The sequence below is a fragment of the Stegostoma tigrinum genome, chromosome 1 (assembly GCF_030684315.1).
Source record: "Stegostoma tigrinum isolate sSteTig4 chromosome 1, sSteTig4.hap1, whole genome shotgun sequence".
Lineage (NCBI taxonomy): Eukaryota > Metazoa > Chordata > Chondrichthyes > Orectolobiformes > Stegostomatidae > Stegostoma > Stegostoma tigrinum.
This window is the reverse complement of record NC_081354.1, coordinates 134,547,254-135,123,969: the sequence shown is the minus strand read 5'-3', so window position 1 is coordinate 135,123,969 and position 576,716 is coordinate 134,547,254. Positions and strand designations below refer to the sequence as shown.

The window sequence follows — 576,716 nt, the reverse complement described above, 5'->3', positions numbered from 1 at the left end:
CCCATTGGCAGTGGAAGTTTGGCGAGGTGACCCTGAAAGGGTGCTTGTTTCGAGATGGATCAGACATGCCAAGAGACTTCTTGCCAAAGGTAAGTTGACCCTCCATGGCCTGGACCTCCAAGTACCACAGAGAGCACAGGCAGGGTGAATGTGAAGGGCCGAGCTACCTGTACAGCATCTGAATGCAAACCACCAAGGGTCCTGGCTGTGGTTCCACCTCTGGTTTGATGTGCCCTGGCACTGCCCTGGCTCTTCTTTTTAATTCATTGACAGGATGAGGGCTTTGCTGGCTTGGCAGCATTTATTGTCCATCCCTAATTGCCCAGAGGGCAGTTGAGAGTCAACCACGTTACTGTGGGCCTGGAGTCAGACCAGGTAAGAAGGGCAATTTCCTTCCTTAAAGGACAATAGTGAACGAGATGGGTGTTTCCAACAATCGACAATGGCTTCACAGTCATCACGAGACTCTTAATTCCAGATATTTATTGAATTCGAATTCCACCATCTGCCTGGGCCACTGGGTCCCCAGAACAATATTTTAGTCTCTGAATTAACAGTCCAGTGATAATACCATTAGGTCATCGCCTCCCCAGCTAATTGTGAGGAAGGGGCACCCAAACAGGGGTCAAGGTTCTCTGTCCCCTGGGACCCAGTTGGTGGAGTGCAGGTCTGTGCACATCTCTGGCAGCCCCTGAGGATTCTAGGCCTAGATCTCCATAGCAGCTCCCAAATGTGTTCATGGAGGTAGACATGTGCTCACAAGATTTGTTACAAGGCTGCAGCTACTGGGCATTGAAGGTCACTGAGCCCCAGAAAGTTGTTTAATGCTCCTGTTCCTCCCTTTGCATGTGGATAAAATCTCTGATCCACAGAGTTGTCTCCTTCCTGAGACTGAACAGCTGCCTGGTCTCCAGCAGTCCTTCAAGTGCTAGTTACCTCGGGTGCCAACTGAAGAGTTGTCGCTGTGAGTTACTCACAATCTCTCTTCCTATGGTTTCCACCAAGATACCAATGTTTGAGCTGATGGGGTTTGCAGGACACAGTCGTACCAATACTTTCTTTGAGATCTTGGTACTCAGGTCTCCACAACACCAGGAGTGTGACTCTTCCAATGACCATTTATCTGCAATCATCATTATGAACTTTGTAGAAGCTGTGAGACAAGAGAAAGAGAAAGCTTCATGACCAGCAGGTTGATGTGATGCTCCATGACTGAGAGTGACAGCAGAGTCAATGGGGAAGTGGTAGTGGCAGACATAGTGACAATTATTGATTTGAAAGGACAGGGATGTTTTAACATCCACTGGGACAGTGTCTGGCTTCCTTCTCAAGGATCAGGATTCATGGTGGGGTGCAGATATGAGTGTATGGGCTTTCTCTGTGCTGCCATGGGCTGTCATCTCTTGGAATAAACAAAAGGGTTGGAATGAGTGAGAAAACAGTGGCGCAGCAGTTACAGCTGGTGCAAATAGGTGGAAAATGATGCGAATTTCCATGAACAGAGGATGCAGCACAGAGGACATGTAAAGTTAGTGGCATGGGAGGCTGAGGGAGAAACCAGGTAGGGTACAAGTTGCAGCCAACAGTGATAGAGGTAGGACATTAATCTTGGTGGACAATGGATGCGATAGCAGAAGTAGAATGAATTTGAGCATAGAGAAGAATGTGGCACTAATGCTGGCAGAGCAAAGAATGTGATCTACCTTCTTTCTGCAATATTGCCCATTCTTTGACACTGTTAAGACAGAATTGGCCCAAATGGCAACCTCAATAACAAGACAGAGTACAGGTCAGAGATAGATAGCGTAGTGACACAGTGTAAAGACAACAATCTCTCCCTCAATATCAGCAAAATGAAGGAACTGATCATTGACTTCAGGAAGCAGAGTGTAGGACATGCCCCTGTCTGTATCAATGATGCTGAGGATCAGGTGGTCAAGAGCTTCAAGTTCCTAGAAGTAAATATCACCAATAATCTATCCTGGTCCATCCACTTTGACACTATAGTCAAGGAAGCACATAAACGCCTCCACTTTGTCAGCAGGCTAAGGAGATTCGGCAAGTCTACAATAACTCTTCCCAATTTTTATAGATACACCATAGAAAGCATCCCATTGGGATACCTCAGCTTGATTGGCAACTACTCTGTCCAATACCTCAACAAATTACAGAGAGTTGTACACGCAGCCCAGTCCATCATGAAAATCAACCTTCCTTCCATTGAGTCCATCTGTACTTCCCGCTTCCTTGGGTAAGCAGCCAGCATAATCAAAGACCTCTCCCAACCTGGTTATATTCTCTTCCATCCTCTTCCATCAGGCAGAAGATACAATAGTTTGAAAACACATTCCAACTTCTTCACTATTGTTATCAGACTTAAGAACAGACCTCTCCTATATTATTGTTGATATTCATCTGCTCCTTCTCTGTAGTTGTAACACTGTGTTCTGCATTCTATTCTACTACTCTGATGTACTTATGTTAGGTATGATTTGTCTGGTTAGCATGCAATACAATACTTTTCACTGTATCTTGGGAAAGTGACAATAATAAATCTAATCAAATCAAACCACAACAGAAAGGCTTGGTACAAAAACAGACATTGCTGGAAATGCTCAGCAGGTCTGGCTATATCTGTGAAGAAAATTCACAATTAATATTTCAGATCTGGTGACCGAAGGTCCTGAAGAAGACTAGCTGGACCCAAAACATTATCTCTGATTTCTCCTCACAGATGCTGCAAGGCATGCTGAGCTTTTCCAGCAACTTCTGTTTTTGCTCCTGATTCACAGCATCCGTAGTTCTTCCAGGCTTTTTTTTTCAGACAGGTTTGGTGGCTTGATCCCATCTTGCCCAGGAACAGCACTCCTCTCCTTGGCACCACCTCATCAACCACAATTCTGATGCTGTCTGTCAATGGGGAGGGCAGTTTCAGAATGCCAAAGCCTATCAGGATGCATAGCTGTATTCTATAGATTGTGCAGCACCAGGAATACTGGTTTCAGCAGATTTCTGTTGAGTAGAGAGTTGTTGTGAGAACAGCATGTGGTAAAGTGGGGTGGGAATTAGAAATGGGAAATGCCTTAGAAGCATGCTTGATATTTAAAGAAGAGGTTTGGTAAAATGGAGTGAGAAATCTTGCTAAGCCTCAGAGTGAAAAGCCCTCCAAAAAACTCAATGAAGCTTCATCTTAGTGCCCCCAAAAAATGGAAAATTCAGACATTAATGTTTGTCTTTAATACGTTTGGAGCTTGCTTTGTATAGCCACATTGTGGTGTACTATACAGCTTTATCTATCAACATCCACTTAGTCAGGATCACTGCAATGGCATACTCTTGCAAATATCTAGTTCTTTCATTCTGTGGAACTTTTAGTTGCAGGTCTTATTAATGTAGGGAAGCAGTGGTTGGCTGGGCTAGGTGTTGTCATTCCAAAATTTGAAATTATTCACCATGGAGTAATCATGCAAGTTCTATCTGTGTCCCACCCTATTCAGAACAACTCTATATGTCAATGTCATGGAAGCATGTTTATCAGAGACATTTATGTACCTATTACCAAGCACAAGTATTATTCAATAGTGCTGTTCTCTGACAAATGAATGGAGGATGCACCGTGCAATGAAATTGCTTCCAATGTTAAGTAGCTTCCAATGCATGAAAGTATAAAAGTGGCAGTATACTCATGGTTTAATACTACTCACACTTAATGCAGAGGAACTCCTGTGCTTGTATTATGAAAGCTTAGACTTACCTTTTTTACTGCAGTCTATGAGGAAGGGTGAATTAGTTATGCAAAGTAGAATGTTTGGATAAGTGTCATCACACAAACATTCAAAGCTCAATGTGAACACTCACACCCCCACCCCAAGCAGCAGCATATCTTGCCCCTGCCAGCGGCATGGTGCACTTGATGGTCACATCTTTAAGTATGGATAAGAAATATCGTGAAATACACAGGTTATTTGAAGCCTCAGGGGCAATTTTTCAATTACTTTCTAAAATGTGGCACAGTTTTCTCTTTTTCTGAATGACGTTTGCTTCCTCAGGAGACTGCTGAGGGGTCACCCAATCTCACTGGAAAAGTGAGTATCAATGGATCTAGTGGTCTTACCATCACTTTTCTTTTGTGCTGTAACACTACAATTGAGGTGGGCATCAAATTCTGTTTCCGAATGCAAGTTTATTATTGACGTGCATTTGTAAACAAACTTTATTGCACTTTTTTAAAGTGCATCATGCCTTTTTAACAATTGACGTTTAATCTTAAAGCAAATTCTAGCAATATTTGGGAAACATCTAAAAATTGGTAGCATGGGAATGAGAATGGGGAGGGGGGATGGTGGTTCATAAACTTACTTCTAAGATTTTGGAGATCAGCATAACTTGGTCGGAATCCAAACATTCTAAGTTGCTAGACGACATTCAGTTTATTTCTCCTTAGCAGTCCCAGTATTTATAGCTCATTCAGGGGATAATGGAAAATTCTAATCTCGTATTATTGCTGCACACATTGTAAACATCCTCTTGCAGTTTTCAACGAATCATCTTGCAATACCCAGCTGATTATTACTTGTTTTGCTTGCCATTTCTTTACATTGTGGGAGATAGATCTATAAAAGCACGGAGATTTAAAGATGAAACAGTGGCACCATTTTTGCAGACAAATCCAAGAACTCTATGAAAGGCTTATCTCTCTCCTCTGATATTAAGCAATGATTACAGGTAATCATTGGTTGAATCAGATCTCCTTTGTAAAACTGATACTGAAAGTGGTGATAACATTCCTCCCTTTTCTTTCTACAGGCAGGAAGACTCATGTCCTACTGATGTTGAAAGTTTTTCTGATTTTAACAATGATACATGGACTCTTGAGCTGATAACTTACACCCAGCTCATTTATGCTCAGAGAAGAAAGGACAAAGATAGCTACCTTAAGTATCGCACTTTGTTTTGCAATTAATTCAATTGTTAACACTTTGCCAGTTTTAAAACGCAATTCAAGTATATTTGTTAAATTATTTGCTGGCAACAGGAAAAATAACCATGAAAGCTGTTGGATCAGTGTTGAAAACCCAAATGGCCCATTAATGCCATCAGTGAAAGAATCTGCAAACTCTCCCCAGCAAAATATTGTGGATGCTGGGAGTCTGAAATAAAAACAGAAAGTGCTGAAGAAGCCCAGTAGGTCCAGCAGCATCTGTGGGGCCTATGTGTTTCTAATCCCATAATACACGTATCAATGTACTAAAACTGAAACAATTAAGGATGATCAGAATTATAAGTGCCATTACATACAGCCACAAATCATCATAAAAACAAATGAAACTAAGTCAATAAACTGAATGCCACTTTTTCTGAAGATTGTAAAATGAGAAAGATCCAGTAGCAAGCAGATGAAGCAGCTGCAACCTTTAAGTCACCAGGAGTGGTTCCCACTGGATGATCAGACAGAAACACTAAATAATCATAGTATTAAACAACACAGCCAGGTGGTAACTCTGAAACAAAATCAACGTGGAAAGTGTAATGTTTCACCATAGCTGTGTGCAGGTGTGTGTCTACTGCATATAATAACATATACTTTGTGCAAATTAGCATTGTAAGAACATTCAAATCTGAAATAGTCTGAATTGAACGAAATTGGAGTAATTAGTAAATTTGGGTCATATTGAATTACAAAATTGTTTGAGCACATGCTGTTAATCATTGTACCAATAATTGGTACACAGATTAATGTACGTAAATTGAAGTCATAGCACTGCCTCACATTAGTGCAGGAGAGGACACGTGGATAAAGACTTTTGTTATTTCTCAAGTGGATGCTTAAGTGGTACTCTTTGAATAAGAGGAGATTCAAACCTGAATATGAATATTCAACTATTAAACTCACACACTTTGAAAATGAGGACACATTGTGGACATAAAATCGAAGGCAGCAATGGTCTTTCAGCCCGGAACAGTTGTTCGTTCCTTTCCTTTCATATTTTTCATTGTTTCCAAAGGCAGAATAGCCACTGATGTATTGTATTAGTACTAACATCATTTGCCTTAAGTTGGCTTACTCTAGACTGTGATTAACATTAGAAGTCAACAGGGAGTCATTGTCTTGTTTGGCTGCCAATGTGACGGCTAAAGCAACAATTCCCTCTGATTGTAACTTCTGATTTGAATTATCTACTGCAAGGGAGAGAAAAATAATGTATTTGTTTTTTTTTCTGATTTCAAGTTGTTTTCACAGAGGTAAGATTTCACTTGTGGCGCACCACGGAGAGCTTGTAAATAGAGACTTGCTGTAAATCACAGTGGTGCTCAGGGAGCATAACGTTGATGCTGCCAGCCAGCTTGTCAGCTGCTTTACATACTTCTGACTCTTAATGTGATTGTAATTTGTGTTTATGAATGCCCGCAACCGAGACATCAAGTTTAGGGCGGGTTGAAGCAAACATCCATTCAAATCACAAAGTGAAGTGACGCAATTTCTGTTCAAAGTTTCTTTTTGAATGGATCAGTGGAGCATTTAATAAGCCAAATAACAACAAAAGAAAACAAACACATGCTAAAGATAATGTACGAAAAGTCATTGACATAGACGTAAACACATTGAGCTTCTTCATAAACTGTCATGGTTTCATGCATGTGGTATCTTTCAGGGAACAGCTGTTTCCCTGAGACTAGTTGGATAGTTGTAGCCAGTAAAGAACTCGTGAAAGAACATGATGGTGAATAATAAACTCTCCTGCTTTGACAAAAATAAACCCTGAGAGTGGGGTTTATAGGCATATATGGTACAGGCACATAAGCAGCACCCACTCTGAACAGCTAGTGGAATGTCAAGGTGGCACTATGCCAATCCGATGGCAGAGAAAGAAGAAACAGCTCCTCTTCTGTTCAGCTACTGTCCAAGAGGCAGGTAGGCCTCTTTGAGAGGGTAACCAATTCCCACCGGAATCAATTACCTTTCCCTAGTTAAGTTCAGGGGCCTTTCAGCTGGCTTCAGTTGGATCAGTGCCAGCTCACAGCAAAGTGTGAGTAAAAACAATGATCTTTCTGCACATAAATGTCAAAACCACACGGCCTGTGTTTCTGCATGTGGGGTGGTTTACACGCCTATGGGCCAATTTTGAGCAGCCAAGACTTTTAGCCATTTTAAAAAAAAACTAGAGAAATAATGCCACTGACTATGGGGGTGGGAGCCAGAAACTTTTTCAAGTAATCTTTGCTTGACAGTTCTGGCTAAAGTCTAGCTCAGTGAGGAATTATTTTCAATCCTGCTCTTGCTCTGGTGCAACCGCCCCTTCTCCTCTTGTTCTGATATGAAAGAAATGGATTGTAGCCAAAGAAAACAGAATAGAGCCATAAGTGTCTGGTTAGTATCATGGTGCCTGTTTTCTTTGGTCACACCAAGGTATAAAATGCATTAAGACTTCTATACTTGCATGGAATGTATGTTTCGTTAACAAGGTGAATGAATAACATTTGTGTTTCCAACATCAGAGTCCAAATGGTAATTCAAAACAGCAACTGAATGTCTTTAGATTTGAGAGTTCTGATTGGCACAGCTTGCAGAATGCAAGAAAAGAACACCATATCTATCTTAAACATGTAGATGTAGAGGAATACAAAATACCCACAGTAGTTTTCACTCACAGCATCAGAAATAGCTTAATTCATCACTTGTAAGTTTTAACTTTTTATGTAAATAAGTATTTATTAAAATGAACTTTCATCTGGACTGTGTCCTCTAATCACATTTTCAAATTCTTAACTGTTTTCAATCTTCCTTAACTGAGAAGAGACTCATCATACATTTTCAGTTTATTTTAGGTTTTTAATCACAGTGAAAGAAAACTGGTTGGCCTCACATGACCAATTTTCCATTACAGAAGTGCTTTTCTGTCTTTTTCCCACTGTTCTTAAGCTCTGTTTCTAATCAGGGTAATTATATGGTGGTATTAACCACTGCACTACTAATTTCTTTATAGTTCCAGACATAAGGGCCATTATCATTTAAAGGAGAAGCTTAGAGCAATGATTTTCAAACATTCCTGCACAGAAAGTCTCTTACAAATATCGACACTGCAGTAGTCTTTGGTAAATCTTGACACATCTCAAAAACTCAATATAAATATTGGCTACCTCCTGTTGCCACACTTCGGGCATCTAATGCACATATTAAGACACTCCAAGGACCTGATGTAAATATTAACACATTCCAGTTACTTGACAAAGACATTGCTACATTTCAGTCATGTGACTCAATCCAAGAGATGTCAATAACCTGACTCCAGTATTGATAAAGGACTGTTACGTTCCATGAATATTGATGTTCTGCATTTACCTATTGTAAATTTGACACAGTCTGGTGACCTGATTTATATAATGCCACAATTTAAGTATCTGGTACAAATATTGGCACACTTCAGGAATCTGATGCAAACAGTAATACACTCAATGGAACCCGCAGCATGGGCACAAAGTTAATATTGATATATCCCAGGGCATCCACTGTCAGTAATGACAAATTCAAGGGGTCCAGTGAAAATATTGACACCATCCAGAGTCCTGTGGCAGATATTGACACACGTATACAGAAAATCCATGAGAAATATTGACAAAATTGAACCTCATCATGGCCATTGTCTGCTCCAAAACCAAAGGCAAAAGGTGCTAATTTCTGGAGGTGATATCCTGTCTTCCAAAGAAGTGTGAAATCCTCTGATCCCATATTGAGTCGGATTCCTGAAGGAAACCTAGAACACATAGGGAGTGAGGGGATGAATTACAAACTTGCAGCTGCACTGCAAAACTGCCCTGAGAAGAACAAATGTCAAGTCACTCAAAAAAGGAAAGCAACGAATTACTATCAATTGACAGTGTGGAGCTGGAAGAGCACGGCAGGCCAAGTAGCATCAGAGGTGCGAGAAAGTTGATGTTTTGGGTTGGGACCCTTGTGCCTGCTCCTCTGATGCTGCCTGGCCTGCTATGTTCCTCCAGCTCCACACTGTGTTAGCTCTGACACCAGCGTCTGCAGTTCTTACTATCACTACCAATTGACAACTTTGTGTGAGCTGCCAGATGTGGATACCCTTGGGTACCTCTTATCTAATTTGTATTGTGATGTGGCACAAAACTATTTGGGCCAGCTAATGTTGTCCATTATTAATTGCGCTGGAGTAGATGGTGGTGAGATGTCTTCTTGAAATGAATGCATGTCCCACAATGTTGTTAATAAGGAAGTGCCAAGATTTTGAACCAGTAACACCAAAGGAATGAGTTCCAAATCAGAATAGTATGTGGGTTAAAAGGAAACTTGGGAATTGATGGTGTTCCCACGTGCCTTCAGCTCATGTTTTCTGAGGTGGTAGAATTCACCAGTTTGGAAAGTGATGTCAAAAGAACTTCATTGAATAATTGCAATGTACTTGACAAATGGCACACACTGCTGCCAAACACACCAGCAGAGGAGGGAGTGCATGTTTAAGGTCGTGGATGGCACACCAAACAAATAGAATGCTTTTTCCTGGTTGATGTTGAGTTTCTTGACTGTCACTGGAACTGCACTCAAGCCTGCCAGTGGGGAGTATTTCATCACACTTTTGACTGGTGCCTTGTAGTTGCTGGATAGCTTTGAGGACACAGGAAATAAACCACTCTTCATAGAATTGCTAACCTCTGACCTACTTTTGTAGCCACAGTATTTTTATGCCAGTTGATTCACTTGCTGGTTAATGGCAACCCCAGAATGTTGATAGCGGGGCATTAAGTGATAGCAACACCATTGAATGTCAAGAGCTAATGGTTAGATTCTCTCATTGAAAATAGCCAATGACTGGCATTTATAGGGTGTGGCAATTTGCATACCACTTGTCAGCCTATTGTCTAGGTCTTGTCACTTGTGGAAATGGACTGCTTTAATATCAGAGAAGTTGCGAATAGTGCTGAACATTGTGCAATCATCAGTGAGCCTCCCAACATCTGACCTTATTTTGGTGAGAAGGTCATTGATTAACCAGCTGAAGATGGTTCGGCCAAGAAGAATTACCTGAAGAGAAGTTCTAGACCTCAGATGATTCGCATAGAATCATAGAATCCCTACAATGTAGAAGCAGGAAATTCAGCCCATGATAGAGATAATGGGGACTGCAGATGCTGGAGAATTCCAAGATAATAAAATGTGAGGCTGGATGAACACAGCAGGCCAAGCAGCATCTCAGGAGCACAAAAGCTGACGTTTCGGGCCTAGACCCTTCATCAGAGAGAGGGATGGGGAGAGGGAACTGGAATAAATAGGGAGAGAGGGGGAGGCGGACCGAAGATGGAGAGTAGAGAAGATAGGTGGAGAGAGTGTAGGTGGGGAGGTAGGGAGGGGATAGGTCAGTCCAGGGAAGACGGACAGGTCAAGGAGGTGGGATGAGGTTAGTAGGTAGCTGGGGGTGCGGCTTGGGGTGGGAGGAAGGGATGGGTGAGAGGAAGAACCGGTTAGGGAGGCAGAGACAGGTTGGACTGGTTTTGGGATGCAGTGGGTGGGGGGGAAGAGCTGGGCTGGTTGTGTGGTGCAGTGGGGAGAGGGGACGAACTGGGCTGGTTTAGGGATGCAGTAGGGGAAGGGGAGATTTTGAAACTGGTGAAGTCCACATTGATACCATATGGCTGCAGGGTTCCCAGGCGGAATATGAGTTGCTGTTCCTGCAACCTTCGGGTGGCATCATTGTGGCAGTGCAGGAGGCCCATGATGGACATGTCATCAAGAGAATGGGAGGGGGAGTGGAAATGGTTTGCGACTGGGAGGTGCAGTTGTTTGTTGCGAACTGAGCGGAGGTGTTCTGCAAAGCGGTCCCCAAGCCTCCGCTTGGTTTCCCCAATGTAGAGGAAGCCGCACCGGGTAATGTGGTATACTGCATCCACTGTACCCGGTGCGGCTTCCTCTACATTGGGGAAACCAAGCGGAGGCTTGGGGACCGCTTTGCAGAACACCTCCGCTCAGTTCGCAACAAACAACTGCAACTCGCAGTCGCAAATCATTTCCACTCCCCCTCCTATTCTCTTGATGACATGTCCATCATGGGCCTCCTGCACTGCCACAATGATGCCACCCGAAGGTTGCAGTGACAGCAACTCATATTCCGCCTGGGAACCCTGCAGCCATATGGTATCAATGTGGACTTCACCAGTTTCAAAATCTCCCCTTCCCCTACTGCATCCCTAAACCAGCCCAGTTCGTCCCCTCCCCCCACTGCACCACACAACCAGCCCAGCTCTTCCCCCCCACCCACTGCATCCCAAAACCAGTCCAACCTGTCTCTGCCTCCCTAACCGGTTCTTCCTCTCACCCATCCCTTCCTCCCACCCCAAGCCGCACCCCCAGCTACCTACTAACCTCATCCCACCTCCTTGACCTGTCCGTCTTCCCTGGACTGACCTATCCCCTCCCTACCTCCCCACCTACACTCTCTCCACCTATCTTCTCTAATCTCCATCTTCGGTCCGCCTCCCCCTCTCTCCCTATTTATTCCAGTTCCCTCTCCCCAACCCCCTCTCTGATGAAGGGTCTAGGCCCGAAACGTCAGCTTTTGTGCTCCTGAGATGCTGCTTGGCCTGCTGTGTTCATCCAGCCTCACATTTTAATTCAGCCCATGATGTCCACATTGACCCTCTGAAAAGCATCCCAGTCAGACTCTCAGTAAGGTAACCCATCATTCTCCTGTGCTTCATGGAATGAAGACCTACCTGGGCAACGTTTCTCTATAACTCTATAACCTCTCTATAACCTGGCAACATCCTCGTAAATCATCTTTGCACACTTTCCAGTTTAACTATGTCTTTCCTATAACAGGATGATCAAAATTGTGCACAATACTCCAAGGGTGTTTTTACCAACAACTTATACAGCTGTAATGTCCAAACTCCTATACTAAATGTCTTGACTGCTGAAGGCCAACAAGTTTAATTCTTTTCTCACCACCCTGTTCACCTGTAATGTCGCTTTCAACAAACTATGTGATTGTACTCCTAGGTCCCTCTGATCCACTACACTCCTCAGAGCCTCACCATTTACTGTGTAGATCTTACCTTGGTTTGACTTTTCAAAGTGGAACACGTCACATTGTATTGAATTGCATTTGCCAATCCTCAGCTCACTTCCCCATCTATCAAGATCGTTCTGCAATTTTTGATAACCTTCTTCACTAACAACAATACCTCCTCATTTTGTATTATCCACAAACTTACTAATCATGCCTTGTCCATTCACATCCAGATCACTTATGTAAATAACAAATAACAAAGGCCCCAGTCCTGACCTCTGTGGCACACCACTAGTCACAGGCCTCCAATTCAAGAAACAACTTTGAACCATCTTAAGATTGCAAGGCTGCAAACATTTCCTCTCTGGTAATATGTATGCAGTCCAAAACATCCCCACTTGTTTCCCTTATTTCGTTTGCATCCAAGATTCTCTCCTCAGTAAATGCAGACAAGAAATATTTATTAAAAATCTCCCCCATCTCCTGTGGCTCTACACACATTCAGCCAAGCTGACCATTAAGGGGACTTATTCTCTCCCTAGCCACTGTCTTACTCTTAATATAGCTATAGAATCTCATGGGATTATCTTGAAACTTGTCTGCCAGATCCATCTCATACCTTCTTTTTGCTCTTCTGATTTCCCTCTTAAGTGTGCTCCTGCACTTTTTATAGTCATCTAGTAAAAGTCAAATTGTTTGAAACCAATCTCCAAGATGAGGAAAAGGGAAGCAGATGCTAGAAGCCAGTGTCTACAGGGGTGAGGCTGGAAAAGCACAGCAGGCCAGACAGTATCTGAAGACCAGGTAAGTCAACGTTTCAGGCTGAAAACTTTTGTCAGGGCTGTGGAGGGGGAAGGGAGCTCAGAAATAAATAGATGGAGGGGATTAGGGCTGGACAAAGTGTTGGAGATATTGTGGTAGGTGGAGACCCACTTTGACTGCAAGGCTCTTAATTGAGGTTGTTCACCTGGTACAATCAGGGAAACCTTGGCTGACCACTATAACCAGGAGATGAGAATCTCCTCAGTGAGGACTCACTCTAAGCTAGCTGGCCACAGCCAGAATGGTATGCAATGGTAAATAAAGTGTGACATGGTGAAATGGTGACAGCTTATATGCAGTTATTTCAGGGAAGAAGAACAGATAATGGGTAAATAGCTGCTGAAGCAAGAGCAGTGGTGAGAAAGATTGTGAAGCTTTGTGTTACTAATCTTTGACCAGAACTGAGAAAAGCTAAAATGCAATAGCTTTAAAATAAATGGAAAGAACAGGGATGGTATGAAGAACAATCATAGCTTTCATCAGTCAAGGCATTCAGAATAGAAGTTGGTAAGTTATGTTGCAGTGTTACATGATGTTGGTGAGGTTGCACTTGGAATATTGTGTTCAGTTTTGGTCACCTTCCAATAGGAAGGATGTCATTAAACTGGAAAGAGTGCAGAAGAAATTTACAGGGACGTTGCCAGGACTCAAGGGGCTGAGTTATAGGAAGAGATTGAACAAGCTAGGACTTTTTTTCTTGAGAGTGTAGGAGACTGAGGGGGGATCTTATAGAAGTATATAAGACCATGACAGACATGGATAGAATGAATGCATTCAGTCTTTTTCCCAGGGTTGGGAATCGAGGACCCAAGGACATCAGTTTAAGCTAAGAGGGGAAAGAATTACATGGGAGCCTGAAGGATGACTTTTTTACACAGAGCGTGGTATGCACATGGAATGAGCTGCCAGTGGAAGTGGTTGAGGTGAGTATATTAACCATGATTAAAAGGCATTTGGACAAATAAATGGATTTCAAGGTTTGGAAGGATTTGGAGGAAGTGCAGGTAAATGGGGTTAACATTTGTTTGGTCAGCATAGACCCATTTGGGATCAAGGGCTGTCAGACTCTATGACTCTGTGAACAAAGAACATCTGTAATTGGGTGGTGGGCAGGACAAATTAAATTATACGGGCTGTTGTGGTTTTAAAAACAAGACAAAATAGAGTTGAAATCTGTGAAGAAACAAAAGATGTTTCCTGATGAGTCGTGAATGGAAAATGAAGAAATAAAGGCAGAAATAATAACCTCAACTAGTAACAAAATAAGCAAAATGGAGGCAGAGTTTACCATCTAAAACTGTTAAACTTGGTACTGAATCCTGAAAACTGTAAAGTGACGAGATGTAAGATATGATGTTATTTCTCCAGCGAGGAAGAGAGCACAGTTTTCAGCAGGTAAAAGATTCACTCGGGTCTGATGGTGAGGCCTCTTGTTCTCGTTCACAACCATCAACACCATGGTATCAAATCAAATTTTCATTCTACAGCAGGTTCCAAAATGTTTCAGGGACAAGAATGGGCTGCTGAGCTATGGTGAACTAAATAAAGTTTCCTCTTTGTACCTGTCTTCTCATGCGCAATCATACAGTAAAATTTATCCATTTGGCTTATAATTTTACACTTTTCAAAAATTTGTGCAAATCACTATAATTGGGTTTGTCAATCTTTCTCATGACGAGAAAATCAACACCAAAAGCAGCGATCAGTGTCTCTCTAGTTATGTTACTAATTCAGGGATTTGACTTATGAAATTATCTTGCAGCTGTTTTTGAAATATGCATTTGGAATGATAGTTTTTGTTAGTCACTGGGAGTGTTAATAATTCAGTTTGATCAGTTTAAGAAAACCTATACAATAGAGTTGAATTTATGCTGAAGGTAAATTACCAACAAATAAATAAAAGATTAAAATAATGTAGCAACCGATTTATAAAATAAATCGATTGTTCAATCAATGTTTTGTTAACTTTCCCTTTAAAACAGTAGTCAAAAGAATATAGGAGTTTTACTGCATGTTGACCCTTGAGGATATATCACTTCCTCTATGAATAGCTTGATCTTGTTGTTTGATAAAGGGTCAATGAAAATCTCTTGAGGCGCGCTTGAAACACAATGTAGCTCATTAACTATTTATTGGTCACCGTCCCTGAAAACATATTCTAGAAGCACACTTTAATTTCAAACATTGTTCATTTTGTCTCAACAACACTGCCATCCCTTCTCATTGCAGGCAAGAAAATCATTCAAATATCATTGTGTGTTTGTGCCTAGATGTACCAGATATTCATGAAGACAGGCACTATTCATGATTTTTGTGATATGATTCAAATTTGTTTTATTAGCAACTCATCACAAATTAAAGATATTGAACCTGAATATATCTTCAGCTGTCAATTGCAGAAGACATTGGGTCTGCCTGAGGTGATGGATGTCTGGGAATATTGGAGAAGCTTCTTACCATGGGCTGTTGAAGAATGATTTGCCGCAGTAACCTGCTTCACATGGCACTGACGCAGAACGGCGGTACATTTGCTCAGTGGTTAGCGCTGCTGCCTCACAGTGCCAGGGTGCCAAGTTTGATTCCACCCGCAGGTGACTCTCTGTGTGGAGTTTGCACATTTTCCCTGTTTCTGCGTAAGTCTCCTCCGGGTGCTCCAGTTTCCTCCCATAGTCCAAAGATGTGCAGGCTAGGTGGATTGGCCATGCTAAATTGCCCATAGTGTTGGGAGATGTGTAGATTAGGTGTGTTATAGGGGGATGGGCCTGGGTGTGTCTGGACTTGTTGGGCTGAAGGGCCTGTTTCCACACAGTAGGGATTCAATGAAGGGGCCTCTTTGAAAGGCCACAAAATAGACATTGGAAATGCTGGTCAATTCCTTGCCTCACAGTGCCCGGAATCCAGGTTTGATTCCACAGGGCGTATGGATAGGGTCAAGGATATGTGTCTTTTCCTTCGGACAGGGGATTTCAAGAATGGGGGTATATTTTTAAGGTTAGAAGAGAGAGATTTTAAAAGACACCGGGGCAAATTTTTACACAAGAGGGTGGTTTACATATGGAATGTATTTCCTGAGAAAGTGACGGACAGTTACAAGCTTAAAAGGCACTTAGATAAGCACATGAATAGGAAAGGTTTGGAGGAGATTTGGACCAGCAGCAGACAAAGAGGGCACGTATAGTTTGGGGTTATTTTTGGCACAGACTGGTTGGACCAAAGGGTCAGTTTTCATGCTGTATGACTCTGTGACTGTCTGCATGGAGTTTGCACATTCTCCCCTTATCTGTGTGAGTTTCCTCTGGGTGCTCTGGTTTCCTCCCACAGCCCAAAGTTGTTCAGGCTAGGTGGATTGACCATGCTAAATTGCCCATTGTGCCCAGGAATGTACAGGCTACATGGATTAGCCATGGGAAATGCAGAGATATGGTGAGGGGGTGGATCTGCGTGGGTTGCACCTCAGAGGGTTGGTGTGACTCAATGGGCTGAATAGCCTGCTTCCACGCTGTAGAGATTCTATGATTCCATGATCCTAAGCCTGCAACTGGGACATTTTTGGTAACTACATGGAAGTCTGCTCCAAAAGGTCTGAGCCCATGGGACCCAAGGCAAGCTACCAAACTGGATCCATGATAACAAAGTGTGAAGCTGGGTGAACACAGCAGGCTAAGCAGCATCTCAGGAGCACAAAAGCTGACGTTTCAGGCCTAGACTCTTCATCAGAGAGGGGTTGGGGAGAGGGTTCTGGAATAAATAGGGAGAGAGGGGGAGGCAGACCGAAGATGGAGAGAAAGGAAGATAGGTGGAGAGGAGAGTATTGGTGGGGAGGTAGGGAGGGGATAAGTCAGTCCAGTGAAGACAGACAGGTCAAGGAGGCGGGATGAGGTTAGTAGGTAGGAAATGGAGGTGCGGCTTGAGGTGGGAGGAAGGGATGGGTGAGAGGAAGAACAGGTTAGGGAAGCAGAGACAGGTTGGACTGGTTTTGGGATGCAGTAGGTGGAGTGGAAGAGCTGGGCTGGTTGTGTGGTGCAGTGGGGGGAGGTGACGAACTGGGCTGGTTTTGGGATGCGGTGGGGGAAGGGGAGATTTTGAAGCTGGTGAAGGCCACATTGATAGCATTGGGCTGCAGGGTTCCCAGGCGGAATATGAGTTGCTGTTCCTGCAACCTACGGGTGGCATCATTATGGCACTGCAGGAGGCCCATGATGGACATGTCGTCTGAGGAATGGGACGGGGAATTAAAATGGTTCACGACTGGGAAGTGCAGTTGTTTATTGCGAACCGAGCGGAGGTGTTCTGAAAAGCGGTCCCCAAGCCTCCGCTTGGTTTCACCAATGTAGAGGAAGCCACACCGGGTACAATGTGGCCGGTACCACATTGTACAGTATACCACATTGGCAGATGTGCAGGTGAACATCTGCTTAATACGGAAAGTCATCTTGGGGCCTGGGATGGGGGTGAGGTAGGAGGTGTGTGTTCATCCAGCTTCACACTTTGTTATCTTGGATTCTCCAGCATCTGCAGTTCTCATTACCTCTGATCACAAACAGGATCCATGACAGGCATACAAATGGGGGTCTAAGGGTGATGGTAGAGGGCTGATTTTGTGATTAGAAACCTGTGAACAGCGGTGTAGCACATGGTCCTGGGAGGCTTGCGCTTTGTCATAAACCTTAAAGACTTGGATGTGAATATAGGAGCTATAATAGCAAGTTTGCAGATGACATAAAAAGGGGTCGCAGTGTTGATTGTGGTGAGGGTGGCCTGATATAGTTGGTGTCAATATCCACCTGATATTGGTGGAGGCAAGGTGGTGCCAGAGAGTGGTGAATCTCTGTTACGGTGAAGCACGGTGGCAGCAGTGTCATCTCTTATAGCAGCGGGGACTGGAGGAATCGGGTGGAGGATCCCAGATCCAGGCCAATGGCTGAGTTAGAAGAGTGAGATTTTCCAACAGTCACCTAACTTTATTGGCATAAGATTATAAGATGAACTGAGATAACAAGTTGTAGAGCTGGATGAACACAGCAGGCCAAGCAGCATCATAGGAACAGGAAGGCTGACGCTTCGGGCCTAGACCTTTCAGCTTATCTCGGATTCTCCAGCATCTGCAGTTCCTACTATCTCTTATAAGATGAAATGTATTTATTTAATGTTCCTGGCTTTATGTTCTGTGTTTTTGTTTATCTTCTGTGCTTCAAGAAGGGGCTGGACAATGGCAACACTAAACAACACTTTTCACTGCATTTATAATAAATACACATGACAACAAATAAATCAAATCAAGTCTTGAGCTCAAAAATCAAGACTGACACTTCAGAAGAGACAGATGCATTGTCGACATCACTTTGTTGAACAACACATTAAATAAAGCCTCATTCTGCCCTAATAGGTGGACACAAAAGATCCCACAACACAACTTTAGGGAGGCAATGACCAAATGGTATTATCGCTGGATTGTTAATCCAGAGAGCTAGATAACATTCTGGGGACCCAGGTTTGAATCCCGCCATGGCAGATGGTGGAATTTGAATTCAATAAAAGTCTGGAATTAAGAATCTAATGATTACCGTGAATCCATTGTTGATTGTTGGAAAAATCCATCTGGTTCACTAATGTCCTTTAAGGAAGGAAACTGCCATCCTTACCTGGTCTGGCCTACATGTGACTCCAGGCCCACAGCAATGTGGTTGACTGTTAACTGCCCTCGGGGCAATTGGGGATGGGCACTGCCTAGCTAGCGATGTCCTCATTCCGTGAATGAAGAAAGGAAAAAAATCTTTGAAGAAAAATAAAGGAGTTCTCCCCTGTATTCTGCCAGTCAACATAGCAAAGAAATGTTAGCTAGTCAAACAACATTGCTACTAGTGGACATTTGCCTTGGCGAATTGAATTTTCAATATGACAATCATAACTGCACTTTAAAAGTTCACTGTTAAGTTTTTTAAGAAGTCCTGAGGTTGTGAAAGGTGCTATATAAATGTCAATCTTTATTTTCTCAAGAGATACCCTCCAGCTGTGTGTTTAATTTGTTTCTTTGACACATAGTAGTTGTTCCCTGTAAACTGTTAACTAGTACAAAGTTGTCGAGCCACCTATGCATGTGAGGATCTTATATCGAGAAAGTGCCAGTTATAATTGTGAAGGAATAGGCATCAATCAGGGCAGAATTGCAAAACCTTTCTACTGTCAATTGTCTCAAAACCCATGGCCAGTCCAAGGGAGATGCACCCAAGAGCACGAATGGAAATTATACAAAGTATTTACAGCCAATTTATAGGAGAGCCCTGAAGTGAGGGAATGTTCAGGCGTTCCTTGAAGGATTGTGATTGTGAGGGGAGATTGAGAAACGTGATGCTTTTTACCTGAACTTCACCAGGATCTTATGTATGATCGGTGTGGTAAGATCGTAGTCCAGTGAAGGACCAAGCTGCACATGTGTAGACTACTGACGTGTCCAACTTAATTACTGCCTGGATTCCCTAAGACTGGCAACAAGCTGTACTTAAATCTTTACAGTGATCTTGTTAAATGTATTTATTTGAAATGACTCCTTTATAAGAAATCTGCAGGACGTAACATATCTTTCTTTTCCAAAGGAGCCATTGACACCTTGTGGCCTCACTGCCTGCACAAGACTCTGACATTTCTACAATGGTGAGCATTCTCCATGAGTCCTCAGGTGACACTAAGCCTGGTTGTGGTGGAAGTGAAGGCACATCTGATCCTGCAAAAAGCTGCTCAGCTGAAGGGCAGGCATCTGGGGCATGAACAAGTCAGCCCCTTACACTGAGATATTCTAACCCATGAATATCTGGAACTCAATGTCTTTGGAAGCTTCCATCAAAATGACTGGGCATTTGTAAAGTCAGTCAATATACTGTAAGGAGATCCATCAAACACCCCAACGATGCTCAGCCTTTAAGCAAACATTGTGTGCCTCATTGCAAAGAACTTGGGGAGAAAGAAAGAGGGATACTTGACAAGAGATTTGGAGTAAATCTGATTTACTGCTTTAATCTCAACATCTTTCAGGATATCCCTGTTCTGTGTTCTCAATCACAGACTATTTTCCTGAATCTGTTTGTTTCTATTTTCTTTTTCAGCTCAATTAAAAGCAAATGGGATCAAGGCAGATCACGTGTTTGAACCATGCAAGTTGTGTAGCAGTTCTAAGTTACAAATTAATGGGATGCAGCCAGCTAGCTTGCCTATCAGTAAACAATTTAGGCCATTAAACAGTGGCCTGTTCAGATAGTTGCATCTGCATTGTTAGAGTATGATTCAGGAACTGCATGTTCATACACATGTATACACAAGTGTTCACTCTCCATTGCATGGTAATAACGTATCAGTCCTCAGTACATAGTGTGCTCTGACTAATACGCTCAATGGAGCGCCAGTATTTGAATATAAGACCATGACTATTTTGAACTTCTGCAAACACAAGGCAAAACCTAAGACCATAAGATATAGGAGAAGAAATAGGTCATTCAGCCTATTGAATCCATTCAATGAGGTCACAGCTGCTTTGACAATACTCAATTCCACTTTCTTGTCTTTTCCCAATAATCTTTGTCTGTCTCAACTTTGAGCATACTTAACGAAGCAGATCTCAATAACCCTCTGTGGTAAAGAATTTGACAGATTCTCCACCATCTGAGAGAAAAAAGGCCTCATCATCTTTGCCCTGAATAAGCAACTCCTTCCTCTAAGATTAGGGATAGCATCGTGCATGCGAAATCATGTCTCACTAATTGGCTGAGTTTTTTGAAGAGGTGACAAAGATGATTGACAAAGGCTGAGTGGTGCACATTGTCTATATAGACTTCAGTAAATTGTTCTGCAATGTTTCATGTGGAAAATTGGTTAGCAAAGTCACATGATACAGAATCCGGGGGGCGCTAACCAATTGGATGCAAAATTGCCTTGAAGGTAGGAGACAGAGGATAGTGGTGGAATGTTGTTTTTCAGACTGGAGGCTTGTGACCAGCAGGGTGCTGCAACGATTGATGGTGGGTCCAATGTTTTTTGTTAATTATATAAATGATTTGGATGTGAATATAAGAGGAATGGTTAGTAAGCTTGCAGATGACACCAAAATTGAAGGTGTAGTGGACAGTGAAGGAAGTTATCTTTGATTACAATGGGACCTTGATCAGATGGTACAATGGGTCAAGGAGTGGCACATGGAGTTTAATTTAGGTAAATGTGAGGTATTGCACTTTGGTAAGGCAAACCAGGGCAAGACATATATACTTGACAACAGGGTCGTAGGGAATGTTGCCAAGCAAAAAGACCTAGGAGGGGCAGATGCACAGTTCCTTGAAGGTGGAGTCGCAGGTAGACAGCCTGGTGAAGAAGACATTTGGCATGCTTGACTTTATTAGTCAGTACGGCAAATCTAGGAGTTGAGACATCATGTTGCAGCTGTACAAGACATTGGTGAGGCCACTTTCAGAATACTGCAGACAATTCTGGTCTCCTGGCTTTAGGAAAGATGTTGTTAAACATGAAAGGGTTCAGGAAAGATTCACAAGGATGTTGCCTGTGATTGAGGGTTTGAGCTATAGGGAGAGGCTGAATAGGCTGGGGCTACTTTCTGAGCATGAGAAGTTGTGGGGTGACCTTAAAGAGGGCCATGGACAAGGTAAGGGAGCCCAACACTAGAGGGCAGACGTTTAAGGTGAGAAGGGGAAGATTTAAAATGGACCTGAGGGACAAATTTTTCACACAGAGGGTGTCGCATGTATAGAACGAGCTGCCACGGGAGGTGGTGGAGATTAATATAATTACAACATTTAAAAGGCATTGGAATGGTTATATGAATAGGAAGGGTTTAGAGGAATATGGGCCAAACACTGGCAAATAGGACTAGATTAGTTTAGGATATCTGATCGTCAAGGATGAGTCGGAGCAAAGGGCCTGTTTCCAAGCTGTATAAGTAAACAACTCTGGGAGTCTCTGAGATTATGCCTTCTGATCTTAGACTCTCCCACAAAGGGCAACAATTGTTTTGCACTGACCCTGTCAAACTCCCTAATAACCTTGTATGTTTCTCTAGATCTCTAATTCTCCAAAACACCAGTGAATACAAGCCTAACTTATTCAGGTCTCCTCATAAGAACATCCCTCCCTACCTGCGACCAAACTAATGAAACCTTTCTGAATTGTCTTCAACGCCAACTTATTCTTCCTTAGATAAGGCCAGAACTGTTCATAGCATTCAAGCTATGATCCAACTGGTGCTTAGTATATTTTTAACAAAATCTCTCTACTTTTATATGCCATTCTGAAACAGATTGTGTAAAACGCTAAACACCATTATTAAGCCTATTAGTAAATTAGAAATGTCTTTCTAATGCATCTATAAATAAGTCGTTCCCTCTAGGAATCTTGTCTGAAACAAGAATAAGCAAAATACATTAGTTGGCTAAGAAGCTGTATGATTTATCAAGTCCAAGGCAAGGAGTTTGATCGAAATATTTATGTCGATCCAGAATACTGTGAAATTCTATTTTAATTTCATTTGGAATATCTCTAAATCTCTCTGAATTGAATAAGATGTTTAAACCCTGATATTTTGACCCTAATTTATTTGTTTTTTTGGAAGACCAGGCTATCTCATTTGTGAACATCATGCTTTACAGCCTCTACACTACTATAATTTTGCCAATTTCTCAAAGAAAGTGAATAGAAATGGTTACATAACTGAAATAGCAACCTAGAGAGGCTTGAACAAAACTCTAAACAATATAAATGAACAATTCTAGATTGGCAATTTAAGATTTTACATTATTTTAAAACATCTGAACATAAAAAGCAAGCATCAGCAAAAATGCCCGTATGGTTAGCAAATTGTCATCGAATGCAACAGGTTCAAACATGACCTTTATGTAATTATTTATAATTCCAGCCCCACATAAGTTTGGTTAGCTGTTAAGTGCCCTTTAGGAGTGGCCTATTAAGCAATATGATTGCCATTCAGTGGTTAAGAAAGTTTGTCATCATTAAGAAGGTCTATCATCACCTTCTCAGGACAGCAAGAGATGGGAATTAAATACTAGTCTTGTCAATTATACCCTTGTTTTGAGATCTTTTATTTAAATATGAGAAATGAACTGCTAGTATTTACATCATGGGTTTATTGTGCCATAACGTACAGTATGGCCTCACCCAACATTGGGAACACTATCAATGGCATGAGGGCATGTTTACTCCTTCCAGTTTGCAACTTTATTTTTCTGTGGGAGAGCCCCTGAAATTTCACTCCACACCATGAAATTTGGAAACAGTTCCTAATTTTCCCTTGGTAACTGCCACATTAGATTGTGCATTGTAAAGAGGTTTAGGTTACTCATTTTAGCTGCAGGGGATAATGGTACATTCCTCTATATTGTTGCAAGGTCAGGGTACTCTTGTACCTAGATTCAGTCCTGATTAGAAACACAGCCAAGCAGAATTCACAGGAAAGATTTCAGTGTGCAGGGTCCTTTAAGCAGACTATTGTTACATAAAAATGTAGAGAATAGTCCAAAAGTGTGCCTAGTATAAATGCAGTGATATGCATTTTCGTACATTATGCTAATCTACTTCTTGTTTTTTTTTTCTCCCTATGTTAAAGCCGTACCTTATTAATCTAAACCAAATGCATCTTTATCATTGCACCCAAACAGGAGGTTACTGTGCTGTTGTTTTGTTTCTTTTGGTTTTAATCCATAAAACTAAATGTTCATTAAAAAGTAACTCATAAAGGGAGTGGCATAAGTTCACAAACAATTATGTCACAATTATGTGATTTAGGCAAGAAACATTCTTGATGAATTGCCAAAATGGTCAGTGCACTGCTTGCGAATGAAAAAGATTCATATCTATCCTTGCACAACAATTTGTAAAAGCTGCTTTGTTTTTGATACATAACAAATGAAAGCTTGCTAACTTACACCACGAGGAGACTTACATTTTAAAAACTTACTGCAATAGTACAAGGACGAGGTCATTGGCCATTTTTTGACTTAAGACAACACAATAGTTTTAGTTGTACTGAATATACAATTTGCTTTAGCAAAGTTATTAATCTTTTACTGACCTTAGAATTAATGAGTGCAGAGAAAATCAGAAGACAGTAGAGAAATAAAATGAGCATGGACTAGACAATGATTACCTCTGTTTATGCTGTTTCCATTTTAAGAGAACATTGGACATGCAAAAGAACAGGAATTTGAACTGCTGATGTTAAAGTAAATTACTAATTCAAAGAGCTTAAGTGCATTTTACTTCTGTTTGTAATATTTGTTGACTTTCCAAGCTGTCTGATCACAAAAGATATTTTTGCTCCTTTACTGAGCCTGCCAGGTCCAACATCGAGATTGCTTTTGTGTAAATAAGCAGATGATGCTGTATTGATTTGGTAACCTTTCAAAGCAATCTTTGGAACAAAAAGTACATTATGAGGTGAATTGTACCTCAGGCATAATTATCTGGCTGGAAGATATCTTCTTTCCATTATCAAGTGAAGAAAAGCTTTAACCCTTTGAAAACTCTAACTCTACTCGTCATCATTTTGCATCTGACTGCAAAACTATATGTCCCTCTTTTAATTCTGCTCAGAGAGCTTTTATATTCAAATGAACAACAGTTTAGTGTCATACCTGTCTAACCGCACCTCCAACAATGCAGCACTACCTCAGTCCTGCACTGAATAATGAAGTTTGTCATAAAAACACACAACTTTCTGACTAAGTGACAATACTGCTATTGACTGTGATAAATTATCACAAATAGAGACTCATGGTGATTGTGGACTGGAAGCACAGATATTTGGCCCAGGCTGACAGGACACTCCGTAAGGAATCTGAACAAGATTGTTTGCTTCTTCAGTGTCGTTTGTGAACCTGAGATAAGCTTGGAACAATATATGTGCTCTCTCTAAGACACCCCCTATTTCCAATATCATCATGTAGGCTGTTCTGCTAATGATGGCCACATTCAATCCTTTGTTATCTTTGGACTAATCTTCCTTCTAAGCTGCAGGCCCATACACCCACTGCAAATGTGTCACAGTTCCAGAACTCACTGCTGTGCATAAACTTTCAATGTACGAGCAGCAGCAAGAAAGGTTGAACACAATTTTGATCCGGACTTGATGAATTTAATGATATACTGACTAGGCTCCTACATTTGATCTTTCACAAACAGGAAGCTGGAAGAACACAGCAGGCCAGGCACATTTGGAGGAAAGGAGCAGTCAATGTATCAGGTATTACCCTTCTAGTCCTGAAGAAGGTAACATCCAAAATGTTGATTGCTCCTGTCCTCCGAGTGCTGCCTGGCTGCTGTGTTCTTTCAGCCTCTTGTCTGTCAACCTTGGATTCCAGAATCTGCAGCTTTTTCTGTTTCTGTCCATCACAAACTTGAGCTTTGCTGTCTGTGTCCTAACTCATCCCAAACCCCAATCACCTCAATCCTGTGCTCCCTGTTGTGTAATGTCTCAAGTTTCAAATTCTCACCCTTTTTCTCAGATGCTTCTACAACCTAAGTCCCCCTTTGAGACACTGTTTATTTTAAAACATCAGCCTTCAACTGTTTGTTCTGACAACCCCTTACGTAGTTTGGTGATCATTTGTGACCATCAGACATGGTAAAGCACTGTACAGCCAATGAAATACTTTTGAAATGTAGTTGCTGTAGCCGTAAGAGATGCAGCAGCAATTTCCTCACAACAAGTGCCTACAATTAACAATGTGATAGGACTTGGTCACTAGTTCCTGTAAAATTTTTTGAAGGATTAAGTATCAGGCATGACGTCAGGGATATCTCTGTTTTTCTTCACAATGCTGCCATGGGATCTTTCAGCCCACCTGATAACTAGGGAACATTGTGCCCTCAGATTAACATGTCATCAAAGGGATCACACCTCCAGCAGTGTAGCAATGTTAACAATGATTTTTGCATTCATGTCTTGGAACGGGACTTGACCCTATACCCTCTGACTTACGGGAGGGTGCCGTCCGTTGAAGCCCATTTTTGAGAACCAACATCACTCAGCCAGTCTGATATTGTGTCAGGCAGTTTTTCAGGTATCCCTAGCAATGGCCTAAAACAATAACATACATAAATAGAAGGACCAGTATCGCCATCTAACTACCTATCTACTATAATGGACATCGCAGTTCGGAGAAACACATGGCCTGATGTTGTTTTGTATTTATTTTTCTTTTTTTTAACTTTCATTTTTAAACACTTTGTTGTGCTTGAAATTCATACCACATTTATATCAACACAGTAGGCTGGTTGTCCTTCAGGTAATGGAATGGAATGGAATGCGCTGCCGGCAGAGGCAATGGAGTCAGATACATTACAGCCATTTAAGTGACTCTTGGATAGGCACATGGATGATAGAAAATTGTAGGGTATGTAGGGTAGTTTGATCTTAGAGTGGGGCAATAGATTGGCACAACATCTTGGGCCAAAGGGCCCGTACTGTGATGTACTGTTCTATGTTCTATGTTTTATGCTTTATCTGAACATCCTTTGAGCATAATGTTAATGCCTGAACCCCTGATTTAAATCTTCATAATAACTTGCCTTAACTTCACTAATATGTGTTAGCATTGAATACAAGCGTTTCTATATTTCAGCAGTGCAAATTCAAGAAAGTTTTTTACAGTTTATTTCTTCAAAATTGGTTTCAAAGCAACAGTTTGCCCACCTTAATTCTTTTGTTTCACCCATCAAATTGTGGCAAGGATTGTCAATTTGTTCTGACTAGAGCCAGGATGAGGTTTCCTAATATGTTACAGCCCTAACTTATGTTTTTGTAAATAGGACACACCTGAATGATTTTCCAGTTTGGTCTGGACTTTCACCCAATCAGGACCCGAAATGTTAACTCTGTTTTCTCCTCCACAGATTTTGCCAGACCTGCTGAGCTTTTCCAACAACTTCGTTTTTGTTCCTGGCTCTCTCCATGTCTTATTGCTCTGCAATTTTCATGGAGTCCAGCCAACTTTATTATTGTGCTTTGCAGAATCTCAGAGAGGTTGTGAACAATAGACACACACTATAGTGACTGTAGTATGTGTTTTAAAAAAAACGTTTAAAATAATAGCACTTCATTACAAACTTTGCTCTATGTTAAGTGTCTCCTTTTTGCTATCTGAAAAAGGAAGTTGAAAAGGTTCAGACCCCTTAATGTTTGAATAACTAAAGCAGCAAACAGTTGAAACATTTAACATTGCGTAAATAAATGTTGCATAATTGGCTGCAGAAATCATACATTCAGAACTATCAATCAGGCAGGAAGTCAGGTGACTCAAGAGAGGAATTAATGTCTGGCCTCTCAGCCAAGCCTCAAAAGTTTGGTTGTATCTCCCAGACATCCATTAGAGCATTTAAACACCTGAGCCCTAGGGAAAGCATTACTTGATTGAGAGGTCTGGTTCTCTGCTCTTCTTGAGCAATTTCACAACTTTTTTTTTCCAGACAGTTAAGAAGTTTCAAATGCTTCCAATTTCAGCTCTTGGAACTTTACTGGTTTATTGTTGCTGCCTTTCACAATGGATGTCCGTGAACTACCATAATGGAGGACAACCAATGGATAATGAAAAATGACTTATAATTAAAGCTTAGGCCTTATGTCTGTGGTAAAGCAGCACCCCTGGGGCAATAGTGAAGGCTGCAATAATACTTACAAAATTAATTAAATGTTACCTTTCCAGGTGAATTATAACCAACTGGAGGAGCTTATTCGCTGTCAAAGTGCAGAAAAAGTAGATTTTTTTGCTCGAACTTATTTTTACATCATATCACATTAATTAGTTGGATTGTTTCCTCAGTAATATGAGTTTTCCCACTGGCCACAATAATCTATCATCAGCAACTGACAATTTCCACTTAATGTGTTTCCTTAACTACCGGGGAGCTGTTTTCTCTGGTTGTTAATTTTAACGAAAAGGCAGACCTGAGTAAACAAATGAGCCCAAGCAACAAAATACAGCTATGGACATTCTGTCTATTATTAACACTGGTGTCTGGAACTTACTCCTGGAATATATGAAAGGAAATGATCAGGAAGAAACTCCTTTAAAGATTGTAAAAAGATTATTATTGATCTGTCATGAGAATCTGGTGCAAAATTGTGCAGGGAGACATAAATGAACCAGACTGTGCATGTTACAAAGTTCTTCTAAGCGTACCACAGGAGTTCAGCAGTTTTGAAGCAAGTACTATGTTTGATAATAGTAATAGTTTCCTTTCAGCATCTTGCACTCACTTTCATACGCTGTTATGACAGTGATAATGACTGACTATCTAGTACAAATTCTATCATCTAGTTATTACAACAGAGACAATTCATAAACTGACATTTTTTTTAAAGGAAAAGGACAAATGCTGACCTAAAGTTGCTGGGATAAGCAAATGAGCATAAACTGAGGTAAGTCTAGGAGATCAATGTGGACTGTCTCCTGAATTTATCATTTTAACTAAAAACGTTCAAACCAGTCTACTGAGTCAACATCAGTAGATTTACATCTCTTGTTTAATTTAGCCTTGTATAATAATTTCACATAATGGGAGTTGAAATGCTCACTTGTTAGTAGGAAGACTCAAAAAGACAGTGAAACCAGTCTTGAGAATATACACATAAACAGTTTTTAATAGCTACTTGGCAGAAAATAGCAGGTAAAATAAATACACAATAACAACTGAAATCCTCTCTCTTCCTCTCCTTCTGTCTCACTTGAGTGGGATTGGAGGATCTGTTTCTGTGCTGGATGACTCTATCATTCTACAGGTTAACAATTAAGCAACTATTGCCTCATGTTAAAAACCAAACACCTCAGTGGTGTTAAGGATGCTTAAACTGCACGAATCTTAACCTTTCGGTCAGTATATATCGCCCTCTCCTTATTAAACTTGCAAAAACTATTACCTGTGTTTGTGTAATTGTCTAATATTGTGTTTTGTTGTTTCCTTTGGGAATAGTAGGTAATAAAACTCTTATTTCTTACACTCAATAAACATTGTAATTATTTTGATCAAGTTCACTACATTTTCAATTGATATTTGATTTATGCACAAGGAATAAAAATGTTTGCTGTAACAAACTGAGGTAGATAAAAAGAGAGGAACTGAATCATTTTTCCTCACCCGCTTGTAGCAATACTACAACACCAATCAAAGGAGGCCTGCTGTGTGCATCCAGCTTCACACTTTGTTATCTTGGATTCTCCAGCATCTGCAGTTCCCATTATCACGAACACCAATCAAAGGGTTGTCACCAGCTGAAGCAATCATGCAATTGGCAGCATTAGTGGTTTTCCTACATTGCCTTGTGTTATTGCCTATATCCTTCAACCATTCACCTATTGACCAACAGCGGTGTGGCGGGCATCAGTTAGAAATTTTATTATACCATCAATGTGCACATGATATGCATCCTTCCTCAGAAAATGAAAAATAAATTGGACTGGAAAAAACATCTTGGTGTTTAGCTAGCTGTGGTGGTAATGGAACATATTCCACCTTCTCAGGTTTATAAGTCTGGGGTATACTATGATCCAAACACCTATTGATTTGTTGTGATGCATAGCTGGCAGATCATACAACTCTTAATCTCAGCATCAAAGGCTTGAGCTCCATGCTGGGCACCATTACTTCAATGATTTGGGCGGCACGGTGGTGCAGTGGTTAGCACTGCAGCCTCATAGTGCCAAGGACCCGGGTTTGATTCCCTCCTCAGGTGACTGTCTGTGTGGAGTTTGCACATTCTCCCTGCGTCTGCGTGGGTTTCCTCCGGGTGCTCCGGTTTCCTCCCACAGTCCAAAGATGTGCAGGCTAGGTGGATTGGGCATGCTAAATTGCCCGTAGTGTTCAGGGTTATGGGGGGATGGGCCTGGATGGGATGTTTCAAAGGGCGGTGTGGACTTGTTGGGCCGAAGGGCATGTTTCCACACTGTAGGGAATGTAATCTAATCTAATCTTAATGATTAGCACTGCTGCCTCACAGTGCCATGGAGCTGGATTCAATTCTAAATTTGGCAATTGTCTGTATGGTGTTTGTATGTTCTCCCTGTGTGTCTGTGGATTTCGTCTGGGTAATAAGGTTTTCTCCTGCAGTCCAAAGATGTGCAGGTAAAATGGATTGCCCCATTGTTTGCAGGGATTTTCATGTGAATTAACTATAATAAATGCAGGGTTGTGAGGATTCATGGGGTAGAATGATCTTCGGAGGTTTTGATGGGTTGAGTGCCCTCTATCAGCACTGTAGAGATTCTGTGAGGTTCCCAGTGCGTTATAGGCTGGGAACCTGGACTCTGACAGTTCATTTAAGCCTGTATTTGTAGCTGCTCTCCATATTGCAGCTTGAGCACATGAGCAAGGGCGGCCTAATGCAAAAATACATTAGGCTTGCATGGTCCCTGCCATGTATAAATTCTATTTACACAATTAAAAGCACAGACTGAATCTGAAGAGAAATCATATTGGACTCAAGACATTAACCTTGTTTCTTTCTCCACTGAAGCTGCCAGACATGCTGAGCTTCTGCACCTGGTACTGTCTCATTTTTATTAATGCTTTCATGGTTTCTGAATGATGTTGGCAATGACAGCATTTGACACTCAAATCTAATTGCCCTTGAAAAGGTGGTGGTAAGATACCTCCTTGAATCACTGCGGTCCATTTGGTGTAGGTAAACAAGAAACTTGGGAAAGGGAATTCCAAGTCTCTGAACCATTAACGTTAAAAAAAACAGCGATATGCTTTCAATTCCGGATGGGCTTTCAGAATATGCGGCATGGTGGCTCAATGGTTAGCAACGCTGACTCACAGCGCAGGGTCCTAGGTTCAATTCCACCCTCTGACGACTGTCTGTGTGGAGTTTTCATATTCTCCCCCTATCTGCGTGGGTTTCCTCTGGGTGCTCTGGCTTCCTCCCATGGTCCAAAGATGTACAGGTTAGGTGAATTGGCCATGTTAGGGAGGAAGGCGGTAGCCTAGTGGTATTATCACTGACCTGTTAACCCAGAGTCCAGACAACATCTTTACGGCCCAGGTTTGAATCCCGCCATGGCAGTTGTTGGAATATGAATTCAATAAAATATCTGGAATTAAGAGTCTAACAATGACTGTGAATCCGTTGATGATTGTTGGAAAAACCCATCTGGTTCATTAATGTCCTTTAGGGAAGGGAACTGCCATGCTTACCTGGTCTGGCCTACATGTGACTCCAGACCCACAGCAATGTAATTGACTCTTAACTGCCCTCTGGGTAATTAGGGATGGGTAATAAATACTGCTTGGCCAGTGATGTCCTCATCCCGTGAATGAATAACGAAAGAGAAAATATTGCCTGTAGTGTTCAGGCATGAGATGGGTTATAAGGGGTTATAAGGATCAGTGTGGATTTGTTGGGCCGAAGGACCCATTTCCACACTGTAGGGATGCTATATGTGAAATTCAGGCATCGTCTGATACCTTGCAATAATAATTAACTTTCGTTACTCCTGTTCTTGGTGGAAGGTGTTTTTTGTCAGAATAATTTTGCAAGTTTCTTTTCTTTGGGTAAAATGGAACTATCTTTACACCCATTGAAATTAGAACATCAAGGGAAGGACCAGGAACCCTACTGTGTCCCATAAGCGATAACAAGGTGTGGAGCTGGATGAACAGAGCAGACCAAGCAGCATCAGAGGAGCAGGAAGGCTGACGTTTTGAGCCGAGAATGGTCTGCTGTGTTCATCCAGCTCTACACCTTGTTATCTCAGATTCTCCAGCATCTTCAGTTCCTACTATCTGTGCCCCATAAGACACTACTAGCCCAGATTTGATGGCAGAAGCAGAATGTGGTTTGCACATTTAGTACCGAAGTGGAGGAAGAAGAGGTAGGAACTTTCTTTATCTCTTTCAAGTGAGTGATCAGTTCAACACTATGCCTTTTTTGTGTGGAGTAAGCTTTTGGTGAGAGTGCACATAGTTTACTCTGTCTTGTCTAAGCAATGTATCACTGATTATCAGCCAGTTAGAAAGGCTTTATTTTAATTCATTAATGGAATGTGTGTGTGTCTAGCTGGCCTGCATTTACTGCCCTTGAGAAACAAAGAAACAAAGAAACCTACAGCTCAGGAACAGGCCCTTCGGCCTTCCAAGCCTGCGCCGATCAAGATCCTCTGTCTAACCTGTCATCTATTTTCTAACGGTCCGTGTCCATTTGCTCCCTGCCCATCCATGTACCTGTCCAAATATATCTTAAAAGACACTAACGTGTCTGAGTCTACCACCTCCGCTGGCAACGTGTTCCAGGCACCCACCACCCTCTGTGTAAAGAGCTTTCCACGCATATCTCCTTTAAACTTTCCTCCTCTCACTTTGAATTCATGACCCCTAGTAATTGAGTCCCCCATTCTGGGAAAAAGCTTTTTGCTATCCACCCTGTCTATACCCCTCATGATTTTGTAGACCTCAATCAGGTCCCCTCTCAATCTCCATCTTTCTAATGAAAATAATCCTAATCTATTCAACCTCTCTTCATAGCTGGCACCCTCCATACCAGGCAACATCCTGGTGAACCTCCTCTGCACCCTCTCCAAAGCATCCACATCCTTTTGGTAATGTGGCAACCAGAACTGTACACAGTACTCCAAATGTGGCCAAACCAAAGTCCTATACAACTGCAACATAACCTGCCAACTCTTGTACTCAATACCCCGCCCAATGAAGGAAAGCATGCCATATGCCTCCTTGACCACCTTATTGACCTGCGTTGTCACCTTCAGGGAACCTTGGACCTGAAAACCCAGATCTCTCTGTTCATCAATTTTCCCTAAGACTTTTCCATTTACTGTATAGTTCGCCCTTGAATTTGATCTTCCAAAATGCATCACCTCGCATTTGTCCGGATTGAACTCCATCTGCCATTTATCTGCCCAACTCTCCAGTCTATCTATATTCTGCTGTAATTTCTGTCAGTCCCCTTCACTATCAGCTACTCCACCAATCTTAGTGTCATCAGCAAACTTGCTGATCAGACCACCTACACCTTCCTCCAGATCATTACATATATCACAAACAACAATGGTCCCAGCACAGATCCCTGTGGAACACCACTGGTTACAGGTCTCCAATTTGAGAAACCCCCTTCTACTACTACCCTCTGTCTACTGTTGCCCACCCAGTTTTTTATCCATTTAGGTAGCACACCCTGGACACCATGTGACTTCACTTTCTCCATCAGCCTGCCATGGGGAACCTTATCAAATGCCTTACTGAAGCCCATGTATATGACATTTACAGCCTTTCCTTCATCAATCAACTTTGTCACGTCCTCAAAGAATTCTATTAAGTTGGTAAGACATGACCTTCCCTGTACAAAACCATGTTGCCTATCACTGATAAGCCCATTTTCTTCCAAATGGGAATAGATCCTATCCCTCAGTATCTTCTCCAGTAGCTTCCCTACCACTGACGTCAGGCTCACTGGTCGATAATTACCTGGATTATCCTTGCTGCCCTTTTTAAACAAGGGGACAACATTAGCAAGTCTCCAGTCCTCTGGGACCTCACCCATGTCTAAGGACACTGCAAAGATATCTGTTAGGCCCCCGGCTATTTCCTCTCTAGCTTCCCTCAGTAACCTGGGATAGATCCCATCCGGATCTGGGGACTTGTCCACCTTAATGTCTTTTAGGATACCCAACACTTCCTCCTTCCTTACGTCAACTTGACCTAGACAAAGTAAACGTCTATCCCTAACCTCAACATCCGTCATGTCCCTCTCCTTGATGAATACCGATGCAAAGTACTTGTTAAGAATGTCACCCATTTTCTCTGGCTCAGCGTATAACTTTCCTTCTTTGTCCTTAAGTGGGCCAATCCTTTCTCTAGTTACCCTCTTGCTCTTTATATATGAATAAAAGGTGATGGTGAGCTGCCTTCTTGATTCACTGCAGTCCATGTGCACGAGGTAGACCCACAATTTCATTCAGGAGGGAATTCTGGGACTTTTATAGAGTGACAGAGAAGGAATGGCAATATATTTGTGAGTCGGTTTTGATGAGCAGCTTGGAGTGGAATTTTCAGTTTGTGAAGTTTCCATGCATCTGCTGCCATTGCCCTTCAAGTTGGTACTGTTCACGGGCTTGGAAGATGTTATCTAAGGTGCTTTAGTGAATTTCTGCAGTGCATCTGGAGATAGTACACACTGCTGCAACAGACTGTCAGTGTGGAGGGAGTAGCCGTTGGTAGATGTAGTACCAATCAAGTAGGCTGCTTTTTCCTGGATGGTGTCAAGCTTCTTGAGTGTTATTGGGGCTATACTCATCCAGGCAAGTTGAGAGTATTCCGTCACACTCCTGACTCGTGCTTTGTACATGATGGACAGACTTTGGGGAGTCAGGAGGAGAGTTACTCACCGCAGTATTCTTAGCCTCTGACTGGCTCATAAAAGCACTGTACTTACATGGTTAGTCAAGTTCAGTTTCTTAACTGCATACAAGGAGGGTACTATCAAAAGTTCATTGTGTCAGGAAGCAGTCTGATCAGCCGTACCTGGAATTTGAAAGACTTCAGCAGTTGCTTTTGACCAGTGCACTTAAGATAGAAACCACTTATGAAAAACTCTGGAATAATTTTCCTTGAGGAATGCAAAAATTCCTTTACCTTACCTGTAAGAACAGACCTAAAGGAACAGCAAGTGACTGGGATAATAAAATGTGAGGCTGGATGAACACAGCAGAACAAGCAGCATCTCAGGAGCACAAAAGCTGACGTTTCGGGCCTAGACCCTTCATCAGAGAGGGGGATGGGGAGAGGGAGCTGGAATAAATAGGGAGAGAGGGGGAGGCGGACCGAAGATGGAGAGTAAAGAAGATAGGTGGAGAGAGTATAGGTGGGGAGGTAGGGAGGGGATAGGTCAGTCCAGGGAAGACGGACAGGTCAAGGAGGTGGGATGAGGTTAGTAGGTAGCTGGGGGTGCGGCTTGGTGTGGGAGGAAGGGATGGGTGAGAAGAAGAACCGGTTAGGGAGGCAGAGACAGGTTGGACTGGTTTTGGGATGCAGTGGGTGGGGGGGAAGAGCTGGGCTGGTTGTAGGGTAATAGGGTTGTTATCATGGGCGACTTCAACTTCCCCAATACAGGCTGGAACTTTCTAAGTGCAAATAGTTTGGATGGAGCAGATTTTGTCAGATATGTCCAGGAAAGATTTCTAACCCTATGTGGATAGGCCAGCTAGAGGGGAGGCCATACTGGATTTGGTGCTTGGCAACGAACCAGGTCAGGTATCAGATCTCTCGGTAGGAGAGCATTTCGGTGATAATGATCACAACTCCCTGACATTTACGATAGTTATGGAGAGGGATAGGAGCTGACAGTATGGGAAAGTATTTAACTGGGGAAGGGGGAATTAAAACGCCATTAGGCAAGAACTATGAAGCACCAATTGGAATCAGATGTTCTCAGGGAAATGCCTAATAGAAATGTGGAGGTCCTTTAGGGAGATGTTGCTACAAGTACTGGAAAGGTTTCTCCCACTGAGGCAAGGAAAGGATAGTAAGGTGAAGGGACCTTGGCCACCAAGACATGTGGAACGGCTAGTCAAGAGGCAAAAGGAGGCTTACTTGAGGTTGAAGAAGCTTGGATTGAGCAGGGCTCTAGACATCTACAAGGTCACGAGGAAGGAACTGAAGAATGGGCTTAGAAGAGCTAGAAGGGGGTATGAGAAAATCTTGGTAGGTAGGATCAAGGAAAACCCCAAGGCATTCTATACTTATGTGAAGAATAAGAGGAAGGCCAGAGTGTGGGTAGGGCTAATCAGGGATAGTAAAGGGAACTTGTGTGTGGACTCAGAGGAGGTAGGAGAGGTCCTTAATGAATATTTTGCTTCAGTATTCACCAGTGAGAGGGACCTTGACATTTGTAGGGACAGCATGAAACAAACAAATATGCTTAAACAGGTTATTGTTAAAAAGGAGGATGTGCTAGAAGTCTTGAAAAACATGAGGATAGATAAGTCCCCTGGGCCAAACGGGATATACCCAAGGTTCCTATGGGACACGAGGGAAGAAATTACTGCCCCTTTAGCAGTGATTTTTTCATCTTCACTGCCCACTGGAGTAGTGCCAGAAGATTGGAGGGTGGCAAATGTCATTCCCTTGTTCAAGAAAGGGAATAGGGATAATCCTGGGAATAACAGACCAGCCAGTCTTATTTCTGTGGTAGGCAAATTATTGGTGAAGATTCTGGGAGATAATATTTATGTTTATTTGGAAAATCACAGTTTGATTAGAAAAAGCCAGCATTGCTTTGTGAGGGGCAGGTCTTGCCTCACAAGTCTCGTTGAATTCTTTCAGGATGTGGCAAAACACATCAATGAAGGTAGAGCAGTGGATGTGGTGTACATGGATTTTAGCAAGGCATTCAATAAGGTTCTACATGGTAGGCTCATTCAGAAAGTAAGGAGGCATGGGATTCAGGGAAATTTGGCTGTCTGGATACCAAGCTGGCTGTCCAATAGAAGACAGAGGGTGGTAGCAGATGGAAAGTATTCAGCCTGGAGCTCGGTGACCAGTCGTGTTCCGCAGGTATTTGTTGTGGGACCTCTGCCCTTTGTGATCTTTATAAATGACTTGGATGAGGAAGTGGAAGGGTGTGTTGGTAAATTTGTCAATGACATGAAAGTTGACGGAGTTGTTGCCAGTGTGGAGGGCTGTTATAGGTTGTAACGGGATATTGACAGGATGCAGAGCTGGACAAAGTGGTGGCAGATGGAATTCAACCCTGAAAAGTGTGGTGATTCATTTGGAATGTTGAATTTGAATGCAGACTACAAGGTTAATAGCAGGAATCTTGGCAGTGTGGAGGAGCAGAGGGATCTTGGGGTCCATATCCATAGATCCATCAAAGTTGCGACCCAAGTTGATAGGGTTGTAAAGAGGGCATATGATGTTTTGGCTTTCATAGGCAGGGGAATTGAATTTAAGAACTGTGAGGTTATGCTGCAGCTCTATAAAACCCTGGTTAGACCACACTTGGAATTTTGTGTTCAGTTTTGTTCACTTCATTACAGGAAAGATGAGGAAGCTTTAGAGAAGGTGCAGAGGAGATTTACCAGCATGCTGCCTGGACTGGAGGGCAGGTCTTGTGAGGAAAGGTTGAGGGAGCTATGGCTTTTTTCATTGGAGAGAAAAAGGATGGGCGGTGACTTGATTGAGGTTTGCAAGATGATGTGAGGCATGGACCGAGTGGATAGTCAGAGAATTGTTCCCAGGGCAGGAAATGACTATTACTAGCGGGCATAATTTTAAGGTGATTGGAGGAATGTACTGGGGAGATGTCAGAGGTAGGTTCTTTACACAGAGAGTGGTGGGCATGTGGAATGTGCTGCCGGCAGAGGTAGTGGAGTCAGATACTTTAGAGACTTTTCAGCGACTCTCAGATAGGCACATGGAGGATAGTAAAATGTAGGGTATGCAGGGGTAGATTGATTTTAGTGGGATAATAGGTCAGCACAACATTGTGGGCCAAAGGGCCTGTACTGTGCTGTACTGTTCTATGATCTATGTTCTTACTAGTTGTTCTTTTTCCAGAAGTTGCTTACGCTGTGCTGATCAAAATTCATCATTAACCTTCAACAAATCTTCCAACTTAATGTCTATACTGTCTACTGAGAGCCCAGTAGAATTACAGCTTTCTTATTCACAACTTGTAATCTGCTTGGTGTTTCTGACATATCCATTTTGGAAACAGGTTTGCAGCAGATGTCAAAGTTGTACCTATACTTTTACCAGGGATCATTGTAATCTCGCTGGGGCACTTGTCAGACAAATCATTTGGACCAAATAATTTCCAAAGATTTTTGGTATCCACAGTGAATTGCTGACTGAACATGTACGTACTTAATCTAGTGATACCAAATACCAGCGTAAATGTTTTATCCTGTATGAGGGAATAATTGTATTATGCTTGTAACAGACTTTTGGATCTAAAAGTTACCATCTCACACAATGTACACTCCTTTCTAAGGTGCATCCACTTTTAGGATTGCCTTCTTCCTTGGATCATGGTCCTGGGATGCGATGCTTGTCTTGTGATTTGAACATATATTGACAGCCCTCCTGCTTTGCATATGGAATGTCTTTACTTAAGAGATTTCTTAATGCTGATGTTTTGTCAGAAGGATTTCGCATGTACAGTGCAAGTAAAAGCTGAGGCATCTGTGGGTTTTCTTTGTTTTGGCATGTGTGGATTGGATGCATGCCAAAAACTGAATACACAAGCCACAATGTTAATCTGACCTACATTCACCTGGCACTGCTTTATGTTGAAGAGGAGACTTCCATGATAAGCTGTATCAGTGATAATGGGAACTGCAGATGCTAGAGAATCCAAGATAATAAAATGTGAGGCTGGATGAACACAGCAGGCCCAGCAGCATCTCAGGAGCACAAAAGCTGATGTTTCGGGCCTAGACCCTTCATCAGAGAAGGGTTGGGGTGAGGGTTTTGGAATAAATAGAGAGAGATGGGGAGGCGGACCGAAGATGGAGAGAAAAGAAGATAGGTGGAGAGGAGAGTATTGGTAGGGAGGTAGGGAGGGGATAGGTCAGTCCAGGGAAGACGGACAAGTCAAGGAGGTGGGATGAGGTTAGTAGGAAATGGAGGTGCGGCTTGGGGTGGGAGGAAGGAATGGGTGAGAGGAAGAACAGGTTAGGGAGGCAGAGACAGGCTGGACTGGTTTTGGGATGCAGTGAGTGGAGGGGAAGAGCTGGGCTGGTTGTATGGTGCATTGGGGGGAGGGGACGAACTGGGCTGGTTTTGGGATGCGGTGGGGGAAGGGGAGTACTGTACCCAGTGTGGCTTCCTCTACATTGGGGAAACCAAGCAGAGGCTTGGGGACCGCTTTGCAGAATACCTCTGCTCGGTTCACAATAAACAACTGCACCTCCCAGTCGCAAACCATTTCCACTCCCCCTCCCATTCTTTAGATGACATGTCCATCATGGGCCTCCTGCAGTGCCACAATGATGCCACCCAAAAGTTGCAGGAACAGTAACTCATATTCCGCTTGGGAACCCTGCAGCCCAATGGTATCAATGTGGACTTCACCAGCTTCAAAATCTCCCCTTCCCCCACCACATCCCAAAACCAACCCAGTTCGTCCCCCCCCCACTGCACCACACAACCAGCCCAGCTCTTCCCCTCTACCCACTGCATCCCAAAACCAGTCCAGCCTGTCCCTGCCTCCCTAACCTGTTCTTCCTCTCACCCATCCCTTCCTCCCACCCCAAGCCGCACCTCCATCTCCTACCTACTAACCTCATCCCACCTCCTTGACCTGTCCGTCTTCCCTGGACTGACCTATCCCCTCCCTACATCCCCACCAGTACTCTCCTCTCCACCTATCTTCTTTTCTCTCCATCTTCGGTCCGCCTCCCCCTCTCTCCCTATTTATTCCAAAACCCTCACCCCATCCCCCTCTCTGATGAAGGGTCTAGGCCCAAAACATCAGCTTTTGTGCTCCTGAGATGCTGCTGGGCCTGCTGCGTTCATCCAGCCTCACATTTTATTATCTTCCATGATAAGCCGCCCTTCCATCTGAAAGTGTAGATTTTGGCCATTTCCTTCTTTCATCTTGCCCATTACCACAATTGGAAATTGGCAATTCAGTAACACCCAAGGATTTAGTTCTGCCCATGCGTTCCTGCAATAGATCCTACATGAAGGATAAACTGAAAGATCGTCTCAAGGAGCAATGTTTTCGAAATGGTTTCATAAAAGTAATGATTTCTTGAGATACCATTGTCAAGTAAAGCAACCAATATCCATTTTTGATATCCAACTTGGAAAAGACTTTAGCTCCGGTAAATTTGGGATTCAATTCCTCTAATGTTGGAATTTTGTATAGACATCTCTTTCGGGTATCTAGAATCCAAACATGTCCTGATTGTGCAAATTTTCTTTAGCATACAAGCAATAGACCCACACATGTCTTTGTGTAAATGTATACGATGGAAATAAAATACAGTCCATATCATCCAGGTCATCTTAGGTTTCTTTGATATGTGAATGCAGCTTTTGGACTGCGAGAATAGATTGAGGGAATTACATTTTCTGAAAGGTGCAAACCAACATTGCTTTTGAAGTTCTGTGTGGTATCGAAGCTGTCTGGTTGCAATTTTTATAAATGCTAAGCTGACTCAGTATGAGAATTGTTACTCATTTCTGCTATGACTGGTATTTTGTTCATTTTGATAATAGTTCCAATATTGAATTTCATATTAACTGGTATTCCACTGATGAACGGTCTAGGCCCGAAACGTCAGCCTTCCTGCTCCGATGGTGCTGCTTGGCCTGCTGTGTTCATCCAGCTCTACAACTTGTTATCTCTTCCTTCTGTTGCTTGTGTTCACCTTGTAAAATACTTGTGGCTTCCATACAGAATTGTCGCAATAGTAGTTCATAAAATAAAGGACCTACGAGGTTAATAATGCCAAAAGCTTCTAACTATTTGACTATGTAAACACAATGTGTCTTAATGTATCACATTCATGATGTGGATATCCTCCCTGTCTTCTGGTTGAACGTTCTTCCATTTTGAATTTTCGCTCTGTTGTCACTGCTTTACAATAAATGGAAACAGGCTGTTCATACCACACAGCAGGCTTACATGGTACATCATTGTCACTGTGCCAATACTGGTAATGGCATCTAATGTATAGTTTGTTGTCTGCTTACAATGGTGTTGTGTTGTGGTGTAGAGTCCAGAACATACAGGTTTGCGCTCTTAAGATAATTACATGACATTGCAGCACGTGTATATAGGTATCTGCCTCACTGTTGGTCACTCTCCCTGTGTCATCGAGTCAGTACAATGTGTTCAGTCAGTAAGCCCTGTGAATACAGTATCCAGTTTTGCAGAACCAATAGAAAGCACAGAACCCAGATTATGAGTGTAAGTTAGTGATACTGTAGCCATGTATGTAGTTAGTTTGTAAATAAACTTCAAGATATTTGCCCCAGCAAGAGCACTGTTATATGTGTTATGTAGGCCAACAGACAGAAAACCACAAGGAACATCAAATGATTTAATGTCTTCTGTCAGTTTTTAACTGCGTATCAATGTCATGACCTTTGCCTTTACCCAAGAGGTCCTTTCAGAAAAATTCAATTGGCATTGAACCAAAATCAGCACCATTACCCAAATTGATTTGCTGTTGCCTGTAAGACAGATTGTTACAAATGGTGGGTTGTGGCCCTGGTATGGTCGTTTGCCAAAATCTTCATGTATGTGAGCTCCGATGAAGATATACCAGTCATGGAGCTCCGGATATTAACAGCCATGTGGCACATTCAAATCTTCTGTTTTTTTATTAAATAATGAGTGTGCATGGCCTACTGGCCGATACAGGAAGACAAGCCCACTCCCAGTTTCATAGATCAGAGGCCTCCACAACCTTCAAGCACCAAGATGGCATCATGATGGGAGAAAGTTTGGAAAGGATTGCTTTTACCAGCTTTAGCTGATGAATTCTCAATTCACTTTCACACTTCTCTGGTTTAGCATGATCTCTTTGGTCCCATTCAGACCAACCTGAAGTTTTAATCTTTGGAACCCTTCAAGTCTACCTTGTACTGGTCCAGATTTCATCTTGTGCTTTTCCTGTTCTGCAGAAGCTAAATCTAATAATCACACTCCATCATTCGTTTCAAAGCTTAAATTCAGTAAGACATCTGTGGCTTTCTCATTCATGCTAGCGAATTTGGTAACCATCTTCTAATTTTTCCTGCCGTATGCAAACTTTACCAACGCACAGTAATTTGTAGTAGCACGGTCTGTGAGGCTACACGGTGGAGAGTCAGTGATGCAGCTGCTGTGTTTCTTTGCTTTCTCAAAAAATTCTGTGTTCCGTTTTCTGCTGCAGCTCACGTATGGCTTCTTATGTAGTTTCCTAATTCTTTACATGGTACCACTCATGGGAATCTCCTTACATTTTATTTACTTGAAAATAGATAGGAATTTTTTTTTAGGAAGCGCATAAAGGGAGAATGCCTACCAGCTGAGGATATAGACTAAAATAGATGAAGTTCATACTGGTTAGTGGTTAAAACCAATTGTTCCTCTGATGGCAAGGCCACAGCGGCATACTGGAACAAAGTGGACCAAGAGCTGTTCGAAATGCATCCTTTAGCTCTATCATACAAGCCCTCGAGCATAGTAAAGGCAGAGCTTCACACCAGAACGTTCTTTAACTAATCACGAAGCTAACTTTCACATCGAATTTGGTCTTTTACTGGCATTGGCTACTACCACTGTCTCATCTTTCTTTGATCTTGATATATATCAATTATATGCATATTTATGTCCTAACAAAGAAGACGTAAACCTTATAATTGCGTTGTAACCCTTATGTCGATTATGGGTTTGATAGAAACCAACTCATTTGCATGAATATATTGAAAAAGAGCACAATTCCAATTCACAATGCTGACGGACTTGCTCAGTACAGGAATCCACAAAGAAAGCATGGCAGGATGATGGTGTGTGCTGCATAGGAGTTCTGTTATGATTGTGAGGGAAAGAATGTGCTGATACTCAAGCCCCACTACTTCACCAGTCATACCATTCATATAAATGTTAATTGAATTTATGAAATGGCCAATTGCACTCTTTTCTATCATTACCAAGAATGAAAAAAAATCAACAGGTTCCTTTTGATGAACTCTAAATAATTTGTTTATTACAAACATAGGAACAGAAGTAGGCTATTCAGCCCATTTCATCATTCAATGAGATCATGGTTGATCTGTGGCCTAACTCCATAGACCTGAATAGCTTTGCTCCACACAGGTTTATCTAGCAAACCTTTACCTCTGCTTCCTAATATCTCTGCTTTCATTCATCAGACGGGCTATTGAGTACAAGAGTTGGCAGGTCATTTTACAGTTGTATAGGACTTTGGTTTGACCTCATTTGGAACACTGCATACAGTTCTGGCCACCACATTACCAAAAGGATGTGGATGTTTTAGAGTGGGTGCAGAGGAGGTTCACCAGGATGTTGCCTGATATGGACGGCACTAGCTATGAAGGGAGGTTGAGTAGATTAGGATTATTTACATTAGAAATATGGAGGTTGAACATAGAACATAGAAAAGCACAGCACAGTATAGGCCCTTCATGTCCAGCAGTCGCTTACATGTCACTAATGACTCCGCTTCCACGACTACCACTGGTAAACTATTCCATGCGCTCACAACTCTCTGGGTGAAGAACCTCCCTTTGACGTCATCTCTATACCTTCCTCCCAACACCTTAAAACTATGACCCCTTGTGGCAGTCAATCCTGCCCTGGGGAAAAGTCTCTGGCTATCAACCATGCCTCTCATTACCTTGTACACCTCGATCAGGTCACCTCTCTTCCTCCTTCTCTCCAGAGAGAAAGGGTACCTGACTGGGGTCTGCAAAGTCATGAGATATTTGGCAGGGTGGATAGCAAGAAGTTTTCTCCCAGAGGTGGGGACTCAATTACTAGGAGACACGATTTCAAGATGAGAGGGGGAAAGTTTAAGGGAGGTATGCGTGGAAAGTTCTTTACACAGAGGGCAGTGGGTGCCTGGAACGCATTGCCAGCAGAGGTGGTAGAGGCTGGCTCGATAGCCTCATTTAGGATGTATCTAGACAGGTACATGAATGGGCAGGGAGCAGGGGGATACACACCCTTGGAAAATAGGTGGGGATAATGGGAACTGCAGATGCTGGAGAATCTGAGATAACAAAGTGTGAAGCTGGATGAACACAGCAGGCCAAGCAGCATCTCAGGAGCACAAAAGCTGACGTTTCGGGCCTAGACCCTTCATCTAGGCCCGAAACGTCAGCATTTGTGCTCCTGAGATGCTGCTTGGCCTGCTGTGTTCATCCAGTTTCACACTTTGTTATCTTGGAAAATAGGCGACAGGTTTAGATAGAGGATCTGGATCGGTGCAGGCTTGGAGGGCTGAAGGGCCTGTTCCTGTGCTGTAACTTCTTTTGTTCTTTGTTTTTTGCTCTCTCTTGAATGATCTAACCCTAAATCTCAAAACATGTTGTCAAGTTCTAGAATCTCCAATCAGTTATTTTTAACTACCCTGTAGTTTCCATTTAATATCTTGAGGACTTTGATTAAATCATTCCTTGACCTTTCAACTTCTGGAGAAAACAAGTCTTTGAAGGACAATGTATCTTCCTTAAGGTGTCGTGCCCGGATCTGCTCATAGTACTCCTGTGGAATTCAGCTGTGCTGAATAAAACATGAGCAGCACAATGGCTCCATGATTAAAACTGCTGCCTCCCAGTGCCAGAAACCTGAGATCAATTCCAGCCTTGGGTGACTGTGTAGAGTTTGCATATTTTCCCGGTGTCTGCATGTGTTTCCACTGAGTGCTCCAGTTTCCTTCCACAGTCCAAAGAGGCTCAGGTTAGATGATTTGTCTCTGCTAACTTGTCCATAGTGTCCAGAGATGATTTGGCTTAGTGGATTAGCCGTGATAAATATGGGGTTACAGGTATAGGGTAGGGGTCTGGGTGGGATGCACTTTGGAGAGTCAATGCAGACTTGATGGGCCAAATGGCCAAATACACTGCAGGGATTCGATAACCACGAGAGTACATCCCTGACTTTACACAGAGTATTTAATTTGATACAAATATTGAGTACATAACTTCAGAATAGGGCCATCAAAAACACCAAAGACAGGACACAAAAAATAAACTCTGAGATAATAACAACAGTCAATGCTGGAGTCAGAGATAACACGGTGTGGAGCTGGAGAAATACAGCAGGTCAGGCAGCATCAGAGGAGAAGGAAAGCTAACGTTTCGGAAGGGCCCAACACAAAACATTAGCTTTCCTGCTCCCCTGATGCTGCCTGGCCTGCTGTGCTCGTCTAGCTCCACAGTGTGTTAACACAAATAATAAAGATCCCTCAGCATTTTGGAAACAGCTAACAAGCCTTTTTATAAGCATGAATATTCAGTGAAAAGTTTTTAATGTTGTGGGAAATGTATTCATACTAAATATCACAAGCTGTTTTGCAGAAAAGCACCTGTCATCTTTGTTAGGGATTATTATAAGCAGATGTCTGATCAGGAAGGCTGAGCTCCCTAAAGTATGAGAATCATAGCAGGAAGACACCAATTTATTCTTTTAACATTGGTTCATCAAACATGTTGGTGTTGTTGGCAAGGCCAGTATTGATTACTTAACCCTAATTGTCTTGGTAAAGGTAGATGTAAGCTGCTTTCTTAAAGTGTCACTACCCTTGAGTAGTGACACCTACAGTGCTGTTGGAAGGGGGGCCCAGGACTTGACCAAGTAGCAGTGAAGGGACGGTGATATAGCTTCAAGTCAGAATGATGTGTGGAAAATGGTGAGTTACTTAATGCATGTTGTAGATGGTGTACACATTATTTACCACTTATCAATCCCAAACCTGGATATTGTCTAGGTCTGCCGCATTTGAACATGAACTGCTTCAAAGTCTGAGGAATCATGGATAGAACATTGATACAACATGGATACAACATTGTGCATCATCAGCAAACATTCTCACTTTTGACCTTATGATGGAGGGAAGACCATTAATGAAGCAGCTGAAGATGTTTGGGCCTAGGACATTGAGAGACTCCTGCAGAGATGTCCTGGGACCAAGAGGATTGACATTTAACAACACAACCATCTCCTCTTGTGCCAGATATGACACTAACCATCAGAGCATTTTAACCCTGACTCCCTATAGATTGGGGATTTGCTAAAGCTCCTTGAGACCATGCTCTGTGAAATGTGGCCTTGCTATTAAAGTTAGTGGTACTCACCTCACCTCTGGAATTCAGCCTTTTTGTACACGTTTGGACCAAAGCAATCATAATGTCAGGGGGTCAGTGATCCTCGAAAAACCTTACACTGAAAGCATCAGTGAACAGGTATTTGTTAAACAATTGCCACTCGACAGCACTTCAAACAACTTTCCAACACTTTACCAATGATTGAGATAGGCAGCTTGGCTGTTAATTGGCCAGGTTGCATTTGTCCTGTTTTTAATATGCAGGATAGACCTGGGTAATTTTCCACGTAGTGGGATGGATGCCAGTATTTTACATGCCCTGGAACAGGTTATGCAGGGGCACTGCTGTGTTCCTGGAACTTCAGTCTTCATTACTGCAGGCAAGTTACTGTCACCGCTCATAGCCTTTGCAGTACCCAGTGCCTTCAGCCACTTTTTGATATCATGTGGAATGAGTTGAATGGCTGAAGATCGGTATCTGTGCTGTTGGGATCTCAAGGAGAGACTGCCACGGATCATTCACTCCGCTCTTCTGAAGATGGGTAGAAGAATGTTTCCGTTTTGTCTTTTATGTTATTGTGATGGTCTTGCTCATCATTGAGGATGGGAAGATACACCTCCTGCTGGATATATAACAGTCCACCACCATTCATGACTAAATGCTGCAGGACTGTTTGTGGTGATCACTCCTACAAGTGGACAGACACATGAGTGACAGGTAAATCAGTGAGCACAAGGTCAAGTATGACTGACCCTCTTGTTGGTTCCCTCAATACCTAGCACATTCTCAATCACAAAAATGCCCTGGAGTCTTCAGGGATGTGCAGATTAGGTGGATTATCCTTGGTAAATGTGGGATTACAGGAATACTGTAATGCTTATCGGAGGGTTGGTGCAGACCCAGTGGGCTGAAGGGCCTCTATCCGCACTGTAAGGAATCCATGATTCTATGATTCTATGACTTGGCCAGATCTGTCAGACTTGGGACTTCTGAATCACTCTTGTTGACTAAGATTGAAGTGCCCCACCTGTAATACATTCTGCTCCCTTATCTCCCTCTGCACACCTCCAGTTGGTGTTCAATATGGAGGAACACTGATTCGTCAGTTAAGCAGGGAAGGGTGGGGGAGTGAGTGTGTGCTTAATCAGCAAGTGGCAATCCATGATGTTGGAAATTCTATTAGTTCTATTTTGTGTTAAAGTGTATCTTTCCCAGGAAAAGACTGTTGCTTCCATCAGTTTAAACTGAAAATACTTGAGTAGATTATTTCCTGATCAATGCAGAGACAGCATGAGCAATCAATAAGTGAGAAAGTGACTTGTTTAGCTTCTTTTTGAACATGTGACCACTTTGTCCTATCCTTTACAAAGATTGCATTATTCCTGCATGAACTTTCGGTGACACATCCTGTTACCTGTACTGTTCTCAGATTTCTTTCTCCAAGAATGGAATGGAAATGGAAATGCTTTCCAAAAACCTTTCAGCCTACACTACAATGTATACTTTTGGTTGAAAATAATATCTTCTTTTTCTTTTTTTATATTTGGCATCAACTTACCAAACTAAATATAGTCAACATGGTATAATATTTTTTCCTGTTTATTTCCAAGAATATTCCACTGCTGTTTCTTGTTCTCAATATTGATCTTATGGGAAATTAACAAAAGCGGATTGTTCCATATTTATTCCCCTGTATGTACCTTTTCAGTTTTTGTCATTTCTGTAAGAGGTCTGAGCAATTTAATGTTTTTGGAGCTGATTCATGCTGCCTGTCATGAAAACTCAGGGAAACTCAGAGACAAAACATTAGTGTATCCTTGTGATCTGCGCTGGAGGCTTGTATCTTTCTTCAGTCTAATCCAAGGTGGAACAAACACTGAATAAGACAGGGATAATAGGAACTGCAGATGCTGGAGAATCCAAGATACCAAAGTGTGGAGCTGGATGAACACAGCAGGCCAAGCAGCATCTTAGGAGCACAAAAGCTGACGCTTCGGGCCAAGACCCTTCATCAGAAAAGGGGGGTGGGGAGAGGGTTCTGGAATAAATAGGGAGTGAGGGAAAGGCAGATCAAAGGTGGATAGAGGAGAAGATAGGTGGAGAGGAGACAGACAAGTTAAAGGGGCAGGGATGGAGCCTTTCGAGGTGTGTTTAGGTGGTGGGGTAGGGACAGGATAGGTAAGTCCAGGGAGGACAGACAGGTCAAGGGGATGGGATGAGGTTAGTAGGTAGGAAATGGAGGTGCGACTTGAGGTGGGAGGAGGGGATAGGTGACAGGAAGAACAGGCTAGGGAGGCGCGGACGAGCTGGGCTAATTTTGGGATGCAGTGGGGAGAGGGGACGAGCTGGGCTGGTTTTGGGATGCAGTGGGGGAACGGGGAGATTTTGAAGCTTGTGAAGTCCACATTGATTCCATTGGGCTGCAGGGTCCCCCAAGCAGAATATGGGTTGCTGTTCCTGCAATCTTCAGGTGGCATCGTTGTGGCACAGCAGGAGGCCCAGGATGGACATGTCTTCGAAGGAATGCCGGGGGAGTTGAAATGGTTTGCGACTGGGAGGTGCAGTTGTTTATTGCGAACCGAGCGGAGATGTTCTGCAAAGCTGTCCCCAAGACTCCGCTTGGTTTCCCCAATGTAGAGGAAGCCACAACGGATACGGCGGATGCAGTATACCACATTGGCAGATATGCAGGTGAATATCTGCTTGATGTGGAAAGTCATCTTGGGGCCTGGGATGTGGATGAAGGAGGAGGTGTGGGGGCAAGTGTAGCACGTCCTGCGGTTGCAGGGGAAAGTGCCGGGTGTGGTGGGGTTGGAGGGGAGTGTGGAGCGGACAAGGGACTCCCGGAGAGAGTGGTCTTTTCGGAAGGCAGACAAGGGTGGGGATGGAAAAATGTCTTTGGTGGTGGGGTCGGATTGTAGATGGCAGAAGTGTCGGAGGATGATGCGTTGTATCTGGAGGTTGGTGGGGTGGTATGTGAGGATGAGGGGAATTCTCTTAAGGTGGTTATTGTGGGGACAGGGTGTGAGGGATGAGTTACGGGAAATGCAGCAAAAATGGTCGAGAGCATTCTCGACCATTGGGGGGATGTTGAGCTCCTTGAAGAACGAGGACATTTGGGACGTACGGGAGTGGAAAGCCTCATCTTGGGAGCAGGTGCGATGGAGACGAAGGAAATGGGAATAGGGGATGGAATTTTTGCAGGAAGATGGGTGGGAGGAGGTGTATTCCAGGTAGCTGTGGGAGTCAGTGGGCTTGAAATGGATATCGGTTGCTAGGTGGTTGACTGAGATGGAGACAGAGAGGTCCAGGAAGGGGAGGGATGTGTTGGAGATGGCCCAGGTGAACTTGAAGTTGGGGTGGAAGGTGTTGGTGAAGTGAATGAACTGTTCAAGCTCCTCTTGGGAGCATGAGGCGGCGCCAACACAGTCACCTCTTCCTCTGTTACATCGATGACTGTATCGGCGCCGCCTCATGAAAGATTTGAGAAGGGTGACTCATGTCTCTGTAACCTAATTTTTTTCTCAGGCCACTGGCATGGTGGATAGTAGGGGAATATGAATATTTTCTATTCAAACTTTCAGAAGGTGTTCAGAACATTATTGTACACAATGAGTTAGGACATAGCTAGAGCGAGTGGACAGAAATATGACATACAGCTTTTGACAAAGTAAAATATGAGGTTCTGAATTTGGTTTCAAAGGAGAAAAGATAAAACATTTTCCCAGTGGGATGAGATAAGGACAAATGTGGTCCTCAGGTCAAAGTACTAAATTGGCAGAAGGCTAATGACGGCAATCTGAGACAGCAACCAGGGAATATAGATTGGGGGCAACTGTTTGAGGGTACATACACATCTAGCATGTGCAAGGCCAGTTGATTAGAATTGAGGACCAGCACGTTCCTGTGAAAATGAAGAAAAGGATGTCAAGATTCAGGAACCATGGATGACAAGAAAAATTGTAAACTTAGTCATAAGGTAAAAGGAGGCATATATAAGGTTTAGGAAATGGAAAGCAGACAGAGACATTGAACAATATAAAGAAGACAGGAAAGAATTTATCGAGATGTTAGGAGGACTGAAGTCGGTCAGGAAATGTCCTTGGGAAACAGGATTAAGGAAAATACGTCTTATATGTATATTAGGAGCAAAAGCATAGATAAGAGGGTAAGCCCATCCAAAGACAAAGGAGGGAATTTATGTGTGGAGTCAAAGGAAGTGGTTGAGGTCCTTAATAAATACTTTGCATCTGTATTCACAAAGGAAGGGGAAATGGTGGATGGTGAGTCTAGAGAGGGGTATATTGATATTCTAGGGCATGTCGATGAAAAAAATAGGAGGTTTTAGGTCTTTTGTAAAGCATTATAGTAGACAAGTCCCCAAGGCCTGATGGGATATATTCCAGAATACAGAGGGAGGTAGGGGAGGAAATTGATGTACTTTGTGTGAAATTTTTGTAGCCGTGGTGGTCACAGGAGACATCCCAGAGAACTGGAGAATAGTCAATGTTGTTCTTTTCTTTAAGCAGGGCGACAGGTATAATCAAGGAAATTGTAAATGGTGAGCCTTGCATTAGTAGTAGTGAAATTATTGCTGAAGGTTCTTAAGGGCAGGATTTACTGGCATACGAAAAAAATATGTACTTACTATTGATAGGCAGCAAGGCGACACGCTGAGGCAGAGAGTCATGTCTCAAACACTTGCTTAGGCTTTTTTGAGGAGCTGACAAAGATGATTGAGAGCAGGGCAGTGGTTTTGTCTTCATGGGCTTCAGCAACGCCTTTGAAAAGGCGCCATGGCAGGTCGATGTGGAAAGTGATTTCACGTGGGATCCACGATGAGCCCCGGGAAGATAGTTATGGAACTGAGACAATAAAATGTGAGGCTGGATGAACACAGCAGGCCCAGCAGCATCCCAGGAGCACAAAAGCTGACGTTTCGGGCCTAGACCCTTCATCAGAGAGGGGGATGGGGTGAGGGTTCTGGAATAAATAGGGAGAGAGGGGGAGGCGGACCGAAGATGGAGAGAAAAGAAGATAGGTGGAGAGCAGAGTATAGGTGGGGAGGTAGGGAGGGGATAGGTCAGTCCAGGGAAGACGGACAGGTCGAGGAGGTGGAATGAGGTTAGTAGGTAGGAGATGGAGGTGCGGCTTGGGGTGGGAGGAAGGGATAGGTGAGAGGAAGAACAGGTTGGGGAGGCAGAGACAGGCTGGACTGGTTTTGGGATGCAGTGGGTGGAGGGGAAGAGCTGGGCTGGTTTTGGGATACGGTGGGGGAAGGGGAGATTTTGAAGCTGGTGAAGTCCACATTGATACGATTGGGCTGCAGGGTTCCCAAGCGGAATATGAGTTGCTGTTCCTGCAACTCATATCCCACTTGGGAACCCTGCAGCCCAATCGTATCAATGTGGACTTCACCAGCTTCAAAATCTCCCCTTCCCCCACCACATCCCAAAACCAGCCCAGTTCGTCCCCTCCTCCCACTGCACCACACAACCAGCCCAGCTCATCCCCTCCACCCACTGCATCCCAAAACCAGTCCAACCTGTCTCTGCCTCCCTAACCTGTTCTTCCTCTCACCCATCCCTTCCTCCCACCCCAAGCCGCACCTCCATCTCCTACCTACTAACCTCATCCCACCTCCTCGACCTGTCTGTCTTCCCTGGACTAACCTATCCCCTCCCTACTTCCCCACCTATACTCTCCTCTCCACCTATCTTCTTTTCTCTCCATCTTCGGTCCGCCTCCCCCTCTCTCTCTATTTATTCCAGAACCCTCACCCCATCCCCCTCTCTGATGAAGGGTCTAGGCCCAAAACGTCAGCTTTTGTGCTCCTGAGATGCTGCTGGGCCTGCTGTGTTCATCCAGCCTCACATTTTATTGTGTTGGATTCTCCAGCATCTGCAGTTCCCATTATCATAGTTATGGAACTGGTTTGGTCATAGAAGACAGAGAGTTATGGTGGAAAGGTGTTTTCTGACTGGACATCTATGACAAATGATGTTCAACAGGGATCAGTGCTGGGACCCCTGTTGTTTGTAACATATATAACTGATTTGGAGGATAGTGAAGGTGGCTTGATTAGTAAGTCTGCAGACGACACAAACATCCGGGAGCTGCAGATAGTGAGGAGGGTTGCCAGGAGATACAGCAGGATATAGAATGGCTAGAGGCTTGGGCAGAGAAAAAGATATAGGGTATAGACAGGCTGGAGAAATGGCAGATGGAATTTAATCCAAAAAAATGTGTGAAGCATTTTGCAGGGTGTAGTGCATGTATTCAGTAAATGGCAGAACCCTTAGAAGCATCAATATACAGAGGGATCTAGGCAAATATTCCCTGAAAGTGGCAACATAAGTGTATAAGATGGTCAAGGAGGCATACATCATGCTTGCCTTCATTGATTGGAGCATAGAGTATAAAAATTGGCAAATCATGTGGCAGCAATATAGGATGTTAGTTCGGCCATGTTTGGAATATTGCATCCAGTTAGGGTTGCCAGACTACCAGAAAGATTTGGAGGCTTTGGAGAGGTTACAGATGAGGTTTACCAGGATGTTGCCTGGTTTGGAGGGTATTAGCTATGAGAAGAGATTGTATAAATGTGGTTTGTTTTCTCTTGAATGTCCAAGGTCAAGGGGTGACCAGACAGAAGTTTACATAATTATGAGAGGCGTAGATAGAATGGATGGTTGGAGCCTTTTCCCCCAGGGTAGAAATGTCAATTACTAGGGGACATTGGTTTAAGATAAAAGGGAGACAGTATACAGGAGATGTGAGAGGCAAATATTTTACACTGAGGATGGTAAGTGCCTGGAATGCACTGCAGAAGAGGTGATAGAAGCATATACAAGAGCAATGTTGAACAGGAATCTTGACAGATAGATGCATAAGCAGGAAATAGAGGAATACAGAGCACGTGGAGACAAAAGGGCTTTAGTTTAGAAAGATGTCATGTGTCAGTGCATGCATGTTGGTCCAAAGGCCTGTTCCTAAACTGTATTGTACTTTGTCCTTTGTTCTTTGAGATTAGGAACTACGCAAAAGCAAAGGAATGCAGGTGACTACAGACACAAATCACAATGAGCCCAGTGTACAGCTATGAAAAGCATCAAAAAAGCATCAAGAAAGATTAACATTTATCCAAGTGGGCTGGAAAAGAGGGAGATGTAACGATTCAGTTATTCTTTCTCATGGTCAGATCCCATGTGCACGTTTTGGGCCCTAAATCTCAGGTCTTAAAGGAAGTAAAGTTTAGATTCACAAACACATTCTCAAGCTTTCCAAGTGTTAATAAGAGGATGGTCACGTAGCCTTGGCTCATATTTGTTTCACTTTATAAATTCAAGGAATGATCCAATTGAGATCTTTAAAATCAAAATGGACTAAAACAGCAAGTGCCGGAAAAGTATTTCCTATGATGGGATTATTCACAACAAAGGGTCATAATCATAGTTATAGCTAGGCCAGGTAGCAATGTAACCTGGAAGTATAAATGGGTTGTCAAATATGAAACAGTCTTCCCTAAAAGCCTGTCATTGCTGAATCAATTGAAATTTTTAAAACTGCAATCATTAGAATGGCAATGTACATGGAGTAAAATAGAGGTGCAGTGCAGAAATGACAGAACAGATTGATTAACTGCTCCTATGGAAATGGATGTTAACAAGCCTCTACCAATGTGCATTGGGAAGATGGCTGTGGCATTCCCACCCGGGTGAATTGTATCAGAAGAGGATTAGGAGAAGAAAAAGAGGCCAGCCAAATTATTTCTTCTGTTTTGTTGTTATTTAGTTGTCCTTCATAACAAAGAATGGAATAGAATTAGGTTAATTGCCAAGTATACTCAAGTTCAGAAGTACAAGAACTCAGTGAAAAGGTTACAATGTCACCCCACACAGCACCTATATCGGGACAAAGCACCTAGGTACAAATCTCAGATACAGATACTGAGACATAGTAATTACAATCACTCTATTCTGTCTGCTGGAACGGAAACCAGAAACCAGCTCATCTCCCATACCCCTATACAATGAACTCCTAATTTGCACAATATTCTTTCAAAAGGCACGTTGTGAAATGATTTCTGAAAATCCAAATACACTGTACACAGGCTCTTCATTATTCACAACATGGTTTTTTTTTCCTCACAGATTGGATAAACATGAATTTCCTTCCGCAAACCGTGTTGACTCTTTCTGATATTCTTTAGTTTTTAAACTTGCTATGAACTCCTTTTGATCAATTCTAAAACCTTTCTGAAACAGTAAGCTAACTAACTTATTATTTTCTCTTTGTTGCCTCAGTCTCTGTGTTTGCCAGGTATTTTTCAGCCACTTCTCCCTTCAGCCTTTGCAAAAGTTATCAATATTTGAAATTTTTTTTCAGTCAATTCAAAAGCTGCAATAATTTTTGTCTATTATATTTCCACTTTTAGTTAATTGACTCGATTACATTAAGTTTATCTGCCATGTAATTTTCATTCTCAGCCAATGTCCACTCTAACATAAACCAAAAGAACAGTGGATGCTGTAAATCAGGAACAAAAACAGAAGTTGCTGGAAAAGCTCAGCAGGTTTGGCAGCATCTGTGAAGAAAATGTCAGAATTAACCTTCCAGGTACAGTGGCCAATCCTCAGAACTGTCCAGGGAAAGGGTTACTGGGCCTGAAACGGTAACTCTGATTTGTTTCTTCATGGATGTCCACTCTGGGCTGCACAGTAATTCAGCTGCTCCAAGAGTTCGCACACGCTGATTGGCATGTCAAAGTGTTGACTTCTGATTTCGGAAATTGCTGCTGTGCTTGTATCGCATAGATCCACGCAGGAAAAAAAGTAAATTAGAAAGAACGAATCTTCCAGCACTAGTTTTAATATTCATCCCAGAGCTGTACAAAATTATTCCAATGAAATATCTCACAGAGAATGTGCTATGAACACTTACTCTCTGTCAAAATCAAAACCTTCAGAACAAACATACAGAATTTTTTTAAAAATGGAGGCCCCATTCTGTGTGCCCAACAAATCCTTACAAGAAAACGCAAAAATAGCTAACAGAGCAGAAAAAAAATTCATAAAAGAAAATACAAGAGAAGATGGAAGTAAGAAGGAGGTACTAGTTCTGTAAGGAATGTTAGGTTGAGTTCAAACTGGATTTACCCGTGAAGTCAGCAGAAGTAAAAATACATTCATGGGCTGACCTTCTAGCTGTCCGAATTAATTACTAAATCAAAATTACAACTACAGAAGCAAAAGTACAGTCCATTACTTTCAGGAAGGATGGGGAGACACAAAATTAATCAAAAATATAAATATGTTTGTCAAAACCCTACCAATTAATGTAAACAAAATCTACATACTAAGAACAATTTCAGAGCAAAAAAAAATGTTGCCAAGATTCATTTGTGCAAATCAATAAACCCTTACTGACTCAATGCAATATCATGATACTCTGCTGCAAAGGAAAGATAAATAGGCTTTTGGAATCCAACAGCAATCATGGAACATGACTAAACATTAACAGTGTACCAGAGCTAAACTAATACACTTTAAATCATTAGATCTAAAGAAACAGACATAAGAATGGAAGATAATTCAGCTCCTTGAACCTATCCCAGCATTCAGTAAGATCATGAATGATATACCTGGGGCCTAACTCCACTTTGCTGCCTGCACTAATAATCCTAACTGTAACCTAACTCAGCCTTGGATATAGGATAATAAAGTGTGAAGCTGGATCAACACAGCAGGCCAAGCAGCATCTCAAGAGCACAAAAGCTGATGTTTCAGGCCTAGACCCTTCATCAGAGAGGGGGATGGGGTGAGGGTTCTGGAATAAATAGGGAGAGAGGGGGAGGCGGACCGAAGATGGAGAGAAAAGAAGATAGGTGGAGAGGAGAGTATAGGTGGGGAGGTAGGGAGGGGATAGGCCAGTCCAGGGGAGACGGATAGGTCAAGGAGGTGGGATGAGGTTAGTAGGTAGGAAATGGAGGTGTGGCTTGGGGTGGGAGGAAGGGACGGGTGAGAGGAAGAACAGGCTAGGGAGGCAGAGACAGGTTGGGCTGGTTTTGGGATGCAATGGGGGGAGCATCTGCAGTTCCCATTATCACCGATACAATTACAACCTCAGCCTTGGATATGTCTTTCCCACCGCTATCAGATTTATGAATGGATGTCTCATGTTTTAACGCTGATCTTTCTCTGTACTTTCTCTGTAGCTGGAACACTATATTTTGCATTTTGTCTTATTACCCTGAAGTAGCTATGAAAGGTATGATTTGTCCGAATAGTACACAAAACAATATTTTTCACTGTATCTTGGTACGTGACAATAATAAAACCGAATCGAATTCGATGACCTAGCCTGCATAGCCCTCCATGGCAGAGAATTCCAATGACTAATGACCATCTAAAAGACAGAATTGTTCCTCATCTCAGTCTTAACAGGAGAGTAATCTACAAAATCTACAATCTACCATCCCCTGAGAAAAAAAACAGGAAATGACATCACCAACACAGGAAATGACATCACCAACCCAAGGAAACCTAACCAGATAAATAGAAAGCGGGACATAACACTAGCGCTTTGTTGGAGGCTCACTGATGATGTTACCTAGAATGGTGACGAAACGTCTGAAAACTAACCTTCTAGCTCAGCGAGCAAACTCACATCCAGGAGAGTAATTTTAAAACTGTTGTTTCTACACTCTCCCTCAAAAGGAAACATTCCCCTGGCCTGTATTCTGTGAAACTCTTTCAGAATCTTACACATTTCTTTACCATCACCTATCATTTTCTATATACAAATAGATATATGTCCTAACTGCTCAATGTTTCTTCATAAAACAATTCCCCCATCTCAGGGGTCAGCCAAGCCCATCTTCTCTAAACTGCTTCCAATGCATGTATATTCAGTTTCAAACAAAGAGATCTAACCCAAAACTGTGCATAATATTGCATTCTGGCCTCACCACTGTCTTGTAAAGAAGTAAGGAAGAATTGGAACAAGACCTTAGTTAGAACACATCTGAAGGATTCTGCACAGTTCTAGTCTTCCTATGTATTAGATCATATTTAGAGAAAATTCCCTGAGCTGTTGAAGGGGTTATCATCTCAGCAAAAGTTGAGCTTTTACACTTAATTCCACTGAGATTTTGAAGAATCAAAAAGAATCTCATCAAAACTGAAGGATTGAGTGAATGTTGAAAGGATGCATCAGTTGTATTTGACTCAGGGTTATTGAGATATAGTCTGCCACTCATCCTCTTCACTGTGCTGAGTCAGAGGACCTGCCTTATTATTAGTAGCGAAGGATAGACCAATGGTGAAACTCAGCTTTCCTTACATAGGAAGAGGTAGTCTATTGCAAGATAGCAATTTGTGCAAGTGGTATTTACTGGGCATAATTGCGTAAGACCATCAGGGGCTTGGAATTTCAAAAAAACCAAAGATGGGCAGATGCTGGAAATCAGAAGCAAAATGTTTCTTTACCATCACCTCTCATTTTCTATACACAAACAGTTGTATGCCCAACCCACTCAATGTTTCCTCATAAAACATAACGTCATCTCAGGAGGCAGCGAAGTCTATCATTTCTAAACTGCTTCCAATGCATATATACTTCCCTTTAAATAAATAGACCTAACCCAAAACTGCACACAATATTGCACCCTGGTTTCGTCAATATAGTGAAAGGGAAGTAATGGTAAGGTCCTGGGGAGTGTTGCTGAACACAGAGACCTTGAAGTGCAGGGTTCACAGTTCCTCGCAAGTGGAGCCGGGGGGTAGACAAAATAGTGAAGAAGCCTTTTGGTATGCTTGTCTTCACTGGTCAGTTGGGAGATCATGTTGCAGCTGTACAGGACATTGGTTAGGCCACTTTTGGAATACTGCATGCCATCTGGTCTCCCTGCTATCGGAAAAATGTTGAGAAACTTAAAATGGTTCATGAAAAATTCACAAGGATATTGCCAAGGTTGGAAGGTTTGAGCTAATGGGAGAGGCTGAATAGGCTGGAGCAATTTTCCCTGGATCGTCACAGGCTGATGGGTGACCTTATAGAGGTTTAAAAAATTATAAGGGTCATAGATGGAGTGGGGTGTGGAGTCCAAAACTAGAGAGCATTGGTTTAAGGTGGGAGGGGGACAATTTAAAAGGGACCTAAGGAGCAACGTTTTCATGCAGGGAGTGGTGTGTGTAAGCAATGAGCTGCCAGAGAAAGTGGTTGAGGTCGGAGAAATTACAACAATTGACAGGCATCTGGATGGGTACATGAACAGGAAGGTTTTGGAGGGTTATGGGCCAAATGCTGGTAAATGGAACTAGATTTTTCTGGAATATCTGCTCAGCAGGGACAACTTTGACTGAAGGGTCTGTTTCCATGCAGTAATTCTCTATGACTCTATGACTCTAAATAAAAATTACTAAAAAACTCAGCAGATCTGGCACATCTGTGGAGAGAAAGCAGAATTAATATTTTGGGCCCAGTTACCTTTCTTTGCGCTTGGCAATGAACTGGGCCAAGTGTTAGTTTTGTTGGTAGGAGAGTATTTTGGAGGTAATGATCATATATTACTTTTACAATAGTCATAGAAAAGGATAAGTACATACAGCAGGGTAAGATTTATAACTGGGAGAAGAGTGATTATAATTCTGTTAGGCAAGAACTGGGTAACATAAAATGGGAACAGATGCTGTCAGGGAAGAGCACTACAGAAATGTGGAGATTACTTAAGGAATGCATACTGCATGTGCTCGAAATGTTTGTCCCAAGCAGCCGGGGAGGATGCGATTGAGTGAGGGAGCCTTAGTTCTCAAGAGGTTGAACAACTGTTTAAGAGGAAGAAAGACACCTATATAGGGTTGAGGAAACAAGGATCCAAAAAGGCTCTAGATAGATACAAGTTAGCCAGGAAGGAGCTGAAGAAAGGGCTTAGGAGAGCGAGAAGGGTGCATGAGAAAACCTTGGCAGATAGGATAATGGAAAACCCCAAGGCCTTTTGCACATATGTGAGGAATAGCGAATGACCAGAGAAAAGTAGGGCCAATCAAGGATTGTAAAGGGAATTTGTGTATTGAGCCTAAACAGATAGGAGAAGTCCTTAATGAATACTTTTCTTCGGTATTCAGAACCGAGAAGGACCTAGTTGTAGAGAAGGGCAATGAGAAACAGGCAGGTAGGCTAGAGGAGGTGAATGTTAGTAAGGAAGATGTGCTAGGAACTTTGAGAAACTTGAAGATAGATAAGTCATCCAGGCTTGATGGGAATTATCCAAAGGTTGTATGGGAAGCAAGGGAACGGATCACAGGGCCTTTGGTAATGATATTTTCATCCTCACTGTCCACAGGTATAGCGCCGAAAGATTAGACAACGGCAAACGTCATCTCCTTGTTCAAAAAAGGGAATAGGGATAGCCCTGGAAATTACAGGCCAGTTAGTCTTATTCAGTGGTGGGTAAATTATTGGAAAGGGATCTGATAGACAGCATTTACAATCACTTGGAGAGGCACAGTTTGATACAAGATAGTCAACATGGATTTGTGAGAGGTAGATCATGCCTCACAAATTTTATTGAATTGTTTGAAGAGGTGACCAAACAAGTGGATGAAGGTAGAACAGTGGATGTGGTATACATGGATTTAAGTAAGGTGTTTGATAAGGTTCCGCATGATAGGCTGTTGCAGAAGGTAAGGAGGCATAGGATGGGGGAAATGTGGCAGGTTGGATTCAGAATTGCTGACTCTTAGAAGACAAAGGGGGCAGTGGATGAAAAATATTCAACATGGTGCTCAGTTATGAGTGGTGTAACACAAAGATCTGTTCTGGGTCCTCTTATATTTGTGAGTTTTGTAAATGATTTGGATGAAGGAGTGGAAGGGTAGATTATTAAATTCATTGACAAAATGAAGGTAGGTCACTTTGTGGACAGTGTGGAGGGCTGTTCTAGGTTACAAAGGGACATTGATAGGATGCAGAGCTGGGCTAAGAAGTGGCAGATGGAGTTTAACCCTGAAAAGTGTGAGCTGATTCATTTTGGAAGGATAAGTTTGAAAGCAGAATACAGGGTTAATGGGAAGATTCTTTGTAGTGTAGAGGAGCAAAGGGATCTCGGGATTCAAGCCCAAAGTTCCCTGAAAGCTGCCACCCAGGTGGATAGAGTTGTTAAGGAGGCGTATTATGTGTTAGCTTTCAATAATAGAGGAATTGTGATCAAGAGCCATGAAGTTATGCTCCAGCTATACAAAAGCCTGGTTCAGCCACTCTGGAGTATTGTGTCCAGTTCTGGTTGCTCATTGCAAGAAAGATGCGGAAATGTTGGAAAAGGTGCAGAGGGGATTTACCAGGATGTTGCCTGGAATGGAGGGAAGGCCTTACGAGGAAAGGGTGAGAGAGCTAGGGCTTTTCTCTTTAGAACGATGAAGGGTGAGAGGTGACTTGATAGAGGTATATAAAATTATAACATGTATAGATGGAATGGACAGCCAGAGACTTTTTTCTAGTGTGGAGATAGCTATTACGAGAGGGCATAGTTTTAAAGTGAGTGGAGGTAGATATAGGGGAGACATCAGAGGTAGGTTCTTTACTCAGAGAGTGGTCGAGGCAGGGAATGCATTGCCAGAGAGGGTAGTGGAATCGGCCTCATTAGGGGCATTTAAACAGCTATTAGATAGGCATATGGATGATAGTATAAGGTAGGGATAGAGATTAGATAGACCTTAAGATTAAGATAAAAGTTTGGCACAACATCGTGGGCTGAAGAGCCGGTACTGTGCTGTACTGTTCTATGTTCCATGGTCTGGAATAGTCTGTCACTTCTGGTCCCATTGGAATCTCTTGTAGATCTGCCTAATTATTCTAATTTAGTGTTTGATTTGATCTCTATCTGCATGCCAAAAATTGTTTTCTTGAAGATCCCCATTCCAGCATTCCAGACCCATGTCTCACTTTGAATGTTTTCAGAAGCATGAATTCTCCTTTTTCTTCTTCATGTGTTTGTTGAGTCTTATTACCGTAAAGTTTTAGTAAGTCTGTATTATCGCAATGCTGTTTGTAATCTACTTTTTGAAATGCGCTCTTAAACTGAATGAATGCAGTAAAACTTCTGTTGTCTTCAAATCACTTCAAAATTTTGGACTGTATATTTTACCAGTGGTGAGACATTTTCTTTGCAAGCTTTTAGAATCGCCACAATGGCAATACTCTATGGATTTCTTCCAATGAGGCTTGGTAGTTGGTTAACTGGCACATCTGTATTTTATTACAATTAAATTGCAATGAGTAGAATGACAGAGGGCCCACCCACAAATTCATGTTTTAATCATAGAATCCCGACAGTGTTGAAACAGGCCCTTCATCCCAACAAGCCCACACCCCACACGAACCCTTAAAGCATCCCACCCAGGCCCATCCCTCTATAATCCACCTAGTCTACATATCCCTGAATAATACAGGTGATTTAGCATGGTCAATCCACTTAGCCTGGACAGCTTTAAACTGTGGAAGGGAACTGGGGCACCCGAAGGAAACCCACACAAGAATAGAAAGAATGTGCAAACGCCACACAGACAGTCACCCAAGGATGGAGTCAAACACGCGGTCCCTGGTGCTGTGAGGCAGCAGTGCTAACCATTGTGCCATCATGCCATCTGAAGTGAAACTTGCTGACCAGGAGTTAAGTGGAGATTCAAGCTGGCCGGACAAGTGCTGTCAGAAAAAAAGCAAATACAAATGCAGCAATGCTGTAAAAATTTGAAAAAAATATTTGTTTTTCAAACTTGCTCATACCTTAGAAAAGTCTGACCTTGTACAGTAAAAGCCATTGATCAATGTTGGGAGTTATGTCTGGAAAACCTAACAATTTTTTTTTCTGTTTAGAATGCTGTTTTGGGCCATTCATCATCGCAGTTGAAGTGTTTTCCTTGTATGATGCTGCAGAGCAAAATCCCAGAGCTTCCCAGCTGGGTCAAAAGGTAAGTGTGTGATTTGGCTTTTATCAGGCATTTCAGTGTCATCAGGGTGAAAATCTTCATTATCCTCCATTGGTACATTTTAATCTACTGTAGATGCATTTAAATACATTTTGTCCATTTTTCTGATCCATGCATCAAAAATGCTAACGGTCAACCAAGTGGTTTTGCCAGCCTTGGCAATGTCTTGACATTCACAACGCAACTGGCTTCTTGCACTTGCCTATCACAAGAAGTGTTTGGTGTCATCTGCGTTGGCCGTTCAGAATCAACTACAAAACTCCTACGATTATGGGCATCAGAGTGCAACACAAGCCCACATCAACCATAAGACAACTGCTCACCCGAACTATATACCCACTCCCCACCTTGGACAGGACTAATGTCATCTACAAGATCCTCTGCAGAGGCTGTGAGAGACACGACATCGGACAGTTAGGGAGGAAACTAACAATGAGGGTACATGAACACCAACTGGCTACAAAAAGACACGCCCAGTGCTCACTCAGCTCAACCCATATGGACAAGGAGAGCCACCAATCTGACTGGGACAACACCAAGATCCTGGTACAAGCTAAGCAGAGACGGCCACATGAATTTCTAGAAGCCTGGCACTCCACAAAGAAAGCCATTAATAATCATTTTGAACTAGACCCCATATACATTCCACAACGAAGGAAAACCAGAAGTGAGGCAATCCAGCTCAACGGACCCCAGATTTAAAAACCATGTGGGAAAACACACAGACGCTTCATCGGAGGTCGCACTGATGATGTTACCCAGCATGGTAATGAAACAACAGCGAAAGGAGAAATCAGCTCGGCCACCCAACCAACCTCAACAAATTGAAGGTGTTGTCTTTATTTCTTCCCCAGTCTGGTCTTTGCTACACTGCAGTACATTTTCTTTCCATTTTGTCCAAAGTGATCTTTAGATTGAGCTCTCAACCACTCTCACAGAGACTTCTCCAATAACTAATTTCCTTCCAATACATTGCAAAAAAATTGTCCGTCCCCTTTGTAATAGATACATGAAAAAGATTAATCCCTTTCATGAGAGACAGAATCTTCGCCATCTTGACTCAAGTAAGTACTATTACACACCCTTTCAAGAAAATATTTCACTTTATCCTGGATATTTAGACATTAAACTATCTGTGACTTGCCATAAATATAACACAGCCATAGTCTGAAACTGTTTCAATTTCCAAAAGCAGTCATCTCCAGAGTTTCCTTCTCAACAGTGGAACTCTTCCAAGTTGAGTGAAAGGATGGTGGAAATGTACGGTTTCAGGTGCAATTTTCTGAGAATTTATGAGGAATATACCATTTGGCATTTGACTTTTGATGATACTTAATGTTATATTTTATGGTTGTGTTTTCCTTTCTGTATTTTGTGTCTACATTACTTCAGTGTCAAGAACTTACATTTCTGTAGGGATTCCTCATGTCTTATAAGAATATCCCAACACTATCTAATGTGAGTAAAAATAAACATTTGTGATTACTGAGTGACATACGGAGATTGTCTGATGACAGCAATACTCAAATTGACTTGGAGCACAGCCAAAGGGATGAGCACATCAAAGGTTAAGGTGCAGTACTGTGTTTAATGTTTAGTTACCTGGTTTTGTTTGTATGTATCCAAGTTGACAGAACAACAATATCCTTATTGATTCTAAGGTACATTTTGTCATCAAGTTAAAGGACAGTGCAGTGCCAAAATTAATACTGTAACACACCTATTTCACTTCTAGTTGTGAGTTAATTTTGACAGTTATCAAATATCCTCAGTCAATGCTGTTAAAATTATTCAACACATCCTCTTCCTTTTTACCATGCCTCGAATACATTCTTACCTGTTAGATTCTTATAATCAGTTGTCTGCTCCCTTCTTCATGATCTTCTGCATCTGACCATTCTCAAACAATTGAATTTTACCATAAACAAAAGCAGAAATTGTTGGTAAAAATCAGCATGTCTGGTAGCATCAGTGGAGAGAAACCAAAGTTAACATCTCGGGGCCAATGGCCCTTGTTCAGAACAGGTCTGAACTGAGTTTCGAAGAAGGGTCACTGGACCCGAAATGTTTACTCTGATTTCCCTCCAAAGACACTACCAGACCTGCTGAGTTTTCCACTGATTTTGGTTTTTATTTCTGATTTCTAGCAACTACAGTTATTTCAGGGTTTTTAGAGGTTTACCATATGTCTGCAAGGGACCCAAATATTAAACGGTGATAATGAAGTCCCGATACAATGTTCCCTTGAGAGGATAAGCTAGTAATGTGCCAAAATAGGCTCATGAAATCTCTAGTATGGAAGCAGGCCATTTTGCCCATCATGCCCACACTGATCCTTTGAAGAACATCCCACCCAGAACCACCCCCTAAACCTATAACCCTGCATTTCCCATGGCTGTTCCATCAAGCTTGCATATCTTTGCACTGTGGGAGGAAACCCATGCAGTCACAGGGGGAATGTGCAAAAATCCACACAGCCACCAAGGCTGGAATCAAACCCATGATGCTGCTTAACCTCCTGTGTTTATCCAGCTCTACACCTTGTTATCTCGGATTCTCCAGCATCTGCAGTTCCTATTATCTCTGGAATCAAACCCAGGTCCCTGGTGCTGTGAGGCATCAGTGCTGGCCACTATGACATCGTGCCACCCCACGTGTAGGTGGAAGATAATCCCATCATCATGTCCACAGTTATAAAATAGGTAGTTGGCCACTATTAAAGCTATGATGAAGAATATATTGGCGACAGGTTTTTGATGATCAGGAAATCACATGGGCAACATAGACAGGTTTGTGTGTCAAGATTATGCACTCTATGAGAATCTCCTGGGAAATTCAAACTTCCAATGGATAACACCCCTGCAGCTGGAATACTCCAAAATAACTCCTTAAAGTCAGAAACATTGGTAGAAATCAACTCACTTTTGGCTTAGCAAATACCTCGGGGAGGTTAATAGATTAAGAACTTATTCTAACTCCCAGGTAACTGCTAAACTGACAGTCAGACACACCACTACATCCCAACAACACTGTACTTGACCTGTGACACATTTCCCAATCTTGGACAATGCCAACCAACATGAACTAACCCCATTTCCTTCACCCAACTTCTCCACCATCATAGCTCAGATCTATCATCCACATACCACTGCATAGACCTGACATCCTTAATATGACCCAAGCAACCACCTGCCAGGCCCAAAACCCACCCACTCTCCAAACCAACTCTGAACGCACCCAGCCTGGCATTCCACCTGCAGGACTCCAATCTGCCTACGGAGCCAACCTGACCAGGACCAATTCCAACACTCCTCGGCCTTACCCAACAACTCCTCCAACATGGCTCCAAACTGACACAGACCTTGACCCTGACCCAACATAACAACTTGAGGCCCATCTGAATGTCCTATCAACATGAAGACACCCATGAAGACCCAGACCCAGAACCCACCCTGACCCACCGGTAAAAGTCACTGCCCAACGGGACCCCAGCCTAATTTCCCCAGACCTGGCCTGACCTTGGCCCAACAATCCAAAGAGACCCAAACCCAGACCAACACAACCTGATGCACCCCAAAGAATCCCAATCTCCTACCTGGCATGACTCATCCCAGCCTGAACCTAGCCCAACTCACTCTAAATAGACCTGATCCCAGCTGGACAGGTCCACACCCAGGCCCACATAACCCTATTACAAAACCCAAACCTAGCCCAATAATCCAACTCAACCTCACCTAGACCGAACAACTTGCTCACCCAAACCCAGGCCATTGACAACAAATTTCACTCAACCTAGCCTAACACCAACCTACTGAACAGCCTCCAAACACCAGGCACAGCAACTGCTCAATGTGACCAACTGTCCATCAGTACTCTTGCATTCATTTACCTGATACCCTAATATCTTATTCACCTGGCATTGTCCAACCCTCACTCATCTGGCACTTTGCCCACCTCATACTCCTGGCACCTTAAACACAAGTTCACCTTAAGTTATTATTCATTCACAGCATCTGTTAAAGAGTCTAGCTGCACTGCTGGACATGTACATTTCAGAACACATTACCTGGCTGCGATGAGATACGATGTGGTTTTTATGAAGATATCCTTTGCTGCTGGATTCTGGGATTTCTGCATAGCTGTGTACCAGCAGGCCCCATTCCAGGAACTTTCAGTGCAGATGTCAGGTAACTACAAGTACACAGTTCCTAATTCAATCAGGGCTGGAAATCCAATTTCAGAACAAAAGGGCCAATAAAATGCATTCTGATCCCCAGTGGATGCATTGGTTTGGATTAATAACCTGATGTTATATATGGGAAATAACCAACTGGGAGCCTCAGTGGAGAAAACCGATTCGGGAAAAAAGTTTGAAGAGTTGCAGTGAAATGGGAAGGAACAGATCTGTCTAGGGAACAGATCCAAGTGGTCTGACCATATTACTGGAAACAGAGAAAATAGCAGCAGGAGTAGGCCAGTTGGCAATTTGAGATTGCTCCCTCATTCATTATGATCATGGCTGTTCATCCAACTCAGAACTCCATTCCTCCTTTCTTCCTGTACCGTTTGATCCACTTAGCCTTAAGAAGGAGACCTAATGCCTAGATTGAACTCTCCTGCCATGGGCTGGATCCTTCCTGTGTTTACTCTGCCTAGTCCTATTGAATTTAGTAGGTTCCTATGAGATCACCTATAATTCTTCTAAGCTCCAGTGAAAATTGAGTCATTGAGTCACAAAATTCAAACTAATACTGTTTCTCTTTTTACTTCACTCCTGTTGGCCCAGGAAAGTGGTGTATGGGTTGGTAATCAAATAGGTTGTTCTCTCTTAGATGGTGTTGGTCTTACATAGAACATAGAACATAGAACACAGAACATTACAGCACAGTACAGGCCCTTCGGCCCTCAATGTTGTGCCGACCTGTCATACCAATCTCAAGCCCATCTAACCTATACTATTCCATATACATCCATATGCTTATCCAATGACGACTTAAATGTACCTAAAGTTGGCGAATCTACTACCGTTGCAGGCAAAGCGTTCCATTCCCTTACTACTCTGAGTAAAGAAACTACCTCTGACATCTGTCCTATATCTTTCACCCCTCAATTTAAAGCTATGCCCCCTCGTGCTCGCTGTCACCATCCGAGGAAAAAGGCTTTCCCTATCCACCCTATCTAACCCTCTGATTATTTTATATGTTTCAATTAAGTCACCTCTCAACCTTCTTCTGTCTAACGAAAACAGCCTCAAGTCCCTCAGCCTTTACTCATAAGACCTTCTCTCCAGACCAGGCAACATCCTAGTAAATCTCCTCTGCACCCTTTCCAATGCTTCCACATCCTTCTTATAATGTGGTGACCAGAACTGTACACAATACTCCAAGTGCAGCTGCACCAGAGTTTTGTACAGCTGCAGCACAACCTCTTGGTTCCAGAACTTGATCCCTCTATTAATAAAAGCTAAAACACTTTATGCCTTCATAACAGCCCTGTCAACCTGGGTGGCAACTTTCAAGGAACTGTGTACATGGAAACCGAGATCTCTCTGCTCATCTACACTACTAAGAATCTTACCATTAGCCCTGTACTTTGCCTTCCGGTTACTCCTACCAAAGTGCATCACCTCACACTTGTCCGCATTAAACTCCATTTGCCACGTCTCAGCCCAGCTCTGTAGCTTATCTATGTCTCTCTGCAACCTACAGCATCCTTCATCAATATCCACAACTCCACCGACCTTAGTGTTGTTTGCAAATTTACTAACCCATCCTTCTACGCCCTCATCCAGGTCATTTATAAAAATGACAAACAGCAGTGGACCCAACACCGACCCTAGAGGTACACCACTAGTAACTGGTCTCCAGGATGAACATTTCCCATCAACTACCACCCTCTGTCTTCTTTCAGCAAGCCAATTTCTTATCCAAACTGCTATATCTCCCACAATTCCATTCCTCCGCATTTTGTACAATAGCCTACTGTGGGGAACCTTATCGAACGCCTTGCTGAATTCCATATACACCACATCAACTGGTTTACTCTCATCTACCTGCTTGGTCACCTTCTCAAAGAACTCAATAAGTTTTGTGAGGCACGACCTTCCCTTCACAAAACCGTGCTGACTATCCCTAATCAATTTATTCTTTTCTAGATGATTATAAATCCTATCGCTTATAACCTTTTCCAACACTTTACCAACAACTGAGGTAAGGCTCACTGGTCTATAATTACCAGGGTTGTCTCTACTCCCCTTCTTGAACAGGGGAACCACATTTGCTATCCTCCAGTCATCTGGCACTATTCCTGTAGACAATGACGAGTTAAAGATCAATGCCAAAGGCTCAGCAATCTCCTCCCTGGCTTCCCAGAAGATCCTAGGATAAATCCCATCCGGCCCAGGGGATTTATCTATCTTCACCCTCTAGGATTCCTAATACCTCTTCCTTGTGAACCTCAATCCTACCTAGTCTAGTAGCCCATATCTCAGTATTCTCCTCGACAACATTGTCGTTTTCTAGAATGAATACTGTTGAAAAATATTCATATAGCACTTCCCCTATCTCCTCTGACTCCACACGCAACTTACAACTACTATCCTTGATTGGCCCTAATCTTTCTTTTGTCATTCTTTTATTCCTTAAATACCTATAGAAAGCCTTAGGGTTTACCCTGATCCTATCCACCAACAAATTCTCATGTCTCCTCCTGGCTCTTCTGAGATTTCTCTTTAGGTCTTTCCTGGCTACCTCGTAGCCCTCAAGCGCCCTAACTGAGCCTTCACATCTCATCCCAACATAAGCCTTCTTCTTCCTCTTGAAGAGAGATTCCACCTCCTTCATAAACCATGGCTCCCGCGCTCTGCAGCTTCCTCCCTGCCTGACAGGTACGTACTTATCTAGGACACACAGGAGCTCTTCCTTGAATAAGCTCCACATTTCTAATGTGCCCATCCCCTGCAGTTACCTTCCCCATCCTATGCTCCCTAAATCTTGCCTAATCTCATCATAATTGCCTTTCCCCCAGCTATAACTCTTGCCCAGTGATATACACCTATCCCTTTCCATCACTAAAGTAAACATAACAGAATTGTGATCTCTATCACCAAAGTGCTCACCTACTTCCAAATCTAGTACCTGGCCAGGCTCATTACCCAGTGCCAAATCTAATGTGGCTTCGCCCCTTGGCTTATCTATATACTGTGTCAGGAAGCCCTCCTGCGCACACTGGACAAAAACTGACCCATCTATAGTACTCAAACTGTAGTGTTCCCAGTCAATATTTGGAAAGTTGAAGCCCCCATGACAACTACCCTGTCTCTCTCACTCCTATCGAGAATCATCTTTGCTATCCTTTCCTCTACATCTCTGGAACTATTTGGAGGCCTATAGAAAACTCCCAACAGGGTGGCCTCTCCTTTCCTGTTTCTAACCTCAGCCCATACTACCTCAGTTGACGCGTCCCCCAGCATCCTTTCTGAAACTGTAATACTGTCCTTGACCAACAATGCCGCACCTCCCCCCCCCACCACCTTTACCATCCTCTCTGTTCTTACTGAGGTCTTCTTGCTCATTGTTGGTGTTGTGCTTAGCCAGGATGTGATGTAAGGTGCATGATTGATATATACATTGATAGCATTTAAGTTTGAAGTTGTTGTGTTTGGAACTGGTGGCAATGGGATTTTCTCTGTCTCTGCTCATTAATGTGGTTTGAGGAGATTGGAGTTAAGTTATTAATGACAGAATTCCTAGCTACTGACCTCTTATACCCATATTATTCACATGGCTGCTCCAATTAAATTTCTGCTTAATGGTAACCCCAGGATAGTGATTGAAAATATTAACATCAGAAATGATAATGATATTGAAAATAAAAGAGAGTGGTTAAATTCCCCCTTGTTGGAGTCGAACATTGCCTGATGCTTGTCTTGTGTGAACATCACTTGACATTTAATAGCCTAAGCCTGAACATTGCAAAATTCAAGCAGATTGTGCTTCAGTATCTGTGAAGTTGTGCATGGTGCTGAATATTGTGCAATCATGCGTGAAAATTCCCACTTCTGACTTTATGTTTGAAGGAAAGCTTCCACAACACTCAGGCCGCACAGTCCTAATTATTTTATAGAATCGCAGCATCCACAGAATTATCTCAAGACATACGAGGTTCATTTGGCCCATCACGTCTCTATGAATGAGCATTTCAAATAGTACCATTCTCCCACCTTCTCCCCACAACCCTGCACATTGAATTACATTTACTTATAGAAAACATTTCTTCTTATTTCCCTTAGAAATTTTACCATTCAGCTAAACTCCATATCTTCTCATTCTTGATCCTCCTATCAACGCGAGCGATTTTTCCTGACACTCTGTCTCGGCCCCACATGAATTTTTGTGCCAAATCATATCTTAATCTTCTCCAAGAAAAGCACCCTCAGCTTCTCCAATGACAGAATTCCTAGCTATTGGTCTTTTATACCCATATTATTCACACAACTGGTCCAATTAAATTTCTATCCATGTAACTGAAGTCTCTCATCACTGGAACTATTTCAGTGAATCTTTTCTACATTCTATTAACAATTTCATATCCATCCAACAGCAGTATACACCATATCAGTGTAGCTAGCAGTAAAGGTTCTGTTTCATAGGTTCATAATGGGAAACAAAAAGATTTCTTTTTGATATTTTGTAGAAATGTTCAATAAATGTGCCTTTATTGCACGATTGAAAATCTGTCATATTGAAATCATATTGTGGCCTGAGGCCTTTGCAATTGTCTTTCATATCTTTTTATCATGTATTATCATACAAATGTATGCAATTCATCTTCTCAAAATAACTCAAACAGTTCATGGAGTAAGTGAGCCACAGTGAATATTTTACATTAGAATTATTTTTGTCATCAAGAGCTTACTTACTGGGATGTTGTCCGTTTGTGTAATTATTTGTCATAACACAATGCTGCCTGTGATAAATACTCTGTTTGTTATTATTATTCAAATAGGGTAAGGTGATTAGTGATTTTTGGGCAGATAGTGTCATTAATACAGCCCTTATTCAAACCACTATCAGATAAGCTTTGTCTTGAATGCTTTCAAGCATTTTTGAATTTGAAGCAAATTCAATACTGAAAAGGTTTTTAATGACACACATGTGATGGTAAACATGCCAGTTTTCTGCCATAGCCAGCAAAGAAAATAAAATTGGCCAACACCAGAAAATTCCTTTATAAACTTGACAGTTTTCAGGGTATTCATTTCAAAAGGCCAGCTAAAGTCTCTTCAAGGATTTAGCTGTGACAGTGTCAGCAGTATGCCGAGATTTACACAAAAGCCAACAGCTGCTTGGCTCCCAATGCACTCAGTTTAGAACAAAAAGAAACCAAAGTTAAAATATCTTTTATAAATTTTACTGCATGGACACATGAATGATTCAAGAACTCAAAATCATCCACTTCTCCAGAAACAGGAGAAAGGCACAATCCCTTGTGGCAAATTAACTAGACTCTTTTAAAAAAATATTTTGTGACAATAAGCAGAGCAATACCAAACAGGATGAGTTAGAAGTAAGGATCCTGTTGGCCTCTTTAAGATCTTACTTGCGCAGTTGGTCAGTTTTGGAAAAGATTACCATAAAGTGTTTTCACAGACCTCACAGAGCAGAAAGTTACAAGATTTTATTGCAACAATCAAATGGAATTTAATTGAAACTGACATTCAAAAGTTAGAGAACACACCAAGTTAAGCAGCAAATATTACAGTACACTCCACCACTCTAAGACGAAGCAAATCGATTAACATTGTTTATTGTCCACTAGAAAATAAGTGGCTGGATAGTATTTAGTGTTTGTTTCATTTCAGTGAAAATTGTATTCATTCCTTTTTTAATAAGTTAATAGAAATGTACCAGTCTTGAAGAATTGATTTTTATTCTGTGCCATAATTTACCTATTTTATATTGTATCATTTTCATTCAGTTTTATAGATTGTTACTTTCTATGAATAAATAATATTTCATTCTTAGATTGGTATGCAGCAATTTCACCTGGTTTAATTACATAGGAACATAAGAACAGGGGGATCAGCAATTTTGACATTCAACTTGTCCCATCATTCTGTCAGATCATGGTTGATCTGTATATCAAAGCCTTTTGCCCACCTTTAATCCATATCCTCTTATACACTCCCAGTCTTGTAAATTTCACATGACACAGCGTTCACTTCTTTTTAGAGAGACAGTTTGTAATTTCCGTCCTTGTTTGTTTAAAAGCAAAACGCTTGCAGATTTCACCGCAAAATAAGCAAGCTTAATCTGTGAGATATGCTGCCATATATTACATTCTCTTGGCAGGGAAAGTAGTTTTGTCTCTGTCTCCCTCTCTCCATCCCATCACCACCATTCATACACCGCCTCAACCACCAGCCGTTGTACCTGGCAGCATACTGTGAGACCAGTGGGTAGATTCCTGTGGGAATTCATGAGGTGCCATACCTGTCTGTTTACTGCCTCTGCTTGTACTTTACCAGCAATGCAGTAGCACTGGCAGATTGTCTGCCTTAGTGCAATTGAGTCTCGTAAGTGTTCAGATAATGGTCCATTTCCCTATTGCCCAAGGGTTACTACAGCTGTGAGAGCTATCCTTAGTGGAAATGCCCCCTTGCAATTAATTCCCACTGCCATGTTACTTTTGGAGGCCTGCCATATTGGGTCTAATGAGCCTGACCTGACTGATCAACACTCTGAGCCTGGAACATTTTCATCAGTCCCCGGAAAGGAACAGCGCCAGCAGTGGGCACCACTCCCACTGGCATTACTAGTCCTGAAGAGCTGCTAGCCCTTTTGAAGAATCCACCTCAAAGGGGCAAACATCATGACTTTGGGAACTATTGCCTGAGCAGCATTAAATTAGGTCATGGTTTCCAAGCTGATGGATGCATGCTCATCTCCAACTTTCCACTCAATGAATTGGGCTATCACCTTCCTCTGAAATCCAGCCATTAACTATCCTACTGAAGCGTGTAATTATTATTCTCAATCAGATCACCCTAAAATATTCCACACTGAAGGGAGTACAGCTTATGTTTATATGAATGCATTTTCAGTCACATTATATTCTTGATGAATCTACACTGCACCTCTGTAAGTCTTCTCAGAACTGAATGCAATTCTCCAAACAGTGTTTGACAGGGTGTCTGTACAGCTGGAGCACTTACTTTTCCCTTTTCCAGTCTAGCCCTCCTGACATAGTGACCAATATTACACTAAATTTAAAGAAAAAAGTCCTTGTATCTGCGAAATATTTTGTATTGATTCATGTTAATGGGCACACAAATCATTTTGTTACTCCACAGTTCTTAGCTTTTCACTTGAGAAGACTCCTGACAGGAAGGAGAGGTGTTTACATGATCGCACTTGGGCTGGGAGATTCACAGGAAGGGTTAATGTACATAATCAGTCAATAATATAACTGATAATGTAAACAAAGTTATTAAAGGCCTGGTCAGGTGAGCAGAGCAGTGGCAAATGGAACTCAACCCTGGAAGCGTGTGGTAATATATTTGGGGAGGACTAATAAGACAAGAAATTATACAATGAATGGAACGACTTTGGAAATTGCTGAAGATCACAGGACCTCGGTGTAAATATTGATAAATCCCTGAAGTTAGCAGGGCAGGTAGATAAAGTGGTTATGAAGGCATCTGGGGTACTTGCCTTTAATAGCCAAGGCATAGAACACAAGAGCCAGGAATTGTCTGAGTCTGAGATGGAGACTGAGTGGGAAGTAACACTACCTGAAGAAACATGGATCTAATCGAGATATGTATCATGTGAATCGAGGGTTTGAAGTGCTTGAACATACTCACATTTAGATTACTGTTAGAGTAGATCAGAAAAGCAAATAAACCAGCACTAAAGGGATTGGCACATATCAAGCCAAACTTAGTGAACCTGGAACACAGAAATAGCTGGAATGAGTGGCTTGCATTATGATGAAAGGTAGATCGGTTAGGTCTGTATTCTCTGAAGTTTAGTAGAGACAGAGGTGACTTAGTTGAAACATACAATATTATCCTCTTTGGGAGTTGACAAGGTGGATGGGGGATGGACCTTTCCACTTGCGAGCTAACCTAGAACAAGGGGGTCATAGTTTGACTCTCCTTTGCACTGTTTTGAGTGCAACCATATCTTCTATAACATGATGACCATAACTGGTCATAGCACTCCAGTTAATGCCTAAGCAGCATTTTATACACTTGCAGCTGAAATTCCTGGCTCTTGTGTTCTATGCCTTGGCTATTAACAGCAAGTACCCAACATGCCTTCTTAACCACTTTAGCTACCTGCCCTGCTAAATTCAGGGATCTATCAATATTTACACCAAGGTCCTGTGATCTTCAGCACTTTCCAAAGTCTTTCCATTCATTGTATAATTCCTTGTCTTATTAGTCCTCCCCAAATGCATTACACACGCTTCCAGGGTTGAGTTCCATTTGCCACTGCTCTGCTCACCTGACCAGGCCTTTAATAACTTCCTGCAATATCCAGCTGTCCTCCTCACTATTCATCTCCCTACCAAATTTCATATCATCTGTGAATTTTTTGATGACACTCTCATATGTCTAAATCATTAATGTACGCCATAAACATCTAGGGCCCCAACATCAGGCTCTGCTGAACTTCATAAGAAACAAACTTTCCGTCACGGAAACATCCCTCTACTGTCACGCTCTGCTTCCTGCCTCTCAGCTAATTTTGGATCCAGCATGCCACTTCTTTTTACTTTCTTAGTCTTATGTTTTTTGACAAGTCTGCCAGGAGGGACTTTGTCAAAATTCTGGCTAAAGCACATGTTGACCACATCAAACTATTTACCTTCACCAACATTTGGTTACCTCCTCAAGAGATTTGTTCAAAATTCCAAATATTAGGACTAGAAGTGTCTCTTTTGTTGTTGTACATTCTGTATACTGGCTGCAAAGATGCTCCTGGATGAAACTAAAGAATTTTGACCCCTTCCCAGCTCACACACTAAAACTATGCCAGTTAATCCTTGGCTAGCTAAAATTTCAAACTATACTGCCTTATTAATTCTTACACTTCTCTGAAACATGTTTGCATATTTTATATTTTGTTTTTAAACCATGAATTATATTATACTAAACTATATTTATATTATACTGCCAGTTTCATATTGGGGGAGGGGATGGCCTAGTGGTATTATCACAGGACTGTTAATCCTGAGATCTACATAAGACTCTGGCCACGCAGGTTCAAATCCCACTACAGCAGTTCGTGGGATTCAATCTTTACCTGGTCTGCCCCACATGTGACTCCAGACCCACAGCAATGATGTTGATTCTAAACTGCCCTCTGGGCAATTAGGGTTGGGCAATAAATGCTGCCTATCCAGTGATACCCTCATCTGTGGATTAATAAAATAAAAGACTTTATCTCTCCCAACCATTCTGGGCCAACTGAACAGCACATGTTTGTTACTTCTATCCATATGGCTTTATGATGATCTTTTCATGATATCATCCCCCTTCATTGGTGTAATTGACTCCTTGATCCATATTGCACTAACCCCTACCCACTGCCTATCTTCCTTGAATACCTTACAACCAGGAATGTTGGCCTGCCAATGCTACCCATCTTTCAACCAAGAATTGGTCATATTGTTGACATCATACTCTTACATGTCTATCTGTGCTCTCAGTTCATCTGTTTCTTTCTTCAGGCTCCCCACATTAAAATATATTCCATTCAGCCTTGCTAAACTCATTTCTTTTTTTTTCCAAATCCAAGTTCACTTAGCGCTCTGCAGTCAGTTAAGAATTTTTAACTTCTAGCTCCATCTCAGCTTCACTTCCATCTGAATATCTTGTCAGGATCTGATACCTCCCATCAATCAAGTTTAAACTCACTTCAACAGCACTAGCAAACATCCGCACAAGGATATAGGTCCCTTTCCAGTTTGATGTAAACCATCCAAACCATTCAAGTCCCACCACCCCCAGAAATGGTCCCAATGCCACAGGAATCTAAAGCCCGCCCTCCTGCATCATTACTTCAGCCATACATTCCCCTAGTCTATCCTTTAATTCCAAAATCCACAAATGCATAACATTGGAGTAATCTGGAGATTACTACCTTTGTATTTCTGCTTTTTAATTTCCCACTTAACTTCCTAAATTCTGACTGCAGGATCTCATTTCTCGTTTTACCTCTGTCTTTCATCCAAACATGGACAACAGCATCTGGCTGTTCCCCACTCCCTTTCTGAATTTCCTGCAATTATTCCATCTGCACGGTGACTCAGTGGTTAGCACTGCTGCCTCACAGCACCAGGAACCCTGGTTCAGTTCCACCCTCAGATGGCCTTCTGTGTGGAGTTTGGACATTGTCCTAATGTCTGCGTGGGTGTCCTCCGAGTGCTCTGGTTTCCTCCCACAGTCCAAAGATGTGCAGGATAGGTGAATTGCCCACAGTGTCCAGGGATATGTAGCTTAGGTGGGTTATAGAGGAATGGGTCTGGGTGGAATATTCTGAAGGTCAGTATGGATTTGTTGGGCCAAATGGCCTGTTTCCAAACTGTAGGGATTCTTTGCTTGACCCTGCCATCCAGGAGGTAAGATATGACTCTGTTACTTTAATATCTTTGCTATGCTCTGTAGAGAGGTCTGGATGGTTAACCTTTAATTTACCTTGACCATTTTTATATTCTATCCTCTGGAATAGCCAACATCATCAAAGGAGCCATTTTGTTGCTCCCTGGAGTGTGGAAGGCTGAGGGGTGACCTTATAGAGGTTTATAAAATCATGAATGGCATGGAAAGGGTGAAGGGACAAAGTCTTTTTCATGGAGTGGGGGAATCCAAAACTTGAGGACATAGGGTTAAGGTGAGAAGGTAAAAAGATAAAAAGGACCAGCGAGGCAATATAATTAGTGAATGATAATTCATAGTAAACAGACTGGATTTCTACTTAAAAATTAAGTTCAATGATTATAACAGTATATTTCAGACATGTGGTAGTATTTTAGATGGCAGTTGATAAGAGTTCAGGAGCAGCAAGTTCCAGCGAGAGTAAAGGACAGGTACGGCAAGTCATGTGAACCTTGGATGACCAGGGATGTAATGACCTTGGTGAAAAAGAAAAGAGAAGCATACATAAGGTCTGGGAGGATGGGAACTGATGAAGCCCTTGCAGTACATAAGGAAAGTAGGAAAGAACTGAAACAAGGAATTAGGAAGGCTAAAAGAGGTCATGGAAAGTCATTAGCAAACAGGATTGAGATGGATCCCAAGTTTTTTTATACACATATAAGAAGCAAGAGGGTAGCCAGGGAAAGGGTTGACCCACGCAAGGACAAAGGAGCGAATCTGAGTGGAGACAGAAGAGGGAGGTGAGGTCCTAAACAAATACTTTGTTTAATATTCACCAAAGAGAAAGAATTGATGGAGGATGATCTCAGGGAAGGGAGTGTCGAGTTTCTAATCCAAATTGCTATTAAAAAGGAAGAGGCATTGTACAACTTTAAAAGTATTAAGGTAGATAAGTCCCCAGGTCCTGATGGGATCTATCCCAGAAGATTGAGGGAGCCAAGAGAACAAATTGTTGGAGCATTGACAGACATCTTTGTATCATCTTTGGCCTCAGGTGATGTCCCAGAGGACTGGAGAATAGTCAATGTTGTTCTATTTTTTAAGAAGGGTAACAAGGATAATCCGGGAAATTACTAGCCTGTCAGTATCATGCCATTGGTAAGGAAATTATTGGAAAAGACTCTCAAGGACAAGATCTATTCACATTTATAAGCAAATAGACTTATTAGTGATAGACAGCATGGTTTTGTGCTGGGTGGGGGGGGGGGGGTTTGTGCTGGGTGGGGGGGGGGTTTGCCTTATGAAAGTGATCAAGTTTTTTGAAAAGGTGAGGAAGGCGACTGATGAGGGAAATGTGGTTGATGTTATCTGCATGGACTTCAGTAAAGCCTTTGACGAAGTCCACAAAAGGTGAAGTCACATGGTTTCAAAGGTGAGCTGGCAAGATCGGTACAGAACTGGCCTAGTCATAGGAGACAGAGGGTCACATGGAAGGATGCTTTTCAGAATGGAGGGTTGTTACTAGTGGTGTTCCACGGGGAAAAGTGCTGGTACCTCTGATGTTCGTAGTCTACACAAACGATTTGGAGGAAAATTACCTGGTCAAATTAATAAGTTTGCAGACAATACAAGGATTGTTGGAGTTGCGACTGTGAGGAAAATTGTCAGAGCATACACATCTGTTGGATGCATGGGCAGAAAAATGGCAGATGGAATTTAATATGAGGTAATACATTTTGGAAGATCACATACAGGTAGAAATTACACAGTGAATGGCAGAAGCATTAGGAGTATTGAGGTGCAGAGGGGTATGGGTGTGCAGGTCTGCAGATCACTGAAAGTGACAGCACAGGTAGATAAGTTGGTAGAAAAGGCCTATTGGAATGTTTTTTCCTTTATTGGAAGAGGCATTGAGTATAAGGATAGGCAAGTTATATGACAGCTTTATAGAACTTTAGTTAGGCCACACTTGGAATGTTCCATATAGTTCTGATCACCACACTACCAGAAGGATGTGGATGTTTTGGAGAGTGTACAGAAAAAATTTACCAGGATGTTGCCTGGTATAGGGGATTTTAGCTATGAAGTAAGTTTTAATAGACTAGGTACTTTTTTTCACTGGAGCACAAGAGACTCAGGGGCAATCTGAGAGAAGTTTATAAGATTGTGAATGGCATGGATAGAGTGGAAAGTACGAGACCTTTTCCCCTGGGTGGCAGGGTCAATTACCAAAGGACACAGGTTCAAGGTGTGGGGGGCAACTTTTAAAGAAATGTGCGAGGCAATTTTTTCACACAGAGGGTGGTGAGTGCCTAGAACATGTTGCCAGAGCAGGTGGTGGAAGCAGACACAATAGCAACACGCAACAAGCACCTCGACAAATATATGAATAAGAAGGGAATAGAGGGATATGGATCCTTTCAGTGAATACACTTTTAATATGGAAGGGCAAAATGTGATGGCACATGCTTGGAGGGCTGAAGGGCCTGTTCCTGTGTTGTATTGTCCTTGGTTCATTCTTTGTTTATCTGAGAATTCCAATTTCGGACATCCTTTTCCATCATTGGAGCCTTCTGGATCCCTGGTAAAGGTCACTGGGAAGGACACATCATGACCTCACTGTATCTGGCTCTGTAAATAGAAAAGTAATTCAAAATCAGATTAGGAGACAGAGTGAAACAACGCCATTGTATTGTTATCCGAGATACTGAAACAAGGTGGCATCGTGACTCAGAAACAATCAAATTAATTTTGCAACATCCAGAACCAGATACTTAATTAAGAATACTCTTGTCTCTCAGTCACTGTGTGATTTTGGGCGGCACGGTAGCTCAGTGGTTAGCACTGCAGCCTCACAGCACCAGGGACCCAGGCTCAATTCCAGCCTCGGGTGACTGTCTGTGTGGAGTTTGCACATTCTCCCTGTGTCTGCGTGAGTTTCCTCCAGGTGCTCCAGTTTCCTCCCACAGTCCAAAGATGTGCAGGCAATGTGGATTGGCCGTGCTAAATTGCCAATAGTGTTCATGGGTGTGTGGGTTATAGGGGGATGGGTCTGGGTGGGATGCTGCAAAGGGGCGGTGTGGACTTGTTGGGCCGAATGGCCTGTTTCCATACTGTAGGGAATCTAATCTAATAAAATCTAAGTGCCAGTATTCTGTAATGTTCTCCTGCTAGCCAAGTCGTGAAAACTCTTGTGACAAGGATCAATTGTCAACTTTTACAAGTGGCATCATGTCAGAGATTGTGACTTGAGAGGGTGAAATCTTATTGTTAAGTCATTTGAGTGATTGGATAAAGCTGTAAAAGTCATGGTTCTATGTCTGTGTAACTTCTTGCCTTTAATAAACTTTCTAATAATTATATTTAAACAGCACTTCTTGCCATAATTGGTTAATCCTTATAGTTTTGTTAGAAGCAATGTAAATTAATGGACCTAAGTCTTTGGTCGAGATTGAAATCTCTTTTTCCAACCCAAAAGTCTAATCTGCCTTTGAGTTTTCCATTCAATCCAATGGATGAACCTCTCAAACTCACTAAGGCTAGAAATCCTCACAGAGGGTAGCTGAGGCAATCCTTTTAGAAGCCATGCCCCAGTTTTTACAGCACTATCTGCTGGATTCTGGTCAGTATAAAGTTTCAATGCCTCAGGCCCCTTTTGAGAAGCTGTGGAGGGAAGGTGGCAGCTGATCGAGGAGTTAAGGCATTAGGCAGGTAAGGTTATAGGATAGTAACTGGAATGGGGTGGGGTGGCAGCCGGATGAGAAGTTATAGTGGCGGGTGGCTTAATAGGTGAGAGGAAGCTGGGCAAGAGTATAGGGTGGCACATGAGTGGGTGAGAGAGTAAGGTTGGTAATGTGGATAGCTTGGATCAGAAGATCGTATGCTCAGATCAGGGGATAGTTGAGTGATGTGGTGTAACCAGGGGCTGAGAATTTAGTTGGGTGGTGAATTTGGTTGGGTGAGTTGAACAGTTGTTGGGGTTTGATATTTTGCCAAGTGATAGGTGTAGCAGGTCAGGGGTGCATCAGAGATAATGGGAACTGCAGATGCTGGAGAATCCAAGATAATAAAATGTGAGGCTGGATGAACACAGCAGGCCAAGCAGCATCTCAGGAGCACAAAAGCTGACGTTTCAGGCCTAGACCCTTCATCAGGGGTGCATCATTGGCTGGCTACAGGTTGGTCATATTGGGTTGGAGGATAGTGAAGTGGTAAAAGAGCAGTCAGAGTGTCACAGAGCATAAGTCAGGGATCTGACTGCATGTAATCTGGGAATGGAGAGAGAAGTTGGCGAGCAATCACAGATGTTCATTCTCCAAGAGTTAGTAATGGCTTTACTATCCAGGTACTTAAATTAGGATCCTCCAAAGGCCCCATCACAATATTTATTTAACAGGAAATTCCCACATGATCATTGTATCTCAATATCTGTGTGTGTGTGTGTGTGTGTGTGTGTGTGTGCGTGCGTGCACCAGTGTTTATTAAGTTTCCATTAGGGTGGTCAAAATCAATTAAGTCAGAGATAATAAATCAGAGTAAATTCAGATCGTAATTTCATGTCTTCCTTCTTCATTGACTGCCACATTTGTTTGTGGAACAACACCTTACACAAAATGCAAGTTGTAGGTTTATGCCTCTGAGTTTGATCTGCCTGCATTTTAAATTACTGTCTTTGCAATTGGCTACATGTTTTTCTTCAAGGGAGATCTTTCCAAAGTTAGAGTATAACATTTAGGGTCATCTCGCACCCACAGCACTGAAGGTTGCATCAATTCTATTGTAGGGAAAGCAGGAACATGGCATTGAGATTGAGGATCAGCCATGATCACATTGAATAGCAGACCAAGCTTGAAGGGTCAAAGGGTCTACGCTTTCTTCCAGTTTCAATGTGTCTATGTTTCAAACACTCTGATGCATGCAACAACATTTCTGGGAAGCCAGGGCATGAACCTCAAGAAAACCTTGATTTTGTTTTTACTCTTTAGTTTGTATGTTCTGCATCTGAGATTCATCAGAACAGGTGTGCAATTTGTCCATCCAAATTTTTGCATTTCCAATTTGAAGAGATGAAATTTGGATTTTTTTTGAAAGAGCTCATGATGCAGTCACATGTATCTGGAGCCCTGGTAGCCTGCTATTAAAAACATTGTCAATTGATAAATATTGTGCACCCTTTTTACTGTTTTGTCTTCTTTCCCATGGAAAATGGTGATTAAATAATTATTCTTGGCCTACATTAACATTTGCGATTTGCCTGCCAAACTCTGAGATATAGGCTGGGAAATAGGCCATTTTAGGAAAACTGGCATTTTCAAGGTTGAGGATGACAGATTTTCATTGGGTAAATTTGTGAAGCATGTTTAAAGCAAAATGCAGGCAAATGACAGATACAAGAAGAACAATATATTTAGTTACATCTGAGGAAGGGTCACCGGACCTGAAACATTAACTTTGTCTTTTCTTTCACAGATGCTGCCAGACCTGCTGAGATTTTCTAGCAACTTTGTTTTTGTTCCTGATTTACAGCATCCGCAGTTCTTTCAGTTTATACTTAGTTACATGATTCCATTAGCATAATAAATGTTCCAAGGCACTTCACAAAATATAGCATCAAGATATTAGACAGGAGAAGAAAACGTTGATCAGATGTAAACTTTAAGAAGTGACTTAAATGATCAAAGTGAGATAGGGAGGCAAGTGATATAAGAAAGAAATTCCAGAGTGTGCAGCCATGGCAGTGGAAAGGACAGTTTATAATGGGGGTAAATTTATTATTCATAGAATCCCTACAGTGTGAGAGCCTTCAGCCCAATAAGTCCACACTGACCCTCAAAGCAGCCCACCCAGACCCATCTCCATCCCCCCATAACCCACTCATCCCTGAACACCAAGGGAAATTTTAGCATAGCTAATCCACCTAACCTACACACCTTTGGACTGTGACAGGAAACCAGAGCACCCAGAGGAAACCCACACAGGCACGAGAAAAATGTGCAAATTCCACACATACAGTTTCACAAGGGTGGAATTCAACCCAGGAACCTGGTGCTGTGAGGCAGCAGTGCTAACCACTGGGCCGCCATAATAGCAAACATACAGACCCAGACTCAGAGGAGCAAAGATATCTCAGAGAGTTGTAGAGGTGGAGTTACTTATGGAGATGGAGTACGGCAAGGCCAACAGAGATTTCAAAGCACAGATGGAAATGTTAAAATTCAGATTTTGCTTGATCAGGGCCCAAAGTAAGTCAGCAAGCACCAGAGTTTAGGTGAACAGAACTTGCTGAGAGTTAAGACTCAGGCAACAGAACATTAGATGATCTCAAGGTAATGGAGGCAGAAAGTAAGAGATCAACCAGGAGTGTGTTGGAACAGTCAACTCCAGAGGTAATTAGGGAAAGGTTGAGTATTTCAGCAGCTGCTATGGGGTAAAGTTGGGCAATGTTTTTGAAGTATAAATAAGTCATCTTAGAAACAGCAGAAATACGAGTCCAGAATATCATCACAGGCTCAAAAGTAACATCAAGGTCATAACAGATTAGTTTAATCTCAATTTATTGCTGGAGAGAAGAATGAAGTCAATACACTGTCTAGGAGTTTGGACCAGGGGTTGTTAATATTGGCTTAAGTCTTCCATCTTTAATTGGTGGAAGTATCTTCTCATCATTTACTGGATGTCAGATAAAGGGACGATAATTGAACCACATGGAAGATTTAAGAGAGGCAGTGCTCACAGCGAACAGATGAAAAGTAATGGGGTGCGTTTGGCTGATATTGCTCGGAGCAGCATGTAGATGAGAAATGGATTGGAGTCACAGATAGATCCATGGGAAATGCCAAAGCAAATGGTGCAGGAGCAGGAAGAGAACTGCTGCAAATGATCTGTCACATGATTAGTGAAGATTTAACTAAATGGCTCAAAGAACTGATATTGAAAAATATGACCCAGTTATGGTTAACAAGGGAAATTAGGGATGGTATGAGAACAAAGGAAGAAGCATACAAATTGACCAGACAGAGCAGTAGAACGGAGGAACAAAAACAGAAGTTGCTGGAAAAGCTCAGCAGGTCTGGCAGCATCTGTGAAGAGGAAATCAGAATTAACATTTTGGATCCAGTGACCCTTCCTCAGAACACTGTAGAATTGAGGATAGGGAACAATCTAGATTTCAGCAAAGGTGGACTAAGGGATTATGAGAAAAGAGCATGAGAGTAAGCTTGCAGGGAACACATAAACAGAATGTAAAAGTGTCTGCAGGTTTACAAAGCTAGGTCCCGTACAATAAGAAACAGGGGAAGTTATAATGGGAACAAAGAGATGCCAAACAAATTAAATACAAATTTGATTCTGTCTTCGCAAAAGAGGACACAACTAATGTTCACAAAAAGGTGGGTAATCCATGGTCTAGGGAGACAGATAAAGTGCAGGAAATGGGTAGGAATTGGAAAATGGGGAAACTGACGGGATTAAAGGCTGACAAATCTCCAGAGCCCAACAATCTACATCCCAGAGTAATTAGGAAACTGGTCCTTGAAATAGCAGATGCATTAGTGGTCATCTTTCAAGATCTTATAGAACATGGAAAAGTTCAGACGGATTGGAGGTTTGCTAATGTAACTCCACTATTTAGAAAAGGAGATAAACAGAAAACAGCAAATCACAGGCTAGTTAGCCTGGCATTAGTCAGAGGGAAAATGTTAGAGTTCAGTATAAACGAATTAACATCAGACCACTTAGAAAACAGTGATAAGATTGGACAGTGTCAGCTTGGAATTACAAAAGGGAAATCATGTTTGACAAATTTGTTGGAATTTCTTGAAGAAGTAATTGGTTGAGTTGATCAGGAGGCACCAGTGGATGTGGTTTACTTTAATTGTCAGAAACCTTTCAGTATAGGTCCGCATGAGAAATTAACATCTAAAATTAAAGCACACGGGATCGAAGATCATCTACTGACATGGGTGGAGAAGAGGCTGGCAGACAGAAAACAATCAGTCTGAATAACTGGGCTACTTACTGAGCGGCATGTAGTGACCACAGGGGTACGGTGGGCGTCAGTGCTTGGACCCAGCAACTTACACTTATATTAGTGATTTAGATGAGGGAACTAAATATGATATCTCCAAATTTGCAGATGACACAAAGCTGGGAGGGAGGATGAAGTGTGAGAAGGATGTAGTGATGCCTCAAGTGTGATAAAACAAAGTGCAGATGCTGAAGAAGAGTCACCGAGCTCGAAACATTAACTCTGCTTTCTCTCAGTGGATGCCAACAGGTCCAAAGGGTTTCTCCACCAAATGTTTACCTCAATGTGATTTGGGCAAGTTGAATGAGTGGTGGGCAAATCTATGGGAGATGATCGATAACAGGGATAAATGCGAGGTTATCCACCTTTGTAGCAAAAGCAGGAAAGTGGATTAACATAGAATGTAGAACATAGAACAGTACAGCACGGTACAAGCCTTCAGCCCATGATATTGTGCCAACATATTATCCTATTAAGATCAATCTACCCCTCATACCCTACATTTTACTATCCTCCATGTGCCTATCCAAGAGTCGCTTAAAAGTCTCTAAAGTATCTGACTTCATTAATGCTGCCAGCAATGCATTCCACATGCCCACCACTTTCTGTGTGGTGAACCTATTGCTGACATCTTCCCTTTACTTTCCTCCAATCACCTTAAAAATTATGCCTCCCCACCCCAATAGTAATCATTTCTGCCCTGGGAAAAAGACTCTGACTATCCACTCTATCTATGCCTCTCATCATCTTGTATACCTCTATCAAGCCACTCTCAGCCTTCTTCACTCCAATGAGAAAAGCCTTAGCTTCTTCAACCTTTCCTCATAAGACCTGCCTTCTGATCCAGGCAGCATCCCAGTTCATCTCCTCTGCACCCTCTCCAAAGCTTCCACATTGGCTTAATCTGTTTAAACACCTTTGCAAACTCTTTTGAGTTGTCCTCAGCACTTGCCTTCCCATCTATTTTTGTATCATTGCCAAGCTTGCCTATAGCACATTTGCTTTCCTTATCAAAGTTATGAATATATATTCTAAAGAACCGTGGCCCCAGCACTGAACCCAATGGCACTCCACAAGTTACAGCTTGCTAACCTGAAAATGCTCCTCCTTCTCCCACTCTCTGTCATGCATTAGTTAGCCTGACTTCCATCCATGCTACCATGCAACAGGCTCATTCCCTAATAACTAGCCTAATATGTTGTACCTTCTCAAAAGCCCTCTTCAAATCCAAGTATATTACACCCACTGCTTCCCCTTTATCAATCCTGATTGTTTACTCCTCAAAGAATTCTACTAAATTTATCAGGGACGATTTCCCCTTCATGAAGCCATGTTGACTCTGTTTGAACACATCATGCATTTTAGAATGACCTGCTGCTACTTCCTTTATAACAGACTCGAACAATTTCCCAACAGAGATGCTTAGTGAACCAGCAACAAGTTACAAGATTTTGTTTTGGTCTCCATTCCTTTTTTAAAATAGAGTCTCATAGCGACGGTTTTCATTATCTCTGTAGCTACTTATTTTAATGTCCTGGGATTAGCATCCTCCCATGAAGTCCAGTGGACTTATCAGTCTTTAGCCTGATTAGTTTCCCTATCAGTTTTTCTTTGGTGAAATAACTCCATAGAGGTTGGTATCGTGTCACGATGGGACTGTTTATGTACAGATGGAGACTCCTTGACACTGATCCAGCTCCCTCAAAGCCAGCTCTCAATATGAACAGGATGTCTGACAGTCGTGTGCAGCTGCCCACCCCCCAACCCTCGCCTCCCACTCCGACATGTCCAGGACCATCAGATTTACCCTGGTGCAGAGTCTTCTTCCCATTAGTAATTCAGCTGGAACTAACCCTGTAGTTGCATGAGGAATGGTCTTACAACCAAATAGGAACCGGACAGTTTGGTATCTAGTATAGCTCTAAACTGCTTCTGGGCCTCCTCCAGTGCCACAATGACGCCACCCACAAACTGGAGAAGCAGCACCTCATATTCCACTTTGGGAGCCTACAGCCCGAGGGCCTGAATGTGGATTTTACCAGTTTCAAAATCTCCCCTCCCCCATCAAAGGACTATTTTGAAATTTTCTAATCTCCTTTGTTGGTCTTCCTTGTTATTAACAGTCATCCAGATAAATAGAATCTCAAATATTCTGCATCAGCTACTGAAAAATTTCACAAGCTGCTGATACCCCAAATGGCAGGCTCGTATATTGTTAAAAACCTTAATGGATAGCATACTTCTGGGAATCCTCATCTAACCTCAATTGCAAGCACACATGGCTCATGTCCAACTTCATGAAGGACAGCAAGACCCCCACAACCTTGAGTATAAATCCCCTAAGAGGGATTGTGTATTTATCCAGCTGTGAAAAGTCGTTTACAGTTTGTTTAAAATCCCCTCAAAGGTGAATTGACCCACCGGGCTTCACAATCGGAATGACTCGTGCTGCCCAATCTGTAGACTGGGCTCGTTTGATGATTACTTTACTTTCCAGCTCTGATTTATGCCCTCTTTACTTTTGCTCATAAGGCAAATGGCAGTGGCCAGGCCGTGTATAATTGTGGAATTGTTTCCTGATTAACACGCAAGGTGGCCTTGTCTGTTTGGATAGTCCCCAGACCTTCATGAAAAACTTCTTGGGCGTCACTCAGGCAGCCATTTCCGAATTGCAAAACATAGACCCAATGTTGGTGAACCTTTCTCAAACAATTTCACCCCATTAGGCTTGGGCCCAAAACTTTTACTACATTTGATGTAACTGAAGCAGCTGCTTCTCATAAGAGACCGAAACTGAAGTTGTACCCTTAATCTGTAAAGGTTCCCCCTTATGGGTTATCAGTCTAGCTGAGGTCTTGGGAAAACTGAAGGGTTGCAGCCCAGAGTGAATTTTATTAAAGATAACAAACTGTGGAGCTGGATGAACACAGCAGGCCAAGCAGCATCTCAGGATCACAAAAGCTGACGTTTCAGGCCTAGACCCTTTATTAGAGAGGGGAATGGGGAGAGGGAACTGGAATAAATAGGGAGAGAGGGGGAGGCGGACCGAAGATGGAGAGAAAACAAGAAAACTAAACATTTCAAGCCCACTGGCTCCGACAGCCATTTCAAGCCCACCGACTCCCACAGCTACCTAGAATACACCTCCTCCCACCCACCCTCCTGCAAAAATTCCATCCCCTATTCCCAATTCCTCCGCCTCCGCTGCATCTGCTCCCAGGATGAGGCATTCCACTCCCGCACATCCCAGATGTCCACGTTCTTCAAGGACTGCAACTTTCCCCCCACAGTGGTCGAGAACGCCCTTGATTGCATCTCCCGTATTTCCCACAACACATCCCTCACACCCCGCCCCCGCAACAACCACCCAAAGAGGATCCCCCTCGTTCTCACATACCACCCCACCAACCTCCGGATACAACGCATCATCCACCGACACTTCCGCCATCTACAATCTGACCCCACCACCCAAGACATTTTTCCATCCCGACCCTTGTCTGCCTTCCGGAAAGACCACTCTCTCCATGACTCCCTTGTCCGCTCCACACTCCCCTAAAACCCCACCACACCCGGCACCTTCCCCTGCAACCGTAAGAAGTGCTACACTTGCCCCCACACCTCCTCCCTCACCCCTATCCCAGGCCCCAAGATGACCTTCCATATCAAGCAGGTGTTCACCTGCACATCTGCCAATGTGGTATATTGTATCCATTGCACCCGGTGTGGCTTCCTCGACATTGGGGAAACCAAGCGGAGGCTTGGGGGCCGCTTTGCAGAACACCTCCGCTCGGTTCGCAACAAACAACTGCACCTCCCAGTCGCAAACCATTTCAACTCCCCCTCCCATTCCTCAGATGACATGTCCATCATGGGCCTCCTGCAGTGCCACAATGATGCCACCCGAAGGTTGCAGGAACAGCAACTCATATTTCGCTTGGGAACCCTGCAGCCCAATGGTATCAATGTGGACTTCACCAGTTTCAAAATCTCCCCTTCCCCCACCGCATCCCAAATCCAGCCCAGTTCATCGCCTCCCCCCACTGCATCCCAAAACCAGCCCAGCTCTTCACCCCCACCCACTGCATCCCAAAACCAGTCCAGCCTGTCTCCCCTTCCCTAACCTGTTCTTCCTCTCACCCATCCCTTCCTCCCACCTCAAACCGCACCTCCATTTCCTACCTACCACCTCATCCCACCTCCTTGACCTGTCCGTCTTCCCTGGACTGACCTATCCCCTCCCTACCACCCCACCTATACTCTGCTCTCCACCTATCTTCTTTTCTCTCCATCTTTGGTCCGCCTCCCCCTCTCTCCCTATTTATTCCAGTTCCCTCTCCCCATCCCCCTCTCTGATGAAGGGTCCAGGCCCGAAACGTCAGCTTTTGTGCTCCTGAGATGCTGCTGGGCCTTCTGTGTTCATCCAGCCTCACATTTTATTATCTTGGATTCTCCAGCATCTGCTTTTCCCATTATCACTGAATTTTATTAAAGACTGGTTCTGCAATCATTGAAATATCTGTGCCAGTATCAACCTCCATTACCAGATGTAGGTGGATTTTCCAAGGTGCGCATTCTCCTGGATACCAGCCTGTGTTTTCTCTGACTCAGTTTAGGTCCAATGGGAGTCTCTTGCTATCTGGATTCCGTACACTGGCTTGCAACGACAATGGCTTGCTGACTCGGATCCGAAAGAAAAGTTCAACCATTTCGCCAAGAAGTGGCTTTGTTTTGGGATTTTGCTGTGGGCTGATTTGGAGTCCGTCTGTTCAGGACATGTCCTGATTAAGGTTATACAATTTCCTTCACTCAATTGGTATTCCCGAAGCTCAGTTGGTCTGGTGAGGGTGTTCATTTCCATCAAAATGCTCAGCAAGTCTTATCTTCCACTTACCACCTTTTCCAGTGATAAAGCCAGTTGTTTGCTTGCTGGAAGTCCAGTTGAGCTTCAACTTGTAGGCGCTTTTGCATGGCTACATCATTAGTCTCACATACCAAGCAGTTTCTCAGCGTCTCTTTAAGGGTTAAACCAAATTCAGATGCCTCTGTCAGTCTTCTTAACCTAGTTCCCTTGGTTCTTAAATTGCTGAGTAAAACTGACAGCATCACAGAATTAGAGGAGGCTGAGACTATTAATATTTCTTAACTCATCAAATCTTGAAAGTTTTTGGAAACTAGTGTTTCAGAGAAAGTTAGGCTTGTAATTGCAGAAAAAGCTGCGAGTCCACAAGCTGTCAGGAAAATTATTCATTGCTTTTCATCTGCCCCAATGTTATTTGGCTGGAAAAAGGTAACACATTCTTTCCAGATACCAGGGCAGTCTTTGATAGCAGAATCAAATGGGTCAAGCTGCCCAAATAACTGTATGATGCCCAAAATGCTTAACCCAAACTCAAAGGTGACTGTTGTAAACTAATGTTCTTCATAAATGTGTTTTTCTCTCGTTACCACTGAAATCCTCCACAAAGACTGTTATTTCATCACCAAGAAACTCTTTATTTTCACATGGAGAGTCCTTGGCAGTGATCCAACTCCCTCAGAGGGGTCTCTCAATGCAAGCAGGGTGCCTGACACTCCTGTTCTTATTTGTCAGCCAGGGGTCTCTGATTGGACCAGATTAACAGCCCCAACCAGGGAACTCATATACTAAGAGGTCCACCTGGCTGACCTCAATACAATCATTACACCAGTAATTGTGCTTATTTTGACTCCTCCTTTTGTCCCTTGATTGATTTGGTAATTTTGGGATGATATTAGTAACTTCTACTGTGAGGTCTGATGCAAAGTATTCATTCAACTCCTCTGCCATTTCCTGGTTCCCATTTTTATTTCCCAAGCCTTGGATTCCAAGGGCCTATATTAACTTTGAGCTCTTCCCTCCTTTCTACATATTTAAATAAGCCCTTACTATCTTAGCATTACTTACAAGTTTAACATCAAAGTTTATTGTTTCCCTCTTTATGACCTTTTTGATTAAAAAAAGTTATTTAAATCTTTTCTAGTTCTCTGGATTGTGTCCAATCTTTGCCACATTGTTTTGTTTTTCTTTTATGAAGATCTGCTTGACACACATTTGTGGGTAAATCACCAGGATTCAACTCATTGAGATTTTGCTGGACATCCATTTCTATAATTGCCACTACAACAATCTACAAAATGCCTGGGTCACACGTGAACAAGACCAATTTAGCAAAGATGGACGTGTCTGTTATCAGCCTCACCAGGAAAACATGTTAAAATTTGGAATGACAGTAATACATTAAGATGGCGTTTTCTTACAACATATTCATTTGGAAATTAAGTCTCATAAAAGTATGAATGTGATTTAACGTCAGGAAATCTTTACAGCCAACAAATCCAAACTGAAGAAGGATGGAACACTTGCCATAGGCATACCATAAAAGTTGTAGGCCACTTAGCCACTGGAACCTCTTCTGCCATTCAACAAGCTATTCTTTGATCCGTGACCTAACTGCATATATATCTTTGCCTGATGCTCCCTCATGCTCTGTTAAAAATAAATGCATGAATCTCAATTTTAAATATTAACAATTCACCTATTGCCAATTGTGAAAGGATTTTCCAAACTGCTGTATCTCTTTCTGGGTGGAACCACCGCCTAATCCCACTTCTAAAATGCCTGCCTCCAGTTTTCTTTCGAATAACCCCAATAGTCCTCGGTACCCAATCAGCAGAAATGGCTTCTCCTAAATCATGGAATCTGCTTTGCCCAATATCTTGAACTTTGCTTAAAACACTCTTAGCATCTTTCTTGCAGAGAATATAAAATATTCAGTCCAACTTAAACTTAAAAAAAGGTTTCAACTAATGGAATGGGTTCAAGACAAATTGGGTGCTCTCTCCATAAAATAGGAGGTGCTCCTAAACTAATGTTACAAATCCACTGAAAAGCCGAAATAATTATTAGTTTTAGATTTGGATTACCTGAATCCAGGAGATATTAGACTGAGGAGTAAATGTGGAATGTGCTTTAGAGGGATCAATTTTCAAACAATTTCTTGCTGCCAGAAGTAGGCTGATTTATTTTTGACCTCATAGAACTGTACAATTTCAAATACACTTATGTTCAATCTTTCTAAATTCAGATTGGAATTTCAGCACCTACCCTTGAGACATGGAATCAAAACTTAGTTTTTAGTTGAAAAATGCTATGGAAACCATCATAATTAAAGGCTGACCAATGCCGAATCAGGAACCAGTATTGAAAGAGACATGCACAGTGCAAACTAAAATTGCTAATGAATGTTTTTCTGGGATAATTCCTCAGTGTAGATGGGGTTATTTACTTGGTAATGCATTCAAACAACAGAAGCTAAGACCCTGTGGCAAAATAAGCATTTAAAACTGTTTTAAAAGCATCTTTTATGTTAATCTTCTCTAAGGTAGTACATTGGTTCCAAACGGTCCATGAGAAGGATGTGAAGAAGGATTGGTTGCAAAAATGAATTGTAGCCTTCAGCAAAGCTAAATTTTGAAGTGAGTTCTTCTTTAAATCAGATGTGTTTTACATTTTTGAACTGGTTTTCATAGAATCATAGGTGAATATACTGATAGTTGCACAAATTCACTTCTCCAACCTTGGTAAACACTTTGGTAAAGTCATAAGATTCAAGTATGGAAGCCAGAAAGTTCTTTCTACATAAATGTTACATAGGTCATTATGGTAGAGGTGAAGTTTCAAATTTCATATCACAGTTAATACACTTTGTCTGTCTTTTGCAACTGTGCATGACAAACTTTTTAAAAATCACAGAAACTTGATTACATTCCCCAATAAATCTTTCACCAGTTGATAAATATTTAGCCAGTGTGTGCATTGGGTGCATCTTTACACATGCAACAATCCTTCTCATTAGACCATAACATATAGGAGTAAAATTAGGCCATTCAGTCCAGCAAGTCTGCTGTAACATTCAGTCATGGCTGATACATTTCTCAATCTCCTTCTCCTGCCTTCTCCCCATAACCTTTGATTTCCTTACTGATCAAGAACCTATTTACCTCTGTCTTCAATACAAAGACCTCTGTGGCAATGAATTCAGCAGATTAATTACCCTCTGGCTGAAGAAATTCCTCCTCATCTTGGTTCTAAAGGGTCATCCCTTCAGTCTGAGACAAGGCCCTCATGTCCTAGTCTCTCCTACTTGTGGTAACATCTTCTCTGTCTCCACTCTATCCAGGATTCTCAGTATTCTGTAAGTTTCAATCAGTTCCTTCTCATACTTTAAACTCCATTGAGCACAGACCCAAAGTCCTCAAACCCTTCATTCCCAGGATCATTCTTGTAAACCTCCTCTGGACCTTCTCCAAGGCCGGCACATCTTTCCTTAGATACTAGCCAAAAACTCCTCACAATACTCCAAATGTAGTCTGATCAGAGCCTTATACAGCCTCAGCAGTACAGCCCTGCTCTTGTGCTGTAGCCCTGTCTAAGTGAATGCCAATATTACAACTGCCTTCCTAACAGCCAAGCAAATTTGCATGTTAAAGCTAAGAGCATTCTGAACCTGGACTCTTAACTTTCTTTGTGCTTCAGATTTCTGAAGTCTTTCCCAATGTAAAAAATGGTCTATGCTTCTATTCTTCCAACCAAAATGCATAACATCACATATTCCCATATTGTATTCATATGCCACTTCTTTGCCAACTGTCCTAGCCTCCCAATTCCTCTGCAGCCTTTCTGTCTCCTGAACATTACCTGTCCCTTTGTGTTATGTGCAAAATTAGCAACAATGCCCTTAGTTCCTTCATCCAGATTGTTAATGTATAACATGAATAGTTGCGGTCCCAACATTGGCCCCGGCAGAACACCAGTAGCCATCCTGAAAAAGATTCCTTTAACCACACTGTCTGCCTTCTGTCAGTCAGCCAATCCTCAATCCAGGCCAGTATGCCACCTTTAACACTCTTACCTCATTTAGCAGCTTCCCGTGTAGCACTTGTCGAAGTTCTTCTAGAAATTGAAACAGATCACAAAACTGGCTCTTTTTTGTCCAACTTGCTCATTATCTCTTCAAAGATATCTAACAGATTTGTTCGGCATGACTTGCCTTGATGAAGCCATGCCAACTCAATCCTATTTTTCCATGCACTTCCAAATACTCTGTGATCTCATCTTTAATAATAAACTCTAAAATCTCTGAAATCTTAATCTGAAATAGCTATTTCCCAGTCCTCAGGGACCTTCACTGACTCTAGTGATTGTTAAAATATCACCACCAATGCCTCTACAATCTCCTTTAGAACTCTGAGGTGTAATCCATTGAGGTCCGGGTGATTTATGCACCTTCAGATCCTTCATCTTCCCCAGTACCTTCTCCTTGGTGATGGCTTCTGCCCTCTAACTCTCCTGAAGTTCTGGCATTCCGCTGGTATCTTCCAATATGAAGACAGATGCAAATTATCTCTTCAGTCATTTCTTTGTTCTTCATCACTACTTCTCCAGTGTATTTTTCCAGCCACTGGAGATGTCCATTTTTGCCTCACTTGTACCTTTTATAAATCAAAAAAAAACTTTTCTTTTATATTACTAGCTGGTTTATCTTCATATGTCATCATCTCCTCCCTATATTGCTTTTTTAATTGTCCTCTGCTGGTTTTGAAAGGCTTCCCACTAATCTTTACCACCTTGCATATTTTCTGTTTTGCTTTGATACTGACCCTGACATCCCTTGTCAGCCATAGTTGCCTCATTCCGCCCAGAGAGTGTGTTTCTTCTTCTTTGGGATGAATTTATGCTGTGCCTCTTGAATTACCTCAGAAACTGGCAACAAGGTGGCTCAGTGTTTAGCACTGCTGTCTCACAGTGCCAGGGACCTGGGATCAATTCCACACTTGGGCATCTGTGTGGAATTTGCACATTCTCCCTGTGGCCATGCTGGTTTTGACTGCATGATCTGGTTTCCTTCCACAGTCCAAAGATATACAGTTTAGGAGATTGAGCGTGCTAAATTGTCATGAGTGACAATGGTTGCACAGGATATGTGGCCTGGCCATTGGTAAATACGGAGATAGGGCAGGAGGCTGGCCTGATGATTTTCAGAGGTTCCATGCATATGCGAAGGGCCAAATGGCCTCCTTCGACACTGTAAGGATTCTATGATTCTGTGAACTCCAGCCATTGCTGCTCCACCATCTTCATTGCTAGGCTCTCCTTCCAATCAACTCTGGCCAGTCTGGCTTCAACCAGCGGAGTCCTCCATTTCTGTTCCAGCAGCAGGAAGAGCAGGAGCTCTAACTGAGAAGGATTCTCGTGTGTTGTTAAGGTGAGGCTTTTCAATTTATACTTCTTGTTATCGTGTGATTGATTAAAAGTTTAATTGCTTAATTGAAAAAGACTGTAGCAGAGAAGCACTAGAAATTATTTAATACATAAATTGTAAAAGTTAACGAAATAAGTAGTAATGGCTGGACAGGTGATGTGCTGTAGCTGTATGATGTGGGAGCTGGCTGATCCCATTGTGAACGGCAGCGACCACATCTGCAGCAAGTGTTGGTTGCTGGAAGAACTCCGGATCAGAGTAAATGATCTGGAATCTGAGCTTCAAACTCTGCAGCACATCCGGGAGGGGGAGAGTTACCTGGACACTTTGTTTCAGGAGGCAGTCACACCCATTAGATTAAATAACTCAAATTCAGAAAGTGTTCAGGGACAACAGGGTGTGACTGTAAGTGAGGCAGGTAGGGAGATTCTGAGTTCAGGAGTTCAGGAGCCTCAGCCCTTGACCTTGATCAACAGGTATGAGATTCTTGCTCCCTGTACGGATGAGGAAAAGGACTGTGGACAGGATGAGCCAGCTGACCATGGCACTGTGGTGCAGAAGGCCATTCAAGAGAGGGGAGCAAAAAGACAGGTAGTTGTTACAGGGGATTCTATTATTAGGGGGACAGATAGTATCCTTAGCAAGCCGGATCGGGAGTCCCACATGGTGTGTTGCCTGCCCGGTGCCAGGGTGCGGGACATCTCCGACCGGGTTGAAAGGATAATGGAGCGGGAGGGGGAGGGGGAGAATCCAGTTGTTGTGGTCTACATCGGGACTAACAACATAGGCAAAGCTAGGGTAGAGGACCTGTTCAGGGATTATGAAGCACGAGGAAAGAAATTGAAGTACAGGTCCTCAAGGGTCATAATCTCCGGATTACTGCCTGAGCCACGTGCCAATTGGCATAGGGAAAAGAAAGTTAGGGAAATAAACACGTGGCTAAGGGATTGGTGTGGGAAAGAGGGATTCCATTTCATGGGGCATTGGCATCAGTTTTGGAACCGGGGGGATCTGTACCATAGGGATGGTCTCCACCTGAACCGATCTGGAACCAGTGTTCTAGCGAAAAGGATAAATAGGGTGGTCAGTAGGACTTTAAACTTCTGAGTTGGGGGGAAGGGAAAGTGAAAGAGACAGGGAGTACGGACTTAAATGGAAAGATAAGCAGCAGGATATCTTGTGTACAGGTGGGTTTAAGCTGGAGGCAGACGAGGAATACAGCAAAAAGGAAGGATAGATTAAGACATCTTACGATTTCCAACCTCTCCAATAATGGTAAGAAAGTTAGCATTAAGGCACTTTACCTAAATGCTCGTAGTATTTGCAACAAAGTAGATGAATTAACAGCGCAAATCATCTTGAATGTTTATGATGTGGGAGGGATCACAGAGACATGGTTGCAGGGAGCTCAGGACTGGCAGTTAAACATCCAAGGATTCACAACGTATCGAAAAGACAGGGAGGTGGGCAGAGGGGGTGGGGTTGCCTTGTTAGCTAAGAATGAAATTAAATCTACGGCACTGAATGACATAGGGTCAGAGGATGTGGAGTCTGTGTGGGTGGAATTGAGGAACCACAAAGGCAAAAAAACTATAATGGGAGTTATGTACAGACCTCTTAACAGTGATCAGGACCAGGGGCGCAAGACGCACTGAGAAATAAATAGGGCATGTCAGAAAGGCAAAATCACGGTGATCATGGGGGACTTCAATATGCAGGTGGACTGGGTGAATAATGTTGCCGGTGGATCCAAAGAAAGGGAATTCATGGAATGTTTACAGGATGGCTTTTTGGAACAACTTGTGATGGAGCCCACAAGGGAGCGGGCTATTCTGGACTAAGTGCTATGTAATGAGCCTGACCTTATAAAAGATCTTAAAGTAAGGGACCATTTAGGAGGCAGTGATCATAATACGGCAGAGTTAAGTCTGCAGTTTGAAAGAGAGAAGGTAAAATCGGATGTAATGTTGTTACAGTTAAATAAAGGTAATTACAGGGGCATGAGAGGGGAATTAACGAAAATCGACTGGAAGCAGAGCCTAGCGGGTAAGACAGTACATAGAACATAGAACATAGAAAAGTACAGCACAGTACAGGCCCTTCAGCCAACGTGTTGTGCCGTGGAATATTCCTAATCCAAAAATAAAATAACCTAACCTACATTCCCCTCAATTCACAGCTGTCCACGTGCATGTCCAGCAGTCGCTTAAATGTCACTAATGACTCCGCTTCCACGATTACCACTGGTAAACTATTCCATGCACTCACAACTCTCTGGGTGAAGGACCTCCCACTGACGTCTCCTCTATACCTTCCTCCTATCACCTTAAAACTATGATCCCTCGTGACAGTCAATCCTGCCCTGGGGAAAAGTCTCTGGCTATCGACTCTATCCATGCCTCTCATTACCTTGTACACCTCGATCAGGTCACCACTCTTCCTCCTTCTCTCCAGACAGAAAAGTCCAAGCCCAGTCAACCTCTCCTCGTAAGACAAGCCCTCCAGTCCAGGCAGCATCCTGGTAAACCTCCTTTGCACCCTCTCCAAAGCCTCCACATCTTTCCTATAATAGGGTAACCAGAACTGGACACAATATTCCAAATGTAGTCTCACCAGGGTTTTGTAGAGCTGCAGCATAACCTCGCGGCTCTTAAACTCGATCCCCCTGTTAATGAAAGCCAAAACACCATATGCTTCCTTAACAACCTTATCCACCTGGGTGGCAACTTTGAGGGAGCTATGCACTTGAACACCAAGATCCCGCTGTTCCTCCACACTGCCAAGAATCCTGCCTTTAATCCTATATTCAGCATGTAAGTTCGACCTTCCAAAATGCATCACTTCGCATTGATCCAGGTTGAACTCCATCTGCCATTTCTCAGCCCTGCTCTGCATTCTGTCAATGTCTCGCTGAAGCCTGCAATAGCCCTCGATACTATCAACGGCAGCTCCAACCTTTGTGTCATCAGCAAACATACTAACCCACCCCTCAACCTCCTCATCCAAGTCATTTATAAAAACTACAAAGAGCAGAGGCCCAAGAACAGAGCCCTGCGGGACACCACTCAGCACTGACATCCAGGCAGAATACTTACTATCTACAACCACTCTCTGCCTCCTGTCAGCCAATCAATTCTAAATCCAGTCAGCCAAATCACCATGTATCCCATACCTCCTGACTTTATGAATAAGCCTGCTGTGGGGAACCTTATCAAATGCCTTGCTGAAATCCATGTACACCACATCCCCTGCTTGACCCTCGTCAACCTGTCTCGTGACTTCCTCAAAGAACTCAATAAGATTTGTAAGGCATGACCTGCCCCTCACAAAGCCATGCTGACTCCCTTTAATCTCGCTATGCTTTTCCAAATAGTCATCAATCCTAACCCTCAGAATTCTTTCCAAAACCTTGCTGACCACAGACGTCAGACTGACTGGTCTGTAATTTCCAGAGATTTCCCTATTCCCTTCCTTGAAAAGAGGAACAACATTTGCCTCCCTCCAATCTTCAGGTACGACTCCCGTGGAGAGCGAGGAAGCAAAGATCTTCACTAGCAGCTGAGCAACCTTCTTTCTCTCTTCCCGGAGCAACCTAGGCTAAATCTGGTCTGGCCCTGGGGACTTATCAATCTTAATATTTGCCAAGATTTCCAGCACATCAACTTCCTCAACCTTGATCTGTTCAAGCCTGTTTTCCTACTTCTCAAAGTTCTCATTCACAAGGTCCCTTTCCTTAGTGAAAACCAAAGCAAAAAACTCATTTAGGGCTTCCCCTACCTGCTCAGACTCCACGCACAAGTTCCCTACGCTATCCCTGATCGGCCCTACCTTCTCCCTGATCATTCTCTTATTCCTCACTTATCAGTAAAATGCCTTCGGGTTCTCCCTAATCCTTCCTGCCAAGCCTTTTCCGTGACCCCTCCTGGCCCTCCTCAGTCCACTTTTCAGCTCCTTCCAAGCAAGTCTGTAATATTCTAAAGCTGTGCTAGACACTTGCTTCCTCCACCTTACATAAGCTGCTTTTTTCTTTTTGATGAGATGCACCCCTGTTCCCGTCATCCAAGGCTCCTTAAATTACCCCTTCTTACCTGTCTCAGAGGAACAAATTTATGCATCACTCGCAACAACTGCTCCTTAAACATCTCCACATGTCTGTTGTGCCCTTTCTGTGGAACAATTGCTCCCAATCTATACTTCCCAACGCCTGTCTGATAGCGTCATTGTTTCCTTTACCCCAGTTAAATATCTTCCCCTGGTAACTGTTCCTTTCCCTTTCCATGGCTATGGTAAATGTGAGGCTGTTGTGGTCACTGTCGCCAAAGTGTTCTCCCACCGCGACATCTGACACCTGTCCTGGCTCATTGCCGAGCACCAAATCCAAAATGGCATCCCCCCTCGTCGGCCTGCCCACATACTGAGTAAGGAAACCCTCCTGAACACACCTGACAAAGACGGCTCCATCCAAACCATCTGCACTAAGGACGTTCCAATCAATATTGGGAAAGTTGAAGTCACCCATAACAACGACCCTGCTACATTTGCACTTTTCAACAATCTGCCGGCCAATGAGTTATTCAATCTCCCTACTGCTATTTAGGGGTCTGTAGAAAACCCCCAGTGAGGTGACTGCTCCCTTGCTGCTCCTAACTTCCACCCATACTGACTCAGTCAACAAACCCCATACCACCTCAGTAGACGAGTCCTCAAAGGTTCTTTCAGCCGCCATTATACGGTCCTCGACCAACAAAGCCACATCTCCCCCTCTTTTACCACCTTCCCTGACCTTAATGAAAGATCTAAACCCTGGAACCTGCAACATCCATTCCCGACCTTGCTCTATCCATGTCTCCGAAATGGCCACAACATCGAAGTCCCAGGTACCTATCCAAGCTGCAAGCTCACCTACTTTATTTCAGATACTCCTGGCATTAAAGTAGGCACACTTCAATCCAGCTTGCTGTCTGCCAGCACACTCCTGTGACAGCGAGGTCCTGACCATGTCCTCCCTACGCCCATCCTCCTGTGTACTAGGACTACACCTCAGTTTCCCATCCCCTTCTGAGCTAGTTTAAATCCACCCACATGGCACTCGCGAATTTCCCACCCAGGATATTAGTGCCCCTCTGGTTCAAGTGGAGACCATCCTGTTTGCAGAGGTCCCACCTTCCCCAGAGTGAGCCCCAATTATCCATATACCTGAAGCCCTCCCTCCTGCACCATCCCTGCAGTCACGTGTTTAGCTGAAATCTCTCCCTGTTCTTTGCCTCGCTATCACGTGGCACAGGTAACAAACCAGAGATGACCACTCTGTTTGTTCGAGCTCTCAGCTTCCACCCTAGCTCCCTGAAATCCTGCCTGACATCCCTATCCCTCTTTCTACCTATGTCGTTGGTGCCTACGTGGACCACGACTTGGGGCTGGTCACCCTCTCCCCTCAGGACCCCAAAGACATGATCCGAGACATCACAGACCTTGGCACCTGGGAGGCAACACACCAATCGCCTCTTTCGTTCCCGGCAAACCTTCTATCAGTCCATCTAACTATTGAGTCCCCAATGACTATCACTCTCTTCCTACCCTGCCTTCCCTTCTGTGCAAGACGGACAGACTCTGTGCCAGAGACCTGCACCCTACTGCATGCCCCTGGTAAGTTGTCCCCCACAACAGTATCCAAAACACTATACTTGTTTTTCAGGTGAATGACCACAGGGGATCCCTGCACTCACGGCTTTTTCCCCCTTCTAACAGTTACCCAGCTTTCTTCACGTTTAGGAGGTACTGCTTCCCTGAAACTCTTGTCTATCACTGATTCTGCCTCCCGAATGATCTGAAGTTCATCCAGCTCCCGCTCCAGTTCCCTAACGTGGTCTTGGAGGAGCAAGAGTTGGGTGCACTTCCTGCAGACGTATTTGGATGGGACACTAATGGTGTCCCTCACCTCATACATCATGCAGGAGGAACATTCCTCTACCTGCACTGCCATCCCTGCTAATCCCCTAAACTGAAAGTTAAAAAAAGAGAAACTTACCTTATATAACAGCAACAATGGCAGGGGTTTCTGGGTGTAATTGAGGGCACAGTACAGAGGTTCATCCCAAAGAAAAGAAAGATTATCCGGGGTGGGATTAGACAGCCATGGCTGACAAAGGAAGTCAGGAAATGTATCAAAGAAAAAGAGACAGCCTATAAAATGGCCAAGAGCGCTGGGAAATCAGAAGATTGAGAAGTCTACAAAAACAAACAGAGGATAACAAAGAGAGAAAGAAGGAAGGAGAGATTCAAGTATGAAGGTAGCTAGCTAGTAATATTAGAAATTATAGTAAAAGTTTCTTTCAATACGTAAGAAACAAACGAGGGGCAAAAGTAGACATTGGGCCGCTCCAAACTGATGCTGGAAGGCTAGTGATGGGAGTTAAGGAAATAGCTGAAGAACTTAAGAAGTACTTTGCATCAGTCTTCACAGTGGAAAACATGAGTAGTACGCCAACAATTAGGGAGAGACGGGGGCAGAATTGAGTATGGTAGGCATTACAAAAGAGAAAGTGCTAGAAAAGCTAAAAGGTCTAAAAATTGATAAATCTCCTGGTGCCGATGGGTTACATCCTATAGTTCTGGGGGAGGTGGCTGAGGAAATAGTGGAGGCTTTGGTTGTGATCTTTCAAAAGTTACTGGAGTCTTGCTATTGAAAACTGGAAAATTGCTGTTGTAATCCCCTTGTTTAAGAAAGGATCAAGGCAAGAGATGGTAAATTATAGGCTGATTACCCTAACTCCGGTGTTGGTAAAATTCTAGAATCTATCGTTAAGGATGAGATTTCTAAATTCTTGGAAGTGCAGGGTCTGGTTAGAACAAGTCAGCATGGATTTACTAAGGGGAGGTCATGCCTGACAAACCTGTTAGAATTCTTTGAAGAGGTAACAAGTAAGTTAGACCAGGGAAGCCCAGTGGATGTTATCTATCTAGACTTCCAAAAGGCCTTTGATAAGGTGCCTCACTGGAGGCTGCTGAGGAACATGATGTTCGAGGTGAGCTACTGGCTTGGATTACGGATTGGCTGTCTGACAGAAGGCAGAGAATTGGGATAAAAGGCTCTTTTTCGGAATGGCAACCAGTGACAAGTGGTGTCCCGCAGGGTTCAGTGTTGGGGCCGCAGCTGTTTACTTTATATATTAATGATCTGGATGAAGGGACTAGGTGCATTCTGGTGAAGTTTGCCGATGATACGAAGATAGGTGGACAGGCAGATAGTACTGAGGACGTGGGGAGGCTGCAGAAAGATTTAGACGGTTTAGGAGAATGGTCCAGGAAATGGCTGATGAAATTCAATGTGAGCAAATGCGATGTTTTGCACTTTGGAAAAAAGAATACAAGCATGGACTATTTTCTAAACAGTGAGAAAATTCATAAAGCAGAAGTACAAAGGGATCTGGGAGTGTTGGTCCAGGATTCTCTAAAGGTTAACTTGCAGGTAGAGTCCATGATTAAGAAAGCGAATGTAATGTTGTCGTTTCTCCAAAGAGAGTTGGAATATTAAAGCAGTGATGTGCTTCTGAGACTTTATAAAGCTCTAGTTAGGCCCCATTTAGAATTCTGTGTCCAATTTTGGGCCCCAAACCTCAGGAAGGACATACTAGCCCTGGAGTGTGTCCAGCGGAGATTCACACGAATGATCCCTGGAATGGTAGGTTTAACGTACGATGAACGGCTGAGGATCCTGGGATTGTATTCATTAGAGTTTAGAAGGTTGTGGGGAGATCTAATAGAAACTTACAAGATAATGTGTGGCTTCGAAAGGTTGGATGCTGGGAAGTTGTTTCCGTTAGGCAGGGAGACTAGGACCCATGGGCACAGCCTTAGAATTAGAGGGGGAAAATTTAAAATGGAAATGAGGAGACATTTCTTTAGCCAGAGAGTGGTGGGCCTGTGGAATTCATTGCCATGGAGTCCAGTGGAGGCCAGGACGTTAAATGTCTTCAAGGCAGAGATTGATAAATTCTTGATCTCACAAGGAATCAAGGGCTATGGGGAGAGTGCAGGGAAGTTGAGTTGAAATGCCCATCAGCCATGATTTAATTGATGGAGAAGGGCTCCACGGGCCGAATGGCCTTACTTCCACTCCTATGACTTATGGTCTTATCTCCTGCCTCATGTCTTTATAGTTACCTCTACTCAACTCTAATGTTATTACGTCTGATTCCAACCTTTCTGTCTCAAACTGCAGGGTGAATTCTATTACATTGTGGTCACTTCCTGCTCGGGGTTCCTTCACTTTCAGCACTCCAATCAAGTCTGCCTCATTACACATCACCAAATCTAGAATTGCCTGTTCCCTAGTGGGCTTCAAGATGGTTCAAAATACCATAGACATTCCACAAATTATTTTTGTTGCAATCTACTGCCAAACTGACTTTCCCAGTCAAGCTGCCTATTGATGTCCCCCATGATTATTGTAAAAGTGCCTTTCTCACATGCCTTTTCTTCTTCTTTTCTGTCATACAACGACATCATTTACATAAAATGTGTCCATTCACTGCAAACAGGACGATGTCAACAGCGAAGAATGTCATTAAATAAGCATGATAATTGAAAAGCATAGTTTTCCACGGAAATAATGTAAAATATTCGGAGATTTAATTAGACCTTTCCTGAAACGTAGAAACCATCAATTCAAGAAAAAAAGTAACACTTAGGAGTACTGTTCTTCAAAGCATTCTCTCACAGGAATGTCAAGATGACCACTGCACACATCAGTGTATAAATGGGGAACTTCTCTGTTGTTGAGGCAGTTTCTGCAATGATCTATGCTGCAGATAGTTTAGAAGACCTTTTGACATTTATAAACCATTTATAAACCAGTTAAGTAGTATCGTAACTGCTTGAGAAGTTTTAAAAGATCATTATTTTAGGTTGTGATTGGCTGTTATATTTTGTTAGTGGTAAAAAAATTCCATTTTCAGCAAATAGAAGTTCAAAACACAAATTCATTAATTGTTCATTAGTTTCACAAGGAAACCATCATTTATTGTTTTCTTTTGAAAACAAGATAGGAATATTGGCCCCAATAAAGCCATGGCACCATCCATTAAAGACTTTTGTAAGCCATAATGCAATTAAGTCCAGCAATAGAATCACATTCTAAGGGACAACTCATGATGTTCTAAGTGCTGGAGGCAATGTGAAAGAAGGCGAAAGTTAATGGAAAGTGGGTCACTAAAACCTGTTAAAAATCTTAACATGTATCAACAAAGCAAAAACTCTGGATTTCCAAATTAGTATTGCATGACTGAATTTGATTCTGGCTAGGTGGTTGAACTCATTTACTTGTGGTTCAGTTTAGTTTTGTGCCCCAAAGCTCCTCAGCACAGCTTGATACATTCTGTGCATTTTAAGTCTTTAATCTTTAGCCCTTTGGATATGTAAGTAGAGATTACATTTAATCCCATGTTCAAATATTATCAATCAGAAAAAAGAACAGGCTTGTTTAGTCTATGAGCTTTTTGCTGTTCTGAAAAATATTTCTACTCCTGTATAAAAAAATCCATGTATAGCATAAAACTATTTGCTTCATGAATGTGCTTTAGAAGAAATTATTTTGCACTCACATTCCACAAGTTCAGAATTGATGCCAAGCCAAAACTGCCACACATTGATATTAAAATTGGAGTGTAAATGATATTTGAAAGCCTGAACTGCATCCAAAGTAAAGACGGGTGAGACTCTCAATTAGTAATTCTCGCTGTACTGTTTTGATAGCAGGTCAGACAATGAAATCAAATTTAGGGTGAACAGTTGTATCATAAATGCATGCAAGTTGCACCCTGGACAGAAGTATGATTGATAGAAATGTGAATAAAATGGGTATGGTGTTCAAACCTACTAAAAGCTTTAAACTTATTCAAATCATAGTATTTTCTGAAGAAGGGTCCAGACGTGAAATGTCAGTTTATCTGCTCCTCTGATGCTGCCTGGCCTGCTGTGTGCATCCAGCTCCACACCTTGTTATCATGGGCAATAAGACAATGTGTACCATCGTTACGCGAAAAGCATTTTGTTAAAACTAAGTGCACTGTTTTCCAAATATTTCCTTCTTGTATTTGTTTATCAATCAATGTTTAGACTTTGCCATTTAAAGTACTCTTAGTCAGATGGAAAACCTATTTCCATGTGACCCCCAATATTACGTAAGTGTGAGAAGGGAATACAACAGTTGTTCTGGCAACATTATTTCCTTGATTTTTACCCCTTTGAACTTACTTTTCTTAGCCTCGGCCCATGACAAAGGAAAAACCTCATGCTTGCGCATGTACACATTTTATGAAAATCTTCTTTTTTCGCATGCTCTTGTTCTCGGGGCAAAAATAATCTTTGACAGTTCTGTTACACTTCATATAATCAAATGCGTTGACGGCATGTAAGGAGGCTAGTGAGTTTTGAGAAGATTTGTAGCTGAGGTTGAGGTTCTGGATGTGAGTTTGCTCGCTGAGCTGGAAGGTTCGTTTTCAGACGTTTCGTCACCATTCTAGGTAACATCATCAGTGAGCCTCCGACGAAGCGCTGGTGTTATGTCCCACTTTTTATTTATCTGGTTAGGTTTCCTTGGGTTGGTGATGTCATTTCCTGCGTTGGTGATGTCATTTCCTGTTCTTTTTCTCAGGGGATGGTAGATTGGCTCCAAATCAATGTGTTTGTTGATGGAGTTCTGGTTGGAATGCCATGCTTCTAGGAATTCTCGTGCATGTCTCTGTTTGGCTTGTCCTAGGATGGATGTGTTGTCCCAATCAAAGTGGTGTCCTTCGTCACCTGTATGTAAGGATACTAGTGATAGTGGGTCATGTCGTTTTGTGGCTAGTTGATGTTCATGTATCCTGGTGGCTAGCTTTCTGTAAGGAGGCTATTTGCCCTATTGTATATGTTGTGTTGAAAAAGTTTGTTTTTCATGCGTTCATGGATTCTTTGGAAGTTCTTATTGTCAAATATTCACCAATTTCTCTTTTAAAGACAGTAATGAATTCTACTTTAAGCACAGGCACTGCAGCAGTTCAAGGAGACAGCTCACCATGGCCTTCTCAAGACCAACTAGGGATGAGCAATAAATGTTGGCCAGCCAGCGATGCCCACGTCCCACAGTGAATGAAAATATTACGTGCAAATTTCTTTATGGGAGCACATTCTATAACAACGTTGCACAAGAATCTTTATTTGCCGATGGTGGTTGGGATTATAGGGGCATAGCTGCAGGGTTACCAGGGATGGGAACAGAATATCCAAAGGTATCAGTTTTTAGAAAGGGCAGTTGAAGGGGTAAAGGAGGTGGGGTAGCACTGCTAGTTAAATATGATATTAATGCAATAGTGAGGAAGGATATTAGTTCGGGTGAAGTGCAATCTGTATGGATAGTGCTTAGAATCACCAACGGGTAGAAACTGATAGTGGGGTGTTGTATATAGACCTCCAAACTGTAGTGGTAAGGTTAGTGAAGGTATTAACCAGGAAATTAGAAATGTAAGCAAAAAAAAAAGTGTGATGAGAGATTTAAATCTGCACATAAATTGAACAAATCAAATCAGTAACAATTCCATGGAGGAGGAATTCCTGGAATGTGTACAAGATTGATTTCTAGATCAATACTTTGAGGAATCAAGTAAAGGGCAGACCAATAGAGACTCTGTATGGTGTAATGACATAAGAATAATTGTCAATCTAGCTGAGTCAGACCCCTTCAGGATGAATGACCACAATATGATCAAATTCTTCACTAAATTGGGGAGTGACATAGATGTCCTGAATCTAAACAGAGGAAGCTTTGATGGCATGAGATGCAAGTTGGTTATGATAAATTTGGCAGCATTGCTTACAGGGATGACTGTGGATAGCCAACGGTAAAAACCTAAACAGTGCATAAGAACATAAGAAATAGGAACAGGAGTAGACCATTTGGCCCTCGTGTCTGTTCCACCACTCAACACAATCATGGATGATCCAACATTCCTTATGTCCATTTTCCCCACAGCCCTAGAATCCCCTAATGATCAAGAGTCACTCTATCTTAATCTAAAATATACACAAAGACTCTGTGCCCATAGGTCTCTGGACAAAGAGCTCAAAAGAGTCACAATCCTCTGAGAAATTTCTCCTCAGCTCAATTTAAATTGGCATCCCCTTTATTCTGAGACTATACCCTCTGGTCCTAGGCTGTTCCATGAAGGGAAACATCCTCTCAGCATTTAGCCTGTCAAGCCCCCTAAGGTTCCTGTAAGGTTGAATGAGATCACCGTTCATTCTTCTTGATTCCAATCTATAGAGTCCCAACAAGCTAGCCTTTACTCATAAGACAATCCCTCCTTCGTCAGGATCATCCCAGTGAATCTCCACTGAGCTGCTTCCAATGAAGTGATATCTTTACTGAAATAAGGGGACCAAAGCTGATCGCAGTATTCCAGATGTGGCCTCACCAGCACCTTTGAACAGTTGCAGTAAGATGTCACTACTCTTATACTCAAAAGCCCTTAAAATAACAGCCATCAAACCACTAGCCTTCCTGATTACATGCTGCACCTGTGTGCTGGCTTTCTGTGTTTTCTGCACGTGTACTCCCAAGTCTCTTTGTGTTGTATATTTCTGCAGTTTCTCTCCATTTCTTTTTCCCCTTCAAGATAAACGTTTCTGCATTTTCCCACATCATACTCCACTGGACAACTTCTTACTCATTTACTTAATCTAAAAAAACTCCCTGAAAACGGCTCACATCCCCCTCACAACTGGCCTTTCCACCTGTTTTGGAATCATGGAGAAACTGCAACAGTAGTTCATTCCTGTCCAGCTCAAAAAGAAAAACAGAAAGCTGGCCTGGCCACAGCTAACAAGGGAAATCAGCGTAAGAATTAGATCCAAGGAAGGGGCACACATATTAGCCAAAAAGCAGAACAGACCTAAGGTCAGGGAAACAGTTTAGAGTTCAGCAAAGGAGGACAAAGGAATTGATGAAGGGAAGGGAAAAATAAAGTATGAGAATAAGATCACAGTGAATATACAAACTAAATGTAAAAACCTTTACAGGTCTGTGAAGAGAAAAAAAATTCAGTGAAAACAAATGTAAGTCCCTTACAATCAGAAACGGGGAAGATATAATGGAGAACAAAGTGATGGCAGACAAATGAAAGACTTATTTTGGCTCTGTCTTCACAAAGGAGAACACAAATAACATCCCAAAAATGTTGGGTAACACATGGTCCCAGAAGAGAGAGAAATTGAAGGAAGTCAGTATTAGTTGGAAAATGTTGTTGAGGAAGCCAAGGGGGTTAAATGTTGACAGATTCTCAGGGTCTGACAACTTATATCCCAGAGTGCTTAGGGAAAGGGCCCTAGACATAATGGCGATCATTCCCACTGTGATAATGCAGGGATCAGTGCTTTGATACCAACTATTCACAATATGTATTTAATAATTTAGATGAGGGAATTAAATATGTCTCCACATCTGCAAAGTTAGGTGGTAAGGGGGTCTCTGGGATGTTGCAAAGATGCTTCAAGTGTGATTTGGGCAAGGTGATTGAGTGGGCAAATGCATGGAAATTGAGGTATAATGTGAATAGCTTTGAGATGCTCCCCATTGGTAGCAAAACATAAAAGCAGATTATTTTCTGAATGGTGATACATTGCAAAAGGGGTCAGCGCAATGAGACCTGGTGTCCTTGTCCTCCAGTCCCTGGAAGCAAATAGGCAGGTACAGCAGACAAAGATGGCAGCAAGTGGTGTGTTGGTTTTCAGAGTGAGAGAAATAGACTACAGGAACAGGGGTGTCTTGCTGAAATTGTACAAGATCTTGATGAGCCTGTGTCTGGAGAAAAATCAAAAATTGCTGGAAAGTCTCAAAGTGTCTGGTTGTATTTGTGCAGAGAAATCAGAGTTAACATTTCAGTTTGACTGGCCCTTCTTCAGAACCTGGAGTATTGCGTCCAGTGTTGATGTCCTTTTCCAAGGAAGGTCTTCTGGCTGTGGAGGGAATACAACAAAGTTTTATCATTTGTTTCTTGGGATGGCAGTACCAACATGTATGAGACTAGATCGATTAAGGTCATATTCATTAGAGTTCAGAGTAATGAGGGGTGATCTCATAGAAATCTATAAAATTCTAACAGGATTAGTCCAGGTAAACACAGGAGGAACAACAGAAGTTGCTGGAAAAGCTCAGCAAATCTGGCAGCATTTGTGAAGAAAAAAAAATCAGTGTCAACTTTTCAGGTCCAGTGATCCTTCCTCAGAACTGTCACTGGACCCAAAATATTAACTCTGAATTTTTATTCAATTCACAGATGCTGCCAGACCTGCTGAGCTTTTCCAGCAACTTCTGTGTTTTTCCCGATTTACAGCATCTGCAGTTCTATCAGTTTTTAAACACGGGAAGGATTCTCCTGACAACCAGTGAGTCCAGAACAGGGGTCAAAGTGTGAGGGTACAGGGTAAATCATTTAGGACCTAGATGTGGAGAAATATCTTTACCCAGAAAGTGATGAACCCATGGAATTCTCTGCTACAGAACGTGGTTAAGGCGAATACATTAAATCTTTCAAGGAGGAGGGAGAAATAGTCCTTAGGGCTAAAGGGATCAAAGGGTATATGGTAAAAGCGTGAACAGTCTGTCAAGTTGGTTGGTCAGCTATGAGCATATCGAAAGCTGGAGCACGCTTAAAGGGCCGAATGGCCCACATCTACTCTTACTTTCTATATTTCTTGGTGATTGATGTCATGAGTTTTCAAGGTATTGTGGAACAACCTTGGTGAGTTATTGCAGTGCATCTTGGAAATGGTACGCAGTGCTGCCATCATTGCGTGTCAGTGGTGCAGAATGTGAATGTCGAAGGTGTTAGTTGGGATGCCAATCAAATAGCTTTTTTGCACTGGATGCAATGAAGCCTTTTCAATGTTTTTGGAGCTGCACTCATCCAGGCAAGTGGGGAGTATTCCATCATACTCTTGACTTGTATCATGTAACTGGTGGACAGGCTTTGGGGAGTCAAGATTCTTTCTCACTGCAGGATTTCCAGCCTCTGTCTTTTGTTTACATGGCTGGTCCAGTTCAATTTCTGATCAACGTTAAGTCTCCAGGATATTGAGGTATCTCCTAAGTAACCTTTTTAGATGTGTTATTGTTCACATGTTTGCACCATGGTTAGCAGAGCAATACCATGGGCCCAGTTCCATTCCAGTCATTGGTAACTGGGTGAAGTTTAAATTTTCTCCCCACATTTGTGGGGTTTCCATCGGGTGCTCCAGTTTCCTCCAGTTATAAAAGGGAGGTTGACCACCCCCCCCCTCTCCAGGAACTGAAACTGAAACACCCAAAGGGGAGCACCTCGCCCAATAATCTATAAAAGGCCAAGACGTTGGATGCCTTCAAGGCAGAGATCGACAAATTCTTGATCTCAAAAGGAATCAAGGGCTACGAGGAGAGTGCAGGGAAGTGGTATTGAAATGCCCATCAGCTATGATTCAAATGGCAGAGTGGACTTGATGGGCCAAAAGGCCTTACTTCCATTCCTATGTGTTATGGTCTTAAAAAAAATGTGCAAGATGGTATAACGTGCCTTTCAGCAACTCCTATTGGTCCAATAAAATAATTCCCTGACATGCACCTTAAAATCAGCAAGTACCAACTTAATTATCTAACTCTAACAGTGAACAAATTAACTAAACTATTAACAACCAAATAAAATCCTTCCAACTACTAACCATTCCAGAATAAAACAAGATTCTAATGGTATGCTGTTCCAACAAGTAGTCTCTCAAAACTACAGCCAGGTTATGTGACTTCTGGCAGGAATATTCACTAGTTTGTGATGTGGGTACTTTTGTTCTTTAGATGGTGTTTTCTCTAAAACACAGCAGTCTGTGAGAGCTAGCAATTCTCTCTTGCGAGTTGAGGGCTGTTAACACCAGCTGATGGCAGTTTGTTCTGCTGTCTATGCAGAACTGTCCCTTCTTTTCTACTCTTGAAGACATAACAATTTTTGATAATGGGATTGGTTCTATGTTATCAAAACCATCAGGTTTAAATTTAACTGTTTTTTTGTATCTAAGTGCCTGGTTCATGTTGATTAATTAAATTCAAAAAGTTGTTTTCTTGGTAAAAACTGCTGCTAGGCATGCTAACTGTGTGGCCTTTTGATACAAATATTTCAATTCAGGTGCTCTCTGTGTACTTATAAGCATTCAAGCTGAAGCTCAGCAACATCCATTTAAATCTTTTAAGCGTAGAAAAAGCACATCATCTTAAAAAAAGGGTCTAGGCCCGAAACGTCAGCTTTTGAAAAAAGGGTCTAGGCCCGAAACATCAGCTTTTGTGAAAACTCCAGCATCTGCAGTTCCCATTATCTCTGATACTATTTTAACCTCACTGTGAAGCCTCTTCCAGGGATGCCTAACCTGAAGAAGTTACCCTCCTCCCTCCGGACCAACCTCAGGGAATCTCTCTCCCATTGCAACTCTCTTGTAATACCTGTCCGTCTTCCCTGGACTGACCTATCCCCTCCCTACCTCCCCACCTATACTCTCTCCACCTATCTTCTTTACTCTCCATCTTCGGTCCGCCTCCCCCCTCTCCCTATTTATTCCAGTTCCCTCTCCCCATCCCCCTCTCTGATGAAGGGTCTAGGCCCGAAACGTCAGCTCTTGTGCTCCTGAGATGCTGCTTGGCCTGCTGTGTTCATCCAGCCTCACATTTTATTATCTTGGAATTCTCCAGCATCTGCAGTTCCCATTATCTCATCTTTTAAATTGATCACACAATGTTTTCCCCCATCACTGCACAAACACCAAGTTCTAACTTCCTGCCTCCCATTCCACAAGTACTTTACCCAACTGCACAATGCTCCCACAGTCCAAAAATGTGGAAATTATGTAGATTGGTCCTGGTAAAAGCAGGGATTGTGTGGGTCTGGGTGAGATGCTCTTCAGAGAGTCAGTGCAGACTCAATTGGCTAAATGGCTTCTTTCCATACTGTCAGGATTCAATGAGTTCAAATCTCTGGAGCAAGTGGGACTTGAACTCAGACCTTGAGGCCTAGCAATAGGCACACTACTGCTGTGCCTCAAGATCGCTCGCATTTAATTCCACCAATTAGTGTGGCAGATTTTGAACCAATGCCTAGTATTGGTCTCTGGATTACCAGTCACATGACATTTCCATTGTGCTATTGTCTTGTGTCTCCAGGATATCAATAATGGGGGGTTCAGTAATAGTCATGCCATTTAAAGTCAAGGCTGTAAGGCTGCTGGGTTGTATGGATGCCATTTGTGTTTCTACTGTTTGAGCAAAAGGTTGTGTAGGTTCTTCCAATTTATTCCTTTAGTACTGAGGCCAAGTTTGTTGTGATATTTGGCGGTGAGTTAAGTACAAAATAGTGAAACCAGTCTATTAATGCTGATGGAAATGTTTTGTTTTACTTTGTCGCCGAAATAAGTTTCAACGGTGAATAAAAATCAAAAGAACTGCGGATACTGTAAATCAGGAACAAAAACAGAAGTTGCTGGCAGATCTGGCAGCACGTGAAGAAAAAAATCAGAGGTATCGTTTCAGGTCCAGTGACCCTTCCTCATGTTCTGCCAGACCTGCTAAGCTTTTCTAACAAATTCTGTTTTTGTTCCTAAGTTTCAATGGTGGTAATTCATAAGCATATCCTTCAAATGAACTCAGTGAAAACACTCAAAATGGTCAATGGCAAGTTCTAAATGAAAAGTGAAATGCAAGTACTCTTTGGACATATTATTTTGCACGGATAGATCCCCATTATATGACATTGATGCATATGATTTATCATAATATTGGTATCTGAGATCCTACAGTATATATAACACAGGAGTGATAGTGTGTGACCCATGCAGATTAAAGTTGTCAACTCTGGCTGTAAGTATTCCTGGCAGGTCTCATCAGGAGTTACACTAACTCCTATCTTTGACCATCCAACCAAACAATTTCTTACTCCATATCTAACCTTTATATCACTATCAGAGGAAAGACAAATTATAACAATGGTGTTATGGGCATTGATCTTTTAAGGGCAGGAAGTTCTGGTACAATCCTGGTGAATGAATGAAACGATGTTTTGAATGAATGAATGAATGAATTATTGTTACATTTAGCTCGGGAGATGCAGTGAAAAGTATTCTGTTACCACAATCTGGTACCACAAAAGAATAAAAAATAGAGTTTATCTTCATTGGCCAGGGTCCCAAATATGGCTCCACAATTCTGCAAGGTCGCTGCTCTGGGCCTACGTCAGCCAGGAGCCCCTGCTCCAGGCCTTTACACAGCTGCAGTCAACGATCCGCCACTGTCAAAAGAACCCATACTCCGGATCCACCGCAGGGAGGAGTCCCTGTTCCATCACTGCTGCAGCCGCTGCCACACAGCAATTCCAGAAAATCACGCAGTTGGCCTACAAGCTAGGGGTCACTGCCAACACTACTCCTGCTATGTCAGGAAGATGGAGAAAAGACAAAGAACAATAGAGAAAAAATGGGAAAAAGGATGTGCCCAACCTGGAGTGGACGGGCTCAGCCTGAATACCACCGAGGTGCTGATGGTGCCATCTTGTGAGAGTGAAGCACTGCGGTGCATTGACATTCGGGGATAAGAAGGCTGTCATGGGAAAATCTGGAAAAGTGCAAAAGATACCCAGCTGAATCAGAAAAAAGAGGGATGAATGACTTTTCCACCAAATTTGATCATTTGGTACTTCGAAGCTCACCGAGGCATACACAAAGTGTGTGTTCTTTTCTTACACCGAGTCTGATTGGGAATCTACTTATAAGTGCTAGATCCTAACGTACTTCATGTGTGATTTCAGCACTGGCAGCTCCAATTATACACTCAGTTAGGTGCTGGAAACAGACTCCTGGAAACCTGTCAACTCGCTGCCCACACACGGGTCACCTTTAAGGAGGATGCGGTTAAGAAAACACAGCACTAGGGAAGAAGGCCTTCCCACAGAGGGAAGATGGAGAGGAGGTTGGGGCGGGGGGTACTGTCTACAACGTAGAGGAAGCAAGATATAAGAGAGAACATGTGGATGCGGAGTAAATAAACGAAAATAAAGTTGGAATCTATTAAAATGCAGAAGACAGTCAGCAGGCGCGATACCAAATAGTCACCACCCAAACAAACCGAAGTATAAAGAGTGTAAAATGTGAGGGCGGAGTTAGATCTGAGTGTTACCCTTATCCCCGGGGGCAAGAGGCAAGTCGGTGCTGACGGGCAGGGAGATGCCCAGGCTCCTCCAAGCTCAGGCCTCGCAGGAGGCAAGCGGCTGCAGCAATCACTGCCGTGAGCTGTGAGCCCGTTCCCCAGCGCCCTGTCTGTCTCTCTCTCACACACACACACTCACTCCCTGCCCACATCCCCGCAAACTGCACGGCTCCGCCGCCACGGCTACAGCAGCTGCCGCTGGAAGCCCCGGCCTCGACAAGTGCTTTGCTCCCAGTAAGCCCTCCACACACACACACATACAGAGACAGACAGACACACTAACACACACACACACTGTAACACTAACACACACAGAAACTGCAGATCGATCAGGGCTGGAGTGGACTGCCGCGGAATGGAGTGGGGAGCCCGGCGTGTTCGCTGATCGAATCTCCCAAAGAGCCCAATCCTCAGTGCACTTCCTCAGCGCCATATTTTGCTCTCTGTTCAGGATCAGGAGCCTAGAAGGTGCGGGATGTGGGGGGGGGGGGGGGGTGGTGTGGTGGTGTTGAGGGGAGGAGGCTGTGCTCGAGTTTGACAGATCGAATCCGATCCGATCCGATCATGCCGTTTCCAGAAGCTCCGCAGCTTTGGGACTAGTTGAGACCACAGGTTCTCGGCGCTGGATATGGGTTAGTAAGTAGCAAATTGGCGATATCTTTTTTTCCTAAGTCCTCCCCCCCCCACAAACGTCTGGGATGTGTGTGTTTTGGGGGGGGGGGTGGAGAGGAGAGGGTGTTGTTTCTTTTGTGGCCGATTTCAATCATTGCCACGGAACCAAAAAAAGAAAAAAAAGTCGTGTACGTGTTTAGTGAGAAGGAGTTGATGGTGCAATTCGGTTGTTTAAAAAAAAGTCCGTCTTTTTTTTGGTCGAATTGGAGTGGAGCTAGAGAGCCTCTAGCATCGGATTCCAGCAGCTGCAGCTTTCCAGCCCAACTCTCATTGTATCTGAGGCGCTTTTACCGAGGGAGCAGGAGCGTGTGGACGCTGCAACAGATCGACTTGTAACCTTGTACATCTCTCTCTCTCTAAATACACACACACACACACACACACACACATATACAAAAAAAAAGCCATTGCAACATGACAGACCTGACATTGTCGACATGTGAAAAAGGCTTCTGGATCACTGAGAGCGGACTGAACGATAAAATGAAGTAAATGGTGCGTTCGAGGTAAAGGAAAGTGGCTTCATTTGACAGGAGCCCGTAACGTGGCTGCTGGACTGGTTTGCAGGAACACGAGAAGCCTTTATCCGAGGAATTTTGTTTTTGTCTCTCTCGGAGGGCAATGTGACGAACGTTTAACTTTTTTTTGCTGTCGTGGCTGTCTTGGGAAAGAAAATGTCGAGCGCTGTTATAGTTTAATTAATAAAAGGCGAATTGGAACATGCGCCCATTATTTTAACTGGTAGTGGAACCTTTCGCTGGATTAGAGGGGGGGGTGGTTGCTTTTTTTAAAAAAAATTTGGAACAACTTAATATTACTGCCACAGGAATCTGATTTATTTTCTCTGACCGCGAATTCAAAGGAGTTGGAATTGCAAGTCAGTTCGATTGGGGTTTCCACCCAGTTGATGTTTACAGTTCTACTTTGTATCTATTTTTGTTTCCAGATTGCAGTTTTTATTTTGTTTTGTTTGGGGGATCGGATTACTCTGGAGTAACGGAGGACACTGAGAAGTGCTGAGTGCTGCTCTCCCCACAGCTCCCTGTGCCTCTCACAGACGCTGAGTGAGATGGAGCAGAGGGATACGGCGATGGGCTGCAGGCAGAAGCCGGCTGATGGGGATTTCAGGTCGGCTGCCTGCACTGCCAAGTCCGCAGTCTCTCCTGGAGCCTTGATGCAGTCGCCTGGGAGCCAGATGAACGGGGGGAGGCTGGATCAGGACGACGAGGAGAGCGCCAGTGGTAGCCAGGACTCCAACTCCAACACAGACAGTGATAAATCAATGCAGGGAGACGGCCTGGAGGAACACGAGTTTTCCATCAAGGAGGCGAACTTCACAGACGGCAGCCTGAAACTCAAGATCCAGACCACCAAACGGCCGAAGAAACCTCCCAAGAACCTGGAGAACTACATCTGCCCTCCGGAGATCAAGATCACCATCAAACAGACAGGGGATCAGAAAAACTGCAGGTCGAGCAAAAGTAACAAGGTGTCAAAAGAAGATGAAAAGAAAAAGGTAAGAGGCTCACAACTGTCCAACTTCCTTTTGTGTTTACACTGCACCCTGACTTGTATTTTGATAGGCGATAAACATGTTTTTACAAGATGGTCGATACCCCTTGTTATGACTGCAGAAGGGGAGAGAAGCAATGGGAGTCAGGTGGCTAGAGACGCTCCCATATTAGCATGTAGCCATTTAGGATGAAATACTTGTTTGCTGTAACCGTCTGTTCAATGCACATGCATCTTCATTAAGTACCTGTAATAACCTCTCGGACGGGTTTGAATATTTACTGATTCTGTGAAGCTAGTCATTTTGACAGACTGTTATCCAAAAATTTGGAATTATATTCCTAAACCATTGTTAAAAACTCCGTGAAACTGACTGTTCTGCAGATATTACTTCCTAATATTCAATGGAATCAGTTGTTAATTTGGTGTGTCTTTCAACTCCGGTGCAGTAAATAATGATTCTGAGGTTGGAGGAATTCTTTCATGTTACTTTGTGGTGGAATAAATGCTGATCTTGTTGGAAAAGACCATGGGTATGGGAGAAGATTGGGTTTTGACACTTCTTCCACACCAAAGTGATCATGTTCATTTCACAAGGGCATTAGACTTTCTACTAAATTTTCAGCTGATACTTTCAGTTTGCTGTTTTCACCCTTTCTCATAATTTGGTTTTGTCCTCTGCTCAGTCCTGAAAATGTTATGTTCACAGTTAGAGTTTGGCATCCTTCACAATTGGAACTTTGCCTCCCCAGGCAACAGTTTACAGCCTTTTGTGAGGTTAATTCTGGCACCGAGCCCATACTTACAAGTTTGATTAATGCAAATTTTACTTTTGGAGCTGAGTTCTTAGTGTAATAACTTAGTGTTGCACACCCTGACAGAGCTGCATTTTTATGAGGTATAACTGGTTTTTGTTTAAATTGTCTCAATAACTTTGAATATATTGGTATTGCCCAGCAACATAAGACACTAACAAGGTGACATTAGTTATGTCTGACGTCACTGTCCAAGCATCTACCCATCGCTGCTCCATTATCTGTGATCAAGGATGCCCTGCTGTGCCTATAGTGTAAACAGGCAGGCTCTGCTGATTATCTTAGTAATACCTGGAGTGAACCAAACTGGAGTCATTCTTGAGTTTTTCTATGAATTAGGGCCATACAGTATCACTGTTTAATTTGATTTTCACAGTCCGTAGGCACTAAAAATCTTGATAATTTGGCATGTCAATCATTGTAAGTTTTGTGAGGCTTTTATTTGTGTGTGGGTAGCTTTTCTCTATGCGATTAAGGAGATCTCTGATTAATCATTATTGTCTTCTGTGATGTACAGAGCTAGATTTTAAAATTCAAGAGGACGCTGGGGAAATCTGAGTTTGAATAGCAATGTTTTTATGAACTGGAAGTGGTTTACTGTATTACTCAGTTTTGCAAAGGATGAAAATAATACTGACCTTCTTAAAGGGTCTTTTCTGTGGTTAAAATGCATTTGTGGTGGAGCACTTAAAAGTTATAGTTCCCAGCCGAGCTATATTGTATTGTCCTTTTAGAATCTTTGCACAAGGGAATTGTGAAAATGGGAAGCCTCAAGCTATGGTCATAAATACATGAAGTATACATTTAATAGAGACCTCCCCCTTTAAATGTGAGTCTATGGCCTCCTACCCCACCCCCTTTCCAATGCTGAATGTTTTACTATCAAGATTGTGTCTTGGCTCATAGTGCAATGGAAGTAATTGGAACCAGTCTGTGCTGGTCAGCGCAGATCGTAAAAATCAAATTCTGTGGCATGTTGGGGAAACGGTATATAATTTACTCTGTTTTGTTTGATGCCTGTATACAGAATTTTTTAATGCTTAAATATTTCTAGCACAGCAAAACTAGATGGTGGGGTTTTAAATAAAATACTGTATACTATTGATAAACTCATTGCAACTTGTTAAAAATTATCCAGGAAATGCTCACAAAAGTAGTTTTGAATTCCAGTATATCAGTTTCATGCATTTCATTAGCTTAGAAAAAGTGAAACTTACTCGTAGTTAATTTATTTATCATGTATCAAATTACACCCCTCACCACCCCCCCATCTCAATGTTTGTGGTTATTTGCCTGTTGTTGTGTGTTACAGTGCACACAAATAAATACAAATATTTCCTGACTTTGGCATAGAATTCAGTGCTGATTTAGAACATAGAAAAGTACAGCACAGTACAGGCCCTTCGGCCCACGATGTTGTGCTGTTGAATAACCCTAATTTGTAGTTCAAATTTGGATTACAGATTTATCAGGCCTGATGTGAAAAGGACCCAAAAAGACTATTTATCACAAAGGCAGTTTATCAGTGTTGTTGTAAGTTGGTGAAAAATTTGATGTTAAGAGCCACATAACTGTTCAATTGCATGAAGTATTGTTTCAGTCTGAATATGATATTGGAAACAGCATACATCCCTTAATAGCCTGGAATCATTTTGTTTGGGACCAGAAAAACAAAATATCACAGGCATTTAAAGTTTTGCTAACAACCCCAAAATTGGTGTGGGTAAGGAACTCATCTGAGTGGTTTGTAGGAAGCCAAGGTTGCAAACGATCTCTGCCAACCTCAGACTTTGACCAGGGAGAGTCCATTTTATGACTTTTTGCATCTGGTGAACTTATGGATCCAAAGATGTACAGGTTAGGTGGATTAGCCATGCTAAATTGCCCATAGTGTCCAGGAATATGCTGGCTAGGCGGATTAGGCATGGGAAATCAGGGTTAAAGGGATAGGATAGGGAGTTGGGTCTTGGTGGGATGCTGTTCTGAGGTTCAAAGTGGACCCGGGCCAAATAGACTGCTTCCACACTGTAGAGATTCTATGATTCTATGATTTCTATCTCAGTGATGCACACCCGCTCCCTTCCCCTATTGGATCTACAGTATTAGATTTCTCCTCAATTCTTTTGCAAGGAGCACTACCCTAAGCTTGCTAACCTAACCTTGTATCCAATATCCCTGATTCTTGGAACCTCCTTTGCACCCTTTCAAAGACTATCATAGCTTTCCTAAAGTCTGATGACCACAACTGGGTGCAGCATTTCAGATGGGGCATACTGGTGATAAAACTAACAGTGCAAATTATTATGGACCGCCTCTAGACTATATTCAATGAAGGCATCAGGGTAGTAGGTGTCATTAAAAAAAAAATCTTTTATTACTGGTAATTAGTGGTCTCAGTGCCAAAGCAATCATGTTGGAGGAGAGAGGAATCTCAAAAGCTTTTACACCTTCCTAACTAGATATGACTGGTAAATAGTCAAATCAGTGTTTAGTACAGGGTATTCTGAACTCATTTTGAAATGTCAGTATTTAAGGTGTGAAGTATAATGGTGCCCAACACAAATATGGATCTTTGTTCAAAACTGAGGAAGGCTAGAAAGCTCTTAAAATTTTGTTTACTTCTGTTAGTAAATAAGAATTTTTTGGGTGTCATAAGTGGTTGCCTCAGCTGTGCTTTCAGCTTTCAGACATGGATTCTGCTCAGCCTAAACTGATGGGCTGAGACTTCTCTCCTTACTGACTCTAAGCAACGTCCAGGCAATGATACTGGGAACTTTTAACCCAAATACAATAAGTATAAAATCTGCAGTGCTGGGCTGCACCAATTTAGCATTCAGACCGGCAGCCCAAACTCAGTGACACCACAGGATGACTAATGTTGAAAATGAAAATGAAAATGTCATACTGCTTCAGTGAGGGGTGATTTTCTGAATTTGGGACTGACTGAGCATATTGTTTGGACAGAATAGAAGGGACTTTACTCTGCATCTAATGATACATATGATTTGCAGGTTCTTGATGCCCAGATAGGCAATGAGAAATGTTTCGTTTCTCTGCATTAATGTCCCTTACCATAACAAGCAGAAAACCCCCCACCACAGTGTTCCCATTGTACTAGAGACATGTTCCTCCTCTTCAGTTATAAGTGGAGTAATATCTTAAATGTTTCAATTCAAATACATTTTAGACCTCTGTCTCAGTTTGATGCACTTAAAGTTTCTTAGTAGCATAAGCAGAGGCTTTGTTGCATGACTGATCTTGGCACTGTGATACTTTAACAGCTAATGGGGAAAGAAGTGATTGACTGACATCTGACATCACGGCAAATCTGGGAATGATGGATGAAATAAAATATGCTCCACATAAGTGTTACAGCCATTTGCAAAGTTGGAAGCAAGGTGGTCATGTATTTCATCTCTTTACCTCCTGTATTTTGGCATTGAATATGTCTTTCTTTTCTAGCCCACACACTGAGTTGCAACACTGCCTCTTGTCATGTCTTGCTTCCCTTATTCTTCCTTCTTGATTGCGTTGCTGCTTCATAAAACAACAACATGGGACTAAAATGAGAAACATATACTTAGTGTAAAGAAATATGGTAGGAAAGTTAATGGGTGAGTCTCATGGAGAGATAAACAAATGTATTAATTCACTATAGTCAAGAGAGCATAAAATGGTCTCTTCCTGACCACTGTCTGAAGATGATCCAGATCATTTGCGTGCTTGGCATCCTAAAAACCTGAAATTATAGCTGTTGAACCATTTTGAATCCAATGCTAGGACTGAGTAATTTCATTTCTGTAACATTTCCTATTTCTACCTATCTCTAAATTAATTTAAGATTAACTGCTGTGGAAACCCTCATCCGTTTGTTGTCTCTGGGCTTGATTTTTTTCATGCTTTTCTGGCTAGCTTGCTATCATACATAAATCTGAACTAATCCAGACGTTTGTTGCCAGTGTCCCAAACTAGATCCAGCCCCTGGTGTCCATCATCCCTGCGTTCACTGACATACATTGGCACCTGGTACGAAAATGCCTTGACCTCAAAGTCTCATCTTTGTTTTTAAATTATTATAGCTTTCCTTTACCCTATCTCTATAAATCCTGCAATTCCACCCTCATTCTCTGCATTTCTCCAGTTTTGGCCTCTTCTATATTGCCTGAATTTAATATCACCGCTGTTGGCACTTGTGTCTTCATTTGCCTTACTGGTTATCAGAGATATCTGATATGTTATCACAAGATAGCCTGCCTTGCACGTGGCCAAGGCAATGAGGTTGTCAGCAGTTTCATTTTGGTAGAGGTTCTTTTTAAATGTTATTTTATGACCAAGCATTTATTAAGATGGAGCCTTTCTTTAAAGATGGACGCCTGACTGAGTTGGACAAAATTGTTTTTCTCCATTTTAAAGCATTTTTAGCTTCTCGTTCATGAAGTAATCCTGACCTATAGCAGGAGTGGGGGCAGCATAAGAACTACATAGGAACCTAGCAACGAGGAACAGGAATAGGCAGTTCAGGTCCTTACACCTGCTCTGCCATTTGATATGATCATGGCTGATCTTATCTTGGCTTTAACCCTACTTTCCTGCCCAGTCTCCAAAACTCTTCCAATCCTGTAACCTTGCATTTCCCATGGCTAATCCCTGAACACTATGGGCTATTTAGCATGGCCAATCCACCTAACATGCACATCTTTGGACTGTGGTGGGAAACAGGGGCACCCACAGGAAACCCACACAGACACGAGCAGCAAGTAAAACTCCACACAGATGGTTGCCTGAGGCTGGAATCGAATCTGGGTCCCTGGCGCTGTGAGGTAGCAGTGTTAATGACTGTGTCACTGTGTCCTGAGAAGGTCTTCAGAGTTTTCTTTTTGATTTTGTACAGAGTTTCAGGGCAATTTTTTTTGTAAACAATCCTTCCTTCTATCATAAGATAATGAACTGTGAGGCTGGATGAACACAGCAGGCCAAGCAGCATATCAGGAGCACAAAAGCTGACGTTTCGGGCCTAGACCCTTCATCAGAGAGAGGGATGGGGGGAGGGTTCTGGAATAAATAGGGAGAGGGGGGGAGGCGGACCGAAGATGGAGAGAAAAGAAGATAGGTGGAGAGGAGAGTATAGGTGGGGAAGTGGGGAAAGGATAGGTCAGTCCAGGGAAGACGGACAGGTCAAGGAGGTGGGATGAGGTTAGTAGGTAGGAGATGGAGGTGCGGCTTGGGGTGGGAGGAAGGGATGGGTGAGAGGAAGAACAGGTTAGGGAGGCAGAGACAGGTTGGACTGGTTTTGGGATGCAGTGGGTGGAGGGGAAGAGCTGGGCTGGTTGTGTGGGGCAGTAGGGGGAGGGGACGAACTGCGCTGGTTTTGGGATGCGGTGGGGGAAGGGGAGATTTTGAAGCTGGTGAAGTCCACATTGATACGATTGGGCTGCAGGGTTCCCAAGCGGAATATGAGTTGCTGTTCCTGCAACCTTCGGGTGGCATCATTGTGGCACTGCAAGAAGCCCATGATGGACTTGTCATCTAAAGAATGGGACGGGGAGTTGAAATGGTTCGCGACTGGGAGGTGCAGTTGTTTATTGCAAACCGAGCGGAGGTGTTCTGCAAAGCAGTCCCCAAGCCTCCGCTTGGTTTCCCCATTGTAGAGGAAGCCACACCGGGTACAGTGGATGCAGTATACCACATTGGCAGATGTGCAGGTGAACCTCCGCTTAATGTGGAAAGTCATCTTGGGGCCTGGGATAGGGGTGAGGGAGGAGGTGTGGGGTCAAGTGTAGCATTTCCTGCAGTTGCAGGGGAAGGTGCCGGGTGTGGTGGGGTTGGAGGGCAGTGTGGAGCGAACAAGGGAGTCACAGAGAGAGTGGTCTCTCCGGAAAGCAGACAGGGGTGGGGATGGAAAAATGTCTTGTGTGGTGGGGTCGGATTGTAGATGGCGGAAGTGTCGGAGGATGATGCGTTGTATCCGGAGGTTGGTGGGGTGGTATGTGAGAACGAGGGGGATCCTCTTTGGGCGGTTGTGGCGGGGGTGGGGTGTGAGGGATGTGTTGCAGGAAATGCGGGAGACGCGGTCAAGGGCGTTCTTGACCACTGTGGGTGAAAAGTTGCGGTCCTTGAAGAACTTGGACATCTGGGATGTGCTGGAGTGGAATACCTCATCGTGGGAGCAGATGCGGTGGAGGCGGAGGAATTGGGAATAGGGGATGGAATTTTTGCAGGAGGGTGGGTGGGAGGAGGTGTATTCTATATAGCTGTGGGAGTCGGTGGGCTTGAAATGGACATCAGTCACAAGTTGGTTGCCTGAGATGGAGACTGAGAGGTCCAGGAAGGTGAGGGATGTGCTGGAGATGGCTCAGGTGAACTGAAGGTTGGGGTGGAAGGTGTTGGTGAAGTGGATGAACTGTACGAGCTCCTCTGGGCAGCAAGTGGCGGCGCCGATACAGTCATCAATGTAACGGAGGAAGAAGTGGGGGTTGGGACCTGTGTAGGTGCGGAAGAGGGACTGTTCCACGTAACCTACAAAGAGGCAGGCATAGCTGGGGCCCATGTGGGTGCCCATGGCCACCCCCTTAGTCTGTAGGAAGTGGGAGGAATCGAAAGAGAAGTTGTTGAGTGTGAGGACGAGTTCGGCTAGGCCGATGAGGGTGTCGGTGGAGGGGGACTGGTTGGGCCTGCGGGACAGGAAGAAGCGGAGAGCCTTGAGGTGTATAGGGACTGGACGTCCATGGTGAAAATGAGGTCTTTACTTTTTGCATCTTTCCTCCCTTAACTACATGTGAAATTCTCCTTAACTACTAACATTTCACTTTCATTAGCCACTCTTGGCTATGAAGGATGACTTTGAATCATTTTGTAATTCACCACTTGGGAGTACAAGTATTACGTTGTTTAAACTTGGTGTCTAATGCCACCAGAGGTCAAACGTCGCTCCCTCAACTTTATCAACCATAGCTTTCATCCTTCTTTTAGGATGCTTCTCAAAGCCTACCCCTTTGAGAAAGTTTTTTGTCATCATGCCTCCTATCTCCTGATCTCGTTGACACCAAGTTTTGATTTCTATAACTCTCATTGTGTTTTGGAACATTTTACAACTTTAAAGATGACAATTGCAAATTATTGTTATTATGACTTATATTTGAAGCTGCAGTCTGGATGTGAGATAATTGGAGTACCTTTAAAGATCAGATTGTTATTGAGGTCTGGTAACAGATCTGCTTGTTTCAGGACTTACTGTCCATAAATGAGTGATTAAAGAAAAAGTAAGAAGTTATTTGCTGAGGTAAAAAGGTCTGATCTTTATCAAAAAAGCAATACACTTTCTATTTGTAAACATTATTGGATTTTGAATGGAATTCTACATCCTTTAGCAAACTTTGGAATGACTAGGTGATAACTAGCCAAGTAATTCATCTTGTTGGAAAGTGGAAGGAAATAAAAATAAAAAACCTAACAGAAATAACAATAATGACAGTGTGTTGGAGTTCAAATTAGAAGGTCACTCATTCAAATTACAACTTTGCCTGAAATTTTTCCAATTTGGGCAGGTTATTCACACCAGCCAGTTTGCTAGATGGAGCTGTTGGGTGACGTTGAGACTCTGCTGGCAGAGCTGTTGTTAACGTTTTTAAAAGAAAATGTGAAATATGAAGTTCAACAAGGGAAAATAATCAACTGGTTAGGCTGGGAAGAAAATTTTTTAAAAATGACAGGAACTAAAAAAGCTAGAATATAATGATAAAAGCTGAATTCCCAACATTACAGGTATAGGATTTTACTTGATGTACAATTTTAATGCAATTAATTCAACTGACTACATGAAGATGTAGTGTTGGTCTAAGTTGAGAAGATTCTGAATTAATTCTTTGGCAAAACTGACTACATAAATTCAAAGAATTGTTGTTGCTACTGTAATCTGTTACATGTAAACACAACTGAACCGTTAATATGCTATCGACCTCTGATCCTAGACGTGTAACTGAACTCGGCTGTGCGTCATTGGGAGTAAACACTCTTCTGACCAATTGCTGTCCACTGATTCAGGAAATTGCAAATAATACTTACTTGGCAACTACCCTCTTCTTAAAAGGCTTTATGTGTTTACACATGGACTATTTATTGGTCATAAATGTTTACTATTTTCCCTGTGCTAAGTAATTTGTTGTGGGTCAGCTAACTTATTCTCTTGGTACGTTCCTAACTGACATCACACTCGTGCTTTCTACAGAACTGTTAACCTCTATTGACATTATGACATTAAATATTGGACGATGGATAGCCTTAATGTACCTTTTCCTGAACAGAGGCAGCAGTTTCCAAAAAAATACTGAAAAATGTTCCATAAGGAACTTGTAATAACTGCTGGAAAGAATACAAAATTTGGTTTGGTGATAATGGGAACTGCAGATGCTGGAGAGTCCAAGATAATAAAATGTGAGGCTAGATGAACACAGCAGGCCCAGCAGCATCACACAAAATTTGGTTTGTTCTGTTTAACAGCGATGCAAGAAAACATAGGATAAAAAGCCACATGTGTGAACGTAGGTGTAAATTAAGAAAGTCAGTACAAAACTTCGGCCGGCTAAGTACTAATGTTCTGAGCAATTTGTAGTGTTAGAACATTCAGTGAGTGTTTTGATTTTATTAGATTGAGTGTTCAATTAATTTGTTGGACTTTATTTGGCCTTCAGCAAAATGAGTGCATTGTAAGGAACTGACCTGCTTAACATCGTAAACGAGGTGAAGTATTCTGGCCATTTAAAGAGACAAAGAACAAGTGATTCTGTGTGATGCAACATAAGACTCAAGAACTGCCACAAATTAGTGGAGAAAATAAGACTGTTCCTACAATTGTTCTGGACATTTTTAACGTTCAAAAGAAGTGGCAATACATGCCCGTTGATTTCTTGCCTTTTTATTGTCCAACTTAATGTATATATTTTAGAACAACACTGAATATTTGTCAGACTGTGACAGAAAGCTTGGAAAGACGTTTTGGCTCTGATATTAGAGAGCACTGTGGTAAAATTCTGGAGTGCTGTGGACATACTTTTAAATGTTATTGTTGAAAATTGAGTGCATAATCTTACTGGCCAAAGAGCTGCTGCTGCTGTGGAGCATTACTGAACGCTTTGGGGTTCAGTGGTCAACATGTTCAGGTTGTAACTTTCCTGATTTTATGGTGACTAATTTTAATACCTGGAATTTAACGAAGTTGTGAACCAGCAGATCAGATCTTTGATTGATGTTCCTGTTGATTAAAGCTGCAAACTGTAATCTATATTTTGAAGAAAATTCTCTTCTAATTCTTTATAATTCATTTATTTTAAATGCATTCTTAAAGCAAGCGACTCATGCTCATTTTATCAAAGGAGTTATTGAGTGGGAGGGTTGTTGACAGGCCCAGCATTTATTGCCCAACTCTAATTAGACTTCAGAAATTGAAGGTGGATTGCCACCTTGATTCAGTACAATTTTTGTAAATATCACATACTGTTGCAGAGCTGTTGGGAGAGAAAGCCTGGATTTTGATTCAGTGACAGTGGAGGAACAGCAATTCAGCTTGGTATGCTATTTGGGAAACATGCAGGTAGTATTCCTGAGTGTGCCTGCTCTTCTGGATGGGTTTCTAAGGTACTATTGAAGTATCCTTTAAAGTTGCTGTAGTATATGTTGTGCAACCTGTACATGTTGTACAACCTGCTGCCACTGTATACTGATGATGGAAGAATTAAAATTAAATATTAATTAATAAACACTGTTTTGGGTGTTGTTTAATCCTGGGTAATGTCAAACTTCTTCAGTGCTGTTGTATGTGCATTCATCCAGACAAATGGAGAATATTTCATCAGGCTGAGGTAATGGCAGTGCCGTACTACGCATCACACAGGTAGCACTTTGTAGGAGTTGGCAAGGCTTTGAGGAGTCTGAAATGAGTCACTTACCGGCGAAAAGACAGTCTATGACCTTTTTCTTGAAGCTACATTGTTAATGAAGTCAGGCTAATTAAAATTCTGGTCAGTGGTGAGGTTCCCTAGAATTTGATGCGGGTGGAACCAACAATGATAATGCCATTGGCTGTGAAACAGAAGTGCTTTGGTTCTGTCTTGTCAGAGGTGGTTTCTGCCTAATACTTGTGTAGCAGAAATGTTGCTTGTCAGTTATATGAGCCTCAATGCTGTCCAGGAATTGTTGTTATGAGTATGGACTGTTTCAGTACCTAAGGACTTGTGAATGTTATTAACTACTGTACAACTATCAGCATGCATCTCTTCTGTCTTCATGATGGAACAAAGGTCAATGATAAAGCACTATTTGTTTTTTTGAGCTCCATATCCACTGGGGAATTGAACATGTGACTTTGCTGGAAACTGGATTGTTTCAGACCAGGATGAGAGAACTTTAAGAGCAGAAATATTTGGAAATTTACTTCAGCCCACAACAGGGGTCCAAAATTATTTTTCACTGACTATTCCAGGAACAGTACGTCAGATAAAGTAGTGTGCTGGTTTCCAAGTACCCAGCTTCTGAGCTCAAACAATAGCAGCTGTTTTCCGACTGTTCTTCGCTTGATACTTTCTGTTTCCCACACTTCCTCACTAAGGGGTAGAATCTCTTATTTGTCCTCCAAATTTATTAATTTTCAAGTCACATTTTCATAGTTTTAATTTGCATATGCTTATTAAAGCTCAGTGTTAAATTATAATAATATAGATAGCTTTTGCTCATGCATCATCTGGTCATTCATGCCACTCAGGGGTATGTTCTGCTCTTAAATTGGATGACATCTTGCAGATACATAAAACTCTGATAGTCTGTGGAACTTAGGAGGTTCTAAAACATTACATTTCAAAGGTCCAGCAATTCAACAGGTCCAACTTCTGTTGCTTCTCTTCCCTGGCACTATCGGGGTTCCTTGATTGACACAGTAACTCACAACTGTAATATCTGCTATGAAATAAGTTGGCATTAATTCGGTGGTCACCTGTCAACAGTGCTCACCACTCCCCATGACCCTGACAGGATTCATCCTGCTCACACCCAGTAACAGTGTGCTTCTCCCTCCCCTAAGACTCAGCTTTTCTTCCTTAGCCCCTGAGAGTGTTTACCCCTTCCCTTACCTGACAAAGTTGCCAATGCTAACATTGGCTGGACAGGAGCCAGGGATCCTGGGGCTGAATTGTGAACTGGGTTGTGAGTTGGAGTGAACACTGTCTTTGATGCTGGAGTGGCTGAACACTGTCAAGCATGTGTCAGCATGGCCTGGGTGTGGGGAGCAGTGAGAATACTTTTTGGGAGAGGGTGAACATTGCTTTGGGTGCCAGGGTGCTTTGACATTCCAGCCTGTTCAGAGTTACACTGGTTTTATATCTGCTATAAAAAGCTCCTGAGTAAATCCTTGTAAAGACCAAAGTGCTTATAGTGTAAACAACCGAATTCAGTGTGTCTCTGGCCAATCATGGAGAAATCTATGCCAGTAAGACTGGCACATTGAGTTTAAACTTCCTCTGTGTGTGTTGCAGACATATTTAAGTCAGAACTGCCTCAAGATCTGGAAGCACATCACTGGCATAAATTGAATTGGAGGTTTCTTCCCATTGTCAGGAAATCTGAGCACATGTTGTGTAGGTACGCCCACAGCTCTGTTAGGAAAGGAATTCCTGGATTTTGACTCAGTGACAGAGAAATAACAGTGGTGTGTTTCTGAGTCAGAATGATGTGTGGCTTGGAGGAGAACGTTAAAATGAGCCAGAACAGATAAGTGGCAGGCATTCAGTGAAGATCTTTCAAAGGGTATATGGAAGCTTATGTCAAATTCTGGAAGCTCGGTACTTTACATTAAGGAGAACAAAAAGTATCGGTGAAAGTAAAAAAGCCAATGATTGACACAGTGACCTGGCAATGAGACAAAAGCTGCCCCCTTACACTGGCCAGCAACTTGCAGGATCAAACCTGCCAGACTTCGTGTTCGGCACAGGCCTCTCCAATATCTAAGCAGCAGGATGAAGTCCTTAAGTAGAGATTGGCTCCCCACTGAAAATTCTCAGTTATACAAGAGGTGGACGGCCCACCCAAAGCCTCTTGCTACTGGTAAAATTGTCAGAGGGCGGGCATGTCCCTGGTTAACGTGATGCCAGTGGAATGGAGACTGTCTAACAGATCCATCTGGTTCCTGCTCTAGCTTTGGAAGGGCCATAAGACCTAACCTGATTTTCCACCCTTCTCTAGTTACAAGCTTGAGGGCTGTTAATGATGCACCTTCCAAAGAGTGTTAGCCCGTAATTACGGTGCAGCCAGCCTGTTTTTGGTGGTGAGCAAACAATTTGAAAATATTCCAGGAAACAGGATAAATTGTCTGACTACCTTGATTTCAGTTTTTGAGGAAGAGAAAATTGATAAAGAGCAGTGCATTTCAAGTTCTCTACATGGTTCTTAGCTATGCTTTTCACAAGGTCACTTACAGTGGTCTGGTCAGAAAATTGAAAACTCATGGGATCAAAAGGAAAAGGTCGCATGTTTAATGTGAAATTACTCCAAGGGTTGAATGAAAAGGCTTACAGCAGCTATTTTGTTTTGTGACTGGAAGGCTGTTTGCAGTGGTGGTCAACAGTTCAGCATTGTGTCCCTTGCTTTTCATTGTAGATATAAATTACTTAGATGCAAATATAGAGGGCATGATTAAGAAATTTGCAGATGGTATGAAAATAAGCCATGTGGATGATTGTTTGGAAGAAAGTTATAGAGGGCAGTAATATATCTGTGGATTGGTTAGCTGGTTAGAAAACTGGCAAATGCAGTTCAATCTCGTGATGTGGAAGGCAGTGCATTTGCTGAAGATGAACAAGGCAATGGGATCATAGGACATTGAGAAGTGTAAAGGTGCAGTTTGTTAACAGGACAGGAAGATAAAATAGTTTAGATGGCACACAGCATACTTTTCTTTATTTGCAGAGGTCACAAATCTAAAAGCAGGCACATTGTGCTTGACCTATAAAATAATAGTTGAACTGCAGCTGCAGTACTGCTGTAATTCTGATCACCATATTACAGGATGGAGGGGATTTACAAGGATGTTACCAGAAATGGAGAATTGTAAATAGCAAGAAAGATCAGATCGGCTGGTGCTTGATTTCTTTGGAACAAAAGAGGCTAAGGAGAGGTTTAATTGAATGTTACAAATTACAGGGGATCCTAGATAGAGTTTAAGGCAAGATCTATTTCTGTTAGCAAAGAGGTCAATAACCAGAGATCATAGATTTAAAGTAATTGGTCAAAGGATTAGAGAAGAGTTGAAGAGATTTATTTTATGGACAAAGCCTACAGCTCACTGCTTAAAAGGATGAAATAAGCAGAAGCACATTGAATTTGAAATAATACTTTGATTTGCACTTTAGCTGCCTACAGGGCAGTGGATCAAAACCTGGAAGGTGAGATTCTTGGCTGGCACAGATACAATGGTTGAATGGCTTCCTCATTGCAAATAATCTTTTTTTATGTTTCTATATTCTGAATTTTAATGGAGCACAAATCTCTGGCAATATAGCCGGAGTGTTGTCAGAGCCTGCAGTCTTTGCTGTATCCAAAGCACTCAACCATTTCTCGATCTCACTTGGGTTGAATTGAATTGGCTGAAGACTGTATTTTCTCTGTTGGTGGGATGAGATGGATAATTCACTGAACACTTCTTGCTGCAGGTGGCTGAATGTCATTGAGGATGGGGCTATCATGAAGCATCTTTATCCCCTTTACCTGTTCCACCATCGTTCGTAACTGGATATGGCAGACCTGCAGGGCCTTTATCCTGGTGCTAAAGAAAGATCAGGCTATATGCCTTAATCACTACTATCCACTGGCTCTGACATCCCTCGGAGCACTTCGTAATAATAGATTAGTAATGGCACACATCAACTCCAGCCTCCCAGATTACCTTGATCTGCTACAATTCACCTGCTGTCACAACAGACCCCTGGCAGAAGCCATCTCGCAGGCCTACACTGATCCCTGGGACATCTGGATAACAAGGATATCTATGTCAGACTCCTGTTTATTGACTTTAGCTCTGACTTCAGTTCCATAATTCCAACAAAACTCATCTCCAAACTCAGAGGCCTAGGACTCTACTCCCCCCACAACTGGATCCTTGACTTCTGGACCCGTGGACCACAATCAGTAAGGATAGGTGACAATGCAATAATCCTCAGCTCTGATGCCCCACAAGGCTGTGTACTCAACCTCTTACTGTACTCCTTATACACTCACCACTATGTGGCCAAATTCATCTCTAACACCATTTACAAATTTGCTGATGACACCAGATCACAAACAACAAAGAGACATGGTTGAGGAAGGAGATCAACAGCTTAGTACCATGGTGTAAAGACAACAAGCTCTTCCTCAATATCAGCAAAATGAAGGAGCCCATCATCAACTTCAGGAAGTAGAGTTGAGGATACACCCCATCTGTATCGATAATGTCGAGCTGGAGGTAAATGAGAGCTTCAAGTTCCTAGGAGTAAATATCACCAGTGATAGTTTGATATGTTTGCCTTTATTGGTCAGGGCATTTAGTACTGGATCTGTTTATGAGTCGGAAAAGTTTCAAGGGATATGGAACAAGTGCTGACAAATGGGACTGAATTAATTATTAATTAAATATCTGGTCCATCTGGTCGACATAGACAAGTTGGACCAAAGGGTCTATTTCCATGCTGCACAACTCTATGACTCTGTCCTGGTACATCCACATTGATGCTACAGTCAAGAAAGTGCACGAATACCTCCTCTTCCTTAAAAGGCTAAGGAAATTTGACATGTCCACAATGACTCACCAATTTTTCTAGCTGCGCCATAGAAAGCATCTTATCCTAATGCATAACATCTAAATATGATAACAGCAGTACCCAAGACCACAAGAAGCTACGAAGAGTTGCGAACATAGCCCAGTCCATCACGAAAACCAGTCTTCCTTCCATTAACTCCACCTATACTTCCTGCTGCCTCAGGAAAGCAGCTAACATAGTCAAAGACCCATCCCCCTGTGACCCCAGCTATACTCTCTTCCATCCTTCTCTGTCAGGCAGAAGATACAAAAGTTTGAAAACACATGCCAACAGATTCAAGAACAGCTTCTTCCCCACAAATATCGGACTTATGAATGGACCTCTCGTATATTAGAGTTGATGTTTTTCTGCATCTTCTCTGTAACTGTAGGACTATATTCTACATTCTGTTCTATTACTCTGATGTACTTACATAAGATATGATTTGTCTGGTTAGCAAGCAATGCAATACTTTTCACTGTATCTTGGTACATGTGACAATAATGAATCGAATCAAATTATTTGATGTCTTTTTCTTGCCGGATCAATTAACTTTGTTTGTAGAGTATTTTTTCCACTGTTTAGCTTCGCTAGATTGGCACCTCATTTTCAAGTATGTTCCTGACATACTTTTCTACAACTCTTCTTAAACCAGTTTTGGTGCCCTGGCATAATGATAATGGTAGAGTGAGCGATGGGCCATGAGATTACAGATTGTAGTGGAATAGAATTATTCTGCTGCTGTAAATTCATATCTCCTGACAACCCTCAATATGTATACTCAGTGAGAAAGTATGTTTTCCAAGTATTTTATTTATTGAGTATCGCTGTCACAAAATAGAAAACGTAGAGCAAAGGGGGAAATCATGAAGTAGTTCCTTCCTGTTAAGCACTTCATTGTTGACTAATTGGATACGGAGTAAAAGAAGCCTTTAAAAAAATCTTGTACAAAGTCTGTTTACTGTCTCTTTGTATTCCCACTTTGTTCCAACAGCTGTGTTTTTACCATGGTTTTGCTACCGTATTAATTTTCTGCTATGAACTTATTAATGAGAATAATGTGAAGGCAAGTGATACCTCCTAGACTGAAATGTGTTAAATTATTCATAAGTCTGAGGAACAGCACGCCTAATAAGCAGTTTTGCATTCAGATTCTTTATGTAGTTCAGGATTATGCTGCAAGTGTTGTTGACATATGCTGCATTACATGTGTCAAAATTAGGTATTAAAAACTTAAGCACCTACATAAGTGATATTTTGTCTTTCACATGAAGCCCTCTGAATGCCCACCCACATGTTGCATGTTAGTGCTATAGTCCCACTTCAAAGTAGGAGCTGATGTAGCCCCTGCTGCGTCCTCCTTTTTGACATGGGTCAGAGCTAAATGTACACAATTTTCTCAAGGCTCAGAGATAACAATGTGTGGAGCAGGAAAGCTGATGTTTTGGGCCTAGACATTTCATCAGAAATGGAGGAGGGGAAGACTGTTGTGAAATAAATAGGGAGAGAGGGAGAGGTGGATCAAAGATGGCTAGAGGAGAAGATAGGTGGAGAGGGGACAGACAAGTTAAAGGGGCAGGGGATGGAGCCTGTACAGGTGAGTAGAGGTAGGGAGGAGATAGGTCAGTCCAGGGAGGATAGACAGATCAAGGGGCCGGGATGAGGTTAGTAGGTAGGAAATGGGGGTGTGGCTTGAGCTGGGAGGAGGGGATAGGTGAGAGGAAGAACAGGTTAGGGGAGGCGGGGATGAGCTGAGCTGGTTTTGGGATGCAGTGGGGGAAGGGGAGATTTTGAAGCTTGTGAAATCCACATTGATACCATTGGGCTGCAGCGTTCCCAAGCGGAATATGAGTTGCAGCTCTTGCAGTCTTCGGGTGGCATCATTGTGGCACTGCAGGAGGCCCAGGATGGACATGTTGTCTGAGGAATGGGAGGGGGAGTTGAAATGGTTAGCGACTGGGAGGTGCAGCTCTTTATTGCACTGAGTGTAGGTGTTCTGCAAAGCGGCCCCCAAGCCTCCGCTAGGTTTTCCCAATGTAGAGGAGGCCACAAGGGGTACAGCGGATACAGTATACCACATTGGAAGATGTGCAGATGAACCTCTGCTTGATGTGGAAAGTCTTCTTGGGGCCTGGGATGGGGGTGAGGGAGGAGGTGTGGGGGCAGGTGTAGAACTTCCTGCAGTTGCAGGAAAAAGTGCCAGGTGTATGGGGCTGGAGGGGAGTGTGGAGCGGACAAGCGAGTCACGAAGAGAGTGCCCCCTCCAGAAAGAAGACAAGGGTGGGAAGGGAAAAATGTCTTTGGTGTTGGGGTCGGATTGCAGATGGCGGAAGTGTTAGAGGATGATGAGTTGCCTCTGGAGGTTGGTGGGGTGGCATGTGAGGACGAGAGGGATTCTTTTTTGGTTGTTATTGCGGAGACGGGGTGTGAGGGATGAGTTGCAGGAAGTGCGGGAGACATGGTCGAGGGCGTTCTCAACCACTGCGGGGGTAATGTTGCGGTCCTTGACAAACGAGGACATCTGAGATGTACGGGAGTGGAATGCCTCATCCTGGGAGCAGATGTTTTCCAATCTCTTGGTCGGCATTTTATGAGTAAATCTAAAGATTTGCCATATTACTTTAAGTGTCTTGTCCCTAACACTCCACTGTTGAGTGATTTCATTGAAAATATCAAATAACATTGTTTCCAGTTTTGCATCAAGATAACTAAATCCTTTTGCTGCTGATTCTGCCAATGCACACCTACATGCCTATATTGATCCCATTAATGTCTTTGTCACCTTTGCTTAAGTTTGATGATGTCTGTAACATTTGTGTAATGTTTGACCAATAACCAAACCTTCTTCTGTGGCCAAAGCAACAACAATTTACATTTCTAAGGACTGGACCTTTTTAAGATCTATAATTTCTGTACTCTAATTATGCCTAATCCACCCCCTTATCACCTTTAACTTCAATTTCAATATCTTGCTAAATTGTTTGAGCCCCCCCCACCCCACTCTCCACCCTTCCATTCATGCTCAGTTATTACTGGATATTGGATGAGGAGTTTGCCAATTTAGAAGCTGTGCCAGGTTTGAGTGATGGGAGTGAGGTAGTTGTTACTCTAATGTGGAAGCCGATATGTTACTGGATGATGTTGCTGAGGGACATCGCGTAGATGAGAAATAGGAGGCGAGGGAGGATAGATCTTGGGGGACACCAGTGGTCACAGTGTGGGAGCAGGAAGAGACGCTGTTGCAAGTCATTCAATGACTGTGATTAGGTAGAGAAGAATGCAACATCAGGGAGCAGCTCCATATAACTGGATAAAAAAAAAAGTGGAGGGATGTTGGAAGAGGACCATAGTCAACCATACTAAAGATTGCAGACAGGTTGAGAAGGGTTAGGAAGGGTACTTTCACTTTTTCACAGATGGTATGGATGCCGCTTCTGAATTTTGGTCAGTTGTGGCGGAGGGTTCCTTGACTCAATTTTGTGACAAGTCTTTCACTTTGATCATACTCATGATTTCCTGCACTAATGTGTCAGAGTTTGTGCTTTCAACATTGATTACCGTCGGCATTCATCTCTCTGCTAGAAATCCCATGAATTCTGTTGTTTACCATAGAATATTCCATATTCTGACACAGTTTAGAAATTCTGCTTTCAGTGTCTTCATCAATACTTTTTAAAATTAATTTAGCAAATGGCAATGACTGTAAGATGTTCTTTGTCAGTTACAGCTGGTTAGTAAGAGACCAACAACAGTTTTGTTTCCAATTTTTCTTTGCTTCAACAACAAGTATGTTGTGAAGCATATTATCAAATTCCTTTCTGAAGATCAGGACTGATAAACTGTGATAATTATAATCTCTGTCGGTTTTGTTACATCCTGAATTAATTGCGTTAAAGTTAACAGGTATAAACTTGTGTTGCCACTGCATTGCTAACTTGTGCTAAATGGGCACGTTTCACTTCCTTTTAATCCAACTTCTTTCCATAAACGCCCATCATTATACAGCACACTAACATGGGAGTATACAGTACACAGCCCAAGCCTCATCAGATTGTTAGTGAGATGAACGTTTAAACTGATTAGCTGGATATTAAGTCATATAATTCTTAGATTATGGTATGTTTGATTTATGATGGCAACATCAAATGTGCCCAGGTGCAGGTGCAAAGACACTTGTTAAACCTAATTTAAAGAGGATTTGATGAACTGTTCATTTTATTATCCAGGCAAAGCTAATATGCAGCGATTAAGGCAGAAATTCTCATCTCTGACTTCTGAGGAGTCAATTGCTGGCAGTTTGAAGTTTTTATTGAGGAAGGGAAGTGAAAGATAATTTGATTCTTGTTGCTGTTTTGTTGAGTTAATCTAAAGGAGTGTTGGATTCCAGTACTTTTTCTGTATGTAATCGCACATAATGGAAATGAATTCTGACTCTCAACTCACCTCTAGCCAGTGACTATAATGTGCACAGAGATCCAATTGTGACCAGTACTTGATGATTTCAAAATTGATTCAAATTGATCGTTTTTCGGTACATTCAGAAATATGGAAGATGGAACTGACACAGAACGTGATCTTATCAAGGAAACCGATGTAAAGAAAATGAGTCAACAACTCAAGTATAATTTGTTAATAGATGGAATTCTTTAAATTTTCAGTAGCCCTGTACTGCTATAATGATGCTGCTGTGACTGTTAACTCAAAGATTAGTGCTAGTGTTCCTACACAAATCACACAACACTAGAGCATCCAATGGCAAGCAGAGCCAATCAAAAGACCTCTTAAAAACTTTAAAGAGCCTATCACTTTGAGGTGGTTTTGTTCCCTGTGTCATGAAAGGGATAGAGATGCTGGCAGCAAATGTAAACAGCTGTTGTCTTTATCTGACCAAAGTGTAGCTAAGTGCTTCATTAGCCCATATTGACTAGCAAAGCATCATTTGTAGATCATGCTGTATTTTTGCAATGAAAAAATGAAAGCTACAACTGCAACTTCAAAACTTACACACAGGCATCGTTTTTATGTTGTGCCGCAAGATCCAAATGCACCACCCTGCACCTGGGCTGGCTTTCTGAGACCCAGGAGGATCGCCAAGTTGCAGAGCCCTGACTGTCAGAAGTGGTTCTGAATTACAAACTGATCATTGAGAAGCTGCTTTTAAATTCGCGTCAATGACGGTTTGTGCCACTGGTCATGAGTCATATATAGCACACAGGAACCCCATTTACATTTCCTAGATAGATTGAAGCTGCTCCGAAAATATAATGACAACAATAACTCACATTTATGTAGCGTCTTTTAAGCTAAAAATTCCAAATGACAGACTTCTGACCTGTTATTTTTCTGACTGGTAGGGATGGGAGATGTTGATTGGGGGATGTGTACCAATATGGTTTCCCTAATGTACAGTTTGTAATTGTGCTGGACAGAACATTGGAGTTTTTCAAAAATTCTGTTTAGCTTTCTGTTTAGGATAGTGAGTGATGCCCTTTTTTGAATGAATGTGCAGAATAATCCAAATCACCTTCAGCTCTACAACATCAAATTTATCCATTGTTTCGTGAAATTGTGATTCTTGAATAATAATGCAAGAATCAGAAAACAAACCTCCTGTGTTTTGTGTTTGAGATTTTTATTTCTCACATATTCTACCTTCAACAAAGTAACCACTTATAATATTTACATGCAGACAAAAATCTTTTGTTCAGCTTACTTTGGAAATAGTTGGGTTTTGTCATATTGTCCAAGGCTTTAGGGGGAGAGTGGCTTTATTCTCTTTTTTTGAGTGTTGCCAACACTGCTAAGGTGTCAGAGGGTAGCAGCTGCTTAAGCAGCTGCGAAAGGGTGATTTTGCTCACTTGAAACTCATGTGCCAGACTTCCAGTCTCCAAAAACCTTAGGAGCTTGCTAATGATGTGGAGACCCAACTTTGTCACACTTGCTACAGAATAGCATCTGGTATAAAAATTGCACGGTTGGAAAATGTTTCTTTGAAAGTCTATTTACAGTCTGTAATTTCATTCGAAGATGTAAGTTAACATTACAATTTTTACTTAAAAGTTCCAGTTAGCCAGTTGATATAGTTGTTGTTCCTTAGCAAGTTTAATTAATTTCATAGCTAAACTGCTTATCAAATATAAATTTAATCACATGCATGTAGCACCACTTTCTGGCTTTTGTTTTGTTATAATTTTATCATATTTGTTATTTTAATTTTCAGCAATCCTCTTATTTGGTGGCCTCTTGCTGGTGTACAGTTCAGCAGTCCTTGGCTAGCACTTTATCATCAGCACTTTATTTTCTAATGTTTGGTCATGATTGATATTTACCTGTGACAGGTTTCACAACTGAGTTTGTACTCTCCATATTTAAAGTACTCATGCCCAGAGACTTGAACAAATTGCGTTTAAGCGTAATAGCTGTGGTTGATTGCATAATTCTCACTGAGGAATATTATTGGAACATCAGCATCAGGCGTTCAAACCCTCAAACCTGTGTCAGCACCCTGCTCAACCTTGGCTGCTGTGCCCCGAAAATCCATTTATTTGCATTTCCTCCATATCCTTTGATATCTTCATTTGACTAAAATGCACTACTGATTTCAATATTGCAAGTTTATATTCTCTCAGCAGCTGCAATTTCTTTTCAGAGAGCATTGGAAATCTCCACTACTTTTATAAAACGTTGCAGCCGTTTTCACTTCTCGCCTGTCTCTTAGTTGTGATACTGTGCGCCATGTTTTTGTGGAGTGGGACAAATGTGGTGGATCTTTATAAATGATGGTCACAAACTGGATGTGGAAGTCTTTCTCTGTTCATTGCCAGATCCAGTTTTTGCTGGTTTGGGCAAGGTGGCGGGCAGGACTCACACAAGCAGGACAGCCAAGTTCAATAGGAACCCTTTCATTTAGTGTTAAGTTCTAATGAATCCCATCTTAGATATTGCAGGCCTTCATGTCCCAGTAATACACTGGCCAGTACTGCTGCCAGTGTAGCTATTGTGGAAGTCTTGGAAAAATGTCCTGTCTTAAGACAAACAAGAGAAAAAAATGTGTCAAATACCTTTCTGCTGTGCTGGGTTTATTCTGAATTCATGGAGAATGGTCTCACTGAAAAGTGTGCTGATGTCGAGTTAGATCAACATTCAATGTTGCACTATATCTGAGAATGATAGAAGGCTGCTAATGCCTGTCATGCTACATGCCTTAAGCAATCGTTTTTATAGCACTCAGTATAATGTAGGTTATCAATATAAACACTCAATTATGCAAGTGTTGAAGCATCACTGACGTTTCTGCAATGAATTGTAGCAGTGGTAGACCGATGGTGAAAGCATCAGTAGAATCTATCAATATTTGCCAATTTTTTCTGAGTTTTTTTGTGGTGGCATGTGTATCACGGTTTGTAATACTCAATTCATATTCCAGTTGTACCCATCAAAGAGGGCATTGTAAACAAGACAGCATGCACACAGGCTTTCCATCCTGCTCTGGGAAGCAAGATGCTGCCATCACTCTTATCATTGGCCTGTCACATTGTTCTGGTTATAAAAGAGGTGATTGCTCAGTGGAGCTCTTCTGATGGACCACATTATCCTCAGGTGAACTAACTGTATCTAAGGTCAGAATGGGAAAGCTGTAAACATCACTTTGCAGCATTTACATATTAGATGCTGAGTATTGCTATATCCACCCTGTGATATACGTGGAGTCAATTCGGCACAATGGGAAACTGATGATATTGCGGAGCCTAATCTTGTGGAAGTAGCTCCAAGTATAAATGGAGTAACAGGTTGCAGAAATGCCTTTCGGGTGATTTTAATATTTTAGTGCTTCAGTGGTGGCTATTTCTAATGTGATCTGTTATAAACAGTGTAATGGGGGCTGTTGACAACAGAATTAAAAACACAGCTGTTGCATAAAGGGAAAAGTAGCCTAGCAGCTTAAATATTGTGTTGACTCTCATTTTGAAAGTAGTGTTTTTAGATAATGATGCGCTGGTGCACTAACACATTGGTGCTGGTTCTGAACTTTTTTACTTTACAATCAGCTGGGCCCAGCACTGGTGGCACAACTTGGAGCTGCTGTTAAAAGTGGTATGTACTCAATGGATGACAGGCGATTCAAACAGCCTAAACTCGAGGGAGAATGCAGACACAGCTGGTTTATGTATATGGAGCGGAGTTACAAAGAGGAATTAGTGATTTTTGCTCCATTTAACTGGATCTAGTGTGAACTGAATTTTCTTCCTGTACCTCAACCATGCAAACTGGGATGAACAGATTTTGCCTCTATATTTAGCACTGAAATTGCATACGTGCCATAATCTGGAAACACTTTCAACCTGTACATGGATTGCTACATTACTAGTTTTGCATGCAGATGTTCCTTTGTTAACAAAAGCCCACAATTCAGTTGTTTCCTCAGCTAACATAATTAAGTTTTTTAAAATTTCTACATCCTGCTTTAGTTCTTAATATTCTGTTGAATTAGCTTTTCATTGCGCAGTTGTTTTGTTCTTTTATGGTTGCATGCATTTGGAGAATTATCTTTGCCTTGTGAATGCATGACCTCAAAGATGTAAAGTGAACATAAACAATCAAGTTGAGGTATTGCGTTGATCAATTTTTGAGTAGATATAAAATGGCAGAAAAGGATTTTGGAAATAGGAGTGGGATTTTACCTTTAAGTGTATGTGTGAAGGACTGGAAATAGCATTTCCAAAAAAGGCACTTTGTGCAATCTGTAAGTGAACTAAATTTCTTTAAGTAACATAATAGAAAATAATCACTTGCTTAACAAAGTCCCCACCTGCTCATTCCAAGGCAAAATAACATCCAGTATACAGGCAAAAAGAGCAGTTCACAGCAGGCCAAGTTACGCTCAGTGACCACAATAGAGAAAATCTCTTCTGGGTTAGTCTGGAGTATGTTCTTTGTGCTGTGAATTTCAGTTAATTGATTTGGACCTGACCTATTTTTTTTCCCAGGGACAGGTAACTACTTTGTTTCTATCCTTACATATCTCTTTTCTTGTATGTTCAAATAGCGACTTAAAAAAAACTAGAAAGTTTATTTTTTTAAATTCACATTTATATTTAATTGGAACTTTTACCGAATCCATTTAAGGAAAACATTTTAAGTTCCTTTCCTGGTAGGTCAGTTAATGTTGAAGAGTTCAGATTAAATAAAGTCTTCAATACAAATCTGGGTTTTCAAAGGGGAACCCTGACCAATCTTGGACTGGTGGGAACTATTTTAAGAATTGATTTGTAATGGCAAATCTTGTTAGAACCTATTGTAAAAGAAGCCAAGCCATATGGGAAAAAGTCTTCTTGTTTGTACTGCCTCAAACAGAAGCAAATCTTTGTGGTTCAGAGAAATTAACATACTGACTGTTACTGCCAACTGCTTACGTAGCCTGATATGTAATTCACAGTGACACGTAATGTCTGGCTGATCAGATTTTGGCGAGCCTTTATTTTTAACAAATTCAAAGGGGACTGAGGCAGATGGCAGAGAGACCCCTTTGTGTATTTAAAAGATGATGTAGCTATATTTTTTCAGTGGGTGATTATTTTTAATTCCGGAGTTGCTGTGAAAGAGGCAGGTGTGACATTGCATGACCTCAGTTGTGTGCTTTTTGGGTAACTGGGACAGAAGTTGGATTTTTCTTGGTTATGTTTCAGTGCTCTGTCTGCTGTGGTACTTAGTTATGCATTGATTAGTTTCTGAGACCACTGTTTGTGTGGTTAGATTGAACTGATACTCCCCAGATTGGTATCTCGCATGCTGAAATTGGTAATTGGTGATTTAGAAGCCAAATTATTTCTTAGGTTGTGCATTCCTTTAGCCCTAGATAATATAAATACTTCTTGAAGGGTACATTGTTATAATTTGTAACTTTGTGTAAAGTTAACAAACTTTCCTAGAGTTTTGGCAAATGATGTGGCTGTAGTTTATGGACCTTGTACTAGATGTGTTGTCGATGGCATGAGGGTATATAAAGTAAAAGGGATACCAAGCTCACCACCTGACCATCCACCCCTGAGCTGTCCTCGGGATAGGTGGATGGGATGCTGCCATTTTTAAGTAAGGAACTAAAGGTCACTTGAGTATGTCAGCAAGCCAGTTGACCTGGAGGGAAGTTCTCTGTGTGCTCCAGGGACACAACTAAATCTTATACCGCCACCTTTGTTTCCTTCCAGAACAAGGTCTCCATCACGAACCCACAACCACCCAGCCCCTGACTACTCAAACCCCCTCTGTACAGTAAGGCTGAACCTACCTAGCTATATTTTGAGGATGGGATGTCCTCTTGAGGCAGGGTGCCCTCCCACCAAGGATAGAAGTCCCCAGCTTCGCCTCTCTGAGTGCTGCTGCATCGCTTTCTGGCTGCAGGGTGGGCTTCTCTCTTAGCTGCTGTTGGACGTTCCTCACCAGGAAGGTCAGCAGTCCGAATCGCCCCTGTAAAGTTGAGGAAAATTACACTTTAAATGAATCTACTTTAACTTACTTTAATGTACTAGTGCAACGCTCTTAATTAATTACCTCAAAATTGTCTCACTGCTGCATAATTTGGTGACACCCTTACAGTCACTAGTGTATCCAAATACTTTTTCTCGGCATAGTTCAGCTCTGAGGGACAAGATAAATGTAGTTGTATGGCTGGATATATCCTTCAAGTAGATATATATTACTTCTGCATTGAAGCTTATTTATTTCTGATTTCATGAAACTAATGTTTGTGAATCATTTGCTGGCATGTGCAATCGTAAATTCAGACTATTTATTTGGCAGTCAATTCACAGATGTATTTGTTATGGGACATTTAAACTACGACAGGAATAAAAGAGAATAATACCATAGTGAACATTGGCTTGGTGCTTGGTTTTTCATTACCCAGAATCTGAATTGAACAAGGACCAGTGTAAAAATAATAACATGAAAATTTAATACATCCCACTCGTGCTTTTTGCTGGAATTCCAATGGCACACTGTATTTTCTTGGATTCCCACAGGACTGTCAGGATTGGCCTGCATAACAATGTACCATGAACATGAGAAGGTTTTAGTTTATCACCAATTAAAAAAAAGTTTTATTTTGCACCCTACTACACTGGGAATCCAAGCTAGTAAAATTACATAGCTTTGAGATGACAAGCTCATCTACTGAAATGATGTGATCTCCCTGGGGCATACACTGTATTTAGAAATGGTTTGTGTAATGTGCTGGCTGGTCTTATAATTCCAGTTAATGAGGTGAATGCAAGGTAAATTATCTCTCTGACATAAAGATCCAAGTTTGCAGTCAAAAATTTATTGGGTTCTTTGCAGTTTAGGTTGTGTAAACCAATCAAGAGGCATGATACTTACTCAGAAACAACACGAAACAAAGACAATTTAGGAGTGACCTTCCCGAATCTAAACTGAGTAAGCACCAATTTTAAAGTTGATGACAGAGCATACACATTTCATAATACACTGTTGCACTTAATTAAAATTCCTTAGCTCTTTTTTCAGAGATCTAAAAGAAGAAAAGTATTAGAAAGTGGCTCCAAGCCTCTGAAGGCGCTGCTTCAGAGATAACCACAGTGTAATGTCAAATTATATTGGCCCAGACTTTCCTGTCAGCTGTGAAGCTGCAGCGTTATTTTTAACCTTTTACTGCTGGTGCTTATAAGCCTGTAGTGCTAATATTAGTTTCTGGGCATGTATATATCTACTTCTTATGTTGGAAACTGGTTCCACTAGCTGCTGACCCACTGTGAGAACATTACCCTGTTTGCTAATGGCCTTGAAAGTGTTGGCAGGATATTATAAATGTAAATAGGCATGAGGGGAAGTGGAACACAGTTGATATTGAGGTTATGTAGGGAGCCATTGGCGGGAATATAAAGTGAATCAAAACAATTTAGTTGAACTGAAAGGATAGGACAAGTCAATCCAGCTGTTTTCAACCACAACGACAACAATTTATATTCTCTTACTGCTTTTAATAGAATGAAACACTCCCAAGGTGATTCACAGGAGTAAAACAAAACAAAGTATGACATCCAGACACACAGGGTATATATATCAAATCAGATGACACAAAGGTTGGTTTTCAGGAGTGATGTGATGGAGAACTATGAGTTACAGAAGCAGAGAGGCTAAGGGAGGGTCTACCAGAATTCCAAATTCATGTTGCACCCCAGAACCTGTCAGCTTTGGAAACTGCATTCAAACCAGTTGATTGTCAGCCTTTGAATCCTTTCAACATGCCTCCTGATAGATGGTAAGCAACTGAGAATTTCCTGGTCAGCCATTCTGAAAAAGGCAGTGGCAGAATTTATTGGGTTCTTTGCTGTTTAGGCTGTGTAAGCTGTGTCCAGCAGCATGGGCAAACAGCATGGAAGTCTGTAATCCAACCCTTGTAAAAGGAGGACAGGAAAAAAGACATCAGTTTTGATGCATCTTTGTCCAGAAAAGGAAAAGATCCAAATTTGAACATTTTCAACAGTTAAGCATTGTCATATTGTATGTACATATGCAGTCCTTTCTGTTGCTGATGGTGTATAATATAACATTGACTCAAGAATGGAAAGAGGACAAGCATAAGAGAAGTATCAGTTCAACAAATCGTATATATGATTCAGAAGTGACTCCTAAATATAAATGTACTGTTCAGCAATTTGAGGATTAATCTTCATTTTGGCAAGATGCATTTTTGCAAACATTCTTCGAGTGAATTGAAGGGTGATGGATTCTGAGGTGATTCCAGGAAATCTTAACAGTTTGCCTGTAAATGTATTTTTCTAATCAGCAAGAGAGCTTACTGGTAAAATGCTAACTTCAGAAGTAAGGGTATTTTTATCACTTTGTTGGTCAAGAGCCTATGTTTATCAGGGCTTGTGGAGTTTCTGATGGAAAGGTTGTATCACACAGTTATGTCAAATTGAATGGCAGATTCCAGATACATCTGATGTGAATTTATTTTTGAAATTGCCTTTTGGAGGTCACCTCACACTCCTTGATCTTTTTATCATTCGTGAGCCTAGTTTCCCTGCTCAGAGATTCAGTAGATTGGAAACTAACAGTATAACCGGAGCCTGCTAGTACCAATTTGAACTAAGTTGGCACTGATGTCAAAATGTTACCTGATTGCAACTCTGGTAAGAGTACATATACACTGTTTCCATTTCAGCTTGGTTGCTGCATTTTACTCATGCAGCCTATTTGGTTCTACGAGGCTGAAATGTTTTCTATATTTTTGGCTGATACTAACTTATGTTATTGAACTCCACGTGTTATTTATTTTGTCTAGATCTTATCAATCAGCACATTCTAAGATACTAGGAAATGATTGGGGCTCCACCCAATAGTGGCACAAAGCCGAAACCTGCAGCTGTGCACTTTTCGTAGACCAGTGACTCTGCACAGGATTACTTTCAAGTAACAATTTGTTAAATGATTTGCAAGTGTCACAAATATGGTAACAGCAATAAACCTGCTAGAAGACCATATTATTTGATTTTGTAACAGTTGTGCAGAACTAGAATTTGGCATTACAGAATTCATCAGCTGAAAATATCACCAAGTTTTACTTTCACGTTTCAGACCATTCTACTTAATGCAAATGTTCAAAATTTACAAGCTTTCTTGGGAGGACATGCGAGGCAAGGTATCTCAGAACAATCATTCAGCATTGAGAGAAGGTGAAATTATTTCACTCAAAGTGTTCTGAATCTTTGGAATTCTCTAGTTCAGAAGGTTATAAATGATCCATTCATAGCTGGAGCAGGCAGATTCTTGGTCCCTTAAATGGTCAATGGGGACTGGAGTTGAAGCCCAAAATCAACCACAATCACATGAATGATAGAGCAGTTCTGATGGGCACAACAGTCTTCTCCTGCTCCAAACACTGGTGTTCTTTTAGATATTATCCACTAATTCAAGGTATTCAGCATTGTGCTATGGATTCTTTTGGAAGTGTTTCTTTTTCTTTCATGAAATGGGGGTAGGTGGCCTGGCTAGCATTTATTGCCCGTACCTAAATGCCTTTGAGAAGTTGGTGGTGGTGAGCTGCCTTCTTGAACCAGTCTGTGCAGTATAGATGCAGCAACAGTGCTCTCAGGTAGAGACCCCCAAGACTTTGACCCAGGGATGATGAAGAAACCTCAAGTGAGTTGGAAGGGAACGTGGAAGGAGGGGATTGTGTTCCCATGCATCTGTTATCGATTTTATTCGAAAGTGAGACCCACACTCATGAGTCACAAACTTGTGGGTTTGGAAGGTGCTGTCAAAAGAGCTTTGACAAATGCATCTTGTACTTGGTATACACAATAGCTGTTGTTCATCAGTAATGGAGAGAGTTAAAGTACTTTAAGGTATTGGATTAAGTACTATTCCACTGGCCTGTTTTATCTAGAATGACTTTGAATCTCTTCAGCATTGCTGGTCTTGAATTTGATCAGATAAGTGACAAATATCTGTCACTCTCCTGACTTGTGCCTTGTTCGTGTGGGTCATTTTGGGTAATTAGAGTATGCATTACTGTCTATAGAATTCCTAGTCTCTGGTCTATCCTGTAGCTACAGTATTTATGTGCTTGGTCCAGTTAAGCTTCCAGTGAGTAATAACCCCACCCTTGGAAGATGGTACTGGTGGTGTGAGTGATGCCATTGAACATAAAGGGGTAATGCTTAGATACTTTAGTGGAATTGTAGAATGATTAGGACACAGGATGGAGGCTGTTTGGCCCCTTGTATCTGTTCTAGATCTTTGCAAAAGCAGATTACTTTGGGGAACTTTGCACAAATGTACAGCTCAAGACCAATTCTTCAGGCCTTTCTGTGTACAAGCGTGAACTGCTTTATTTCCTGACAAGTTGCAAATGAAACTGTTTGATTCGTGCATTTACACCTTGTAAAAAATACATGTGAATTATGACACTGCAGTGAAATTTTGGTTATATTGACTTGTGCAGAAAATGGAGCAATGCTTTATTGACAGCTGTCATGAGGCTTACAAGAAAATATGGAACATGCTTGTTTAGGAGCCATGTACAAGCTGTTGTGTTATAATTTCCCATATTACAAAAGTAATTACACTTCAAAAAGTACTTAATTGACTGTAAAGCATTTTGAAATGTCATGAAAGGTACTATGTAATTATTGTCTTAAAATTCCCTTTTATCCAACCTATTTAATTCACCACGGAAAGGTGCTGTTAACTTTCTCTTGGTCCTTCTTTTAAAGTTAAATGAAGCAGAGCTTGAGAATACCAGTGTGCCATTTATGTTCTGCAGTAATCATGCTTGACTGATTATCTTTCTTGGCATGACGTTACTGTGTTTCTAGCTTCTCATCGTGTTCCTGGCAGCATTATAACATCTTGATCTGCATTTATCCTTATAATCTTATTTTCATTCTGAACCACATATTCAAGCAGCGACTTTTAAACTGTCAATTCAGATTTGAACGCTCGAGTAAATTAATCGAAACAATTCTAGCAATTGCTTTTGCAGGTGACATGTTGGTGAACTTGTCAAGTTATCTTGTGTGCTTTATTTGCCAACTTGAGCAATAGATTGAGCAAAGCTAAGTTCCTAAGTGTAGGAATGTTCCCCAGTGTGGTTGTTAAACATCCTGTTCAGATGAAATGGGATCTTGAAAGCATTGACTGGAAAATAAAATGGGGACTTGTCTTAATTGTTAGTTAATATCGGGACGTTAGGGTTTTGGTGGATAATACCTCGAGAGTGGGTATAGTTCTTTGGACTGCAATCAAAAGGGTAAAGATTGATCCATCCATATTTTTTAAGTGGCTGCAGAATTTCAGTGGAGCTAAAGTGTGTAACATATGAAGTAAGCACCCAAGCAGTTCTCTTTATTAGTTTAGAACTGCAGGATTAGAATCAAAATGTCAACTACCTGCCCATCAGTTCCATCTAGTAATAAACTGATGTGAACTTTCAGCAAAACCTGTATTGATTTGATATAACAAAGTGTGGAGCTGGATGAACACAGCAGGCCAAGAAGCATCTCAGGAGCACAAAAGCTGACGTTTTGGGCCTAGGCCCGATATTCAGTACCCTGAAGGGCAAGAGTCTCTATTTTTTGATCATAATGCTTTGCCAAAATCACTCACCTGAATTTTCAAATTGTGACATTGGATGTGGTTATGACATCTTCCTCCTTCCTTCGTCTCACTGAAGTCAGATGCTCATTGTAAAGGTATGTTGCGAACTATGGGACATGATGCAATAATCATTGAAAGACATTATCTGGATGCCAACTAGATTAATATGTTTTTATTTGCTTAGGGTTATTTGCTTATCACAACTTATTTGGGGGTAGGGGTTGAGGGGGACTGGGGGCGCTGTGAAGGGAGAGAAAGAGAACTGCTCCTGAAACTCCACAGTTCCAAATGTTAGAACCATGATTCCACATAGCGCAGTGTATTTTTGTTCATGCTATAAAGGAAGATTAGGAGAACAAAGGTGACAAATGCACATTCTGTGGTTAATTTAAGCTGCTGTGTAAGTTCCCCAATGGTGACGCTTCGTGATTGCTGTCTGCTTTTCAAAGTTTGTGATCTGTGCATTTGACTCTGAATTACTCACTGAAATGGCCACAACTCTGAGTTCAAGAATAATTAGTGATGGGCAGGAATTGGTTGGGGTTTGGAGATCTTGATGAGGCCCTTAAATGGACATTAATTTATGAGACAGGAATGTTAGTCAGGGGTGTCTCTGCCTGCCACACCCCCTAAGCCCCACCCTGGAAGAATTTAACAAAGGTGGAAGTGGGAATGTGGTGTGATCTCAAGCCAACACCTTTCAGCCTGATCAAATGCTTATTTCATACCAAATGTGCAAAAAAAATTCCTCCCATGAACTCGATTTCTCCCTTCACGGATGCTGCTGAATATTTCCAGCTTTTTCAGTTTATCATAGAATCATAGAATCCCTACAGTTTGGAAACAGACCCTTCAGACCAACAAGTCCACACTGACACTTGGACCGTCCACTCATATCCATCCCCTGAAATCGAATCTGGGTCCCTGGTGCTATGAGGCTACAATGCTAACGACTGAGCCACTGTGCCACCCTATATTCTAAAATATATTGTACAATATATATATATCGTAAAATTCTTCCAATGGCTTTTCCACCCACATTTCCCCTCAATGTTGTTTGTTAATTACATGAATGAACTGGATGTGAAAGTACAAGGCATGATTAGTAAGTTTGCGACTGATATAAAATTGGGAGTTGATAGCGAGGAAGGTTATCAAAAATTATAGAGGGATCATGATCAGATGGGGAAGTGGCTGAGGTTTGGCAAATGCAATTCAATCCAGATAAGTGTGAGGTGTTGCACTTCAGAAAGTTAAACCAAGGTAGGACTTACACAGTAAATGGTAAAGCCCTGAGGATTGCTGTGGAACAGAGGGACCAAAGAGTACAAGTACATAGTCCGCTGAAAGCAACATCACAGATGGACAGGGTGGTGAGGAAGGCACCTAGCATGCTGGCCTTCAGTGGTGGATCCTTTGAGTATAGAAGTTGGGATGTTATGTTACAGTCATATAAGTCATTGGTGAGGCCACACTTGGAGTATTCTGTACTGTTTTGGTCACCCTGTTATAGGAAAGACATAGTTAAACTGGAAAGTGTGCAAAAAAGATTTACGAGGATGCTGCCAGGACTAGTAGGCCTAAGTTATAGGGAGACGTTGGCCAGGGTAGGACTTTATTCTTTGGAATGTAGGAGTTTGAGGGGTGACCTTACTGACATCTATAAAATCATGAGGAACATAGATAGTATGAATGCATGTAGACTTTTTCCCAGGCATGGGGAATTGAAAACTAGAAGGCATAGGTTTAAGGTGACAGGGGAAAGATTTAAGAAGGACCTGAGGGGCAACTTCTTCACGCAGAGAATGGTGCCTATGTGGAATGGGCTGCCGGAGAAAGTGTTTGAGTCAGACACAGCAACAATATTCATAAAAGATTTGAATAGGTACATGGATGGGAGAAGTTTAGGGGAATATGGACCAAATGCAGGCAATTGGAACTAGCTGAGTGGGCACCATGGTCAGCATGGACCAGTTTGAGCTGAAGGGCCTATTTCCATGCTGCATGACTGTATGACTGTGGTCTTATATCACAGTTACATCATTTTTTGGTTTAATATTTGCTTTTTGTGCTATTTGTGTCTTGCATGGAAAATAACTTGTTTAATTTTCTGTAAATTTACCTTATTAATTGGCCTGCTGTGTTCATCCAGCCTCACATTTTATTATCTTATTAATTCTGCTACCTTGTTTGTTTAATTTATTAAACTTTGGATTGGTAAGGCTGTCCCTCTCAGAAACTAAGGTTCTTCTTTTAACAGCGTGTATTCCAAGTTGAGAGGAGGGAGCAATCTATGATTGTATTGTTTCATCAAAATACATTAATCTGCCCTAAAATAAGGTTACTTCATTGTTTTCTGTTTCCTCCACATGACAGCACCTTTAAATGCATATTGAAATCCAGCTACCGTGCCTTAGCCCTTAATTGGTGCCAGTATGCCATTCACATTAGACCATTAAAAAATAGTCTAAGCATATAAAGTAAACTAAGCATTCGTTTGCAATGTATTTTAGGAATATTATAATTAACGGGCACCCCCTCGCTTATGTTTCTCTGTAACAGCACTTGAGTATAAACAAACACTGTTATAATTATCTTAGTTGTTTTATATGCAACACCTTGCGGATCAGACAGATTGCTGTCACTGAGAGGCCACTATTTCAATCAATTGAGAGTCCTTGTGTGTATATATAAAGCTGAAATAGAGAAATCTTTGATCATTACGGAATGCAAGAGTTACGGGGGAAAGGCAGGAAAGTGGCCATAAGGAATATCAGCTCAAACATGATTCTGTTGAATGGTGGAGCAGGCTTCAGGGACCGAGCGACCTGCTCCTGTTCCTATTTCTTGAGGCCTTCTCATCTTATTTTAGACCATGAAGGCACTGTTTCCAATTGCATTAAAATGGAAAATGGGGCTCATTATTGACAAAGTCCCCACAAGTTGAAAGGGTTGCGTCTGGTAGACATGTTATTCTCTTGCTTAGAAAGCCTGAGATAATTTTGCTCTGCTGCTAAAGAAAGCTAACGTATTAACTTCTTTTCTGCTTTTCATGGATAGGTTGTGAATATGTTTAGAGACTGCAAGTATATAATAGCTCATTGAATTATTAAAGAATATGGCCAGAGTACACAAAAGTGGTTTTCTAGAAATGTACCTGGAAATGAGATGACTTGGTCAGAAATTTGTGTTGCAGAAATAAAGAAGAGAAAATCAGTAACTTGAATTGAACAGGTTCAAAAGATCTGCTGCTTATTTTTATTCTTTGAAAAAGTCAATTGTCTAAAGCTTGTGTCAAATATTATGAAACATTCCAACACGTGTGACTAGGGAAGACCAAGTTGAAGATGGCAAAGGAATTGGAGAGATATGTTTTTGGTGCACACAGTTTGGAGTTGGTGGCTGCATGCCTGTTTGGTGAACAAGACAATCCAAGATGGTCTAAGTAGCAGACCATGATCCAAAGAATTTTCATAATCTCTGCACATGATAAATTTGCCAATATTGACTAATTTGAAAGTATGTATACTCTTTCATGAATGATAAAGTAAGTAAAATTGAAAATCACTTAGTAAAATTCCCACAGAATTCTGGAAGCTAATTTAATGTTGGAGTACTGTTAACAATTGTACTTTTACCTTCTATGAAATAACATCAAACGTCGTTGAGTCCAAATCCTGAAATTCCCTCCCCAACAGCATTGTGGTTCAACCTATAGCATGTGGCATGCAGCAGTTCAAGTAGGTAGGTTACCACTGCTTTCTTGAAGGCAACTAGGACAACAAAAATGCTGGCCAGCCATTGATGCCATATTTCACAAGTGAATAAAGATAACATACTGTCCTATAAATACAACAATTTAACAGTTCCATTGAGCACCTTTCCATCTCCACAAAGCACAAGGACTTCTCCAAAGAGCACCTTGGCCACCACAAAAAGGCATCTTACTTCTCCCAAAGGAATAATGGATTGAGATCCACTGACAGCCTGTACCTCTTAACAAAGGTTACCCAAAAGAATCCACAAGTTTCATACCTGCTCCTAGGTTAAATCTGGTTGTCGCACTGTTACATTTTTCCGTAATCAATTTCTCAAGCCCAGATTTTATCCCCTTATCTTACATTGAAAAATTAATTTCTAATACAAAAGTTATTCTTCTCAAATACTTTAATCATGAAATCAGTTATAGAACATAGAACATAGAACAGTACAGCACAGAACAGGCCCTTCAGCCCACGATGTTGTGCCGAACATTGATCCTCATGTATGCACCCTCAAATTTCTCTGATCATATGCATGTCCAGCAGTCTCTTAAATGTCCACAATGACCTTGCTTCCACAACTGCTGCTGGCAACGCATTCCATGCTCTCACAACTCTCTGTGTAAAGAACCTGCCTCTGACATCCCCTCTATACTTTCCTCCAACCAGCTTAAAACAATGACCCCTCGTGTTAGCCTTTTCTGCCCTGGGAAATAGTCTCTGGCTATCAACTCTATCTATCCCTCTCACTATCTTGTATACCTCAATTAGGTCCCCTCTCCTCCTCCTTTTCTCCAATGAAAAGAGACCAAGCTCAGTCAACCTCTCTTCATAAGATAAGCCCTCCAGTCCAGGCAGCATCCTGGTAAACCTCCTCTGAACCCTCTCCAAAGCATCCACATCTTTCCTATAATAGAGCGACCAGAACTGGACACAGTATTCCAAGTGCGTCTAACCAAAGCTTTATAGAGCTGCAACAAGATCTCACGACTCTTAAACTCGATCCCCCTGTTAATGAAAGCCAAAACACCATATGCTTTCTTAACAACCCTGTCCACTTGGGTGGCCATTTTAAGGGATCTATGCATCTGCACACCAAGATCCCTCTGTTCCTCCACACTGCCAAGAATCCTATCCTTAATCGTGTGCTCAGCTTTCAAATTCGACCTTCCAAAATGCATCACCTCGCATTTATCCAGGTTGAACTCCATCTGCCACCTCTCAGCCCATCTCTGCATCCTGTCAATGTCCTGCTGCAGCCTACAACAGCCCTCTATACTGTCAACGACACCTCCAACCTTCGTGTCGTCTGCAAACTTGCTGACCCATCCTTCAATCCCCTCATCCAGTCATTAATAAAAATTACAAACAGTAGAGGCCCAAGGACAGAGCCAATTGGCCAATCTGAACAAAAATTGTACAATATTATTACAATTCCTATGGAGAACGATAACTTTTAAAATCACTTTGAACTTCTAATGAATGTCTAAAGGGATCATTTGACAAAATTTCAAATCTCAAGACTTTTACAGTAACCAACAAATTAATAGCAAACTTAGAAATACATGATTCAGGAGGTCACTCATGCCTAAAACTATAGAAAAGGTCTCCCATATAATGTTTGGAAAGACTGAAAATATCCCATAATGATTGTACTTTACGTTGTTCCTTAGGCAAACATTCCATTCTCAAGAAACCAGCCCAAAGCTATTCCACTCCTTTTTCTTCCATCCTTGTGCAAATCGTCACAAACTTAGCTGTTTCAATTTGAGTTTTTCTTTATTGTTTTAAGGATATTGCCTTCACTGTCTAGTTTGAAATAATTGTCCATCCCTAATTGCCTTTGAGAACACGGTGGTGGTCTGCCTCTTTGAACTGGTGCACTCAATCAAGTGAAGGAATGGCAATATATATCTAAGTCAGGATTCTGTTTGAGGAACTTTTGGCTGGTGATATTCCCTGGCATTCCCAGCTGATGTTATTCCCAAACTGCTCATTCTGTTACAGGCTTTGGAAATTACAGATTTGGAAGATATTGTTGAGAGAGGCTGCGTGAGTTTCTCAGTTGCCACTGTGCATAGGTAGTGGAGGGTGATAAAATGGAAGATAGTTGGTGGGATGCTAGTCAAGTGTGCTGTTTTGTTCTGGATGATGTCAAGCTTCCTGAGTATGATTGGAGCAGCACTCCTCCAGGCAAGTGGGGTGTATTCCATCACACTCCTGACTAGCATCATGGGAAATGAAGGACAGACTGTGGGGAGTCAGGATTTGAGTTACGTGCTGCAACATTTTTAGCCACTCACCTGCTCTGATTGCCATAGTATTTATTCATTTGGTCCAGTGTAGCATCTGGTCAATGATAATGTATAGGATGTTGATAAAGGTACATTCAACCTGAGGAATGTCATTGACTGTCAAAGGGGCTATTGTTAGAATTTTCCTTGCTGGAGATGTCACTTTTTGGCATGAAAGTCACTTTTCACTTATTAGCCTAAGTGTTGATTTTGACCAGGTTTTGCTGCACATGGACAGCAACTGCTTCAGTATCTGAGAGATAGGCAATGATGCTGAATTGTGTATTAATGAGTGAATATCCTCACTTCTGATCCCATGACAAAGGAAAGGTCAGTGATGAAGCAGCTGAAGATGGTTGGGGTGAGGGCAATACCCTGCAGAATTCCTGTAGAGATGCTGTAGGCTGGTCTCCATCTGCTACCTTTGTAGTGAAAAACACAGGCTTGCAGACCAACCCTGCCTGTGACCTTTACTGACACTTTTATGAAAACCTGCAACCGGATCCTTTAATGCCTTTCCAAGGGCTTTTCCTCTTATAGAATCTACCACCATTGCAACATGAATCACAAGGGCCTTGTATCCTGGTAGAAATAAACTATCCCCAGTCATCCAACTTTATTGTATCTTAGAAATAATTAGTGAAAAGTATATCATTTACAAAACCTGACATTCTTCATACTGCACTCAACTTTCAAACTAAAATTCTATCCACCATTTGCATAACTGCTATGGTAATTATACCTATTCTCTCGTGAAATACTCTGGGTTCGCCTTTAACAACTGAACAATCTTTAACAACTGAACCACCTAGACTTGTTGTCATCAGAATTGAGAACAAGTCAGATGACCACCTTCACTCTTTCATCCTGCTGTAATTTAAAGACACAGCCCCCAATGCACAACAATCTTCAGATTTGTAACAAGGTATGTTCCAAAATTGAATTCAGGAGATGAATTAAACTATTACTTCAATTGCTTCAGTGTGGAATTTTTCAATGAACGTGGCATTTTAACCACTTTCCCTCATAGATTATTCACAGTCTAAACTTGTGGAATTTTTAAATGAGGATATGAAGAACTGATCAAGTGAAATTAATGTAACAGTTGTAAGGAAGCATGATTAATCTTAAAAAAAATTACACCAATTGTAAGAGGATAGAAAGTAATGAGTCCTTTCTGTGTTATCTACAGTACAAACATGCAGTAAAGCTAAATAATAAACTATTTTGAAGAAGGTATGCTTGGAGGGGATTGATATGAACAGAATGACACAAGGTAGGCCATACATTCAGTGACCTTGAGCCAGTTCAGGTGTATGACGAACACATTTAAACTTCTGAAATATATTATTCCGACTTCTTTAATAAAAATGTGGAGGAATTTATTTTGGAAAATGTAATTGAAGTATCATCACAGGCCAAAGTTCAAAACTGTAATTCAAAGCAGTATTGTGTATTTTCCCTCATTGCCAGTTCTTGGGATAACATACAAGCGATATTATAAATCTTGACAACAGTTACGGAACAAAGCTGTTCAAAAATTATAGCTGTCAGGCAATTGGTAAATCATTATTTCCTACCTTTAAAGTTCTTCTACTGGGTCAAGTTGTCCAGGGATGTTGGCAGGCTGCAGGGCAAGGTGCAGGAAATGAAGGGAAATCTTGGATCAAACCCTGTGTGTTGTCTTGCAACACTGGCAGTAGCTGGATAACTGGTCATCATCTGTGCTTTTGGCTATAGTAAAGGGTCTAAGAGAGTTGAAAAGCAATGAGGAAGTCTGAATGTTTAAAAGATTTTCTGTTCTGAATTTGGTATGATTCTGTTCCTTTAGAACATCAGTTGTCATGGAAATTTATTTAGTAACAGCTTATAAACTTTGACTAAATGGTATAATTTAAGATTATGTTATTGTGAGTTTTGTTGAGAAACAGGATAAGACCATCAAGTGCATTAGGTAATGCAAAGTGATGTCATATTGGTGTCTTAAGAGAAGGTTTTACATGTACTCAGGATATGGTACACAGATCTTGTAACCTACCCAAAACAAATATTGAAAGACTGGCCTTCGCAAATTTGAGCTCTTATGATGTACATTGTTTTTAATTACTCCTTTCAATGGGTAAGATTATTTAGAGCCTGTGGACTTTTGCCGTCTGGTGACTTGAGTACTCATTGCAGCTTTAGTCCAAACAACAATGCATTAAGTATTCATCCTAAGTGTTCATGAGGTCAAATTGAAGGAGTAATAGATTTTTGGTGGCAGTGTTAATGGCCAAGTCATTCAGAGGCTCAGGTGAAAGCTCCAGTGATGTGAGTTCAAAGCCAACCGAAGTAGTTATAGAATGTAAATTCAGTTAACAGACTTAGAATTATTAGGATATTCTCAGTGGTTGCTATCGATATGACTTATAAATGTCCCGTGGAGATATAAATCCACTGATCAGGCTTCAGTGTGAATCCAGAACCACAGTAATGTGGTTGACCTCGAAATGTCCTTTAAAATGGCTGAGCTAGTCCTTCAGTTCAAAACTATTTAGAGTTGGGCAAGAAATGCTGGTCTTGCCATTTGCCAAGGGAAAAAATGTCTCTCAACGAGATGGTAGCAGGTTTGAGTCACAAAATGTCATGCCCACCTATGATCACATGTCACTGCTTGGCTTTCACAGTGAGTTATTTAAAATGTATGTTTTGAATTAATTGAAGGCATTACTCTGTTCTTATGACCGTAGTTTGGACTTGTTGAATTTCAAACGGTTGGTGTATTTTGCAGCCTTCATATTTGCAATTCTTAAACTTAGGACAAGTTCAAACATTATAATTAGTACTTAGTAACTAATGCTTTGCTTTTAAGGTCTGGCAGGCTGAAGCTATTGCAAAATTCAATTTAACGCATTCCTTGAGTGTTACAACATTGTCAGCCTTACAAAGCCTAACATTCATAGATCCTAGTTCAACTTAACTTCCACATTATTGCTACACAAGCTTTTATTCGTCTTTCTTACTTAAACATTATGATTGGACAGGTGTATCCTCTAATGATAAAATGTACTAAATATATGATTTCACCAGCCTGTTTTGTATGAGATTGAGGAGTCAGCAATCACTACCTGTAACATATATTACAGAAACAGACGTGTTGATACGATAAGTCTGAATATAGAAAAAGTGCGGACCCGCTTCAACTCGAGTAACCCTACCTTATGGAAGTATTTTTGTCTATTCATTTGTGGGATGTGGACGTTGCTGGCTGAGCCAGCATTTCTTGCCTACTCCTAATTGCCCTTGAGAAGGTGATGGTGAGCTGTCTTCTAGAAGTGCTGCAGTCCTCATGCTGTAGGTTGACCCACAATGCTATTAGGGAGGGAATTCCAGGATTTTGACCCAGTCAAAAATGGAAGTGTTTTGTATTAATCCGCAGAGAGGTGGGTAAAAATGCTGTTTCATTTGAATATGCTTAATTCTAGCAGTGCAAGATAATCATTAAGAAGGAGTTTTTGCAAACTGCTCAATAATAACCAAAGATGGTTGCTATCTTGTGTAGCAATCTGGGCTTTTGATGCAGTTGTCCCTTGTTTATTGTTGAGTACTCTGAGATTCCTTGAGTCATATTTCTACATACTTAAATCTGAACTCGGGCTCCCAAGTTGTAATGCTTTATCGATCCACCATCCCAATTTTCATGCTTCCTATCTGACCATGCTGATGTGTTGATTGGTGATGTGATAATGGGAACTGCAGATGCTGGAGAATCCAAGATAATAAAATGTGAGGCTGGATGAACACAGCAGGCCCAGCAGCATCTCAGGAGCACAAAAGCTGACGTTTCGGGCCTGGACCCTTCATCAGAGAGGGGGATGGGGTGAGGGTTCTGGAATAAATAGGGAGAGAGGGGGAGGTGGACCGAAGATGGAGAGAAAAGAAGATAGGTGGAGAGAGTATAGGTGGGGAGGTAGGGAGGGGATAGGTCAGTCCAGGGAAGACAGACAGGTCAAGGAGGTGGGATGAGGTTAGCAGGTGTTGATTTATGGTTCCAGTGACAGATACAGCATCCTGTTATGTGATATCCACATATTATATTTGCAAAAGGAAAATAATTTTCTGTTCTCCATTGCGTTCTAATGCTCAGATCAGAAGTTAAGAGTGATACTGTCATCTCAGTAATACAGGTGGAAGTCCAAGGTTTTTTTTCACTAAAATTGTAGCAGAATCTGCAGAACAATATCACTTGGGTGCTTGTGAGTTCATTGTTCTGCCAAGTACACAGAAACTGATAAAATGTCACGTACCATTGACTTTAATTGGATCCTGAGTTTCTTATACAAAATGCATTTGAAACCAGTTATTGATGCATTGCATTCCCAGGAGCCAGCCATTTCTCTGAAGAACAATAGGGTGTCAGCTTTCTATTTTTGCGTGTCACCAAAATTCAAACATAACGTATTCAGCACGGATGCAAATTCATTATCTAGTGAGTTAATATTTTCAGGCTTGCTGCAAACTGTATGCACATTTACCATTGACACAATATATTCATTTCCATCTGCAAGCTGTCTTTATTTCTGTTACATAACAAGCAGCCTCTTACTATAGCCTTATTATTTGCATTGATTTTCATAGCTGCTTCTTCCCTTCATTAATTGCGTAGGCCTTGCTAAAGCCATAAAATTGACTGCCAAATTGGAGTGTATAACAATGTTGGGTAACAATGATAATCATAAAGTGTGACTTAACAATATAGAATTGAGTCAATTTGCCGAATGTGATTGGATTTTCCATTTATAATGCTCAAGGCAGTCATGGATCAGGCAGTCAGAAATAGCAATAGCTACCTGCCTTGTACAAACTTCAGTGTTTGAAAGGTCTGTAACTAATTGAGAAGAGAAGATCTTGTCCATTAAATGAATGGAGATTGGAGTCTGGAATTGTTGTGATCTGCTTAGAAATAATTAACCAGACTTATTTGTATCATATGTTGGCTTCTGTCTGAATTGTATAACGTATACAATTGTGTTTAATTCGAATGGAGTCCAAGTAGATGAAATGGTGATGTAACAGCCCTTTAGTATTCCTTTGTTTTCTGTGCAACAGGATCATATTCTCAACCTACTGTCACTGAACGTGTCAGGCATGTCTCTTGCCATCCTTCCTCACACACATTTTTAATTGCTAGTTTGTGAGCTGGGTAGCTTGCTTTCGCACCATTACAGAACACAGAGGCAAGAAGGTGTTAATGTCCTTTGTACTACGAATCATCCTTGCATCTGGTCTAATTTCAGTTTTCTTTTTACGTAGTGAAAAACAGTGTAGGAGTGTCAGAAGTAATTAGTCATCATCGGAAACTGCTAGACCTCATTAAGAGAGACATGAATATTTCCATTCCCTAATCATTAAGTGTGAGAAGCAGCGCTCGCATTGTTAATCATCTGATATGCTCTTGATCATATCTTAGATGTGAAATGAGCCACAAATATGATTGTGAATTGATCCAGATTAATTTCGAACATGTTTACATTTAGTGCATTGTGCCTGTATTGATGTTGTCATTAATAATTCTTCATGGTTTTTCGCCAGTTTATAACCAGTTAAGTGGCATACTATCCAACATTGATAGCAGAAGCCAAACAGTTTTTTTCAAAAATGCTATTTAATTATGGTGTAATTTTCAAATCTTCCAGTGTTCTGTCAGAATTGGTCTGAAAATTAAAATGACCAGAATTACATTGTATAACCTGAAGCCAGAAAAATTATCTTATTTCTTAATTAAAAATGGAAAATGCAGTAAAAAAGCTGCTAGCCTTTCTAAGATTCCTCGTGTTTTCAGGGCTTTTCCAATCACCTGATACCTAAAACTAACATGGCAGAATCTAAGGGTAACAGAGGGAAGGGTGCAGGGAAGTCATCAGTTTTCTCTGGCGGTCCACAACATTAACTCAGACCCCATGAAGTCTCATCAAGTCTCAGGTTGAGGACATCTCTTGCTGATTACCGTGTACTGCCACCGAAGCCCCATTGACAATACTTGCAGTCATGTTGTGTGACAGTATCACAGGGTAACGTAGAACATAGAACATAGAACAGTACAGCACAGAACAGGCCCTTCAGCCCACAATGTTGTGCCGAACATTGATCCTCATGTATGCACCCTCAAATTTCTGTGACCATATGCATGTCCAGCAGTCTCTTAAATGTCCCCAGTGACCTTGCTTCCACAACTGCTGCTGGCAACGCATTCCATGCTCTCACAACTCTCTGTATAAAGAACCTGCCTCTGACATCCCCTCTATACTTTCCACCAACCAGCTTAAAACTATGACCCCTCGTGCTAGCCATTTCTGCCCTGGGAAATAGTCTCTGGCTATCAACTCTATCTATGCCTCTCATTATCTTGTATACCTCAATTAGGTCCCCTCTCCTCCTCCTTTTCTCCAATGAAAAGAGTCCGAGCTCAGTCAACCTCCCTTCATAAGATAAGCCCTCCAGTCCAGGCAGCATCCTGGTAAACCTCCTCTGAACCCTCTCCAAAGCATCCACATCTTTTCTATAATAGAGCGACCAGAACTGGACGCTGTATTCCAAGTGCGGTCTAACCAAAGTTTTATAGAGCTGCAACAAGATCTCACGACTCTTAAACTCGATCCCCCTGTTAATGAAAGCCAAAACATCATATGCTTTCTTAACAACCCTGTCCACTTGGGTGGCCATTTTAAGGGATCTGTGCATCTGCACACCAAGATCCCTCTGTTCCTCCACACTGCCAAGAATCCTATCCTTAATCGTGTACTCAGCTTTCAAATTCGACCTTCCAAAATGCATCACCTCGAATTTATCCAGGTTGAACTCCATCTGCCATCTCTCAGCCCATCTCTGCATCCTGTCAATGTCCCGCTGCAGCCTACAACAGCCCTCTATACTTTCAGCGACACCTCCAACCTTCGTGTCGTCTGCAAACTTGCTGACCCAAGTGGGGTAAACTAAGAGCAGATCTAGCAAATCAAGGCTGGGATCCCTGAGGCACCGTGGACCATAGACAGCAGCACAGAATCATACTCCTGCACAATCTACAACCTTGGGGTCTGGCACATCCCTCCCTCTACAATTAACATCAAGACATGGGATCAGCCCTGGTTTAGCCTAAGAACAGCACCAGGCATTCCCAAAACATGAACTGTCAGTCTGCTGAAGCTACCAAACAGAACATCAAAAGGAGCAAGCAATTATACAACAGATGGATCAGATCTAAGTTCTGCAGTCCTACCACATTCAGTTGTGAATGACGGTGGATAATTAAGAAACTCATTGGAGGAGGAAACTCCACAAGTATCCCCATCATCATTGATGGGTGAGCCCAGCACATTAGTTCAAAAGAAAAGGCGAAAGCAGTCATGGCATTCTTCAGCCAGAAGTGCTGAGTGGATACTTAATCTTGGCCTCCATGGTCCCAAGTATTATAGATGCCAGTCTTTACCTAATTTGATTCGCTACATGTGTTATCAAGAAATGGTTGGATGTGCTGGATTCTGCAAAGTTTGTGAGCCTTGACAGCATTCCAGCAATAGTACTGAAGATGTGTGCTGCAGAACCTGTTGTACCGTATGCCAAACTATTCCAGTACAGATACAGTATTGACATTTATCTGACAGTGTTAGCCGAGTCAGTGATACACACATCCTGTGAACAAATAAAAACAATTGTGCAAGATTGCCTGGTAGTGTATTCTGTACATGAAAAGCAGGACAAATCCAATCTGGCCAGATACTGCCCCATCAGTCTAGAACATAGAACAGTACAGCACAGTACAGGCCCTTCGACCCACAATGTTCTGCCAAACTTTTATCCTAAACCTACGGTCTATCTAACCTCCACCCCTACCTTATACTATGATCTATATGCCTATCTAATAGCTGTTTAAATGCCCCTAATGAGGCCGACTCCGCCACCCACTCCAGCAATACATTCCACACCCCTACCACTCTCTGAGTAAAGAACCTACCTCTGATGTCTCTCCTATATCTACCTCCACTCGCTTTAAAATATGCCCCCTCATAATAGCTACCTCCACCCTAGGAAAAAGTCTCTGGCTTTCCACTCTATCTATACCTCTGATCATTTTGTACTTCTCTATCAAGTCACCTCTCATCCATCGTCATTCTAAAGAGAAAAGCCCTAGCTGTCTCAACCTTTCCATGTAAGACCTTCCCTCCATTCCAGGCAAATACCTGGTAAATCTCCTCTGCACCTTTTCTAATGCTTCCACATCTTTCCTGTAATGAGGGGACCAGAACTGGACACAATACTCCAGATGCGGCTGAACCAAGCTTTTGTACTTTGTCTGCTCTTGATCATCAGGAAAGTGATGGAAGGTGTCATCAACAGTGCTTTCAAGCAGCACCTTCTCAGTGACGACCAGTTTGGGTTCCACCAGAGCCACTCAGCACCTGACCTCATTACAGCCTTGGTTAAAAAATGGACAAAAGAGCTGAATTCCGAGGTGTGGTGAGAGTGAATCACTGCCATATTTGTCTGAGTGTGGCACTGAGGAACCCAAGCAAAATTAGCATCAATGGAAATCATGGGGCAAACTCCCCATTGTTTGGAGTCAAACCTGGCACAAGAAGTAATGACGTACTGTGATAGCTGGAGTTCTGTCATCTCAGATCCAGGACATCTTTGCCGGACTTCCTCAGGGTAGTGTCCGAGCCCTAACCATTTTCAGTTGCTTCATCAATGATCTTTGACTCATCAGAAGAGGGGATGTTTGCTTATGATAATACAATGCTCAACACCATTCACTACTCCACAAATACTGAAGCTGTCCATGTTCAAATACAGCAAGATCTGGGCAACATCCAGCATAGGACAACAAGGTAAGTAACAAGTGCTAGGCAATGACCATCTCCAACAATAGAACATTGAACCATCACCTTTTATATCACTGAATGCCACACAATAAACATCCTAGGGTTACCTTTGATCAGAATTCAGTCTGATTAGCCCAGTCAATACAGTGGCAATAAGAACAAGTAAGAGACTTGAAGTCCTGCAGTAATTAACTCACCTCCAGTCATGTCAAAGCCTGTCCACCATTTACAGGATACTGGTCAGGTATGTGATCCAATACTCCTCAGTTGCTTGGATGAGGTTGAGCTTGAACAACACTCAAGAAGGTTGACACCATCCAGTACAAAGTAATCCACATAAGTGGCATCACATCCACAAGCATTGAAATCCATCACTGAACTTCTGATATGGCAGTGGTACCATCAAAACCCTACAAGCCATGCATCATTCACTCTTGGAAATATATCACAGTTCCTCACTATCACTGGGTCAAAATCATGGAATCCCTTCCAGGCTCCATTGTGGGCATATGGACTGTAGTGGTTCAAGAAAGCAGCTCATCATCACCTTCTGAAGGGCAACTAAAGATGGACAATAAACGTCAGCCAGCCGCCGATGCCCACATACCATTTTGTTTTATTAAGTCATGGGTTGTGGGCATCACTAGCTAGCCAGCATTTATTGTCCACCCTAATTGCCCTTGAGATTGTGGTGGCAAGCTGCATTCTTGAACCACTGCAGTTCACCTGCTGGAGGAAAACCATAATACCCGTAGGGAGGAAATTCAAGGATTTTGACTGAGAAACAGTGAAGGGACGGGAAGATATTTTCAAGTTAGGATGGTGAGTGGCTTGGAGGGCTGTGGCTTGCCCTTGTCCTTTTAGATGGAAGGGATTGTGGGTCTGTCTGAGGATCTTTGGTTAATTTCTGCAGTGCATCTTGTAGACAGTACACACTGCTACTACAGAGTGTCGGTGGTGGAGGGAGTGAATGCTTGTGGATGTAGTGCCAATCAAGCAGGCTGCATTGTCCTAGATGGTGTCAAGCTTCTTGAGTGTTATTTGAATTGCATCTTTCCAGGCAAGTGGGGAGTATTCCATCACACTCCTGACTTGTGTAGGTGATGAACAGGCTTTGAGGATTCAGGAAGTGAGTTCCAAGCCCCTGACCTGCTCTTGTAGCTATTGTGTTAATGTGGCAAGCCTAGTTGAATTTCTTGTCAACGGTAACCCCCAGTATGTTGATAGTGGGGAATTCAGCGATGGTAATACCGTTGAATGTCAGGGATAGTGACTAGATTGTCTCTTATTGGAGATGGTGTAGTCTGGCATTTTGTGGCAGGAACGTTACTGCCACTTGTCAGTCCAAGCCTGGATATTGTCCAGATCTTGTTGCATTTGAGTGTGGAACTGTTTCAGTACTTGAGGTGTTGTGAAAGGTGCTGAACATCGTGCAATCATTGGCGAACATTCCCATGCTTGACTTTATGATGGAAGGAAAGTCATTGAAATAGTGGAAGATGGTTGGGCCTATGGCCCCTGAGGAACACCTGCAGAGATGTCCTGGAGCTGAGAAGATTGACTTTCAATAATGAATAAAAAAATTCAGATTTGATTTGAATTGTGCCACCTAGGCAGTGTATTGCTATGTGTTATCCTGTTAGCTTTTTACTGTTTCTTTTATATCTCATTCATATTACTGTTAACCAGCTCTGGCATTAATGGTAAATAAGTTGCCATATCAGTAAATCAGATGGTTTTGTATAATATCCAGTGGCAAAACAAATATAAAATGCCTTTCTGGAAAAAGGGATGATTTCTTGGCCTGTTAATTACTGTGCACTTGAAGCAAACAGTGTGGTACAATGTCATTGAAGAAGATTTGCAGTCACTCACTTACACAGGCCCTGCTGCCAGCCAAGGCACTGTTGGTTTAAAAGAACACCATATGTGGGTGTGAGAGGAGACGAGTGAACATTTTAGGCTGAACACTTAAAAGGTGTGTACCTGACTGACTTATGTCAGATGATAATGGATCCGCTGTGTAATACCATTTGCTCCTTTCAACAGAGATTCCCAGCACTATTTTTTTCTTCTTATTGCTTGCACTTGTAAGTTAAATATGCTGCGCTGCAGTAAAGTTATACTGACTGTGACAGAGGTTGAGCCGCTGTGTAAACAAGGTGCTTTCTACATCCACTCAGACTGGAAGTTGATGATATTGAATTGTTCAGGAAACAGTTATTCAGTGTATACAATCAACTTGGTCAGTATGAATGAGGACGTGTTAGGTCTAGGTGCACTTACCCTTTCAACACAGCATGAGAAAAGTTGTCCAGTTCTCCGGTTGAATGTTACGAAGCAAATTTAAAGAAACTTGAAGCGTTGTAAGTGGTCTAAATTAAGTCCAGTGACAATTCAGCTTCAACCTCATTCTTGCATTGTTCAACAATGAACGACCGTGGGCAAACAGCTTATTAAAACAAATACCAGTATTTTAAGGGTTAATGAGGGAGTGTGCACACCCCTTAACACAGTAAATCAATTCCTTCACGCACTCCTTTTTATTATGAAAGCAGTGCAGAATGACGGGAGGTGGGCTAGTGCCTGAGCAAATGTTTCCAAGAATAGAGTTTTCTGAATTTTAAAATGGACTTTCTCACCAAGTTGTATCTTATTGTGCTATGCATTGTTCTCTTGCTTCTGAGCATCCATTAGCACCTCTGGAATCGAATCATTGGATGAATGGAAGTTGTACATGGTAATAATCTGATTGCTTATTTATATTTCCCCTGCCAGAGACCCTTGGGCCTCGATACTAACAGGGGGAGGTGGCGGAGTGCACTTTCCCAGTCTGGAATCTGGAGAAACAGCTTCCCCTCAGGTCCTGTTGAATTCAGTGACAGAATCTGCTTCATCTTTTTGTGTTCGCAGTCAGCCCGTGGGCCTGGCTGGTTGATGGGTGGGTAGGATATTGGAGAACCAGTGAGCAGAGAGGAAGGAATGAGAGCGAGAGGTGATGGGTGAAGCAGCACAGTGTCAGAGAGACCAACAGTGGTGGTGGTGGGGGCGGGAGAGGGGGAGCTGCTGAGATGAGGTGTCAGGCTGATGGACAGCACATTATATATATATGGAAGGCCACCAGATTGTAATGATGATCAATGGTCCGATTGATGGGGTGGTTAACACATTCCCTTTCTGGGATGATGCACGTCCACCCTACAAGCATCTTTCATGCTACTGACCGAGGTCCTCAGCAACCTTTATTTGTTACCTATGCTGAAATCTAACAGGCTTCTGTTAAACAGAGATTTGAGGTGTGTAGCCGCACCTTGTGCCCTCCTCCTGGTATCGTCCCTGTGAAAACTAGGAGTGGATAGATTCCAGACAAGCCAATCCCTGGAGTTTGAGCCTTGCTACATTTTTACTTCTCACCTGACCAAAACCACATGTTTGGGAGGGTTAGCGTTCCCCCATTGTTTCTCCTCAATACCTTGACTGAAGTTCACAACTAGATCACGGACACGTCATGTGGGAAAAGGAAGGCACCAAGCTAACAAAGGTCTGGCAGAGTGATGCTAATTCGGAGATAATGGGAACTCTTTTCCCCCAGTATCTACGGCTGTTATTGCTGTGAGTCATCAAAGTTGAACTGACCTTTGAACTGGGGTTGGATTGACTAGGCCTTGACTCTGTGTAATTAGATAATTTATATTTTTACGAGACAAACACTTGGTTGATATTTAGGACTTGCGGCATTGGGGTGAGAAAATTTGAAAAAGTTAGCTCTGTCCTAGTTTTATATTATCTCTTTGTTAAATTGAAACTAAAGCTTGAACTATACATCCCTTTTGAGAGAATGGCTATAGGTTTTATATTTTTGTAGTTGCTGATGTGAGCAAACAGTCAAACAGTCCCATGGTATATTGAATACTCTGTGGAAAACGTGGCAGGTCAGCATTTGAGCTGGAAAGGAGAAAAAATTTGAAGCATGCAAGCAGCCTCATTAAAATATTTAAATGAGCACTGGGATTCACTTTTTAGTCTCACTAACCATAAACTCAGAAAGTCTGGTGGTCAGTGAATGTAGTCTCAAATTACTTACTGCATGCAAGAGAAAGTTCGAATCCAGGACAGGATAACAGAGTAAAATGATACCAATCATATTATTTATATATATATATATGGTTGAAGTAAACATATCCTGCAGTGACAATACCAAAACAAATTGTAAAAAGTGCTGCATTATTCTTTCATTAGTTACCTAGAATAAGTGCTTGTTATATTCAACTGTATAAGAATTTCCATAGTTTTCAAAACTGTCTCTAACTTTTTTTATTCTTCCTTATCCACTTCATACCCTTACTGATAAATCATGCTGCCTCAGTGACAGTTAACAGTGTGAAGGATGATCCAAATTAACAGGTTAAATACATTTTGCTGTGTTTGGGTTAAGCAGTGCTGTCCATCCGGTAAGGTTGAGGATTCTGCTGTGAGCAGATGGGGCAGACAGCGTCAGTGGCTTCCATGTCATTGTGTCTAGGTTTTTGGCTGAACAAATAGGCCAGATGGTAGCAGGGGAAGGACAACAAGTGAGGCATGGCATATGGGCGGCCTGTTTAATTTCAGCTCCTGCTGAGGGTTTGAGTTACAGCGGAAAAATACTGCAAGGTTGAGGGGAAATTAGATGCAATATGGCATTATAGGGACCACTGAAAGCCTGTTCACACAGGCAGATCTTCCATCTACAATCACTACAAAGGCCTGAAGGTGTGAAGGAAAAGAAAGGCCCGGTGATGAACAAAAAGGTAATGTCTGTGTGTTGCCTGCTGTAACGTGGCAAGGGGAAGCAGTGGATGGCTTTAATCTGTGAAATGCGTAAAACAGGGACATCATCAGATGTTTAGATACTTTAAACATGTTATGGAGCCTCAGAGGAATATTAATGTTATATTTTGGCATGAGTAGTGAAAGTAGTATTTCCTAGCAATGCTGATCTGTGAGGCTAGTTTGCTTCTCCGATATGATAAGGTATCACAGTAACCCTAAAAACATTCAGTGGCATTCAAGGCAAAACCAAATACTATGGATACTGCAGATCAGAAATAAAAACAGCTTTACTTGAAAAACTCAGCAATATCTGTGGAAAGAGAAACACAAATAATGTTGCAAGTCAAATATGACTCTTTTTCTTAGGAGGAGCCATAATGGACTTGAAATGTTAGCTCTGTTTATTTCCACAGATGCTACCAGACCTACTGAGTTTCTCCAACATCTTTTATCTTTTTCACAGCAACAGCCAAATGAAATAAAAGAAAAAGCAAAAAGCATCTAAGTGATTGCAGCATTATATTTCCATGTTCAGTTTGGAAAACATTCAAATGTTATTTGTTACCATGTCCTTGCTATAAGAACCGGAGCACATATTAATATAAGGAGCACATATAAGAAGTCTACATGTTACCAGCAATGGGCCATTGTCTGAGATTCACACTGATATTTGTTTCAGGGCTGCAAGACTCCAGTCCCTGAATGAAGCTGTCATTTATGTTGCTTGCTGACTCCAAACTGTGCCTCCTTTTGTTGTTTACCCCATTCAGCTGGGGAAGAGTCTTGTTTCAGGGTGATTTACCACCACCCAAACACCAGCTGTCGGTCCTCTTGGTCACTGCTGTGAGAGGCTGAAACCAGTATAAAGAGCTTAGATATTTTCAAAAGGGGTTGCAGTAGGGAGGAGATGAGAGAAGGCAAATTAGTGGCGACCTCTTGCTTTCACTTTCTCAATCTTTTTGAAATTGGATAATGGAAGTGATCCCCTGTTTTGTGAAACACCTTTCTTATATATTTGCTGAGCACTTTAATTATTAGAATTTGCTGATATCGATTTTATCACAAAAATAATGTTTGCCCAGCACTTCTAACCGCCTATAAAGTAAACTAATAAAGTTAGAAATAGCAATCCATTAACTTTCCAATCAGAAAATATCAACCAAATAAATTCAGCTATTACGTGCAGGTAGAATAAGGAAGTTTCTCTCTTTCCCTTGCCTCCTGAATAATGGTTGTGTTACTCTGTGCTACAAACAGCTGCTCTTGTATTAACTGCAGGTACATTAGTGTTGTCCTACTAGTTCTGAAAATCAGTACATGGCATCATAGTGCTACCATAAGTGTATGTCCTCGGCCTTGTTGATAAATGACCCCTGTCGCCCTGAGATGTGCTTTTTGCTTAGATGACTCTCTTGATGATCTCTTTCCCTCCTCTACCCCCTCTGGAGAGTCCTAGCAATGGGACTCTCAGCTGCTGTATTGAAACTGAGTTGAGTCACACTGTGTAGGCCGCTAATAGCTGTGGCTGACCAGTTCCTGTCAGCTCCTGCTAGGATTATAGTAATTGCTTCCTGAGTCTTTACCATTGAACAGGGCAATGAAGAGCACAGTGACAACGCCTCCTGTTTGTCATTAGCCTGCCAGGAATCTTGCTGCAGTCCCCAGTTTGATTCTGAGTAATGGCTGCAATTCTCTTTAATTGGCTCAGGTTTGAGTTTCCGTTTGCTTCCCTGCTAAGCTGATTAACCTTTTTCCATTCTGCCACCTTTGCTACTACAGTGTTTTATTTCTTGAGAAATGGGAGCGCGCGGGATTGGATAAGACCATTGTGTGGAATATATAAACAGCTTTTAAACAAAAAAGTCACATTTCACAAGGATTGTATGTCCTTTTTTTCATCTGTAAAACATATTTTGAGATAATTCTTTGCCTGCACGATGCTCCTCCCCCTCCACCCCCCCCCCCCCCCATAACACCCCCAGGCCATTTTGTTTATTTTGCAGATTTTGTGCACATTCACTACCTCCCCTCCATAAAATTGTTAGTTTTTATTTGCACATAAATGCCTGGCAGCGTTCCTGGATGTAAACAATGTTATGAAAGAGAAAAGGGTGATTGTGACTAATTTCACTTGCTTTTTGGATTTTTTGTGTAAGTAAATCATACCTGCAGTGCTGTTGAGAGCTATCATAAATAGCAGGAAATAATAAGATTTCAGTTTTCTATCCAATAATTACTATTGAATTGTATTTTGAAATATATTGACATAGCAACAGATTTATTCCACTTCTATTGCGCCCAAGGAAAGCATTTTTATGGTGATTTTAGAACAATACTCGAGTATTCAGATTAATGTCTCTTATATTCTGTATTTTGAATAGTTGACCTAGGGACATAATTCACACCCCAACCTCTCAAACGTTGTCACCTACATGATGACCTGTTCACTAATCACCTTTTCTCTCTGTTAACTTCCATCTAGTCCATTTCCTCTAACGTACTGAATTAAGAAGTATTCATTTATCAATCCTTTCACAGATCCTTAAACTTCAAGTTTTACCCTTGCCCATCAAATAGCATCCTTTGTATCTGTGTGTTTCCTTCACTGTGGTCTCCAGTAATTTCACATCCTTTTGACCCCGTTTTCAGTGACAGGTTTGATCTTCCCCAATATTAAATTAATAATTTTGTACCATTTTATCCATTTTACTGCATCTGTGTGGAATAGTTTGTCATATTTTTTGGATATAATAATGGAAGCATTCTATTTGGTGCAAGTGTTAGAATGTTCACCTTGCTTAATACTTGTTAGCATGGCATTAGGAATTACTATTATTATGTGTATTTTTTCTCTGTTTATTGCATGTTCAATGTGCCACATAGCACAGACGCTGAAGTGATGAGCTCCGAACTGACTCTTTCGTTATCCACCCCATTCCTGTGGAAACTTTTTTTTAATTAAGTTAACTGCTCAGCCTTTGCTGTCAGCATTGCTGATGTAATTCTGAAGATTTCACTGAGAATGACTGGTGGAAACCTGCTTTGTTTTACTGGGACTGGAGCTGGTCTGACCAAAACTGGCAAATCTACCTTCAGTTACTTGCAGCCCCACCATGGGCTTCATGAAATGTGAAAATAATTTAGAAAGTACAACCTGAGAGAATGAAGAGATAACAAGGTGTAGAGCTGGATGAACACAGCAGGCCCAGCAGCATCAGAGGTGCAGGAAAGCTGAACTTCTTGAAGAAGGGTCCAGACCCGAAACGTCAGCTTTCCTGCTCCCCTGATGCTGCTTAGCCTGCTGTTACCAATCATCTCTGCCCATTGTTATCTCAGATTCTCCAACATCAGCAATTCCTACTATCTCTACACCTGAGAGAAAGAAATTTGAATTACTATGCTCACATCATCTTTGAACACTTACAGTTTATTCCAACTGGATTCTCCCCCATTGTCATTTAAACACTTGAGAGGCCTTGGTGATAACACATTTGGTCTACTCTGTACAATTTTTGGTATCTTTAGTTGCACAAAGGATGCACGTGAATTAGAAGCAGTTCAGAGAAGGTTCACTTGACCCATTTGAGGGAAGAAGACTTATCTCATGAACAAGGATTGGACAGGTTGAGTCTACGCCCATTGGAGTTTAGAAGGATGAGAGATGATCTGCTTGAAACATAAATGGTCCAGAGGGAAAATAGCAGGCTAAATACTGGAAAGATGTTCCCTCTTGTGTGGGGGACTAGAATTAGCAGACACGATTGAAGAATCAGATGGAAAATAGGATGCTTTTTCTGTCAGAGAGTTATTACTGGAATTCTCTTCCCGAAAAAGAATTGGAGGCCAGATCTTTGAATTAATTCAAAGCTTGGTTAGATTTTGTTTTGAGGCATATGGGAGTTAAGGATTGTGGACAGCAGACAAGAAAATGAAATTGAGGCCATAAACAATCAGCTACAATTTTATAGAATGGAGACACAGGCTTGAAGGGCTGTATAGATTGCGTCTGTTCCTCATTCCAATGTTTCAAGGAATGAAAATTTTGCAGAAGTACTTTATTACAAGGATAACAATAAAGTCTGTTTATACTTATTGTACCAATGTTCATCTTGATTGGACCCTGGAATCTATCTAAAGATAGATCCCTTTCTTCCATTCTTTCTCAATTGTACAAGAAGCGTTACGTTGTGTGGAGAATCTGATCCATGAATTGGTACAACTACCCAATCAGATATTTATCCAACTTTTCTTCAATAATCAACTGTTTCTAACTTCCACTTTATGTTACATTAAATTTAAAGCTAGATTTTTTAAGTAGGAGTATTGTTGGTTTTGTTATGATTCAGCTGTCTTCTTGGTGAGTCATAAGACCCTGTTTGTCTACTGATGTAGTTCGATAATATTACTGCATATTTAGAAGAGGGGGAGGATAGCTCACCATGATCAGTGTTGGTCCATTCGATACACCTCTGAGAAACTAGCTCTGATCATAATCACATTGCTGTTTATGAGACCTTTATGAAGAAGGGTCACTAGACCCAGAATGCTTCCTGTCCACAAATACTGCTGAATTTTTCAAGCAATTTCTGCTTTTGCTCAAAATTGTACCAACAGGACATGATCCCTGTTCTAGCTGGTGTAGATTCTGGGCATGGTTTCTTGCCCTGTCCTGAAACAAAATTGCGAAATCACAGCATGAGCATTGGTTTGGCAACTGACAAAACATTCCAGGATCCTAGCTGGAGAGGAAGAAAAACCCATCTGGTGATCATATCTGTGCTGCTATTCTATAAGATCATGGCTGATCTAATTAGGAAGTTGCATCCCCTTTCCTACTCATTCCCTCACATCCCCCTCCTTCCATGCCATAGCTTTGACTCCCTTGTAGACCAAAAATCTGTCTAGCTCCAGAAATGGAGTTAGAATTTCTGAAAATTAATTGCATTGAGTGTAATAGAGGCCAGTAAATTGTATCTAATACATATTCTGAGCTCTTGTGGTGTTGTGGTAGCGTCCAGCCCTCTGAGCCAGGTGGCCTAGTTTCAAGTCCCACCTGCCCTATAGCTGTGTGATAACATACTGTTTCGTTGTGGATTTTGGTTAAAAACAAATGGCATCTGTTGCTTGTTGCATTAGAATTGTTGCTAGAATGCAGATTGTGTTTCTTTATTGGGACTGTCTTAATTTCATTGCTTAAGTGTTCTTGCAAAACCTGCTTGGCCAGTAGCACAGAAAAATGTAACACATTGCTATTTTAAGAAACACTCTACCTTTAAATCTTTTGTGGTTTGTACTCTAGTGCTGCCTTATTAATATGAACCGATTTAAACAAAGCATTAGATTTATTAGGTTGCATAGTTTTATCCCTTGAAGAAGACCAGCTTGTTTTTAATCTCCTTTCCACTCCCTTTATTAGCTTTTTTTGTCTTTTAGGAATATGAAGATGCCACTGTGACTGATGCTTCTCAAAATTTCCTTCGTTGTTACTGCATATATGACTCAGAACTATGGAATTTCATACCTGTCACCCATTTTTCTTCTGCAATCCTTGCACATTTAAAATCAAAGCTTGCCAAAATCTTTTCCCGACCTTTTGGTTTACCTATTGCTTTCTTGTACTCTTTTTACATAGTTACTCTGTTCAATAGACCTTAACAGTTCATGTTTTCTCATTGGGCAAGAACTTGGATTCTGCAGTAGCCTAGAGTTCAGGACTTTGGTGGCAAGAAAGGAAGGCAGATTACTATCTCAATGGAGTCAAGTTAGGTAAAGGGGAAGCACAACAAGATCTAGGTGTTCTTGTATATCAGTCAATGAAAGCAAGCATGCAGGTACAGCAGGTAGTGAAGAAAGCTAATAGCATGCTGGCCTTCATCACAAGAGGAATTGAGTATAGGAGCAAAGAGGTCCTTCTGCAGCTGTACAGGGCCCTGGTGAGACCACACCTGGAGTATTGTGTGCAGTTTTGGTCTCCCAATTTGAGGAAGGACATTCTTGCTATTGAGGGAGTGCAGCGTAGGTTCACAAGGTCAATTCCTGGAATGGCGGGACTATCATATGTTGAAAGATTGGAGCAACTGGGCTTGTATACTCTTGAGTTTAGAAGGATGAGAGGGGATCTGATTGAGACGTATAAGATTATTAAGGGATTGGACACTGTGGAGGCAGGAAGCATGTTTCCGCTGATGGGTGAGTCCAGGACCAGAGGACACAGTTTAAAAATAAGGGGTAGGCCATTTAGAATAGAGTTGAGGAAAAACGTCTTCACCCAGAGAGTGGTGGATATATGGAATGCTCTGCCCCAGAAGGCAGTGGAGGCCAACTCTCTGGATGCTTTCAAGAAAGAGATAGACAGAGCTCTTAAAGATAGTGGAATCAAGGGTAATGGGGATAAGGCAGGAACAGGATACTGATTGTGGATGATCAGCCATGATCATAATGAATGGTGGTGCTGGCTTGAAGGGCCGAATGGCCTACTCCAGCACCTATTGTCTATTGACTATTGACTTTGAGGTTTCTGTGCAAGCTAATTGCTACTCATCATGGTGCACAGGTGGACTTTTGGAATAGTGCATGAATTGGAGAAAGATCTCAGCTCTTCATGTTTGTGTAATGTTCTACAATACTGCAACCTTTTGAGGTTTCTGCTCTTCTCCTTAATTCCGACCTCTTGAGCCACCCAATTTGAATTGTTGCAACATTGGTGGCTGTGCCTTGAGCTACTGGTCTTGATGTTCTTCTACATCCTACATAAATTTCTCTGCTTTTCTACCCTACTTTGCTCTTATAAAAAAAAGACATGAGCAACGGGAAGCCATTTAGACCCTTGATCCTGCGCTGCTATTCTATCAGATCACGGCTGATCTAATTAGGAAGTTGTATCCCCTTTCCTACTCATTGCCTCACTCCCTCCTCCTCCCATGCCATAACTTTGGCTCCCTTGTAGACCAAAAATCTGTCTAACTCCATCTTGATTATATTAATTACTCCGCTTCTTGAAATCTGTATCTTTGAATAAGTATTTGTTCATCTTCTCGAATAATGCCTTACATGGCTTGGTATGCACTTTTACTTCATAAGGTTCATGTGAAAAGTTTCAGGATTTTTAAAGTTAGATTAATATAAGTACAAGATGTCTTTGCTGAATGTACAGACGCCATGCAGAGCAGGCCAAGATGTTAGAGGACGGAGGAGGAGGAAGCAAGAAGATATTTCAGCAAGATTCAAATCAGGGAGCAGTTCTCCTGCCTGAACACTTTTTAATGATGACATTCTTACTGGAACAGCAAGAGGAAGAGACACAACAATTTACACAGACCCTCTCAGCTGAGACTGTATGTGAAACTTTAATTGAGGGACTATAATCCCAATGACCAAATCATCAATAATTCCCTGCTTTACTTTTCCTCTTTCGTTGACCATCGCTCCATCATCTTGACTACAATGTACAAAAAAATCACTTAAAACCAAATTTGCAAATACATTTGTTATCTCATGCTTGTCTGGATTTAAAATAACAAGGTGTCGAACTAGATGAGCACAGCAGGCCAAGCAGCATCAGAGGAGCAGGAAAGCTGATGTTTCGGGCCTAAACTCTTCTTCAGAAATCCTTATCTGGATTTAGTTTGATTTCCCACATTTCTGCCTACCTGACCAGTTCATAGGTAGCTTTCTATAGCATATTACTTGGCAATTTTTGCATCAATCTGCGGACTTCTTTTCTACACAGCCTCCGCCAACATTTAAGATGAACTTATTGATATACACCGTCAAAAAACAAGGAACTAATACTGAGCTCTCTAAAACTCTGGGGGAAGCTGTAAGTGTGTCTCCTTATCAATTGGAGAATTTTCTTTTGACCCATTGACTCTCTGTTGTCACGATATTGATTCGCTGAGTAGGCACACCAATTTTCCTTTACCTGATCCTCAAGAAGGAGATGCATCCAAAAATATGTCCTTCAACTCCAAAATGTCCTTAAAGAGATCCTTAGTACTTGGCCACAATGAGGTGGAGAGCAGGGTTCCTGTTCTACACTCCTTGTTAATTTCACCTCAATACGATTATAGTATTGAGCTCAGAGACTCTGTCACAGACTTCCTTGTTTTAATTTATCCTATCCTGCATTCTCTTTGACAGTTTTGGAAGTCTTATCCTTTTCTTTGCGGGAACATAACTGCTTTGAACCCTTTCTATCTCAAATTTCAACGTTTCCCACTGCTTTGAAGCTGATTTACCTTTTAAGTAGTTGTTTCCATTTTACATGTGACAAACTGACCTTTGGCTTGCCTGTGATTTGTGTAAATGCCACTTGCAGTTCATGCAAAGTGAGCGTTAATGCAAAGAGAAAGCCAACTCATTGGTAAGTGATGGAAAGCATGAGGCAGGCTCGAAGATCATGCTGCAGGAAGAGAGGTTTTTCAGAATTCTAAATAACCTATCTCAGAAAAAATGAATGTACAATATGGATTAATGAGACTGGTTTTCTCAGTTCATGGTAAAGGCTTCTCTTCCCTTGGTGTCAGCCCTTGTTCCTGTTGGGGCCCTGGCCTCTGTGTCACCTCCCATGTCAGTGGCACATGATGATGACATCATGGACACCTACAATTCCTGTGCCAGACCTATCATGGCCAATTGGCTAAATGTACTGTGTCTGTGCAGTAGTGTTGCCAGTTTGGCATTATGGGTAATCATTCCATTTTAGCTCAGCAAATGGATCTTTCTCCCATTTAAAACTAGTTAATTGTCTCTCTTCAGCCTTTCCACAACACTAAACCTACCTGAGATAATGGGAACTGCAGATGCTGGAGAATCCAAGAAAATAAAGTGTGAAGCTGGATGAACACAGCAGGCCAAGCAGCATCTCAGGAGCACAAAAACTGACATTTCGGGCCTAGACCCTTCATCATGGAGGGTCTAGGCCCGAAACGTCAGCTTTTGTGCTCCTGAGATGCTGCTTGGCCTGCTGTGTTCATCCAGCTTCACACTTTATTATCACTAAACCTACCTGAGTCATGTCACAACTATCAAAATGCTTGCTCCCACACATACTCATTTCACCTGCCCAACTTCATTCCTGAAGTCAAGCCCAGAACTGTCTCTCCTCCTGCTGAGCTTGTTAGGCACTAGCTAAAAGTTTCAGCTGAACGTACAGTCACAGTATCTCAAATCTGGCTACTGGAAAGCTCAAGCTGTCTGAAAACCAGCATTTTTACAAGTTTCCATAAACGTTATTAATTGTTTTGTAATGACCAAAGTAACTGACTGGGGCAATTTGACTGGGGATAGTAGTGACACAGTGATGCACCAGACTTGTTGTTGGTTTCAGGCACTGCTCATTTCCTAGGCTTGAAGTGGTGCAAGTGACCTTTGACCCCACCTGATCTGGCTTCACTTGCATGCCTATACTTTGAATCCACCTTAATCAGAGAGTCAGCCTTGCGTACCTTATTATTATTTTTCCAACTGTTATTCCTCAATTATTATATATTCTTTACAGAAAGAAGCTTATTCATTTGCTTTGATGTTCCTCCTATTAAATAAATTAAGATTTTGGTTTCTGTCTCGGAGAAGAGATTTGAAATTTGACACAGACTGGATCCTGAAATTGCTGATTTTGAGGCGCTGTCAGTATTCAGAATTCTGTGTACTTCTGTATCTTTCACAGTGATTTTATGCCTGTTAACGCTGAAGTAGTCGGAATTTCCTATTATTGTCGTTTTTTTTATTCCTTGATTTCTCAATGGTTTTCCAATTTAGTTGGGTCTATTAAATCTCTGTAATGGATTGAGTTTAAAAAGATGCATTCCCAGCAGTGTGATCACTCCTTTTCGTACCTTATTTGAATCTCGCTGTAGCATATTCTGCTGACAGATTTGAGTCCCTTTTGCAGTACTCCTGTGTGACCTTGACCTCGGTGAGCTGGCACCTGCACAGGCACCTCTGGACTGACTGCAGGCTATTTGTGCCTGATGTCTGATCACATGCTTATCCAACTTCTGTGTTCTCCTGTAAATGACTTGCAATCTCAGTGTCTGAGCGATTTGCTTCCTGTATGAATTTAGCTGGTGACGTGGCTTCATCCACAGTCTTTTTGCTGTTGCTTCATTGCTTGGCCAGTTTGCATTCCTTGTGTATTTGAAAGGAGAGAGGCATATGAGCAAAGGCTGTGGCACAGGGTGAGATGGTGGTTGGGAGAATTAAGAGATATATGACCTGAGAAAAGGAGATAAAAGGCTTGCCTCTGAGGATTATGCAACTTGTTGCAATGATGTGGCTGTCATATTTATCGTGTCGGCAGTTGTTGCAAATCGTAAAATCTGTGTGTGAGGCTTATAGTGGTGCTGCATGTATGGGGATGAGCTGGAGAAGACAGCTGTAAGGTATGAGTCCTCATTAATAGACAGTGTTGTTGGGTGAGTGCTGAATGGGGTTGCAATGAATTGTGCAGTGTCTTGAGATAGTGGTGCAGTTGAAAGTATTTGGCATTTGAAAACACATTGACTGACTTTCACCACTTGAGTGAAATCATTGGCCTTCATGTGGGGCTGCATCCTCAGGGCTTGCAATCTGGATTGACCTGAATGGCTGTCTCATTTCCACACAGTCTGCCAAAAGTTTTAATGCATGGTCTCAAAAAACCTTAAAGCCCGTCACATATTGTGCCATTCTTCACTGTTTCCAAGGTCCTATTCACTTTGTGAACAACTGCTAGGACCAGTTCTGGCTGTAATATAAGACGTGCAGGCTTGCTTTAACAGTACAGACAACCTTCAAACGGTGTTGGGTAGTTAGAATTTTGGTTCGTCTGCCCACGTGTCCAGCCAATGAGAGCACCCTTAGTGCTCAGTGCACCAAGCAATCAATCTTGTGAGCAAAAGCATGATGTTGGAGTGCAACCTACATTTCAGTCAATGGATATGGATTAATTACATATTGCTGTCCTCATCTCCTCTACCAGGAGCTATCCAATTTACCCTCCATTGTTTCGTTAAATATTGCAATTCGGACCAGATTTTGAGCACCTTCTGATAAATAGCTGACATCATAATCTTGAATAAAAATGCTTTAACAAAGGTAGCAGTCACAGTGGTATTTATTAAAGCTCAATCATTATTGATATGAGTCATGTTTTGTTTCTCTGCCACCAATTAGGCGTAGATTTGTTTCATACAGTAAGGCAAGCCTTTCCCTTTGTGTGTTGATCAAGTCTGTGTGAAAGATCCCCTGGCATGGGTCAGCTTCGCTGTAGAGCATTGATGCCCATGAGGTTAATTCTCTTGGTTTGAATTGAGGGGCAGATAAAGAGAATGTGGTCTGAGCTATTTGTGGGTTGTGGAGGTTTACCATCAGGACTGGTGAGTTCCTTACAGGAAAGTTTACACCTTGCTAATGCATTTCCTCCAAACTCTCCACCTCCCAGATGTACAGGTAGTATTTTTCTTTCAGTGACTGACTCTCAGCGAGCCTACCCTCTTGGAGGAACGTTACATCGACATTAATCCTATCCAATCCATGTCAGCCATGACAGCTCCCTAGCTCATATTATCGACCAGTGACAAGTCATCTGTCAATCCGTACAGTGCTTCTGGTGCTTCTTATTTGACGTGTTGGCATCTGCTTTCATCACGTTTGCCTTGTTCGTTCACCTTGTGCAAGGGATTCCGTCCACTTATTGAGCAGGGACTGTAAACTACAAGCACCCATTGAAGTAGATGGATTATGGAGTGTGAGTAACTTATTGGTTTGTGATGGGCAGTTTGTTGGGATGTGATGGTTGAAGAAAGGCCTTTGGACCTCTCACCATACCTGTCAAGTTGGGCTTAAAGCTCAAAAAATGCTGCCTCCTGTGTTGTGTTAACGGTGTGCAGTAAACTGGAGCGTCCTTTTCTTTAATGGGATGAGGGCATTGCTGGCTAAGCAACATTTATTGCCCATTGGGCAGTTCAGAGTAAACCATATTGATGTGGGTCTGGAGTCCAGGCCAGGTAAGGATGGCAGTTTCCTTCCCTAAAGGACATTAGTGAACCAAATGGGTTTTTACCACATTTGACAGTAGATTTGTGGTCATCATTAGACTGTTAATTCCAGATATTTTTATTCGAATTCAAATTCCACCATCTGCTGTGGCAGGATTTGAATCTGGGTCCCCAGAACATTATTTGGGTCTCTGGATTAACAGTCCAGTGATAATACCACTTGGCAGTCACCTCCCCTTGCCTGGTGTTCAAGACTGGGCAAAACGTATGGAGCCCTGAGCTGCTCAAATGTCAGGGAGAGCCCCACCACTCTCCTGTCTTACCTCCCCGGTTGCCATCCAAAGGAATATAAAGCACTATGTTTGGCATTAGCTTGGTTGAATGTGTTGTCAGAAAGACAGCACACTTAGTCAGCAGAAGGCTTTTGGGTTGTAGTTGAAATTTCTTGCTGGTTTTCACTTTCTCCAGATGTAACCTCAAGCTATTTGGCCATTGCTGGAAGTTTGGTTTGTGACACTGCCAGGGTATGTCCATTTCATTCTCACAGGATCGAAAGAGGAGCTGCAAACAGGGATGTTCCTCCTGGCTGTGGGATCTAGAATGACAGTCTCAGAAGAAGGATTGAAATGAGGAGGAGTTTCGTCACTCAGAGGATTGTGAATATTTGGAATTTTCTACCCTTGAGGTCAGGGAAAACTCAGCCATTCAGTAAGTTTAAGGGAGAGATTAAAAGATTTTCAACAGTTCAGAAATTGAGGAGACAGTGTAGGAAACTGATGTTAAAATAAAAGATCAGTCATGATCTTATTAAAAGGCGTGGCTGAATCACCTATTACTGCCAATTGTTATGGTCCATTGTCTGGCTATAGGAAAGAGCAAGGGAGAGGGTCAAATGGATGTATTTTTCTCCACTAACACATGCTTGATAGATCAAATGACCACTTTCAGTGCCGTATAATTCTAAGATTCAACATCAATCGACAGGGTGACAGGAAATTTTTATTTTTCAGTTTATTCTTTTTCAAGAATATGTCATTAATCAGATAGAGCTGGATTTAATAGTCCCTGGGGAAGGCGTGGCAAGGCAGAAACGTGCATTAAATTTCTGGTACTTAATTGCCCCCAGAGCCCTTGCCCTTCCTCATTTTTAATCAGCATTGGGGATATTTACGGAGTTCCACCCGCCCTCGAATCACTTGAAACCTTTGGAATGGCAGTTAATGGCCCTTAGTTGCCTCCTCCCACTGCCGCTGGAATTTTACTCACGAACTGTCGACCCTGTATTTGGATCTGTAGCCCAGTGGGTTTCACAGCACAGGCTGGTGGTTTATCATGGGGCGTGTGGGAATTACCTTCTTTATATGATCCCTGTGCCCATCCGAGGCTGCCTCTGTTAAGATCTTCGCAGCTTTGCTGCCTGCAGCTGTAAATCCATGGATGGAGCCCGTAAACATTAGGCTAATATGTTTTTCCAGTGTTGATAGAGGTATTATTATCAGCCAGGACACTGGGTTTAAGCTTTTCTTGAATGTTGTGCTGTTGGGGCTGTTACATCTGTGAGATAACAGCCAAGTTTAGTTTCTCATCCAAAATGTCACCTCCAACTGACTACTATTATTCATTATTGCATGGAGTGACGACCAGATTTTTGTGCTCAAGTCTTTGGAATGCATGTTAAACCCAAAAACTATTGTGTTTTTATTCGTCTATTTTTCTAATCAACCTGTTCAGCGATGTTGTTATATACCTCAGGAGCAGATGGGACTTGAACTTGCTAGCCGAGGAGTAGGTATCTACCATTGTGCCACAAGAGGGCCCACCCTAAAAATATATTTTTTAAAAATACCCTATTTTTCTTATCATCCTGTTCAGAGACGTTATTCTGAAGCAGATGAGATTTGAACCCAGGCTTCCCAGTCCAGTGGTAGGGACACTCACCATCTCTGTGCCACAAGAGGGCCCAACCTGAAAACTATTATCTCAGAAACAGGAGTGCCACCAACTGTGTCAAGACTGCTACCTTCACTGGTTATCAATGGTTCATAATTACCTGGGTTACTTGTGCCTCCCTGGTTACAATAGCCAGCCTTCAACCTTTAGTCACTTAACATTCTTACCAAAGCTCCAAATGTAATTTATAAGGGCACACATCAGCCTGCCAATTCCATCCCACCACCACCACCACCACTTTTCTTGAAGAAGTTTTCTCAAGGTATTTTCTTGAAAATATCTGTTGAATCTCTTTACATTACTGCAATTGACCCCATGCCATCTCACATTTTTGGTGCCATCAAAACCTAATTGTTGACCCTTGTCATCCTTACAGGAGCCATTGCTTCAAAATTGATGGAGAGAACCTGGCCAGGACCTTTCTGCTCAATTCTGTGTTTATGTAATTTACAGAATGTGCTTTCCCTGACCAGCAAATGGTCACTATTCCATCCTTCCTTGAGCTGCCAGCTCAATAACTCTGAGAAGTGACCAAAATGCATCTTACCAGAAACCTCTCTCCCTGTCCTCTGGCTGTTGTATGTGGCTTAGTGATATCACTTACATCCTCCTGGGCTCAGTTTCCAATCCAGAGGTTTTTAAGTACCAAATCTAAGCAGACACTAATGGAATTGGAAAGTCTAGAGAAAATGCATCGCTTTCAGATAGGGGTGATATTATTATCTCCAATACCTGGTTGAATACTTCTCTTCGCTCTTCATCCACGTCTGCACAACAGCATGAGATGGGCTCACGTGCACACAATAGCGATCCATTTGCTGAAGTTTTCAAGGCATTTTATGCTACTGTTGCCACATCAGATTTTGATGTACTTGCCAAAATTTCATCAGTGTTTAAAGCATTACTGGTCCAGTGAATATATCACAATCGTATTGACCAACTCATTTTGTTCCCAACAGACAATAGACAATAGGTGCAGGAATAGGCCATTCAGCCCTTCGAGCCAGCACCACCATTCATTATGACCATGGCTGATCATCCACAATCAGTATCCTATTCCTGCCTTATCCCCAAAATCCTTGATTCTCCACTTCTTGCCGAGTGTAAACTGACACCTTGAACATGATTGTCTTTTAAACTAGGAAATGTTCTACTCAGGACTCTTCTGCTCTCATTTTCTCCTCATGGGCAACGGCTTATTGCTTGCTGGTTTTTGACGTACCAAAGTATGAGATGACTGTAACCTTAACACTTGCGAGACATTACCACACGACATAGAGTAGTAAGTGATCTGTGTCTTGGTAGATCTGTTCGGTAAAGCGCAGTGATCTCCACCAGGGACAGCAGAGATACGATTAAGTACATTTAGAAGGAATCTGTCTCCAGTAGTTTATTACGAAAATTAAGGTCGCTAAGTGAATTCACTCAGAGATGGTAACCTGTTACCGTGCTTCTGAATGTACAGACTGTTTTGCTGTGTGTTAATTTGACTCATGTTCTGAATTTTTTACAACCATTAGAATGTTAAGAAGATTTAGTTTTGAAACCAAATTACTAAAAAAAATGTTGCTAATCCATGTGAATGTAACATTCAGGTATGACTCTGAAGTATCAGTGGTATTTAAAACATTGATTTTGTATCTAACATAACAAAAACACTTGGTCATTTATGCTTCTTTTTAATCTAACTCGACAGTGTGATATATTGAACTAAATCCAAGAAAGGTGGCCTCATGGTCACTTGCTGCATCCATTACAGCATTCAGTTTTTCTTGGATACAATTCTTTGAGTTCTTTGAGGATGTGACTAGAAAAGTTGATGAGGGTCGAGCTGTGGATGTGGTGTATGTGGGCTTCAGCAAGGCATTTGATAAGGTTCCCCATGGTAGGCTCATTCAGAAGGTCAGGAGGAATGGGATACAGGGGAAGTTAGCTGTCTGGATACAGAATTGGCTGGCCAACAGAAGACAGCGAGTGGTAGTAGAAGGAAAATATTCTGCCTGGAAGTCAGTGGTGAGTGGTGTTCCACAGGGCTCTGTCCTTGGGCCTCTACTGTTTGTAATTTTTATTAATGACATGGATGAGGGGATTGAAGGATGGGTCAGCAAGTTTGCAGACGACACGAAGGTTGGAGGTGTTGGATGTGAGTTTGCTCGCTGAGCTGGAAGGTTCGTTTTCAGACATTTCGTCACCATTCTAGGTAACATCATCAGTGAGCCTCCGACGAAGCGCTGGTGTTATGTCCCGCTTTCTATTTATCTGGTTAGGTTTCCTTGGGTTGGTGATGTCATTTCCTGTTCTTTTTCTCAGGGGATGGTAGATTGGCTCCAAGTCAATGTGTTTGTTGATGGAGTTCCGGTTGGAATGCCATGCTTCTAGGAATTCTCGTGCATGTCTCTGTTTGGCTTGTCCTAGGATGGATGTGTTGTCCCAATCAAAGTGGTGTCCTTCCTTATCTGTATGGAAGGATACGAGTGATAGTGGGTCATGTCGTTTTGTGGCTCGTTGATGTTCATGTATCCTGGTGGCTAGCTTCCTGCCAGTTTGTCCAATATAGTGTTTGTCACAGTTGGAGGTGTCGTTGACAGTATAGAGGGCTGTTGTAGGTTGCAGCGGGACATTGACAGGATGCAGAGATGGGCTGAGAGGTGGCAGATGGAGTTCAACCTGGATAAATTCGAGGTGATGCATTTTGGAAGGTCGAATTTGAAAGCTGAGCACACGATTAAGGATAGGATTCTTGGCAGTGTGGAGGAACAGAGGGATCTTGGTGTGCAGATACATAGATCCCTTAAAATGGCCACCCAAGTGGACAGGGTTGTTAAGAAAGCATATGGTGTTTTGGCTTTCATTAACACGGGGATTGAGGTTAAGAGTCGTGAGATCTTGTTGCAGCTCTATAAAACTTTGGTTAGACCGCACTTGGAATACTGCGTCCAGTTCTGGTCGCTCTATTATAGGAAAGATGTGGATGCTTTGGAGAGGGTTCAGAGGAGGTTTACCAGGATGCTGCCTGGACTGGAGGGCTTATCTTATGAAGAGAGGTTGGCTGAGCTCGGACTCTTTTCATTGGAGAAAAGGAGGAGGAGAAGGGACCTAATTGAGGTATACAAGATAATGAGAGGCATAGATAGAGTTGATAGCCAGAGACTATTTCCCAGGGCAGAAATGGCTGGCACGAGGGGTCATAGTTTTAAGCTGGTTGGTGGAAAGTATAGAGGGGATGTCAGAGGCGGGTTCTTTACACAGAGAGTTGTGAGAGCATGGAATGCGTTGCCAGCAGCAGTTGTGGAAGCAAGGTCATTGGGGTCATTTAAGAGACTACTGGACATGCATATGATCACAGAAATTTGAGGGTGCATACATCAGGATCAATGTTCGGCACAACATTGTGGGCTGAAGGGCCTGTTCTGTGCTGCACTGTTCTATGTTCTATGTTCTAATTCACTTCAAAAGTAAGGTTTGGCTTCAGATATTGTGAGAGCTCTCCATAATAAGGTACTATCTTAGACCTACTTGCATTTCCCTATGTCCCTTGCATAACGAAAATTCATTTGAAATGTAGATTTCATGAGTGGAATTGACATCCGGAAGCTGATATAATCAATCGTTTACCAGATAAACTGAATCACTTGTTTACATATGATATGCATGACGCTTATATGATAGCTATTTTTTAAAAAAATCCGAGTTTTTGCCCTCTTTTTGGAAGATATTAAATCTTGGACAGAAGTTCTGTTGTTGCCAGCTGCAATTCTTTATCTGGTGGAACTTTTGCTTTTATGATGAAAAGTATTTAGAAAAAAAGTTGGATATCTGAAATTACTAAAATGTGGGGAAAATTCAACCACAAAAACAAAGTTGCTGGAAAAGCCCAGCAGGTCTGGCAGCATCTGTGGAGGAGAAAACAGTCAACATTTCGGGTCCGGTGACCCTTCCTCAGAACTTAGTTCCTTAGAGGAAGGGTCACTGGACCCAAAACTTTATCTCTGTTTTCTCCTCCACAGATGCTGTCAGACCTGCTGAGCTTTCCCAGCAACTTTGTTTTTGTTCCTGATTTACAGCATCCGCAGTTCTTTTGGTTTTGAAAAAGTCAGCCAGTCAGGCAGAATGCATGGAGTGAGGAAGGCAAAGTGTAGGGGAGCTCATTTGCACTTCTGACACCTTGTCACATTCCCGTCTGTATTAGTCTTCAAATAATCACTGGCAATCTATGGGCTTGAGACATCACCTTCCACTCACCTGACTGTCACTAGCATAAGCAATCTGAAAGTTAACTCCTTGCAATAACCCAGGAGTGCTGAGGCCAATTGTAGTGTCCCTACTGCTTTAACAAAGACTGGTGATTTGAAGTTAGGCCGTGTGCACATTGTGTAGTCAATTCTACTTAAGCAATTCGTTTATTTACTGAATCAGTTTTTGCTTTATTAGAAGGTAAAATTTTGTTTTTTAACCACTTGACCTCTACTTTGAATGTATTCAAACTGCACCATTCCTAAGTGAAAATATAGATAAGAATATCATATATTGCAGAACTCTGCTTTGTGAATGGTAGCCAAGTTACTGAACAAAGTGTTGGAGACATGGCTCAGGTTAATTCATTTTGAATTAATCAAAATTCTTGTTTCACTTTGTAAAGAAGGTTAAGTGGTATCATTTAATCTCATACAGTTCATGTTTCAGACATTTCAATACCCATTAAAGGCAACTGGTATGATGAGCCATTTTTTTTTGTCAAGTATCTTCCTCTATTCAAACCAGTTTCATTATGAGGAAGAATAAGAATAAAATGACCAAAAAAAGGCATATTGTATATTATGACCAATATAATTTGTGATCTCCCATTTGGGATGTGGCCACCGGTGTTAGATGCAACAAGCGTGAACTCTTTATCAGCAAATACAGAAAGCTTTAGAATTTCATATCAGATATGTCAAAAACAGATAGATTGATATTTTATGCTTGGCTATTGAATTAAACTTAGGCATGAATTTATTTATTCATATTAAATATTAAAATGTTGTTATTTTCATATGTCAATTGAGTGACTATTACTGACTAATCTGGTTGATATTTTGACCTGGGCATTTTATTTCCAGTGTCTCTACTTTATTGTTTCATAAACTATAGCTGTTGCTGACCAGGATGGCATTTGTTGTCCTCCTTATTGCCCTTGAACTGAATGTTTTGCTTAGCCATTTCAGAGGACAGTTCAGAATCTATCATATTATTATTGGGTCTGAAATTACATGTAGGCCAGATCAAGTAAGGATAGGATTAGATATTTCAAGTCAGTGCTGGAGTCCAGTCCACACTCCCCTCCAGCCCCATCACACCCGGCACTTGCCCCTGCAACCGCAGGAAGTGCTACACCTGCCCCTATTCCTCCCCCGTCATCCCCATCCCAGGCCCCAAGAAGACTGTCCACATCAAGCAGAGGTTCACCTGCATGTTTGATATACTGAATCCAATGTACCCGGTGTGACTTCCTCTACATTGGGGAAACCAAGCAGAGGCTTGGGGACCACTATGCAGAACACCTATGCTCGGTTCGCGATAAACAACTGCACCTCCCAGTCGCGAACCACTTCAACTCCCCCTCGCATTCCTTAGACAACATGTCCATCCTGGGCCTCCTGCAGTGCCACAATGATGCCACCCGAAGGTTGCAGGAACAGCAACTCATATTCCACTTGGGAACCCTGCAGCCGAATGGTATCAATGTGGACTTCACAAGATTCAAAATCTCCCCTTCCCCCACCGCATCCCAAAACCAGCCCAGCTCATCCCCGCCTCCCTAACCTGTCCTTCCTCCCACCTACCCCCTCCTCTCACCTCAAGCCCCACCCCCATCTCCTCCTTACCAACCTGATCCCACCCCCTTGACTTGCCCATCTTCCCTGTACTGACCTGTCTCCTCCCTAACTCCACCTATACTCACCTTTATTGGCTCCATCCCCGCCTCTTTGACCTGTCTGCCTCCTCTCCACCTATCTTCTCCTCTATTCATCTTGTATCCGCCCCCCCCCCTTCTCTCCCTATTTATTTCAGAACCTTCTTCCCCTTCCCCATTTCTCAAGAAGGGTCTAGGGCCGAAACGTCAGCTGTCCTGCTCCTCTGATGCTGCTTGGTTTGCTGTGGTCATCCAGCTCTACACCTTGTTACCTCTGATGTACAAAGCTGACAGTTACATGTTTCAAAGAGTTCACAATGAAATAAATAAGAAAGACCCTCCATTTATATTGCTTCACTCTCTACCTCAGACTGATGCAAAGTGCTTCACACCCATTGTAACACATTTGTAGTACAGACACTGATACCTAGTATGCCAATGCAGCTGCCAAATTGTGCACAGCAACATCCCATAAGCAACCAATAAATGATTAAAAAAATGTAGCTTTGTTGGCTGAGGAATAAATGCTGACTGTGGAATAAATGTTGACTGTGGTAATAGGAGAACGATAGTAATCTTTGAACAGTGCTGTAGGAGGCTTTACAGGAAGCAATAGCAACACCACTGAAGTGTAGCATTCCATACACACCGAATTGGGAGCTAAATTATATGCTCAAGTCTCTGGAGTGAAGCTCTGACTCTTGAGATTCAAGTGCTACCACTGAAACAAGGTTAACAGTGGCAAGAAACATGGCCATTACCTGTACGGAACATTGTAGCAGAGTATACAATGTGAATGACTTATATTCTCCAAGAAAAGTATTGAAGTCTGTAAATTGTTGAGATGACTGTAAACAAGCTGCTTTATTCCTTCTGTGGACATTCTTAATTACATATTGAATTTTGATTCTCAGTTTAATTTTAAAATGCTGGTTCATCAGTCTACACCTTGAAGTGCTTAAGAATCTGAAGTGCCTAACCTCAACAAGAAGAAAACTTGATCTGTTGTATTGCCAAAAAGACTTTAGTTCAGGTGTGCTAATCTCTATGCAACTGGGTGTAGAAGGTAATATCACTTTACAAACTTGTGAACATATCGCAGAAGATTTACATATCCACTCACAGAATCGTTTTTCTTCCGCTGTTTAGGAATTAATGACTGGCATCAATTGTGATATTTTAGAGTAATCCGATATTCTGTGGGGTGGCCTGATGTTGCACATTCTGATATTGTTTAGTTGTTGGATGACACAACATCCAATTTTTCCTCAAGTGAGCCATGACCTTTTGCAATGCACTTTGAACTGGCATTGACTGTTTTTTTGCGTGCTATTCGCCATAAATTGTACATAGTGAAACTGTTCAAAATGGAGGAGAACTTGGCTTGGTTGAGAGCAAATTGATTTGTATTATCTTTCTGGATTATGGACTTGGTTAAAACTCTTTGAAAGTAATGTGCAGTATGCTAACATTTACATGCCTTGGACTTCTCATTCTGATGTAGTTCATGTTCACTTGCCTGTAACATAAGGTATTTATGCAAGGTAATGCTAATGAACGGATATTAATGAGTAGCATGCAATTACATATACATCAGCCAGTAATATTTTGCAAACATACTTGCTTTAATGAATAATAACCAACTTGCTACGCATTGCACAGGGCATTGGTAGCAGTTGACAGACAGTGTATTGACTTTCACTAGATTACATTGGTATTGAGTTTGGCAGCGAAACCAGATAGGGTCAATCAGCCGTGACACCGAGCTGCCCTCGTTGCTGTCTTTGTTATATTAAAGCTGTAGATCAGTTTCAGATAAGCTTTCATTTGGAACACAAAATGAAAGGACTCAGTGGTAATTAATAGTACTGTGTACATGTGGGATCCCCCAGCACAGGGATTTGGATGTAACTCAGGCCATTTCTGACATGAAATCTCAAATAGAATTCCGCAGAGCCAATTATGAGTATCATATACCTGAATATCTGTGACTTAGATGTTCAAGTGCAAGAAATACATACGAGGATATGAATTAGGAGCTTGAGAGGCCACTTTGCCCCTGTTAAGATTGCTTCACCATTCTGTATGACCATAGTTCATATGATTCTCTCTTACCCTTGATAACCTTTCCCTGTCTAGCTGCATTAAAATGCTGCAAAGACTCAGCTTCCACTGCCTTGAGGAAGAGAGTTCCAAAGACTCATGATCCTCCGTGAGAAAAAATGTCCTCATCTCTGCCATAAACGGGCAACCATTTGTTAGTAAACAGTGTTCCATGGTTTTAGATTCTCCCACAAGAGGGAACACCTCTCCACATGCAGCTTGTCAAACACTGCTCAAAATCTCAGATCTTTAAATCCAGTCACCTCTTCTTCTGAGCTCCAGCACATACAAGCCTAGCCAGTCCAAACTTTCCTCACAAGATAACTCAGTCTTTCCAGGTATTAGTCTCATAGACCTTTTTGAAACTGCTTCAGATGTGGCCTCAATACTGCCCTGTGTAACTGAAGCAGAGCTTCCCCACCATTTGTATTTATTCCCCTCAGAGAAAAAGAATAGTATTCTGTTAGCTTTCCTAATTACTTGATGTACCCGCATACTAAACTTCTGATATTCATGTATTAGGACATCATGTTTCCTCTCCATCTCAGATTCAGTAATTTCTTATCAATTAGCTAATGTGCTTCTTTCTTAATTCTTATGGCCAAAATGGACAATTTCACACTTTCCTACATTATATTCTATTTGCCCACTCACTTAACCCTTCCCTATCCCTTTGGAGCATCCCTATGTCCTCTTCAGGACAAAAAAATACTGCAGATATGGAGATCTGAAGTAAAAACAGAAAACACTTGAAAAACTGAGCAATTCTGGCAACATTTTTGGACAGAGGAACACAGCTAACATTTCGAGAGCAGTGACTTTTCTTTGGCGTTTATATTCGGGCCTATCTCTATGTCATCAGCGTATATGACAAGCATACCTTGTCGTGACATGAGTGGTGTTTGCTACTAACAGAAATCTACATCGAGCCAAAATGATCTTTTGTCTATTATGTAAGTGAGTTCTGTGGGATAAGAGTTTGAGTGCTAGTGTGTTGCCAGCAATATTTGATGGATAATCTTGAGGATGGGAAGACAACCAATTTAGGATTTAGGTTTGCAGTGTGACAGTTTAGTGTGCAATGAAAGCTGCATCTTACGACGACATAGTACCCTAAACAGGAAGAGCATGTACATTCACTGTACCTGTTTCATCTCAACAAAAGGAGGAGGCCAGGCAAACCCTGAAGCCTGTTGTGCCATTCAATGAAATCTTGGCTGATCTGAGGCCTACCTTCATTTGTCTGCCTGGGACCCATTTCCCTTAATACCTTCACCTAATAATAATTATCTCAGATTTAAATTGAATAATTGAATTACTATTTACAGCTGTTTGATGAAGGAAGTACTAAATCTCCACTACCCTTTGCTTGTGGAAGTGCTTTCTGACATCTCTCCCAAATGACCTGTCCCTAATTATTAGACTGTGCCCCAGTTCTAGAATCTTGAACTATTAAAAACAGTTTATCTACCTTGTTTTTCCTTGTTAATATCCTGAAGACCTCAATCAGATCACCCCTTAACTTTTACATTCTTGAGAATAAGTCCCTAATTTGTCTAATTACTCCTCTTAACTTAAGTCTTGAATTCCTGGTATCATCCTTATAAACTTGCTTTGAACTCCATCCAGGAGCAAAACATCATCCTAAATTGTGATCAGAGATAATGGGGACTGCAGATGCTGGAGAATCCAAGATAACAAATTGTGAAGCTGGATGAACACAGCAGGCGAAGCAGCTCCTCAGGAGCACAAAAGCTGATGTTTGGGGCCTAGACCCTTCATCAGAGCTCTGATGAAGGGTCTAGGCCCGAAACGTCAGCTTTTGTGCTCCTGACATGCTGCTAGGCCTGCTGTGTTCATCTAGCTTCACACTTTGCTATCCTAAATTGTGATGCCCGGATCTGATGGTACTGTACATGAGGTATAACCAGGGTTTTGTATAACTGCAGCAAAACGTCTACATCTCTATATGCCTGCGCTGAAGATATGAAGGCCAGCATTCCGTTAGCCTTATTGAGTATTTTCTGCACTAGTTCATGGATTTTAAAGAACCCCTGAAACCCCAAAACTCATTAGACATCCACTGTATTTAGCTTTGTGCTTCCGAAATAAAAAGCCTGATCTATCCTTTTTCAGTCTCAAATAGATAACTTCACACTTGTCTATGTTGAAACCCATCTGCCAGTGCTTTGCCCATTCACCTGATATGTCAATATCCTGTTGTAATTTTATGCTGTTGTCAATACTGTCTGTAGTGTTGCTCAAGTTTCTGTCATCAGCAAATTTGGATATTTGACTTTTTATGCCATTATTCAAGTTTGTTGATAAATGTTGTAAATAATTGAGGCCCCAACACCGATACCTGCAAGACACCATTAGCCGCATTCTGTCAGTTTGAGTACCTGGCCGTCATTCCAACTCCTCAATTTTCCGTCACTCAACCTATTTCGTAGCTATGTCTGTAATTTGTCCTCAATTACGTAGGCTTCTGTGTTAGCTAACAGGCCAAAAGCCCATGGAATTCCATATTAAGGACAATTGTCGACATACTTCTGTCCACAGCCTTTGTTACCGCTTCAGAAAATGAGCTACCCTCCATGAATCCATGCTGACTTTTACTGAATAGCTGAAGTTTTTCAAGTTGCCCAGTTCACCACAGATGTTAATCTGTAATTCCTGGTTTTCCTCTGTCACCCTTGTTAATGAGCAGAGTGACAGGAGCAACTTTCCAATCCAGAGGGACAACTGGATCCAGGGAACTCTGAAAGATTATGATTAGGACATCGGCAATTTGTTCTCCTCCCTCCTTTAACACCTGAGGATGAAACCACCAGGACCTGCGGATTTGTCACTCTTCAGTTTCTTTGATTTCCCCATGATTGATGATTTACATAATTTATTTTATTTAGAATATTTTAATTCCTTTAAGGCTTCCTGCACACTATCCTTCCTTTCTGTTGTGAATGCTGAAGCAAGATAATTGTTCCCATGGTCACTGACAATATCCCCACTCTCAGCCTTCAGTGTGCCACCTTAATTAGCTACTCTACCTATGTGTAACTATAAAATCTCTTATTAATTTCTTTATGTAGCTTGCAAGTTTCATTTCATAATCCTTTTTAGCTGCTCATATAAGTCGCTTGGTACCCCTTGGTTAGTCATTGTATTTGTCCCATTCTGTGAAATTTGTACTGTCCTATGTGTCCTTTTCTTTTAATTTTATGCTGCTGCTCACCTCCTTAGATGTTGGTAGCTGTTTTGTGAGGTGGAACTTTTCCGTCTTATGGGTACACATTGCTTCTGAATGGCATTAAATGGTTCTTTCAAACACCTTCCACTGCTCCTCAGTTGTTTCATTCACACACCTTCCCAGTTTACTGTGGACAGTGTCTGCCTCATCCCATTAAAATCTGCCTTACTTAAGCCCAGAAATGTGATATCCAATCTTTGGTTATCTCCTATGAACAGTGCCCGAAACCCAATCATGTTATGATCACTATTTAACAAATGCTTACGGACAAATAGGTCAAAATTAAACCAGACTCATTATATATTACTAGAGCAAATATTGCTTGTCCCCTTGTCACATCCAAGACGTACTGCCATAGGAAACTATCCTGGGCACAATCTGGAAATTAACAAACTTCCTGCCAGCTGCTTGCCTGTCTCTCCCAGTCTGTGTTAATATTAATATTAATATTAATATTACTCTGCCTTTGCTACACAGTTGCCTAATTTCAGTATTTAAACAATTTAGCACCTCTGAGCTGCTACCAGATGGTCTATCTACAACACCTATTGTGGCTTCAGTTTCTTTATCATCCCTCAGTTCTACCCATAAGTTCCCCACTGGGTGCTTTCCTGTCATTACATAATCCCTCACCATAGAAATGATCCTGTTTCTCATTAGTAACGCTACTCCGTCCCCTCTGCCATTTTCTCTGTTGCTCCTGTTTAAAATTTCCAATTTTGAATCTGTGCTTGCAGCACATTTCATTTGTTCCTTAACCTCTGTCTATTTGTATAAAGAACTTTCATTTTGGCTTTACACTCTACTCTGTCCTTCAGCATCTTTTTTATTATTTCTCCTTCCTGTCTTATCAAGTCCACAGTGATATCCATTCAGTGGTTCATTTCTCAAGACAAAACCCTGACCAATCAGAGTCAAGCTGCCTGTTTAGAATTTAGGTAAAGACTGGCAGTTAACTGTTAATCATCATTAATTGGTACATTCTTCATGACAGCAAGGTGGTAATCAGAAATCCACTTGTTGACCAGTCAGCATTCTGCTGTCATGCAGTCGAAACAGTGGTTCTTCCTTGGATTTGTATTCTTGTGAATTGTCTTTTTGAACAAAAGTTGAAAAGCTTTGCCAAAACATGTCACTTTTTCACAGTGCTCTAGTTCTGTTTGACCAAATGACAATTAAGATTCATGAAATGGTCCAAGTTGAAAGGTTGAGCCATTGTGACTTGTAATGCTGATGACATGTTTAACATTTTCACTGGTAAATCAGTGGCGCTGCTCTTACCACTGAGCCAGGAGGTTGGGGCAAAGCTATGAGCTCCAGATATATACTAAATGTCCAATGTAGCACTGAAGGCATTAGGCTGGGTTTTAAGGGGGATTATTACTTATCTGTGGACATTGTGCCTTAAGCTATTCTATCTTAAGATATGTCATTCCCTCCCACCTCACTTTCTTCTTTTATGCACACAGTATCTTGGTCTTTAACAGTTAGAGTATAGAGTACAACAGCAAGGATGTTATTGCTGATTTTATGTGAGATACCAGTTAGACATCAGTTGGAGATTGTGCGTAGCTCTGGGGCCACAATTTTAAAAAGTGCGTGAATGCTTTGGAGAGACAGCAGAAGAGGTTTATGAGAATGGTTTCAGTGATGAGAAGAAGTTGGAATGTTTCTCCTTGGGAAATTGTAGGCTAAGAGGGAATTTGATAGGAACTTGCAAAATCATGAGGGTGTTGGTCACGTGGATAGGGAGAAGCCGTTCCCACTGGTAAAAGGATCGAGAGTGAGAGGACACAGATTTAGAGTGATTTGCAATAGAAACGAATGTTTCATAATACCTTTCACACAATGCATTGCCTGGAAATGTGGTGGAGGCAGTTTCAATTGAGGCTTTTGAGAGAACATTGGTTGATTTTTTTTGAATATAAACAGTATGCTGAACTATGGGAAAAATTTCCATTTTCTAGTCTGAGTCATAATGGTCAATCAAATAACCAGAGCAAACATGATGCGCAGAATGACCTCACATGCATAACAATTCTGTGATTCTGTTTTATTTGTTTTCATGTCTGTCAGTTGACCAAACCCTGTCATTCTTTGTTTCTAAAACAAGAAACTAGAATGGATACATTTAGTGTTACATTATTTCAAGCCTCAGTCTGTCAATGGAAGTGGGAAAAGTTTGGCAACATTTTTATTAACCAAAAATTTGATGAAAGCCACAAGCTTCTCATTTACAATTGATCTCTATGATACAAGCAAAACGCAAGTTAAATGATTCTTAACTTCCCAAAGGCTTAAAAATGGCTTGCCAAGAATGGAGACAGCATCACTTTAATTGTGACAGCATGCTTCAAAGGAACAGCTGTAATTACTGAATATTTGTAAAAGGATGGCTACAACTGTTTTTGTTTGAGCACAGTGAAAACTTAGCCCTAAAATGACCATCTAATTTAGAAACAAGAGACTAGGTTTTGTCAACAATGTGCCATTCTCAACACCATAACTGAAACTGTGTGTCACTTCCGCTTTCTGTCTCCCTTTTCCCACATAATTATCATCAAAATTTGAAGTGCAAAGGCCGTGTACACAAAAAGCATTCGATTTAGTAATTTGGAAGCTCTTCATTAGTGAAGCCCTCCATCAGCTGACAGTGCTGCGTCTGAGGGCAATCTGTTTAAGAGTCTCCTTGTCAAATTTCACTTGGAGATATTTCACATTGCATTGATTTCACTTCATCCCTGTGTGTATCAGTGTTATTCATTATGACTAGCTTATTCAGACATAACCAGAAATAATTTGGTAATGACTATGGGTGTGTTAACACTAAGAAAACTGAAGCTTGTGACTAGGACAAAGTTTCATGAGTTGCTACATTCCATCCACTTCAATTGATACCTCAGAAAGCTGGATGCTGGGTAAAACCCATAAAGAAAATTGAGACCTTTAAAATGTGAATGTTAAGGTTAAAAATTTTAAAATAGCACTAAAAATTTCAAATGCAGACAGTAAGACAAATTGCCATGGTGTTTCGGACTGGGGTGATCATGAAACAGACTTTTGCTATCTTTCACCATCTGTGTCTGCCTTAGTTTACAGCAGTCCCCTTTTGTGCTTACTTGCAGATCTTGCCTCCTTACTGTATCAGTAATCTGGATTTAGGTATCATAATTCAAACTATTTTATCTGGTTAGAATCCTATCTTCCTAGATATCAAATATTACTTCTCCTTCACTCTCCTCAAAGTCTTCCTTTTATGTCATGCTTGCATCATTAGTTATGTCACTAACTGTTTCACTTCAACCCCTTCATCCTCAGAATGAACCCTAACAAATGGCATTCAGAAAATAAATTGTTGCTACTTTGACCACTTGATCAGAGCTGAAAAGCTACAGACATTTCATCTAGAGGACAAAGTGGCTGACAGTAGTAAGGGATGTCATGGAGTGGTTGCAGATGTATTATAGATGCGTGTGGATGGTGCAGGACAAACCATTATGGACTGTATCTCAGACAGGAGTAGATAAAAGTAGCCTCATCAGCAAGTGTACTGGCATGCGCTGTGGTTGGCAAACATTGATGATTACATGGGAATTGTGGACATTTCTTTTATTGTAGAAGGAACAGTTGTATGATTTGGCATTAACCCTTCACTGAAATGTTGTGCTATTGTACTCTAACTATCTTAACCTTGAATATACTTAATAACCCAGCCTTGACAGCCCTCCATCATAAAGAATTCCACACAGTGAGTATGCTGTGTGAGAAAAAAGATATCCAGTCTCATATCTGCCTTAAATGAGCAACCACTCAGTCTGAGATTATGCCCACTGGCCCTGAACATCCCCACAAGGGGCAACAATCTCTCTATATTCACCATGTGAAGTTCTCCGTGAATCGTTCGTATATCAATTAGGCCTGCTATTATTTTTCTGAACTTGAATGAGCACAATAACCTACTGAACCTCTCCCCCTTGACAAAAATCCTCTATTCCTCTCTGTCTTAGGTTACCTTGCAAAATTTAAGCAAAACCCCCGAACTTTTTTTTAACCACATTTCCTTTGAAAAAAAGGCCAACATTCCATTTGCTTTCCCTATTACCTGCTGAATTTGAATGCTTGCTTTTTGTGACAGTCACTGTTGCAACATTGAAAAATATGGTAATCAATTCACAGATAAATTCCACAAGCAGCAATGAGAATAAAGGCTGGATCAGCTGTTTTGGTGATGCTGCCCCATTCTTTTGCAAATAATGCCAGTGGATGTTTAATGTCCAACCAAGAGGTAAGATAGGGCTTTTGTTTAATGCATCCTCCAAAAGACAACTTTTAGGTATCTCCTAACTCTTCAGCTTGTCACATGCAGATAGGTACATCAATTCAGTATTTTTGTGTATTCTAATCTCCACTTGCATCCTCTTAAAAGAGTTTCTTTTCGTCATGGCGGTTGGATTTAATAAAACAAGTCCAGTTTTTAAATAGGGGATTGAACTGAGGAATGAAAGATCGCTATTGATTAGTTTTTTGCATTCTATTCTAAAAGGGAGCATGCTGCAGACTTTACGCTGGCCAAGTCAATATTTTAGACTCATCCAGCGATAATTTCAAGAGGAATATCTGTTTCTGTTTCACCTTGAGCTCCAGCTAGACTCATAATTTGGCTCCAAAGGCAGGGAGTTTGTGGGACATCATCCTTAAGCCTTCTTTCATTTTTGATAGTATTTTGCACATGGGGCTGAATTAGTTAGCCTCATGTGCTCAAACCTCATCATAAAATTGGCAAAATTAAACTTAATAAATCAGGAAATTTTTACAAAATGACCAGATTATTTTACAAAATCCAACTACCTCATGAATATCCTCATGGAAAGGAGCCTGGATTGTAGGCTCGTCTGGCCTACATTTGACTCCAGTAGTATACAGTGTGGTTCTAGTGGTAATTTTAATCCCTTGAATCAGGTAGGCTTTAATTTGAAATCTGTTCCTTTCCAGTTACAATGAAAGCAAGTTGGAGGTAGAAGATTAAAGTGGTTTGCTCAATTAATTCTTGTAATGATGTTGTGCACCATTGCCAGCCGGCTGGGTTTCCTAGGTCTTGGGAAGTATGGCAGCTCAAGGGTCATGAAGACTCCTGCATTGAAGAGCTCAGTGGTTTTCCAGCACTGCTTGCTCCTCTGCTTCCCCATCTTTTTTCACTCCCCTCAGCTTATTGCTGAAACAGCAGGAAATCAACTGTGATCAGAGATAATGAGAATTGCAAATGTTGGAGAACCCGAGCTAACAAAGTGTGGGGCTGGATGAACACAGCAGGCCAAGCAGCACCTTAGGAGCACAAGAGGTGACGTATCGGGTCTAGACCCTTTTCTAATGAAGGATCTCGGCCCGAAACGTCACCTCTTGTGCTCCTAAGATGCTGCTTAGCCTGCTGTGTTCATCCAGCTGCACACTTTGTTATCCAGGAAATCAACTGTCCTTGATTTGCAGCCTGAACTGCAGCATTTCCCACCTGCTGGGGAGATGAATGTGAATGTACCTTTAAGAAGAACACACATGTCATGGTGGGAACCCTAACAGGAATACCTTCAGCTGCCCCTTTTCACCTACTTAATACCTAACCCTGCCACCATTTGGAAGTCCTGCCGATGTCAATACCAGATCATCTGAAGCAGTCTAACAAACAACCCAATTGTCGTGACACCACTTTGTCAATATTTAGCATGCATGGGTTATAATTGGGGCTCTGTGATATGATAGCAAAAAATCATCAGGAGACCATTCCAAAGCATGTTGGCCCTTGTGCCGAATGGTTGCTTCTTATTCTTAAATATTATTCTGTTCTTAACTGACAGATGAAGCCTTGTACTTACAGGCAGACTAAAATAGCTATGAAGCCAAATGATAAAACCTCAGGCAGGGCAGGCTCTCGCCTTTCAATATCTCATGATTGAATAGAACTGACTGATCAAACAGAAAGATATGATCTAATCTCCAGCTTGGCGAGCAGCTTTCTATCCATGGCATTGAGTTCAGAACTCCGCTTCCTTTGGTTCACTGTTGTTTGGATGATAATGTTAACTAACTCAACCATGATGAAGTAAATGTTGCTAGTACATCAGCAACTGGCAGCATTCATTAACCAAACAGCAATGTTTTCTTCCACCCAGATGAGGTGGACATCATTATTAGATTTTGGTTTTGCAAGATCTTTGGTATGATTTTGAAAATATTAGAATGTTCATATTTATGTATTTATTTCACTGTCCTAGGAATTAATGTGTCAAAAATTCATTTGTTCAAAATCATTGGACTGAAAAAAAAATCAGGGTACTTTCTAGATGGTATGACATTAAATACAGTGGATGTCCAAAGAGACTTGGGGTTCAGGTGCATTGATCTTTAAAATGACATGAGCACATGTAGAAAGTAATCAAGAAAGCTGATGGAATGCTGATGTTCATTTCTAGAGGACTGGCGTATAAGGATGCAGAAGTTATACTGCAGTTATACAAGACTTTGGAGTACCCTGAGCATTTCTGGGCGCCATACCTTAGGAAAGCGGGAATAAAATGTAGGTTTACAACAATGATGCCTGGACTTCATGGTTTAGATATTGAGAATATACAAATTAGGCATATTTTCCCTACAATTTAGAAGGTTGAATGATCGGACTGAAATCTTCACCATATTAATAGGAAAAGACAGCGTAAATAAAGGTAAACTGTTTCAACTAGTTGGGGATTCTAGAACTAGGGAGCATAGTCTGAAAATTAGGGCAAGACCATTCGGGGAGATATTAGGATGCATTGGCATACACAAAGGATGGTTGATCTTTGGAACTCTCTTCCATAAACATCAGTGGATGCTGATTCACTTGTTAGTTTCAAATCTGACATAGATATATTTTTGTTAAGCACAGGTGATAAAGGATATGGACCAAAGACAGGTGTATTGTGTTAGGCCACAGATCAGCTGTGACCTCAATGAGTGGTGGAACAGGTTAAAGGGAGTGAATTGCCTACACCTATTCCTATGTTCCTACCTGGCGACTGTTAGGAGTTGATTTTGACTTCCATTTGTGAATACTGTCTAATGTATACTGCTATCTGTGTCTCCAAGGTTTTAACTGTTATTGTTACAATATTTATTTTGAATGCTGGCCAGAAATTCTCACTTGGACGTGAGAAATGTCTGCCTCATAACGATTTCATTGAAGTTGGGCTGCTTTGGATAGAGGAACCAACATGACTGTTATGCTAAGTTTTGTTAGAATCATTTGAGTAAACTGATTTATATTAATATTGTTGGGTGTTGCAACAGAAGTCAAAATTCAAGTGTCTTTTAGCAGTTTGATAAGTAGCTGTTATGTACCTCTGCTTTTCAGCCAAAACAGCATAATAAGCTGTTGCCTCCACAGAATCTTGGGGAGAATGACCTTTCGCCTATATTTGTTGTCCACGTTTACACATACTCTAGTGGTTCTGACATGCAAATAAAAACCTTCATCATGCCTGGATAATTTAGATAGTAAGTCCACATTTGGCAAACTGTTTGTATTCGCTCGTTTGCTTTGTTTCAACTTCCCCTCCTTTTATTCCTGAAAAGGAGAACTTAGGATAGCTCTTCGAATATGCTCATGTGATGGAGTCAGTTTGACTGCTAAGAAAATGTTGGCAATCGGTTGGAAAAATATATTCACACGAGTAGAACTAATTTTAACCTGCTCTCACTTTGAGTTAATAGTTAACAAGATTGCATTACTTATGTCAAGAGATTCATATCAATGAAGAATGCTTCCCGTTACATGTGTCTACATCCTTCATTGATGGGACTGAACTTAGTTGTTATATTTTGATATTAGTCAGAAAATGCAAAGCTTGTGAAACATTGCTATATAATGATGTCTGTCATGTGACTTCCAGCAAGCAGCCAATGCATTGACAATTAATCTCCATGTACTCATGAAAGTAGATTCTGTTCCAATTATTGTGAAAACAGAGATTTGAAATATTCTGTTTAGGAAAGCAGAAAAGATTAAGAAAATGCTGAGATACATTTTATATATGCAAAGGTTATGATTTACATTTTACATACTTTTTGGAAAAATAAATATTCTACTTATATTTCTGCATTTTAAAATGATGCAGCTGCATATAATGTATGTATATATTATATGCATGAACAGAACCAATACCATATTTTTCCACACTTGAGATTGAAAGATCATTTAGAACTGGAGCCTTTTTAAGTATTAATGACTTGAGACATCAAGCATCAGTGTTTATTTGCAGCACGACTATAAGGTAAAGAACTTGTGCTTCAAGGTTAATTCCAGGCTGTGTGATATTGTTGGCAAGTTCTTTCATTTCAAAGATGAAAACAAATTGATGTTAACCTGAAGTTCAATGTCAGTTATGTTGAATTTGTAAGTTTTTTTTAGTATGTATCTTTAAGAGGAAAGCTTTAGCTCTTAATTTGGGTTAAAATTTTGACGTAGTAAACATCAAAAGTGCAATGTTAACAATGTAGTGACATTTTCTGTATAAAAGAATTCATGATTATTTCTCAAAATTGGCCATCATCTCATTCCCCTTTCTCAAACATTGCGAGAAATAAAGAACAATTGAGCAAAAATAATGCCCTTTTGTTTTCTGTTTTTCCTGCACTCTGACACCCCTTCCAACTTGGGAAGGGCATCCTACTAGGAAATGATGACACAGGGCAGAATATCTTAATCAAATAGCCCTTCTTTGTGTGTAGATGATCTTGGCTCTGTCACAGCTTTTCCCACCTACCCCGTTTGTTGATGGGTGATCAGAAGTGGAAACTATGACAAACCTTACTGTGTATTTCTTAAAGGTCTTTGAAACCAACAGAGATTTGCATAGTCAACATTTTTGAATATTTTTAAATTAGTCAGATAAAATGAGTAGGAATGTGTAACAATGTTGTCATTTTCATTGTATTGCATGTTACAGATTTTGTTTTCCTATCCGTAGACTCACCATTGCAACTGTATAAGTCACGGTAAGAAATAAAACTGGGACTTCAACCCTCCATGTTACTGTAGCAAATTTAATATGTCACCTTAATGGGTGACTCACCAATTTCATGAGAATGCAATGATGAGACATCTGAGTAGCTAGCTCAGATTTCAAAAACTGATCTGCATGATACGATGATGTGTTAGTTTGTAAATGCCTATTAGAGGAAGAGGTAATCAAACACTTATTTATCATTGTGCTTTATGAGACATTGAGTTGCTGCTAAACCACATGTGTGGTTTCTACAACAAAACTTGAGACAGTTTCTTCTTAACAGCCAGAATATGCCATCTAGAATCTACAATATCTTGCGCACTGTCTGTGTGATACATAAGTAGATGGGGTGGTAAAAAGTAAGGAGGATAGCCTTAGATTTCAGGAGGGCTGGTCAGATGATCTGACTAATGGAAAATGGAATTCAGGGCAAAGAAGACAAGGGGATACATGATAAACGGTAGGAACTTGGTATTCACTGAAGACAAGAGGGACCTTGGTGAGCATGTCCACTGGTTCCTTTATGTAGCAGGACAGGTAGATAAAGTAGTTAAGACATTATATGAGATTCTGTGTTTACTAGCTCTGGCAAGTAGTTTAAAAACAGGGAATTTATGCAAGAAGTGTATAGAACGTTGGACATGCTATATCTAGAGTATTGCATGCAGTTCTGGAATCCACATTACAGGAGCGATATAATAGCCCTGGACAGGGTGTGGAGGAGATTTCCAGGATGTATGAAGTTATGAAGAGCGATTGGACAAACTGGAGTTCTATTCCTTAGATCTGAGAAGATTGAGATGGCATATGATTAACATCTATTAAGTTTTGAGGGACATGGGTAGGGTAGACAGGGAGAGATTCCTTGGTGGAAGAATCAATGGCTGGAGCATAGATTTAAGATTGGGGTAGGAGGTTTAGAGGAGTTGCGAGGAAAAGCTTTTGCACCTAAAGGATAGTGAGAACCCGGAATTCACTGCCTATAAGGGTGGTGGAGGCAGAAGTCCTCATAACATTTAAGTGGTGTTTAGGTGTGCACTTGCAGTGCCGGGGTATACAAGGCAAAGGGCCAAGTGCTGCAAAATGGGATTGGAATAGGTAAGCAGTCATTTTTGACCAGTGTATACATAATGGGCAGATGGGCCTTTTACTGTGCTGTAGATCTTTATGAATTTCTGACTCTATTTGTGTCTGTTCATGCTGACATCTTGATGAAAATTTTCATTTAATGATCTACAAGTAATGTAGAAATCCTCCCTGTGACTGCTAAAGGGACAGGCATCTGTGAATATCAAACATGTGTGTTTTTAGTGATATTTCACGAGAAACTGGCATGAAGATCACGTTGGATCAATGTCACAAAAGTAAACATCAAATTGTGTGTGTGTGTGTGTACACCTGGGATTCACATTAAATCCTACTGGATAACCACTGAAATGGCCAATAAGTACTCGATCTCGTGCACTTTTTCATAGTTGTTGGTGAGGTGGGGATTTCAACTCAAAATGGAAAACCCCAGCCTGCCTATTTCATAGATATAGTTAAAGTTAAAAATAGATGTCCAGAAATATTAGCCAAATCTCTGTGGAAAATTCCTCCTCTGGTGCATGCAACCTTCAATACCCTGCTGCATTGCAAGAAAAGGTGGGATGAAGATTTGATTTAATATTCAGTCAGAAGGCATCCTGTTCAACAATACAATATATCCAACATGCAGAAGTGAGTTTCAACTTGGATTATGTGTTAAAGTACTGGATGTGTCACTCAGAACGAGAATGCTACCAACCATGTCAAGATAACATGAAGAATGATGTGATAGTTCATTGTCTCAGGTTGAACTGTTGGAACATTGGCATCAAGCGAAAGCAACAAACCTAAGCACTAAACCCCATATCTTTCTGTCAAAAAGATTGCACACTTTCACCTCATTGCTTGCCTGTGTCCCCATCTCACCCAAACAAGTTTCTAAAATCCTCATCTATGCTTTTGCCATGTACAGTCTCAAGAATTTAATTCAGTTTCCATTTCACACTCCATGAAATGCTGCTCAAGAGAACACTGCAGTCAGTATCCTAAACAGAAATGACTTGCTCATCTGTCACCCTGTATTTGTTGATTTTCAATGGTTTTCAATCCCTCCAAACTGCTTGGAATGCATTTGTGTCAAACCCTTTTGGCATTGGTCTTCCCTGCTTTGTTTTAACCTCCTCCAATCCTCTAACCCTCTAGAAATGTAAATTGCCTTTGGCGAAGGTCTCCTGTTTGGCCTCACTTTCTTCATCTCATTATTGATAGCCATGCCTTCATTTGCCTATACCCTGTTCCTTCAGTAGATCTTCTTGTTCACATCACTGTTTTCAACACAACCTATCTCTTTCACCAAACTTTCCCTTCTAATATTTTCTGGTTTGGCTTCCTGATTCATTTTATCTGATAAAGCTTCAGTTAAATCCAAAGTGTTTTTTGTCAATGTTAAATGTAGTATGGAGAATAAATGTTGTCCTTTTTATTAATTCTTACAATATTATGTCATTGGCAATGTCAGCATTTTGGCCTTATTTCAATTTGGATATAGAGGTGGTTATGGAGAGGTGTGTTCTAGAATACAGCTGAGTGGCTTCCTGCACAGTTTCAGAATGCAGTTAAAAATCAAACACCAAGCTGCTTTCTGGCATCATGTATAGATCAGACCAGATAAGGACAACACATTTTCTTCCTTGGGGGACATTAACGAAAGAAAAATTTACCACAATTTCATGGTCACCATTATTTCACAGATTTATCCAACTAATTTCCTGGTTGACATGGTGGGATTTTAATTCCAGTCTCTGGATCTTTTGGATGACTAATTCAGAGGCATAATGCAGCATGGTGGGTCAGAGCATTGGTGAGCATCATTGACAGAGGATTTTATGGTCAGAGACACAGATAAGCATTCCAGGGTAAAGGACAATTCCAAGCAGGCACAGAATATTCTGGAAGGGATGTATGAGCAGCTGGAGAACATGGTTTATTTGGTATTCACTACACAAGCTGGAAGAGAGATGAGGTCCTGCAAAGTGAATTTCAGTTGATAAACAGAACCTAGAGTTGGAATCTTGGAATTACTTCGTATGCCATGTGCCAGTAAGGCTAGCAGTAGAAGATAATATAATTGAATGCATAGCTGAAGAGCTAGTGTAAGAGGGAGAACTTCAAGTATTTAGATTATTGAGATCTGTTCCAGCACAAGGGAATGTACAAGAAGGACAAGGAGCACATAAGCTGGAGGGGCACCAATATCCTAGCAGGAAGTTTTGCTAGTGCCACTCAGGAGGGTTTAAACTAGAACAGTAAGTTAGCATGTTGAGTGGTTGAGGAGAAAATAGAGGTTAAGTCAAGTAAATCTAATAAGCAGGGCCAAGTTAATGAATAGGTAGGACTGGTGGTCTGAAGTGAATTTATTTTAATGCACAGAGTATAACAGGTAAGGCAGGATTCGAACTTGGGTCCCTGGTGCTGTGAAGCTGCAGTGCTAACTACTGAGCCACCGTGCCTCCCCTGATTCCAATAGTATTAGGCAAGAACTGGAGAAATTAGCTTTTTGAGGGTAAATCCATTACTAACATGTGGAAGTCTATTAAAGGCAGTTGAGCAGAACTCAGGGCCATTATGTTCCTATGAGGGTGAAAGATAAGAATGGGAAGATCCAGGAACCCTCAAAAGACAAGAGGTATTGAAATTTTAGTCGAAAAAGGGAAAGCATATTTAAGATTTGGGGAACTGAATTCAGATAAGGCCCTTGTTGAATAAAAAGAAAGCAGAAAAGAACTCAACAATGAATAAGGAAAGCTAAGAGGGGCCATGAAATGCCCTTGGTGTGTAAGATTAATGAGAATTCCTAGGCATTTTATTGTATATTAGGAACAAGAGAGTAGCTGGGGAAAGAAAACAGATGTTTCTGGATAAGCTCAGCAGGTCTGGCAGCATCTGAAGAGAAATCAAAGTTAATGTTTCGGGTCCGATGACCCATTCTCTTCACAGATGCTGCCAGACCTGCTGAGCTTTTCCAGCATTTTTTTTTGGTTCTGATTTATAGTACTCACAGTTCTTTCAGTTTTTATTTAGCTGGGGAAAGAATAGGTCCACCCAAGGGCAAAGGAGAGAATTTATGTATGGAGCCAGAGGAAATGGGTGAGGTCCTTAACACGTACTTTGTATTGGTATTCACCAAAGAGAAGAACATTGATGATGGTGAGGTTAGGAGGAGTATGTTGATATTAAGAAGGTGGAGGTGTTGGCTGTCTTGAAAAACATTAAGATGGATGTGTCCAAGGTCTGTGGGGATCCAGCCCAGGTAATGAAGGAGGGAAAGGAGAAATTGCTGGGATGTTGGCAGAGCTCTTTGTATCCTCTTTAGGCACAGATGAGTTCCCAGAAGACTGCAAGTTGTTCTTTTGGTTTAAGAAGGACAACAGTGATAATCCAGGATATTATAGACTAGTGAGCTTTACATCACTGATAGGAAATTATTGTAGAATATTCTTTGGAACAATATTTTCTCACATTTGGAAAAGAATGGGCTCATTAGGATAGTCAGCATGGCTTTATGCAGGAGAGGTCTTCCCTCACAATTTTGATTGAGTTTTTTGAGGAAGTAACAAAGGTGATTGATGAGGGTACGGCAGTTGATATTGTGCATGGATTTTACTAAAGCATTTTATAAGGACCCTTAGAGTAGGTTAGTCCAGAAGATTAAATAACATAGGATTCAGTGGTGAATTGGTAAAATAGATGCAAAATTGGCGTGGTCATAGAAGAAGGAGGATAGTTGTGGAGGGCTGTTTTTCTGATTGGAGGTCTGTGACAGGTGGTGTTCCGCAAGGAAGAGTGCTGAGACCTCTGTTGTTTGTAATATATATAAATAATTTGGATGAAAATATAGATTGCCTGGTTAGTAAGTTAGCAGATAATACAAAAGTTGTTGGCTAGCTTCTGTATCCTGCACATAAATGTTGCTTTGGTGGAAAGGGTGTAGACACAGGCAAGCAGGTGGCTGGTACACCTTCCACTGGCCATTACATGCCCACTGCTTTCAAACCCAGTGGCAGAGGAGCATAAAATGCAATATACGAGAGATACTTCAAAAGCATTGACTAAAATGGCTGTGTTTGATCTGACTGACGACATTGAAGTTTGTAAAAGCTACATCATGGTAGCATGGCAATTGAGTCCAGTTGGTCAGTATCAGTTTTGATGCTTTCTTGAGTAAATAGTCTTAAAAAGGTTTATCCACACTGTTCCTAATCCCTTCATGTCCTTTTCTTACATCTATGTATCTAATCAATGCTTATATTTTCATCAGATCAAATATATTTTAAGTAACATTTTGAAGATGTTTATACATTACAGAATTAAAATAAAACTGATTAATAAGACGGATCCATTCCAATGTGACATTATTTTCAGTTCTCACAGATGCTCCTCACTGGCTTTTAAAACAACAACTTGTATTCCTTTATAAGTGTGTACAAGCACTGATAGTGTGAATGCACTGCAATTTAGTTGTGCAGATTTATAGGCCAGTAAAGTCACTAGCAACAGTGGATGAGTATGGAATTCTCCAGTACTCACTGTCTGCAGTGGTTTTCAATGGCAACATTCTATTTGATAAAGTACATGAAGCTCTGCTATTTGTCTTAAATGTCACTCTGTCAATTCGCTCAAGAGATTTTTCACTAGGATATCAAGCATTTTCTGCACTGATTTCAGTGGATAAGATCATACTACAATGGTTGAATAATTTAAAGGCAATAAAATGTAACCAAACAAAGACAAATATTCCGCTCTGTATTCAAGCTGTCAAAACTCTTCCCGTCAAACAGTTTTGATGGATTTTCAAGGGTTTGTCTGTTTTAATGTACATACATGTACTGGATAGTTACTCATTCTTTAGCAATTTGTTCTGAAATGCCAGAAACATAGTACAGGAGTGCACTCCATCTCCATTAACCTGCCCTTGTAGCATATTTTGTACAGTTTTGAAAATCTAAATTTGCCAAACGTTCGCAGCCTTTTGGCAAATGAGTTCTGGATTTCCAAAATCACTTGTGTCTTCTGATTACACTGTAAGTGGCCTAACTTCAGTTTTGTGATTATGCCCTCTTGTCCTAGATTCCCCCACTAGAAGCAATAGTGTCTCTGTATAGATTCATGGAATGATATATGTCCTTTTCTTACATCTATGTATCCAATCAATGCTTATATTTTCATCAAATCAAATATATTTTAAGTAACATTTTGAAGATGTTTATACATTACAGAATTAAAATAAAACTGATTGTGCTTGTGCCTCCTACTTTATGGAGAATCTAATAATTCTACTCTCCTGTTTTTTCCATAGCCATTTGTTTCTCCTTTTCAAGCATATATCCAATTACCTTTTGTCTTGTACTTACTCAGACACATGCAAGAATATGACAGTTCAAAGGGATCTACAATTTATTTTAGATGAGAAAAGGGTGCAAATTAGTTAGCAAGCCAACTCTGATTGGTCATGCCGTTATGTCGGAAAATGCAACGGGGACCCATTGGTTCCCTCATTCTTTTGTTTAATGCAAAAATGGCACCAACCCATCAGAGCCATTTTTATGTAGTATAAATTGTTGTTCCTTTTGAAATTTGGCATTCCTGTGTATGTACTCATCAGTGCAAAATGAAAATCTTTAAGTGTGTATTTTTTTCACAGAAATCCAAACGAAGTACTACAAAAAAACAAGAATTTTGTTTCTAGGCCCAAAACATCAGCTTTTGTGCTCCTGAGGTGCTACTTGGCCTGCTGTGTTCATCCAGCTTCACACTTTGTTATCAATAATTTTGTTTGTTTTTATAACAGGCTTTTCAATGTGTCCTGCAATCTAAAATGATTTGTTTGTGTTCACCCAAGATATCTTTGTTCTTGCATCCCTATTAAATATGTACCATTTGGTAATCTTGTTCTTGCCAGTAGCGTATCACTTCATCCTTTCCTGTGCTTATTTTCATTGGCCATGTGTTAGTCCATTTCGTCAGTCTGTCTGTAACCCTCTGATGCCTGTTGTTGTCTGACTCATTGATTACTTTCTGTTGTTTACAAACTTGGAAATGCATTCCCAAGACATTACCAATACCTACAGTAGCAATACTGAACCCTGAGGTATACCAGTGTATACATATTGCCAACCTGAAAAACAACTATGTCAGCCGCAGATAATGGGAACTGCAGATGCTGGAGAATCCAAGATAACAAAGTGTGAAGCTGGACAAACATAGCAGGCCAAGCAGCATCATAGGAGCACAAAAGCTGATGTTTCAGGCCAAGACCCTTCATCAGAAGAGGGGGAGGGGGAGACGGGTCTCAAATAAATAGGGAGAGACGGGGAGGTGGATCTTCCCACTGCACCCCAAAACCAGCCCAGCTCGTCCCCGCCTCCCTAACCTGTTCTTCCTCTCACCTACCCCCTCTCCAACCTCAAGCCGCACCTCCATTCCCTACCTACTAACCTCAGCTCGCCCCCTTGACCTGTCCATCCTCCACGGACTGACCTATCCTCTCCCTACCTCCCCACTTACTCTCACCTCTACTGGCTCCATCCCTGCCCCTTTAACTTGCCTGTCTCCTCTCCAACTATCTGCTCCTCTATCCATCTTCGATCCGCCTCCCCCTCTCTCCCTATTTATTTTAGAACCCTCTCCCCCTCCACCTTTTCTGATGAAGTGTCTCGGCCCGAAACGTCAGCTTTTGTGCTCCTAAGATGCTGCTTGGCCTGCTGTGTTCATCCAGCTCCACACCTTGTTATCTAAACCACACTCTATTTTCAGGCCCCTTAGCCATGACCCTCATCAATCCTGTCCATTACCTCATCAAAGAAGCTGATTAAGTCATTCAAACATGATCTGAATTAACTGAATCTATGTTAACTCTCATTTATCAGCTCATAATTTCTGATTGCCAATTAACTCCCTAATATTTTACTTGCCATGAATAAGCCTGTAGTTGCTGGGTTTATCTCATCTTTTTACCAGTTGCTCATGTCTAATGTATTTGGACTCTTCCCACAGCCAAGAAGGTTTGGAAGATTGTGGACTGGGTAGTTTCCATCATTATTTCCCTCAATAAATTTGGATGTCAGTGCTATGCAGGTCAGGTACTATTTGTGCTCTGATCTTTTATCCAAACTCAGAACTCGGAATCTTGCTAACAGTTTGTTTTCTTGTTATTCTTCGATCATATCTGTAAACTGTAAAGGCTTCATATAGCAGTGATTTTTCTTTCTTTCATTGTTGGGTGTAGGAAAATGTATTGTGGGCAACTTCAAATTAAATTGTGAAAAATACCTAAAGAGCTTCTTGATTAAATGGAAAAGTACAAGGGTGCTGTGGGAAAAACATGAGGTGATAAATGAATAACATTTCATAATTAGTGTGGTATGGCATCGAAATTACACGGAAGCATTGGTACAAAGTATTGTTCTTTTTAATTCAGACGTGGGATATGGGCATCACTGGCTGGGCAAGCATGTATTGCTAATCCCGAGTTACTCTTGAAGGTGGTGGTGAGCTCCCTTCTTGACTCGCTGTCTCCCATGTGCTGCCGGTAGATGCACAATGCCCTTAGAGAGGGAGGTCCGGGATTTTGACCCAGTGACGGTGAAGGAATGGCAATACATTTCCAAGTCAGGATAATGAGTAGCTCGGAGGGAAACTTGTAGGCAGTGCTGTTGCAATATAATAAACATTGCTGTTTTAGTAGTTCCTCGAACAATATTTCCATGATTTTAATGAGAAAAACTCAACTCCTCCTCTTTGAAAAATGATTAAAATCCATGGATAAAGCATGATTATGTCACGTCTTACAGGTATTGATATATTAAATAAAGCAGTTGTAATATCAGGCATAACAGAGCCTTTTCTGAATAATATTTAATATTTTTCATTACATTCTTAATGCCAATTTGCAGTTTTAATTATGTTGTATGCTTTGAGAAGTTGCCCAATGCTAGTGTAATTGAAAATGTAGTGTCTTAAGGGAGGATGTATAAATGAGAGGATTGGCTAGAGGAAGCTGCACATAAACTTGATAGCCTGTTTATTATGTTGGGTGTCTTTTGAAGTGAACTGTTAAGATGCCTTTGAGAGGCCCTCAGGTAAGACCTTCAAAATCAAAGCTTCTTTGTTGTTGATATTTTCTACCTTTTAATTCATTTATTTACTTTAGTTTCCTTCCCCACTCTCCTCAATGGGCTGACTCAAAGAAGGTACAGTGGCAGCAGTTTTCAGGTAACCCATACAAAAGGCAATTTTTTAGAGATCAGCACATTGCTGAGGGTTACACTGTTGTGGGACGGCATTATCACCAAGCCCAGTAATGTCGTCTTTGCATTCATACACTTTTCATCAGGAGTCACTGGATAATGATCGGAGAAGAAATGTTGACTTAGTGTTATTTTGCTTCCCTTGCCCCACTCTCTCCACCCAAGTAAAACTGAGACACGGATAACAGAAATAGCTAGGTCAGCACCACCCAGGTATTGAAGCTGTACTTTTTCCATGCTTTAGAACCAGACCAGACCATTCAGTACTTTTTTTCCCCCAAAGTCACTGGCATCATTCAGCAGTAGGGAGGAATCTGAAAGGAAATGGGGGTGGGGAGGGGGCGAATGCATTCAGATTGTTTTATTGTACTGTTAAGTGAACAGTTGATACTTTTTGCATTATGTTTCATCATTAGTTTTTCAGGCTGTGCAGTATTAACTACCAATCATTTTATGTCAGTTACTACCAATCAAACAGATAGTTTGAAAGCTTCCTGATTATAATTTTGCAATTTAAATTCAATGTTTGAGTCCTGTCATAATCATGTGACATGGAAACATGGTAAACGGTAGTCGACAATCGTCTCTATCCTTTTGCTGTGGAAGTATTGAGGTATTTAATTGGACCCTGTTCTTCGGTATTTACAGAGGTAGCAATGGAGAATTTGTCATTTAAAAGCGGTGCTTGAGAGGCTGAAAATTGTGGTCATTTCAGATTAGAAATGTGGAATAACAATGAAGGCCTGTTCTCATTCAGAAAAAAAAGTTTCTGCCTTATGTTGAACTTCTTAAACTGTTGAGTACATTATTGCAGCATTTAGATTAACTCTTTAATAGCTGTTTGCAGCTTCTGAAATAATTTTGAGCATGGAAGAAACACAATCACTTTGGACACTTAAACACTTTTATAATGTTACAAAAAGCAGTTAGAAAGACAAATGTGCATTGATGATTTGAAGATTAATATCTTGATACTGCCAACAGCATTTCTTCCCTTCGTGCAATCCAGCAAAGTCTAAGTCTTTATTTTTTATGCTTTTCATGTCTCTTATTAACCTTGAACCTACCTGCAGCTACATTTTTGGCTGATTCGTCCATTTTCCAACTGGTGACTCACCACGTGGCAATGTGTAGAACAGCATTCTGATCTCAGTTCGCATTCAGAGGTGGGATTTACTTCAGATCTGTTGATCCATAGAAAATCTGATCTGTCTATCATTGACGCACCTTTGCCCTCAATCACTGTGTAGAGCAGATGATATCCAATTACATGCCTGGCACATGCGTTTGATAAAATGCTTGGTTGGAGAGGAGATTGTAGAATTGCTCTTTGAGCTCTGCTAATGTTTGTTCAGTCTCATTTTCATTTTTTGCCATAAATTGGATTACCAGTGCCTGTGTTTTTTACTTGACTTTTAATTTTGGAGCTGGTTATCTTGTGATACAGGCACAACCAAAAGCTTTTAAGACTGAGCTATGTTCTGTGGTTGCTCTTGCTCAGCACTGGTGGAGGTCTGCATGTACTCACTGACATCTGAATGTTAATTAAATTGAATGTTGTGAACCCGCCAAATGGAATTGTTGCTGTTAACATTAAAAAGAATTCAGATTAAGTTGAAAACTGACAAATTTGAGACCGATTACCGAAGGCGGTTTGCATCACATGGAAGCTGTAGAGTAACAAGAGCATAATCATAGAATGATGCATCATAGAAGGAGGCCGTTTGGCCCATTGTGTCTCTGACACAAGGTAAAGTTGCCCAATTGATCTCACCCCCATTTCCGGAAAGCCTTACCAATGTTTCTCCTTCAAGTATGTATTCAATTCTCTTTTGAAGTTTACAATTGAACCTTCTTTCAAGACATTTTCAGGCAGCGAAATCCATATCACAGCAACTCGCTGTGGGAAAACAATGTTTCCTCCCAATGCCTCTGATTCATTTGTCAGTCAGCATAAATCTGTACCTTCTGGTGATTGATCTGGTCTGGTCTAACTTCATAAATTAGAGATAATTTTAGCCTAATCCACTGAAAGGCAACTGTCTGGATTAGGTTGGCCATCTGATATCCCCCACAATTGAGTTCAATCACAGTGGGCATGGTGTAAAAATAGAAAAACATTCTTATCTCATCAACTTTTAGTTTCGGTGAAACTTATCACTGAAGTTTAAAAGGTTAAACAAGACTACAGTTACACTATAACTAGTGTAAGTTTCACTTGATACAAGGACGCCTTGAATCTATCGCGAAATTTAATTTGCCATTGATCAGCAATTGTATGGCTCTGGCTTGTATGAGACGGACTGGTGTCTGAACCATTAGATCATCCCAGCCTGTACGAATGTGTCTCATTATGAAGTCGTTCAACATTAAGGAGTTTAAGTTTTCTAAATACACTGTCACATTTAATAGTGGTGATAATTAGTAAAACACCTTTACTAGTGTTTTCGCAACAGGAAGCGCACGTGATAATATTATGCGGCTTTGTAAGGCTATTGTGTGATAACTTCCAGGATTCTTTTATTTGTGTTGTAATTGTTGTTTAATGTGGTGATCTTAACCTAGATTTCAGTTTTTGTATTGAATACTCTCCCTGGGGTTTTCTTTCACAGTTCAAAGTGCTTTTCTATTGGAATGTTGTAATCTTTGCCAGTATAGTGATGCACCAACCTCTCAGTGTGTGGCAGACATTGCATAAGAGATGGCTGCAACATTCATGTACTGGAGGAGTTTTCACCCATTTTTCAAGTCTGTCTCAGCAGAGTCACTAACCTCAGGTAAAGGATAGGTTTGATATGCTGCAAGTGCTGTGTGATAATTTCAGGGTCGAGACACAGGTAGCAGATTGGACCTAAATGTTCACTCCTTACTTATGCAGAGATTTCACAGAAGAAACATTTTTTAGAGTTTTGGAAACTCATACAGGCTGTCTGGAGTTTTGAATTTTCACGCTGATGATTCAGTTTCTAAATGAATACTGTTGATAAGCAGAGAATTCCTTAAAGTAACAGATGTATGCAGTGAAGAGCAGACATAAAGAATATATTTTTCTCTTTGAAAGCAACTCGAACAATAGAGCCCTTATGAGACGACCGTGTTAGGTTGAGAGTAAATGCCTTTTGCTTAAGACAATGAAAGTGGTTTATGGCCTTTCAGAGGTCTGTTATTTGGCTCACAATGAAAACAGACACCCTGTGTTGATGGGGCTGAGGTTGTAAAGCTTTTCTCATTGTGCCATTGAAGTGCCACTTACTTCCATTTTATGGGCTATGAAGCTGGTCTGTGGCTGGTTTTGCTACACTACACCTTTGTCTGATTACATCATTTCAAGACTGAAGCCTCCTTCGCTTAAATCAGGGTTTCCCATTTTATCAAATAATTCAACTTTTTTAGAGGTAAGTTGCTCCTTTGGTACTTTAGCTTTGAAGGCTTCAAACATTTTATTCTGATATTCATTTGAAGGATTGAAATCCTTAAAATTTACATTGTGAAATAACTGAATTAAGGGGAGATGATTTTGGATCTTAAACATTGAAAATTTCAAATGTGTGCATTTGTACATAAGTACAGCAACGTGCAATGGAAAGACAAACATAACATCAAGTGCATTATTATTGAAGTTTGTTTTAAACAGTTCTATTCCCATTCCTCATTGCTGTAGAGTTACTCTGCGGCTTTGGTGAAATATAGGAGTTTAGTTCTTGATAAACCATTTTCTGAGACAAGCACTTTATGACAAAGCATTTGTATTGGCACACAGTTTTCTTACTTCCAGAATCTGTTCTGATCAATCAGGTATGATGGAGGACTTTTTAAATGTGTCTGAATGGCTGCTGGGAAAGTATTGAAATGCATACAAGATATCATTACTGTATAGCAAGCTGACGGAAAAAAGTATTAAATCTTTTAATTTTTTGGAGGGCAAGTAGTCTATGAATTGATGAGGTATCTTACACAAGTGTGAGCCTTAATCCTGTCTTTTCCTGCTAGCAGTCCTGTTGGTATGCAATTGTTTGTTTGCTTTGGACCTGTCGGGCCTGTTTTTGAATGGTTAGAGTAGGTTCTGTTTCAAAAGAGCCAAAGAGGTGCCATGGCTTGTGTCTGCAGTGTTTGTTTCCCACAGCGGATAGATCCCCAATAGAGGGTTTCTAAGCAAAGGAACTGAGAGGACGTTATCAATCATGCAGAGTGTAAAAAAAGGCCAGCATTGATGTAGAGGAATTGTTTTGTTTATGGGAGCACGATTTGGACATCTGCCCAGACCCATACTGAGGTAAAGGGAGAGCCTAAATTCTGAAGAATAAAAAATGAAGGAAAGAAATCAGACTCACAGACAGAATAGATACGCAGCAAATTTTAACCCTGCAACTGCTGGACCTTTCTGATATACTGCCAGGAAGAAAAGGCTTTGAGGCGTCAACAATTAAGATTAGATTTATTACATTTGCCTGAAGTATGAACTCATAAAGTCAAGAAGTAAAATTGTTAGTTGGGATAATTCCTGGCAATAAAATAATCATGATTATGGCTAGCTCGTTTGTTTTACCATGGTGAAAACTAAAACAACTGCTTGTATTGGTCAGGTGCACTTTTTTGAAAGTGATCCTTAAACTGATAAAGAGTCAGAAAACCAAAATAAAGCCCATTACTCTGAACTATAACCCTATTAATGTGGTATCAGAAAACTCATTCCAGTGAGACCTGTTCCTGCAGCATAGAATATAGATGGATTGATACCAAATTGAAGAAAATCAGTCTTCATATTAAAGACATTGCAATTAAAAATGTATTTTTTCTCTCTGATGTCAGTGGTTCCTGGATGTCACTTTCTTCCTCAGCATTAGTTTATGAGCCTGACTGGTGCTAACTTTGATGCGTTGTACTTGTTAGTATTATTGTATATTATCAGGTGCCTGTAGGAAGTAAAATGCTAAACCTCTGTGCATTCTTTGTAATTTTTGAGGAACTATCATATGCTAGTTTCGTACAGGTCACATATACAATCTAGTATATTGCCAGAGAGAATTGTCTTTTTCCATCTCAGTAGAGATATTAACATAGTGAAAGTAAACAGGTTATTGACAGAAGCAACTTATCAGAGAGAAGGATTCTTAACAAATGGATTAAACATTAACATCAAAATATCCCTCACTGTAATTTGTAGCCTAATTTCTCAGACAACTAAATAACATTTGGATGTTAAATCTCACACTCTAATCCAGGAGTGTCACAATAAAAGATGAAGAGGAAAGCAACATGTTGAGTTCATGTGCTAGTGTCAACTTTGAATTTCAATTCTGAACCACTCCAGGATTTGACCACATAAGCTCAATCATCATTTCTAATACAGTATTCCAGGAAATAAAAAACAAAAGAACTGCGGATGCTGCAAATCAGGAGCAAAAACAAAGTTCCTGGAAAAGCTCTGCAGGCCTGGCATCAGCTGGTGGAGAAAACAAAGTTAACCTTTCCAGTGACCCTTCCTCAGAACTGGTGGTGGCTGGGAAAACGTCAGTTTATATGCAGAAATTAGGGAGGTGGGTGGGGTAGGGAGTAAACGATAGATAGAGCCCAAAGAGAGAGAAAGACAGTTGGATAGACAAAGGAGTTACTAACAATCAGGCTGCGGGTGTGAATAGTTGTTAATGGGGACGGTTAGTGAATAACAACAGCGATGTGTAGTGACACGCTATGTGGTAACAAGGCCTGGAGTGTTGGGTGGGGTGCTGGGACATGGGAGAGTTTAGGCCCTAAAATTATTGAACTCAATATTGAGTCCAGAGGGCTGTGGGGTTCCCAAGTGGAGAATGAAGTGTTGCTCCTCCAGCTTGCGTTGGGCTTCACTGGAACACTGCAGCAAGCTAGAGACAGAGATGTTGGCCAGGGAGCAGGGTGGTGCATTGAAGTGGCAGGCAACAGGTAGTTCAGGGTCTTTTTTGCGAGCAGAATGTAAACGCTCTGCGAAGCGGTTGCCAAGTGTATGCTTTGTTTCCCCAATGTAGAGGATTATTCAAGGAGTTCCACACAACTGTGTTGCTGTCTTTTGAAAGATATGTCAAAAGAAGATCTATGACATGCTTCAAAGCAAAAACAGAATGTTCTGACCAACAGGAATCCTCATTAAACATCAGTGAAACAGTTCCATTGGTCATTCATCTCCGTCTGAAAAGCAAGATATTCAGTTCAAGTCCTAGTGTCAGATATGACTTTCAATTCTGTAGTGTTATTAGTTTGAGGATTTGGAGGTGAGACTGAGTGAGGGAAGATACTGCATGCAATAATAAGAGTGACAGAGCTTGAACCTTGGTGAGAGGTAGGTATAGTGGGAGACATGGAGCGAGTGTGAGGTTGCAGAGAAAAATAGGAGCCCTTATCCTGCCAGAGTGGAGGAAGTCATTGATCAGCTTTCCTGAGGACATTCGAAACAACACTGACCATGGTGACAATTTCAGACCAGGCCAGCAGGACCTGGTGGCATCATCCTCTCACTGGGGCTAGGGGAAGAGGATGGTCTACCTCTCTGCCCTCCATTCACAAGGACCTCCAGGTTCCTTCCTGCAGAGTGTCTGCCAGTATCCCCTTACCTGCCAAGTCAGAGGCAAATGTCTCGAACCTCGCAGGGCAGCTCCAAACTACTGGCTCTTCATTAGGTGCACAACAGTCTTTTAACGTTAGTGCTAGCTCCAGGAATCTGGGATGTCCCAGCAGTGATGAGTACTTCTGTCTTCAGCAATTGGGAGTATTGCATTGACAGCAGGTTAGGGATCTGTTTAGAGGGAAGTTTGGAATGATAGCATGAGAAAACTCAGTAAGAAACCCTGAATGAAAGTGGACAAAAATGACACAGTCGATTTCTGGTAAGGCTCAGCCCTTTGTGTTTATGGCCGGCTAGACTGCTGAAAGTAACCTGTGAGAATAACGGATTAAACTTAAAGGAATTTGGCCTGTTCAAGGCAAAACATCTACTTGTTTGATGTTGTGACAGAGTACTCTAGATAAGAGCCAGGAATAGCCAGTCATTCCATTTGATAATTCATAAAAATGTTGCTGTACCATTAGAAGTAATATGAAATTGTTTGTTAGAGAAAAATGAAGAGAATGTCAAATGCTGGAGAAACAACTGCATTTACCTTCTTTGGTTCATAGTCCCTTATAACTACCAAGCAAAGATTTATCAAGTCCTATCTTGAAAATTTGACTCAGCATCAATGAGTGCCCTTGGAAAGCTGTGGCATAGGATAATGCCGTTGAACTAGTTGATGTTCTGGGGAAATGCGCTCGAATCGCACTATGAGAGATGATGAAATTTGATTTCAATAAAAATCTGGAAAGAAAAAGCTCAGATAATGATGACCATATAACCATAGACGATGTTTCAAACAACACAACTGGTTCACAGATGCCTTTTAGCGAATGATATCTGCCATCCTTACCTGATCTGATCTACGTGTAAGCCCAGACCCACAGCAGTGGGGTTGACTCTTAACTGTTTCCTGGGCAATTTGGTCAATAAATGCTGGCCTAGCCAGTGACACCCACTTCCTACAAATGAATTGAAATTATCAAAATCCTGCATGTGAAAAACCACTTCCTGATTTCACACTGAAATGATCTGGTTCTATTGTTAAACTTTGATCACCTGATTCTGGATACCTCCACCAGAGGAATTAGTTTACTGAATTATTCCCACACTTTCTGGTTCAGGAATTTCTTGCTATGACCTTATTTTTAATGTATAGCATTATACACAACTTAAATGAGATTTGAGAAGATTTGTGTGCTGAGGTTGAGGTTCTGGATGTAAGTTTGCTCGCTGAGCTGGAAGGTTCATATTCAGATGTTTCGTCACCATTCTAGGTAGCATCATCAGTGAGCCTCTGGTGAAGCACTGATGTTATGCCCCGCTTTCTATTTGTCTGTTTAGGTTTCCTTGGGTTGATGATGTCATTTCCTGTGTTGGTGATGTAATTTCCTGTTCTTTTTCTCAGAGGGTGGTAGATGGGCTCCAAATCAATGTGTTTGTTGATGGAGTTCCGGTTGGAATGCCATGCTTCTAGGAATTCTCGTGCTCGTCTCTGTTTGGCTTGTCCTAGGATGGATGTGTTGTCCCAATCAAAGTGGTGTCCTTCCTCATCTGTATGTAAGGATACTAGTGATAGTGGGTCATGTCTTTTTGTGGCTAACTAGGGTCAACACATCCATCCTAGGACAAGCCAAACAGAGACACGCACGAGAATTCCTAGAAGCATGGCATTCCCACCGGAACTCCATCAACAAACACATTGATTTGGAGCCCATCTACCATCCTCTGAGAAAAAGAACAGGAAATGACATCACCAACACAGGGAATGACATCACCAACCCAAGGAAACCTGAACATATAAATAGAAAGCAGGACATAACACCAACTGATGATGTTACCTAGAATGGTGACGAAACGTCTGAAAACGAACCTTCCAGCTCAGCGAGCAAACTTCCATCCACACAACATAAAATTACAATACATTATACATAGGCCCATAAAACCAGAGGGTAGGATTTCTCAGGTGGTGGGTTGGGAACTCTCACCAATTAAAGGGTTGTTGGACAGTGCACCCCTACCGATCTCAGCCATCCCACACATTGGGCCAGGTAGGTGCATTACTCTGTCTCAGAGAACTGCTCATTAATAACAGCAGTGGCCCAGATATTTACCAGATTTTAAGCCCCAGATTCCTGGACTAGGCAAGTACTGGGATTTTCACAGCAGGGAAGGCAAGTGAGGGCTAGGCAAGAGAGTGGGACAATTGACAGAGATGCTAAAGGGGGAAGGAGGCTGAAGTGGGCAGCAGATTTTTTGGGGCGGTGCATCTGATGTGGAAACAGATGAAATACGAGAAGCACATTCTCAACCCATTTCAGCCTATGATCTGAACCCATTTGGATCAGTTGTGACATCACCTCCTGGTGGACAGCCCCCCCTCTAAAACAACTTAGGACCTGAATTGTGGCAAAAGTGAGTGGAGACATAAAATAGTAGCCAATCTGAAGTCTTGTCAGATAGCAGCAGGAACGGCAATCGTGCAGAAAAGGAGGTGGTTTTTTCCAGATAACAAAGTGTGGAGCTGGATGAACACAGCAGGCCAAGCAGCATCTCAGGAGCACAAAAGCTGACGTTTTGGGCCTGGACCCTTCATCAGAGAGGGAGATGGGGAGAGGGTTCTGAAATAAATAGGGAGAAAGAGGGAGGCGGACCAAAGATGGATAGAGGAGAAGATAAGTGGAGAGGAGAGTTTAGGTGGGGAGGTAGGGAGGGAATAGGTCAGTCCCGGGAGGCCGGACAAGTCAAGAAGGCGGGATGAGGTTAGTAGGTAGGAAATGGAGGTGCGGCTTGAGGTGGGAGGAGGGGATAGGGAGAGGAAGAACAGGTTAGGGAGGCGGGGACGAGCTGGGCCGGTTTTGGGATGCAGTGAGCGGAGAGGACGAGCTGGGCTGGTTTTGGGATGCAGTGGGGAAAGGGGAGATAGCTTGTGCTGAGTTTCAGTGGAACACTGCATCGGGTCCGAGAGAGTAATGTTGGCCAGGTAACATGGTCATGTGAATGAAGGCAGGCTTTCAGAAGCTTGGGGTCGTAGGTACTCTGCAGTGCAGTCATCCGGTCTGCATTTTGTCTCCCAATTTGTCAGAGACCACTTTGTCAGCAGTGAATCCAATAGAACCAGACTGAGTGAAATGCAGGTAAATCTGTATCCTTGCATCAATATTGGAATGTATCTATGCAGCCATGTTTTGGTTTCAATTTCAGAGGCAGATGGAACACATCACATGTACTTGGCTATGCAAGCAGCAAGCTTTGGAAAACACATCAGTTAATAACAATGACCATAAGATCAGAAGACATCGGAGCAGAATTAGGCCATTGAGTCTGCTCTGCCGTTTAGTCATGGCTGTTAAGTTTCTCAACCCCATTCTCCTGCCTTCTCCTCACCACCCTTGATATCTTTACCAATCAAGAAGCTATCTGCCTCTGCTTTAAATATATTGAATGACTTGGGCCTCCACAGTCAATTAGTTCCATACCACCCTCTGGCTGAAGAAATTTCTCCTCATCTCAGTTCTAAAGTGTCATCACTTCACTCTGAAGCTGTGCCCTTGGATCTAGTCTCTTCTACTAATGGCTACAACTTCTCCACATCCACTATATCCAGGCCTCTCAATATTCTGTAAGTTTCAAACAGATCCCTCCTCACCTTTCTCAACTCTATCAAAGACAGATCCAGAGCCCTTTACCGTCCTTCATATGATAAGCCCTTTGACCCCAGGATCATTTTATAAACCTCCTCTGGATCCCCTCAAATGCCAACACATCTTTCCTTAGATATGAGGCACAAAACTGGTCACAAGATTCTAAATGCGGTCTGACCAGAGCCTTCAACAGCCTCAGCAGTACATCTCTGCTCTTGCGTTCTAACCGTCTTGAAATGAATGCTGACATTTTATTTGCCTTTCTAACTGCCAACTGAACCTGCAGATTAACTTTTAAGAGAATCCTGAACGAGGACTCCTGAGCTCCTTTGTGCTTCAGATTTCCAAAGCCTTTTAACATTTAGGAAATAGCCTACACCTCGAACTTACGTAAGTGCATAAACTTATATTTTCCCACATTGTATTCCATCTGCCACTTCTTTGTTCACTCTCCATGTCTGTCCATGACCTTCTGCAGCTTTGCTGTCTTCTCTTCAATTATTGTCTGTCCACCTATCTTTGTGTCATCTGCAAACTTAGCAACAAAGCTGTCAGTCCCTTCTTCCAGACGTTAATGGGTGATGTGAAGACCACTAATATGTAACGTGAATAGTTGTGGTCACAACACGGGCCCCTGCAGAACTCCACCAATCCTGAAAAAGACCCCTTTATCCTCACTCTCTGCCTTCTGCCAGTCAGCCAATCCTTTATCTGTGACAGTACCTTGTCACTAACACCATGAGCTCTTATCTTATGAGCAACCACCTGTTAAAGACCTTCTGTTGCCAGTATCAAGATGAGGCCCTTAATTGGACATTAATTGTAGTGAGACTAGAAGACCATCCATGAGTCTGCCTGCCATAGACCCCCACACACCCATACAGGCAGACATAGACAAAAACATGTAACCAATAAGCAGGAGGTCTGATAATTATGTTCACCGATAACAGGAAAATTGCTGATGCGTTGAATAGAAAGGAGGAAAGATGTCTACTACAGGGTAATATATACAGGCTGGTCAACTGGGCTGAACAGTGGCAAATAAAACTTAATCCTGAGAAGTGTGAAGACTAACACGGCAATAGAGCACACTTTGAATGGTCAGTACGGAGGAGGTACAGAAGATCAGAGGGACCTTCATGTGCATGTCCATAGATCCTTGAAGGCAGCAGGACAGATTGATAAGGGAGTTAAGAAAGAACATGGGTCATTAGTCAAGGCACTGAATATAAGAGCAAGAAGATTATGATAGAATGAAATAGCAATTGATAGAGAAATTCAACAGGTCTTGCAGCACCTGTGGAGAGAAAACAATTAATGTTTCAAGTCATAGACCCTTCTTTAGGACTGCTTTCATTTCAGATTTTGAGCATCCATAGTTCTTTCTTTTATCTTCGAGCTCATAATAGAGCTGTATACAATGTTAATTAGGCCACAAATGGAATATTGTGTTCAGTTCTGGATGGCACACTAAGGGAAGAACATGAATGCACTGGAGAGAGGGCAAAAGAGATTCTCAAGGATATTACCTGGGTTGAAGCAAATTCAACTATGAAGAGAGATGAGATAGACTACAACTGTTTTCTTCAGAGCAGAAAAGGCTGATGGGGATCTGACTGAGATGTATAAAATTCTGAGAAGTGTAGATAGGGCAGACAAGGAGGATGGTTTTCCCCTACTGAAGAGGTCAATAACCCCGGGGCCACAGTTTTAAATAAGGTGTAGGAGCCAAAGGGGGGAATTTGTGTTTTTTTTTCTTTTTTTTCCTTTTTTTGCTCCCAGAGACTTGTGTATATATGGAAATCACTACCTCAAAGGGTGGTAGAGACAGGAACCTATAAGACATTTATGAACCAATTAGTTGGGCAGCACACAAGACTATAGGCCAAGTACTGGAAAATGAGATGATAACAGTTGGATGTTTGATGACTAGCATGGACAGCTGGATTGAATGGCCTCGTTCCATACAGAAAACACCCTGCAATGTTATGGTTCCATAAATGTTATGGGCGAAGAAGAAATTGTTAGGGAGCACAGTTTAGCACTTCACAGGATTCTGTGAAGTGTCCTTTGACTTCTTTCAAGTCCTGAACCCTTGATCTTCTTTGTTCCATATCCTCTTAGAAGACACCTGGCTCTTTGTATTAGTTGTTCAGTCTATCAGTCACTGGTTTGAAACATAGAAAGATGTGATCTTTATGTATGTCAAAGTTTGCTAACGATATGAAACTACAGGGATCAAGCTGTGAGGATGCTGCAATGAAATATTGCCTGGTTAAGATGGTGACAGAGGAATATAATGTGGGGAAATGTGAAATTATACACCTGGATATGAACAGTGGCCAAGTGGGATATTTTTAAAATATGAGAAACAGTAAATGCTAGAAGACCTGGATTTCCTTGTACAGGAAACTTAGAAGTTAACAATAATTCGTGCTGGAGGAACTCAGCAGCCTGGTTGAGTCTGTGGAGATAGAAACATAAGGTTACATGTCCAATATGACTCTTCCTCAGAACTGAAAGATTTATTTGAGTGTTTTTATTAGGGAGTTAATATGCATGTCGAGCAACAATTAAGAATGGGGTTGCAATAAAAGAACAAGAAAGTCTTGCTGCATTTCGTTTTGGAGCTTTTGTGAGGCCACGTGGTACAGTTTAGGTTGTCTTACCGAAGGAAGGCTTTTCTCACTGTAGGGGGCTACAAAAATGTTAACTAGTTTGATTCTTGTATTCAAAAGGTTGTCCTAGAAGGAGGAATTGAATTGAATGGGTCAGTACTGCCTAGGATTTAAAAGGATGGGAAGTAATAGCATTAAAACATATAAAATTCCAAGAGGCCTTGCAGAAGTAGATGGTGAGATTTCTTGCCCCTGGCTAGAGAGTTTAGAACAAGGATCATTGTCTCCAATTAAAGGTTTAGCTATTTATAACATTTCAGAGGACTTTAAATTTTTGGAATTTTCTGCCAGAGGTTGCGGATGCACAGTCGTTGACTGTACACAAAGATGAGATTGATAGATTTTTGGCATTCAGGAAGTCAATAACATGATGATAAAGTAGGAATGGTGAGTTGGTGTAGAATTTAAACTACAGCCTTATTGATTGCTTTGTCGAGGTTTGGGGTATTGATTTTTCTTTCATGCATGGGATGTAAGTATTGCTGACTCAACGAGCATTGAATGTGGACCATTGAATGCCTTTTAGAGAGTGACAATTTTTTTTTCAGCAAATGTAGTCTATGCAATTTGGCTAAGCCAAGATGATGTTAGGATGTAAGTCCCAGGATTTTGGCCCAACAACAGGGAAGGGGCAGTGATACAGTTCCAAATCAGGATTATTGATAACTCAGAAGGATTTTGCCGATGATGACCTTCCCTTTTTCTTTTAGTAGGGATCACAGGTTTGGGAAATGTTGTCAGAGAAACATTGATATGCTGCTATGCACATCTGTAAATGATACGTACTGTTCCAACTGTATATTGGTGATGGAGGAGTAAATGTTTAAAGTTGTGTATGTGTTGTCTATTAAACTGCTTGTTTTGCCCTGAATGATATTGAGCTCCTTGAGTGTTATTGGAACTCTGTTTAAGCTTGTGCTCTGGTTTTGTAGCTACGGTATTTGTTTGCAGGTCTAGTTTGTATTCTGGTCTTTGGTTATCCCTGAGGATGCTGAAAATGAAGGATTCAGTGATGATAATACTGTTAAATGTCAAGAAGTGATTGTTAAATTCTATTTCTCAGAACCCCGATTATGTGTCACATAGAAGATGTGACTGTTACTTGCTCCTTGGTAGTCTAGATCTGAATATTAACAGAAATTGCTGGAGAAACTCAACGGATCTCACAGCATCTGTGGGAAGAGAAGATGAGTTAATGTTTTGAGTCCAATGACTCTTCATCAAAACTGTTCAAACCCAGAAAGAAAATGTTGAAGGAACAATGGGCAAAAAGAAACTGCTCTATTTTGCATGCACGAATCATGAAATTAGTACAGGACAAAGGAGGGAGATGCCTCATGAAGCACTTTCATACCTTTATACAGCGTGAAAGCAGAATGTAGCCTTAGGCTTCTCACCACGCACAGGCCTTTGACCAAAGATATTAATGAAGACTGTCAAAGATGCAAAAGACATCAGGGTATGTGGCATTAGCCATTATTCACCATAGTGGTTTCATCCTGAGCAAAGATTATCAGGGTCGTGAAGCAGGACCTGAAACTGCACTGGGAATTCCCATCATCAATTATATTTTATATAATACCCTGGCATTAGGCGTTTTGTGTCACTGCTGCTGTAATGTTCCTCAATGAAGATGCTTTGTGTCCGTAATGTACGAGAAGTAGTTAGTTTTCTTAGATTAGCACACATTTTATAGTATAGAATACAAATAAAGTTTCATACCGTATCATAATTTTCATTATACTGTCTAAAATTAAAGTAATTCAAAGCTCTGTTGCCTGTGTCATAACGTGCTAATCCTAACTCAGTACTTTTCAGTCATCATTCCTGGAATTGCTGACCTCCCAGTTGAATAACAGATCTATTTCAAATTCCCATCTGTGTTTTACAATTAATTCATTCCATTCACTACTCACTGGCAGCAGTGTGCACAATCTGCAATGTGCACTGCTTCACCTTACCAAAGCTTCTTGAGTATCACTTTCCAAACCTTTCTGCCACCGACAAGAGCAATGGTTGGATAGGGACACCACTTTCTGCAAGTTAAACTTACTACACCTAACATGGTATTGTTTCAAGTTGCCATGTGTCACTGTATTTGTGAACCTCAATCAGTTTTCTATTAAAAATGCAATCATATATATTGTCTTTGGATCCTGGTGCTAAATTTTGAAAAAAGGAATAATGTGTTATATCTTTTGATAATTTAGATTTATTTTATCTACCTGATTCCATGGCTTATAAGTTCTGCTCTGATCTGATCTGATGGATTGATTAGATTGTCAGCATCCTGAAGACACATAGACTTTTCACTGAGTGCACCTACTCTAGAGGTCTATAAACAAAGCTTTATATTAGCTTGAACACTTTTAACAAAGTGACTATAAATTAGTTATAGCGTCTTTACAGCCTTCACCAGCTTGTCCTCAGTGGGAATGGAACATTGCATCTACTGTTTTGCTACTTACAGGTCAGCAAACTGCAGAAGTCACATGCTGATTTATTTTAAAGTGGTGTAATTGTTTTAAATGTTTCTAGTGGGCTACTTTCCCTCCAGTTTTCCTAACCTTTTATATACCCAAGGTGAGTTCTGACACTGGGCTAAGTTTGATGACTAGCAGTGTTCGATGAACAATTCCATTTTCTTTAGTTTGCCTTTCTTCTTTCTCTCCACTCTCATTCATTTTTCCAGCTTTTGTACATCATAGTTGAGTTTTTTAAATGGATCAGGATAGTGCTTGGAGGTGGGTCGTTGTTCACTGCCCACTTTGGCAGATCCCTACCAGAATCCCAACCTTGAAGGACTTCCACTGAGGTCCCATTGGATTGCACTGGCTGCCCCATCAGGAAATGGGAGGCTGCAAATTAAGCTCCTTGACTGCACTGACAGATCTTCCTAGTCAGCAGTGCAGGTGACCCAAGCTTATTTAGACCATGTCCAAGCCAAACTAGTCGGCTGGGGTATGCAGGTGGAGGAAGTCACATTGGCAGGATAATGAATCGTAGAAGACATTCTTCCCGTGATCCATTACAGCAGCAGTGGCCTTGGGAAAAAAAGTCTTCACAACCGCCTCTCATTCCATATTCACGTGCCAGCTCCCATATTGGTCATTGATTGGATTTTTAAAAAAATATATGTTTGATTCCTGGCCAGGCAGTGAAGTGTTTAGTGGCTTTTAATTGGCTGGGCAGACTTAAAACTGACCAGCAGGTGTGGGACTGGAGCCAACCCCCATGCCTAGTGCCCAGTCTTCTTTAAAAACCTTCTCTGTGAAAAGTGGGCATTGCTGGCTACATCAACATTTATTGCCCATCCTGAATTGCAGGATAGCAGTTATGAGTTTGTTATATGGCTGTGGATGGCAGATTTCTTTCTCTCATGCGCTTTAGTGAATTAGATGCATTTTTAAGATCGTTGACAATGGTTACCTAGTCATCATTAGACTACATTTTCAATTCCAGGTTTGCCATTGAGTTCAAATTTCACCATATGCCCTGGTGGAATTTGAGCCCATAAACCAGAACATTAGTCTGGGGTGCTGGATTAGTAACTCTGGTGTAACTACCATAATGCCATCAGCTCTGTTTTTAAAAAAAAGTGCTGTCCCATTATGAGACCCCACATCGCTTCAGTCAGCTGATGTCCTTTTACAAATCAGAGCTTCCCTTGGTTCGTATGACACTGTGCCACACAAGCTCGATGATTTATTCACAAAGGATTGCAAAATTGCAGATAATGTAGAAGGCATGCTCTCACATAATTGCAGCCCAACATCCCTGCCCCTTTACTTGAATCCTCTTCCTATGAAAGCCAACATACCATTTGCCTTCTTCACTGCCCACTTTACCTTTCTGTTTACTTTCAGAGATTTATGTACGATCTGCCCAGGTCTAGTTTCCCATTCAGATCAGATATTAATCTGCATACCTGTTCTTGCTACCAAAGTGGATAACCTCACGTCAATCCACATTATATGTCATCTGCTATACGTTTGCCCACTTACTCGACTTATGAAGATCACACTAAAACATCTTTGTGTACTTCTCACAGCTGTGGGATTCAAGTTGGATGGTCTGAGTATTCTTGCGCTATACTAAATGAACTAGATTTTACCACTGAATTCAAATTGTTTGTGTAGAAGATCTGTTACAATTACAGGGTAATTCCACCAAAATATGATGTCTTCAGCAGCATATAAATTCAGAGTTCTGATATTCTTTTATTTATGAGGATGTTCACCTTCTAATTTTGTATCCTTTCTACATTTTATGTCTCCAATGATCAGCAGACCAGGCAAGTACAGCAGCTAATTTCTAAACTTCTGAAATTACTGGTGTTGAATTGATTATTCTGATCTGCACAGGAAAGTATAGTGCATGCTAATGTACTCCTTCAGGTTTTTGTTTTTAATATGTAGCTTTTGTTGGGACTGTGCCTACTTGATGATAATAAAACAAAATCCTAAGAGGCTTTTGTTGAGCTCTGAAGGGTGTGAACAATATGAAAAATATGAAATGTGCATTACCCAACTGCTATTGCCCCTAAAGGCTAGTTGACGATTATGTTAAACAATTTGTTTTTATGGCAGTTTCAGATGATTTAGTAGCGCATGTTACCGTCTCTGTGACCTTGCCCTGAAAAAGCTGTTTGAAGCTATTTACACTCAGTAACATTCAAGCTTTTCCATTTACTTCAAACTGAGAGGCAGATTGCATTAGCTATTTTACTGAGCATACAGCCTTACTGAAGTATTGAGATCGTGAGAAATTAGGATCTTGTTCGGTTAACTCTTTGCCCCGGGCAGCCAAAAAAACTGAGATATAGGCAAGTTATGCTAATTTGACACTTGCCCTACAAGGCGAGTGCATAAGCCCCCGCTGTGTGATGCAGGCTGGGAAAATGATTAATTGAACAGTAGCAAAGGCAGAAAACCATATATGCTTTTAGAGGAATGTACTTCCAGTTATTTTTACTGTATTGTTAAGCTTGAATATTTAGTGGCTTAAAGTGGCTATTTTGTATGGCCTGGGTAGTAGATTCTGTGGCACAGTATATGGATTAGCCTCTGTTACATGTACAATTTGATGAATTTCAGCCACCTTTGAAATTGAAGCCCTGCGTAATATTTCTAATGCCACTGTTCAAAAAAATTAAACTTCTGTTTCAGAAACATTTGTCTCAGGTATCTTGATCTAAATATTATGCATTTGGACATTCAAAACTTGCCAAATATTTAAGTCAGATATAACCTGGTAGAAATTATGAACTGACTTATCCCTGACTTACACCTGCGAATATTAGGAATATGAGCGGGATAGGCAATGTATGTCATTTTGAGACTGCTAGGTCATTTGATCTGATCTCATCCTCAACTCCACTTTGGCATCTATTCTCCATGATACTGCAGTAAACCGATAATCCTCATCAAAATACAAAATGTAATTGACTAACGTTATTTGGGGTTGATCAAAGTTTGTTACTGTTTGTACCTAGCTATGAGCACTGTTGAGTTTTTTCCACTTTTTCTGTAAATGTTTAAAACTTGAAACACTGCATGTTTTCTTTAAAATAGAAGAAGTTAGGTGAGATTATTTGTTGTATTGACATCAGGCAAAATACTTATGAAGCTGTTTTTTTCCAATTTTATGGATGAACAGATTGACCTGTGAGAGAAGGTTAGCATTTTATACAGTCATTGATTCATAGAGGTGTACAGCACTGAAACAGACTTGTTGGTCTAACTCATCCATGCCGATTAAGTTTCCCAGTCTAAACTTGTCCTTTTTGCCTGTGTTTGGCTCTTATCCCTCTAAACCTTTCCTATTCATGTACCTGTCCAAATGTATGTTAAATGTTGTAACTTTACCTACAACCTTCACTTCCTCCGGCAGTTTGTTATACATACAGACCACCTTCTTTGTGAGAAAGTTGCCCCTCGGGTCCCTTCTAAATCTTTCTCCTCTCGCCTTAAAAAATGTGCCCTCCAGTTTTAAGATCCCCTATGCTTGGGAAAAGACCTTTGCTATTGAACTTCCCCATGCCCCTCATGATTTTATAAACCTCAACCTGCCATGTTCCAGTGGAAAATGTCCCAGGCCCTCCTGCCTCTCCTTATATCGCAAAAGCTCCAGTCCTGTTAACAACCTTGTAAATCTTTTCTGCACCCACCCCAATTTCCTGTAGCAGAATTGTACACCATGCTCCAAAAGGATCCTCACCAATGCCCTGCACAACTGCAACAAGACATTTCAACTGCTGTCCTCAGTGGTCTGAGCAATGAAAGTGAGTGAATTTACTTCACAGCATTGAGGTCACTAGTTATGGTCACAGGGAAGCCTAACGTTCTTTTTCGATTCCCTTCAAATCCCTGCTGAACCATTAGGGATGCAATATCTTGTAGTTACAAAAGAGAATAAGAGGGACTGAGGTGGGGTACTGGCAGTGTTGTCAGTTGGGCCACTTTCCAGGTCTGATTGGAAACATTTATGCAGGAAATAAAAAAATAAACTTGCTTCCCTTCCAAAGTTCTCACCTGAAGGCACAAATGCATGCTGAATGGAGTTCCACACCACCAGATGCTCTTCATTATCTCTTCCAGTTGACCATACTTCACCTTGAGGCTAATTTCTCAAGACATAATATTCAGTAATGGTGAAGGTGACCATGGCCATGACCTTTTAGGCATTGGGTTCCTTCAAAGGGGAGCAGGAGAAATTTGAAACATTTTGCAGTTTGCAGTCCATTGTTGCATGAGAGAGGTCATTGGCACTCCATTCAAAAAGAGCTAATTACATTTCATTCTGTTTTGCAGAGGCAAGAAAGTGAAGTGAACATGAAACTTAACTAGGATTACAGACTGCAGGCATGTCACTTTGCAGGAATTACCCATCAACTGTGCCTTATAGTGCAACCAAAAGGGATTGTACTTCGTAAACTTCCAACTACAATGTCACCATGTGCAAAGATCATACAGATGTACTTTTAGCAGTGTTAATATGCTCTTTCTGGGGTTGTCCACTGGGTGACATAGATTTGATCATTGTGGTAAGCCAGAATGCAACAGGGGCTAACCACTGTGCATAAGACTGATGACTGCAGTTTGCAATCAGACAAATGTGCAGTCCCCCACTGAGGCCCTCAAGTTCATTATGGTTCCAGGCAGGACTCCACAAGTAGTTCAGCTTCTGTCTGAGGAGAGATCAGCTTGCTCACCTTTTTTATTCATCCGCTCCTTTGGTTGGTCGCAGCAAGGTTCCCCACTCTCCCACATCTAAAGAATTTAGATTTTAAAGGAGCCAATTTAATCAGGGTTTCTTGAGTTAACAAAAGAGTGAATTTCTGCAGGAAGGAACAGATTAGCAATAAGAAGAGTCCAAAAAAAGATTAAAAACTAAAATAAATATGGATCAATCTCTGAGTTGTTTGTGAAGAGCAGATTATTGTGGCAATTGCATTGCATGATATCAGTAATATTGATCGAATGAACTGCAGATGCTGTAAATCAGGAACAAAAACACAGTTGCTGGAAAAGCTCAGCAGGTCTGGCAGTATCTGTGAAGGAAAAAGACTTTATAATATTGACAAGATAATAAAATGTGAGGCTGGATGAACACAGCAGGCCAGTACCTGTCCCTGTACACCTGCATTCCGCATGGAGATGGCCTCAAGGCCCTCCGCTTCTTCCTGTCCCGCAGGCCCGACCAGTCCCCCTCCACCGACACTCTCATCCGCCTAGCTGAACTCGTCCTCACACTCAACAACTTCTCTTTTGACTCCTCCCACTTCCTACAGACTAAGGGGGTGGCCATGGGCACCCGCATGGGCCCCAGCTATGCCTGCCTCTTTGTAGGTTACGTGGAACAGTCCCTCTTCCGCACCTACACAGGCCCCAAACCCCACCTCTTCCTCCGGTACATTGATGACTGTATCGGCGCCGCCTCTTGCTCCCCAGAGGAGCTCGAACAGTTCATCCACTTCACCAACACCTTCCACCCCAACCTTCAGTTCACCTGGGCCATCTCCAGCACATCCCTCACCTTCCTGGACCTCTCAGTCTCCATCTCAGGCAACCAGCTTGTAACTGATGTCCATTTCAAGCCCACCGACTCCCACAGCTACCTGGAATACACCTCCTCCCACCCACCCTCCTGCAAAAATTCCATCCCCTATTCCCAATTCCTCCGCCTCCGCCGCATCTGCTCCCACGATAAGACATTCCACTCCCGCACATCCCAGATGTCCAAGTTCTTCAAGGACCGCAACTTTCCCCCCACAGTGATCGAGTACGCCCTTGACCGCGTCTCCCGTATTTCCCGCAACACATCCCTCACACCCCGCCCCCGCCACAACCGCCCCAAGAGGATCCCCCTCGTTCTCACACACCACCCTACCAACCTCCGGATACAACGCATTATCCTCCGACACTTCCGCCATTTACAATCCGACCCCACCACCCAAGACATTTTTCCATCCCCTCCCCTGTCAGCTTTCCGGAGAGACCACTCTCTCCGTGACTCCCTTGTTCGCTCCACACTGCCCTCCAACCCCACCACACCCGGCACCTTCCCCTGCAACCGCAGGAAATGCTACACTTGTCCCCACACCTCCTCCCTCACCCCCATCCCAGGCCCCAAGATGACATTCCACATTAAGCAGAGGTTCACCTGCACATCTGCCAATGTGGTATACTGCATCCACTGTACCCGGTGCGGCTTCCTCTACATTGGGGAAACCAAGCGGAGGCTTGGGGACCGCTTTGCAGAACACCTCCGCTCAGTTCGCAACAAACAACTGCACCTCCCAGTCGCAAACCATTTCCACTCCCCCTCCCATTCTCTAGAGGACATGTCCATCATGGGCCTCCTGCAGTGCCACAATGATGCCACCCGAAGGTTGCAGGAGCAGCAACTCATATTCCTCCTGGGAACCCTGCAGCCATATGGTATCAATGTGGACTTCACCAGTTTCAAAATCTCCCCTTCTCCTACAGCATCCCTAAACCAGCCCAGTTCGTCCCCTCCCCCCACTGCACCACACAACCAGCCCAGCTCTTCCCCCCCACCCACTGCATCCCAAAACCAGTCCAACCTGTCTCTGCCTCCCTAACCGGTTCTTCCTCTCACCCATCCCTTCCTCCCACCCCAAGCCGCACCCCCAGCTACCTACTAACCTCATCCCACCTCCTTGACCTGTCCGTCTTCCCTGGACTGACCTATCCCCTCCCTACCTCCCCACCTACACTCTCTCCACCTATCTTCTTTACTCTCCATCTTCGGTCCGCCTCCCCCTCTCTCCCTATTTATTCCAGTTCCCTCTCCCCATCCCCCTCTCTGATGAAGGGTCTAGGCCCGAAACGTCAGCTTTTGTGCTCCTGAGATGCTGCTTGGCCTGCTGTGTTCATCCAGCCTCACATTTTATTATCTTGGAATTCTCCAGCATCTGCAGTTCCCATTATCTCTTATAATATTGACATTTGTGATTCAACAGGTCTGCCAACACCTGTGAAGAAAAGATCAGTTAATGTGTTGGGTCTGGTAACCCTTATCGGGAGTCACCTGTGGAAGGATCACCAGACCGGAAACGTTAACTCCAACGTTTTCTTCACAGATGCTGCCAGAACGGCTGAGCTTTTCCAGCAACTTCTGATTTTGTTCCTGACTTACAGCATCTGCAGTCCTTTCAGTTTTGATGTTGGGTTTTATCCTTGCAGGGATATATATTACAAAAGGATAATAAACTGACTGAAATCCTTAGACAGTGTTTTAATGGCTTGAGGTGCTAATGTGTATTAGTGTGCTGTGAAGGGCACAGCTTCAGTAGTCACTAAACACTTCTGCATTGTTGGTAAAAGAGGTAAAGAACTTTTGCTCTGAAGGCTGCCATGCAACAACTGTTGAAAGGAACCTGTTTAAAAGAATTTCAATTCGCCTGCAAAGCCAAGAATCTTAAAGTTGACTGTTGAATCACTAATGTCAATATTATAAAGTCTTTTTCCTTCACAGATACTGCCAGACCTGCTGAGCTTTTCCAGCAACTTTGTTTTTGTTCCTAAAACACAAACATGTTTATAGGAGATAACTTTCTGCTGAGAAGGTGATTTCTTTTATTGAGAGGGGCAGTGGTATATAGTGGATTGTTAGCAGTTTCATAGGATGGGACAGAACAAAGCAATTTGACCGATTGAGTTGCCATCAACTTGTTGGAGAGCAATGTGGTCAGGCCCATGCTGTGCTATATTCCCGTAGTTCTAGAAATTTATTATTTCAAATATGAAAGCCAATAGGCGTGAAGAAAAGTTTCAAACAAAAACTGCACTCTCGTCTTTTTTCTGTGTTTACTTCCTGTTTCTTTTAACAATGGGCAACCTCGCTGAACTTGTAAAATGCTCAAGGCTGATCATTCGTTTTCAAATGTTTCTGACTCTTTTGCATTGTGTAGGCATTCTAGTTAAAGCTCACACAGAAAAACTGGAGGTGAGCTGTCTGCTTCCAGACACCTTTGGACAATAGAAGATGTCAAGACCCTTGATGTTAAAAGAGGGCTAATGCTTTTACAGTCACCTTGTCACCTCGCAATGGAAACAAGAATGGTGAAGGTAAAGCTACACACGAGCTTAATAACCTTCCAGTTATCTCACCATCAGTACCTAAAATGCTTGCCGTAGTTACATGGCTGAAATCTGTGCTGTTTGAATTGCTTATAATGACAGTAGTGTCAGGACTGGGGTTCTAAGCCTGATGCTGTTGACCTCTTGAGGAGTGGCCAGACTCCAATCCTCCACCTTTCTTCAAGTTGCTAGTCAGAAAGAAGCTTGCCTGCTGAAGAAAGACTACAGGGCCCTGCTCCACATGGTAGCTTTTTTTTTGGATATTGATTGCTCCTTTGCTGCAGGGAGGATAACAGCAGCTTCTCAAACCTGATGCTGAAGCAAAAATCTCTTATTCTTGAAACCAGTTCGAAATTCTGAAATCTGGACAATAGGACTATCTGAGAAATATGTGAAAGAATCACAGTGGAGATAAACAGTGAATTTCTGAGCCAAGAAAATAGATTTTGTATCTTCGTTGACGGAGGTTATTGGTAGAAGAGTGTTGGTACATTGAGCATTGTGCAAGCATAGTGATGCAGCTGATTGGATATGGCATTTGAAGACGCAATCACTGACCTTGACCACTTCATGTGATATGTAATTCCTTGCAACTTGACCTCCAGAACCGCAGGGTTGCAGTCTTGCCATTTACCAGTTGTCTTGCCCATTGTGTTTGGAGAATTTGCCTGAAGACCCTCCCATGGTTCTTTGACGGCTTTCCCCGTCGGTCTTTGGCTCCATTTTATCGTGGCTCACTCCTTTCTCCTCTATTTAAGTAACTGTCATTCAATTTAGATAGTCTACTTTAGATCGCTCCTTGCCCGTTGTCATTATCAATTGAAATTTTATGATACAATGATCGCTCTTGACTAAATATTCTCACATAGACAATCCGTCACTCTCGGCCTTGAATAAACTTAATGACCCAACTTTGACAGCCCTCAAAAGAGAAAAATATATTGTTCTTATTTCTGTTTTAGATGGTAACTCCTTATACTGAGATTATGCCCTCTGTCCCTAAGGTCTCCTACAAGGGGAAACAATTATTCTGCATCTAATCTGGTAAATTCCTTCAGAATCTTCTTTATTTCAATATAGTCCCCTCATTCCCTCGTGCCAGGTCCAGCAATGCCTCCATGCCAATCAGATCAAGAACATGTTGATCAAGGAACTTCTCACATTTAATAAATTGCCACCATTTTTCAACTCCATTCAATTCCACAGATGAGTCATATCAAACTCGAAACATTAGATCTGTTATAACAAGGTGTAGAGCTGGATGAACACAGCAGGCCAAGCAGCATCATAGGAGCAGGAAAGCTGACGTTCGGACTTCAGCCTTTCTTCAGAAAACCCTTGTTCTTTCTAACACTACACTGTCTTTTCTAATCTGTGCTGCCACTTTACCTCCATGTGTTTATTTCCAAATCTTTTCTGAACAGGCCAAAACAGTGAATGTTAGACGCCTAGTCCTCACTAGTATGTGTGAGCTGTGAAATGTGAGTGTAAGGCTTGGAACAGTTCTAAGTCTACAAGGGCACAGTGGAACATACGATACAATGTCAGTCATGGGGGAGGCAATGGTCTGGTGGTACTATCGCTGGACTGTTAACCTAGAGACCCAGGTAATGTTATGGGAGCCTGGATTTGAATCCTGTCACAGCAGATGGTGGAATTTGAATTCAATAAAAATACCTGGAATTAAGAATCAATTAATCCATTGCTGATTGTCAGAAAAACCCATCTGGTTCACGCATGTCCTTTAGAGAAAGAAATCTGCCATGCTTACCTGGTCTAGCTGACATGTGAGTCTTGACCCACAGCAATGTGGTTGACTCATAATTGCCCTCTGGGCAATTAAGAATGGGCAATAAATTAGCCAGCGACACCCTCATCCCATGAATTAATAAAGGAAAAAAAAATCTAACTGTTGGAGATTCTTAGTAGGTCAGTGATAGGGTTGTGGCATGAGGCTAGTTATGGAGCTAATATGTTGGGATATTCAAAAGTGCATTCTCTCACCTTTACCATTTGTGTGAGGCCATTTAACTTCTCATAGTACTATGATAGTGCCTCCAGGTTCATTGGGCTTATACCCTGGTATTGATAGTTATCTGCGCCAACACTTTTCTGAGGGTGTGTTTGGGGAGTCCTCCTGTCTCCTGGCAAATATACGGGCAGCACATCAGTGCAGACTTGGAAGGCTGAAGGGCCTGTTCCTATACTGTAATTTTCTTTGTTCTTTTCATTGTCATGTATAAGACCTCTCTCTTCTTGTGCATGTCCTTTTCTGTGTCTTCCAATGTATCACCTAAAATGCTGGGAACCTGTGTTCATAAGACCGTAGGATGTAAGACCAGAAGTAGGCATTTGGCGCATTGAGTTTGTTCCACCACCAAGGCTGATCCAATAATTCTCAAGTCCACTTTTTGCCTTTCCCCCATAACACTTATTGAATAAATATCTGTCACTCTCAGCCTTGAATAAACTTAATGACCCAGCCTTGACAGCCCTCAAAAGAGAAAAATAAATTATTCTTATCTCTGTTTTAGATGGTAACTCCTTATTCTGAGACTATGCCCTCTGTCCCTAAGGTCTCCTACAAGGGGAAACAATTACTCTGCATCTAATCTGGTAAATTCCTTCAGAATCTTTTATATTTCAATAAGAAAACTGAAGGCTTGCACAACAGGTTAGCAGTAAATAGTGGCTAGTTCAGAGTTTGAACCAGGATCTCTCACATATCATTGTAATACACATCCCAAAGCAAGAATCATTCCGCTAGACCAACAAAACAACTACAGAAACATTGGATGGTCTGGAGCCAACAGCTTTTCAAATTACTAGCCAACCATGTCAAGCCAGTATGCCCCTCCCAAATGTTACACCCTTCATTTTAAGTGTTCCAGCACAAAAGAGTTGTAGACCCTGCTGCATCACATGAGATACGTCCTTGTTCAGAGTTGCAGATTTAGCTTGTAGCCTGGCTTGACAAGCCAGTGTGTTAGGTTGCAGATGTTTTCATCATCGTCAGTGCACCTCTGGTGAAGCATTGGTCTTCTGTCCCGTTTGTTATTTATATGCCTCAGTTTCCTGGGGTGTTTGGAATCACTTCTGATTCTGTTTCTCAGTGATTTGTACATCGGGTCCAGTTCACTGTGTTTGTTGATGAAATTCTGGCTGGAATGGCAAGTCTCAAGGAATTCCGTGGCATGTCTCTGTTTCGCTTGTGCTATTATGGATGTGTTGTCCCAGTCAAATTTGTGTGCTCCCTTGTCCATGCGTATTGAGATCAGTTAGAATTGGTCGTGTCTCTTGGTGGCTAGTTAGCATTTGTCTATCCTTATTGTCAGTTTTCTTCCAGTTTGGCCGATGTAATGTTTCTCACAGTCCTTGTATGGTATTTTGTATATTATGTTAATTTTATTGGTTGTGGTTTTGGGATCTTTTATGTTTGTCAGTAGCTGTTGCAGAGTGGCTGTTGGTTTGTGGTGCAGATTTATTTTAAGTAGTATCGGTGAACTTTAATTGGAATGAGCCACAGGTACATGACCAATCAACAGCAGAGCTGGCTGAATGCTATGGTCACATAAAAGAACAGGTAGCACAAAGTTGGTGGCCATCAGTGGACATGGATGAATTGTGTGACTTGATCCCCATAATCAGTTTTGCAGAGTAGTCAAATTATCCCTATCATTCTTTTACTATCACAAAGTCCAGTTCTGTATGATTTCTGTATATTGCAGGACTCTCAGGAGCTCTGATATGCAGCGGGATACAGGATTGGAAGACTACGCTCCCTGAACGTGCCAACACAAATGACAAGATGTTAAAGAAAGCATGCAACACGCTCCGTCGGTTGGGACATTGAGTATAAAAATTGACACATTATTTTGCAGCTGTATAAACTTTCAGTCAGACCACATTTGGAATGTCATGTGCATTCTAGTTACCACACTACAGGAAGGATGTGGAAGCTTTGTGGATGCAGAAGAGGTTTACCAGGAGTAGACTGGATTGCAGCATAGTAGCTATAAGGAGAGATTGGACAAACTTGGATTGTTTTCTCTAGAGTGTTGAAGGCTGAGGGGCCGACCTGATTGAAGTATATAAAATGATGAGGGGCGTGAACAGGATGAATAGTTGGAGACCTTTTCCCAGGGTGCAAGTGTCAAATACTCAAGCAAATAGGTTTAAAGGGAGAGGGGGGAAGGTTTAAAGGAGATACACAAGGAAAGTTTTCTACACAGAAGGTAGTAAGTGCCTGGAACAAGATGCTGGGGAGGTGGTCGAACAGGTATGATGGCAACATTTAAGAAGCATTTAGACAGACACACAACAGACAGAGAGTAGAGCGATATGGACCATGTGCAGGCAGATGGGATTAGTTTAGAATAGCAGAATGGTCGGCACAGATATGATGGGCTGAAAGGCCTATTCCTGTACTGTACAGTTCTATATTCTAATTCTCCTCTAAGGGTATGCGTTGGGTTTGACCTGGCAAAATCTTTTATTGAAAACAAATTAGGCATGCTGTCTGACTACTAATTGGCTTTGTTTGATAGAGTGACACAAAGAATATCAGTGTTACAAGTAATGGTCTGAAGTTTGATACTTAGACCCTTAGGGTATGGCTGATATCAGTTACATACCTGCATCAAAGAACATTGGATTTTTTTGTGCCAATGATAGTCAATACCTCTAAATGATACCTCCACCCTCCTCACAGCTTGAAATAAATGATAGTAAATAACAGGAACTGTACTTAGTTATTGAATGAGGTGATCTGACCGACAAATACATCAGTCCTGAGCTCCGAGCAAATGGACCACTTACTGAAAAGAACTGAAGTGAAGAGGATCCAAAGCAGGTCCGTGGGAAGGGGCTGTGGCAGGGAAGGGGTGAAATTCAAGGCAAGGCAGCCCAAGATGCTTTTTCTATGTGACTTAGCTACCTCCACCTCTTGGCCTCACAGGGAAATGTGTGGGTTACTCTGAAAATCTTTGCGTATGTACAAACCCACCACAGACCTATTTCTGCCACAGCAATTTATTTGCTCAGGTCCTTGCAGAAACAATTGATGTGGTAGATCATGTAATTTGCGTAACTTCATGCTAGAGAGAGGTATTAAAAGTAACGAGGGATCTGGACAAAGTTAATTGGATGACACTGTTGCTTGTCATGAAATGATTGTGAATGAGATGGCACAGATTTAATGTAGTTTGTAAAAGAAGCAAAAGTGATATGAAGTGGCTCATATTTTCCCAACAAAATTCTCAAACAAAGCACAAATAACAGAAGGCCAAGAGCCACCCTCACACCACAACACTCAGTTTATTCAAAATGAAATTTCAATGTCTTGCCTGCTGTTTTGGGCCCCTACAATAAATGCCTTTCAGGATCTTGCATATGCTGCACAATAGGACATAGAACATAGGAGTAATACTTACAGAATGCAAAAAAGGTCATATCTCAACTGGCTGGGGACAGAAGCAGGGAGAAGGATGGTATGGTGAATTGGAGGAAAGGAGCTCCCGATTAGAGAGTAGACCTCGGAGATATGATGCTGGAAGGGCCCAGAAAACTAAAGTGGTCTCATGCAGGATTCATTAGTGTGATAGACTGACTGTTGCAGAGCTGGTTTAGCTGAAGAACCCTGAGTAACTGGTAATAGCCACATGCCTGGGCACAGAAGAAATCCGAGCCTGCACATGGAGATTGACCAAACCAACATCCTTCACACTGCAACTGCTGAACATAAATAGATTACTGGCTGCAGTCTCCACTGGCACCGATCAGAACTTGATGAATTATGTTTACTTCCTAAATACTGTTTAGCACAGCACCATAAATAGCAGAGCAAACATTGCATAAACCAGTTAATTTAACAGTGAACCACACACTCTTTGAACAAATACATACAGAACACACCATATTGACTCATTCAGTTCTCATGGCACCATGGCGCCATGTCAACGTGGACAATTCTGTGATGTTCCTCTTGTGTTGATTCTGCCTACTTTGCTCAGATGGGCCAATGAACTGAGGAGTGACAGATGGAGTTTAATCTAGATAAATGAGGTGTTGCATTTTGGTAAGGCAAATCAGGGCAGGACTTATACAATAAATGGTAGGGCCTTGTAGAGTGTTACCAACACTCCTTGTTGACACCTTGGGCTGCAGTTTCATAGTTCCTTGAAGGTGGAGTCGCAGATTGACAGGGTGGTGAAGAAGGTGGTGCATTGAGGGTAGGAGTTGGGAGGTCATGATGTGGCTGTGCAGGACCCTGGTTAGGCCACTTTTGGAATATTGCATTCAATTCTAGTCTCCATGCTACGAGGAAAGATGTTTTTCAACTTACAAGGGTGCAGAAGAGAGTTACCAGAATGTTGCTGGGGTTGGAAGGTTTGAGCTATAGGGAGACGCTGAATAGACTGGGGCTATTTAGAACATAGAACATAGAACATAGAACAGTACAGCACAGAACAGGCCCTTCAGCCCACAATGTTGTGCCGACCATTGATCCTCATGTATGCACCCTCAAATTTCTGTGACCATATACATGTCCAGCAGTCTCTTAAATGACCCCAATGACCTTGCTTCCACAACTGCTGCTGGCAACGCATTCCATGCTCTCACAACTCTCTGCGTAAAGAACCTGCCTCTGACATCCCCTCTATACTTTCCACCAACCAGCTTAAAACTATGACCCCTCGTGCTAGCCATTTCTGCCCTGGGAAATAGTCTCTATTTGCCCTGGAATGGGGAGGTTGAGTGGTGATCTTAAAGAGGTTTATAAAATCATGAGGGACATTGATCGAGTGAATATTCAAGGTCTTTTCCCCAAGGTAGGGGAGTAAGTTTAAGGTGAGAGGGTAAAGATATGAAAAGCACCTAGGGGGCAACTTTTTCACGCAGAGGCTGGGTGCGGAATGAGCTGCCAGAAGACGTGGTGGAGGCTGGTGCAGCTATAACACTTAAAAGGCACCTGGATCAGTATATGAAGAAGAAGTGTTTCAAGGGATATGGGTCAAATGCTGGCAAATAGGACTAGATTAATTTAGGATGCCTGGTCAGGGTGTGAATCAAAGCGTCAGTTTCTGATGATGTATGACTGTATCACTTGGTGTGTTGCTCTGGAGGAGGTGAAGGTAGCCTTCTCATTTCTCTGGTAATGTGGCAGTGAGGACTGTGGGGAGTGGTCTCATAATGCAGGGACCCACCAGGGCCCTTTCTATGACTGGACTGTCTGCATCTCAGCAGGGCTAGACAGTGGGAGCTGCAGTGCAACTGCAGAGAAACGGAGGATGCCGAGGTTGGTGAGGGCCTCTCAATATCGTGTTGAACATCCTCAGCCCTTACTGTGCTGTCCCAGTGCCACAAAGGCAACTATTACCAGGGAGTAGCTGGCATTTCCTCAAGACACCTTTTGAGAATCTTCTCTATTATCCAGTTCGTACCTATAATATTGGGTTGGTTCAATGCCTGTTTTCGGATCTCAGACGATCTCTTTCTATGAGATTACTAATTATCCTAAAGATGCAAAACATGATCTAAAACAGCCTCTTCCTGGGTGATACCAAGATTTTCTTGTTTTGAAACTGCCTCAAATGTATTCCATAAATTTAACTTCTCAACCACTGTTTTGATTTGTCTAAACTCCATGACCAGTTAAGTCCCAAATGACTATAGTATTGCCTTTGTTGCAATCTAATCCTAGTTCTCAATCATACCCTGTCCAAAAGTACAGAAAGGGGGCCTCTGAACAATTCCCAACAACACACTCTGATTCTAGTTATTTCTTATACTTCCACATACTAATTGAACTTTTACCACTTCTTCACCCAATTTTGTATGTTGTTTTTAAATCACACCTGTCAATGCGCTACCACATCCCTCTAATGTCTTCTAAAATTATTACAAGATGTGCGGAAAGCAGTCTTATTTATCTCAAGGGGTGACTAAACTAAACCTTCAGACATTAACTGCTGACACCGTTGTCTTTGAACTAACTTGACTGTTGGATACCACAGGAAGATTTGCTGCCACCATCCACATTTTAGGTTGGGGTCTACAGAGCCTGCTTTGTCTGCCTGCCTAGTAGATGAGAACCACTAGATGGTTTACCACAAAGAGGCTATTTTCGCCAAGGCTTTTTCCACGTACTTCAGGAAGAAGAGAATGACCAGAGAAAGGGTAGGGCTGATCAAGGATTGTAAAAGGAATTTTGCATGGAGCCTAAAAAGATAGGAGAGGTCCTTAATGAATACATTTCTTCGGTATTCACAACTGAGCGGGACCTAGTTGTAGAGGAAGACAGTGAGTACCAGGCTGGTAGGCTAGAGGAGGTTAGTGTTAGTCAGGAAGATGTGCTAGGAATTTTGAGGAAGTTGAAGATAAGTCCCCTGGGCCTGATGGGATTTATCCAAGGATTCTATGGAACGTGAGGGAAGAGATGCAGGGCCTTTGGCAATGATCTTTTCGTCCTCACTGTTGACGGTATAATGCCGGAAGATTGGAGAGAGGCAACTGTCATTCCCTTGCTCAATAAAGGGAATAAGGATAACCCTGGAAATTTCAGGCCAGTTAGTCTTATGTCAGTGGTGGGCAAATTATTGGAAAGGGCTCTGAGAGATAGGATTAATGATCACTTGGAAAGGCACAGTTTGATTCGTGATAGTCAGCATGGATTTGTGAGGGGTATATCATATCTCAAAAACCTTATTGAAATCTTTGAAGAGGTGACCAAACACATGGATGAAGGTAGAGTAGTGGATGTGGTACACATGGACTTAAGTATTGTTCCCCATGGTAGGCTCTTGCAGAAGGTAAGGAGGCATGGGATGGGGGAAATGTGGCAGATTGGATTCAGAATCGGCAGATCCTTAGAAGACAAAGGGTCGTAGTGGACGGAAAATATTCAACATGGTGCTCAGCTAAAATTGATGTACCACAAGGATCTGTTCTGGGTCCTCTTCCATTTGTGATTTTTTAAATGATTTGGATGTAGAAGTGGAAGGGTGGATTTGTAAGTTTGCAGATGATATGAAGGTGGATCAAGTTGTAGATAGTGCGGAGGGCTGTTGTGGTAACAAAGGGACATTGATAGGATGCAGAGCTGTGCTGAGAAGTGGCAGATGGAGTTTAACCCTGAAAAGCGTGAGGTGATTCATTTTGGAAGGACAAACTTGAAAGCAGAATACAGGGTTAACAGATTCTTGGCAGTGGGGTTTTGGGGTTCATGCCCACAGTTCCCTGAAAGCTGCCACCCAGGTGGATAGAGTTGTTAAGAAGGTATATGGTGTGTTAGCTTTCATTAATAGAGGGATTGAGTTCAAGAGCTGTGAAGTTATGCTCCTGCTATACAAATCTCTGGTTCAGCCACATCTGGAGTATTGTGTCCCGTTCTGGCCGCCTCATTGCCAGCAAGATGTAGAACCATTGGAAAAGGTGTGGAGGAGATTTACCAGGATGTTGCCTGGAATGGAGGGAAGGTCTTATGTGGAAAGATTGAGAGAGCCAGGCTTTTCTCTTTAGAATGACGAAGGATGAGGGGTGACTTGATAGAAGTGTACAAAATTATCAGAGGTATAGGTAGAGTGGACATCCAGAGACTTTTTCCTAGGGTGGAGGTAGCTATTATGAGGGGGCATAGTTTTAAAGTGAGTGGAGGTAGATATAGGGGAGATGTCAGAGGTAGGTTCTTTACTCAGAGAGTGGTTGGGACGTGGAATGCATTGCCAGAGAGGATCGTGGAGTCGGCCTCATTAGGGGCATTTAAGCGGCTATTAGATAGGCATATGGATGATAGGGGTGGAGGTTAGACAGACCGCAGGATTAAGGTTAGAGTTCGGCAAACATTATGGGCTGAAGGGCCTGTACTGTGCTGAACTGTTCTATGTTCTATGTTCTATGTCATAATCAAGGTGTAGTTTATTTCATGATAACAGTGTGTTACAAGTTAAATTGGCATGATACACTTTGTTACAAAAGCTGTGAGGAGCTGCTATGTCTGTCTGCTGTAAGATCGAGAGTTCCTGCTTCAGGCGTAGCTTAATGCTGTCTTCTGCATTAACCCTTTCAGAACCACTACAGTACACGAAAACAGTCTTTTAAAATTATTAAATTCTCTGAAATTGTTTAACAGAGTTGTGTGGTGCTATTTATTACAGGTGGGGATTGATTAGTTTGGATGGCTGGCTTGTAATGCTGTGATGCCAACAGTGTGAGTTTAATTCCTGGCTGTGGTTACTATGAATGGTCCACCTTCTCAAACTCTCCCCTTCCCTGAGGCATGGTGGCCCTCAGGTTAAACCTCCACCAGTCCTTTCGGTCCAATGATAGCGCAGTGCGGTTACCTTTATTATGAACAATATGAATGGTACTTTTGTGCCCAAAATTGTGCTGTCAAGAATGTTTCAATGGAGCAGAAACAAAGAAATCCTCCATTAGGTGTAGATGTAGGACAGGTTGAAACGAGTTACCTCTTGGACAATTCAGTATAACGATTAACAATAAAAAAATGCTTGTTTTATGGTTGTGAGGCATTAAGACTATATAACATCTGCTGGAAGTACTGTAGCCCACTGGCTACACTTTCAAGTTTGCAGTGTGAATTGAGATTGGAATTGGACACGTTCTTGAGGGAATTAGCTTTTTTCTTTCTAAAAATTGGCAAGAATTGTGTGAAATAAATATCAATCAGTTTCATTTTAAATTCAACTCAAAGGTGTGTTTTTTTTAGAAGAGACGAACAAGTTCATTATTCAGCAGTGCTTGGTTAGAACATGTTGTGTACGTCTCTGAGGAATTTTGAAAAAGAGCCTAACAGGGAAAAAAAGATTTTCAAAGCGTCGAGAGCACATGTTTAAAAACTGCCAAATGGAAAGCTTTTTATTTGGATTGAAAAAAAAATTGGAGTATATTTTCACAATCTTATATCCTTCAAATATTTCATTCACTGGAGACTAACTGTTGTCATAGCAACTGAAGTGGTTGCTGGGTAGAGTCTTGTCATGCAGAATAAGAGAATGTGTGAATAAGTTTGCTTTGCTGCCAACATGTCATTCACTAACACTTTTGCATGCCAGTGAGTGGGTGAGAGTTTTTATACCGGTATGGGGCTGGCGGCTGTCTTGTAAAGAGAGAAAAGAAATCTGCAACTTTGAAGAAATAGTTCACAATTTTTTTTAAATTTTACTGCTAAGATTATGTTATGAAATGTATTTTCACTACAACTTGAACACTGTTTTAGACTGAGTTGTGCAAATGCAGCAGCGTTTTCTCTCCATGCAGTGTTTTCTCATTTGTGTCAATTATTTATATGCATATCTCTGATCTAAGATGCTTTTTAATTTGTGTATCAGTTTTCCTGACACTAACTTATCTTTAAGTGAGAGTACTTCTCTATTTCTGACTGCTGTGTAGCAATTGACCTTGATGCAAAGCCTCCTGTCTTCAGTGCCCAAATTGGTTACTTTCTGGAGCTTTGTCTGCTATATCATTCGAGTATAACTTAGGAGCTATATATTCCTGTATATTTATCTTTAAGTACCCAAAGTACAGCATCATTCACTCACTGTTTCACCACAAGCACACATGATCAGAGAAATACATCTAATGAAGCTCTGGAATTTGAGTCTTAAAGTATAATTATCTCAGACTTCTGGGAATTATAAGCCATAGGCAGGAAGAGTTGAAGAAAGGAGGTGGGAAGTGAAGGTGTGGAGAGGCATTTAAATTTGAGGGGATCTTTGTAAAATGTCATGTGATGGTAAAATTTCAGATGCTTGGTTTCTACACTTGAATGAAGATAGACCAGGGAATGGGGATATAGAATTAAGTCTGATTTGCAACATTGGAATGTGCTTCCTCAAATTGATTGCTGAACTCTGATGCTTCATTGAATAGCAATGAGATTAAACTGGAGTGCCAACCTAGATTACATACTCATGGTCTGGTTTCGAGATAAAACCCTCAATTTTCTGACCAACAGGCAATAGTGTCCGACCAAGCCAAGTCAATAGTAATCATATTTGTGTTTGTATACGGAGATAAAATTGTATTCTTACATATCCTTATTATAATGTAAATTTAAATTAAAAAGTCACAGAAACATGAGATGTGAAGGTATATTCAATAACAGATAAATACCTGGTATAAATTGTGGTAATTGTACAGTAATAGACTTATACAGCCAGGACTATACAGCCACATGGTGCCATCTATAATTATACAGCAATTCAGGATGTGTAATTTTGGTAATTGTCAAATGCTAAACCATGGCTCTACAAATGTGCACGATAAACTCTTAAGGGGAATTAAAGATGGGCAACAAATGCTGGCCTAGCCATATATGCCCACATTCTGTGAATAGATTAAGAAAAATCAGTCACTGATTTTGGCCCCAGCCTGTCAGAGTCTCTGGAATTATTATTTGGAGTTGGCATCAGTGTAAACCATAACTAATCTTAGGTGTAGTTCGGTCTTGTGCTAATTTGGGATTTTCTTGTAATATTCTGACTGTAAACAGGCAATTTAAAAGCTGATTGAATTTCTCCTTCTCAGGATGGTTTCTCTATGTGGCCAGCAATTGGCTGTCTCTAATCTACTCAAGCTCAACAACATAAGATTGTGACCAGTGTGCCACTATGGCCGATATGGAATTGTACCGAAATTTAGGGTCCCACAGTCTTCATAAAATCCAGCCCAGTGTTATTGCCACTTTGGGTTTGTTTTGTTATTTTCTGATTGTAAACTGACAACCTAAAAGCTCATTAAATTCCTTCTTCACACATATTGTTCCTGTCTTTCACTGTTGGCTCCTGGCAAACGAGGGGTAGGTAGTGTTCAGACTGAGCCCGTACACTCCAGGCCGGCTGCATTCATTTTTTCTCTCTCCTTTCTGTTTGTTTTTCCTTTCTCTTTCCTTCATTATCCTAATGTTGCGGAGAAGCCGAAGTGGTGTCAGTGGGGAATCCTGGCTTTGTAAGCCCAATGTGTTTACTTCTGGAATGGAGGTGAAGTGACAGCTGAAGTGATGTTGGACTGGGGACTCTGGGCTGCGGTAGGCCCAGAGCGGGGTTCTTACAGAAGTCGGGGAGCCATGTTTGGGACCCTGGCCAATGAAGATGTGCTGTATTTAAGTATTTTCTTTTATTCTTTGTCTTCCTCAAAATGGTGCCAGATTGTGGCAACAGAACACTTTTCACTGTATCTCCGGAGATATATGTGACAATAAATCGTTCATTCATGCATTCATTCACTCATTCATATTCTTACACGAAACATGCAGAAAAGAAATATTCTGTGCCTGCCCATCAGGAATGTCAGTGAAGCAGTAACTGGTCAATTTCTTGCTGAACTGATTCAGGCAACATGCAACAAGCAACATTTCTGGGTCTGTTCCATGCTCTAAAATCACTTACCGTTCATTGAAATAATCTAAGCTCAGTGTGTGTGTTAGGTGCATGGAACACCCAAAATTCTTTTTCAAATTTGGGCTGTCTTCTTAATGAGCTGGAGATGGTCTTGAAGACAAGGCCAAGAGCAAACTGAGAATCTGGATAACAAAGTGTGAAGCTGGATGAACACAGCAGGCCAAGCAGCATCTCAGAAGCATAAAAGCTGATGTTTCGGACCTAGACCCTTCAGCAGAGGGGGGAATGGGGGAGAGGGCTCTGGAAGAAATAGGGAGAGAGGGGAAGGTGGACCGAAGATGGAGAGAAAAGTAGATAGATGGAGAGGAGAGTATAGGTGGGGAGGTAGGGAGGGGATAGGTCAGCCCAGGGAAGACGGACAGGTCAAGGAGGCAGGATGAGGTTAGTAGGTAGGGAATGGAGGTGCGGTTTGGCATCTTCTGATCCTATTGTTGTCCTATTTCCAAGTCATCTTTCCAGAAATGGGGTTTGATTGGCAATGGCTGTCTATCTAGCAAAGATAAGCAACTAAAGTGGGTCACTTTTGGGAGCTCTTTGGATGCTGGGAACTCTGGACTATGGATAGCTCCCCTGTGGCTTGATTGTAGGCAACAAGGTCACCTTTACATTCTGCCCTTGCACTCCTTTCTAAGAGCTATAAGTGCTGGAGGGCCACAGATGTGGAAACCCCATTTTAACTAACATATTCCTAATTATTCAGAGAGCACTAACATGGAGGCCCTCTAACCTTCTCTTGGCTACATTGGAAGCACCCACCTTTTCCGTTGGGATTTCCAGTCCGATATCCTCTGATTGGTTATGCTATTCTCTTGGACTCCTGCTGCCATGAAAGGGATGGGCTTCTTAATCTGCTGCTTCCAGGAAGATTGTGACCAGGATCCGTCGCTGCCATTTCTGGATTTCTGACCCAATATTGAGATGAAACTTGATCTCAGTAAATTCCAGGCCAATCTGGAGTGTAGGGTCAGTGCTGATATGTGTTTTTCTTTCTTTGATTGTCTGGGAATGCCCTAAAATATCTGCTGGGCTTTAACAGATTGATTTCCTTCCAGTGCTGAATTCCTTCCCTGACCGTGAGTCCATTCTAGTCAGTAACATATGAGCTCCTGTTTATGTGTTGCTGAACCAATCACACTTCAGAGACTTGCTGATGCACGTTTTGCACCAGGGCAACGATTCACTATTACAAGAAGCCAATCCTGCAATGCAAAGGCCGGTTAGCACTCACTGCACAGGCAGGATTACATTTATCAGTCTCAGTGTTTCTTAACATGCTTAGAAATGTAGTCCATATATTCGTCGGACATTTATTGGATAACATAAATAAAACAGTTCAAACACTGAATTAAGTTGCTGCCCTCCACAATTGGAGAACAATGTATTGAATTAGCTCACGTAATTTGAAATACTGAGCATGAACTGTATTACTGAGCCTCATCTTTAATGAGCTATAAAGCTGCACCAATTCTAATGTCAATCACTTCACCTGACCATTTTGAAGCTCTATTGATGCTGCTGTTTATCCAGTGGGAGCCTTTCTTAAACCTTTTATTCTCCAAAAGTAATGCATAATTTTTAAAGCTCAGGGAAGCAACATTGCTTCTCTAAAAGTGAAGAATTCCTGCAGCCCTAGTCCATGGGTGACATACACGAATAAGAGCCTAAGTAAATTATTCCTACAGATGGAATTTAGCTAGCCTTTCAATATCCTATAATTGGTAAGTTCCTCTTGAATTGAAGCTCATTTTATCTTTGAGAATGATTTTTTAAAAATGCATATTGACTTACAATGATCCCTCCTGCATTGCGAGATAAGGCAGAACGACTGTCTAATCCAAGTGTTGCTCAATAGTTTTGTTGAGAGCCCCATTGCCTATCAGTGTCTGTTTCAGGGCCATTCTCAGGAATACTGCAGTTTGCTGGGTTGATGGGAAGCATGTAGTGAGTTTTTAATTTCAGCCGTGACAGTTGGGAGAAAAACAGCTAAAGAATAACCTTATTTTAACAAGCGCTTTCCAACTGGCTGCGTGCAAATTCGAATAACCCTCCTTGCTTGCCATGTAGAAATAAAAAGGAAAGTAAACTTCATTGAATACCAGCTTAGTCAAGTATGCCATGGCCATGCAGGCCCTGAAACTCCAAAGGCATATGGCGCAAACCAGTTTACTTAAGGGCTGACAAAAAATAGGAAATATACCTCAAATAGCCTTGCTAGGCCATATTATGTTTATATCTGGCATAGTTGGATAGTGTACATATGCACCTGGTGCTAAGATCACAGCTATAGTTTACTGGCCAGCTGCCCTGTTATTAATGACCAGTTTTTGGATACAGTGAAGATTGTGGCTTTTAACACTGGAAACTATTCATCTCATTTGTGTATTAATTCTCCTTTGTAACTCAAATTTATCTTCCTCCATATCAAAAGGTATGTTGAACATTTACAGTTTAATGAACATTTTCTACATTCTAGTAGTTTCTTTTCCTCATTTGTTTTTCACAGGGAGGTGGGAGCCTGTTTGTAATTCAAAGTTCGGAGGCCAGTGGTCTTGTAATGAAAAGTTGGGAACAGGGGTGCCTTTGTGTGAAACTCCATTGGGTCCATTGGTTAAAGTCTGCTGTATTAAGTGCCAAATTGAGAGTAAATAAAAATTAGAGGGTATAATTTGAAAGAGGGTGCAGAAACAGAGGTACTTAAGGCTATACGGACACACATAACTGAAAGAGGCAGGGAAGGATAAGAAAGTGTGGGGCTGGATGAACAAAGCAGGACAAGCAGCATCTCAGGAGCACAAAAGCTGACGTTTCGGGCCTAGACCCTTCATCAGAGAGGGGGATGGGGAGAGGGAACTGGAATAAATAGGGAGAGAGGGGGAGGCGCACCAAAGATGGATAGAGGAGAAGATAGGTGGAGAGGAGAGTAGAGGTGGGAAGGGGATAGGTCAGTCCGGGGAGGACGGACTGGTCAAGGAGGCGAGATGAGGTTAGTAGGTAGGAAATGGAGGTGCAGCTTGAGGTGGGAGGAGGGGATGGGTGAGAGGAAGAATAGGTTAGGGAGGCAGGAACGAGCTGGGCTGGTTTTGAGATGCAGTGGGGAGAGGGGACAAGCTGGGCTGGTTTTGAGATGCAATGGGGGGAGGGGACGAGCTGGGCTGGTTTTGGGATGCAGTGGGGCTAGGGGAGATTTTGAAGCTTGTGAAGTCCACATTGATACCATTGGGCTGCAGGATTCCCAAGCAGAATATGAGTTGCTGTTCCTGCAACCTTCGGGTGGCATCATTGTGGCACTGCAGGAGGCCCAGGATGGACATGTCATCTAAAGAATGGGAGGGGGAGTGGAAATGGTTTGCGACTGGGAGGTGCAGTTGTTTATTGCAAACCGAGCGGAGGTGTTCTGCAAAGCGGTCCCCAAGCCTCCGCTTCGTTTCCCCAATGTAGAGAAAGCCACAAGGGGTACAGTGGATACAGTATACCACATTGGAATATGGAAAGTCATCTTGTGGCCTGGGATGGGGGTGGAAGGATAAGAGTTTGGTTAATGAAGCATGCAGGATCCTGGGAGGGCTCTTATAGCGCAGTGGTAGTGTCCCTACCTTTGAGCTAGAAGCCCTGGATTCTAATCCTCCCTGTTGTAGAGATGTATCATAATATATCTGAATAGATTGATTTAAAACATCAATGGGATCCTGGGTTATATAAATAGGAACACAAGGCACTAAAGCAAGGATATTATGACATTCATCTTCGGTTCTCTGAATGAAGACAGTGTGTGATCTCCATTAGAGATAAGGTAAGGAGGCAGGTCTTCAATCCATTACAGACAAATTAGGGTTGGAGTGCTGTGCTGTTGGCAGCAGTCCACACGGGCTATCCAGCTATCTGCTCCACTCAGCATGGAGCCTGTGTTTCTCCAACAAGATACAGACTGTAGTCTGAAGCCATGAATAGTGAGGGCAGATCTTCCAAATATCTGTCCAACTTATTGACTCACCAGGAATCTCTCTCACCGTTACTACCTGTCATGGCATTTTTGAAAGATTTACAAGTTGATACTCACCATTTTTGATGACTTCTTGAACCTTTCCTTGGACATTAAGTCCTGTCGTGGGATTTGAACACAGAACCTGTGGCTTAAAGGCAGGGAACCTCCCCACTGCACCACAAACCTTCCGAAAGTGATGATCTAATCTCGAAAACAAATACTGGGGTTTCCCCTCACCTGGAACACTGGGCCCATTTCTGCGATTGCACTTCAGGAAGAGTATGAAGGTAACAAGTTGCAGGAAAGATTCATAAGAATGGTTCCAGGAAATGAGCAACTTCAATTACATTGATTGGTTGAAGAATTTCTAGCATTACCAGTTGTATTTGGCAACATGGATAGCAACAGCCTGGTGCACGAAGCTGTTGCAATGCTCCTCAGCCACATCCAGGATGGTGACTGGTAAGTATTGTTGGTTTTCTGTTTTTTCTTTCCTTTATTCATTCACAGGATGAGGACAGCATTTATTGACCATGCCTAATTGCCCAGAGGGCAGTTTAGAGCCAACAACATTGCTGTGGGTTTAGAGTCACATGTGGGCCAGACCAGGTAAGGATGGCAGTTTTGTTCCCTAAGGGGCAGTAGTGAACTAGGTGGGTTTTTCTGACAGTTGGCAATGGGTTCATGGTCATCGTTAGATTCTTAATTCCAGATTTTTTAAAAATTGAAATTCCACCATCTGCAGTGGCAGGATTTGAACCTGGGTCTCTGGATTAACAGTCTAGTGATAATACTGCCTCTAAAATTTCTCATTGGTTAGGTGTTAAGGCTGCTGCTGTGTCATCTCTTGTTGTATTTGTCCTTCAACTTAAAGGAATGAAATAAAAATGGTACCTGCAATAAGCTTGCTGCAGATACATAAGTCAAAAATCAAATCCCCACAGAAGCAATCTCTGCAGAAACAGGATAACACCATGCTCAAAATCTACTTAAAAGCTCCGAAGATAAGAGATCCCAGTGTGTACCCAAGTTTCTCTTTGTGGTGTTTCCAATCAATTGGCCTGTGCTTGAAGACAGTCCCAAGAGGATTGACTTACCTAGTTGGCGGTTGGGCAGTGCTTTACTCCTGACCAACTAAAATTGTGTCAGGGTCCTAATTATATCTGTGTTATTGCTATCACGTGGAATCTTTTTGAGAAGCTGAGATAAAGCACAAAGAATTGTAGAACTTTCAATATCAATGCAGACTGGCTGGGTCAAGTAGTCTCTTCTTTTGCTGTATATTTAGTGTATAGTTGAGAAGGTGCAATACTTATTCCAGCATGAGTGTATGGACTGGAAACCGATCATGAATGAAAAGGTTAACTTGGTAAAATGGATGTTCAAAAACTGCGTGGCAGAATCAGTTGCGACAAGGTAGAGGCAGTTATTTGATGTTTACTTTCTGCACTCAGCAGCTGCTCCTGGATAAAACAAATAGAAGTAAGGAATGAGTGCTTGTGTGGGAAAGGGTAATTCACAGGGGAGTAGATGGCAATGAAGAGAGTGACGTGATTTGGGGCAGAAGGGAAAATCAGGAGGGAACCTTCACTGCCATTGTAACCGGGAGTTTTTGATTGGCGCTAAGTCCCTGCTCATCTTTGTTTTCATTTATCCGGAAAATGAATGTTAGAGCAGATTGTGAAATGAGCTGGTGACATACGTCAGATTGTCCATGAAATCCACACCAACCTACGTTCTGTTTTATGAGGTAATCGTTCTGAAGGAATAAATGTTAATACTGTTTTGGTTGTACACAGTCAAATGATGTCATTTGGTCTTTGGGTGGAAGCTACTGAGATCTACACAAGTTCTAAAGATGACCAGATATGTTCCGCACAGCTCCTGATAACGATCAGCAATTATGCCTATTTTGTGTTCTTTTTAAAAAAGTGCAAGTCTTTCAGTGCTATATTTCCCTAACTGAGGGGACAACTGAATGACCTGATTTGAGGGGAGTGTAAATTTTACATAATTAAAAATATCTCTCTCTTCCCTCTGAAGACTGGCATAGTTAGTGCCGCTTTCCCTAATGCATCCAACAAAGACACTATGTGGACAGTCTGACAAGCCCAAACCCATGTTTCAAGGGTGAATGGAATGCTGGAAATGTCAGAAAGCTACAACGTCCCTAAAATTGCTGTAGTATGGACACACAGATTGTTCTTGGTTTATACAATTTGGAGAAAATTCTACCAGTCACATTAACTGGAGTACTTGTTTAGAAAGTATGACATCAGTGCTTTCAATTGGCTTTGTGATGCTTTATCACAGAATGAGGAATATCCGGCAGGTGGTGTGATGCATCCTCAAATTTACACCATTCATATGCATCGTATGTGGCCTAGCTCTCTGCAAAGTGGCAAAATTCCAGCACTGGCTAAAAAGGAATGTGTTTCAAGCAATGATTTCCTTTGTGTCTTGTTGCCTTCACAATATAAATCCTGTCACATAATATCTTAAGCTTTGTATTGTGGTAATTTTATGAAAAAAATTCTAACGTCAAGATTTTCCTTTTGAAGGGAGAAAAATATTTGGGGGCTTTATTCAGTAACTGTGTGAATGTTTCATGCCTTCTATGAGTTACTGCACCTCTTTCTTGTGTTCATTCATACGTGTAAGCGGAGGTTTAATTAAAGTCTTATAGCTTGTTGAAAGTTGGATTGCTTAGGTTCTTTTATGTGGTAAGATTGTGTCCCTCCCCCTCAGCTTTTATGTAAATAGAAGCCACAAAAGCTAGACTTGGCATGCGCACAAGTACAACGTTGGTTTTCGGGTAGGGGTTATGTTTTGCTCTGATGCTTTTCATTTGCCACAGCACTATTGCTTCTTGTAAGTCACTCAATGTATGCCACGCCACCCTATCTTTTTGTGTATTGTGTCAGAACAAAATATCAATTAAAGGTGAAGTTATGTACATTTTTTGCAATTAATAGTCATAGAGGAGAGCATGTGCGTTGGCATATTTGTGTTCATTGTGTCATTGGAAATGAGGCTAGCCAGCTTACAAATGCTTATAGTGCGATCTTGTTGTTTCTGTATTCCATTTGGCTCCATTTGGTAGGATGGGGGAGGGGAGGAGTGGTGGCTGCAACAATGGTGGGGAAAGCAAAGTTGAGAAGAGGTTGGATAGTGACTGAAGAAGTCACATATTTGCAGAAGCCATTAAGGGATGACCTTGAGTGATTTCTGTTCAGCGTCTACGAGTTAAAATTATTTTATGACATGCAAGCAGATTGTGTTTATCTCTTATCATTTGTAATATACATGGAGACACATGCATTTGAATTTACTGAAATCTGTCAGGTATTGGTTTAACTTTTAAACCAAATGAGAAAATTAAGTTTCATGCTTGACCAGACCTTAAATTATTTTAAGTGTTGCAGTGTGTCGTACTTTATCCTCTCTAAATGAAGCCCAGCTCGGCTGCAGATGTAAAAATAAGACATAGGGCACAGCAGCGCTGTGAGGAGTATTGATGAGAGGAGGGAATTAGAAAGACAAGAAAAACCTGAATGAGTGCCAACAAGAGCTGCAGTGGCATGAAAATGGAATCTCCTGCCACACAAACATTTTCAGATTCAACAGCGCACATTGAAGGGTGAAAATGCAGAGCATTGGAAGCGGTTTGTAATCATACTGACAGATAATAGGCACAAGCATGGTCGCAACTGAGATGTTGTTTTACCATTTGGTATTTTTGACTTGGTTATACAAGGAAAGAAAGTAAAAATATCTAGATTTCCAATTCACATGCCTCATGTACACATCTGATCTCTTAACAATAAGCAGAATGCAATATGGTTAGATGAGAGTCAGCAAGATACTATTGATAGCAAGCTCTACCAGGTCCACAGCTAGAGCTGTCCTTGCTTAAACAGGCTCTAGCTTCCTGAAGCAGCTTGTGTCAGCATTACACATGTAGAAATGGAGACTGATGAATTATGTAGTGGGAAATACAGGATGTTCGAATGGAATCCTCTGCTTGAATCTGCAGAATTAAGTTTTGCATCTGCTGCAAATTTGAACAGAGATTCTGTAGCAATGTGTCATATCTCCTCACTGCATTTTATGTAATTAATGCCTCTCTCCCTTCATTTTTGCAGGCTGCATTAGCCGTAAATTGGATGGTATCCTTGAGATGTACAAATGTTGATAGTTGACATGACCTTTTCTTAATGTCATAGAAGTTGAGCATAATGTGACATTCAGTGTTGTCTCATTTGCTCAGTAGACATTGATTGGTTTAAAGCTCTCCTGAGGACGCCTGAGCTTGACTTGCTTGTTTTGAGGAATTTTCCAAGATGGCTTCATATCCTGAATTCAGCTGTGGAGGGAGTAGATTAAGAATTCTGTGGAGATTTGCTTAGCACCAAGCTGCAGTTTTATCCAGGCTGGCGTTAATTTTTGAGTCACTATCTGTTTCTGGTGCAGATGGCAGCTGACAATGTGCTGTATGTCTTTGATGTGTGACACAGGCCAGGCGACATAACAGAAGTGACATTGTTAGCGGGGAATGTGTTTGTGCAGCGTGACACACGTTACTACAAATAATTACTCAACACGTGGTATGATTTGCTGTCTCTATATTGCACTGTATGAAGTGTCGTTGTGAAACAAGAATGGCTTGGATTTTGTTTTAGGTAGAACAGCTAGTGAATAAGCACTCCGTTATTGAAGCCTTTATTGGGCAGAAACTTCTGATGTCTGCATATGCACTGTTAAATGTGGGAATCAGGAAATTGCTGTCCAACGTACATGGCTCCTGTAGTTTCCTGTAGCAATACATTGTGGAGCCAACTAGAGCTATTTTAGACATAGTGTTGTCTAATGCTACAGGGTTAACTACTGATCTGACAATATCGTGTTGGGTTAATATATTAACATGGATTGAGAATTAATAGACAGGAAGCAAAGTGCAGCCATACTTGGGGCATACTCGAGTTTCCACGGCATAACTGTTGGAGTTCTGCAAAGATCCATGATTGTGACTTCGCTATTTATGATCTATATTAATGACTTGGATGAAAAAACAGAATAGTGTACAAAGTTTTCTAAGGTTGCAAAGCTAGATAGGAATGTAAGTTGTGATGAAGGTACAAAGGAATGTTAAGTCAGTGGGCAACAATGCAGGTGGTGTGGGAAACTCTACCAAAAATAGAAAATACTTTTTTTCAAAAGGCTAAAAGACTAAATGTTGATTTTTCAAAGACTTGGGTGTACTTGTATGAGAAACACAAAAAAATTTATTAAAATACAGTGAGAAATTAGGAAAGCAAATGCCATGTTTGTCTATTTCAAGGGGATCGGCCTACAAGAATGAGGAAACCTTGCTCCAAGTTCGGTCACAGAACATTGTAATCTGTGGAGGCTTGGTTTCCACACCAAAGGAATGATATATTTACATTGGAGTTTAGTGATAGTTTACCTGTTTGCTTCCTGAGGAGGCTGGTAAATTAGACCTATGCTTCCAGAGTTGAGGAGAATGAGAGATGATCTCATTAAAATGTAAAATATTCTGAAAGTGAACTTGCAGGTTCTTGTCCTTCTAGATGGGAGAGGTTGAGTATTTGGACAGTGCTGGAACAAAACTTTGGTGAGTTGCTGCAGTGAATCTTGTAAATGGTAGACAATCCTGTTACTGTGCACCTGTAATAGAAAGTGTGAATATTAGGAGGGTGCCAGGGAAGCGTGCTGCTTTGCCCTGGAAGGGTTCAAACTTCTTGAGTGTTGGAGCTGCATTTAAACAAGTAAGTGAGAATATTCTATCACACTCCTAACTTGAGGCTAACGATCAGCCAAGATCATGTTGAATGATGAACTGTGCTTCAGGGGCTGTGTGCTCATATAAAGTATGCTCTTAGTTCATACTTTCTTATGTTCTTAAATCTGACCAATTAAGAACCTCATGTTGCCACTTAATTACCATATTTTACCTGCAAATAGCAATAAGTACTGGGATGGTCGAAGAGTTACAGAAATGGGGCTTTGGTTACTTATTTGAATGTTCTTCATGAGGTTCAGTTTTTTATCCCTGTCCAGTTGTTGTCAGCTCATTCATCCCACTCAATGATTGGACATTCGAATTGAAGAAAGGAAAGGTAGATAATATAAGGATGTTTTACTTGATGGATAAAAGTGGACAAACTATTTTTTACCACAACTTTCTTTGCAAAGCCTGTTTATTATTGGTGATAATGGGAACTGCAGATGCGGGAGAATCCAAGATAATGAAATGTGAGGCTGGATGAACACAGCAGGCCCAGCAGCATCTCAGCAGCACAAAAGCTGACGTTTCGGGCCTTACCCTTCATCAGAGAGGGGGATGGGGTGAGGGTTCTGGAATAAATAGGGAGAGAGAGGGGAGGCGGACCGAAGATGGAGAGAAAAGAAGATAGGTGGAGAGGAGAGTATAGGTAGGGAGGGGATAGGTCAGTCTGGGGAGGACGGACAGGTCAAGGAGTTGGGATGAGGTTAGTAGGTAGGAGATGGAGATGCGGCTTGGGTTGGGAGGAAGGGATGGGTGAGAGGAAGAACAGGTTAGGGAGGCAGCGACAGGTTGGACTGGTTTTGGGATGCAGTGGGTGGAGGGGAAGAGCTGGGCTAGTTGTGTGGTGCAGTGGGGGAAGGGGAAATTTTGAAACTGGTGAAGTCCACATTGATACCATTGGGCTGGAGGGTTCCCAAGCGGAATATGAGTTGCTGTTCCTGCAACCTTCGGGTGGCATCATTGTGGCACTGCAGGAGGCCCATGATGGACATGTCATCTAAAGAATGGGAGGGGGAGTGGAAATGGTTTGCGACTGGGAGGTGCAGTTGTTTATTGCGAACCGAGCGGAGGTGTTCTGCAAAGTGGTCCCCAAGCCTCTGCTTGGTTTCCCCAATGTAGAGGAAGCCACACCGGGTACAATGGATGCAGTATACCACATTGACAGATGTGCAGGTGAACCTCTGCTTAATATGGAAAGTCATCTTGGGGCCTGGGATAGGCGTGAGGGAGGAGGTGTGGGGGCAAGTGTAGCATTTCCTGCGGTTGCAGGGGAAGGTGCCGGGTGTGGTGGAGTGGGAGGGCAGTGTGGAGCGAACAAGGGAGTCACGGAGAGAGTGGTCTCTCCGGAAAGCAGACAGGGGTGGGGATGGAAAAATGTCTTGGGTGGTGGGGTCGGATTGTAGATGGCAGAAGTGTCGGAGGATGATGCGTTGTATCCGGAGGTTGGTTTATGGTTTATTATTGGCACTGGTTGAAACACTGTTCAGGTGCTGCTTTAAGGGTTTTGGGATTTATAATTCCAACTCTTAATCAGACTTGAGATCAATAGATATGTAAACAGAGTACCAGGGGAGGTTTCAGCCTGCACTGTTAATGTCCTGAGCACACCCTGTCCTCGTAGGATGTGGCCGTCTTTGTCTGGGAATGCAGCATATTATACAACTTCTATTGCATTATTGACTTCCATGAATATAGTGGCATTTGAATGCTTAGAAAATTTTCTCATTTAATTTTGACTTATGTATCTAAGGTTTGTGGCTTGAATCAGCTACCTAAATAATCAAATGCCAGAATTACTGTACATGTGACATTAAAAGTTTTTGTTTATTTAAACCAAAGGGAAAATCCATAAATATACTTTAAAAGGCCACTAAGTCTAGCCTGTGTGTGAAAAATAAAGGTGTACTAATTATCTAAATGCAAATTCCATCTCTTTTTATCCCCACATGGTGCAAGTTGCCACTTGCCAAGTAATTAGCCTTTGCTTTAATTTCTGATGGCATCACTGAGCTGGATTGAGCCAAAATTGTGCTTTTCTCCCTTCCCCCACCTACAAAGTCCTGCTGCATTGAATGGTTCTTTTGTGTCTCCTTGTATCACTCCATCTCCACCTTTTCACTACATAGGTTAATTTTTCTCAATCCCTAATCTTGTTTTAAAAAATAAAAATATATTCTGCCAACTATTTTAACAAACGATTGTGCTGGTAACTGTAAGTCAAAGTTTCGCTTTGAAATATTATTATTTTTAAACATTACTTCATCTCAGACCAAGTAGATGAAGATTCCTGTTTTCAATACTTAAAATATAATACTCAATAGTACACCTTAGGACATAAATTTGTTTCTTACTGATCACAGCTGATGATACCACCATACAAGTCAGATCACAGAATAAAACATAGTTTGATAGATCATATTTTGTTTTGTTTATTTAGTTATCATGGTTAATCATTGATAAAAATTCATATCCTATTTCAGATTTTCTTTAACAACAGAACAATTCATTACACAAAAGAAGAAATAAGAAAGAAACAAGCTGACTAAAGGTATACAACAGTTTGATCTAAAACACAGCAAAACTAAGTTTTGATCCTGTTCTTGATTTTATCAATTATGGAGGTTCAAGTTCAGGGAAATTTTCTCCCTCTCAACTCTTTAGAATTCCAGTTAACTGCCTCCTGACAATGTTTTTGTCTTGGACTGCAGAAAATTCAATTACTGTTTACAAGTTTACTGAGTTGAACTTTTCATAAATCTGAGAGCCTCAATATTCTCAACTCTATTAGCCTGCATATTTCTAACCAAACTGCACCGGTTTGGAAATTTCACAAACCCAACGCTTTATTCCCTGAGCTGCCCAAAATCCTTCTTAAAGCAGAGAAACTATACTTGCTTCTAAACTCAACCCTGATGTCTTCTGATCTGAAATAGAAAATTAATTTCAGAAATGAATTAAAAATAACTTGCTAACCCTAGATATGCCTAAATAGAAAACAAAGCTAATATTCTTAAAGGTTTACACTACTTGTCATGAACACCACATTATAGAAACAATTTTCAATTAACGTGACAGAAGTTTTCAGTCACCTGCTTTCTGGATTAGGTTACCGTTCTGGAAGGACTTTCTGACCCTTTTTTGAGAAAAAAAAGAAACCCTCCATAAAAGTAACCAACTTCATATACCACTATTTGGAAGACCAATGTCGAAAAAAAGTGATAACTTACTTATACACCTTTCATCAAAACTTCCATTTCTGATATTCCGTAACATGTTGTTATTTCAGTGGAGGTATGGTTTTTGCTTGTAATTTAACAGGAAGGACAAAAATTTGAATTTTAACTGGACCCACTGAATTGTAGCCACACCTACGTTCCTTGTCCAAAGCAAACATTAGAAATGTTTCTGATGACATTCCAAGTTAGAAAGTAGATTTAGACCATCCCAGATTTTAAAAAGTGATACTGTATTTGGATCATTTAATAGGACTGAAGGAAAATTATATAGGAATATGCTAGTCTATCCAGAAAGATCAATTCAAATTTCTGTGGTGTCCCACTGTTTCCTACTGATGATTCAAATAAAATGTTAACAGTGACCCCGGTAGCTATATTTAGACCCAGTGGTCAATTTTGGAGCAAAAGAGCTGATAACAACATCTCACTCTCAGTAAAGTGGAAACCTCTATTGAAATGTTATTGTTGTGGGATCCCACCTATTTTAATACCTTCTGCCTTTAAAACTTAGGATTGCATTGAGTCGCAGTGATAGACAAGTGCCCTGGCCCATTGCACTTGCAATTTCCAAAAGGATTGAATACCTTACAGTTTCCACCCTTTCTGTGTGAGAAGGCAGAGGAACAGTGGAGTAGAAACTCCTCACCCCCAGAGGCAGGTGGATGTCTGCTGAAGTGGGAACTTGCATATTAGAAAACTAGTTTACCTCAAGAGAGGCAGTGATGTAGTGACAATGTTACTGGACGAATAATCCTTTACACTGTGTTCGTGTACTCAGAGCAAATATTCAAATCCCGCCACAGCATATGATAAAAGAAATTTGAATTCAATGAATATCAGGAATTAAAAGCGACCCTAACAGTGACCATGTAGCCATTGTTGATGAGACTTTAACCTAGTTCCCCAGAATATCACTGTCACCATGTCACTGCCTCCTCCTAAAGTAAAAGTTATGTGAAGTGTAACGTGAACATGAGCTTCTTCCGCAGGGTCTTTAGGATGTTTTTTCTTTTAGATTAATGGTGTCCATGGGAATTATATTGTTTGTTCAAAAAAGGTATGAGGCTAAACCCAAGGACTAAAAGGAAAAAAATTTCAGAAACAAGAGCTAATAGTGAGAGTAATAAACTGTAATTATAAACATTGTGAGTAAAGATCAAATATTGTTGCCTGAAGAAATGCTAGCATTTCAAGTATTTTTCATAAATTAATCCAAACATATTGATTTTATATGTATGACAAAATACAAGACAATCTACTGGATTGTTCATCCCATTTATTGCTCATCCCTAATTAACTTCTAGAAAGGTTGAGTTGCTTTATTGAAATACTAGAGTACATGGGAGATGGGGTAGGGGGTGAGATTGTACCAGACTTTAACCAATTATTCGGTCACTGGGGACAAAACCGCTTTACAAATAAGTCATGAATTGAGAGCAACTGCCGAATACCAGTTTTTTTTACCAGTTCCCAGTTGCAGTCAAACTTTAAATGCTAGTATTATTCATCTTCTACATGATACTATGAAGCTGCATCAGGTTTCAAGTACTACTCCCAGAGGGAATGGGAAAGAAGAGTTTCACTACACAAAGTCAAGTATAACTGAGTGGTTCCCTGAGGGGGCTGGAGTGTACTTGAAATACTATCTATAGCTGCTCAGTTACTTAACTTGTTCTTCATGTTAAATATGGAAATCTCCCAGCGTTCGGTGATTTATTATTTAGTATAGCTGCATCCTTTTTATTTCTCTTCAGTGCTTCCTCAGAATAAAATTTACAGTATATTCGAGATAAATTGTTAGACTAACAAGCAAGTTTTCACAATTCAGGCACAGCCCATTGACATTGAGCTTTGAGTTAAAGAATGAATTGCAGCTCAAAATCAATCACTTTTCAGGTTTGCCTTTACTAAATCATACCCTCTGCCTCCATTCTCCTTCGATGCCATTAAAATCTTTATTAATACCTCAAGACCTGACTTTTACAATAACCTCCTTTCAATTTTTCTGCTCTATGCTAGACATTAATATAAACTCAACTCTCATGTCACTGTTTGTAGCTTACTTATCGTGAGATGTGAATGTTGCTGGTCAGATGAGCAGTTGCTGCTCATCTCTAATTGTCCTTTCGAAGGAGTGTGTGAGCTGCTTTATTGACTATTGCAGACTATATGGAGATGAGGGAAGTTGGGAGTGTGGTCGATGTGCAGTAGGTGCACCCACAGTGATGTTAGGGAGGAAGTTCCATCATTTTGACCAAAATGAAGGACAGTGACATATTTGTAAGTCAGAACTGTGTCTGTCTTAAAGGAGAGCTTCTAGGTGGTAGTGTTTGCACACATCTGCTACCTTTCTCATAGTGAATGATATAAATCATATGTTTGTAAGGAGCTGTTGTAGGAATCATGGTGCATTGCTGCAGTGAATCTTATAGTTGGTACAACTAACTGCTGCCACTGTATATCAGTCGTAGAAGCAGTGACCATTGAAGGTGGTGTGTAGGGTATCAATGGAAATGCTTTAGGAAGTCAGGAGGTGCCATTACTTCCTGCAGATTTTCTAGCCTGTGACCTGTTTCTGAAACCACTGTATTTATATGGCAGTATTTATAGAGCTAAATATTGTGCAATTATCACAATGCTGGACATAAGGTCATTAAAGCATCTAAAGAGAATTGGGCGTGGGATACAACCCGAGGGAATTCCTACAGTGATGTTCCAGGACTAAGATGTTCTACCTCCAACATTGGCAACCCTCTTTGTTTGTGCTTGGTCTCACCCTAAACAGTGGATTGTTTTCCCAAAATTCCTACTGAGTTTGGTTTTGAGAGGGCTCTTTAATCAATCAGTTGCTGCCTTGATGTCATGGACAGTCAATTTCATCTCATGTCTGGAACTCAGCTGTTTTGTTCATGTTTGGACCAAAGCTGTAATGTGGTCAGGAGCTGAGTGGCCCTGGTAGAACCCAGACTGAGTGCTAGTGAACAGATGATTCCTTTGCGAGTGCCACTTGATCGCACTATCCATGACTGCGTCCATCAATACTCAGGATTGAGAGTACACCGAAGGAACAGTAATGATGGAATCCCTGCAGTATGGAAGTAGGTCATTCAGTCCATTGAGTCCACACCAATCCTCTGAAAAGCATCCCACCCCATCTCACCCCATCCCTGTAACCTTGCACTTCCCTGGACACTATGGAAAATTTGGCATGGCTAATCCACCTAACCTGTACATCTTTGGACTGTAGGAGGAAACCGAAACACTCTGTAGTGGGTGCACACAAACACGGGGAGAATGTGCAAACTCTACCCAGACAGTCACCCAAGGCTGGATTCAAACCCGGGTCACTGGTGTTGTGAGGCAGCAGTGCTAAGCACTGAGCCACCGTGCAGCCCAAATTAGGCTGATTTGTTTTGACTTTTATGGAAAGGACTTGGCTGGGCAATTTTCCAAATTGGTGGGTAAAATGCCAGTGTTGCAACTGTACTGGAACAGCATAACTCGTTCTGGAACAGAAATGCCTCACACTATTGCTGGAATGTTGTTAGGTCCAACTAAATCCCGGTCACTATGTCCTTGCCAAATACCATAGTTTCTTGTGCATTTAACTTTAAATCTATGTGCGTGTTTATGAATCCTTCACTGACCAAACTCGACCCACCCTCAGTAAAGTGCTAGTCCATGCCATATGATCTTTAAGTACAATTTAAAATGTCCACAATTCAAAGGGAATGCATCACTCAGCAAAGTACATGACTCTGGCACATCTCTTTTTTAGTTCCAGAAAGAACCACAAAAATTGAATTGGTTTTCATTGGAGAAAGGAAAATTGTAAAGAGATGCACAGAAATATTAGCATTATCTAAGATCTAGCAGATACATCAAGCGTCTTAAAATCATTTTTAAGTGACCAGAAATGGATAAGAAATTGAGACAGCAAAAGTTGAGAAAAGATGAAACCTCCTTGACTGGAAGGCTTTCGTCATTCAAATCTACTTTGAGATCTGCTTAACTATGATAGCAACATCAGGACTGGAAAGCTTGGGTACAATATTCACCAGTTTCAGCAAAACTAGAAAAAGCAAGAGTTCTTTTTTTAGGGTTTTTATAGGTCATATGGATTAGGACTGCAAAAGCAATGACCTCTCTGACAAGTATGCTTTTTAAGAGAGCTAAATGAATGTTGTATATTAAGAATAGCTATGAAGTGTAAGCATTAATGTAGACGGTGAAGTATTCCCTGGAGTGTTAATGTTTCTTCTGTTAGGAATCATAGAAATATCCTGCTTTTGCCAGTGGTGAACTTCAGTGCAGGAGGAATCTTGGATTAGGTGGAATGGTGAGGGACTTGAATCTTGCCATCTCCTCCTGAATTAAGTTAAAGGTGAGAAGGGCCATAGTCAACCTTTCTGTCTGCCCCCAACAGCTCACCTCCTCTGGCAATAACTTGGTCAGCCTCTCGCCTTTTAATAAGCAAAATGGTGAAAACCATGCAGCCAACCTGTCATGTTCTTGAGGTTGATGGGCTGATGGTGCAGCAATGTTGGGACTGCAGTGGGTATTCTTCCTGTAGCAGCCGTGATCTCCTCTGTGGAGTTGATGCGCACAAGAATTGTTGGCCTCTGATTGGCCAACAGCTCTCAGTAGATGGGACTTCCAGCCTGGAAGTCTTGATTCCGGGGAATGCCTTGCTGGTGGCATGACCCACTACCTGTTTGGCTTGTACTTCAGCATCACTTCCTGTGAAGATCCTTTACTGCTTCTTCAGTCAGCAGAACAATCCTCCATCACCTCACAGTATTCTGCCTCTTACCTGGGAAATATGACTGCCCACAGTTAAATCTTATAAACTGTTTGTCTGCTATCTTGGAATTTTCTGGACCCACTGAGCTAGGATGAAATTCACAGAGATTTTTTTTAATAGAAGCAGACATTTTATTTATTCATTCACAACATGTGGGTGTTGCTGGCTAGGTCGGCAATTTTGGCCCATCCCTAATTGCCGTTGATAGTTCTCCATGATAAATTGGAAAAATCTGGCTTAGTGGTCAAAATGACCTCTTTCTGTTCAATATTTCACGTTGTGTCATAATCTTGAACACACTGTGTTCTCCTTTATCCAAACCCAGCTATTATTTTCTTTGTGTAAACCAAAAGGAACTTGTTGTGTGCATGAGAGGATTACTGAGTTATTTTGACTGTATTTAACTATCCAGGATTGTTAAAATTGGGAAGTTCCTCCTTAAAGAATGCTTTCAATGAATGTTCATATTAGTTATAGATCTAACAGCAGCATTTCAGCAAGATCTTAGATTCTATTCATTGAGAGGAGATAAAGGCTGACAGCCTTCTAATGGATCATAAGATACCTTGCCTTGCAGTCTAAGTCAGAGTAGTTTAATGGGGTGATTATTATACTGTGATTTATAACCTTCTATGAATAAAACTGTGTGAGATTTGAAAGCTGTTGCAAGTTCCCACTGGGCCACGCTGTGGAAATTCCAATTGGATTTTATAAGGATTTAGTTTAGGTACTTAGGACGTCCCTAACCTTCCACCATCATGAGCTGCTTTGAGTACGCTTCAAAGGAGTAGACAAATTCATTTGTAATTAAATGCTTTTGAAGTACTCATGAGGTGAAGTCAATGACACTGAGTCCATGTATTGTTCTGGGAAGTGCTGACAACTGTTTGGCGTATTCTTAAGAGAGATGATGCCAAATGATGTGGAAATGATACGAGAAAGCAATAATATAAATTTAGTCAAAAGAAGAACAGAATCTTCTAGAAATAGTGCAGAGAAAAAAAACCAGATGTGATAGGTTAGCTTATCAACTGCGCGTAGAGGTGTGCTTCAGCGTGAGTGGCTGCACAGATTTATATGGAGGAAATCTCATTTTCTGCCTTGCTCCAAACACCATACCATTTTCCTCTGGCTATTCCGTATATCAAGAATTCCTAGGAATTCCAGCAGAAGCCAGATTTCCCATTTTAAATGTAGGCCAAAGCTGGACTTCCTCTTGCAAACCATGTGTGTCAGATGTTGCAGTGCTTCGGAAAGTATTAAACACTTTAAGAGTCTGTGAAGAAAATGAAAAACCTGCTGGACGTGTGAAATGATTGGGTGTTGAATTATAATACAGATGTGTTTTTAATGCAATGATTCAATACAAGGTAATAAAATGTGAGGCTGGATGAACACAGCAGGCCAAGCAGCATCTCAGGAGCACAAAAGCTGACGTTTCGGGCCTAGACCCTTCATCAGAGAGGGGGATGGGGGGAGGGAACTGGAATAAATAGGGAGAGAGGGGGAGGCGGACCGAAGATGGAGAGTAAAGAAGATAGGTGGAGAGAGTGTAGGTGGGGAGGTAGGGAGGGGATAGGTCAGTCCAGGGAAGACGGACAGGTCAAGGAGGTGGGATGAGGTTAGTAGGTAGCTGGGGGTGCGGCTTGGGGTGGGAGGAAGGGATGGGTGAGAGGAAGAACCGGTTAGGGAGGCAGAGACAGGTTGGACTGGTTTTGGGATGCAGTGGGTGGGGGGGAAGAGCTGGGCTGGTTGTGTGGTGCAGTGGGGGGAGGGGATGAACTGGGCTGGTTGAGGGATGCAGTGGGGGAAGGGGAGATTTTGAAACTGGTGAAGTCCACATTGATACCATATGGCTGCAGGGTTCCCAGGCGGAATATGAGTTGCTGTTCCTGCAACCTTCGGGTGGCATCATTGTGGCAGTGCAGGAGGCCCATGATGGACATGTCATCAAGAGAATGGGAGGGGGAGTGGAAATGGTTTGCGACTGGGAGGTGCAGTTGTTTGTTGCGAACTGAGCGGAGGTGTTCTGCAAAGCGGTCCCCAAGCCTCCGCTTGGTTTCCCCAATGTAGAGAAAGCCGCACCGGGTACAGTGGATGCAGTATACCACATTGGCAGATGTGCAGGTGAACCTCTGCTTAATGTGGAATGTCATCTTGGGGCCTGGGATGGGGGTGAGGGAGGAGGTGTGGGGACAAGTGTAGCATTTCCTGCGGTTGCAGGGGAAGGTGCCGGGTGTGGTGGGGTTGGAGGGCAGTGTGGAGCGAACAAGGGAGTCACGGAGAGAGTGGTCTCTCCGGAAAGCAGACAGGAGTGGGGATGGAAAAACCTCATTGTTCCCCAACCCCGCACGGCCCGTTTCTATCTCCTTCCCAAAATCCACAAACCTGCCTGCCCTGGTCGACCCATCGTCTCAGCCTGCTCCTGCCCCACGAACTCATCTCCACCTATCTGGACTCCATTTTCTCCCCTTTGGTCCAGGAACTCCCCACCTATGTCCGTGACACCACCCACGCCCTCCACCTCCTCCAGGACTTCCAATTCCCTGGCCCCCAACACCTCATATTCACCATGGATGTCCAGTCCCTGTACACCTGCATTCCGCATGGAGATGGCCTCAAGGCCCTCCGCTTCTTCCTGTCCCGCAGGCCCGACCAGGCCCCCTCCACCGACACTCTCATCCACCTAGCGGAACTCGTCCTCACACTCAACAACTTCTCTTTTGACTCCTCCCACTTCCTACAGACTAAGGGGGTGGCCATGGGCACCCGCATGGGCCCCAGCTATGCCTGCCTCTTTGTAGGTTACGTGGAACAGTCCATCTTCCGCACCTACACAGGCCCCAAACCCCACCTCTTCCTCCGGTACATTGATGACTGTATCGGCGCCGCCTCTTGCTCCCCAGAGGAGCTCGAACAGTTCATCCACTTCACCAACACCTTCCACCCCAACCTTCAGTTCACCTGGGCCATCTCCAGCACATCCCTCACCTTCCTGGACCTCTCAGTCTCCATCTCAGGCAACCAGCTTGTAACTGATGTCCATTACAAGCCCACCGACTCCCACAGCTACCTAGAATACACCTCCTCCCACCCACCCTCCTGCAAAAATTCCATCCCCTATTCCCAATTCCTCCGCCTCCGCCGCATCTGCTCCCACGATAAGACATTCCACTCCCGCACATCCCAGATGTCCAAGTTCTTTAAGGACCGCAACTTCCCCCCCACGGTGATTGAGAACGCCCTTGACCGCGTCTCCCGCATTTCCCGCGACACATCCCTCACACCCCGCCCCCGCCACAACCGCCCCAAGAGGATCCCCCTCGTTCTCACACACCACCCTACCAACCTCCGGATACAACGCATTATCCTCCGACACTTCCGCCATTTACAATCCGACCCCACCACCCAAGACATTTTTCCATCCCCACCCCTGTCTGCTTTCCGGAGAGACCACTCTCTCCGTGACTCCCTTGTTCGCTCCACACTGCCCTCCAACCCCACCACACCCGGCACCTTCCCCTGCAACCGCAGGAAATGCTACACTTGTCCCCACACCTCCTCCCTCACCCCCATCCCAGGCCCCAAGATGACATTCCACATTAAGCAGAGGTTCACCTGCACATCTGCCAATGTGGTATACTGCATCCACTGTACCCGGTGCGGCTTTCTCTACATTGGGGAAACCAAGCGGAGGCTTGGGGACCGCTTTGCAGAACACCTCCGCTCAGTTCGCAACAAACAACTGCACCTCCCAGTCGCAAACCATTTCCACTCCCCCTCCCATTCTCTTGATGACATGTCCATCATGGGCCTCCTGCACTGCCACAATGATGCCACCCGAAGGTTGCAGGAACAGCAACTCATATTCCGCCTGGGAACCCTGCAGCCATATGGTATCAATGTGGACTTCACCAGTTTCAAAATCTCCCCTTCCCCCACTGCATCCCTCAACCAGCCCAGTTCATCCCCTCCCCCCACTGCACCACACAACCAGCCCAGCTCTTCCCCCCCCACCCACTGCATCCCAAAACCAGTCCAACCTGTCTCTGCCTCCCTAACCGGTTCTTCCTCTCACCCATCCCTTCCTCCCACCCCAAGCCGCACCCCCAGCTACCTACTAACCTCATCCCACCTCCTTGACCTGTCCGTCTTCCCTGGACTGACCTATCCCCTCCCTACCTCCCCACCTACACCCTCTCCACCTATCTTCTTTACTCTCCATCTTCGGTCCGCCTCCCCCTCTCTCCCTATTTATTCCAGTTCCCTCCCCCCATCCCCCTCTCTGATGAAGGGTCTAGGCCCGAAACGTCAGCTTTTGTGCTCCTGAGATGCTGCTTGGCCTGCTGTGTTCATCCAGCCTCACATTTTATTATCTTGGAATCTCCAGCATCTGCAGTTCCCATTATCTCTGATTCAATACAAGGGCCTGTCTTTTAAAGATAAGCTGATAACATTGACTAGCCCATTTTTTTTTCACAATCGTGACAATGATTTTCCAGTAGCGAGAAGCACCAAAATGCAGTGGAAAACAGCATCAAACATTCTGTCAGCCTGCGCTATCATTTTTTTCTTCTTTTTCTTTATTCATTTACGGATGAGGGTGTCGCTGGCTGGGTAGCATTTATTTCCCATCCGTAATTGCCCAGAGGGCAGTTAAGAGTCAACCACATTGCTAAGACCTGGAGTCACGTGTAGGCCAGACCAGGTAAGGATGGTAGTTTGCTTCCTCAAAGGACATTAGTGAACCAGGTGGGTTTTTCTAATAATCAACAACGGATTGATGGTCATCATTAGATTCTTAATTCTAAATTTTTTTTAATTGAATTTAAGTTCCATCATCTGCCATGGTGGGATTCAAACCCGATTCCCCAGAACGTTATGTCGGCCTCTGGATTAACAGTCCAGCGACCATACCATCAGGTCATTGCCTCCCCTACTGTGATTTAACTCACTCTATCGTAATTTAAAATGGCTCTGGCTGGTTCAGACGAAAATGGTACTGGTGCTTGAAAAAATTTTGTTTCACACTCCCATACACTTTGACTTTGACATTTGAAAACAATCTGCTCTTGAATAAAGTCCAGCACCCTCTCCTTCACCCCTATTCTCAGATATTTCACTTTGAAATTGACACGACCACTTCTGTTGTTTCCTCTCCAGAGAATAATCCATTATGTGGACATTTATGACCATTGCCAATGCTTGGCTGAGTGTTAAGTGCTGTTGAATTTCAACAGCGTATTGAGGTATCATGTGTGATTTAAGTGGGCGTATAGCTGTCATACAGTGGCATGGACAATCTGAGGATGTATGGGCTGGCGTTAAACATAAAAATGCCAAGTGAAATTGCACATTTGTCAAGTGTTCAGTTTGTAATTGTTAAAAGTATAATGATCGGATTTTCTCAAGCTTAGGGAAAAAAACTACTCAACATTTTGGGTCTGTGACATTACATCAGCATCTGTTTTTAAACTTGCAGATTGTAAAATTGTCTGTGCATGTGCATGTGTATAACACACCCTGAGAGAGACGTTTATTATTGGCCATTCATTTCTATAGTTGCTCATATATTCTATGAATTTGCAGACCATAATGGGAAGAATGTATGAGGAGTTTGGAAGTGAGTTTGCAAATGGCTATCCAGATATTGCAGATCAACAAAAAAAACACATGGTTTACTTTGTTCATAGAAATCTGATAAGCGGAAAAGAACAGCTTGTCCTAGTTAGAGCAGCTTGTACAAACCTCTGGCACATACAGGAGCATTCAGATTTCACCATCAGATTAATTGTAAGCTCTTTGCTAGCTTTATACATTATCTCTCTCAGTCTAACTCTTCAGATAGAAGTGGTCTAACAAAAGGAATGTCATGTGGAATCTACAATATTATCAGCAATTCTTCAAGAATGACTTTTAGTTTCAATAGTTTTTGGCATTTAGTTGTTACTAGTTGTATTTGTTTAAAGTAATAGAGTAATTTTATGCCTTGAAAATGGACATAGAACGTAGAACAGCACAGTATGGGCCCTTCAGCCCACGATGTTGTGCCGAATTCAAATTTGTCCTTCCAAAATGAATCACAAAATACTTTAATTAATAGCATACCTTTGCATTTCCTAAGTAATTTACAAAGTGCTCCACAAGAGTGTGTCCCTCCTAACCTTCTCTCACATTTTCAGCGCTGATCCAAGTAATTATAAATTCTAGAATGTTATCAACAGTGAGTTTTAGTCTGTGGTCACTCTCTTCACTAAATCCATTTCAGTAATATTTTCTGATTAAAAAGCATTATATTTAATCTGTGATATATGTTTTTCATAAGAACAGGAGCACGCATTTGGCCCATAGAGCGTGCTCTGCCATTCGGTAAGGTCTCGGCTGATCGAACATTTCATTGCCGTTTACCCACCCCCGTCCCAATAACCCAGTGTGCCACTGGTAATGAGAAAGGAATCAATTAACAACATAAACATTCTCAGAGACTGAGCTTCCCCTGGTCCCTGAGGTAGAGAATTCCAGGGATTCGCAACCCTGCTTCTCTTCAACTCAGACTGAAGTGGCATCCCTCTTATTTTGAAGTTATGACACCCTGTTTTAGACTATCTGACCAGGGGAACCATCTTACCTGATATCTACCATGTCCATCCCTTCAAGTATTTTGTAAGTTTCAATGAGATCATCCCTCATTCTTTGAATACAGGCTCAGGTTTGCCAATCTCTCTTCAGAGGACAGTCCCATTGTCCTAGGAATGAATATAGTGAACAACTATTGCTCTCCCTCTATAGCAATAATTTCTTCCCTGAGACAAGGAGATAAAAGATAATAAAAAGGTAATAATCTTAATCTTAATATCTTAATAAGATCTTATTGTGTGGGAGGTTGTACATTAGCCCAGACAGTGGATTGGCTCGCAAAGAGAAGGCAGAAAATTGAGATAATGACAGCATTTTCAGGATGGGGCAGTGACAATGCCACAGGCATAAGTATGGGGTCAAAATTATTCATATTATATATTAATGACTTAGATAAGGAAGGTGGATGTACAATCACCATGTTTGCTGATGACAGAAAAGTAGGTAGGAAGGCAAGTGGTAAGGATGACAAAATAGTCTTGCAGATGTGATTTACTGTGGGAAAATGTGAGGTTAAACGCCTTGGCAGGAACACCAGAGGTGGTGAATATTAATTAAATGAAGAAAACTGCAGCAAAGAGAGATATTGGAAGTCCTCATTCATAAATTGCAAAAAAGCTAGCATACAAGTCCCGCAGATAATTAGGAGGGTAAATGGAATGTTGCTGTTTATTTCAAAGGAACGGAGAATAAAAATAGGGAGGCTTGGCTGAAACCATACAAAGCATTAGTCAGACCACAGCTGGAATCATGTCATTAGTTTTGGTTTCCTTAACTATGGAAATATATAATGGTATTGCAGACTGACAAGAGTGTGTTCACTCAGCTGCTCCTGCCTATGGGGGGACTGTCTTATGAGGAAGGGTTGAGTCGGTTGTGCTTATGCTCATTGTAGTTTCGAAGAATGATAGGAGACCTTATTGAAACACGTAAGATTCTTAGAGCACTTGACAGGGTTGATGCAGAAAGGCTGTTTCCCCCAGTGGGATAGTCTTTGAACAGAGGGAATAATCTCAGAATTAGAGGCTGAACATTTAGGTTAGAGATGAAGAGGAATTGTTTTCTCTGAGGGAACTGATTCAATGAACTTTATTACCATAGAGGATTGTCAATACTAAGTCATTAAATATATTCAAGGCTAAGGTAGATTTTTGATCAGTAGGGGAATTGAGGGTAATGGGGATAAAGTAGGGAGTGGAGTTGAGGATTATCAGATTGAATGGCGGAGCAGGTCTAATGGGGTGAATGACTTACTTCTGTTCCTACATCTTATGATCTTATGGTATAAAACTGCACATAGTATCCCAGGTGTAGCTGATTTAAGCTCCAATACAACTGGAGCAAGGGTATCACTAGCCTGATACTGAAATCATGCTGTAATAAATGTTCACGTTCTGTCAGCTTCCCAATAACCTGCCTTACCAGCATGTTAAGCTTCAGTGTCTTATCAACAAGGACAATCAGGCTGCTTTGTAAACCCACATATTCTAACCCAGCTCATGAATTGGACTCAGCTGTATCTCAAGGCTGCTCATTTGCTTTCTTAGTTTTCGGTCACTCAGTGCTTATTTGAATGCTCACAGCATCCATGCCTTGCTTTGCCATTTAGTGCTTTATTTTCCATCAGCCAGAGATAACAGACAAACAGTACCTCTATTTCGACTTGCCTTGCACCGCAGACACAAGCCGGGAAGCTTGTCATGGTTGTCAGCACTGATCAATTGAAGGACTATGTCCATATCGCGGCATTGTGATGATAGAAGTCAGTGTGCTCCAAAATGCAGCTTTGACATGCAGAAGCCTATTGTAAGTATGCTAGAGATGTGCCATGATACTGCAGAGAAGCTGGCATCTATTGGAGACCAGCGTCTATGGACCTCTGGTATGTATGGCCACTTCCTCGCGTATGCTGTGAGACATTGGTGTCTAGGTGGTTCAAAGGATCAAGTAGTGAGCTGGAATCACCTGGTGCCCGCTCTGACTTTCATGTTGAGAATTCTCGATATCCAGTTTCCATCCAATGGGAAGGAGCATGGAAGCCTGCATGTTAATGAGGTGGAGATGAGGGTGTTAGTAACTGTTAATCAATGTCAATAGATGTGTCGCTGCTCACTAGCAAGTAACTCAACTTGACCTCTTGAACTTCGTTGGAAAATATGATGTGTTGCTCCCAACAATGGGAAGGTCTTGTTTGACTTCTCATGCAAATTTTTCAATTTTTTTTTGCCATCATTCAGACCCAAGGAAGATATCCATTGTTGTTATAGAATTTAAAGGTACCCTTCTGCTGCCTTGTCAGTAATACACCTATAATGTCCTTTGTGATTTTTAAAGTTGTGGAAGTCAAGATTTGTATTCAGGATCATTTATTCTTAATGATGTTGGAGAGAAGGTTGATGGATGAGTAAGGGGCACAAGTCCAAACTGGAGTTAGTGATTCAAGGATTCAAATGTGGAAAATTCTTTGAAAGATTCAAAATTCAACTTGTCAGTAAAACAAGCTTGTATTGTGGTGGCAATGTGTTTCACTGGTTAGCACTGCTGCCTCATAGCATGAGGGACCCGGGTTTACACACAGAATGCAAAACAATGCAGTGCAGAACAGGCCCTTCGGCCCTCGATGTTGCACCGACCTGTGAACTAATCTAAGATCATCGCCCTACACTATTTAGTTCCGTTCCAACCTTGGACGACTGTCTGTGGAGTTTCCACGTTCTCCCTGTTACTATATGGATTTCCTCTGGGTACTCTGGTTTCCTCCCACAGTCCAAAGACGTGCAGGTTAGGTGGATTGGCCTTGCTAAAATTGCCCGTAGTGTCTAGGGATATGCAGGCTGGGTGGATTAATCCATGGGAAATGTGGAAATACAGAGAAGCATTTTCGAGGGTTGGTGTGATCTTGATGAGTGAAATAGCCTACTTCCACTGTGTAGGGATTCTATTCTACTCTAAAACAGGTGGGACAAGGTATTATCTTGGAATCTCCAGCATCTGCAGTCCCCATTATCTCTGATACTATTTTAACCTCACTGCGAAGCCTCTTCCAGGGATGCCTAACCTGAAGAAGTTACCCTCCTCCCTCCGGACCAACCTCAGGGAATCTCTCTCCCATTGCAACTCTCTTGTAATCTCTTCGGCCTTGAAACTGCTCCACCTATCTTCTTTACTCTCCATCTTCGGTCCGCCTCCCCCTCTCTCCCTATTTATTCCAGTTCCCTCCCCCCATCCCCCTCTCTGATGAAGGGTCTAGGCCCGAAACGTCAGCTTTTGTGCTCCTGAGATGCTGCTTGGCCTGCTGTGTTCATCCAGCCTCACATTTTATTATCTTGGAATCTCCAGCATCTGCAGTCCCCATTATCTCTGGGACAAGGTATAAGTGAGTTGGAGCTTTCCAGTATATGTGCTATATAACGGCTTTTAGTTAGATAAATGCATAAAACATAGTTACATTACATGAGTTATTTCATTCAGCTTGATATTTTATTTATATTTTCCATCCTGATCCTGAAGGGGCTATGGCATTCTGCAGATTTTGCAATTTCTGCCACTTTCAGGCACTTCCTCCAATTAGCTGTTCTTGAGGTGTGAGTCAAAACTGTGAAGAGCATTTCTCCCGGACCTGTTCACAGCCTCACGCTATCTTCTATCAATACATTTTCCAGCAATAAGCACAAAATAATGTTGCAGGCTGATGGCAGCCAATTCCAAACACTAGTTGTTATGCTAAATTCAGCTGACTCAGCATCAGTTGGCCTCTTCTGAGTGAGATGTTGAGGTATAATTTTACTTGTCTTTTAAGCCATCTATGTGTTTGCAGCTAGTGAGCAAGTTCATCGAATGCAAATCGCTCTTCAGTTTCAGACTTCAGACTTCTTTTGTATATACTTTGGCTAAGGTAAATAATTTAGAAGTGTACTCTGTACGTTGCATGAGTGCAGCAGCAAATTCTAGGTGCCTGACACTAAAGTTCAGGTTTCCAGATTGACAATATCTCTTGTTGAGGTGGTTCAACATGGCTTAGTGACATCTCAGAAAGGAGAGACATCAGCCATGAAGCTTGGCTCTGAAAGGACCTTGTTTGTAATGTTCATTGCTGCAAATCACTGCCGACTATTTTACATAATGTACTGAAAATTAACTGTGCAAGTAGGTCAGGGAGATCACTTTGGAATCCTTGTCATGGTAATTTGTGACATATTCATTGATCTAGAAACTGTTGGGGAAAGTTATCTTTCTTGTTTCCAGAGTTAGTGCCAGATGTGATTAATATTCCATTCTGGGAACAAGTTCTAGTCTCAGTCCTGGTCACTGATGGGAACTTGAGGCTGCTGGTCAATCAGGTTGGTTGGCAACTCTCTGGGGCAGGGCTTTCACCAGAATGAAGTATGAATGTCCTGTCTCCAACTAATTTATGTTCCTTGGAGCTTTAAATGGCTACAGGACTACCACGATCTGCAGGGATGCATTTCCTCAACACTTCAGGCAGTAGGGTGAAAAATCCCAGCATCTAAAAAATCCTGCACAGTGTTCACTTTTTCTTTCAGTTAGTTATTTTATACCTGATTTTAAAAGTGCTTTTCGAAGTTGTTTTGAAGTATTTCCTATTGTAACTGATTTAATCATCTCAACTGTATTTGGTAGGTCAGGCATGGCAGTGCAAACATATTGCAAGATGATTGACTGTTCAGAAATACACTTACTGAATATAAAAACATCGATTTTGTGGTGGTATTCGTTGACTCTGCCAATGCAATTATAGAGTTTGAAATTAAAGCTTTAGAGGAAAGTCAGTAGACCAGATCAAGAGTTACTGCTTCACCAACTTAATCTGAACCAAAAATTACCTACAGGACACATGTCTGTATTTCTGCATGTAGTGTTTATGAGCCTGCACACTCGTGATTTTGTTTTGAAAACATTTGAAAGGCAGCCACACAAGGACATGGTGCATTAACAGAAATTAACATCGGATGTATGCTTGATAACATCCATTATATTGTTGACCCTCACTCCATCGCTTGTCCATTGTTATTACTGGGATTCAGTGAGCTACTTGGAGCAAAAGTCTTCCATTGTGTCAAGGAGTCATAGAGCTGTACAGCATGGAAAAAGATCTTTCAGTCAAACTCATCCACACTGACCAGATATCCTAAATTAATCTCTTCCCATTTGCCAGCACTTAGCTCATACCCCTCCAAGCCCTTCCTATTCATATACCCATTCAGATGCCTTTTAACTGTTGCAATTGTACCAGCCTCCACCACTTCCTGTGGCAGCTCATTCCATACACACACCCCCTCTGTGTGAAAAAGATGCCCCTCCGACCCCTTTTAAGTCTTTCCCCTCTCACCTTAAACCTATTCTATCTAGTTCTGGACTCCCCCATTCCAGGGAAAAGACCTTGACTGTTCAACCTTTCCATGCCCCTCATGATTTTATAAACCTCTATAAAGTCACCCCTTAGCCTTTGACGCTTCAGCGAAGATAGCCCGAGCCTATTCGGCATTTTCTCATACCCTCCAACCCCGGCAACATATTGTAAATCCTTTTTGAATCCTTTCAAGTTCCATAACATACTTATAATAGCAGGGTGACCAGAATTGCACACAGTATGCCAAAAGTAAAATAACCAATGACCTGTACAGCCACAACATGACTCCCATCTGCTATATTCAATACACTGACCAATAAAGGCAAACATACCAAATGCCGCCTTCACTACCCTGTCTACCTGCAACTCCACTTTCAAGGAACTATGCACTTGCACTCCCAGGTCTCTTTGTTTGGCATTACTTCCCACAACTTCACCATTACATGTGTAAGTCCTGCCCTGATTTGCCTTTCCAAAATGCAGCAGCTCACATTTATCTAAATTAAACTCCATCTGCCACTCCTCGGCCCATTGGCCCATAGGATCAAGGTCCTGTTGTACTCTGAGGTAACCTTTATCATTATCCACTACACCTCTAATTGTGGCATCATCTACAAACTTACTAACCATACCTTCTGCATTGATATCAAATTTATATAAATGACGAAAAGCAGTGGATGAACATTGATTCTTGTGGCACACTGCTGCTCAGAGGTCTCCAGTCTGAAAAGCAATCCTCCACCACCACCCTCTGTCTCGGCTTGAAACTTTAACTACATATACAAAACTCTGTCAGGCAATCTAACATAATGTTGACTATCCTGGTTCTTTTCTCCTAACCTCTGTCTATTAATGCTTTGTGGACACAAGGGAATTATTGTATGAACGTTGACAACGTGGTGGCGTTGGTAATATTGGCTATTGTGGTGGTTGCTTCCAGAAGAGTGAAAAGAAGACATCTCAGAGCTCTGATGAAGGGTCTAGGCCCGAAACGTCAGCTTTTGTGCTCCTGAGATGCTGCTTGGCCTGCTGTGTTCATCCAGCCTCACATTTTATTATCAAGGAAGACATCTCAGCCACCTTTGAAAGTAAAACAAGTTCTCATCTTTCCTATTTCATCAAAGGTGGAAGATCAATTGTTCAGATTTTTTTTGGAATTACTTTGGTTAAGGGTTGTATACATTGATATGGATCAATTTCTGCAATAGGATCTAATAAAACTCAGCAATACAGCAATCACAGGGCACATATGTGGAATTATTCAATGAAAGCAGCTACTTTACCCATTGTGTCAATGCCGACTGCTTAAAAGAGTGATCCAGTTAGTCCCACTTACCTGCTCTGTATTGAAAGCCCAGAAATTTATTTTTTTGAGCACCACCAGTTTCTTTCACATGATTGAAATCTTTAATTGCTGATCACATATTAAAACCTTATCTGCACTCTCTCTCAGGTCCTAATAGACTTCCTCTAATGTATTGCCTAGAAATGGTCCCAACTAGTGCTTCTAACCAGTGTTCTAATAATCTGTGCTCTCTTCAGTAAGCCAAGATCTCCTTATGCCTCTTAGATTGCCTTTTCAGTTTCTCCTGCCCATTTGCAGGACTTGAGTTCAAACACCTTCGAGACTGTCCAGCCCTGGACACCTTTTAAAACTGCTTTATTTAATTTGAGCTCAAAATGTATAACCTGTCACTTCTCTGCATTAAATTTAAATGTGCCTTCTGCCTGCCTGTTCCCTAAGTCTTCTATGTCTTCCTGATTTTTTAAACAAGGCCCAGAGGGAAAAGGCAAGAAACTGGATTTGAGGATTACAGGGTCAGCCATGTTCTTATAGAATGCCAAAGCAGACTCAATGGGCTAAATTGCCTACTTCTATATCTTACGGGCTTCAGGAAGAGATACCAAAATTCGGTGCCTAGGCATAGGAACATAGGAATTACAAGCAAGAGTAGGCCACGTGCCTGCAGTGATTATAATGAGGTCAGCCAGGTGGATCTCATGGAATATAAATTCCCTGTTTGGGGCTGTATATCTGGTTCATTCAGGGAGCCCTGGCTGACAGTTATAAACAGGAGTCTTGGGCTCTGTTCACTGTGAGAGCTGGCTCTGTAGAAGCCTTACCTGCGTCAAGGACTGTCTACATGTAAATAAAGGGTGACTTGATTGGATACCGGCCTCTATGGAGATATTTCAGCATCTGCTCTGCCATTTGATGAGATAATGACTGATAGGGTTGCGATCTCTGCTGCTTTCTACATCTCCATCTTCCTTTTCCATTAAAACGTATCCAATATAGTCATGAAGATATTCAATAACCAAGCCTCCGCTGCTTTCTGGAGATGGGAATTCTAATTCCTAACAATTTTCTGAGAGAAACAAATTCTCATTTTGATCTTAAAAAGGAGCACTCTTATTAACCTGTGTTCACTTGAATCATGGAATCATCCCATCCAGAAAAATACATTTGGTTCATCAAGTCTGCACCAAGTAAATTACTCCAAATCTAAACTCATCCCACCTTACACCACTTGGTCCATAGTCTTGAATGCTATGATATTTCAAAAGTTCATCCAAACATTTAAAAGATTGTGAGGTTTTCCATTATACCTACTTTCCCAGCCAGTGCATTGCAGATTCTCACCACCCTTTGAGCGGAAAGATTCTGGTTTGAATCCCATCTAAACCTCCTAACTTCTACCTTAAAATTATACCCCCTGGTTATTGACCCTTCAGTGGAGGGGGACGGCTGCTTCATGGCCACCCTGTCCAAATCCCTCATTCATTTCAGTCAGGTATCCCATCAGCCTTCTCTGCTCTTTAGAAAACAGCACAAGCTTATCTAGTCTCTCTTCATATCTGAAATCTCCATACTATCCTGATGAATGTCCTCTGCATCCTCCCTAATGCAACCACATGCTTCCTGTGGTACGGTGACTAGACTACACACAGTGCTCCAGCTGCTACCTATCCAAAGTTTTATACTGCTCCAACATAACTTCCTGGTGTTAAAAACCTTTGTCACTCTATTAACCTATCCTGCTGCCTTCAGTGATCTCTCAACAACAGCCCAAGATCGCTGTGTTTGTCTGAGCTTCCGAATGTCATGTCATTAATTGAATACCCCCCGTCTTGTTATTTGTTCCAAGCTGTCATTTTCTCACATTTTTGAGGATTAAATTTCATCTCCCACCGATCTGCCCATCTGGCCAATTTGTCTATACCCTCCTGTATCTTAAGACATCTTCACAATACAAAAGCCTGGTTCAGCCACATCTGGAGTATTGTGACCAGTTCTGATCACCTCATTACAGGAAAAATGTGGAAACATTGTAAACGTGGCAGAGGAGGTTTACCAGGATGTTGCCTAGAATAGAGGGAAGGTCTTATGTGGAAAAATTGAGAGAGCTAGGGCTTTTCTCTTTAGAACAACGAAGGATGAGAGGTGACTAGAAAGAGGTGTACAAAATGATCAGAGGTATGGATAGAGTGGGCAGCCAGAGACTTTTTCCTCGGGTGGCGGTAGCTATTATGAGGGGGCATGGTTTTAAAGTGAGTAGAGGTAGATATAGGGGAGATGTCAAAGGTAGGTTCTTTACTCAGAGACTGGTTGGGATGTGGAATGCATTACCAGAGAGGGTAGCGGAGTTGGCATCATTCGGGACATTTGAGTGGCTGTTGGATAGGCATACGGATGATAGTATAAGGTAGGGGTGGTGGAGGTTAGATAGACCTTAAGTTTAGGATAGAAGTTCGGCGCACCATCATGGGCCAAAGGGCCTGTACTCTGCTGTACTGTTCTATGTTCACTGTCAGCCACCTGGCCAGTCACACAAACAGTGTTTTACCTCCACCCTCTGCCTCCTACAACAAAGCCAGTTTTGGGTCTAACCTGCCGAGTAATCCTGGATCTCCGTACGTCACATTATTTATCAGTCTCTTATGTGGGACCTTGTCAAAGGCTTTGCTGAAATCCATATAAACTACATCAGCCACACCACCCTCATCAGCATCCCTGGCCACCTTGAAACATTCAGTCACATTTTTAGGCATGACCTCCCTTGCATAAGCTTTGCTGACTATCCCTGATCAGACTCTGTCTCTCCAAGTCAGTAATAATTCTCTCCTTCAGAGTTATCTCCAATAGTTCCCCTATCACTAGGTTGTCATTCCCTCATTTATCTCTTGCACCTTTCCAGAAAATTGGAACCACACCTCAGATGTGAGCGGAGCAGAATGAAACATTTGGGTCAGAGCCCCTGGAGTTTCCTTCCTTGTCCCCCACAGCAGGGAATCAGAAATATATACAGTGTTAGAATTCGAGGAACACTGAAGCTTGTACGGCTGGAAGTGTTTCATTTCTTTCTTTGGCAGTCCCTTGGTTCAAGGAGACGTGCTTGCACTGTGGTTGTCAGTATGCTAATAAATTGAAAGCAGACTGCCATGTGCAGAGTAGGTGATGCTTGGGGCTTGGATAAGAGGGTTGATTCAAAGTTTGTGTTCTTTCTCTGATACCTTAGTTTCCCTTCTGCACATTTTTACAAAGTCTGCCAATGTATTATATCATGATTTCAGCTAATATTACCACTGGACAAGTCAGAACACAGAAAGAAATCTGGCCTGATAGGTCATTTTTTTTTTAATTCTTTGCGTTTACATGGTGGTCATTCATTGAAACATAGTCACAATGAGTTGTCGAGTTTCAACATAAGAACAGAGGTTTATTACATAAAAGAGAAATTTATCAAATTATGAACTATGTCACATCTCTAAATTCAACTTAACTGATTTTCTGTCTTTTGGACTGTAGGTTGTTCTGACATGAACACTCACAAAACAGAGAGTTCAAACTTTCTCAGCTTAATGAACTGCAGACTTGTAACTAACCACGACTGGTCTGTAATTTGCACAAACTGAACTGTTCTGCTGAGGTAACTTACTCCTTTAACTGGCCAGGGAAAAAAAAAACAATCCTTTCTAGGAGAGACTACACTTGCCTCTGACCTCGGTTATGTCTCCTCAGAATTGCCAGAAAATGTTTAAATCTCTATGTTTCCAAAACTAACATCAGTCCTTGATTATCTTGAATCGAAAACAAGCTAATGGTTCCCGATGCTTACTCCGTCTGTCATTAACTGCCATTGCATAAACAATCTTCCATTAATACTCCGAGATGTTCAGTGCTTCTGCTGGATTAGGTCACTGTTCCAAAAGGACCAACTGATCTTCTGTTACTAAATCAACTTCAAAGTAATAAATATCATTGTTTTATAAGTCAAACTCTTAAAAAGTAATATTTTTGTATAAATTACACATCCAATCATCACAATCTAATGCATTCCAAATGAGCTTCACCCACTTTAGGCATTCACAAAATAGGATTTCCCATGCATTGATGGGTATATATTACAGAAAATTCTCAAAAGTTAACCTATTAGCATTTTTAATCCTGGCCTAGTCAGTTAGAGAAGTTTCTCCTTAACTCCTGAGCAAGTGAACAAAACTGCTGTTCCCGCATTTAATTATAACTTTCAATAAGTTTGTTTGAAGTAAAATGATTGAAGTGAAAAATGTGGTATAAGTTGATAGTTAACTATTATATGTTACAAAATTATGAAGAGAATATAGCCTGTCTAATAGCCTCTGGCTCCATATTATCATGATGCTCTTTAATTCACTTGTATGTTAACAATACTTTGGCACGTTGAGGATATGATTATTTCTTGTCTGTTTTCTCAACACTGTTCAGATGAAAGCTGTTATTATTTTCAGTGATAGACGAAATAAACCACATCAAAATGTTTGCATGGGCTTTAAAATTATTCTTGTTCTGCTGGATTTTGTATTGCTGACAACCAGATGTAGCATTAACTAAAAAGGAATGACTGTGAGATGCTTAAATCCAGATATGACCAGAATTCTCACCACTTGAAGGCAATCACAAAAGACATGTATTGAAATATCTAGAAATGCTGTCAGATTTTGAAGTGGATAAAGACTGTATTGAGTTTATTCTATTTCGGAAAATTAAATTACCAGAAGCCTAATGGATTGAGAAATTTAAATTGTTGGCCAACATACAATGTATTTTCAGTCTGTTTTGTGACATTGGGTGAGTTTTTGTGGACTTGAGAAATGGAACCTGGATGTCTTCCATGTCTATTAGAATCTGACCTATCACTAAGGTAACACTGATGCAGAGTGATGAAGTCTGCAGTCTGGACTGCCACTCAGTGTGGAAAGTAGTACATGAAGGTGAGTAATCTCCAAACCAAAAGGGAAGTAAAAAAAGTAGCCATCCCATTTCTACTTCTGTTGCAAACTAATTTATTGAGTTCGATTGCTTTACTTAATTAGCAAACTCCACTAAGGTGTAATGCAGCTATCAGGGAGCAAACCATGATGGACATTGTACTTCATATCTGCCAATTCTTAAGTTCCCAAACCAAATTCTTCAGAAGACAGTTGTTGAAAACTTGAATTTTTCTTACAAACAGTAGTTACTCATTTACAGGAAGAGATAAAGATTTCATGAAGAGAAACAGCAGACTATGAAAAGATAGTAAGGCAGTGAATATAATTTTGAGAACCAGCACAGACATCAGGGTTAGAGTGACCTGCTCTCCTTCCAAGTCCTATAATTAGGAAATCCTGGTATTTAAATTACCTGCTTTAATGGTAATGTGCAAAATATCTTTGAAAAGGATTTTTCTGTGATTTTAAATATTCTCATTCCCATGCCTTTGTTTGCTTAGCTCTTGATCAATGTTAAAGGGCCATTTTAATCTTAATGTCCCTGTCTGATTTGTTATCAAACTGGAATTATCATGGATGTGTTAAATAATTTTAGAATTTTCCAATTTCAGACAACCTCCATGCAGTCACACCAATAACCATGTTATTGTGACTCCAATGCAAATGTGCATTTCCCAGTTCTCCAAGAGCAGCATGAACAGTACCACTCTACAGTTCGCAAATCGTTTGATATGAAATTATAATAAGCTTTCATTTAAATAACGGGTACACTCATTATTTGTTGTTTCTTCAGAAAGAGGTCGTGAAGACTCTTTGGTAATTAGAACCCACCATCAGCAGATTTTATTTTTATTCATTCACAGATGAGGACATTGCTGGGTAGGCAACATTTATTCCCCACCCCAGGGCGCAGTTAAGAGTCAGCCATCTTGCTGTGGGTCGGGAGTCACATGTAGCTCAGACCTGCTAAGGATAGCAGTTTCCTTACTTAAAAGATTAGTGAATCAGATGGGTTTTACCGACAATTAAAGAACAGCACAGCACAGTACAGGCCCTTCGGCCCACAATGTTGTGCCGACCTACTACATTACTAAGATCAAACTACCCGACATACCCTACATTTTACTATCTTCCATGTCCCTATCGAAGTCTTGAAAGTATCTGACTCCACTACCACTGCTGGCAGTGCATTCCACACACCCACCACTGTCTGTGTAAAGAACCTACCTCTGACATGTCCCCTATACCTTCTTCCAATCACCTTAAAATTATGTCCCCTCTAATAGTCATTTCCTGCCCTGAGAAAATGCCTCTGACTATCCACTCTATCTGTGCCTCCTCATCATCTTATACACCTCTATCATGTCACCTCTCATCCTTCTTTGCTCCAATGGAAAAAGCCCTAGCTCCCTCAACCTTTCTTCACAAGACCTGCCCTGCAGCCCAGGCAGCATCCTGGTTTTGTGGTCATAATCTGACTCTTAATTCCAAATTTATTATTGAATTCAGGTTCCACCATCTGCTGTGGTGAGATTCAAACCTGAGTCAAACAAAGAAACAAAGAAACCTACAGCACAGGAACAGGCCCTTCGGCCCTCCAAGCCTGCGCTGATCAAGATCCTCTGTCTAACTTGTTATCTGTAAGTCCCCAAAACATTATCTGGGGCTCTGGATCAACATTCCAGCGATAATATCAGTGGGCCGTCACCTCCTTCACATTGCCTTTTTGAAATTAATACAGCCCTTTTGTCATTTGAGGAAGCCTTCAAGCCTTAAAAAGCATTTAATTTGTCTTTTCAATTATGGCCCAGAAAAGATGGCATTATAGATATCAGCTACTAAAACCACTTGAATCAATGCAGACCTGTACTGACATGCATAACTAGGTGTACTGCAGGTTATCAACTAAGACACTCCAACATGAGCAGCGCTGACAAATTTTAAATCTAGTACTGTCAATACATGTCCTGCAGACTATTAAGATTTTCATATGACAGTGATTGTGAGTGTTTAATGAATCAACAGAAATCACATTTTTGAAAGAACATGCATTTTGGGGTTTGTAACATTCCTTTCAAAATGAGCTGAATCAAAGCTGATTTAAAATGAGAACACAAAATTAAGTTGTTATTTTAAGCTGTGGCAAACTGGGTCTCAGAATTTCCCATAGATAGACTTGGGGTAATCTGTGAAAGACACATGTTACAGTCACTTTCTTCTGAGGTATTCTTAAGAATCAATTTTAATACAAGGCAATGTAAGTCAGTGTAAGAGGATAAGATCTTCAATACCTTGTGCTAGCAATTTCAGGCACTTTTAGGATAATTTTATGGTTCTTTTTTCATACTCTTCAGACAGTAGAGAGGAAAAGGATTTAAAAGAAGAAGGGAAAAAAGTAAAGAAGTATCCAGGGCAGAGTATGCAGTCTGCCATTGGCATGTATGAAGATCAGAGGTCTGTAAAATTTCCTGGCTGGCCTTCCTGTTGCACTGTCACGTGCCTCCAGTCTCCCCGTTCTTTTATTGCAGTGAGTCACGGCTTTCTGAGATGGGAATGGGTAGAAGTCCCATCTCCAGCAAAGTATCACTGCCTCAGAGCTTTAAACGGCTGTAGGGCTATCCCTGCCGATGGTTTGTTGGTGGGATGGGGAACTCCCACCCACCATCCGCAAGATCTTACCTCAGATTTACATTATGGCTGATTAGAAATGATATGAAATACAAAGTTTCTGATCCAGAATTGAGCAGAATTAAGACAATACACAGTGAAATTGCAGGAATTGGGAAATGGATGTAAAATTGCACAACCTGGCGAATTGAATATGTAGATAATTTTGGGGAAAATCAGATAGCATGTTTGCCCATATGTTGACTCCCCTACTAAATGTAGAGTTTGCTAGTGATCTGCACTCCAGCCTGAAAATTTGCAGAAATGCTTTCAGTAAAAACTTGACCGTGTATCTGCAGCATGAGACATGCACAAGTGAAACGCGCAGCCTGAAAGAAAACATGGTTTGGACATGAGTTGTATCTGTACGTGAAATATGTCCCTTATGATTGTCAGTAGCAGCTTACATGCGTCATCAATGCCTTTTATGATGTCCACCTTGTAGAACCAGATACATAAGTGTTCTGAAATGACATTTGCTGTCCTCAAATCATGAGGAGACTTTCAAATTATTTTTCTGGTGCCTATATGCAGTTATTTTGAAATTTAAAAGTAAATGTCCCCTGTTTAGATCTGTATTTGCATTTGTTGTTTCTCAGATAATATTGGAATACATTGAAGACATGTTAAAAGTTGCAGAGCTTCCCAGTTGTAAGTTCCTAAAATGCTGTGCCTTATGTGTGTGGAAGATTTGAAAGTTTAATCATCATGTATAAACAGAAATATTTGGTGTGAGATGGTGTTTTCCATAATCCATGACAGTTGACAGAAGGTTGATCCCATTTGAGCCTTTTCATTTTCAAACATATCCTAAAATTCTCAGAAAGTTTGGACAAAGCTTGACAATGGCAGGTTGGATTAACGTTCAAGTAGTGCTTATAGAATAAATTCTAGACCATTGAGATTGTGTTCCTGCTGCACTATGTTTAGTATAGACTTTGTCAGAAATAATTCACGGGCAGTTTTGGAAAAGGAAGGCAACAGATTGCAATGTTACAAACATAAACCCTTTCTGGGTTGCTGCATCTGGTGTGATGTTTCTCATTAATTTGAATAAGAAGCAACATACTGAGTTTCAAAGAGAGTTGGAGCTAAGATGACTCTTTTCTTTATTGCTGAGAGTACATTTGATACAACTATATGGTCCAAAAGCCATCAGCTGCCTTCGACAATATAAATGACTGGTCATGCTTTGTCATAGCAGGGACATTTTCTTGTGAATTTTAGGAGATGTCACCGAACCTATTGGCTCCACTTGAGGCTCAGCGAGTCCTCAGAGATTGTTTATTTCGTACGTGTGCCATGGTCCCAGTTCCCCAGTGGGGCCAGGAAGTTTGTCCACGATTCCAATTGCTGCCCTGCTGCAATTGCTTTAAGACTTCCTCAGTTTGGGAGGAAGTCGTCTCTTACAGATTTGCTGCCTAATCAGACAGTCAATCGCTCTGTAGGCTCAACAGTACCATTGACACCTTGACAGAGGGGATGGGGGGCACAGCTTCAAGAGACCGGATAAGAGTCAATGGGGAGATAAACTTGAAAGGATGCACCTATGATGGGCTCAGGTGACCTATGGCATGGCCTCACCCCTTGCCACAGATAAAATATCAACCGCGGCAAGCTGTGTCTATTCAATGACAATAAATTAATCAGTTACTCGAATGTCTCAGTTGGCTGAAGGATGGGTGAGCTGCCTCACCCTGGTTGCCATCTAAAGTTAGACAGGTTGGGGACAGGCAACCAATGGATCTCATGTGTCCACCACCTTCAAACACTCTTACAGGAGATAGCAAAACCCATTCAATAAAATCATAGACTTGTACCGCAGAAGGGAATTCTCTCAGCCCAACATGGCTGCACAGATGTTTGGAGGAACTACCTAATTAGTTCCTACTGCCCACTCATTGGCCTGCGTCTTTATTTTGATTGGACAATGTCGGAACAACAGGAGCAGGCCACTCATTGCTTTGAAGTTTTTCCATCAGTCAGATCATGGCTGATGCATATTTCGACTCTGTCTGCCCAAGTGACTGTAAATCTTCCAATGCTGCAATAGTAATGATATCAAAGTTTCTCCATGAAAGTATCATCTAGAACTGTAATCATAACATTACCCTGTGTAAATCAGCAAATGTGAGGAAACAAATGCCAAAGAGAGGGCATTGAAGCAAAGGCTCCTTCAAAGTTTTATATAGCAGACTGTAGTCAGGAATTTTCTTTGTTTACAAATTAAATCACTAGTTTGAAGTAAAAAGGCAGCAGAATTGCAGTTTTGGAAATGTCACAACTTTTGTCAGAGTTTGTAAAAGACCACACACATACAATGTTCCAAGCCACCTACGTTAAATGCAACAATCTTTTATTTTTTGAATTTCGCAAAGGTAAATATGGTAACAGTAGCAATTTTGGCTGTGTCTTACTTCAATTCTGCTGGTTGCTGAACTTTTGATCAAAAATTTTCCAGCACTTGGAGAAACAGTTTGCAATCTGGAGGCTTTCAAATTTGGACCAAAATGTGGCAAGCCACTTATTTAGCTTGTTCCTGCGTCTGTGCACGCTTCCTTCACATGGCAATGGCTATCCATTCATTCTGTGACAGATACTGTATTTACAAATGTTAAGACCAGTGATTTGCTGATAGGAAAGCAAGTTGCTGCCTTTGCCTGCCCCCTCTGTTGTGTCAGGACCTTATCTATAGAAATTGATGCACCATAGAAAGCATCCTATTTGGATGCATCACAGTTTGGTATCCTAAGTGTTTTACCCAAGAAATTACAGAGAGTTGTGAATGCAACCCAGTCCTTCACACAAATTATCCTTCTTTCTACTGACGCTGACTGTACTTCCTGTTGCCTTGAGAAAGCAGCCAACATTATCAAAGACCCCTCTCAACCTGACCCTGGCTAATACTGTCTTCCCACAGGCCAGAAGATACAAAAGTTTGAAAACACATACCAACAGATTTAGAACAGTTTCTTCTCCACTGTTATCAGACTTACGAACAAACCTCTCATATATTAGATTTTTCTCTGCACCTTCTGTGTAGCTGTAACACTATATTTTGCATTACGTTCTATTACCCTGATGTACTTACGTAAAATATGTTTTGTCTGGATAGCATGCAATGCAATACTTTTCACTGTATCTCAGTGCATGTGACAATAATCAATTTAATCAAATCAAAGGTAATTTCAGTGCACAATGTTGAAGCACCATCATGTGGTCTTGTAGATGTAACCTTTCAACTTTCTCACACTCAAATAAACTACGTCCATAGACATTTGGGCATGGTCTGCTTTCATGCTGACCTCCATGATGGTTTTGTTGGGTTTTTGAGGATGCCATTTGGACCTTTAAGTGAGCGCCTTCATCTTGTGGCACCTTCTCACTTTTCATCTGTCTGAGCAGTGCTTACATATCCCAATGGGGCCAGTAAGCCCAGGCATCTGATATCCTCTAACCACCCTTTCTTTGAATTGTCTGTGCTCAGCTTTATCTTGTTATACTTATTCCTTAAAAAATTTCAAGCTGATCCTAATACTTATCGCTTCTTCCATTCCCTCTTTGGGACCTTTTTACTCAACTCTAGCATTCTCCTTCCACTAGGACCTCCACTAGGTCTTTTATTTAATGGAAGTTTGGCCATCTCAATTTCTCTGCTCCCCTCACTCACTTTTAACATGTCTCCCATGCAAATGCCTGACTCACATTGTCACCAAACTTGCTGACAAGTCTGACACACTGTGGTCTGGTCTACCACTGTCAACCTAACAGAGGCTGATTTCCCACTCTCCTCAGGGTAGTGTCCTAGGCCCAGTCAGCTTCAGCTGCTTCCTCAATGACCTTTTCTCTGCCAGAAGGTCAGACATGGGATGTTCACTGATGATTGGACACTGTTCAGCACCATTCGCAACTCCTTAGGTCCTGAAGTAGTCCACATTCAAATACTGCAAGAGCTGGGCCATCTCTAGGTTTGTACTGACAAGTGGCAGGGAACATTTGTACCACACATTGATAGCAACAGCAAGGTGTTGACTGCATCGGTGGCAAAGTGGAGACTCTTAGTGGTGATATCAGATCATCGATTGTGGTCGTGTCAGCGCCCAGAGCAGGGACTTCTGGCTTCACTAGGCCTGGAGGGGGCACTCTTGGCAACATCTGCTGGTACTCTCTCCGTAATGACATTGTGTGTCTTCCTGCAGCAAATGCACTGCAGCAGCTCAACAATGTAGCTCATCACCTTTTCGATGGAGCTGGGGATGGCAATAAATGCTGACCCAGTCAGCAACATGCACACCCCATGAAACATTATTTTTTAAAGCGCAGATTTACATTTTTTTCGTCTCCAAATATCCAAACCTCACATCCCTTCACTTTAAACTACACCTAGTATAGGTTCACGACTGAACTAATTTGACTTAAAATTAAATTCCAGCTGCTGTATATAATCGCCTTCTGACTCATAATCATCTGAAAATTTGGACAGGCAATTCTATCCCTTTATTCAACTCATGAAGATCTATGATGAAAATCTGAAGCCCAAGTACAGATCCCAGGAGCGCACCGCTTGTCATTTCACCCCAATCTAAGTGGACTCTTTATTCTTGCTCTGTCTGTTAACTCCCAACCAATTATCAACCTGTGTCACAAGGTGACCTCTAATTTTGTATGCTTTCGCACTTGATAATTCGCCTGTGCTGAATCTTATCAAATGCCTTATGAAAGCCTATATAGACAGCATTCCCCCAGCCACTTTGCTAGTGACCCACTGTAAAGTTGAACTAGATTATCCAGACACGATCTGTGTCGTGCAACTGAAGAAATATAAAATAAATAAAAACTGTTTAGTCTTTAACCAGAGAGAAGCCACGACACTGACAATTCTGGGATTTAAGGCCTGTAAAATATATTTATTCCTTCCCTGTCCAATAATGTATAATTTTATTTCTCTTGCAGTTCCGTTATATAAAAGTTACACTTTTCACATTTGTAAGGTTTCAGGAACCTATGCAAATATTTGTTGCTTAATTAACTGCAAATCTGACTTGAAGACCAGAGGCTAATCCTTAAGTAAAGTAGAATATTGCATTACTTTTTTGCCTTATTTTTAGTCTTAAAAGTCAATGTCTTGGCCACATGAGCCATGTAAAAAGGTTGTTGTAATAATAAAACAAAGAACTGCAAATGCTGGAGGTCTGAAACAAAAACAGAAATTGCTGGAGAAACTCACCAAGTCTGGCAGCAGTTCTGATGAAAGGTCACTGGACTCAAAATGTGCTTTGTGTCCACAGGGGCTGCAAGACCTTCTGAGTTTCTCTAGCCATTTCTGCTCTTGTTTGAAACAGGTTGTCAAATTGGTTCATGACCAAAGTGAATTCAGGATTTATTTCAGCTAAAACGTTTGGTGCAAACCTACATCGTTCTGAGATACATTTGTATGGATTAGGCTTGAAACATTATTCCTGTGCATTGCTGATTGAGAAGTACAAGCAAGATGCAGCGTTTTGACTTTTTTTTGCAGATCTACAGAAATTCAAATGATCTGGCTTTGCTTTAATTAGTCTGTTATGCTTTTTTTTGTCTAAAACTGGTTAATTTTCTAAGGACCAACTCATTTGTATTTAACCAATCTGCATTCAGAGTTTCTCCACTTCTCTTGAATGCATTGCAAGAAGCTGCTGCAGTGACAATTTGCAGACAACCCTAAGTAGATGTCATGTGCTCGTGGAATTAATGAAGCTTATTTTTCCCTAGATGGGTTAGTGAAAAGGTATATTTGGAAGTTGTTCAGGTAACCAAACAAAATAGAAAGCTAATGAAGTTTCTAGTGATGTGACTATCATAGCTCACATTTGGAGAACCTCCTTTTCTGTCTATTGTACACCATCGTCTGTATTGAATGGTTTTAGATACACAGGTTTCCCAAGGTATGGCTATTGAAGCTAGTAATAAATAAATGTTCTAATAAAAGAGGGAAAAACTTGCCTTTAAATTAAACCTTTCATGATCTCCATCCAGCCTTGTTGCATTGAATGGGTACTTATCATTTTAAGAATACTTTATACATGATAAGTGAATTGGCTCACTCAGAAAGGAAAATGATGATGCTATGTGGCTACTTGGTAAAAGTAGGAGACTCACAGGTAGCTGGAATACCTTGGGCTCTTTTTGCTAAAGAGCTATTATTGATTCAGTATCTTGACTGATCTTTGAACTCAGTTGATCTTTACATATATCATTCCTTGACTCAGTTTGCCCAATCCCAATGCTGCCAACTGACACATTACAGTTGAAGGGAAAGGGTCTGTAATTCAGACCATTCTGTTCTCAGTTAAAACATGGACCAGATGGATGACAGAAGGGAACAAAAATATTCTTTTTTTCAGCATGATGAACATTAGCTTGGTGTAAAGCACATAATGCATTCCAATGTGCAAATCATACTTCCTGGAAATGTCAGATGGAACAGGTTGATCTTTCATCTCTCTGTTTCCTGCCAGGAATAGAGTGGTCTGCTACTGTGGATTGCTGTAACTGAAGGATACCAGTGACAACTGACAGTACAGACCACAGGTCATCACTGTAATGGACATGCTGAGGCTTTGTAAATGGAAACTGTTTCATATAAATTGAGAGAGAATGCTATCCTTGCCACGGATTCCTGCATTTCTGGGGTTGAAATCTGCTTTCTTCTTCCTGATAATAAATTTTAGCCTTGTGAAATGCGCGGCTGCAAATTCTGCTGCAAAAGGGTCAGTTTTAACATTGTGAATGCATGAATGGAGATTCCTTACCCCAGATCTAAACTATCACAAGATTGAGTGGAAAAGGCCTGAAGAATGTGGAGATGATGTGTACCCAGTTTGAAAAGCAAGAAATCAAAGTGTAAGTGTTTATACCAAATGGAACAGCTTGTGGAATTTGCAAAATCATCTTTTTTTGGTTCAGACTGAAGGCTGTGCAACTTCAAACTGGGCTATTTGATGTTGAATTCTTTGATGTGAATTATTATCTGTTTCCTCATTTACACCTTCACACTTTCACATGTATTTGAAATTGTAGGGTGTTGCATGCCTCAAAGCCAAGCTAAGTATTAGTTCACACTTAAAATACTGCACTTCCTCACAGACAACAGAGCCCACAACCCTTACATCAATAGCAAGTCTTGTTTCTCTTAGATAGGGAGTTGATTTTCAGGAATTTATGTAATGTTCTTAATGGCTTATTTAACCTAATTATATGTAGTAGAAACAGTATACTTGTTCAATTATGAGTCTTCATGTTGTCTTTCCCATGTAATCTGCTTTCCAACTTCCATACTTTTTCTTTGTTTTCTGATTGAGATGGGCTCTGCTGTCTTGTCCTAAATTTAGTCATGTACTGACAAAATGGATTCAGTTGAGCAGTGACCAATTTATTCTGATTATTATTTACCCAGGATCTAAAACAGAGCAGTGCATGATAAAGAGATAATGGGAACTGCAGATGCTGGAGAATTCCAAGATAATAAAATGTGAGGCTGGATGAACACAGCAGGCCAAGCAGCATCTCAGGAGCACAAAAGCTGACGTTTCGGGCCTAGACCCTTCATCAGAGAGGGGGATGGGGTGAGGGCTCTGGAATAAATAGGGAGAGGGGGGAGGCGGACCGAAGATGGAGAGTAAAGAAGATAGGTGGAGAGAGTATAGGTGGGGAGGTAGGGAGGGGATAGGTCAGTCCAGGGAAGACAGACAGGTCAAGGGGGTGGGATGAGGTTAGTAGGTAGATGGGGGTGCGGCTTGGGGTGGGAGGAAGGGATGGGTGAGAGGAAGAACATGTTAGGGAGGCTTGGAGACCGCTTTGCAGAACACCTCCGCTCAGTTCGCAACAAACAACTGCACCTCCCAGTCGCAAACCATTTCCACTCCCCCTCCCATTCTTTAGACGACATGTCCATCATGGGCCTCCTGCAGTGCCACAATGATGCCACCCAAAGGTTGCAGGAACAGCAACTCATATTCCGCCTGGGAACCCTGCAGCCTAATGGTATCAATGTGGACTTCACCAGTTTCAAAATCTCCCCTTCCCCAACTGCATCCCTAAACCAGCCCAGTTTGTCCCCTCCCCCCACTGCACCACACAACCAGCCCAGCTCTTCCCCCCCCACCCACTGCATCCCAAAACCAGTCCAACCTGTCTCTGCCTCCCTAACCTGTTCTTCCTCTCACCCATCCCTTCCTCCCACCCCAAGCCACACCCCCATCTACCTACTAACCTCATCCCACCTCCTTGACCTGTCTGTCTTCCCTGGACTGACCTATCCCCTCCCTACCTCCCCACCTATACTCTCTCCACCTATCTTCTTTACTCTCCATCTTCGGTCCGCCTCCCCCTCTCTCCCTATTTATTCCAGAGCCCTCACCCCATCCCCCTCTCTGATGAAGGGTCTAGGCCCGAAACGTCAGCTTTTGTGCTCCTGAGATGCTGCTTGGCCTGCTGTGTTCATCCAGCCTCACATTTTATTATCATAGTGCATGATAAATGTGATTCTTAAAACATTACAGCTGATTTTGTCATTTCATTATTTAGAAATGAGATTGAGAACAAAGGCACCATCCAGACTAAGGGCGAAATGAGACATGGTCCTCTGAAAACCCAAAGAATTGTGGATGCTGTAAATCAGGAACAAAAACAGAAGTTGCTGGAAAAGCTCAGCAGGTCTGGCAGCATCTATGAAGAAAAAAAATCGGAGTTAACATCTCAGGTCCGGTGACCCTTCCTCACAACAGAGCTTCAGAAACCTTTCTGAGGAAGGATCACTGGACTCAAAATGTTAACTCTGATTTTTTTCTTTACAGATACTGCCAGACCTGCTGAGCTTTTCCCGCAAATTCTGTTTATGGTCCTATGAAAGTTTTGATGTGGAGTTGCTGCTGTTGGAGGGGTGTTGACAAAGTTAGAAGTCAAACGACACCAGGTTATAGCCCAACAGGTTTATTTGAAATCACAAACTATCAGAGCGTAGCCCCTTTATCAGGTGAAGTGAGAGAGCAACACGTAGAACACAGAACTTACAGGCAGAGAGATCAAAAGACCATACAAATGGTGTGAGTGGAGTATCGAATAATAAGTGCCTGCAGACGATCCAAAGTGTTAGATGGTGTGAGTAAAGTGTCAACAGCTGACTAACAAGCAAAGGGAATGAACTATAATCTGATTAAATCACACGGCATGAGGTTATAGCCCCAACAGATTGGACAAATAGCCTGTCGGACTATAACTTGGTGCCATGTGACCTCTGACCTTGTCCACCCCACTGGCACCTCCACATCATCCCCACTAAATGAGGTGGAGAGATAATTACGAAAGAATTAAAAATAAGCTGGGGCTGAAGAAAATCCAAACAGCTGGAATAACATGCTCGGTGTAAGAGTCACATGCCGAGGGTCTATCTAAAGTCATAAGTAATCCAAAACAGTACAAATAAATTAAGGTAAAGAGATTGTAACAATTTATCCAGGTGATGGTGACAAAACAGGACAGTAGGGAAGACTTGAGATAATGTGAACTGCAGATGCTGGAGAATCCAAGATAACAAAGTGTGAAGCTGGATGAACACAGCAGGCCAAGCAGCATCTCAGGAGCACAAAAGCTGACGTTTCGGACCTAGACCCTTCATGATGAAGGGTCTAGGTCCGAAACGTCAGCTTTTGTGCTCCTGAGATGCTGCTTGGCCTGCTGTGTTCATCCAGCTTCACACTTTGTTATCTTAGTAGGGAAGATTTTACAGATACAGAGCAGCACAGTGGGGTTGCATGTAGCGCGACATGAACCCAAGGTCACGGTTGTGGCCGTCCTTCTGAGAATGGAACTTGGCTGTCGGTTTCCACACTGCACTTCTGTGTTGTTGCGTGTCTCAAAGGCCACCTTGAGGGATACTTATCTGAAGATCGGAGGCTGAATGCCCTTGACCACGGAAGTGTTCCCTGACTGGGAAGGAATATTCCTGTCTGGGGATTGATGCACAGTGTCCACTCATCCATTGCCCTAGTGTCTGCATGGTCTCGCCAATATACCATGCCTTGGGGCTTCCTTGCGTGCAGCACAAGAGATAGTCAACTTTAGCTGAGTCACATGAGTATCTGCTGTGTACATGGTGGGTAGCATTCTCACATGTGATGGTAGTATCCATGCCAATAACCTGACACATCTTGCAGAGATTGGCAGAGTAGGAACACGACAAACAACCACATGCTGATCCAACGAAAGAATACAGCTGTCAACTGAAAAGACTGATCATGACCTTTGATCCAGACCTTCAGAGTATCCCATGCACTCTCATCCCACGTATTTCTCGCATAGAAGACTTCTACTACCTTCCGAAGATACACAAAGCCAACACACCTGGACGCCTCATTTTAGCAAGCAATGGGGCCCTGTGTGAGAACCTGTCTGCCTACATTGAAGGAACCCCCAGCTTCTGTCACAACACTACAGATTTTGTACAGAAAGTCAACACCCATGGACCAGTTGAACCAAGAACATTCCACGTCACAATGAACATTTTGGCACTCTAAACCAGCATCTTTCACACCAATGGCATCATGGCAATAGCCTCAGTACTCAAGAAAAACAACTGCCAATTTCCAGATGCCATCCTGCAACTTATCTGCTTCATTCTTGAGAACAAAGTTTTCACCTTCAACAACCAGTTCTTTATTCAAACACATGGAACAGCCATGGGGGCCAGATTTGCTCCCGAGTGTGCCAGCATTTTCATGCACAAGTTTGAACAAGATATCTTTGCTCCGCAGGACCTCCAACCAATGCTATACACCAGAAAAATTGATGACATTTCCTTCCTTTGGATTCATGGCAAGGAATCACTGTAGCGACTACATAGTGAGCCAAAAAGTTTCATCTCACCATCAGACTTACCATGGACTGATCTTTAGAATCAGTCTCGTTCTTGAACACACGTATCCCCAATAAGGATGCATACCTCTGTACCTCATTCTATCCCCAGCCCACAGATAACCTTATGATGCTGCACTTTTCTAACTTGCACCATGAACATGTTAAGGAGGAAATCTCCAATAGCTCTGTGCATTGACAGGATCTGCTCAGATGAGGAGGAATGCGATGGAAACCTGAAGATTTTGAAGGGCCCCCTAATAAGATCAGGATGTGATGCTCACCTCATCGATCACCATTTTCAATATGCCACAAAGAAAAACTGCAACAGCTTCTTTAGAAGACAGACGCTGGATACAACCTGTAGAGTACCCTTCGTCATCCAGTACTTCCCTGCAGTGCAGAGACTGCACCATGTTCCTGTCAGCCTTCAGCATGGCATCAATGATGACGAGCATCTCACCAAGATCTTTCCCACACCTTCACTTCTCACCTTCAAACAACTGAAAACCTTAAGCAGACCTTTGTTCACAGCAAACTACCTAGCCTTCAGGGGAACATGGACTGCAACATCACACAACCCTGTCATGACAACCTCTGCAACGCATGTCAGATCATCACCGTGGATACTATCATCACATGTTGATAATTATCTCTGTACCTCGTTTAATTGGATTATAGGTCATTCCCTTTGGTTATCCAGCAGTTGACACTTTTCCGTCACCATCTAACACAGCGGATCACCTGCAAGGACTCATTATTTGGCACTCCACTCACATCATTTGTGAGATCAGAATCCAGCATCGGCAGGTCTTACTATCATTTTATCTCTATACCCTGATCTCTCTGCTCATAAATTCTGTGTCTGTGTGCATCTATTTTACTTTGTCAACCTGTTGGACTATGACCTGGTGTTGTGTGACTTCTTTCTATGGAAGTTTGAAACTCAATGATCGTTCAAACACATTGATCTTAGTTCATGCTTTGTCAAAAAAATGAATTGCAAAGTTTCAGAAGTATTAAGAGCAGGAGGAGGCCATATGACCCCTATTCAGCAGATGTTCCAGGTACACACTGTATCCCTTCATCCTCTAAAAGTCTATTCATCTCAACTTTTGACAACTCAACTATTGAGCATCCATAATTTTCTAGGAAGAGAATTCCAAAAGTCCAAACTCTTCATCGTGTTTCTAAATGATCGGCTGCTTGAGGTGAGACTGTGTCCCTACGCTCTAAATTCTTCAGCAAGAGGAAACACTCTTAGTGTCAAGCCTGTCAAATCCTTTCAGAATCTTGTACCATGTATGCTTCATGAGATCACCTCTCGTTCTTCTAAATTAAAGGATCAGGGAAGTTGACATTTCTGGTTTAGATCCTTCATCAGGACTGGGGTGTGGGAAAGGGAGCTTGGAAATAAAAGTGGGGGGTGGTGGTATTGGGGGAAGGTAGGTTTGATGGTGGGGCCAGAGAGTGGTGGGCCTGTGGAATTCATTGCCATGGAGCGCAGTGGAGACCAGGACGTTAAATGCCTTCAAGGCAGAGATCGATAAATTCTTGATCTCACAAAGAATCAAGGGCTACGGGGCGAGTGCAGGGAAGTGGAGTTGAAATGCCCATCAGCCATGATTTAAATGGCAGAGTGGACCCGATGGGCCAAATAGCCTTACTTCCACTCCTATGTCTTACGGTCTTATGGTAATAGGTGAATGCAGGTATGGGGGGTATAGAGATTAGTCAGTGGGAAGGGTGGGGAAGATAGGGAAGAAGGAAGATGGACAGGTTGTGTTATGTCGAGAAGGTGGGAATGAGACCGCGGGCTGGACAATGGATGGGGCTGGAGGTGGAGAGATTTTGAAACTGGTGAAATCTATTTTGAGGCCTTTGGGCTGTAAGCTCCCAAGGTGGAATATGGAGTGTCGTTCCTCCACTTTATGTTTGGTGTCATTGTGACACTGGAGGAGGTCCATGATGGACATGTCACCAAGAGAGTGGGAGGGGGAGTTAAACCATTTAGCAAATTGAAGGTATTATTGATTATAGCGTACAGAGTGCAGATGCTTCGCAAATCGGTCACCAAGTCTGCAATTGGTCTCACCAATGTAGAGGACACCACATCAGGAGTAACAGACCCAGATTGGAGCGCATACAGGTGAATCGCTCTTGAATTTGGAAAGGTTGTTTGGGGTGGACGTGAGATGAGTAGAGTCAGGTGTAGCATCTCCTGCAGTTGCAGAGAAAGGTGTTGGGTGTGGTAGGGTTGGTGAGGAGTGTGGGGCGGATGAGGAAGTCATAAAGTGAGCAGACCCTAAACAAAGGCAGATAGAGGTGGTGAGGAAAATAGAGGGGAGATGCTTCCAAGCCCCCTTCCCCCTTTGCAGTCCTGATGAAGGGTGTAAACCTGAAACGTCGACTTTCCTGCTCCGCTGATGCTGCCTGACTTGTTGTGTTCCTCGAACTCCACACTGTATTGACTCTGACTCCAGCATCTACAATTCTAGCTATCTCCATGGGCCTAGGGAACTGAGCTGCTCTCTGTAGGCAACCATCTCATACCCAAAGACCAATCTAGTGAGAGTTCACTGTACACCTTCTTAGACAAATATATCTTTCCTTAGATAAAAGCAAAACTCTGCACTGTATTCTAGGTGTGTTCCCACCAAGTACAATTGTGACAGTCCTTCTTTATCCAACCCCTCGCAATTAAAGCTAACTTGCATTTGGCTTTCTAATTGCTTGCTACACCTGCTTGTTAAAGCTCTGTGTGGTTTGTGTACACTAACAAGGATGATCATGTCAGAGGTTAGTTTCTGTCGGAATACAATGCTCTTCCTCCCTTATTATCACAAGTTCTAATTTAGATTTACAGAACAGGCCTTCATTGCGTACAGTTCTGGTCACTGCATTATAAGAAGGATGTGGAAGCTTTGGAAAGGGCGCAGAGGAGATTTACTAGGATGTTGCCTGGTATAGAGGGAAGGTCTCACGAGGAAAGGCTGAGGGACTTGAGGCTGTTTTCATTAGAGTGAAGAAGGTTGAGAGGTGACTTAATTGAAACATATAAAATAATCAGAGGGTTAGATAGGGGGGAAAGGGAGAGCAATTTTCCTAGGATGGTGACAGCGAGCACGAGGGGGCATAGCTTTAAATTGAGGGGTGAAAGATATAGGACAGATGTCAGAGGTAGTTTCTTTACTCAGAGTAGTAAGGGAATGGAATGCTTTGCCTGCAACGGTAGTAGATTCGCCAACTTTAGGTACATTTAAGTCGTCATTGGATAAGCATATGGACGTACATGGAATTGTGTAGGTTAGATGGGCTTGAGATCGGTATGACAGGTCGGCACAACATCGAGGGCCGAAGGGCCTGTACCGTGCTGTAATGTTCTATGTTCTAACAAAGATTTTTACAAGCATCAGTTTTAACAGTTATTATTTAATTTGCTTTTATCCAAGGTAGTTAATTGTGAAAACTGCAAAACAGTCGATAATATGTTTTAAATTAACAATGAATGGATAATGTTGCCGAAAGACACAAAGGACATTTGGTGTGGGAAATTACGTTAAATTATATTTAACTGAAAAACTAACTGGCAAGTGTATGGCAGTGTCACTGAGTGCTCCAAAACAGAATGGTTCCCTTGTTTCCCATCCTTCACCTTGATGAGCAGGACAGTTCTGTCAAGATATAGAAATTATAAGAATCAAGCTAGATGGACACAGCTCAAATAACAATTGTTTACAATCTTGATATACTTTCACTAACTAACTTACATTAAGATGATATATGATGAAATATGCCATCATCGTAGTTGATCATATTGACAAGTCAATTTATAACATGTTTTCATATTTAATAGTGGATACTTAATTATTTATAAATGTACACATGTATTCATATATAACAAAATCAATAAAAGGAAAAACATATAGATTGTAAAATGTATAAAATAACAGATTCTCACTGCTTCTGATCTGTGTTCAACCTGTGTGGGAAACATACCAGATGGAGTTGTTGCAGGACTGTGCAGTTATATGAATGACAAGTCAGGATAGGATCTGATCATATTGTCTGTGGTGGTCACTGACTGTCTTGACTTGAGCTGGAACCATTCGGGATTTCATTAAATGGCTGACACCATGGAACATCCTCTGCCAAGGATCAATATCCTCCCAAAAATTGGCAGACAACAAAATAAAGTAGATTTAATTATTTATTAGAATATAGGAATCACTGGCAAGCTAAGAATTTATTGCTGATCTCAAATTGAGCGTTAGGAAAGTTGTGATATACTTTTTTTGAACTGCTGCTGTCTGTGTAATGAAGTATTTCCACAGTGCTGTTCCACATTTTGGAGCAACAACAATGAAGGAAGTGAGGGAACAGTGACATATTTCCATGTGAAGATGGTATGTAATTTAGAGAGAACTAAATGGCACCTGATATAATAGGAACTGCAGATGCTGGAGAATCTGAGATAACAAAGTGTGGAGCTGCATGAACACAGCAGGCCAAGCAGCATCTTAGGAGCACTGTTGCCTTTGTTTTTTCTGGGTAATTAAAGCCATGGGCTTTCAAAGGAAGTTTAGCCCTTATTTGCTGCAGATGGTATACACTGTTGCCATTGTGCACTGGTAGCTATGGAAATAAATATTTAAGGTCGGGATTGTGGTGTTGATCAGCTGGGCTACTTTCGCTGGATCGTGTTGAGCTTCATAGAATCCCTACAGTGTAGAAACAGGCCCTTCAGCTGAACAAGTCCGCGCTGACCCTTGGAGCATCCTACCCAGACCCATCCCACTATAACCCACCTAATCTACAGACCCCTGAACACTACGGGCAATTTAGCATGGCCAATCCACCTAACCTGCACATCTTTGGACTGTGGGAGGAAACCAGGGTACCCAGAGGAAACCCATGCAGACATGGGGAGAATGTGCAAACTCCACACAGACAGTTGCCCGAGCGTGGAATTGAACCCAGGTCCCTGGCGCTGTGAGGGACTGTGAACCACTGAGCCACCATGCCACCCTTGAATATTTTTGAAGTACATGTCAACATGCTTGCATTGTAGATCATGGAAATACTTCAGCGAGTCAGGTGGGGAGACAGTCATTGCAGAATAGCCATCCCTTGTCCTGACCCTTTAGCGACAGTATTCAAATAATTTGTCTCTTTAAGATTCTGATCCAGTAGTGACAACAGGATATTGTTAGTGGGGAAATTCAGTGATTGTAATGCAGGTTGAATGTTGAGCAGAGATGAAAATGTGGAAAATAGGAGTCGGAGACGGCATTTGCCCCTTTGAGCTTGCTGTACCATTCAGTGTGATCATGGCTGATCGTCTGACTCTGTTTTCCATTTCTGTGATCTCCCCATACCCATTGACCCCTTTAGCCTGAAGAAATAAATCTAGCTCCGTCTTGAAAACATTCAATGTTTTGACCTCAACGGCTTTATGTCAGAGAATTCCACAGGCTCCCCACTTTCTGGGTGAAGACGTCTCTCTTCATCTTAGTCCTGAATAGTCGACACTGTATCCTAAAGATGTAATTGCTGGTTCTGGACACCCAGAATATCATTCCTGCATTTATCCTGTCCAATCCTGTTTGATTCTGTCTGGCTGGATATCACCTGGAACCTGTTTGGTACATTATTACCTTTCACTTATCATTACAAGCCATAATGATGTCTAGGTTTTGTTTTATTCATGCACAGGGTGAGAGTTAGGCCAGCATTTATTGGATATTCCTAACTGCCCAGAAGAGGGTTAAGATCAACCACATTTCTGTAGGTCTGGAGCCACATGTAGGCCAGACCAGGTAAGGATGGCAGTTTCCTTCCTAAAGGGAATTAGTGAACTAGATGGGTTTTTCCAACAATCAATAATGGAATCATGGTTATCACTGGACTGTTAATTCCAGATTTCTTTAATTGAATTCAAATGCACCTTTTGTCATGGGAGGATTTGAACCTGGGTGTCTAGAAGATTATTTGGGTCTCTAGATTAACAGCCCAATGATAATGCCACCATGCCATTGCCTCCCCCTGTCTTGCTACATGTGGGTAGAGAATCTAAGGAGTTGTGAATGGAACTGAATATTGTACAATGATTAGTGAATGTCCCCACATTGGACCTCATGATTTTGGGAATGTTATTGATGATGCAGCTAAAGATGGTTGAGCAAAGGAATGTACCTTGAGGAACTCCTGCAATGATCATGGAGTTAGGATGATTGGCCTCCGACTGGGTATTAGCCCAGCCAGTGGCGAGATTTCCCTCTTATTGCCACTGATACAAGTTTAGCTAAGCCTCCTTGATGCTACAGTCAGTCAAACATTAGCTGATGTCAAGCCATTCTTACCATTTCTCTATTTTCAATGCTTGCATGTTTGTACTAAGGATGTAATGAAATCAGAAGCCAACAGTATCTGATGGAACCAAGTCAAACATTTGTCAGCAGATTTGATAATATCATAGACTAGCCTTTCCATGACTGTGATAATTGGGTTCATGACTATTGCTTTTTGTGGACAGGATATACTTGGGTAAACTTGCATTTTATTGGATGTATGCCATTGCTGTAGCTGGTATTTAAAGTGCTTGGCCATATACATGATTAATTCTAAAGCATAAGTCTTCAGCAATACAACCAGGATGTTCTCAGGGCTCATAACATTTGCTGTAGATGATGCCTTCAGACATTTCTTGGTCCAACATACAGTGAATCAGACCAAGTAAAAACTAGTTTCTGTGATGTTGAAGATCTGAGAACACAAAAACTTAAAAGAAAGGAGCAGCAATGGGCCCTTCAACATTTGTGTCATTCAGAACATTCAACATAGCAGCTGTCTATCATTCACTCAAACCATGGTTAATCCTTTACAGCAACTTGAATTTCCTGCACAATTCCCAATATCTCCCGAGCTAAATTTTTTCAGCCTCTGAACAAAGTACGCAATGCCAAAAAGTTAGGAAAGTGCGGCGAGAATGATAAAACGAAATTCTATATATCCCAAAAAAAAGATTTTCCACTTCAAGTTATAATAGATCTGTCAGAGTTTTGTTGTGATCAGAGAGAGGCCTAGTTGCATGCACTCACATCTCATTACCACCTAATTTATAAACAGTATTTTGATTTCCCAGGCATTGAAGAGAGACTAGAGAGCGCTAATTAATGACTTCAGTGAATCTCAGGTTGGGCACCTAATGACTTGTCTGCCTTGTTAGCCAAAAAAAGGCCAGCAGGCTAAGGGATGACCTTATAGAGATTTATAAAATTATGAGGGGCATGGATAGGGTGAAAAGCTAAGGTCTTTTTCCCAAGGTAGGGGAATTCAAAACTCGTAAACTTCTGAAAGGCAGCATTTTTCACATAGAGGGTGGTGTGTATTTGGAAAGAGCTGCCAGATATGGTGGTGGACGCAGATACAATTACAGGCATCTGGATCGGTATATGAACAGCAATGGTTTAGAGGGATCTGGGCTAGATGCTGCCACATGGGACTAGATTAATTTGAGATATCTTGTTGGCACAAATGAGTTGGACCGAAGGGTCTGGTTCTCTGCTAAATATCTTGTGACTGCAGCTCACTGACCACTTCACCAGGTCTCCACCGTGCCAACATTTCCCAAATTTTGTGAACATGCTGCATGGATAGTGACTGCCTACACTGCCCTTCCATAGAGACTGGCATCGCCAAAGCACCAGCCTCACCATATCATCATGGCACATCCCAGAGTAATTTATAATATACTTCAGCACTTCATTACTTCACTTGGGAGCTCACAAATATCTTAATTTACAGTGCTGCTGTCAATCTGCTATGTCCATGGAGATGGGGCAGCCAACTTATGCATCAGACCAGCGTATTTTTTTTTATTCAACTGTGGGATGTGGGCGTCACTGGCCGACCAGCATTTATTACACATGCCTAATTGCCCTTGAGGGGGTGGTGGTGAGCCGCCTTCTTGAACTACTGCAGTCTACCAGGGTTGACCCACAATGCCATTAAGCAGGGAATTCCAGGATTTTTACGCTGTGACAGTGAAAGAACCACAATATATTTCCAAGTCAGGATGGTGAACGGCTTGGAGGGGAACTTGGAGGTGGTGATGTTCCTATATATCTGATTCCCTTGTTCTTCTAGATGGAAGTGATAGTGGGTTTAGAAGGTGCTGTCTGAGGATCTTTGAATTTCTGCAGTGCATTATTTAGATCGTACACACTGCTGCTACTGAGCGTGAGTGGTGGAAGGAGTGAATGCTTTATGGATGCAGTGCCAATCCTGTGGGGCTGCTTTGTCCTGAATGGTGTCAAGCTTCCTGAGTTTTATTGAGGCTGCACTCCTAGTAGAGTGAGTGTGAGATGGTAGAGAGAAGATGGTGCCACTAATCTGTGATGAGCAAATAAGCCATTAACCTCCTTGCAGTGTTGCTGAGCTTTCCTTCTGACTGTGGACACTTACACTGACACAGCGGGCTATTTCAGACCAGACTGGCAGCATTTGACATAGTATGCAGCTGGAATTTCAATGTGGCATCTACGTTGGCAATGCTATCAAGTAAAATTGCATGAGAAAAGTTGTCATAGTTCGCAGAGAGAAACCCACCATGAAACTCCTTGGAATCAACATCCAGATTTTGGCAAAATTTAGCCCCTTGATTCCAAACATCTGTGGATACCTGTCTTAAATCTGCACACCACCTGAGCATCTACACTTCCCCAGGGATAAGAATTCAACAGATTCATAACTCAAGTTCAAGGATGATCTTCAGGGAAGTAAATCTGCCATCTTTACATGGCCTGGGAACTCCAAACGCCAACAGTGTAGTCAACTCTTAAATGCCTCTGAAATGACTTATCAAACTACTGAGTCCTAAGGGCGGTTAAAGATAGCAGTAAATTCTTTATTGTGAGACTGTGACCCCTTATTACGAGGCTCCCTAGCCGGAGCAGACAGTTTCCCAGAATCTAAATTTTCATGCCCCTTAAGAATTTTAAATGCTTAATTATATGCTCAATCCCCTACAAGGGGCTGCATGGTGGCACAGTGGTTAGCACTGCTCCCTCACAGCACCAAGGACGCAGGTTCGCATCCAGCCTTGGGAAACTGTCTGTATGCACTTTGCACATTCTCCCTGTGTCTGCGTGGGTTTCCTCCAGGTGCTTCAGTTTCCTCCCAGGGTGTGGATGTGCAGGGTAGGTGGATTGGACTGCAAAATTGCCCATAGGGAGGTGTAGACTAGGTGGGTTATAGGGGGATGGGTCTGGGTGGGATGTTCTGAGGTTTGGTGTGGACTTGTTGGGCCAAAGGGCCTGTTTTCACACTGTAGGGATTCCAATTCTGTTCTTCCAAACTCTGTAGAATATAAAGCTAGCTTACTCAATCTCTCCTCATAGCAAACATGCCCTCATACAAAGGATGTTTAGAGTGAAATTTTTGCTCTGCCTGTCAGTTATTTCCTTCCTTTTCTTCAGAGACTAAAACCATGTAAGCTGTTACGGATGTAGTCTCACCAAGATCCTAAATGAATGCAAGCAAGGCTTTTTCACTGCTATCTTCCAATAATTCTATTAAAATTTAACAAACTATCATTTTTTGTTAATTGCTTGACACTCTGGGCAGTTCTTATTTTCCAAACTCCTAGACTAGTATCGATCATGCATCCTGTATGTGTGGATGAAGATTGTTGAAATATTTGAGACAGAGTCAAATTTGAATAACAGCTTTACACTTATTATTAATTATAGATGGGCTGATAGCATCTCTCACAGACTGCCTTTCTTCTCATATCTGCATTGTTGCTTATTTCTATTGCATTTTTGACACCTTCCGACATCGCTAACCTTGTACATAAAATTTCCATTGTTATTATGTCAGTACCATATGTACAACAAGCTAATGTCACTCATGCCATAAACGCAAAGGGAACTCAAAGGATGCCAATTGGAAAATTGTACTGTCAAAGCTGCTAATGTATTTATTTATGTAGAGCCAGGATGAAATTGCACGAGAGGTGTTAATTATCATTTTGCACAGGGAATATCAGAGGACTACACACACATTACATGCCTTTTTTTTATATTTCTTCCTCTCCCACACACAAAGTATAAGTGTGAAAACTTAGTATGTTGAAGGTCATATGTTTTTATGGTTGTTCCACTGTTGACTTTATATCCTTCTTAACAGTATAAAGTGATAGGCGTAATGACACTTCACTGTCTTTACACAACTTACCCATAATCTGTATGAATACAAGGTAAGTAAATTAACAGTAACAAAAAATATACACTCAATTTATCAATATCAAATATGTATGAAATGCATTCACCTCTCCAAGGATTTGAAATCTCAATCTCTAGACAATTCTGTACTCTGCCTTGTAATGTGCTGTGGTCTTACAAAATTGCATGTGTAAATGTATCCTGAACATAGATTTTTCTGAAGAAGGGTCGAGGCCCGAAACGTCAGCTTTCCTCTGGTGCTTGGCCGGCTGTGCTCATCCAGCTGTCCACCTTGTTATCTCTTATTATCATAGATTAAACAATGTTAGCATCCACAGAACCTTAGAAAGTGTACAGTTCAAAAAGGGAATGTTCAGTCCAACTTGTCCATGCCAACCCAAAGATACCCAGATGCCCTTTCATTACCCGTCTTCTTGCCCCATAGCCCTGCAGTTTACAACATTTAAGATGCAGACCCAGGGACTTTTTAAAAGAGTTTAGGATCTCTGCCTCCACCATCAACTCAAGCAGCAAATTCCAGACACCCATCACCTCTACTCTATTCTTACCACTCACAATTTTGTATACTTCAATCATGTCACCTCTCAGCCCTCTCTGTTCCAAGGAAAATAACCCCAACCTCTCCTTCTGTATACACTTCTCCAGCCCTGGCAACATTCTAGTAAATCTTCTCCGCAGCCCTTCCTATCTTATCCAAAGATATCCGTTGCTATATGTCAATGCCATTTTAACCTATAGTTGGGACCTTTTTTTTAGAACTTTAAAGAGGTGCAAGATGTGATGTTCATCACAGATCTGTTCCCGTTTGTTTCAAATTATTCAATTCCTTCACTGGGCCCTTCGGTTAAAGTGCAGGTTGTAGTCTGACACCACTTGGGAAACTTAAGAGATGCTTAAGTGAGAGATAAGCTATGCATCAGCCTGTGTTTTTTTCAGGTGAACAGCAGGATTTTTATTATATGTATTTATGCAAATCATACAGTTATTCAAGTCTCTACTGATCTCAACCTGGAGCATAGAGACATCAAAAAGTCCCTATGGTCTCTTTATCTAACAGGCAGGAAGTCAGAACACTGATTAACTTGTTTTGTTTTTAAAGCCATAAAATGCATGTGTTATCATGTTTCAGCCCCAAAATCAACCTGTGCTAATGAGACATCTATGTGACATTAGATACGTTTTTGGTCACCCTAGATAACAGTAAATTTTTAAATAATTATAAAGGCTCTTGCCTTGTTTGCATGAGAGCTGACTGGAGTAGTTACAGTATGTTATCACACAGTGAAGTCTAAATGAGTCAACACCTTTCATTGAACAGCTGTCAGCAGATGCTTCGATGATATGAAGGGTTTTAATTAGCACATCATAGAGACAAGATCAGCAGGCTGGGCAGAGATTACATATATTTTGTTTCAATTGTTCCCTCCACCACCAACTCGCCCTGCTTCCATGATTTGAGATGATTTTGGATGCAAGTAAAACATAATACCTGCAGTTTTAGAAATCTAAGAGCTCCTCAGCAGGCAAAATAGGATTTGAATTTTAGCTTCCAGGACATATCTGTTGCAGTAAAAGACTGATATGAAAGGCATTAAGTGATACTTGGTTCAGTTTCATGGACGTAGTGATAGGTCCTAAAAACACAGGTTGATGTTCCTGATATCTTCAGCACATTCTTACATAGTCGAGAGACCTGAATATTAGTGAACATATCTTGGGCAGGAAAACGGGTTGATCACTTTCAACCGTCACAGTTTCAAATGTCGCCATGACATTTTTTTTGAGCAGAACAAGGTCAGGAGCTCAGAATTCCATCAGCATGCACTCATTGCTAAGCCAATCATGTCAGTTTTGGCTCAACAGTATTCATCGAATGGATGCATAGCCAAAGATCTTCGCTACGATTGGTTGGCCACTGGATCACAACCTCCCGGATGTCCACAACTCCAGTGCAAGGTACCAAGTGAGATATGAGGATGGTAACATTGACAGTGATAAATAGGAGACTGTGACCCTGAGAAATCTAATGATTTGGAAGAACAGAAGCTAAGAGCTCAATTGGCTGAGAAGAAGGCATGGAGAAAACAATGGCCAGTGGATATTGCATCAAACCACCCACTGTCTTCTTTTGCAGCAAACACAGTGGAGCCTATCATGCCTGACTGGATCTCTTAATTTGCACGAGATAGTGCTTATCAAAGACTTCACACCACAGCACAGACCACTCTCTCACAAAGCAGAAGGCTGTCACACCAACTACAAGAGGCATTGCAGAAACCATGTTTCTAGGATAGTGGATATTGCAAAAAGCTACACTTATTTCATTGAAAATGTGCTTAAAATGTACAGCACAAGTCCTAATTTGTTGTTTTGAAACCATATCTCTCAAAGCTTTGCATTGAGAAAGTTAGCTTTTTGACCATTTTGTCCGTTTTTAAAGGAAAGGAAAAGGGGTGAAAGTTAAACAGTAGATAACTCAAAACAGGGGAGCTGCATCCCATTGGGAACCCTCCATATCTTCTCCTTCCTTGCATCATGGTGAGGAATTCAGCCTGTGGTATTGAAAGGAGTGTGGACGTGGCGTTTGCAGCGCAATGGTAGGAAGTCTAACTCCAGATCAGAAGTTGCATGTTCAAGTCATGTGATAATGGGAACTGCAGATGCTGGAGAATCCAATATAATAAAATGTGAGGCTGGATGAACACAGCAGGCCCAGCAGCATCTCAGGAGCACAAAAGCTGACGTTTCGGGCCTAGAGATAATGGGAACTGCAGATGCTGGAGATTCCAAGATAATAAAATGTGAGGCTGGATGAACACAGCAGGCCAAGCAGCATCTCAGGAGCACAAAAGCTGACGTTTCGGGCCTAGACCCTTCATCAGAGAGGGGGATGGGGTGAGGGTTCTGGAATAAATAGGGGGAGAGGGGGAGGCGGACCAAAGATGGAAGAGATTACATGTTCAAGTCATGTCAGGTTCAGGAAGTTTTACCTCAGCTCAAATTATGGGGTGGCACAGTGGTTAGCACTGCTGATTTATCAGTGCCAGGGACACAGGTTCAATTCCAGCCTTAGGTAACTGTCTGACTGGAGGTTGTATGTTCTTCCTATGTCTCAGTGGGTTCCCACTGGGTGCTCCAGTTTCCTCCCGCAATCCAAAGATGTGCAGGTTAGGTTGATTGGATGCGCTAAATTCAGGGTTACAGGGATATGCTAGGTCTGGATGGCATGCTGTTTGGAGGGTTGGTGCATACTGGGTGGGCTGAAGAACCTCTATCTGCGCTGTTGGAATTCTATAGAGTATGAACCAGCTTCCTTCCCTTTTGACATATGCCTGTCACGGAAAAATGTTTATCTTGCCTGGCATCTTCTGTTATGGGGAGGCAATAGCCCAGTGGTATTATCGCTGTATTGTTAAACCTGAGACCTAGATAACATTCTGGTTTGACCCAAGTTCGAATCCCGCCATTGAATTTGAATTCAATAAATATCTGGAATTCAGCGTGTAATGATGATCCTGAATATATAGTCAATTGTCGGGAAAACCCATCTGGTTCACTAATGTCCTTTAGGGAAAGAAACTGCCATCCTTGCCTGGTCCGGCCTACATGTGACTCTAGACCCACAGCAATGTGGTTGACTCTTAACTGCCCTTTGGGCAATTAGGGATGGGCAATAAATGCTGCCTCACCAGTAACACCCTCGTCCTGTGAATGAATAAAGATAAAAAAAAGAATGTGGTGATTGCAACATCAAATTCAGGATGCGTGCCTTAGGACCTTGTGGGAATTTTGACACCACTGCCTTGCAGGAAGTTGCCCAAGAATTTGAAACTTCTGATGGGCAATTACCTTGATCTTGGAACCCTCTAAAAATAGCCCCAATTCTGAGTTAGGGTCAGAGACATTGGAGGGTTTCGACTGACTTCAATTAATAGTTCCCCGGAAAACATTAGGGAAATGAAATTGTGTCCATTCTCTTGGACACAAACTGCCTCCCTACTCATCAAGAGTAACTACCCTCTCCCCTTCACCCACCTGGTACTTGTTCTAACTGACCATCTAGCACCTTACTCCTTAGCAGCTACAGGACCTTAAAATGCTGCAGTATGGCAGAAATTGTCATGAAAAGGGGATATGGTTTAAAAGTCAATCCACTTCGGTGCTGACTGAGTGGATTCCTAACCTGGATTAGTTTAACTCAGCTGAGAAGTTCCTAGTCGAGAGAACCCCTCTAATGTTGTTTTGTTCTGCCTGATCAGAAGGTCTGGATCCAAATGCACAGTGTGCAGTGAATCTAAAGGACTTGGATAGGCCTATCCTATTGCACTGATTTATGCAGAAGTAAGTGCTTTTTTTGATTTGATAAACCCGCAAAATATTTACATATCAACCAAAGTCATGCATAGGGTACCTTTATCGATACTTCTGTTTGTGTGTTAATTTTAATTGTTAGTCGTATGTTGTTTCATTGTTATTGGAGGGCAGTTGGCTGGACAGCTGGTTTGTGATGCAGAGCAATACCAATAATATAGGTTCAATGCCTGCAGCAGTTGAAGTTACCATGAAGGTGTTCTTTCACAACCTTTCCCCTCACCTGAGATATAGTGACCCTCATGTTAAACCACCACCAGTCATGGCTATCTTATGAGAGAGCAACCCTACTTCTGGTCAGACTATGATCATTCACCTTGACGGGTTATAAAGTTGAGATGCAGAGATGAAGGGCCTTGTTTAATTAAATACCTTGTGCACTTTTAAAGGACTTCCTGATTCATTTTTTGAGATATTTGCCTCTTAGGTTTTGCTGAATTTCAACTTAAACTCATGATCTTTGGTCAACTGATACAGAGGGTGTTATTTAATTTAGCAGATCTTTTATGAGTCAGCTCCTGTGCCTGATTGTGAAGGAGGTTCTTAAACCCAACTGATTCTTCTCTAATGTGGCTATGCACCCACCAGATTCCATGGAGAGGAACAATACAGTGTTCAATACCATCACCATGACACGTGAGCACCAGTCAATCTGGAGTGCAATATCTCTGTCCACAATGACATTTCAGCCCAAATTTAAGTTTCACTTAAACATTTAAAATTAAACATGTGTCACAAGGCCACTTTAAAGGACTGTCATTCATTAATTTGTGTTAATTGGATCTAATTTGGTTCAATTTGACACTTTTCCTCGAAAGAAAAATAAGATTACTGGAACTTTGGGTAGTAGGTAGGAAGCCGACATAAGTAATTCTGCATTCTGTAAATAAACCCATTATTGCAGAAAGTATTAGCATCTAGCTTCATACTTCACCAACTGGAACAGGATTGTATTCAATAAATCTAAAACAATTTGGTTAATCACAGCATGATCACAGATTTGTTTGAACACAGGGAAGTGAACATCAGACCGCTAATCAGCTTTCAGTTATTTGATCTTAACTCTGTTGTTAGATTCTGTCAGTGATAATGGGAACTGCAGATGTTGGAGAATCCAAGATAATAAAATGTGAGGCTGGATGAACACAGCAGGACAAGCAGCATCTCAGGAGCACAAAAGCTGACGTTTCGGGCCTAGACCCTTCATCAGAGAGGGGGATGGGGTGAGGATTCTGGAATAAATAGGGAGAGAGGGGGAGGTGGACCGAAGATGGAGAGAAAAGAAGATAGGTGGAGAGGAAAGTACAGGTGGGGACGTAGGGAGGGGATAGATCAGTCCAGGGAAGACAGACAGGTCAAGGAGGTGGGATGAGGTTAGTAGGTAGGAGATGGAGGTGCGGCTTGGGGCGGGAGGAAGGGATGGGTGAGAGGAAGAACAGGTTAGGGAGGCAGAGACAGGTTGGACTGGTTTTGGGATGCAGTGGGTGGAGGGGAAGAGCTGGGCTGGTTGTGTGGTGCAGTGGGGGGACGGGACGAACTGGGCTGGTTTTGGGATGCGGTGGGGGAAGGGGAGATTTTGAAGCTGGTGAAGTCCACATTGATACCATTGGCCTGGAGGGTTCCCAAGCGGAATATGAGTTGCTGTTCCTGCAACCTTCGGGTGGCATCATTGTGGCACTGCAGGAGGCCCATGAAGGACATGTCATCTGAAGAATGGGAGGGGGAGTGGAAATGGTTTGCGACTGGGAGGTGCAGTTGTTTATTGCGAACCGAGCGGAGGTGTTCTGCAAAGCGGTCCCCAAGTCCTCACCCTCAACAACTTCTCTTTCGATTCCTCCCACTTCCTACAGACTAAGGGGGTGACCATGGGCACCCGCATGGGCCCCAGCTATGCCTGCCTCTTTGTAGGTTACGTGGAACAGTCCCTCTTCCGCACCTACACAGGCCCCAAACCCCACCTCTTCCTCCGTTTCATTGATGACTGTATCGGCGTCGCCTCTTGCTCCCCAGAGAAGCTCGAACAGTTCATCCACTTCAGCAACACTTTCCACCCCAACCTTCAGTTCACCTGGGCCATCTCCAGCACATCCCTCACCTTCCTGGACCTCTCAGTCGCCATCTCAGGCAACCAGCTTGTAACTGATGTCCATTTCAAGCACACCGACTCCCACAGCTACCGAGAACACACCTCCTCCCACCCACCCTCCTGCAAAAATTCCATCCCCTATTCCCAATTCCCCCGCCTCCGCCCCCACGATGAGGCATTCCACTCCCGCACATCCCAGATGTCCAAGTTCTTCAAGGACTGCAACTTTCCCCCCACAGTGGTCGAGAACGCCCTTGACCGCGTCTCCCGCATTTCCCGCAACACATCCCTCACACCCCGCCCCCTCCACAACCGCCCAAAGAGGATCCCCCTCGTTCTCACACACCACCCAACCAACCTCCGGATACAACGCATCATCCTCCGACACTTCCGCCATTTACAATCCGACCCCACCACCCAAGACATTTTTCCATCCCCACCCCTGTCTGCTTTCCGGAGAGACCACTCGCTCCGTGACTCCCTTGTTCGCTCCACACTGCCCTCCAACCCCACCACACCCGGCACCTTCCCCTGCAACCGCAGGAAATGCTACACTTGCCCCCACACCTCCTCCCTCACCCCTATCCCAGGCCCCAAGATGACTTTCCATATTAAGCAGAGGTTCACCTGCACATCTGCCAATGTGGTATACTGCATCCACTGTACCCGGTGTGGCTTCATCTACATTGGGGAAACCAAGCGGAGGTTTGGGGACCGCTTTGCAGAACACCTCCGCTCGGTTCGCAATAAACAACTGCACCTCCCAGTTGCAAACCATTTCCACTCCCCCTCACATTCTTTAGATGACATGTCCATCATGGGCCTCCTGCAGTGCCACAATGATGCCACCCGAAGGTTGCAGGAACAGCAACTCATATTCCGCTTGGGAACCCTGCAGCCCAATGGTATCAATGTGGACTTCACCAGCTTCAAAATCTCCCCTTCCCCCACCGCATCCCAAAACCAGCCCAGTTCGTCCCGTCCCCCCACTGCACCACACAACCAGCCCAGCTCTTCCCCTCCACCCACTGCATCCCAAAACCAGTCCAACCTGTCTCTGCCTCCCTAACCTGTTCTTCCTCTCACCCATCCCTTCCTCCCGCCCCAAGCCGCACCTCCATCTCCTACCTACTAACCTCATCCCACCTCCTTGACCTGTCCGTCTTCCCTGGACTGATCTATCTCCTCCCTACCTCCCCACCTATACTCTCCTCTCCACCTATCTTCTTTTCTCTCCATCTTCGGTCCGCCTCCCCCTCTCTCCCTATTCATTCCAGAACCCTCACCCCATCCCCCTCTCTGATGAAGGGTCTAGGCCCGAAACGTCAGCTTTTGTGCTCCTGAGATGCTGCTGGGCCTGCTGTGTTCATCCAGCCTCACATTTCATTATATCAGATTCTGTCAGTTGTTTTTGAGGCATAGTGTGGACGTGCCAGTGTTGGACTGGGGTTGACAAGGTCAGAAATCAGATGACACCACGTTGTAGTCCAACAGGTTTTTTTTTTAAATTGTGTATTCAAATAAACCTGTTGGACTGTAACTCACTGTTGTGTGATATTTGACATTATTGAGATGGATGCTTTTGTTTCTTTTGACTGCCTGGGGGAGAATAAACAGAGTTCAATCAAGAGTTAATAATACAAACAGTAAATAATCAGCTCCTACATCCATTACGTAATCTCTTGCCTTATTAGCCCTTCCCCAAGTGCACCTTACACTTCTTCAATTTGAGTTTAACTTTCCGACGCTCCGCTCTCCTGACCAGTCCGTTGATAACCACGAATTGCAAGAGACTATCTTCCTTGTTATTTACAACCCTATCAATTTTCATATCACCTGTGTGTTTCTTGATCACACCACTTATAGATAAGTCCAAACCATTAATGTATACCACAAATAGCAAGGACTAGAATGTTAACGCCCCAAACTAATCAGACATCCAGTCACTAAACTATCTCTCTACCAACACTCTCTGCTTCCTTCATCTCAGTTGATTTTGGACCCAGAATGCCATTTTGCATTGGATTCCACAGCCTTTACTCATTGAGCAGTCTGCCATGAAGGACCTTATCAAAAGCCTTGCTAAAGTCCATATAGACCACATCAAATGCATTTCCTTCAGCAATACTCCTGTTTACCATCTTGTGCCTTGATACTGTACACACCTGGCACTGTATCAGCCTGGCACCCTTCCTGCCATTCAGTTGGCACCTGATATACCTGGCATCTTACCCACCTGACACCATATCCACGTGGAAACCAAACCCAACAGTTACCTAATGTACTTAGCCATCCAAAGGAGCTGTTAAAGTGGTTTTATGTGATGTGGACCCTTTACATCAGAGTATAGAGCAACTGATTTGCCTTCACATCACAGCTCTGAACTATGAGAGACTTGTCAGAATGAAAGTACAGGTCCCTATTTCAGAAGGGGTCGAAAGTGGAATCTCATCAGAAATGTGGAGTTCTTTCTACACATTAAAAAAATGAGTGGCAACCTGTGTGTGATTCCCCCTTCCTGGAATATCCAGCTCTATATCTCTCACCTTCACCTTGTTTAATTGACTTTAATAATGTTGACTTTAACATCTATATTAACTCTAGTAGAGTTCAATATTAGGTTACTAAACAATAACTCAATCTTCAGGGCATACTATGTAACTGTTGGGACTGTTGTCAGTGAATATTTCCCAATAAGTGGGCTGGAATTTTTCTTTTCTTTATTATTTCGCGGGATGAGGATGTCGCTGGCTAGGCAGCATTTATTTCCCATCCCCAATTGCCCAGAGGGCAGTTCAGAGTCAAGCAAGTGTGCAGGTACAGCAGGCAGTGAAGAAAGCTAATAGCATGCTGGCCTTCATAACTAGAGGAATTGAGTATAGGAGCAAAGAGGTCCTTCTGCAGCTGTACAGGGCCCTGGTGAGACCGCACCTGGAGTATTGTGTGCAGTTTTGATCTCAAAATTCGAGGAAGGACATTCTTGCTATTGAGGGAGTGCTGCGTAGGTTCATGAGGTCAATTCCCAGAATGGCAGAACTATCGTATGTTGAAAGGTTGGAGTGACTCGGCTTGTATACACCTGAGTTTCGAAGGATGAGAGGGGAACTGATTGAGGTGTATAAGATTATTAAGGGATTGGACACTGTGGAGGCAGGAAGCATGGTTCCGCTGATGGGTGAGTCCAGAACCAGAGGACACAGTTTGAAAATAAGGGGTAGGCCATTTAGAACAGAGTTGAGGAAAAACTGCTTCACCCAGAGAGTGGTGGACATATGGAATGCTCTGTCCCAGAAGGCAGTGGAGGCCAACTCTCTGGATGCTTTCAAGAAAGAGATGGATAGAACTCTTAAAGATAGTGGAATCAAGGGTTATGGGGATAAGGCAGGAACAGGATACTGATTGTGGATGATCAGCCATGATCATAATGAATGGTGGTGCTGGTTCAAAGGGCCGAATGGCCTACTCCAGCACTTATTGTCTATTGTGTATAACCACATTGCTGTGGGTCTGGAGTCTCATGTAGAGCAGACCAGGTAAGAGTGGCAGTTTCCTTCCCTAAAGGACATTAGTGAACCAGATGCATTTTTCCAACAATTGATAATGGATTCACGGTCATCATTAGACTCTTAATTCCAGATTTTTAATTGAATTCAGATTCCACCATTTGCAATGGCAGGATTCAAACGTAGGTCCTCAGAATATTATCTGTCTCTTTGGATTAAGAGTCCAGTGATAATACCAGTAGGTCATTACTTCCTCAAATAAACCCGTGGGACTGTAACCTGGTTGGGCTATGTATATGGTTACTGGATTATAACTCTAAACAAGCAATGAAGGAAATTCTGTTGATAAGGCTATGCTCAGCACTGAGTCTTGGTTAGATTAATACATTTCAATAGTATGAACAATGAGTTATTTCTGTTCTTGAAGATGCTTATTTATGTTTCTAACTTTCCCTGTCAAACTGTTCCTCCTTGACCTTTTCACAACATTCTCCCTGTTAGTAATACCATCTTCTTCTATCTTTGTTATCAGGTTCCTTTGAATTGCTTGTGTGTGACTCCATTCCTGTTGTTGCAACTATTGCAATTCCTGCAATGGATTCTGATCATTCTGCATTGTGTCAGTATCAGGATTGCTTTACTGTTGTCCTCTTTTTCTTTGTCTTCATGTTGTTCTCCACATTATTACTCACAGGCTTGGGGACGGCCCAGATATCCCTCACCACTTCTTGACTGCATTATGGGTGTTTAGGTTGCTGCCTGATATCATGTAACTGATGAGTTACAAACTTTCTGTACATCACTAAATGGAAGATTGCAGTTATTGTCTTTGGTACTAACTAAAATACCTGCCTTTTTAATACTGAATGCATTCTTGTCACTCCCCATACAATAGAACTGGATCAAACAAGCAAGAATGTGAAAGGTTTCGGTCCAAAACATTGACTTTACTGCTCTTTGTATGCTGTCTGACTGGCTGTGTGTATACAGCTCTACATGTCTAGCTTCCAGCATCAGCAGCTTGTCTCCAAGCAAGAATGTTGTTTGACCTTGCACAGGGATCTTACTCACACATCACTTATTTCATACTCGAAACAGTAACTGTCTAGCCCTACCCTAGCCTGCTGGGGCTGAAATGTTTATGCACACCTTTGCCTTTTCTCTTTCACTACTCTTATGTTTTTCTTGCAACTAAGCAAGACTTTAAATTTGGATTAGAAAATTACAATCTGTTTTCCATGTTCATTTTTTGCAGTAATCAGTTTTTCAAAGACATGTCATAGGCAACAATTTGACAACTGCTTTGTTTTTATGCTTGTGGCCTGACTTTTATTGTCGCAAATAAGACCAAACAGAAGGATGCTCGCAGTAAAATAGCTGGTGAGCAGCACACACCCACCTCTCATTCTTAGCTATTTTCCTGAGGGTCGGAGAGGGAGAAGACCCTGGGAACTGCCTGTTCTTGTTAAGGAGGCATGTGTCAGCATTGTGGAGTTGTTGATTGCCCATACCCAGCATGCTTCTTCATTTCCATGAAGATGGCTGGACTGCAGCAGGCATTAATTTTTGTACCACCAGTACGGAGATGTGAACCATGAATTGTAAGTGGGTAGGATTTAAAAGGCAAACAGAATGATGTGCCTTTTTCACTGTTCATAATGAAGTGTTGCAGCTTGAGTTATATCAGTGTTCATTAAAGTGACTCATGACCAAATTGTGATTGGAAGATGCAGCTACTCATTAAACAGTTTGTTTATTAAATTGTTGCTTGATTAAAGTTTTTAAAGATTTGTAGTTCAGGTTATGGATGAGGTTGTAGACATGCTTGCTGAGCCAGTGGATTTGGTTGCAGATGTTTTGTCACCTTGCTAGGTAATGCCATCAGTGCACCTCCAGTGAAGCGCTGGTGTGCTATCCTGCCTGTTATTTATGTACCTCGGTTTGCTAAGGTGGTTGGCATCACTTCCAGTTCTGTTTTTCAGTGGTTTGTACATCAGGTCCAGTTCAATGTGTTTGTTGATGGAGTCCAGGTTGGAATGCCAAGCCTCAAAGAATTTCCTGGCATGCCTCTGTTTGGCTTGTGCTATTATGGATGTGTTGTCCCAGTCGAATTTATATCCTTCTTTGTCCGTGTGTATTGAGATCAGTGAGAATTGGTTGTGTCTCTTGGTAGCTAGTTGGTGTTCATGTATCCGTATTGTCAATTTTCTGCCGGTTTGGCCTATGAAAGGTTCTCACAGGCTCTGCATGGTATCTTGTATATTCCATTAGTTTTATTGGTTGTGGATATGGGCTAATTTACATTCGTCAGTAGCTGTTGCAGGGCGTTTGTTGGCTTGTGGGCTACCCTGATATCTAGTGGTCTGAGTAGTCTTGTAGTCATCTCTGGTGTGTCTCTGATGTATGGTAGGGTGACTAGTGTGTCTGGCCATGTTGTGTTTTCTTGTTGTGGTCTGTCATTGATGTAACAGCAGATTGTGTTTTTTGGGTACACATTCCTTTTAAGAAACTCGTAGAAGTGTTCCTGTTCTGCTTTGCACAATTCCGGGTTGCTGCAGTATGTTGTGGCTCATTTGAATAATGTCCTGATACAGCTATGTTTATGGGTGCTAGGATGGTTGCTGGTGTAAATAAGTATCTGGTCTGTATGTGTAGTCTTTCTGTCTACGCTATTCTGGAATTCCCCATTCTTATGTTCCACCATTATGTCTAGGAAGGGTAGTCGGTTATTGTTCTCTTCTTCTTTTGTGAAATTTATTTCACTGAGGATGTTGTTTATGTTTCAGTGGGTTTCTTCTAGGCTTGTGTGTTTGATAATCATGAAAGTGTCACTACATAGTAGACCCAGAGTTTGGGTTTGATAGTGGAGAGTGCCGTCCGTTCTAATCATTGCGTTACCACTTCTGCAATCAGCCCTGATATTGGGGATCTCATTGGCGTTCCATTGATTTGTTTGACTATATAGTCGTTGAAGGTGAAGTGTGTTGTGAGGCACAGATCCAGCAGTTTCAGGGTGCTGTCCTTGATGGTGTGGGTGTTGTAGGGTGCTGCCTTCCTGATTCGTCCAGCAGTGTGGCAATTGTTCCTTTGGCTAGGTCAACGTTCATAGATGTAAATAGTCCAGTTACATCAAAGGATATCATAATCTTGTCCCCTGCCATTCTGATGTCTTTGATATTGAGGAATTCTTGGGAGGAATGGATGGAGTGGGTAATGTTGTCAACTAAGTATTTCATTTTCCGTTTCTAGTTCTTTGGCCAGTCCATATGTTGGTGTGCCTGGTAGTGAGACAATGAGTCTGAGGGGGACTCCTGGCTTGTGTACTTCAGGGAGTGCATGGAAGCAGGGTGTATTGGTCCTGCTGGCTTCATGTTTTGGTAGTCTGCCTTGCTGCTATCTCCTGAGATGTGTAATTTCTTCATGATTGTTGTGATCCGGGTCACTAACTGTGGTGTTGGTAGGTGTTGGCATCTGTTAATCGTGCGTTAGCTTTCTCGATGAATTGGGTTCTATTAAGGATTACAGTGAAGTTGGCAGCTAAGATTACAATGTTGAGTATTTCCAGGGCTTTCTTCTCTTCTGTGTTAAATGTGTTCCACTTACCTTTTCTGCTCAGTGTTGGGACTTTCGTCTATTTGATGGTCTGTTGTATTTCCTCCGTGGGTCCATTGCTCTTTAGTGTTGACTCCAGCGCAACCAGGAAGTCAGTTTTTTTTGTCGTGTCTGTAGTTGCACTTCAGTCCCGGTACTAGGATGGTCTTCTCAATGTCTGTAAGTGGTGACTGTGAGATGTTCTTGAACCACAACACACTGCATCAACCCAGAATTGTGCAAAGCAGAACAGGAACACTTTTACAGAGTTTTTAAAAGGAATGTGTACCCAAAAAGCACAATCCGCCATTACCTTCCTGACAGACCACAACAAGAAGATGCAACACGGTCAAACACACTAGGCGCCCTACCGTACATCAGAGACATATCAGAGATTACCACAAGATTACTCAGCCCCCTAGATATTAGGGTAGCCCACAAACTAACAACCACCCCACAACAGCTACTGATGAATGTAAAGGACCCCATACCCACAACCAATAAATCTAATGTAAAATACAAAACACCATGCAAGGACTCTGAGAAACATTACATTAGCCAAACTGGAAGAAAACTGACAATAAGGATACAATAACACCAACTAGCCATCCAGAGACACAACCAATTCTCACTGGTCTCATTGTACATGGACAAAGAAGGACATGAGTTCAAGTGGGATAACACATCCATAATAGCACTAGCCAAACAGAGACATGCCAGGGAATTCCTGGAGGCCTGGCATTCCAACCGGAACTCTATCAACAAACAAACACATTGAACTGGACCCGATTTACAAGCCACAGAAAAGCAGAACCAGAAGTGATGCCAACCAAGGCATATAAATAACAAGCGGGACAGCATACCAGTGCTTCACTGGAGGCGCACTGATGATGTTACCTAACAAGATGACGAAACATCTGCAATCAAACACACCGGCTCAGCGAGCAAGTCTACAACATCAGTTATTGCTAGTGCCAAATGATGAGCTGTCAAGTGAAAGCGGCAGCACAGTTGGCCGCAGTGGTTAGCACTGCTGTCTCACAGCGCCAGGGACCCGGGTTCGATTCTATCCTCAGGCGACTGTGCGGAGTTAGCACGTTCTCCTTGTGTCTGCATGGGTTTCCTCTGGGAGTTCCAGTTTCCTCCCACAGTTCAAAGATGTGCAGGTTGGGTGGATTGGCCATGCTAAATTGACCATAGTGTTCAAGAATGTGTAGATTAGGTCGGTTATAGGGGTATGGGTCTGGGTGGGATGCCGTCAGGGTCGATATGGACTTGTTGAGCCGAGGGGCCTGTTTCCACGCTGTAGGCATTTGATGATGAAATGTTGAAAAGACTTTTGATGAGTTAAAAGAAAAGTCTAATTCAGAAAAGGATAAAAAAGTTTACATTTCATATGCGATAACAAGGTGTAGAGCTGGATGAACACAGCAGGCCAAGCAGCTTCAGAGGAGCAGGAAGGCTGACGTTTTGGGCCTAGACCCTTCTTCAGAACTGTAAGGTTAACCTGGATAATAATTTGTCAGCTTTTACTCTTTTCCAGCTGTTTTTTCTGTATTCAGTCAAGACATCTGTCGAGATAGCAGTTCTGAAGTCTGTTGCTTGGAAGTTTTATGGGCACTTGGCTACATATGCAAGACTTTGGTTGCACAGCTCATTTGAACAGTTTTTTTTCATTTAACCTATTTTTAGAATTAACCTGTTTAGAGCTGTTATTACATACCTCTGGAGCAGGTAGAAGTTGAACTGTGCCACAAGAGGGCTCTTTACAAGAGTCTCTTTGTTTACTTGGAGAGTTTCATGGGCTGTTGGTTGCAAGATTATTGCCTAATGGTATCACATACACGTGACTTTGTTTACACAGCTGCTATTTGAAGCTTACTGGGGCGGGGGAGGGAGGATGTGGGAGGGGTGGTTTGTGGTTTATTCAGCAATACCCAACTACTATGAATTCTGTTCATGAAGTGGATAATAGGTGAAGAGGTGGGGATTGGCTAGGGTTGATGTTACAGTCATCAGGCTTTTTAATTACATATGCATTAACTGCTGATTGCATAAGAAGCGCTGTCCGAGGTTTGTTTGGGAATGGAGATGGGATCTTTTCACCAACTTGTTGTACACCTGGGCTGCCTTGAACCTGACCTCCAGAAAATCCCACACTCTTGTAGAGTCAAAATGGAGTTTGGAATGCGATGCAGGACATCTCTTAATTCTTACTTCTAGCATGAAAAGTCAGCTCCACTGTGTTTAGTGTTTTATGTTTTCCTAATGAGAAAGTGGATCAAATCATATTGTTTAGTGGTTTAGCCGTGTTCTTAATTGGCCACTAGTGGTTTTGAAACTGTTGTAAACAGTGCATAAATGTGTCATTCATTCGTACTTGATGTTCACCAACTTAAGGAACCAGTCTGAGTGTGGCATCTTTACCTTGCATTCACAAGGGTATCAGTCATTGACAATCTACAGAGCCCTGGGAATCAGTGCAGGTGTGAGCAGTCAAGCAATTATATTGATAGTACATCCATGAGCAAGCAACCCCTATTATCTTCTACCATGGAACGAAGGAGCTGAAATCGGGTTTGGAGTGATGGTGTATTTAAGGATACAACAGAGAGCTGAAGCCACTTCCTGCCCATTGAAGTTCTTGCTGGTCTTTGTAAACAGCTTCCTTTGTGCAGAAAGAAGAACACTTTTGCATGACTCTTGTCATGTTTGCTGAATTAAATTTGTTTTATTTGGGTATGAAGGTTGCATTTTTGAACAAAATATTGTGGTATCAAGTTCTTATTGTATCATACAATACCTTTAATTGAGCCACGTTATATTGAGGTGTGAAAAATGCACATCTATTCTGCAGTTTGAATAAAGCAGCTGCCTTGTCTACTAATTAACTTGGTAGTTGTGTCCAAATGAGTCTTGTAGCAGGACAAAAGGTTAACATTAAGGCTTCAGATGTCATTTGTAATCATTTTTTTCTGTGTGTTTTGGAGACCCATAGCATACCTGGTATAATTCAGTAAACTCGACTACAGCAGATAGACTGTACAACCAAACAACTGCATCACCGTGACCCCTGCGAACATGCAGGCATTTTTATTGGCCCGATTACAGCTTTTCTGACATGTACTGCATGCTAAGTGTGAGAGTTAAGGGGTGGTGGGGGAGGAGTAGGAAAGCCAGAGTGCTGCAAGAGCTTGTCGTATTCAGAAATAATGAGACCGTTGGAAGATGACTGGCTGCATTTGTACTAAATCTTTTCACAGTTTCTCTGTGATTTTGCCAGATTAAGAGCTCCACTGATTTGCAGGAACAGCCACTGTCTTTTTGTTCAGTGTTTACTTTCTGAAGACAAGGACAAGGTGAGTGGCTTAAGCCTGATCACCTGGTTTCTGCCCCACTGTCTTTCCCCACCCAGACCCCATCTCCCTCATTGCACTTAGTTCAGACCATGCCACCGTTGTAGGGGTGTATCCAAATTAATTCCTGCTATCTGCAACCAAATCTGTTGTTTGAGAGGCCTCGAAATGATCCCTTCAGGAAGAAACTATGCCATAAACAGTCACGACTGTGAAAAATCAGACTGTGAAGTGCATTTCACTCTGCATTTTGGCTAACTTAACAGACAGTTACCTGTCTTTGTGACAGTGAGACTTTTAATATTTGTCAGCTAAGGTTTAATCCAGCATTCTGCAGGCTGTCAACAATCCTGTAAGTAGCTTCTATAACTTCAGCAACCAAATGTCGATTGTTTTAATACAATTTTGCAAATGAACTTTTTTTAATCAATTCTTGCAACTTACAATGTAATCAATTATTTTTCAAGAAAATAACTATAATAAGCACATAATCTAAAGTTTGAAAATCAGAACAAATGTCGAATATTTCGACTAGTGAAGAGGCTGATGGAGATCTATAGTACAACAGAAATTCTACTAAATGCCCAGAGGGTCCAACAGTATCTGGAAAGAGCAAGATAGGTTTCCAGTGGTAATCAGTCATGAACAAAATATTTGGAAGTCATTGTGTGTGTGTGTGGTATTTTTGATTAAGAAGTGATTTTCACATATAATTTTTGTATCAGTTTTTTTTTAGAAGAAAGGGTGTTGAAAGAGGGCTAGCTCCCAGGAGATGTACCTTGCTGCAGATCAGGACACAGTCACTAATGTTATTAGTTTTTAAAAAACAAATTCGCTGATGGATGGCTCTGAACATCTGACTGCATTCAATATGGCTCCACATGGAGAGCATGTTGTAATTAACCTAGAAGAACAATCAGCAGTGTATGTTGTTTTAAGTTTTAAATTTATTAATTTATGCAAATGAATAGAGCCATGGTTCAGATGTTTGAGAATCACAGCAGGAAGCAATTATAGGCACGCTAACCAGCAGCTTATCTCAATTCACGCGGGCCTTTAATAAAGGATCTCGCTTGAGAAATAAACTGCTCAGATGGAAAGTGTGGCTGATTCACAAAGTATATAAGTTTAAAAAAAGCTCAGAGTTTGTTTGGAGTCAAATACAATCCATTTATTTGATACTGGGATCTGGCTGTAACTGCATTTAGTTTATTGGCACAGAGTAACTGTGTTTTCATCCTCCTCTGGTTATCAAATGCACAGCTTGCTATGTGTAAAATATAAACCACAGATCCCTTGATGATCTTGTGGGCAAAATGGTTTCCTGATGTGGTACTAAGATCTTCAGGGCAATGCATGTCCACACACTTGTGCCCTGTCTGGGCTGTGTAAGCTGATCTACACTAAGCTCTATCACCCCTGGGCTCAGAGAAACAAACCAAGCATTAGAACCTGGTCACTGTCTGGTGACCTTAGCAGGAGAGGCCATCGTCATGGATATTTGGTATGAATTGGATCAGTCCCAACTTAGATATCATCTGGAGTTGAAAAGACCAACAATTCTTATAGTTTAACAATACAATAGATACAGCAGAACTAAGGGGAAAGTGGTTGAGTGCAGGTAGTAACAGTGGAATTATTCTGGAAAGAAGATAAATTAAGGGATAAAAGTACCATTAATATCATTCTGGCTGTTGGTGTTAGACAAGCAGTAGCTACTTGGCATGGTGGCAGGTATCAGTGGGGTTCCATGTTTTATGGTATGTGTGTCTCAAGGGAATAATGCTGCTGGCTTGGAATTCTGTTTAATATTTGAAAATCCACTTGTTGGATAGTTCTAGAAATGATATGGCTCCGAATTACACAGTTTGGCAAACGTTATGGCATGAGTGCCTGGAACTTCCCTTGAATGTGCTTTTTCTGTTTCCTGCACAATTCATGCGATACTGTCATAGAACTACAATGATCATGAAATTTTAAGTGCAAATTGCAATTAATGCAGTTGTACTTTCGTGAGAATATGTGCTGGCTCTAGAAACGTCGCTTTAGCAGGACGCACCCACAAAACTGGATCCCCCCCAAAGGGTGGGCACCTCCAAATTAACATACACGGCCTGAAATTCGAGAGTGAGTTTACAAAAATATTGACGAGGGAACCGACTTCGTCAATCTAAGTAGAAAATGGCTTTGTAAGTTATTTTCAAAGTCACTTTTAGTAATTTAGGGCTGAATTTTACATCCCTTGCCAGGTATGTTTTCACTGAGGGTGGGGAAGGCACGTAAAATCTGTTTGGAGCTCGACCTCAGTGTGTTTCCCCTTAATTTGGGATTGAGTAAGGCACTCTTTAGGCCTCAGTCCTTAGGCCTGTCGAATACCTTAACTGCCTTTTTCATTAGCAGTTATGAGCCTCAATTATTCTTCTTGTCCTTGAAAACTCGGCAGCAGCAGGCAGGCCACAATGCAAAAGGCTTCTTTGAAAAGGCAGGAAGAGAGCAGAGCAAAGTAAATCCAAGAAAGTGGATATTCTGCATATATCTGGAGGTCTCTCCCTCCCATTCTAAAAGGACAACCCTTTAGACTTGAGATGTGAAGAGGAGTTCCTTCAGCAGAGGGTAGTTAATCTGTGGGATTCATTGCTGTGGAAGGCTAAGGGTGTTCTGCATATACCATGGTGTCTCTCCCTCCCATTCTGGCAAGATGTTAATCCATTTTGTTCCTCACACCCCTCCCACAAATCCCAATTCCTCATTCCCTTCTTCTTCACTCCTGTGTTCTCACATTCTTCCATACCTGATAACCATAGACTTGGCTTGCTATAGTGACTGTATTCTCCTCTTCCTTTGCCTCATTGTGGATCCAGCAGCAGTTCCCCACTATTAAACTCTGGTGCTATAGCTGCCAGCCAATCATATGGGCTTTCAGGTGTCAAGGGTGGGACATCCCGTTGATTGATGGGCTGGAGTCCAAATCTGAATCTGTTTGTCCTGTCTACAATTCTCTGGGATGGGCCTTTCAAAGGCTGGGGTGTGTTATCATGACTATCTTTCAGTTGGTGTTGGAGGTGAGGGGAATGGTATGTTCTTAGCCCTCTCCCCTACTCCACAAATCCCATTAGATCCTGTGATCTTAATGTTAAAGTCAGGTTATCCACAGGCAGTGAATTCATACTACCACTCTTAAATATATTAAAGAATAATTATAAACTTCTTATTGTTTTAAAACTTACATGAACACTGTACTAGTTCAGGAAATGAAGACAAGGAAACAGCTTTCAAAATGGGCACAGGTTTGGACATATTTTGTGTCAAATTGCTATCTATAATGTCTATGTTTTGTTCCTGGATTGAAATATACTGCAGTATGAAGGCAGATTGGGGATAAAGGGGTCTTTTTCAGGATAACTGCTAGTGAAGAGTGGAGTTCCACAGGGGTCAGTGTTAGGACCACAGTTATTCATGTTACACATTCACGATCTGAACAAAGGACTGAGGACGTTGTTGAAAATATTGCAGATGACACAGAGATAGATGGAGCGGCAGATAGTTTTGAGCAGGCGGGGAGGCTGCAGCAGAATTCGGACTGGCTAGGAGAGTGGGCAGACAAGTGGCGGATGGAATACAATGTGGGAAAATGTGAGGTTTTGCACTCTAGTAAGTAAGAGGTGTAGACTATTATCGAAATGTGGAAAAGCTTGGAAATCTGAAGCACAAAAGGGCTTGGGAATCCTTGTTCAGGATTCTGTTAAAGTTAACAAGCAAGTTCAGTGGGCAGTTTATGAATGAAATGTTAGCATTCATTGAAGAGGAGTAGAATGCAAGAGCTGAAGCTGTATAAGGCTCTTGGTCAGACCACTTTTGGAACATTATGAGCAGTTTTGAGCCGATATTAAGGGAAAGATGTGCTGGCATTGGAGGGGTTCCAGAGGAGGTTTACAAGAATGATCCTGAGGGCGAAGGGCTTGTCATCTGAGGAGCAGCTGAGAACTCTGGGACTATACTTGATGGAGTTTAGACGGCTGAGGGGGGTTCTGATTGAAACTTACAGAATACTGAGAGGCTTGGACAGCGTGGAAGTGGAGAAGATGTTGCTTCTAATAGAGTCTCAGAGTAAAGGGACAGCCCTTTAGAGTTAAGATATGAGAAGGAATTTCTTCAGCAGAGGGTAGTTAATCTGTGGGATTCATTGCTGTAGAAGGCATAGGAGGCCATGTCATTTAGTGTCTTTATGTCAGAGGTAGACACATTCTTGATTTGTAAGGGGTGCATGGATTATGGGGAGAAGGCAAGAGAATGGAGTTGGGAAACATATCAGCCATGATCCAATGGCAGAGCAGTCTCGATGGCCAAATGGCTGAATTCTGTTGCTATATCTCATGGTCTCGTAGTATGGTACCCTGCACATGATGGGGGAACGACCAGTGTCTCAAGCTCCAACACCCTGCAACCCCCCCCACTCATCCCCCATTTGCTGGGGCCCATCTGACAGGCTTCGGTGAACCGAGAAACTCACTCTGATCCCAGGCTTGCTTCTTAGTGACTTGTCCAGCCTGCGGTAATACCAGCGGTGGCCATTGTTCCCCGTGGCCGCTTCTGAGATGGATGAGTTGCTGGCCGTCTAATTGGTGGGAGCTGTCTTGGGTAGGACCTTACCGTTAACATGATAAATTCTAGCACTTCAACAAGTTAGTTGCCCGAGGATCGCAAATTCCAGTCAGGGTTTCCATGTCTGGTTGAGAACATAAGAACTCAGAGCAGGAGGAGGCCATCCAGTCCCTCGAGCCTGCCTCGCCATTTAATAAGATCACAGCTGATCTTTTAAAGACTCAGCTTCACTTACCCGCCCACTTGCCATAACCCTTAATTCCTTTACTGTTCAAAAATGTATCTAGCCTTGCCTTAAAAACATTCAGTGAGGTAGCTTCAACTGCTTCACTGGGCAGGGAGTTCCACAGATTCACAACCCTTTGGGTGAAGACGTTCCTCCTGACCTCAGTCCTATATCTGCTTCCCTTTAATTTGAAGCGAAGCCCTCTAGTCCTAGTTTCACCTACTAGCAGAAACAACCTCCCGATCTCCCCTTTATCTATTCCCTTCATAATCTTATATGTTTCTGTAAGATCTACGTTCATTCTTCTGAATTCCAATGAGTATAATCCCAGTCTACTCAGTCTGTCCTCATAATCCAACCCTCTCAACTCTGGAATCAACCAGATGAATCTCCTCTGCACCCCCTCCAGTGCTAGTATATCCCTTGTCAAGTAAGGAGACCAAAACTGCACACAGTACTCCAGGTGTGGCCTCACCAGGACCCTATACAGCTACAGCATAGCCTCTCTGTTTTTAAACTCTATCCCTTGAGCAATGACAGACAAAATTCCATTTGCCTTTTTAATTACCTGCTGCACCTGCAATCCCACCTTCAGCGATTCATGCACAAGGACACCCAAGTCCCTTTGCATAGCAGCATGCTGCAATTTTTTACCATTTAAAACATAGTCCAATTTGCTGTTATTCCTACCAAAATGGATGGCCTCACACTTATCAACATTGTACTCCATTTGCCAGACCTTTGCCCACTCACTTAGACTATCTATATCACTCTGCAGACTTTCAGTGTCTGCTGCACACTTTTCTCTACCACTCGCCTTAGTATCATCTGCAAATTTTGACACGCCACACTTATCCCCAACTCCAAATCATCGATGTAAATTGTAAACAATTGTGGTCCCAACACTGATCCCTGAGGCACACCACTACCCACTGACCACCAACCAGAAAAACACCCATTTACCCCCTACTCTTTGCTTTCTACTGGTCAACCAATCCTCTATCTATGCCAATACATTACCTGCAATACCGTGCAACATTATGTTATGTAGCAGCCTTTGGTGTGGCACCTTGTCAAATGCCTTCTGGAAATCCAGATACACCACATCCACAGGTTACCCATTGTCCACCGTGCAAGTAATGTACTCAAAGAATTACACCAAATTAGCTAAACATGACCTACCCTTCATGAACCCATGCTGGGTGTTCCTAATGCGACAATTTATATCCAGATGTCATGTTATTTCTTTCTTAATGATAGATTCAAGCATTTTCCCCTCTACCGAAGTTAAGCTATTTGGCCCATAGTTACCTGCTTGTTGTCTACTTTTTTTAATCAGTGCCGTCACATTGGCTGTTTACCAATCTGTGGGAACCACCCCAGAGTCCAGTGAATTTTGGTAAATAATTACTAGTGCATTTGCTATTTCTCCCATCACCTCTTTTAGTCCCCTGGGATGCATTTCATCAGGGCCAGGAGACTTGTCTATCTTCAGCCCCATTAGCTTACCGAGCAGTGCCTCTTAGGCTGAAGTGCCCTTGCCTTCCAACTATTAGAGGAGGCCATTGTTTCTTTGAAGTGTCCACCAATGTTTTCTTTTTATTCAAAGGAAGTCTTGTATTATCATGTAGTTAATGCCATCGTCAATCTCTTTTTTTAATACATTTTGCATAATTGCATAATTTGTATTATTGTATAATTTGTATAATTGTATAATTTAGATTCAGTGCCTAGTGACAATAACAACCTATTTGTTCATTTTTATTTAAACTGCACCTAAACTCGCCTAAATAAATTTTAATAACTTGAAATACTGTAAAAAATGATGTATTTTGTTTGGGTACTTCGTCGTAGGATGTGGTGAATCCAAAGTTAGTCTTGGTGTATATGTCAAGGGCATCATTAATATTAATTACACATTTAAAATAGTTCAACGCTACCTAAACTGTACAGGCTGTTAACGTACGACAATATAAGCTGGTGCAGTATAAATCCTCTGCAAACATATTACTACGCTGTGTGTTGCTCCATTTTTCAAAGCTAGTGTGTTAACAATAGCACATGTTAGCAGTTAAATTGGGTGCACACTCACAGTGTCAAATTTTATATTTTAAATATTAATCTCACACCAAGAATTTTTGATGTCATTAATTCTCTATCATATCATTTTGGATAATTTCATAACTTTTTGACAATAGGAAGTGCTATATTATTTTGGACGTGGTTTTGGCACCATAAAGTATCATCTTGCCTTGGTATATTTTTTCTTTGGTGTCAGCCAGGTGTAGCTGTGAAGACTGACCAAATGTCCGCTATCCTCATCCTCCCTGCAAGCCATTAGTAAAGTCAATTTGTGATAGTGCATTAGAAAATATGAAAGAATGACTATGAATGTCCTAGCCTTTTAGTTTTTGTCCTGACCTCTAAATATGGTAGTATGAGCATCTTCTCTATAATGACATGACTGTGCTTGTAAACTTACTCTTCGAGGAATTGACAGCACTAACTCATGCTGTGTACACTCTGAGTTGTTGCATCAACCTGCGGTGCTACATCTCATCAGACTGTCATTTTTTAATCAAATAAGGTATGTATTGTAAATAGTAACCAGCATCAAAAGATGAATTCAAGGTTCAAATGTTGATGACATTTGGAAGCTGGTCAAACCCTAGTCATATCGTATCTGTTGATATCTGATGTCTGTTAATGTTGCTTGTGCTTCATCTCAGCCTGATGTTAGTGCTTTCTGTAATTCATCATCGGAAGAGATCACATTTACTAAAGAGTTTACTTTGTCTTTTGACAGGGTCCATCAAGGTCTCACAGCCAGCCTGAAGTGCGATTCACTGACATTCCCTCAAGATTACAGCATGATTTCAGTTCTGATGGTGTGAAACCAAAGTACCAGGAGAGAGTTAATCAGCTCCAACTTGAATGGTCTGCGACTTCTGGGGTCTCCCCTACTTTCCAGAGTAATGCAACAGATGTTGATGCCAGAAGGGAAGTAACAAGCGCAGCTAACACAAATTCCATTTCAGATCAGTTCTGTGACTTTGCGAATTCACAAATGAGCAGGCCTGTTCCTGGCTGTACCTGGAATCAGTTTATAAATGGAAATGCTGGACTAGCCATTGCTAATGGTACCCGCCTGGTAACTACAAAATTGTCCCAGTCCATTGGTCACCCAGAAACCACAGGTAACCTGGCAAAATCAACAGATAAGTGCAAAGAGTATTCAGAGCCCACAGAGCAGCTGTGTGGTAGTGGAACAGGAAAACCCTGCAAAAGAGACTCAAAGTGCTCTCGAAATCAGATAGTGAATAATTCTGTTGGGTGGGACAAAAATGGGCAAAAGGGAACAGACTTAGAATTGCATGGAACTGCAAAAGGCCGGAAAGAGATTTTAGCAGGTCTCAGTGCGAACTCAGAACTACCATCGACAACATCTCCCAGCAGGCCCAATACAATGAGTAGTCAAGAAAAGGATTCAAGTTCTGTCATGATTAGAATCCCAATAAAACCACAGACTGCAGTGTCTCCTGGCACCAGAACAAGAAAAGGGCGGCTGTCAAAAGCAATCGTGGATAAAAACGCACAATCAGAACAAGTGTGTGCTGAATCAAATGTTAAAAATGCTGTAAGTAACAACTTTCCCAATGCTGGAGATAGTGTAGGCAGTGGTCGGGGCCAGGTCAGCAGCAAGGTCATCAAGCAGCAAAGTAAAAGTATGCAGAAGGAACTCAGTCAAATCAATCTAGCTGTGGGCAGAGCTGGTGAATTAGCTGACCTGTCAAACAGTGGGAATCGGGTTCGGAAACCAACAGCAATATTGGCATCACCTGTTTTTGTAGATCCCACCAAAAGCAGAAGAGGCTCCACAGAAATGAAGCATTCGAAACATTCAATGAAAAACAGCACCATTTCTGCCAAATGTAAGACCTTAAGTCTTCTGAAGGAAAACAGTGTTGCACAGCAAGAAAATACAGTTGTAGAGCCTCCTTCAGCCTATCCCATAACTCCTGCTAGTCCGTTATATTCTAACACAGATAGTTTGACAGTCATTACTCCTATGAAGAAGAAACGGGGAAGACCAAAGAAGCAGCCTTTACTTACAGTCGAGACTATACATGAAGGGACTGCCACTAGCCCAGTTAGCCCCATTGGTTGTGGGTCTCCTAATGGCAGTAAGAAAAAGAAACGAAAAAGTCCTGCTAAACTGATACCAATGGATTCTGTCACCTTAGAGCCTAAAGAAACATCATTTCCTAAAAAGGATGGGAAAATAAATGTTCTTGATAAGAAAACAATCAAAACTATCAATAAAATGAAAACCATGAAACGGAAGAATATTTTAAATCAAATTCTGTCCTGTTCTAATAACACAGTGCTAAAAAAGAAAGCGCAGTCCTCCAGTGCTGTTTCAACAATCTCATCTGTGCTTGAGAGCAAGTTAGGGAAACAGATCAATGTTAGCAAGCGAGGGACTATTTATATTGGCAAAAAACGAGGAAGAAAACCAAAAGCCATGGTACAGCTGCAGCAAAATGGAAGCAAAGGTGCTGAGAAGTATTCGAAGCCAATTTCTGCCCATTCAGAAAATCCGACTGTGCCTTTTGGTTCACAGCTGACTGGAGCAGTGTCACCAACCACTGCCCAAACATCACCCTGCCAGGTCATGGGGCCTACAGGGAACCTTAGCCCTGTCAGCAGTGAGGCCAACTTATCCGAGTCAAAGGCAATGCCAAACCTTCAGCCAATTAGTGCACTTCCTATAAAAACCCCAAAAAGCTTGCATGCAAGCACTTGGAAGTTGTCTCCACCAAGGCTCCTGGCAAACTCTCCTTCTCATTTATCTGAGGCAGCTTCTTTGAAGGAGATTACATTATCACCTATCAGCGAGTCTCACAGCGAGGAAACAATACCTAGCGATAGTGGGATTGGAACAGACAATAACAGCACTTCTGACCAAGCAGAGAAGAGTACAGAATCACGCCGCAAATACTCCTTTGATTTTTGCACACTGGATCCCTCTGAAGGTGCAGTTGTGGATCCTGGTGCAAAAGGAAAACACAGTCACAGACAGAAACATCTGCTCTTGGATGATTACCGTGTTCATGAAAATATGAAGAAACAGAAGCATAGACGGAAGAGAAAAAGCCTGCAGATGCAGAGTAGGGATGACTTGCAGTTCATAGCAGACCTGGAAGAACTAATTGCAAAGTTCCAAATATTCCGCATATCTCACAGAAGCTACTCCTTTTATGCTGATAACCCATATCCTAGTATTTTTCGGGTCAACTTTGATCATTATTACCCTGTGCCATACATTCATTATGATCCATTACATTACCTACGCCGGACAGCTGATCTTAAGTCCAAGAAAAGGCGTGGTAGACCTCCTAAAGCCCAAGAGACTATGACAAAGGTGCCTTTCTTACAGGGTTTTGGGTACCCATTACCCAGCGGGAGTTACTATGCACCCTATGGCATGCCTTATACATCAATGCCTATTGCTGCAGGTATGATGAACCTTGGGTATTATGGGCAATATTCAGCTCCTTTTTACTTGTCTCATGCACTTGGGTCATCAACCCCCTTCATGAGGCCAGCGATGCCTCCACCCCAGTACCATGCCAGCTCCCACTTAAAAATGCCAACCACTGCCAAACATAAGGTAAAACATGCCATGCATTTACAGCCTTCAATAGGGATGGATTTAAATACCGTACAGCCTTCGTTAACATCTCAAAGAGGTGGTGGCCCTGGAATGCCCAGCAGCCGAATTCATAAGCGCAAACACAAGCACAAACATAAGCATCGAGATGACCGGCTCATTGGGTCACGAGAAGACCTCGGTGAGCTGTTTGGGTGTAAATCTGATTTTGCTAAAACTTTAGTGCATCAGAAACTAGACGGCTGTGACAAAGATGTTACACTGGGTTCTGACAAAGGAAAACCTAAGGAGAAACTGAGGCAGCAGTATATTGAGCCAACAGGGCAAAAGGCATCAAAGAATATCTTTGACATGGAAGCCTCATCGAAATTGGCCCATTCTGACTTGCCACAATGGACAAGGACTACAGAGAAGCATGATCCTGTCAGTGAATCCATCGACGCCTGTGTAAGAAGGTTCACGAGCACTGAGATCCGTACACGACGGGAGACCTCCATGGACCTGTATGGGGATTTGCAGTCTGCAAGTAGCATGAGTGAAAAGCGGGAAAGTGAATTAAGTGGGAGTAGAAAAAGGCACTTTGAGGGTTTTGGATCATATCGGGAGAAGAATGGACCTGTGCTAAGGACTAACAGGAAGGACTGGGGGCAAAACCCATATAATACCCCTGCAGCACCAGGTAATTGTATATTTTAATATGTCTAAAATGTATAAGTAATAACTTATATTTTTACTATAACTTTGATCAGACATTAAGCCATGTGATATGATCGGCCAAATAGCAATCTGAGGTTCAGAATGATGTTACTTACTCTTCAATTTAGCATGCTAATCAGGACTCTAGTTTTCAAATTCAATTATTCTTTAAAGTGAAATTATGAAATTGTTAGTAAGATTGCTATCTTATCATTATAGCTAATTCTGACAACCACTGTGATGCACTAAAGTGTGAATCACAATTATTAGGAATTGCATTGCATTAAAGAGAATGAAAATATTGAGCTTATAAAGACATGCAGTCAGATGATTTGAAGCAATGAATTAAGATGGATCTGTACGTATCTGTAAGTTATCACCATGTAGTATATGTGAAGTGATGGATACATTTTATTGTATCACTATTCCTAGCTTGGCAAAAGGATACAGGCTTCTCTACAGTTTGTCTTTCAAACATCTCAAAGTGTTTAAAATTTAGCTCCATCTCAAACTGGATGTAGCATGCTTGGGACATGATGATTGAGAGGCTGGTATTTGTCAATCTTTGTGGGGAAATTTTGATTTTTGATAAATCACATGTTCAGAAATTAGAAAATCTGCCAGAAACTTCAGGTACAGAACGAATGTACTCACAGGAAGGCAATAGAATTGTCAATTATTGTTGTGCTCCATACAGCTCGCAATGAGGGAAGTCTTCTTACAACTCCACAGGACATTGATGAGACCATACCTTGAGTACTGTGTACAGTTTTGATTAGATTCCCTACAGTGTGGAAACAGGCCTTTCATCCCAACAAGTCCACACCGCCCCTTGGAGCATCCCACCCAGACCCATCCCCCATAACCCACACAACCCTGAACACTACGGGCAATTTAGCATGGCCGATACACCTAGCCTGCACATCTTTGGACTGTGGGACGAAACCAGAGCACCCGGAGGAAACGCATGCAGTCACGGGGAGAATGTGCAAACTCCACACAGACAGTCGCTCGAGGCTGGAATCGGACCCAGGTCCCTGGCGCTGTGAGGCTGCAGTGCTAACCACTGAGCCACCTTGCTGCCCCAAGGCGGTAACCTTACTCAAGGACGGACACATTTGCATTGGAAGCAGCTCAGAAAAGGTTCACTAGGCTGATTCCTGAAATAAGGAGTTTGCCTTGTGAAGAAAGGTTAAGCGGGTGGGTGCATACGCAATAGAGTTTGGAAGAATGAAAGGTAATTTTATTGAAACATAAGAGATTCCAACGGGAGTTGACATGATACATGTTGGAAGGATATTTCCCCTTATGACGAGAACTAGAAGTGAAAACACAGTTTACAAATGAAAGATTCCCCATTTAAGAAATAATTTCTTCTCTCTAGAGGTCGTGTGTGTTTGGAATCCTCTCTCTCTGTGAGTAGGGGAGGCTAGGCCTTTGAAGATCTTAAAGGCTGAATTGGACTGATTTTTGATTGACAGTGGAATTATGTGCTATGGAAGAGAAGCAATGGAGGAATAGGTGTGAAGGACTGGTATATTAATTCATAACATAATTCTATTTTGTATGTTCTTGCATTAATTCATGGAAGAAAGGCATCGCTGGCATTAACAGTGTTCATTGTCTATCTCTAATACTATTGAGAAAACTGAACAATTTGTTGGTCTATTTCAGAGGGCAGTTAGCAGTCAGTTGTAGTATTGTTGGGGACACACAAACTAGGTTAACTTCCTCCTATAAAAGACATTACTGAACCAGATGTCTTTTTTTAAACAGCAATCTAATTGTTGCACCACTATGATTACTGATAGCAGTAGATTTTTTTTCTTCCAAATTATTTTTAAGTGATTGGGATTTGAAGTCATGTCATCAGACCATTAGCCCAGGCCTCTTTGTTACTGCTGTGGTAGCATACTGTGCCCACTCAGTATGTAATAATCAGAGATATCATAATTTATTTGAGAGGTTGATCTATGCCTTCAAAAGGCCAAGGTAGAGTGGGCAAGAGTCATTAAATCACAGAATATTGGCATATCACTATTTTGTCAGCAGTGATTCCAACAGCACAGAATTTGCCTGTGCTTAATAGATTCCACAGCAGTTTAAGTGACCGCAAGCATCCACTGTAATCAGTAGTGGACTCCAAGCTGCACTTGAGCTCCATAGCCTTATTTTTTAAAAAATCCTTCCTTCGTGAATCCTTTTTTCTGTTTCTTTTACTGAAATTAACAATCACATGACTTGCTTCATAGTACCTGGCAGACTTGTTAAATAAATTTCACTCTATCAGTCTTCACAGTGGAGTAAGAGGGGAGTGAGCAGTAAATCAAGGAGTGGAACTCAGAAATGTTAAAATAAGCAGAAAAGTTGTTTTAATACTATGGTAAAAATAATTGTGCGAAAGTCTGGCCACTTCTGAGGGCTTGATGGTTTCAACAGGAGGGTTTTAAGAGAAGTCGATGAAGAAATTGTGCTTGCTTTGCCCATAATCATCTAAAGCCCTCTTGATTCAGGAATTATCCCTTTAGATTAGAAAATCACGAATTTAATTCCAGGATTCAAGAGAGGTGAAAGAAGGCAACCAGAAAATCATGAACCTGTTGGTTTAATATCTGCTGTAGAGTAATTATTGGAATCTGTAATTAAGAACAGAGTGACTGAGCACTCAAAGAAATTTGAACTGATAGAACAGATTTGGATATGTAAAGGCTTTAAATAAACTGAGATTTTCTTTGAGGTTATAACTAAAGTTGGAGAGAGAGAGGAAAGACTGTCCAAGTTTACAGTGTATATGAGTACAGGTGCCAGAAGGCAAAGGTTACGATCCCATGGGTAAGATTCCACAAGAGATTCTCAGGCAGAAGTAAATCTCATGGAATTGAACACAAATTATTAACCAGGTTAGGAGGTTGGTTTTGTCTGAATCACAGGATTTGTTACAACCCATTATGTCTGCATGGGCTCTTTAAATGAGCAATTAACTTGGTGCTACTTTCCTGCCATCTCTCTAAAACCTTGTACATTTTACTTTTACTGATAACAGTCCAAGTCCATTTACAATACTCCGCATTCTGAGACAATGAATTTCAGACCTCAACCACTCACTGAGTGAACAAAATTTTTCTGAGCTTGCTTTTGCTTCTGTTGATGAACTGCTTAAAATTTGTTCCCTCTCCACGTCTCAATCCTTTCATGAGTGGGAACCGATGCTACTTATCTACTCTGTTTTATGGATAAAATAGGCCAAAGTGATGTGGTATGTACTTCAATTGGATGAGAGTAACTACTGATATCTCAAGAGGGTCTGTGCAGGGGTCCCAACTGTTTATTATTTTTTACTTTGTTGGGTAAAATAATAGAGAACAATATAGTTTAATTTCACTGATAACCTTGAGGTAGCATTGCCCACAGTAAGGATGGCAGCCTAGAATTCTAAAGAGACATTGTTAGATGAGATGAACATAGAACATAGAACATTACAGCACAGTACAGGCCCTTCGGCCCTCGATGTTGTGCCGACCTGTCATACCGATCTGAAGCCCATCTAACCTACACTATTCCATGTACGTCCATATGCTTGTCCAATGACGACTTAAATGTACCTAAAGTTGGCGTACCTAAAGTTGAAGATGAGTGGACATAACTGTGACAAATGGATTTCAACTCAACTTCATCCATGTTGGACCAAAATATTATTTTTAAATGGTGAAAAGCTAGGTATAATGGAGGTCAAAGAAATTTAGATATCCAAGCATCATTAAAATGTATGGTCACGTAGATATTTATCAGCCTTTACATCTAAAGGTCCAGAATAGAAAGGACTAGAAGTTTTGCTCAAGCTACACAAAGCCCAATTTGAACCATAGTTCTGGATTCTGCAACTTGGAGTATCAATCAAATGGAGAAAACTTGCCAAAAGCTGCAAGACAAACGCAAGGGACACAGAATGTTAGCACACAAGTGCAACAGGTAATCAGGAGGGCTAATCGAATGTTGACCCTTATTTCAAGGGGGTTGGAGCATAAGAGTGGGAAAATCTTATTGCAAGTGTGCAAAGTGCTGATGAGACCACATTTGGAGTCCTGTGAGTAGTTATTGTCCCCGTATTTAAGGAAATATATTATTTCTTTGGAGACAAGTCAGAGGAGGTTCAATAGGATGATTCCTGGCATGGACAGATTATCATATAAGCAAAGGCTATACAGGTTAAGACTCTACTCACTGGAATTTAAAAGAATGCAGAGGTAATCTCATTAAGACAGACAGGACTCTTAAGGGGCTTTACAGGGTAAAAACTGGGAGGATGATCCCCTCATTTGAACATCTCAGACCAGAGGGCATAGTCTCAGAATAAAGGGTGCCAATTTAAGACTGGGATCAAGAGGAATTTCTTCTGAGGGTTGAGAGTCTTTGGATCTCCTTGCTACAGAGGGCTGTGGGACAGAGTCCTTGTGTTTATTTAAGGCTGAGATAGATAGATTCTTGATCAGTAGTGGAATCAACGATTACACGGAAAGCAAAGAAAAGAAAATATGCGGAATGTCGGATCCATCATGATCCTTTTGAATGGTGAAGCAGGTTCGTGCCTTCAAACAGCTTACTCCTTTTCCTATCCATTATGGATTATGGAAAAGATACACTCTTATTCCATAAATGATTAAGTAGGAAACAAGCCTTTAAAGAGTTGCGAAGTGATTAAAATGTTATCAGACACAACTTGTTAAGTTAGGAGGAGAGATTATGTAAACAGAAAAGCAACAAATGCCGGGCATAAATATTATGGCTGTGAATAATGATAAGCTCCAAAAACAGGAGTAGGGATCACATGTCTGTTTGACCCACTTCTGTAACTCCTGGTGCAGGCAGAATGCCAACTTCATGCTAAGTAGGCATCATCATACCCCATAGGCACTGCTAACTGCTGTCAGGTGACTGCACACCTGAGCAGAGGACAAACGCTGTAGAAGATTGGCAGCAGTTAAAACAAATGTGCACTGTTAGAAACCAGTGTAAATCTCTAAAAAGGAATGGCATCATGGGCTTGAGCAGCTGCTGAAAATCAATCCATAACTGATTCTAACCTGAGAAAGACTCTGGAATCACCCAACAAGCGCTGCATTTTACAAATGCTGTATTGGAGGTGTTAGCTGAGAAAGTGAAGTAGGGGTGTGGCTAGAGTTGGGGGAAGTAAGCTTCTCTGTCCACAGGGATCTAGATAGCTTCCAGGCACACAGAGGAGAGCATGGCTGTAAATAACCATAGTGGTCAGTACCTAAGCATCTAGATGAAGTGCCTAAGAAATCCATTGACCTCACACAACAGGTCAAGGATAATGTATGAATCTTCAAATACCCCAAGCCATGACCTACACATCTAGTCTCCGACACTGCTCAATACACCATACCCCAGTCATATGCTTAGCAAAAATGTCTGTCAATCATGACACATTGTACTTTCAATGGATTCAGTTCTCCCTTACTTTGTGCTGCTGCAAGTGTGGTATCCACACCTCACATATTGTAGCCACTGCTCGCTAGTCAACCATGACAGCCACATCACCCAAGGAGAATGCACCACACACATTGATACCTTTCCCTCACTCTTGCAGGGCAAGGTGGCACACAATCTAAGGCAGCAGTTGCAGGCCTATCTGGTCAGATATCTCCACCAATACTTAGTCTCAGGCAGGAAACATTTGTTGTCATTATTGGTACCGCCATGAACACACGAGTTCATAACTAATCCTTCTTCTCACTTTGTGACCTGCTTAATCATGTCATGTGGCAACCTGGCTTTCATTGCATGCTGTCCACACTTGCAAGTGTTGCACACAAGAATATTTCACTGCATCATTAACGTATCGCCCTGAATTATTCATAGCCACCTTTTGGCTTAGTGTGGTGTCTGAAATCCAAATGATGCTTGAAAGCATCAAATAACTACCACCAGGATGCCAGGCATTGAGCTACACAGTTCCCTGTTGCTAGATGTCAAGAGAGCAGGATCTCTCCAATATTGCACAGTAAATTACATGGTTGACATACAGCACCTGCTAAACAATGTGTGTGTAGCCTGTGACTCCCTACAGCATGGAAAAGGCTGTGATCTATATGAAGTTACTTTCTCCATGAAACCTGCTGCTCTCTGACCTGCTGGAGAAAATGAAATGTATTCAGTTTTGTTTTTGAACAGAGAGTGTCAACGAGCTCCTTTACTCAACAGTGAGCAGCAAACTGCAGATGTTGCTACAGTCTCCAGGTTAAGCTGAGCAAGTGTGATACTTGGAAGTTCATGGCCACAGTCACAGCTATTACAGTGTGATCCTAACCCTTTTGTAAGGTTACCCATGTAGCTGTAGCAGTAGGCAGTCTCCAGGAAGGATTGAAAGCACAGATGTTTGGGACATTGTTCAGGTTTGGTGGGAGGACCCCCTGGATGGGTGTAGCCTCCTGTTGAATGCTGTTTCCTTATCCTCCCCCCTCCTCTTCAATAATCTTGCAGGTGTGTGTCTTTGTGTCCTCTGCTCATTCTTATAGCCTGCTATATTTGAAGGGGAATGCTACTATTGCAAGCTAGTTTGCAACCAGCTGATTTGTACAGAAGTCTTCCAATCTGGATCAATATCTGCAGCAACTACCGCATTGTCTCCGATAGACTTTCCAACTTAAAACGCACCAGATGCTTGTGTAATCATAGCGACATCTCGTAGAAATCAATCAGCAACTGAGCTGAACATACTAAAGATTCCTGTATTTGATATTGGCGGGGAGGGGGCCTCCCTGTTGCTTAATATATGTTCAACCATACGCACATGACAGAATACATTGGTCATTTCATTAAGCTCCAAAATGGCAGTGCTAATATCTGATGTTATGGCCTGCCTACCTTGCGTACTTTCAGTGAATGCTAACTACATTCCGACTGATACCATCACCTATATGATGAGAATCAAGATTGTCAAGTAGGTTTTCTAGCATTGAAGACCCAGTTAGATATTGCCATGGATTCTGGTGATAAATATGTTTGAGATATTCTGGGATAGGTCTGGCAATGCAATTCTGGGTGAGTTGGTGTAAGATGAAGCAAAGGAAACACCGTTAGTTTTTCTAAATGTGTAATCATCTTGCTGTCATAGTCAAATGTACTCATTCCAAAATGATTTAACACATAACTATAACATGATTATGACTTTTTGACCTTATTCTCACAACTCACAGGTTAATTATACTTACTGCAAAGAAAATCATACTCAAAAATGCTTTACATGTAATTTATAATTTTAACTGTTTACATTTTTACACTGAAAGTAATTCATTGCGTGAGAGTTCAAACACATCACTACCCGTTTGGCCTGAGTTTTCTCTCATTGTATAGTGGCATTTTCCAATCATAAAATTTTTGCTATGCTGACATTTTAAAATGAAATCAGTCTGAGCTTCAAAAGCCCATCAAAGCTCAGGAGGGAAATGATGGCAGCTAATAGTTTATGGCCACTTGATGACTATCTTGTGTGATCCCCAGGCAATGAATGTCAGAGCTTGATGGAAAGACAATTGTTATGAAATTGTGAAGGGGAGATGAGCAGTCATTGCTAGTATTTTTCTGAGGAGATTAATGTCTTCTGTTTTGCCATGGGATTGTCTGCCTGATAGGCAGAAAGCCTGAAAGACTCCCATATTAATAAAGGATTTGAAACTCTTTCAGTCCCATTAGTGACTATTTTTGGTCAAAATAAAAGAAACCTCAGACAGGTATTCACACTCTGTCAGTCAGCTTGGAGTTAAGCATTCTGTAGTTGAAAGCACCATTTCAGCTTGATGAGCCTCACCTAAGGTCTTATTTCAATGTTACTGGATCCACAGGCTGTCTTTTTTGGAGGTGTCTCTGCTCCCCTGTCCCAGGAATGAATTTTATTGCAAAACAGACAAATGTTTAAAAAAAAGGCTGCTTCTCAGTTGGCAGGCTTAATGAGGTAAGACCAATCAGTGGGGAAGAAGTCCCATAAGCGAGAGTTTACCATCCAATCTGATTGGCTGGCAGTGTAGCAGCCCCATCACTCACTGCGTAGAGCTTGCAAAGTGACCCACATTGAAGATGGATCCCAGACACAGATGGTCCTGCCATTTTGGGTGGGGAGGTGTTGGCAGTGTAAGAACGAAGACAAGGTTGTGCGGAGTGTGAGAAGTTGTTTTTGTTTGGCCAGGCAATAAGGGACAAAGTGGGGCTAACATCTTGGATGTTGAACCTAAATCACTCGCAGAACCTTTGAAGGATATATAACCACTTTTCTTTCCTGCCTATCAACTGGGTTAAAAGCCAGCCTTCCATTTCCACCTCCCTGTGACACCAATTGCAATATGGTACAAGCAGCATCATATTTGCACTAGTCGGATCTTTAAAAAAGAGCTCAATTGTCCATGCATTTTTGGTTAAAAATGGTGTGCAGGTTACTGATTTCTTTGCCAGTCTGCCTGTTTTATAGGGACCAAACTATGGGTTGGCCAGGAAGTAGTGGCCGCACAATATATATTACATGCTCCCCCACCAAAACTACAGCCAACAGGGGCTGTGAAATCTAGCCCAACATCTTTGTTGGAAAAATAACTTCACAAAATGAAAGCTCATGTTGGTATGGTACCTGTTAAGTCCTCAGAAGACCATAAAGCTTTTCATAGCTATTGCATCAATTGTGACTTGTAATGAATGTTGTTTATACATGGAAGGAAAATTAGATGGAACTTCTTCTGCACATCACATTTGCACATTTTTCTGCAGTTAATTTAGAGCAAAGTATGTCAGCTGTCTTTCCCAACTGTTGATGGCATGAGGGATGAATGGATATATCTTAAGCTGGATAACCATTTTAAAAATAACTTGGCCTCTCACTTGGCAGCTGTATTGGCTGATACACACTGAATTAGTCAGATCAGCAAAAACCCACATTCAATTCCAAATCTGTGCTGATAAGCCAGTCTCACCTAGGGTGGCTATACCATATGTTCTTGCTTATGATTTATAGCCTTGTCATCTAGCATTTGGTATCATTTAGTATTTAGATGTGCAGTTGTGATGCCAAGGGATCGAAGGCTATGGGCTAAGTGCTGGAAAATGGGAACAAAATAGTTAGGTGGAGAAAGCAAGACCTGCAGATGCTGCAGAGTCAGAACAGTGTGGAGATGGAGAAATCAGACAATCGGGCAGCATCAGAGGAACTGGAAAGTCAATATTTCAGGTTTACATCCTTCATCAGGACTCAGAATAATTAGGTGATTGCTTTTGACTGGTGTGGCCCTGATGGTTTGAAAGGATTTTTCTGCATGCTGCAGATCTTCCTGACCCTATCTGTGATGGAGGAAGGTAAAAGTCAGTTTCTGTTCCTCATCACTGTTCAGTGGTCCATGCGGACAATGCAAGTGTAATGCCAGATGGGTGCAGGATTTGGGTTGACTTCGACACTTAGCAGAGGAAAAGGATTTCTGATCTTTCAATTTACATATGTTAAGAAATACCAAATAGGTGCATATTCGGGAGAGTGGCTTGCACAGAGCTTTGCTGCAGCATGACTCCAGGTAATGAAGAGAGAACAATGAAGTAAGGACAGTCAATATGAAAGAAACAGTGGGCAGAATCTTCCCAGGCATTGATGACATGTGCTTTGGCAAGAACATGTTTTCCAACCAACTGTTAAACTGCGTGATGAGATTTTCACCAGAGAGTGGTGAGATGCTTATTTGCATGTATTAGCATGCTTTAACATCTCATTATTACTTAATCTCACTTCATTAATATGCAGTTTCTCACACACCAGATTGGAACTAGATGAAATTTTTGAAATGTGGGCATGATTGGCTTGGCCAGCATTTGTTGCCCACTCCATAGTTGCCCTCGATCTGAGTGGCTCACCAGCACCACACCACAGGTACTTAAAAGTCACTCACATACTGTTGTTTAGGAGTCAAATGTAGGCCAAACCAGGCAGGCATTACAGATTTCCCTTCTGAATGAGCATTGGTGAACCAGATAGGTTTCAGAAACCTGTGAAAAGATGGCTTTAGTGGCATAGTTGTCTTGCATCTACCTTTGGGTCAGAAAGTCTGGGTTAATGTCCCACCGTTTCCCCAGATGTGTCACAACATGTCCGAATAGGTGGATTCAATCCCCACATGAAAATCAGAGCAGTTGCTTGGCTCCACCTTGCCACTTGCTTCTCCAGAGCTGAATCTTGGACACCAGTCACCAACATGTCCATGCACACTGCATGAGCAGTGACTACAAGCATCGTGGCCAATAAACTTCTATATTCAAGATGTACCATAGAAAATAGGAGCAGGAGTAGACCATTCAGCTTTTCAAACCTGCTCTACCATTCACTACGGTCACAGCTGATCATCCTACTCAGTCCCTTGTTCCTGCTTTCTCCTCATTTCCTTTGATCTCTTATGTTTTTAGAATGATACCTAACTCTTTCTTGAAAACAAGAGTCAGCCTCACTGCTCCATCATGGCACTTGGCCGATAAACTTACAAGTTGTACAGTTCAGTGCTGCAATTTGGAGCCCACCAGCATCTTTCATTGCCACACTGCTGCCAGGACAATTTACATCCAGGGACAGGCTACACCTCAGGGATCTTCACTTGGACTCTCAGTGTTCACTCACTTTGCATCTGTTTGAATGTCCACAACATAGCTTAAGTGCTCATGGTATTATCAGATGTAACTTGCCCATTAGCACACATATAAAACTAGACTGCCTGTCAAGGTTGTCACAAATGATCTGTCAAAGGCATAGACATGTTACTGTACATCCCTATGTTACATCAGGCTCGCACCTGTAACATGTGCCAGCAGCTAATGGGACAAACACATTGCATGGGCTTCAAGCAAATGGTCATGTCTCAAAGTCTGTGGGGAATAGTCATCACGCCACAGAATCATACAAGACAGAAGAGGTCCTTTGGCCCACCGAGTCTGACCTGATGAAAAACTACACTACCTCTACACTAGTCACACTTCCCAGCACTTGGTCTACAGTCTTGGGTATTAAGACATTTCAAGTGCTCATATAAGAACTTTGCAAAGGTTGTGAGGTTCCCTGCCTCTGCTACGCATGAGCACTATATGTTGTGTGAACCATTGTGAACTTATTGTGTTGACTACAAATCCTGGCCCCACACACTGTGCTCCACATCATGCAACATCAAGAATCACAATAGCAATGTGTCGCTGCCCGGAAACATTCACCCGAGGTGCCAAAGTGGGTTCCTTTCTTGCCCAGTCCGAACCAGATTCTGGTCTTTGACAGTTCTCTTAGTGCCAGCGGTTTGAGGCATTTCCTTCTCGGCATCTCCTGAAGAGAGTTGACAGTGACATGCTCACCAGCAGGATCTAAAATACCCATCGCAATATCAGTATGTGGGACAATGGAGGGTGCAGGAGACAGCTACACTAATGCTTCCTCTGAGGATTGATGCTTCTTCCTCAGAGGGAGAAGGGCAGTTATGGTACAGGACCTGCCTCTTGGCCACTTTGATCATGCAGGTGCCCCTTGTGTCTGCTGGAGACAAAAAAGAGAATACATCATGTACAATGGGTAAACATTTGGAAATATGAAGAGACCTTTTAATAGTGTGGATAATGGGAGAGCAGTGCATTAACAGACAGCACTTCTTACTTGGTTGTTGAAACATGGGTATTTCAGCATCACTACATGAGCCATTTCAGTCCTCACCGGCCACGGTCCTCCCCTTGTAGGGGATGAGGAGCTGAAAATCTGAAGCCTGACCCTGTATCTTTTAGCCCCCTGTTTTGAGCTGTTTTTTTCGTGGAATAAGATAAAGAAAGTGTTGAGTGAGATGAAAGTGGATAATACAGCTCCTTGTGCTGGTGGAGGTAGGGGAGACATCCTGAGTGAGTGAGTTGGCAGTGCTGAGGGCATGTAGGGTTAGTGCTGACGGCAGGCTTGGTGGTGTGGGGAATGCGTGAGAGTGAGTGAGGAAAGATTTTGCATACAATGAGACTGGTAGAACATGGACCTTGTGGTAGCAGAGAGAAGATGGTGGCAAATATCCTGCTCGAGGCATTGCCTTCTTGAGGTAGTGTGAGTGTTTCATTGGACATTTTACTGGACTGTGTACACCACACTAACCTGTTTGGCAACTTGCACCAGGCTGGCAGGGTCTAGTGTCATAGTCTCCTCTGCAGGTGCTGGGAGCAGACAACAGCCACTCTCTGCACCTTTTTATTCTCTGGTCCCCAGCCTGCAAAGAAGGCTATCAGTTTTTTCTTATCTCTGACGATCAGGGCGCATTATATATACTCTATATAGTGGCTGCACATTACCAATGCTTGACATGGTGCACAACAGCTTTTAAATAGAGCGCTGACACCAGGCATCCTGCCCTGTCCAAGCACCAGCATGTATATCAACCTACAGCCAGTGGGAGAATATGACAAGTGGTGACTTAGGAACATTGTACATCGATAATAAGCTAAGCTTGGGAATATAGCCTTGAGAACAATCACTGAGTCTCAAGTAGAGAAAGCCAAAATTGATGTTTTGTCCATTTCTGGTGAGAGTCAACCCAGCATCTGCTATCATTATGGTCACAACTAGACCAATTCACAGTAACATTAAACCACTCTGTAAGTTGCATCTTTGTGACAAAATGTGCTTTAAAGACAAAGTGAAACCTCACAGAATTTAGCAGCAACCACTATTTAAAGTATAGTTGGTATAATTTTTGATGTAACTGGCACACATTATTTTTGGGGTTTGATTGATTGTATTTCTGTAATTTAGAGAGGTGCCTTTACAGATTTGTTCTGCACATTTCTGTTAAATTGCCTGATACAATATCAGGCAGAAGATGATAAACCTTTGTAAATGTCTTCAACCAGATTAACCTGATTTTCTGAGAGGTACATGACATACATCACAATATTAAAAGATGTTGCTGCCATTAGAGATGATATTTAGAATAAAAATAATGTAACTTTGTCAGACGGGTGTAGGCAGTAATCTAATCTTTAGGTTCAGCTGATAAACAAGCCTCAAACATGCTGTTGCACCATATGATGTCATTTGAGCAATTGGATTGGATGCCAATTTTGCGAATTAGTAGACATCTTCCACGTAATTACATTCCTTTTCTAGAAGTTGATTGTAATCTCTGCTCTCAATGTTATAAATCCCAAATATTAAATATTAAATATTGCTGCTCTGCACTTTCCCTTATCCTTTCTTCAAATACGTTGTGTTTTCCACTGCCTGTCTGATTCAGTGTATTGAAATTAAAGTTGCCATCTCGTATTCAATTCTTTCTTTTGTAGGACCTCAAAACTGTCAACTTCCTTATCTTCATCACTCTTCCTTTCCTTTACAATTCATACATTTATAACTCCCTCAACTAGGTGTCATGATGTCAACACTGAGTTTTCTGAGCTTTCTATTTTCTCAACCTGGATGATGTCCTTCACCATGTGCCCTTGCTCTGGATTTCTTATAAACTGAAAATGTTTGACATAAGGGAGCCACTTATTCACTGGCACTAGTAATAGATATTTTGAGCTTATGTCCAGATATTTTATGACATCCCTTGCAGAGATGGGACTTGAACCTGGACTGCCTTGCCCAAAGGTACAGAAACTACTATTGCACCACCAAAATATACATATAACATGGGATATTAAGATATGGATATCTTTAAACATAATGGGATCATCATGGCATGTTATTAGTTGTTTCAGATTTTGAAGCATGAAATGAAGTTGTGTGTATTACAAGCACACAGAGTGTTTCCACCTGTAGGTGGAGAGCGAGATTAGAGACAGTCAACATATGTTAGGCACTAAAACAATCAGAAAGAGAATTCAGAAGAAATTTCTTGGTGACAATGTGGAACTTGCTACTCCAAAGAGTAGGTGTGGCAAGTAGCACAGATGCATTCAAGGAGAGTCTAGATAAGTACATGAGGGGCAAGGGAATATTTAAAAATAATTTCAAGCTGTGCAGAGCGCTACTGCCATACTTCCTGCATGGGGTTATTCTCCATTATTGGCAGGGGACTATGCTAATCACGTTTAGTAGGGAAAGGCAAAAGCAGCTCAATTGTGTGTAAAGCCTGGCATTGGTTGGTTGGGCTGAATGTGCTGTGTTTTTAGTCTTATCTTAACAACATCTAGATATTGCCGATGTTTAAAACAGCAAGTGTTTACAAACAGTCCGCTTCAATGTCATAGGGAATATCTGTCCTGTCTTGGAAAGGGTTTATGTTTATGTATGTCCATTGCAACGATGACAAATTAATAATCAAATACCAAAACTGTCAATGATTTACACCAACAGCTAGATCTCGACAGACTTAAGGCTTATGCTTAAAAGTGAAATCAAGGTTCATTAAACTCCTGCTTGATAAACACAATAAATAGTGAGAGAGTTGTATTTTAATTCCCTGGTGGCCGCAGAAGAGATGCCAGAAGATTGGAGGACAGCTAATGTGGTTCTACCTTTCAAGAAAGGTGTGGGGGATAAACCGGGGAATTAGTGAGTGTCACATCAAGAGAAATTAAAGAAAATTCTGAAGGGAGAGAATAAGTCTCTACTTGGAGAGGCAAGTTTTGATCAGGGATAGTCAGCATGGCTTTGTTAGAGGGGATGATAAGTAAATTTGCGGCTACACAAAGATTGGCCGAGGGGCTAATACTGATAAAAGAAGGCCTTAGGTTACAGGAATTCATGGACCAGTCGGTCAGATGGACAGATCAGTGGCAAACGGAATTTAATCTTGAGAAGTGTGAGGCGATGCACTTTGCAAGAAGTAAAATACAATGGAGTAGTCCGTGCTTGGCAGGACACGGGAAACTTAGGGGAACAGAGGCATTTTGTGGTGATTGTCCACAGATCCCTGAAGGTGGCAGGACCTGTTAATAGGGTGGTTATGAAGACAAAAAGAATGCTAGCCTTTATCAGTTGTTGCCTAGATTACAAGAGCAGGGAGGTTTTTTTGGAGCTGTACAAAACAGATGGAGTACTATGGAGGATATGATTGCACTGCAGTTGGTAGAGAAGAGATTCACCAGGATGTTGAGTGGGATGGAGCATCTTAGAAATGGAAGAGAGTCTGGATAAGGTTTGAGTTTCACTGTTCAGAGCTGAGAAGACTGAAGGGAAACCTTATTGAGGTAAATATGATTACAAGGGGCCTGGATACGGTGGAAAGAAAGCATTTTCCTCTTAGTTGAGGAGTCAATAACAAGAAGGTATAATTCAGAAGTGAAAGGCAGGAGGCTCAGAGGGGATTTTGGGAATTGTTTTTAGAGGATGGTGTGAATGTGGAATGCACTGCCTGGGGGGGTAGGTGAGGTGGAAAATCTCAATCTTTAAAAGGGATGCGGCTTGAAATATCGTAATGTTTGAGGCAGTCGGGCAAGTACTGGAAAGTAGGATGAGTGTAGATTCAGCGTAGTTTTTTTGCCAGTGCAGACCTGATGAGCCAGAAGACCTCTTCCGTGCTGTATGGTTCTATGATAACATGAAGCATTATAGCCTACCTTTTTCCCTTCCTGTCAGTCATTTTTATTTCTATTTATAGATTTTATCTGTCCTCAGTAAATGGTGAAAATTCACGTCAATAGCAGATGATGGTTTTGAATAATTTCTGAGCAGAGCACATAAACTGTCATGAGTGTTGGCAGCACCACAAAGTACAATTAAGATTTTTCGATGATATAGAATACAGAAGTAAAATGGTATGTAATGATGTAATATAGTCATGAATTTAAAAGGAATGAACAGTACTTTTACTGTTTTGTCATAATTTTTGGGAGCAGCAAACTTCTACCCCTGAGCAATTCTAGGCAAGTATTTGTTTGTTCGTTGGCAACTCTTAATCAATCTTGTTGAAGTAGCAAATCCACAACTTCCCAGCCCACCCAGGAATTCAAGCTGTGCAGAATGCCATTGCCATACTTACTGCCAGGGTTATTCCCGAAAATTGGCAGCATCACAGTCTTCCTCCTGAAATTCTTAATAGATTTTCTACAAAGCTGTTGTCAAATAGTTATCTGCTAGAAACAACAAACCCAGATGACAACTTAATGTTTCAGTAATAAGAACATTAGTTATTGGACGTTTTCAGTGAGGAAGAAAGATAGTGTATTTCTTTGCAGGAAAGGAACCTTTGTAGTTAGCTCTACAATATTTTGTCTTTTGGCAACTTTGAACCGGAAAACATATTCATTATCACGGGGCTTTGGAATATCACAGGACTCACACAAAAAAATGAGGAAGTTGTGAGTAAGTGGACAAAATATTTTGCATATACATAAGAAGGAATGGTTCCACTTTGAGGATAGTTGGAGATCGAGGGTAGTTGGAGATCGAGGTACAAATCGCACTCAGCTTTGAGGGTTTTTTTTCCTCATCCTTGCATACCCTCAAGTCTAAAATCCACCCTCAGCCATTACAACGAGGCAGCTTTCTTGAAATTAATTTATTTCTGCCATGGAATATAGATAAGAATGATGATTTGGTGCAGGTTTATGCATGAAATTGAAAATAGGGAAGTTTATCGCAAAAAGGGCATTTTTAATCAGAGTGGCTAGACTGCTTTGAAAAAACTGACATCAATCTTAGTTTAGTTTCTTTGCTGTGCTGTTGTTAAAGACTTTTTAATAGTTAATATATTTTAAAATTTAGTATTATCAGAAGTTGCTTGTTAATGCCATTCTGCCAAGGAGGAGCTTTTCAGAGGTCTACTAATGAGTGTAATTAACGGAAAATTTTCAATGATGAGATTTTCCAAACACAGTGAGAGTTAGGAAGGTAAGAAATTGTGTTTCAGGACCTATGTTCTGATCCTAGTATTGGTAATATTGATCAAGTCAGATTCCAGAGTGAAACCAGGACCGATGGACCCTAACTTTTATAATTTCAGTTGCTTACCCCATTGACAAAAGGCTGCCAATATACTTTAGCTAAGGAACATTATAACATGATAATGAGAAAGAAAAAGAAAAGGTGCAATATAACAATTTGGAAAGACCTCATCATTTGCAGAAAAGAAAAAGATTTAGCCTTTTCCCCAACACTGTCCCTTACAGATACTCAACTTCAGAGAAGTTTTATTCTTACCTTCACTCATTAATTTCATAACAATTAACAAGGTCACAAGCTTTTCTTTTCAGCAACATAGTGCACAGTCACCAGACGTGATTCTCTCCATCGCTCCCAGAGACAGGTTAACCCATTGCCCTTTGTCATAGAATTTTCAGAAAATTTCAGAGCTTTTTGCAGCTGTGTCTTAGTTGAAACGCTAAAGCATTCCGAGATTATCAAATATAAACTTCCCCACTACTGGTTGGGATCTCTTTCTTCTTCTGAGCTGAACTCTTTTGTCATCTATGGCCTTTCTTTCTGAGGGTCATAAAAGTTTGATTTTATAAAAACTGAATTAATTATCAAGAAGCTTACCTCATTATTTAGCCTAAGTCACGTACTTTCATGGACATGCTGATTTGAATTCCCTGTTAAAAATGACTTTAAGACCTTTAAAGGAATCAGTTACCTTTAGAGAGCTAAAATCAAAAACCCATTTACCCCTACCTTAGAATATAATTTCCCAAATAGTAATAATATAAACATTCCTCATTCTTATTTCAACTCATCCTTTCCCACAGTTTTTGATAACTCATTATAGCAGAGATAATGGGAACTGCAGAAGCTGGAGAATCCGAGATAACAAAGTTAGAGTTGGAGTTGGATGAACACAGCAGGCCAAGCAGCATCTTAGGAGCACAAAAGCTGACGTTTCGGGCCTCAACCCTTCATCAGAAAAACGTCTAGGCCCGAAACATCACCTTTTGTGCTCCTAAGATGCTGCTTGGCCTGCTGTGTTCATCCAGCTCCACAATTTGTTATCTTTGATAACTCATTATCCATTAAACTTGCCTTTCATTTCTAACCCCAACCAACAACTCCACTCCTGCCTGTATCCCTCAGTATTGCCCAGCCCATTGATGTCCCTTAAATGCCTCACTCTGCACTGTTTATTTACTTACGTGCCTCCAGCTCCTTATTAGTATTCGACATTTCAAAATGGAGCACAGTTGTGACTCTTTGGTTTAAAACTACTTCACTCATGAATGCCAGAAGAGCTATTTTGAAAGATGCCAAGCAACACGTGGAAGGAAAACAACTCATAATTTGATCGAAAATAAGCAATTTGAAACAATCTACATTTGTGTATTTTAACTTTATTCCCCTTAATATAACTATTGCATTATTAGGCACGGTCACCATTTAAATCATAGACATATGATCCATTACACTCCCGTTATAAATATCACTTTCTATATATCAAGAGTTAATATGAGGGAGGAACTTTAGGTAATAAATATCAGCACAGAAGGAATATTACAGAGACTTTAAGGGAATAAAATCGCACAAATCTCAAGGCTCGATGGCCTATACCCCAGGGTTCCGCAGGAGAACATTGCTGACTCAGTTGATTCATTAATTATCGTTTCCCAAGTTACCAAGATTTCAGAGCAGATTCACAGTAAATGGAACACCAGTATTCAAAATAGGGGAGAGGAAGCAGGAAAAAACAGACCAGTTTGTTTGTCATGGAAATGGTGTCATAACAATGCACTTAAAACATTTATAAATGACCAAATAAGGCCAACATAATTTTATCAAAGTGAAGCCATGTTTGGCAGAATTAGTAGAGTTTTTTGAGATTGTAACTGGTAAGGCTAATAAAGATCCAGTAGATGCCATAGATACCTGCATTTCCAAAAGCGTTTGATTGTGGGCCACACAAAAGGTTAATATGCAAGATGAGGGCTCAAGCTATTGAAGGATATATAGCGTCGACAGAGTTTTGATTAATAGATAGGGACTGAGGGAGTAAAAGTGGATGGTGAATTTTCAAGTTGAATTAATGGTGTCCCATAAAGATCAGTGCTAAGAACTGCAGCCTCAACTATTTAACGTTTATATTAGATTAAAAAAATCTCAGTTATAATGCATTCACATTTTCTAACAATACAAACCTCGGTCAAAATGTAAGCTGTGAGAATACAACAAAGCTGCAAGAAGAAACAGCTTAAATGAGTGAGAGGTAATAAATGAAGTTTACTATGGCGAAGAGTGGGAGTTCTACATGTTGTTTAAAGGGCATCCAGTGTGTTCATAAAAGAAACACAGAAAATTAGCACAAAGACAAAGGTAAAATGCTATGGATGCTGGAAATATGAAATAAAAACTGAAAATGCCAGTAATGTACGGCAGGTCTGTCACATCTATGGAAAGAGAAACAGGGTTAAGGCGCAGAATCTTCCATTTTGGAAGATGGCAAGATTCTTGGATACAACCACACCACCTTCTTTTAATTCATTCCTGGATTGGGGGCATCATTGGCCAGGTCAATATTTATTGCCCATTCCTAATTTCCCAGAGGGTAAATAAGTGTCAGTTACATTGTTGTGTATCTGGAGTCAAATATAGGCCTGACCAGATGAGGATGGCAGATTTTCTTTGCTAAAGGATATTAGTCAACCAGATGCAGTTCTTCCTGACAATTGGCAATGGTTTCATCATTATCATTGGACTTTTATTTCCAGATTGTTATTAAAATTAAATTGCACCATGTTCCATGGTAGAATTCAAACACAGTTCCCCAGAACATTACCTGGGTGTCTGGGTTAATAATCTCTCATGAAAGATATCATCTACCCCCAAGTTGGTGCCTAGCCAAGTTGCTTTCTAGCCTATAGACCCACAGCTTCCAGGACCAGAAAAGTCCACAAAACCTCCATCCTCCATGAGGGTTGTGGCCGCCTCATTGTTAAATATAGTTAAGCCTGAGATAGAAAGGCTTTATGTTTCTCACAGAATTAAAAGACCTACGGGCTGGACATGGAAATGTCATTTAGATATGGGGCCAAACATTTTGTGGAGCCAGAAAGACTCTGCACACTTTTTAAGAATGGAAGACATAACCCAGAACCCAAACACAGAAAAGATTTCAACTTAATTATTCACCATGAAGCTGTGGCCTTAGTCATACATCTTTAATCAGTGGCTGTTTGGAGACCAAATATCTACTGTTGGTGGAAATTTCAGGAGAAATAGCAATGTTTCCTGAAGAGAACGTGGATTCTTCTGCCTGCCACAAATGTCGAGAATGCACACACGTTTGTTGGTTGGGAAGCATCAACCAATTTGCTGTTCACACTTCAAGTCTTGCATAAAGTAAAATGGCCATGTACCTACCAGACCACAGGGCTGTTCTGTCATTACAGAGAGACAGCTGGTGGTGGTTTAACATGAGGGTCACCACGCCTCAGGCAATGGGAGAGATTGAGGAGAGTCCTTCAAGGTAACCTCAGCCAGTGCAGGAATTGAACCCACGCTATTAGCATCACTCTGCATTGCAAACTAGCCATCAAAGTTGTCTGACCTCTTATTTACCTCAATATTGGACAGATGAAGGCACATTCTGATTTGTAGTAGATGTACAGTTCATAATAGTAACAAGTGACAACCGAAAGGGAACCCAGGGGGATTGGGAAGAAAAATTAACAATGTGGTTCCACTTTTTTCAATATTCTTGTAGGTGTTCGTTTGTAGTTTGGTAATTTATTTCATTGATGAGGCACATTTAAGCTTCACAATCCTTACTGAGAGCGGAGGGTCATAGAATCACCCACAACAAAGGGTGTTCAATGTTTATTGATGGACCTCACAAGCTAATAAATGTTCACTGTTTACAGTCATTCCACAAGCAACTTGTAAAATTTGCTTATTAAAGTTTTATCTCAGATTCTTTTCTAACTTTGTATAAATAAATTTTGTCTTAAATAATACAAAAATGCAAATAATTTAAATGAAAATGATAAGAAGATACCAATGAAAATTTCTTTAAGAATGAACTTAAATTTATATGACCCTTTTGTGACCCAAGAATGTGCGAAGAACTTTGCAGTTAATTGATAATGAATAAAGCAACCTGCTTAATTGGCAACTCCATCTAGCACCTTCAGTGTTCACTTCCTCCACCAGCAATGCACAAGAATGAGCAGTATGCACCATCACCAGTTGCACCACACCAACTCACGATGAACAGCGCTTTCCAAACCCCCAACTTCTACCACCTAAAAGCGCAAGGGCAGAGAATGGATGGGAACACCCACTACCTGCAAGTGTCCCTCCAAGCCAGCATCATCCTGACTTGGAGCTGTACCGCTGTTCCTTCAGACTTGCTGGATCAAATTTGTGAATCCTTTCCTCACAGCTCTGTGGGTATGTCTAGCCACCATGAACTGCATCAGTTCGTGAAGACAACATGCCACCATCTTCTCAAGGGCAAAAAACACTAATAAACCAGAAAATGCTAAATTAGAATTGTATTGCCAATCCTTGATTGTCGTTGGGTCAAAATCCTGAAATTCCCTTTCCAACAGCTTCATGGATCAACCTACAGTAGATGGACTGTAGCAGTTCAAGAAGGCAGCTTACCACCACCTTCTCAATGGCAACTAGGGTTGGGTAATAAATGCTGTCCAGCTAACAACACCCACTTACCACAAATGTATTGAAATAAATCCAAGCTGAGAGCATTGACAAAACCTCACCCCAGTCATTTTGTGCCTTCTTCATCTGGTTTAATGCCATTTGGGCACTTACCTGGTTGGCAATGGTCCCTTTGAAATCTTCATGTGGAGTTTTCCCTCCTCCGAGAGCTGTCAGGCAATCAGAAGCTGGTAACTCAAGAGTGAGGACAGCATCTTTAGGAATGGTGGCCGCTACTGTTTCTGCTGTGGGCCCAGACTTGATCGTCGCACTGCAATACCTGTCTTTCCCATGTAGAAGCATATCTGTAATTAGTTTTATTCACAAATGGTGTTGAAGTGCACAATATCCTTATTGTGAACATTTTAATGGAACCACCTTGAAGCAGTGAGTAAAGCAGGTCCCTGATTTCCAAACATCTGACTGACAAATGTGATCTCATACCAGGGTGTAATTTGAAAGATCAAACAGGTAAATATTTCCTCCTGTTTATGAACAGCTTCTTTGTATTGTCCTGCATTATATTCTGACTTACGTACTAATCAACTTGTGAATGAACTTAAGAGTGGAACTTGTCCTCAACCTGGGGACAGCCTGTAGATCTAATTATGGTGTAATCATATTCTATACAGTATGGAGCAAGTCAATTGAAGTACTGTAGCTTTTAGTAACAATTACCAAAAGAATGTGAATTATTGGTGAAAACCTTCACTGGAGTTATTAATATAATTGTTACAAAGTGAAACTTCAAGTGGATTATGGCTACAACTGTCTCTGAACAGCTACCTACCATTGAGAATGGAGTGGATGGATTGAAATGGTGTACATGTGTATCGCAGCTTATCATACTGAAGAAAATTGACCAGACAATTGTTTAATAAATCTGAATTACCTTTTAGCATTGGAAATCTCATTAACAGAGCTTGGCCTATGCTGAATGTCTATAGGTGTCTTAATTTTCTTTGTTGTTTCTAATGGAGCTTTATATAATGTATCTGTTTTTCAGATGCTAATTAGAATTAATGAATACTGATAGAGTAGCTTGGATAGGAAACTCATTTTATTTAAAAGAACGCTGTACCCTGCGAGGTGAGCAGTTCTTCAGTTTTTAGTTAATGAACCTCCTTCATTAATTCCATGAAAATTGCAGATAATTGGTGCTAATTAAAAGTTTTCCAGCTCCTTTAAATGTTCTTCAGGTCCCACACATTTGTTCATGTGCATGATGCTCATTAAGCCTATCATTAGAAAATATGTTGAGTGTTGTAGGAGAAGTTTTTTAAAAATGTAATCTCCCAGATTTTTTTGAAAGCTCAGAATAGAACTATCTAAGGTTAATTTACTGCTTTTAAAGTCCTTGAGTTACAGACTCTTGCACAGAAGTTTCTGTTCCCTTATGTGGAATGGGCAGTGGCAAGAAATTGGGAAAATACAGTGAAAACAAAAAAAAATTCTCAACCTTTGGAAATAACTTCTGACTTTCCCTTTCAGGTTTAGACGGAGCATTCTGAAACTTGCTAATGAATGGCAACTACGTTAATTCCACACATTTCTCAAAGAGTCATATACATTTATAGCACAGAAAAAGCCAAAACAGCCACCTAACTATTCTAATCCTATTTTCAAGCACTTGGCCCAAAGTCTTATATGTCTTGCCATTGCAAGCATATATCTAAATACTTGTTAAACGTTACAGAACGTAGAACACAGGTCAGCGCAGTACAGGCCCTTCGGCCCTCGATGTTGTGCCGACCTGTGAAACCAAACAGAAACCTGCCTAAGCTACACTATTCCATTATCATCCATATGTTTATGCAATGACCATTTAAATGCCCTTAAAGTTGGCGATGATTTCCGCATCTCCTACCCTTACAGGCAGTGAGTTACAGATGCCCACCACCCTCTGGGTGAAAAAAGATTTTCCTCACATCTTCTGTAAAACCTTCTGCACCTTCCCTTAGAAGAAACTTGATGGCACCAATTCTCAACCCAAATATGAGAAAGGTTACCTTGCTATTTGTGTCTCCCGGCCTTAGTCTAATTCAGTCTTCACCACAATGTCCCTGTGTTCTTCTCTATGGACACAGTCCTCCGCAATCCTTCATCTAAGCAAGTCAGCCTCAATACAGCTTCATGCCTGCTGTCAGATCCACTCATGAACAACTTCAGTCAATTAGGACTTCATTTGGAGGCTAGATGTGCATCTATATGATGTATCCAACGGCCTCACTTCGTAGCACTCATTTGGTTTGCACTTTCTTGAAAGTTGCCGGCATTTATGTCAAGTGTTCCTTTTTACTGCATAGGGAGAAGTTTTGATGTGCTAGGTTTTGAACCATGAACAATCAAGCGCATGGATATGACACTATGTGGCACTGTCCTACCTCAGCGTAACCCCTTCAGCATGTGCCAGCAGCTTATGTGGGAAATACAAAGCGTGTGCTTCAACCAAATGGCCATGTATCAAAGTTAAAGCAGACCAGTACTTAGTGGGATCAAGGGAGACTCTCGTCAGTCATGGAGGTACATTAATTCATTCCACTAAAGGGTAGAGGGGAGGAGAGAAGGGACACTTGTTGTGGTGTAAATGCACATAGAGAGCAACTGAGTATGATAACATAGGAGTTGAAGATTATCTGATCTGCCATCAACTCATTGAATGGCGGAGTGAACTCTATAGTCTGGATTGCCTGCTTCTGCCCTTGTGTCTTGTGGACTTTAATCTGTTGAATACAACATTTTATGTGAGATTTTTCAAAAACAACACTTGAGAACCCTGCAGCCCAAAGGTATCAATGTGGATTTCACCAGCTACAAAATTTCCCCTCCCCCCACTGCATCCCAAAACCAGCCCTGCTCATCCCCGCCTCCCTAACCTGTTCTTCCTCTCACCTATCCCTTCCTACCACCTCAAGCCACACTTCCATTTCCTACCTACTAACCTCATCCCGCCCCCTTGACCTGTCCATCCTCCCCGGACTGACCTATTCCCTCCCTACTTCCCCACCCATACTCTCCTCTGCACCTGTATTCTCTTCTATCTATCTTCAGCCTGCCTCCCCCTCTCTCCCTATTTATTTCAGAATCCTCTCCCCATCCCCCTTTTCTGATGAAGGGTCTAGGCCCGGAACGTCAGCTTCTGTGCTTTTAAGATGCTGCTTGGCCTGCTGTGTTCATCCAGCCCCACACTTTGTTATCTTGGATTCTCCAGCATCTGCAGTTCCCATTATCTCTGCTTACAATATTTAACAGCAGGCCCTTCACTTTCAATATTCATTCACAGGCACAGACCAGCATCAGTATTCCATCATTATTAGACAATATTTCTCTCTCCATGACAGTTATGATATTATGTATGATGCTAGGTTTGCAACCTCTGTCCATGGGGTTGCTGTGTCAGCTTTAACCTGCATTTAATGCACAATTTGTTGGGAGAGTGCCCTATGGGGGACCATTCTTGATTTTGAAATGTATACATCTGTTCGAATTTTTATTTTTGTTGCTCACGTGGAAGGTAAGCACCAAAACAGACTATTTGGACTAAGTGGTCTGTTCCTGTGTAATAACATCTATATTATGCACAAGTTTCACAACTAAATAATCCTGTTTCGTTTCTACTGCACTTTGTTTCATTTAACCACAGATCTATACTCTTTAATTCGTAACATTCCCATTTTCATTAAATTTAATTTTTTTTCAGATTAGTGCAATTCAAGTGATGTTATAAAACAAAGTAAAATTAAATTTCAGTTTAGATTTTCTTTTACTTGCACATTATTTGTCTAACCTTTTTATGAAAATATGTATTTCATTTGAAGGCATGCTGTAATTATTATTTTCTTTACAGAATTGTGAGCCTGACTTTTCAAATCAATTCAAACTGACTTGTTTCTCCAACACATTCCACAAATTTTTTTAGCATTTCACCTTTGCTGATTCCCTTCTCAAGTTGCTCCTATAAACATGCTAAAAAGGCAGTTCCAGGTCCCATGTGTTTCAACTACAGGAATATAATACTGTCTGGGTGGCCCCATCTACCATTCCGCAACCTCCAGACTTTATCTGGCCTTGACTTTCCCTTCACCTAATCTCAGTAACAGAAAGAAACCAAATGTTAGGTGCTGATTGTAGGAAGCCAATGATTAAGTGTACAATTAAACCAGTCCTAAAGGCTGCTGGTCCGTTATGCCAATCTGACTGAAGGAGGTTTCAGAAGTAAACTCAGGTTAGAGAATTAACTGATCTACTTTTGGTGGCTTTCTCCAATCGATTTCATGATCATTTAGGAAACGTTTTGATGTTGTTGACTTGATTACACATAAGAAGAAACTCTGTACAGACAAATGTTGCCTGAAATCCCCAAGAGCCTTGAGTTGTTACTAATATGAAAAGCTCACCAGAACTTTGCTGAATAAAGTAGTGAATTGCCACATTAACATATACAGATGCCTGCATGACAGGACCCCTGATAGAACACAAGATAACAAGACTGTACAAAAATCATTCATCATTTCTCTCCCACACTGTTATTAATATCCATGCTCACCTCCAACACATACAAATGTCAGTTTCTTGTTTTGCTTCTAAAGTACAGCTTTCAGTGAACTGCCATCCTGTATTTTTCATCTGTGTGACAAAAGACCTGTGATTTAGACATGAGTATAAGGAGCGCAGTATTTGTTGATGTCACAAAAATAGTGGTCAGGATCAGGGGGTTGTTGGTTAATTAGCAAACAAAAACTTATGAAACGAAGAGGAAAATGAGTGGGACGCAAGCGGCACATGCAACTTGTCAGCATTGTGAAATGATGCCTTTTTAAGGTTCAAAACAATGAATTCCAATAAACCTTAAAAGATTCTGAACCTTGAGTTAGAAACATATAATTACTTGTAAGTGTGAATATGGGTGAATTATGCAACCGTAAAAAGGTCAGTCACATTTTGAACCTTATAAACAGAAGCAGAAAGTGCAAGACCAAATAGGTTCTGATAACTGGCTAAAGTACAGCATATAATTTTGGAGCTAGAAAAAGTACAGTGTACTTTCACCAGCATAATCTCCAAGGAGAGAGTGTGGATACGTGCAGAGACTTGAGGAAAGAGGATTAATTCCATGATAGTAGAGGAGATAGAGCAAGTATTTTTGATAAGGTCAAACCTCAAACTACAGTTCTTCTGGTTGAAGAGTCAGTGATGATCTGAGAGATAGACGATTAAGAATTATCACTCTGGGAAATTACGTGGTTGGACCACGGAATGGTTTACCACAAAAACGAGTTGAGGCAGAGACGATGGCATCTTTTCAGGGAAAAGTTGATAAAACATGTCAAACAGGAGAAAAATGATGATTTGAAATCAGAGTGAAACAGTAGATTTGCTTTTGGATGACATTTGGAAGCGCCAAATCATACAGGGCCAATGGCTTTCTTCGCCTCCATGCTGAACGTTAAATAAATGATTCTGGGTTATATGAAAGAACTGGCATTCAGATCGAAGCACCTCCTCCTGTGCAGTATGATTCCATAAGATCATAACACATAGGCACAGGAGGAGGCCATTGAGCCTCTTGAAGCTGCTTTGCCATTCAGTATGATTTGATGTTCCTCATGTCTACGTTCCTACTCTTTCTCCTTGCCTCTTGGTTCCCCAACTGATCAAGAGCCTGTCTATCTCAGCCTTAAATATAAACTAGGAATACACGTGATGCTGTAAATGCCCAAAGCTTAAAATTTGACGTATCTGCTTTTACTATGCTGCAAACTGTCCAGAGAGATGGTGAAATGTTCTCATGTAACTGGAGAATGATCAATTTTTAATTTTGCCTAGTGATGGTCAGCGGAATTGTTTTTGCTTTGAAACTATTTTTCTAAAAGATTCTTGCCAGACTAAAATCCTATACTCTTCTAATTTCACTGCTTTCTAATGAATTACATATATGAAAAATCATTTTAAGACATATGATTTGCAGTGAACAAAGACAGTGTGACAAAATGTTATCATTCAGAGCTTCAGAGATAGTAGGAACTGCAGACGCTGGAGAATCTGAGATAACAAGTTGTAGAGCTGGATGAACACAGCAGGCCAAGCAGCATCAGAGGAGCAGGAAGGCTAACGTTTTGGGGCTAGACCAGAAGAAAGGGTCCAGGCCCGAAACGTCAGCCTTCCTGCTCCTCTGATGCTGCTTGGCCTGCTGTATTCATTCAACTCTACACCTTGTTATATCAATCAGAGCTTGCTTTGTGGTGTACTTGTTTCCCAATATTCTCAGGCTGTTATGCTCTCAAAGCATTTTCAGCACTAAAATAGAAAGACTTTCTGTCTGAAACTGTAGGGCACTTTATCTAGGATCATGATTTGTACCAATGTGCTTATAAATGAAAGAAATTGGCATAATCCATATCTCCAGAAATCGAAAGTGTGAGAATTCTGCTAATTTTTTTTAAAATATGCACATGTAATATAGGTAGAAAATAAAATGTATCATTTTCTTTACTCGCACTGAGTTCTTTGGTCTAGTTGTCAGCAAGAGGAATTTCACCCCTTTGTTTTGGAACTTGGACATTGAAACAGAAGGAAAGTAATCTGATCACAGCTCCTGACTGATTTATTGGGTTTACCAAATATACTGACCCCTGCAGCCTTAACTCTGTTCAATTTTTCCTGTTAACTCAAGTGAGCCAAGAGTACTGGCGGACAGACAGGAGAGTGGAATCGAGACCGTAGCCGGATCAGAGTCGAAGGGCTGAATGGCTTACTTTTTCTGATCCTTATGTTCCAAAAAGGACATGCCTTGTGCATTTTTCTAAAAATGTATTTCTGTAAATTAGCCTTTGAAGTATGAAGCAATGATATGCTGATCAGGTTCCCGCTGTACTTGCCTTGCCTGCCATCCCAAGAGCCTTCCAACCACTTTAACTGGCTTCACAGCTGTCACACATCAGACGGAGACTGTGGTGAGCTACTTTATATTGGAAAAATAAATCGTAGCTCCATTTATTTTGTCTTAAAAATTACTTTATTGGAAATCATTTATCTTTTAAGTATTATGGCTTTAACTTTTCAACACAAACTCAGTTTATTCCTCAGATTGAAACTAATGATGCATTACACCATGCGGTGCTGTGACTGCTGTCTACACACATATATCCAGCATAATGTGGCAGAGCTTATACAAAGGGTTTACTGTCAACAACAGAGCATGGTGGCAATCTTCAATCTACTAGGTGTATTTTTTTTTCTCTTAATTATGCGCAAAATCAGCATTGCTTTTGGCATAAAACTAACTGATTGTAGAATTAAATAACTGAATCACATTCAAAATGGATCAGTATTACTCTGAAGAAACTGCCATAATTTGTTTTTGAAAATGTTTATCTTTGAATACTGAGTGGAAGTTGAACCTTTCTCCCCAGCCTCAAAACAATTAGATTATGAACCCTTACACCTTCCAAAAATTACAAGGACAAACACCAACTTATAATTACACAGTGTCGTTAATGTAAAGAAACATCCCAGAGTGCTTCATAGTGATGTTATAAAACAAAGTAAAATGCTCAGCCACATAAGAAGATACTAAGGCAAATAACACTGAAACTTGGTGACAGAGATAGGTTTTAAATGAATTTAAGTAGGAAGGCATGGCAAAGAGGTAGAGAGGCGTTCAGAGAAAAATTCCTGAGCCGAGTTTGTAGGCAATTGAAGGTGTGATCACCAAACTGGAGATCTCAAAAAGCCAAAATTAAGTTGAGCCCAGATATTTTGAGTTATAAGGCTAGAGAGGTGTGCGGGAGCAAGAGGTCATGTAGTAATTTGCAAGCAAGAATGAACACCTTAAAGTCAAGACTTACGTGATAGGGAGCCAATGTATGTTAGTAAGCACAGAGAATGATGTGTAAATGAGACTTTGTGCAAGTGCCAACACGTGGGACAACTTTGCAGGGATGCTTAACCAAACACCAAACCGCAAACCAACCACGCAATGACAAGGCCAGCTTTTGACCTTTTCCTGAAATAAAGACACAAATTAATGGCCAATTAAGGGGAGAACTCCTACCGAAAGCTGCTGGCAGCTTTGTGCTCAACAGTACTAGTTGAAGGCAGTAGCTCCTGCTGGAAAGATTAACACAAGATTCCCAGGATTATGAAGTAACACACACCGCAGGTAAGTAATTTGGTGATGGAGGTCATGGGCAGAGGCATATTGGGACCTCAGCACCAAGGATAGTGAATGGGTTTCAATGCCCTCCACCCTCCCAATTTTCAATTAATTTAGAAATATGAGGGAATACTCCATGTTTGCGTCAATGAGTGCAGCTCCAACAATACTCAAGAAGCTCAACACCATTCAGACCAAAGGACCGTGCTTGACTGACACCACATTCACAAACATTCACTCCCACTGCCACCAAACGCTCCATATTAACAGATGTGGTGAGGGGATAGTCCCTAAATTGGTCATTATTTAATTACTTGAAGGCCTCCACTGGTTGCAGAGCAGGTTGACTGACCCCCTCCCTGCTCTGCTGAATTAAGTGCCTTTCCTACCCCATGCTTGCCACCAGCAAGCATGGAAGGTTCCACACATGGGAGGCAGACATTTGGAGGGCCTCATGTTTTTGAAGCATAGAAGAGTTGACTGAAGAAAATCAACCAGGAGTTCACTGGGATCGTCATGGCTAGAGGTAACAAAGGCAAAATTGAGCCTTTCAGCACTAGCTGAACTGAAACAGGTGAAATCACAGATAACAAAGTGTAGAGCTGGATGAATACAGCAGGCGCAGCAGCATCAGAGGAGCAGGAAAGCTGATGTTTTGGGCCTAGACCCTTCTTCAGAAATGGGGGAGGGGAAGGGTTTTCTGAAATAAAGAGAGAGAGGGGGAAGGCGGGTGAAATCACATCCTGTTACAGAAATTGAAGTCGGCCATCTTAATGATGGCAGATCTTTGTCGCCGTTGGACAGCAAAGTGCAGATTTACATTATAAAGTCAGGAATTACAAGTTTTGCCATTCTCCAACATCACATTTTAAGCTCTGAATTAAATCTGCATCAACATTCTATCCCATCACCACCTGCACAGTACCTAGCAAAATGACAGGGTTAGCTTGGAGGTCAAGGTTGACACCTTCTGTTTTCTCATAGGTTTAATAGATCAATTTTCAATCAAGAAGTTGGGCTCTATTTGGCTATTTCAAAGGCTCAAGAGATGTATGAACTTTAAATCAATGACAGTCAGAAGATCAGAATGGATTTTGGGAGCCAACAATACAATCAAAGGCTTTAGAGAGGGTACAGGTGTTGGAGCTGGATCTAATTTACAAGGCCGTCGGGCCAAGAACTTCTTTTCAAAGAAAGGTGATGAGAGCTGAGACCAAAGAGAGAAATAAAGCTGAAGAGAGAGAATCGTAAAAAAAATTCAGCTGATATGGCCCCCAGAATTGGAAGTTGGGCAGTTTTGTGGAAACATGTTGAGGGGCCAGGAGATATGTCTTATGATTTAGGCAAGGTCATATGGAGAAATTGGAGAGAAAGTAGAGACACAAGTATAGGACTAGAGCCAGGAACTAGCCTTAGAAGAAGAAAGCGAAGCAAAGAAAGATCAAGTATTTTAATGTACCTTTTCATGACCTCAGGACATCCCACCATGCTTCACAGTGGTCACTGTTTAATTGTACGGTCAATTCTGTAATGAAAATAGTGTGGTGTGCTCTTGAGACACGTTTCTGGTTTCTGTTTCTGGAAGCAAATCACCCACGCAGCCATGGAAAGCAATAGCTATCAGATCTTCTATTTTATTTTAATTTTTTTTTACATTCTCAGTAAAGTTCAAAGTACTTAGAGCAAAGTTATTTTCATTGCAGTCGCCTTTGCAACGTAGTATATAACAGCAACCAATTTGTGCATAGCAAAATCCTACTAATATCAATGAAATAAATAAACCAGTAACTTGGCCTTAATAGTATTGGTTAGGGGGTATATTTTATCCAGGATGCTTGATAATTTCTACATTTCTGTAATAGATACTGTAATGGGACCTTTGCATTCAGTTGAATTGACAGACAGAGTCTCAGTTAGCATCTCATGTGAAATCCAGTAGCCCTACAATGCACGATCCACTCAGCATTGCATTTAGAGTTGCAATTTATGCAGTCAAGTCTCTGGACTGGGATTTGAACCTAAAACCTCCTCATTCAAGGGAAAGAATGTTATAACTGAGCCAAGACTGAACATTAAATCCTACCTGAGGAAAGTAGCCATTGTATTTGGAAGGCCAGTGGACCTCTTGATCGATATGAAAGTTTTGTCCTGGGAAATGTGCCTAAAATCTGTGGGGCATTCACAAGTAATTTCACTGTGAATATTACAGTGGCTGTTGAAGCACACCCCTACTTTACAACAGTGATTGCTGTTCAAAAATACTACTTTAGCTATTAAGCACTGTAGGATTTGTGTTTGTGAAAATCACCAAATAACGGTACGTCTCTCTTACTTTTCTCCTCCAGTAGAAAACTAGTACAATAGCTCATGCATAATATACTGGCTGTAATGTCAGCATTCATTATGCGCCAACAGAATAACACTACACTATATAAATTGAGGGAAACAGACAGAACTATACTGTATCACTGTGGCACATCAATGGTAGTGTATCAACTGTCACATGCCAGCTGTAGTTTTACATTCGCTTACAGCTTCTGATATATTGGATTGGCTCTGGGATGCCAACTGTGCTGTATCAATTATTAGATACAGAATGACTATGCTAGATACACACACAGTAGTAGTACTGCATTTCACAAGTACACTACTTATGACGACCTCAGTAAATTCAGTAAATAAACTTCAGTTACAAATCTTTAAAAGGCACAACTTCAGCCAATTTCGCAGAAGTATTTTTCAACTCACATAGGTAAATTATTTCCACAAATACATGCAATGAGGCTGTAAATCACATTGCCAGAATAATCAATAAAAATGTAGGGACTTGAGAAATAGGTGCAAAAAAATTCAGCTCCTGGAACCTGCTCCAACATTGAGTGACATCTTGGACGACCTGATTGTGCCCTTAAATTCACTTTTCTGCGCTCCTTTATTAATCACGGATTTGTCAAGTGTAGTTAATGACTCAGCCTCCACTGCTGACTGGGGAAGAGAATTCTGAATACTAATGATACTATGAGGGACGAAATGTCTCATGTTATCCAAGTTCAGAAGAACGGTCATATTGCACTCAAAGCATTAATTCTGTTTATCTCTGTATAGATGCTACTGGACCTATTGAGTTTTTGAAAACCTTTTGGTTTTGATTTGGATCTCCAGCATCTGCAGAAGTTTGCTTTAATAAATCTTCCCATCTCCACATTAAATGGAAGATCCATCTTTTAAAACTATATCCTCTAATTGTAAATTCTCCAGCACAGGAAACATCTTCTCAGCATCCACTCTGTCAAGCCCCTACTCATTCTTCTCAACTCCAATGAGGCTCAATCTGTGTAACCTTTCTTCGTAAGTTAAATCTACCCCTGGGATCAGCCTACCTTCTCGGAAAAATGTCCCTTCCTAAGGAAAATTGAGATTTCATCAGAAATGTGCCTTCATTGGAAGGAATCTAATCTCCTACGTCTTGCATATTTCAGATATGCAGGTATGTTTTCTCTGGTGAAATTTACAAATGCATATAAGATTTCCTTACATGCCTTAATGGATTTCATCCTGTACTTTAATTCATGTTTGAAATGGAACAATCAAATCAGCTGCCTTTCCTTGCAAAATCGACCAGGGAGGTGTAAGCTCTCTACTATTGGCTCCCAAAAATCTACCTTCAGTGGTCAGTATACCCATTGGAATCCCTACCATTCCACATTCTTACGATTGTCCCAATTGCCAATCTCGTAAATTTGGATGGGAGCGATTTGTTCGCTAGGTCAATTCTCTAATTGAAAGGGTTGGCTTATGAGGAGAGATTGAATAAACTGGGACCATACTGAATAGTTTTAGAAGAATGAGGGGGCATCTTATAGAAACATATAAAATTATGAAGGGAATAAATAAGATAGAAGCAGGGAGCTTGTTTCCACTGGCAAATGAAACTAGAACTAGGGAGTATAGCCACATACTAAAGGCGAGCAGATTTAGGACTGAGTTGAGGAGGAACTTCTTCACCCAAAGGATTGTGAGTCTATGGAATTCTCTGCCCAGTGGCGCAGTTGAGGATACTTCATTGAATGATTTTAAGGCAAAAATAGGTTTTTGAACAGTAAAGGAATGAAGGGTTGTGATGAGTGGGTGGGTAAATAGAGTTAAGTCAACGATAAGATCAGCCATGATCTTATTGAATGGTGGAGCAGGCTCGATGGGCCAGATGGCCTATTCCTGCTCCTAGTTCTTATGCTCTTGAACCAGGGTGTTACATTTGCAGTTTCTTAACTGCAAATTTGGACAATTGCAGTCAATCCACTCATCATGGCAGTTGAATCATTGCTCAAAGTGACAAAATTTGTTTTTTTAAAAGTTTCTGCTGCCCATAGCAATGAATGTGCAGCATATGCAGGTAGTTCATTACATAGTCCTTTCAGGGTTGGAGGTTGTACAGCATATTGATGTGGCCTCTGCTGGAATACTGTGTCCAGTTCCGGTCTCCTAGGTACAGGGAGGATATTATCAAGAGGGAGAGGGTTCAGAAGAGATTTACCAGGACGTTGCCAGGTGTGGAAAGTTTGAGTTATAAGGAAAGGATGGATAAGCTGAGACTTTTTTAACTGGAGCTTAGGAGGTTGAGAGGTGACCTGACAGAAGTTTATAAAATAATAAGAGGTATAGAAAGAGTTGATGGTAATTGTCTTTTCTCTACGATGGGGAATTTCAAAACAAGGGTCACATTTTTAAGGTGAAAGGTAAGAGATCTAAAAAACAAGTTAGAGGCGAATTCTTTACACAGAGGGAGATTCACATGTGGAATTTACTTCCTGGTGAAGTGGTGGATGCAGGTACAATTACATGGATGGATATTTGAATATGAATAGGAGGGATAAAGGCCAGGAGCAGGCACGTGGGACTATTTTAGTTTGGGGTTATATTCACATGGACTGTTTCCATACAGTATGACAATGTCCTATTATGTATCTAGCAGTATCATTCAGGAAAATATGTTCTTTTGAGGACCCCTGCTCCAATATTATTGAATTAAAATTCTGTCTCTCAGAATCTGTGCATGGTTCCACGTTCCTTTTCAAGTTTATGCACGACAACTGAAGAACGTAAGGAATCCACGAATGCGAGCAATAGTACACGGCATTTCATAAAAGCACACCATGATAATTGCTTGCCAAATGTTGCACATCAAACATTATATCTGACTGATGCTGAATGCCACTGCTGATATCAGGTGTAGTGCCAGACAGTAATTGCATTTACTGTAAAATGTAACCTTAACATACTGTTCTAAATGGACGAAACAGTGATTGCTACCAATATATGTATCCAGTTATGGCTGAGATACTGATATTAACGCCTCTGCCCCATTTGACACAATTAACATATTATAGCCGTCAACCAACTATTTTGTTGGTATTAGATCGACTCCCCCCTCATCCACATTTAAAATTGCTCACCATCCAAGATCCTTGGAGGAAATATGTGCATAAAATTTTCTTTTCAGATAAGTATGGTCATGGTTCCTGGCAACAACATAAACCAGTAGATTGAGGCAGACTGCAAAAATTTGCAGTAATGGGCAAGAGCATAAATAAGCCTCCTGAGATTTATATGGTATAATCCAAAGTGAAATTGCTTTCTGTCAAGCAGGTTGCAAATCTGCTTTTGCGGTTGAAAATTTTGATCATGCTGCTAATGCACACAGACGCGTTCCTGGTGACTGGGGCTTTGTTAATGACCTTTGTTGTTATCTGAGGTCACAGAGCATAAGTACTTCTTTTGTTTTCAAGCACCTGGAAACAAATCCTATAGACTTCACGTCAGAGTCATTTGATAAATTGACAGAAACCGTTTGTTGCCAACCAACAGAGCTGTTTTTCATAGCCTGAGGCTGTTTCTTCTTTAATCCTGTGTTTACATTAATTTTTTTCTCAAGAAAGCAGGTGTTGGGTGCCAGACCACCATGGACAATGTATGTAGTTGCCATGTATAGACAACATTTGGAGACTTGACGATTTTTGACTTTATCTTCGGAATGTTTTTATGACTTCTCGCTGTAAAATGATCAAAGATCTTCGCTTTGTTCCCCCAGTACAATTCAGTCAGTGAGATTCACAGTGGTGCATTTTTCTTCGTGTTTTTAATCATATTTGAGCAAAGATTTATACTTAAAAAGTGCTGTCATACTCTTTGTGGATCATTCTTATTCCTCACCCGATTTTAATTGATACATTCACCTTGGGGGAGGCAAAGGCATTGTGCGAATGTCATTCTTTCATTAGTCAAGAACCCCAAGCCTCATTTTCTGGGATCATAAGTGTAAATCCCACTTTCACAGACAGTGATATTTAAGCGAATAAAAATCTGGAAGAGAAGAAGGTAGCCTATTGGCAATTATGTAACCACTATCGTTTGATGTTTAAAAACCCACCTGATTCACTAATAGCCTTCAAGTAATAAAATCTACAATCCTTACCTGGTCTGACCTACATTCAACAGCAGACCCACAGCAGTGTGGTTGACTGTTCTGGGCCTCAGACAATTAGAGATGAACAGTGAATCCTGGGCTAGCAGGTGATGTCTATATCCCATGAATAAATAAAAAGAAATGACAGATCCCTGAAGTCCGCAGTGATATAAAAACAAACCAGTGTGCTGGTGAGGAAAGTATATATGAACATAGCCCATCAAGGCAAGTTGCTGGTGCTGCAAGTAATTGCAATGAGGTGTGGCATGTTTTAAACATTATGTTGAATTGTGTGCATTTCATGGAAGATCCCAATCACTATCATTAAAGCTAAAGTGTGAGCATGTAGCAACCTCACCTAAACTGATTGTTCAACTCCTTTGACAGAATAGAGAAGAAGGATCTTGCAAAGAAATGTACCTTTTACCTTGTTTGGACATGAGGGATGAGGGTGAACTAATTGAGAAAAAAACAGTGCTAGATATTCACAGCATCTCAGGCAGCATCTGCACAGACAATTAACAGGCCAGATTTTCAGTTATCGGTAGGATCACAAGCAGGCCTGCACACCCAGAAAACAGCCCTAGATCTTGACTTTGGTGGGACACACTCTGATTTTGGGAAGTGGGGAGCAAGTCTGAATCTGCCTGCCTCCAAATACTGGCTCATTAAGCTTTCGAGGAGCTTATTAATGGCCAGGGAGGACGGGAATGGAATTTTCAATCTGGAAATCAGTGACCCTGAGCAGTTTACTGCCAATTAGTATGCTCAGCTGCCAGGTTTAATGAGGGGAGAAGTGAACATTACTTTTATACGGTGGAAAATGTCAAGACCTGGGAGATCTTGCATCAGTATCTCTTACTTTGCCATATAGCCACATTTGTGCTGTTGACCCTGTGAGGTGCTGACTACTGAATTCTGCAAGTTGCAGCAGCAGGCTTCATCTTGATTACCTGCTGCCTTTGTCCTTCATGCTGAGCAGTAGGCTGTGCTGACATGAAACCATTGACTACCTTGCTATCCTTTTCAAATAAGGCCCGAGAATTAAGTCATCAGGACCCAGATACTAGTCAATCCACAGCTCCAACAATTCGCTGAGTATCTTGGTGTCTGTAATTTTCTTGAGCTCTTTCCTGTCTTCCATTTTCAGTTTACAGCTTTTTCTGGAATATTAATTGTGTCCTCTACTGATGTAAAATTGTTATTCAGTTTGTAAGATCATAGATGTAGGAGCAAATCTAGGCCATGGCAGCACAGTGGCTAAGTGGTTGGCACTGCTGCCTCACAAAGTCAGGGTGAGATTCCACTCTCAAACAACTGTCCGTGTGGAGTTTGTACATTCTTTCCATGCCTGCATGGATTTCCTCCGGTTTTCTCCCACAGTCCAAAGATGTGCAGGCTAGGTGGATCGGCCATGCTAAATTGCCTGTAGTATTCAGGGGTGTGTGGGTTATAGGGGGATGGGTCTGGGTGTGATGCTTCAAGGGGCGGTGTGGACTTGCTGGGCCGAAGGACCTGTTCCCACACTGTAGGGAATCTAATCTATTAGTTAACCAAACCTCTAGAAATACTAATATACTGTACCTTCAAAACTATGGGCTCTCATGATTAAGTTATCTAATGTGATATACCTTAACAGATATCTTCCAAAAATCCAAATAGTTCCAAATATCAACAGCTTCCCATTTGTCTATGTTAATTATTACCTCCTCAAAGAATTCTATTTTATTAGCCAGGCATGATTTCCCCTTCAAGAAGCCATTCTGAGTCTGTTTGACTACATTATGAGTTTCTAAATGCCTTGTTATTGCATCCTTTATAGTAGACTTTAACATTTTTCAGATGACAAACTGCCCTGTAGTTACCTATTTCTGTCCATCTCACTTTTTAATTAAATGTGTTACATTGGCAGTTTTCCAATCCTCTGGGACTTTTCCAGAATCGAAAGATTTCTCAAAAATTGCTGCCAGTATAAACACTGTCTTTATAGCTATCTCTTTTGACAGCTGAAGGTTCATTCCATCAGGTCCAGGAGATTTAGCAGTCTGTCATCCTGTTACTTTCCCTTGTACTTTTTCTTTAGTAATAGTTAGTTTACTTATTTCCAATCCTTTTGCCTTTTGAAAATTTAATATTTTTGGGTTACTTTGCATATGTCTTCCATTATGAAGACATATGCAAAGTATCTACTCTTCTTTGTCTTTATCTTCTGTTATTAATTTCCCGTGCTCACTTCTTATAGAATCAACATTCAATTTGTTCACTGTTCCTTTATAAACATGTTTAGAAATGTTTATAGATGAGATAACAGGAACTGCAGATGCTGGAGAATCCAAGATAATAAAGTGTGAAGCTGGATGAACACAGCAGGCCAAGCAGCATCTCAGGAGCACAAAAGCTGATGTTTCAGGCCTAGACCCTTCATCAGAGGGGGATGAGGAGAGGGTTCTGGAATAAATAGGGAGAGAGGGGGAGGCGGATCGAAGATGAAGAGAAAAGAAGATAGGTGGAGAGAGTATAGGTGGGGAGGTAGGGAGGGGATAGGTCAGTCCAGGGAAGATGGACAGGTCACGGAGGTGGGATGAGGTTAGTAGGTAGGAAATGGAGGTGCGGCTTGAGGTGGGAGGAAGGGATGGGTGAGAGGAAGAACAGGTTAGGGAGGCGAGGACGAGCTGGGATGGTTGTGTGATGCAGTGGGGGGAGGGGAAGAACTGGGCTGGTTTTGAGATGCAGTGGGGGAAGGGGAGATTTTGAAGCTGGTGAAGTCCACATTGATACAATTGGGCTGCAGGGTTCCCAAGCGGAATATGAGTTGCTGTTCCTGCAACCTTCGGGTGGCATCATTGTGGCACTGCAGGAGGCCCATGGACATGTCGTCTAAAGAATGGGAGGGGGAGTTGAAATGGTTCGCGACTGGGAGGTGCAGTTGTTTGTTGTGAACCGAGCGGGGGTGTTCTGCAAAGCAGCCCCCAAGCCTCCGCTTGGTTTCTCCAATGTAGAGGAAGCCACACTGGGTACAATGGATACAGTATACCACATTGGCAGATGTGCAGGTGAACCTCTGTTTAATATGGAAAGTCATCTTGGGGCCTGGAATGGGGGTGAGGGAGGAGGTGTGGGGGCAAGTGTAGCACTTCCTGCGGTTGCAGGAGAAGGTGCCGGGTGTGGTGGGGTTGAAGGGGAGTGTGGAGCGGACAAGGGAGTCACGGAGAGAGTGGTCTCTCCGGAAGGCAGACAAGGGTGGGGATGGAAAAATGTCTTGGGTGGTAGGGTCGGATTGTAGATGGTGGAAGTGTCGGAGGATGATGCGTTGTATCTTGGGTGGTGGAGTCTCTGTTTCTCATATTTCTAGTGAGCTTTCTCTGTATTCTAACTTTTACCTTCTCAGTAATCTCTTAGTCAGTGTTTGCTTTTTTTAAATATTCTCTCTAGGCTTCTGATTGATTGCCCACTTTTATGGTATTGTAGGCTATTTCATTTAGCTTGATCTTAACTTTTATTTTAACTTATCATTATCTTAACTTTTTTTTGTAAGTTAACTGTCGATGGCAGGTCTTCCACTTGGAATTTTCTTCCCTGTTGAAATGTATTTTTATTCTACACACACTAAATTATCCCGTAAATGTCTGTCATTGCATATCTATTGCCCTATCCCTTAACCTTCTTGACAGTCACTTTAGAAAGCTCTACCTTTGCGTCCTCATTATGACCCTTATTTAAGTTTGCAAAGCTTAAATACGTGCCTTGTATTCATACTTCTCTTCATCAATGGAATGTGAAAAGCACCTCAATAGAATCATAGAATCCCTTCAGTGCAGATAGAGGCCATTCGGCCCATTGGGTCTGCACCAACCCCCAAAACAGCATCCCACCCAAACCACCCTTCCCCCATCCTTGTAGCCCCACAGTTCCCATAGCTACTCCACCTAACCTGCCTCACTGGTTCGCACTGCTGCCTTACTGCGCCAGGAACCTGGGTTTGATTCTACCGTCGTGCAACTGTCTGTGTAGAGTTTGCACATTCTCTCCGTCTCTGTGTGGCTTTTCTCCAGGTACTCTGGTTTCCTCTCACAGTCCAAAGATGTGCAGGCTAGGTGGATTGGCCATGCTAAATTGTCCATAGTGTTCAGGGATGTGTAGATTAGGTGGGTTATAGGGGGATAGGTCTGGGTGGGATGTCCAACCGTCAGTTTGGACTTGTTGGGCTGAAGGGCCTGTTTCCACACTGTAATGATTCTGTGATCCCTGGACACTACAGCATAGTTTAGTGCTGCCAATGACCTGACCTGCACTAGTCTTGGATGCACTTTCTTCCACAATGGAATGTTAAAAGTGAGACTTGGAAGTTTTTTCTGTGTGGCTGTCAATGCATATGGAACAATATCAGAAGCTGATGGGTAGCAGATCAACCTCAATCGAATTGAATGACAGAACAGGTTTGGGACGCTGGATCGCATACTACGCATACCACTGTGGTCTAAAATACTTCAGTACTAAACAAATCCTTTTGAAGTATTGTTTGAATATTGTTTATGCAAGGACAAACAGGCAAATTTGGAATCGGAATCCATGGCAGCACAAAAGAAGGCCCTTTGATCTGTCATATCTCTGTCAGTTCTCTGCAACAGCAACTCCCCTAGTGCCATTCCTCTGTATCCCGACTTATTTTCTATTCAGATAATTATCCAATTCCCTTTGATAGCCATGGTTAAGTCTGTCTGCACCACACTTCCAGACAAGAAATTCCAAATCCTAACCACATGATGTGTAAAAGGGTTTTCTTCATCATTGCTACTTTTATCAGCCACTTTAAATCAGCATTATCTGATTCTCAACTATTTGGCCAATGGGCAAAGTTTCCCTCTGCCCATTTTGTCTAGATCCCTACTGATTTTGAGTACATTTCTCAAATCTCTTCATTATCCTTTCCTTTCTGGGGGAGTGACAGAACTTCTCCATTCTAGCCAGATAACTGAGGTTTCTCACCTAGGGAACCATCTTAGCACATCACTTCTGTAGCTTTCCCAATGCCTAAACATCCTTCATAAAGTGTAGTCCCCAAAACTGGTCGCAATAAGTAGTTGAAGTTAAACTGTTATTTTGTAGAGTTTTATTGTAATGTTGCATTTTGGTATTTTATGACCCTATTACTTAAGCCAAGAATCCTGACTGCTTTATCAACCACTTTCTCAATCTGTCCTGGAAACTTCAATGATTTGTGCACATATACCTCAGGTCCCTCTTCTCCTGCACCTATCTCTATAGCTGTAACACTGTATTCTGTTCTATTACCCTGATGTATTTAATAAGGTATGATTTGGTGTACAAAACAATACTTTTCACTGTATCTCAGTACATCTGACAAAAATAAATCACACCAAATCAAAATCTGTTTAGAATTATACCCTTTATATTGCCGATCCTCATGCTTCCTTTGAAAGTAGACCATGAAATCTCAGAAAGTCGTTAGTTTGAAGATCCCAAGAAATAAAGAGATGCAAGACAATGGAGCAGAGCTGGAAGAAAACACAGCAGGTCAGGTAGCATCAAAAGAACAGGGAAAGCTGATGTTTTGGGTTTTACACCCTTAATCAGGACATGGAAGGAGGAAGGGAGCTTGGAAATAGATAGAGGAAAGTGGATGGAGCTGGGGGAACATAGGTGGGATGGTGATAATTGGATGCAGGAAGGGGATTGTGGAGATAGGTCATGGGAAGGGTGGGATGGATACCTGAAAAAGAAGATGGGCAGGTTGTGTCAGGTCAAGGAAGAAAGGATGAGAGGGAGGTTTCGACATGAGATGAGGTTGAGCGTGGAGAGATTTTGAAACTGGTGAATTCTGTGTTGAGGCCATCAGCTCTAAGTTCCCGAGGCAGATTATGGGGTGTCGTTCCTTCAGTCTGCATGTGTTTGCTTGGTTTACTCTAAACTGCCCTCTGGGCAATTTGAGACGGGCAATAAATGCTGCCTAGCAGCAATGCCCTAACCTGGTGAATGAATAAAGGGAAAAAAATGTCCTTGCTACACCTCCCTGACTTTCTATCTTGCTTGTCTTGTTTTAAACACTTCTTTTTGACTACACAGTTTGTTTTCTGACTCATGAACGTTTATATGGCTCAGTGTTATATTTGATTTTGTAACGGTCCCAGAAAGCACCTCGGGAAGTTTCATTATGGTGAATCTGGGTTGTTTTTGATGACACGCTTCTTGATGGAACACAAGACACATTATGAAGTAACTGAGAAGAGGTTACACTGTGAAGTTTTCTACACCACTGATCAGAACTGTAGACTATTTTGAAGAGATTGTGTTGACAAATCCTTTGTGAGATTAACAGAATTGAGTAGCATTCATAACAAAGATTCTGTATATGGCTTGTGTGTGGAACAGGTTTGATGACTCAAAAGTTCTTTTCCAATTGCCCTTGGTCTTAAAGAACATTTATTTTAAAAAGTCTGTCATATATGCTTCAGAGTTAATTGTTTTGTAAGCAATGATATTAGATTCAGGTATTCGGAGAACGGACTATTAGTACCCTGAAGTCCACTAAATGTAAGACATATGACTCAATTAGTATGAGAAGCATAAAGGAGCAGAATTTTAGAAACATTTCTTAGGTTACAGGGAAAAAATAATGAATTCTGAACTGGATTAGGTAAGTTTGGAGTTTGGGGGATCAATACTGTTTGAATGTACCTTCTGCATGATTTCCCAAAATTGCCCAATTGCTGTACTTCTTCAAACAAAATATGAAGTCAATTAAATGAAGATGTAAGCCCATTGAACATTTATAGAGTGGACTATTGATAAAGATCACTCCACAATATGCAACATTTAAATGAAACTGCTCAATTTTATCTGGTGTCCCTGACCACACGCTCTGCAGGTCGGTGCCTTGAATCCATTTAACACACTCAGTTCCGTAAATTAGATAAATATTTGAGGAAAAGAATTAAATGCAAGAAGTACAATAAGTACTTGTTAGCCAGTCAAATGATATTATTGGAGAGTACAAACAAATTTATTCCACATCTTGTTTTCATACAGGTTTAGAAAATCATGAGCATGGATCAGGTGAATAGCTAAGGTCTTTTTCCCAGGGTAGGGGGCGTCCAAAACTAGAGGGCTCAGGTTTAAGGTGAGAGGAGAAAGATTTAAAAGGAATCTGCGGGGTAACTTTTTTTAAAGCAGTATGTTGCATGCATGAAGCAAGCTGCTAGAGGAGGTACAGTTATAACATTTAAAAGGCATCTGGATGGGTAAATGCTTAGGAAGGGTTTAGAGTGATATGGGCCACATGCTGGCAAATGGGACTAAGTCAGATAGGGAGGTCTGGTCAGTGCAGGTGAGTTGGACTGAAGGGTCTGTTTTCATGCTGTGTAACTCTATGACTATTTAAATTGGTCTGCATCTGAACCATTAACTGATCAGTTTTCTTTGCAAGAGCTGACTGACCAAATGAGTATTTCCAGCATTTCCCATGCTTGTTTTAAATTTCCTGCAGCTTTTCTTTGCGTTTTATAAATTCTAAAGGGTTTGGAAATGTAACAAGGTAATGGGATGAAAGTTGGCTTTCCACTGTGGTGATGCAACAGCTACATTTTGCAACTGACACCAGCAGTTATAATGGACCAGTGATCTCCTGTGCTGTAATACCTCTGTGAAAGTAAACTCTCTTACATCAGGAGACTGGATGTTGAATTGACACTTAAAGTAGTAATGATGACCCTTTTAAGTTCACTTGTCAAAATATTCACTTTGTCCCTTCACTTGGGATAGGGAAAATTAACCAGGATTCCTGTTTAACTAACCATTCAATGACCTAGCCTGGAAACAGTAACATAAATTTTCCAGGCGTATGGTTTTTGGAGGAGTATATGATGTAACATACTTTTTGACCTGTTAGTGCTGACAGGAGAACTAATCTGTTCAGAGTACTGGCCCTTTTTGACTCATGCTTAGTGGGTCATATGCAGAAGATGAACACCCTAAGCTATATCTGGTGAAGAAAAGGAAGAAAGAAAATGCAATACATGTTTACAATATACTATTTTGATATATATGTTTGAAATAGTAATGGGAGTCAAGGAGTACTTTAACCATTGTAATCTGTGTTCTGGGTTCATATGATGGTTGTGAACTGCTCAGTCTTTACTTGCTAGCCTATAATAACATAAACCTTTCTGTTAGATTGCTCCCACTCATGCTTAGCCATCCATTATTTATTTTCAGTGAGGACCCGAGCTTATCAAGGTGAAGAATGCTTCACTAGGAAGAAAATCCTTTCTCACGTGACTCACCATCAAAACCAAACATTCTTAATTCATTTATAGAAATAATGTCACACAGTTATAAAAATAAATCAAATGGGCTCTAAGTGACAATAAAATAGCCAGGCAATGACCCCATCTCTAGCCAGAGAGAATCTAACCATTGACCCAATACAATAATACTGTACCATTATTGCTGAAACCCTACCAGTATCCTGTAGGTTACCATGGATCAGAATTCAAATACAAACACCCATTCGGCTCAACGGGTCCACGCCAACCAAGCCTCTCAAGAGTATCCCACCCTGACCCATTCCCCTACCCTATCCCTGCATTTCTTACGGCTGACCTACCAAGTCTGCATTTCCCTGAACACTATGGGCTATTTGGCATGGCTAATCCACCTAACCTGCAAGTCTCTGAATTGTGGAAGGAAAGCAGAGCACCCAGAGGAACCCCCCGCAGACACCAGGAGAATGTGCAGTGTTGTCACATGTACTGAGATGCAGTGAAAAGTGTTGTTTTGCGTGCTGTACAAGTAGATTATACCATACAAAGTCCATCGAGATAACAGAACAATGTAGAAAGTGTAGAGTACAGTATTATAGATGCAGAGAAGGTAGAGAGAAAGATGGAGATCAACGTTAACTTTTGAGACGTCAGTTCAAAATTCTCTTAACTGCGGGGAAGAAGCCATTCTTCAATCTGTTTGTATGTATATTCAAACATATATATCTTCTGCCTGAGAAAAGAGGGTGGAAGAAAGTATAACCAGGATGAGATGGGGTTTTTCATTATGTTGGTTGCTTTCCTGAGGCAGTGGGAAGTATAGATGGAGCCAGTGGATGGCAGGCTGGTTTGTGTGATGGGCTGGGCTGTAGTTTCTTACGGTCTTGGGAAGAGCAGTTGCCATATCATGCTGTGATACATCCAGATAGTATACTTTCTATGGTGCATCTGTAAAACTTGGTAAGAGTCCCTGTGAACATGCTGAATTTCCCTAACCTCCTGAAGAAGTTGTTGTGTTTTTTTGGCCATCGCGTCAAGAGGGGTGGACCAGGACAGATTGTTGGTGATCATCACTCCCAGGGACTTGACACCCTCAGCCATCTCTGCCTTAACACCATTGATACAGACAGGGATGTGCCCTCTACTCGCTTCCTGAGGCCAATGACCAGTTCACTCATTTTGCTGATGTTGATGGAGAGATTGTTATCTTTGCACCATGCCACCAAGCGTTCAATATCTCTCCTGCGTTCTGTCTCATCGTGGTTTGAGATCCAACCTACAACAGTTGTGTCGTCAGCAAACTTATAAACGGAGTCGGGGTGCCCGCGCACAGTCGTGAATGTATAAGAAGTACAGTAGGAGTCTGAGCACGAGCCTTGTAGGGCACTGGAGTTGAGGTTTATGGAGAAAGAGATGTTGTTGCCTATTCTTACTGATTGCAGTCTATGAGTCAGGAGGTCAGGGATATAAATATTGTGGCTACAAAAGCAGGCCAGAGACTACGAATTCTGCTGTGAGTGAGTCCCCAGTTATCTCTCCATTGCTTACCTATCATTTATATGGCACTAGTCAAGGGTGTAATGGAATACTTGCCAATTGTCTGGATTAGTATAGCTTCAACAACACTTAAAAGAGCTCGGCACCATCCAGGACAAAGCAGTCCACTTTATTTGCTCTCCATTCACGGCCTTCAGCATTTACTCTCCTCAGTAGTGACACACTGCAGCAGCAATATGTAACATCACCTACACTCCTTAGAAAGATCTTCAAGACTCCAACCTCTACCATATAGAAGGACAAGGGCATCAGATGCATGGTAACACCACCATCTAAAAACTGTCACCTGCACCCCCCCCCCCCCCCCCCCCGCACCACCACTAACACTAAAAGACTCACACCATCTTGACTTGAGAATACATTGGCATTCCTTCATTGTAGCTGGGTCAAAAACCTGGAAATACCTTTCTAATAGCACAGCAGGTGCCCCTACACCAAGGACTAGAGAACTTGGTATTGGCCTTCAGGATTTCAGGAAGACAGCTCGCCCCTATTTTCTATGACATATTAGGTGTGGGCAATAAATGCTGGCCCATCCACTGATTCCCAAATCATATGAACAAAGAAAAAAATGTGAAAAATACCTATCAAAAGGAAAGTGAGGTGTATGAACAGGAGAAGAGGAGAGTCTTGTTCCTGGCAAGGGTTGTGGAGCTGAAGATTAAATTTCCTTCTAATCCTGATGTGTGCAGCATCATATGGTCAAACCTGATTCAGAAGATTCTCAGGGACACCACCTAATCTGAAATGGAGAGGTGGGGTCATGGGACTGTTGTTTGAGGCCTATGGGGATGTTGGGTTTTAATGTACTGTGGATATAAATACACAGAGATATGTTACTAATAGAGAGAATGTGCTCACACTGTGCCTGTTGCAACATAACAGAACAGACGACATCCATTCTCTGGGGCATTTCTTTGGGAAATCTCTTGACTAATCAGAGTCAATCTGTCTGGTTTAAAATTTAAACAATAGTCGTAGTTAACCATCAGCCATCATTAACTGGTGCATTCTCAGTGGCAATGTCTCTTTTAATCAGAACCCACTCACCAAATAATCTGCCCTCTCCTCTGACCAGAAAACCATGTTCTTTTCCTGTATTTTGAAATTTCTTGAGAATTGTCTACATGAGTGCAAAATGAAAACCTTCAACACCAAAGTGTCTCCTTTTTCAGCAATACCAAGTTCTGTGCTACCAAACAACTGTTTACACTTTGAATGGCTTATTTTGAATGTTTCATAAGTCCAGTTTTATCCTAACCGGGTTTAAGATCACCGTCTGATTAACATCCCACCCATTTTCACACTGTCATTGTGAGTGGGGTTACATTTTCCTCTGGGATCAGGATTCTGAACCTGATTCTGCTCCCACATCCTGCACCATTTCAGCTGTAGTGATCCAGTGGATTTTTCAAAGCAGCCGCAGCTCATTGGCCAAAAGCTGAGGTTGCCACCCAATTAGATGCTTCAGGCATGGGCCAGAGCTAGTCATGGCTGGATCATTTAAAAGGCAGTCAGTAGCCCCGACTGAGCTTGCCATAGCTATTACAAGTGAATGAACAGGGAGGGCAGAGGCCATCTATGGCTTGGGCTACCCTGGCTGGGAAACTGCATTTTTCTCATTCCTCCTTCTAGGCTCTAATAGAGGCCAATGCAGCCAGGAGAGCTGTACTCTTTTGCTCCCTCTGGAAGAAGTGCTACAGTAAGTCGGACCAAGGAAACATGGTTAGAGGTGGCATTGATGCTAGGCTTCATATTCCTCTCAACACCCTTACCTTATAAATCTAGTTTTTCAGTTCAAACAATGACATTCACAGCCACTGGATGAACAAGTGAATTTTACTCTTCCTACACTTTTCACACTGCAGTTGCACGAGTGCTACTGGCTCCCCACTCTGTTCCAGACAGCTAAGCTGAGATCTTGCATATCCCCTCATCTTGGTCATTTGCTTGTACTCCATACCCCAGTGAGGTTTACCATGAGCTTACCAAATGACACAACAGAGGTATGTAGGTTACTGGCTCTCTCTACTTTTGAAAATCTCATTCAACACTGAGGTGTGGGGAATCAGTGACACTTTTTAAATGCACTATTTTCCAGGCCTAGCTTCACCCTCATTCTCAAGAGAGATTGAAAAGTCAGCCCTAGAGGACTGACCAGAACAGCTGCTTTCTTACCTGGCATGTTAGCCTTAGATAGGAACTGTGCCCATGACTGTATATTTTATTGATGCCTCGATTTCCCATTCAGGTTAGTAACCTGTCGAATTCAATCTCCCATTATCTTTCATCAGTGCAGCTTGGCCATTTGCTTGTATTTTTCCAATGGGTTCTGCAATTAGTCAGTTCCACCCCTGTTTCATGCCAGAGAATTCTTCATAGAAATGTCTCCACTGCACAAGGAGAGTTTCAAACACATAAACGCAACAGCAGGGTGTTTGAGATGCTGGTGGTTTGGCCGCAGTGAAATAAAGGTTACAATGGTTCTCCTATCATGGGACAGAAATCACTGACGGCTGTAAGTGTAGAGAAAATGAATGATGCTGTGCCTTCTGAAGCGAGTCAGCCAGGGCATAACATGCTCTGCCAGGGGCCAGTGACTGGTCAATGGTCAAAAAAGAAAAATGTCAGATCCAGATGCAAATAATTAGTGACGATGTTGTAAGCACTGAGTTTCATTTTGCTGAGATTAGCCAGAGCACTCTAATCATGCTGACTTCCGGATATGATTGGTGTGTTGGGCTACATGTTTCATCTGTTACTGCCTGTGTGCCGAAGAACTATCGGTTGGACATTTGTTACAGGATTTCTCCGGGTGCTGCTTATGGTAGGTTGAACCAACATGGAAAGCCAGTTTCATTCATCAAATTGTCTGGGTTACATCAAAAGTATTGTCTTCTGTTCATTAAATGGCCCTTTCACCTAAACTCGTGCTTTCTCTATATACTAAAAAAGAATAATTAACACTACAACATTTTTTTGAGAACAGTGGGTATCCATGAAATAATGGCCTACATTGAACCAAACCCAAAATGTCGCCTGATATATGGTGGAACATGATAGTGCAACTAACTGTTGAGTGGTGTAACTGAGCAAATGTTAAGGCCTGAAGCAGGCTGAGTTGACACCATTCACTGAACATTGCACCTCATCCTCCACAATCATTTCAGCTGTGTTTCTCCACCGGGTGCCTCTATGACTTCATAAGCAGCTCCCATTCTTAATATCACAGGCTCATTCTGCTTACATTGGGACCCTGATGTTGGGCCCTAATGGGTGTACCAAGGCTGCACTTGCTGACAACTGTTTATTCCTGTCTGTCGCAAAAGCAGAATGAGTAAGAGGGCCAATCCATGGCTTACAAAGGAAATAAGAGATAGTATCCGATCCAAGGGAGAACCATACAAATGGGCCAAAAAAAAAATCTGAGGATTGGGAGCAGTTCAGAACTCAGCAAAGAAGGATCAAGGGATTGATTAAGAAGGGGAAAATAAAGTTCGAAAATAAGCTTGCAGGGAACATAAAGATTGACGCTTCTGTATGTACATGAACAGAAAGAGATTGGTAAAAGCAAATGTAGGTCCCCTGCAGACAGAAACAGGGGAATATATAATACAGGACAAAGAAACGGATGAGGAATTGAATACATACCTTGGTTCTGTCTTCACAAAAGAAGACACAATTCGGATACCAGAATTGTTGGAGGATGCAAGATTTAGTGAGCAGCATAAGCTGAGGGAGATCAATATTAGTAGAGAAATGGTGTTGGCAGAATTGTTGGGATTGAAGGTCAATCCCTAAGGCTTGATAATCTACATCCCAGAGCACTTAAGGAAGTGGCTGTAGAAATAGCGGATGCATTGGCGGTCACTATAGACTGGTGAGCCTAACAGGTTGATCTCGACAGGTTGGGTAAGTGGGCAAATCAGTGGCATATACAGAATAATTTGGATAAATGTGAGGCTAGACACTTCAGAAGCGAAAACAAGAAGGCAGATTACTACCAGAATGGCTGAAAATTGAGAGAGGGGAGTGAGCAGCAGGACTTAGGCATCCTTGTGCACCAGTCGCTGAAGGTAAACATGTAGGTGCACCAGACAGTAAAGAAGGCAAATAATAGTTTGGCCTTCATTGTGAGAGGTTTCAATTACAGCAGCAGTTGTACAGGGCCTTGCTGAGACCACACCTAGAATATTGTGTGCAGTTTTGGTCTCCTTTTCTGAGGAAGGATGCTGTTGCTCTTGAAGGCGTGCAGCGAAGGTTTACCAGCTGAATCCGGGAACGGCGGGTCTGATGTACAAAGAGAGATTAACTGGATTGGGATTGTTTTTGCTAGAGTTCAGATGAATGAAGGGGCGATCTCATAGAGATTATGACATTCTAACAGGACAAGATAGGGCAGATGCAGGGAGGATGTTCCTGATGGTGGATATGTCCAGAACCAGGGGTCAAGTCTGAGGATTTGGGGTAGACAATTTAGGACGGTGATGAGGAGATATTTATTCACCCAAAGAATGGTGTCCCTGTGGAATTCATTACCTCTGGAAGTAGTTGATGTCAAAACATTGAATGTATTCAAAAGGCAACTAGATATAGCACTTGGGGTGAATGGGATCAAAGATTATGGGGAGCAAGCAGAATTAGGTCATTGAGTTGGACAATCAGCCATGACTATGAAGAATGGCAGAGCAGGCTCGAAGGGCTGAATGGCCTCCTCCTGCTCATGTTTGCTATGTTTCTATGACAACCTGACCAGCTCAGAAGCCATCTGAGAGGAAGCCTCCTAATTCTGAGTTCACCTAAAATTAAGAGCACCAGACTAGCTGTAAAAGCTGCCAACCCAATCAGAGCAGGCTTTCGTAAGAGCAGAGAGAGACTGGTATTTCCAAATGAAGGGCAAGCCACTTTGTTAGATCGGGTTCATCCATAATCACAGTCTTCTGTGTCACCATTCCATTGTGGGACTAGTTCCATTGGGCTATTCTGCCAGTGATGACGGTCATGAAAATCATCCCTAATTGGAATCTTTATCACCTTCGTTGACAGCCTGTCTATGTATCGCAGGCAGCCGCTCTTCTTCCCAAGTGCCTCCCAGAAAACCTCTCCAGCAGGAGTGCACTAGCGAACCATAGATTTTCCCTTTAGTCCCACTTCCATTTCTCACCATGGAAGTGATTAGATGAGATTAACAGCCCCAGTCAGGGATCTCATTTTGTCAGGTCCCCATGACTGACCTTGTTATGATCGCTACAGTAGGTAGTCAGAGATGTGAAATGTGTGAACTTACAAAGCCTCACAGAGGACTTTAAAAGCATTTTTTTAAGTTACAAGGTTATGAAGGGAGAATTTATGGGATGTGCCAGGAAGTCGTACTTTTTTTGCTGAATGGAATATCAAACTCCACATGTCAGGCGAGGAGGAACTCCAAGGCATCAGTATTGTAAGCTGTGCCTATTTTCTCCATCATTCCTGACCAGATGTTATGCACATGAGAGAGGGCAGGTGGGCACCTTGTTTCCAGGCTCCTTTTAGTACCTTGAAGAAGAGATGTCAATTCCCTTTTGAACTCCATCACGACGTGAGCTAAGATTGGGAGCACATTGTTAATCATGGAATGAGTTTATAAGCAATGCTGCATTCATATTTGTGATTGAATCCAAGCTGAGTCCCCAGATTGCTGTTGGGCTTCCAATTTTAAATATGTTATCATGCAAAATTTCTAAGTAGAGACCAGATATCATCCAATTCAATAATTGCTTTAACGAAACTTGTTTTTATTTCAGCTTAATGAAGAAAGCTTCTATAAGGAACCTTTTGCTAAATCATAGGCTGTTTACAATTAAAAGATAAAAACCATAGCCCACTTCTACCATGAAATAACTCCATAGAAGCCAGTACCTCATCACCAAGTCACCCTTTACACGTGGAAAGTCCTTGATACTGATCCAGCTTTCTCAGAGCCAGCTCTCAGAGCGAACAGAGCCTCTGACATTCCTGTTCATATCTATCAGCTGGGGCTCCCCGATTAGATGAGATTAACAGCCCCAATCAGGGATCTCATTTTGTCAGGCCCCCATGGCTGACCTTGTAACAATTGCTACAGTAGGTAGTCAGAGATGTGAAATGTGTGAACTTACAAAGCCTCACAGAGGACTTTAAAAGCATTTTTTTAAAGTTTCAAGGTTATGAAGGGAAAATTTATGGAATATGCCAGGAAGTCTTACTTTTTTTGCTGAATTGTCAACAGCCAAATCAGTTTGTCACAAATAAAGATTGAGACTTGAACATAGATCGTTTAGGAATGAGCTAAATTGATTGCAGTCTAGATTGCCTAAACTTCAGATCTGGTAATGTATCATTAGTATTAAGGTGCATCATATAAAAATTCTGCATGACTGGTTTTTGAAGTTTTACTATTAATACCAATTTTTGAAAATATACTTCTGTTTATTCCTTTGGTGCATTTCAGATGGTCTCGGCACTTATAAAAATGATAGTACAAATTTAATGAAATCCTTTCCTTTGTGAGAATATTTGACAACAGAGAAGTTCATGTTCTAAAACATATTTCTCAAAATATGTGGGTGATATCGGTAAGACATCATATGGTACCTTTCACCAGTTTCCTTGAGATGATAAAGTTGGAATGGCCCATTGAATTGTTGTTATTGTCATGATAGTACTTCCACAATGGTGTTTGAGAGAGAATTCCAGAATATTAACCCAGGCTAACCCTGCCTCCAGTCACCTTAATTTTGATTCAGATAGTTAACATGATAAACAACAGCAGGAATTGCGGGGGGAAATAAACTCTAGGTCTGGCTGCTGTTTTCCATTTCTTTAGCTCCACACTGTACCGATGCTGACTCCAACATCTGCAGTTCTTGCTATCTCTTGAATGGTAAGTGGTTTGATTTAGGAACAAAAACAAAGTTGCTGGAAAAGCTCAGCAGGTCTGGCACCATCTGTGTTGGAGAAAACAGAGTTAATGTTTAGGGTCACCGGACCCGAAAGGATCTGAAACATTAACTCTGCCTTCTCTCCACAGCTGCTGCCAGGCCTGCTGCAATTTCTGTTTATATTTTCCAGCAATTTCTGTTTATATTTTTGATTTCCAGCATCTGCAGTTCTTTGGGTGTTTTTTTTTCTGTTTAGGGACTGACATTATGCTTCAATACATGATGCCTGTCAGCGCTATTCACTCTCCATAAAATGGAGCCAGATCCAGGTGGGCAGGAACACAGTGCAGCAGTCTGTCAGCTGCCAAAATGACAAATTTGATTTGGGAGGGTTATAGAATGGGAGAACAACTCTGCCTCAAATGATTTATTTTAAAATGAATTACTTACATTTGGCTGCTTATCAGTAGAATCACAATGATAGCAATTTTACCACCAGCCACGCTAAATTTGAGCATAGAACTCCTTTCATTTATTATTTTAGGTAGAAGTAGCAGTGAGTAATTCAGCAAAAAATCAAATGCTTGATAATTGGCATCCTGGGTCTCTAAGTACTTTATCAGACGCTATCAATCAAAAAGGTAAAACTGTTCCGCTTGCTGATTGCTTCACCACTGCTACTATTCTTTTTCTCCAGTGAACCCAAACCAGCTTTGCTTCTTGTAGTACGTGCATTCCAAAAATTTGGATTGTGTATATAAATTGCTGAGCTGGACGCTTAACTAGGTCACTCAGACATTCATTGCAAACGTTTTTGATTCTGTGACTGAAAGCTGGCTTCATTGAAAGTCTGTTATTCGATGTGGGTTTTCATCAGTGAGTGGAGTGAATAACTTTGGTTATTGCAATCAAACATTATTTGCCGTTGACTGTTGTTTGTGTTATGATGCCAAATCATTTGAACCATAACTTCAGCTTGCAATTCCCAGATATGCCAAATATACTGTGATTCAACTACTCCACTGAACCAACCAACTAAATCAAACCACTTAAAAACCAAAAGAACTGCGGATGCTGTAAATCAGGAACAAAAACAAAGCTGCTGGAAAAGCCCAGCGGGTCTGGCAGCGTCTGTGGGTTTTGTTCCTCAATCAAACCACTTACTATTCAAGAGATAGCAAGAACTGCAGATGCTAGAGTCAGCGTCGATACAGTGTGGAGCTAAAGAACACAGCACCTCAGGCAGCAACAGAGGAACAGGAAAGTCAATGTTTCGGACCGAGACCCTTCATCAGGACAAAGTCCCGAAGCAAAGGTTTCTTCAGCTGCAAACTTAGCATTCAAACCTTTTGCTTTCTCATGACATACAGATTAATTTATTTTGAAATGTGTCTGCAATTGGAATATATAACTGTGGAGGTAGAACTGGTCTTAGTGGCTAGTCCTCATCTCCATAACAATTTACTGGCTGGCTTGGAGACGAAGCTTTGGCAGGGGAATTGTGAGAATGGTCTCACAGTTTGTAAAGGAGAAAGCATCTGCGGAAATGATGTTGGGGAAACTTCTGGACACAGTAAGGGTATGGGCACTGGTCAGAATAACATTCTTGGATTCAGTCTTCACCTTTAAAGCCAGATCCCGCTGGCTTTCTTCAGATGCTCCACTCACTTGCACTGAAAAGGACATTATGTTTGGGACACAGTGGAAAGGTAATGAAATCAGAGAAGTTACTGACCTTACTTTAACTGGCGTCCTGCCTGGTTTCCATGATGGCCAGTGTGTGATAGTGCACTTTAAAATGATTGCATTTGTTTCCCAATGTGAGTCTGACAGTGTCCCAGTCAGCCAATGGCCTCATCAGTAGGCGAACCATTTTAACTCCCCCTCCCATTCCTCAGATGACATGTCCATCATGGGCCTCCTGCAGTGCCACAATGATGCCACCCGAAGGTTGCAGGAACAGCAACTCATATTCCGCTTGGGAACCCTGCAGCCCAATGGTATCAATGTGGACTTCACAAGCTTCAAAATCTCCCCTTCCCCCACTGCATCCCAAAACCAGCCCAGCTTGTCCCCGCCTCCCTAACCTGTTCTTCCTCTCACCTGTCCCCTCCTCCCACCTCAAGCCACATCTCCATTACCTACCTACTAACCTCATCCCGCCTCCTTGACCTGTCCGTCTTCCCTGGATTGACCTATCCCCTCCCTACCTCCCCACTTATACTCTCCTCTCCACCTATCTTCTTTTCTCTCCATCTTCAGTCCACATCCCCCCTCTCCCTATTTATTCCAGAACCCTCTCCCCATCTCCCTCTCTGATGAAGGGTATAGGCCCGAAATATCAGCTTTTGTGTTCCTCAGATGCTGCTTGGCCTGCTGTGTTCATCCAGCTCCACACTTTGTGATCTCGGATTCTCCAGCATCTGCAGTTCCCATTATTTCTGAGCCTCATCAGTATGTGATGACTTGGGTAAAATGGGCTATATGTGCTAAGCCATCCATTGAATTTCTTTGGGCTGCATTATGCAAGATGGTGAATGGCAATTGTCAATGTAATTCAGGTTTTATTCCTTAAACAGCCTTCATCCTGATGAAAGCAAAGGTCTCTTTCCTGGTGTGCCTTTCCTCCCATTTTCTATCTGCCAAATTACAAATTCAACATTTACTCCCACCATTAGCAACATACATTGGCAGCAGAGAGAGTAAGAACTGCCTATGCTGGAGTCTGAGATAACACAGTGTGGACCTGGAGGAACGCTGCAGGCCAAGCAACATCAGAGGAGCAGGAAAGCTGATGTTTTGAGTCGAGTCCCGACCTGAAACATTAGCTTTCCTGCTCCTGTGCCTGCTGCGTTCCTCAAGCTGAACACTATACATTGGCAACACTTAGCAAGGCTCCTTTAACAGCTCCTTCCAAATCTATCAGCCCAATCCCCGGGGAGATGAAGTGCAACAGATGCAAGGGAACAGCACCATTAACAAGTTCCCCTCCAAGTCACACGCCATTCTGACTAGAAAGTCATACCATTCACTGTTGTTGGGTGAAGTTGTGGAAATTCCTTCATAACAGCATTTTGGATGTACCCAATCCCTGTGAACTGTTAAAGCACAAGAAGGTAGCTATCCACCATCTTTCAGAGGAAATTGGCAATAATTGCTGGTCTAACCAGTAACACATATATTTATATTTAGAATCCCTGCAGTGTGGAATATTCCATAAAAGTCACCAAATTCAGAGTTCATTTTGTATCATGACCTCCACGGCACAGGGACAATGTATTGAGGCATTACAAACTCTGCTTCCTCTTTCTACCAGAGCGGTGAGGTACCCGACATTCTTGTAACCAAAGTCCGAATATAAACGAAACTCTCTTTCTGAAGGGTGAGGTGAAAACAGCTACCATCAATATCAAGGCATTGTTCAGCTGTGTGTGACACCAAGAAGCCTGATGTAAAAACTTATGTCAGTGGGGATGAGGAGAATATTCTCCACATGCTGGATTGATACTTTTCTCGAAGGAAGATGGTTGTGAATCACAGAAGTATTATGGCGCAAAAAGGAAGTCATTTGATCCACCCTGTCTGCAGCAGCTCTCTGAATGAGCATCATAACTTAGTCCATCCCCCGCCTTATTCCCATTCGCTTGCATATTGTTTCTATTTAAACAATCATGCAAGGCCCTATTAAATGCCTCAATTGAACTTGCCTTAATCCACCCCAAACTTAGTGTCTGTTTATCCTTAAGTACAAACAGCCTATCCAATGTTTTGCTCCTCTGCTTTTATGGGATGCGTGTACATTCTCAGTAAAGACAAATGCAAAATATTAATGTAATACCTATTGACTATACTTAATGCATTCACAATCAAGCACAGTAACTCTGATTTTTTTTGCTCATTCATGTGACAGGGGCATCACTGGCTGACCTGTTTCCCTTGGGAATGTGGTGGTGAGCTCCCTTCGTGAACCGTTGCAGTCCATGTGCAGTAGTTTGACCCAGAATGCTCTTAGGGAGGGAGTTTGGAATTTTGACCCAGCAACAGTGAAGGAATGTTGATTTCCAAGTCACTAATAGCAGTTTCTTACCGACCAATAAACTTAAATTGAGGAAGAGTTGAAGAAAAAAAAAATCTCCAGCCTGCTTTCATCAAGCTCCCCCCACCATTTTACTTATGGTAAATCTAACTTAAAGCCTCTTTGTCCCAAATTCCTACTTTGACCCAATTCCCAGATATACTCATTTGGTCTTTGTCTCACTCAGTCAAAGTCTCCCTCTGACTGAACATGCAGCCTTGTTTTTGGAGGCCAATCATCACAACCCTACATCATCACTTGATGTTCCTAAAGAAGGTGTTCTTGGCCAAACCTACCTGTTACTGCGTGGCAACAGGCGTAGGCCACTCACTTCTTAAGTCTGACCTGCCATTCAATGACATCCACGTCCCTATACCCACCTTGGCCCTATGGATAATAGAAATCTGTCAACTTCAGATACAAAGTTATTAGATCTGAAATTTTGTCATTTTTCAAAGAGAATTTCAGCATCATCTGAGTGCAAAAATGTTTGTTGACTTTACTCCAGAAGGAGAAAAATGCAGAAAATGCTGGAGAAACTCAGAAGGCCTGGCAGCATCTGAAGGGAAAGAAACAATGTCCATGTTTTGAGTCCAATGACTCTGAAATTCCCTGCCTAACAACAGCATAGCGAAGCAAAGAACCCCACATCCCTTTGAAAAGTCTGTGAGTTTTAAGCAGGCTCAATTTACAAGTAATAAGTGTGGAATGGAATTGTTTTGATCTTACGGCAGGTTACCAAGTTTCAGGTATCAGAGTTGGACAACCTGGGACCATTGTGGAGATTTTGAAAGTATCATAGTGACAACTAGTGGCTGAAGTCTATATTACAGAAAGTAGTTTCGTGCTTATCTTTGGTTATCTAGTGCAGAATGTGACAATTTGAAGTCAGATGGTTTGGGGCTAAAAGGGTAATAAGTGGTAGGAAAGAGTGTTTAATATCTGTCGAGGTAATAGTCAAAACTTGTGGATAAATCAGCTAGAAACCTAGTTAACTAAGCTGGTAAGAAACATTTATATTATAAATTATATTTTTCGTCCTCTAGAGATTCCACCATTTTGGATGTGCATATACAGCGAGCAGCTGACTGCTGTTGTGTCATTGACTGATGTTACTGAAACAGTTTCCAGCTGTGTGATGGCCTGATATGGCAGATCCCCAGTGGATGGTGATACAGGGTTTATGCAGCAATTTTGTATAGCATTAAATGTTCCCAGTTTTGAAACCTCTGAATCAGAGATGGAAGGTCGAGAATCAGACAGGATGAAGGTCAGTGAAACCAAGAATCACAGGATATTGTTGTCATTATTAGGCATGAAATTGGCGTGCTAAAGTGAAGCAGTTTAAAATCCCAAAAATGGATCTTCCAGGTGACACATGTCACCACTGTTACCCAGCTGAGAGGAGCACACCCTCTATATTTGTTCCTTCTTTTAAAGTGATTTAGCTGTCATCTGGAGCTAAATTCTAATAACAGCTTTTTTGAAGGATGTGTCAATGAAGAGAGGTAACTCAAACCTCAAGACCTCCTGCCTGGCATGTTGAATGATCACTACATGTGCTTATGGTTTTAATGAAGCACTGCCAAGGATGATAGCAGAATTGAGTGTCAGTTTTTTTTTCTGAAAGGGGAGCAAAATAGAGTATACAGACAAGCCATTAGAACACTTCAGGCTTTGAAAATGAAATATTGTCAACAAGCCTGAAAATGTCTATAATGATACTGCACTAACAGTTCACGCAAAGCTAATTTGAGCTCAGAATATTTTTTCTCAGCAATTTCAACTACCCTACAGAATTAACCGCTCTTTATCAAACAGTACATACTAAATTAGTACAACATAAGGTGACTTACTTAAATTCCCTCTTTGTCAAAGGTGTATCCTTAATGCATTTGCAAATTTACTGCATAAAACTGTGTAAAAATACAGTGCAGTGATTAAAAAAAGAAATAATTGGATTGCAGCCAATATTCAAATTGAAACCAGCACATTTCATCCAAGGAGAAGAAAAATGGACTTTTAGGCACATAAAGATAATACTGGCTTTCCTTTTGGCAATATAAGTCATGCCACCGAATTGTTGGATCTAGACTGAGGTCTAGAAATTCTAATGTGATTATTATTCAAGTACAAGTGTTGTAGCCGCAGCTATTTAAGAGCCACTTAACATTATAACTCATATTTGGCTAGTTTGGACTTATAAGAGTGTTGAAGGGAGTATTGAATGTCATTTATAAGATGCAGGATCCAAACATTAACTAAAGCAAGGCACGAATCACAATCCTATGGGAGAAAAGTGCTGCAGATGCCGGAAATCTAAGCTGCAAACAGAAAGTAGGAAATACTCAGTGAGCTTGGCAGCGTCTCTGAGGAGAGAAAAAAAGTTAATGGGTAGAATTTTCCTACTCCTTGAGCAGCATGGGCAACAGTAAGAAAGTAGGGAAAACAGAACAAGGATGGAAAACTCTGATTCTCAATGTCGAGAAAATAAGTTCTGAATTTCCCGTTAAGATTACATTGACAAATTCTGAATCTTGTGAATAAGTGTTGACTACCTTATTTCCATACATTTGCATCTCATTATTAGCTAATCTTGCCTCATTTATATGCAGCTCACAGTTTTCCCATCTACTGCCAAAATCTAGATTGTGCCAATTCCTAACATGAAAGTTCCCGAAAATAACGCTTAGCTGGGAAAATTCACCCGAAAGTTAGTGGCAAATATTTATAGTCACTTTGCAGTTTGGCAGCTACATAGTCGTAGCACTATTTACACAATAGTTTTGCTGCGGATCTCCATTGAAAATATGATGCATCAAGTCAGCAGAGATTGATTTCATTGTCAAAAACAAAGTTGCTGGGAAAGCTCAGCAGGTCTGGCAGTATCTGTGAAGGAGAAAACAGAGTTAACGTTTTGGGTTACCAGACCCAAAGAAAGAAGAAGGAATCACTGGATCTGAAACATTAACTCTGCTTTCTCTCCACAGCTGCTGCCAGACCTGCTGAGCTTCTCCAGCAACTTTGTTTTTGTTCTTGATTTATTTACAGCTTCCACGGTTCTTTTGGTTTTGATTTCATTGTCCACCAAGAACCAAGATATGAACACTTGCAACCAGGCTGGGTAAGTTGCAAGCAAGTTGAATAACACATGCATTCTTGTGTAGGAATGCATGACCCAAGAATTGAAATATTGAAGAGAACTATGAAAACGACATTGTCAGAATGGCTTTATTTTAAATTGATGGTTGGAATTTGCATCTTAAAAGCTGAAAGCATAATTTTGTATTTCTTCCTCCATAGCTGGCAGGAACATTAGGTTTTGGCACTTTCTTTTAAAAAAGAGATTAACTTAAGGGATGAAGAACTTGTCTTTCTTCAATAAACTCATGGGATGGAGGTGTCACTGGCTGACCAGCATTTCTTGCCCATCCCTAGTTGCCCTTGAGAAAGTGAAAGTGAGCTCCCGTTTTGAACTGCTGCAGTCTATATGTTAATAATGCAGTTGTAGTTCTGCTTTTCCCAATCATTGCCATATTACAGGCTGCACAAATCTGTACCTCGGCCTTGTCCGGGAGATGTGATTTTCTGGTCCAGTGTTACAATTTCGATACATCAGCAGGCATACATTTTACTGAAAAATGCATTTTATGGTCACAATATTACTCAAGTTTTAGTGAGATCACCTTTGATCCTTCTAAACTGCAGGACATAGACCTAACTAGGTCAACCTGTCCTCATAACACAGTTCATGGGAAGGCGATGCCCTAGTGGTATTATCGCTAATCCCGTTAACTTTCTGGGGACATAGGTTCAAATCCTGCCAAGGCAGATAGTGGAATCTGAATTCAATAAATATCTGGAATTAAAAGTCTAACGATGACCATGAATCCATTGTCGATTGTTGGAAGAACCCATCTGGTTCACTAATGTCCTTTAGGGAAGGAAACTGCCATCCTTCCCTGATCTGGCCTACATGTGACTCCAGACCCACAGCAGTATGATTGACTCTTAACTGCCCTCTGGGCAATTAGGGATGGGTAATAAATACTGCCTAGCCGACAACGTCCTCATGTTGAGTGAGTAAAGGAAAAAGCATTCATTTACATCAGAAATGGCCTGGTGTAGCTCGTACAAAATCCTTAAAGTGCAAGGATACCCCTTATAAATAAGGTGATGAAGCAAATGCTGAGTGATCTAGTGTACTCTCACCAGTGCACTTCCTACTTGTATCAAGACATTCCTACTTATATATTCCATTCTGCTTGCTGTAAATGTAATTAATTTGGCTTCCTAATTATTTCCTGTGCTCTTTTTGATTCAGGGACAAAAGCATGCCAATCCCTCTGTATTGCAGTAGTCTCTCGCTGTTTAAATAATATTCTGAATTTGTATTGTTCCTGCCAAAGTGGATAATTTCCTATTTTCTCACATTATGCACCATCTGTCAAATGTTTGCCTACTGACAAAACTTGTCTGTATTTCTCTTCAGACTCTTTGCATCCTCCTTCCAACTGACTTTCTCACTTACCTTTGTATGTCAGCAAATCAGCCACAATACAGCCTGCCCTTTCAGCTAGGTCATGAGTATAGATCAGAAATTATTGAGATCTCGCACTGATCTCTGTGACAGTATACTCTTAAATGGGACCCACTTACCCTGCTAGTTAAGCAGTCCTTATGCAAATATGTCTTTCCTAATCCTGTGAGCGCTTATCTTGTGGAGTAACATTGTACAAGGCATCTTACTGAATTCCTTTTAATAATTCAAATACACTAAATCTACTTGTTCCTTTTTACCTCGATTATTACTTTCTCAAAGAACTCTTGCATAGAATTATGTTGACATTGCTTAATTGTATTACATTTTCCTAAGTATGCTACTGTGACCTAATGGATATTTTTTAGTGATAGATCTTTGTCTAACTGGCCTGTAATTTTGTACTCTTTCTCCCTCCTTTCTTGATAATCAATACAGAGGATTGGTGGTGTCATGATAATGTCACTGGACCAGCACTTCAAAAGGCCCATCTGGTGTTACCTAAGAAGGAGGTTGACTGGCATCTCTCTGAGGCAGAAACTCCTCCTCAAAAGTCTCCATTAATGTGTGGCCAAAACGGCCTCAGGGTATTTAGCTTATTAATAGGTGTGATCATGACTGACTCTTTTTTACTCTTTGAGTAGAGACTTAGTGTCCTGTGGAACACGGTCCTATGTTTCTATAATCACCATCATATATTCATTTGTTTTGATTTGTGCTATCAATTCATCAGTCCTGTTGCAGACATTATATGCATTCAGGTAAAGAATCTCTGATTCTATATTTTTGCTATTTATCCCTTCATTGTACCCATTTGCATTCTTCCGTTTGTTTGTTCAAATTCGTCTTTTCACACACCGATTACCTATATTGCATTATTGGCATGTCCTTCCTTCTGAAATCTGTCCTCGTGTGAACGTCTCCCTCATTTAGCTAAAAGACCCCTTTACAGACGAGCAATGGCAAACCCCTGGTGGCTCAGTAGTTAGTCCTGCAGCCTCACAGCACCAGGGACCCAGGTTTGATTCCAGCCCGTCAGGCGACTGTCTGTGTGTAGTTTGCACATTCTCCCTGTGTCTGCATACGTTTCCTCTAGGTGCTCTGGTTTCCTCCCACAGTCCAACCATGTGCAGGTTAGGTGGATTGGCCACGTTAAATTACCCATTGTGTTCAGGGATGTATAGGTTGGGTGGACTGACCACAGGAAGGGTAAGATTACAGGGATAGGGTAGGGGTCTGGTTCTGGGTAGGATGCTCTTCGGAGAGGCAGTGTGGACTTAATGGGCCGAATGACCTGTTTCCACACTGTAGTGATTCTATGATTTAAAGAGTGCATGGATGAACTGCAAAAACTATTCACTATTGTCTGGCACAAATATAAAATAGGTAAGATGGCCCAGTTATGGTTAACAGGAGAAATTAGAAATGGTATTCTGTGCAATTAAGTGACATACAAATTGGTCTAAAAGAACAACACACCTGAAGATTGTGAGCAGTTCAGATTTCAGCAAAGCAGGACAAAAGGATTGATTAATAGGGGGGAAAATAGAGTATGAGCTTAATTCTGTAGGGAGCATACAAACTGATTATAAAAGCTTCTGTAGGTCCGTGAATTGAAAAAGATTAGTGAAGACAAATGGAGGTCCCTTACAATCTGAAACAGGAGAAGTTATAATGGAGAACAAAGAGATAGCAGACAAATTAAATACATATTTAGTTCAGTCGTCACAAAAGAGGACACAGATAATGTCTCAAAAATATGCTGAAACACATGGTCTAGTGGGAGACAGGAACTGAAGGAAATCAGTATTAGTTGGGAAATGGTGTTGAGGAAATTGATGGGATCAAAGGCTGAAAAATCCCCAGGGCCCAATAATCTACATCCCAGAGTAATTGAGGAAGTGGTCCAAGAAATAGTGGATGCATCTTTCAAGATTCTATAGACTCTGAATCTAAGGATTGGAAGGTAGGTAATGTAACCACACTATTTTAAAGGGAGGTACAGAGAAAACAGGAAATTTTAAACCAGTTAGCCTGACATTGGGAGTAGGAAAATGCTAGAGGCCATGATAAAAGATTTAATGGCAGAGCACTTGGAAAACAGTGACTGAATTGGACACAGTCAGCATGGACTTAGAAATCATAAATCATGCTTGAAAAATCTATTAGAATTTTTCGAGACCATAACTCATGGAGTTGATAAGAGGGAACGTGGTTTATTTGGACTTTCAAAAAGTGTTAAGTAAGGTCCGACAGAAGAGACTAGCATGTAAAATTAAAGCGCATGGGATTAGGGGTAGTATTCTGACATGGATAGAGAACTGAGTAAGGGTCATTGGACCCGAGACGTTAACTCTGATTTTTTCTTCGCAGACACTGCCAGACCTGCTGAGCTTTTCCAGCCACTTCTGTTTTTGCTCTGATTTGCAGCATCTGCTGTTTCTTTGGTTTTTATTATGGATAGAGCACTGGCTGGCAGACAGGAAACAAAGAATAAGAATAAGTGGCTTATTTTTCTGACCAGTAGGTAGTGACTAGTTGGATTTAGATGAGGAAAATAAATGTAATGTTTTCCAAGTTTGCGGACAACGCAGAGCTGGGTGGGAGGGTGATATGTGAGGTGGATGTAGACAGCCTCTGTGATTTGGACAAGTTTAGTGAGTGGTAGATGCTTGACAGATGAAGTATAATGTGGATAAGTGAGAGGTTGTCTACTCTGGTAGGAAAAACATGAAGTCAGCTGATTATCTGAAAGGTGATAGATTGGGAGAGGGGAGTGTGCAGCAGGACGTGAGGGTCCTCCTACACCAGTTGCTGAAGGTAAGCATGCAGGTGCAGCAGGCAGTGAAGAAGGCAGATGGTATATTGGCCTTCATTGTGAGAGGATTTGACTACCGGAGCAGGGATGTCTTCCTGCAATTTACAGGACATCAGTGAGAACACACCTGAAGTATTGTGTATAATTTTAATCTCTTTATCTGAGGATGTTCAGACTGTGGAGGGAGCACAACAAAGGTTTATGAGACTGATTGCTTGGTTGGCTGGTCCGACACTTAGGGAGAGATTGGATTGTATGGGACTATATTCACTGGAGTTTAGAAGAATGAGGAGATAATCTTAGAGAAATGTCTAAAATTCAAACAGGACTAGACCGGATAAATGCAGGAAGGATGTTTCCAATGTCTGAGGAATCCAGAATCTGAGGTCACAGTCTATGGATCCCAAGTAGGAATGGGGTGAGGAGAAATTTCTTCACCCCATAGAGTGGTGAGCATGTGGAATTCTCTGTCAAAGAAAGTGGTTGTGGCCAAAACATTGAATGTTTTCAAGAAGAAGTTAGATATAGTTATTAAGTCTAAAAGGATTAAAAGAAATAGGAAGAAAGCAGGCTCAAAGGGCTGAATGGCCTACTCCTGTTCCTGTTTTCTCTTCTTCTGTATTTCTACATCTACAGTTTGCTAGTGCCGGTACAGTTCAGTTGAAGGCTGTTGTACACGTATTTATTGTGTGTTTTATTACGAGTTACACATGTAGACTTGTGATTTCAGGTTAAGGTGAATTAGGGATTATTCAATTTTAGTTCCATTTATTATGCCTATGTGTACTTACAAGTAATGTTTGAACCATCTGAGATGCTTCTGAGAAGCAACAAATCCCTAAAATCGTTCTGGAGATAATCTCTTAAACGGAGAATCATGCCCTGAATACAATATGGCTTTTCTTTTCATTTCAGAAGTCTGTAAGCAGAGGAAGGCTGAACCTGGAGGCTGAAAAAAAAACATGGTCTGCAGTGTTCAACCAAAGAATTCAGTTTTGTTTGTTTGGAGAGAGAAGTAGTGTACTCTAGAGAACTGGCTCAGGCCAAAAGAGAAGTGCAGCTCTTGAACAGACACCAAGAGAGTGGTATCTATTGTGACTGCAAGGTTTTGGTTTTAAAATCATAAGGAAGGGCGAAGAGAGCTGAGACGTGTACTGACATAACCAGAAGAAGTGAAACTGCCTTCCAGAGTATGAGTATGTTTAAATGCCTTTGTAGTTAAAGCTAGCTAAAGAAAGATTAAGCTTGGATTGAATTTAAGGAAGAAACTTGTAGTGTTGACAACACTGCCTGTATATTCTGAAGAGCGGCACTCACTGTCAGATTGCCTCTCCACTCCTTTTTTTATCCCCATAAGGACTGAAATCTGCTTTCCGGTCTAGCAATTCTGATGCCACCTGCTTTAGAAATGTGCAGCATTCCTGAAATTAAACAGGTCCTTTTCTTTAAAGCAGGGGAGAGTGTTTGAAATGTCCAGCAGCAAAACGAGCCATTTTGACAGCTGCAATGAAGGAGTAGTCATAGAGGTAAGGGTGAGGTTAGTGTGGCAGCTGGTTAAAGGGGTAGGGTGCCAACTCGCAGCGGCCATTCCAAAGGTAGCTCATGCCAATTGGCTTGTTAACCAAAGAAGGAGTCAGGCCATTTGTGTATCTATGGCATTTGTAATGAAGAGCTTTGTTTGATTTTGGTCTGGATCAGTGAATAGTTGAATCGTGACTGAGGGTAGAATAATGGAACAAAAGGATGTAAAAGTGCTCTTTTCGGGACTATAAATCAAGCATTTAATGTGACCATCCTGTGGAAGTAGATTTTATCATAGATAAAAATTTGGCTTTTGAAGGTTTGGCTATGTTTGCACCATGGTTCAAGTTTAGGGCAGTCTCAAGGTTAATAGGCATAAATGTGGCACTGTGTTTCCACTAGAGCCGAAAGTGCGAAACTTCACCAAATTACCAATGTCACTCCTTTGAGCAGCATTAAATTGCTTTACCTAAATTATGTTGAATACCTCATGGTCTATATCCAACATTTTCAATATGAGACATTCTTCACAAGCTGTTGTTTTCTGTAGCAGATTCTGGTATTACATTGAGAAGTACACCTCCAGCTATTTTTCAAACATTGTTTTGTAAATGTATGCCATTGTCTTTCTTGCCAAAGCCTGAATATCTGTTAAACAATAAAACCTGATATTCAGAAAAATGTTCCATCATTTTCTTTCCTACCATTTTATTTCCAGAATAGCTAAGAATTAAATAAGCTGCATTATTAATGAGGGAATGAATTTTAAACAGCAATAAATGAGCAACTTGGGCCAAATCAAATCCCTAAAAATTATGAAGTGCCCTTTTACATTACATTTTTATGCTAGGTAACAAATGAGTTCAATAACTCTGAATGTTTGGATAAACAATGTGTTATTTTCAATCCTATTTATCAGCTCACAGGCAACATATCTTTCAAATCTTGAAACTGAATCGCTTTCACACTTTGAAGGGAAGCCTTAAAAATGATTTTTTTTCATTATGGCTATTTACAGCTATGATATGAATGGTAATTACAGCATGAAAGAAATTGCTTTTAAAAGACTGGAAGCCTTCTCTGTGGCTCTGGCTGTTTACGTTGTATTATATCATTCAGTTCAGATTCATCCAGAGTAAGTGAGCTCCTGCCTTGGGTCAAACACAAACAAAAGAGTTGAATTCCAGAGTTGAGATGAGAGTGGCTGCTCTTGACATGCTGCAGCATTTGACTGATGGTGGCATCAATAAACCATAGCAAAGCCTCAGTGCCTTTGCTACCCTTAATGCTTCTTCCAAATGTGGTCAACACGGAGAACATCTGATTCCAGTTGAAGGGGGTAAGAAGCTGCTCTAGATGATAATAACCCAGAAATTGCCTTGCCATATTTTGATTTGGCATGATAAGATCTCACAAAATGAAAGCCATTGTTAAGTTTTTGCAGGGCCACTAGCTCTGACCACGTACTACAGCCTCTGGCAGGAACAGACATACCCAGAGATGGCTGTGGAAGAGTTTGGAACATTTCTGAAGATGTGCTGACAATATCAGGCCTGCTGCTTGACTGGTCTGTAGGAGAGCTGTCATAGTTTTGGCAGATGTTCCCGGATGTTAGTGAGGACAACTGCAGGGTGAGCCTTCGTCATTTCTGGTGATCAGATCAAAATTAGATGGTATGATTTGATTCATTGTTATTTTGTTTACTAGTTTGATTACACTTCAGTTCCTCGCTTCACCAATTTGGAATGCAGTAGAGAATCAGTTGTGTGTTGCGGATCTGGAGTCCTGAGTAGGCTATACCAGGCAAGAATGACAGATTTTCTTCCCTGAAAGGACATTGTTGTACCAATGTTTTTATTACCACAGTCCGATATTGTGGTGAGCATGAGTACTGATACAAATGTGTTGGTACTGATATATTGCTTGAATATTAATTTCCCCAGTTTTCAATTATGGGAGTTAAACTCATATTCCCAATGTATTAGCCTTGGGCACTGGATTAAAAATCCAATGCTGTCACAGTTATATGATCATTCTCAAAATCAGTTGTTTCAGTGTTGCCATCCCAACTGAAATAGTTAAGCCTGTTTAGAGATCAGATATCATTCCTAATCAGTATGTTCTGCATGAGACAATAAACTTACTAACTTCATATCACAATGGTCATGACTTCCAAGCCAAGAACTATTTTGCCACATTTTTCCTAGCTTTGAAAATATCCATGGTTTATCGTTTGTTTTATTTACTCCCATTAGGTTTAATAAGCTCACGCTCCAAGCTGGACCAAATGACGTTGCACAAAAATGATAGTGGCCTTTCCATTGTTACCAGAAAGAAAGCTGTTTCTACTGAAAATATTACAGTGTCAACTTTGGCATCATCTCCCCTACCTTCCCCATCTCCATCGTGCGAATCAGGTTAGTTGACGGTGTTAACAACAATTGCACAGGTCTGCAGAGCTGCTTAGAAAATTGATTTAAAACTCAGCGTTATTATTTGGATTCTTGCAAACTAAATTGTGGCTCCTTCCATTTGCTGACTTGTGAATTAATCAGACATTGTTGGTCAACTTTAGTGAATGGAAGCCGAGCTTTATTCATTGTAACTTATGGTTATTTATGCAACAACAGAATTAAAACTTGCATTAGAAATTTGTGTCTGGCTTCGAACAAAACTTATAAATGAACCAACTTGACTGTACGTATACATTTTCGTAATAGTTCAGGGATTAAATCCAATTGTATTATTCTTTAAGAAATGATTGGCAACACTGGTAATAGAGCCTCCATCCTATTTTTCTAGTGACAAATAGAGCCATAACAATGCTAAGTCAATCTGTAGCCTAGACACTCCAACCGTCTGCTAAATTCCCATGTATTCCATGAAGCTATTAATCATTTCAGTGAATATTTGTATCTATAGTTTGATGTCCAGTGACTAAAAGGTGTTAGTTCCTTATTGAATGACTTCATTGACTCAGCTGATTCTGTTAGAAGCCTGGTCCACATATGCATTGACCGATTCAGGACATTGTCATCAATTTGGTTGATTGAGTGTTAAATAACCAGAAGGGCTGAACAGTCTCAGCTACACTGACATCACTGATGTTGGTATAGTTAATTGGCAAATCCCTTTTTATTGAAAGTTTCTGCCATTGACATAACCCCTTTCATGAGTCCAGAACACTGAAAAACAATTTTAAGCAACAACATTCTTTTGAAGCATGGTCACTGTTTTAACATGAGAAAACATAGCAGCCAACTTCTGTGCAGTAAAGTTGATACAGAGCACCGTGTGATAAATAACCAGGAAATCTGGTATTGTGATTTTGAAACATGGTATAAATGTTGTCCAGGACAGCAAAGAATACTCTTGCTCTTCTTTGAATTGTGGCATGGCATTTATCCACAGGTGAAAGGCTTCATGTAAAAAATTAAAATCTTCAACCAGTTCAGCATCCCCTCCTTCTGCATTGCAGTGTCAGACTAACTAACAGCAAGTGAGTCAATGGATCAGATAGCCTCAGAGTTGAGAAGATTCCATGGTCCTATAACAACAATGGCTGGGACCAAGATGCAGAAATCCTAACCCAATTTCCAACAGATTTTAGTTTTGCCAGCAGGGGAATTGGCTGGAGGTAATTGCACAGGAGAGAAACTCGAACACAGCTGGACAGTTGGAATCAAACTGCTTTAATTGGCAGTTCTTCAAGATATGTTAGTTAGAATTAGTTTTTATTGGTAAAAGTTCAATAGACATCTTTGTTGACATTTTTCAAGGACTGGAATTATGACATTATGAAGGATTGGCAGAGTTTAAAATGGTAAAATTATTTCAAAAGTTCACAGTTGGAATGAAAGTTTAAACGTACATTTGAAGTACTAGATGCCTTTGACATGGACTGTGAAAAGATTGTTTGTCTTTATAAGGGATTAATCATTTGTAGACATTTAAAATCTTTCAATGGGTTTCATTAATTGGAGATTTTCCACTATCTAATTGAGATTTTATGGTATTGTGGTAGCATGCTTACCTCTGAGGCAGAATATCCAACGTTTAAGTTCCATTCCGGGACTTGTTGCCCATGGAAGATGGCAAAACAGGTTATCAGCCTTTAGATCCTTCAGATAATGTCACAGCCAATAGTATCTTAGGCAGCTGTCCTGGAGAACTCATACCAAATGTTATGATGCCAGCTGGATTACTGGACAGTTCAAGTCCCAGAAGGAAATTTGTCTTGACACATCATAAGTTTATTTTTTTTAGCTAGTTAATGTAATGCTTAGTCACATGATTCATACAAGTAACACATTTTCTCTACCTGTCATAAACTCACCAGTACAAACATTTTATCCATTAACAATACAAGGGTTTGTTCAAGCCGAAGAACGTGATTATAATTACGTGCTTTCTTAGCTTTAATGTTATTAGATCACTGCTCCAGAATGACTTTCTAACCTTTTAAAAATAACTTTCATGGAACTGGCCAAGCTCTCTATGCCCCTATTTTAAATCCAAAAGCTACAGTGATATGTACATATTACACACTTTCCATCAAGCAACCTACCGTAACTGTGGACCATCCAATTGAGGTCCGTTGCCTTACTTTCAGAACTAAAGATGAGAATAAAGGTAAATATTGCGTATGAGGCTGAGCTTATATTTTTGCATCTCCATCTGGCTTTTGGGTCATGCACCTGGTGTAGACTGGGTAATTGCCTATGGAGGTGACATGGGAATACAAAAAAGAGAAAAAAGATTTATAAAGGCCAATGAAAGCGGGGTGGGAAATGAGCAGTGAGAGCTATATAAAGTCCTAGAGAACCATGTCATGCCTTCTGACAAGCCTGCCTTAGTACTCTTTCGACCCAGGATCTACTCATGAGGTCAGTTACTCTGAATCAATCACACCACACCTCTCCGGAGCAAGCATTGGGTCTGACAGGACCCTTTAAGCTGAGGCACGTGTGCTGAATCATGGTTTCCTGCAAATCTAGCCTAATGTGTCCATTTTAAACATGGACTTAAGAATTTATACTGGAAAAACTGATAGAGCATGCACATAGACATGTGTTTTTGAAAAAAAACCCATCAGTATCAAATGAAAATTACACATAATTACAGAATAAAGGAAAATATTAAATAGGAACTAAATAGTCTTTACGCATCTTAGTTCAATTGTTCTTATCCTTTGCTGCAAGACTTGATTATCGATTTAACTGCATAATGACAGTTTGACATTTAATTATTTCCCATGTTTAAAAATGTTCCCATGGCAGTCCATTCCTTCACTTAAGACTTTGTTCATAATGCCCCCATTTCCCCAAGTAGAATAACAAGAACACACTTTCGCCTTCAGGACGAGAGTTCAGTTTTCTCGAGACCTGTTTACATCTGTTTACCACAAGACTATGAAAGGGACTTTCGTATTAATTAGAGTGATCCAGTCTGAGCTGCATCTCTACATCCCATATGTTGGGGTAATGAACAAAAAACATAAGAAGTTGCCTTAATGAGAGAATGGAAGTTTTCTGAGAATTTCCTGTCAATAATAAGGGGTCCTTTGAAAGTCCTTGTTTTTTAAGCAAAACTTTTTTTTTGTGGGAGGAAAGAGATCTACAAATGAACCCAGCTGTTCGGTTAAACTTGGAATAAAGTTGGTGGGAATCTATGAAAGCATACTGAGCCTTTAATAATGATAGTAATTAGGCAAGACTGAAACATGACCTGTTTTGCAGTAAAATGACTGCATTCCTATATTTTTTAAGTGATTCATGTTTTCAAGCAGTTCTTATTACATTTAGGAAGGATTGTTTTAATTATCAATGTTTAAAAAAAGTCACTAATTCTTTACAGGTCTTTTTGCAAATGTTAACAAATGAAAATCGTTTTCCTTTGGTTTCTAAAGGTCTATGAATCACCCTCACTCTGCCCACAGCCAGTGCTACAGACATAGAAATGGAGCATTGTTATGTGACAGTGCTGCTAATTTATTTCACATTGGGCAGCAAGGAGAACATATTGTGCATTGCGGGCACATGAAATAGTGCCATCACTTTGACCCTTCTAATCAAAAAGTCACTGCACCGCCTTTTGCATACTTACAAACAAATTCCACAATTAAATACAAATATTTGAGTTTAAATTCATACAAATGCAATTTGTGAGAACATAAAATAAACATGAATAAGAAAATACCTTTAAAGCTTTCAGTAGCCCAACTCTCCTATTAAGTTGGATTTTGAATGGCTGCGATGTTTTGACATTCAACATACCTGTCTGGCAGATTTGAAACCTTTATCATACATTTGTTTACAGAAGTGTGAACCTGTTTTGGTAAATTTGCACTCCACTAATTCAAATATATTTTCTAAAACCTGTTAACATGTCTTCCTTCCTTACTTTGAAGCCTTACACCGTGACTATCCTGTCAATACCAAAACTTCTTTCGCTACAAGTGGCATTTGTCTGACTCCATAGCTTAACTTCTACAGAATGTATACTTCTGCAATTCTCCTCATGAAGACGGATCAACATTTGAAAAAGCTTTCCACTTAAATTTGTAGATGAGATCCAAATCTTGAACTCATTTATTTTTTAAATGAGGTATTGATATGAAGGGACTATGGGGCTTTCTGTGTGGAGGAATTAATGCAATTAGAATGGCTTTACTCATCTGTAATAAATATTGAGTTTTTTTTTGCTTGTCCTCTTCATGTGAACATTGAGAGATACATTTGCCCAGTGCAAAGCACATTAGTGAGCAACAGTTGAAACTTCTCGAAGGGCGTCACAATTTTAAAGGCATAATTCTTCACGTTCTTACTCCCATAGGCTGGATTTTATAACCTCCTGCCAGTTAAGTTCTTCAGACAGGTGGGATGTAAAATGTGTTGAGCCTGTTGAGTCTCTTATGTTACCGATCATGGTCTACTTAAGCCTCTCAGAATCCCTCCATTGTAATAATACAGTGAGAAGTGAAAGGAAGGCAAGAGGGAGAAGCCACTTCTTAACAAATTTGCCAGGAATTTGGGAAGGAAATGGGGAATACCGTTTGAAGTTCCTTATGTGGATTGGGGAACACAAACTCCCTCGACCACTTCCTCACCTGGCCTGCAAAACCAACCACACCCCTCCAACTCCAACATGCTCTTCTCCCTCCCTAAGCTCCTAGTGGACATGCTTTTTCAACCTGGCTCCTCCTACGATCTTGGCATTACACACTACTGAGCCACGATACCAGAGATGCTGCTGGAGCTATAGCCATGTTGATAGGCTGGTAGTTCTTAAGGCAGATGTTTTTGCCACTCAGGGAAAGAGGCCCAACCCTCAGTTTAGGGATTACATAGCCCAGTTCTTGCAGCAGGATGACCTTATTTAACATTGGTTGGTTTTCCTCGATTGTGGGGTGGCCAAGAACTATATTCATACTCCCCAGACACCTCCCCCCCCCCAGCCCTGCATTAAATACAGCTCTACCATCACCAACATTCACTGACTCCTACAGGCTAGTTATTTGTTAATATTGCAAGAGAGATGATTCACTTTTGCTTAACATGGAAAATGTGAATAGTTAATGCCTTCAAAATTCCCGCACTTTGTACGGTATATGATTGTGCATCTGAAGCTGTCACATTATGATAACACCAGCCTCTTGGATAGTACAGTTTTTATGACTTCAAGTTCTACGTTCACAGCATTCCACAGGCGAACCTGGTTTGAAACAACACAAACTGCGTTCCATATATGATTTTACAAGTGAGAATCGTACTTGGTCAATCAAAGAAACCAATCTTAAATACCGTTCTTCCAAGCATTTATTTGATAATTTAATCTGGGATAAGGCTGGTGTAAGTGTGCATAAAAAATATGATTTTGAACCCTTCAACACGTGATGTAGACCCATAAAGAGATAACTACTGCATTAACCCTTTGCCCTTCTCTAAGCTGCTTTTCATTACGACCAGGCTTTTATGTCCTTATTCATGAGGATACATTAAAACCAGTTTGTGGCAACGGAAGTTCCATGATCAAAAAAAGAAGCTTTAGCATTAGGTTGTAGAAGCTGTATTCTATTTCCTGAGTAAGTTGTCTCGCTGAGTTTTGCCATTGGTCTAAAAGGTACTTCAAATATTAAACAGTCTGTAACTTCAAAAGCATCTTTAAGCTATTTTAACATCAGTCTGGCATTGGACAGTGTATAGTTTCATGCTGTGAAGCTAATTAAGTGATCATGTACATCTGGTGATTAAAACGATTCCTTTTACTTCTCTCCATTCAGTTCAAAGTCCCAGTTCTTCACCAAGGAGAAAGCTGAAGAGGAGGGAAATTGAAGCTATTCAACGTGAAGTCAGGAAGATGTGCAATTATGATAAAATTCTCGCGACAAAAAAGAACTTGGACCATGTCAACAAGATCTTGAAAGCCAAAAGGCTGCAAAGGCAGTCCAAAACTGGCAACAATATAGTGAAAAAGAGGAGAGGCCGTCCAAGAAAGCACCCAATGCCACTAGATGATGACTTCACAGACCAGATGCCAGTCCTGGAGAAATGCGTGGATCTTCCCAGTAAAAGGAGTCTGAGGTACAGTTTAGCCCCTGAGACACTGGCCTCAGCCAATCAGGACACTGTCATGGACACAATAGAAGCTGTCATCTGCATGGTACAGCAACAGGAGCCTAAGTCAGATAAAGGCACCAAGAGAAAGCAGAAAGAAGAAGTTGAGCAGAAAGTGAAGAGACACAGGAAGGCCAAAGAAATTGAAAATGAGGCAATCACCGTAAGTTCTAAAAGGTACAACAGTTTGACCATCTCCACCACCAGCTACCAATCGACAGCCTCCAATCACTGATAACTTCCTGCACTTTAACGTTACTTGGTGAATGAGAAGGAAATGACTGAAACTCAGATGTTGGATCATTTTAAAATAATAACCATTTTCTCGCCTAAATCATTGTATGAAATGGATAGCCTTGTTCCGGCATTCATTACATTCTTTACAAATACTAGACTCTGCGCTCAGTGGCTGGTATTGTAATACATCAACTCAGTTTCACAGCTTTGTACAAACATTCCTTCTCCCTCTTAACCGCGCTCTACCACCGACCCATTATTTGCGAGTGGGCAACATGTAATGGCATATAAAAGGGTAAGTTCGTACAAGTACTTTTGGCATCCTGTTAGAAGAATGTATTAATGAAATAATCCTTGGGAAGGCAGGCAGCAATAACATTTTGCTTGCAACAGCATTTCTTATATACTGAATTTATAACCAATATGTGCTAGTCAATTAAAGAAGGAAAAAAAACAAATTAAAAATATTCTTGCCGTCATTTAGGCAATACTGTACTCACAGAGCCTTAAATGCAAAAGTGTTATCCACATAAAGCACTTTCTGCTTCAGTTCAACATATGCTGTTGGTAACTCAGCAGAAATAGAAAACAAAGTCATTAAAGGGCATTTTCAATCAATAAGTGTCCCAGGTTTATTTTATGTAGTGAAGATAAATTTTCCCACCTTGATGGACAACGCTGTCAGAAAGTAACATTGAGCAGAAAGAGGTGCAAAGCGCAGAACAGATTCAGCCTGAACTTCTTAAGGGATCAGCTGGATTTCCTATTTACACCTGTACTTTTATCACTGAGCATTTCCTTCTGAAAGCAATATTGTACAAAACAGTAAAAAGAAATTCAATCAAATTACTCTTTTAAAGATGATAATTGCATTTCAATTTTTTAAAACAAATAATAATTGATTTTCAACTCCCGCACTTGTCACTAAAATTTGAGCAATTAAGTTCACAAGTGACTTTCTGTAAAGGTAGGAATTGATGTTGTAATTTAGATCATATGAAAATGTAACATTGTGTGCCCTCCTGTATGGCCTTACAGTTTTCCAAAGTAAATAGATGTTAACAAAGATTTTAAAAAATATATATTTTCCACAACTATATAAATTTCAAGGCATGCTTATTCATGCAATACATCAATGACAGTTCTGTCAAATTACAAAATTCACTCTGAAAAAGTCCCAAATTTGTTCAAACGATTACATCAGAGTTAATTTTCGCCCTGAATGCACACAAAATATGGACCACAGAAATACTGACTTTGAGAAGATACAGAACATTATACATCAGAATTTGTAGCCAAAAGAACTGTTATCATTGGGATGGCCTGACAACAGAAATTACTTTATTTATCTGATCATCTTTGTTAACTGGTTAAAAAATCCATCCATAAGTTGTCATTCTGAATTGAGTCAATCAGTAATAATTAAGGTTCTCCTATAAAGGAATATCTTTTAACCACGTCCCAGTTAACAGTAAAAATTGTAACCCACTATTTTCCAACTATTGTATGCAAATAATCAAATACTTAATATCAAAGACTTGGCTGTTTTAATGTATCCCCAGATTTGTGATTGTCTTGTATCCTGGTAATTGTGCATTTTCTTTCTTTCTGGAGAATCTATTACCTTAAGCTTTGAAATTTCTGTATTTAATTTCCCCTTATGCAAAAAGAAATTAAGTGTTCTTATGAAGATAATCCAAAACATATTTTCAATTATTTTTCAAAACGAGTAATTGTGACTGCAGTTATAGTTAGGCAAAATGTTTATATCATGGCAGCCTTAATTCAGTCAAAACAGTAGCCTGTTGTATATAATGTAATTACACATCTTTGACCTGCATGGGTTCAAACTGTCTGAATCATCGTGTCTGTGTAATTGTCATTTTAACTGTTTTTCAAACAAGTTTAACAATTCATTTTGATGCCAAACACTTGTTTTAATTCAACTGGGGTTTGGGAATGGTGCTAATTGAAGTTGGATTGTGGGGTGGGTAGTGGGGCAGGGAATTTGTATATTCTGTGACATACAAGTTCTAAAAGTAACCCTCGCCTTTAAAATTTGATACGCGATGTCGCAAAAGCAAAACCATTAAAATGACAATGACAATTGTTTAAAGTGGACCACAGCATTAACAATGTAATCAGCATGGAGGTACAGTAAATTTTGGGTCTGATAAAGCACGGTGTAGTGCTGATGTGAAATAATGTATTGTATCATAACTAGTGAAAGGCCTGCAGGGTTGTAACACTAAAACAATACAGAGACATTGAAAGAGCTGCCAAATGTGTCTACACGGGTGTCCTAGTCAAATCCCAGTGTTTCATTTCACTCTGCTTTTTTTTAGAAAAAAGAGCAATTTCTTGCCGAAAATTGATAAGACTGCAAATGAAGTTTCAAAAATGTAACTTTAAACATGGGGCACAAGGTCCTTTTACATAGTGCTGGCTTATTTTAGTCTGTATTCATAGTGTTTTTAAACCTTTTTTAGAGTGTATTTGCATGTTATTATACTTGACTGTATGTACACATATTTTAGACAAATATTATATTTGTATTCTAATTAAACATAGAGCAAACTTGTACATTGTTGTTTGAAATGTTTTTTGTAACAGTTTTTATTCATGAAGCATTTTTGTACATTGAATAGATATGAACTGCTGTTGATTGGCGCTTATGTATTTGGCATGCTGATTGTCATGCTTCTACATATGGTTGTTGGTTTTAAAACTTTTTTTCTGAAAGAAGCTCATTGTTTTGCTGCCGAAACCAGGTTAGCAATAGAGCACTTACTGAAAAGTAATCTGTTCATATGTTATTCATTGTGTGAAAATAAAGAAACGTAATCAAAACCAACAAACCTGGATTCAGAATGTCATCTTTGTCTAAATGGCTTGACCTGCATTAGCGCGTTACGGCCTGTCATTCACACTATTTGCTTTTACATTATTGAAGAGTTGCCGCAGTTCTTGTTTGGAAGATTTCAGCCATATTTATGTATTAAATATTAACCAAGGCTCAAAGACAGAGATGAAGAGAAATTTCAGAAGGTAATGAATCTGTGAAATTCTTTACTGTTGTAGCTGGGACATTAAGTATATTCAAATCTTAGGTAATGGGGAAATGTCAGGAAGGTGGAGTTCAGAATGATCACATCAGTCATACTCTCATTGAATTGTAGAACGGGTTCGCTGGGCTCAGTGGCTTACTCTAACATGTTATGTTAAATAAAATTTACCTTCTTCTTAGAGTAATATATCATGGAAACAGACCCTGATTTACAAACCTGGACCCTGATTTTTACAAAGACAGAGTTTGCTTCCATCCTGGTGAAAATACCGCAAGAAGTTGGGAATCACAAGTCCCATTCCTCATTGTGTCACTTCTCATTTCTACCGTGGGTGGGCCATAATTCACACATGTCCTTCTGGCGGGAGCTGGCAATTTAAAATCGCAGCTGAAAATGGAGTTTGGAATCTGGTATGTGGAGGTAAGAGCAGGTCTATTTTCAGAGCATTTCTGTTTGGATAGCTGGAGAATGCCTTTCAAGACCTGCCGTACTCCTATTGATATTGTCCAAAGATCCCTTGGAGGTAGGGCTCTGGAATCCTTTGAGGACTGCCTGCTGTAATTTGAGATGATTAACTATGGAGAGGATTGTGCTTTAAAGGTGGACAATGCCCTTGGAAATGTAAAATTTGTCGAGACATGTTAAGAAGTATTTTAAAGTATAAACAAGTTGCGACCTGTCAAGACCTGTCATCAAGTATCAGCCTCAAGGGGTGTCAACCTGTCGAGTGGTGTCAACTGTCTAAAAGCAACGAAGAAGTTTGATTGTAGATTGAGAACGCCTTTCTCAATAGAGTGTAGTCGGTGAAGAAAAGTCTTCAATTATTGTTTCTTTCGGTGTGAATACTTGCGGGCATTCAATGTACTGGCATGGTCGGTGAAGGGGAAAGGGTACAGGAGGATGTAGGCACAAAGTTGGCACGGAAGTATGAGGAACCATGGGAAATGGATTGGGGGCATTAGGTTGTACAGGTGGGGCATTGGCAGTATGGAGGATGAAGATTGAAAGAAAGGTTTCTGGTTCTGCCCTTTTGAGTAGGTTAGGAATCCCTTTGGATCTAGTTGTGGAATACCTTTATGGAGGCAAAGCATCTGTCTGGGGAGGCAAAGCACCTTTTTGAGGAGGTGGTGCATGCTTTGTGATTGTGAAAGGACATCTTGTACATAAAAAGTGCGTGAATTCATTGGAACTGGCAACATTGTCCGGGATCTGTTCAAATTGTGTGGAATGACAAAAAGGCAGGACTAGGTGTTTCAGGAGACCCTGTTCAACTAAATTATTGTAGAATCTTGCTACATAACTGATTTCTCAAAGTATAATTTTCACAAAGAGATTCTCATCAAATGACCATTTTGATGGATAGCTCTAATTACTTACTGAATGGAAATATTTGCTGAGAGAAACAGTTAGGTATTTTGGATAGATCTGTAGCTCAGGTTGTGGGTGTTGAGGTTGGTTGGCTCGCCGAGATGGTTTGTTGTTTTACAGATGTTTCGTTACCATGCTGGGTAACATCATCAATGCAGCAGTGAGGATGCACTGAGGATGTTACCAAGTGTAGTAACGAAATGTTTGCCGAATAACAAGCCAGCTCGGCAAGCCAACCAACCCCAAAAAAAGTTAAGCACTTAAGTGAAATGTTCGTTTTCATCAGGGTTTAGTTGAAGCAATTTCAACGTATTGACTTTATTTTGTTATCAGTGAATGTATCTCTGCAACAGTGTCTCTGATGAAGACTATCAGCATGCCCCCTGAGGTTTACCAGTGCTGGCCATTCAGTGATTCAGAGTAGTTGGCTGCTGGGTATGAGTTAATATTGGGGCTATAATGTGATATTTGGTGTTGTGTGTGTACATGGGGCTTTTGGCGTAGGTACACTGTCAGAAGGTGGCACAGGGCTATTAAGGACCAGGAATAGATAGCCCCCATGCCACCCTGTGATAGCTATAACAGATCAAGGGGGATGGGTAGATTGGCATCAGATGGTGCAAGGGATGTAAGACCAATGGAATGAGTAGGGAGGTAGAGACTGGCATGAATGGGGAGTGTTTTGGAGTAAGGGAAAGTGATCGGAGGGGCAATTTTTCTTTATTTTTATTTTCAAAGTTTGACCACAATGCTGAAGCCCCCAGGCAGTCCTGCCAAACAGCCCACCTTGGAACTGGCAGCCCCTCTCCACCACACCAGCGCCAGAAGTGTGGGTGACCATTTTTAAAATTGGGGTTCATGGAACCGGGATTTCTGCTGACTCTGCGCACCCAAATGGGGTACAAAATATGGGACCCTAGTGTGCCATTTCAGTGCCAACTATTATTGGTTATCCAACTCGTATATTGAAATTCAAGGCAATTGAGCCACTTGGAAACACAGCTTAGTTAATAATTTCAGAAAAATTAGATTAATATGTGTAATTTTAAAAATGCCACGTACGCTCAAATATTTTCGTCAATCTTATTCCTGTGTTGCATTTCAGTTTGAATTGTGAGAATAATTTTTATCTCTTGTGAATGGAAGTTAATTGACCAATTGTTCCCACTCTAGGTGCTGTGATGCTACCTCATTATGCAGTAAGCCATTCACTCTAGTCCATTTCCATTTCTATTCTAATCAGGACCATTGGATTTTTCACAGAAGGTGGATACTCAGCTCATTGTGTCCAACAGTGCCAGGTCTTTACTAGAACGACCCGAAGCTAATCTGACACTGTACTCACTTCCCAATTGAAATTATGTCATTAACCAGATGTAACTTTTGATTCCTTTAAGTGCTTCCAGTGTCAAGCAACAACACCGGAGCACTTAAAGGAAAAGTTTTGCCAGTGAGTCATGATTGGAGATATTCAGAGCGCTAACCAAGAGCTTGGTCAGACAGGTAGGTTTGAAGCAATTCCTGAAAGGTCGACAGGCAGAGTTTAGGAGGTGAGCTCCAAAACTTCATGGTCTTGGCAGGTGAAAGGATGGCCATCAATTGATGGATTTTTTTTTCATTTATCCCTTTTGTAGATGTGGGTGTCACTGGTAAGGCAGTGTCAGTTAGTTTGTGGCACAATATGGTGCCATTGGTGTAGGTTCAATCCCTACACTGGCTGAGGTTACCATGAAGGATTCTCCATCTCAATCTCTACCATTACCTGAGGTATGGTGTTTACGGCCTAGCCTTTCCTCCCCATGAGTGAGTCTGGTCAGACTATAACAATGACCATGTTGTCCATCCCCATTTGTTCAGTTCATTCAAAGGATTGTTAAGAGTCAGCCACATTACTATGGGTCAGCAGCTACACATAAAACTCACCAGGTGAGGATGAAAGATATCCTTTCCCTAAGAGACATTAGTGACCCAGATGGGTTTAGACAAGCTCTTTTTCCCCTAAATTCCAGAGCTGTTAATTGAATTGAAATTTCACTGTCGTTTTGACGGGTTTCAAACCCATGTTCCCAGAGCATTAGCCTAGGTCTCTGGATTAGTAATATGAAACAAACAGAGTTATAATGTTTTGAGTCCAGTACCCTCTATGCTTATTTTAGATTTTCAGCATCACCGGTATGTTGTTTTAATTCTCTTGATTGCTGGTCAAGGGCCTTACTTTACCAAACTTTAATCAGGAAACCATCTTGCCAATGGTATGATATAAAACTTGAGATCAACGTGTTCATTATATTCAGACCAAGATATTGAAGGAACTCAATTGTATATGTCACTAAAGTGTTGATACTTCCCACGTTGACACACGTTTCCCTGACTGGTTAGACAAAAGCTGGCTATTGAAAATAAGAAGGCGCCATATACTTCCAGCGATAGTACCATTATCACGAGCAAAATACTGACCTGAATAAAAAAGACTGAAGGCAACGTGATCTGAAATATAGATTGCTAAGGACAAAAGTTCAGAACAGATTCTATAGAGAAACATTTATTTAAGCAAAAGATGTGGTTGATGTTTATGAGCTTTCAGATAATCCAGACAGTCATCTGAGTCATGTGTAAATACTCAAACCAAATTTAAAGATGGATTCCTCAATAAATGTAAAGCAATTAAGTAGTGTTACGTTGAAATTATTCATGTTCAACCTGTGAGCAGGCATTGTTCCTAATTCCTGATGTTTCTTCAGACAGTATTGAGGAACCACTTTCCCAATAAATTGCATAGTCAAGGTTAATGTCACAGTTCCTCAAATAAGGAGCTCCAGAACTTAGATCTAGCATCAGTGAAGACTCAGAGACATTTTCAAGATTGTGTGTGACTTAGAGGGGTCCTTCCTAGTGGTCCCACTCACCTGCTTTCCTGAAAGCCATAAGCTGCCAAGAGATCAGGCTGGGACCCACCAAGCAACAACAGAGTGACCATTCTGAGATTAGCAACATCACCAAGACACCAGGCTGGGACCCACCACAAGCCGTTGAGAGACCAGGCCGGGTTCCACCCACCCAGGAGTTCCGGAAATGCACTAATGTATCTTAGACAGCACCTTCCAAACCCACAATCACTCCCATTTAGGGCAGTAGATATAAGGGAACGCCACCATCTTCAAGTTCACCTCCAAGTCGGAAAGGGGCAGCAGAGTTACTCAGTGGTAAGCCTCACCGCACAAGGGAGGCGGGTTCACTTCCAACTTCAGGTGACTGTCTGTGTACAGTTTGCACATTCTCCCCATACCTGCTTGCTTTTCCTTTGGATGCTGCAGTTTCCTCCCACAGTTCAAAGGTTCCGTTTGGTAGACTGGTTAAAAAGGTTGGATTGTGTGGAATGCAGGGAGAATTAGCCGTTTGAATTGAGAACTGGCTTGGAGGTAGGAGACAGAAGGTGATGGTTGGGTTTGCTTTTCAGACTGAAGGCCTATGGCCAGCAGTGTGTCACCAGGCTCGGTGCTGGGTCCACTGCTTTTTGTCATTTATATAAATGATTTGGATATGAATGTCGGTGATATGGTTAGTAAGTTTGCAGATAACACCAAAATTAGTGGTATAGTGGACAGCAAAGAGGGTTACCCAGATTTCAATGGGACCTTGATCAGATGGGTCAATGGGCCAATGAGTGGAAGACAGTTTAATTTAGATAAATGTGAGGTGCTGCATTTTGAAAAAGCAAATCAGAGTATAGGACTTAAACACTTAATGGTAACATCCTGGTGAGTGTTGCTGAACAAAGAGGTCTTGGAGTTCATAGGCACTTGAAAGTGAGTTACAGGTAGACAGGATAGTGAAGAAGGCTATTTTCCCTGGAGGATTGGAGGCTGAGGGGTGACCTTATAGAATTTTATAAAATCATGAGATACATGGATAGGGCAAATAGCCAAGATCTTTTCCCCAGGGTAGGCGACTCCAAAACTAGAGGACGTAAGTTTAGGGTGAGAGGGGAAAGATTTAAAAGGGGCCTAAGGAGCAACTTTTTCATGCAGGGGGTCGAGCGTGTACGGAATGAGTTTCCAAACGAAGTGGTGGAAGCTGGTACAATTACAACATTTAAAAGGCATCTGGATGGTGATATGAATAGGAAGGGCTTAGAGGGATATGGGCCAAATGCTGGCAAATGGGAGTAGGTTAGGTTAGGATATTTAGCTGGCATGGATGAGTTGAACCGAAGGTACCTGGGTTGAATCTATGAATCTATTCCAGGGAGTGATTGCAATAGTAGCATATTGAAATGCTGCAGCACATTCTGTACTTAGCATACATTCAGCCACGTTGTGCTATGATGGTGGAAGTGAACGCTTAAGGTGATAGGTCGGAGCTGATCTAGTGGACTGCTTTCTCATGGATGGTGTTTGAACTGTGTCAAGGCAAGTGGGGAGCATTTTATCACATTCCTGACTGGCGTCTTAGTGTACAGGTTTTTGTGAGTAAGCTGGTGTGTTACCCACTATAAAATGCCCTAGCTCTGCCATACTTTAATAGCCACAGCATTAAGGGAGATGGTGCTTTAACGGTAACGCCACTGTGCACTAATCCAGAGGTCCAGTCTACTGCTCTGATAAAAGTTTCAAATCCTACCATAGCAGCTGGTAGCCTTTACGTATCAATGAATGAATCTGGAGCATCAAAACTATCAGAGAGTTATGAAGCTAACATACATTATCATTAAAACCCATCTGCTTCATTCATACCCTTTAGGGAAGGAAATTTGCTGTTCTTAGCTTGTCTAGCCGACATGTGACTGCAGACCCATAGCAATTTAGTTAGATCATAAGAGAGAGGAGCAGAATTAAGCCATTTGGCCCATTGTGTCTACTCTGCCATTCGATCATGGCTGATATGTTTGTCAGCCCCATTCCTCCATCCTTCATCCTGTAACCCTTGATCCCCTTAAGAATCAAGAACCTGCCTATTTTTGTCTTACATACACTCAATGACTCTTAGCAGCACTCTGTAATCAAATAGTAAACCACGGTGTTGAATGGCAGTTCTGGTTGGTCAATAAATGCTGGCCTTTTCACTGATGTCCACAAACAAACATAAGTCTAGTGTGTAAATTTTGTCGCCAGTGGAATCTCCAGGAAGTTTATGACGGCAATATCATGGAGATATCTAAAGTCTCTTGTTGACCCAGTCATTGACTGCTACTTGTAAAATTTGGAGATGTGTATTCAAGGCAACATTTCTAAATTTGCAGATGACTCTAAGCAGGGGAGAATTGTGAATTGTGAGAATAATGCTGGGCGATTTCAGAAGGACATTGACAAGCTAGTCGATTGGCCAGATATCTGGCAAATTAATTTCAATGCAGAGAAGTTTAAAGTAATGCTTTTTGTTAGAAGAACAATGGAGAAGCAATACAGGTTCAATGGTATAATTTTGAGTGGAGTGCTGAAGCAGATGGATTCATTTGCACAGTTCGCTGAAGATGGCTAGGCAGGTTGAAACAGTTATTAAGAAGGCTTATAGGATCCTTGGGTTTATAAATACAGGCTTAAGAGTATAAAAGCTAGGAAGTGATGCTATACCTTTAGAAATCATTCGTCAGACCATTCATTGTATTCACTTCTGGGCACCTTATTTAAGGAAGGATGTTAAAGCCCTGGAGAGAGTGCAAAGGAGATTTACTGGAATGATAGGAACAAAGAATTTTAGACACAAGATTAGAGAGATTGGGCTTATTCTCCTTGGAGCAGGGAAGATTAAAAGGTGACCTTACTGAGATGTTCAAAATTATGAACAATTTTGAAAAGGCAAAGAAGAATATTATGTTACTTACCAACCCAGGTACTTTTTTAAAAAACTTTGGTGCAAAGGTTAAAAATTGAGCTTATATTCACCTCCAGTTCAACCTCTTCACTCTTATAACAATCAATTAAGGAAATTTTGTTTCTCCACATCACCATGGATGGATTTGATAAGGTGAATAGGAAAGAAACTATTACCTTTGATTTATTTTCTTTAACAATAGGAAATCAATTTAAAACTGCCAGTGAGTTTGTGGAGAAAGAGCTGGAGAAATATTTTAATGTTGTTAGAGCTTAAAATATTTTCTTATAATGATTTTTTCCAATACCTATAAATCACGATAAATTCTGCACCTTGTTTCTCTGCTTTCTTGCATCTGTTATCTTTTTTAAAGCTTTGTATGTCCAGCAGGGAAAATGGGAATCTATACAAGCTTGAAGATGGATACCATGATGACTTCTTTATTTATTCGCAGGACATGAACTTCACAAAGAAGGCCAGCATTTATTGCCAAATTCCTTTATTGGCAAGTTGCTGCAACCCATCCTGTAAGTGGTTCTTTCAAGAGTCACATTATGTCACAGGTAGAAGAAATAAATTTTTAACATACTAAAAGGGGGAGGGCAAATCAAACAGGCTGCAGTGTCCTGGATGGCCATGGAGATTCTTCAATCATAATGGAGGTATACTCATTCAGGCCAGTGGGGTTTATCCTATCATGCATCTTAGTTGTGTCTTGGAGACAATCGAAAGATTCAGGGGAGCAGAATATGAGTGACTCATCACAGAATTCCCAGCTTCTGGCCTGCAGCGCAGTCATAGTATTTCCAGTCCCTCACAATAGTCATTAACCATGGTTTGTGTTTTGGGAACTTTATAAAAGTTGTGTTTAAAAGGCCTCCACTCCTTGACCCTTCCATGGTTCCCTTGCATCCTCCAAGCATACTCACTGCTATGTCCTTGAAGTAGGGTCAAGGGTTTTATTGTTATTAAGTTTCAAATTAAAGAGCATGTTAGTCATGAAACAAGTATTGTAGTTCTGCTTGATTTGTTCCCAGTTTGAGAGGATACATGACCACTGGTGGCTTTGGGAATGTTAGTTCAGCAGTTGTAACAATAACAGCCTGTGTAAGCATATTATCGTTGCTATACAGATAAAGGAGATAAGAGAAATTGTAGGTCAAATATGTTGGTTGAGTCACCATGGAAATTGGCAGACCCGAGACTGAGGGTTAAGATAACAGGGACCTTCATGAGGTTAACAGCTATAAACAAATATAGTAAACTCCATTATCAAAGAGTTGTTGCATATGGTCAAATAAAATCTTTGTTCAGAGTCAAGAGTCAAGCGGACAACACACTACGGAATCAATGAGCCATATAATAACAATAGCAAATTCCCAAAGAAAATTTCACACAACCAAACAACTGTGATGCCAATTTGACCTCCAGTGTTGTTTAGCCATCGCTCAAACCAGTACACATGAAGGAAATATTCCTCCATCACTTTGAACTACATTGATCTTTGTTGTGATATTCGGTCACACTCCACTTATAGGTGTATGATTCCCACCAATATTATTCAATAAAGCCTGAGCATTCACTGTTTTCTCAGCTGGAAAAGTTGTTACTTTCACTCACAAAACAGTTTAGGTGATCCTTTTGCTCCTAATTATAAGAAAAATTGACTTGCCACATTTGAGGCACAAGAGTTACTAAAGGCAGACTGTGATTAAAATGGTTTAACAATAGTTCTGAAGTCGCATACTGTATTATTTGAATTACCAGTTGGATGACTGGCAAATCTCTGCTAGATAATGAATAAAATCATAGCATTTTACAGTACAGAAAGAGGCCATTTGACCCATTATGTCTGTGCTGGCTCCTGATTAAACTACCCAGCTAGTTCTATTCTCCGTAGCCTTCGAACGTCTTCACTTTGGAATATGTATCTAGCTGCCTTTTGAAACATCCGATGGAATCTGCCTGCACCACTTTCCCAGGCAATGCATTCCAAATCCTGACAACTCTTCGAGTAAACAAAAGTTTCCCCACATCTCACTTTTAGATCTCCTGCTGACAATCTTGAAATTGTGACCCCAAGCATAGCAATTAGACAAAACATAATATCCTTCTTTGCCTTGTCAAAATTGTTCATAATTTTGAACATGTCAGTAAGGTCACCTTTTAATCTTCCCTGCTCCAAGGAGAATAAGCCCAATCTCTCTAATACTATATCTAAAATTCTTTGTTCTGTCGGCAGTGGGCGCAGTTGTGTCAGTGGTGGGCAGAGTAGCGTCCCAATACCTTCCCAAAATCCACAAACCCGCCTGCCCTGGTTGACCTTTTGTTTCCACCTGCTCCTGCCCCACCGAACTCATCTCCATCTATCTGGACTCCACTTTCTCCCCCTTGGTCCAGGAACTCCCTACCTACGTCCATGACACCATCCACGCCCTCCACCTCCTCCAGAACTTCCAATTCCCCGGTCCCCAACACCTCATTTTCACCATGAACGTCCAGTCCCTATACACCTGTATTCCTCATGCAGATGGCCACAAGGCCCTCCACTTCTTCCTGTCCCGCAGGCACAACCAGTCGCCCTCCACTGACACCCTCATCCGCCTAGCCGAACTCGTCCTCACCCTCAACAACTTCTCTTTCGATTCCTCCCACTTCCTACAGACAACGGGGGTTGCATGTGTACCCACATGGGCCCAAGCTATGCCTGCTTCTTTGTAGCTTATGTGGAACAGACCGTCTTCCGCAGCTACACAGGCCCCAAACCCCACCTCTTCCTCTGTTACATTGATGACTGTATCGGCGCGGCATCATGCTCCCAAGAGGAGCTCGAACAGTTCATCCATATCACCAACACCTTCCACCCCAACCTCAAGTTCACCTGGGCCATCTCCAACACATCCCAACCTTCCTGGACCTCTCAGTCTCCATCTCAGGTAACCACCTACAAACCTATGTCCATTTCAAGCCCACCGACTCCCACAGCTACCTGGAATGCACCTCCTCCCACCCACCTTCCTGCAAAAATTCCATCCCCTATTGCCAATTCCTTCACCTCTGCTGCATCTGCTCCCAGGGTGAGGCATTCCACTCCCGCACATCCCAGATGACCTCGTTATTCAAAGACCGCAACTTCCCCCTGCAGTGGTCGAGAACGCCCTCGAGCGTGTCTCCCACATTTCCTGCACCCCATCCCTCACACCCCGCCCCCTCAATAACCACCAGAAGAGAATCCCCCTAGTCCTCACATACCACCCTACCAACCTCCGAATACAATGCATCATCCTCCAACACTTCCGCCATCTACAATCCAACCCCGCCACTGAAGACATTTTTCCAACCCCACCCTTGTCTGACCTCCGGAGAGACCACTCTCTCCATGACTCCCTTGTCCACTCCACACTCCCCTCCAACCCCACCACACCCGACACTTGCCCCTGCAACCGCAGGAAGTGCTACACCTCCTCCGTCACCCCCATCCCAGGCCTCAAGATGACTTTCCACATCAAGCAGATGTTCACCTGCACATCTGCCAATGTGGTATACTGCATCTGCTATACACGGTGTGGCTTCCTCTACATTGGGGAAACCAAGCGGAGGTTTGGGGACCGCTTTGCAGAACACCTACGCTTGGTTCGCAATAAACAACTGCACCTCCCAGTCGCGAACCATTTCAACTCCCCCTCCCATTCCTTAGATGACATATCCATCCTGGGCCTCCTGCAGTGCCATAATGATACCACCCGTAGACAACACATATTCTGCTTGGGAACCCTGCAGCCCAATGGTATCAAGGTGGACTTCACCAGCTTCAAAATCTCCCCTCCCCCCACTGCATCCCAAAACCAGCGCAGCTCGTCCCCGCCTGCCTAACCTGTTCTTCCTCTCACCTATCCTTTCTTTCCATCCTCAAGCTGCACCACCATTTCCTACCTACTAACCTCATCCCGCCGCGTTGACCTGTCCGTCCTCCCCAGACTGACCTATCCCCTCCCTACCTCCCCACCCATACTCTCCTCTCCCCCTACCTTTTCCCCTATCTATCTTCGGTCTGCCTCCCGCTCTCTGCCTATTTATTTCAGAATCCTCTCCCCATCCCCAAATTTCTGATGAAGGGTCTCGGCCTGAAACATCAGCTTTTGTTCTCCTAAGATGCTGCTTAGCCTGCTGTGTTCATCCAGCCCGACACTTTGTTATCGTCAAGTCAGAAGTTTCCTGGGTTATCCTTTGTCCCTTTCTTCAACAACTGTTTCATATTTGCAATCCTGCAGTCCCCTGGGACTGATGCTGTGTTCAGAGAGGCCTGGAAAATTACCATCAACAGCTCCACAATTTCCTCTTCTCTCAGCAATCTAGAATGCATTCCATCTGGGCATGATAACTTATCATCTACCCTTTATCCATCACTATCTTCTGTGTTACTCAACATGCGCATTGTCATCTGGGCCATTGTCACCATCTTCTAATTTGGTAAATATCGGCATAAATATTCATTCACTACCTGTGCCATATCCTTTGCTTCAGTGAGCAGCTTGTTCCTTGTAGGCCCCACTCTGTCCTTCTCTTATCTTTTGCTATTAATATGTTTGAGGAAAAATTTACTATTGGTTTTAGCACAACCCGACATCCTTTTCTCATGCTTCCTCTTAGCCATCATTATTCCAAGCTTAGCCTCTCTCCTGTCTTTAAGACACTTTTCCGCATTTCTATTGATGTTATTATTCCAGTATGCATCACATACCTGCTTTTTTCCCCATAGCTTCCCAACAATACCCTTAGTCCTCCAGGGTACTCTAGATTTGGATACACTATATTTATTTCTCATGATTATGTTCCTAGCTTGCACCCTATTCATCTCCCTTTTGAAATTCTCCCATTTGCTGGCGAACGAGCAAACAACTTCTACAAATTAATGCAAACATTTTTTTGATGACTGAACCTCCATTGCCACAAACTGGTTTTAATGTATCCTAATGAGTAAGGAGACAAAAGCCTAGTTGTCATGAGAAGCAACTGAGAGAAGGGCAAAGATCGAAGCTGTAGCCATCTCTCTCTCTATGGGTCTACATATCATGTATCAAATGTAAGGCTCAGCATTTTGTTCACCTCCACTGCCCTCAGGAAGGTCTTTGTTCTTGTCCTCAGGGTTGTCGTCAGAGTTACAATCTGGATTATCACTTCTTAGCCATACCTCCCTTCTCTGCATTCACTTTCCGTACTCCAACAACATATATTGATTTAGCCTGTAGCTTCCAGCATTCTGCATGAAGGGATCTTACATTATGACAAGGGACATCCCTTCCACCCCAATACCATCTTTTTTGATCTGGGACATTCCCAGCTCTTCCTTCTATTTGCCTTCCTTTTGGCAACCCACATTCTTGGCCTCTCTGGTTTTGTGGGGGGACAATGAAGTGACAGAAGAAGGGTTTGAATTTGTGAATAAGTACAAAATCATTTGCCACTTCAGTTCGTGTTGTTTGTTGAACTTTCCAATTTCTCTGTGGGTTTTCAATATTGAAAGGAATGAATTCTTGCATTTCTTCAAGATTGTTATTTCCCTCCGTGCCTCAAGTGCTCTGCAAGCAATGATCAAAGATCATTTTCGTAATGCTCTCAAACTTTCCCTGTGTCTGCCCAGGCTATTTCTGAAGGCTCCAAAATGTCTGCCTGGAAGCTTCAAGAATCAACTCATAAGCTCCTAGGGTAGACTTTAGCGATCTCATGATCTCCCCAGATGGCATAACGTAAGTTTCATGACCTCTGCAAAATTGGGTGCAATGCATAAGCAGGATCTAATTTTGGCCACCCCATCTGGTTAGTTACCTTTACAAAAGATTTTTTTTAAAATAAATACCTCTATGTCCCTTTCATCAGACTCTCAGCAGACTTGCATGACTGGCATCAACTGGATCCTGGGTTGGAGATGGATCTTGCCTCATCCAAATGCCCACTCAAGTCAAGAACATTGTTTTATGTTTCCAGCATTTTAAGTCAATACATCCCTTTCTCTCTGCTACCTCTGTTCTATGTTACCCTTCGTAATTCTAGATACACTTTTTAAATACCCTTTCATTTTTATTAATTTTTCACTCTCCAAAGTGCTTTTCTCTCTCTGAAAGAAGTGCTTTTCTACCTCTTAGTCATTTTATTCAACTAAATCAGTGTCCATGCAAACTTATCCTCTTCTACTTTGACATGATCTCCTGTCTCTCTCACTCTAATCTTCAACTTTCCAGTCACTGGTTTCTCAATTTCAGGTTACCTAGCATTTGTTCTAATGTCTAACTTCAAATGCTGCACCACATTCACAAGCTGTATACAATTAAATTCATTCAAAAAGACATAATCTATCCCAGGCTGATTCACAAGATAATTTGCATCAAAAGTAACCACTTCAGTCGTATAAACTGTAATGCACAAGAGACCTGGCATGTTCCTTCTTAACCTGTACAATTATTATTACCTGACTTCTAAATACATATTTCCAACTTTGGTTTATCTCATAAGCCCGAAGGTTTATTTTCTGACTGAGTTTTGAGCATGTTTTATGACACTCTTATCCTATCACCTCTCTGGTCACAATATGAAGTTAGGTATTCTACACAGTTTCTGGTATGGGCATTTATCAACATTTTATCTGTTAGGTTTAAAATTAGAAAAGAAATGAATACATTTTCTTAATAAACAACACAATTATTTTATTTATTCTGCAAATGCAACCTACTTTTCAAAGGTGCAAATCACATCAATTGACATGCAATTTGAAATATGAACATATAAGTACTCCAATTTTCAAAGGACACACACATGTGCACAATAAAAATAAAACACCTTTGCTGCATTGATTAGACATAGACATAGACATAGAACATTACAGCACAGTACAGGCCCTTCGGCCCTCGATGTTGTGCCGACCTGTCATACCGATCTCAAGCCCATCTAACCTACACTATTCCATGTACGTCCATATGCTTGTCCAATGACAAATTAAATGTACCTAAAGTTGGCAAATCTACTACCGTTGCAGGCAAAGCGTTCCATTCCCTTACTACTCTCTGAGTAAAGAAACTACCTCTGACACCTGTCCTATATCTTTCACCCCTCAATTTAAAGCTATGCCCCCTCGTGCTCGCCGTCACCATCCTAGGAAAAAGGCTCTCCCTATCCACCCTATTTAACCCTCTGATTATTTTATATGTTTCAATTAAGTCGCCTCTCAACCTTCTTCTCTCTAATGAAAACAGCCTCACGTCCCTCAGCCTTTCCTCGAAAGACCTTCCCTCCATACCAGGCAACATCCTAGTAAATATCCTCTGCACCCTTTCCAAGGCTTCCACATCCTTCTTATAATGTGGTGACCAGAACTGTACACAATACTCCAAGTGCGGCCGCACCAGAGTTTTGTACAGCTTCACCATAACCTCTTGGCTCCGGAACTCGATCCCTCTATTAATAAAAACTAAAACACTGTATGCCTTCTTAACAGCCCTGTCAACCTGGGTGGCAACTTTCAAGGATCTGTGTACATGGACACCGAGATCTCTCTGCTCATCTACACTGCTAAGAATCTTACCATTAGCCCTGTACTTCGCCTTCTGGTTACTCCTACCAAAGTGCATCACCTCACACTTGTCTGCATTAAACTCCATTTGCCACCTCTCAGCCCAGCTCTGCAGCTTATCTATGTTTCTCTGCAACCTACAGCATCCTTTGTCACTATCCCCAACTCCACCGACCTTAGTGTCGTCTGCAAATTTACTAACCCATCCTTCTGCGCCCTCATCCAGGTCATTTCTAAAAATGACAAACAGCAGTGGACCCAACACCGACCCTTGCCGTGCACTACTAGTAACTGGTCTCCAGGATGAACATTTCCCATCAACTACCACCCTCTGTCTTCTTTCAGCAAGCCAATTTCTGACCCAAACTGCTATATAGAACATAGAACAGTACAGCACAGAACAGGCCTTTCAGCCCACAATGTTGTGCCGACCATTGATCCTCATGTATGCACCCTCAAATTTCTGTGACCATATGCATGTCCAGCAGTCGCTTAAATGACCCCAATGACCTTGCTTCCACAACTGCTGCTGGCAACGCATTCCATGCTCTCACAACTCTCTGTGTAAAGAACCCGCCTCTGACATCCCCTCTATACTTTCCACCAACCAGCTTAAAACTATGACCCCTCGTGCTAGCCATTTCTGCCCTGGGAAATAGTCTCTGGCTATCAACTCTATCTATGCCTCTCATTATCTTGCATACCTCAATTAGGTCCCCTCTCCTCCTCCTTTTCTCCAATCAAAAGAGACCAAGCTCAGTCAACCTCTCTTCATAAGATAAGCCCTCCAGTCCAGGCAGCATCCTGGTAAACCTCCTCTGAACCCTCTCCAAAGCATCCACATCTTTCCTATAATACGGCGACCAGAACTGGACGCAGTATTCCAAGTGCGGTCTAACCAAAGCTTTATAGAGCTGCAATAAGATCTCACGACTCTTAAACTCAATCCCCCTGTTAATGAAAGCCAAAACACCATATGCTTTCTTAACAACCCTGTCCACTTGGGTGGCCATTTTAAGGGATCTATGTATCTGCACACCAAGATCCCTCTGTTCCTCCACACTGCCAAGAATCCTATCCTTAATCCTGTACTCAGCTTTCAAATTCGACCTTCCAAAATGCATCACCTCGCATTTATCCAGGTTGAACTCCATCTGCCACCTCTCAGCCCATCTCTGCATCCTGTCAATGTCCCGCTGCAGCCTACAACAGCCCTCTATACTGTCAACGACACTTCCGACCTTTGTGTCGTCTGCAAACTTGCTGACCCATCCTTCAATCCCCTCATCCAAGTCATTAATAAAAATTACAAACAGTAGAGGCCCAAGGACAGAGCCCTGTGGAACCCCACTCACCGCTGACTTCCAGGCAGAATATTTTCCTTCTACTACCACTCGCTGTCTTCTGTTGGCCAGCCAATTCTGTATCCAAGCAGCTAGATTCCCCTGTATCCCATTCCTCCTGACCTTCTGAATGAGCCTACCACGGGGAACCTTATCAAATGCCTTACTGAAGTCCATATACACCACATCCACAGCTCGACCCTCATCAACTTTTCTAGTCACATCCTCAAAAAACTCGATAAGGTTTGTGAGGCATGACCTACCCCTCATAAAGCCGTGTTGACTGTATTTGATCAAGCCATGCTCCTCCAGATGGTCATAAATCCTATCCCTCAGAATCCTTTCTAACACCTTGCAGACGACAGACGTGAGACTTACTGGTCTGTCATTGCCAGGGATTTCCCTATTTCCTTTCTTGAAGAGAGGAATTACATTTGCCTCTCTCCAGTCCTCAGGTACGACTCCAGTGGAGAGCGAGGATGCAAAGATCTTCACAAGTGGCGAAGCAATTTCATTTCTCGCTTCCCAAAGCAGCCGAGGACAAATCTGGTCCGGGCCTGGCGACTTGTCAATCTTAATGTTTGACAAAATTTTCAGCACATCAGCTTCCTCTATCTCTGTCCATTCCAGCATGCACACCTGCTCTTCAAAGGTTTCATTCACTACAAAGTTCGTTTCTTTCGTAAAGACAGAAGCAAAAAACTCATTTCGGGCTTCCCCTACCTCCTCTGACTCCACACACAAGTTCCCTATGCTATCCCTGATCGGCCCTACTCTTTCTTTGACCATTCTCTTATTCCTCACGTAAGTGTAAAATGCCTTCGTGTTTTCCCTGATTCCTTCTGCCAAGCCTTTCTCGTGCCCCCTCCTGGCTCTCAGCAGACCATTTTTGAGCTCCTTCCTTGCCTGCGTGTAATCCTCTCTAGCTGAACTTGACCCTAGCTTCCTCCACCTTATGTAAGCTACCTTCTTCCTATCTCCCACAATCCCACTCCTCCGCATTTTGTACAATAGCCTATTGTGGGGAACCTTATTGAACGCCTTGCTGAAATCCATATACACTACATCAACCGGTTTACTCTCATCTACCTGTTTGGTCACCTTCTCAAAGAACTCTATAAGGTTGTGATTACTTCTTTTCCAAATTACACTTTAGACAGTGATTGTTATTTATTGAAACAAAGGGAATGTGGTATGAAATGTTCAAGATGGCTTTCAGTCAGGGTTGTGGCTCAGGTTGATGGATAGCATTAAACCCTGGGACCATTGCGGAATCAGTTTATCTAGAAATAATGGAGAATTCAGCATCTTTGCTGCATCAGTTTTTCAGGTCCCAACTGGCCTTTCCAAAAGCTTTTCCTCTGAAAGGTGAAGGATGATTGGAGAATCACTGCCAGCAGGCTGTACCCGAATTGAACTTAATGATATCCTCAACAAAGCCATAAACCAAGACACATAATTTCCAGCAAGCAAGCCCAAGCAATCGGTATGAAATATTCAAGATGGCTTTCAGTCAGCATCAAGGCATATGTAGATGAGTGTCACTATACATTTTTTGAAACATTTTTCTGGATAAATTAAGGAACAAGAAATGAAATAATATTCATTTATGTAGTTCCTTTTTACTCAAACTTTTCCCAACTTGCTCTACAGCCAATTAAGTATTTTTGACATGAGGTTATTTTATTGACAAACATGGCAGCTAATCTGTGCAATGCCACATTACTTGAATAGCAATGAGATTAATGACCAGATAAAAATATTTTAGGGCTGCAAGTTGGGCTACAGCTGTTCACCAAAAACATCACAGAATCCCTACAGTGTGGGAGCAGGTCATTCAGCCCACCAAATCCAAAGTGACCCTCTGAAGAGCTTCCCACCCAGATCCACCCCATACCTATAATCCTGCATTTCCCATGCCTAACCCACCGAGCATGCTCAGTACTGGATACTATGGGCAATTTAATATGGCCAATCCATCCAACCTGCACATCTTTGGACTGTAGAAGGAAGCCAGAGCACCCAGAGGAAACCCATGCAGACACAGGGAGAATGTGCAAACCGCAGACAGAAACCAGAGATTGGAATTGAACCCAGATCCCTGATATTGCCAGGTAGCAATGCTTACCACTGTACCACCACTGTAGTAGTCTCGTCCTCTGCTAGATCCACACTGAAGGAAAATATGAAGTTGTCTGGCAAAATCAAAAGACATTCAAGAGCTGCTGCCATAAGAAACAAACATAAACAACCCTTGTGTGCTCAACCTCATACAGTCAGCCCTAATTATTGTGCTCAGATGTTACATCTGTAACTGTGGCATTCAGTGTTAGGATTTTTCCACTGAAACTATTTCGAAGACTTGTACACATAAATGGACAATAATACGTATCATCATAAATCTGTAGCATGGAGACATAAATAGTAATGGAAGACCAAAAATGCAGGAGGTACCTTTAATATGCTGTCACAAACTGTTTATGCTTCACTGCCATGATCTAAGAGCTGACAGGTAATGTGATCAGTTTGACCACCCGCAATCGACAGATGTGGGTAAATCTGAATTGGATCTGACAAGCTTGTTGAACGAATTCAATCCAAGGATGCAGCCATCACTCTAAGGAAAGAATTCATTTCAGACTTCTTCTGTAGAATGTTCGCAACTGATGCAAATTCATTCGGAATAATATTTTTAATAGCACGCAACTGCTGCCTGGTCGCCATGCTCAATGCTGAAAGTAGATCAATCATGCATTTTACTTTCAGGACATACAGTGATGTGAAAAATTTTATTGTCACAGTTCACAAAACTTTGGCCATTAATGACTGCATGTGGTCAGCATTCGTGTGTGCCATTTACTTAACTTTTAACCTAAATCCAAGCTCCCAGGATGAAAGGGTTGGCAGCAAACCCCTACAACAGAGGCAGATGACAATTATGACTGCACTGTGAAAGTAGCTCATTGGCTGCAAAACACTTGCGGAGATCTTAAGGTTAGGAAAGGTATCATAAAAATGCAAGACGAATTCAACAGTGAGCTCACGGAATGCAATCAAGACAGTGGGTGGAATTTAGTTGCCCTGGTGTAGGTCCTTACAGTGGACCCAGTTGTGGATTGGACCTCTGCTTGTGGCAGAAACAGCTGGCCAAGTGATGTTATACAGCAGCCATCCCATAGACATGGCAGAGGCAGCCCCAGCCAATTGTGTGGAAGAAGCAAGAAGGAAATTGCTGATCCTATCATCAGCCAATGGGTCGGAAGCCTTGGTGCCATTTTAAAGCAGCACTGAGTTGCTCATTTGGTGTCTAACAATTAGCATCTTTTGTTTTGCAGAGTCTGCATTGTAGAACCCCAGGATCATCACCTTCCCCTCGTAATTTAACGTAGCTCAGAGCAAAAACTGTGTAGCCTTTATGTTCACCGATGCCTTCCTGCAAGTTCTCCAGCAGGCTGCCTTCACCATGATGACATCAGAACTTCTCATTCAGATGCTGTTCTGAAGAAAGGTTACTGGATTCAACAAGTTAATTCTGATATCTCTCCATAGATGCTGCCAGACCAGCTGATTTTTTCCCAGCAAATTCTGTTTTTTGTTCCACTATTTTGTTCTCCTGACCCCTATGTTAACTGGTATTTGAACAGTGGATGTTGTGTTTGGATGTTGTCCCACTCTCCTTTCAATCTAACATCATCACCCCCTCTCTTCCAAGAAACAGCACATGACCCACCATCATTCTTGAAAATTACCATCACATCTCCGAGTTCTGAGGAAGGGTCACTGGACTCAAAACGTTAACACTGATTTTTTTCTTCACAGATGCCGCCAGACCTGCTGAGCTTTTTCAGCAACCTCTGTTTTTGTCCCTTTCTCTCTCAGGTCCTTTATGTGTTTTGTCCTCCACTATCCAATAGCATTTTTTTCCCAGGGCTGTATGGTTTCATTCCTCCAATCAGATTTTCACCCCGACACTGTAGTAAAACTGTTTTTATCTGAGTCAGGAGAGACACGTGCTCTGTGACTCTGAAAAAAGAACTCCCCCTCCTTGTCCTTCCCCTGCAGCTCCTCACATGAGAGCAGCCACGTCCTCACATGCCAGGGCCACAACAGAAAACGGGAACTGGCCTGGACTCCTCCAACCTGCACTTCAGTCGAATGATAATATCCAGCAACTCTGCTTGATTTTCCTGATTCTAAATCTCAAAGACATCGCTTGTGACCGAATATTGAGCCACATCATCTGCGTCGCACTGGTTTCCAACAGTCTGTCAAGTATCAGAGGCTTTAGACATTGCTTCTTCTATTGGCTATGGAGCAGTGTCAATTGTATGCTCACCGCTACGACCACGAGCCTAATTTAGGTTTTGCACCAACCAAGGTGAATATCTCAATACTGGTGCTGTTCAAGGGCATCCTTTGCACTGGCACAGTTAGACTGAGTGATGGCTTTATGAGTGACAGCTCACAGTGGGTAGTTGGTGCCACCTACACTTGTGGGAAACTTGAAATGAGAAATCGTCTGTACTGGATCCAGGTTCTATGTGGGACACACAGGTGCAAATATACAGTTCCACCTCAGTCTGGGCCACTTTGGTAGAAAGGGGAGCTTACTGTTTGTGTCCCTGGGAAAGAGGAGACCTTGCTATTCCTGAAATACCTGGAGGAGTACTTTAAGCCAGTTTCCTGAGTCATCTTGGAGTTGGGATAGGGGTGACCAACATTGTCTCCATTGATGCTGCAGAATTGCAGTGAATGATGCATACCTGGACAACCTATAGACATGATCCCTGAAAGGTACTGATGGGGCAATTATCTCCTGATACCTGGCCCATAAGATTCACCATTGTACTTGTGCATGTGCTATCAACTGAGAAGTGTGTGATCACACAAGAAGATCTGATCTGCTCCAGAAAGCATGTTCACCTGCACATCTGCCCATGTGGTATACTGCATCCACTGTACCCGGTGTGGCTTCCTCTACATTGGGGAAACCAAGCGGAGGCTTGGGGACCGCTTTGCAGAACACCTCCGCTCGGTTCGCAATAAACAACTGCACCTCCCAGTCGCAAACCATTTCCACTCCCCCTCCCATTCTTTAGATGACATGTCCATCATGGGCCTCCTGCAGTGCCACAATGATGCCACCCGAAGGTTGCAGGAACAGCAACTCATATTCCGCCTGGGAACCCTGCAGCCCAATGGTATCAATGTGGACTTCACCAGCTTCAAAATCTCCCCTTCCCCCACCGCATCCCAAAACCAGTCCAGTTCGTCCCCTCCCCCCACAGCACCACACAACCAGCCCAGCTCTTCCCCTCCACCCACTGCATCCCAAAACCAGTCCAACCTGTCTCTGCCTCCCTAACCTGTTCTTCCTCTCACCCATCCCTTCCTCCCACCCCAAGCCGCACCTCCATCTCCTACCTACTAGTCTCATCCCACCTCCTTGACCTGTCTGTCTTCCCTGGACTGACCTATCCCCTCCCTACCTCCCCACTTATACTCTCCTCTCCACCTATCTTCTTTTCTCTCCATCTTTGGTCCGCCTCCCCCTCTCTCCCTATTTATTCCAGAACCCTCACCCCATCCCCCTCTCTGATGAAGGGTCTCGGCCCGAAACGTCAGCTTTTGTGCTCCTGAGATGCTGCTGGGCCTGCTGTGTTCATCCAGCCTCACATTTTATTACCCTACATCTAGAGCCACTTCTGGATTTTGTACTAGGATTTCATGTCCTCAGATTGATTCACAGGCACCATTGTACCATTTCCACCCAGTGATATTTACAGAAAGCATAACTAGACCCACTTAAAGGTATAGCACACCAATACCAGTTTACCAATCCAAGGACATGTTTCAGATTATTTATTGTGCTTCCATGTATTCATTAAATATATTTCCCACACAAAACTATTGAAAATTTATGTCAACAGCAGACTGAAGTTATACCAGCAGAAGCTGCAGCCCACCTCCATGTTTTAAACTTTGGAAACTTTGGATACAGGCAGCTTTCTTATTTCAATCTGTCAAAAATGAGTATATCACTGTTCGATTCTACGTGGAACCAAAAAAGCAAGGACAGCAACCAGTCCTAGTTCCATTAGAAAAAAAACTCAAAATACTATTGATGTTGGAAATCTGAAATGTAAAGAGAAACTTCTGGAGAAACTCAGCAAGTCTGTGTAGAAAGAAACAGAACAAATTTTTCAAGTCCAGTGTCAGTCCAAATCTCAGGACTTGTAGGCCCTCACTGGTTCACCCACAATGTCATGAGGAAATTAATTCCAGGATTTTGATCCAGTGGCTGTGAAGTAATGGTGATATATTTCCGAGACACTGAATTCCTGCAGTGCATCTTGTAGATAGCATACACTGCTCCGACTGAGCATTGATGTTTGAGGGAGGGAATGCTTGTGGATGCAATGCCAATCAAGCAGGCTACTTTGTCCTGGATGGTGTCAAGCTTCTTGAGTGTTGTTGGGACTGCACTGACCCAAGTAAGTGGGGAGTATTCCATCACACTGCTGACTTGAGCTTTGTAGATGGTGCACAGGCTTTGAGGAGTCAGGAGGTGAGTTACTCACTGCAGTGTCCCTAACCTCTGACCTGCTGTTATAGCCACTGTGTTTATGTGGTTTAAGTCCAATTGAGTTTCTGGTCAATGGTAACCCCCAGGATGTTAATAGTGGGGGATTCATTGACAGCAACACCATTGAATATCAAGGGGTAGTGGTTAAGTTGTCTCTTATTAGTGATGGTTATAGTCTGGATTTGAGTGGAGCAGATGTCAATTACCACTTGTGAGCACAAGCCTGGATATTGTCCGGATCATGTTGCATTTGAACATGGACTGCTTCAGTATGTGAGGAATCATTAATGGTGCTGCATATTGTGCAATCTTCGGTGAACATCCCATTTCTAACCTTATGATAGAGGGAAGGTCATTAGTGAAGCCGTTGAAGATGGTTGGGCCTAGGGCACTACCCTGAGGGACTCCTGTGGAGATGTCCTGGAGCTGAGATGTTTGACGTCCCGCAACCACGGCCATCTTCCCACATGTCAGGTATGACTCCACCCAGTGGACAGTTTGCCCCCGATACCCATTGATTCCAGTTTTGCTGGGGCTCCTTGCTGCCACACTTGGCCAACTACAGCCTTGATGTCAAGAGATGTCATTTTCACCTCATCTCTGGAATTCAGCTCTTTTGTCCATGTTTGAACCAAGGTTGTAATGAGATCAGGAGCTGAGTGGCCCTGGCAGAACACAAACTGTGTGTTACTGAGCAGGTTATTGCTGAGCAGGTGCTGCTTGATAGCACTGTAGATGGCACCTTCCATCACTTTACTGATGATTGACAGTGGACTGATGGGGCATATTGGGACAATTTATTCCCACATCAGGCAAGATGTCAGCTAGGATGTTGCTCCATTCGGAGTTCCACTTTACTGGCCAGTTCTGTTTCTCTTTCTTTATCTTTCCTTTTTTGTTCTCCCTCCTTCTCTCTCTTTTTGTAGTAATTCTATTTTGATGCCTCCCAAGCCCGTTAATTACCTACCCAAGGAGTCAGGAAGGAGCCGAGTCCTGACTGGGAACCGTGTGACTGGAGCTGAACATGCAGGTTATGTCCTGCAGCGACTGTAGATTGAGTGTGGGCCAGAGCGACGGTGGTGGATTGAGCATGGGCTGGTGAGAGCAGGCCATGAGGCAGCGGCGAGAGCAAGCTGGTAAGGCAACTTAGAGTGGGTCAGAGAGGTCACTGGCAGTGGCATGGTGAGGGCTGGAAAGTGTGAAGTGTAGAAGTGGAAAGCAAAGTTGGACTCTCTTAATTTATCTTTATTTTCTTGGCTTATTCCAAATTAACGTGAATGGCGCCATGTATGCATGGAGAAGGTACCCACTTTTCACTGTATTTTTACATTGGCTACACATGACAATAAATGATTCAGTTCAAACACCTGAATAATTTTCCACATTTTCGCACAGATACCAGAGTTGTTACTGTACTGGAACAGCTTGGCGAGGTGAGCGGCAAGTTCTGGAGCACAAGTCTTCAGTACTATTACTGGGAATGTTGCCAGGGCCTGTAGCCTCTGCAGCATCCAGTGTCTCCAGCCATTTCTTGATCACATGGAGTGAATCGAATTGGCTGAAGACTGGTACCTGTAATGCTGGGGACTGCTGGAGGAGGCTGAGATGATTGTACAGTGGCTACTTCTGGCAAAAGATTGCTGCTAAAGCTTCAGCCTTATCTTTTGAGCTGCTGTGCTGGGCTTTTCCATCATTGAGGATGGGGATATTTGTGGAGCCTCCTCAAAACATAGAACAAAGAACAATACAGCACTGGAATAGGTCTTTCAGCGTTCCACGTCAATGCCAACACATTCTGCCCTTCCTTACTAAAACTGTCTTCACTTACAGGATCCATATCCCTCAGTTCGCTTCCTATTCATGTGTTTGTCCAGGAGCTTCTTGAATGCTGCTATAGTGTCTGCTTCCACCACCTTCCCTGGCGGCACGTTCCAGGCACTCACCACCCTTTGTGAGAAAAATGTGTCTCACACACATCTTTTAAACTCCCCCCTTCGCATCTTGAACCTGTGTCCCCTGGTAACTGACCATCCACCCTGGGAAAAATCCTCATACTTTCCACTCTACCCCTTCACAATCTTATAAACTTCTATCGGGTCACCCCTTAGCCTCCTGCGTTCCAGTGAAAACAAACCCAGTCTATCCAACCTTTATTCGTAGCTAAAATCTCTTATATCAGACAACATCCTGGTAAACCTTTTCTTACCCTCTCCAAAACTTCCACATCCTTCGGAGGGTGTGATAGATAGAACTGTACGCCATATTCCAAGTGTGGCCTCACTAAAGTTCTATAAAACTGCAGTATAATTTGACTATCTGAATACTCAGTGCCCCGTCCAATGAAGGCAAGCATGCCATAGGCCTTTTTTAATTACCTTATCCATCTGTGATGCCACCTTCAGTAATCAGTGGACCTGCACAACCAAACCCCTCTGCATATCAATACTCCTAACGGTTCTGCCATTAACTTTATGACTGATGCCTGTTCGTGACTTTCCAAAATGCATCACCTCATATTTGTTCAGATTAAATTCCATCTGCCATTTTTCTGCCCATGCATCCAACAAATTTATATCCTGCTGTGTTCTCTGACAATCCTCCTCACTATCTGCAACTCCATCAATTTTTGTGTTGCCCACAAACTTACTTGTCAGACCACATACATTTTCCTCCAAATCATTGATGTAGACCATGAACTGCAGAAGTCCCAGCACTGTTCCCTGTGGAACGCTACTAGCACAACTCTTCATTCTGAAAAGCATCCTTCCACTGCTGTACCCTGTGTCTCCTATGACCAGGCCAGCTCTGTATCCATCTTGCCAGCTCACCCCTGATATCATGTGACTTCACCTTTTGTACCAGTCCGCCATGAGGGACCATGTTAAAGACTTTACTAAAATCCATGCAGACAATGTCAACCACTTTTCCCTCATCAATTATCTTTGTCACATCCTCAAAAATCCCAATCAAGTTAGTGAAGGATAGCATCTCCCACACAAAACCATGCTGTCTGTCACTATTAAGTCTACTTGCTCTAAATGCATATAGACCCTGTCCCTGAAAAACTTTTCCAATAATTTTCCTGCCACGGGCATGAGGGCCATAGGCCTGTAATTTCCTGTATTATCCCTGCTCTCTTTCATAAACAATAAGACAACATTTTCTATCCCAGTCTCCTGGGACCTCACCTGTGGCCAGAGAGCTTACAAAGATGTCTATCAATGCTCCGGCAATTTGTTTTCTTGTCTTCCTCAAAATTCTGGGATAGACCTCATCAGGACCCAGGGCATATCTACCTTAATACATTTTAAGATGCATAGCACCTCTTCTTTTTTGAATAGCAAATTGGCTTAGAAATTTGACACTGCCTTCCTCGAGATCATCCTTCACCAATTCCTTCTCTTTGGTGAATACCGGCACAAAGTATTTGTTTAGGACCTCACCCACCTCTTCTGGCTCCACACAGAGATTCCCTCTTTTGTCCTTGAGTGGGCCAACACTTTCCCTGGCTACTGTTTTGCATTTTATATGTGTATAAAATGCCTTGGGATTCTTAATGCTGTTTGCTAATGACTTTCCATGACTCCTTTTAGGCCTTCCAATTCCTTCTCTAATGAGTCGCTTAAATGTTCACCACCATTCACAACTGGATGTGGCAGGACTACAGAGCTTCAATCTGATCTGTTGGAGGTAACAGATGAGGTTACAGAGCTATGAGATTACAGATTGTGCTGCAGCGCAATTCTGCTGCTGTTGATAGCCCACAGTGCCTTATAGATGCCCGATAGAATAGACAGAATACACGCTATGAAGGATATATTTGTGAAGAGTTTTATTTAATAAACTTCCTTCTTGTCTAATGCCAGTGAATTTCTGGTGCTTGTTAATGGCCAGTACCCTGTCATGAGGCTTTAATCATATAACAAGCCAGTCTTGAACAAGGTCTTGAGAACTCTGAACAATGAATCACAACTGTTGACCGGTCATCAGGGATATCTGCCAAGGTCGTTGTTTATGGGTCCAGTAAAGCATCTGCCAACAGTGTGGGGAAAACAAATAATGAAGCCCCTGGGACTGCGAGATGTTTACTGGAGCAGACAGTAATAGGCATCTGAAGTGTAGTTCAGGAACCTGAATAAATCAAATTGAACCTTGCATTCCCATCCATTAGGAGTCTCTACCATAGTCTGCACAATATTGCTGTGCCAAAATGCTTCCTTTTGTCCAAGTGTGGAGAGAATAATGATGAAGAAATAGAGAATGCTGTCTGTACCTGCATCAGGAGGAGAAGTGGAGTCAGAGAAAGAAGAGAACGACTTATCATTAACTGCATTCAATAAATAAAAGTTTGGAAATCATCATGAACTGGCTCATAAAAAAGTTGCTTGATTTTCAAAGAAAGAGTGCCAGTTTTGATGGATTAATTGATTGATTGATTTATGGTCACATGTACTGAAATAAGTGAAAAGCTTTGTTTCCAAGCAGTGCAGGCAGATCATAGTAAGCAATGTTGTACAAAGTCAAAAAGACTTTAACAAAGGCACCCAGGTTACATTACACAAGGCATGCTCTCGGTGAGATCAATGTTAGCAAGATCAGCGTTATTTGAGGCAAGAGAGTCCATTCATCAGTCTAATAATGGCTGGGAAGAAGCTGTTCCTGAATCTGCGCGCGCGTGTGTGTGTGTGTGTGTGTGTGTGTGTGTGTGTGTGTGTGTGTGTGTGTGTGTGTGTGTGTGTGTGTGTGTGTGTGTGTATATATACCGTCTTCTGTAACTTCTGCCTAATGGAATAGGTTGTAGGAGATTACTTCCTGGGGGAGGTGGGGTTGGGGGAGCTGCAGTGTTTGGGTCTTTGATGATGTTGGCTTTCTGCAGCAGCGAACCGTGTAAATAGTGTCCATGGATGGAAGGTTGGCTTCCATGATGGTCTGGGCTGTGCACACCACCTTCTGTAGTTTCTTACAGTCCTGGGCAGAGCAGTTGCTATACCAGGCTGTTATGCACCCGGACAGTATGCTTGCAATAGAGCATTTGTAGAAGTTGGCGAGGGACCTTATGGACATGCCACATTTCCTGAGTCACCTGATGAAGAAGTGGCGTTGTGCCTTCTTGACAGTCACATCAACATGGGAAGTCTGGGACAGGTTGAAGGTTATTATCACTCTGAGTCTCTTCACCCTCCCAACCTCAGGTCCATTATATAGATGGGGGCGTGTTCTCTTCCTTTCTTTCTGAAGTCTATGATCAGCTCTTTAGTTTTGCCAACATTGAGAAAGAGGTTGTTTTCTTTGCACCACTTCACCCAAGCCCTCTATTTCCCTTCTACGGTGGTACTGTCATCAAATTTGTAGATGGCGTTCATTTAAAATTTATCAAGACAGTTATAGGTGTACAGGGAATACGGTAGGGGACTGAGGACACATTCTTGGGGAGCTCCCATGTTGAGCGTTATTGTGGAGGAGGTGCAGTTACCTGTCCTCACTGACTGAAGCCTGTGGGTCAGAAATGGAAGGATTCAGTTGCAGAGGACATCAGACCATGTCCTCTGCAACTGAAACAGACATGAGACCAAGTTCACAGAGTTTGAAGATCAGTAATGGTGTTGAAGGTGGAGCACGAGAGGGCATAGCTTTAAATTGAGGGGTGAAAGATATAAGACAGATGTCAGAGGTAGTTTCTTTACTAAGAGAGTAGTAAGGGAATGGAACGCTTTGCCTGCAACGGTAGTAGATTCGCCAACGGTAGGTATATTTAAGTCGTCATTGAATAAGCATATGGACGTACATGGAATAATGTAGGTTAGATGGGCTTGAGATCTGTATGACACGTCGGTACAACATTGAGGGCCAAAGGGCCTGTACTGTGCTGTAATGTTCTATATTCTATATTCTATAATCAGCAGGAGTCTGACATATGTGTCCTTGTTGTACAGATGTTCCAGGGATGAGTGCCGGACTAGGGATATGGCACCCACTGCGGACCTGTAACTTCAGTAGGCAAATTGTAGGGGATCGAGACAGGCTGGGAGACTGGAGTTGTGGGCCATGACCAGCCTCCTGGAGCACTTCATGATTACTGAGACCAGAGCCATTGGGTGGTAATCATTAACGAACATTCCATGTGCTTTTATTGGTATGGGATGATGGTGGTTTTCTTGAAGCAGGTGGGGTCTTCAGGCAACGAACTAAAGACGTGATGTAGCAGTCACTATTGTAATATTGAACTGCCTGCTTTAACTGTGGTAGTTCATCTGGTGTGGGGTGACTGACAGTGCAGTTGGGAAGGGGGTTCCAGGATGTTGGTCCATTATCAGAGGAGGAATGGTGATATAGTTCCACATCAGGATGGTGTGTGGCTTTGGTGGAGAGCTTTCAGGAGATTGTGTTCCTCCGGCCTCAACTTTCAATCTAGGTTTTCCGGCACATTATCATAAGAAATTAAACTTCACAGATCAAACCTATAAACATGACTCCCTGCTCTTCAGATATTTTCATCCAGGGTGAAGCAAGTTGGCATTGGGAGAGGGCTGTAGTTGGGCCAGGCAACCACAGAAGCACCTAAAAGGCTGCAGGGTTCTTGAGGTAGGTCGGGCACAAGTGGGGCACTGTGTTCAATAATGCTGAACATCTTGATCTTCACTCCTGCCCTCACTCCTTCAGTCACCATGGCCCATCCATGCCAATACATTCTCCTGTGTCTATTTCTCATTAACACCTCCCACATATGCCCCTTGACCTAACTCCAGAGACCTCTCGTTCCCCATGCCACTATATGCCCATCTGCCTCTCTGTCTGTTTCCAATGCCAACTTAGAGCTGGCTTCTAGTGACCACTCCTCCCCTCTTCTCTAGCCTTGCCAACTCATTGAGTATTTAAAAGGATCCAGGTACACAGAAAAGTATATTTTTCTTGCTTTCTTTTTTAAAATGCAGCCCATAGTCTCTTGAGACATGGAATGTCGCTCACAAGTGCACATTTTGGCATGTTGACACTGAAATAATATTACACAGACTGGTATCCCGTCACCAAGTCACCCTTTAGTTACATGTGGAAAGTCCCTGATATTGGTACAGCTCCCTCAGAGCCAGCTCTCAGCATCAGAATGTCTGACACTTCTCTTTTTAATCTGTTAACCAAGGCTGCCTGATTGGATCAGGTTAAAAACCCCAATCAGGGAACTCATATTTTAGAAGTATTCTCTTTGGCCAGAGGAGAGATCCCAGAGGATTGGAGAAAAGCCAATGTTTTTCCATTCCCTTTTAAGAAGGATAACAAAGATAATCCTGGAAAATCCAGGTCTGTCAGTCTCATGTCTGTGGTTGGGAAATTATTAGAAAATATTCTCAGGAACGCATTTAGAAGCAATTAGACTTATTACTGATAGACAGCATGGTTTTGTCAGGAGGGAGGTTGTGCCTCATTAACTTGATTGGGTTCTTTGAGGAGGTGACAAAGATGATTGATGAGGGAAGAACGGTTGATGTTATCTGCATCGACTTAAGTAAAGGCTTTGACAAGTTCTCTCATGGCAGACTGGTACAAAAGGTGAAGTCATATGGTATCAGGGGTGAGCTGGCAAGCTGGACACAGAACTGGCTTAGTCATAGGAGACAGAGGGTAGTGATGGAAGGAAGCTTTTGGAAATAGATGGTTATGACTCATGTTCCATGGGGAGCAGTGTTGGAACCTCTGCTGTTCATGATCTACATACGCTGGTCTAATTAGTAAGTTTGTGGACAATACAAAGTTTGGTGGAATTGCGGACAGTGAGGAGGATTGACAGAGCGTACGGCAAGATATAAATTTGTTGGATGCATGGGCAGAAAAATGGCAGATGGGGTTTAATCCAGACAAATGTGAGGTGATGAATTTTGGAAGATCATGTAGAGGTGGAAATTAAACAGTGAATGGCAGAACCATTAGGAGTTTTGATACACAGAGGGATCTGGGTGTGCGGGTCCACAGATCACTGAAGATGTCAGCACAGGTAGATAAGGTAGGTAAAAAGGCCTATGGCATGCTTACCTTCATTGGAAGGGGCGTTGGGTATAAGGATAGACAAGTTATACTGCAGCTTTACAGAACTTTAGTTAGGTCACACTTGGAATATTGTGTACAGTTCTAGTCACCACACTACCAGAAGGATGTGAATGCTTTGGAGAGGGTACAGAAAAGAAATTACCAGGATGTTGCCTGGTGTGGGTGATTTTAGCTATGAAGAAAGGTTGGATAGACTGGGCTTGCTTTCACTAGAATGCAGGAGGCTGGGGGATGATCTGAAAGAAGTTTATAAGATTGTGAATGGCATGGATAGAGTGTAAAGTATGAAGCTTTTTCCCCAGGGTCACGGGGTCAATTACCAAGGGACACAGGTCCAAGGCATGAGGGGTAAGTTTAAAGGGTGGTGAGTTTGGAACACATTGCCAGAGAAACTGGTGGAAGCAGACACACCAGCAAGAATAACCTGGACGAATACATGAATAGGAAGGGAAAGGAGGGATATGGATGCCGTAAGTGAAGACATTTTTAAGATGGTAAGGCAAAATGTGTTGTCACAAACTTGGAGGCCCAAAGTGCTGCTCCTGCGCTGTATTGTACTTTGTTCTTTGCTCTTTGATGTCCACCTGGGTGACCTCATTACAACCATTACATCCCACTCCCTCTAAATCTGAGGATGTACGTCTGTTCTTTATCTTGTAGCCTCTCATGGGACACTTTCTAACCTGGGGTTGCTGGGGTGGACCCTGCCTGGGCCAGTCAGGGATGCTTGAAGTTTTTGGCAAATCTCCAGTTCGCATAATCCTGGGCAAAAATCATTGGGGATTCATGTTTATCAAGGAGGTGAAAGATTATCAGAGGGAGGCAATAATGTGGATTTGAGGTCATCATCAGGTCAGCCATGATTTTATTGAATTGAGGAGCAGGTTTGCAACTGACAGGACTGAGGAATTTGTCATCACATACGTTGTTGCACAGTTATACTGGCACATCTGATGCTGAGTTTCATTGCCATTTTCTGTCCTTGCTGAAAGGAGGCCCCTGAGGTATTAGAATTTACCTTCCCTGTCCTAGTGCCTTTCTGTAGATCTTTATAGTTGGCCATAGTGTAGGAGGACCGGGATTGTAGAGGATTTGGCCCATTATTTCATTTGCCTATGTGATAGAATGATGATGGTCTGGATTTCAACCTCTGGCCCGACCCTAATGCATGCACACATCTGTGCACTCCAGCTCAATAGGGTCTTGTTTCTAGACTGAAGGTGATGCAGATTGAACTGTTTCCTTCTCATCACACAGATGAATAGAGGACCTGTAATCCAATTGGAAGCTTCATGGATATGGGATGGGGAGTTGCAGTGAGGAAGATAGAGAACAACACTGGTGCAATTGCACACCCTTGCTTGACTCTAGTTTGTGCTTGTATTGGATCTGTGGTACCTCCATTGATGAAGTGAAGCAATGACATGGCAGTAATAAGTCCATAAAATGTAGACGCAGAAGTAGGCGATTCAACCCATTGTATCCGCTGTGCCATTCCTTGAGATCATGACTGATGCACTAAACCTCAACTCCACTTTCCTGCCTTTTCTCTCATAACCCCTGCTTCTCTGAATGATTAAAAATCTATCTATCTCAGCCTTGAGTAAGACATTTCCGGACAACTAATCCAGATCACAGACAAATGTTCAGAGGATGTGAGCTCAAAGTCCACCATGGCTAAAAATTTAGATTTAAAAGAGATTGTAATGTGACCATTTAAACACTGTTGATTTTCATAAAAACTCATTTGATCCACAAATATCCTATAGGGAATGAAATCATCATCCTCACCAGATGGATAAGGGTGAACCAAAGGATCATGAGATTGTGGATTTTCTTCCCAAATCATTTATCCCACAATGTCAATGTCATAGCACCAATGATAGCAAGGTAGAGTTCAGGTCTGTCACTGCTAGGGCTGAGCATGAGGATCTTGATGTTCCAAGGACCAGACTTCATGCTGAGCAGGTGAAAGTTGCCTGTGTGTCAGTTCTGTTAGAGTGAGGTGGCCAATGCACATCAACAAGCCCCTGGTCCTGGTGGAATACAGTCATTGTCCAATGGCAGCGTTCTGATGAACAGGTATAAACAAACACACCTGGGTTATGGGCTGATCCCCTGATGGCTAAGGGTGAAGGGACATCTGTCAATTCAATGCTTTGCCAGAGTATTGTAAACCAGTGTAGGCAATCGATCAATCAATGAAGTTGCACTTTTTTTTCCCCCAGTGAACGACAAATGAGATGATGCTGCATTACAAGTGAGCGGAGGCAAAAAAAAATCTCCCAGGACAGAAAGCAGAGGAGAGGATCATATACAGTCAGGTTCATTTAGTAGCATTCAAAGATTAACTGGGGACCTATCTAATGCTCAACTTCATCCATATTACACATAGACCCTGGGTGGTGTTCCCCCATTTGTGACAGTTCCAGACTAGTTATTTCAAATCGTTAAATTCATCAGTGAGATGGACTGAACTGACTCTCTTTTGTTATTCACTTGATCCTGGACCCCCTTCCTCAGTTGGTCAGTACTTAAAACGCATCCCTTGTCTTGTGGGTAACTTTCTCCTAGACCAAAATGTATTCATGATTTTATTTAACTTGAGAAAAGAATTAGCAAAGCAACATGCATGCACAGATTAGGAAAGAGAGTAGAGTTTAAAAAGATAAAAGCTTAACTTAAAAAGAGATGGAAAAATGAGCTGGTCTCTGAAAGGAGTATGAAGAGCAGATGGTTGAACATTATGGCCACTGCAGTGGAGGGTAAATTGGCATCGGTTGCTGAACAATTGATATGATAATTCTGAGATTTGTAGTTTGGTTAAGGTTCTATTGTTCTGATTCCCTTCAACCATGCCTCAATTCCAACATTCTGAGTTAGAGACAGCCCTGTTGTTGCCTTGTTTCTTTCCAGGTGCCTTGCTAGCTAGCTAGCTAGATAGATATTTCCTTTGCCTGCCACGCAGGGGTGACCAGGGGGTACTTCTTCACTTGAATCTCAGTTGGTACACATAAGTACCTTAGGCCACTGGCATACATGATAACTTCAGTCTCATTAGCACAACCTAGTGGAATTGAAACAGTCTTTTTAACCCCTGTCCTTTTTCAATGGCAAAATGACAAAATGTGTCTGAAGTTTGGGACATAGTCCACAAGGAGTTCCTTCCTGTTAAGCATGAGTTGTTAGCGTTGTGTTATCTGTATTGTCACAAGAGATTGCAGCCCAATTGGTTTTGAGCTGCCTCTTTTCACATTTTTAGGTGATATGTTCTACCTCTGTCCAAACAGCCTCCTAACTTATATCCTCAGCTATTTTTGGCTGCAGCAGTCCTCTTGATAAAAGCATTGTTTGGAATTAAAGTTAAAATGATCATGTTACTTTGGGTTTCCAACAAATGGTCATGATAAAACAGAGTGTTTCTAACTATTCTACAATTGTACTGTTTTTGTATTTAGTTATTATGCATTTTTTTAATACAAAACTCTCTGTTTAAAATTGAAAGGAGCATAAATGATATGTGTCAGAGATAGTAGGAACTGCAGATGGTGGACAATCTGAGATACCAAAGTGTAGACCTGGATGAACACAACAGGCCAAACAGCATCGGAGGAACAGGAAGGCTGATGTTTCAGGCTTAGACCCTTCTTCAGAAAATCTTCTGAATATTTTCTGAAGAAGGGTCTAGGCCCGAAACGTCAGCCTTCCTGGTTCTCTGATGCTGTTTGGCCTGCAGTTCTCATCTAGCTCTACACCTTCTTATCATAAATGATACGTGTTTCTGTTGCAGGAATGTCAACATAAACGCCATATGTTCTGTTATTTTATTCCAGTTTCTGAATGCAGAAGGCAGGATATTTCAATCCATGGAACTCAGCAAATTACACTGCTAACCCAATATCTGAATGACGGAATTACATAAATGGTTCCCAGATTCCAAATAAAGGCATTCTAAAAATGATGCTTAATATACAGTCAAATGTGAAAAATGTCTTAGTTATCTCCATTATACCAAATGCTCAAAAGGTAACAATGGAATATTGGGCTTAGGAGCAGGAATAGACCCATTCATTGTTTCAAACCTTCTATCCATTCAGTAAGATCATGGCTGATCTGTTTGTGGTCTCAGAACAACTTTCCAGCTTGGTCCCCCTAACCTTTGATTACCAAGTCTGTCAAAAATCTATACAAATGCATCCTTAAGTAATGCAATGACATAGCCACAACTTCTATCTTTGGAAAATAATTCTACTGACTAATTAGCCTCTGAGAGAAAAACAATCTCCTTACATCTTAAAACAGAGCTCTCTTATTTTTTAAACAGTGTCTTCTTGTTCTAGTCTCCCCAAAATGAGGAAGTGTCTTCACTGTATCAATCCTGTCGGGTCTCTTCAGGTTCCCATATGTTTCATTAAGATCGACACTCAGGCTTCCACGCTCCAATACATATAGGTCCATCTGTTCCACCTTTCTTCACGATAACTACTTCATTTCAAGAATGAGGCAAGAGAACATTATCTGAGCTGCTGCTAATGCCATTATATCTATTTTTACAAATAAGGGGATGCAAAGTGTATACAGTAGTCTAGATGTGATCTAATTAAGACCTTGTACAGATGTAATAAAACTTCCCTGTTTTTAGATTCCATTTCACTTCCAATAAACTTTAATATTCTTGTTGATTTCAGATATTACTGCATAAGTTCTTCTGTGATTCATACAGAAGGACTTCCAGATCCTTGTATATCTGAGTTCTATAACCTCCCTCCATTTAAGTAGCACACTGATTTTCTATTCTTCCTTTCAAAGTGGGTAACTTCGCATTTTGCTATATTATACCAGTATGATCCCAGCTGATATTGTTACTCCATCAGGTCCCAATTTAAAATCTAATTTGATAGATCATATTTTGTTCTTTTTGTTTGGTTTAACAAAATGATCTCTCACTGAAACACAACGATGTAATTTTGCAGGTTTGGTTTTAATAGTAAAAAAGGAGTTTATTGCATTCAATAACCAAGGATCAAAATAGAATATGATGTAAAGATTTTGAAACACTTAGTGAAATATAATCCCATTGATCTTAAAAAAAACACCCACTCCTTTACAGTATTTACACCAGAGACAATTTCCTTTTCTTTCACATCTTGATTTAACTGTGGCTGCTCTTCCCCATCTTGAGAATTTGATAGTTCTCATCCTGGAGGGACTTGTTAGAGGATAGAAAGCAGTAGCGTCAATCACACAGCCATGGATCTGGAGTTACATGTAGGCCAGACTGATGAAGGTGGAAGACTTCCTTCAGTAGAAACCATTAGTGAATCAGATGAGTTTTTACATAAGTTGTCTTCAGACGGTTCTCTTCAGATTTTTAATTCCAGGTTCTTTGTATTCAGGAACCAAAAGAACTGAGGATGCTGTACACCAGGAACAAAAACAAAGTTGCTGGAAAAGCTCAGCATCTGTGAAGAAAAAAAACAGAGTTCATGTTCAGAGGAAGGGTCACTGGACCCGAAACGTTAACTTTGTTCTTTTTTCTTCACAGATGCTGCCAGAGCTGCTGAGCTTTTTCAGCAACTTTGTTTTTGTTGCGTCTTTGTATTCAGGGCTGAGTTTGCTGTTGTCATTTCTGGTGCCTAGATCACTGCTCGGTGGACCGTCTGATCCTGTTTCTTTTGTTTGATACAACTGAGTGGCTTGCTAGAAGCATTCCCTCTAATTTTCTTACTGGTTGTGCAGGCCTCTAAGCCCTGTGTGCAGTAACAATTTCTGGAACTGGAAGTCAATGGCTCAATCAGCTTACCAGTAGTAATCACTATGCACAACGTAGAGAGAACATTTCTCTCTCAACCATATCAGAAGGCACCTAAAAGTTAGCCATCTTACTATAGCTCTGGAGGTACATCAACACGAAGATCGCACTCTTCCCTAAAGGATATTAGTGAACCAGGTGAGATTTTAACAATAATCAGTAAATGGCTTCATGCTTATCATTAATCTTTAAATTCCAGTTTTTTAAAAGTTCAAATTCCATTATGTGCCATTTGAGTGAAGGTTTCCAAAGTATTACCTGGGTCACTGGATTACTAGTCCAGTAACAATGGTATTATGCCATCATTTCCCTGGTGGCCCTCTTCAGAATTTTTACAGAATTGTACAGTGTTTTTTTCAATTTGATACAATTCTTAACTTCCCTATTTAGCCACACACATTATGCATCATTCTCAAATCTTCTTTCTTTCTCACTGGGATAGATTTTTCTTGATATTTATTAGATATCTCCCAAAGGTCTGTCAAAGCATCTTTGTCGTCCTAACTGTGAACCTAGATTGCTAGTTCACCTTTACTATATCTGCCTTCATACCCTTATAATCGCCATTAATCAGTTTTATGACCCTAACCTTAGACCCACGCTTCTCTTCAAAGTGAATATGAAATTCTATCAAGTTGTGATCACTAGCACCTAGAGTGACAATCTATCACCCAGAGGCTCCTTTGCAATGAGGATATTGATGAGAACTCTCATCGCTCATCACAGGTCATAATAATCTGCTTCTCAGTTGGCTGTGGAACTACTGTAAAGAGCTGCCTGCACTTCACTACGATCTCATTTTCCAGACTACCTTTGGCAATCTGATTCATCCTCATTACATGCCATTTAAAATGATCCATGCTTACTGCTGTACTTTTCCAATGTGGCCCGTTTCTTCCTGTACATTCTGTCTGACAGTCTAAATACTGTTAGAGGGCTTATATAAACTACTCCCACAAGTGACCTCTTACCTTTTCTATTTTTTATCTCTACCCACACTGATTCTAAATCTTGTTCTTTTGAACTATGCTCATTTCTCACTGCAGTATAATTGATATGCTTAATTAACAGAGATAATCCACTGATGTTTCCTAGCTTCGTATCATTTTTAAAATGCCAATATTCAGGTCGCCCTGTAACTAGTATCTGTGAAGGCTGTTGGGTTATACATGTTTATTTCTATGTACACAACAATTCAAGAATTATATTATGTATGCTGTACATAGATGAGCAGGAGAGGAGGGCCTGGAGAGAGTCACAAGCCCCTAAAAGAGCTTGCTAGAGAGAAAGCATGGACACTGGGTGAAACAGCATGAGAAGAAGAGAAAAATGTGTAAGAGTCACGTGTAAAAAAGACATATGTTGATAAGTTGTTGAGCAGTTGCTTTTGAGGACTGTACATCAACTCGAGTAGGTTCAAAAAACATATATTTCTAAGCATAAAAATAAAGTATTTACATGGACATGAAATTGATAGATCATGGAATAAAAGGGACAGCAACAATGTGGATATAAAATTGGATAAGTGCTGGAAAACACAGAGTAATCGTTGATGGACAATTTTTGGGCTGGAGTTACATTTGTCATGGATTTTGTCAGGGGTCAGTGTTGGGGCTCTTGCTTTTCTCAAAATTATCTAGATCTTAGTGTGCAAGGGATAATTTTAGTGCTTGCAGATGACACAAAACTTGATAGAAATGTAAACTGTAAGGGGATCAGTATAGAACTTCAAAGGACATTGACACATTGGTAGAATGGGCAGATAGATGGAAGTTGAATTCAATGCAGAGAAATATGAGGGGATGTGCTTTGTTACAAGGAACATGTACAAATGTTAGAGTTCCCACTTTCTCCAGCACTGCTGTCAGTGCTTCAAGGGCTAAGACCTATTTCTCCCACACCATACCTTACGTTATGCATTTATCTCTCTAATCATATTTACCCCACACCAGTCTGTTTATGTTCCATATAATAATCCAGGAGTTATGATCATAGACATTCTGCATTTTCAATTCATCTCTAGCTGTTCATAGCCAGTAATCAGAGCTTCCTTCCTCATCCTATCTGTATTGCTGGTATCGGCATGGTCCATGAAAACTGCAAGTTTCGCTTCAGCCTAGAGCAGAAGCAGCATAATTCAATGTTTGGGAGATATCACTGAAGAGACCATCAAGAGTGATTCCAGGAGTCCATCCAGAGTCAATTCTTAACAACTTACCATGTCATTTTCGGACCAGATGTCTCCTCCTGCCTTGGTTCTCTCACTGGATAGTAAATAGTGCAAGACTTCTCAATAATGTTAACATCACGTTGCAAAGCCAATTATAACCTTGGATTGTTAAATAGAGGACAAGGCTTTCCTTATAATTCCTTCATTAATTCAAAATAAACATGGAAAGAAAGAAATAACAAAGAACAAAATTGAAAGGCAGCCAATAGATTTGAGGAGTTGCAATGTTTAAAACATTTTTGAGAATGAAATGAAAGTGGGAAAAAGAAAATTCAAGCAGTAGAAGTTGGTGAATCATAGAAAAAAACTGAAATTCAGAAAAGGAAAATAAAGACCACAAAAAAAGACAGGGATTTAGTGCTCCCTTACTGAATCGGCTGTTATGTCTTAATGACAAACTGCGAATAGTATAGTGTTGTACTCAAATGTCAACTTTGCTAAAATGTTATGTAAATTTTCATATGCTGTACCATGAGCTAATCATAGCTATTAAATGATTTTCAAACACTGAAGGCATGTGCAATTGTAATGGTGACTTTATAATAAGGAATAAGTCAGTGGAACAGGACCCATTTATTCCCACTAATTTGTTGGCGGGTTGGAGATAATGAGGGTGCTGAAATAATGAGGTGAATAATATGTGGAGAAATAAGCCCATGTGATTCGAGTGCTTGTCAGCAGGAGTTGCACAGTAATAACAATGAGAGGAAATGAATGTGTAAAGAGAGGAAAGGTGAAAGAGAGTGAAACAAGTGACGAAAATTGAAGAAAGGAACACTAAAGAAATAGGATAGAACAATCAAAATAAAGATGCATCTTTAGGAAAGACTATTTTTAAAAAAAATTGCAGGATCTTTCCCCCACCCCACCATAGGCACATTCCTTCATTAGAGTCTACACTAACCCAATTATAATTAAGCCATTGTTAGCCATCAACTTTTCAACTGGAAGTTTTGCTACATAGATTTTATGGATTTGATTCAATGCTCACTTAAACTTGTGAGTACATTTTGATGCAATAAATATCTCTGCTTCTCATTTATTTAATTGTAAATGGGCACAGGCTAAATATAGTTGAGAAGGTTACTTTTTATATTAGGAATGGTATATGTTCAACTTTATAATTTCACTATTCAAGCAGTTTCTTCTTGCATAAGACATGTTTGTAAAAGGGTATCAGGTATGGAGTTCAAATAGTGTCTCTTAAATTTGTAGTCAGAGGAAGAACTAGAAATCCCCCCCATGGTTGTTGCTTTAAGGCCTAACGCATGTAGACCTGGATTTATAATGCTGTGTCAGAATCATCATGTTCCTAGAATGAACAGGCAAAGCCATCTTCTTGCTGATCCTACACTGAGCAATGACTTACAGAGAGCTATAAATATCAAAGTAACCGCATAGAAAATTTGTAATATGTTGATCATCATTCAAGATGACCTCTGCTAAGTATATCCCTTGAATTACTGGCAGTAGAATGTTGGACTTTGCTTAGCAGAAATAGCATGTTACTCTGCAACTTTATTTGATTCACTTATTTATTCTTGCACGCATCTTGTTACAAAATACAGTGTAAAGTATAGTGTAGTGTCACCACTCTCCAGCACCATCTTAAAAACCAAAAAATAAACCAAAACATAGGATAGAAAGGCAGAAAAATGAAGAAATAAGAAAGTGTCCAACGTTATAGTCCTTCTTGTTAAGTGCTCCATCATGAGCCAAGGGCCTGGTAGCCAGGCATGAGTCCCTTTCACTGTGCCACCACTGGAATGAAAGTTGACATTCTTCAGTACCATCTCACCCCCACCAACATAACTGGTACCATCTTTAGTTGCATTGGAGACAAATGTATTGTCATTTGTCAGGCTAGACTCATAGAGTCGCAAAGGTCTACAGCACAGAAAAAAAGACCCTTCAGCCCATCGACTATGTCAGTCAAAAGTGACCACCTAACTATTCAAATCTAATTTTTCAGCACTTGGCCCACGGCCCTATATAGCTTGGGATCACAAGTGTTATATCTTAATACTTTTTAACTATTACAATGGTTTCTGCTTGTACCAGCCTTGTTGGCAGTGTATTTTGAAAAAAATTATATTTCCTCACATCACCTCTAAATATCCTGCTCCTTACCTTAAATCTATGGCCCCTGGTCATTGATCCTTCAACCCAGGGAAAAAGTTCCTTCCTGTCTACCCTGCCTATGCCCCTTATAATTTTACCATTCTCCCCTCAGTTTCCTTTTGTTCCTTAGGAAAATAACTTGAGCCTAGCCAATCTTTCTTCATGACTAAAACTCTCCAGCCTGGACCATCCTGGGAAATTTCCTTTGCACACTCACCAGTGCAATTATATCACGCCTATGATGTAGATTCAAGAACTGCACACAATACTCTAGCTGCAGCCTAACTAATTTTTTTGTTCAGTTTCAGGGCACCCTGCTTGGTTCTTAAACTCATCACCTTGGCTAATAAAGACTAGTCTTCCATAAGTCTTCTTAATCAACTTACCTACCTGTCTAGTCAAGTTAACGGACCAGTAGACATGTACACCAAAGCCCCTCTGACCAGGTGCTTACCAGGCTCCGAACATTTATCACATATTTCCTGGCCTTGTTTGTCCTGCCCAAGTTCATCACCTCGCACTTGTCCACATTGAGTTCCATTTGCCACTGATCAGCCCATTTGACCAGCTTGTCAATATCCTTTTGTGATCTAAGGCTATCCTCCTCATTACTTACCACACCACCAATTTTTGTCTCATCTGCAAACTTACTGATCAACCTCACTTCATTCAAGTCGATGTCAGCTTGGGCCCCACCAATATATGGGTGGCAGAACCTCATGGGTCATAAATTTTCATGTACAAAAGCACACCTGACAAGCACTCGCATTCCGTCTCTTATACTTCAAACACTTGTACCAACAAACACATGTAGAGTGTTAAATAACTACCAAAGTAGAAGATAGATGAAACTTTGTTGAGAGTGAGTAAGCTCTGCCTATATAGGACTCTACCATTAATTGGATATGTCCTGCCTTTTTTGCTTTAACAAAATGCAGTACCATGCATTTATCGCATTTATACTTCATTTGCCACTCTTCAGTCCATTAGACCAATTGATCAATCTCCCTTTTCTAATCTTCTTCACTGATAGTTCCATATTAAGCAGATGTTCACCTGCACATCTGCCAATGTGATATACTGTATCCACTGTACCCGGTGTGGCTTCCTCTACATTGGGGAAACCAAGTGGAGGCTTGGGGACCGCTTTGCAGAATTCCTCCGCTCGGTTCGCAATAAACAACTGCACTTCCCAGTCGCGAACCATTTTAACTCCCCGTCCCATTCCTTAGGCGACATGTCCATGATGGGCCTCCTGCAGTGCCACAATGATGCTACCCGAAGGTTACAGGAACAGCAACTCACTTTCTGCTTGGGAACCCTGCAGTCCAATGGTATCAATGTGGACTTCACAAGCTTCAAAATCTCCCCTTCCCCCACTGCATCCCAAAGCCAGCCCAGCTTGTTCCCGCCTCCCTAACCTGTTCTTCCTCTCACCTATCCCTCCCTCCCACCTCAAGCCGCACCTCCATTTCTTACCTACTAGCCTCACCCCGCCCCCTTGACCTGTCCGCCCTCCCTGGACTGACCTATCCCCTCCATTCCTCCCCACCTATACTCTCCTCTCCACCTATCTTCTTTTCTCTCCATCTTCGGTCCGCCTCCCCCTCTCTCCCTATTTATTCCAGAACCCTCTCCCCATCCCCCTCTCTGATGAAAGGTCTAGGCCCGAAACGGCAGCTTTTGTGCTCCTGAGGTACTGCTTGGCCTGCTGTGTTCATCCAGCCCCACACTTTGTTATCTTGCAATCTTCTTCACTGTCAACTATAACACCAATCTTGGTGTCACCTGCAAACTTACTGACTAAACCTCCTAAATTCTTAACCAAATTGTTCATATAAATGACAATCAACAGCAAATGCAGCACTGCTCCCTATGGAACACCACTGGTCACAGGCCTCCAGTTCGAAAAACAAACCTCCACCCCCACACTCTGTCTCCTACCATCTTTGTATCAGCTGACAAACTCTCCATGAATCCCATATGATCTAACTTTACTAATCAGTCTACCATGCAGAACCTTGTCAAAGGCTTTGTTACAAGTCTATCTCTCTGCTTTCATCAATTCTTTTGATTACTTTCTCAAAAAGTTCAATCAAGTTTGTGAAACACAATTTCCCTTGCACAAAGCCATGCTGACTACCTCAAATCAGTCCTGGCCTCCCCAAATACAAGTAAATCCCATCTCTCAGAATCTCCTCCAATAGCTGATGTCAGACTCACTGATCTGTAGTTTCCAGGCTTCTGCCTACAGCCTTTCTTAAACTAAGGCACAGCATTAGCCAACCTCCATCTTCCTGCACCTCACTGGTTGCAATAGATAACACAAATATTTCTGCTCGGGGTCCTACAATTTCTCTCCTAATTTGATTTGATTTGATTTGATTTAACTTAATTTATTGTAGTTCCATGTGCCAAAGTACAATGAAAAGTTTGCTTTGTGTGCAGTACAGGCAGATCGTAACATACAAGGACATACACATCATAGGGTGCTTAGACAGACTGAGCCATACAAAGTTGCAACTGCACAGGAGGTGTGCATAAGAACAAAGTCGGCATTAGTTTGAAATTAGAGAGTTCCATGCAGCAGTCTAACAACAGCAGGGAAGAAGCTGTTCTTGCACAAATACTGTGTGTGTTCAAGCTTCTGGATCTTCTACCTGATGGAAGAGCTTAGAAGAACATATTACCAGGTGGAAGGGGTTTTTGATGAAGTTGGCAGCCCTTCCACTGCAATGAGAAGTGTAAATTGAGTCCATGGATGGGAACTCCCACATTTCCTGGAAAACACTTGATCAGATCCTGGAGATTTATCCACCTTTATGTTTTTCTTAAGACCTCAAATACCTCCTCTTATGAAATGTGGACTGTTTTCAAGACTTCAATAGTTATTTTCCCAAGTTCTTTATGATACATATCCTTCTCTACAGTAAAACTGAAGCAAGATATTCATTTGGTATCTCTCCATCTTACATCATAGCGAAGACCAATAGCTCTCTTGTCCCAGTCATACCACCCAGAGAAGTGGCCACTACTATATCCTGTCTCTGACATTGATCTTCACTGAAGCTGGACTAGGAAATAAGTAGATAAGGTTTCAGTAGGGTCAAGTTAGGAACCCTAGAGAAGAGCCAATGAAGAAGAAGCCATGATGGACAGACTAAGGGTAGATAGGAACCTCGCAGTCGTGGAAGAGCTGGGGAATAGCTTTGACAAGCCTGGGGCCTGTAACTGCGGTATACCCTCCCCTCTCCTGCCGATAACCTTAGCAGTGAAAGCAGTTGGTCTTCAAACTTGGCACTGGTCTGTGTCAGCTGCAGCAGGAATTGCAGCAGGGGAGACAACAGGTCCTCAAGGAGCTGTTAACTGACCATGTAAAGGGTTCAATTGGCCCAAGGTGGCTGGATAGCCCAACATCTCCCCCACCTTGTTTGGAATTGTAACAGGATTCAAAGCCGAGTGGGTAGATACCAGAAAAGGCCTCCATGGTACAATGCCAAATGCTACCAATATTTTATTCTGCTCCCATCTGCCTACCAACTGGCCTCTCGGGCAGCATTAAATTCTGCACTGTTGTTTATGCTGCTTAGCGCTTGTTTATCTTGCTTTTTATATTTTGCCAAATGCTCATAAATTGGTATCAGTAAGATGGACACATAATAAGTATCATTCCCAATGATGCCATGCTAGAAATTTAGCCCCAGAAACATAATTTTACTGAACAAAAAAGAGAATAAATTATATTTCCTTCTTTCTCTTGTAGGGCTGTGTTATTTTAATATCATTACATTGGCATAAGCAAAATATTCTGCTTCTACAGAGTGCCAGTTCTTGTTGAGACAGGTGCCTTGAAATTTATTAACACTGCCTACTTTGGTTAGGTCACAGCTGGAGCACTGTGTGCAGTTCTGGTTACGAAACTATGGCAATGATGTGTTTGCACTGAGTAGTTGAGATTCACCAGCTTGTTGCCTGGGGTAAGATGATCAGGTGTAGAAGCACGATTATGTCATTTGGCCCATCGGGTCTGCTTCGCCATTTGACCATGGCTGTTATCTTTCTCAACCCCATTCTCCTGTCTTCTCCCATTAACCAATGACCCCTTTACGAATGAAGAACCTATGTATCTCTATCTTAAATACGCCCAATTACGGCCTCCACAGCCTTCTGCAGCAATGAGTTCCACAGAATCACCACCCTCTGGTGGGACATTTTTCATTGGCATGAAGGAGGTTGAGGGATAACATTATAGAGATTTATAAAACCATGAGGGGCACAGATTAGTTGAATAACAAAAGTTATTTTTCCCTAGAGCAGGGGATTTCAAAACTAGACAGCATATTTTTTAGTTGGGGTGGAGTAAGATTTAATAAGGATCTGAGGGACACACAGAGAGTGATTCATATGTGGAATGAGCTGCCAGAGGAAGCAGTACATGCAGGTATTGTTACAACATTTAAAAGACATTTAGACAGGTACATGAATAAGAAAGGTTTAGAGGGATATGGGCCAAATGCAGGCAAGTGGGACTAGTTCAATTTGGGAAATTTGGCTGGCCTGGATGAGTTTGACTGAAGGGTCTGTTTCCATGATGCATGTACATGACTCTATGACTGAAGAACTACTCTCTTATCTCAGTTTTAAAGAGTCAAACCCTCACTCTGAGGCTCTAGCTCCTAGTCTCTCCATTTAGTCAAATCATCTTTCCAAGCCTCTCAGTATTCTGTACATTTCAGTCAGATCCCCTACCCTCCTCTCATCCTTCTAAATTCCTTCAAGTACAGATACAGAGTACTGGTGTATTTATGTACAGTATGATTGGCCTGAAAAACATGCAAAATAATACATTTTACTGTATCCCAGGCATGTGACAATATTAAATCAGACAAAATCAAAACAACTGCTCCTGATATGACAAGACCTTTATCCCTGGGATCATTCTTGTAAACCTCCTCTTGGCCTCCTCCAATGCCAGCAAATCCTTCCTGAGATACAAGGCCCAAAACTATCACAACCTTACAAAAACAGTCTGACCAGAGCCTTATACAGCCTCAGCAGTGCATAAGTAGCATTTAAGGCTGGTTAATGCAACATTTCATGCAAAAAGGAATTGTAGACATGCTCTTGTATACTAGTCCTCTTGAAATCGATGCTAGCATTACATTTGCCTTCCTACTTCCTAATTAAGCTGCATGTTAACCTTAAGAGAATCCTGAACTTGGACTCCCAAGACCATTTGTGCTTCAGTTTGCCAAAGCCTTTCCCCATTTAGAAATAGTCTATGCCTGTATTCCTCTTACCACAGTGTATAAACTTGTTTTCCCACATTGTATTCCATCTGCCACGTCTTTGCCCACTCTCCTAGTCCTTCTGCAACCTCCCTGCTTCCTCAACGGTACCTGCCCCTTCACCTATCTTTGTGTTACTTGCAAACTATGCAACAATACCTCTGTTCCTTTGTCGAGATTGTTAATATACAACATGAATTGTTGTGGTCCCAACGCTGACTCCTGTGCAACTCCACTAATCACCAGCTGCCATCCTAAAAAAAAGGTACATTGATCCCCACTCTCTGCATTCTCTCAGTCAACCAATCCTCTATCCATGCGAGTACCTTTGCCCTATGGGCTCTTATCTCACTTAGCAGCTTCCTTTGCAGCACTTCATTAAAGGCCTTCTGGAAATCCAAATAGATCAGGTCCACTGGCTCTCCTTCATTCAACTTGTTCATTACCACCCCAAAGAGTTCTAACAGATTTGTCAGCAAAGACCCTTCCGTGATGAACCGATGCTGAATCAGTCCTATTTTACCATGCATGTCCAAGTACTCCGCCGTCTCATTCATATTAATGAACTGGAGTGGTTTAAATTGAGGAGAAGGTGGATAAGCTTGGATTGTTTTTGTGAAGCAGAGAAGGCTGACTGAGGTGATAATGGGAATTGCAGATGCTGGAGAATCCAAGAATAACAAAGTGTGAAGCTGGATGAACACAGCAGGCCAAGCAGGATCTCAGGAGCTGCTGCTTGGCCTGCTGTGTTCACCCAACTTCACACTTTGTTATCAAGGCTGACTGAGGACCTGATTGAGGTGATATGGTTACGAGGGGCATGGACAGGGTGAATAGAGAGCGCCTGTTCCTTTTAAATGGAGGGTCATAATGAGGGAGACATAATTTTAAAGTGACAGGCAGATATTTTAAAGTGGATTTGAGGAAAATACTTTCACCCAGAGGTTGGTGGGGTCTGGAAAGCACCACTGGGAGGATAATTGAGGTTGGAAACCTCACAACCTTTAAGAAGTACAGAGATGATCACCTGAAATGTAATAACATTCAAGGATATGGGCCAACCTCTAGGAAGTGGGACTAGTGTCGATTTAAAGTAGTTTTTATTAGTGTGGGTTCGATGGGCCAAATGGCCTCTTCTAAATTATACGATGATCCTGTGATTCTCTTCACATTGCAAAAAGTCTTATAACTTGGCTGCTTACCAGCTTTGCTGCAAATTATATGTACATAACTGACTGAACCACACTGTGCCCATTGTACTGAAAGCTTGACCAAAAGCTAAGATAGTACCAGAACACCGCATTTTGTAATGTTGTGTAACCATCTCCCTCGTCCGGAATCAATGCAATAACATAAAACCCAGAATTTATTTCTAAAATTATATATATTTCTGAGCTAACATCAAAACTTACCAACAAATATCATCACCCATAGTCCACAAAAAAGCACCTTTAGGCAAGTCAATAGGCAGCTATCAGCAGTGGAAACACTAGTTCAGTTCTATCTCCAACCCGTACTGGGCTGCTGGGACTAATGATAGCGTACCCCCAGTGTACAGTCTGGAGATAAAAATCTGGGCATAGCTTAGGTCTATACTTATCAAGTGAGCCACTTGAGGATTTCAATGACTATGTTTCTGGTACAGCCAAAAATGTAATTGTTTTGTTTTCCTGTATTGCAGTCAACATGCACTCACACACTCCCAGGGGAATCAGCACTCAGTGAAAGCAAGAGTGAGATAGAGCAGCTACATTGTAATGCTGTTCTGCAAACAGAAGTGCAACTCCCCGCTGGGAAGAGCAGGAGCGATTCATTGACCCCGCATACAAATTAACACTTGCAGAAAACCTTTAGTTGTTGCATTTCTTTTCCATTACAATCCATTATCCCCAGTGAATGCAAGAAACTGTCAACTCCTCAGACTTGGACTTAATAAGAGATGTTGTTAGTTGAAGCACATGCTCAACCTAAATTTGAAAAAAAATCAAGATATCATGAAGGCTGAAGACCTGAAGTAAAAGCAGAAACTGCTGGATGTGCTGCAGATCTGGCAGCATTTGTGGAGTGAAAAACAGAGTTCAGTTCAAAGACCTTTCAATAGAGCATGTAAAAAGAGGCGAGAAGGGAAAGGGAGAGGATAACAGAAAGGGGAAGGTCTGTGTCAGGCAAAGACATAATAAATACAGAAAGATGATGTTATTGTAGTGGCTGAGTTAAACAACCACAAAATAACCATCAATTACAACCAGGCTCCTAACATACTTCAGGTGCCACCACCCCCCCCCCCCCTCCCCTCCACCCCCCGCCGGTGTTGCAATTGTGTCCCATTCTGGAGTTCGCTCACAAGTCGATTTGTATGCTTTTTGAATACAGCACAGGACAATGTAAACAGGCAGTCACAAGTACAGGAAATATTTATAGGCCAGGTCTTTAAAATTACACCATTGTATTGGATTGTGTTCTTAAGTACGATTTATGCATTTGTAAATTGGATGTTCATTAACCCAGGACCCCCTATACTGGCCTTTTCATAATGTATGAGTCTCTTCTATTGAGATTCTGTCCTGTGTGACTGCTGGCCATGAAATGATGGTGTCTAGACAAGTTGACTGAGATGGAGATGAGGAACAGTCACATCATTGATGGCTGGATGTTTACTGGTGAAGTCTTGCTCCAGGGGTTATTAAGAGCTAAGTGCTTGTATTCAGCAATGTAGATAGTTTATTAAGCAACATCTATTATGCTTGTCGGCAGGTCTAATAGCATATCTTTGGGCAAGCCCTTGCCCAACAGAACTGATTTATTTTTATCTCATGTTGGTTTTTCTTCCTTGTCTCCTTGTTTCTTACATTGCCCTCCCACACTTTAAAAAAAGCAAATTACTGTGGATGCTGGAAATTTGAATCAAACTTGGAGAATACTGGAGAAATGCAGCAGGTCTGGCAGTTTCTGTGGGAGAGAAACATAGTTAATATTTTAAGATTAACACGTAGAATCACATTGGACTCTAACTCTGTTTCTCTTTCCAGATGCACTGCCAGACCTGTTGAATTTCTCCAAGACTTTCCACGTTTATCTCCCAACCATTTTAGCACTTTTCACTTTGCTGATCCGAAGTATTTTCTCTTCACCATAGCTGTCCAGTTTCTAAACCTCTACTGCCAACCAGAATAGCCCAAGGACTCACTTCTTTTTCATTGAACAGAGCTTAGCAATTTCAGATTCTACCCATTGTCAATTATTTTGCAGCCAGCAATTTTTGGTGATATTTCCGTCATTTCCAGTAAAACCTTCTGTTGGCTCATTACTTTTCTTTACATTCACTATTATTAAATTTTCCTTTGCTTTGCAGTACGACTGCTTTGTAAATTAATCTATTCTACCTTCCGCCTGATCACTCAGCTGCCTTTTTTTTGCCATCTCCTTGCCTCTGCAGTTGCTTAGAACTAGCTACATCTCTATCTTGCCAGTTCTGGTGATGCAAGATAGGCCTGCAATATTAAATCTGTTTCTGTCTCCACAGATGCAGCCCAATTTACTCAAGACTTTCAGCATTGTCCATTTTTACTTTGACTTAAGTAACATAGCACAAGCAATAATGACATGTACACCTCCTAGCATCAGTGTAATGTGGCTGAATGATTGTCAGGTTAGGATTGTTTGTACAGACTGACCTGTGTGCAACCTAAATTCTCACTCTCATAAAGACAAGGTTGAACTGAGGTAAGCCTGTCTCTGGAAGAGTGACATTCGATCTAAGGCATCATATGAAATTCTCATATGTCACGTTGACGTCTTGTAACACTTCATATATTCTAGTTGCAACAGATCTTCAAATGATATCATCAACGTTTGCTCCTCTGTACTCAAGTGCTGTTTTCATACCACACTGTCATAAAATCAGATGTGTGTTTTGTTTAACTGTAACATCAGCCAGCCCTCAGTTATTGCTCACTGGTTAATTCAGGCAAATAAATTTGATCAAACCGTGCTTCAGTGCTTTCTCAAAGAGGTATATTCCCTTCTGGTAGGGGTCAGTTCCTCTTTGTTATGATTTTATAGAATTGTAGAAATTTTATGGCACAGAAAGAGACCACTTGGTCATCGAGTCTGCACCAGCCAAAAAAATGAGGTCCCCACACTAGTGCCATTTTTCAACTCCGGATCCAGGTTATGTCATTTGAGGTAACTATTCAGACACCTTTCTAATGAGGCAAGGGCTTCTGCCTGTACCACCCTCACAGACAATGTGCTCCAGATGCCTACCCACTGGGTGAAAAATGTTTTTCTCATCTTCATTCTGACTATTTTACCACTCACTTTGAATCAATGCTTCTTAGTCGCTGACCTCTGTACACAGATAAGTGTGTCCTTCCCATCCACTCTGTCCAGGTGCCTGACAATTTTGCACACTGCAAATAAATCTCCTCTATGTCTCCTCTGTTCCAAGAACATCAGCCCCAGCCTATCCAATTTTACCTCGCTGCTCCAGTTTTGCAGCCTTGCCATCAGCCAAGTAATGAGGTGACAAGAACTTCATGGCTTTGGTCAGATAATTTTAAGTTTATGGGAGAACCAGAAAGCTCCTCCACATAAACATTAGCAAGACTAAAAGCATTGTTTTCAGAGCTTTCTGCAAACTCTGTACTTCAGCTATTGATTCCATCCCTCTCCCTGGCAACAGTCTTGAGATTTACAATGCAGTTTGAGCACGTAAAACGCCAGGGAATAGTAAGCTTAAGGGCAGGTAAAAGAGATTAGTATTGTTTAGTGTTTGGCGGTCAGCATTGGAGGCATGAGGGCCTGTTTCTTTGCTGTATGACTCTATCTCTAAAAATGACAGTTCATAGTTTTGGTGCCAGATCTGACCCAACATGCTTTCAGGAAGAACATCTATTTCCAACTGCTCAACATCATCTGACTTAACTCTAAACTCAGTTCCTGCAACACTCATTCACAACTTCATTACATCTGGAAATAATTATTCCTGGCGGGTCTGCAACATTCTACATTGTGTAAACCCAAGGTCATCCAAAATTCTGCTCCATGTGTTAACTCATGCCATGAATTTCTGCAAGGATTCACTTACTGGTCGACTATGCATTTGTCGGAAGGTCGGGGAAAACTTTGTGATAAGATAATCAATGTAATTTCTCTGTGAAGTTACAGAAAACAAATTGAAGAACAGGCTGTACCATTTTTCAATTTGTTTTCGGGAGGTGGGTCATGCTGGCCACATCATAAATAATTCTTAACATCACAGCATCACCATTTAGTGATGGTGCTCCTACTTATGCTGTTGCATTGGAACCTCAAAAACAGGCTGTTCATGGCAAATGGGCATTGCTAGAAAAACCAGCATTTATTGCACATCTCTAATTGAGAATGGAAAACTGCCTTTCTGAACTGTTGCAGTCTTCATAGTATAGGCACACCCAGTGCTATCTGAGAGGGATTCCAGGATCTTGACCCTGTGACAATGAAAGAACGGTGACATACTTCTGAATCAGGATGTGTTGGGCATGAAAGAGATCTTTGAGGAGGTGGTAGAGTCATAAAGCGATAGAGTGATCGAGTCATAAACACAGAAGCGGGCTCTTCGGCCCAACACCTCCATGCTGACCAGGCTTTGTAAACTGAAGCGTTCCTAAATATCTGCTTTTGGCCCATATCTCTCTAAATCTTTCCTATCCATGTATCTGTCCAAATATCTTCTAAATGTTGTAATTATATCCATTGTTAGCACTTCTTCTGGCTGCTTATTCTGTATACACATCACCCTTTGTGTGAAAAAGCTGGCCCTCAGGTCCCTTTTAAATCTTTCCCCTCTCACCTGAAAACTGTGCCCTCCAATTTTGGATCCTCCTACACTGGGGAAAAGATCTCGAATATTCACCTTACCTATGGCCCTCACAATTTTATAAACCTCTGAAAGATCACCCCTCAACCTCCTATGTTCCAGGGAGAAAAAATTCCAACCTTTCCTTAGAGCTCATATCTTCCAGTCCTGGCAAGATCCTGGTAAATCTTTTCTGAACCCTCTCCAACTTAGTAATATCCTTCTTATTTCTACCAGAGTGACCAGAACTGTAAGCAGTGCTGCAAATGTGGCCTTACCAATGTCTTGTACAGCCATAATATGACATCCCAACTCCTGTACTCAGTGCTGTCACCAATGAGAGAAAATGCCAAATTCACCACTCTGTCTACCTGTGACACCACTTTCAAGGAACAATGCACCTGTATCGCTAGGTCTCTCGGTTGACAGTATTCCCAGGGCCTTACAATTGACATGATATTCCATGTGCATGCTGTTGTTATCCTTCTAGAACATGGAACATAGAACAGTACAGCACAGTACAGACCCTTTGGAACCACGATGTTGTGCTGACATATTATCCTACTAAGATCAATCTACCCCTGCATTCCCCACATTATACTATCCTCCTTGTGCCTACCCAAGAGTCGCTCAAAAGTCTCTAAAGTATCTGATTCCATTACCACTGCCAGCAGCGCATTCCACACACTCACCACTCTCTGTGTACAGAACCTACCTCTGACATCTCTCCTGTACCTTCCTCCAATCACCTTAAAATTGTGCCCCCTCGTAATAGTCATTTCTGCCCTGGGAAAAAGTCTCTGACTATCCACTCTATCTATGCCTCTCATCATTTTGTACACCTCTATCAAGTCACTCCTCATCCTTCTTCACTCTTAGGTGATGGTACCTTGGGTTTATAAGGTGTTATTTTAGGAGCCTTGATGATTGACTATTGTGCATCTTGTAGATGGTACACACTGCTGTTACTGTGTGTCTGTGATGGAAAGAGAGAATATTTCACGTGGTGATCGGAGAGCCAATCAAATGAGCACTGACTTCAATTTTGCTAGGGTTCTTTAATATTTCTATTGTAATGTTCTGCTTTGCTAATTTTTTTGTTTGCACCTTTTCCTTCCATTTGTTCAATTCTGAAACTTTTGCCTTGCCTTTCAACTGATTTCACCAGGGATTTTGGTGAGTTATAATATTTTTTAAAAACTCACTGGATAAATACTGGAGGATAAAATTACAAGAGAAAGGGAAGAGTTTGATTGACTGGAATGCTCTGTAAAAGAGCTGATGCTGACCTTTTTATGGCCACACAATCAAAATCAGAGTAAGTGGATGGATATCCAATAAATTAAAGACCACTTTGTGAATTGTGAGGTACTTGCTTTGCAGCAATCATCTTTTAATATCTTCAACTTTCTTGACTATATGGTGACCAGTAGCTTCAAATGATATTCTCAGATCTAATTGCTTGGGATTCATTTAGAAAGCGCCATTTCATTAATTGTGTCAAGCAGTCATCCTTTCTTGTTCCAGTCAAAAGCTTGAGTTAGAATCCCTACAGTGTGTAAGCAGGCCATAAGGCCCATCAAGTCACAATGACCCTCTGGGGAACATTGCACCGAGACCCACACCCTCTCCCCAATCCCTGTAACCCTGCTTTTCCCCAGCATGTACACCCCTGGATACCGTGGCCAATTTAGCATGGCTAATCCACCTAACCTGCACACCTTTGGACTGTAGGAGGAAACTGGAGCACCTGGAGGAAACTCACAGAGATACTGGGAGAACATACACACAGACCAGAGTCACACTCTGATTCCTGGAGCTCTGAGGCAGCAGCGCTAACAACTGAGGCACCACGTCACCCCAAAATGCCAGTTCTTTCATCCCAGGCAGTACTTTGAACACTTCTTATCCTACGGGATATGGTGCAAGTAATCCCCATTTTAGCTCCAACACTTGCAATTTCTCTTTGGTGCAACTTTATTTGAACTTTATTTTAGTATTATTACAATAAGCACTTGAACTTTCTTCTTTTCTCCTTGTCAGCTCTAAGTACACTGAAGATGGTCAACTATAAATAAAACTAGCAAGAATTGAATGGGATAATTAAAGAATCCTTGATATAGCATCAAAAAACATTTTGACAAGTTATTCATTCAGTCTGTACATATCTATTTTGAGAGGGAGTTCAATAAGGTATCTTGACCAACTTATTGTGTATAACAACATTAATAGAAGCTTTGGTTGATAGATGTGAAGCAATGGGCAGAATCTTCCTGGCCCTTAAACGATATTGAAAGGTTGATTGTGGTTTCCAAAGTAGCAATCAGCTGCCATTTCCCCCTGGCCTGCTCATGGCACAGGAACTGCTCACTTCACACTCTGGGCCATCAAACATTGTATAGAAGGAAGAATGGTTCAGCTCTGTACCTTCAATATTGCTCGAGGGGAATTCACCCACACAGCTAATGAAGAAAAGTGAACATACCTTTGTAGATGTGGCAATGTATTTATATTGATACACCAGCCTAGTCCCCTTGGAAAGTCTTCTTTATTTTCCTGTCCCTTCTCCAGTGGAGCCAATGGCCTAGTGGTATTATCACTGGATTGTTAACCGAGAGATCCAGATAATGGTCTGTGGACTTGGGTTCAAACCCTGCCATGGCAGATGTTGGAATTTGATTTCAATAAATATCTTGAATTAAGAATCTAATGATGATTATGAATCCATTGTCGAAAAAGCCCATCTGGTTCACTAATGTCCTTTATGGAAGGAAACCGCCATCCTTGCCTACGTGTGACTCCAGACCCAAATCAATGTGGTTGACTCAAGAACAAAGAAACACATCTTGGTGCAGTCCCAGGCTCCACAGTTGGGTCAAAAGGATCTGTCCTCCGTTGGATTTTTGATGAGATGACCCCACATTTACTTCTTTCTCAAGAACGCAGATGCGCTGAGTGTGTCTCACCGAGAGACAAGCACACCATCCTCAACTTCACCTCCATCAGGTCTCAGGGTACAAGGCAGGGTCGATGTGTAGAAGGCCCAGCCACTTCTGAAGTGTCCTCAGAGAAAGGAGACTTCTGGGTGAGGTAAGAGGACACGGTCTCTGTGTGATTCCTCCTCTGACTGTGTATCTACTGTCACCACCCTGTCTACTTGTGACAAGGGGCCGCTGAGAGTGAGGAATACATCCTTCATTTCTCAGGCTCACACAGGCTCAGGCCTGTGTTTAGTACCACTGTCTCACAGTTCCAGGGACCTGGGTTCAATTGCACATTGTCTCCATGTCTGTGTGGATTTCCCCTGGGTTCTCTGGTTTCCTCACTATAGTCCGAAGATGTGCAGGTTAGGTGGGTTGGCCGTACTAAGTTGCTCCATTGTGTCCAGGGATGTGTGGGTGGGGTGGATTAGCCATGGGAAATGTAAGGTGAGAGGATAGAATAGAGGTGTATGTTTGGATGGGGTACTCTTCTGAAGTTCCATGTGTGAACTTGATGGGCCAAATGACCTGATTCCATACTGTAGGGACTCTATGACTCTACTTCCTTGTTGCCTTGCCTGGCTGAGCATCGACAGGTAGACAAAAGTAAAGCAGGTCTGGACACACACCCAGTGGACTGTGAGATTGCACCTAACTCTCCATTGCAGTGGCCCACCTAACCATAGAAGGCAGCCAGATGCACCCAAGCCTGAGGGCGGCCACATTCCAACTGCATTGCTACAATTTTGAAGCCTCTGTGCCAGTCACCCCGTGCCCAGTGCCCAGACAAAATAGCCTGCTGCTTCTGTGTCTGCCTGTGCAGCCTAGGGCTGAGCAGTACTCGAGTGTCAGCTTCCTGGGCTGTTCCTTCCTCAGGGACATGGAGTTGTCTCCAGCAGGTTCCCCGAACTGTGATGCAGTGAACAGTGAACATACCCATTGGGGTGTTAATATCTGAGCTGCTGTGGGGGCAGGGGAGGAAGCGGCTCTCTTCCTCAGAGATGAGGTGGGGGGGAAGGAGAGAATGCTTTGCAGCTGCGCGCTGTAGAACAGGATACCGTGTAATGCTGTTCATACCTACAGGAAATGTATAGAGGGCATGTTCATAAATTAGGGCAGAATTTGGTGCATGATAAAAATACCTGCTGAGTGGAGGATAACAGAAGATTAGACCAACAATGATCAGTGCTTCTTAATTGTTTGGTGGGATATGGCTATTTCTGCACCTCCATAGGACCAACTCTGCTCCCCTTTGGCAAAGACCAAGATGCCATTCTCATCGGCAGTGAAGAGCTGAATTTCAGGCACCCCACCACCAATCTTAGCTCTTTCAGCCCTGTAATAGGGCTCTTTCCTCTCAAAATGAGAGAAAGGGAGGGATCGAGAGATATGGAAGAGTCTGACTCTGGAGTTAGTGATGGTGCATATAGGTGGAAGTTGGTCAGGTGCTTTGGATGCAAAAGTAGACAGCACAGAGGCCAGGCTGGGTTAGTAGAGTTTGGGTAAAAACGTGGGAAGTTGTTGTATGAGTGGTAAGACATAAGCCTTTGTGGGAGGTTGATGCAGAAGCAGAGATAGAGTGTGCGTGAGGCAGCAGAAAAAAATGCTGCCTGTTTTTATGGTGGGACAGAGAAAGTCATTAACCCTCCCACACTGCTGGGTGGTTCTGGACAGTTGAGGATGCTCTGCTCCAAGTGCCAATCTCAGAGATGGCTGGCAGCGTCTGGGATCGTGGCCTCTCCTGCCAATTCTAGTGGAAGAGGAATCCCCTCATCCGTAACACCAGGGCCTCCTGATCTCTGTTGCAAAGTAGGGCACCAAAGCCCTTTATCTACCATGACGGGCAAATATCATGAACCATGGACGGCAGCGCAGGACTGACAGCACTTGATAAGAGGCACAAGGGCATAGTTAATACAGCACTGCTGCCAAAATCCTGGGTTGCCCCAGCCATAGTTAGTACTTACACCAGTAGCAATTGGGAGAATTGGGCTAGCACCAGAAGAGCAGAAAATGATAGGAATGTGATACGTACATATGACATATATTCGGGACAGTTGCGCACGGAAACTCACTTGGCCTCACAGAGAGAATCCCTCCATGAAACTTGACAAAATGTCCCTTAGCTGATTTCTGGCAAAATGTAGCCTGCAGAGTAAGCAAAACGGGATTGACCAGGATTAGTGAAAGGTTCAATGTGATGTTCTCCAACAATTAGTGCTGACTCTCACTTACGTTCTCGATATCATCTTTAAAATTATTTCTGGTATTTCAATTTTACCAATCAGGGAGTAGAGCGTGTGTGCTTTCATGAGCAATAATATATTAATCGAAAGTTGGGTTGCCATAGTCAGAGTGTTTTCTGCAGTCTTGGGAGGCCATTATACAACTTGTACAAAAGCCATGGAAAATGCACATCAGTGTGATGTGAGAGACGGAAAACTGTAGTTCTACAATCAGGCATTAAATATTGGAACTATTTACATTAAACATAGAACATAGAACAATACAGTGCAGAACAGGCCCTTCGGCCCTCGATGTTGCACTGACCTGTGACCTAATCTAAGCCCATCCCCCTACACTATCCCATCATCATCTACATGCTTATGCAAGCACAGTTTAAATGCCCCTAATGTGGCTGGGTTAACTACATTGGCAGGCAGAGCAGAAGTAGCTAATTGGAGGTTTAATAGCGATTTTTAAAATTATGAAAAGTACTGATAAAGTGACAAGAAAAAGATTAGCTCCTTTCGATGTAAGTCAGTGATGCAGAGTCATCAATTTAAAAATATCATGAAGAAGGTTATACAAAAGAGCATTAATGGAGCATGGAATGATTTTCCAGAGGGACTGATTACAGCAATGACTGTTGCTTATTTTGATGAAAAGCGAATAGATACTTGAAGCAAGGGCAGGCCCAGGCATTAGGAAGAAAGGATCAACAGGATTAGCTTCTGGATTGGTCGAATGAGAAGCCAGATGAGACACAATGAAGGAATGGTCTCTTTCGATGCTGTGAATCTTCATGAGTTATGGCACAGGATTGTCTTCATATCCATCTGAAGAATAAAAGGACGACGCCTTTGAAAAGCACCATTCAGGTAAAATTTAAGGTTTGTATAACGCAAGAACTAGGAGCAGGAGTGGGCCATCTGGCCCCTCGGGCCTGCCCTGCCATTTAATAAGATCATGGCTCATCTTTTTGAGACTCAGCTCCACTTACCCACCCACTCACAATAACTCTTAATTCCTTCACTGTTCAAAAATTTCTCTAGCCTTTCCTGAAAAACATTCAGCGAGGTAGCTTCAACCGCTTCACTGGGCAGGGAATTCCACAGATTCACAACCCTTTGGGTGAAGAAGTTCCTCCTGACCTCAATCCTACATCTGCTTCCCTTTATTTTGAGGTGATGCCCTCTAGTCCTAGTTTCACCTACTAGCAGAGACAACCTCCCTGCCTCCACCTTACCTGTTCTCTTCATAATCTTATGTGTTTCTATAAGATCTCCCCTCATTCTTCTGAATACGAATGAGTATAATCACAGTCTACTCAGTGTCTCCTCATAATCCAAGCCTCTCAACTCTGGAATCAACCAAGTGAATCTCCTCTGCACCTCTTCCAGTGCTAGTATATCTCTTCTCAAGTAAGGAGACCAAAACTGCACGCAGTACTCCAGGTGTGGCCTCACCAGGACCCTGTACAGCTACAGCATAGCCTCCCTGTTTTTAAACTCTATCCCTTGAGCAATGGCAGACAAAATTCCATTTGCCTTTTTAATTACCTGCTGCACCTGCAATCCTACTTCTAGCGATTCATGCACAAGGACACCCAAGTCCCTCTGCACAGCAGCATGCTGTAATTTTTTTACCATTTAAAACATAGTCCATTTTGCTGTTATTCGTACCACAATGGATGACCTCACGCTTATCAACATTGTACTCCATCTGCCAGACCTTTGCCCACTCATTTAAACTGCCTATATCCCTCTGCAGACTTGCAGTGTCTTCTGCACACTTTTCTCTACCACTCACCTTAGTGTCATCTGCAAATTTTGACACACGACACTTAGTCCCCAACTGCAAATCATCTGTGTAAATTGTAAACAATTGAGATCCCAACACTGATCCTTGGGGCACACCACTAGCCACTGACCGCCAACTAGAAAAACACCCATTTACCCCTACGTAAAGTGTTTGCAAAGTGGTTTCTTGGGTCATACGCTACTGCCTGTATGTTTGGTCTGAGAGGTGCCCTAGGTTTAGTTTCAGTAATATGCATCACAATAACTGGGCTTTTCACACGCGCGTTAGTGTGTGTGTGTGTGTGTGTGTGTGTGTGTGTGTGTGTGTGTGTGTGTGTGTGTGTGTGTGTGTGTGTGTGTGTGTGTGTGTGTGCGCGCGCGTGTGTGTGTGTCTAAAAAAGAAACCCATTAGATTAGTGGCATTTCAATATTCAAAAGAAATGCAAGTTGAATTCTGGTGCCATTGAATGATCCACTAATGTGCTGTTCTCCCATCACCAACAATGTTAGTGGATATTTTAGAAAGCTGAAACTTTACTCCTGTTACATAATCAATGACCTTTCTTGTCCTATGTAAACATCAACCTCTGTCCTGAAGATGCCAATCTCTCCACCCATAAGCTCCTCCTCCTTCTTTGAGGAAATAGCTATAGATCTCCTGGAGAATGTACCAGTATGTTATCTCTGGCACCCTAAACCAATCAGAAACCTTCATCTTGGTGGTTCTCACTTGGTTTGACCTAGTGCACTTCCATATCTACTGCAAAGTGATTGAATCTTAAATGATCTCTGAAATGACTTAGCCACTCAGTTAATCAAACTGCTATTAAACCTAAAAACTGAAATGAAACTAGGCAGATTACCAAAAATGGCGAACAACTAAAAAGCTAAGCAAGCTATTCAGATTTGTAGTATATGGGCTATCGTGTGGACACATTGGGTGTGGTCATGACACTCACCAATCTACATATTGCAGATACATTTGTCCATTGCAGTACTGGCAGGTTTCTGAAGAAAGGTCCTCGCCCAAAACGTCAGCTTTCCTGCTCCTCTGTTGCTGCTTGGCCTGCTGTGTTCATCCAGCTACACATTGTGTTATCTATGAATACCGCATAGTTGTTGTTGAAACAAAGTCCCATTTTCGCATTAATAATGTTCTCCATTTTATTGTGTGGCACAACCACTGTGCTGAATGGGATAGATTTCAAAGAAAAATAGTGATTCAAAACCAGGCACCCCTGAAGTGTGATGGGCCATTTGTAGCAGAAAAATTGAATTAAACACAATATTTAACCTCATTGAGTCAAATTAAATCGAACACAATATGTAACCTCATGGCCTATCATTTTGCCCACTGTACCAATGCCATTGAAACAGGGGATCAACTCCAGTTCAACGAAGAATGCTGGAGGATATGCCAGGAGTAGCCTTTTCTAAAAATGAGGCATCAACCAGGTGATGTTATAACTCAACACCACTTGCATGCCAACCAATGAAATCATCCTGCAATGGACATAATGAAATTATCCCACAACCAAGCTCTTCCACATTCAGCTGTAAGTGGTGGGAGACAATTAAACAATTCATTGGAGGACAAGCCGCAAATATCTCCATTTAATGATGGGGGAGCCCAAAACATCAGTGCAAAAAATAAGGCTGAAATATTGACAACAATCTTCAGCCAGCAGGGCTATGTGAATGATTTTGACCTCCTGCAGAAGTTCCAGTATTACAGATACAATTCTTCAGCCAATTCACTTTACTGCATGTGATACGAAGAAGCTCCTGAAAACAATAGGGTATGACATCAGTCTGTTCTCGATGGAGTGTGGAAGGATGAGGGGAAATCTGACTGAAAATTACAGAATATTAAGATGTCTGGATAAAGTGCATTTTGAGAAAATGTTGCCACTAGTAGAAAAGACTAAGGCCAACAGGCATAGTCTCAGAGTGAAAGGATGAACCGTTAGACCTAAAGGAAGAGTTTCTTTACCCGGCGGGAAATGACTCTGTGGAATCCATTGCCCCAAAAGGCTATGGAGGCCAAGTCACCTGGTGTATGTACAACAGAGGTAGATAGCTTCTTGATTATTAGGTGCTCTAAAATTATGAGGAGAAGACAGAAGAATGGGGTTGACAAACATATCAGACATTCTCGAATAGCGGAGCAGACTCATTAACCCAAATGGCCTAATTCTACGCCTTCTCCCGACAAGATGGCAGCACTGTAGGATGCTCCACCCAGAGCTCCTCTGCTCCACCTGTTCTTTCATTTTTTTTTCCTTTCTTTTTAGCAGTCCTGGAGCAGCCTGTGGGAATGCAGTCCCTGAGCAGTGTGAGGAGGGGCAAGTGTAGAGCATTTTACCTGGGTGCAACTGAGTGCCCATGTGGAGGAGATTGGAGGTATGGAGCAGACTAAGACAGTTCTTGAACTGGGTCCCAGCACGAGCGGTCAGGCCATAAGCTGGGCTGCTGCTATTCGAAATTGTATACCTAGTGTAATGTAAATCCTTTCACTATTTTATAATTATCTTGTTTCTAAGCTTTTGTAGATACTGTAAGTAATGCTACTATTTTTCCTTTTATCCCTATTCTGCATCCAACATTTGTACCTAGGTATTTATATCTAAGATGACACCATTAGAAGGCAGCCATTGTAAAAACTTTGCCCTGTACTTCTCTACTGGACTACATTTGACAATAAAGACTATTCTATTCTATTCAATTCTAATCTATTCTATTCTACATCCAATGGTCTTATCAAAGAGCAAAACTGGAGTCAATTGAATAAAGGAGAAAACTCTCTGCTGGTTAGACTCAACTTGGTACAACAGACGACTATTGGAGGACAATATTCTCAATCCCAGTGCATCACTTTAGGAGTTCTTCAGATCAATTAAAAAAAATTAAGCAACACAAGTGCCAGACAATGACCATCATCAATAACAAAGAATCTAACCTTCTCTCCTTGACATCTAAATAAGGCTGAGTCTTATTGCTGAATCCAACACTATCAACATCCTCTGGTTACACTGCCCTGAACTTGACTTTTAACAATTATGTAAACAGTGTGACAATGAAAGCAGATCAGAAGTTAGCAATTCTGTGGCTAATAACTCCCCTCAGAGCCAGCCCACCATCTCTGTGGCGCAGGTTTAGGAGTATGATAGAATAGTTTTCAATTAAATGGTTGAGTGCGAATCCAACAGCACTTGAGAAGTTTGAACGCACTCAGGATAAAGCTGCCACGTTGATTGGTACCACATCACCACCTTCAACATTCACTCCCTTCACCACTGCCATACGGTAGTATCAGTGTGTACCATTTACATACTGCACTGCAACAAGACTCAACAAGACTTTTTCAATGGTACCTTCCAATCTCACAGTCTTTATAAACTCAAAGGACAAGTGCAGCAGTTACATGGGAATACCAACACCTGCAAGTTCCTCTCGAAGCCACTCACCATCCTGACTTGGAAATATACCACCATTCCTTCACTGTTGTTGGGTCAAAACCCTGGAATTCCCTCCCTAAAAGCATTGTGGGTGTACTGATTCATCAAGAAGTCAACTCACCATCAACATCTCAACCAAACTTAGGAATAAGTGAAAAATACTGCCCAGCCAATGACACACTCATCCTGTGAAATAATTCTTCAAAAAAAGCTGCTTTTTCCAACATACCACTACAAGCTTCAGCTGAAGGAGGAGAAAACTGTTCTCGAAGGAGATGAGACTGTCAGAAAAATAGCATAAAGATATCAGCCTCAGGCAAAAATGCAATGGGCATTGTTTTCTTTCTAACCATACACAATAACCTGTCTCCTGAAGGCAATCAGAAGGTTGATACAATGCAATGTTATCTGAATACATTGGACAGTGGTGCGCAAGCCTTCAATGATATGATCATTGAGAGATTGGTTGGAAATCAGCCCAACTTTCCAAAGTTCCCCAACGTGTGCCTGTATTTGCCTTTCTAATAATCTATATTATCTATTGTTAAGCGTGAAGAAATTCTTTTAAAATGAAAATCTGTGGCCTGTGTCCCATCACAGTTCTAAAAATAACTGCAGTTCCCGGCTGAGTGGCTGAATGCTGCAATGCAGTTTTATGGCAAGATTTTTTTGGCTGTTCATTTGAAAGTGTCTTTTATTGTGTTGCTGAATGCTGCATGTGCGCAAATCCCTAATGATATATATTGAACATTTGCATTGATTTCATGACACTCTGCTGCTGACAGCAATTTATTAATTACACTCATAGTCCTAGAAAAATATTGCCTATTGTGAATTAATTGACTCATTACAGTGTGTGGGTTAGTGGGTGATGAACATATCACAAGAAGTCTGATGGGTGATTAATGATATTTGATTTCAAGTGCTCAGATCCCTATTAATTAGTAAAGTTTGGCGTGGGCTGGGGTGTAATCGAGGTCAGCGCTGAAGAAGCATGCATTTGCTTCTTTAGCTGAGAATCATTTTATCCAACAAAGAAGGATTGCATTTTACCTGTGAAAGTGTAGGCATGGAAAAATTACCGAGAGAGCGACAAATCAGAACATGACCTTAGCTGTTCACATCGAATCTGCCATGCTTGCGCATACATTTGTAACTAAAATGACTGGAATACACAACAAACCATGTTTATCAGTTCTTACACTGGTTGAAGATATAATTAAATATGGATTAACGTGTTTTGTCAACCTATTACTCTCATCATGTGGAAAATATTACCTTTTCATGCCCTCTAATGATTTTGATAGCTATTGATCACACAAAATAGAAAGCTTTGTAATTGCCTTTGTAAGGTTTGTGTAATTCATGACATACGATGTTTCCTTAACTAACGTTTTAGACCAAGATACTATATAATTTCAAATCTGGTCTAATATTCTCACAGATGGCCATCATCAGAGATTGCAAGTAATAATAGTCGTTTCTCCTCCCAACTGCATGTCTGAATATCCTTCAAAGAGACGTTACACCTTGTGGCAGTCCAATGTTTACAGGAACTTTTCCCCGCTTTCTGACAATTTTTTTTTAACTGTCCCTTCTTCTAAGAGGCACAGTTACAACACAAACTGCAGGGAGAGTTCTTCAGCAGAAAGCTGCTAAACTTTACCCTGGCAACACAGAGTGCTGATATCAATTGTGGCTTTGTTATTGCCACTGCAAATAATTCAGGGCAGGTTGATGATTGAACATATAATTTTCCTGGCATCTATGGCTCAGCTAATCGCTGCCTTGACTAACTATTTCAAATCATTCCATTTCTCTATAACATCCCTAGCCCCAAAACTCTCAAAGATCACTGATATCATCAAGGAAAAGGTGCTAACACTATCATGAGAAAATGTTCCCCCATCATCTATACATAAACGTAGAATCAATTAGATGAATAAAGAGACAGTAATGCATCTAATTTTGTTGATGGTACAAAACTAAATGGGAAGTTAAACTGTGGGAGTACGCAGAGAGCCAGCAAAGAGATAAGAAATAAAAACCGAAAGAACTGGGAATGCTGTAAATCGGGAATGAAAACAGAAGTTGCTGGAAAAGCTCAGCAGGTCTGGCAACATCTGTGGAGAAAAAATCAGAGTTAACATTTCAGGTCCAGGTCCAGAACTGGAGATGTTCTGAGAAAGAGTCACCGGGCCCAAAAAAATTAACTTTTTTTACTTTTTATTTTTGCTGCTAAATCTGCTGAGCTTTTCCATTAAATTTTGTTTTTGTTGAGCAGAGAGATATGAATAGGTTCGGAGTGTGGGCAGCCAGGCAGCAGATACACTATAGCATGGTTAAATTTGAGATAATTCCATCCCATCATAAGTGAAAAGCAGAATAATTTTTGAAAGTATGAAACTTTTAAGTGCTGATGGTCAGAGAGATTTGGGTGTACTTGTACATGGAACTCAGAGTGATTACATGCAGATACAATGGCAAATAGGAATGCAAATGGCATATCAACCTTAATTGCACAAGGGGGCTAGATTACAGGAAGAAATAAATCTGGTGGCAGTTTTACAGGGCTTTGGTGAAGCTCATCTGGAATACTGAGTGCAGTTTTGGTCTCCACATTTTAAGAAGGGTACACTTGCACTGAAGGCAAAATAACAAAGCGTCACTAAATTGGTTTTGAGTTGAGGCTATAGTCCTATGCTGCAAAGCTGAAGAAACTTTCTGTATATGTTTTGGAGTTCAGCAGAATCAGATGAGATCTCATTGAGATTCTGAAGGGGCTTCACATGGTAGACTCTAAGAGATTTTTATCCCCTGGCTTGGGAGAATCTAAAAAACTGGGTCAGAATATTACGATTTCCAATAGATGTGAATAGAAACTACTTCCCTCTAGGATAAAATCCTCTATTTGTATCTATTTATTGTACTGAATAGGCCAGCCAACTATGACTGGTGACACTAACTCCCCTCACAACAAACACAGCAGCAGCAGATGGGCAGTTGAAGTTCACCAAGGTTCATGAGACAGCAAATCTCAAATGCCTGAGAACTATCATTGATAAGAAGAAGGACAGTAGATACATGGGAATACAGCCACCTGCAACTTCTCCTCCAAACCACTCCTTTAGCGTTACTAGATCAAAATCCTGGAGTTCCTTCCTTAAGTGCATTTTGGTCTACTTACACCAAATAGACTGCAGCAGTTCAAGAAAACAGTTCAGTAGCACTTACTTGCTGCAGTCAGGTGGTTGACCATAAATACTGATCCATCCAATTATGCGTACATCCCAAGGATGAATAAAATTGGTAGGTGGCAACTTTCAATTTTGCCCAGAAATAAGGGTGAGGGCAGTTGCAAGGTTTTCATGGGGTTAATAAGCGCAAGTCACTAAGCACCATTATATAAAGGACAAGCAATGTGTCAGAAGCTAAGAAAGACACGGAGTTGAATCATGTCAGAAATGAGCTAAGTGTCATTTTTATTGAGTATTTTGGAAGGTTTCCTTCTGTAAGGCTGAATGGGTTTTGTGTCTTGGTCATTCTATCTTGCCTCCTTAACTGTGTACCAGAGCCGCAGGACATCCCTCTTTTCTGATGTTAACCTGGTTCCCTAACTGGCCATAGGCACTGTCAGAACATCCTGAGATCTTTTCACTGGTGCCATCTTTAAATGCGCAGTTAATAATATTGACCTGTGACACGACAGAGACTTTAAAATTCCCAATGCAGACAATGACTTGGTGGCCCAGTGGAGGGCTAGCGAAGAGAGGGGATCTCCTCTTCCCTGAGGACCAACAGTGAAGGCCACATCATCGGACCCTGCCACCCAGGTCAGTGTGGTCTTGACCAGCCAGAGGAACATCGAGCAATGCTGCAATATCTTCCGTTACCTTCTCTGCTGTGCCAGGTTAAATGTCACCGCCTTCGTTTTGCTGCCTCATCCTCACCATATCTCTACTACTGCATTCCAATCTGACCAAGGCGTGTGCTTCACCATTCTCACCAGCACTTACAACTTTTTTGTTTACTGATTCTCACCTCCTCAAACTCCCCCAGCCTGTTACCCTTGCATCTCCTCTGTGCAGTCCGTTCACTCACTTCGGACAGGTCAACTATTTTTGCCTTACCTGCACCAGCACTAATAGCTGTGCCACTCACTTTCATCTCACTCAACCCTTCCCCTTCTCTCAGTCTAGGAGAATACAGAAAAGAGGGTAGAAAGAGCAAAAATGGATGGTGGGCTACCCATTATTTGGTTTCTCACATTAAAGGAAGAGAGCATCCTGACCCTCTGTGCACCGAGTGGCCAAATGACCATGGGCAAGCTCCTGTGTTGGTATAGGAGGCTAACATTGCTTGTACTCTCCGGACTTAGTGTCATTGAAACATAGAAAACAAGGGCCGGGGTAGGCCATTCGGCCCCCTCGAGCTTGCACTTCCAATACAATCATGGCCGATCATACAAACTCAGTGTCCCATTTCCGCCCTCTCCCCATTTGCCTTGATCCCTTTAGCCCCATGGGCCTTGTCCAGCTCCCTCTTGAATACATCTAATAAACTGGCCCCAACAGCTCCCTGTGGGAGAGAATTCCACAGGTTCACAACTCTCCAGGTGAAGAAATTCATCCTCATCTCAGTTCTGAATTGCTTCCCCCTTATTCTTGGACTATGACTGCTAGTTCCAGACTTCCCCAATACTGGGAACATTCTTCCCACATCCAGGTTGCCCAGTCCCATCAGGATTTTATACATTTTTGAGATTCCCCCTCATTCTTCTAAATTCCAGCAAATACAAGCCCTGCCAATCCAGTCTTTCCTCATGGGTCATCTGGGGAATCAGCCTGGTGAACTTTCTCTGGACTCTCTCATAGCAAGAATGCCCTTCTGCAGACTAGGAGACCAAAACTACACATGATGCTCAAGGCGTGGCATCACCAAGGCCCTGTATAACTGCAGCAGAAATCCCTACTCCGAGATCCAAATCGCCTCGCTAAAAGGGAGAGCATACCATTAACTTTCATCACTGCCCGCTGCACTTGAATGCCAACCATTAGCAACTGTTCTACCATGACACTCAGGCCTTGTAACATCTTACCTTCTCCTAAACTGCCACTATTCAGATCATAAGGACCACTCCCCTCAGACGATAAGACCATTTGGTTGAAGCACATGCAGTGTTTTTTTAATTCATTTAAGGGAGTTTGTTTTTCCCGTCATTTGTGGGATGTGGGCATCGCTGGCTGGCCAGCATTTCTTGCCCATCCTTGAGAAGGTGGTGGTGAGTTGCCCTCTTTAACTGTTGCAGTCCACCTGCTGTGGGTCAATCCCCAATGCCATTAGGCAGGGAAATTCCAGGATTTTGACCCAGTGACAGTGAAGGAATGGCGATATATTTCCAAATCAGGATGGTGAGTGGATTGGAGGGCAACTTGAAGATGGTGGTGTTCCCATATGTCTGTTGCCCTTGTCCTCTCAGATGGAAGTGGCCAAGGGTTTGGAAAGTGGGATGTCACTAGCTGGCCAGCATTTCTTGCCCATCCCTAGTTGCCCTTGAGAAGTTGGTAGTCAGTTGCCTTCTGGAACTTCTGCAGTCCAACCACAATGCCAATAAGGAAGGAATTCTAAGATTTTGACCAAGTGGTCATGTAGGAACTGTGATATATTTTCCGGTTAGGTTGGTGAGTGACTTGGAGGGGACCTTGGAGTTGGTGGTGTTCCCATATATCAGCTGCCCTTGTCCTTCCAGATGGAAATGATTTCAGTTAGGAAGGTGTAGTCTGAAGATGTTTGGTGAATTTTTGCAGTGAATCTTGTACATAGTACACACTGCTGCTGCTGTGCATCGGAAGTGAAGGGAGTGGATGCTTCTGGATGTAATGCCAATAAAGTTGGCTGCTTTGTCCCAGATGGTGTCAAGCTTCTTGAGTATTGTTGGAGCTGCACTCAGGCAAGTGGGGAGTATTCTGTCACATTCCTAATTTGTGCCTTGTAGATGGTGGACAGCCTTGTGAGTCTTGAGATGAGTTATTTGCCACAGTATTTCTAGCCTCTGGCCTGCTCTTGTAACCATTGTGTTTATATGACAAATCAGAGAGTTTCTGGTCAATGGTAATCTCCAGGATGTTGTAAGTGGGGTATTCAGTAATGATAACACCATTGAATGTCAAGGGGCAGCAGTTAGATTATCTCTCATTGGTGATAGTCACTGCTAGGCCATTATGTGGCATGAATGTTCCTTACTAATTGTCAGCCCAAGCCTGGATATTGTCCAGATCTTGTTGAATTTGAACATGGGCTGCTTTAGTAATTTGAAGAGTTGTTAATGGTGTTGAACATGGTACAATCATTGGTGATAATCCTCTCTTTTGACCCTATGATGGAGGGAAGGTCATTGATAAAGCAGTTCCTAGTTTCTACTTTTCTATGACCAGAATGGGACAGAGAGAGTCACTAAGACTGTTCATGATAGAGGGTTTGTGAGATGATGTTTCAAGTCCAGATCAGCAGAAGTGAATTCGAATCTCTTGTGAAATTTATTGAGGTTTAATAAGCACTATATCATTAGTTTCAGGAATTAATTACTGAGAAATCTGTAGGATTGGCTTTATTGTATTTACTATTAGATGCATGTGTGGGGTTTTTGATTACGGTTTATTACCCATATTTATCTTCTTAATTAATTGATGTTAGAAACAAGATGAACATGCATTTTAGATAGCATTATTGTTCTAACATAGCACTGTAAAGTTTGTTTATTATTCAACCAATATGAGGAAACCTGCAACTTTATTCTCTTATTAATCCCCTTTTTTGTCTACTTAAAAATCAAACTTACTGATTCCAAGCCTGATTATAGCATATATTTGATAATCTGGTCCAAGATCATAACAACTCAAAGGGTTGTGAATCTTTGAATTTCCCAAAGGGTTGTAGATGCTCTATCATCGAAAATATTTACAGCTGGTAGAGATAGGTCTTTGATATTGTAACAGCAGATGATGTGATCTCCTAGACACCTTTGTAATTCAAGGCAAACACTTCTGCAGTAAGTTTCTGTGACTCAAGGAACATAGAACATAGAACATAGAACAGTACAGCACAGAACAGGCCCTTCAGCCCACAATGTTGTGCCGACCATTGATCCTCATGGATGCACCCTCAAATTTCTGTGACCATATGCATGTCCAGCAGTCTCTTAAATGACCCCAATGACCTTGCTTCCACAACTGCTGCTGGCAACGCATTCCATGCTCTCACAACTCTCTGCGTAAAGAACCTGCCTCTGACATCCCCTCTATACTTTCCACCAACCAGCTTAAAACTATGACCCCTCGTGCTAGCCATTTCTGCCCTGGGAAATAGTCTCTGGCTATCGACTCTATCTATGCCTCTCATTATCTTGTATACCTCAATTAGGTCCCCTCTCCTCCTCCTTTTCTCCAATGAAAAGAGACCGAGCTCAGTCAACCTCTCTTCATAAGATAAGCCCTCCAGTCCAGGCAGCATCCTGGTAAACCTCCTCTGAACCCTCTCCAAAGCATCCACATCTTTCCTATAATAGGGCGCCCAGAACTGGACGCAGTATTCCAAGTGCGGTCTAACCAAAGTTTTATAGAGCTGCAACAAGATCTCACGACTCTTAAACTCAATCCCCCTGTTAATGAAAGCCAAAACACCATATGCTTTCTTAACAACCCTGTCCACTTGGGTGGCCATTTTAAGGGATCTATGTATCTGCACACCAAGATCCCTCTGTTCCTCCACACTGCCAAGAATCCTATCCTTAATCCTGTACTCAGCTTTCAAATTCGACCTTCCAAAATGCATCACCTCGCATTTATCCAGGTTGAACTCCATCTGCCACCTCTCAGCCCATCTCTGCATCCTGTCAATGTCCTGCTGCAGCCTACAACAGCCCTCTACACTGTCAACGACACCTCCGACCTTTGTGTCGTCTGCAAACTTGCTGACCCATCCTTCAATTCCCTCGTCCAAGTCATTAATAAAAATTACAAACAGTAGAGGCCCAAGGACAGAGCCCTGTGGAACCCCACTCACCACTGACTTCCAGGCAGAATATTTTCCTTCTACTACCACTCGCTGTCTTCTGTTGGCCAGCCAATTCTGTATCCAAGCAGCTAAGTTCCCCTGTATCCCATTCCTCCTGACCTTCTGAATGAGCCTTCCATGGGGAGCCTTATCAAATGCCTTACTGAAGTCCATATACACCACATCCACAGCTCGACCCTCATCAACCTTACTAGTCACATCCTCAAAAAACTCGATAAGGTTTGTAAGGCATGACCTACCCCTCACAAAGCCGTGTTGACTGTATTTGATCAAGCCATGCTCTTCCAGATGGTCATAAATCTTATCCCTCAGAATCCTTTCTAACACCTTGCAGACGACAGACGTGAGACTTACCGGTCTATAATTGCCGGGGATTTCCCTATTTCCTTTCTTGAAGAGAGGAATTACATTTGCCTCTCTCCAGTCCTCAGGTACGACTCCAGTGGAGAGCGAGGATGCAAAGATCTTCGCAAGTGGCGAAGCAATTGCATTTCTCGCTTCCCAAAGCAGCCGAGGACAAATCTGATCCGGGCCTGGCGACTTGTCAATCTTAATGTTTGACAAAATTTTCAGTACATCAGCTTCCTCTATCTCTATCCATTCCAGCATGCACACCTGCTCTTCAAAGGTTTCATTCACTACACAGTTCGTTTCTTTCGTAAAGACAGAAGCAAAAAACTCATTTAGGGCTTCCCCTACCTCCTCAGGCCCCACACACAAGTTCCCTATGCTATCCCTGATCGGCCCTACTCTTTCTTTGACCATTCTCTTATTCCTTTGGCTTAGAATTTATACATGAAAAGCAAAAGTACAGACACTGCAACATTACCTGCACATTTTGTTCCAGACATCCTCAAACCTCTTAAGATGGGGTCTTCTGATTTAGTTGAAGGTCAGGGTCAAAAATCTGTGACAATGATAGAGGCAGGTATGAGGACCCAGCAGATAGAGATGGAGGACCCTTAATCTTTCTATTTTTCAACAAGTTTGATGTTCTTGCCGTTTGAATGGATGACAGCAGTGGTTGCAGGATAGAAGAATAACTTGACCATGGCACTTTAGTCCAGCTAGCCATGTAAGAGGGGTGAGTTAATAGAAATATTGTGTTAATAGTTGACAATACAGTCACGGCTTAGATGTGGTTCTATGAGAGTGAGAGGCAAAAGAGCTGTGTTACTTGACAAATCCCAGAATTCTGCTTCATCTGCTTAGAGTTGGAGAAGGATGATATTGGAATGAAAGGATTTAATGGTCATGTCGCCACATAGGCAATGACATGTATATATATAGACACAGGAAAGAGGATCACTTAGGGAAACTGAACAGCTAGTGGCTACATGAAAAAGCTGAATCTCAAAGATACTAATCTCAGGATTATCAACTGAGCCTCAACACAGATTGGTGCAGGGTAAATAAGATTATGACTCCAACCAGTAGAGAATGTTCTCTGATTCCCATTGACACCAGTTTTGTTAACATCACCCTCGGTCAAATGTGGCCTTACTACCAGGAAGAGTCACTCTCACTTTATCTGTGGTGCTCAACTCTTTATCCATGTTTGAACCAAGACAGTAATGAGGTCAACAGCTGAATGGCCCTCGCACAACTCAAAACGAACATCAGTGAGCTGGGCATTTTCTGTGTTGTAGACTTCAATGAATGACTAATTGGGGTCAAACTACCTTGTGCAAAGTCTGAACAGAGTCTGACAGTTAGCTGTCAAGTCACCATAACTGGTGCACTCTCCATTGCAATGTTTCAACATGTCCACCTGCCAACCAATCAGCACTACCCTCTGAGGCAGTATAAATTTGGAGTGCTCTGTTTTAGTATTTCTTGCAGCTTTTCCTGATGAGGGCAAAGTGAAAAGCTTTGATAAAATGTGCTTATTCTCAGCAGTACTCCTGTTCTATACTGTCAAATGACAATTACCTGAAGATGCTGAGGTACTGTTTAGATAGTGGAGAAGCTCAGCATTTGCATCAGTCAGGCATGTTAATGAAACCTGCTTTAAAATCCATTATCACATAGTCTCTGGTTGTTGATTTGCAGAAGCTGGGGGTGAAACGTGTTAGTTAAGGCCATACACATACAAAAAGATGCGCAGCTCGTGACCTCAAATGTGAAAAAAAGCACATAACTAAGCTGTTGTAAAGTACAATTTTGAAAAAGTGAGTTCCCTTTCTGTTTGGACCAACCAATAGGAATGATTTCATTTTATGCTATTGCAACTTTTACTTATCTATCATTCAATATTGCATTTTCCTCGACTCATCCGTTCAATTGTTTACAGATGTTTGTAAGCATGGAATTTTGAAAGATAAATAAGACATAAATTTTGTAAAATAATGCGTATAACTATGAAAAGTTTCCTTTAATTCAAAGTGAGATTAATGAAGCTATCTGAGTTTCACCTTTCAGGAGCTTCACCTCTTATTAACATCTGAAGAACAAAAGACATGAAATGAAAGCATTTACAAAAGTGACTGAGACAGCAAAGAAAATCTCCATTAAGTAGTCTGTTGATGTAAACAAAGATACATCATCTGTGACCGTGAATTGCAATATTTATTCCATGAGTCCTGTAACCTGACAATTCTTGGGTGACAAATTTCTGACAGGATTATAATGCAGCCACTTGTCAGACTAACTTTTTCAACGCTATCGAATTTTTGCTGCTTTGAGCTAGAAATATTCCAAGTTTTACAATGCCTTAAAAGTGCTATGCTGTCTTGGGAATTTCTCAAATTCTGTTTTGTTGCAAACTTAAGGCATAATTTTTCACTTGCATTGAACATGCATAACGGAGCTGAATTTTATGCTCTCCTGTAGGCAACTTTACAGATGGGGGCCTAGAAATTCACTGGATGGCCAACCCACTGGCCTCCCACTTGCACCGACTGCCTATCCACAATTTTATGGTGGGATGGGCAAGGCGTACAGGCTAGCCAAAATACTCTTGCCACAGTTGAGACCCTAAAGTGAGCAATAAGTGACGACGCAAGGGCCATTCATTGCCCAGTCTGAAGACAAGAGCTCAAAAACATATGAAGCCAGAAAGTTAGCCCAGCCAGGCCTCAGGTAGGAAGGTACGGGGGCTTTTCCACATTGGGCAATCTAGCCCTCACCTTCTCTGCAGGTTCTTCCTCTTCCTTGGCATCTCCATCAAGACCTTGAGTCCCTTCTCTCCACCCCCTTCAGGATATAGTCCCTTCCCCTACCTGTCTGTTTGTCTGATTCTAAGATTTATAATCTGGGGACCGCTTGTCATTCCATTCCTGGACATTTTTGTACAAAAGTGACTGGGACAATCAGATTACCCAGCAGCTCACTGAGGTAGGGAACCAGACGCTCCATCTCCAAATAATTAATTGAGCTGTTGGGGGCTAGATAGTGTTTCCACTGATTCTTCAAGTGATGAAATAGGAGGCATTGCCTTCTGGAAAATCCTGCCCATATCTTGCAGTCAGCTTTGTGAATTATAAGGTCGAACTGAAGTCTCACTTGGCAATGCTGCATCCTATTTAGAATGAAGTAGCAGTCAGTTGGCACGATAGAAATATTTAACTATATATAGCTTGTGCAATGGCTATTATGGGATGTTATCATGGGAGAGGTTTTGATAATAGAAGTTGGGCTGTGGAGCTGACAATAGTTCTTTCCAATTAGTTGTACCAACCCGTGATTGCACTGTTGTAATGATTAGTCTCTGTTATTAGTCCCTGCATTACTTAAAACTAAAAAATTGTGTGTATAAAAAATTCTTTAAAGTTCTTTCACCTTTTACTCAATTACTCCATTCCCAGCGTACAGTGTGTACAGAATATATACAATAGATAATTGGTCAAAGCATAGGCAAACCATATTCTGCAGCACTGCTGCTCCATAATTTGATGATTGAATGCCAATCATCTGTAAGGCACAGAGTTGAAGTCAATATCTTTTCCTGTGGTAGAGAGTTTTACCTAACTTCAGAGCTGGCATATACAAAATTTAACAAACTATATTTTCAGTGTTTGAAGCATTCCTGCAATTATTCTTACTCCTGGGGAGGTGATGGCCTAGTGGTATTATCACTTGATTATTAATCCAGAAACTGAACGAATGTTCTGGAGAGTTGATTTCAAATACGCCACAGTGGAAATTGAATTCAATGAAACATCTGAAATTAAGGTTCTACTGAAGAACATGAAAATATTGTCACTGGTTGGAAAACCATCTGGCTTACTAATGTGAAATCTGCCATTCTCATCTGGTCTGGCTGATATGTGATTCAAGGCCCACAGCGATGTGGTTGACCCTCTACTAACTGCTGAAGTGGCCGAACAAACCATTCAGTTGTATCAATCACTACAAAGTCTCGACAAAGAAATGAAACTCGATGAGCCAGCTGGTGTCGACCTAGACACCAGGAAAGACAACAGCAGAAACAGCCCTATCGGCCCTGCAAAGTCCTCCTTACTTCTCCCTGGGGAAATGGTGCCAAAATGGGGAGGGCTGACTCACACAAGAATCAAGCAGCAGAGATAATGGGAACTGCAGATGCTGGAGAGTTCCAAGATAATAAAATGTGAGGCTGGATGAACACAGCAGGCCAAGCAGCATCGCAGGAGCACAAAAGCTGACGTTTCGGGCCTAGACCCTTCATCCTCTCTGATGAAGAGTCTAGGCCCGAAACGTCAGCTTTTGTGCTCCTGAGATGCTGCTTGGCCTGCTGTGTTCATCCAGCCTCACAGAATCAAGCAGCAACCTGACAGAGTCACACTTATGGAATTATACCTTATAGATGATGTCCCAGGCACCACTGTCACCGTCCCTGGATATGTTCAGTAATACTAGCAGGGCAGATCCTGCAGTGGGATAAGGTCAGGAGGGAGTTGCTCAGAGAGTCATCTACACTGACTCTGGATTCCATGAAGTCTCATGGCTTCAATGATGGAAGAGTCCTGCACATCAGTGCAAAAGGTAAGGCTGAAGCATTCGCAGCAATTGTCAGCCAGAAGTGCTAAGTAGTTGATCCATCTTGGCCTCCTGCAGTGGCCTCCAGCATTACACATACCATTCTTCAGCCAATTCAACTCACTCCAAGTAATATCAAAACCCTGGATACTGCAAAGGCTATGGGCTCTGACAACATTCTGGCAACATCTCAGAGGACCTGCGCTCCTGAACTTGACACGCCCATAGCAAAGCCGTTCCAGTACAGTTACAACACTGGCATCTACCTGACAATGTGGAAAATTGCCCAAGTTTGTCCTGTACACAAAAAGCAGGAAAATCCAACCCGGCCAATTACCACCCCATCAGTCTCCTATCGATCATCAGTAAAGTGATAGAAGGTGTCATCAACAGCGCGAGAAAGCAGCACCTGCTCAGTGACACCCAGTTTGGGTTCCGCCAGGACCACTCAGTTCCTGACCTCATTACAATCCTGGTTCAAACATGGAAGAAAGAGCTGAATTCCAAAGGTGAGGTGAGAGTTATTACCCTGGACATCATAGCTACATTCGACCAAATATGGTATCAAGGAGCCCTGGCAAAACTGCAATCAATGGGAATCGGGGGATAACTCTCTGGTGGTTGGAGTCATACCTGACATGTAGGAAGATGGTTGTGGTTGTTGGAGGTCAGTCGTCTCAGCTTCAGGACATCTCTGCAGGAGCTCCTTAATGTATTGCCCTCAGCCAAACGATCTTCATCAATGACCTTCACTCCTTCGTAAGGTCAGAAAAGGGGATGTTTGCTGATGATTGCACAATGTTCAGCTCCATTCATGGCTCCTCAGATGCCGAAGCAGCCCATATCCAAATGCAACAACATCTGGACAACATCCTTGGGCTGACAAATGGCAAGTAACATTCATGCCACACAAATGTCAGGCAATGACCATCTCCAGTAAGAGATAATCTTATCACGTCCCTTTGATGTAACCATCACTGAACCCTCCATCATCAACATCCTGTGTGTTATCATCAACCAGAAACTCAACTTTCCTGGTCACATAAAAGCAACGGCTATGTGCAACTACTTTTCTGAAAACTGGTCTCTCCATGACATTTTTCATTTTTATCTTATCATCTGTGTCTTTCATTGGCTTTCGAATATATGAATTGCCACTTAGAAAGATCTGAAGCAAACTGCTTACAAACGAACATGCATAATATGGGGATATGCACCCCCTTAATGTCTGACATTGCATCTCTATTGATCGATTCCTTCATGTAGTTTGACAATTCACATTCGTGAGCTCTGCTTTTGTGTGTTCGTAATTGCTCAGATGAGAAAAGAAAATTGTTCAGAGTACTAATCTTGGATCCACTTTTATATTCTTTCAACCAAGTATAAAATTCAATCATCTGATCACTACTACTTGGGGCACCTCTAATCTGAGGCTATTAATTAATCCAAACTCAGAGAAGATCTATGGCAGATTGAGTCTAGTCTGCTCTTTGGTTGAATGCAGAGTGAACCATTGTAAAGAAATTCCTGAAAACATTCGACAAACTCTCCACCTAGGAGCCTTCCACCTGAATTTTTCATTTGCATGTAAATTAAAAGATCCCATGTTTCTTGCAATATCAATCTGTTAAGCTCGCATTATTTTTTTCCTGTTGTAAACTGCCTTGCCATGTGGCTACTGTTTGGGTCCAATACACCACTTGCATGAGTGAGTTCTTCCATTTATCATTGCCCATCTCCACTCAAACCGCTTAACATGTAGGCTTCCTGAACTTAGGTTATCGCTCTGTATTGGGCCAACACCACAATTAACTAACATAGCCATCCCCACACCTTCTCCTCACCTCATATCCTCCCTAAATATCAGATACCTTTCAATGCCCATGCTGCAATCTATGGCAGCCTGCAGCCATGTTTCTGGCATGGTTTTTAAGTTGTACTGATGTATTTTCATTTTCACTATCAGCTCATCTATTTCAAACTCATCTATCATTTTCTTAATCTAATACCTTTCCATCTTGCCTTGCCGCTACTCTTTAATTTACTACATCTTCCCAAATTTGATCCCTTGCTGCCCCTATTTAGTTTAATGCCCTTTCTACTTCCCTAGTTATGTGGCTTGCCTCACATTCGGCCCAGCACAGTTTGGTGTAGACTGTCCCAACTGTATACGCCCACTTTACTCAATAGTGGTGCTGCTTCCCCACAAACTGGAACCCATTTCTCCCACATAATAAAATGTGAGGCTGGATGAACACAGCAGGCCAAGCAGCATCTCAGGAGCACAAAAGCTGACGTTTCGGGCCTAGACCCTTCATCAGATGATCTCTGATGAAGGGTCTAGGCCCGAAACGTCAACTTTTGTGCTCCTGAGATGCTGCTTGGCCTGCTGTGTTCATCCAGCCTCACATTTTATTATCTTGGAATCTCCAGCATCTGCAGTTCCCATTATCTCCCATTTCTCCCACATCTGTCTTTGAGTTGCATAATTACTTCTCGAATCTTACTACCCTATATATGTTAATGAAGGTTAATTTGTATTTAGCTTCTCATACTGACTATGTAGAATCCCTTTCCTTATCCTGCCTGGATCACTGGTCCGACAAAACAGCCAAATTCTTCCGTCCCACAATCACCTCCTCACCAGCCCCAAGCCGATGGGCACCAGGCAAGAAACACAGCCTTCTGGACTCTTGCTTTTTCATGTAAAGAACATTGTTCATGCCTGCAGCTGTACAGAATATTAGAACTTTAATTAGGCCACAACTGAAATATTGTGTACAGTTCTGGTTACCACACTACCAGAAGAATGTGGATGTTTCAGAGACGGTACAGAAAAGGTTTACCAGGATGTTGCCTGGTATGAGGGATTTTAGCCTCGGAGAAAGGTTGGACAGACTAGGCTTGTCTTCACTGGAACACAGGAGGTTGAGGGGAATAGCTGAATAGAAGTTCATAAGATTGTGAATGGCACGGATAGAGTGGAAAGTATGAGGGTTTTTCCCAGGATGGAGGGGTTAGTTACTAGGGGACGCAGGTTCAAGGTGCAAGGGGGGAATTTTAAGAGATGTATAAGGCAAAGTTTTCACACAAAGAGTGGTGAGTGCCTGGAACGCATTGCCAGAGGAGGTGGTGGAAGCAGACACAATCGTAGCTTTGAAGATACTCCTGGACAAATACATGAATAGGAATGGAAAAGAGAGATATGGATGCTGTAAGTGAAGACAGTTTTAATATGTAAGGGCAAAAATTGTTGATGTAGGCTTGAAGGGCCTTAGGGACTGTTCCTGTGCTGAATTGTTCTTTGTTTTAGTTCCCTCACTACTCTGTCACCTACTGCCACAACGTTCCTTTCGCTTCCAAATCCTTTGAATGGCTTCCTGCAGCCCTCAATCTTATCTAAGCAAACTAAAAGACCCTCAGGAAAAACAGACCAGGCCCTTCCTTCAAAGTCCCACTCAGTGGCTGCATCCCAACAGAGGTGTCAGTGTCTGACACTGATCATCCAGACTAACTATGTAAGTTTAGGCCGTACACAAAGGTCAATGGACAAAGTGCCTGAAACTAGAGATTAATATTCTCTTTACTCAACAGAACAAATGGCATCACTGCGACAACATTAAACAACTTGAAGTTATCATAAAATCACTGCGACTCCAAAAGAACACAGGAGAAAAGAGAAGGTTGATTGACAATGTCATCCTGCCATTGAAACAATATGTCCCGGCCTTGGCTGAGTATAATTTTCTCCTGTGGAAAAGAATGCAAATCAGGTTCCAAAATAGAAACAAAGGCATCAAACTGGAATTCGCATTTGATGTTAAAAAGGCGAATGGTAGATATACTTGGAACTACTTTATTGATCAACTTCAGTATGGCTTCTTAGCAAAATTAACAATCATCCTGCTTTTGGAAAAAATCTGTGGTGTTTCTTTTTTTCTTGATATGTCAGCTTTTTAATATACTGAGCAAATAGCTTACCAGATCTGCTCTTGAATGGGTATCTCTCCAACCAACATTCCTGAAAGTTCATGTCCCAGGCCTCCTGCCAGCTTTGAGAATAGAAGAAAACTCCAGTCTGTCCTTCCTTGACAGAATGGGTATCAGATATCAAAGCCAGTAGCAGCAGAGTCAGTGAAAGCTTTATGGAGGGAAGCATAGTTTTTTACAAAGCTAAACTTGTGCGATACATTGCAAGGTTATCATAAGTTCTGCTGACGTACAAAAGGCATGACAGATGATTACCAGAGCAAAAAGAAACGAGGAAGGACAACATATAGACATCACAGATCAAATAAAACATAGTGGGGTTGAGGACAGTTACAAACTTATTTGGAAAGAAGCTAAGAAGTGAAGCATGTTCTTGGCATGCAAGGTTTATAACAGGTGGACTTCAAAGACTTTTGTGGGCCATGATATGGTCAGAAGGCAACAGTAGGGGAACAAGGATATTTATTTGCAGAAGCTGAATTTAAAGTTTAAACTGACAAATATGATTGTACCGGGACAAATTCATTATAGCAGTCTAGTTAAACAAAATCAATCAGTTGACTGACAAATGGCTGATAAATCTGAAAGAGCCACTGGAACTGTATTCATAAAGTGAGAAGTCATCAACAGAATATCCATAAAATTTACTGCTTTAGATAAGTTTTTTTTTGCATTTAAATAAATTTCTCCATTAGTAATAGGGACAATCAAGTGTTTTCTTTATATGAGACAGAACACTCGATATGGAAGACAATGCATAATATTCACGATTTCCATTGGCAAAAGTTAACAAATTAAGATGTTGTGTACTGGAACTTGCAGTTGCTAATTGGGCTGTAGCAAAGACATTCATCAACAACTAACTGCCTAAAGTTCATTGATATCTTCACATTTTCATGTCACTTGTTTTGTTCCTAATGTTAGTTTCATTGCATTTCTTTCTTGACTCTAGTATGATATATCTTATTTTTCCTTTATTAATTCATGAGATGAGGGCTTCACTGGCCAAGCAGCGTTTTTTGTCCATCTCTAATTGCCCAGAGGACAGTTAAGAGCCAACCACATTGCTGTGGGCCCAGAGTCACATGTAGGCCAGACCAGGTAAGGATGGCCAGTTTTTTTCCCTAATGGACACTAGTGAACCAAATGGGTTTTTCCTGACAATTGACAATGGATTCATGGTGATCATTAGATTCTTAATTCCAAATATTTTTATTGAGCTCAAATTCCACCATCTGCTGTGGTGGGATTCTAACCCAGGTCCCCAGAATGTTACCTAGGTGTCCGGGTTAACAGACCTGCAACAATACCACTAGGCCATCACCTCCCAGCAATATTTTAGTTGACAATAAAAGAAAGTTTATTTGAGCTCAAACACATTACAGAGTCAAAGTGGTGCATGAAAATTGCTGTGATTTAGTCACAGCAGGTAACTTTGATCAGCAGATGTTTCTTTTTGTTTCTTTCATTGGAATTTTAAGGAAATGTATTCACAGATACTTTAATTAGATTATTGCACCTATAATTGTACATTCACACATTACTTTAGGAAAGCATTATATTAATTTGAATATATGAGAGGCATGGATAGAGTCGATAGCCAGAGACTTTTCCCCAGGGCAGGATTGACTGCCACAAGGGGTCATAGTTTTAAGGTGTTAGGAGGAAGGCATAGAGGAAACGTCAGAGGGAGGTTCTTCACCCAGAGAGTTGTGAGCGCATGGAATACTTTGCCAGTGATAGTCGTGGAAGCGGAGTCATTAGTGACATTTAAGCGACTGCTGGACATGCACATGGACAGCAGTGAATTGAGGGGAATGTAGGTTAGGTTATTTTATTTTTGGATTAGGATTATTCCATGGCACAACATCGTGGGCCGAAGGCCCTGTACTGTGCTGTACTTTTCTATGTTCTATATAATTTATGAAGCCATTGCCCAATAGGATTACATGACACCAGTGAAAGAATGTATCACTGTTCTTGTCATCACACTTCTTTCAGTAGAAGTACTGTGGCTAGGGGTTTAATGTTAAATCTTTTGTTGGTCCAACCTGAAACATGCAGTGAGGCTTTATATACTTGCCCTTATTTTGGTGTGGACATGTTCTTGTTACTGTGGTATACTGCAATCTGTGAGAAGTCATGTTTGAATATTTGAAAAGGTACCCTTTCAACAATTATGATGCTAAAAAATGTGGTGAAAATAGAATTATACCTTTACTTCAAAGATAATTCTCCAGCTTCCTACCACAGTCCAAAGAGGTGCAGGTTAGGTGGACGGACTGTGCTAAATTGGCCATTGTGTCCAGGGATGAGGAGGTTAGCTGGATTAGGCATGGGAAATGCAAGGCTAGAGAAGGGGGTTGGTCTGGATGGGATGCTGTTCAGAGGGTTGGTGTGGAACTATGGGCTGAATGGCCTGATTCCACACTGTAGGGATTCTATGATTCCATGATAACTATTAGCATGTGTGAAAAAAGCAAGGTCACAGTCATCTCAGATCACCCAGAACTGGAGCCTGGATCTGTAGGGCTCCAGATAAGATGCCGTCTCTCACCATCTTCTGGATATCTTTTGCTCAAAAAAGACTGTTGTTGCTCATTGCAACAGTTTAGGCCTCACGTTAGGAAAATAACATTGTCAAAACAACGCAAATAGTTTACAAAATAAATTTTTTACAACATTTAGAACAGAGAATGAAATGCACAAAATCAGCACTGTAGCAATTGCTCTCCTCCATTGCGGCATGGTAGCTCAGTGGTTAGCACTGCTGCCTCACAGCAACAGGGGCCTGTGTTCAAATCCACCCTTTTGTGATGGTCTGTATGGAGGTTGCACATTCTCCCTGTGTCTGCTTGGGTTTCCTCCAGGTGTTCTGGTTTCCTCCCATAGTCCAAAAATGTGTAGGCTAGGTGGATTGGCTGTGGGAAATTGCCCAGAGTGTTGAGGGATATGTAGATGAAGTGGGTTATACGGGGACAGGTCTGGATGGGATGCCCAGAGAGTTGGTGTGGACTTGCTGGGCTGAAGGGCCTGTTTCCACACTATTGGGATTCAGTGAATGAATTGCCTTGAAGAGCCATTTCTTTTAATAATGTCCTTATTGTAGACATGGTAATGTTACACTGAAGCTAGATACTGTTACATTGTGTTCTCCAGTGGTCCCCGGCATAACAGATGTCAGTTTTCAATCAATTTGATTTACTCCATGTGGTGGCAAGATTTGGATGAGGGCATTTAATACTAAAAAGGGGAAGAGCTTTAACAACATTCCAGCAATAATCCTGAAGACTTGCACTTTAGAACTTAACACATCCCGAGCCAAAATGTTCCAGTTTAACTACAACGCTGGCATCCACCAGAAAATGTGGAAATTTGTCCAGCTAAGCTCTGTACTCCAAAAGCAAATCAAAATGAAACCAGCCAATTACTGCCCATCAGTCCACTTCTGATCATCTGCAAAGTGGTTGAAGAGATCATCAACAGTATTATCAAGCAACAATTGCTTAGCAATAACCTCTTAATGGCAGCTACTCTGGGTTTGGCATAGCCACTCAGCTCTGGGCCTCATTCTAATGTTGATTCAAATATTGACAAAATAACTAATCTCTAGATGGGGAGATGAGGGGAGAGTGACAGTTCATGGCAACAAGGCACTATTTGACTACATGTGGCATCAAGGAGGCTGGGTAAAGCTGGAGTCAATGAGAATCAGAGGGAAAGCTCTCTGCTTTTTGGAATCATACCTGGTACATTGGAAAATGGTTATGGTTGTTAGACATCAGTTATCTCAATTGCAGGACATCTTCATAGGAGTTCTTCAGGGTAGTGTTCTAGGCTCGACCATCTTCAGCTGCTTCATAATGACCTTTCCTCCATCATAAGTTCAGAAGTGGAGATGCTCTCCAATGATTGTATAATGTTCAGCATCATTTGTGACACTTCAGATTCTGAAGCAGACCATTTGAAAATGCAACAAGATCTGGTCAATACTCCAAGTTAAGGCGACAAGTTGCAAGTAACAATCATGCCCTACAAATGTCAGACAATTGCCATCAACAACAAGGAAGAATTTAAATAGTGCCGTTGGCATTCGATGACATTAACATCATTGAAACCCTTACTATCAACATACTCGGGGTTACCATTGACCAAAAACTGAACTAGCCTAGCCACAATAATACTGTGGCAACAAGAACAGGTCAGAGGCTAGGAAAACCGCAATGACTCACCTCCTGACTCTCAAATCCTGTCCACTATCAACAAGTAACGAGCCAGGAGTATAATGGAATACTCCCCAGTTGCCTGGATTAGTGCAGCTCCAGCAATACTCAAAACGTTTGATACCATTTAGGACAAAGCAACAAGTTTGCTTGGCACCATATCCACAAACTGTCACTCTGTCTACCACTCATGTTCAAGAGCATCAGTGTAACCAGCTCCAAGGTTCACTGCCGAAATTTACCAACGCTCCTCAGACAGCAACTTCTAAACCTATGACTGCCCATATCTAGAAGGACAAAGGCAGCAACACAGGGGGGTATCACCACTTACAGGTTCCCCTCCAAGCTACTCACCATCCTGACTTGGAAATATGTCATTGTTCCTTCAGTGTCACTGGGTCAAAATCCTGGAACTCGTTCCCCCCCAAGTGCATTGTGGGTTTATCTACATCAAGTAGACTGCAGTATCAAAAAGGCAGCTCACCACCACCTTCTCAAAGACAACTAGGGACGGGCAATTAATGGTAACCCAGTCAGTGTTGCCCACATCTCATGAGTGAGTTAAAAAAAGTGTTCATCAATTGTCCTCAGTGAGACCTCACAAATGGCAAGGGGATAAATGACCTGATAAATTTGTTTGGAATCATTGATTGAGCAATAAATAGTGACCAGAGCATCACAATAACATCCCTGCTCTCCTACATGTAGTTCCTTAAGACTGCATTTGCATTTACAGTTCACTTACCTGAACAGATGCTCAGTTGGCAGTGGCCAAGTAAATAAATCCATTGAGTGACTTAGCTGACAATGTCTCCCAAATGCTGTTGTTGATTTTTAACTGAACGGACAACTCTGTCAATCAATCAAAGTAGCTAGCTTCTTCGTTAAATAGACAACATATTTAAAGAAATAAGAGGATCCCGACAGCAATTTTAACTCCAGTCAGCGCAGAGAAATGACAATGGCTCATAATGACTACAGTCAAAAGTAAATTGGAAACAGAAGAGGCCATTCAGAGTAACTCTCTTATTACGGTAGTAGATTCGCCAACTTTAGGCACATTTAAGTCATCACTGGACAAGCATATGGACGTACATGGAATAGTGTAGGTTAGATGGGCTTCAGATCGGTATGACAGGTCAGCACAACATCGAGGGCCGAAGGGCCTGTACTGTGCTGTAATGTTCTATGTTCTATGTTCTATGTACTTATTGCTTTGGTGCCAAAGGGAGCAGGAGCCCTGAACTCCTGCCTCCACACTTGTAAAGTGTCGGTGAGTGACTAAAAGACATGCACACCCCTGCAGCAGGGGATCAATCTCCATTCTGTTTGCTGGCTGGTTCATGAGGTCTACTGGTTGAAATTGGTGTTGCCTTCTTCTACTACAGGAGGACAGCAAATGAATTGACTTCTGCACTTTACCAAGAGAAATCCATTAAGGTTAAAAATAAACAACCTGGTTTAACATCTCATCCTTATGGTTTGCAATGCTTTCGGTGTTGTACTGAAGTGTCAGTTTAGGTTATGAGCTCAAATCCTGGAAAGTGGCTTGAACCCAGATGTTTTGATTTTAACATGTGAACATTACCTTCATCGTTGCCTTCTATAATTTCTCTGGTAAAGTGTTATGGATCAAACCAAATCCCCTCAAAACATGTAAATGAGATAGCCTAGACCCAAACATTTTTTAAAATTTTAAACGCAAGTGCCAAGTGTTGTCTTCCAGATGCAATTTGATTGGTCAAACTACCAATCTTGAAGGAAAACACACTTTATTCATATACTATAGTTAAAATGCAAATGAAAGAAAGAAAGGTTGAAATAAAAACTCTGTTGGAAAACTTAACAAAATGACAGATTATTTAGTTACTAAACTGCAACTATTTCAAGTTCCTTTAAAGATAAAGGCAAATTCGGCAAAATAAATTGCCTCAGATGTAATTCTCCTGTCCAAAGGGAAAAAAACTCAAAGAAATCTCAGAGAGAGAACTCAAGCATTTTGCTGCAGCAGTGAGAGATGTCAAGCAGCTTCCAAACCCCAACAGCTACTGAAAGCTAAACTAAAATCCTGGTTCTGTGGGAGCTTGACCCCATCCATTCAGGCTGCTTCTATTGTTCTAACTTTGAAAAAAAAAACACCCAAGGCCTCACGAGCTGTTTACTTTCTTGGCCTGAATGCAGACAACTGTATACCTTTGTCTCAATCTTACTTCATAAAAATAAACAGGAGAAAATACACCTCATAGAGCAATAGTATCATCACATACAACAATAGAATGGCAGGGTGCATTTCCCAATTTGGTTAGATGTTTCGCCCTGGGATGTCTTTTGTCCTTACTGGTTCTTCTTGTGAGAAAGTGAATAGCCCAAGTAAGTAGAACATAGTGAAAGAGGTGACAAGAACTCTCAGTCATCTTTTAGATATCCTATACAAAGAACAAAGAAAATTATAGCACAGGAACAAGCTCTTTGGCCCTCCAAGCCTGTAGTGACATGCTGCCCATCACAACTAAAGCCCCCTACCCTTCCAGGGATTATATCCCTCTATTCCCATCACATTTATATAATTGTCAAGACGCCCTTTAAAACTCACTATTGAATCTGCTTCCACTACCTCCCCGGAAGAGAGTTCCAGCACCAACCACCCTCTGTGTAAAAAATCTTGCCTCAAACATCACCTTTAAACCTTGCCCCTCACACCTTAAACCTATGGCTCCCTAGTAACTGACTCTTCCTCCCGAGAAAAAACTTCAGATTGTCCACTCTGTCCATGCCCTTCAGAATCTTTTAGACCTCTATCAGGTCCCCCCTCAACCTCCATCATTCCAGTGAGAATAGCACAAGTTTCTCCAACTTCTCTTCATACCTAATGCCCTCCGTACCAGGCAACATCCTGGTAAATCTTTTCTGTACGCTCTCCAAAGCCTTCACATCCTTCTGGTCATGTGGTGACTAAAATTGAACACAATATTCCAAATGTCGCTGAACTAAGGTCCTATAAAGCTGCAGCATTACCTGCCAATCTTAAAACTCAATGCCCCGGCTGATGAAGGCAAGCATGCCATATGCCTTGTTGACTACCTTCTCCATCTGTGTTGCCACTTTCAGTGGCCTGTGTACCTGTACACCCAGATCCCATTGCCTATCAGTACTCTGGAGGGTTCTGCCATTTACTGCATATTTTCCATCTGGATTAGCCCTTCCAAAATGCATTATTTAACATTTTTCTAGATTAAACTCCATGTGCCATCTCTTTGTCCAAGTCACCAACCGATCTATATCCTGCTGTATCCTTTGAGGGTCCTCATCGCTATCCGCAATTCCACCAGCCTTTGTGTCATCAGCAAACTTACTAGTCAGACCAGTTAGATTTTCCTCCACATCGTTTATATATATTTCAAACAGCAAAAGGTCTCAACGCTGATCCCTGAGGAACACCATTATTCACAGCCTTCCACTCAGAAACACACCCTTCCACTGCGACCCTCTGTCTTTTATGACTGAGCCAGTTTTTATTATCCATCTTGTAAGCTCACCTCTGACCCTGTGTGACTTCACCTTCTGTATCAGCCTGCCTTGAGGGACCTTGCCAAAGGCCTTACTGAAGCCCATTTAGACAACATCCACTGCCCTACCCTCATCAATCATCTTCGTCACTTCCTCAAAAAACTCAATCAAGTTTTTGAGATACAACCTCCGTTTCATAAAACCATGTTACCTCTCATTACTATGCCCACTAATTCCAAGTGGGAGTAAATCCTGTCTCAAAGAATCCTCTCCAATAATTTCCCTACCACTGATATAAGGCTCACTGGCCTGTAATTAGCTGGATTATCCCTGCCACCCTTTTTAAACAAAGGAACAACATTGGGTATTCTCCAATCCTCTGGGACTTCCCCTGAAGCCAGTGAGGATACAAAAGATTTCCCTCGAGGCCCAGCAATTTCCTCCCTTGCCTCTCTCAGTATTCTGGGGTGTATCCCATCAAGCCCTGTCTACCTTAACATTTTTCAAGACCCTGAATACCTCCTCCTTTTTGATCTCAACATGACCCAAGCTATCTACATATCCTTCCCCAGACTCATCATCCACTAAGTCCATCTCTATGGTGAATACTGACACAAAGTACTCATTTAACACCTCGCCCAGTTCCTCTGGCTCCACACACAAATTCCCTTCCCTGTCCTTGAGTGGGCCAACCCTGTGCCTGGCAACCCTCTTGATCTTTATATAAGTATAAAAAGTGTTGGGATTTTCCTTAATCCTGTTGGCCAATGATTTTTCATTATCCCTTTTAGCCCTCCTGACTCCTTGCTTAAGTTTCTTTCGACTTTCCTTGTATTTCACCCTTGCTTCATGTGTTCCCAGCCTCCTAGCATTGAGAAATGCTTCCTTTTTCTTTTTGGTTAAACTCACAATATCTCTCATTATCCAAGGTTCCTTAAATTTGCTATACTTATCCTTCATTCTTAACAGAACATTCCGGCCCTGAGTTCCCAGCAACCTATACTTGAAAACCTCCCATTTACCAGAAGTTAATTTGTCCTCAAACATCTGCCTTCAACCTACATTCTTCAGTTCCTCCTAATATTGTTGTAATTAGACTTCCCCCTGTTTAGCACCTTCACCTGACAACTACACCTCTCTGTATCCATCAGTACCTTAAAGCTTACTGAATTGTGATCACTGTTCTCGAGATGCTCCCTTACTGAGATGTTGACCACCTGGCTAGGCTCATTCCCCAGTACTTGATCCAGAATGGCTCCTTTCCCAGTTGGACTATCAACATACTGTTTCAAGAAGCCTTCCTGGATGCTCCTTACAAACTCTGCTCCATCTGAGCCCCAAACACTACGTGAGTCCCAGTCAATGTAGGGGAAGTTAAAACCACCCAAGACAACAACACTGTTACCTTTACATCTTGCCAAAATCTGCCTACAAATCCGTTCATCTATCTCCTGCTGGCTGTTGGGAGGTATGTAGTAAACCCCAAACATTGAGATTGCACCCTTCCTATTCCTGAGATCTACCTATGTTGCCTCACTGTATGAGCCATCCGAGATGTCCTCCTGCAGTACAGCTGTGATATTATTCTTAAAAAGTCGTGCAACTCCCCCACCCCTTTTATTTCCCCCTCTATCCTGCCTGAAACATCTGTATCCTGGAACGTTAAGCTGCCAATCCTGTCCCTCCCTTAACCAAGTCTCTGTAATAGCAACAACATCATAGTTCCAAGTACTAATACAAGTTCTAAGTTCATCTGTCTTACCTGTTACACTTCCTGCATTGAAACAGATGCACTTCGGTCCACCAGACCCACTTTGATCAACAACCACACACTGCCTGCTCTTCCTCTGAGTCCTACTGGCCCTATTCTCTGATTCCCTTTTAGCCCATTCACATTTGCTTTGCTTCTACCCCTGCCAAGCTAGTTTAAATCCTCCAGAGTGACACTAGCAAACCTCCCAGCCAGAATATTTGTGCTCCTCCAATTTAGATACAAACTGTCCTTCTTGTACAGGTTCCACCTGCCCTGCAAGAGATCCCAATGGCCCAGATATCTGAAGCCCTTCCTCCTACACCATCTGTTTAGCCACATGTGGAGTTGTACTATCCTCCTATTTCTAGCCTCACTGGGCACGTGGCACAGGGAATAATCTCAAGCTTACAAAGTTGGAGGTCCTGCTTTTTAACTTTCTACCTAACTCCCTGAACTGCTGCTGCAGGATCTCATCTCACATCCTACCTATGTCATTGGTGCCAATATGTACCACAACACTCTCCCTTCGGAATGCTTTCTGCCCGTTCAGAGACACCCGGGACTCTGGCACCAGGGAGACAACATACAATCCTGGATAATGGGAACTGCAGATGCTGGAGAATCCAAGACAACAAAGCGTGGAGCTGCATGAACACAGCAGGCCAAGCAGCATCTCAGGAGAACAAAAGCTGACGTTTCGGGCCTAGACCCTTCATCAGAGAGGGGGATGGGGAGAGGAAACTGGAATAAATAGGGAGAGACGGGGAGGCGGACCGAAGATGGAGAGAAAAGAAGATAGGTAAAGAGGAGAGTATAGTTGGGGAGGTAGGGAGGGGATAGGTCAGTCCAGGGAAGATGGACAGGTCAAGGAGGCGGGATGAGGTGGTAGGTAGGAAGGAAATGGAGGTGTGGCCTTCCTCCCACCTCAAGCCGCACCTCCATTTCCTACCTACCACTTCCTCCCGCCTCCTTGACCTGTCCATCTTCCCTGGACTGACCTATCCCCTTCCTACCTCCCAACCTATACTCTCCTCTCTACCTATCTTCTTTTCTCTCCATCTTCGGTCCGCCTCCCCCTCTCTCCCTATTTATTCCAGTTTCCTCTCCCCATCCCCCTCTCTGTTGAAGGGTCTAGGCCCGAAACGTCAGCTTTTGTGCTCCTGAGATGCTGCTTGGCCTGCTGTGTTCATCCAGCTCCACACTTTGTTGTCATACAATGGTGGAGTCTCTTTTTCATCCACAGAAGCACCCATCTGTACCCTTTACTATAGAGTCTCCTATAACTACTGCTGTAATGCTCTTTGCCCTTCCCTTCTTAAGAACAAAAGCCAGCCGTGGTGCAACCAGTATACCTAGACCATTTTTCTGTCTCTCATTTCCTTTCTAGACAAAGTGCTTCCAAATAAGCCTCAAAGCTGTTTCTGTCAGGAGTAGTTTACTCAAGTAGAATTTCAAACTGCTTCAAATAAGGCAAGAATAAACTCCACTGCAGCTGTATCCTCTTCCCTCTGTTGGATGCAAGAGATGAGTAAAAACTGGTAAATGCGATTTTGATATTCTTCCTCAAGTACTGGGTAAAATAATTTCTGTTGAAAATATGCCATCTTCAGAAAAAAGTGCAAACATATACAAGCAACCACAGCTTTCTATCATAAAATGCTTTAAATATAATAAGTCATACCACACTTCACAAGAGTGTTATCAGTCAAAATTTCACAGTGAGGCACATGAAAGACAATTGGACAATTTGCAAGGAAAAACAGAAGTGCAGATGTTGGAGTCAATGATAACACAGTATGGAGCTGGAGGAACACAGCAGATCAGGCAGCATCAGAGAGGCAGGGAAGTTAACATTACGGGTTGGGACCAGAAGACTCCCGATCTGGAACATCAACTTTCCTACTCCTGTGATGCTGCTGCATTCCTCCAGGGCAATTTGCAAACTGCTTGGCCAAAGTGATGTTTTAACGTGTGCCTTAAAAGAGAAGAGATGGTTAAAGTGGAGCATGGAGACATTTAATGAAGGAATTCCAAAGCCTAAGAGAGAGTTCTGTGTTCTGCTTCACAGAGACATGGCTCACCCCTGCCATTCCCAACAATGCCCTGGTTGACAAGCTGGCAGGTTCTCCATACATCCCATGGACCACACAGCATCCTTGGGTAAGGTGAAGGGCAGTGGAGTATGCTTCCTGCTCAACACCTCCTGGTGCTTGGATGTAGCAATCCTAGAAAGTCATTGCTTCCCAAACCTAGAATACCTTACAGTAAAATGCCATCCCTACCACGAGAATTCACCTCTGCCATCCTGACAGCAGTCTACATACTACCTCATGTGAATGTGAAGAACGTCCTAGATGAAATGTATACCACCACAAACACTCTAGAGACAAAATTCCCTGAGGACCTATTTATTGTGGCTGGCAACTTCAACTGAGCCAACCTCAAGAGGGTGCTGTCAAAGTACCACACATCTTTTGCCCAACTAGAGGACTGAGCATCCTGAACCACAGCTACACAACCATCAAAGATGCCTACTGCTCCATCTCCTGCCCACATTTTAGAAAATCAGATCACAGTGCTGTGTTTTTCCTCTCAGATTACGAGCAGAAGCTGAAATGGGAGGAGTCTTCACAAAAAGAAGTACAGTACCGATCCAAGGCCGTGGAAGACCGTTTCCAGGACTGCTTGGAATCATTGGACTGGACCGTGTTCAGGTACTCAGCAGAAAACCTAGACCAGTACACCAACACATCACAAGTTTCATTAGCAAATGCCTGGAGGACTATGTGCCAAAGAAATAAATTCGAGTGCTCCCCAACCACAAACCTTGGATGAACCTGTGAATTCACTCCTTCCTGAAGGCCAGACATGCAGCATTCAAGTTGGGTGACCTGGACCAATACAGAAAATCAAGAAATGACCTATGCAAAGGCATCAGGGAGGCCAAGAGGCAGTACCAGGCCAAGTTAGAGGCCCAAACCAACCATATGGCCAACCCATCACCTATGGCAAGGCCTAAACAACATTATGGGTTACAAAGTGAAGCAGGGCTAGACAGCAGACAAAAACACATCCGTCCCTGATGCTCTCAATTCTCTCTATGCTCAGTTCAAGCAATATGCTAGCAGCACGGTGACACCTGCCCTGACAGCTTGTTCTCTCCATCACCACTGCAGATGTCAGATTGCAAATGTCACTCACTTCCTGAGTGTCAACCCATAGAAAATAATGGGCCCGGACGGAAACCCCATCCGAGCAGTTGGATCCTGTGCGGACAAACTGGCGGAGGTATTCACCAACATCTTCAAACTCTCCCTCCTACAAGAGGAAGGCCCCACCTGCTTCAAGAAGATCACCATCATCCCTGTACCCAAAGAAACATGTGCAGTGTGCCTTAATGACTACCACCCTAATAGCTCTGACTTCAAAAATCATGTAATGCTTCCAGAGGCTGGTCATGGCCCACATCAACTCCTGTCTCCCAACCTGTTTTGATGCCCTACAATTTTCATAGCGATGTAGCAGGTCCACAGCAGATGGCCCTGAACTCATCCCTGGAGCACGTGGACAACAAGGACACCTGCATCAGGCACCTGCTCATCGACTACAGCTCTACCTTCAACACCATTATCTCCTCCAGACTGATCTCAAAATTCTGTGACCTTGGTCTTCTCTGCCCTCTGCAACTGGATCCTCAGCTTTCTGACCCACAGGCTGCAATCAGTGAAGTTACCTCCTCCAAAATAACACTCAACCCTGGAGCCCCTGAGGATACATCATCAGCCCCCTACTGTACTCCCCGTACACCCATAATTTTGTTGCAAAATTCTGATTATATTAGCATAATGCAGGGTAGGCAGGGTAGTTTGATCTCAGTAGGATAATAGATTGGCACAATATCGTGGGCTGAAGGGCCTGTACTGTGCTGCACTGTTCTATGTTCTTTGATAGGACACTATCTACAAGTTTGCTGATGACACCACCGTATCTAACAATGATGAGTCAGAATATGGATAAAGAGGGCTTGGTGACATGGTGCAGAGAGGACAATCTCTCTCTCAATGTCAGGAAAACTAAAAAACTGATCATTGACTTCAGAAAAAAAGAATGAGAACACACCCCCATTGACATCATGGAGCTGAGGTTGAGAGAGTTGACAGTGTCACATTCATAGGAGTGACAATAACCGACCACATGCCTGTGCTTTCCATGTAGATGCAACGGTCAAGAAGGCACAACAATACCTCTTCTTCCTCAGGCAGCTCAGGAAATTTGGCATGTCCATAAGATCCCTCACCAACTCGACTGATAGACCATTGAAAGCATACTGTCCAGGTGCCTAACGGCCTGCAATGGCACTTCTCTGCCCAGGGCCATAAGAAGCTACAGAAGGTGGTGTGCACAGCCCAGATCATCACGAAAGACAACCTTGCATCCATGGGCTCCATTTACAGTTGCCATTGCCATGGAAAGGCTGCCAACATTATCAATGACCATCGCACCCCAGTAATGCTCCCGACAGCCACTTCTGTCAAGAAGCTTGAACACGTGAACTAGCCGGCTCAGGAAATACGTCTTCCCAGCCGTTATTAGATTGATGAATAAACTCTAACTTCAGATAATATGATCATGCAAATGTTGATTTCACCTCGTGTACACCCTGCGCAATGTAATCTGTATGCCTCTATCAACTTATGATCTGTATGCCCTTGCTTACTATGATCTGTATGCCCTTGCTTACTATGGTCTGTATGCTCTTGCTTACTATGATCTGCTTGTACTGCTCATGAACAAAACATTTGACTGCACTTAGGTACACACGGCAAAAAATAAATCAAATCAAATCGAAATAAAGTCTCAATAGCTGCAAGCATGCCCCTCAAAATTGGAGTAGTCAAATAGGGAATACTCATTCCACTGGTCTATGCAGGACCGTGTCTGACAACTTTTTACCTGTGATAATGGGAACTGCAGATGCTGGAGAATCCAAGATAACAAAGTGTGAAGCTGGATGAACACAGCAGGCCAAGCAGCATCTCAGGAGCACAAAAGCTGACGTTTCGGGCCGAGACCCTTCAGCAGAGAGGGGGATGGGGTGAGGGTTCTGAAATAAATAGGGAGAGAGGGGGAGGCGGACCGAAGATGGAGAGAAAAGAAGATAGGTGGAGAGGAGAGTATAGGTGGGGAGGTAGGGAGGGGATAGGTCAGTCCAGGGAAGACGGACAGGTCAAGGAGGCAGGATGAGGTGGTAGGTAGGAAATGGAGGTGCGGCTTGAGGTGGGAGGAAGGGATGGGTGAGAGGAAGAACAGGTTATGGAGGCAGAGACAGGCTGGGCTGGTTTTGGGATGCAGTGGGGGGAGGGGAGATTTTGAAGCTTGTGAAGTCCACGTTGATACCATTGGGCTGCAGGGATCCCAAGTGGAATATGAGTTGCTGTTCCTGCAATCTTCTGGTGGCATCATTGTGGCACTGCAGGAGGCCCAGGATGGACATGTCATCTAAAGAATGGGAGGGGGAGTGGAAATGGTTTGCGACTGGGAGGTGCAGTTGTTTGTTGTGAACCGAGCGGAGGTTTTCTGCAAAGCGGCCCCCAAGCCTCTGCTTGGTTTCCCTGATGTAGAGGAAGCCACACCGGGTGCAATGGATACAATATACCACATTGGCAGATGTGCAGGTGAACATCTGTTTGATATGGAAGGTCATCCTGGGGCCTGGGATGGGGGTGAGGGAGGAGGTGTGGGGGCAAGCGTAGCACTTCCTGCGGTTGCAGGGGAAGGTGCCGGGTGTGGTGGGGTTGGAGGGAAGTGTGGAGCAGACAAGGGAGTCTCGGAGAGAGTGGTCTCTCTGGAAGGCAGACAGGGGTGGGGATTGAAAAATGGCTTGGGAGGTGGGGTCGGATTGTAGATGGCGGAAGTGTCGGTGGATGATGTGTTGTATCCGGAGGTTGGTGGAGTGGTGTGTGAGAACGAGAGGAATCCTCTGGGGGCGGTTGTGGTGGGGGCGGGGTATGAGGGATGTGTTGCGGGAAATGCGGGAGACGCGGTCAAGGGCGTTCTCAACCACTGTGGGGGGAAAGTTGCGGTCCTGGAAGAACGTGGACATCTGGGATGTGTGGGGGTGGAATGCCTCATCCTGGGAGCAGATGCGGTAGAGGCGGAGGAATTGGGAATAGGGGATGGAATTTTTGCAGGAGGGTGGGTGGGAGGAGGTGTATTCTAGGTAGCTGTGGGAGTCAGTGGGCTTGAAATGGACATCAGTTTCTAGCTGGTTACCTGAGATGGAGACTGAGAGGTCCAGGAAGGTGAGGGATGTGTTGGAGATGGCCCAGGTGAACTTGAGGTTGGGGTGGAAGGTATTGGTAAAGTGGATGAACTGTTTGAGCTCCTCTGGGGAGCAAGAGGCGGCGCCGATACAGTCATCAATGTACTGGAGGAAGAGGTGGGGTTTGGGGCCAGGGTAGGTGCGGAAGAGGGACTGTTCCGCATAACCTACAAAGAGACAGGCATAGCTTTGGCCCATGTGGGTACCCATGGCCACCCCCTTTGTCTGTAGGAAGTGGGAGGAATCGAAAGAGAATTTGTTGGGAGTGAGGACGAATTCAGTTAGGCGGATGAGGGTGTCAGTGGAGGCGGATTGGTCGGGCCTGCCAGACAGGAAGAAGCAGAGGGCCTTGAGGCCATCTGCATGAGGAATACAGGTGTATAGGGACTGGACGTCCATGGTGAAAATGAGGTGTTGGGGGCCGGGGAATTGGAAGTCCTGGAGGAGGTGGAGGGCGTAGGTGGTGTCACGGACGTAGGTGGTGAGTTCCTGGACCAAAGGGGAGAAAATGGAGTCCAGATAGGTGGGGATGAGTTCGGTGGGGCAGGAACAGGGTGAGACAGTGGGTCGACGAGGGCAGGCAGGTTTGTGGACTTTGGGAAGGAGATAGAAACGGGCCGTGCGAGGTTGGGGAACAATGAGGTTGGAGACTGTGGGTGGGAAGTCCCCTGAGGTGATGAGGTCATGAATGGTGTTGGAGATGATGGTTTAGTTCTCGCGGGTGGGGTCATGATCAAGGCGGCAGTAGGAGGAGGTGTCAGAGAGTTGGCGCCTGGCCTCGGCGATGTAGAGGTCAGTGCGCCATACTACCACTGCGCCACCCTTGTCTGCGGGTTTGATGGTGAGGTTGGGGTTGGAGCGGTGGGAGCAGAGGGCTGCCCGTTCTGCGGGGGAGAGGTTGGAGCGGGTGAGAGGGGTGGAGAGGTTGAAGCGATTGATGTCTCGACGGCAGTTGGAGATGAAGAGGTCAAGGGAGGGTAGGAGGCCTTTTGCCTTTTACCTGTGTGGCTTCTGCCAATGATAGCAGGAACTGCAGATGCTGGAGAATCTGAGATAACAAGGTGTGGAGCTGGATGAACACAGCAGGCCAAGCAGCATCTGAGGAGCAGGAAGGCTGACGCTTCGGGCCTAGTACATCAGCTTTCCTGCTCCTCTGATTCTGCATGACCTGCTGTGTTCATCCAGCTCTACACCTTGTTATGTCGTGCTTCTGCCAATGCTCATTCTAGCTACAGTTTTGAATTCCATTATCACTGATACAGTTTTGAAAATGTAACATTTGCAGGCTACTCAGCAAACAAGCATTCACACAATGCTTTCCTATGATAAACATATGAAAACTCTCTTCAAAAAGTAATGCTCCTCACTCATATGTGGCACATCTGTTCCACTTTACTTACCCCAATGCCTAACTCAAAGCTTGTGAGATAATCTTCAGCATTTTGCAAACCTTGAGGTTTGGCTCATCTATTTTCCCAAAGAGCACTTCAGGTTTTCCTTCTGTTGTAGTCTATTTGATCTCTTTCTATAAATAGCCGTCTGATTTTGAGTTATTTCTCCCTGTGCTCTGTTCTGCATCTTTTCTGACAGTGGCTTCTTGTGCGACATATAAAACATTCACTTTTAATGGTTGGGCACTGTGTGCAATTGTGAAGTTTCTTTGCAAAATAACACTGACGAGGATATTTAGTGCCTCCTCATATGTGACATTTGTAGTTTTATACCTTAAGTATTGAATCGGTTCTGCCAAACTCCTGTATCAAGCTTGATACTCTCACCTTGGGATTGATTGGTGACTTCCATTTCTCTCACTGTCTGAATTGCTTTCTTGAGAGTTAGGTCTTCTTTGGACTGTAACAGATCTGACAAAAATTGATTTCAAATTCTTGTAACAATTCTATCTCTTACAAATTCTGACCTGAAATTGTCACAGTTGCATTTCTCCAGTAATTAGAACATAGAACATAGAACAGTACAGCACAGAACAGGCCCTTCAGCCCACAATGATGTGCCGACCATTGATCCTCATGTATGCACCCTCAAACTTCTGTGACCATATGCATGTCCAGCAGTCTCTTAAATGACCCCAATGACCTTGCTTCCACAACTGCTGCTGGCAACGCATTCCATGCTCTCACAACTCTGTGTAAAGAACCCGCCTCTGACATCCCCTCTATACTTTCCTCCAACCAGCTTAAAACTATGACCCCTCGTGCTAGCCATTTCTGCCCTGGGGAATAGTCTCTGGCTATCAACTCTATCTCTGCCTCTCGTTATCTTGTATACCTCAATTAGGTCCCCTCTCCTCCTCCTTTTCTCCAATGAAAAGAGACCAAGCTCAGTCAACCTCTCTTCATAAGATAAGCCCTCCAGTCCAGGCAGCATCCTGGTAAACCACCTCTGAACCCTCTCCAGAGCATTCTTATCTTTCCTATAATAGGGCGACCAGAACTGGACGCAGTATTCCAAGTGCGGTCTAACCAAAGTTTTATAGAGCTGCAACAAGATCTCACGACTCTTAAACTCAATCCCCCTGCTAATGAAAGCCAAAACACCATATGCTTTCTTAACAACTCTGTCCACTTGGGTGGCCATTTTAAGGGATCTATGTATCTGCACACCAAGATCCCTCTGTTCCTCCACACTGCCAAGAATCCTATCCTTAATTGTGTACTCAGCTTTCAATTTCGACCTTCCAAAATGCATCACCTTGCATTTATCCAGGTTGAACTCCATCTGCCACCTCTCAGCCCATCTCTGCATCCTGTCAATGTCCCGCTGCAGCCTACAACAGCCCTCTACACTGTCAATGACACCTCTGACCTTTGTGTCATCTGCAAACTTGCTGACCCAATCTTCAATCCCCTCATCCAAGTCATTAGTAAAAATTACAAACAGTAGAGGCCCAAGGACAGAGCCCTGTGGAACACCACTCACCACTGACTTCCAGGCAGAATATTTTCCTTCTACTACCACTCGCTGTCTTCTGTTGGCCAGCCAATTCTGTATCCAAGCAGCTAAGTTCCCCTGTATCCCATTCCTCCTGACCTTCTGAATGAGCCTGCCATGGGGAACCTTATCAAATGCCTTACTGAAGTCCATATACACCACATCCACAGCTCGACCCTCATCAACTTTTCTAGTCACATCCTCAAAAAACTCGATAAGGTTTGTGAGGCATGACCTACCCCTCACAAAGCCGTGTTGACTGTATTTGATCAAGCCATGCTCTTCCAGATGGTCATAAATCCTATCCCTCAGAATCATTTCTAACACCTTGCAGACGATGGAGAGTACTAGCAAAATATCGTATGGGTTCTTCATTGAATCCTTACCATGTGGAAACAGGCCATTTGATCCCCAACAAGTCCACACTCACCCTCCAAGGAGCATTCCATCCAGCCGATCCTTCTACCCTTTTGCTGTAACCCTGCATTTCCCATGACTAACACACCTAATCTGTTGTGGCTGGTTCTCTCGCCGAGCTGGTTCATCGTTTTACCACAGATGTTTCATTACCCTGCTGGGTTACATCATCAGTGGAGCCTTTGATGAAGTGTCTTCCCAAATGTTATTTGAACTCCAGAGTCTGTGGAGCTGGACTACCTCACGTCCTGTTTTCCTTCACAGTGGTCAAGCTCTATGTGTTTCTTGATGGCTTTCTTTTGTCTCTGCTTTGCTTGTCCCAGGATCTTGGTATTGTCCTGGTCAAATCGATGGCTCTCCTTACACATGTGGATAGAGGTGAGTGATACTACATCAGACAAACTGGAAGGAAATTAACAACAAGGACAGACTAGCATCAATTGGCTGCAAAAGACACGACCAATACTCACTCATCTTTATCCACATGGATAAGGAGAACCACCAAATCAACTGGGACAACACCAAGATGCTGGGACAAGTGAAACAGAGACAGGCACAGGAATTCCTGGATGCCTGGTACTCCATTAAGAAAGCCACCAACAAATACATAGGGCTTGACCCCATTTACACTCCACTGCGAAGGGAAACCGGAAGTGAGGCTATCCAGCTCAGCAGGCTCCAGAGTTTAAATAATAGGCGTAAAAACACAACAGCATTTCATCAGAGGCTGCACTGATGATGTTACCCCACAGGGTAAAGAAAATCTGCGGAAAATCAACGAACCAACTCAGCGAGCCAACCAACCACATTATCCGTAAACCAAGCTACAAATCTACTCTAAAACCTTAGATGCCAAATCTACCCATCCCTGAATGCTATGGGTAATTTAGCATGGCCAATCCACCTAACTTGCACATTTTCAGAGAGTGGGAAGTAACCAGAGAACCCAAGGAAGCCCACACAGACACGGCAGAATGTGCAATCTCTACACAGACAGTCGCCTAAGACTAGAATTGAACCTGGGTCCCTGACACTGTGAGGCTACAGTGCTAAGCACTGAGCCACTGTGCCACCCTAAGGTTTTCAATTATTCTTCAAAATTATTTATTGATGTTTAACCTCTTACTGAGCTGTAACATCATCAGTTATTGTGCCAATTGTGTATGGAATTGTATTTAATTGTTCAGCCTCTCATACAATACATTTGAGTGCGATCATACCGGAATGTGGGCTATGGCAAAATAAAAAGCAAGATTTAACACAATGGTTCAATATTAGAAGAAACCATAGATAATTTCGTTAATAGCCTTCGCCAATTAGTGGAGAAATGTAGAAATATGACAATGTCAAGTCAGAATTTGTAGGAGACAGAAATGTTGCAGGAATTGCTGATGATTTTTTGCCAGATCTGTTACAGTCCAAAGAAGCCCTGACTCTCAAGAAAGCAACACATATAGTGAGAGAAATGGAAATCTGGAAGAAACGTAGATCAGTCACAAGGTGAGAGCATCAAGCTTGGTACAAGAGTTTGGCAGAACCCATTCAATGCTTAAGTATAAAACTACAAGCAACACATATGAGGAGGCACTAAAAAATCTTGTCAGTGTTACTTTGCAAAGAAATTTCGCAGTTGCATTAAAAGAAGAGGACAAGGAGTAAAAACACAAAATCAGACGGCTATTTATAGAAAGAGATCCAATAGACTACAACAGAAGGAAAACCTGAAGTGTTCTTTGGATAAATAGATGATCCAAACCTCAATGCTAAAGATTATCTCACAAGTTTTGAGTTAGACATTGGGGTAAGTGAAGTGGGACAGATGTGCCACACTATGACTGAGAAGCATAACGTTTAGAAGATCGTTTTCATGTGTTTCTGGTAAGAAAGCATTGTGGTAAGAACTCAGCAGGTCTGGCAGCATCTGTAGAGAGAGAAACAGAGTTAACGTTTTGAGTCCGGGATGACTCTTCTTCAGACTAAAAACATAGAAGAAAGGAACAGGAAGAGGCCATTCAGTCATTTGATCCACCTGAGCAATTCATTATGAGCATGGTTCATCATCTAACTCAGTATCTAGTTCCCGAATTTCCCCAACATACTTTGAATGATCTAGCTCCAAGTGTTATATTCACCCCTTCTCAAAATCTGAAAAAATTCATTGGCAATTTTTGCAACAATTCTATCTCTTACAAATTCTGACTTGAAATTGTCATATTCATGTTACGCCACTAATTCAATGCTCCAACCTTGACTGTTTTCAGTGGTAGTGAATTTCACAGGCTCAATACTCTATTGGTGAAGAAATTTATCTTCAAGTCAGTCCTGAAAGGACTACTCCATATTCTTAGACTGTGACTCCTGGTTCTGGGCTCCTCAGTCATTGGGAAAATCCTGCATCTTCTGTCCATATACTGCTAGAATTATATGGGTTTCTGTGCAACCCCCCAACCCCCACTTCATTCTTCAGAGCTCTGGCCAATATAACCCTAATGGACTCAAACTCTTCTAATAACATCAATCCTGCCATCGCAGGGATCAGTCTGGTAAATCTCTATACTATCCTTCCACAGATAAGGAGACTAAAACTGTGCATAATGTTTCACTCCTTAGTATTAACCCTTTCAGAAGCCCTTTCAGACATCATGACATTTCTGCTCATCAGCATTGAGATGGACAACCATTTAGACTAATTGAAGGAGGTGGGGGAGTTAAAAGAGGTGGTGCTATCTGGGCACTTCCTACATTTCTGGAAAATGTCCTCCTTCATTATTTTCAGGTATATTGAGCATGTGTGAGCACATTAAGTGGCACAGACATTATGTTCCTTATCACTTGTACTTCCATTTTCACAACAACATGATCTTCAGGAAGAGCTTTATTTCCTGAACTTCCTGTGGCAGCACTGCCAAGCCTATATATGGGGTCATTTCTTCTTTAAATTGTTTGCATCAGGATCTGTGGTTTGCTTGCTAATACCAAAGTCATATGAACAAAGAACAAAGAACAAAGAAAATTACAGCACAGGAACATGACATTCAGCCCTCCAAGCCTGCGCCGATCAAGATTCTCTGTCTAAACCTGTCATCTATTTTCTCAGGATCCGTATCCCTTTGCTCCCTGTTCATCCATGTACCTGTCCAGATACATCTTAAAATACACTAACATGTCTGCGTCAACCACCTCCGCTGGCAACATGTTCCAGGCACCCACCACCCTCTGCATAAAGAATTTTCCACGCATATCTCCCTTGAACTTTCCTCCTCTCACTTTGAACTCATGATCCCTAGTAATTGAGTCCCCCACTCTGGGAAAAAGCTTCTTGCTGCCCACCCTGTCTATACCTCTCATGATTTCGCAGACCTCAATCAGGCCCCCACCCTCAATCTCCATCTTTCTTCAGAGATAGCAACCTCCATACCAGGCAACATCCTGATGAACCTCCTCTGCACCCTCTCCAAAGCAACCACATCCTTTTGGTAATATGGTGACCAGAACAGTATGCAGTATTCTAAATGTGGCTGAACCAAAGGCTTATACAACTGTAACATGACCAGACAACTCTTGTACTTAATACCCCGTCCAATGAAGGAAAGCATGCCGTATGCCTTCTTGAACACTCTATTGACCTGCGTTGCCACCTTCAGGAACAATGGACCTGAACACCCAGATCTCTCTGTACATCAATTTTCGCTAGGACGTTTCCAGTTACTGTATAGTTTGCTCTTGAATTAGATCTTCCAAAATGCATCACCTCACATTTGCCCGGATTGAACTCCATCTGCCATTTATCTGCCCAACTTTCCAATCTATCCAAATTCTGCTGTAATCTCTGACAGTCGCCTTCACTATCTGCTACTCCACCAATCTATGCCTTTAAGGCCAGTGACAACCTCACAATAGCTGCTTCCTGACCAGATTTGATGATCTCCATCCAGTCATGTTAGTTGTTTGATGTCTTCCACATGCACAGACCCCTTTCACATTAAGGGATAGTGCTAGCCATAATAATTCTGGCACTGAGGGTGTGGATAGCATCATTGACAAACCCTGTGGAGATGGCTGTGGTGATGACTGCCCGATCCTTCTGAAGGAGAAAGGAATATTCATGCAAGGGGTTTGCTTCAGAGAAAAAATGAGAAATACCTTTCAAATGTGGCAAAATTGAATTGGTGACACAGCAAGGGAGAAATCCAGAGCAGAGAATATTTCAACTTGTCATTGATTTCTATCTGGAAATTCTGTAGAGGTTTTAGCAAATCAATTCTAGCTGTGAGTGTTGTGTGCTTATGTCAGTTTGGATCAAGTTGATTGACTGAAGTAAGGCTGGCTCAATGATCTGGAAATGCTGAGCTAGTAACTATTTAGTACTTATTACAAGGTAAGGAAAAATAATGTCCACAAGCAATAACTATAAAACACAGTCCTTTACTTCCCCCAGAATAACTTTACTGGGATTTTATTCTCATAGGCAACTACTCCCAAAAATTTCTACAGTAATCTTCTGGAATCCAACTGCTCCACTGCTTTTTAAAGGGCACATGAAGGAATGGAGATCTATGAAAAAATACACCCCAGAGGCACTGCTTGTAGGACACGACAGTCTCATAGAATTTGCTATTTTGTAATCTCTTTTAACTCACTCTCAGAGTGGGAATTAGTAATTATTTATAGTTATGAAATGCTTGAAGATAGCCTTTGCCACAAACCACAAGTATTACTGATGGCAACCAGGAGAGATGTCCTTCATAGATTTATTGTATTTGTGGCTGTCCATTTGTACAATTCACCACAGCTAGACCACGCTCTGCACGTGACTACAAGCTGTTTGAACGACATACTAGATGATGAATAGTTAGATACACTAAAATCGATACACTGGAGATTTGTTCAATCAAACCTAATGATTAAAGACATGTTAAATGGATAATGTATCAATTAATTTGTAGGTTAGGGTGCATTTTAATGAAGCTGCCTGTTTAAATTGCTTACTATGCAATCATCTAAATTTGCCAAATATATAATTATACTTCCTACACGTCCTGTAACTGTGATGACATTGATGTACTGTTTTGTAAGTTCTACAAGAATAGAATTGTATCATTCTGAAAATGGACATGGATTGAGATGCACAATTAGACCCTCCATGATCCCTCCCTTGCCCATTCATTCTGAGGCAGGCAGCGCACTAACTACACATTGCTAGACCGCACTTGGAATACTGCGCCCAGTTCTGGTCGCCGTATTATAGGAAAGATGTGGATGCTTTGGAGAGGGTTCAGAGGTGGTTTACCAGGATGCTGCCTGGACTGGAGGGCTTTTCTTATGAAGAGAGGTTGACTGAGCTCGGACTCTTTTCATTGGAGAAAAGGAGGCGGAGAGGGGACCTAATTAAGGTGTACAAGATAATGAGAGGCATAGATAGAGTTGATAGCCAGAGACTATTTCCCAGGGCAGAAATGGCTAACATGAGGGGTCATAGTTTTAAGCTGGTTGGAGGAAAGTATAGAGGGGATGTCAGAGGTGGGTTCTTTACACAGACAGTTGTGAGAGCATGGAATGCGTTGCCAGCAGCGGTTGTGGAAGCAAGGTCATTGGGGACATTTAAGAGACTGCTGGACATGCATATGGTCACAGAAATTTGAGGGTGCATACATGAGGATCAATGGTCGGCACAACATCGTGGGCTGAAGGGCCTGTTCTGTGCTGTACTGTTCTATGTTCTATGTTCTAAAGTGCAGGTGTCATTTTGCCACTTAAACAGCACACACAGCATTGAAATCCAAATGCTACACAATCTAGTTTTCTATTAAAATTATTTAATTCTATATTACAAATTTTAAAATAGAGGACCTTGAACCTTCATTCTGTTCATTCACCGAAATTGCTATTTAATGGAAATGTCGATATTGAAGGCTCGATTAAAGCAGTGACACTGCCACACCTTATCTGCAGAACAGTGCAAAGTTCATTGCCTGGGATTATATTCCAGACCATATACCAGTTTTAATGCGATTAATAACATGAAGAATTTACACAATAAAATAGTACATTACATAACCCATCATGAGCTATTCAAATATACATCTTAAAAAAATGTAAGAATTCTCTTTATGATAGGTGTCTCATTTGTGAGACATTTAGTGATGAATGTTGTAGAAATCCAACCTGGACAATTAAAGTGTTTAGTTATCAGCTGTTACATTGATGTCCGTTCATTGGTGCATTATGATAATGAGATTAGATTCCCTGCAGTGTGACAATTGTGCCTTTGGCCCAACAAGTCCACACTGCCTCTTGGAGCATCCCATCCAGACCCATCCCCCTATAACTCACATCCCTGAACACCACAGGCTACTTAGCATGGCCAATCCACCTAGCCTGTACATCTTTGGACTGTGGGAGGAAACTGAAGCACCCGGAGGAAACCCACGCAGACACGGGGAGAATGTGCAAACTCCACACAGACAGCTGCCTGAGGCTGGAATTGAACCTGGGTCCCTAATGCTGTGAGGCTGCAGTGCTAACCACTGAGCCACCGTGCTGCCCCAAGGCCAGGTTGTGTTCTGTGGAAGTAGTTATGTAATTAGGCAAATTTTCCACAGAACTCTAGCCTTGGAATAGAGCCTTTCTATTCTTATATGTGAGCCAAGTTCTTTCGGAAAATTTTACAGCATGACTACTGAACACAAACTAGCTGCAATGATGTCAGGCTTCCAGAACGCAGTAAAGTAAGGAGTACCAGTGACAAAAATCAGTGATATAGGATGAATGTGCAAGTCTCTTTATGTAATCTTGCACAAAAGCAAACAACATTTTAAATACAAAGAATGGACAAATGCACTTTTAAATCTACTTTTTTTTGATCTGCATGTGACTGGCTTCCAGACATTTTATTCTCATGAAGAGAAAGCAGAAAAATAGATAAATACAGAAAAGCAAAATTTAAAAGGTTGAAATTGTAAGAACACAAAAGGGATAAAAAGAGTTATACCAAACCCCTTCGGTTCTGATCTGGGCTAAACAATTATCAATGGCCCCTATTTAATCTTAACACATATCCTTAACATTCATAGTTTTCAGTAAATTTGTTCACATTTAATTCATAGAAACATAGAATCATACCACACAGAAGAGAGCTTTCAGCCCATCCAATCTGTACCATCATAAGCGTACGATAACCCAGACAAGTCCCACTTTCCCACACTAGGTCCAGAGCCTTGAGGCAGGAAGTGGCACACAAAGAGCATTAAAATTATGCAATTAACTTCTTACACTCAATGTTGGCACAAAACATTTACTCAGTCATGGACTTTATGCCACTCTGTTATTCTTTTGATGGCAAACACTGGTGGAAAAGGATCCCTAACTTTTTTTTTCTTTTATTCATTAATGTGAAAATGGCGTCGCAGGCTAGGGAGAATTTATTGCCCATCCCTAATTGTCCAGAGGGCTGTTAAGAGTCAGCCACATTGCTGTGGGTCTGGAGTTTCCTTCCCTAAGGCAAATTAGTGAACCAGGTGGGTTTTCCCTGACAATCGTCAATCGAGTCACAGTCATCATTGGATTCTTGATTCCAGATGTTTTATTGAATTCAAATTCCACCACCTAACGTGGCGGGATTTGAACCCTGATCCCCAGAATGTTAACTGGGTCTCTAGACTAATAGTTGAACAATAATATCACCAGGCCATTGCCTTCCCAACTTCCTGCAATAATCAAGCAAAGTAGAATTTCATTTTGAAAATTGTCACATTTCAACAAGAACAGTACATTATATGTTCTTGGGATAATAATAATCTCATTTTATAAAATACTTTGTCCAATGATCAATGTCATGAAATATCTGTTAATGTCTTTATTTTAGCTGAATTCTTACTGACATACTTTGCCGAAGAATATTATCAAACTCTGGTATCCATTGGGTGGAAAGCATTCAAACTTTTAACTTGAAATAATAATTCAAAAATTTTGCACATGGATAATAAATAAGTGTCAATTTCTTTTGTACAACATTGATGTGAAAAGTACTTGTTTGTTGATTCCATTATTGGTTTATATGGTTGAGCCACAGTATTGTTTACTATTTATTCATTCAAATTGCTGTGCTTATGTGACATTATTCACCTGGTGCCTACCAGCATTCCCACACTGTGCATACCTTACTCTGTGCTGACTGTAATGTATTGGCAAGCTGTGACAATCCTCAGCCCTTTGCCTGAAGAGAGGCCATCCCACGGGCAAGGACTGTCGTGGATCGGGACATGTGTGCCCACCAGCCGGGAGTCTGGGCGGGTGAGGGCCAGTATCAGCAGGTCACCTCATCAATCTCCTTAGTAGAGAGTGTTAAGAACCTGTGTGTGACTTCTCCTCTGGCTGGGTGTCTTGTGATCCCAGTCTGTCTCCTTGTGAGAACAGGCACCTGAACTACACTCATAGTTCACATTGTGACTGTAACCTGGCTTTGATTCTGAGGATAAAATGTTGGTGTGATAGAGAGTAAGTGCTGTTAACACTGCCCTTGAGAGTGCTGCGTCTGTCTCTTCATTGCAACTTGACATTCTTTGCAACCTTGGCATTCAACAGCGTTACCATCCCTGAATCCCCCACTACCAACATCCTGCAAGTTACCATTGACCAGAACCTCAACAGGACTTATTCCATAGACACAGAGGATACAAAAGCATGTTAGAGGCAAAGAACACTGCAGCAAGTAACTCACCCCCTAACTCCAGAGAGCCTGACCATCATCTACAAGGCATCAAGTCAGGCGTGTGATGGAATACTCCCCACTTGCCTGGATGGGTGCAGCCCCGAAAACACTCAAGAAGCTTGATACCATCCAGGACAAAGCAACCCGCTTGATTGGCACTACATCCACAAGCGTCCATCTCCTCCACCCCCAGATGCTCAGTAGCAGCAGTGTGTACAGTGTACTGTACTATCTACAAGATGCACTACATAAATTCATCAAACATCTTCAGACAGCACCTTCCAAACCCACAAGCATTTCCATCTAGGAGGACAAAAGCAGCAGACACATGGGAACACCACGACTTGCAAACTCCCTGCCAAGCCACTCACCATCCTGACTTGGACATACACAGCCTCCCTTCATTGTTGGTGGGTCAAACTCCTGGAACTTCCTCATTGTGGGTAAACCCACAACAGGTGGACTGCAGTGGTTCAACAAGGCAGCTCACCGTCACCTTCTCAAGGGCAATTAGGGACGGGCAATAACTGGTGGTCAGCCAGAGATGCCCACGTCCCACAGAATTATTAAAAAATGAGTGAAGTGTGGTTACATTAAGGAGAAGGCTTTCCATTTTGTCTGTGAATGAAATTTTTGCTTTATGCTTTTTGTGGATGGGCTTCCAAAAACTGATGCTTTAACTTTGTGCAATCCAGAGTTGATGTGAAATATTATTCATATTAAGAGGAGTTCAACTGATTATGCATTAAAATCTTAATTAAACATCAATTGCTCCCTTTCAATGTTATACATACTGTGGCCATACTAACAGAAATACAGGCTAATCATGCATTCAGATTATAATTAAACCATGATTGCTCTCTTCTTTTATGTGCTGTCACATTTTTACTGCTTTTGTCTGCTGTATGTTGACATAAATGAAAAAAATACTTTAGAGAAAATGGTGCTAAAATGAATTAATTAAATGAAAAATAAGTCATAAATATCATTGTGCTACTCCTTCACTGTTGTGTTAATCCCCAAAACATTTCTTTCCTTCATACAAAAAAGAGATATCAAATAACCCAGAAAAAAAGACCTGGCAGGAGTTCATGGAACATTTCCATTCTGCAGGTACCGTTTAGTGACATGTAACAGTAATTTAAGTAACAGGCATTAGCTTAATGCAACCCTTCCAAGAAGAATGGAAAAAGACATGTTTCTTTTTAAAAAAACATGCTTCATAAATAAGATACTTTGTGAAAAGAGTTATTCATTAAGTATTGATGGTATATCACTTACATTTGAATTTCATGGCTTAATAAGACGAGCTTTTGCAGTGGCATTTTAAAGAAGACAATCATGATGTCAGTACCTGGTAGACTAATTTGCAACCCCAGGGTGAGACACCACATTGGGTTCACACAAGGAAAATTTTCTGCGTTGTCGTACAAAGACAAATTTCTCCTAATTAATTCCAGTGCTGCTGCATCACGCTGGTAAGATCTTAAAATATTAGTAATGCTATCCAAGGACAACACTGTTAACAATTATGCCCCTCTTCCTCGTTGGTTTGAGAAGTAAAAGCTATTGATTTACACTAAATATAAACAAGGTTATTCTCTAGTTGGACATTGTGCTTAATGGCAAATTGACATGATGAGAAAAAGAAACCTTGACGAATTCAACAAAATAACGCATAGTATTAATCATGAGTGCAATATATATTCATGAAGAAAATTAAATACAGAAAGTCAATTACTAAATAAGTGTTGGCAACATATGGTATGAATTTACTGAATGTACTGAGGTCCTGAGATCATGGAAGTAACAAAATACTACCAATGCTGTATTAATTGCCATTACAGTGTGTATTGGAACTGATATTTTTCGTTTTAACAATACGTTACAAACTAAAGTAGCTACATTCTGAGGTATGATGATTTAAAAACTCAGTTAATAAGTGCAATGGACTTCCTCCAAAAGTCCCCAGTAAAGTGATGGAAGATGTTACCAACAGTACTATCAAGTAGCACTTGTTTTAAAAAAAACTAATTTAAAACTCAGCTAAAGAAGTGAGACAAAAATGTGACATTCGCACTACTCAAATGCCAGGTTATGACCAGCACCAATAAGAAACAATCAAACCACGACCATTTGATATTCAATGGTGTTACCATCACTGCATCCCTCACTATCCACATCCTGAAGGTTACCATTGACCAGAACCTCAACTGAACTCCCCACATAAATACAGTTCTACAAGAGCAGGCCAGAAGCAGGGAATATTGTGGCAAGTAACTCACTTCTTGACTCCTCAAAGCCTGTCCACCATCTACAAGGTGCAAGTCAGGAATGTGATGGAATAATCCCCACTTGCCTGGATGGGTGCAACGCTGACAACACTCAAGAAGCTTGACACCATCCAAAAGAAAGCAGCCTGCTTGATTGGCACTACATCCACAAGTATTCACTCCCTCCACCACTGATACTCTGCAGCAGCAGTGTGTACTATCTACAAGACGCACTGCAAAATTTCACCAAAGATCCTCAGACAGCACCGTTCAAACCCATGGTCATTTTGATCTGGAAGGGCAAGGGCAGCAGACAAATGGGAACTCCACGACCTCCAAGATACCCCGCAAGGTATTCGCCATCTTGACTTGGAAATATATTCCCATTCCTTCACTGTCTCTGGGTCAAAATCCTGGAATTCCATCCATAATAGCATTGTGTGTCAACCCACAGCAGATGGACTCCAGCAGTTCAAAAAGGCAGCTCACCACCACCTTGTCAAGGGCATTTAGGGATGGGCAAGAAATGCTGGCAAGCCAGCTGCGCCCACATCCCACAAATGAATAGAGACAAAAATGGGCAATAAAGTTGAAGCTTGGGCTTCAACATCAAGCCACTCATGAGATGGAAGGCTTTAAATATTTAACCAAATAATGAGTTCCCAATCTGTGCTGTGTATGTCATTTACATTTGAATTTCCTGTTGCGCATATGTGCCATGGTGGAGAGGCCCCAGGATCTCCGAATGCAATTGGGAGTTTCAAACATTGATGTCCATTCCATGCCACAAACATGGATGTCTTCCCTTCCTCTCAAACACTTTAGCTGACCCCTATTGGCCTCTTGCCACCCCTTCCTCCTTCCCTATTGCCTTTCTCTTCCCCAGACAGCTTCAATGTCTGGCCTTCCGTCCACTAGGTTGCTAAACTTTTTCCTGGCTAAATGGCTGGCTGCAGGAGGGAAATGAAAGAAATAAGACAAGGTCCAGCCACGGGCAAGGGGTCTGGTCCATATTCTTCAAATGTGTAGAAATTTTAATGTAAGCAGCCAGAGAACATGATGACCTGAAATAAAATGAGATCTGCATTCATTTAATCTGGCCATGAGTGGATACAAAAGGAATACTCTCTTAGCAATTCACAATGATGCCGTACTACTGTGCAGCACTGGTTTCAGGCCTCAGCCCTGATGTATTGTATATGGCTGCAGCCAATTTATAACCTTTGAGAGGGCACACATGTTAAATTTGGTGCCCAACATGTCACATAGAGGGAGAAAATTTAGATTAGGCCTGTTTTTAGGCACAAGGATCATGGAAGGATCAAGGGGAGGCGATGGCCTAGTGGCATTAATGCCAGACTATTAACCCAGAGACCAAGTAATGTTCTGGGGACCGAGGTTCAAATCCTGCCATGACAGATGGTGGGATTTGAATTCAATAAATATCTGGATGTAAGAGTCTAATGATGACTGTGAATCCATTGCTAATTGTCAGGGAAAAGCCCATCTGGTTCACCGATGTCCTAAAGTGAAGGAAGCTGCTTTCCTTACCTGGTCTGGCCTACATGTGACTCCAGACCCACAGTAATGTGGCTGACTCTTAACTGCCCTCTGGGTAATAGGGGATGGGAAATAAATGCTTCCTGGCCAGCGATGCCCTCAGCCTATGAATTAATAATGAAAGAAAGGAAGCAGCCAGCACATAAACTTTGTGCTTCCTTTGTCACTAAGTAATTACAGAGTCTGATAAGCATAGGGGCGCTCTGCTCAGCAGTGTAGCCAGCAGTGTGGATGGCCAGCACACTGTATGGCTATCCATGCCTTCCCGAGGCAGTGCTTCTCTTTAAACAAAAATAGGGAGCTGTACTCATCTGACAGACACAGCAGCAGACTGTCTCTTATTGGTTGGAAAGAACAATACAGCAAATGAAAAAGAAAGGGATTGGGCCCTCAGCTTTTCTGATGCAGAACTGAATACTTTAGTGCAGAGGGGTTGGAAGGTGATATATGTGGGATGGGTGAAGAATGCTGTCAAGAAGCAACCTGAGAAGGAATTGGGAGCAGGACACCACGTCCCCAAGTTTGGCCCTGAGAACACATTTGGTTAAAGTTCAATGAATGGTCAAGGTTACCCAATACCTTTACTCGATATTTCTTATCCACTAACTCACATTTAATTTCTTTCACTGGCCAATGCACCATTACTTATTCATTAGCAATCAGGACTCTTAGCTGACATTCAGACATTTCAGATCACCTACCTGTTACTATCAGTCTCACATCTAGCTTCCACATACTTCCAGATATTCAGCTATGGCTGACAAATAAGTCAAGCACATAGTAATACACTCTCTGACAGACATTCCCCACTCTGGCAACGTGTGGTGATCCATAGATCCCAGGAATGGAGCAGAATTTATGGGGTATAGGAATTCCTGCATTGACTCAGTCCTCTGGAGAAAACAATATACTGGGAAACTATTGCATAGAATTCTGAAGGAGAGAATTAATCTTCACTTGGACAGGCAAGGGTTGTCCAGGAATAGTTTGTCTGGCTTTGTTAGAGGGATGTCTGCCTAAAAAATAAGATAGAATTTTTCAAGGAGAAGACGTGGTTTGTAGATGAGGGTAATAGTGTTGATGTCGTTTATATGGGTTTCAGCAAAGTCTTTGAAAAGGTTCCACTCGAAAGACTGATAAAGAAGGTAAAACAAAATGGGAACCAGGGAGACTTGGCAAGGTGGATCTGGAGAAGCTGCTTGGCCTGCTGTGTTCATCCAGCTCCACACTTTGTTATTAAGGTGAATCTGGAATTGGCTTAGTGATAGGAGACAGAGGGCGGTGGTAGAAGTCTACCTGTGTGACAGGGGGCTGGAGATCAGTGGCGTATCACAGGGGTCAGTGCTGGGTCGCTTATTTTTTAGGATGTATTGACAACATGCAGGGGAGAATGTGGGGGATGATAAGTAAACTTATGAGTGATATGAGGATTGGCTGTATGGTTGACAACGAGAAAGAGGGTCTTAGCTTATAGGAGGATACAAACAAATGGGCCAGAAGTGCAGATAAGGTAACAAGACCCTGTGCGTAGCTGGATGGATTAATAGAGTAGGTAGGAAGGCATTTTAAGTAAATCAGATATGATAGTAATGGGAGGATGGGTGACAGGTTGCTGCTGCAGTATGTGGAAGCTGTTGAACACCAGTGTGGCCCAGAGCAAACACATCTGAGGTAAATATTTGCTGCTCTAAGAACTTCAAATTTAGGTTGAGGAGCTGTAGTCTAAGCTATGAATAATGTCTCTCACGAGGGAAGGCGAATATTAACTGGGCGCTGCAGAGGATGGTTACACCCTTCAGATAAAGTACTTGAAAATTGGCCTGTAATCAGGCTCAGGAGGATATGACTGCGGGTGTGGTAGGCATGAGGACTAGGAGACTAAAATTGAAGAGCGTTACTCCCTGCAAATGCAATAGTTGTGAAGATGAGCATATTCAGAGTGGGATAAGAAGGGATAAAGTGTATCGCCACAGAGCAAGAGAAGTAATTAAGGTAAAAGGGAAAAAATGGTTAAAAGGCAAAATTAATAGTATTTACTTGAAAGCATGTAGCATTTAGAACAAAATGGATGAATTAACGCCAAAAAACATCATAACAGATGTGATCTTATGGCCATTACAGAGGCATGGTTACAACATGATCAAAGTTGGGAACTAAATAGTCAGTAGTTTGTGACTTTTTGAAAGGACAGACAGGAAATAAAGGATGTTAAGTAGCATGGGTTGATGAATTAAGCAAGAAAGTTTATTGTCTGTTATTGGAAAAATGTTAGAGTATTATAAAGGATATAACAGCAAAACATTTAGAAATACATAATATGATCACGCAGAGTCAACATGTGAGATACATTTTCTAGAATAATTTGAACAATTAACAAGTGGGATAGATTAAGGAGAAGAAGTGGATGTAATATATTTGAATTTTCAGAGGTATTCGGCAAAGAACCACACCTTAAGAATTCTCAAGATAAGAGCCCATGGTGTTAGGGGTAGGATGTTAACATGTATAGAGGATTGACGAACTAAGGGGAGTTTGGATAAAAAGGGGAATTTCAGGAAGGCAACAAATAACTAATGGTATGTAATAGGGATCAGTGCTGGAGTTAAAATTATTTAAAATATATATTAATGACTTGAATAAGGAAAGTGAATGTACTGTAGCCCAGTTTGCAAATTGTACTAAAATAGGTGAAAAGGCAAATGGTGGGAGTCTGCAGAGAAACCTTGGTAAGTTAGGTGAGTTGACAAAATCTTGGCAGATGGCATAAAATGTGGGGAAATTTGAGGTTATGCACTTTTGCAGGAAGAATACAGATATTGAATATTATTTAAACAAGGAAAGACTGCAGAAATCTATGGAACTGATGGCTTTGGGAGTCCTTCTCCATGAATCACAAAAATGCTGGTGCATAAGATTTCCAGGTAATAGGGAAGGTAAATGAATGTTGACATTAATTTCCAAGGGAATGCTCGATAAAAGTAGAGCGGCTTTGCTAAAATTATATAAGGCACAGGGTAGACCACAGCTGGAAGGCTGTGAACAGTTTTGGGCCCCGTATCTAAGGAAAGATATATTGGCATTTGAAGTAATCCAGAGAATTTCATTAGGCCTTTACATAGGATCCATCCCATCAGGTTCAGGGGACTTATCAGTTTATAGCCCCATTAGTTTCCCTAGTATTTTACTTCCAATCATGGGCAACATATTTATCCCCACTCCTCATTTTTCCCCTTGAATTTTCAATCCTTCTGGGATGCTATCGCTGTTTGTTGCTGTGAAGATTGATGTAAAGCATGTATGCAACACCTCTGTCATTTGTTCATTCCCCATTATTATTTTCCCAGTTTCATTCTCTAAGGGGTTTATGTTCATGTTGGCCTCCTGATGAATTAGACTTCTTTTAAAACCCTTTCCATGTTTCCCTTCTATTTTCTACAGAAATAATGCAACAAATCACCGCAGCATGGCAACACTGGAGACTGTTGGTGATCCTTTAAATTCCGCACATCCAATTGCAATTTCAAATCATCATCTCACACAGCATTTCCTCATTTAACACCTTTCTGAAAGTTTAGCTGAAAGGCCCACTACTTGCATGTCAGATGTCTCAGTCCAGAGATTATCTCACTATTTGTACAAAAAACTAAGTTTAAAAAAGTTCTGTCCATTGCTTCCACTTCGCTTGGAAATTAATGTCAACATTCATTTACCTTCCCTATTACCTGGAAATCTTATGCACCAGCATTTTTGTGATTCATGGAGAAGGACTCCCAAAGCCATCAGTTCCATAGATTTCTGCAGTCTTTCCTTGTTTAAATAATATTCAATATCTGTATTCTTCCTGCAAAAGTGCATAACCTCAAATTTCCCCACATTTTATGCCATCTGCCAAGATTTTGTCAACTCACCTAACTTACCAAGGTTTCTCTGCAGACTCCCACCATTTGCCTTTTCACCTATTTTAGTACAATTTGCAAACTGGGCTACAGTACATTCACTTTCCTTATTCAAGTCATTAATATATATTTTAAATAATTTTAACTCCAGCACTGATCCCTATTACATACCATTAGTTATTTGTTGCCTTCCTGAAATTCCCCTTTTTATCCAAACTCCCCTTAGTTCGTCAATCCTCTATACATGTTAACATCCTACCCCTAACACCATGGGCTCTTATCTTGAGAATTCTTAAGGTGTGGTTCTTTGCCGAATACCTCTGAAAATTCAAATATATTACATCCACTTCTTCTCCTTAATCTATCCCACTTGTTAATTGTTCAAATTATTCTAGAAAATTTCAGCAACTAAAAGAAAGTCAAGAACACCTCACCTGGAAGGAGGAAGGTTATCTATGAAACTAATAATCAATCACTGGAGTTCACTCTTGCAGCTAAATGCTGGTTGTCATTGCTGACTAGCTTAGTGTTGACAAATTTGGCAGAGTATGTGCCAAAGCAACATTAAAGGCTGTTGGACAACACAATGTACCCTCGCTGCATTTTTCAGTTCTTCTACAGTGTACATGTGCCTGTCAGGGCCATTCCAGAACTGGCTGCGAGTTTTCCAAACACTAAATTTTGATTTCTTTGTCTTCTGTAGTGGGGGTACGGGGCCTAAATTTGTAGCCATAGACTCCAAAATATCAATGTGCCCCGTGAAATATTGAGAGTGAATATGCTATCTTACAACATTTGATGATCTTACAAATCTACTTCATTGGTTGTGCTCTTGGCCAACCTGAGGCCATGATCCTTGCTAACTGAATGCAAAGAGGTAACAGGGTGTAGAGCTGGATGAACACAGCAGGCCAAGCAGCATCAGAGGAGCAGGAAAGCTGACATTTTGGGCCTAGACCCTTCTTCAGAAAATCCTTGTTTTTCTGAATACAATTTCTTCTTGTTATCATATTCTGGCATGTCCCCATAGTTCCAGAACTACTTGTTGCCTTAAATATTCACAACAAGCAAAGGCTTGCATAAAAGTAAAGCATTCATGTCAAAACATATCCTATAAATCTGGTTTGCTGATAAAACTCAATTTGTCCTTGCGTCAGATACATGACTGCATTGTGAGTATTAAGCAGATAGTGGAGCATGAAGATACCTCCTCTCAAAATCTGTTCTAGGACTGTGCACAGTTCTGATCGCTCTGCTAATAGGAAGGGTATCATTAAATTGGAGAGGGTGCAGAAAAGATTTTCAAGGATTTTACCAGAACAGGAGCGTTTGAGTTATAAGGAGAGGCTGGATAGGCTGGGACATTTTTCCACTGGAGCATAGGAGGTTGAGGTGTCACATTATAGTGTTTTATAAAATCATGAGGAAGATAGATTAGGTGAATAGCAAAGGCCTTTTCTCTATGGTGTGGGCGTTCAAAACTAGAGTGCATAGGTTAAAGGTGAGAGAGGAAAGATTTCACATTTACAGAAGATGTTCAACAAGATGTCACACAAAAGGCTGGTGCATAAGATAACGGTACACAGCGTTACTAATAGTACATTAGCTTGGATAGAGTATTAGTAAATGAACAGAAAGCAAAGAGCGGAGATAAATGAGATAACACCGTGTAGAGCTGGATGAACACAGCAGACCAAGCAGCACCAGAGGAGCAGGAAAGCTGATGTTTCGGGCCTAGACCCTTCTTCAGAAATGGGGAAGGGGAAAGAGGTTCTGAAATAAATAGGGAGAGATGGGAGGTGGATAGAAGATGGATCGAGGAGAAAATAGGTGGCAAGGAGACAGACAGGTCAAAGAGGCGGGGATGCAGCCAGTAAAGGTAAGTGCAGGTGGGGAGTTAGGGAGGAGATAGGTTAACCCAGGGAGGACGGACAGGTCAAGTGGGCAGGGTGTGGTTGGTAGGTAGGAGATGGGGGTGGGGTTTGAGGTGGGAGGAGGGGATAAGTGGGAGGAAGTACAGGTTAGGGAGGCGGGGACAAGCTGGGCTGGTTTTGGGATGCAGTAGGGGAAGGGGAGATTTTGAAGATTGTGAAGTCCACATTGACGCCATTGGGCTGCAGGGTTTCCAAATGGGAACTGAGTTGCTGTTCCCGCAACCTTCGGGTGGCATCATTGTGGCACTGCAGGAGGCCCAGGATGGACATGTTGTCTGAGGAATGGGAGGGGGAGTTGAAATGGTTCGCAACTGGGGGGTGCAGTTGTTTAGTGCGAACTGAGCATAGGTGTTCTGCAAAGCGGGCCCCAAGCCTAAATGAGTGTTTTTCTGCTTGGAGATCAGTGGCTAGTGGTAGTTTGCCTCCGGCATCAGCACTGGGACCGCAATTGTCTACAATTTACATAGATGATTTGGACTTGGGGACCAAGTATAGTGTGTCAACGTTTACTGTTGACACCAAGTTGAGTGGTAGAGCTAAGTGTGCCGAGGACACTGAAAGTCTGCAGAAGAATATAAAAGGTTAAGTGAGTGGGCAAGGGTCTGGCAGATGGAGTACAATGTTGGTAAATGTGAGGCCATCCATTTTGGTAGGAATAACAGCAAGTGGACTATTATTAAATGATGAAACATTGCAGCATGCTGCTGTGCAGAAGGACCTTGTGCGTGATTCACAAAAAGCTGTATGCAGGTGCAGCCATAATTAAGAAGGTGAATGGAAAATTGTCCTTCATTGCTGGATGGATCAAATTTAAAAATAGGGAGTAATGCTGCAGCTGTGTGGGGCGCTAGTAAGTCTACAGCTGGAGTACTGTGCGATCTCTGGAGATGGTATAAAGGAGGTTCACTGGGTTGATTCCAGGGTCGAGAGAGTTGTCTTACGAGGACAGATTGAGTAGACTGGGACTATACTCAATGGAATTTAGAAGAATGAGGGAGCATCTTATAGAAACATATAAAATTATGAAGGGAATAGATAAGATAGAAGCAGGGAGCTTGTTTCCACTGGTGGGCAAAACTAGAACAAGGGGGCAGGGCCTCAAAGTAAGGGAGAGCAGATTTTGGACTGAGTTGAGGAGGAATCCCTTCACTCAAAGGATTGTGAATCTGTGAAATTCACTGCCGACTGAAGCAGTTGAAGCTAAGTCATTGAATGTTTTTAGGGCAAAGATAGATTTTTGAACATAAAGGAATTTTGGCTGCTAGTTGGAGATGAGTCCATGATTATCCATGATCTCGTTGAACGGTGGAGCAGGCGCAAGGGGCCAGATGGCCTACTTCTGCCCCTGTTTCTTATGTTCTTAAAAGGGACCTGAGGGGGCAACACTTTCACACAGGGGGCGGTTCGTATGTGGAATGAATAGCCAGAGGAAGTGGTGGACACAGGCACAGTTACAGTATTTAAAAGACATTTGATAGGTACAAGAATAAGAAAGATTTAGAGGCATAAGTGCCAAACAGAGATAAATGGAACTAGGTTAGTTTGGGAAACTTGGTTGGCATGATGAGTTGGACCAATGGGTCTTTATTAGTATGACTCTATGACTGTAGGACTCATGCGAACAGTATTTCTAGGATGTAGTTTCACAGGCTTTAACAGCCCTTTACAGGTGATATCAGGTAATTAAGGTCTCTCAGCAGGCTGTTTGATGGTGGAGGCCATAGCAGAATATCTTGTCCCCGAGCACACTGAAAATTCACACACAAAAGCTTTCTAGCAATCACCCGTAAGTCTCGGCCAGTTGTCTACCCTCTCTGACCCAGAGGTTATTGCTGATACTTATTCTGCCCTGAGTTGAACAGACTCCAGTCATCCATACGAAATTGCAATCCAAATGAAGTTGGCAGTACTTGTGATAAGTGGTAGTGACCCTACCTCTGAACCAAGAGGTCTATTTTAAAGTTTCATCCTGCTCTAGAGGTGTGGAGAAACACTTCTGGGTGGGTTGTTTGGGAAAATACTCATAATCCAGATGAGTATGGCTTTGATTTATCTATTGTAATTAACCGTATCCAGGAATAGAAAGAGTACTTAAATTCAAGATGCTCATGTATTTGACAATGCCCTAAACTTAGAGAAATGTCAAAGACATAAAATGTTTGCATTAGATGCTCTTAATTAACTTTCAACTCTATATTAAAATAAATTATTGCTGAAGTGCTTCTTCTTTAATGTCACAAATTAAATTACTCTATCATTTGACCTGTCTGTGGTCACTTTTTAATTGAGTTGGATTTGCTAAGATAAACCTATCCAGAAACCAGTGATAAGTTCTCTTGAGATGGTAAATAATGCTTCTTCGTACAATTACTAAATTGTAACATGGTTGTGAATATTGAAAATAAGAATAATTAGCACCAGTCAAATTCAAAAATCTTACGTTATGATCGTTGATTCTTTTATCATCACTTTTTGCTGGAGTGTGTGTATAGAATTAACACAGTGTGGAGCTGGAGTGTTGAGACTGTTGAAGTACAGGAGGAGGGAGAAATGAATTATGTGAGGCTTACTTCGTAAATAGCTTGGCAATAATTTTCTTGGTTGATCTTAAAAGCACAAAAGTGAAAACTAAATTCTGTACACACTCAGAGATAGCAAGATCTACAGATGCTGGAGCTAGAGAAAGCACAGTTTGGAGCTGGAGGAACACAGCAAACCAGGAAGCATCAGAAGAGCAGGAAAGTTAATGTTTCGGGTTGGGACCCTTCTTCAGAAAAGGCAAGGGGGTGCCTCCAGCATCTGCAGTTCTTACCATCTCTGAGTGTGTACAGAATTGTTTAATTTTCACTTTTGTGTTTTTTAGATCAATCGAGAAAATTATTGCCAAGCTATTTGTGGAGTAAGCTTCACATAATTTATTCCTCCCTGCTCTAGTACTTCCAGAGTCTCAAAATCCTTCTCACCATTAGCCTCATGATTCCCACTATCTGTTTGTCAGCAGTCCTGCAGAATGTGCCCTGCCTTCACTTTACCACAATTATAAACACTAACATGAAATTTGCAAAAAAATACTATCAAACAGTTCCATCTGTTAGTAGGAATACTTAAGAGTCACACTTGCGCAGCACTGTCTTGTGTGCTGATTCAACTTTCCTGTTATCCCTCACCAGTGTTTCCCCATTGGTTCCAACTTAGACTTGGAAGGTTATTCAGCTTCAATTTAGAGCACTTCAGATGGCCATTGTGGGAAACAAAATTGTGGTATACAAAATGATCAGAGGTATAGATAGAGTGGACAGCCAGAGACTTTTTCCAAGGGAGGAGGTAGCTATTACGAGGGGGTATGGTTTAAAGTGAGAGGAGGTAAGTATCGGGGAGACATCAGAGGTATGTTCTTTACTCAGAGAGTGGTAGGGGTGTGGAATGCCAGAGCGGGTAGTGGAGTCGGCTTCATTAGAGGCATTTAAGCTGCTATTAGATAGACATATGGATGTTAGTATAAGGTAGGGATGGAGGTTAGATAGATCTTAGGGTGAGGATAATGTCATGGACCAAAGGGCCTGTACTGTGCTGTACTGTTCTGTGTTCTACGTTCTATGTTCTAAACCTTCATCAACTCAAGGTTTTGAGGGTCCAGTATCCTGGAATGAGTTTGTGAAGTCTGGCCCAGCTGCTTATGCAGCAATAACATAGGCAATATTGTACTGGGTCATATGGAAACAAGCATGTAACCATTCTGTGAGAATGAGAGACGCACTGTGATAGCTCTGAAAAGATTAATTTTGGATACTTCATTCAACTTCATTTACTCTTATGATGATGTAGAGGTACTTGTGATAGACCGGGGTGGGCAAAGTCTATAGTCGCACGACACCAGGTTATGGCCTAATGGGCTTTATTGAAATGACACACTTTTGGGGCACTGCTCCTTTGTCAGGTGAAGGGAAGCAGACAGGCACAAAATATTTAGGCAGAAAGATAAAGACAATTCAGGTGATTAGGAGTATCAACAGATAGTACAAACGGTGTGAGTGGAGTGCTGACAGGCTTAATAGCAAGTCTTTGCAGGTGATCGAAAGTGTCAAACGGTGTGAATAAAGGGCCAAATAGCAAGTGAAGAGATGACCTATGAAACAATTAATAAGGCAGAGAGATAATTACAAAAATCAAAAACAATCTTACTTTGGACTATAACCTGGTGTCATGTGAATTCTGACTTAGTCTTATGATATCATAAAGAAAGACAGTATATTATAGGATCTTGAAGAGGACAGGCATGGTACTTAGGACTCCAAATGGCCTTAGCAGCAATGTCTAACTTAGTGATTTGACCTGTACCCGAATGCTATCATTCAATAAATTGCATCTTGTTTAAAACAAGTGCTTTTTCTGATTACGACTCACCGGCGGTGTTCCTCTACTTCTGAAAAATAAGTAGACACTTAGACCCAGTCAATGAAAAGTGGTGGCGGAGCATATACAGCAGTATCTTCAATGGAGCCCAGACTACTATTTTTGTGGTTATCCCCTGGATTTCTGTACTGCAAGAGTGTGGTGACTTCTTAGATGCCCTGTAACCCTGACACCCAGAACCAGTAGGGTAACTGCCTAAATTTTCATGGCATCAGTATGAGACATCAATAGAACTATTTCATGGTGGATAACACTGTCATGTTTGTTCACCCCACATTGGACACAATGATCAAATTGCCCTTTGTGAAACTTCAACACAAACCAAAGTGTGTCTGAGATAACAAGGTGTGGAGCTGGATGAACACAGCAGGCCAAGTAGCGTCAGAGGAGCAGGAAAGCTGACTTTTTGGGTCTGGATCCTTCTTCAGAAATGGGGGTGGGGAAGGGGATTCTGGAATAAATAGGGACAGAGGGGGAGGTGGATGGAAGATGGATAAAGGAGAAGATAGGTAGAGAGGAGATGGACAGGTCAAAGATTCAGGGATGAGGCTGGTACATAGGAGGTGGTGGGGGTATGTTGAGGTGGGAGGAGCGGATAGATGGGAGAAAGGACAGACAGGACAGGGAGGTGGGGACGAGCTCGGCTGGTTTTGGGATGTGGTCGGGGGCAGGGAGATTTTGAAGATTGTGAAGTCCACATTGACACCACTGTTCTGCAGAATTTCCAAGTGAAATATGAGTTGATGTCCCTGCAACCTTCGGGTGGCATCATTGTGGCACTGGAGGAAGCCTATGATGGACATGTCATCCAAGGAGTGCAGTGGGGGGTAGTTGAAGTGGTTTGCAACTGAGAGTTGCAGTCGTTTGTCATGAACCGAGCATTGGTGTTCCACAAAGCATTCTCCAAGCCTCCGTTTGGTTTCTCCAAAGTACAGGAGGCCACATCGGGAACAGCAGATACAGTATACCACATTAGCAGATGTGCAGGTGAACATCTGTTTAATGTGGAAGGTTTTCTTGGGGCCTGGGAAGAGGTGAGGGGGGAGGTGTAGCACTTCCTGCGTTTGCAGGAAAAAGTGCCAGGGGTGGTGGAGCTAGTGGGGAGTGTAGAGCAGACAAGGGAGTCACAGAGAGAGTGATCCCTCCGGAAAGCAGATAAGGGTGGAGAGGGAAAGTGTCCTTGATAGTGGGGTCAGATTGCCAATGGGGAAATGACGGAGGATGGTGTGTTGGATCCGAAGGTTGGTGGGGTTGTACATGCGGATGAGGGGGATTCTGTTTTTGTTTTTATTGAGGGAAGGAGTGTGAAGGATGAGTTGCGGGAAATGCGAGAGATTCTGTTGAGGGCGTTTTCGACCACTGTGAGGAGGAAGTTGCGGTCCTTGAAAAGCAAGGACATCGGGGATGCCCGGGAGTGGAATGCCTCATCTTGGGAGCAGATAAGGCGGAAGTGAAGGAATTGGGAATAGGATTGGCATTTTTTGCAGAAAGGTGGGTGAGAGGAGGTGTATTCTTGGTAGCTTGCGCATTGGTAGGGTTGAAATGAATATCGGTTTCCAGGTGGTTGCCAGAGATGGAAACAAAGGTTCAGGAACGAGAGAGAGGTCTCAAAGATGGTCCAGGAGAATGTAAGCTGGGGGTGGAAGGTGTTAGTAAAGTGGATGAACTGTTCAAGTTCTTCGTGGGAGCATGAGGCAGTGCCGACACAGTCATCGATATACCAAAGGAAGAGGAGGGGGAGAAGGCCAGCGTAGCTTCAGAAGAGGGATTGTTTCACATATCCTTCTTTTGCTCTGAATCATTGACCCAACTCGCTCGCAGGTGAACCTTGAATTCCCTGATACTCGTTATCAATCTTGTTCAGTAGCCTGGGTTAGAAAAGCCAACATCTGAATCATGTTAAAAAAGCAAATATGTCGCTAGTGAGCGGTCAACTCAGGAGGCACATTCTTAGCACTTGAACTGGTGTGTCTAATGATTCATAATATGAAGATCCACCATCTACCCAGGCTACAGTGTGCCTGTGGCACCGATCTTTGAGTTAGTGTTTGCAAGCATCCGAGCGAGTGACATTGCATCTTCAGAAACCTAGCCTTCCGAAAGTGGCGCACAACTGTTAAAGGAAAGACAGCAATGTGTATTGCCTTTCAGTGTAAAGAGAAACTACTTACTGAGGGCAGCTGCAGTTTGTCATGCCAAGAATGTACAATGTAAGATGGAAGTAAGAGAGCAAAAGGAGAATAAAATGTTCCTGTACCTTAACATTCCTCCAGTTACTATATTCCTGATGTCAGTTTCATTCACATTTTCTTCTGGCCATGGTCTCCTACTATAAGCTGCCAACAACCTTCTTCTTCAGGAGTTATTCACAGCTTGTGAGAAATTTCGGGCTTTGTCTATTATTGGAGAAACACTGGAATGGAGTGTGTGGTATGTAAAGTGTGATATTGGGTTTTGACATACCATAACTCTAATGAGATCAATGAACATTTTTTTCAACTTTGTAGCTACATACTGGAAGCTAAACCCCTGGCATTCACTTTGTTTGCTATTAAATATCCCCCTCCTCACTCAAATGAGCATGTCTAGGTACAAGACTAAGTGAAGACTATAAGCTGCCTGCACCAATTTCCTGAGTTTCTGGGACCATGTGGCAGGCTTACTTTCACATGATCAAGTGTCCAAGACTTCTTCCAATAGGTGTATATGTTAAGATGGTTGTAATTTTCTTTTGTGCCATTCATTGATTTTGTTCTTATTTTTAGTACTTGTGATATATGTTCTCTACTGTTTGAGAGCATTGTTCCCAGAATCCCTTTCCCACTCCTGTTCTATGTAACATTTGCACATTGTGTCTCAAACCTGAGGAGGCTGAGAGATTACAATGTCAAACTGCAGAGCCCTGGCTCAATAAAGGTTGTAACACCTTACTAATTGGTTAATATAAAAAATAAGAATCGCGTCTGCCCCAGCCAATTTCATGTGTACAAAAAGAGTGCAACGAAAATAAGTAAAACAATGAACTCGCAGCCACTGAGACATTTTGTGTGGGTTGCTAAGCAACGGAATATAGAACCAATGTCGTTAAGGTAGCAGGCTCCTTTTGCCGAGGATGGTGCATTAAAGTATGCCTCGCTGATTTGAAATCTGAATCTGGGATTGGTTTATGATGCCCTGAAGACCAGCGACAGTTCATAACATTGTGTGTATTTGTGCAGTATCTATAATTCTTTGCAGTCTGTGATTATGTGCTTTAAACTTAATTTTTTGATCAGGTTGTCCATATAAAGTATAAAACTGTTTTATAAATAGTAAAACCATTAATATGTCAAAATTACAATATTTGCCAGAAAGGAAAGTGCAGTCCAAATTTAATGCAAAACTTTTCTTCTGATTGACCACTTTTAATCAAATACAGAGAGAATGCTAACCTTGTGGTTTACCCACTGTTCGTCCTTGAAGTGACACATAAAATCTTGCACTCTGAAAATTAAATTTATATGTAATTAACACGAAACTTCGATCAACCAGTAAAAAAAACTGCATTGGGAAAGAGTGCAAAATCTATGTCTAATATGGATGCCATGAATACCTCCTTAAATTCAGGTAACCTTTGGTAAATGTTAATATATTCAGGTGTTGGGACATGTGGCAGTGAGCCTTTTGTACAGCCATCTTTGTAATTATACAATGCCTAGCAGTGCTGAACATCTTTCAGTGTCAAATTCTAACACCTATATATCTCTTTGATTGCTATTCTGTGTGTAGTTTGTATACTCAGAAATGTCATGCACAATAAAACCAACATTCAAACCTTCTCTTGAATAATCATATCTGAAATCAAATTCACTGTAGAACGGATGAATTCTCATAGTCTGTTTTGCTTTTTCCTGTTCTATTTCTGTCGATAGCAGTTTAATCTATGCTTACTCAATACATATTCAAGTCAAATGTTTGAGAGTAAATGGCACATCTTGTCTACAATCTGTTTGTTTATAAATAGAAAATTTATACCAACATTTGTCTTTGTTGTAGACCGGGGTTAGATGTTTCTAATGTGGGAATAATTTTGGCAAGCAATATGCATCTCTCTTAACTTTTTATTATTGTGCTCTTTCAAAAAAAGGAATGATTTGATGAAATCCTGCCTTTCCAGCTATTTCTATTAAATGTTCTGCAGAACATGGAGCACAGAGAACTTGGAGATTCTGTTGATTATCACAGGAAGTTGTAACAATCTTCTACTCAAAGACTAGGCTTTGGTTTTAGGGATTGTTTGCAGAAATGATAGTTTCTGTTTGTGTAGTGCTTTGATGTAAAAATGTTAAAGGCATTTAAATACTGACTAGCTTCTCATAAGACATTGATTCAAAGAATAAAAGATTAGGACACATGACCAAAAACTTTGTCAGAAAAATAGAATCTAAGGAAGGTGCTCCATGAGGACATAAAGATGGACAGGTAAGGGATTTGAGAAAGGAATTCCAGAGGTGGTTGAAGGCACATAGACAAGCAGAGAGGTGAAGGGAGGGTGTACAAGGAGGTTAACATAAGGATGATATACAAGCCATGAAGTCCTGTAGGGAATTTACGTTGTGAGAAAAAAAGACTTCTGTCATATTCAGCATATCCAACAAAAGGCTGAGCACGACTAGACCTAGTAATTGAGAATGAATTCATACAGATAAGACAAGGGAAGGGTTAGGAATAAAACAGAGGATTTATTCGCGGAGCCAGAGGAAATGAGTGTGGTCCTTAGTCAGTACTTCTAATTGGTATTCACTAAGTAGAAGGAAATGGATAATGGTAAGACTAGGAAGGGACATTTGATATTGTGGGGCATGTCAATGCTAAGAATGAGGTGTTGGGTGTCTGGAAAAACATTCAGGTAGATAAATTCCCATGCCTGAAGGGATCGCTCCTTGAATCCTGAAGGAGGCAAGAGAGGAGATTGCTGGGGCCTTGTCAGCGATCTTCATATCCTGTTTAATAATCGGTGAGGTCCCTGAAAACAGGAGAATAACCAATGTTGTTCCTTTGATTAAGAAGGGCAATAGTGATAATCCACGAAATTACAGGCCAGTGTGTCTCACATCAGTCGTAGGGGAATTATTAACAAAGTTTCTTACACACAGGCTTTACCTGCATTTAGAGAAGAATGGCCTAATTAGGGATAATCAACATGGCTTTATGCAGGGGAGGTCTTGCCTCAAACTTGATTGAATTTTTTGAATTGGATACAAATTGTGCTGGGTTCTAGGAGACAGGGAGGAAATGTAGAGGTGTGTTTTTCTGACTGGGGGTCTGTGACCCCTGGTGTTCCGCAGATTAATGCAAAGGCCTCTATTGTTGTTAATGTGTATATATGAGTGTGTGCATCTGTGTGTACATGCATGTGTGTGCACATGTGCACGCATGTGCTTGTGCGTGTGTGTGTGTGTGTGTGTGTGTGTGTGTGTGCGTGCACCTATATACGTGTGCATGTGTGCACGCGTGTGTGTGTGGGTGTGTGTGTGTGTGTGTGTGTGTGCGTGCACCTATATACGTGTGCATGTGTGCACGCGCGCGTGTGTGTGTGTGTGTGTGTGTGTGTGTGTGTGTGTGAGAGAGAGAGAGAGAGAGAGAGAGAGAGAATTGGCAAATGAAGTTTCAAGTGTGAGATGTTGTATTTTGGCTGGTTTATTGCAAGAGGACAGTGTACATTATATGGCAAGACCCTCTAGGGCATTGAAATTTCTGAGGATCTTGAGGTGCATGTCTATAGCAAGTGGCAAAATAAGTGGATAAGATGGTAAAGAATGTGTACAGCATGCTTGCCTTCATCGGCTGGTGAATTGAGTATAAAAGTTGGCAAGTCATGTGACAGCAGTGTAAGACTTTAGTTAGGCAACATTTAGCATATGGCCACAACGCTGTATGAAAATCGTGGCGGCTTTCAAGACAGTACAAAAGAGATTCACCAGGATGTTGCCAGGTTTGGAATTATTAGCTATAAGAAGAGATTGGACAAACTTGGATTGTTTTTGCTAGAGCAACAGAGGCTAAGGAGTGATTTGATGGGAGTACATAAAATGATGAAGGGCATGGATAGGGCAGATAGTCAGAATACTTTTCCCAAGGTGAAAATGTCAAATATAAGGGGGCATAGGTTTATGGTAAGAGGGGAAAAGTTTAAAAGAAATTGAGAAAATTTCATTTTTGCACTGAGGAGGTATTTGCCAGGAACATACTGCCAGGGGATGCACATAGCAGGTATTTTAGCCAAATTTAAGAGGCAGGGAATGGAGGGATACAGACTATATGCAGACAGATGAGATTTGCTTACAATGGCATCATGGTGGCACGGATATGTTGGGCGAAGGACATGTTCCTGTACTCTGCTGTTCTATGTTTCTATGTTCTGTGTATCCATACAAATATGTGGGAGTCACTAGATAATAGTAGTCACAACATGATAGCATTCATGATATAAACTGAGAAGGAATTACGTAAGACAAAGATGACTGTAATAAGTAGAAATAAAGGTTGGTTTTATGAAGACAAGAATGGGACTAGAAAAATAAATTGTTGAGGTAGGTAGGTGTAGAGCTGGATGAACAACAGCAGGCCAAGCAGCATCAGAGGAGCAGGAAGGCTGATGCTTCGGGCCTAGGCCCTTCTTCAGAAATGGGCTTCGCAGTGGGGTTAAAATTGTTTCAGAGATAGTAGGAACTGCAGATGCTGGGGAAACTGAGATAACAAGGTGTCGAGCTGGATGAACACAGCGGGCCAAGCAGCATCAGAGGAGCAGGAAAGCTGACGTTTCGGGCCTAGACCCTGCGCTTTTATATGTATGACTTTATGATTAAAGGAAGATAAATATAAGTGACGGGTTTCATCATTTCCAAAAAAAAACATACTGAATTAATCAATGGACGCTGCAGAATTTTATTTAATCCCAAAATGGATCCTGAGGTCTGCCCAAAATGAATACTGGATGATAAGTTTCTTTGGAAGGTGTAAGGTCAAATGGAGTTGGTTTGATGGTGCATGGACTGGCATTATCACATATTGGGAGTTATAATACATGAGGTGGCATGAGGCAACATGGGCTGGTATGAATAGGACATTGGCCATGTGTCAGTGGAGATGGAGGTGAATAGCATAAGGGCCACAAGGGCTTTTTCTCATACATGCAACAAAGTACAGAGCACTGAGTTTGGCCTTTTGTCCAAATACCTCCACATCCAGCAGTTCTGAAGGTCTTTCGAAGGGTCGTGATCATGATGTTCATTAAATGCAAACCCACAGGAAAAGAAATTCCAGTGTACTTCCTTGAGGGTGAAGATGTAGAACTGGGAATTGTTCCAATGGAATAAAAATTCAGTTCATATACTCAGACCAGTACCTTGACAATGAGGGAGAAGCTGATAAAAAGAAATCCAAATTGTTAAGGCATGAGTGAAAACAACACAATGAGATGTCAAAGGCAAACTTCAGAACTAAATTGGCATGTGGCCTTCAAAAAATTATCCCAGAGACACAAAGCTAACAAATAAAAGCCTGTTTCTAGATAGAGCCACTAAAGAACTAACGTAATAAGCTCTCAGTCACTAAAAATGAGGTGACAGCTGCCGTGATTGTAACAAGATCAGCCAGGTGGATCTCAAAGAATATGAGTTCCCTGATTGGGGCTGCAAACCTGGTCCAATCAGGGACCCCTGGCTGACACATGAGAATAAAAATGTCAAAGATTGTGTTCATTCTGACAGCTGGATCTGAGCAAGATGGACCAGCATCAAGTGCTATGCACATAAAAGTAAATGGTGATTTCATGACACAATACTGGCTTCTGCAGATTTACATAGAACATAGAACATTACAGCACAGTACAGGCCCTTCGGTCCTCGATGTTGTGCCAACCTGTCATACCGACCTCAAGCCCATCTAACCTACACTATTCCATGTACGTCCATATGCTTGTCCAATGACGACTTAAATGTACCTAAAGTTGGCAAATCTACTACTGTTGCAGGCAAAGTGTTCCATTCCCTTACTACTCTCTGAGTAAAGAAACTACCTCTGACATCTGTCCTATATCTTTCACCCCTCAATTTAAAGCTATGCCCCCTCGTGCTCGCCGTCACCATCCTAGGAAAAAGGCTCTCCCTATCCACCCTATCTAACCCTCTGATTATTTTATATGTTTCAATTAAGTCGCCTCTCAACCTTCTTCTCTCTAATGAAAACAGCCTCAAGTCCCTCAGCCTTTCCTCGTTAGTCCAACAACAGATTAAATACTTGATTCATCTGAGTATTTATCAGAAAAATTAACACGATGAACAGGAGACTAGAGGGTGGGGTGAAAATAATATAAATACAGTTAAATTACACACAGGGAATAAGAGATAAGTTGATCATATCTGAAAAGGATGGATAGCTAGGTCGGGGAAAATCTAGCAGACAGATTATAATTTTTGAAAATTCTTTCATTGGCAAGGCCTACATTTATTACTTGTCAATAACTTACCTTCAGAAAATGGTGGTGTGCCATCATCTTAAACTGCTATTGTCTATCTGGTGAAGGTATACCCATAGTGCTGTTAGGAGGGGAGGTCCAAGATTTTGGCTCTGCAGCACCAAAATAGTCCATGTCAGAATACTATGTGGTTTGGAGGGCAATTTGCAGGCAGTAACTACCCCATGTATGTACTGGCCTTGACTTTCTGTGCTAGCTGTTTAGAGTTTGGAAGGTGCTGTTGATGAAGCCTTGGTGAGTTGCTACAGTACATCTTGTAGATGATACGTACTCCTGCCACTATGAAAGGATGATGGAAGGAGGGAATGTTTAAAGTGGTTGACAGGATGTCAAACAGGCACCCATCCTTATCCTGGATGGTGTCAAGCTTTTGAATGCTGTTGGAATTACACTAATTCAAGCAAATGGGCAGTATTCCATCACACTTCTGACTTGTGCCTTGTAGATGGTAGATTCAGTATGGCAGCTGGGAGGTGATTTACTTATTGCAGAATTCATAGAGTCTGTGCTGTTTTCATAGCTACAATATATACATGCCTAGTGTGCATATCAAGGAGAGATGGGGAGATTCTTTCTTGCATGGGATGATCATGGTGGAACACTCATGTGACACTGTTGTATCCCACCACTGAAAAATTCAAACCTGAATGGGGTCCAATTCTTGTTGCATTTGGTATCAGGGGATTCGCATATGGGGCTGAACCTTGTGCAATCATCAGTGAAAGTGCCCAGCTCTGACCTTACCATAGAAGGAAGGTCATTGATGAAACAATTAGACCCAGGATGCCACCCTGGACAATTGCTGCAGTGGTGTTCCAGGGTTGAGACGACATGCATCCAGCATCAGAAACATCTTGCTTGTGTACATATCAAAATGTACTTGTACAGGGATTAGTGATAGAAGACTGGTAGACAAGCTACTGTGACTCCAATTTGAAAAAGGGGCAACAATAAAGTTTAGGGGTCTATAAGCCAAGTGTATTAAAAAGGCAAACTCATTGTCATATAGAAGTAGGCAATGGAGACAGATGATTGGTGGTTGGTTAAACTGTGGGGCACCATCCCGCATGGAAGGGAAGTGATTAAGAGTCCTTTACAACAACTTCAGTTGGTGCAGGAGTTAAACCTGTGATATTAACACAACATTACATTTGAAACCAGCCATCCAACCAACTGAGATAACCAACCACCTGACCAGGTGCAGGAAGCATAGTCGAAAGAATGCATTATCAAAGATGTAATAGAAAAAAATCACCTAGATTCTGAAAATAAATTGAAGAATAGCCAGAAAGGATTCAGATAGGGAAAGTCATACTTCCCCAATCTTTTTGAACTCATTCAAGTAAAAGAAATTGTAGGTAAGAGTAAAACTGTTGACATCCTAGACCAGCCCTTCCAGTTTCTACATAATTGGAAAGCAAATGTTCCTCCAAGTTATACATTGATACCTTCAGAAGTTCTCATGCAATAATTAGATGGGAATTATGTAGGATGTTTAAACTTCTGACAGACTCTGAATTAAAATCATAGATTTTGGAGGGTTCTAACCAGAAAAATGTTGGGCAGATAGAATCATTGTTGAACTCATGGATATTTATACAATGGACTCCCACTGTGGACAACTCTTTTGGTCACAGTCTATAGCCCCCTGACTTCCTACAACCCTCTAACAATTTGAATCCCTAACCAAGGCCCTCTGGCATGTCTTTCCTGACCTTCCAACCCTCTACTGGTGCTCCAATAACCCCATGACTTCCATAGCCTTCTGAGCTTTGAAACAATGCCACTCAACAATCTTTGATACACTCCAGCCCGGCCACAAATACCTTACTCTCCAAACCCCCACCTGGACTATCAGACAGCATACTCATTCATTGGACCCACTGAATCTTTGCTGGAGCCCATTGACATCCCTACTTTATGCCTATCTCATCTCAGCGATCTTATTTACCACCCATCGCTCCAGGTTCATGCCTGACCTGACACTGCTGTCTCTATCACCCTCCCATCCTCCCTTCGCTGTTAACATACCCCCTTACCTCACCCACCAGAAAGCCACTTAAATCATCCAATTATTTTCAGTGTTGCAGTGAACAAAGACTTCCCAGATTATATGACAGTTATTGCTATAAAAAGTGAGAGTGACTTGTCAGCTCTCACCAACAATGTTATGTGGTGAAGATGGAATCTGAAAATAGGTGTGGTCCACATTATTATAAGTATAAATTATGCTAAAATAATTGAGCCAGAAATGCAGATGTCTAATGGTTTCTGAATAAGTAAGAATGGAGGTGTCAATATGTTGATGACATTCACTTCTCAGAAGCTTTGGGCCAAGATATAAAAGTCTTTCCCAATGAAGTACGGAGTAAATTAATGTCTAAGGTGAGAACATAAAAAGGCAGGGAGCAACAAGTTGACTGGATAACTAACTGACTACAATGTACAAATAGGTGCCTGGTCAGCCATGGTCCCTGGCAACTTCTACCATGCAGTCTTCTGCTCTTTATCTTGTTTATTCTGTAAGATTTGTTTATCCTCCTCAGGGAATCACACTGCAGGAGAGGTGGGAGTACGCACCACTTCCAGAGCTTTCGCACTGTTGAGGTTATATTTGAAGTCCATCCCTGCACAATTCCAGATGCTGCAAGACAATAGCTGCACGTCAGACTGTGCTCCTGTACTGTTTTCCCGAAGCCCAGAGCAAAGGCTGCTAGCTCCTAAGTTTGCTGGCAGTGATGGAGTTGGATGAGCTACTGGAGAGGATGGCTGTTTTTTCTAAAACATCTGGCCATTGGAGTATGCAGGGGATGTTGTGGCGAAGACAGAGCTGATGAAGGCCTGGAGACACATATGGCGAGCTGCTGTCACCAGGTTACTGCTCTCACTTCCAGGCAGAGGATTGGTACTGCTAAGTTTCTTGGCAAGGGAAAGCACAATAGAAATGAGGAAATGTGGACTAATAATGAGACACAAATGGATGAAAAGAAGGTAGTTGCTGCTGAGAGCTCGTCGTTTAAACCTATAAATTATCTTTTCTCAATATTGAGAATTTGATTTCTTTCATTACTGTCATGGTTTTTCACCTTTCTTGTCATTGCCCACGCTATTCAACAGAGTGAAAAAACTCTACTCAGAGTGTTAGATTTAAAGTGAGATTTTTATTGTCCTGTGTACTCAAGTGCAGAAGTACAGGGTACAGTGAAAAGTGTACAATGTCACCACACATGGCACCTCTTAGGTACCAAGATACCGAGGTACAAAAAACTTAGGTACAAAGTAGTGAGAGAAATGAGAGTTAACAAGTTAAGCATTACCTTGTAGAATAGTAGAAAAATAGAGAAATAAGGTCGTGGTTAATATTAAAGCATTTCATGGTTTAAACTAGGAGAATAAAGGAATAAGTTAAAAGTTCAATAGTCTTTGAGCCCTCACCTAACTTGCTCTCCAGGACACCTTGGCTGTCTGTTCTCAATGCCACCACCGGAGATACTGTCACTGCTGCTGAAACTGCCTCATCTGCAATCTCCCCTCCATGCCTCAGGAACATGCCCAGGCAGGATCAACTCACAGGCCATGCTGAGGCACCATCATGAGCCACTGAGAGACCAGCCAACATATCACTGAGAGACCAGGCCAGGATCTGCCAGGAGCCACTGAGAGGCCCCAGGCCAAGACCTGCCATGGGGGCAGGCCAAGACCTGCACCAAGAGGAGAAAAACCCCAAAAGGGGTAAGAAAAAAGAAAAAAAAGAGTAGTGAAGAGAAGGAAATGGGAAATAAACAGAAGGCGCAGAGGAGCTCCAGGCAGGTAATTTCTCAGACTGACAAACAGTGGGAGGCGATGTTCCCTAAAGTTTGGTGTCGAGCCACTGTTCACTATTTCTATTAATAATTTGGACGCTGAAATCAGAAATAAAACTTCAAACTTTGTTGTGTCACAAAATTAAAGAATGTAGCGAATGCAGAAAGGAATTCTAGTTAAATGCAGTAAATCGTTGATGCATTGTGGAATGGTTCTTTAAGTGATGAATTGACATCCATTTAAATATGGTATAATGTATTTTGGTAAGGGGCCCACAAACACGTAATAGAATAATCTGCGAATGAGTTGAGGAACAAAATGATCTGGATTTCCGATACTCAGATCACGCACAATAGGGTCATGGCTTACTAAAACTGTTAGAAAAGCATCACCATACTGGTATTCATTTCTAGATGGATAAAATAAAAAAAATCAAATCATGATTAACTTGTGAAAGGCCTTAGCAGGCCACATTTGGAGCCCTTCAAACAGTTCTAGCTTCCATTATAAAAAGCGAAAACGGAGACATATGAGGACACATTGACAGGAGCAGACAATGATGGATGGAAGGAGTTGTCATGATCATGAGTAAGACCCTGAAGTACTGGGGACATTTTTAACATATAATTCGAAATTGTTTTGTTTTTAGCTGATATAGCCAGAAACAACCATGATGTAAGTGGCTAAAGGAAGAGAGAAAAAAAACAAAAATCCGTAGAAGTTCACATCTACAGATGCAAGAGAACTTCAAACGATAACCCTTCAAAAAAGGGAAACGGCAAGTCAAAACAGACTGAAATGCCTGTGCACCATCAGACTGAGTGATGTCTCTCTAATGGTGAGGCAGCACACAGAAGATGGTGTTATCTGCTTTGTGGAGCACAGGAGATCATTGAATCTTTTCCCCCTGCTTGATTTAAGTCCAGTGGCATTAGCCTGTGCAATGATCTCTGCCCAGACTGTACAGGTTTGATGAGAAGGTCCCCTGGTGATTCTATCTGGGTAGATATCTTTACTATCACTGAGCCCACCCAGCAGTTGCAGGGCAGCAGAAATGAACCTAGGAGACAGATTAGACTTCTCAGGTGACATCTCTGGGGTTCTAAGCTGAGGAGAAGTTCCTGGCTTACCAGCTGGTTTTCAAATGCGGCAGCTGGCCTTTGACTACAGATGTCCTGGCACTGGGTGGTAGACATTGAAATCCCTCACACAGAGTACACCCTTGTAACCCTCAGTGCTTCCTTTAAGAGAATGGGTATCTGATTTAAAACAGAAATGAGAAATTACTTCTCTCAAAGAGTCGTCAATCTGTGGAAATTACCTCCCCAGAGAAGATTGGCTGCTGGGACAATGAATAAATTCAAAGCAGACATAGATGGATTTCTAATTAGCAACAATAACAGAGACTGGGCAGGAAAGGGGACACCCTTAGTGGTGGTCCTTAATGAATACTATACTTTAGTATTCACCAGTTAGAAGGACCTTGACGTTTGTGAGGACAACATGAAACAGGCAGACAGGCTCGAATACGTTGATATTAGGAAGGAGGATGTGCTAGAAATTTTGAAAAACATGAGAATAGATAAGTCCCCTGGGCCAGATGGAATATACCTAAGGCTTCTACGGGACGCAAGAGCAGAAAATGCTGCTCCTTTGGCGATGATCTTTGCGTCCTCACTGTCCACTGGAGTAGTACCAGAAGATTGGAGGGAGGCAAAAGTCATTCCCTTGTTCAAGAAAGGAAATAGGGATAATCCTGGAAATTATAGACTGGTCAATCTTACTTCTGTGTTGGGCAAATTATTGGATAGGATTCTGAGAGATAATATTTATGATTATTTGGAAAAGCACAGTTTGATTAGAAATAGCCAGCATGGCTTTGTGAGGGGCAGGCCTTGCCTCCCAAGCCTTATTGAATTCTTTGAGGATGTGGCAAAACACATTGACTAAGGCAGAGCAATGGATGTAGTGTATATAGATTTTAGCAAGGTATTTGATAAGGTTCTCCACAGTAGGCTCGTTCAGACATTAAGGAGGCATGGGATTCAGAGAAATTTGGCTGCCTGGATACAGAATTGGCTGTACAGTAGAAGACAGAGGGTGGTACTAGATGGAAAGTATTCAGCCAGGAGCTCGGTGACCAGTGATGTGCTACGGGGATCTGTTGTGGGACCTCTGCTCTTTGTGATCTTTATAAATGACGTGGATGAGGATGTGGAAGGGTGGGTTAGTAAGTTTGCCGATGGCACAAAGGTTGGTGGATTTGTGTATAACATGGAGGGCTGTTGTAGGTTGCAAAAGGATATTGACAGGATGCAGAACTGGACAAAGAAGTGGCAGATGGAATTCAACCCAGAAAATTGTGAAGTGACTCATTTTGGAAGGTCAAATTTGAATGCAGAATACAGGGTTAATGGCAGGATTCTCGGCAGTGTGGAGCAACAGAGGGATCTTGGCGTCCATGTCCGTAGATCCCACAAAGTTGCCACCCAAGTTGATAGGGTTGTTAAGAAGGCCTATGGTGTGTTGGCTTTGATGGGCAGGGGAATTGAGTTTAAGAGCTGTGAGGTTATGCTGCAGCTTTATAAAATGCTTGGAATATTGTGTTCTGTTCTGGTCATCTCATTATAAGAAGGATGTGGAAGCTTTAGAGAGGGTGCAGGGTGCTGCCTGGGCTGCAGGTCTTATGAGGAAAGGTTGAGGGAACTAGGGCTTTTTTCATTAGAGCGAAAAAGGATGAGAGGTGACTTGATAGAGGTGTACAAGATGATGAGAGGCATAGATAAAGTGGATAGCCAGAGATTGTTTTTTTCCCAGGGCAGAAATGGCTATCACGAGGGGCCATAATTTTAAGGTGATTGGAGGAAGGTACAGGGGAGATGTCAGAGGTAGGCTCTTTACAGAGAGAGTGGTGGGCGTGTATAATGTGCTGCCGGCAGTGGTAGTGAAATCAGATACTTTAGAGACTTTTAAGCAACTCTTGGATAAGCACGTGGAGGACAGTAAAATGTAGGGTATACGGGGTAGTTTGATCATACGAGGAAAATATGTAGGCACAACATTGTGGGGCTGAAGGGGCTGTACTGTGCTGTGCTGTTCTGTGTTCTATGTGCTATGAAAATGGAGTTGAGACTGAGATGAGATCAGCCATGTTCGTATCAAACGTAAGACAAGGCTCCAGGGGCTGAACTGCCTACTCTTGCTCCTAGTTCTTATGTTCTCACATTCTTATATTCCTTGACTGAATGTGCTTTTCCCACAGCATCAGATTTGCATAGATTACAACCTGAAAAGGGTATGATCATGTGAGGTAACTCACTGTGGGCCGAAGCACATCTGAAACCATTTGACCACTTGACTCCTTTCTTCAAATTGAAAGTAGAAAATATCAGCCTATTTCTTTATGCACATGTGTTGTGCTGCCATTTAAGTTAGGAAGTGACCATTTTACACAGGACAAATAGCATTATATCTTTTGTAATCAAAAATCTGCATATTTATTATGTGACAGCACACTTAATTAGTAACTTTTATTCCCACAGTAAATGATTGGGAGACAAAAATAGAACTTGCTGGTAAGTTCTGGCAGCATCTGTGGAAAGGAATCAGAGTTAATGTTTCAGGTCAAGTGACCCTTCCTTGTCTTTGATTTACAGCATCTGCAGTACTCTTGTTTTTTACATAGGTTATCGGGAAATTCATTAGCTTTTATATATTATTGAGTATGATGCGGCATGATGAAATAAGCTGAAATGGCAGCAATGATTTCTTGAAGATGGGGTATTTTTGGTATTATCTCTCTCTAACTGATTTGTTCTAAAATTGTCTGGTTTTGAACAGGAGCAGCCAGATTTGTTTCTGGTCTCTAATTGTCAGCTGTGCACAGATGTGACCAGTAACTAATCTCTTGAGCTGAGGAGAAGTGTTTTTTTTCCCTCCAATCAATCAGTCATGACGTACCTCTGAAGCAGGTGGCACTTGAACTCAGGCCTTCCTAGCTCCACCAGAGGGACACTAACACCGCACCACAAGAGCCCTCTTAGAAGCAAAATTGGGCAGAGGTGTTGTTCAACAGTGATGCTCATCACAAACAAATAGCCCAAAATACTCCCTGTTTTGTCCCAGAGAGGAAACATTCCTACATGAGATAGATATCAGAATGCTAGTGGCACCAATTCAACCCTGTGCTAGCTCTTTATCCACAGCTTTGGAAGTGGATACTTAAAACTGCGAATAAAATCCCTACTGTGTGAAAGCAGACCCTTCTGCCCATACCAACCCTCCAAAGAGCATCGCACACAATTGCTGTATTTACCTTGGCTACTCTACACAGTATGGGCAGTTTAGCATGGCCAATCCACATAACCTGCAGGTCTTTAGGCTGAGAAAGGAAACAGGAGCACCTGGAAGAAGCCCAAACAAATGGGGGCAAGAATGGACAAACTCCACACAGACAGCCACCCAAGGGTGGGATTGAACTGGGATCCCTGCTGTTGTGAGACAGCAGTCCTAACCATGGGGCCACCATGCCACCTGGTTTCATAACTTAGACTTCCGTTATACTAAAATTCGATCAACTGTTTGTCCATTATTAGTGAAACAATTTTTACACTTGCTCCACACAAATTCTATTCTGATCCAATTTCCTACATATAAAAAGGCATTCAGAAATTCCAATTCTTAAAGTTGTTTCTCTGTAATTCTAATATATAAATAGCAGTGTACATCATGTTGTCATAGAAACATCATGATTCATGACGAATGTTTTTTTGCACATGCTGGGAGTAGTAGAATTATGGTTCTTAACTGTATTATTAGGTAAAATTTGTACTGGGTTCCTGAAGCTTTTTATGAATAGAACTGAAATTTCAGAATTAGACATGTCATCTTAAAAAGAAACCTGTTTACTGAGTACTAAGGAAGTAAGAGATTTCTATATGCTTGATGTCAAGTAGATTACTACTTTTTAACCTCTGGGACCTGGGTTTGAACCCAGCTCAAGCAAATTGAATAAAAAGAAAGCATTTCATTTCTGTGAGCTGTCAGGAGTCTGAGCCTTGAAATCTGCATTTGATTTCTACTGGGCAGGAATCCATGACACAGATTTTCTCATTATTCAAAAATAATTGTTTCTAAATTGGCAAAACTCGTGCAGTAAACCTGTATCTGGGTAGAGACTTGAAAAATTGAACTGGTTTTATATTTATTTGGTTTGTCCAAGCGTTTATACTGGTAGAAATAGGCCTGTGGTTGCCAAAACTTTGAGTCTATTGCCTTTACAAGGAGAGAAAATTCACTTGTCTGGTGTGCTGATTTAAGGTGCTTCCCTAAATTACTTTCTGTAATCACACTCACCAGTGCTCGTTCTCCAAACTAATCTCTTCCTGGTTTGACTCCATCCTTGCTTCACATTGGAAAAGGTTTTAAATGCTGCTGATCAACCAAAGGGCCAAGGCCAAAAGCCAAGACCAAAGAGCATCAATGTGGGATGAGTCAGGAAGACTTTAAGAATGACGGGTGACATTTAATTCCTGCGCCTACGCCTATTTCTGCACAATGCTTTTGTACACATTCAATCCTGCAACAATAGTTGGATAGGATTCATGGAGACATGGGAGGGACATGAAGAAATGAGGCTTCATGGAGGGTGGAGGAGTGTATAGAGAAATATAGGAGATATAGAGGAATGATGGATGCATTGGAGATAGAGGAGCATTAATGGAGCATGATAGCTATGAGGGGAAATGAATTAGATATTGGAGATATGAGGGAGTAAACAGGGTACATGGGAGATTCGATGGAGCATGAAGGGAACATAAGGACATAGAGGGTTTATGGAGGATATGAGAGACGGGTTTACAACTGGGCTGAAAAAATGGGGATGAACCTTTATACCTACTAGCCTTACTGTCAGCCTGCATCTGTCACTACCTCGGATCTGTCTCTGAAAAGCAAATATTGATTTCTTAGCGGAAATAGGTTACAATATCAAAAACTTTCCCAATTCCTGCTCCATGTTTCCTTCATGAAGAGGTAACCAACAGAATTTGACAGTATTGGAATTAGTCAAGTTATCCATAGATTTATAGCAGTGTCTTTTTTTCTTTACATGTAACTCGAGTTTAAACTCTTCACCTGCATGCTACCCCATTGCTTCCTTCCTTACCTCTTTTCCCTCTGTTTCAAGCAACAAACTAATTAACTTTTTAAAAATTCCTTATTGGTGTTCCACTTTTTTTGATAGAACTTTCTAATCTCAAAAGCACTGCATGCTATTTTCCAACTGCCAATTGAATTATTTTTCCAGTTATCTTAACTTTGTGCCTTCTAATTTTAAAATGCAATAGAAATAACATACCACCATTTGTTTTAACAGAAAACTCATAATCATTATGATCTCTTCAATTCTCTCCTAATCCTCCCAACATTAGTTAAAAATTTCTAGCTTAAGAAACTCCAGGGCCTGGTTGATCTAATGTGGTCGAGGAGCCCACTCTTTCACTTGATCAGAAAAAAAAACTGTGGCAGTGAACACGAAACATGTTATTGCAGGTTGGCAACTGGTTGCAGGTTTCATTAATACGATAGATGTTATTGCAGAGACTTCAAGGAGAACTGAAAGTTAGATATCACTCTTTCAAGATCCTTAGCTGTTCTGCGCACGCATTCAAGGTGGGCGTTGTTAATGGCATATCAGCGTATTAACATTTTCAGACTATTGAAACATCTCCCCAGAAGCATCTTTTTCAAAATTAATTTTATTCATCTAGGTATATAGTTACATTAACGACTACCTCATCTGCTCCGCAAATCTCCGACTTTAGAAATTTAGGTGATCAGGAGGTTTCACAATCCTCGTAATGCATTTTCTCTTGGAACTTCAGAGACTAGTCATTTACTGGGTGGAATATTGCTGGCTATGATGGCCTTCCTGACAATCTGAATGCAGTAGGCCGCTTTAAACTGGAAGGTTTTCAATCTGCCGGATTTCCTTTAGGAGGACATCTTTCCTGCCTGGATAACAATTTCTTCCTGTGGTGTGTTGAATGGTTTGACGTCGGTGATCACTTTTCAGTGGCTAAGATAGACCTACATGTACCATATCTTTAATCTGTCATAGCAGATTTTTATACACAACCTGGCACACATCACCGTATTTTCCAATTTAGTGTCAAGGATTTATCTATAAAGTAAAACAAGTTTCCCCACACAAACTGTTGTGGAGCAATTTCTTATCACATACTTGCAAAATAAAAGGAAACCTTTAACGATTATCTATTTTTTCTATGCCATCCACCATTTGTCTAACACTGTCACTAACATTTCACTCAATTCCATGTGTTTTTAATCTTTGCATATATCTTTAGAGTGTTAAAACAATTAATTTTTGAAATTTATTTTTAAAAATTCATTTCATTTTATTTATTAATATTTATTTCAATGAAATCTATAAGCTTCGCCTGGAACAACTATGAAAATAGAAATGGTTCTCTCCTACCCTGATAAACTCCTGCTTTCTCTTCATGTTTAATCATATCATCACATAAGGGCTAATTTTCCTGGGATCTACTTGGGAAGTGCAACCCAAGGATATTCATAAATAGTTTCTGAATGCTGTCAGGAATAAATATGTTCTGCCAATGGTGGCTCTGATTCCCCACAGTCGTAAAGGCATAAAGGACATTGAAGGAGCTGGTACATCTTGGGTGTTTCAGAACTGCTGTGAAAAATTTCTGGATTTTGAGGAAGCAGTTGTTTATTAGAAGGATGGAATTTACTGTTGCATTTACCTGGAGTGCTTTTGTCCAGTTGTATGTTAACAGTCATACTTTCCTCCAATTCAATATCGAAGAGGAATAATTCTGCATTTAGCAGATTGTTGGCCCAACATTCTCACATCAGGCAGGAGAGCTTGTGCAGCTTCAGTGTAGTCAACATATAATAATGGCTACAGAATGTTTGATGAGGGAGTAAAGCCTTCTTTCTATGTTTAGAAGGTATTGAAGGCACAGAGAGTCTTGGTAAAGCTTGTGCTGGATTTTACGAGGACCTGCAGACTCCACCATCTACCTCAAGCCAAAACCACCCCCTCACTCACAATCCTGATGTCCACCCCGCAGCAACTTAACTCTGGGAAGCTGTGATCATCACTTTAATGGAGATTTCAGATTTGTGACCATTCATCAGAGCAGGAAAGTCAATCGTGCCAGCGACAATGCACAAACCAGGTTTCGCCTCAAGTTGCACTTGTGTTTCTCAAGGCCCCTCTGCATATTCAGGTGGAAGCTACTGAATCTCAGATATATCACAGCATAGAGGAGGCTATTTGGCCCATCATGGTCACACTGGTTAATCCAGAATTTAACAGTGATGTTACAAAATGTTGCTGCTTAAATGTCTTCCTTTCATTACTTCTCTGGATTATTGGGATTATTACTAATATGCTCCAGTGTTGTTCACAACTGAATGAAAGGCAGGCCATAACAAGATGAAAGCTGACTCCAGCAGCCCCTGACTCCCAAAAGTATCACTGCCGTAATATGATATGCTTATTATTCCACTTCTGCTGAGAGGGGGTGGTTTTGGCTTGAGGTAGATGGTGGAGTCTGCAGGTCCTCGTAAAATCCAGCACCAGCTTTACCAAGACTCTCCATTCTGATGGTAGGAGTGATCTTGACCTTCCAGTTGCTTGTCATTTCAAATTTTCATCATTCTCCCACGCTAACATTTCCATCTTGGTACTGCTATAATGTTCCTTGGATCTATACTTAGTTTTCCAAAAGGCATTTCAGAAGGAACTACATAAAAGGTGATTGTGGAAATAAAAGCTCATGGCCTACGTGGTTCCTATTGGAGTGGATGGTGGATTGGTTGAATAACAGGAAATGGAGTGTAGGTATGTGTGGGCCTTTTTCTGGCTGGCAAGGTGTCACATGGATTAATGCTGGAGGCCTTAAACTTTTATATAAATTATAAATTATATAAATGACTTGGATGAAGGGACCTTAGTTAAAATTTGCTGATGACAGAACGATAGGGAGGAAAGTAAATTCTGAAGAGGGTGTAATGAGGATATGGATAAGTTATCTGCAGTGGACAAAGATCTGGTAAATGGACTAGAATTATAATGTTAATTCTGTGAAAAATTGATGACAAATGTAGAGAGGTTATGGTTTATTTAAACAGGGCATTGGTAAAACCACATCCAGGTATTTTGGTCTTCTTATTTCAGGAACAATATAAATGCATTGGAAGCAGATCCGGGAATGTTTACTAAACTAAATCCTGGAATGGTGCGTTCCATTATGAAGAGAGGTTTGACCAGCAAGGCTTGTATCAGCTAGAGTTTTGAGACTAAGAGGTGATTTTATTGATATGTATAAGATCCTGGTGATGTCAAGACAGGGTGGACATGAAAATAATGTTTCCGCTTGTTGGTGAATCTAGAATTAAGGGTCAATTATTAAAATTAAGGACCTGTCCACTAAGACAAATGAGAAATGTTTTCTCACAGAGGGTCATTAGATTTTGGAACTCTTTTCCTCAAAAAGTGATGGGACCAGAGATTTGGAACATTTACAACAATAAAGTTGATAGAGTCTTCATAAACAATTGGCTGAAAAGTTACTAGAAGGTATGGAGTAAATCATGTTGACAATTATCTTTCTGAGTGATAGCGTAGACTTGAGGAGCCAAGTGAACAATTCCTGCCTTTAGTTTGTATGATTGCACAACACTCAAATTGTGAATAGACTGTCTTAATCTCAGACTGTTGCTATTTAAATGGGGTAGCTGAGAGTGGAATTTGGAGGGGGAGCCAAAAGCAATAGCTTCCATCTTTCCAAAATTTAATTGGAAGAAATCTCTACTCATCGAGGATTGTATAGTCTGAGAAGCAGTCAGATAAATTCACAACAGTGTAGAAGTCGAAAGAAATTGGTGTTCATATAGAATTGTTCACAGTAAGTGTATGTGTGAAAACTAGTGCTGTGTTTCCTGATGATGTCACTCAGGGGTGGGGTGAGATAAAGGGGGAGGCCAAGGGTACATCGCTGAAAGGATCCAGAGATATTGGTGTGGGAACAGGTAAAGAAGCAACTGATACTTCAGCTATGATTAGATGGATAAAAATTGAAGGTGAGAGCAGTCGCACCCAGCTGGATGATGGTGCAGAGGTGTTGGAGGAGGATGATACAATCAATCATGTCAAAGGCTGGAGACAGATTGAGAAGGATTAGGGTAAGGAAAGCCTAGTATATTTGCAATCACTTACGATGCTAATTAAGATTTCAAAAACAACCATCTTAATACTGTGGTCGGACAGAAACCTAATTGGAAGGATTAAAACATGGTTTTCCAGGAAGACAGAAATGGATTTGGGAGGCAAAGTTCCATTCAAGAATTTAAGAGAAGGTTGGAAATGTAATGGTCGTTTGAAAGGATGGTGAGGTTCAGGATTTTTTTTCTGCGAACATTGATGATATCAGATTTAAAGTAGAGAGAGGCATCACCTGAAGAAAGGAAACTGTTTACAAGCTTGGCTAACATGCAGACATGAAGGGGGGCTTTGATGATCAGCAGAGCAATGGGAATAGGATTGAAGGAACAAGTAGTGGCTCTCATGGACAAAAATCAGCTCAGAGAAGCATAATAGGAGGTAGAAAATAAACTAGATAAGTGTGTGAGTTCAAAGCAAGTGGATTATAGAAAATAATAATAAAATGTGAGGCTGGATAAACACAGCAGGCCAAGCAGCATCCTGAGATGCTGCTTGGGCTGCTGTGTTCATCCAGCCTTACATTTTATTATCTTGGAATTCTCCAGCATCTGCAGTTCCCATTATCTCTGGATTATAGAAAGTTTGCTTAGGTAGCTTTGCAGAAATGACAAATAGAGCAGACACAGCTACTCAGATCTCCATCTTATTTGCTTTGAAGTTCATGAATTTCTAACATTTACTGTTGGCAGTGACAATGGAGGGTACAGGCAAGAGAGACTCAGGGAAACAGTAGAGAACATAAGAATACAAAGTGTGGAGCTGGATGAACACAGCAGGCCAAGCAGCATCTCAGGAGCACAAAAGCTGACGTTTCGGGCCTAGACCCTTCAAGTAGAGAACATAAGCTGGGATTTGTCTTTGCTTGTCAAATTTAATAGGTGCTTCAACAGGCTGCAATTACAGTTAACCATTTTATTAGTGAGAATATCCCATATATTTGTTGAGATGAATTGCCTGACTATTCCTTACTAAAACAAAATGCTGTAACCATTGGAGAAAAGCAGAAGAATTGACTTGGTGAAAGGGGAGAAAAGATTAAATTCCAATCAGGAATTGTAGCAAGTGGAAAAAGTGCAGTGATAATGGGAACTGCAGATGCTGGAGAATCCAAGATAACAAAGTGTGAAGCTGGATGAACACAGCAGGCCAAGCAGCATCCCAGGAGCACAAAAGCTGACGTTTCGGGCCTAGACCCTTCAGAGAGGGGGATGGAGTGAGGGTTCGGGAATAAATAGGGAGAGAAGGGGAGGCGGACTGAAGATGGAGAGTACAAGAGAGTTGCAGTGGGAGAGAGATTCCCTGAGGTTGGTCTGGAGGGAGGAGGGTAACTTCTTCAAGTTAGGCTTCCCTGGAAGAGGCTTCGCAGTGGGGTTGATATTGTATCAGTGATAATGGGAACTGCAGATGCTGGAGAATCCAAGATAATAAAGTATGGAGCTGGATGAACACAGCAGGCCAAGCAGCATCTCAGGAGCGCAAAAGCTGACGTTTCGGGCCTAGACCCTTCATCAGGGAGGGGGATGGGGTGAGGGTTCGGGAATAAATAGGGAGAGGGGGGACGCGGACCTCAGTTTAGAGAACAGATTGGAGATGTTGGGTCTGTTCTCTTTGGAGGGAAGATAGCTGGGAGGAAATTTGATTGATGTTTTCAACATCATGAAAAGGCAGGACAGAGCAGATAGGGAGAGGCTGCTGCGATTTAAAAAAAACAAGAAGACATTGATTTAAAGTAATGTGCATGCAAAACAAGGGTGATGCGAGTAAAATAAAACATTTTCACACAGCAAATAGGGTTTGGAATGCTCCACCTGAAGATGTGGTGGAGGCAGATTGAATTGAGGCATTCAAGAGGGAATTGAATGATTATTTGGACAGAAAGGATATGCAGGGATAGAGAGAGAATGTAGGATATTGAGACTAAGTAGAAGAGCCAGGCAGGCATGATTGCCTGAAGGGCCTCCTTCTGTGCCATAACAATTCTGCGATTCTGTGAAACATTTATTATATGTATTGATAGGCAAACAGATACATGAATAACAAGCAGTCAGTAAATGTGTGGAAACTCAATAAGTCCATGTTACATTTGTTAATTTAGGTAACATGGAAAAAACTAAAATACTCAAATCCTGTTTGGGATTACTGGAAATTATTTTTGGGACACTGCCTGGAAAATGAATATAAAATCTTCCAGTAATTGCACTGTAATTTAGAAAGATTCTGGAAGTCTGGTAAGTTAATTAAAAGCAATGAATGTTTTTATTTTATATCTATTGCATTGCTCACTGTCATTTTTTCACCACTATTATTTCCTGGTGCTATTGAGTAAAGGCTATTGTTGTAAAACTGTCAGCTGTTGGCATGGACACCCAATGTATCCATTGTGCAGTCACAGGGGGGCAGGAAAGTCCAACATTTTCAAGCCATTGAATTTGCCAAACAAAGTGTCGCCTTTCATTACTTTACAGTTTTGATGATTGACAAATATACCATTGCAGGGATTTAAAGGGCTGCAACAGTAACTTTAAAGGGGAAGCATCATTTTGGTCAACTCAATTAAGTACAATTACTGATAGACAGAAATACGGCAGCACTCTGTGCCCCAATGTTCAGACATTGCCAGAGCAAGTGTGGAAAAATAGGGTGAGAGTGCAGTGAAATGCAAAGACTGCCTTTGTGGGCAAGCAGTGCAGGACTTGGAAAGAGGTGGGTAAATATCTTCAACTGCGCTAATAATGGGATGACAGAAGTTAATTGAAGGGGATGGTGAAGAATTTGAAGATGGTTGAAGGGGATAGTGCAGACTTCCAAACTTTAAGAAATATAATTTGCTCTTAGCTCTTAAAAATGGCTAAACCCATCGGTAAAAGATTCGTCTGCTGTACTGCCAGGCAGGGATGGGGGCTTGTGGTTGTTTGATCTAACACACCACACAAGTGCCAGGCAGTGACTATCTCTAACAAGAGAAAACCTAGCCATTGCCTAATAAACTTTAAAAAGGTCCTGAGCTGGGGTGAGACACCAAGAATTTAATTATTTTCCTTCGAAATGTAAACTCAATCCTTGAACTTTGTCCAGGGATGTCTGTCAGTTACCCATGGTTCTTTTTGAGTTCTCATCTTTCTTGCAATTTACATCAGTTCCTTAAAATAAGTAAATGAGGTTTTCCAAGCCTTGTAAGTTGATAACATTTGTGAAAGGATGAATTGAGAGTGTCCTTGATGTTCTAGATGCTTATATCAGGGCTCAGTCAGACATCATCAGTTGACTAGTCTTTAGATTCAGGAATTATACCTTTGTAGATGAGAACGTTCCAAAGTTATTTCAAAAAGGAGGTAGAAAGTTAACTGCAGACTGTCATCAATTGCTGAGACACTACTGAATTCTAATAATCAGAGACAGAAAGGCTGAGTACCCGGATAAGGCTCAGATGATGAAAAAGAACAAGAGTTAGTGAAGAGTTGGTCATATCTGAGTAATCTAATTGCCTCCTTTGAGGAGGTCACCAACACTGGAAAATGTCGACAGATGTTCTGTATATATAAACAGAAGAGTTTGATCACAGGACATGGATTCTAGCATAGTATGAGGACAGGCTTAAGTGGGCAAAATTATGGCTGCTGGTGTTCAATATGAGGAAGTGTGAGAGTGTGAGAAAAACAGGTTCGAATTTTTGTTGCGATGGTAAGAACTGCAGATGCTGGAGTCAGATATAACACAGTATGGAGCTGGAGGAACACAATAGGCCAGGCAGGATCAGAGGAACAGGAAAGCTGACATTTCGGGTTGGGGCTCTTCTTCAGAAATGGGGAGGGGGAGGGGAGCTCAGAAATACATAGAGAGAGGAGGGGTGGCACAGGGGAAGGTAGGTGGGGCGGTGATAGGTGAGTTCAGGTAGAGCGTGGTGTGGATTAGTCAGTGAGGTAGGAGGAGCGGATAGATGGGAGAGAAGATGGACAGGTTGTGTCAGGCCCAGGAGGTGGGGATGAGTGGGAGGTTTGGTTACGGGATGAGGCCAGGGGTAGGCAGATTTTGAAACTGATAAAATCCATGTGTTGAAAAATATGAAGACTTGGGAACTTAAGGAAGTTAGTTGCGATATCTTGGTGACAGTCCATATCACAGTTGAGGAGTTGTTGGAAGTATTAGAATGCATGAAGGTGGATAAGTTACCCTCCTCCCTCCGGACCACCCTCAGGGAGTCTCTCTCCCACTGCAACTCTCTTGTAATCTCTTCCTCTCTACCTACCTTCTTTTCTCTCCATCTTCGGTCCGCCTCTCCCTCTCTCCCTATTTATTCCAGTTCCCTCTCCCCATCCCCCTCTCTGATGAAGGGTCTAGGCCCGAAACATCAGCTTTTGTGCTCCTGAGATGCTGCTTGGCCTGCTGTGTTCATCCAGCTCCATACTTTTTTATCTTGGATTCTACAGCGCCTGCAGTTCCCATTATCACTTATTAAGGTGGATAAGCATCCTGGTCCTGATCAGATATGTCTAAGAACCATGCAAAAGGCTGGAGAAGAAATTGCAGGGGCCCTGACTGATAGATTTGCATGTTAGCCATGGGTGAAGTCCCAGAAGACTGGAAGGAGGCAAATGCTATGCCCTTATTCAAGAAGTGCTGCAAAAAAAAACTGGGCATTCTAAGCCAATAAGCTTAACTTCTGTGGTAGGTAAATTACTTGAGGACATTCTAAGGGATAACGTATACATGCATTTAGAAACACAGGGTTTGATTGGGAGCAGTCAGCATGGCTTCATGCATGGGAAGACCATGCCTCACAAATTATTGGAGTTCTTTAATGAAGTGACCAGGAAGGTTGATGAGGGCAGGGCATTAGACATAGTCTACATGGATTTCAGTAAGGCCTTTGATAAGGTTCCACATGGTGTGCTCCTCTGGAAGATTAGTTCACACGGAATCCCGGGAGAGCTGGCAAATTGGATACTCAATTGGCTTTATGGTATGAAGCAGAGTATAATAGTGGAAGGATACTTGTTGGACCGGAATCCTGTGACTAGTGGTGTGCTTCAGGGGCTGATGCTGGGCCCATTGTTGTTTGTTATCTATATCAATGATTTGGATGGAAATGTACAAGCCATGATTACTAAGTTTTTGGATGATGTTAAAAGAGATGAGTCCATGGACAGTGAGGAAGGTTATCAGAAATTGCATCAGGATCTTGATCAGCTGAAGAAATAAGCTGAGAAATGGCAAATGGTATTTAATGCAGATAAGTGTGAAGTGTTGCATTTTGGAAAGTCAAATCAAGGTTGGAGTTTCATAGTGAATGGTAGGGCCTTATGGAGTGTAGTGGAACAGAGGGACATTAGAGTTCAGGTCAATGGTTCCCTGAAAGTGGAGTCACAGTAGGCAGAGCAGTGAAGAAGACTTTTGGCACACTGACCTTCATCAGTCAGGGCATTGAGTATAAAAGTCAGGAAGTTATGTTGCAGCTATACAGAATGTTGGCAAGGTCACTCTTGGAGTATTGTGTTCAGTCTTGGTCACCTTGCTATAGAAAGGATGTTATTAAACTGGAAAGAGTGCAGAAGAAATTTACAAGGATGTTGCCAGGACTGAAGGGACTCAGTTATGCGGGGAAGTTGGACAGGCTAGGACTTTTTTCTTTGGAACATAGCAGACTGAGGGGGGATCTTATAAAAATGTATAACATCATGAGAGACATAGATAGGGTGAATGAACTCAGTTTTTTTCCCAAGGATGGGGGATCAAGGACCAGAAGGGAATCAATTTAAGGTAAGAGGGGAAAGAATACATGGAAACCTGAGGGGCAGCTTTTTTACACAGAGGGTTTTACACATATAGAATTTGTTCGCAGTGGAAGTGATTGAGGTGGGTACATTAACAACATTTAAAAGGTATTTGGATGAATACATGGATAGAAAAGGTTTGAAAGGATATGGGTCAAGTGCAGGGAAATGGGATTAGAGTATATGGACATTTTTGTCAGCACGGACCAGTTTGGGCCGAAAGGCCTGTCTCCGTGCTGTAGGACTGTGTGACTCTATTACTCCAAATGTGGGTCAATTTAATTGAGGAACATGTTAGCCATGAACTCATTGAATGGTGGAACAGACTCAAGGGGCTGAATGGACTCCTGCCACTCAAGTTTCTTACTGCAAGAGCTTTTCATGAAGGACCTGTATGCCCAGTTCAGTCTGGAGCTCACACTCCCTGAAACTGTTTCTTCTTTCTGCCAAAAAACACTTTCCAGCTTTGTGCTGGATTTTGCAACTTGGCTAATGGAAATCTTTCCATTGCATGCCTGTGAGTTATGAGGAAAATTATTTGACCACATGTCTTCCATGCTTCAAGCTTAGTCTGATTTGACACTTTGCTATCATTGAAGAAATATGACAAAGGGTAAAGTACACGTTACCTTATTCAATGCAGGCTTTAAAAGGGTATTGTCCACTGTAAAGTTGCATGTCCAGGGTGTCCAGATATAAAAATTATTTGTCAATTGAAATTACATGAAATATGTAACACAGAAACAAACTCGTCAGTCATACTGTCCATGTTGGCATTGAAGGTCACTCAAATCTTCTCTCACACTTCTTCATTCAACTCCACCAGTATAGCCCTCAATTTACTTATCCTCATGAATTTATAGGCTCTCTGATGAAGGGTCTAGGCCCGAAACGTCAGCTTTTGTGCTCCTGAGATGCTGCTTGGCCTGCTGTGTTCATCCAGCCTCACATTTCATTATCTATACTTCTAGCAAAATTCATTTGTCAAAAAATGTTAATTAGTAGGCTTCTTAATGTCCTCTTGAGAACAGATCACCCTTGATTTCCAATCAATAATGTTAAAATCCATTCTTGAGTTTTGCACGGTAAGAAGAATGCTCGAATAACAAGTGCTTATATTTATCAGAAATCAATAGCTATTCATACACATCAATGAATTGATATCCATAAACCTTATTTGTTATTTCTGGAGTGTCTACAATGTTTATTTGTGATTGTGTAAAAGATAACATACACAGTGCTGATTGCATTTACTGACTCCTTTGCACAAAGAATAGTTTATTCAGAGCACCATCGATGTTACGTTATGCCAGTGTTCTAGTCTAATTTGCAAGGATGTTAATGCATTTACTTCTTTAAGTCTCTGAAATTATTGTGGCCACAACACACCACCTGAATAACTGCCACATTTTAGTAAATATCATTGGTATGTGCACTAGAGAAACATTTATGAGTGTTGCCACTATTGCTGTTCATTTTTAATCAATACAGACATCTGATGTTGTTAATTAAGCTCAGCATGAGACTTTGATTTTGAAGAGATGCACTGCCTCACCAAGTATTCTGATCAAATGGGGTATCATCCTCACAGTCTATGGTGGAGTCATTTCTTGCTGTTCTACAGAATGTTTGTGATTTCTATTCATTTATCTCCCTTCTTCCTGCCCCTCCTTTTCAGGCTGGAGCAAAGTTTGGGCATGTAGCTATTCCAATTGTATGTGAGCAAGTGATATTTTATTTGATTTTCTCGACAGTTTCCTTTAGCTGAACTTTAGTGTGGTGTTTGTGTTCACAAATATACAATGTACGTTGGTGCCTCTGCTTAACTCTAGTTAAAAATTGAGGTTTGCACAGCCAAACCTGATCTAACTGCATGTACTTTCCGGAACTGATCATTGGATATAATTAAGAGCAAGGACCTGGTTTTATTTAAAAAACAAAAACAGGCATATCATTTATCTCATACTGTTTACTGTGCACAAATTGGCTGCCCCATGTCTCCCTACAATGGTAAAACTGCAAAATTACTTCAATGGCTGTACAACAATTTGGGATTTCCTGAAGTCATGGAAGATGTAATATCATGCAAGATATGCCTTTGTATGCATGCAAACTCACGAGGGGCACGGATAGGGTGAATAGCCAAGATCTTTTTCCCAGGGTAGGGGAAATCCAAAGCTCGAGAGCACAGGTTTAAGATGAGAGGAGAAAGATTTAAAAGGGAACAGAGGAGCAACTTTTTCGCACAGTGGATGTTGCGTGTATGGTGTGAACTGCCAGAGGAGGTGGTGGAGATGGATACAATTACAACATCTTAAAAGGTTTCTAACTGAGTACATAGATGCAAAGGGTTTAGAGAGATATGGTCCAAATACTGGAAGATAGGCCAGAATAGGATGTCTGGATCAAAGGGTCAGTTTCTGTACTTTATGACTCTGACTCTATAATTCAAAATAAAATGCAATTTGTAGGAAATTTTATGTGCAATTATGTTCCTAAAATAATTTTGATTTGATTATTTTGTGTCACATTGAAAACATGGATCAAGGATGTGTTGTCTCAGCAACCTTGGCGAGCTGAACTTGTGACCACATTTAAGTAGTATATACTGCAGTCGGTGTCTCAGCAATGAAGGCAGTGGATATTCAGTCCAGCAACAGGTTGGCTAGTTGAGCAGATTGTCATGGCTTGGAAAGTGGTCAAATTCCCTAAGCGATCTTACAGCTAGATCCCAGGTGACTGGTGAGTATTCTTGACTTAAGTTTTTCATGCGGAGGAATGGAATTGTGGGAGATATAGCAGTTTGGATCGGAAATTGGCTTGCTGAAAGAAGACAGAGGGTGGTAGTTGATGGGAAATGTTCATCCTGGAGAGCAGTTACTAGTGGTGTACCGCAAGGGTCGGTGTTGGGTCCACTGCTGTTTGTCATTTTTATAAATGACCTGGATGAGGGTGTAGAAGGATGGGTTAGTAAATTTGCAGACAACACTAAGGTCGGTGGAGTTGTGGATAGTGATGAAGGATGCTGTAGGTTGCAGAGAGACATAGATAAGCTGCAGAGCTGGGCTGAGAGGTGGCAAATGGAGTTTAATGCAGACAAGTGTGAGGTGATGCACTTTGGTAGGAATAACCAGAAGGCAAAGTACAGGGCTAATGTTAAGATTCTTAGTAGTGTAGATGAGCAAAGAGATCTCGGTGTTACATGTACACAGATCCTTGAAAGTTGCCACCCAGGTTGACAGGGCTGTTAAGAAGGCATACAGTGGTTTAGCTTTTATTAACAGAGGGATCGAGTTCCGGAACCAAGAGGTTATGGTGAAACTGTACAAAACTCTGGTGCGGCCGCACTTGGAGTATTGAGTACAGTTCTGGTCACCGCATTATAAGAAGGATATGGAAGCTTTGGAAAGGGTGCAGAGGAGATTTACGAGGGTGTTGCCTGGTATGGAGGGAAGGTCTTACAAGGAAAGGCTGAGGGACTTGAGGCTGTTTTCATTAGAGAGAAGAAGGTTGAGAGGTGACTTAATTGAAACATATGAAATAATCAGAGGGTTAAATAGGGTGGATAGGGAGAGCCTTTTTCCTGGGATGGTGACGGCGAGCATGAGGGGACATAGCTTTAAATTGAGGGGTGAATGATATAGGACAGATGTCAGAGGTAGTTTCCTTACTCAGAGAGTAGTAAGGGAATGCTTTGCCTGCAACAGTAGTAGATTCGCCAACTTTAGGTACATTTAAGTCGTCATTGGATAAGCATATGGACATACATGGAATAGTGTAGGTTAGATGGGCTTGAGATCGGTATGACAGGTCGGCACAACATCGAGGGCCGAAGGGCCTGTACTGTGCTGTAATGTTCTATGTGGTAGATAGATTCGGCGGTAAAAGGAATCACTATTATGGAGTATCCAGCCTCTTTGGTTTTGGAGTCATTTTTTTAAAAAATCATTCATTCAAAACACGTGGATATCACTGGCTGGGCCAGTATTTATCACCCATACCTAATTCCCAAGTTAACTGCATTGGCTGTTGGTCTAGAGTTATGTGGAGGCCAGATCAGGTCAGAATGGTAGTTTCTTTTCATAAAAATGACATCAGAGTCATAGAGACATACAGCATGGAAAAAGATTCTTCAGTCCAACTCGTCCATGCCAACGAGATATCCTAAATTATTTCCAGTCCTATTTGCCAGCATTTGGCCCATATGCCTCTGAACCCATCCTATTCGTATGCCAACACAGATACCTTTTAAATGTTGTAATTTTACCAGATAGAGTAAACAAGGTGGTATTTTTCAAAAAACACCAAACAATTTTGTGGTAATCTTTAGACTCAGTTCCAGAATGGGTCTTTGGCCTAATGCAACAAATGCTAGAGATCACAGCAATCAGACAACATCTGTGGAGAGAGAGCACACTAATGCTTCGAGTCAATGGTCTTTCTCCATGGATGCTGTCTGATCTGCTGTGATTTCTAGCATTTGTTGTTTTCAGTACAGATTCCATCATCTGCAGTAATTTATTTCCTTTGCCTTAATAGCCTGGCAATAATAACAGGAGGCCAAGATATTGCTTGTTCTGTCAGGCTTTCAATTAATGATAATGGTTAAGATTATCAAGGGGAACTTGGCAATGATGGTGCTGCCAAAGATCAAGAAGAGTTGGTTATCTAAGTTTATGGCTTGACTGTTATCTCTTATTGGACTAATTAACCTTTGTTGTCCGGATTCTGTGGCAGGCAGTTTGTTTAATTGGAGAAACTGAATAGTGCTGAGCACCAGCAAATATTTTGAACTTTCTAATGTGCAGAGATTCATGATGAAGAAATGAGGTGTAAAAGCACATTCTATATAATTTTCTATAATGTGCCTTTGTATTCCTTTTTCATGATGAATTTCTGCATTTCTAGGCCACTTTCATATTTAATAATGGATTTAACAACGTCTGTGCTCTCAAGCTTCTCATTTGGTCAACATGTAAAGTCAGATTCGCTGAACTGTGCTTGACTATGTGTGCTCACTGTCATTCCATAAAGGAAGAATAAATATTATCCTCTACACAGGTCAAAGATTCTTTGCTGATTTCCAGTACTTACAGAGATGACATGTACTATGTTTAGATTGTAGAAAGACCAAAGACATTGGCTTTAGCTCCCACCATTACCTCTGTTCTTTACAGTGTGATTTTATTTCTCTTCTTGGCTAACACCACAGACTATTTGCAACCTTTCTGTCTATTTCAATCCCAAATTGAAAAGACAACCCATAGCATCTGTATCATGAGTACCGCTAATTTCTTTTCTGTAATAGCTCCTAATTCCATCCAGGACTAAGATCTTCTGCTGAAACTCTTATCCAGGTTTTTATTACTTCCCGACATGAATATTCAAATAATATTCTAGCTGACCTCCCATCTTCTATCCTCAATGAGTTGTATCATGAAACCCCTGCTGCCTGTACACCACTATACATCAGCTTCACCAAAACATTAATTTTTAAATTTTTACTGTGTTAAAATACAAAATTAATAATAATCAAAGTAATAACATAGCTTCAATCTTCCAGTTTTATTTATACCCTCTAGCCCTGCAATCCTCCAAGATCTTGACATTTCTCCAATTATGTTTGCAAAATTGAAGTTTCTTTACCTCACATGCTTTCAGTATCTATAGCCTATGCTCTGGAATGTTCTCACTGTATTCTTGTCTCTCTCTTTCTTTAAGATGATCCTTAAACTGCTTTCCATCAGCCTTTGGCTACTCACCCAAATGTGTCCTTGTTTTGCTCTGAGGACATCCTTCAGGGCTGTTAGATTATATTAAAGGCACTTTTTAAATGTAAAATGTTGTTTGTTGAGATTGAGTTGTCCTTTTATGTAGACACTACTTTTGAGTCATTTCAATGAATGACTAAGTGAAGGGTTTACTTTATCCATAAATGTAGGTGACGGTCTCTGGTTACTATCACAATCCTGTCTGATAACTTGAAAATGTGACTTCCCAAGCAATGAACGTATAAGTAAGTTTATCTTTGAATCATGGGCATTCACAAAGGGTGGCTAACAGGACCAAAATAGATATTTCTCCTGCAATTCCACCAATTTGAGCCAGAGCCACTGCTCTGAAGTCAAGGCAATCAGACTAGCCACAATAAATTCAGACTGTATTAAAATGTACGCATATCCATAATAGCCATAATGAGGCTAAAGCTGTCTGTTCATCTCGGTTTTAACACACGAGGGTCCATTTTAGTTTTCAGATTTGCACGGTGTTAAAACAATCCCTGGTGCATTCAAACCCAAAATAAATGCGGTCTTCTTGCTCATTATCGTCTAATTATAGAAGCTTTTGCTGAATCGTTAGATTGCTCAATCAAAGAACTGATTAAACCACCAGACATACTCGATTTATACTAAAATTATGGTCATTACCTTCAGTTGCCTCTGATTATAGCACATGGATTCATTTTCTAGCATTGATTTAAATTGTGATTGGTGGTTGATGGGCCTTGTTAGAGATCATTTTGAGTGTTTCATTCCAGTTATCACACACCTGTCCATTTGTATTCACCTCTCCTGAGTGGTTTACTGTCAGCCATGTCTTTTTTTTTCTTCATGTGACTTTCATTTGTTTTGTCCACTGTCTCTTCAGACTCACTTCCCTCCATAATCCTTCACCATTACTTTCACCAGCTTCTCTTCCTCCACAGTGCTTTTCTTTCATAAGCTCAGAAAATCAAAAGGAGGGTTCTCATGTTTGCATTTTTTCAATTGTTCACAAAAATAAGCTTTAAATTGCCTCCCATCAACAAATGTTTTCACTGAATGCCGTTGCACACGTGTACCTTTGAATGCAGAATTAGCTCCTGGCTTTTGCCCTAACTTGCCCTTTCACTGTTATTGGTCTATATCACCTTTGTCCAGTACCTTAACTTGCATTTGCATAGGACTGCCTTATGACATTAAACATCGTGGGATATCATTTTGGCAGTTGCATTGGATTTTGGCAGCTCATGGCCTCTACTACTGACCCTCATGATAAATGCAAAGTCAATGAAAGTTTATTTGATTGGCCCAATGGCAGATGTCCATAGATGTTGGGCACCTATCAACGCTCAGAGGCCAATACAGGGTTACCTGAAAGAGATAATCCTCCCACCAACCTTCCTGCAAAAATTCCATCCCCTATACCCAATTCCATCACCTCCAAAACATCTGTTCCCAGGATGAGGCATTCCACTCCTGCACATCCCAGATGTCCTCGTTCTCCAAGGACTGCAACTTTCCCCCCGCAGTGGTCGAGAATGCCCTCGACCGTGTCTCCCGCATTTCCCGCACCCCATCCCTCACACCCCGTCCCCGCAATAATCACTAAAAGAGAATCCCCCTCGTCCTCACATACCACCTCACCAACATCCGGATACAACGCATCATCCTCTGATACTTCCGCCATCTACAATCCGACCCCACCACCCAAGACATTTTTCCATCCCCACCTTTGTCTGCCTTCCGGAGAGTCCACTCTCTCTGTGACTCCCTTGTCTGCTCCACACTCCCCTCCAACCCCACCACACCCTGTACCTTCCCCTGCAACCGCAGGAAATGCTACACTTGCCCCCACACCTCCTCCCTCACCCCCATCCCAGGCCCCGAGATGAATTTCCACATCAAGCAGATGTTCACCTGCACATCTGCCAATGTGGTATACTGCATCCGCTGTACCCGGTGTGGCTCCCTCTACATTGGGGAAACCAAGCGGAGGCTTGGGGACCGCATTGCAGAACACCTATGCTCGGTTTGCAATAAACAACTGCACCTCCCAGTCGCGAACCATTTCAACTCCCTCTCCCATTCCTTAGGCGGCATGTCCACCCTGGGCCTCCTGCAGTGCCATAATGATGCTACCCGTAGGTTGCAGGAAAAGCGACTCATATTCCGCTTGGGAACCCTGCAGCCCAATGGTATCAATGTGGATTTCACCAGCTTCAAAATCTGCCCCCCTCCACTGCATCCCAAAACCAGCCCAGCTCGTCCCCGCCTCCCTAACCTGTTCTTCCTCTCACCTATCCCCTCCGCCCACCTGAAGCCGCACCTCCATTTCCTACCTACTAACCTCATCCCACCCCCTTGACCTGTCCTTCCTCCCCGGACTGACCTATCCCTTCCCTACCTCCCCACCCATACTCCCCTCTCCACCTCTCTTCTCCTCTATCCATCTTTGGTCTGCCTCCCCCCTCTCCCTATTTATTTCAGAACCCTTTCCCCCTTTTCTGTTGAAAGCTCTCGGCCCGAAACGTCAGCTTTTGTGCTCCTAAGATGCTGCTTGGCCTGCTATGTTCATCCAGTTCAACACTTTGTTACCTGAAAGACACCTGAATTTTGTAGGACCCCTTTGTAAGGAGTCTGAAGAATTAATATTAAATTGGTTGCTTTGTTAACGGTTCAATATGGTTTGGAACTGGATGCATCTTTAATCTATAAGGGAGAAACTAGAAATAAAGGACACAATGAAAGAAATAAAGAGGATGTTGGTCCATGTAATTCTCTTCCAAACAGAGCAATGCATGTTTTTAAGACTGAGGTGATTAGATCCTTGACTAGTAAGGGAGTCAAAAGGTATAGCATATATCCAGGGAAGTGGAGTTGAGGTCACATTCAGATCTACTATGAGCCTACTGAATCATAGAGCAAGCGCAAGATGCAGAATATTCTATTCCTGCTCATAATTTTAGGGTAGATGAAGTCAGTTTGTTTCCTTTTGTGGGAGAGTCCTGGACCACAGGGAATAATCTCAGAATAGGGTTCATAGGCTTAAGACTGATGAGGCGGAATTTCTTCTCTCAGAGTGTTAATTTGTGGAATTCTTTACTGCAGAGGGATGTTAAGGCTGGGTCAGTGTATTCAAGACAGAGAGACAGATTTTTAATCAGCAAGGGAACCAAGGTTATGGGAAAAAGGCAGGAAAATTGGAGGATTCAGAGATCGGCCACAATCTCATTGAATGGTGGTGCAGATTTGATGGTTTGAATAAAGCTCCTGTTCCTACATCTTATTTCGTGCCCACATGTTAAGTGTGCGCCATCACCATGAGAAAAGAGGTGAACATGCCATTTACAGCCTGTGCATGAGCTTCCAATGATGGCTCTTCTTCCACGTGCCATCAATCAGTGGGAGTCCCACAGCTTCTCTGAAACCCAGTTATTTAAGAAACTGGGGAGCATGTACAAAGATTTAGCCCACTGGCACCATTGCCTTAAGCAAAAATCTGCTGCTTACTGTCTGACAGTCAACTTTGTAACTACATCTGGGGTTTTGCCGAAAATTTCCTTTGCTTACAGCATTTTGGCGAAGTTAGCAACGAGACTCGGCCGAGTATCAAATAATACCGGCTGGCGTCAAAACATTGTGTCAAAATGTTATTCTTATTCTTTAGAAGAAGATCAAAGTAAATTCTTGTTAAATACAGCCTGAGGGAAAGAGAAACTAATTTTAATATTGAACGGTGAATATACTATTCAAATGCCATAAAACAGCATCTGTACGTATTAATCGCATTCATTGACTATGTTTACTACCTTGGATAGCCTCTATTGTGAAGTACCTGTGATATTACATGGAGACAATTGAATTGGCTGAAGACTATGTTACAGCAACAATAGAAATTTGAAGAGGAGATCAACATGGACTTGCCAGTTGGCATTTATAGCTGAATATCACAAATACTTCAATTTTATATTTGTAAACATCTGCTGTCTATCTCCAATATTGGAGATGGGAAGCTTCTGGAACCTCCTTTTTCTGCTGATTGGCTCATTGTATACTGCATGTCATGATAGGAGAGGTTAACCTGATCCATTAATTGTAAGATAATAAAATGTGAAGCTGGATGAACACAGCAGGCCAAGCAGCATCTCAGGAGCACAAAAGCTGACGTTTCGGGCCTAGACCCTTCATCAGAGAGGGGGATGGGGGGAGGGAACTGGAATAAATAGGGAGAGAGGGGGAGGCGGACCGAAGATGGAGAGTAAAGAAGATAGGTGGAGAGGGTGTAGGTGGGGAGGTAGGGAGGGGATAGGTCAGTCCAGGGAAGACGGACAGGTCAAGGAGGTGGGATGAGGTTAGTAGGTAGCTGGGGGTGCGGCTTGGGGTGGGAGGAAGGGATGGGTGAGAGGAAGAACCGGTTAGGGAGGCAGAGACAGGTTGGACTGGTCTTGGGATGCAGTGGGTGGGGGGGAAGAGCTGGGCTGGTTGTGTGGTGCAGTGGGGGGAGGGGATGAACTGGGCTGGTTTAGGGATGCAGTGGGGGAAGGGGAGATTTTGAAACTGGTGAAGTCCACATTGATGCCATATGGCTGCAGGGTTCCCAGGCGGAATATGAGTTGCTGTTCCTGCAACCTTCGGGTGGCATCATTGTGGCAGTGCAGGAGGCCCATGATGGACATGTCATCAAGAGAATGGGAGGGGGAGTGGAAATGGTTTGCGACTGGGAGGTGCAGTTGTTTGTTGCGAACTGAGCGGAGGTGTTCTGCAAAGCGGTCCCCAAGCCTCCGCTTGGTTTCCCCAATGTAGAGAAAGCCGCACCGGGTACAGTGGATTAATTGTAATGTTGCTTGAGGCATCTTCATAGCATCTTCCTTCCGTTTGGAGTCTTGTGTTGTAGCCACATCCATTGAATATGATTACAGCTGATCAAACACAATGGCCACATCCTCCTAACCTTTTTTAATCAGAATGCAACAATCCCCACCTTAAACATACTCAAAAGGCTAATCCTCCACAGTCCTGTGTGGTCAAGAATTCAAAGGTAGACACCTCTCTGGGTAAAATAGTTTATCTACATCTCAGAACTAAGTGGCATCACCTTATTTTTAAATTGTGTCCCCTGGTTTTAGGCGACCCATCCAGGTGAAATATCTTATCTACACCTACCTTGCCTATCCCGTTAAGTACTTTATAAGTTTAAAATGAGATTACCTCTCATTGTGCAAAACCTTTGAGCATAAAGGCCAGCTTGCTCAATCCCTCTTGATAGGACAGCCCAATTTTCTTCGGAATAAGTCTGGTGAGCCTTCATTGATCCTTCATCCATTGGAATATTGCATTTTCTGAGGTAAGGAAACCAATTGCCAACATGTGAGCAAGACTTCACTATTACTGTTTTCAAATTGTCTCGTAATAAAGATCATTCCATTAGCCTGCCGAATAGTTAGATGACTTCAGTGATTTATCCCATTGTACATCTACAATTTTCCAACATCTTACATTTAAGAAATGTTCTGCTCATCTCTTTGTCCAACAAAGGGATAATGTCACATTTTTCAATCGTATATTCCATCTGCCACGTTCTTACCTATTCACAAAGTCTGTCCAAATCCTCCTGAAGCCACTCTACATCTGCCTCACAACACACACATTCTCATTTAACTTCATATCATTTGCACAGTTGGAATTATTACATTTGATCTCTACTTTCAATTTATTGAACTATTTTGAACAGCTGAGATCCAGGTACTGATCTTTGCAGCATCCCACTAGTCACAGAGTACTAAACCAAAGAATGGCCTATTTAGGCCTACTGTTAGTCTTTCAATAATCCATGCCAGTATGTCATATTCTATTTCATGTGTTTTAATCTGTCTCTCCAGCCTCCTGTGGGACTCTCCTGTAGCATCTTTAAACAATTTCCTATTTGTAAATCCATGCAGAGTCTACCCAATCAAATTAACTATTTATCCCATCCTTTAGCATGGTTTCTACTTTTTTCTCTACTTTTGATATAAGGTTAACAGATCTGTACTTCTCCATTTTCTCTTCCTCCTTTCTTAAATAATGGAGTTCCTTTTGCTGCCTTCCAATCCAAAGGATTCATTCCAGAACATGTAGAATTTTGGTTATCTCTATAACTGCCTCCTTTATTAGTCTTGGATGAAGAGCACAGATCCCAAGGATTTATCAACTTTCAGACTCATAAGTTCCTCTAATACAATTATTTTACGAATGCTAATTTCCTTCAATTGTTCAATCTCCCTCACCACTTGGATCTCCTTATGGTATATTTCTTACACCTTGTCAGTTTTAAAATCTGGAACCAAAAGTCTATATAGAAAAAAGGCCCCTGATAACCCTTCAGCGAACCTCCTTTTCCTGCTTATCTATCCTTCCTAATCATTGATTATCTATTTTCTGCCTCAGCCACCACACAGGAATGTCCCTGTAATGGCAGTTAAGTCACATGCATTTAATTCTAATTTAGTCTCACTCAGGCAAAGCTTCCCCCACTCTTATCATGCCCTTAGAACAAGCCTTCTCAATGTTCCTTAAATGAAACACTTGAAATTCTATGTTTCTATGAATGTTGAAAGTAAAGTGATTCAACCATTAGGGTATGAATCTGTGTTTTGTCTACTAGTGCCATTTTAAATAAAAGGAGTTATATTTTTACCTTCTAACCAATGTTGCTAATATTTTTCTTGTAGATGTACATATCCATCTCAAATTGCTTCAATAAAGTGCAATAAAGTGCAAGCTACATACTTTTATCAAGCTGTATTTTCAGATTGATAGGCATTTTTATGAAAGCATACTTGAGGCACACAGAATGTTGTCAAATGGCTCAGTAATCAGTTCCAGACATGAAGTCAAACTGAAAAATATTAATGTTAAAGATGGTAGACCAGAAAATGTTCTAGTTTACAAAACACTGACATTAGTCTTTTGCAGTTTCTATTTATAAGCCACTGATATGATATAAACCACAACTATCATGACAATAACCTTTCCTGAATCATTTTTCTTAAGTTAATCAATTTACCATGTGATTATCACGGGGACTGTAATATATGTATAAAAAGCGTGAGAAACATAACAAGCGTGCAAGTAGGCAGAAATGTGGTCATGCTGGCTTGCATGTTTCTTGTTCAATAACTGTTTGTTGGAAACCACAGAACTAAAATAACAGCCAGGATTACCGCCAGATATCCTTGGATGACTTCATCTGTGTTAAGGAGTCTTAAAAGTAAGTTTGTCCTATAAATAAGTATCAATACTAAGTTACGAATAGTCAGTTGTTGACTATAATATTTTTGTGATGTGCAGTGGTAAATAGAAACAATGTGACTTATTTAAGCAATAAATCCATGAAATTGATCAACTGCTCCAATATTTTGAGGTAAGG

At 41.8% G+C, this 576,716-nt stretch overlaps 1 protein-coding gene across 4 annotated transcripts; it reads left to right on the top strand.

Annotated features, from left to right (window-relative positions):
* The first annotated feature begins 114,335 nt into the window (after positions 1-114,335).
* Positions 114,336-413,522, top strand: setbp1 (SET binding protein 1). Of its 4 annotated transcripts, none has more exons than XM_048532659.2 (5): positions 114,336-114,438; positions 115,421-115,990; positions 332,368-335,914; positions 404,068-404,229; positions 410,094-413,522. In XM_048532659.2, the coding sequence occupies exons 2-5, from the start codon at positions 115,544-115,546 to the stop codon at positions 410,660-410,662; spliced, it is 4,725 nt and encodes a 1,574-aa protein (XP_048388616.2). In that variant the 5' UTR covers positions 114,336-114,438; positions 115,421-115,543; the 3' UTR covers positions 410,663-413,522. The 4 variants fall into 4 exon arrangements, with proteins under 4 accessions (XP_048388616.2, XP_048388622.2, XP_048388600.2 ...); XM_048532665.2 differs by having other exon boundaries at positions 114,350-114,434; XM_048532643.2 differs by lacking the exon at positions 114,336-114,438 and adding an exon at positions 114,449-114,969.
* Positions 413,523-576,716: the final 163,194 nt, after the last annotated feature.

Coding starts and splice junctions, on each gene's coding strand:
- setbp1 (XM_048532659.2), top strand. CDS start 115,544: ATGGAGCAGAGGGATACGGCGATGGGCTGCAGGCAGAAGCCGGCTGAT. Junction 115,991..332,367: donor AAGAAGATGAAAAGAAAAAG/GTAAGAGGCTCA, acceptor GTCTTTTGACAG/GGTCCATCAAGGTCTCACAG. Junction 335,915..404,067: donor TAATACCCCTGCAGCACCAG/GTAATTGTATAT, acceptor TACTCCCATTAG/GTTTAATAAGCTCACGCTCC.